Source organism: Bos grunniens, chromosome 25 (genome assembly GCF_055505025.1).
Source record: "Bos grunniens cultivar Pamir isolate PY7600 chromosome 25, Bosgru_T2T1.0, whole genome shotgun sequence".
Lineage (NCBI taxonomy): Eukaryota > Metazoa > Chordata > Mammalia > Artiodactyla > Bovidae > Bos > Bos grunniens.
The window spans coordinates 29,500,017-30,076,732 of NC_141189.1; the positions used below are offsets into that span (position 1 = coordinate 29,500,017).

General features: G+C 42.5%; 2 protein-coding genes, 5 long non-coding RNA genes, 1 other non-coding gene and 1 pseudogene across 37 annotated transcripts; 5 read left to right on the forward strand and 4 right to left on the reverse strand.

The window, feature by feature from the left end:
• Positions 1-11,483: 11,483 nt before the first annotated feature.
• On the reverse strand, positions 11,484-34,564 carry LOC147345377 (uncharacterized). 4 transcript variants are annotated; one of them, XR_015154693.1, is made up of 6 exons: positions 34,460-34,564; positions 25,058-25,166; positions 20,953-20,996; positions 18,038-18,167; positions 17,415-17,598; positions 11,484-11,950 (listed from the first exon to the last, which is right to left on the reverse strand). It is a non-coding gene; the product is annotated as an uncharacterized LOC147345377 (long non-coding RNA). The 4 variants fall into 4 exon arrangements; XR_015154694.1 differs by lacking the exon at positions 25,058-25,166; XR_015154695.1 differs by lacking the exon at positions 25,058-25,166 and having other exon boundaries at positions 34,269-34,476.
• Positions 34,565-58,910: 24,346 nt separating this feature from the next.
• On the forward strand, positions 58,911-59,540 carry LOC147345378 (uncharacterized). The gene is made up of 2 exons (XR_015154712.1): positions 58,911-59,173; positions 59,281-59,540. It is a non-coding gene; the product is annotated as an uncharacterized LOC147345378 (long non-coding RNA).
• Positions 59,541-59,956: 416 nt separating this feature from the next.
• Positions 59,957-60,028, reverse strand: TRNAT-CGU (transfer RNA threonine (anticodon CGU)). Its single transcript has one exon. It is a non-coding gene; the product is annotated as a tRNA-Thr (tRNA).
• A 117-nt stretch (positions 60,029-60,145) lies between these two features.
• LOC147345380 (uncharacterized) lies at positions 60,146-132,045 on the forward strand. 6 transcript variants are annotated; one of them, XR_015154707.1, is made up of 4 exons: positions 60,146-60,513; positions 113,811-113,873; positions 121,989-122,138; positions 130,734-132,045. It is a non-coding gene; the product is annotated as an uncharacterized LOC147345380 (long non-coding RNA). The 6 variants fall into 6 exon arrangements; XR_015154708.1 differs by lacking the exon at positions 130,734-132,045 and adding an exon at positions 124,157-125,866; XR_015154705.1 differs by having other exon boundaries at positions 60,152-60,507.
• Positions 85,900-402,921, reverse strand: MRTFB (myocardin related transcription factor B). 11 transcript variants are annotated; one of them, XM_086375690.1, is made up of 20 exons: positions 377,775-377,863; positions 377,442-377,564; positions 310,210-310,287; positions 288,537-288,599; positions 235,755-235,798; positions 218,401-218,617; positions 139,750-139,815; positions 133,397-133,452; positions 132,102-132,177; positions 128,012-128,173; positions 126,996-127,174; positions 110,776-110,910; positions 108,616-108,863; positions 103,544-103,676; positions 101,811-102,806; positions 100,279-100,416; positions 97,864-98,022; positions 97,468-97,605; positions 92,235-92,295; positions 85,900-91,346 (listed from the first exon to the last, which is right to left on the reverse strand). In XM_086375690.1, exons 6-20 carry the CDS (start codon positions 218,552-218,554, stop codon positions 90,811-90,813), a joined length of 3,237 nt encoding a protein of 1,078 aa, XP_086231816.1. In that variant the 5' UTR covers positions 218,555-218,617; positions 235,755-235,798; positions 288,537-288,599; positions 310,210-310,287; positions 377,442-377,564; positions 377,775-377,863; the 3' UTR covers positions 85,900-90,810. The 11 variants fall into 11 exon arrangements, with proteins under 11 accessions (XP_086231816.1, XP_086231812.1, XP_086231813.1 ...); XM_086375686.1 differs by lacking the exons at positions 235,755-235,798; positions 310,210-310,287; positions 377,775-377,863 and adding exons at positions 400,068-400,163; positions 402,818-402,915; XM_086375687.1 differs by lacking the exons at positions 235,755-235,798; positions 377,442-377,564; positions 377,775-377,863 and adding exons at positions 400,068-400,163; positions 401,519-401,646.
• On the forward strand, positions 162,355-167,541 carry LOC147345382 (uncharacterized). The gene is made up of 3 exons (XR_015154711.1): positions 162,355-162,477; positions 163,318-163,389; positions 167,430-167,541. It is a non-coding gene; the product is annotated as an uncharacterized LOC147345382 (long non-coding RNA).
• On the forward strand, positions 299,464-311,950 carry LOC147345383 (splicing factor 3B subunit 4 pseudogene; annotated as a pseudogene).
• A 3,991-nt stretch (positions 402,922-406,912) lies between the features above and the next one.
• On the reverse strand, positions 406,913-448,205 carry ERCC4 (ERCC excision repair 4, endonuclease catalytic subunit). Of its 4 annotated transcripts, none has more exons than XM_086375694.1 (11): positions 447,999-448,205; positions 446,223-446,403; positions 434,481-434,676; positions 432,993-433,200; positions 430,414-430,594; positions 429,309-429,437; positions 426,669-426,779; positions 424,024-424,621; positions 422,162-422,254; positions 413,474-413,586; positions 406,913-411,441 (listed from the first exon to the last, which is right to left on the reverse strand). In XM_086375694.1, the coding sequence occupies exons 1-11, from the start codon at positions 448,203-448,205 to the stop codon at positions 410,708-410,710; spliced, it is 2,751 nt and encodes a 916-aa protein (XP_086231820.1). In that variant the 3' UTR covers positions 406,913-410,707. The 4 variants fall into 4 exon arrangements, with proteins under 4 accessions (XP_086231820.1, XP_086231823.1, XP_086231824.1 ...); XM_086375697.1 differs by having other exon boundaries at positions 446,191-446,403; positions 447,999-448,136; XM_086375698.1 differs by lacking the exon at positions 447,999-448,205 and adding an exon at positions 447,707-447,843 and having other exon boundaries at positions 446,191-446,403.
• LOC147345385 (uncharacterized) lies at positions 448,165-535,892 on the forward strand. Of its 9 annotated transcripts, none has more exons than XR_015154698.1 (4): positions 448,317-448,452; positions 448,757-448,864; positions 487,354-487,461; positions 487,833-488,437. It is a non-coding gene; the product is annotated as an uncharacterized LOC147345385 (long non-coding RNA). The 9 variants fall into 9 exon arrangements; XR_015154699.1 differs by lacking the exons at positions 487,354-487,461; positions 487,833-488,437 and adding exons at positions 454,599-454,770; positions 475,419-476,053; XR_015154702.1 differs by lacking the exons at positions 487,354-487,461; positions 487,833-488,437 and adding exons at positions 454,599-454,770; positions 475,419-476,053 and having other exon boundaries at positions 448,400-448,656.
• The last annotated feature ends 40,824 nt before the right edge of the window (positions 535,893-576,716 follow it).

Sequence of the window (576,716 nt, forward strand, 5' to 3'; positions counted from 1 at the left end):
AAAATCCAGAACTGGGGTCCCCTCCAGGGCCCACCTGTGCTCCTGGTTCTTCCTCCTTCCCCTTTCTCCCTTTTTACAAGCATTATTTATTTGGCTGTCTGCAGTCTTTAGTTGTGGCATGCGGGCTCTCTCGTCGTAGCACACAGGCTTAGTTGTCCCACATCATGTGGGATCTTAGTTCCCCAAGCAGGGATTGAACCTGCATCCCCTGCGTCCCCTGCATTGCAAGGCAGATTCTTAGCCACTGGAACGCCAGGGAAGTCCCTTCCTCAGGTCTTTCTTAAGCTCTGAAAGTAGAATTGTAGAGCTTTCTTTTCCCTGCTGGTGGGTCAAAGCATGTCCCTGTTGTGGGTCTGAGTGGATGTCTGCCCTGCTAAGGCCATCGGGAACCTAGGGGCTTCTGGAGACAGCAGAATAAAATTGAGGCCGCCCACGATCAGTCACGCAACACACATTCAGCAGCACATTTTTATTGAAGAAAACAGAACTGTGCCCATTGACCTCACTGTAGAGAACCCCTACCATAGAAACGAGGATGTGGATGTTAGGGGGGTCAGGGCAGCATGAATGGCTGAGTGAAGCACTGGAAACATCCTAAATAGCATCAGTGAAGGGGAGTGGGCAATTCCATGCAATACACTGAGGTCTGTCACCAATGCGGAATACTGTTGTATTCCCCGTTTGTTGTTCAGTCGTGTCTGACTCTTTACCACCCCATGGACTACAGCATACGGGGCTCCCCTGTCCTTCACTATCTCCTGGAGTTTGCTCAGATTTCATGTCCACTGAGTCGGTGAGACTATTTAATCATCTCATTCTCTGCTGCCCCTTTCTCCTCCTGCCTTCAATCTTTCCCAGCATCAGGGTCTTTTCCAATGAACCAAGTCTTCTCATCAGGTGGCCAAAGTAATGGAGCTTCAGCTTCAGCAGCAGTCCTTCTCATGAATATTCAGGACTGATTTCCTTTAGAATTGACTGGTTTGATCTCCTTGCTATCTGAGAAACATTAGGAAGCCACTAAAAAGAGGGAGATGGATTTCTATGGTACTGGCCTGGGGAAATATGGATGGAATGAACTCATAGCTGCACAAATGAGAGCAATAAGTCACACACAGGCAAACGGATGACTCTGCAAAGAGAACAGTTTGGAAGGAAATATAACCACTGTTACCTCCTCCAGGGACACACAGGGTGTGTGCAAAGGGGCTGGCCTTGTGCAACTGGAGTAAAGGCAGAGAAGGAGATCTGTTGTTTTCTTTGCTCACTTCTGCTGTTTGGCTTGTTTCAAGGAATGTATATTGCCCCTCTAGCTTGGAAGGAAAATCGAAAACAACATATCCTTAGAAAGGTACCAGGTTGGGTGCTCTGCTAACAATGAAGTGACCACGTTTATCCGGTGGGTTCTGTGTGTCTGGTGCTGCACCGGCATTCCAAGGCCTTAATGAACACAGCGGGGTGTGTGCACTTATCACCTTGATCTTTCAGATGGGGAAACTGAGGACCAGGGAGGTTGAGTGACTTGCCCACGGGGGCACAGCTGGCAAGCGTCGGAGGTGGTGCCTGGGGACACAGAGGGATCTTACATCACATTATCCATGTCCCATGTTTGAAGGGCCACAGCGAGTTAGGAGGAAAGTACAGAGTTGCCTGTTTAGGGGTTGAGTGGGAACCCCTGTATCTGTTGCAGAACATGGTTCTGGACGTGCATGGTGTGAAGGAGGCTGGGAACCATGCCCACTGGCTCACCCTCAGGTGGGACAGAGATAGAACCTAATTATATCAAGAGCGAATGGAAATCTCCAGCCATAGGTAGAAACCATGTGGGGAAATGAGGTATGTTGTCAGTACTCTAAGCATAACAACCAGCCCTCGACCAGAGACTGGGCTTCCCTAGTGGCTCAGATGGGAAAGAATCTGCCTGCAATGCAGTACACCCAGGTTCGATCCCTGGGTAGGGAAGATCCCCTGGAGAAGGGAATGGCCACCCGCTCCAGGATTCTTGCCTGGAGACTCCTGTGGACAGAGGAGCCAGGTGGGCTATTGCCCATGGGGTCACAAAGAGTCGGACACAACTGAGCAACTAACACACACACACTCTGAACAGTGACAACCAGCCCTTGACCAGTGACTGGAGGGAGATGGTGTGTAAATACTCCAGTTCCCTCGCCTCTCTGCTGGGTCCGTTCTGCGGTGTATGTTCACCATCGTCTCCCCAGGCTCTTCAGTGGAAATGAGCCCTGGCTGCCCACAGAAGTAGCGTGCTTTGTGACACATCACCACTGGCTTTCTTTCCTGTCTCCCCTCCTTCTCCCCACCCAGGCTACCTCAGATCTCCCACCAGATTACTTCTACCACCTAAAATTGTTGTTGTTGTATTTTTGGCTGCACTGGGTCTTCATTGCTGCATGCAGGCTTTTCTCTAGTTGTGGTGAGCAGAGGCTTTTCATTGCAGTAGCTTCTCTTCTTGTGGCTCACGGGCTTCAGTGGTTGCAGTTCACGGGTTTAGTTGCTCTGCAGCATGTAGGCTCTTAGTTCCCAGACCAGGGATCAAACCCGTGTTCCCTGCACTGGCAGGTGGATTCTTAACCACAGGGCCACCCGGGAAGTCCCACGTCTACCATTCTGATCCTTGTCTCAGCATTTGCTTCTAGGGCAGCTCAAGCTAACATCAGATACTTCTTTTCCCACCTGATCCAATCTCTAAGTCCTATCAAGTTTTTTTTTTCTGCAACATGTCTCAAATCCCTTCCTCAATTCCACAGCCACTGCCCCAAACAACAGATCTTCCTGGACAGCAGCAGCAGCATCTTTGTTAAGGTCCTTCCTTCCATGACCTCCCTTCAATCCATCATCCACACACAGTAGAGGTAACTATTGAAATCTAAATAAAATCATGTTCCTCTTCTGCTCAAAACTTCCCATGGCTCTCCCAAAACACCTGGAAAAAATTTCCAGTTGTTTCTCATAACTTCTGCTTTATTTTTATTTTTCAAAAAGTCTTCATTGAATTTGTTATAATACTGCTTCTGGGTTTTTATTTTTATTTTTATGTTTTGGTTTTCTGGCCATGAGGTGTGTGGGATTTTAGCTCCCTGACCAGGGATTGAACCTGCGCCCCCTGCATTGGAAGGTGAAGTCTTAACCACTGGACCACCAGGGAAGCCCCATAACTCCTGCTTTAGACTGAGGGTTTGCATCCCCTGAAAATTCATGTGTTGAAACCACATCTTCCATCTGATGGTATTTGGATGTGGGTCTTTGGGGAGGTGATTAGGCCATGAGGGTGGAGCCCTCATTGATGGATTCGTGCTCTTATAAAAGTGACACCACAGCGTTCTCTCCCTTTCTAGCATCTGAGGACACGGCAAGAACATGGCCCTTAGCACACACCGAATTGGCCAGCCGTGACCTTAGGACACGACTGAGTGACTAACACAGTTCTTGATCTTGGAATTCCCAGCCTCCAGAGCTGCTGGAAATAAATTGAGTTGTGTATAAGCCACACAGTCTGTGGTATTTGGGTTCTAGCAGCCCGAAGGGACTAAGACAGCCTCCAAGAGCACAGTTCTGGCCTGGCCCACATTTCCTTCTTTGTCTGCATCCACCCTTCTTACCTGCCCTGCTCCCACTTTGCTAGAAATTCCAGTTCTCCATCTTTCCTCAGGACCTTCGCCCATGCAGTTGCTTCAGTTTGGATTATTTTTCCTGAGATTCTTTGCTTGTCTCTCTACCTTTCTGGTGGACTCAGCTTGACCATCGCCTTCTTGGAGAAATCTTTCCTGACCACCTGATGTAAACTTACTTCATTCCATCATTTTCTCTCCTCAGGGCCTCTTAGTTTCCTTCACAACATTTTTTACAATTTGTCATGGCTCGGTTACTGGTTTACTCCTGTCTGTCTTCTTCCCTAAATTTCGAGCTTCCTGGGATCAGAGATTGCGGCTTGCTTCCACAGACACGGCACCTAGCTTAGTGACTGTCCCCTGGCAGGCTTGCGGCAGTTGGTCTCTGTGTAAGTGAAACACGTTTGTCAAGGTCCCAAGAACACCTTCCTTCACATGGATGACCCAGAAGGGTCTTTGTAGGATTCTGTACCTGAGCTGCCCACACTCGGGGGCTGTATCCTCCTGAGCTGTGTGGCCACAGTCCCTGCCTCTGAGAGGCCCAGATTCTGGAAATGGCAGACCCAGGTTCGAATCTCAGCTTGGCTTCTTACAACATGTCTCAGTGAGCCTTGGCTGCATGACAAACATGCCCTAGAACATAATGGCTTAGAACAACAATGTATTACTTTTCAAGATCCTGTGATTGGCTTGGTTGGATTCCTCTGTTGGTTTTGATTGGGTTCCCTTGGCTGGAGGATTAGCCAGACAGGAAGGTCCAGATGTCCTCCCTTAGATGTGTGGCAGCTGGTGCTGGCTGTTGGCTGGGTGGCCTCGGTTGGCTCTCGTATTCCAGTGTGCAAAACCTGCTTCCTTTCGTGGAGGCTTCAGGTCAGTGTTCTGAGTCAACAAAGACAGCAGCTGCCAGGCTGCTTGAGGCCTGGGCTAGGGACTCAAACAACATTACTTCTGGCACATTCTAGTAGTCAAAGCAAGTTATAAGAGGAGTGCAGAATAGAATCTGCCTCTTGGTGGAAAGAGCAGCAGGGAATTTCTGGCCATATTTGATCTTCCATGAGAAGTGAAAAGTTACTCAGTCATGTCCAACTCTTTGCAATCCCATGGACTGTAGTTCACCAGGCTCCTCTGTTTATGGGATTTTCCAGGCAAGAACACTGGAATGGGTTGCCATTTTCTTCCCCAGAGGACCTTTCTGACCCAGGGATCAAACCTGCGGCTCCTGCAGTGCAGGCAGATTCTTTACCATCAGTAGGCTGTAAAGTCTTAGGCAAGTGACCTAACCTCCCTGTACCCCATTTCCCCACTCTGAACTGGGTCTGTTGGGGTCTATTTTATAGACTTGTTTGTGAGAATTAAACGTGACATATGCAAAGTGTTTAGCGCACAGCCTGTCTCACTGAATGTGTCCATTGAATGGGAACTGTTATTATAGTAATTATAATGGGAATTTAGCAAATGTTGGGTGAATGGATAGATAGGTGGATGAACAGGTGGATGGATGGATAGGTAGGTGCGTAGATGGATGGATGAACAGACAAATGGCTTTGGCATTCAAACAGTATATAGTCCTGATGACAGTATGTTCTCATCTGGTGTTAAGAAATCATCTCATTTTATGGAGTTCGGAATAAACAGCAGCTCTTTGCTGCCGAGTTCAAACAGATTTCTAGAGAGACCTGCCATGTTGTTTATTTTACTTTTTGGTCACCTGTATTTGGCAAATGGGGAAGGTCAGGCAATCCTCCGGCAGGTTTGTGCACCCTCTCTCTCTCACACACACATACCCCCACATCCCCGGCCTTGGTTAAATGTAGCCAAACATTAACAATTGTGACAAACACAGCCAAGCTTCCCACTGGAACGCTGAGCAACAAACCACATGTGGTCGCAGCCCGAGGGGGGTTGTTGACATCTGTTGCCCCAGGCGCTGGCCGGTGTGCATGAGGCTAGGGCAGGCTGTGGTGAGGGGCTCCCTGACTAGCTGTTAGAGCAGAGCCCACAATCTTTGAGGGCTTCAGGGATGGGGCACGTCCCCCTGGAGCCAGAACCTCTCCAGGGCTGCCAAGGGCAAAGGTGGAGGTAATTTTCCTGAAAGAGATGGTTTTTAAGAACATTTTGCCTCTGGGATTGCCCAGGTGAATTGCAAAGGGGACATTTTTTTCCTACCCCAGCCTGACACCAGGTGTGGGAGAGGGGGAAGGAGGACCTGCTGGGGAGGTGCATGACCTTCCATGGGGTCCATGGAAAACCGCCACAAACCTGGAGACATAAGACAACAGAAATTTACCAGCTCACCATTCTGAAGGGGAGAAGTCTGAAGTCGAGATGTCAGCAGGGCCATGCTCCCTCCAAGGGCTCTAGGAAAGAATCGGCCCTTGTTTCTTCCAGCAAATTTCCTATAACCTTTGTCATTCATTCCTGGCTTGTAGCTACATCACCGCAGTCACTGCCTCCATTGTCACATGGCCTTCTTCCTGTGTGTCTTCTCTTCTTTCTTTTTTTAGACTTTTTCTTAATGTGGATCATTTTTAAAGTCTATATGGAATTTGTTAAAATATTGTTTCTGTTTTATATTTTGTTATTTGGGCTGCCAGCCATGTGGGATCTTAGCTTCCCGACCAGGGATGGAACCCATAACTCCTGCATCAGAAGGTGCAGTCTTAACCACAGAACCGCCAGGGACGTTCCCTTCTCTCCTTATAAGGATGTCAGTCATTGGATTTAAGGTCCACTCTAATCTAGTATGACCTCATCTTATCTTGATGACATCTGCAAAGACCTGGCTTCCATGCAAGGTCACATTCTGAAGTTCTGAGTGGACATACAGGAGGGAAGCCAGAGGCAGACTTATAGAGATGGGGGAGGTTCAGGGTGCAGAGAGCAAGGGTTCCACACTAAACCAGAAGGCCGTGAGCACAGCAGAACTGCCTTTTTTAAGACTTGGGCAAGTCTGGCCCTGTGACTTGCAGGGGCCCGTCCCAGTCCTTTTCCAGCCAGGCTCCTCCACACAAGGTAGGGAGCCGTGGAGCCAGAGGGATATGCCCACATGGACCCCAACTCCGCATTTCTGTGCCACGTCCTGGATGTCTGGGACTCTCAAACTCCCTGCCCCAGCAGCGCTGAGCCAGTTCCAAAGCCTGCCCAGGTGTCTCCCCGAGATCTGCCCTGCTGACCTCAAGTGTGTGCACCCCTAAACCCAAGAGGGGCTTGGGACAGGCCTTGGACTTTTAACCTGAGGTGTGATCACAGGTCCCTCAAGGCAGAGTGGAGAGTGGGGAGAGAAGGTGGTGGCTTGTGGAACTCCAAGGAATTTGGGAGAGGTCTGAGTTCAGCCTTGGCCTCCTGGGTTGCAGACTGAGATATAAGATGAAAGCATCTAGGAGCCTCTGGACTCAGACTCGAAGAATTACCTTTGGTCCATTATTTTCTGTATTATGTCACCCGTGTGTATGTTTAACTTTTTGTTGGTCTTCCTTACCAGCATATATGTTTCATGAGAACAGGGATCTTTTCCTTCTCCTCTGTAAAGTGAAATGAAGAATAATCACTGTTTGGGGAATTCCCTGGTGGCCCAGTGGTTAGGTCTCTGCACTTCCACTGCAGGGGGCACGGGTTCAATCCCTGGTCAGGGAACTAAGATCCCTCATGCTGCACAGTGTGGCAATAAATAAAAAAGAGAAGAAAACAAATTTCCAAAAAAATTTTTTAAATAATTCACTGTTTCATAGAGTTGCTGGAGGAGCAAGCCAGAGTGCAGGGTTGGGCCCTCAGCGAGTACACTGTGAGGTTTGCTCAGGCTGCTATTTTTTGTCTCTGGATGCCCAGCACAGTGGACAGGGCCTGGGAGGCGCTTGCAAATCTTTTTTAAATAAACAACAGAGTGGCTAAGAATGCAGGCGACTGTGTCCTTCCCAGATCTGGCCTTGCTGACTTTTTGCCTGAAAGTCAGGTAGGACCAAGGGGTTGTATAAGTCTCAAAACCTCCCCAGAAACAAATGTGGCATCAGATCAATAAACACAGACTATCCCAGCAAGGCTTTATGACCAGATTGGCATTCTGAGCCAATTCCTCTGAATGCCAAGGGGAGCTGTATTTGGAGGAGGGGGCAGGAATGTGTATGAGTGTGTGTATAGGAGAACCGGGGCTTCCCTGGAGGTTCAAACAGTAAAGAATCTGCCTGCAATGCAGGAGACCTGGGTTCGATTCCTGGGTCAGGAAGATCCCCTGGAGAAAGAAATGGGTACCTACCTGCTCCAGTGTTCTTGCTGGGGAAATCCCATGGACAGAGGAGCCTGGCGGGGTACAGTCCATGGGATCACAAAGAGTTGGATAGGACTAAGTGACTAACACTTTCACTTTGCATAGGAGAACCAGGTGGGAGGCAGTTCTAAAAGGGCAAGATTTTGACAAGTGAGGACAGCTTGGGCAGGGGTGGAGAGTTGGACAGAGGAAGGAGTAAATTGGTTGCTTCCAGGCTTGTGGAGCGGCGGTGGACAAGACTTGGTGAGGCTGGGAGGGGCCAAGGAGAACACCTGGCTTCCAGTTAACCCCACCAGACTGAAGGAGGTGCTACCCCTGAGATGGGGGCCCTGGGGGAAAGTCTGGCTTGGAGGGAGGTTCTCAAATTCAGCTTTGGACAAGTTGAATTTGATGAGCCACCAAGACATCCATTGGACCAGGTTTGAGTCCCTGAGCACCTACTGGCAGGATCATCTGCACCAGGCTCCCTCAGCCCTCTGGGCCTTGGCTTTCTCGTCTGCAAAATGGAATACCTCACCAGGTGATTGTGAGGACCCTATGTGGGAAGATATGAAAATTGCCCACTCCAGAGTCAAGCACCACGAGGAGAAAACATGTGTCAGTGTTATTCACACTCTGTCAGTTAAAAGCAACAGACGCACAAGCCGAACTGGCTTGAACACAGTAAATAATAATTTCAGTTCAGTTGCTCAGTCGTGTCCCACTGTTTGCGATCCCATGGACTGCAGCACGCCAGGCTCCCCTGTCTATCACCTACTCCCGGAGCCTACTCAAACTCATGTTCATCGTGTCAGTGATGCCATCCAACCATCTCATCCTCTGTCGTCCCTTTCTTCTGCTTTCAATCTTTCCCAGCATCAGAGTCTTCCAATGAGTCAGTTCTTCACAGCAGGTGGCCAAAGTATTGGAGCTTCTGTTCCTTTAACTAGAATCCAGGAAATAGATCTGAGATCTACAGCTGAATGCAGAACTCAGCATTATCTCAGGGGCTCCTTATCTCCCTCAGGCACTTTCCACCTGTGTTCACTGTGGTCACTAGATCAGCAAATCCAGTGGCAAGAGGGAGGCTCTTCCTATAGTTTTGGCAAAAAAAAAAAAAAAACAAAAAAGCAAAACCCAAAAAAAACAAACCCCAAAACACACAAGAATGATTCTGATTGGCTCAGCTTGGCCATGTGCCCATCCCAGAGCCAATCACTGTGGCCAGGCTTGGGTCACATGATTTCCTCTGTCATGCTTCCCCTGTTAGTGAAAGATTTGAAATAGTGCAGGGAAAACCAGTAGACATCCATCATGTTTTGTGTCCAGTGGGAATTTGGGGATGGAAGGAGATATATATGTAAGTTTCTAGCACAATAGGCAAGACGTGGAGGCAACTTAAATGTCCATGGACAGATGAATGGATAAAGAAAATGTGGTATATGTGATGGAATATTATTCAGCCTTGAAAATAAGGTAATTCTGTTCTATGTGAACACACAGATGAACCCTGGAATGCATGACACAAAGTGAAATGAGCCAGACACAGGACAAATACTACGTGATACCACTTATATGGAATCTAAAAGAGTCAAACCAGAGAGCTGGAGAGTGGACTGGGGATTGCCAGGGGTGGGAGGCGGGGGGACAGGAAGATGTTGCTCAAGGGGTCCAAAGCTTCAGGTCTGCAAGATGCCTGAGTTCCGGAGATCTGATGTACAGCATGGCACTGACAATTAACAACACTGTATGGTACACTTAAAATTTGCTAAGAGGGTAAAAGAACATAAAGAGGGCAGGAGGAAATTTTTGGAGGTGATGGATATATTTATGGCATAGACTGACTGGTGATACTTTCATGAGTATATATTTATTTGGTGGGGGGGAGGCTTCCCCGGTGGCTCAGTGGTAAAGAAGCCGCTTGCAATTTAGGAGCTGCAGGAAATGTGGGTTCAATCCCCAGGGCAGGAAGATCCCCTGGAAGAGGGCATGGCACTCCACTCCAGTATTCTTGCCTGGAGAATCCCATGGACAGAGGAGCCTGGTAGGCCACAGTCCATAGGGTTGCAGAGTCGGACACGACTGAAGTGACTTAGCACACATTTGATTTACACTGTTGTGTTAATTACTGCTGTACAGCAAAGTGGTTCTGTTATAGATATATATTCTTTTTTAATATTCTTTTCTATTATGGCTGATTATAGGATATTGAATATAGTTCCCTGTGCTATACAGTAGGACTTTGTTTATCCATTCTATATATAAAAGCTTACCTCTGCTAACCCCAACCTCCCACTCCATCTCTCCCCCACACACCCGCCTTGGCAACCACCACTCTGTTCTCTATGTCCCACGGGTGTATGCTGCTGCTGCTGCTGCTAAGTCGCTTCAGTCGTGTCCGACTCTGTGCTGCCCCAGAGACGGCAGCCCATCAGGCTCCCCCGTCCCTGGGATTCTCCAGGCAAGAACACTGGAGTGGGTTGCCATTTCCTTCTCCAAAGCATGAAAGTGAAAAGTGAAAGTGAAGTCGCTCAGTCGTGTCCGACTCTTAGCGACCCCATGGACTGCAGCCTACCAGGCTCCTCCATCCATGGGATTTGCCAGGCAAGAGTACTGGAGTGGGTTGCCATTGCCTTCTCCATGCCACGGGTGTATACTTATCTCCAAACTCAAGTTGTATACATTAAATGTAGACAGCTTTTTGTATGTCAACCATACCTCAATACAGTGGTTCTAAAAAATAAAAGTTTCTGGCGCACAGTAGGAACTTAGTTCACGGTGGCTGCTTGTATCAGTGTGCTGGAGGTGAAACACCAGATCCCAGGTGCCCTTGCCATCTACATGTTTTTATTTGGCTGCATCTGGTCTTTCACTGTGGTGCCCGTGCTCAGTAGTTGTGGCACATGGACTTAGTGAGATCTTAGTTCCCTGACCAGAGATCGAACCTGCACCCCCTGCATTGCAAGGCAGATTCTTAACCACTGGACCACCAGGGAAGTCCCCATCGACCTGTTTTAACATCTTTACAAATGCAGCCTCTGCCCCTGAACAACCCTACATGCAGTGGCTTCTACTCTCCCTCAACCCCCTTGAGCCTTTCACCAAGCTTAAGAGATGGCACGAGAGAGGTCAGACAGGCGAGGTCTGAGGCAGCCCCCAGGCCGTGGCAGGACACCACGCGGTCATCTCTGGTCAGCCATGAACAGACCCTGGGCATTTCTTTCACTGACCCCAAACCTGGCAACCCAGGGACTCTCTATTCCTCCAGGAACAGGGGGATATTCCAGGACTTCTGGTGTGCCCCCAGTAGCCTGCACACCGAGAGAGAGAGGCAGACGAGATCAAGAAAACAGGTTTTGTACAGTTAGAGAAAGACTTTGATGGTTCATAACATCAGGGAAAAAATTCCAGTACCCCGGGGCAAGCTGCAATGTGGATGCTCCTTTCAGCAGCCTGCCTCTGATTGGAGCCGCCTGGAACCTCCCTGCCAATCAGCATGGGCGCTGGGAAACCTGGAACTTTATAGCTTAGCAACGAGAAATCTGGAGGAACTCTGGAATTAATTTAAGGAAAGGAGAAGGGAGGTGGGGAAACCTAGAAGGAAATTAGTAGCCAAATAATCAGACTTCCTGACTTTATTATTACCTTTGTGGCCAAGGCAAGTCATTTTCAGCATTAATTACAAGCAGAGAGGGAATGGGCCAGCTATCTTGTCTCAAACTCTGCGATGTTTTTTTTCTGTTCTTTTTTTTTTTTTTTTCTTCCTGCACTGGCGCTGGGGTGGGGATGTGAACAGAGCCAAGAAAGAACAGACAAAACAGGTACAATAATTAAAGAAAAACCACACCCCTTCGTCTGCCATAGCTCCCTCCAGGAGCCTTGTCGGCAGTCTCTCTGGAGTCACCTTCTATCATATGACATCGAGGATGTCAGCCTGTCTGAAATGGGAACTGGAGGTCACGGTGGCTCTAGAGGGTTTCTGCAACTTCAGATGGAAGCGCAGTCAAAGGTGGTGATAGCCTGGTCGGTCGGTCCATCTGATGACTGTTTACTGAGCATCATTCATGTGTCACCGTTGAATCAGGGGCTGTAAAACAGAAGTGTGCATTACATACCAGTCCCTGCCTCCCGTGGGTGGGGAGTCTGGCTGGGGTGGGGGAGCCTAGATATTAATAATCAGTTTTAATTTTATAAGGCATGAAACCCCAGTACTTCTGTGGGGACTTGGCGCTGGTTCTCACGTCCTAGAAAACATCCCTTTAGATGCCTCGCTGTGAGACAGAGTGACTGACTCATCCCAGTTGGCTCTGAACTCTCTTGATTTAAGCACCTAAAGTTCCCAGTCCTGGGAAACCCCGAGATGACTGGTCACCCCACCCTGGGACAGTCTGAAATGGGGCAGGAAGCAGCTTCCCTTAGCATGTGGGACTTCCCCAAGCAGCTTGGACACAGGTCAAGCGGCCAGTTTGCTGTGTGGCTTGGAGTAAGTTACTTGGTCTCTCTGGGCCACTGTTTCCTTAACTGCAAAATGGAGTTTGACCTGGTGAGCTTTTCATCTCCTGGAAGTTCTGGTTTCCTGGCCCTGCTGCTGCATCTCAGAACCGAATCAATGCAGAGGGCTGAGCAAAGAAGGCAGGGCTGTGTACCCACAGTGCAGCCCCGGGCAAGTATCTCACTTCCTCCATAAAATAGTTGGAAGAATAGTACTTACTTCGTGGAACTATGAGCACTCAGTTAAGTAAAAGTATCCTATGGGTTTGGCATAGCTGGATACTCTCAAGTTGCAAAGTGTGGATATCTTGGTTAACAACAAGTAAATTAAGAAGTATGACATTATGATTAAGAGTTATGGGAATTCCCTGGTGGTCCCAGTGATTAGGACTTGGTGCTCTCACTGCCTGGGCCCTGGGTTCGATCCCTCATCAGGGAACTAAGATCCCACAAGCTGCAGGGTCAAAAAAAAAAATGAGTTATGGTGTTTCCTAATTAGTGACTGCCAGTTTTCAAAAGTTTTTTAAATATGTACTTTATCACAGTACATACTCTTTTTTTTTTTTTTTTTGGCTGCTCTGGGTCTTAGTTGCAGCACTTGGGATTTTCAACGTGGCATGCGAACTTTCAGTTGCAGTATGTGGGATCTAGTTCCCTGACCAGGGATCGAACCCAGCCCCCTGCATTTGGAGCACAGTGTTAACCACTGGACCACCAGGGAAGTCCCTTGTTGTTCAGTTGCTAAGTCGTATCTGACTCTTTCTGACCCCATGAACTGCAGCACGCCAGGCCTCCCTGTCCTTCACCATCTCCCACAGTTTGCTCAAACCCATGTCCATTGAGTTGATGATGCCATCCAGCCATCTCGTCCTCTGTCGTCCCCTTCTCCTCCCGCCCTCAATCTTTCCCAGCATCCGGGTCTTTTCCAATGAGTCAGCTCTTTGTAACAGGTGGTCCAAGTACTGGAGCTTCAGCATCAGTCCTGCCAATGAATATTCAGGACTGATTTCCTTTAGAATTGACTGGTTTCATCTCCTTGCAGTCCAAGGGACTCTCAAGAGTCTTCTCCAACACCACAGTTCGAAAGCATCAATTCTTCGGTGCTCAGCCTTCTTCATGGTCCAACTCTCACATCCATACGTGACTACTGGAAAAGCCATAGATTTGACTATACAGACCTTTGTGCACAAAGTGATGTCTCTGCTTATTAGTATGCTGTTTATGTTGGTCATAGCTCTATCACAGTACATACTCCTGATTGCCTTTCACCTTGAGGTGTCTAGTTCCATGAGGTGGAGACGAGGTCCTTTTTGCCACTGTCTCCCCATAATAAAGATTTGTTGAGTTCACTGAGGTTGTATCAAGCTCCATTTTACTGGTGAGAGAATTGAGGCTCAGGGAGGTGAAAAGTCCTGCCATTAAGTGGAGAAGAACTGAGCCTGGAACTGATTCAGGGTCTTGTTCTCTCCATTTATTGGCCTCTGCTTCCTCAGGGGGCACATAGGGAAGGCCTGAGTGATGGCAAAGGAGTGCAGGAGGCGGATGTGGTGGAGGGAGTAGGGCTGTGAAGATCTGCCTAGGAATTCTCCAAAGGGAGCAGCGATGATGGGCCGAGTGTAATGCCAGCAGCCTGGCTTGATCCTCATGTGGACAGGAACCTTTTGGATGCTGCTTTCTCACCTCGCTGGTTGCCATGGCGACACAAGAGGGTGTGCACACATGCATGCACTGAGATGTATCGCAAACCTGCTACCCAGGCTTGCCTCAGAGATGCCAGCAATGGGTAGGCAGGTCAAACAAATAACACAAGTGCACACAGGTACACGGTACCGTAACCCTAGCTGTGCATCACCCAGCTTCAATAATCACCAAGTCTCAGCCAACCTTGTTCCATCTATAACCCCCCTTCCCCTCCTTCCTCATCCTAGATACTTACAAGCAAATTCCAGATATCTTCTGCAAATATTTTAATGACTCCAAAAATAAGGATTTTTTTTTTACTGCCGTCATCCATACTAAAACGAATAATGCTTTAATAATCAGAAAATATCCACTGTTCCCAATTTTCTGGTTGTCTCATTAACTATCTTCTTTACAGCTGACTAAAATCATTCATACAAAATGGCTCATACATTGTGGTTGGTTCACACGCCTCTTACCTCTTTCTTGATCTCCTCCCCTCTCTTTTTCTTCTCTTGCAATTTATTTATTGAGAAAACTGAGTTGGTTGTTCTATAGAGTGTGCCAGTCTGGGTTTTGCTTATTGGAAAATCCCATGGACGGAGGAGCCTGGTAGGCTGCAGTCCATGGGGTCGCTGGGAGTTGGACACGACTGAGCGACTTCACTTTCACTTTTCACTTTCATGCATTCGGGAAATAAATGGCAACCCACTCCTGTGTTCTTGCCTGGAGAATCCCAGGGACGGGGGAGCCTGGTGGGCTGCCGTCTATGGGGTCGCACAGAGTCGGACACGACTGAAGCGACTTAGCAGCAGCAGCAGCAGCTGGCATTATATCAACATAATATAATACCTGTTCCTCTCTGCTCTATATTTCTTATAAATCAGTAGTTAGATCTAGAAGTCCACTTAGACTCATGTTTGTTTTTTTGTGTGTGTGTATGACTGCTTCCTAGTGGATGCTTCCTATTTCTATTTGAAGACACATAATTTGTGGTTGTCCCCCTTCATGATGTTAGCAACCATTGATGACCGCTGTCTAGATCCATTAGAGGTTGAAAATGGTGGCCTACTAATTCTATTCTTCTGTCTTGGTTAGCTGGAATATGCCTATAAAGAGACCTCTCCTAATCGCCATTTGGTTCCTGTAAAGTATGGCTCATACCAGAAAGGATACATGCTTGACTCTTTCCTCTTTATTTGACAGTTTTCAAACTAAGAAGCTGGTCCCAGGGAGTTCTTGGGTGGCCTAGTGGTTGGGATCCCAGGCTTTTGCTGCCAGGGCCTGGGTTCAATCCCTGGTCTGGGAACTCAGATTAAAAAAAAAAAAACGTCAGTCCCAACATCCTCCAAAGATGACAAATGAGTTTATGTTTCCCTGTTTTTCTAAGTATCATTGTGAACTTACAGGTTTGGACATACATAACCCATTTTCTTCCACTGCAGTTATTATACTTACCGATGCTCAAAATGTCCCATCTTTGGCCAGTGGGAATCTCTTCCCATTGTCTTCCTGACTCCTTTCTGACAAGTCCCCTTAAGTCTGTGACAGTTTCTGAGCCACCTGGATGCCAAGCTGTTCAGGCTCATCCTCCACATTTCCTGCCTCAGACCTGGGGTCTGCCCTCTCTCCACACAGCACTTCTAGTTAGAAGTGGGGTTTAGAGACCACAGTGTGGGTGCTGCGAGTGCTCACTGTTCCTGAATTGCCCGTTATGTCAAACCTTTTCAGTGGACAGGGACAGGAAACACATGGTTTATTTTGTAAGGCAAAATGTAATACCAGTCTATTATTCTGTAATACCAATACTTCCCATTCGGACTGGGGACTCCAGGTTTTTCACTTCATCTCTATGATCTTATATCCACATCTCTTTTCTTGCATGACCGTGCGACAGAGCCTGTTTCTAAAAGCAGAGCTCCCCACTGGATCTCCCATCAAGCAGGAAGCATGTGAGAAAGCACTTAAGTCTTCCCCTCAGAAATGAGCCTGTCTCTGATGAGGAGGTTTAGAAGTGGCTCTGAGAGAAGCCCAAGTTGTGGTCCACAAGGGATCACATTCTCAGGGCAAATGAGCCAGCGCCTTTCACGATTCTGTGTGTGGAGCCTCACATCTGATTGCTTTTAATTCACAAAGCACCTTTAAGTCACATGAGGAATTATAAAAACCCCTCTCAATCACAATTAAGTCAGAATCTCTGGGGCTGGGACCCTAACACTTTTTTAAAAAGCAGTCCAGGTAATTTTATTTATGTGGCTGTGCAGGGTCTTAGTTGTGGCATGTGGGATCTAGTTCCCTGACTAGGAGTCGAACCCAGTGCCCCCCCGCCCCGCTCCCCGAATCGAGAGGGCAGATCCATGCTTTCCTGGACTACCAGGGAAGTTCCAGTCCGGGTAATTTTTTTTTTAATGTTCAATTCACCAAAATTTTAGAAAGTCAGTATAGTTAACAGATAATAAAACATTGATAAAGGAAATAATTCAGTCTTACAGCTATTTTGCCTATCTGAAGTGTAGTCATTAAAATAGCCAGATAGGATATTACATAAGAGTCCAGGTGATTTTAATGTGCAGCCAGGGTTTAGAATCACTGCTCTAGTCCTTCCTTCTCAGCCAAAGGAAGAGAAGGAAACAAGGGCTATGGTGGATGCTGCCTTCAAAGCCCATTAGCTTGAGGTTGAAACCTAGCACTGCCTGTCTCTACCTAGGAAACCTCTGGAATGGCGCTGAACAATGGAACTTTCTGCAGTAATTGAAATGATCTATATCTGCACCATCCAATGTGGTGGTCACTAGCCCTGTATAGCTATTAGTGCAACCTAAGCAGTGAAATTTTAGATTAAAACATTTTAAACTAATTTACACAGAAATAGCCACAAGTGACTAGTAGCTATCATCTTGGACACCACCACTCTGGGAAATCACTTAACATCTAGGAGTCTCATCTTTATAAAACAGGGACAAATAAGAATGACTTCCTTGGGCTGTGGTCGGGACTAGAGATAATGTATATTAAGTGCCTGGTATACACAATACATTCAATAAAATGCTGCTTATTTTCCTTATTAACATCAGCCTGTCACTCCTTAAAGAAAGAAAGAAAGGAAAACTTGCCCAGAAAATAAGTGCTCAAAAGTACCGGACTACAGAGACTAAAAATTCTGAGCTGTTCCAGAGAAACTCTCAGAAAATATTTCTTAATTGTAGAAGTTCAATTACAGCGAGAGGTTATCAGTTGCAAGGGCTGTATTTCATTACCGATCTAGCCACAGCTCAATAAATTAAGCAATCACTCAAAATAACATGTTGCTTTAATCCCCTCTTGGAATAAATTCAAGTTGCTTGGTTTTATATTAGCACAGCTCTTGAAAGGCAACTCACATTGGCCTCATTTCTGTTTCTTCAATTCATCAGCCCCTCTCTGGATAAATCTTTGCATCTCCTGACTAGCAGGACAGAGGAGTCCCAGCCGAGCAGACCTCCTTTTATTAAAACCGGAGTGTTTTCCATCATTTGGCCTTTACATGTTCCACGTTTCATTTGCTGAAATTACTGGCAGGTTTATCTGCAACAAAGACAGAAAGAGAGCAAGAGGCAGCAGCCCAGTTCTGAAACACCCCTCTGAGAAGCCCAGCTCGGACGTGCGAAGCAGACGGTGGTGGCTTTTCCACCCTCATCTTCTCCCTGGTGGTTTCTCATCTCACAGTAGAATTTCGTTTCCCCTAGAAACTTGGCACCGGAGGTGTCAGCCCGGGAACATATTTGTTTGTGTAAATTAAAAGGAGAATATGTTTTGACCATATTTAAGTTCTAGCTGTGCTAAAGAAATAAATACTGAGTTGCACAATGCGCCTCACTGCATGGTTCTGGCTCACCTCCCCAGACTCTGTCTTTGTTTATAAAACCTAAACGAGAGCTCTGAGCAGCTCAGTGCCTCAGACAGCTACAGGGAAAACCTCACGGGCTATGCCCACCCCATAGGCCCACATGGAAAGTCCTCTTACCTGAGTTTGAGATCTGACATGCTGCTGTCTTGACAGGATGGGCGAGGGTGTTGGCAACAGACACCCTTACCTGTGCATTGTTGATGGGCGTGTGAATTTCACCACCTTGGTGAATGGCACTGGGCAATAGCTGTAGAAATTTAAAATGTACACATTGACCTGGAAATCCCACGTCTAGGAGTGTATCCAATGGTGTATAGCTGGACAGATACCAGACAGTATCTATAACATTAAAATCCTGGAGTTAAGTGCTTACAGTAGGGGACAGGTTAAGTGTGGTGCATTGCTAGAAGTCCTTAGAAAGCTTCTGGTAGGTCAGAGGGCTGTCGTGCCTTCAGGATATAAGCTATCCCAGCCCCCCGCCACTGTTCTTAATGTTAGAAGCCAAACAAGTGTGTGCTCTCGAATATGCTTAGAAAATTTATGAAGATTATGCAGACTGCATATGGTGATTACATTTAAAAAGTGAAACTGGAGTTAAGAGGAAAATTGCAAAGGGGCTCCTGTATCTCCCATGTTTCTGTACTGTTTTTCTTACCATATGCATGGTATTATTTTTGAAAATTGGGATAATTAAAAACACAGAAAATGGCGTTTAAAAAATCATTTCCACACTTGACGGGAGCGAGGTAATATGATGATAATACTCTTTTCATCACATATCTGTCAGGCCAATGAAGTGGTGGTGGGAAAGCTTTGCTTTTCTGGTCTTTAAGCAAATAATATAGAGGGCTGAATGGTGACTCCTAGAGTGAGCAAAGGTATGTCCACGTCTCTCCCAGAGCCTTTACAGGTTTCCTTATATGGAAAAGCTGCGGTTAAGTTAAGGGTCTTGAGGTGGAATTTACCCTGGATTATTCAGATAGGCACTAAATGCAATTACAAGCATCCTTTTATGAGAGAAGCAGAGACAGACACACAGGGATGAACACAGGAAGACAGAGGCAGAGATTAGAGTGATGTGGCCACATGCCAAGGAGTACTGGAGCCACCAGAAGCTGGAGGAGGCAAGGAATGGACCTTCCTCTGGAGCACCTGGGCGGGGTGTGTCCCTGCCAAGTTTGGACTCCTAGCCTGCAGAAGTCATAGGTTTAATAATTATAACAATAAGGAAATGATAGATTTTTGTTGTATCAAGCCACTCAGTTTGTAATAACTCGCCCTAGGAACCTAACACATCAGCCGACACTCACAGCACCTGTAAAATGCATGAATTGCATTTTTGTTGCTTAGTAAGTCCTGTCTGATTCTTTACGACCCCATGGACTGTAGCCCGCCAGGCTCCTCTGTCCATGGGGATTCTCCAGGCAAGAATAGTGGCACTTCCTTCTCCATATCAACATATGGAATGCAGTTCACCAGTCACAGGGAGCTCTGGATGCTGGGAGAGTGGGTGGGAAAAGCAATCTTCTCAGCAGCTCCACTGAAATCAATCCTGGATTGGTCCTGCTTAGGTCACACGACCACACCTGAACCATATCAAGTGCATAGGGAGAAACAAATTTGGTAAGGTGGTTTTGGTGAATTCGTGCCACACACGGTTAGTGAGCATCTAATAGGCGCTGCGGACACAGCAGAGAAGAAATTAAAGATAGCTGCCCACCTGGAGCTGACACTTCCGTGAGAGCAAGTAGATAAATAGAGCATGGAGAAAAACCAGTGGTGGTAGAAGGGAACAAGAAAGCACGGAGAAAAGCAGGGATCGAGATGGGGTCTGGGAGAATGCAGTTCACTGGCAACTGCAGTACAGGAAATCGGAGAACTGACTTTGGAGGAGAGGCCTAAAGGAGATGAGGGCATGAGCTGTGTATCCGCCTGGTGCAAGAGTATCTGGCAGAGGAAACATGTATAGAACTTAACACACTGGTTGACCTGAATCAGCAGGAAGGAGCGACCCTCTCTCCCCTTCTTTCCCTGCCTCCCGCACTTGCTGCCCAGCTGCTGCATGCCAGCCACTGGAGTGCAGAGATGAGTGAGACCTGGGCTCCAGGCTCAAGGTCACCACTCACAGGCAGAACATGTCATTCCATTAACGTGGTGGGCGTTGGAGCAGAGGCCAGGACAAGCTGCAGGCTCCGTCCTTGGTGGAGAGCCCGGTGAGGAGAAGTGGATGTGTGTTGGGAATGAGGTCACGGAGATGCAGGCAAGCAGAAAGAAGTTGGGACTTGAAGTCCAAGAATAAATGTTGAGCTCTGATTCAGTGGTAAATTAATTGGAAGCAGGCTGGTGGTGGTGGGCAGAGATGGAGAGGGGCCCAGGGGAAATCTCTCATTCCCAAACACAGCAAGGCAAACCTAGGCGGAGAACTGAGTTCTGAGGATAACCTACCCTGCTTAGCTTCACACAGTCCATGAGAAGGAACAAACAGTTCCCAAGTCCTGAATTGGGATGCTCTGGTGCATACAGAAACCAGAGCTGATCTGACTGAGGTATGATGGGGGATTCATTACTCAGGTAACCATGCTGAAGGACGAGAGAGGCTGAGTCACTCTTGGATCCAGGGACAGAACGCAGCGCCAGTCTCTCTGTTTCCTCCCCAAACCCCCATCCCATCCCGTGTTCCTCCCTTCCTCCATGTTGGCCTCAGTCTGTGCGGTCACTAGTAGCTCTGGATGCTGGTGAGTGGGTGGGAAAAGCAATCCTCTCCCCAGCTCTACTTAAAACAATCCTGCCTTGGCCCTGCTTAGGTTACGTGATCACACGTGGACCAAGCACTGCAGCCCAGCTCAGAAGTGGGCTGCTATGATTTTTCATATCAAGTCACGTGTCTACACTTGGACCCATTACTGTAGCTGAGGCTTCAGTGTTATATGCAGCCATCTTTGGCCATATTCCCACTGGGCATACTGTCTCTTACTCGGAGGGGTAGAAAATGCTGGCAGGAAAAAAAACCCAAAAAACCCAGAGCCACTTACCTCTTCCAGAGACTTCTCCTGGCTGTGCTGCTTCCATAGTCACTCTGAGGGGAAGATTGCCACAATTCTGAGTTAGGCCTTGCATTAAGATATGCTGTTTGTAAACCCCATATTTGCAAGGATTTACTCAGACCTGGTGTTGTAATTGTTTCCTGCCATTGTTGCTATATTATTTTAATCAAATATAAAGTGTTTTCTTCCTCTTTGGTTTATGATTTCCTCTCCTGTCCCTAAGTAGGAACTGTGTCTGTCTTGTTGGTTACAGCTCATGCCCCATACTTAGCCTCTTAATTTATAGTTCAGTTCAGTCGCTCAGTCGTGTCCGACTCTTTGCAACCCCATGGACTGCAGCACACCAGGCTTCCCTGTCCGTCACCAACTCCCAGAGCTGGCTCAATCTCGTGTCCATCGAGTTGGTGATGCCATCCAACCATCTCATCCTCTGTTGTCCCCTTCTCCTCCTGCCTTCAATCTTTCCCAGCATCAGGGTCTTTTCTAATGAGTCAGTTCTTTGCATCAGGTGGCCAAAGTATTGGAGTTTCAGCTTCAGCATCAGTCCTTCCAATGAATATTCAGGACTGATTTCCTTTAGGATTGACTGGTTAGATCTCCTTGCTGTCCAAGGGACTCTCAAGAGTCTTCTCCAACACCACAGTTCAAAAGCATCAATTCTTCAGCGCTCAGCTTTCTTTATGGTCCAACTCTCACACCCATACATGACTACTGGAAAAACCATAGCTTTGACTAGACGGATCTTTGTTGGCAAAGTGATGTCTCTGCTTTTTAATGTGCTGTCTAGGTTGACCATTGCTTTTCTTCCAAGAAGCAAGCATCTTTTAATTTCATGGCTGCATCACCATCTGCTGTGATTTTGGAGCCCCCCAAATTTATAATTTATAGTAATTTAGTAAGTACTCAGATAATTGGGCTTCCCTGGTGGCTCAGTGATAAAGAATCTGCCTGCTAATAGAGGAGATACAGGTTCAATCCCTGGATTGGGAAGATCCTGTGGAAAAGGAAATGGCAACCCACTCCAGTGTTCTTGCCTGGGAAATCCCATGGACAGAGGAGCCTGGTAGGCTACAGTCCATGGGGATCACAAGAGTCAGACAGGACTGAGTGACTGAAGTGTTAGTGTTAGTCACTCAGTCGTATCAGACTCTTTGTGACCCCAATGACTAAACAACAGCTTAAGAAATTGAATGAATGGACATTCACGCATTCATTGAACATCCCACAGAGAACAGGAGGAGCTGCCAGGTCCGTATCTGTTCTCTCCTCAGGGATGCGCGCCCCCCTGCCCCCTGCCCCCGGCCCCCCGCCGCCTGCCGCCTTCTCAGTCATGTTGCATTCCCCTTCATGACAAAGTTCTGTTAAAGCCATGTTGGTGTGATTCTGCCATGAAAAAGAATGATGTTCTGATATGGCTGCAGCATGGACGAACCCTGAGAACATAATGCTGAGTGAAAGAAGCCGGTCACAGAGGGTCACCTTCCGTATGAAATGTGTATTTCCTTTGTATGAAAGACCCAGAACAGGTGAATCTATAGAGACGAAGAGGAGATTAGCGATTGTTTAGGAGTGGGGGATGGGGGAGGGGGTTAGAAGATTCGGTGGGAGTGGTGGGCTGTTAAAGGGGACAGGGTTTTCTTTTTGAAGTGATGAAAATGTTTTAAAATTGATTGTGTTGACTGTCGCACAACTCTGTGAACATACGCAAAGCTGTTTGGGGGGTGTACTATTTGAAATGGTTGAATTATGTGGTAAATGAATTCTATCTCAATAAAGCTGTTGGGGAAAAAAGTCATGTCTCCCTGCCCAACCCCTTCTCCTGTCAGGAATCCACGGGCTCCAGCCTCCTGCCTTTGGGAAACCTCTCTCCTCCACCCTCTCTCTGCACACACACGCGTGCACACACACTCTTCCCATCTCCCCTTCTCGTTACCTTCTTCTGCCTTAAAACATTTTCCCTCCTGTTGCCATTCTTGCCAACTCCAGAGAAATGCCTTCTCCAAAGAGAAGTTCCTTCCACAGCCAAAGTGCCCCATTGAGGTATTTTCCTAAAACTCTTTTAACACTTTCCTCTTTAAGTTACTCACTTAACAGCTATTAAAATTACAGTTTTAAAGTCCCCATGGCGATCGATCATGGCAGTCACTATTAAGTCCTAATAGTTGTAAATTCCAAGAGCTTCATAATCCCAAGGAAAGAGAGGCCAACTGACCCTCTCCCAAGGCCCAGTGGGCTCTGTTCTGAGACATGACTGAGTCGCCTCACAGGTAGGGAGAGACAGTGAGGAAGAATGTGGCCAGGGCCAGGTGCTTCCTAACTGGAAGGCAGGTGTTAGGGTCTGGAACGCGGAGGGGAGGTGAACTATACAGTCTGTGGGGCCAAAATTACCCTACTTCCTGATTTTGTAAATAAAGTTTTATTGGAACACGCAGCCAGGCCCACTCATTTACTTAATGCTTCTGGCTGTTTTCTTGTTACAACAGCAGAGTGGAGTAGCTCTGACAAGGGACTGTATGACCTGTTAAGTCTAAAATATTTAGTATCTGGCCCTTTCCAGAAGAAGTTTGCTGATGCCTGATCTGGAAGCTTCCAGCTTGAACTCTGGCTCATCACACACTGGGTGTGCGACCTTGGACAAGTCAGTTCCTCTCTCTAAGCTCGCTGCTTCATCAGGAAGCCAGAGGCAGTAACAGTGCCTCCCGATATGTTGCTCGTGCAATAAGACTTCATACATGTGAAGAGTTTAGCTCATATAAAACACTCAGTGTATGCTGGCAGTTACGGTATTATTTAGAAATGAGACCAGTAACTTCTACTTCATATGCCGATTATCTGAAGCGATAGAGATCGAGCCTGTGAAAACAGCTCGCCCAAAACACATTAATTATTGTTGTAAATCTCTTAAAGGATTTTCAGATGATTCTTTGCTTGTTAGTAAAACTAAGTTTTTTTTTTTTTTTAAGGGAGCAAATTTGGAACTGTAAGAATGTAGAAAAACTCTAATTTCTGAGGAAAAGAGGAACTTGAACCCCCCCCCAAATCCAAACTCTCATTTAGCAGTCCAGGAAACTGTACCCCCTGATCCTTGGCTGGGACTTGAACCTGCCCAGAATTACAATATTCTTTTGGCTGAGATGGTATCTTCTCCAATAACTGGTGCTCAGGAATCCAGGCCTGTGTTTTCTTTAAACAGTTGTGTTGCCTCTGAAGTCCCCACCAGAGCCTGTTTTAGGTTTTTCTGGCCATACCACGTGGCATGTAGGATCTTAATTCCTGAATCAGAGATGGAACCCACCTGCAGTGGGAGCATGGAGTCTTAACTGCTGGACTGCCAGGGAAGTCCCAGAACCTGTTTAAACAGTAATCTGCTGCAAGGCATTGGCATTCAGGTTTGCCGCCTGGGGAGGGAAGAGACCTTTGCCTCCACACCCTTCAGGGGACTGTCCAGAAGCCAGGGCAGGATGGCCACCACTTTGACCTGCTTTCTTGGTAGTGTCATTTAAATCTGTTTTAGTTCAGGAGATCCAGCGGCCTGCCATTCATTTGCTTCATTTCACAATTATTAACTGAGCAGCTAGTACATGCCAGGCCCTGGGGATTCAGCAATGAATGATTCACCCCCTGCCCTGGGCAGCTGCCCCGCCTTCCTTCTAATGGGGACACCAGACAATCAAACAAAAACTAGGGCAATTTGGCCCCGCAGTAAGTCCTGTACGCACCCCAGGATTTCAGTCCCACACTAAACACTGTAATGATGAACTGGAAAACTGTTCTGGACCATCCATCTATGAGAGATTGATGGTAGGAGTTAAGAGGGCCGGCTTTGGAGGAAGTCAGATCTGGGCAAGACTGGCTTTGCAATTTGCAAAACGAAAACGTGAACCCCTTATTCCCAAAATTATTCAGAATTTCAATGACAAGAGTGGAGCATTGAACCAGCAGGGCCCACACTGTGAAGCCGACCCCACACCCAAGGTCAGACTGCTTTAAGCTGGACACAGATGTGTCCACGTGGATATGTCCACGTGGACACATCTCTTCACCTGCCTGAGCTTCCGTGTCCTCATCTGAACAAAGAGATGCTAAGGCCTACCTGAGGCTGGTGCGGCTCGAGAGAAGAGGCAGGCAAAGCTCTGAGTGGGGGAGAGTGGGCTCAACAGCATCATGGCTGCTCTCAGCCTGCAGTGATGGCCTCATGTCATCTGTGAGGACAGGGAGTGTTTATGATGCTTAGTTAGTAGACAGTGGCTGAGACTTAGACAGCAGACGGTCGATGCCAGGCGACTGTCTTTAGTTCTTTACGGATATTCATTTCATCCTCCATGCAGCCCTGCTCTGTAGGTACCATTATAGAGACAGAGAAATTCAGGCCCAAAGAGAAGAAATTTGGTTTGGGTTTCACACCCATCAGTGGAAAAAATCCAGATTCAAATCAGGGACACCTGGCCCCCCAGGTCTGTGTTCTCAACTGACCTATGTGTTCCGGGAGTCGTCACATCCCTGACACATACACGTGCACACACACACACGTACACATGCCCCTTCCCTGAGATGCTGACGTGAAGCGGACTGTGTGGAACTGTCCCCATCATGTGGGATTCTTTCTCTCTTTACTTGCTCTTTTGATTTTGCCGTACCACTCAACCGGGAGCCCTAGGAGGGCAGGCGCCGTCTTGCTTCCCACGGCATCCCTGGCGCCGGGGACCATGCCGAGCACACGGTAGGCCCTCAGGAGGCATGCACCAGTGGAGGCAGCAGGAAGCAGGCATCCAACCAGAGCACTCTGATGCAGAATCAATAGCGGCAGTTCCAGGAACCTCAAGACTGTGGGCTAAAGAACATGTCTGGGTTGGGGGAGATCTCATGGCTAGAAGAACCATCTCACACCCTGCTGGCTTCTCTCACTTGGGGTTCTCCCACTGGGGCAGGGGTGGGTAAGAGGCATTCACAGGGAATCCCTGGGGCCCAGCCCCCAGCCCAGCAGGCAGAAGGGCGAGGGCACAGGTTGTGCTCTGGCAGCTGGGCCCCAGCTGTCCGCCAGCCTCTCGGTGCCCGCCCCAGCTGGCCAGCCGGGCCCCGATGCCACCCCCCACCCCATGACACAGCAGAAAGTGAAACCAGACCCGCCCCTGCTGGCTGGGACCCAGTGCCCGCTGTTTCCCCATCCCAGGGGGTGGGCGGGGAGAGGATGGCCGGGCCAGGCAGCAGCCTGTCCAAGGAGTGCCCCTCCAGGCCAAGGGTGCCGCTGTGCCCCTGCCCATCCCAGGGTCACTGGTGCCCACCACCTTCTGAGCTGTGCCCTGTTTGTGAGCCACCAGAGCTCCCCAACTGAGTTCTGGATCTTCACACTGCTCTAGGCGGGGTGGGTAACTATTCTCCCCATTTCACAGAGAAAACTGAGGCTCAGAGAGGTGCCCTGGCCAGGAAAGAGGGCACTGGGGTAGCAAGATCCTAAAATAAGAGACCAATCAGAGCTATGGGTGGGTGTAGGGGCAGAGATCCGAAGCGTCTCACTGGTGTTGGCACGCAGGGCAGGAGTTGGCGGGGGGAGACTCGTGGCACCCAGGTTGTCACAGGTGGAGCCCACCACAGAGTGGAAGTGGCATACCAACTCCACAGGTGCGGAAAATCCCTAAGACAAATTCTGAAGAAGTGGACTATGGGGACATCCTAGGTGGCCCAGTGGTTACGACTCCGAGCGCTCACTGCCGAGAGCCCGGGTTCAATTCCTAATCTGGGAGCTAAGATCCCACAAGCCAGGAACAAAAGAAAAAGCATATGAAACTCTACGAAGGATCATCTCGAGTCCTGCCCCATTCTGCCACCTGTACTTGCCTTTGCTTGAATGTTTCCTTGCAAGCAACTCATCCTCTTTATCTTACATGCTTACTGTGCTTGGTCGCTCAGTCGTGTCCAACTCTTTGTGACCCCATGGGTGTAGCCCACCAGGCTCCTCTGTCCATGGGGATTCTCCAGGCAAGAAACTGATGTAAAAAGAAAAAAGTCCTCCTCCCCGGAACCCTAAACTGAAAGCCAACCGCTTGCCACAGTAAAAATCAGCTGTACGAAAGAAATACCTGTTCGAATAATTTACATCTCTAGCCAGGAACCACTTAAAATCCAGTGCCTATCAGACTTGAGAAACTTCTATCCCAGAACGTGGGTTTCCTGTGAGAGGCAATGGAAGTCCGTAGAGGCTGAGTCACTTGCCTAGGGGGGGAGACACACTGCAAGAGCTGCAGAGCTGGGGCTGCCTGATTCCAGGATTGCAGAAACCTGTGCGTATGTTGGACCGCAGTCCTGCTCCTGTCTGAGTTGTCTCTGCGTGCACGGCGGGTATTAGTATCAGCACAGACAGCTTCCATGTGTAATGCCTGTCCCCACTTTCCCAGCGCCTTCTGAGCCTATCACTTGAACTCACGATAACACGGCAGATACAAGTGAGAACTCTTTCAGGCTGGAGCACGGGGGTGGTGGTCCCTCCCTTGCCAGGGTAGGAAACCGAGGCAGAGGGTGGGAAAGTGGGCTGATTCGGGGAAGCCGGTGAGCCAGTCATGACTGTCCAGGGCTTCTGCCAAGGTGAGGAGCCCAGAGGCCCTGCTGGAAGGCCCAGGCTAAATGTGAACCAGCCTCGTCAAACAGGTAACACTTGTTTCTTCCCCACCTCCCCCGCCACGAACCCCCACAGCACACGCGGACAGCAGCCGCAGTTGTCCCGTTCCCCAAGCCTCATCTCCGACATTCGGACCCTGGAGGGCAAAAAGCGTGTTTAGCAACCATCTGCGGATGGCATCTTTTTTATTTTCCGTGGTGATCACCAACCAGTTCTCAATGCCACGAGGGGAGCACTCCCGGGGACCAGAAAGGAGAGTTTGGGGTGGGGGCGGGGGGGACATCTTTCTCTCTTCTTTTAGTTGCTGGAGAAACTCAGCTGCCGTGGCTGGCCCAAGGACCCCCGAGGAATACTGCAAGAGCAATAAGGATTTTTAGGGGCATTATGATAGTGGAATGCAAACACATCTGCCCCCAAAAGTCCCTCATTTTCCCTGCGGTAACCAACCAGCTGGGCAGGAAGTGAGGACTCTTGGAACCCCAAGAGCCAAAACTAAAAAGGAAAAAATGCAGATAGTTACAGCAAACTTGAGACAAGCCGACGCTTTCCCTGGTGCACGGCGGTGGCTCCACCCAGGCTCCCTAAAGGCTAAGAATTGGCTAACTAGGTCTCCACACAGCGGTTTCCATACAGATGCACCTCCTCCATGTCCAGAAAACCAGGATCTGGGATTCCAGGGCAGGTGATAAGGATCAGTCCCTCAGGTCAAGTGAGTCTAGGGAGCCTGGGGCCATCTCCCCCAGACCATGAATGATTATTATTCCCAACCCTCATTACTAATCTGAGTGAATCTCGGATCCTTCCATTTCTCCTTTCTTTGGGATGTGGAAAGTTATAAACTCGGAAACACGGATGAAAATATTAGCAAGCAGGGATTTGCAGAGCTGTATGAACAAGTGAAGGGTGAGAGCTTGGGTCAGGGAGCCTGGTGGTTATCACTGATGGGGCCAGAGTGGAAAAACCATGGCAAAGGTCCACGGTGCAGACTCAAGAAATCAAGGGCAGGGGCTCCCTGGGATGTGTGATCTCCAAGGGTCTCTGGGGACAGGGCCCTCCCCCTAGCCAGTCAGCACCCCGTCCCCCCTACCCCAGCCTTGAAAGGGTTAACCACTCCCTTGTTGCTGACACAGGAGGGGGCGGTTGCTCGCTCAGCAAGCTGGCATATCATACTGGGCCATCGGGGAAGAAGGGGCTGAAAACAGCCTCTGTGAGTTCTGTGAATGGAAGTGGCCTTATCACCATCAGAGCGAAAAACGGGGCGAAAAGCCCTGTGGACACAGAACCCACGACCCAGCTGCTCCCTGGCTCCCTGGCACCGTGTCGCGTGGCCCTGACGCTCTGGCAGGGACTCAGGCATCCGTGGCCATCAGCACCCACCCGGCCAGGCCTGTGAGGGAGCCATCCCACACTTGCCATGTGACAGCCGGCAACCGGGCCCAGATCTCGCCTTTCAAACGGTACCTAAAATATTCTCCGAGTGAACCTGAAGCTAAATATGGCCTGGCCTACGAGTGCCTGGACTGGACCTTTTAATGCCATTCGAAGACATACAATCAGGAACCCACGGGCCTTTTGGTGGCCTGGAGTCCAGTTACTGAGGCCAAATGGGAGGCCCGTGGGATTGGCTGGCTCGGGGCAGGGTGCACCACCCCCCAGAGGGGGCATCCCGGTGCCAAGGCTTCTTTGCTGCATGTTTTATCCCGCAGGGCCCACCCAGTTCTCTCTCTTTGCCGACCCCCAGAGGGCTGGCTCAGACGCGCAGGGCCCCTCATCTACCTCCCTCGATCCCTCCTGCCCCTCGATGACTTGCCATAGCCTTCTCCCCACTTTCAGGCTGCAGCCTTGTCCTCCTGGCATGGGTTTTCCCTGAACTCGGATTGAAACAAGAGGGCTCAGGACCCCAGGTGGACGGGGCGGCCTCTGGCTGGAGAAGGCACGTGAAAACACAGCCACATGGGGTGGCTTGCACGGTAGCTTCGATGTGTCCCTGCTCTGGGGCTGGCCCCATGCCATGTCCCCCTTGGCCCACCCCGAATGGCAGGATCACAGCCTGGAGGGAGGGCGGAGAGAACACTCAGCGCTCTCGGGCCTGGAACCTACTAGCCTGCTCTGGGCAAAGTTGGGTTCTGCCCTCCACAGAGGCCACCTGATAACTGGGACAGTCAACCCTGAACAGTCTCTGGGGAGGCTATTATCAAGAGCCTAAGCCCCCCTACTGCCCCCACACACAACCCGACGCTGCCCTTCCAGCCAAGAAATGCTGTGTGCCTCCCTGAGGGCCCCAGCAGGAGAGTCCCCCCTGAGCACCTGTCTGGGGCTTGTTTGGGCTCTGGTGGTGGCTCCAAGGCCACGTTCAGGCCTGGGCTGGCGGCGCTCCAGGCTGTTTTTGGGCAGAGATGCCAACAGGTCCAGGCACTGATCTCACAGGTTATTCCAACCAGGGAGTCTGGTTTTCGGCACGTCTCACAGAAAATTTTCACGCCGTGCTGCGCAGCCACCTCGGGGCTCTCCCCTCCCCGTCTGGGCCCAAGACTCCAGCAAACGCTAAGTTTGCCGCCCTCTTCCCAGTGCCTTTCGCCAGTGGCTTTCTTGGGACACCGACACAAGTTTTCATTTTCAAGGTGTGCCCCCAACTCATGCTAGTGCTGCAGCCTTTCCAGAGACACTGAGAAAAGGGGTTTGCTTTGGGGTTCCTTCAACTCAAATGTTTTATATCACGAAGATGATGTAAAACCAGAAACTTGAAAGTTTTGTAAATATTTACGCAGCCCCCCTACAATGGAGGTTGCTGGGAAAGAGGATTTGTTGGGGGGGCAGATTTTGGACCCCAAATCCACTCCTTCCAAACTGTCTTCTACATGCACCCTTTTGACTGAAAAGTCTTCTTGACCTCTAGGCCTAAAGTCTGTGATCGTTTTTTTCTATGGCATTTGCATAGCTGTTTTTCTTGGGTGCTTACTTTCACCTTGTTCCCCATATGAGAAGCAAAAAGGACTTTGCATTTTCCCAAGTTTGGGATGCTGAGCAAGAAAGAAAATTCCAGAAAGAAAATGGATTATTTTATTGGAGGATGCCCTTTCTGGCAAGTAAGTCTAAGGACCAAGTTTGCCTTCACTTTTCATCAGATCCATTTCTATCCTCATGCCTAAAATAGCTGTATTTACTCTGCAATCGCAATTACAAGAGGCTGAGCTGGTCTACTATTAGGAAGCTGTAAATTTCTTTGGCCAGACTCTTCTTTCTGCTCTTAATCTCAGGGGGGTGGGAGGCTGCAAAGCAACAAATAGAGAAGAGTGCTCCCCTAGGGACTTTTCCAGCTTTCATTGGCTTGAGTCAGAAACTCACTGTTTTATTTTTAAGGAAGTAGGCGTTTCATTGGAGCCCCTCTTCTAAATATTTCACACACACACCCCAGCTACTCTATATTCTTTTCTATGGAAACATTTTTCCCCCTAGGGGAGTCACTATAGCTTGTGTCTTGCTAAGACTGAAATTCAAAGTTGCTATTTTTTGTTTTTGAAATCCACTTGGTGGGGGGGGGGCGGTGGGGATGACATCTGATTAGTGAAATTTCACACAGGGGAGCAAAAGGAGAAACACTGAAATGTATTCAGCAGTTCCACCTTTGAGCTATTTTTTTTTCTTATTGGTTGGGGTAGGGGGGAGGGCAGTGGTCAGAATATGAAAAGAAACTGTGATTCTTTGCCGAATTAATGACCACTTCTCACTGCAAAGTGCTGATTTATAATCTCTTCACCATACTACTATGCCTGTTTCCAGGCTTGGGGCAGGGAGGTGTGTATGTGTTGCGGGGGGCAGTTTACTTAATGTATTCATAATTACATGCACCCTTTCAGAGGGCTGAGTGTAAGCAGGGGCTTTCCTGTTGCAAATACTCGCATTAAAGCAGCCCCCGGCTCACGTTCAGCACTCAATTCAGATTTTCCACACTTAACAATTCAGTCATTTTAACATGCAGCTTCATCACTGCGATTAGAGCTCAGTATCTTGGCGCGACATTTGGTGTTCCGGCCTCGTTAATTCACGTAAAACACCCTATTTGTAGAAGTATCATTAGAGGCTAATTTGGTGAGATGTCCTTATTTAGCAAAGTAAATAGGACCTGACAGTCAGCTCTCTGGCACTACGATGGGGGTGACGATTCAGCAATTCACAACGTGACAATTTCCCATCGCCCAGCCACGCTGGGATTGTGGACTCCTGAAAATTGTGCTGTTTCATCGTGTCCCATAACAAAGGGAAAGAACTCTGAAAAGTAAAGAACTGGTTTTTGCCAAGGCCCCAGGAGCACACATGTCATCAGTGTCTATGTGACATTTCTATTCAACTCGAATTTTCTATCAGGGACTTTGTGTTCAAAAGTTTTTCAGGTAGCTCCCTTTTCTATGCCCTGCTGTGAACACCTGATTGAAATCCAGGTTTGCAAATAAATAAACTTAAGATATGTGAAAATCCATATAGGTTACAACTGGAGGGTAGGGGTGTGTGTGTGTGTAAATTAACAGAACTTAATAAGGTTAATGGGAGGGACATTTGTACCCCCCATCACCCTTGCCTTAAAGAATTCCCTGATAACACATTATCCGGAGTTCCTTATAAAATAACTAAGATCCAGGGTAACAGAATTGCGAAGATACTGCGATTCCATGTGGGGGCAAGCAGGCAAATCTAATGTAACTGCAATTCACGATTTCAGTGATGTTTTGTTTCGAGGGTGTCAAACCGTTTGACACGACCCATATTATCACTCATTCCCTTAAAATCCTGTCTACTGAAACATCTCAAACCACTGGCAGTGGGGTGGGGAGGGAGGTTACTTTCACCTTCTCATACCCTTCTGGGCCTCCCAAAGAAAGGCCCCTGAAAACAGCAGGTTCAACAAACAGAGAACACATACATACACATACACAAAAATGATCATGTAGACACCGCCTTTTGCTTTTACCAAAAGTAGCAAACTTCCCCCCTTTTCTCCCACCAGAGCTTTTCTCTACCCTCACCACTACCACCACCTTCGCAGTGCAACTAGCTCTCTCTGCCCTTTCGCTACAGGGGCCGCAGGAGTTTGAATCCCTCGCCGTCTAGAATGACCCCAAAAGCGGGACTTTGTGGGCCAGTTGGATAAAACATAAACTCATCTCGCCCTCAAAACCCCGATTCTGGGACCACAGCCTCCAAAGCCTCCTTTCTCCAGAAAGGTGTCCCCCTCCACAGCTCACACAGCAAGTGGGGCAGGCTGCCTTTGAGGCAGATTTTTGGAGAGTCCTGGATAATTAAAGGAATCATTACTGGGTTTTCCTGAAGGAATGATGGGATAATAGTGGATCTCCCCCAAAGCCAGGACTGCTTGGTAGAAGCGGAGGGGGTTTTCTGCCTGCCCCATGGGGTATCTTTTCCCTCCCTTACTCCTAGACCCATAGCTGGGCCTGACATTTTCGGAGGAAGACTTTCAGCGTCCAAAACGTCCATCAGCCGAAACGCAAAAGGAGTGCCGGGTGCCTCCTGCGGTCCCACACCCCCTACTCCTTCCCAAATGCGGCTAAAGTTTAGTTGTTTGTGCCCTTAATTGTCTTATTAAAGTCAAATTTGCAACTTGCCCAGACTGGGGGAAGTGATTTCCATCTTAATAGCTCAATTAGCCTCTGGGTTCTGGAAAGGCCACCGGCTACACACACCTTTTCTCCCCATTTTAAACCCCCTCCCTTTTTCACAACTTCTCCTAAAAATAAATTATAAATATGGATGTGTCCTCAGAGGATCTTAGCGGCACATTCCAACGCTCCCCACGGTGGGGCTCAGAAGCAGGAGAAACCAGAAACGCCACCACCCCCCCCCACCCCAAATCAAAATGACTTTTCCTTTTTCTTCTCCTAAGTTTTGCCAGAGCAACTTGGTGTGGTCTCGGGCCCTGCCACCCGGATTCGCACCCCGGAACCTAGTTTTTTTTTTTTTTTTTTTTTAACTCCTGTCCAGCAAAAGCTACAGCCAACAGTGCCATGGCTGCCTGCTCCTCGGAAGGAGGGGGCAGCCAACTTTACTTCGGGGAGGTGGTAACTCTCTGGGGACGATGCTCCCGGCTTCTCTGGTTGTCCCCGGGGCCCGGCCCCCGGAGGCTGGAGCCAGGCCCCTCTGCCTGTGCCAGCGCGGCCCCGGGCGCACGTGGAGCGGCGCGGTGCGGCGGGCGTGGACGGGCGAGCGGGGCGGCCTGCGCTCCGCGTGGCACGGATATCGGGGTCACGCCGCGAGTCAGTTTCCCGAACGGGCTTTCCGGGGTGGGGGCGGGGTGGGAGGCTTCCAAAGCGCCTCATTAATTTCCGAGCCCCGGCATTAGGGCGGTGAGGGGTGCTGCCTCGCCCCCATTCCACCTCCCCGCCTAACACGCCCCTCTCCAGAGCCAGGGAGGGGCGTCGGGAGCGGGGGGGAGCCCAGCCCCGCCGCCTCGGGGGGCGCGCAGCGGCGGCGGATCCCCTCCCAGACGAGCGTCTAGCGCTGCGTCCCGGGAGAGTCGCGCGCTTCCCCCGCCGCCACCTCCCCTCTCGCGTCGCCACCCACCCCCCAGGCAGCCACCCCGCACCCCTTCCGTCCCGGGGGCCTGGGCACCCACCTGCCGCGGCCCCTGCCCTGGCCCGGGGGAGGGGTGCCATGCAGGAAAAAAAAAGGGGAGACTCACCGCCGCTGCCGCCTCTGGGGGTGCAAGGGGGGCTCCCCGGGCTTGTGCCTTCCAGGGCTCCTGGGAGGCGTGCGCGGGGCGGGGGGCGCCCCGCGGGCCCTGCAGCCTCCGCCTAGATTGGAGCCCAGCCCCAAATCCTTCACCGCGGGTTGTGGGGGGGGACTTCCAGAAAAAAAAAATACCCTCCTTACCCAGACCAGATCCAAGTGATGGGCGGGGGGCGTAGAAAAGCCCTTTCAGCCGGGAGCGCGGAGCCGACGGGGCTGCACCCGGCCTCCACGGTCCGCTGCCGCCACAAAGCCGCGCCCCCGCCCCCCCTCCCCACCCCAGCCCGGCCCGGCCCCCACCCTCCCCCGCTCCCCACCCCCCACGCCCTATGGCCGGCCCGGGGCGGGGGCTGGGCCAGCCCGGGGTTGGCCGTGCTGAGGAGGCGGCGGCGGCGGCCCAGCCGGCTGGGCCGCTCCTCCCCGGCCCGGGAGAGAGGGCGAGAGCCTGGAAGCCGAGGGCGCCCGCCGGCCCGGGGTGGGGGCTGGGGCGGGGGCCGGGTCTGGAGTGGGGGGGCCTTCCTAGAAACCCTCGCCAAATATAGTCGGCGGATAGGGGCATTCCTCGAAATGCGGTGGCGACGTCAGCCCCGACCTATGGGGGGGCAGAGGCTGGGGTTCTCCAAACTGGGGGGGAACGGGGGAGATGGGAGATCCCCCACTTCCAATACCCCCGCGGCCCGGAGGAGGGAGCCTAGGCTGGGCCTCCCTCCGGGCGGGGGTGGGGGGAGGATAGGATTCCCCCAAATGCGCTCCAGGGATCCCTCAGCCGGGGGTGTCTGAATGGGGATACATCTGCTTAAGATTCAGACCTCGCCCCCAGATCACCACCCACCCCCCCACCCCCCCCACTTTCGGGAACACTCAGTGACCTTGCCAGCCGCGCTTTCAGCCCTTCCTCTGCTGCTTCTCACTCCCCTATCCCTCGTGAACCAACAGAAGAAGTCGGGGCTGCACCAAGTCTGGCCCCACACCTGGTCACCCACCCCTTGGCGGCCTCCTAACCCCCTCCTGGGAGTCCCCCAGAAGCCCCAGGGTTGAAATTGGACGGACATGCTCTATACCCAAGAACTCCCCCAAATACCAACCCCAAACCTAAAGTTGTGCTTCCCCTCATCCAGTCCAGTTCTGTTGATACTTTCAGAGTCCCATGCTCTGGGAGATAGTCTCGAAATTGAAGGGTAGGGCATGAGGATACCCTCTCCACCTGGCTAAGATCCGGCGCCTGGTGCTGACCGCCGCCCCCCACTCCGGATAAGCTACTCCCGCTCCATAAGCTTCGGAAGGTTCCAACAGTATGGGGGACCCTCTCCCACAAACTAGCCCCCTCCTCAAGTCTGCCCCCGCGCTGCTGCACCCCTTTCCCAGAACCCTCAGGTCATCCCACGAGTGACCCCTCTTGCCCGAAGAGTATCCACATAACTGAGACATGACTTGTATGTAGCCTTTGGCCGCCCAGCCTCTTTTCACGCAAACGTGACTGGACTGAGCCTCCCAGGATCATAAAAAATGTATTTGCTGTCCTCTGTTGGCGGCTGGGTGTCACACTCGGAAAACACATCACCCAACCCCGTGGACGCTCCTGATGCCATTGGAGGTGGGAGGAGTGGCTCCCAGGGACCCCAGCCAGAGGAAGTGAGCCACACAGACAGCCCGCTCCTCTCCTGCCCCAGCTGCGCCCCTACCCTGCCCCCACCTCCCTGGGAGGTGGCTTGTAGCCTCTGCACTGGACTTTGACCCACTGGCCTTGCAGCTCTCGTCCCTTCTCCCTCGTGAAGGTGTGTTGGGCTCCAATTCCAGAAGTCTGGGGGGGTCGAGCTCAAGGAGAGGCAAGGTGGGGACCTCTGGCTCACCCCCGGCTGGGGGACACCCTCCCAACCCCCACCCCTGCCCCCGTCCCCCCGACCCCCACCGTGGGATGGTTTCTCCAATAAGTGCTTGGAGGAGGGTTGAGGGAAAGGGGGACTAAGTCAGACCCCTCTTAAGGCAGAGGACTGGTAATCAATAATCCCCATTTCCTCCTGAGGACCTACTATGTGCCAAGCACATAGTGTATATACTCTCTTACTGAACTCACCCCATTACCTTACCTTGGTCACGCGAGAAGGCTGAGGCTTAGAGGCTGTCCATTGAATTAAGGTTTGCTTGCCCTCTGTCTGCTGAGCACAGAGCTGATGCTGGGACCACACTGGCAAACGGGACAGGTCCCTGCCTTCGAAGAACTCATTATCCCAGGAAGAGACCCAAGTCAGCAGTGGGTTACCGTGCTTCCCTCTTGGTCCAGGACATGAGTGTTGGAGCCCAGCTGCCTGGGGTCAGGGAACACGAGAGACTGAGGCTGGGCTGGGACATCCCACTCAGTGTGCCTCCATTCAGGCTGCATTGTCCTCTGAGTCGGTCCCCTCTTCGGGCTAGAGCCAAAGAGAGGCTTTGTACCCCCTGCTGCTTCTTACCAGTTGCAAGTCCCTGGGCCCAGTTTAGCATCTCCAGGCCTCAGTTTTCTCGTCTGTAAAATAGGACTAAACAACAGTACCAGCGGTATAGGACATTTGGGGGGGGGAAATGAGACAAAGTTCATGTAGGAGAATTTGGCAATCAAAATTTCTTTTTCTCTTCTAAATACTTTCTTTTTATTTATCTTGTGTTTAGAGGTCGAAGTGTTTTTTAAAATGTTTATGCGGCTGCAGTGGGTCTTAGTTGCTGCATGCAGAATCTTTGATCTTTGTTGTGGCATGCAGTATCTTTTTTAGTTTGGGTCACACGGGTGCTTCAAGTTGCGGCATACGAACTCTTAGTTATGGCATGTGGGATCTAGTTCTCTGACCAGGGATTGAACCCAGGCCCCCTGCGTTGGGAGCGCAGAGTCTTAGCCACTGGACCACCAGGGAAATAGCAGAAGTTGCAGTTTTAAATATATTGATAAAACATAACAAAAGCTTCCTAAGAAGTGGAAAAAAAAATTTGCTGAAAAAAACGGGCTTCATTAACATATTGAGACATTTACTTAATACATTCTTTGTTGGAAATTAGTGATATGACTTCTGTAGATGGATTAACATTTCCAGATCACTCTAAATAGGAAGCATTTCAGGTCTTCACCCTCTATACTGAAAGTAGAAAGTCACTCAGTGTCTGAATGCAATACTGACAAACATCAGATATGGTCACTCGGAGATCCTGCTGACATACTGTTCTGTTCCTTCGTCTAAAGATGTTTCTGTTGAGTAAGTGTCCCTATGCTTCTTTTTTTCTCTTTGCTCTGATCTTCCTGCAGCTTCAGGGTTATATTTCAGATTTCTTCTCTTTTTGCTCTCATTTTGCAGATGGAAGCCAGTTTGCCAAATTCGTTGGTAGTTCAAAATTGAAAACTGGATTTCTCCTGTAATATTAACATTTGATCAAGAAGGACCTCTGAGTGCATTCATCAGATGATTGGTTGTGCCCCGTGTTATTAACGTGGAGGAGGGGATGTCTGTGCTGAGATTGGAAAGAGGAAAAATACTGGGGCAGCGAGAGGGGTGGTGTAGCCCATGGGAAGCGCCTCTGGGGAGCTTGAAGTGGCTCCCAGACTATAGCAGCCTGGCTCAAGGTCCTGGCAGGAGCTCACCCCCAACCCACATCTGTGCCCTGAGCCGCGGGATTCTGGAAGCTCGCCTCATCACTCCCCAGTTCACACCCTGAGCGCTGGATGCAGAAGGAAAAAGCAGGTTCTAATGGGACCAGCAGGGCCCACGGGCAAAGTTTCACCAAAGGCAGCGAGGGCCCTGCCTCTGCCTTGCACTTTAAAAGCACCCTAAAAGATGCCCCCTGGATCCCTTTGAGGCCTGCCCTTGCCTGTTCTGGCTCAGCTTCCCATGACTCAAGCTAGTGGCGGGCCTGAAATCCAGTTAAACACCGGAAGTGCAGCCAGACTCCCAAAAACAACCCGCTCCTGGGCCGGAAGCCCCAGAGGCCGGCTCTGGCCTTCTCCCAGGAAGGAGCCCCACCCGCACCTAGGTTTCTGGCCCAGGGAGGGTGCCAAGGCCCAGGCCAGGAGTGCAGAGAGGCCACATGGATGGAGGGCGAGCCTCCTGGAAAGGCCTTGACTCCTGGCTCCCAGGCCCGGAGAGAGAGAGAGACCGAGCCAGGCACAGGTCTCACCCTGCCTCTTTGTAGGTTTTCCTCTGGGCCTGCAGAAAGGAGGCCATCTCCTGAGACTCCTAGAATATCAAAAATGAAAGACTTCCAAAGCAGGCAGACAAAAGTCATTGTGCAATAGATTTTTTTAAAAAATCTTTCTATTACCCTCTTTTTTTAACAAAAATTATTTACTTATTTTTGGCTCTGCCGGGTCCAAACCTGTTGCTGTGCGGGTTTTTTCTCTAGTTGCCGCGAGTAGAGGCTACCCTCTAGTTGCAGTATGTCGGTTTCTCATTGTGGTGGTTTCTTGTTGCGGATCACAGGCCCGAGGGCCCACGGGCTCAGTAGTTGTGGCGCATGGGCTTCGTTTCTCCGAGGCCTGTGGGGTCCTCCCCGATCTTGGATTGAGCCTCTGTCTCCTGCATTGGCAGGTGGATTCTTTACCACTGAGCCACGAGGGAAGCCCCTGTACAATAGGTTTTAAACATTTGCATCAAACAGGTGTGGACTTTTAAAAAACAGATACACACAAACAGGATTACAGTTGTAGTAAAGTAGTTACACCAGACATGAAACAGTGGCAGGATTTACAGAAAATACATCCTTAGGTGTGTCCACCAAGGTACATGGGACATGAGTCTGAAGTCTGATCAGGAGGCAACAGTGACCACCCTTGTGACAACTTCTGGAGATAATGTTCAGAATCTAGCCTAAAATAGCTTTCTGAATACCAGGCCTTAGGCCCAGTGGTCCTTACAAGTTTGGTTCAAAGCCCCTTAAAGCCAGCAGTCCCCACACTCTCACCCTACCCTAGCCTAGGTCCCTGAACAGGTTGCTGAGTGGGTGGGAGCAACTGCAAGGCCTTACATTTGGCCCTGCCCACCCGCCACAGTGGTGCCTGTGCCCCGTAGGGAACAACAGGAATTGGGGGCAAAGAGCAGGAAAGGGAAACCAGTTTCCATGGCCCTGGCCCTCGGGCTCTGTGATGGCAGATGGAGACATCCTGGCCCACCTGCGTTTTCTTTTCTTTCTTTTTCTAATATTTATTTATTTCATTTGGTTGCACTGGGTCTTAGTTGCGACATGTGAACTCTTGTTGTGGCATGTGGGATCTAGTTCCCTGACCAGGAATTGAACCCAGGGCCCTCAACATTAGGAGTGCAGAGTCTTAGCCGCTGGACCATGAGGAAAGTCCCCTGCCTGAGTTTTATTAAGGCCACCAAGAGTCACAGGTCCCTGTGGGCCTGTTGTTGTTTAGTTGCTCAGTTGTGTCCAACTCTTTGCGACCCCATGGACTGCAGCACGCCAGGCTTCCCTGTCCTTCACCATCTCCCAGAGTTTGCTCAAATTCAGTGATGTTACCCGACCATCTCATTCTCTGTTGTCCCCTTCTCTTCCTGCCTTCAATCTTTCCCAGCATCAGGATCTTCTCTAATGAGTTGGCTCTTCGCATCAGGTGGCCAAAGTATTGAAACTTCAGCATCAGTCCTTTCAATGAATACTTAGGATTGACTGCTTTGATTTCCTACCTGTCCAAGGGACTCTCAAGAGTCTTCTCCAACACCACAGTTCAAAAGTATCACTTCTTCAGCACTCAGCCTTCTTTATGGTCCAGCCCTCACATCCATACATGACTATTGGAAATACCATAGCTTTGACTATACAGACCTTTGTAGGTGAAGTGATGTCTCTGCTTTTAAATACACACTGTCTAGGTTGGCCATAGCTTTTCTTCCAAGGAGCAAGCATCTTTTAATTTCATGGCTGCAGTCACCATCTGCACTGATCTTAGAGCCCAAGAAATTAAAGTCTGACACTGTTTTCATTGTTTCCCCATCTATTTGCCCTAAAATAATGGGACCGGATGCCATGATCTTAGTTTTTTGAGTTTTAAGCCAGCTTTTTCACTCTCCTCTTTCACCCTCATCAAGAGGCTCTTTAGTTCCTATTTGCTCTCTGCCATGAGGGTGGCGTCAACTGCATATATGAAGTTATTGATGTTTCTCCCAGCAATCTTGATTCCAGCTTATGCTTCATCCAGCCCAGCATTTCTCGTGATGTACTCTGCACATAAGTTAAATAAGTAGGATGATAATATACGGCCTTAACATACTCCTTTCCCCATTTTGAACCAGTCTTTTGTAGGCCTGTAGCCTTGTGTTTCTTTATGAAATGGGGAAACATGAGGGCAATCTACTCACTCAGGTCCTGTAGCCCCACCACCCTGACCTGTCTGGCACATTTGTGGTTCAGTTGCTAAGCTTTGCGATCCCATGGGCTGCACACCAGGCTTCCCTGTCCTTCACTATCTCCCAGCATTTGCTCAAATTCATGTCCATTTTGAGTCAGTGATGCCATCCAACCATCTCATCCCCTGTCGCCCCTTTCTCCTGCCCTCAATCTTTGCCAGCATCAGGGTCTTTTCCAATGAGTTGGCTCTTTGTATCGGATGGCCAAAATATTGGAACTTCAGCATCAGTCCTTCCAATGAATATTCAGGGTTGATTTGCTTTAAGATTGACTGATTTCATCTCCTTGCTGTCCAAGGGACTCAGCACCATGGTTTGAAAGCCTCGATTCTTTTGGCGCTCAGCCTTTTTTATGGTCCAACTCTCATGTGGTAGGGCAAAATAAAGATTTGTTAGAAAATGAATAAGAGAAGGAAGGAAAAGTACTGAAAGAGAGGTAGTGAACCTGGAATGTCAAATTTGCCAGGAGGTGGGTAACTTCAGGACCTGGGTGGACAGAAAGACGAAGTGCCATTGGTGAGACCAAGGGATGCGTGGTTCCTGGTGCGCCGGGAACAAGATCTTCTCCTGCTAAGGGGATCATGACCCCAGTCCTCAAGAGGCTGGTTAAGAGAGGCTTTGTAATGAAAAGAAAAGGTAGAATTATTTGTTTTCATACCTTATTCAAGACTCCACATTGTTTTGCATTGAACAGCCTCAGCCGCATGCAACAAATTCTGATAAATTCTCTTTTCATTTTTATTCTATTACAAGTATTTTCTATTTCCTTGTTATGGCTTCTTAGGTACACCCATCATTTAAAAGTAGACATTTAATTTCCAAATACATGGGATTTTTAAAGTAAAAAAATAAAAAGAGAAGGTAGAAATCAGGCTCTGACTTGGGACAAATCCTTAGTCTTCTTGAATCTGTTTCCTCATTGTTGGCAGTGGGGATATTAAAAGTATTAAATTGCATGATTTTCATGAAGTGCTTGTCTGGGTCTGGCAGATACTAAGTGCTCAATAAATTAGCAATTATCATTAGCTCTTCAATAGGGGTGTTGAAGCAGCCATGGCTGGGATGTAGGAATAGATTTACGAGTGCAAGGGCTTTTCCTTTAAGATGTGATTGGTGTCCCTGCCATCAGCTTCATCCGCGGTCGCCTCTCACCCCAATGAAGCCAAAGTGGAAGCAGCTCCAGGGTCTGGGTGGGTGGGCCAGCTCTGCCCACCTAGACCTGCTCACCCAGAAAGTGTCACCCAGAGTTGGCTTCTTGGAATTTCAACATGGGTGGCCAAATTGTGTCACAAAACTAGAACAATGCTCCACATCCACCCCAGGTGGAAATGAAAGCGTTGACCAACGTCTCCTTCGTAGAATTCTTCTCTGGAACTCACATGACCGTGGACCCAGTACCACCTCTCAGACCAGTAGTGATTTGAAAATAAATGCTGTTGAATTTGGAGTTTTTTTGATGTGAGGTTGCAAATGGCAGCTCACAGGCCAAGCAGGGCCCACAGATGTGTTTCATTTGGCCTACAGAGTCTTTGAGATGATAATAATAAATTCGATTTGGTGGCCAACATTTTTAAATCAGGAAATTTCATATTTAAAAATCCAGATTTCTAGCTGCTTAAAAAAAAAAAAAAAACAACTGATGAGCAGAAGATCTGGCAGTTATGGGCCTGACTTCCTGCAAGGCCACAGTTGGTTGGAGCAGAATAGTGGATAAAAAAGTGTTAGTCCAGAAAGGCCAGCAGCTATAACTAACATCCCCAAGCTTTCAGTGGCTTACCACAATATCAGTTCATTTCTTGCTCATATTGTTACCAAGTCCAAGCTCATACTGCTCGCCAGCAGGCCAATAAATGGAGAGATGAGTTGTTGGGGTAAGAAATAGAGACTTCATTCAGAAAGTCAGTAGACCAAGAAGATGGTGGACTTGTGTCCCAAAGAATCATCTTGCCTGAGTTAGAGTTCCGGCTTCTTTTATACTAAAAGGGGAGGGAGTAAAGTCAAAGGTTTCCTGGTTCCCATCAGCCTCCAGAGGAGATGAGTTAATTTCTTCCTTCCTGTAGTCATTCATAGGCGGGACTGTATGTTTCCTGTGAGCTAAACAAAGGTATTTTAGCTTAATGCTCATTACTTGAGAAACAGGGTTTCCAGAGAAGGGCTATTATGTATAATTTAAGCTTGTAGGCAATATCCCCTTAGGAATTAATTTGTAATAGATTATATATTCCTTATTACAGTATCACACCAGGAAGTAGGGGTTGGGGGTGTTTTTTAGGCACCCAAGTGTCTCCCACTTTGTGGCTCTGTCTTCAAGGACTTCATTCTTCCTTCGTTGAGCTGGAGGATCAGGAAGGAGGCTATAGGAAAGCAGACCAGGTTTTGACTGCATCAACTGGGAAGTGTCCCACATTGGTAGGAACCAGTCATGGGGCCCAACAGGGACCCAACAGAGCTATGAAATGTGGTGCCTGGCTTGGGACAAGGGGGAAGAGGAGGACACAGAGGCTTATGAGCAGCAGCATCCCCGTTGCAAGTGGCTGCCCTTTCTCCCCTTAGTCATGGGAGTTCTATTCTTCCCATTGTCCTTCTCTGCCTCTCCCCAGCTCAGTCACTGGGCCCAAGGGAAACTGTCATTGGTTGGAGAAGAGTCATGTGCTACAATCCCAACCAATGAGACAAGATGAATTTGGATACAGTGCCTGGAACATCAGGAGCCATATGGGGACCTGCCTTGGGGGCTGAAACCAACACAGGGATGGCAGAAAAGAGAGCCAGAAGGAACCTGTGTGTCTGGTGGCCTGATATGTTACTGTTCAGTTGCCAAGTCATGTCCAACTCTTCGAAACCCCTGTCCCCCACCATCTCTGGGAATTTGCCCAAGTTCATGTCTGTTGCATCAGTGATGCCACCCAACCATCTCATCCTCCGTCACCCCCTTCTCCTTCTGCCTTCAGTCTTTCTTAGCATCAGGGCCTTTTCCAGTGAGTAGGCTGTTTGCATCAGGTGGCCAAAGTATTAGAGCTTCAGCATCAGTCCCTCCAATGAGTATTCAGGGTTGATTTCCTTTAAGATTGACTGGTTTGATCTCCTTGCTGTCCAAGGGACTCTCAAGAGTCTTCTCCAGCTTGATAGTTTGAAAGCATCAGTTCTTCAGTGGCCTGATGGAGCTGCTCAAATAACTAATCCAGAAACATACCCTACTTCTAGATTTCTTGAGAAATGCATAATAAATTATCTTACTGTTTAAGCTAGCTTGAGCCAAGAAATTCCTGTTCCTTATAGAATAAAGTATCCAAACTGATCCACTTAGGTCACCTGCCTGGCTATATATGTTTTCGAGTTTTGATCTCTTGACCTAAAATGCTTTCTTTTTCCAGTTGGAGCTGAGGTCAGTTTGGCCAGCTGACCTTCACATGACTTGAAGTGTTTTACCACTAACGGATGCAATGTGCAATTTTCAGCGCTTTCTGGGACAACGTGGGCTCATCCAGGGTCTGGATCTCTACCTGCTTCTTGGGGATACAGCAATCCTTGGGGGACACTGACCGCAAGATGAGCAGATATGGATCTGAACCCTCGCTCTGCCAGTTTTTAGCTGGGTGAACTTAGACAAGCCCGTGAACCTCTCTCAGCTTCCGTTTCTGGTTGCTATGAGCATTGATGGAAGATTCAGTGACTTGTCATGTAAAGGTCCTTCTCCCAGGCTCAGCATCCAGAGAGTTCACAGTAGATGTTGGCTGGTGGTGGGGTCGATATACTCTGAGAGTCTCCGAAGGATCAGATGGCTCGTTGCCAGCTATTGGCTTATTGTCCTACTACCCTCCCTGGGGTCTAGTGGTTAGGATTCAGCGCTTTCACTGGTGCAGCCCAGGTTCGATTCCCCGTTAGGGACCAGGTTACTCTTTTGAGTATTCCCTGTTGACTCAGATAGAGTCCACCTGCCAATTCAGGAGACTCAGATTCGATTCCTGTGTTAGGAAGAACCCCTGGAGAAGGAAATGACAACTCACTCCAGTATTTTGAAGATTCCCGGAGAACATCAAGACAGAGTAGAGCCTGGCAAGCTACAGTCCATGGGGTCTCACAGAGTTGGACATAACTGAGCAACTAACACTCACTCCATTGGCTTATTGGAGAGACCTAGCTCTAACACCCGGAAAAGGCGATGGCACCCCACTCCAGTACTCTTGCCTGGAAAATCCCATGGATGGAGGAGCCTGGTAGGTTGCAGTCCATGGGGTCGCTAAGAGTCAGACATGACTGAGCGACTTCCCTTTCACTTTTCACTTTCATGCATTGGAGAAGGAAATGGCAACCCACTCCAGTGTTCTTGCCTGGAGAATCCCAGGGATGGCGGAACCTGGTGGGCTGCCGTCTATGGGGTCACACAGAGTCGGACACGCCTGAAGCGACTTAGCAGCAGCAGCAGCTCTAACACCCCCTGCTGGCTCAAGCGGTAAAGAATCTGCCTACAATCCGGGAGACCTGGGTTCCATCCTTGGGTTGGGAAGATCCCCTGGAGGAGGGCACGGCAACCCACTCCAATATTCTGGCCTGGAGAATCCCATGGACAGAGGAGCCTGGTGGGCTACAGTCCATGGAATTTCACAGAGTTGGACAGGACTGGGTGACTAAGTACACCCCACTAATGTACAAGGCCTATATGGTAGAACTAGGTTGATTTTAGATCCTGCATGGAGGAGGCTCTGAATAACCATTCCCTTTTCACTTTTCCTATACCTCTTCTGATCTTGTGAAGAAGAAAGTCTTAGTTGGGTTTTTCTCTGTGTTTAATACCCCACTCCAGTACTCTAGCCTGGAAACTCCCATGGATGGAGGAGCCTGGTAGGCTGCAGTCCATGGAGTCGCAAAGAGTCAGACACAACTGAACGACTTCACTTTCACTTTTCATTTTCATGCATTGGAGAAGGAAATGGCAACCCACTCCAGTGTTCTTGCCTGGAGAATCCCAGGGACGGGGGAGCCTGGTGGGCTGCCGTCTATGGGGTCACACAGAGTTGGACATGACTGAAGTGACTTAGCAGCAGCAGCAACCCTTTTTAAGCCCTCTGTTAAGGAAGGGAGCCCAAGCTTCTGGCTTAGAACATTTCATTGGTAGCAGCGTTGATATGCAATGTACCAACACCATTTTGCTTTCATCGCATTTTAAAGTAATTATCGTCTATTTGTGGCAAATGGTGCTCTTTTTCCATCCGTGTAACTGAGATAACATGTTTCTTTTGAAATAAAAATCATCCAAGTTATCAAGGTGAGTAAAGTGAAAGGAAAATATTAGCGGAACACCGTGTGGGAGGCACAGGATACGGTGGAAATCAAGATGGTGGGGTGTGAAAGACTTGAGCTTGGGCCCTCATCAGTTGGGGCCCCAACTTGATTCCACCCTGTGGACCCACGATTGTGGACTCTTCCACTTCCCTTGGTGGACACTTAGCTCTTCCCAACAATGTTGCTCTGAGCAACCTGGCGAATGTGAATGAGAATTTCTGCATGGTTTGCATCTCAGAATAGGATTCCTGGGTCTTGCCTACGTGAGGTTTTCAGAAATATGGTGCCCTTTCACCTGGCACGTCCTCTCAAAACTGTGGAGCCTGGGGTTCCAGCAGGAGCAGGCCCTTTCTGGGTAGTCAGAAGCTGGCAGTCATTCCTAACAGGAGTGACGAGAGCTGTGGCTTGTCCCCAAGCCTCTTAACAGAGCCCCTGAGATGACATTCAAACTGGCTTCCTTGGCAAGGAAGGAAGTGGGGAGATCCCAGCATCCTGGTTTGCCCAGGATTGAGAGGTTTCCGGGGATAAAGCTGGGATAGTCCCAGGCGAACAGGGATGGGCGGGGAGTGTCCTTGGCTGTCCTGGGCTGCGGATTTGGGAGGAACAGAGTTGCTGGGTCACATCCATGAGAGTGGTCAGCCTTGTGAAAAGGAAGTATTCTTTTTTTAAATAGGCACAGCCTCTCCCCCAAAGACTCAGAAAAATTCTGTCTTAGCCTTGGGAACAAGGTTTCTCGGTAGGTCTGTCAGGATAACAGGTGAGGGGACAGGTCAAAAGGAACCTGGACAGGTCGGAGATACACCCGCGAGAGACAGTCTGAGGAAGATAACTCATGGTGTGGGGGGCTGGCTGGCTGGTGGTTGGGACAGTCTGGGGAGAGGCCAGGGGCTGCTTCCCACTGAGGTGGGTGGACAGTGGAGAAGCCGCCAAGCGGTGTACTCGGTGGAGTGCTTGCCATGCCCAGCCCCTCTGGTACCTTCTGGGAGCCCACAGTGGACACTGAAATAGCTGGTCAGAGAATTCCCCTGGCGGTCCAGTACTTAAGACTCCATGATTCCACTGCAGGGGGTCTGGGTTTGATCCCTGATCCAGTAACTAAGATCCCGCATGCCAAGTAGTGCAGCCAATAGAGCTGGGCAGTTCCTTTTCAATATTGGATTGCTATTGCCTGGAAATGCCACATTCTGCAAAGATCAGAATAAGCCTGAGCCAGGGCGGGCTGGTTCCAGGGGAGATCTCGGAAACTGCCCAGAGATGAGCCACTCCTATACCTGCCCAGGCTGTTCCAGCCTGGCACCCAACACCAGTGCATCCCCCAGGCCCCAGGGAGAGGGCCTCCTCTCTCTTCCTCTCAGTCATCCCATCTGTGAAGTGGAGGTAGTATTTCCCTCACCATCTCTGTGCCAGGCTCTGTGCTAGATGAGATGTGGGTTAGACCGCAGTGGACCCACTTTTTGTTTTTTTAAGTATGAGCTATTTCAGGCCAACCGAAAAGGAGGGGAAATAAGTTAACAAACACCCATGTGCCTACCACCCAGCTGAATTAATACATAAATCCAGATTCAGCTAAGACCTTGTGTGACCTTTTTCCATTTCGGTCCATCTTCTGACACCCCCATGGATAACACTGTTCTGAATCTAGACTTCGTCACTCTTGAGCCTGTTTCTATGCTTCTACTACCTCCATAGCCAGAAACAACAAATAGGGTATTCTTTGCATAATGTTGATTCTGTATGATGGTATCATGGTGAATCATTTTTCTATGTCTGCCTTTTTTGCCCCTTTCTGTGAGTTTTACCCACATCTTATGATGGAAGTATAGTTTATGTGTTTGAACCATTGAACTTGATTCCACCCTGTGGACCCACCATTGCATACTCTTCCACTTCCCTTGAGGGACACAGCTGTTCCCAACAACGCTGCTCTGAGCAACCTGGTGAATGTAATTGAGAATTTCTGCATAGGTTTGCATCTCAGAGTAGGATTCCTGGGTCTTGCCTACATGAGGTTTTCAGAAATATGGTGGCCTTTCACCTGGCACGTCCTCTTGAGTTCTTCTCTGTCTGCACTAGTCCCTGTTGTCTTGTCCCCAAACCGTTTCATGTGTTCGCATGATCTATCTGGCTCCTGTGGACATCTGGGCTTTCAACTTCTAGGTTCTTAGGAGATATTTGGCATTGTGAGCTGGTAACTGTAGCATCCTGTGATAAGTGCTATCAAAGTGATACACCCAAGGTGCTGGTGGTAGATACAGGAGACAGCAACTAACTCCAACTAAGAGGCTGAGGAATGGGTCCCAATCATAGTGACGTTAGTAATAGTTCAGGACTTCCCTGGCGGTTCAGTGGCCAAGATTCTGAGCTCCCAATGGAGGAGGCCTGGATTCCCTAGTCAGGGACCTAGATACCATATGCTGCAACTAAAAGTCCCCCATGCCATAAATATGACCTGGTGCAGCCAAATAAATAGGTTAAAAAAAGTTAGTAATAGTTAGGCAAGGTTTTGAGGAATGAGTAGGAGTTTTCCAAGATGGGGGTGAAGGAAGAGCATTATAGGCTGAAGGAACAGCATATACACAGAGGACTAAACATCATCGGAGGACTGAACTGAAGGACTGACAAAGGCTGGTGGGGCAAGAGCAAGGGTGGCAGAAGGGACACCTGGGCCCAGAATGCCATGCTAAGGAGGGAGGGAGGGAGGATTTATCTTGGTGGCAGTGGTGGGCTCCTTGTGAAGGACCAAAGGATGTAAGTGACATGTTCACTGCTATGTCTGAGAGAGGTCAGGGGACCGTGGGAAGAGATGAAGGAAGAGCGAGCCTGAAAGTAAGGGGACCAGTTAGGAGTCTCCTGCAAGAGTCCGGAGGCCAGACAGCAAAGGAGAAAGGGGACAGTGAAGCCAGAGCAACACAGATTTGAAGAGAGGTTAAGGCAGTGACTAATGAGATGGTCAGGTGAGGAGGAGGGGTCAGGCAAGGGTTAGGGTAGGCAGAATAATGATCTCCCAAATATTGTCCACATCCTAATCCCTAGAACCTCTGGCTATGTCCTGTTTTGTGGCAAAGGGGATTTCAAAGATGCGATTAAGCCTTTCAACTCTGAAATCCATTAAGTGATTAGCCTGGATTATCCAAGTGGGCCCAATCTAAATCCATGAGCTTTTTTTCTTTTTTTTAAATCTTTATTAAATTTGTTACAATATTGCTTCTGTTTTACATTTTGGTTTTTTGGCCACAAGGCATGTGAGATCTTAGCTTCCTGACCAGGGAGCGAACCTTCACCTCCTGCATTGGAAGGCAAAATTTTAACCACTGGACTGCCAGGGAAGTCCCAAAATCCATGAGCTCTTAAAAGCAGAGAACTTTCTTTGGCTTGCATGAGAAAGAGGCAGAAAGGGAAGTCAGTGAGATTTGAAATAGGAGAAGGATTTGACCTAGATGTGGGGACCCCAAGTGCAGCCACTATGGTGAGACTTGTAGAGCCAAGGAAACAGAGGATTCAGTCCTATACGTGCAAGAAACTGGATTTGGCCAACAACCTGGATAAGCCTCCTTGGAGTAGCTCATCTGGTCAGACAGGCTTTCCTGGTGGCTTAGACAGTAAAAAAAAATCTGCCTTCAGTGCAGGAGACTCAGGTTCCATCTCTGGATCGGGAAGACCCCTTGGAGAAGGAAATGGCACCCCACTCCAGTATTCTTGTCTGGAGAATTCTGTGGACTGAGGAGCCTGGGGGTCTACAGTCCATGGGATCACAAAGAGTCAGACATGACTGAGCGACTAACACTTTGCTTTTGCTTGATTTTGAAAGACCCCCGAGCAGAGGAACCAGCCGAGTCAACCTGGACTCTGACCTACAGAAAGTGTGCTCTTTTAAGCCACTAAGGATGTAGGAACTTGGTACACCAGCAGGAGAAAACAGACACAAGGATAAATCCCAGGTTTCTGGCTGGGCTACTGGGTACATGTCATCGTGAACCACGTGGGAACTCAGACAATCTGATTTTGGTATTCCCTGTCAAACGTTTCCTGCATAATAGTATTACCACTAACGTAGCAGCTGACAACAGCACATGTGCGTTATCTCCCAGATTCGGGGGTCAGAGAATAGCCATGGCATAGCTGCATTCTCTGCAAGGCAACAATCCAGGTGTTGGCTGGGGCTGAGTTCTCAATGCCCAGCCAGGGTCCTTGTCAGTTCAATGTAAGTAAGTACCACAGACTGGGTGGCTTAAACAACAAACATTTATTTCTCACAATTCTGGTGTGTAGGGAAGTCCAAGATCAAGGTATTAGAAGATTCAGTGTCTGGTGAGGGCTCTCGTCCCAGTGTACAGATGGCTGCCTTCTTGCTGAGTCCTCACAGAGCCCAGAGAGAGCTTTTTTTTGAATTAAAAATTTTTTTTAACACCAAAAACATTTTGTAGTGGGGTGTAGCAAATTCACAATGTTGTGATAGTTTCAGATGAACAACAAAGGGACTCAGCCATACACAAAAATGTATCCATTCTCCCGCAAACTGCACTCCCATCAGGCTGGCACACGACATGGAGCAGAGTTCCGTGAGTAGGTCCTTGTTGGTTATTCATTTTATAAATGGCCGTGCGAACAGGACCATCCCAAAGCCCCTAATTGCCTCTTCTCCCCACTACACACCCCTCACCCCCACCCCAGCAGCCGTAACTTTGTTTTCTAAGTCTGTGAGTCTCTTTCTGTTTTGTAAGTAAGTTCATTTGTATTGTTTCATTTTTAGATCCCACATAGAAGGGATGTCATATGAAATTTCTCCTTCTCTGACTGACTTCACTCCATATCAGATAGAGCGCCTGGTAAGACGTTGATTCTACCATGAGGGTCCCACCCTCGTGACCTAATCGACCCCCAGTCACCTCCCAAAGGCCTCACTTCCAAACACCATCACACAAGGGGTTAGGGCTTCAGTGCGTGAATTTTGGGGGGCTGCAAACATTCAGGCCACAGCACCCAGCGGGGGACTTGCTTCCACATTCATGTGGCTGTTGACGAACTCACATCCTTGCAGCCTGTTGGACTAAGGGCCTCCGTGTTTTCCTGGTTTTGGCGAGAAGGCTTAGGTTTCTTGTCATTTGGGGCTCCCTCCCACGGCCGCCTGTTTCCCCACAACAGCAAGAGAGTCTTCTAGCAAGATGGGTGTTGCCATCTAATGTGACAACAGAGATGTGACATTGTGACACCTCTACTGTAGCCTGTGGGCTGTTGTGGCCCCACTCACATTTCAGAGGAAGGGATTAACACAAGGGTGTTGATCCTAAAAGGCAAGGGTAATGGATTTCTTAGAGTCCATTCGCCAGCACGTCTCAAAGGGACGTGTGGACTTTGTTATTGGGGCCTGTTTCGAGAATTATTACAGATATGTATTTTTTTATCCAGCAGGGCCTTGGGTTCAGGGATTCTTTTTAATCCCCCCAGTAAGTACAGATCAGCGCAGCTCACCTGTGTTGGAAGGGCAGGGCAGGGGCCGAAGGGAACACAGCCTCGGGAAAAGCGTGCGCCAGCCTGGTGATTCGCTAAGCAAAACTCAAGTGGATGTGACATAAACAACGTCTGTTGCTTCCAGAGGCCTGCCACAATATTTTCTTTTAAGTGCTACTCACGCCTGAAATACACGTCTGGTTTTGAAACGCGGTTCTCGGCTCCTGCTCGGCTACAAACCACTCACTCCCTTATTAAGCGTCCCATTTTTTATTCTTTAATGTAGGTTTTCTCAGCGCATGATGTCAGCCCAGATGGGAGATGTGCCAGGGCAGCGGAGGGGAGGCTCCCCTCGGAGGGGCTCAGAGCGGAGGATGAGAGAACCATGGCGCTGGACGCTCGGTGTCTCCTGCATGCGGCGCCAGCTCTGTGTTAGCGCCTGCGCTCCCCAGAGCCTGCCATCTCTAGCTTCTTTACATTTTCTCTTGTTTCTGTTGAGACTAGTGAATCCAAAGCAACACAGTTTTTCTTTCCAATGCCACGATATGACGGGGAAAATATTAGTTATTTTTCCTGCAATTCCCTTCCGCCTCTTGCCCCACAAATTCATTGTCAATTTACAATGTTATGTTAGTTTCTACTGCATGACAAAATAAACCAGCCATACCTATACAAATATCCTCTCCCTTTAGGATGTTTATTGCAAGATATTGAGTATAGCTCCCTGTGCTATTCAGTAGGTCCTTGTTCTTTACCTATTGTATATGCAGTAGTTATGCTGACTTATTTTGTACAAATGACATTGAGCCTTCTGCCTGGGGTGTGGACATCCTTCACATTCAAAAAACAGTATACACTGCACTACTTGTATTGGTCAGTTGCTTATTTATTTATGGCATCTTGCTGTTTAGTCACTCAGTCATGACCGACTCTTTGCCACCCCACGGACAGCAGCACGCCAGGCCTCCCTGCCCATCACCAACTCCTGGAGCTTGCTTAAACTCATGTCCATTGAGTCGGTGATGCCATTCAACCCTCTCATCCTCTGTCTCCCCCTTCTCCTCCTGCCTTCAATCTTTCCCAGCATCAGGGTCTTTTCCAATGAGTTGGCTCTTCGGTAGCCAAAAGGATTGGAGCTTCAGCCTCAGCATCAGTCCCTCCAGTGAATATTCAGGACTGATTTCCTTTAGGATTGATTGGTTTACATATGTTTAAAAAGTTTTTTATTGAAGTATAGTTAATGTTGTGTTTGTTTCAAGTGTACAGCAAAGTGATTCAGATACATATGTGTGTGTGTACATATACATACACACACCTCAGTCAGTTCAGTTCAGTCTCTCAGTTGTGTCTGACTCTTTGCAACCCCATGGACTGCAGCACGCCAGGCTTCGCTGTCCATCACCAACTCCTGGAGCTTGCTCAAACTCATGTCCATCAAGTTGGTGATGCCATCTAACCAACATATATATATTCTTATTTAAGATTCTTTTCCATTATGATTTATTATAAGATATATTTTTAAATTATTAATTTTTAAATGTTTATTAATTTATATGGCTGTTTTGGGTCTTTGTTGTAGCATGTGGGATCTTCATTGCATTGTGTGGCTCTTTTGCTGTGGCACACGGAGTCTCTCGTTGTAGTGCAGACCCAGAGTGCATGGGCTCAGTGGTTGTGGCTTGCAAGCTTAGTTGCTCCTCAGTATGTGGGATCTTAGTTCCCTGACCAGGGGTTGAACCCTGTAGCCTGCATTGCAAGGCAGATACCTAACCACTGGACCCCCAGGGAAGTTCCTCTTAATTTTTATTGGACTACAGTTGATTTGCAATGTTGTGTTCCTTTCTGAAAGTGAAAGTGAAATGGAAAGTCCCTCAGTCTTGTCCGACTCTTCACAACCCCATGGACTGCATAGCAGAATGGATCAGCCATGCCTATACACGCATCCCCAAACTTTAGGAGGTTTATTGCAAGATATTGAGTAGAGTTCCCTGTGCTCTACAGTAGGCCTTTGGTGTTTACCTGTTGTTTATATAGTAGTTACAGTTATTTATTTTTTCAAAAAAACAGGATGTTAGTTACAGTTACACAAGATGAATGACCGCAGTGTTGTACATCAACTGTACTTTAATTAAAAAAATTTTTAAAAGAAAAAATGAATAACTTCTAGATATATTTTGTACAACAGAGTGCCTATAGTTAACAGTACTATAAAGTGTATTTACAAATTTGTTAGGAGGGTAGATCTCACATTCAATGTTCTTATCACATACAAAAAAAAAAAAAGCAAAGGGATACAGGAAACTTGAAGATGATGGATGCGTCTGTTACCTTGATTATGGGGCTATGTCCCAGCGGTATGCAAATGTCCAAATGCATCAAGTTGGATATATAAAATATGCACCATTTCAGTTATATACCTCAGTAAAACTGTAAGACAAAAGCCCCAAACCAGATTACCAACTTTCCTCAATTAGCTGTATCTCATTATCACTTCTTCAAACCAATAAATCAGTCATTTCTTTTTAAAAATTATTTGTTCCTTCCCCCTTAAAATTTTTTTATTTACTTACTATTATTTTTGACTGTGCTGGGTCTTTGTTGCTGTGTGTGGCTTTCTCTAGTTGCGATGAGCAGGGGCTACTCTTTAGTTGCGGTGCATAAACTTCTCATGGCTTCTCCTGTTGTGGAGCATGGGCTCTAGGCATGGAGACTCAGTAATTGCTGCTCGCTGGCTCATAGAGCACAGACTCAGTAGTTGTGGCACAGGCTCAGTTGTGGGCTTATTTACTCTGAGGCATGTGGGATCTTCCCTGAGCAGAGATAGCACCTATGTCCCCTGCTTTGGCAGGCAGATTCCTAACCACTGGACCACCAGTCATTTCTTTTAATGTCTGCCCATGATGCTTCCCAGGTGGCTCAATGGTAAAGAATCTGCCTGCCAATGCAGGAGATGCAGGAGACTTGTGTCTGATCCTTGGCTGGGGAAGGTCCCCTAGAGAAAGAAATGGCAACCCACTCCAGTATTCTTGCTGGGGAAATCTCATGAACAGAGAAGCCTGGTGGGCTGCAGTCCACGGGGTTGCAAAGAGTCAAACATGACTTAGTGACTAAAACAACATTATGCCATGAGGCAGATGGCTCACCATTTACTAAACCGTTCTGTCTGGTGAATATTTATGATGTTGTCACCAGAAGAATTGCATGAGAGGGGAAGCCACTGAAAGTGTAGCACTCCAATGTTATGGAGAAATCGAGGCACAGAGAGCTTATGTGCTAGTCTGTGTCTCCCATTGGTTCTTGGAGATGTGGGGGGGGATCCGTCTAGTGCTGCTCTTGCTTCTTGCTGCCACGTGGTGTCGCTGTTGAAGATTGCTCCTGTGCAGCCTCTGTTGACAAACAGCCCTCCCTTGCTAACACTAGGATTCTGGCTCCCTCTTTGGCTTCAAAAGTCCTATTGAACCTTTTTCTGCCATTGACTATCATGAGCTATCCTTATAGGTCTCTCTAACTTTAGAAAATGGGAAAGTGGGTTATTGTTGTTCAGTCGTGTCCAACTCTTTGCGGCCTGGTGGACTGCAGCACACCAGGTTTCCCTGTTCTTCGCCATCTCCCGAAGCTTGCTCAAACTCATGTCCATTGAGTCAGTGATGCCATCCAGCCATCTCGTCCCCTTCTCCTCTTGCCTTCAATCTTTCCAGCATCAGGGTCTTTTCTAATGAGTTGGCTCTTCGCATCAGGTGGCCAAAGTATTGGAGTTTCAGCTTTAGCATTAGTCCTTCCAATGAATATTCAGGACTGATTTCCTTTAGGATGGACTGGTTGGATCTCCTTGCAGTCCAAGGTACTCTCAAGAGTCTTCTCCAACACCACAGTTCAAAAGCATCAATTCTTCAATGTTTAGCCTTCTTTATGGTCCAACTCTCACATGAGTACTGGAAAAACCATAGTTTTGACTAGACAGACCTTTGTTGGCAAAGTAATGTCTCTGCTTTTTAATATGCTGTTGAGGTGTGTCATAGCTTTTCTTCCAAGGAGCAAGTGTCTTTTAATTTCATGGCTGCAGTCACCATCTTCAGTGAATTTGGAGCCCAAGGAAATAAAGTCTGTGACTGTTTCCATTGTTTCTCCACCTATTTGCTATGAAGTGATGGGAGTGGAGGCCATGATCTTAGTTTGTTGAATGTTAAGTGTTAAGCCAGCTTTTCACTCTCTTTCTTCATCTTCATCAAGAGGCTCTTTAGTTCCTCTTCACTTTCTACCATAAGGGTAGTATCATCTGCATATCTAAGGTTATTGATATTTCTTCCGGCAGTTTTGATTCCAGCTTGTACTTCATCCATTCCGGCATTTCGCATGATGTACTGTGCATGTAAGTTAAATAAGCAGGGTGAAAATATACAGCCTTGATGTACTCCTTTCCAAATTTAGAACCAGTCCATTTTTCCATTTTTGCCTCTAACTGTTGCTTCTTGACCTGAATACAGGTTTCTCAGGAGGCAGGTAAGGTGGTTTGGTATTCCCATCTCTTTCAGAATTTGCCACAGTTTGTTGTGATCCACACGTCAAGGCTTTAGTGTAGTCAATGAAGCAGAGTAGATGTTTTTTCTGGAATTCTCTTGCTTTTTCTATGATCCAACAGATGTTGGCTATTTGATCTCTGGTTCCTCTGCCTTTTCTAAATCCAGCTTGAACATCTGGAAGTTTTCCATTTATGTACTCTTGAAGCCTGACTTGAAGAATTTTGAGCATTACCTTGGTAACATGTGAAATGAGTGCAACTGTGTGGAAGTTTGAACATTCTTTGGCATTTCCTTTCTTTGGGACTGGAATGAAAACTGACCTTTTCTAGTCCTGTGGCCACTACTAAGTTTTCCATTATTGCTGGCATATTGAGTGCAGCACTTTAACAGCATCATCTTTAGGATTTGAAATAGTTCAGCTGGAATTCCATTACCTCCAATAGCTTTCTTCATATTGATGCTTCCTAAGGCCCACTTGACTTCATACTCCAAGATGTCTGGCTCTAGGTGAGTGATCACACCATCGTGGTTATCTGGGTCATTAAGATCTTTTTGTATAGTTCTGTGTATTCTTGCCATCTCTTCTTAGTATCTTCTGCTTCTGTTAGGTCCATTCCATTTCTGTCCTTTATTGTGCCCTCTTTGCATGAAATGTTCCCTTGGTATCTCTAATTTTCTTGAAGAGATCTCTAATTTCTACTTTCCCAGAAAGCGCTGGGCTCCTTATGCAAACCCATTTCCTTCCCAGTGGTCCAGTTTGCACAGCAGGGTCTCAGGAGGTCCCTCTAGGGTCAGTGACACCTGCCTCTCTTTCCTCATAATCCTAGCCTTGGGGGTCTTCTATTCTCTTTACATTTCTAAGGGAGATCAGAATATGATCCTTCATAGAACAAAGACCTCTGGCTTCAAAGTGACTTTCAGACATGAAATTCGTACAAAAGTTGCTGAGATCCAAATACGACTTTATATATTCATGAATACAAGCAGTTTAAATCAACACAGAACATATTGCTTATTCAGACATAAGGTCTGCTGCCCCCTACTCCTTCTGCCTTCAATCTTTCCCAGCATCAGAGTCTTTTCCAATGAGTCAGCTCTTCACATCAGGTGGCCAAAGTATTGGAGCTTCAGCATCAGTCCTTCCAATGAATATTCAGGGTTGATTCCTTTTAAGATTAACTGGTTTGATCTCCTTGCTGTCCGAGGGACTCTCAATAGATATTTTATGCATTGTGTGTGTGTTTGTGCATAAGTGGAAGCCTACAGTCCATTGGGTAAACTTTCTAAAGTCCTTCTTCACCTGGGGCAGAGAGAGGAGCACCCTCTGCAGGGTGGGGTGGTCTGGGGTGTGGTGGTGGTGGATGAGAGTGAGCTCTTTCCTGGGATGGTGTCACAGAGGAGTGTTGCTTCATTGTTCTGGAGGGAAGGACAGGAAAATCTGTGTGGACCTCTAAGCAGCGCCACAGATACTGGCCTGCCTGTTGGGGGCAGTGTGGTCTTTTAATGGAGAGGACTATTTGGGGATATTTTTAATAGGGAGGAACATAATGTACTTTTGTGTCACTTAAAAAAGAAATGATGAAACACCCCAGTGGAGAGCAGAGAACACTCGAGCATTTATGTGACAATTCTGGATTGTGTAATTTGCCTGCAGCCTAATAGGTTATCTTTGCCTTTGTGGACTTTGGAGGTGATTCTAGGAGGTGATCATCTGGTAGAAAATCCAAGCAGTGTGAAAGTTCACAGGGTGAGAAGTGAAGGAATCCTCTGGACAGCTCCCCCATCCTACTTCCTTCCAGAAAGGTAACAACTGTTAGTGACCCCAAGTTCATGTGCCTGATGAAGAGGGAGGTCAAACAAAGTGAAACATCAGCGTTTAGAGCAGAAGAAGGTTTATTGCAAGGGCTATGCAAGGAGACGCGTGGCTTCTGCCCTTGAGTCCCTCAGGCTCCCTGAAGGGTTTCAGCAAAGCATTTATAAAAAAACTTTTATTTACTTAATTTTGGCTGTGCTGGTCTTGGTTGCCGCATGGGCTTTTTCTCTTGTTGCAGGGCACGGGCTTCTCACTGCAGTGGTTTCTCTTGTTACAGAGCACAGGCTCTAGGAGGTGAGAGTTTCAGTAGCTGTGTCATGGTGGGCTCAGCAGTTGTGACTCCCAGGCTCTGGAAGACAGGCCCACGGGCTTGGTCAGCAGCATGTGGGATCTTCCTGGACCAGGGATCGACCCATGTTCCTTGCATTGGCAGATGGATTCTTTAGTCCCACCAGCAGAGAATTTATAAAGGCCAGGTTGGGGGTTGGGGTGTCCCAGCGTATGTGATCAGCTTGCACACAAACGCTCTGGTTGATGGTGAGGTTACAGGGCGGTGTCACAGGGGTTGACATTATCAATCCTTAAGCTCTAGGAGGCTTGGGGGCTATGTGCTCGGTCATCAAGTACTGTAGTTGACATCTTCCATTTGGTGGAGGTTTTTCACATCTGTAAAATAACTCAGGAAAAGTGCATTAGCTACTATAATCTAGGTACTTCAGGGATGAGCTAAAGCAGAGGTGTGGGGGAAGGTCTCCCTTCCCCAGGCTCCCTAGTGTCCTGATCAGTTTCAGTACTTTGGTCAGGATCCTTCTTTCCCCCTGTATTCAGTGAGGGGGGCGGTGACCAGCGGGCGTTGGCGTCGCCAAAACACAAGTTAGGCACGCGGAGCTTCAGGCTCCACCTCAGAGCCCCAGAGTCAGACTTGCATTTTCACATCATCCCCAGGTTGAAGTGTGAGAAGCCCTGGTGTTCACTGTTTTATATGTAGTAACTCACATGTTTGTGTTCACGCATACACACGTGCTCCTAGGTTTAGAAAGTGGCTATAAAATACCCTTATTTTCGGGGAAATGGTTCTGGATGGGTGGTCCGGGGAACTAGCAGAATCAGGATCACCTGGGGGCTCCTTAGAAATGCAAATGTCAAGCCCCAGCGCAGACTAACACAATGCGGACGCTCTGGGGTGGCGCCCAGGGCTCCGCATTTTAACTTTCCCTCCAGGTGATGCTGATGAATACTGCTAAGTGGGAGAGCTCTGCGGCAGAGGACGACTCAGCCCCAGCCGCTCCTGCCAGGCTCTCCGACCCTCTTCGCATCCATCTCTCCCACCTTCTCGCACTAAGAGAGCCCCCAGAGTCCGGCTCCACCCGGCCCACACCAGGAGCTCCATGAATGCTTTCTTCCGTTAGACATCTCGCGCTGAAAACAGGTTTCCCCAATTTAGGTCAAGCTGGTTTTCAGATTATACAATATGCCAGCTCCTGGAGGGTAGGGGTAATTGCATAATATCTTTTTGCATAACCTCTTTAAATGCAGGCGGGCAGCCCCGTGGTGATGCAAAGAAAACAGGTGCCCAACGACGGTAGCTGCGTTGACTGAGGCCGCAACTACAGCCAGTCTCTCGGCCAGTGCTGACCAGAGACCCATTTTACTGGGGGGGCAAAAGGAGGCTCAGAGAGAGAAAGAAAGGTGCAGATTTTCCTGTCGGACCAGCTCCAAGTCTGGGCAGGATTTCCTCCCTCTAATGCAGTGCCTACAATGGATTTCCTTTTAAAAATAGCAAGCCAGACACCAGCTGACTCTGGGTGTGGGCTCAGGAACAGGCAACGGCAGTTCTCTCAGGAGAGTGGATTCAATTGGACTTTAATGTTCAGAAAAATGCTTAGTGGCTCTTGAGCCAAGTGCCATCAGCCGTAGGTTTTTCTGCGCTAAAGTCAGCGCTCGGACCACGGTTTCCATGTGATCCCTGGAGCCCGCGACCCCCGTGCGCCCGGCGCCCCCCACCATCCCGAACTCAGAGGTCAGACCACCCGGAATTGGACCTTCTGCGCGGGCGAGGGAGCCTGAATTTAAACTGAGTGAAAACACTTGGCCCGCTTGGGATCCTGGGCGAGGACCTAAATACCGGGTCCAAGACGGGTAGAAAATCGATGATCGTTGTGATGTCACACCCCTAAAAAGTCTCCCCTAGAAAGGGAAGATTTAACACCACAGGCACGGACGGGGTTCGAACCCGTGATCTTCGGTTTACGAGACCGACGCCTTACCACTTGGCCACCGCGCCTGCGTTAGAATGGCGGCTCGGCGAGCCTCTATCCTGGCGCCGCTCCCTTGCGCTCGCGCCGCGAGCACGAGCGCGGGCCCAGTGCGCGCGCCCGCCCGGCCCCGCCCCCTCGCCGCTGCTGGCGGGGCGGGGCTCCAGCGTGCGCGCGTCGGCCCCTCCGGCGGGGCTGTCCGGCCGCTCATGCCTGTCCGAGCCGGGCCCGGGCGGAGTCGGCTGGGTTTTCGCTGGCTCTCCAGAACTGGGGAGACTCGTCTGGAGCTCGGGAGCGGGCGGGACGCTCGCCGGCGTTTCATAGTCTGGGGTTCGAATCCCAGCTCCGCCAGAGAGACTTGGCGACCTTGGATGACCGGTCTCGGGGCCTCAGTTTCCCCTCTCGGGTGAGACACCCAGGAAGCGGAGGAGAGGTTGCTGACCCTTCGGGGCGGTCCACCGCTGCCCTGCACGGAGCTGACGCTCAACAAGAGCTGTTGAATGAATGTGTACGTGTAAGTTTTCTGAAGTAAAACTCCCAAACTCCTCCTCCTCTGAGCCCCGGGGATGTGCCTGGCCCCAGGACCAGCAGCAGCACCTGGGAGCCGGTTAGAACGGCAGCTTCACCCCCGCTCGCCCCAGACCTGCCGAATTAGACCAGTTGCTGGAGCCCAGTAATCTGGGCGGTAACAGGCTCTCCAGGTGATGCTGATGCGTGGGAAAGGCTGAGCCCCAATGCTCTGGACAGTTGATACGCATATTCACGTTTATAGACTCCAACGTGCCCTTTTGTTTTTATTCAAGTGGACTGACTTGACAGTTCTCTGCTCTTTGATTTTCTATGAGTTAATGTGTTAACTAAGACAATGGCTTGCAGTGCATAATATAATCGCGATAGATAATAGCATATATTATTTTTAAAATGAATTAAATTTCTCATACATGAATGTGATGTGTACTATTACAATATTGCGTTTTAAATTATATATACTGCATTATATACTATAATATCACTATGCATGGATGGGATGCCATATTCTCTTTAATTACTGCTCGGCTTTCCACCCAGTGACTGTATCATAGTTGATTTAATCAGTTTCTGGGAGTAAGGCTTTGGGTTGTTTGCACCTTATTTCCCGCCGCCCCCCCGCCCGCCCCGTCCCCCCCGCCCCTGCACAGAACATTCTACCATTCGAGCCTTTGTCGGCCTGGTACCAGTGATGTTTGTAGGGTGTAAGGAGATGTAAATTAAGAATGTCCACAGCCTACAGTGCAGGTGTTTAGGCAAATAGAAATCCTAAAATTGTGTTCACCAAGTTGTTTTAAATAACAGGGTTTGGTCAGGCGACTGGAAAAGGCTCTGACATTTATCCTCGGACACAGGGATGGGAACTCTGAGACTCTGCGCCAGGAGGGCTTGAGGTCTGGGTGCACACCACACTGTAGCTCCTTAATTTAAATAAAAAAAAAAATTGAACATATTCATAATTAAAACATGTATTTCTGAGCATTGCTTTCAAATAGTTGAGGATAAAATTGGTTCCACTGTCGCCATCCATCTTTTTGGTGTTGATTGAGTAGTTGAAATTATTATGCAGAAAGGACGGGGCTTATAAAAAGGGTAAAGAAATTAGCAAATGAGAGAACATCGTGTGCGGGCTGAGCCCAGAACTAACTGGCTGGTGGAATGGAAATTAGATTCTAACAGGTGCTTTTTTCAGCTTTGTCCTCCAAGGGGAGGGAGGGTGTTAAACAATAGAGATGCATCTGTATATCTTGATGGGCCGGTGGGATGCCCATGGTACTCAGCGTCTGGGGTGTCCTGAGGGAGGCTGGCCCTCTGACCATCCCTGAGCCCTAAAGTAGAGAACACAGGTCTGAGCCTCTTTATCTCACAGGTGTAAGGAGCACTGAGAAGCCACAGATCTCGGACACCTGGCTGAAGGAGCCATCTGTCCTGGCCCCTGCACAGCTGGGTCTTCAAAAGTATTGTTGGGGAAATTAGCATGTGGGTTCCTTTCAGTGTGATTTCTCTGTGGTACTGGAGAACTTCCTTGGACAGCGTCTTCCAGCCACGGTGTCAAGACAGTCCTGGTGCTGAACTTCCAATAAGCCCTTCCCTGATCAAGGAGAAACTTTCACCTTCTTAGGTGATAAGGAGTTGTCCACTGTTCACCCTTATGGATGGAACTTAAATCCAGTAAATGTTTCTTGTGCCCTTACAGGGTCCCTGGGGCAGGGGGCCTGATGTCACACAAATGACTGTGACCCCATCTTAGGCCTCCCCAGATGCTAGGGGGAGAACTAGGGCTGGCTGAAACAGATGGTGCTTTGAGGAGTCTGGGAAAGTGCCGTTTTAAGTGAGAAAGTGTTGAAATTGATCTGGTGATGAAGCCAGGTGACGTGATGGAATACGTTTGATCTTTTGGGTTTCATCTATGTAACTGAGTTAGCCTAGATCTGAATAATTGATAAGCGTCTGCATTTATGTGCTGAAATTTTGTTATCTTTTTCCACTTTAGAAAAAAAGTAGTTCTAAAATCTTTTATTTTCCTGCCCTTCTAATTCTCTGTGCCTCTCCCCAGAGCAGGGATTCTTAATCTGGTACCCATTGCACTCAAGACCAAGAAGTCTTGGTCAGAAGTGTATGTAAAATGTGTGTGTTTCTGGCAAAGGGATGTCACAGTTTTTATTAGGTTTTAAGAAAGGCCTGCTAAGGGTCCTTGAAACCGCCAAGCCTTTTTACTCCCTCCCTCCTCTTCCTATGGTTCATGATTCACCCAGATCGGACTCAGAGGCAGTGGCGTCTAAAATTGATTCACCACAGTTGAGGTTGCTTAAAAAAAATGAAGGTATCTCGAAAATGCTGTCCCCTTCCGGGCAGGACTCCTGCAGCCAGGCTGTTGTCCTGGCCGCCCTCACCCCGCTTGCTGCCCATCTCCCCCCTACCTCCCAGAGCAAGAGCTCCATCTGCTTCAGCAGTGCTTCAGTGTGTAAGGGGCTCGCACCTGCATTAGCTCCATGGAGCCTTGGTTGTGCCTTGGCATGCTCAGCCCTTGGACCTGCACATCTTGGGAAAATGCAGACAGACACTGTGGTGGGGCCGAGGTTCTGTCTTTCTCACAACTCCTAGGCTGTGCTGGTGCTGCTGGTCTCTGGGCCTTCACTTTGAGAACCACCGCGCTAAAGTATTCTTGGAGAAATTCATTTTCTTGCAAAAGAGGGTTAAAAAAAACCCAACCGATCAGGCTTGGATATTTAGGTCAGCTGAGGTGATGACAGCAGGGTTTTCTCTGATAACCTAAATCAAGACTTCACCTGAAGAAGGCTCACTTAGCTACTCACAGCATCCCCGTGATTCACTGTCAGTGATGGATCGTTTATTTTGTATAGATATTTATTTACTTCTTTGGCTGCACTGGGCCTCAGTTGTAGCACGTGGGATGGTCAGTTTTGGCATGCGAACTCTTAGGACCCCTAGTTGTGGCACGTGGGATCTAGTTCCCTGGCCAGGGATCAAACCCCAGCCCCCTGCTCTGGGAGTGCAGGGTCTTAGCCACTGGACCAGCAGGGAAGTCCCAGGGATGGACAGTTTAGAACCCAGACCCAGAGACGGAGGCCACGGCCCCCTTTCATTGCTTTATCTGATAAAATCAGGATTTTAGAGCAGGCTGAGCACCTCAACGGCTTGGTGGGGCTGCGCAGGTTATATTATATGAACCTGTGAACTGAATGGGTGGAGGACACACAGAATAAGGGGTGGGGGGCTGGGGGATGTGGTGCTGTTTTCATTCCTGCCAGAAACACGTGAGTTCCAGTTGAATCACATCTTTCAACTTCTCTATTTACTATTATTATTTTTTTGATTGGCATATAGTTGATATCAATGTTGTTCATTTCAGGTATACAGCAAAGTGCTTCAGTTATACATACACATACATATATACTTTTTCAGATTCTTTTCTATTATAGCTTATTACAATATACTAAATGTAGTTATTTGTACTATACAGTAGGACCTTGTTTATTTTTATATATAATAGGTTATATCTGCTTTTATATATATTAATATGCATATATATATAGGCTTCCCAGGTGGCACTAGTGGTAAAGAACCCACCTGTCAATGCAGGAGACATAAGAGACGTGGGTTCAGTTCCTGAGTTGGGAAGATCCCCTGGAGGAGGTCATGGCAACCCACTCCAGTATTCTTGTATGGAGAATCCCATGGACAGAGGTGCTTGGTGAACTAGAGTCCATAGGGTTGCAAAGAGTGGGACGTGACTGAAGCAACTTAGTGTGCATGCCCGTACGTACACACACACACACACACACACACACACACACTTACTTTATATCTGCTAGTCCCAAACTCCTCATTTATCCCTACCCCACTTTTCCTCTTTGGTAACCATAAAGTTTGTTTTCTATGACTATGAGTCTAATTCTGTTTTGTATACAAGTTCATTTGTATGATTTTTTTTGATTCTGTGTATAAACGATATTTGTCTTTCTCTGTCTTCACTCAGTATGGTAATCTCTAAGTCCATCTGTATTTTTCATTTTGGTTACTCTAGTCAGTATATGGTATCTCATTTTACTTTGCGTTTCCCTGATGACTAAAGAAATTAAGCACCTTTTCATGTGCTCATTGGCCATTTGTTACATCATCTTTTGTGAAGCGTCTACTCAGATTCTTTGCCCATTTTTGTAGTTTGTTTGCCTTCCTGTTTTTGAATGACCAGCTTGTTGTATGTTCTGAATATGAGTCGTTTTTCAGATATCTGTATTTTGAGTATTTTCTCCTGCGCTATGGCTTGCATGTTCTTAATAGTCTCTCAAAATGCAGAAGTTTTAATTTTTAAAAAACATCTATTTTTGGCTGCGTCCAGTCTTTGTTCAGCGCGGGGGCTTCTCTCTAGTTGTGGTGAGCCTGCGCGTGGGCTCTGTAGTTGCAGTATGTGGGCTCAGTTGCCCTGTGCCATCTGGGATCTTAGTTCCTCGACCAGGGATCGAAAATGCATCCCTGCGTGGAAAGGCAGATTGTTAACCGCTGGACCTCTGGGGAAGAGCAAAAGTGCAAACATTTTTTGAGTTAATTTTTGTGTATGGTGTGAAAGTGGGCTTGATGTCCACTTGTTGGAACAATTATCCTCTCTCCATGGAATTGTTGTGGTACCCTTGTTGAAATTCATTTGACTGTGAACATGGAGTCTGTTCTTGGAGTTTATGTTCCACTGATTTACATGTCTGTCTTTATACCAGTTACCACAGTCTTTGCATTTTATGATGAGTCCTAAAATCAAGTATTGTAAATCCTCCAACTTTGTTTTTTTTTACCAAACTGTCTGACTATTCTAGTCATTCATGTCTGTATGATTTTCTATATACTTTTAAGAATCAGCTCGACAGTTTCTACAAAATTGCCTGCTGAGATTTTGATTGGGATTGTATTGAAGCTGTAATTGACTTTGAGAGAAATTGATATCTTAACACTATTAGGTCCCCTCATCCTTGAATATTTCAGTTGTTTGCTGCTCCTGTTCAGTTGTTTCCTGTGCCATGTGAGTTTCCTGTGCTTTTCAGTGGAAGAGCAGCTAGAATGTTCGTGGTACCTGTGTCGACCTTCTTTCGTCTCTCCATCCAACCACAGATCCCTGCCACGTGGAGGCCCCTGCAGAACGTAGCAAGCTGAGGACTGAAGCAGAGTGGATCACTTGTGTAATATCTGAAAAACTCAGAAGTAAAGCTCTCCTTGGAAAGAGAGTCAGGAGTTGTTTCCACCCCCTTTCACAAATAATGCCAACCGGTCACAGAGTGGTATAAAGATGAATTCTGCAGAAAAATTACAGCTGAGTGGAATGCCCTGGTATCACCTCATCAAATCCATCTTAGAGCCTCTAACCCTGGGAAATCATGTTTCAACTGGTTCATTCCAGGGTCAGGATAAGATCACGTTGGCAGCTATGAATAATATGAAGTTGGGTTCTTTCTCTTTTCCCTTTTACTTTTCCCCAGATACGCTCTGAGGGGTCAACTAGATTATCTGAGGTATAAATACGAGCATCCAGAGTTGACAATGGTTTTATGTATGTGAAAAGCAGTTTACAGTAACAAAATAAAATCACTATTTCTCATTATTTGTTTTGCATTTGGTAGAGGACTCCTGCCCTCTCAGCGCTCTATCCTCCTCCTCTTTTCCAGGGGGACCACTCTCAGGAGTTTATTTTGGATCTTTCCACATCTTTGTCTTTTTGTATTGATATGCATTCATACGTAGGAAATGCAATGTTTCCCTCATGGCTCAGATGGTAAAGAATCTGCCTGCAATGCCGGAGACCTGGGTTCGATCTTGGTGGGGAAGATCCCCTGGAGTAGGAAATGGCAACCCACTCCAGTATTCTTGCCTGGAGAATTCCATGGACAAAGGAGCCTGGCAGGCTACAGTCCATGGAGTCACAAAGAGTTGGACACAACTGAGTGACTTTCTCTTCACTTCTCCCCCATTTGTTTTAAAAAGTTTTAAATTTATTTATTCGGTCTTACTTGCAGTATGTAGGATATAGTTCCATGATCAGGGATCGAACTGGGGCCCCCTGCATTGGGAGCACAGTCTTAACCGCTGCACCACCAGGGAAGTCCCTCCTTTTAATTGCTGCCTTCTAGTCTGCTGGGGGACTGTAGCTCAGTAATAATAAATCCCCTATCGCTGGCCATCTGTGTTGTTTCCAGGTTTTTCCTCACTGCAAGCAAAGCTGCTCTTGCATCTTTGCCCGTGGCTCCCTGAGCACACGTGTGGAAGCTTCTTGAGCAGAGATGTCAGGGTCATTGCTTTCCTAAGCGAACTTTCTGCTGTACTGTAGCAGCCTCAAGCAGACAGTTCTACGCATTTCTGCTTGCTGGTGAGTGAGCTGGCCATTGGTACTACTGGGCTATGGGCGTGCTATTTGCTCTTACATGAGGCTCTCATTTTCAACTTTGTGTAGCTTGGTTGGGAGGAGGCAGAAACAATCAGCCATACACTTCGTGTGATGTCCTGGCCGAGGTCCGCCCAGTGTGGTGGAGACGCGCTGCGGGTGTGCATGTGATGATAACAAATCTAACAAGTTCCTGTGGCTTCCATCTAGTACTGTAAGCTTATAGGAAACATTGTGTGAATGTCCTCAGTGGATTCCTTCACGTATGTTGCCACTTTCTGTAAAGTAGTATCAGCATCTCACATGAATGGTACATGGTGTGTGTTTCTTAGTACTGCAAAGAGTCATTATTTTCCTTTAAGCTTGTTTTGTTTTATTCAGCAGTGCCAGGTCTTAATTGCAGCATGTAGTATCTAGTTCCCTGACTGGGGATTGAACCTGGGCCCCCTGCATTGGGAGGATAGAGTCTTAACCACCGGGCCACCAGGGAAAGTCCTCCTTTAGGTTTATTCATATTACAGGATATTTCAAAAACTCAAACGTTTACTTAATCAGGAAGTCATTTTGATAGATAGATGGTGCCCTTTTCCTAGGCCTTGTATTTTAAGATCATTGTTGCATAAGTGACACTTGATCTAACGGGTTTCAAAAACATATTTTTTTTAGCCATTGCTAAATTTTGGTGAATTTATGCTTGTTATTGGGGCATCTTCCACATTACCCGCACCCCACCCCCATTTTTAAAGCTAAGCATTGAAGCAGTCTATACATGGTTAAAGACGAAATGTAGCTTAAGAAATTAAAAGTGGCTATTTAAAAATGTCATCTTCCATCATCAGATACCAATTATCCTATCCCCAGCTTTTGGTGTGGGAGGGGATTATTCCCAGGGATGTTCTTGGCAACTTGAAAAGATAAATGGGTGGAAGGAAATGAGAGCAGATGTGCTGATGAACTTACAGAGCAGAACGTACCTTTTGCATTTTCCCCTCCTGGTTCTGCTGTGGTGCTGTAAAACCATCTGTGCAGGCGTAGAAAGCCGGGAGAAAAACGTTGAACACGAAAGACGACCTTTTCCCTCGTTCCATTATGGACACATTAGAATTGCTTTTATGGAAACAAGAGTAAGATTTTATCAGAAACGGTTGTTTCTCTCTCCTCTTCCACGGTTCTTAAAAAGCTCTCGCTGTGTTTTCTTGTGACGCTCTCTGTCTCTGCAGCTGTTCGTTGGGTGCCAAGTGTGAATGGTTTCTCTCGTGCTTAGCCCTGTGTGTTTTGCCAGTTGTTGCCGTATATTGGGGAATGCTGTTTAATCCTGTACTAGCTCTAAAGAAAACACAAAACGTTTAGGGAAAGTTTAAACACTATATCCAGACCTCAGCTTATCTCAGATAAAAGCCCTAGTTCCATTCAGGTAAAAACACCCATAGAAATCTAGGGTGGCTTTTTTCTTTTGAATTGGGGTTTTGGTTATTTCCTGTCATCCTTTTGTTAACCGTCTCCCCTACCGTCCAACAACAACATGCTTTCTGTCACTGTCTGTTGGTTTAAATATCCTAGAATTTTATATAAACGGACTCTAAACAGTATGGATTCGTTTCCTTTTTTTTTAAAAAAGAAATTGATTTACGATGTTGTATTAATTACTGTTGTATGTCAGAGTGATTCAGTTTTACATATATATATATTCTTTTTGTAAATATTCTTTTCCATATGGTTTATCATAGGATATTAAATATAGTTCTCTGTGCTATTCAGCAGGACCTTGTTGTGTTATGTGTTCCTTTCCTGGATTCCTTCCTTCAGTTTAATTATTTCAAGACCCATCCATGTTGTGCATTATTGAGAGCCAAGAATTTGTTCCTTGTTACTGATGGGTGGTATGGACATTTGCGTTGTTTGCAGTTTGGGGCCATTACAAATAAGGCTGCTATGAACTTTTGTGTACAAACCTTTGAAAGGATGTTAAAAAGCTTTCATTTCTCTTGGGTGAACATATAAGAGTGGAATGTCTGGATCACATGTTTATATTTTTAGGAAACTGTTTTCCAGAGTGGTTGTGCCATTTTGCATCCCCATCGGCTGTGTTGGACGGTCCAGCTCCTCCACGTCCTCACCAACACCTGGTGTGGTCAGTTCTTTTTAATTTAGCTGTTCTGAAAGGTGTGCAGTGGTATCTCACTATTTTAATTTGCATTTCTCTCTAATGATGAATGAAACTGAACATTTTTTCATGTGTTTATTTACTGTTCCTCTGTCTTCTTTGGAGAATTGTCTGTTCATATGCCTTATGCATTTTTTCTTGGGTTGTCTTTTGGCTGTGCCACATGGCTTGTGGGATCTTAGTTCCCTGACCAGGGATTGAACTTGTGGCCCCTGCAGTGGAAGTGCAGAGTCTTAACCCTTTATTATTGAATTTTGAACGTTCTTGATATATTCTGGGTACAAATCCTTTATCAGGTATGATTTCCAAATATTTTCTCCCAGTTTGTGGCTCTTTTCCTTCTCTTAACAGTGTTCTTTTAAGGGCAGGAGTTTTAAATTTTGATAAAATCCAATTTATTTGTCCTGTGGATCACTCTTTTCTTCTTGTATCTAGGAAACTTGGTCTAACTCAAACTAACAATTTTTTTGTGGTGGTTGTATGTTTTCCTATAGATGTTTTGTAATTTGAGATTTTACATTTAGTTCTATGACCAACTTAGAGTTAATTTGTATATGATGTGGGCTATGAATGGAAGTTCACTTTTTTGTATATAAATATCAAATTGTTCCAGTGTCTTCTGTTGAAAGAATCATTCTTTCCCCATTGAATTGGCATTGCGCCTTTGTTGAAAATAAGTTGTTCACATGTCTCTGTGCTCTATTTTGTTCCACTAATCTATTTTTACACCAGTTCCACACTATCTTAACATATTTTTATAATAAATCTTAAAATCAGGTAGTGTTAGTATTCCACCTCTACCCTTCCTTTTGGCTATTCTAGTTCCTTTACATTTCAATGTGAATTTTAGAATTTGGTAACAATTTATACAATAAGCCTCTTGGGATTGCATTAAACCTGTAGGTCAGTTTGGAGAGAATTTAGCATATTGACACTATTGAATCCTCCCATCCTTGGACATGATCTATTTTCTGATTTATTTAAGTCTTCTTTAATTTTCTCCTTGGAAAATTCTGCTCCTTGGAAGAAAAGCTATGACAAACCTAGACAGACAGCAGAGACATTACTTTGCTGACAAAGGTCCATCTAGTCAAAGCTATGGTTTTTCCAGTAGTCATGTATGGATGTGAGAGTTGGACCATAAAGAAAGCTGATTGTTGAAGAATTGATGCTTTTGAACTGTGGTGTTAGAGAAGACTCTTGAGAGTCCCTTGGACTGCAAAGAGATCAAACCAGTCAATCCTAAAGGAAATCAGTCCTGAATATTCTTTGGAAGGACTGATACTGAAGCTCCAGTACTTTGGCCACCTGATGCAAAGAACTGACTCATTGGGAAAGATCCTGATGCTGGGAAAGACTGAAGGCAGGAGCGGAAGGGGACAACAAGGATGAGATGGTTGGATGGCATCACTGACTCGATGGACATGAGTTTGAGCAAGCTCCAGGAGTTGGTGGTGGACAGGGAGGCCTGGTGTGCTGCAGTCCATGGGGTCGCAGAGTCAGACATGACTGAGTGACCAAACTCTTTAATTTTCTCAGCAGTGTTCTTGTTGTTCCCAGTGTACACATCTTTAACATCTTTTGTCAGATTTATTTTTCATATAATATTTTGGAGAGTTTTAGAAATGATACTATTTAAAAATTTCAATTTCTGATTATTTATTACTGGTAAATAGAAGTGTGCTTGAATTCTTTATACTGGCCTAGTATTCTGCCACCTTGTTAAACTCACTTATTTGTAGTCTTTTGGTAGATTCTTTCAGATTTCTATTGGCCATCATGTAGTCTGTGAATAGTAACAGTTTTACTTCTTCCTTTCCAATCTGAATGCCTTTATTTGTTTTTCTTTATTGGTTAGAACTTCTAGTATAATATTGAGTAGAAGTGGCGAGGACACTCTCAGAGGACATTCTTAGTTTATTTCTGATATTCAGGAGAAAGCAGTCTTTCAGTATTAGGCATGGTGTTCCCAGTGGGTTTGTCACAGATGCCCTTTATGAGGTTGAGGAAATTCCCTTCTACTCCTAATCAGTGAGGGATTTTTTTTTTTTTTTAATCAGGAATGAAAGCCAGCTTTTTCAGTTGCTTTTTGTGTCTATTGATATGATCAATTTCATCTTAAAAATTTTTTTAGTTTTATTTGAGACCCCATATAGACACCACATGGACTGTAGACCTCCAGGCTCCTCTGTCCATGGAATTCTCCAAGCAAGAATTTTGGAGTGGGTAGCCATTCCCTTCTCCAGGGGATCTTCCCAGCCAGGGATTGAACTTGCGTCTCCCACATTGCAGGCAGATTCTTTACTGTCTGAGCCACCAGGGAAGCCCAGTATGGTAAATTACACTGATTTTTAAACATTCAACTGTCACTACATTCCGGACAGACTCTACTTGGTCAGGATATATTATCCTTTTTATACATCGTTGGGTCCAATTTTGTAAAATTTGTTTAGATATTTTGTATGTTCATGAAAGATATCGGTCAATTTTATTTATGTTTCTGGTAATGTCTTTGGTTTCAGCGTCAGGGTAATACTGGCATCATCATATAGAATAAGTTGAGGGGATAATAAGTTGCTGCCTTTTCAGTTTTCTAGTTTGCAGACAACTGGTAATATTTCTTCCTTAAATGATTGGTAGAATTCAATAGGAGAGCTATCTGGGCTTGGGTTTTCCCTTATGAAAAGTTTTTCACTGTTAGTTCAACTTCTTTAAATGATATGGAGCTAATCAGGTTATCTATTTCTTAAGTGAATGAAGTGTGACTCTTTCAAGGAATTGTTTGATCTAAGTTGTTGACTTTATTGATAACATTTTTCATAATATTTCCATATTATCCATTTCACATTTGTAGAATCTGTAGTGACATCACCTCTCTCATTCTTGATATTGGCAATTTGTGCCCTCTTGCTTAATTTTTCGGATTTGTCTGACTTATGGAAGGTTTGTCAAATTTGCTGATCTCCAGGGATCAGTTTCCAATTCTGAGTTTTTCTGTATTGCTGTATTTTCTGTTTATTTCATTGATTTCTGCTCTGGCCTTTATATTTCCTTTTTTTCCATTTTAGGTTTACTTTGCTTTTCTTTTTCTAGTTTTTTTTTTTTTTTTTAGAGTGGATGCTGAGGCCACTGATTTGGGAACTTTTTTGTTTTTGTTTTTTCCCCTAATAAAGGCATTCAAAAGTTCCCTTAAAGCGCCACAAAAGTACCCTTTGTGTACTGCTTTAGCAGCATATCATACCTTTTGATATATTGTTTTTTAAATTTTCATTCAGTTCAAAATACTTTTCTCCCTTGGCTTACTGTTACACAGAAGTATGTTCATTTCTAAATATTTGGGGATTTTTAAAAGATCTTCCTTTTATTAATTCCTAGTTTAATTTCCCTGTGGTTGGGGATCATGTGCCTATGAAAAGAATGTGTATTCTGTTGCTGGGTGAAGCATTGTACAGTATAAACATCAATAATGTCACACTGACTAATAGTATTGTTTAAATCTTTTTTAAAATAAAATCCTATTGATTTCTTCTTGACTTGTTCTGTCAATTACTGAGAGAGGTTATTGACATCTTTTCCTGTAATTATGGATTTTTCTATCCCTCTGTGAAGTTCTGTAATTTTTTTGTTTCCTGTAGTTTGTTGTTAGGTGCATAAACATTTAGGATTCTTCCGACTTCTTCATGAATTTGTCATTATGAAATGACCTCCTTTTTTAAGTTTATTTTTTAATTGAAGGATAATTGCTTTACAGAATTTTGTTGTTTTCTGTCAAACATCAACATGAATCAGCCATAGGTGTACACATGTCCCCTCCCTCCTGAACGTCCCTCCTAGCTCCCTCCCCATCCCACCCTTCTTGGTTGATACCGAGCCCCTGTTTGAGTTCCCTGAGACACAGAGCAAATTCCCATTGGCTGTCTATTTACATATGGTAAGGTAATAATGTGTTATTCTCTGCATACATGTCACCCTCTCCCCCTCTTGCTGTGCCCATACATCTGTTCTTTATGTCTGTTTCTCCATTGCTGCCTTGCAAATAAATTCATCAGTACCATCTTTCTAGATTCCACATATATGCGTTAATGTACATTATATATCTTTCTCTTTCTGACTTATTTCACTCTGTATAATAGGCTCTAGTTCATCCACCTTACTAGAACTGACTCAAATGCGTTCCTTTTTAGGGGTGGGTAATATTCCATCGTGTGTATGTACTATAGGTTCTTTATCCATTCATCTGTTGATGGACATCTAGGTTGCTTCCATGTTCTAGCTATTGTAAATAGTGCTGCAGTGAACATTGGGGTACACGTATCTTTTTCAATTTTGGTTCTTCAGGGTATATGCCTAGGGGTGGGACTGCTGGATCATGTGGTAGTTTTATTCCTAGTTTTTTAAGGAATCTTCATACTGTCTTCTGTAGTGGCTGTGTCAATTTACATTCCCACCAACAGTGCAAGAGCCCTCTCCACACCTTCCCTTTTCTCCACGCTCAGCATTTATTGTTTGTGGACTTTTTGATGACGGCTGTTCTGACCGGTGTGCGGTGGTATCTCACTGTGGTTTTGATTTGCATTTCTCTAATACTGAGCTGTGTTGAGCATCTTTTCATGTGTTTGTTAGCCGTCTGTATGTCTTTGGAGAAATGTCTGTTGAGGTCTTTTCCCCACTTTTTGATTGGGTTGTTTGTTTTTCTGGTATTGAGTTGTATGAGCTGCTTGAATATTTTGGAAACTAATCATCCGTCAGTTGTTTCATTTGTTACTATTTTCTCCCCTTCTGAGGGTTGTCTTTTCACCTTATTTATAGTTTCCTTTGCTGTGCAAAAGCTTTTAACTAGGTCCCACTTTTCACTTTTGTGTTTGTTTCCATTATTCTAGGAGGTGGGTTGAAATGACCTTCTTTATCTCTGATAATATTCTTTGCTCTGAAATCTCTGAAATTTTGTCTTATATAAATATAGCCATTCTAATAATTGATTAGTATTAGCATGGGATACCTTTCCTATATGCTTCTTTTTAATCTTTATCTGTGTCTTTATATTTAAAGTGTTTCTTATAAGCCGCACAGAGTTTGGTTGTGCTTTTTTAGGCATTCTGAAAATCTGTCTTTTAACTGAATTATTTAGACCATTTAAATTTAATGAGACAATTTGATATGAGTAAGTTTAAATTTATCATTTTACTATTTGCTTTCTACTTGTCCCATCTGTTTTTTCCTTCCCTTTTCTGTCTTTTTATACATTTTTGATTCTGTTAGATTTTATAGTTGAATTAATCCCTTTGTTTGACTTATTAGAAATTATTTTTTTTTAAGTTTAGTTGTTTGCTATAGGGCTTCCCTGGCGTCTCAGATGGTAAGGAATCTGCCTGCAACTGAGACCTGGGTTCAATCCCTGGGTTGGAAAGAACCCCTGGAGAAGGGAGTGGCTACCCAGTTCAGCATTCTTGCCTGGAGAATTCCATGGACAGAGGAGCCTGGTGAGCTACAGTCCATGGGGTGACAAAGACATGACTGAGTGACTTTCATAGGATTCACAATATCCATCTTTAATTTATTAGTGTCCACCACTAAGTGGTACTGTACCACTTAACATATAACATATTTTACAGTAATATGCTCCCGTATCTCTTCCTGACCTTTGTGTTATTGTTTTCACGTGTTTCACTTTTACATATGTTGTAAAGCCCATTTTGTTGTTAATTTTGTTTAAATAGTTAAACTTTAGGAGATTTGAGGAGACACAGACACGGTGTATGTGACCAGTGGTTTGTTCAGTTCAGTCGTGTCCAACTCCCTGTGACCCCATGGACTGCAGCACGCCAGGCCTCCCTGTCCATCATCAACTCCTGGAGCTTGCTTAAACTCATGTCCATTGAGTCGGTGATGCCATCCAACCATCTCATCCTTGTTGTCCCCTTCTCCTCCTGCCTTCAATCTTTCCCAGCATCAGGATCTTTTCCAGTGAGTCAGTTATTTGCATCAGGTGGCCAAAGTACTGGAGTTTCAGCTTCAGCATCAGTCCTTCCAATGAATATTCAGGACTGATTTCCTTTAGGATGGACTGATTTGATCTCCTTACAGTCCAAGGGACTTTCCAGTCTTCTGTAACACTGGAGTTCAAAAGCATCAGTTCTTCTGCACTCAGCTTTCTTTATGGTCCAACTCTTATATCCATACATGACTACTGGAAAAACCACAGCTTTGACTAGACAGACCTTTGTTGGCAAAGTAATGTCTCTGCTTTTTAATATGCTGTCTAGGTTGGTCATAACTTTTCTTCCAAGGAGCAAGCGTCTTTTAATTTCATGGCTGCAGTCACCATCTGCAGCGATTTTGGGGCCCCCCAAAATAAAGTCTCTCACTGGTTCCATTGTTTCCCCATCTATTTGCCACAAAGTGATGGGACCAGATGCCATGATTTTAGTTTTCTAATGTTGAGTTTCAAGCCAACTCTTTCACTCTCCTCTTTCACTTTCATCAGGAGGTTCCTTAGTTCTCAGCTATAAAAAAAGAATATATTGCCATTTGTAACAACATGGATGGATTAAGTTAAATAAGTGAAGCATCCTTTGAGAAGAATAGGTGTTAACTTTTCTCTAAATGTTTGGTAGAATTCACCTATGAAGCCATCTGGTCCTGGACTTTTATTGGGAGTTTTTAAATTACTGATTTATTTTCATTACTGGTAATTGATCTGTTCATATTTTCTATTTCTTCCTCATTCAGCTTTGAGAGAGAGTACATTTCTATGTTGTCCATTTTATTGGCCTATAATTGTTTATAGTAGTCTCTTATGACCTTTTGTAGCTCTATGATATTGGTCATAACTTCTGTTTCACTTCTGATTTTATTGATTTGGGCCTTCTGTTTTTCTTGATGAGCCTGGCTAGAGATTTATCAATTTTGTTTCTTTTCAAAGAACCAATTCTTAATGTCATTGAGCTTTTCTATTTTTTTTTTTTTACTCTGTATCTCTGCTCATTATGATTTCTTTCCTTTTATTAACTTTGGGTTTTGTTTGCTCTTTTTTTTTTTCTAGTTGCTTTAGGTGTAAGGTTAGGATGTGTATTTGATATTTTTCTTGTTTCCTGAAGTAAGCTTGTATCATTATGAATTTCCCTCTTAGGAGTGCTTTTGCTGCATCCCGTAGAGTTTGGATTGCTATGTTTTCATTTCTGTTTGTCTCCAGGTATGTTTAAATGTGTTCTTAGATCTCTGCAGTGACCCATTGATTGTTTGGTTGTATATTGTTTAGCCTTCACATGTTAGTGTGTTTTTTTTTTTTCTTTCATTTTTTTCCCTTGTAGTTGATTTCTAGTTTCATAGTGCTGTGGTCAGAAAAGATGTTTAATATGATTTCAATTTTCTTAAAATTACCAAGGCTTGTTTTGTGTCCTAGTATGTGATCTATCCTGGAGAAAGTACCATGTGCTGGAATTATATTTGTCTTTTTTGACTGGCTTATTTCACTTAACATAAGATCCTCAATGTTCATCCATGTACAGTGCACTGGAATTTCCTTTTTAAAGGGCTGAATAATATTCCATGGTATGTGTATGGTTTTGTTTATCCATTCATTTATCAATGAACACTTGGGTTGCTGCCACCTATTGGCTATTGTGAATAATTCTGCTAAGCATAGGTGTGTATAAATATTTCTTTAGGATGTTGCTTTAAATTCTTTTGGGTATATACCCAGAGTGGAACTGTGGATCACATGTAATCTGTGTTTAATTTGTTTTGAAAGGACTGTCATATTGTTTTACATAGCAGCTGCACCGTTTTACATTCCCATGAATGACTGCACAAGGATCCCAATTTCTTTTCCAAATCTTCACCAGTACCTGTTATTCTGCTTTTCTGAAAGAGTTGGTTGGATGGCATCACTGACTCAATGGACATGAGTTTGAGTAAACGCCAGGAGTTGGTGATGGACAGGGAGGCCTGGCGTGCTGCAGTCCATGGGGTCGCAAAGAGTCAGACATGACTGAGCGACTGAACTGAACTGACTGAATGATTAATGATGTTGAGCATCTTTCCATGAGTTTATTGACCATTAATATACCTTCTTTGGAGAAATGCCCATTTCGGTTGTTTGTCCGTCTTTAAATTGGGCTGTTTTTTTGTCTTTTGTTATTGAATTGCAGACATTCTTGATATATCCTGTCAATGTCTGCTTTATATATTTAGAGTCTGTGATTTTTGCATGTTTGTAATCATTCTATTCTCGGTGAGTTGACCCTTTCATCCATAAAGTCCTTCTTTATCTGTTGCAGTAGTTTTTTTCTTTAAAAATTTAAAGTCTGTTGCATTTGATATTACATCACTACTCCTGTTCTCTTGTGGCTACTGTGTGCATGGAATGACGTTTTCCATCCTTTCACTTTAAACCTGTGCGTTTCCTTAGCTCTGAAGTGAGTCTCTCATAGGCAGCATCAAGTTGGATTCTCTTTTTAAATCCATTCTGCCAGTCTGTGTCTTTTAATTGGGGGAATTTAATCTACTTACATTTAATTATTGATAGGGAATTGCCATTTTATTTGTCCCTCCCTTCCATCTTGCCTTCCTCTGTGTTTACACAGGTTTTGTTTTCAGCAGTGACATGTTTTGATTCCCTTCTCATTTTCTTTTGTGTATATTCTTCGTGTATTTTCTTTGTGTTGTATAAAACACACTGTGATTACGTTTAACATTCTAAGGTTATAAAAATAGTGATTACATTTAACATCCTAAAAGGTTAGGATAATCCATTTAAACTGAGAACTATTAAACTTTTCTCACATACAAGATTCTACTTCTTTACAGCTCCTCTATACCCACCTTTGTTGCTAATGTCACAAATTACATCATTATTTGTTATGTACCCACTAATATAGGGAGAAGGCAATGGCACCCCACTCCAGTGCTCTTGCCTGGAAAATCCCATGTACGGAGGAGCCTGGTAGGCTGCAGTCCATGAGGTTGTGAGGTCGCTGAGTCAGACATGACTGAGCAACTTCACTTTCACTTTTCACTTTCATGCATTGGAGAAGGAAATGGCAACCCACTCCAGTGTTCTTGCCTGGAGAATCCCAGGGACGGGGGAGCCTGGTGGGCTGCCGTCTATGGGGTCGCACAGAGTCAGACACAACTGAAGCAACTTAGCAGCATGCAGCACTAATATAGACTTAGAGTTAATATGATGCTTTTTTCTTTTAAAGCTTATTATGAATGAATAAAAATTGGAGTTAAGATCTAAAATGACAATATTACATGTTTTTACTTGTCCATATACCAATATTTACCTTTACTAGAGAATCTTATTTTTCATAGGACTTTGAGTTACTGTCCATCATCCTTTCATTTCAACTTGAAGGAGTCCTTTAAACATTTCTTATAAGACTAGGCTAGTGGTGATAGCTCTTTTAGTTTTTGTTTATCTGGGAATGTCTTAATTTCTTCCTCATTTTTGATGGATACTTTGTTGTATTTAGAATTTTCAGTTGACATTTTTTTCTTTCAGCACTTTTTCATTTTCTCCCCAGCTTTACTGAGGTATAATCAACTGTATATATGTATGGTGTATTTGGTACATTTACACAGTTCGAAAGGATAATCCTAGTCAAGCTAATTAACACATTCATTATCTCACATACTGACCATTTTTTTGGAAATGTGATGGAAATATTTAAGATCTACTCTTTTAGCAAATTTCAATACAGTATAGTATTGTTAATGGTTTTCACCATGCTCTACATTAGATCCCCAAAACTTATTCATCTTATACTTGCAAGTTTGTTCTCTTTGATCAATATCTTGCCATTCCTCCCCCCACCCCTGTACCTGATAGTCATCACTATTCTCCGTTTCTGTGAGGTTGGCCTTAATATCATATATTAAGGGATATCATCATAGTATTTGTCATTTTCTGACTTATTTCACTTACTATAATGCTCTCAAGTTTTATCCATTTTGTTGGAAATGATGGGATTTCCGTCTTTTATAAGGGTGAATAATATTCCTGTGTGTGTGTATCACATTTTCTTTATCTGTTCATATGTCGATGGACAGGGAGGTTGTTTCTGTATCTTGGCTACTGTAAATAATACTTCAATGAACATGAAAGTGAAGCTATCTCTTTTGAAATACTGATTTCATTTCCTCTGGATATGCATCAAGAAGTGGGATGACCATATCATATGGTAGTTCTATTTTTAAGTTTTTGAGGAACCTCCTTACTGTTTTCCATAAAGACTGTACTAATTTACATTTTCACTAACAGCTATGGTTTTTCCTGTGGTCATGTATGGATGTGAGAGTTGGACTGTGAAGAAGGCTGAGCGCCAAAGAATTGATGCTTTTGAATGTGGTGTTGGAGAAGACTCTTGAGAGTCCCTTGGACTGCAAGGAGACCCAACCAGTCCATTCTGAAGGAGATCAGCCCTGGGATTTCTTTGGAAGGAATGATGCTAAAGCTGAAACTCCAGTACTTTGGCCATCTCATGCGAAGAGTTGACTCATTGGAAAAGACTGATGCTGGGAGGGATTGGGGGCAGGAGGAGAAGGGGACGACAGAGGATGAGATGGCTGGATGGCATCACTGACTCGATGGACGGGAGTCTCAGTGAACTCCAGGATTTGGTGATGAACAGGGAGGCCTGGTGTGCTGCGATTCATGGGGTCGCAAAGAGTCAGACACGACTGAGCGACTGATGTGATCTGAACAGTTCACAATAGTTGCGTTTTCTCCACATCCTCATCAAAACTTGTTATCTTTTGTCTTTTTATTTATTTATTTATTTATTTTTAATCTTTGGCTGCACTTAATGGCATGTTGGAGAAGGAAATGGCAACCACTCCAGTGTTATTGCCTGGAGAATCCCAGGGATAGGGAGCCTGGTGGGCTGCCGTCTGTGGGGTCGCACGACTGAAGCAACTTAGCAGCAGTGGCATGTTGGATCTTAGTTCCCCAACCAGGGATCCAACCTGCTTCCCCTGCATTGGAAGCACAGAGTCTTCACCACTAGACCACCAGGGAATTCTCTCTCTCATCTTTTTGATGACAGTTATCCTAATAGGTGTGAGTTAATAGCCTACTGTAGTTTTGATTTGCATTTCCCTGATGACTAGTGATGTTGAGCATGTTTTCATATACCTGTTGGCCATTTGTACAGGTATACCTCACAGATATTGCAGGTTCAGTTGCAGACCACTCCTAAGTAAATAGAGTGCATCACATGGATATTTTAATTTCCCAGTGCATATAAAAGTTATGTTTATGCTATACTGTAGTCTGTGTACAATAGCATTATATTTAAAAAATAATGTACATTAAACTTTAAAAATACTTATTGCCAAAAAACCCTAATCATTGAGCCTTCAGCAAGTCATAGTATAAATTCAAAGATCACAAATAATAATGAAAAAGTTTGTATCGAGAGTTCCCAAAATGTGACATACAGACTCAAAAATAGTAAATGCTATTGGGAAAATGGCACTCAATAGACTTGCTTGACAAAGGGTTGCCACAAATATTCATGTAAAAAAAAAATGCAGTATCTGTGAAGTGCAGTAAAGCGAAGCACAACAACACAAAGTCTGCTTATATGTCTTCTTTGGAAAAAATGTCTATTCATATCCTTTGCCTATTATTAGATGGGTTATTTGTTTTTGATTTTGCTGTTGAGTTGTATGATTTGTGTATTAACTTATCAGATACATAGTTTGTGAATATTTTCTGTTCTGTTGTGTTGCTTTGTCATGTTTTTTGTTTCCTTTGCTGTGCAGCAACTTTGTCGTTTGATAGAGTTCCACTTTCTCTTTTTTTGCTTTTGTTGCTGTGCTTTTGGTATATCTAAAGTCATTGCCAAGACCCATGGTAAAGAGATTTTCCTCTATGTGTTCTTCTTGGAGATTTATTGTTTCAAGACTTACATTTAAGGCTTTCATCCATTTTGAATTAATTTTTGTGTGTGGTGTCAGATGAGGTGAGGATCCAGTTTCATTCTTTTGCATGTGGATGTTGAGTTTTCCCAGCACCACTTATTGAAGAGACTTTCTTTTCCCCATTGTATACTCTTGGCTCCTTTGTCATACATTAGTTGACCATATAGTTTTTTTTTTTTTTTTGCTGTGTCATGCAGCTGTGGGATGTCAGTCCCTTGCCTGGGGATAGAACCCAGGCTGCAGCAGTGAAAGCCCGTTATCCTAACCACTAGGCCACCAGGGAACTCCCGTACGTGTCTGTTTTATGCCAGTACCTTACTGTTTGGATTACTATAGCTTTGGAGTATAGTTTGAAAATAGGAAATGCGATGACACTAGCTTTGTTCTTCTCTCTCAAAATTGTTTTTGCTATTTGGGGGGTCTTATGTAGTTCCATACAAATTTGTGGATTGTTTTATTTCTGTGAAAAAATGTCATTGGAATTTTGATAGGAATTGTATCTGTAGATTGCTTTGGGTAGTATAGACATTTTACTAATATTAATTCTTCCAGTCCGTGAACATGGAATATATTTCCATTTATTGGTGTCTTCAGTTTCTTTCATCAGTGTCTTACAGCTTTCCGTAAACAAGTCTCTCACTTCCTTGGTTAAGTTTATACTGAAGTATTTTATTCTTTTTGATGCAATTCTAAACATTATTTCCTGAATTTCTCTTTCTCATAGTTCATTATTGGTGTACAAAAATGCAACTTATTTTTGTATATTAATTGTATATCCTGCAACTTTACTGAATTTAACAGTCTTTAGGGTTTTTCTATATAACATGTCATCTTCAAATACTGATTGCTGTACTTCTTCCTTTCTAATTTAGATGACTTTTATTTCTTCTTCTTGCCTAATTGCTCTGGTTAGGACTTCCAATGCTATGTTGAACAAGTGGTAAGAGTGGGCAACTTATTGCTCTTTTTTTTTTTTTTGACATGTGCATACTGTTATATTTATGGCTGTCCTGGGTCTTTGTTGCTGCACACGGGTTTTCTCTAGCTGCATAGAACGGGGGCTACTCTCCAGTTGCGGTATAGGGCTTCTCATTGTGGTGGCTTGTCTTGTTGTGAAGCACAGATTCTGGGTACACATGCTTCAGTAGCTGCAGCACATGGGCTCAGTAGTTCTGGCTTGGGCTCTAGGGTGCACGGGCTTCAGTAGTTGAGGCATGTGGGCTCAGTAGTTCCGCCTTGGGCTCTGGGGTGCACGGGCTTCAGTAGTTGAGGCATGTGGGCTCAGTAGTTCCGGCTTGGGCTCTGGGGTGCACGGGCTTCAGTAGTTGAGGCACGTGGGCTCAGTAGTTCCGGCTTGGGCTCTGGGGTGCACGGGCTTCAGTAGTTGAGGCACGTGGGCTCAGTAGTTCCGGCTTGGGCTCTGGGGTGCGCGGGCTTCTGTAACTGTGGCTCAGTAGTTGTGGCGCGAGGGTCCTAGAGCGGGCAGACTTCAGTAGTTGCGGTGCATGGGCTCAGTTGCTCCGAGGCATGTGGGATCTTCCTGGATCAGGGATTGAATCTGTGTTCCTTGCATTGGCAGGCAGATTCTTACCCACTGAGCCACTAGGGAAGTCCTTGTTCCTCATTTTAAAGGAAAGGCTTTCAGTTTTTCTTTCTTGTTGAGTCAATTTTTGGTAGTTGGTATCTTTCAAGGAATTTGTCTATTTTATCTAAGTTAACTGGCATGCAGTTTTTCATGGGATTCCTGTGTAATTCTTTTTTTTTTAAAGCTTATCTTTTTCTAACGCATAGTAAAGAATAAGGGCAAATAAAGAAATCAAGTATCAGTAAATAAGTCTTAATATTTTGCTATATGGCTATAGAATTACTAAAGAAATAAAATATAGAAAAAATTAAAACATTCAGTATTAATTGAAGCCTACTTTATTTGCAATCTTAACTCCTCTCTTCCAGAAGTATCTTGAATCTTGGTATTGACATAAATCCATATTTTTATACTTTATATAAAAAAGTGAACAGCATTATTGATTTAAAATGTTACTTGAATAATGTAGGTTTCATTTGGCACTCATCCTCAGCACCCTGAGATTCTTTCACATTGATACATTAGATATAGTTCATTTATGTAAATTGCTATGTTTAAATATTTGCAAAATGAAAGACATACAAGTTGTTTTCGATGTTTGTAAACGATGCTTTTGTGTTTATTCTTGCATGTGATTGCCTGTGTGCATGTGTTTCTCAAGGATGAGTATCAAACAGTTGAGCTGCTGAGTCACAGGGTTTGTATCTTCAACTTTACTAGATATCATAAAATCATTCTATAGCTCCTAGGTTTTTGGATATGCTCAAGTGGCTCCACCCAAGTGGCACAGTGGTAAAAAAAAATCCTGCCTGCCAATGGAGGAGACACACCTTTGATCCCTGGGTTGGGAAGATCCCCTGGAGGAGCAAAGGGCAACCCACTCCAGTATTCTTGCCTAGAAAATCCACGGACAGAGGAGCCTTGCAGGCTACAGTCCATGGGGTCACAAAGAGTCTTGACACGGCTGAGCGACTTGAGCACATACACATGTGTGCAGGTGGCTCCAGAAGTCCCTGTCCAGGTGGGCAGTTTCGTGAGTCATTGGGCGTGGCCCCGCCATGGGCTTCACTTAAGATACTGGTCCTGTAACCCACGTTCTGATTGGAGCTTACCTAGTACACGCTGTTAACCATCCATGTGAGTAGCTAGCTGCTTTGTCAAATGTGTGAGATTGAGGAGACTTGAGACCCCCAGTTGGGGTGAGACTGACATTAGCCAAATCTGCTGTCATCAATTGACTTCGTCATGTATCTGAACAGAAGATGTTGGACTGTGTGTGCCGAATGTACAGAAATGGTCTGGGTTCTGGGATGTTAGAAGCTTGGTCTCAAATCCACATTCTACTTTCTAATTCCAGGCAAGACGTTTCCCTTCTCTGTCTTGAACTGCCACGTCTGTTAAATGGGGACAGTAAGAGTTCCTCGCTCTTAGGCTTATGGTTAAATGAGGTTATATACAAAGTGTTTGGCACAGGGCCTGGCATCTAGCTGCATTTAATACATTTGCTGCTATTCCTATTAACCTGTGTCTCAACTGCATTCCTGTGCCCTGGTGCTGTGTACCAGGGCGTGGGGAGAAGGGTGGGTACATTTACTGGGGTTAGAGCATACAGGGCCATTGTCAGTAGCATCCTCCTCGAATGATCTGTCGCATGGCCGTATCCACAAGGGCAGTCAGATAGCTGATGAGTGGCCTTGCTTTTTGTCTAAGTATACACTGTATGTTTAATTTTAATAACCTGTCATAAAAATTAGCAGAAAAGACAGCCAGGATGTCCAGATGAGTTTCTTTCTGAATCCATCAGAAAGGGAAGCTATTTGTGGAAGGAGGAATGAAGGAACGGTCATTAGGTGACTTGGGATTATGTGACACAGAAAGTTGTTGGTGACACACATGTAGTTTGCATTTTCCTGAAACCAGTCTTCCCTGGACTCAGTGGAGGAGCTGCCATTCACCTCCAGCATCACGTGTGTGGGTGTGTCTGTTTACAAAGGCTTGGGTAGTCGCTTTGATTCGAGAGCAAGTGTGCTGCAGAGGATTGTAGAGATGCTAAATGGTGACTCTGTCCACACTTTGCAAGGCTTCTGGAGGCCTGTACTTCCCAAAGAAAATAGCATTATCTCCAGAAGTCTTCAGCCCTTTGGGGTCTGGGAGCCTTAGATGCCCCGCTGTCGACCCTTCCAGACTTTCTCAGCACTAGGTTTGTCCCCGCGCCCTTGGTGACCCCCTCTCAGCATTTCTTGACCAGACTTTGTCCTGCAGCCACACTTTGGTGCCAGCCCTCCACCTGGCACAGAGCAGGGCCTCAGCCAAAATCCCATAACTCTGACCTCGCCCGAGGAGTCTCCTCTGCTGTACTGTCCTTTACATGTCCTAACATCTCTCTCCCCTAAAGCTCCCGGCTCTGTCCCTTGCTCACTCCTGGGAATGCCTGGGGCGCCTTCTGTCCCCTCAGACGTGGTTTTCTCTCCCTGAGGGCAGGATCCTGGCTGGCAACATGGGATGTTACAAGCGTCTTAGTCCCTTGGAAGCATCATCTATTTACTGGGCCACTGAGGCGGATCTCTTGGTCCCTAAAAGGCCACAGACAATGAAATTTCATTGTATGCTGGTGACTAGTGATCTTTCTTTCTCCCTCTCTGAGGGTGGTAAAACACCCGCTTCATAATAAGATACTGATATGAAAGTGATGGCTGCCAATGAAGTTGTACCCATTACTGTTTTATTTCATCAAAACAAAGAGGAAAATATAATACTGTTCTCAAAACCATATTTTAACCATAGGCTTCTGGGTTGAAAATCAAATTACATCTTTCTCAAAGAAACTGAATTCTAAAGACCATTTCTTTTGGTCTATAAAAATGCCTAATATATATGCTTTTGAAACGAGGCTGAACTGAAGGATGACCCGGGTCTTTGAGGAATCCTGTCGGTGGCTCATTTATTAGTGTCAAAGCGAGAGCCGGTTTTCTGCAGGCACGCGTGTGTGCATTCATCCCTGCGCACCAAGGCTTTTGCCAGAGCCCTCACTTGGGATTTCCTCATGCCTGTGGGAGAATGGACATGTCTTTGGTGTAAGTCTTGTTATGGTCGAGTTCAGCCGCTCCCTGCTTGTTTGGACCTGGGGCAAGGGTGCACCACATGTGTGATTCACGGAGGCTGCCTCCGCAAGCCCGCTGGTCGTGTCTGGTGACTTGGCTGTAAAGCTTGTTCTGGACAAGGGGTCTCCTCCTGGCCCCCTGCCCCCACCCTGCAGCTCCCGTGACCCACAGCACGTGGTCTTTCCTCTGCACAGCGAGAGTCATAGTAAATCAAAATGTTGTTTTTTTTTATTTGAGACACAAAAATGCAAAATTGCTGAGATATCAAACATTTCCCGATCAGCTCCAATACGGCCACTATGTACAGAAGATCAGATGATAAATGTGCACACATATAAAAATACAGTACGCATTACCTATGTACAGCACATGTGCAAAATGTATGGCATTCAAACATGATACGGAATTGATTTCAGGGGTGCAAACAGCAAATACAAAGGCATCATGGTTTTTCTTTTAAAAAAACAACATAAAGGCAATACATGAATGGACCCCCGATTGCCATCATTTTTTGTTTATTAAACTAGTGCTTTGATAAGCAGGGCTCTGTAGATTGGTATCTTTCTCCTTGTTTTTCATAGAGTGAGATGCTAAGACATAACGTGACAATGAAAATAAGAAGAGAAACACCTATCTCATTGCATTTCTATTGCAAGCAAGAAAACAAGAAAATGAATTTGTATGTAGAAAGGAAAAAACTCTGTATTACTGCTAAATATGTATTATTCTTAACCCAACAAAACAAATCTATACTATTTTACATGAAAACAATAGAGGAATATCTACATCTTTGTGAAAATTATAACCTTAAATGGATAATACCTTTTTGGGACTGATTTTTGAGAGCTCATTAGTCTCAAATTTTAAATAAAAAGTGCCTTCTTTTGGCAAATACTTGGCAATGCCTTTGGTTCCTTTAAAGCAAGTTTGCATTACTAGTAGTTACTCGAGGTTAAGTACTTTTGGTAGCAACTAAACCCTTTCCTAAATGCTTCCTCCTCCTAAGCCAGCAAGTTTCCTTACAGCATGATGTGGAGAGGTAATCGTTACGAGTCTCGGTGATTCTAGAACTTGGTTAAAGCTTTGTCTTAGTGGTTGGCACAGAGCTCTGTTAAAACATGACAGCTGCGTCGAGATCGCCAATGACATGATGTGTTTGATTCCAGACAGCACCTTGCAGGTCTGAGATTGCCACCCTGTTATCACAGGGCCGTGACATTTTCTGATGTGATTCACGGAGCAACATGTTTGCGTGGAGGGGAAGAGCTCGTTTGTAAACATGTGCAGCTTTTGGAATTACAGGCCTCGAATCTGAGAGTTCAGGTAGAGACCCTTTGTAATGATGCATTTCCTCAAATACTGCGAGAAAGGGCGAACGGGGACAGCCGGAGGCCGGCTTATTGCCATGCGGCCACTTCACGGATAAAAACGCAGCCCGGAAAGGTCACTGAAGGAGCAAGTTATCAAAGGTTTGAACCGAGAAGAAGAATGACTACATCTGAGCTGTCATTTTCCAGTTTTGACCGAAACCACGTACAAGATGAGAGGAAACGCAGTGAGGCTGCTCTCCAGATACACACGTCCGCACGTGTGAGCTGCTTCCTGGTGACCCTGACCTTCCAGTTAGTGTTCTCTGAGAGTGTGGGCTGACTGTGTGGCCTCCAGGTGGGGGTCACTTTGCCTGGTGGCAGCGGTCAGGACTGACGTTTGCGGTGACGGGTGGTGGCCTGTGGGACGCTTCTTGTGGGCCTAGCTGTGTGGCCCGGTGGCTTTCTGCTGATGGATGCTGACAGTCGGTCTCTGGGAAGTTCTCGAGACAGCCCCTGGTGCTGCTGCACACCCTCCAGCTGACTCATGGCGGGAGCCACCAGACGCGCCCGGACATGCGTGTGAGTGAGGGGTGTGAACCCAGCCGCAGGCTGGCTGTGGACAGTAACGAGACGGTCCGGCCCTGGCGCGGACAGCTCTTTTGCCAGCTGTGGTGGCCAGTTTCAGCCTGGGATCCTGAAAGGGACTCTGGAGAAAGCTTGTATGGCTAGAATGATCTGGGGTGGAGGAAGCCCGAGTCAGCTTTGGTGACCAAATAGGTGACACACTCCTCATCAGCTGTCACTTGGCGTCCACTGACCTCACAGCTCGTGACGGCGCCTCTACGGGCGGCAGCTGGGGGACCACACCATGTTGCCTTCACCACAATTCTGAGAATGCACATCCATGGATCACAGAACCGTGAAGTTTTTGCAAAAAGGAAATTTAAATAAGATCTCTTTAGTGCCATAAAAATATTCATATAAAACAAACACAAACAGTATCTGAGCACGAAGTTGCATGAACTCAGACTGCATCTATGTACAAATACGTGGCAGATACTATACAGTAGATTGCACATTTCAGGAAAAACACTAGGACGTGAAGCACGCAGTGTCCTATGAGATTTTCTAGTACATGCTTTGCTGAAATGTACAAGATGACCACATATGCCTGGACTTGCCAAGGCTCTGCAGCATCTTCGATGTAACTTTCTGTTCCTCCCATCCTTAATGACGTGACCTGGCACCTATATACACTAGTAGGGTAAGCTCGATACTACTGTGTTTCAGGAGTATTTAGGAACTAAGACTGGACGTGAGATAATGTTTCTAGAAGGTGGCTGTCTGCTGGGCAGTATGGTACTTTGCAGGGTGGTACACAACAGTACCACCCCCTCCCCCCAACTACACACGCGCCAGGACGGGAGGGCAGGCGGCAGCCGCGAGCGTCAGTAACTGGACACTCCTTGCTGCCTTCAGGGGAGATGCTGCTGCGTGAAGGTGAAGTGGGCGCTTCAGCGAGTCATCGTCAGGAGAGAGCAGGCTATATATAAGATGGCATTCTGTGCACTGCAGTGTGTGTTTTTGGAGAGCAACCTTCCTGTGGCATGTTTCAAACCTATCTCAGCAAAGCAATAAGGGGAGCTGAGGGCTAAAGAACAATCTATATACACAGTGCAGGATGACAGAGATAGAAAGTTAAGTCAACAAGAGCCAATACCACTAGCTGTTCAGTTGCTTCCTACAGTCCCACTGATATCTGCTGCTAATTTAATAACATATTTCAATCTAAATGAATACGATGCTCAGAGTCTAAGTGTGGGCCAGACAAGCCCTGGACAAAAACTCAGGGCCCAGACCCCCCCTAAGAAAAGCACATTCCCGAGTCAGTAGCCCAGCCTTGGAGACGGGCCTTCTGAGAGGAACCTACTCATGCCCAGGATGCTGACCATCTCGCTGGGCTTGGTCAGAAGGTGGTGCTCTGCTCAATGGTTACGATTTCCCACCTGTTGGATGACCAATCTCTCAGCACCCAAAATACCTACTACAGACCACGCTGCGCCTGACCACCTCTGCCCGAACCATCCAGAAGCACTTTCCAGTTGGGAGGGCTTTCCACTGAGGGCTCCAGGGTGCCGGGCAACTGAACACTGGGAAAATGGACTTTTCTTACAGAGTAAAATTCACAAACTGAGATAAAAATATAAAGTCAGATCAGTTCTTGGGCAAAACACAAAACCTAGAAATGACTCACAGACTCTTTCCAGGTAATGGGTCAGGCTGCCCGTCACTGTGGGAACATTCAACGTTTACCGACCCACAGAAAACCTGACTACGGTTTACCCAAGGTGAGGTGAGAGCACAACGCTCTTATTTAGTAAAAGTCTCAACACTTATAAGTAGATTTCGGGTGGGGTTTTTTTTTTTTTTTTCAGTTATTTTATATTTTGTCATATACTTAAATGACTAGCAATTGACTGAAATAATTTTGGAAATCCTGTGACAGTTGGCATTTTAGAAAACTCTGAAACTATCCTACTCAACAAATATGACTTTTTCAATATAAAAAACTACTAATAAAACCTCCAGTTTCTCAACCTTCAGCCTGATGATACAGTGAGAGCTCAGGTATGACATCCAGTTACAAGCCTGGAAAACGGTAACCAGGGATTGGTGACCGAGAAGAAGAAGGCCAGGGCTGGGTCTGCTGGCCGACCTGGTGCCACTGTGCCGCCTGAACCGTGCTGGGAATGCCCTTGGGGGATGACAGACTGCTGCCTTGCCTTCTCTTGGCAGCTTACCAGCGCAGAAAGATATTTCATGCCAAAGCCTTTTCTTGGTTCTTTGAGATGGACCTGGTTACCTGAAAGTTAGTCAGCAATTCCTTAAATATGGAAATAGACGTGGCTCAGGTACTCTAGAAATATTCGAGTTATTAAAACAAGTAGGACCACTGGGTATCCAATTCCTTACTCCAATGTAGGCTGTACAAATCACAATGTCAGAGCATACATACAAGTGTCTAATATACACATTAAAATCAATGTAATCAACCCGGAGGGCTGCTAATAGACTTTTCAGTGTTATCAATACACCTGGACTTCTTAGAGTGGATTGTTTATGACAGTATTTTGTAGACATTGTCTGGTAATGGTGAAAGATCTCCCATTTCAATTTAAATCTGGAGATCCGAAGTAAGATTCCCCCAAATCACAAAATAAACTAGAACACACACAAAAATTACATTGGTTTCTGAATGGAACCAAAAGTCTTCAGCGGGAAGCTGTCACTGAACTGGCTGGTGCTGGCCACTGCCCTTGACCCTGGCTGCATCTTGGGCCGGGCTCAGGCCATTTCTAGGAGATACCCTGTGCAGTGATCGCTCACCTTTCTTTTTGAGTGGAGCTGTCTGCCTTTTATTTAAGGTCTTAAAATGACCACAGAGGTTTAACTGTAGCTGATGACCAGAGGCCCTCATGTTGTCACCCTGCATACCTTATTCTTCGCTTTTTTAATCTAAAGGTACCTTTTGTTCTTTACTGAAATCTGGAGAAACAGATGAGTCTTCTTGGAGTAGTGTTTTTTTCAGAAGGCTCTGTGCTATATTAAATCACAGGCATTCACTGCTGGATGCAATGAAATGTTTTCAACTTGGTTTCCAGCCTCTGACCATCCATCCCATTCCTCTGTGACAACACATTATAATTGCAATGATGCAACTCTGGATCTGTCTCTAAAATCTGACCTTTTTGAAACATCGTCGTTGTCTTCAAACCTCATAAAGTCTGAGACGAGAAATCTGTGCTGTTAGTCCCATGGCAGCGGCAGGTCCTGTGGGTCTAGGAAGTCGGCAGAGAACATGCTGGGAGTGGTGGCGCTGAGCGGTGTGAGTCCCGATGACGTGCCGGGCATGGTAATGTCTAACCACTCCATGTTGTCCAAGTTCGAGTCAGAGAGGTCAAGGGACAGGCAGGGCGTACTTGCAGCAAACTGGGCCTCGGCCGTTTCCATGGGCGAGTGTGAGGGGTCCAGCACGCCTGAGTGGCTCAGCAGGTCGTTCTGGAGGTCCTCAATCAGGGAGAAGGGCTCTCTGTCCTCGCTGCCGCTTTGCAGGGGAGCGATTTCATTAGCTGAAGGCAGGGTTCCATCCAGGAAGGCTTCGAGTTGGTTCTCTAAGCTGGCAGATAGACTGCTCATAGGTTCTAAGGATATGGGTGGTGCCATTTGGACCTGGGGTGGTGGCCGGGACACCACGGTGCTGACCGGCATTGTGGTGATGCTGGCTGTCACTGGTCTCATTTTGGAGATAGGAGAAGGTTCTTCTTTTATAGGGAGGGAAATCTCTGTGTAAAATAATTCATAATTAGCAGTGATTTTGTACTATTTAAACATTTCTATTCATTAGGGCACTTATCTTCTCTTTGTGCAATGACTTATACTTATTTTTAGATATATGTAAGTTTAGGCAGAGAGATCCTTGAATTTTTTTTCTTTTTTTTTTGTGGCTAACATTCCCTTATTCCTATTTAAGATGACAAGACTATAAAAAATCTAAGATGTTCAATCATGTGTAGAAAGTGCTTTGCCTTTGAATTTTAATAAAGCTACTTGGGCCCAAGCTAGGTAACTTGGTTTTTAAAAAAATTTTATTAATTTTAATTGGAGGCTAATTACTTTACAATATTATGGTGGTTTTTGCCATACACTGACATGAATCAGCCATGGGCATACATGTGTCCCCCCATCCTGAACCCCCCTCCCACCTCCCTCCTCACCCCATCCCTCTGGGTTGTCCCAGAGCACCAGCTTTGAGTGCCCTGCTTCATGCATTGAACTGGGACTGGTCTTCTACTTTACATGTTTCAAGGTAACTTGGTTTTTGCAAAATAACAAACTGGAATGTTTTTATCCCATCACAACAATACACACTTGGAGCAAGTTTTGAAGTTTTTCAATGTGGTTTTTAAATATGGTTCTACTGTCTTTTGAGATGGCCTATCTTTTTCAACAGGCATACATGTATTGTCAAATCTATTACATTACTGTGTTATACTGAAACAATGGCTGCTCTGTCTTAATAGCCTAAATTGAATGGATTTAAAAGAATAAAGTGAGGTAGAAGCAGAATAACATGTTTCTCAGTACTTAGCAGATGTGTGGTGGGCTCTAGAGGAAAACTGCCATAGACTCATGATATGACTCTCTAGGGATCTCACGTGACCTTGACCTACCTCCGCTTTTAATGAGGATGTCAAAGAGGTCGTCCATCTGCTGACTGTGTGCATTGGAAATCTACAACAAAGGAGATATATGTTAGCTTTCTTTTGTACAAACCTGGGAGCATTAGACAACTGGGAGCACTAGCAACCTTACAGAACATCCCGTCTAACCCATCCTTCGATAATTTTGAAATTCTGAGGTCTCCTGAGACATGAAGCCCCACCCTGCGTGGCAGAGCTGGTTGGTTAATAGAACAAGAATGGGGTGAATACACTTACATTCTATCACTGTTTGCATTTTGAGAGGCTTCTAACACTTTCTTCTAAAAATGTCTTCATTCATTTGCATTTATGTAAAAATATGTTTAAAGGTTTCCAGCCTTATTGAGAGTTACCTGACACACAATAAACTACACTTACATAAGGCAGACAATTAGATAGGCTTTGACATATGTATACATCCACAAAACTATCGACTCAATCAAGGTAGTGAACATACCCATTTCCCCCGAAGTTTCCTCATGCCCTTTTGCAATACTCCTTTCAGCCCCAAGCAACCCAATGACCTGCTCTCCTTGAACACAGAAGAGTTTAATCTCCTAGAGTTTCGTATCAATGGAGTCATACAGTTTGTGCTTTTTGGCAGAGGGGTAGCGGCGGCTTCTTTCACTTGACATAATGAATTTGAGATTTATCCATGTTGTAGAGTACAGCAGGAAAAGTTCGTTCCTTTTTATTGCTGAGAGTATCCCACTGTATGGAAATGTCAGTTTGTTTGGATTGTCAGCACTCTTTGGCTATTACAAATAAAGCTACTGTGAACATTTGTGTACAAATCTTTGTATAGGCACGTTTTCTTTTTTCTCTTGGGTAAATACTGAGGAGTCGAATGCCAGAAACATAGAATAGGTGTATGTTCAACTTTCTAAGAGATGGCCGTTTTCCAAAATGATGATGTTTTACATTTCCACAGCAATGGATGTTTCTAGTTGTTCTCCGTTCTCGGCAGCACTTGGTGTGGGCAGTCATGGTGGACGCCTGACAGTGAGTAGTGGCGCTGCCTTGTTTCAACGTGCACTTCCCTGATGACCAAGGATGCTGAGCGTCTTTTCATGTGCTTATCTGCCATCTGTGTATCTTCTATGGTGAAATGTCTGTCCCAGTCTCTGGCCAGGACTTCTTATGCATACTGTTTGCATGGTATCTTTTTCCAATTATTTCTTTCAACCTTTGTCTTTGTATTTAAAGTATGCCCCTTATATGTGCATATAGTATTATCTACTGCAGTATTACATTGGTGCAAAAAACTTAGTGGCTTAAAACACTAAGTTTCTAAGGGTCAGGAATTTAGGAGTGGTTTAGGTGGGTAGTTCTACTGTGGGTTCTTACATGGTGCTGTAGTCAATATTCTGGCCAGGGTACAGCCATCTCACGGCTGAAGAATGTCCTTGTAAAGGTGACTGACTTCGTGAGGACAAGGTTGTTGACGGGAGGCCTCAGGTTCTCTTTACGTGGGCCTCTGCAGGGTGCTGCTGGACTGTCCATGCGGCATGAGAGCTGGCTCTCTCCACAGCCAGAGATCTAAGACAGCGCAAGCTGGGTGGCTTTATGACCCAGTTTCAGAAGCCACACACCATCTTTCCTGCCAGTTCCATTTGTTAGAAGCAAGTCACTAAGTCCAAGTACACAACATGCATTTGGGTCTAGTTTTCCACCTATTCTGATAATTCCTGCATTTTAACAATTATTTATTCTACTAGTATGTTTTACACAATCATTGATATGGTTAAGTTTGGGTTTATCATTTTAGTATTTGTTTCTATAATATTTGTCCTGTTTCTTGTTCCTCTTTGCCTGGCCTTTAAAAATATTGATCTTTTGGAATTCTAGCTTAATTTTTCTATTTTTAAAAAGCAATCATTAAGTTGTTACTGTAGATATACAATATATACCCTTAATTTTCCATAAGCTACTTAATGTACCATTTCATATAAAATATAAAACCCCAGTAAACATAAAGATCATTGATTTCCTCCATCTTTTATTAGTTATTTTTAAGTATTATAGCTATATATTTTATAACCCCCTCAAGTTAGTGTAAAATCTTATAATACAGGTTTTGTAGTGATGAATTCTTAATTTTTCCTGGTCTGCAATAAGAAGGAAAGCGAACTGAAGGATATTTCTACTTGACAGAGAATGCCGTGTTGACAGTGTTCTCCGGCTCCCCCACCCCTCCGCCCAAGAACTTTAAAGATGTTGCTCCATTCTTTTCATGCTTCCATGGTTTCTGATGGAAAGTCCACTGTAAATCAAATACAGCTGACCCCTGAACAACACAGCGGTCAGGCGAACTGCCCTCCTCCCTTGAGCAGCTGAAAATCCACGTTATTACAGTTGGCTCTCCATACCCGTGGCTCCAGCCAACCACAGATTGTGCAGTGCTGTACTATGCATTTATTGAAATAAATCTGTATATAATGGATCTGTGTGGTTCACACTTGTGGTGTTCAAGGGTCAAGAGCAGTTGTTACCTGTGTATATTGTATTACTGTGCCCTTGATGCTTTCAAGATCTGCTCTTTAAATCTGGCTTTCAGTAATTTCACTATGATATGACTAGGCCATCTATTTATCCTGCTGGTGTTTATTGAGCATCCTAAAGCTATAAACTTTTTTTCATCATATTCATAAAAAATCTGATCAGTATTTCTTAAAATATTTACCTGCCTCATTCTTTCTGTCCTCTCCTGGGACTACCATCCATAGCCATGTTAGACTGTTTGATATGAAATAATAGGTCTCTGAGACTCTGCTCACCTTTTCCTTAATCTTTTTTTCCGTTATCCAGACTTGACAAGTTCTACTAATTTTTCTTCAAGTTCACTTTTTTTTTTTTTAAACATCTGCCACCTCCATTCTGCTAAGACAATCTATAATTTTTTTCATTTCAGACTCTGTAATTTTTAGTTTTAGAATTTCCATTTCATTAAAAAAATCTTTTCTATATCTTCTTAACATTCTTTCTCTTTTTTTCCTACAAGTAAATTCTCTTTTGTATTATTGAGGATAGTTATAATAGTTGTGCAAATTCTGTGACTCAAATCAGCTGGGTGTTATTAGTCTTAGCTGATTGCCTTTTTCCTTTGAGAAAAGGTCACATTTTCCTGATTCTTTGTATATTGCCGTGTTGTGAATGGCTGTCATGGATACCAAGTTGTAGAGACTGTATTCTGTTATTTTTCTCAGATGAGGTTTCTTTTATTTTAGTAGGCAGTTAACTCGGGTTGGACCTGAACCACAAAATGTTTGTTGGGCAGAAGATCCAATCTCAGGTCAGATCTTCTGTCTTTAGCTGATCTGCTATGACTCTAGTCCATGCCTGTGTGGTTTAGGGGTGACCCAGAGATGTGGGCAGACAGAATTTGGGGATCTCCTGTCTCAGTTGAGAGCAACCCAGAAGGGGAAGAACCAGTCTTCTGGATTCCCAAGGCATAAAGGCTGTGGTTTTTCTACCAGTAACCTCACCACTTAGCTTGACCCCAGAATAAAAACAGCAAAAACGGAGCACTCATGCCATGGAACTCCCTCTCAGTGCAGACTTTTCCTGGGGATATGACTCTACCTGTTCACTCTTCAGTGACTTTACTATGACCAGGCTTTATAGCTCTTATTTGTGGGAAACTGAACTGGTAGGGCCCAAGTAAGGCCCTAAGTAGTGGAATTGGAAGTCTAAGTAAATGTATTTTAAAAACCTCATAATCCCTAGTTTAATGCTCAGTGGTGTATAGAGAGGAATGAGATAGCTACTCATCCAAACAGAACCTGACTCCCTTAGTCTGTATGCATGAGCCAGAGACAGACAGAGGGCAGGGATTAAAATCAGCTCTTAGGTTAAGGTGTGAGGATGAGTCTGTGTTGTTACATTGATCAACTAAATGGTATGTAGCAACCCGTATGTGAGAACAGGTTTGGAAGGATTTTCTTGAAAACATGCTCCTTCTGGATGGACCGAGGGGATCACAGTCTAGTCCAGCGTCATTTGTTTCAAGTCTTCTTGTGATATCTAAACCGAGTTCTGAAACTCAGCTTTCTCCTCATAAATAAACGCCCCTGCTGAGTCTGGAACTAGAGGAACATCTTACAACTAGAAAAGTTATCTTCCTTTGGTACTAAGTGGATATGAAGAAGCACTGGAAACTGCTTCCTCGAGTCAGCAGTCTGCCCTGGGCACCCTGCTCGCTGTCTGTGAGCGTGCCAAAGTGGGCCCTGTTGCTGGTGCTGAGCAGTGTCTGCAGCTACTCGCTGGGGCAACCAAGTAGGTCAAGGTGGCCGTGGCGTGGCTGCTGCTTGCTGGAGAATGCTGAACCCTCGGCCCCACACACCCTCAACCGTACGTGAAGGCCCCACGGAGTCACACATGGACTGTGGGGGCAAGGAGAGCGGCATGACCCTGCAGGCGCGTCTGCTGTGGCTGTGTGAGCAGACAGTCTAGCTCTGATCCGCACACCTCCTCGTTCACCGTCAGCATCCACGCAGTGGCATCAGGTCCATTCGCTGCAGCCTCTTATGAGGCCGGGGTTCTTCCTTGACAGTGAGTTGAGTTTTAAGCTGAGACAGGCAGTAAGCCCAGGCGTGTTCAGGGTAAGGTCTGATGTGGTTGTTGTCATCGGGCACCCACCTGAGGCCAGATGCTTTTTACAGACAGGAACTCTGCCTTTTCCCATCTCTGGGATAGATATGGTAGGCCAGGAGGGCCTCTGTCCTTCTAAAGTGCGTCTGCTCAATACACGAGCAGAGCTGCTCATGTGGGCTGGCCTGCTGGAGGTGAGGGAGTGGTGACGAGGGACAGAGTGGATGCAGGTGCTGGGTGCTCTAGAAGGCCATCCAGCTGGGAGGGGGTCAGTTTGATGCTGGCCTGACCGATGGTGGCTTTAGGAAAGGGATCTGTATAACACACATGCCCTGGTCACACATATACACATCTATCCTTCACATGACCCGCCTCTGGCTCTGAGGGGAAGTTAAAGACAAACACCGAAACTGAGTAAGTGGGAACTGCAGGTTATGTGGCTGCTGAAAACCCTTGGGAGTCTTCGATGTGAATGATATTTTGATTTCAAATAGCATTTAAAAGGCAAGCAAGGCTCCCAGTCATGAAACTTGTGTCTCTTGGGAGGCAAGGCCATCTAGACCAGGGCTTCAAGCTCAGGAGGACCTACCACGATGGAGCCTGGCCTCCTCACCTCTGGAAGGGAAGACTGGGCGCTGCGCGTCTGCTTGATGGCTTCCTCATAGCGGGGAGGGTCTTTCGTCTTGGGGACTGGATTCCCAAACAGAGAGTGCTGGACCACAAACTGCTGGGGCGGAGGGGGCGAGCCGGGCTGCGGCAGACAGAGGAGGAACCAGTTAGCTGGGCTTGGGCAGTAGTCTGTCCCCGACTGGGGGTGCCGGCGGACGGGGCCACCTCCACTGTGCTGACCGCTAAGCTGCCCCGGAGTAAGTGCACCCCAGGACTTTGGTCTCCCCCCTCACCCTGCCACCCCGTTAATGCCAACGCTCACCTGTACAGGCCCGAAGGCCTGGACTCTGGATGAACCTGTGCCCTGCGCGCACTGTCGCTGCCCAGGGGGCTGGGTTACCTTGTTGGGAGGGCTGGGGCCGTTCTGCAGGGAGGGCAGCGGGGTGCTTCGGGGCTGAAGGACGCTGTTGTTCGCCTTGTTGATAAAGGGCTGCTGCACCGCTGGAGCAGGTGGTCTCTGATAGGGCAGAACTGTACTGGATGCCGAGCTGGTGAAAACCTGTCATGAATAAATATTTGTTCGTCAGTTTGTCCTTTTGCTTTACCTTATAAAGAAAACTGTGTTTTAGAACAAGGCTTAGCAAATCTTTTCTGTGTAAGCCACAAAATGTACAGTTTAGGGTTTGGGGGGCTGTGTGGCCCCCATCATAACTGCTTTGCCCTGGCCTGTGGCCCAAATGCAGCCTGGATGAGACATCAAATGGGGAGGGGCTCAGCACAGCTTGTTCACAGATAGAGGTGGGCTGGATGCGGCCCACCGGCCCCGGTTCCTCAGCATCTGTGGTCCGTCTTGGACGGCAGCGTGTTGTGGGTAGGATTTTCCTCATCTCCTCTCGTGGCTCTTTAGCTCATAACCACCAGGCCCACCTCTCTCTTCCAATCATGCTCCCAGGTGCCAAAGCCACACTTGTCACATTTACACACATCCATTTGGAACATCTTGAATTTAATATGTTCCAAATTAAACCTTCCCCCTTTTCCCACTGCCCCCAGCCTCTGAGGGAAAGTAATTGTTGGTTTTGCCTTTGACACTTAATGGAGGTAAATGGAGCCATCAGTCTGCTCTGCTTTCCGCCCTCAGCACTCACACATCTCAGACACGCCTCCTGGGCTGGGCCCTGTGGTCTGCTGTCCTGATCCAGGTCCTCACTGTCCATCACTAGAAAACTGCCTCTGTGGTCCAGCTGCGCCTCCCTGCCTGTCAACCCACCTCGACGATGAGTCTCCACACACACATGCACATGTGCCCGCCATCGTGTCCCTCCTACACTCACTGGCTCTCCTGCCCTTGGGCAAAATCTAATCTTTGGCTGGTGGCCTGCCCTTCTTGCTACCAGGCCCCCTTTCCTTCCTAACTGAGAGGCCACAGTCAGTTTTCCACAATTCTTGAACATTTCTCCAAATCACTGCAAAGCCCCATTTAAAGTCTGCCCCCTTCTGAGCAGCTCTCTTCTGCTCAGTTAGGCAGAGGTGAGAATTTCTTCCTGTGGAATTACGAAGTTTGTTGTTTAACTCCTCATCAAGAGCCAAAGGTTTTAGGGCCTTTTGCAAATGTATGGCTAAAATGTTATTTTGTAGCTGTATTTCACAGAACAACTGGTTTGCTCATAAGTATACTTTATACTATTGGTGTTCTGAGAGAGAAAAACTTACCCTCTATATTTGTATTTCTTGGGGCTTCCCTAGTGGCGCAGACTGTAAAGAATCCACTTGTGTGAGTGTGTATCCTTCTAAATAGTACAGCTTTTCTGGGTGATGAGGTCTATAGCTATACTTTCTTATCTGTCTGTATACTCTTTTTCTATCTCTTCCTTAAAAGAAAACTTCAGTCCTACCATCTGAACATTTGCTAAGCTTCTCACTGCATTAGACTGTTATTTGAGTAACTCCTTGCTCACTGCACTCCTCAGAGGATATTCCAAGAGAGCAGGTGTGTTAACGTGACAGTCGCTGTCCCAAGAGGTCACTTCTGTCTGTTCCTCCGGTTGACTTAGCCCAGAGAGTCCACAGCACTCTGGGCACATCACAGGTACACCTAATTATCTAGGCTCTTTTATGCTAAAGATTAAAACTCAGAGACTAATCATTCTCCAGGTTTAAAATAGTAAGACCTATTTTCGAGGACTTAACATTTTTCTGGCAAGGAGATGTGCACATAGCTCCCCCTACTGGATAAGAGGGAGTCTGGGTGACACTTGGGACTGTTCAGCAGAACTCTTGGAGAATTCCTGTAGAGGACAGAGGCCTAGGTCAGCGGCATCACTTTAAAGATGGGGAACCAATACTAAAGAGTCCTGCATAAGGCACAGCACAGAGGAAGTGGTGAGCTAGAATGGCAGCCAGACATAGGCTGCCTGGCTCTTACTGTCTGAGAAGGCAGACTCTTAAAAATATGTAAAGATCTTGCTCAAGATAAACATTTCAAAAACAGTCTTTTTCATCTTCAAATATCTTTTCCCAGGACACTTTTCCCCTACAAAATGATTATTTTGAAAAGAAACTTGAAAACCGTAGAAAATTCTTTATATGAAGATTGAAAAACTAGTTTGGAAACTTGGAAGAGGAGCTTAACTGCTAAGATGAGCGATCTTTCAGATAGCAGCCTAATGCCGTCTGACCTGAGGCTCACCTGGTGGGAGATGCAGCATAGAAAAGAACAGGAGCTCCCCACGGAAGAGGCGCCTATAAAGATGCTCACTAAATGCTGAGCGGATGGTAATATGTAATAGAGTCTGTCACTGCCAGCGTCACCCACCTTTCTGGCCTGCTGAGGCTGACCGAGCGTGCGTGCTGGGAAAGTGTCTTGCTTCTGAGGCGCCGCCTGGGCCAGGCCTGAGGACAGGGTGGCTGCTGCTATCTGAGGCTGCGTCTGGAGTCCTGTTTGTGGTGGAGTCTAGGAGGAAAGAAAAACCAACTCAAATGTCCAAATCAAGGTTAGAATGAAGAGTTTAGATGTGGAATAACTGGTCACATGGGGCTCACATCTGAAAAAAAAAAAAGGTAAAATGTTTATACACACTTCAATTCATTGGTACATAAATTTGAACTCTAACTTGAAACCAGAGAGTTAAACACCAGACCAGTTACTTTCATGCTCTTACTGTTTCATAAGTGGCTGAGATTTTCATCTGAAAGTTTGTGGAAAGTCAAAAGAACTGACAGCAGTTCCATACATAATAGGTCAGGTGTAGTAACTTTAGCAGCAGCAAGGAAATCTGTGAGGCCAGACTGTCCAAATTCCTACTTCTGAGCTGCAGCGTCTGTGCTCCCCAGGGGGACAGCCAGCCATGTGCTGGGTACTCAGAGGCCTAGAATAAAACGCAATTCCTTTTCCTCAAACATCACCTCTCATGGAAGATTTGGACAGGAAAACGAATGCTTAGAAAAGCTATATTATACAGTGGACTTTCAGTTTCACAGACACTCTAAAGATTAAACAGGGGAGCCAGAATTTCAGCACACACCCAGGGCCCTTGGGTCGTGCCTTCTCACCCTGGCGTGGGGGACAAGACTGCTCCTCTCTGGGCGGTCAGGGTAGGGGAGCAGGACTCCAGATGGTTTCTGTGGATTGCGGCCCACCTTTTGTTGAAAAAACCTTCCAAAGTCAAGTTGCACACAATGGCTTCAGGTAATGGTTGGCCTCAAAGGAAACTTCATGCTCACCAGTGTTTTATCCTCTGTCAATACCAGGCTCACTCCTGAGTCTGTGCTCACATTCTCCTTAGTTTCAGCATCTTCACCTTAGTGGTGCCTTTCAGGAACTACACTTAGGAGGCAGAGAGTGGACGTGAGAACAGGAGCCCTGCAGTCAGAAGGCCTCGACTGCCGGCTCTGACCTTGGACAAACTATTCAACCTTTCAGGGCCTCGCTTTCCTTTCTAGAAGGGGGCTTTCTCACTTGGGTCTTCTAGGGAAAGGGAAGATTAAATGAAGCATGCCAGCTAAAGTGTTATACTTGGTGCTGTGCCTCGAACCCAAGAAGTACCCAGTGACAGTCACTGCCATCATTATGAGAATGGCACTGGTATTCAAACATGTCTCCACATGCGACACTGTGTTCATTAAGGGTGAAAGGCAGCAGGAAGGAAAGGCACCCGTTTGATTTTACTCTGAAAACTGTGTTAGCTGTCCACATCTGCGAACAACCCCCGACACATGCATGCGGTTCCTGCCACCTGGCAGCCTGACTGGGATGCATGTATGAAGCAGCTCGGGTCTGTGCTCACCACGAGCCGTTTCTGGGTCAGGCAGGCTGTAAGGCAAGGAGTTAGAAGACATGCTTCACACCTGGAGCTGGAGGCTGCCTGCAGGGAGCTGCACTGAGGTCACACTGGAGCCCTGGATGGACACAGGGAGCAGCAGCTGTGCAGTTTGCGTGGTCAGTAAAGCCTGCGGCTGAGCGACCCCGGCGGGCGGCTGGCCCTGGGAACTCACGTAAAACTGTGGGACGAGGCTCGGTGGCTCGGCCGGGGCCACAGGCACCTCTTGCTTGATCACTATGGCCTTTTTGGCAACAAGGGACTGGCCGGCCACTGGGCCGGGGCCATCGGGGAGTGGGGCCTCGTCCTTGGTGGCGGAAGCAGTGGGGCCCCGCGTCTGGTCGGCCTTGGAGACCGAAGGGGCAGGGGTGCTGGCCGGGGGCGGGGGCTCCAGGGGCCGCTGCTGCTGCTGCCCTCGCTTCTCCACCTCCAGCTGCATCTTCAGAACTTCCACAAGCTTCTGCTCCTGCTCCAGTTTCCGCTTCAGCTCCTCGATCTGCTTCTCCTTCTCCTGGAGCTTGCGGTCTTTCTCGGCTGCGTCCAGCTCCAGGGTGGACAGCGTGCTGCTGGTGGGGCTGAGGCTGTCCTCAGTGCTGGTTGCCCGCAGGGGCGACGAGCACAGGAACTGCGATGGGGACATCATGGTCATGATCTCGGTGAACGTATCAGCCATGCTCGTGTCCTCAGCACTGAGGCTGGACTGTTCGGAAGGTGCAGGTGAGATGGGCAGTGGGGAGCTACCGCTGTCCACATGGGCCACGCTGCTGCTGCTGGCGGGGGGCAGCTCTGCCTTGAAGGTGGAGCCTGAGCTGGTCACAGAGTTCTGTCGTGTTGTCACTGGCAGGGCCACGGTGACTTCGGGGTTGCTGGGGACAACGGCGGGTGTGGGCACGGCTGTGACGCCACCGGCAGCAGGGCCGCTGCTGTTCACTTCCTGGTAGGGTTTTAGGCGTTCAATGAGGTCCAGTTTGGTGCCTGACACAGGGAGACCCCTTAACTTCAGCTCTGTCTTCAGCTCCGATACCTGGAAGTACAAATCAATCAGATCGCTTTTTTTGGTGTTACGACCTTCTGACAAATCTATAGCACACCTGTGTGCTGGAAAAGGTGCCTACATCTGTCAGACAGCTCTGTATGACTGCGTGTAAGTGTGACAGTTTTTTTTAAACACACAAAAACACAGAATTATAGACATAAAGGACCTGAAAGGCCAGTGACAAAGCAAGGGTTATTAGAGGCTAATTCCTTTGCTACCTCAAAAGATTTACTACCAGAAATGATAACAGTTACATTTACTGTGTAACTGCCATGGGCCAGACAGTGCCAGAAGTACTTTACTCTTTCAGTTAACCTTCACATGAGGTGTAGATATTATTATTCCCGTTTTACAGATGGGGAGAGAGGGTATGTCACTGGTCCAAGCTATCATAGATAACAGAAGGCTGCGTAGGGGTGGAACCCAGTAAAGAGGGTCCTGGAGATGGTGTTCTTAACTGTTACATCTTCCTCTTCTCCCAAACTTCGCAACAAGCAGGGATGAAGGTGCTTGCTCATGGCATCTGCTCAATAAATGGAAATTTATTACTGGTCATTTTAAAGGAAACTTAATGGATGTAAAAAGGAAGTACTTCTGTAATGGTTATCCTCGTGCTGGTAGAGTTGAAGGCCTATTAGAAACTGCCTACATCTGCTGGACAGATCTGGCATAGTTTACAGTTTTGTGGTTCTTACGGGTGAATAAACCCCATTTGCAGTGATCACCTTTAGATCATCCAAGCTCGATGGCAGAGGTCCTGGCTTTCTCACAGGAGCAGGTGTATTCTGTCTTGGTGTGTTAGATGTGGTAGTGTTCAAAGCTGGATTCCCACTGTTGTTGTTCTTGTCATTGAGTGGCCTTCAAAAGAAAAAGAAAATCAGATTTTCTAATAAAATGATTTCTGGGGTTGACATTGCTCCTGTTAACAATCTGTGAACTTACAAAGAGAAAACTACCTGGTCATGGGTTGGCTGACTCAATATGGAAGAGATGTCAGTCAAATTAGACCCCATTCAAAATCCCTGCAGGTTTTGTCTGTCTGCTTGGTAAAAATTTGGAAGATGATTCAGAGCTTTATATAGAAATGCAAAGGACCAAAACCGGCCACGGCATCTTTAAAGAAGAAAAGCAAAGCTGGAAGCATCATACTACCAGACAGCAAAATTTATTACAGAGCCAGTTACGAAGATGCTGCTGATGCAAGGACAGGACAACAAATGGGAGAGATCAGAAAATCCAGACACAGATGCTGCGTACAAGGACAAAGGTGACACGGCAGTGTGGTGGGAAAGGGTGGTCCTTCCATCAGCGGTAACGGGCCAAACTGGATAGTCAGTCACATGAGAAGAACAGGGCTCTTGATCAGCCCCTAGCCTCACGCCATCCCAAAACCTAAATGTGAACTGGAAAACAAACTTTGAGAAGAAAACTTAGCCTAGTATCTTCATAGCTTTTGATAAGCAAAGATTTCTTAGGACAGAAAAAGCACTCAGATATCTTTCAAAGGGTTAAAAACCAAGCCCCAGGAGAAGATGTTTGTCATAACATACTTCTGACAAATGCCTCATCTAGAATACACACAGAAGTCTTGCAAATTATTGACAGTAAGAAAAAGAAAAACCTAATGGGAAAATCGTGAACAAACACAGCACAAATGGTCAATAAATATATGAACGAATGCTTAACCTCATCAGGTATGAGGAAAATGAAAACCACAGCAAAACAGCACTGCACACCCAGCAGAGCTGCTGCTGTAACATGCAAGACTGACACCACCGAGTACTTGGAACAACCACAGCCCGCATACACAACTGGGAGAAGCAGAGTTAGTACGACTGTTTTGGAGAACAGTTTCATAGTATCTACTAAAGAAACACCATACCCATCTGATCCAACAACTCCATTTCTAGATCAACACCTGACAAAGCCACACGTATGTGAACCAAGAGATGCAGCTTAGGAGATTTACTATGGCATAATTCATCAGAGGCCCAGCTGGAAGCAACCAGCTGTCCCATCAAGAGGATGCTGGGTGGATGAACCATGAAGTAGCAAGAATAAGAATTAACTGCTGCTGTTTGCACGAATAAAGATATGACTCACAAACACGTTGAGCAAAACTAATCCATGGATTCCAATCAGGGAAGTCACTAAGGGGGGATGTGAGCCAATGACAATGGAGCTGACAGTGTTCCTCTTCTTGATGTAGCAGTGCACTTTGGCATTGGTTTTCACTTATAATTTATGGACTTCTCTAACTTATACATTTTTAAAAGCTTATTTAAAAAGTGTTGGTGAATCTGTTATACTTTCATAATAATCCCCCTAAACTTTTCATGTTGAAGCCAGGTCCTTCCAATGCCTTCTGGCTGTGATACGCTTGGCAACAATGGCATTTTCTTTTCTGGTTGGTTGATACTCATTAGAGAAAGGTGCATGTGGTCACTGACGCTCTACAACCAATTCCATTGCAGCCTCAGGCTTAACTGTCAGTATAAGCTTTGGTACTGAAGCTTGGTACCGAAAAGATGTTGAATTCCATGTCCTGAAACAGGGATCTGAGGTGACGGTGCCTCTGGGGTGAGGTCCATGGCTGGATGAACTTTCTCAAGTAAGTTTCTAAGAAGCCTGTGTTTGAAGCCAGTGCTGGCCTTGTCAACAGCTAACTCTTGACTTGCATCTGAGGCTTTTTAAACCTGCCTGAATTATGATGAAATTAAGTACTTGAAGTATTTGATATGAAGTATTTTGAAGTTTGGATGAAATGACAAATATTTAAAAATATATCACTATTCTTTCTAAGAGTCAACTTTTAAAAACCGTATTTTCAAATTATGAAATCATTTTAATCACTGTTTCTCAGCCTTATGTTCATTACTCTCCCCCAGAAAAGCTCTCTAGATAATTTTTCTAATCACTCTCTCTGAAATTTTAATACCATAGATGTACTATATTCTCATTCATGTACATAGGTCTGTGCTTTATTACATAAAAACTGTAAAATGCTTCCAACTTTTGCTCCTTTGTGAATGATATCTTCTCCTTGAGAATGCATAATTTAAATTTTTAAAAATTAATGTATCTTTGGCTGTGCTGGGTCTTCACTGATGCACATGTGCTTCCTCCAGTTGAAGTGGGGGCTCCTCACTGGGGTACTTTCTTGTTGCAGAGCACAGGCTCTAAAGCAAGAGGGCTCAGTAGTAGTGGCGCGCAGGCTAGCTGCCCCACGGCATGCGAGATCTCAGTTCCCACACAGGGATCGAACCTGCGTCCCCTGCCTGGCAGGTGGATTCTTAATCACTGGACCACTGGGGAAGTCCCCATGGTTTAAATTAATTATTTTATTCATGCTGAGATTCTATAATACTCATTAATATGATTAACAGTATAGTGTTTAATTCAGTTTTTAAAACAACAAAAATAAATTGGTTTATTTTTTTCCCAAATCAACAGAGGGGAAAAAGAGAGGAGGAGGGTGGATACCTGATGAATGTAATCACTGCGTAGTTGAGGATCTTGAGGTCCAGACACCTGCTGGGACCCTTCCCTTCTGTCAGTAAGTGGCCATGTGGGAACTAAAGCCCCATGTCTCCAGGCTCCTGCTCCTCCCAAGATACCAAAGGGCTTTGTTATCAGTAAAGTTCCACCACTGTGGGCCCTACACAACTCCCACATTTGGTTTCTTATACTGAATTTTGGTAAAAGGAAACAATGTGTTTGAAAACATCTCCATTCTTAGGATCTGGAGATTAAACAAAACTGGTGTTCCATTTCCATCCGGTGAAATAAACACAGAAATGACAGCTCCTTCCTCCTCTGAGTTCTTGGGTCTTTTTGGATGACGCTTTCTTGGGGCAGGTGGCTTGGTGACTTCAGTGGCAGGAGTGTTTGAGGAGGAGGGAACTAAAGCCTTCATAGAAAGACAAAGAACTTTCGCATTTGGGTGCCCCCCCAACCCCAGCCAGATGTTTTCTTCCCATCTGCAAAGCTGGCCCCACACAATTTCTTACATTACAGAAAGGATTATTTCATGGCTAGACACCCCCTTTTACTGGCTCCTCAGTTACCAGTTCCCTCATCAGGGCTTGGGGGCAGTCCTGTCGGCCCCTCTGAGAGTCGCTGTGAGGAGGGTGCTGCTGAGCACTCGGCCGGGGCACCGAGAGCACCCCTGCTGTCCTCCTCCCTCATGGGGTCCCGCGGTGGCAGGCCGGGGGCCGCCTCCCCGGGCCTGGATGAAGCTGTAAAGCAGCAGTGCTTTGTCTTTGATGCTCGTCCAGTTCTCTGGCCTTCCCTGGGTCCCTTCCAATGTCAACAGCTCTCTCGGGCCTGCCTCCTCTTAAAATAAAAACATGCTACAAACACTCTTTTCTTCCTTCATCTCTGTTGCCCTGATGTTTCAGATTTAAGCATTTCACAGGAAGGTCTGAATGACTAATAGGTCTAATCTTCCTCAAGATATTTGGGTCTTCAAAGAAAAAAGTGAATTGATAATTCTTAGCATATGAGGAGACTATTTCTTACAGAGAAGCTTTTTAGTAAGCCTTAATCCTTTTCTACTCCTAGAAATTACGGGCTCTCCATGGAGGAAGGCTTAGCCTACGTGTAGAAAACATAGGCTTCTACAGATCACATGATCATAAATTGAGTGGTTGGATCAGAGTATAATTTTTTCCTTGTCATGAGATTTTGGATCTTTTTCTAGAGTTTATTTTCTCCAGTTGACTTTAAATACTTCCTTTTTCCTGAAAAGTGAATGAAATGAAGGACAGAGACTCTGTATTTTTATCTGTTTTCCAGAACAGTGTTCTGAGGATGTGTAACCAGTGATTTCCTCTAGTACATAATCAAAATTAGCTGTGGGTGTCCTGCTGTGAGAATTCAGTTTCAGAAACTATCAGGACTCACTCCCTCTGTCCTTCCTGCTTGGGCTCAAACTTTGGGCACATGTTCCTTCTTCATAGTTGTTGGTCACTGAGACCTTTTATCGTCTTTTGGGACTCCTGCCACCTGCTCCTTCCTTCCCATTCTCAGTGTCCCTTCTTATTCTTGTATCTGCTTTATTGCCAAGCTTCTAACTGGCTTTCCTACTTGCAGACTCCCCTCCAACACTGGCATCAGACTGTTCCTTCTTGCATTTTGATTTTACCTTGTCACCATGGTCTTCTGAAACATCCACCATATCAAGATTAAAGTCTTCCCCCCCAAAAAAGTCTTCCCAACTTCACGTTTCTCTAGACATTGGCTCTGCTCAAATCTGCCTTCTGCTTTAAAAATTAGTCATATATGTTACTCAGGCCATTTTTCTCATCATGCAATATAAACAGGCATTGTTTGCTCTAACGTCCTCTGTATTTGTACTCAGACCATTCCTCTTGGTTTGGAAGGGTCCTTCCCAAGTTTCAGGCCCTTTCCCTCCTGCCTTTTCCATAAAACTTTTCTTGACCGCTCCAGCATTTATGCTCAACTGTCTTTTTTAATTTAAAGTGCTTATACCAGGTTTACACTTCTTTTGCTTTTCTCATAGCATCTAATATTCAAGTAAATAAACAGGCAAATCTTTCCTGGATGAGTAACTGTGAAAAGTTGTTTCTAACTTGAAAAGTTCAGAACCTGTTATAGAGGACAAAAAGTGAACTGGAATGCAGACTTTTCTCACTATGTGGACTTCTGACACTATGAGCTTCGATGACAACAGAATGAAAACAATTGCTGAGCACAAATAAATCATAGCATCCCATCTTCAGACACTAAGGGCTGCTCATAAAAACCACAGTGAACCCAGTTTACGAAGCCGTACTTGAGTGGCGCGGGCAGGATGGTCTGGTAGTTGTAGTGCTGCTGCTGCTGGCTGAGGATCTGCAGCTGCAGGAAGAGCTGCTGCTGCTGGAGCAGCCGGGCGTAGTTGGAGTCCATGTGCGGCTCACTCCTCTCCCCCTTCTGATCTGGCGGGATGTACTGGTGGTACTTCAGCTTCTTCACCCGGGGCTTGGGGTCTTTGCACTTTTTGCTGCGGTGTTTGTCGTTTGGATTCTTGGGATGGCTTTGCTATTTTCGAGAAAAAGAACATTTTAAGAGAAAGCAGTCTATTCTACTGTGTGTATATCTGATTTGAAAAGAAAAAGTAACGCACCTTGAAAATCGGGATTGCCTCTCTGGAAAGCAATATACTAAACACATTTCAGGAGCTGTGAGAACATTCGTGTGCTCCTAAGAACTTCTGCTGCGTTGTTCCCTTAGACTAAGGGCAAGATGCTCAGTTCTGCATCATCTATGCAAGTTCAACAAACATTTACTTTGGGTCCTGTGTAGACACTGCCTACTGCTTACATATTATTATCTCCTTGTGAAAAAACAGGCTTCACACTAAACATACAATAGGGAAATGATTAAGTATATTTCACTTAATCACAAATATAACTTAAATCTTTTATATTCTGTAAATATTTTGTGATCATTAAAATCTATGGTGAATATATAAAAGCAGAAAAGTGCTTCTAACTGAGAATAAAGCAGAATATAAAGCTACCAATTTCCATGGCAAATACACACAAAAAATGCTGAGTGATATGAACATGAATTTAAAACTTTTTTTCCAAAACATTACATTTTTATTTTGAAAAATGGGGTGTGAGACCCTGTCTTATGGTTAAGAATCAGATGTCTCTTCTGGGTTTTCATCTCCTTCATTTATAAGTTATCAGATCAGTTTCTACTTTTTAATATTCATATTGTAAGATAAATTCATCTTTTTAAAGAATGGTCCACAAGAACACAAAACAAGGTATAGGAAACTGTTTCTGAGAGGCTTTAGGTACAAAGACACAATGGGGGTTGTGGGACAAGGATGCAAGAGCTGATTTTATTGGCTCAGTTGCACAGACACTCTGGAATTTGTGGCTCCGATACTAAGTGATGGAATAGGGTGAAATACACTGATCTGTGCCCTGAAGGCACGGACACCTGGCCACAGAGGAACCAGCCTGGAGTAGCAAGAGCCTTCTCTCCAGGAAGACCAAGGACAAACAGGTCCTGGGGACAGAGGGGAGTGAGGAACACACCCAGGCTAACTGCCTCCAAGGAGGAGCACTGCAGCTAAGTGAGAGGGAAGGACGAAGGCCAGACAGGGATTCAGAGACAGGGTCCTGACCTTGTTACAGCCTCCTTTCTTTGGGCCTTGGTATCCTCACCTGAAAGGTGCTGAAAGGCTAAGCTAGCTCTCCGAGGTCCTTTTTTAGTTCTAAAAGCTTGGGATCTATGTTCTGCTCGTTTTGGCAAAAGCCACATCTGAAATGATTAAACTATTCCTCAGGTTATAACTCCCCCTCCTTTATCTAGCAGTTCTAAATCCACATTAAAAAACTATTTTGACCAAGTAAAATGCAGGGAACAGTGCCATAAATCTGCAGCTTCTCTGAAGAACAAACCAAGCTGTATCAGGCCAAATCTACTAAACAAACAAACAAAAAAAAGGTATTTTCTTCTTGAAAACCTTTAACCTGTCACATAATATATCTCCAATACTGCTGAATTTGACCTTGTGTATAGACGTTTGAAATCACATTACCATTACAGACATCTGTGTGTGAGACTCATGAATCCCAAGTGCTAAAGTCTCTCTCTTTGTTTCTTCCCCATGAGTTTCATCTTACTGGCCTGGGTGGAAGCTGAATTGGGAACTGTTGATAAAATGATTTCTAAACTCTTTCTGCGCTGCTGCAGTCGTTTTATACAGACTGAATTTTATTCTATTCTTCTGTGACCATCAAACGAGAGGTCATTTGTTAAAGGTGGAGGTTTCAGTTATGAAAGCTGGGGTGAGCCAGTCCTTCTGAGGTTTTGTTTTCAAGGCTTGACTAAAAGGCAGGCTCTGGACATAGCCTCTGTCCTCCGTGCTCAGGGCTAGAGACCACAGTTGAAGGTGACGTTGCTGAGGGTTGCACGCATGTAGGGTACCTACCTTCACCAGTGCTGGCCCAGGCTTCGCTGAGGATGTAGTGCTTGGGGGGAGGACAGGTGCTGTGGACCGTGGCGGGGGCTGATCTGCAGTAGGAGTTTTCAAGAATTCAGGAACTGCTGGGGACACTGGAGTAAACTGGTGGAAAAGGCAGAAAGGAGACAAGTCTGTGAAATCATTAACAGTGAAAACAGAAAAGCTAGAAAAGAAACAGAAAAATATAGTATTATGTCTGAGACCTAGATGGTGGAATAACTTGCTTTACATCCATTGAGCCAACGATTTAGTCTTTGCCCTGACAACAACGAAAAGCTAAAGCTAAATAAGGCTGGATTCACAAAACTCTAGTGTTTTCTCAGAACGATGGTCAGAACCACCATTTTTTGGCAGAAAGAAAGTCCCAAACTCATAAAAATTATCAAAACAGGACACGGTACTCAAAAGGCTTTTTTGCCCTATAGGTCACACTAATCTGGGCTACTTCAGACGTGATGCTTAGTCGTCGTTACTGGCCCATGACTCCCCTTGATCTCACCCTAGGTGCACTGTCAGGCAGCCTCTGGTAAGAAAGCTTCCGTTTCTGGTAGGTCAGATCCATGCACGTGTCCTTAAAGGTGCTAGACAGCTTCTGTTCCCGTTTCCAAACCTGATTAGTGCTCTTGTGAACCACCGCCTCCCAGTTCTTGCAACAGAAGAAAATCTGAAGAATATATACTAATAGGACTGACCTGTGCATTGACAGTCCCCTCACACTTAGAGCAAGAAGTGAATTTGTTGCCTAGGCCAAATTCAGCAATTACTGAATCTCACTTTGGGGTCATATATTAATAAAGGAAGCCATCAGCAGCCCCAAAAAACTATTCCCACCAGCAATCTTCTGTAAGTACAGTGTAAGTATTCATTTACTGGAAAGAGTAACATTTAAATCAGTTAAATGTTGCATATTGATTACTACTTGGACCTTGCCTTAAGAGAAAATGTCTTTATCATTTCTATTTCCCTGAACAACTCTCAAATTCATAACAACAATCAAAGTCAGTTCTCTTGTTCAAGTATTCGGGTTTAAAAATAGCAAATTGTATTTTCCCTCCTTAAAATAAATGACCTGAAAACTCAGAGGGCTATTAGCAGCAAGAAATATGAAGCTTGGCACATACTGCCTCATCTGATCTGAAGTTGCTCAGTCATGTCTGACTCTTTGCAATCTCATGGACTGTGTAGCCTGCTAGGCTCTTCTGTCCATGGAATTCTCTAGGCAGGAATACTGGCGTGGGTTGCCATTCCCTTCTTCAGGGGATCTTCCCAACCCAGGGATCACACCCAAGTCTCCTGCGTCTCCTGCATTGAAGGCAGATTCTTTACTGTCTGGCACATACTAGTTACTCAATAAATATTTGTTTAATGGGTGAATGGAAGTTCCTGGTGGCGTTACTCATACTGGGTCACTCCAGGCCCGAAGAGCCTGGGAGATGTGGGTGGGTGCAGTCAGGTGTCCGTGCCCGTGTCACTTCTCTCCCTGAACTGTGTTTTCACTTTGTCATTGATTTTCATTTATAAGTAACTATTAGTTAACAGTAAATGTTGACGATACAAGACAACTTTTTAAAGGTGGCCACACTCAATTTCATTTTCAAACAGAAATGAAGGGACTCCTCCATGAGTCTTGACACCTATGTTCCAGGGTGACTTCTGTCCCCAAAGAGCCCTGAGATGGCTGGCTCCTCAGTGAACCTCTGACGTGCAGTGAATGATGATGACCTGCTGATCCCTGCTTTATAGAATGTAGCTTTATGTCACCTATTTCTCTTTCATGTCCTTTTTTTTGTTATTTTGGAAACGCGAATACATATCTTTGGGTCAGTTTTCACACAGGGGAAGAACATTCTTTGGCTATTAAATAACTGGCATATGAAGCAGAACCAGATATTTGAATTTTGAAATATATATATATATATATAGATTTCCTTGCAGATAAATTCTACTAACCTAGTAAGCTGTTTTGCCAGTCTAGCCCCTATTGACTGATATGATAGTAATGATTTATTAGACAACAGTCTTAGTAAATGTGGTATCAACTGTAATATTTATGAAAATGAATGGCCTCTATTTCTAGACCTCGTCTGATTGACTTCCGCCTTAGTGCTCCCATCTTTTAGCTTTTTTGGCATTTTAGTTTGACTCTGCTATCTAGAAAACCACAGACTCCCTCCTGCATAACTCAACTGAGATAAACTGATTGTTAATTTTACCTAATGGGAAGATAAATTCTGGTTAAAAAGGGAGAAATATCTAAATGCTTCTTTACATATTGCTGGTCTTTTTTATGTGCCTTAGAAAGGAAACCTCCACCTCCCCTACGCTCCCATCTTCCTTCATATATCTAGAGGTTGGAATTCCAGTGGCTAGAATTACCCCAAAAGTCTCAATATTACAATTTTTGAAATGAAAGTATTCCAAAAAGGACTAAAAGAATATCCAAGGCATAGAGGATACCACACTTATTTTGTTCCACGGTAAATTGAGCAATATGTTAAAATCTTAATGCTTCATCAACATCAAGATCTAAATTCACCTTATGGACTATTAAAAATTTAATCTCAAAATGATTGAGAATCTTTTCTCCAAAAAAAAAAAAAAAAAAGTTGCAAACTTTGCCTTGTTTTATTGGATCTGATACACTGTTCTTTTCACAACTTCTGGTCTCGTGACAATGGTTGTAATTTTAACATGAAATATCAGGAAAACATTATTTTTTAATGATGGATATTTACACTCTACATAAAACTCAAAAGAAAGCACTTCAAATATTAAAGACTGGAGAAGGAAATGGCAACCCACTCCAGTATTCTTGCCTGGAAAATCCCATGGACGGAGAAGCCTGGTGGGCTACAGTCCATGGGGTCGCAAAGAGTTGGACTCGACTGAGTGACTTCACTTTCTTTCTCATATTAGAAATCACTATAGAAAAGTTTGCTACAAAAGAAAAAAGTAAGTTCAGAGCAAGTGTTTAAGCTGATTAGAGTTTTATGATGTTTCAGGTATCTGCACTGGCTCCTTCTGAAAAGACGATACACTTGCCAAAAACCAATCATTTGTCTCTGGTGAGTTCCTTTTTCATTAGAATTTCTTTATACAATCTGGAGAGGTAGAAACTAGATATTTAAAAACAAAAGTGTTTTGTACTGTAGACTTTAAATCTACAATAAAAGTGTTTGCAACTTAGGATGTAGCAGAGATCTTAAGAGGACAATATGCAAATAAGAGATTCAACATGCAATTATTCTTTAAATTTAAAGCCTCAGATAAAATGAGTCAAATACAAATCAAAAATATATGCTTTGTATATTTACCAGATGGATAGTTTATGTAAAATTCCAGCTTTGTTAAAACAGATCACCTTACACTGACCCCTTGTTTCTGTATTACATAGCTGTAACTTTAAGCATGTCATTTGTAGAAAAAATAGCTGAAAATTAAAATCCACTGGCATGGTAGCTTGAGGACGTTCGGGTGGTGCTTGAATACCTGGTAGTAGTGAGGACTGACATGCGTCACTCATTTTAAAAAATCTATTATTTTTAAAAATAATGGTAAAATATATGTAAGATAAAATTTACCAATTAAAGCATTTTAAAGTATGTAACTGTATGTCATTAAATACATCCACACTGCTCTGAAGCCATCACTACTATTCGTTTTCAGAACTTTTTCATCATCCCTAACTGAAACTCTGTGCTCATTCAACAACAATATTCCATTCTCCCCTCTCCCCAGCAACCACCATCTACTTTCTATATGTATAAATTTAACTACATTTAGAGTGGAATCATACATCTTTCTTTTTGTGGATGGCTTATTTCACTTAGTATAGTGTCCTCAAGATTAATCCATTTTGTAGCTTGTCAGAATTTCCTTCTTTTTTAAAAATTTATTTATTTCTTTTAATTGGGGGCTAATTACTTTACAATATTGTAGTGGTTCTTGCCATACATTGACATGAATCAGCCATGGAGAATTTCCTTCTTTTTAAGGCTGAGTAATACTCCACTGTATGTATACCACATTTTGTTTATCCATTCATTTGTTGATGGACACATGGGTTACTTCTAATGCTGCTAGGAGCATGGGTGTACAAACTGATGTTCAAATCACTGCTTTAGTTCTTTTGGCCATATACCCATAAATGAAATTGCTGATAAGGTAATTTTGTTTTTAACTTTTTGAGAAACTGCCATACCATTTTCTATAGCAATATGCACCATTTATTTCACAATTCCACCAACAGTGAACAAGGGTTCTAATTTTTCCACATCCTTGCTGACAACCTGTTAATTTCTGTTCGTTTTGATATTTGCTATTCTAATAGTATGAGGTGATATCTCATTGTGGTTTTGAGTTGAATCTCTAGCCATTAGTGTTGTTGAATATCATTTCATTTGTTAGTCTTTATATATCCTCTTTGAAGAAATGTTTATGCAAGTCCTTTGCCCATTTAAAAATCAGTTTTTTTTCCCTGTTATTTGTGAGAGTTCTTTACATATTCTGAATATTAGCCCCTTACTGGATACATGATTTGCAGATTTTTTTTCTCTCATGCTGTGGGTTGCTTTTCACTCTGTTGATAGTGTGCTTTGATGCAGGTTTTAATTTTGATGAAGCCTAATTATCTATTTATTCTTTTGTTGCCTGGTGTCATATTTAAGAAATCATAGTCAAATTCAGTGTCATGAGGCTTTCTCCTATTCCTCCCCCTCTCCTCAGAGATTTTAACAGTTCTAGCTCTTATGTTCTGGAGAAGGAAATGGCAACCCACTCCAGTGTTCTTGCCTGGAGAATCCCAAGGACGGGGGAGCCTGGTGGGCTGCCATCTATGGGGTCACACAGAATCGGACACGACTGAAGCGACTTAGCAGCAGCAGCAGCAGCTCTTATGTTCAGGTCTTTGATCATTTTGAGTTAATCTTCATATATGGTGTTAGGTAAGGATCCAACTTCACTCTTTTGCATGTGGACATCCAGTTTTCTTAACATTGTTTGTTGAAAAGACTGTCCTGTTTCCTTGAGACTGGGTGACCTTGACACTTGATCTTAAAATCATTTGACCATATATGTGAAGACTTATTTCTGGGTTTTCAATGCTGTTCCATTGGTCTATGTGTCTCTTTATGCCTAAACCACATTGTTTTGTGATTGGGATTTTTATAGGCATTGTACTGAATCCATGGATTGCTTTTCAGTAGTACTGACATCAGCACAATGTTAAATTTTCTAATCCATAAGCATGTCTTTACACTTGTGTGTTTGGTTGACTTTTTGCAGTGATTCCTTTCTCATTTCCTATAGATAAACATCCTATAGATATTTTCTTTGTTGTTACCATGTGAATTACACGTAACATCCTAAAGCCATGACATCTAACTTATATTGATACCAATCTCAGTTATATACAAGAACTACTTTTATAGATACATATCCTATAGATATTTTCTTTGTTGTTACCATGTGAATTACACATAACATCCTAAAGCCATGACATCTAACTTATATTGATACCAATCTCAGTTATATACAAGAACTACTTTTATAGCCACACCTCCCCACTTTGTATTATTATTGTCACAAATTACATCATTATATATTATGCAGTTATTAACAGATTTATAATTTTTTGTGCATCTGTTGCTTAAATTGCTTAAATCCCATAGAAAATAAAAAGTGGAGTTATATACAGAAATTATAATAACACTATTCCTTATATTTGTCCATGTATTTACTTTTTACCAAAGAACTTCATGTTTCTGAATGGCTTTGAGTTAACTGTCTAGCATCCGTTCATTTCAACTTAAGGACTCTCTAGCATTTCTTACACGGCAAGTGTAATGATAATGAACTCCTTTGATATTTGTCTGGCTTTGTTGTTTTAATTTCTCACTCAGTTATGAAGGACAGTTTGGCTGATATAGAGTTCTTGGTTGACAAATTTTGTTTCAGCACTTAAATATATCATCCAAATATGTCTTCTGGCCTGCAGTGTTCTTCTGAGAAATCCACTTATATTTTTACTGGGGAATTTCCTCTTATATGCAACAAGTGACTTTTCTTGCTGCTTTTAAGATTCTGCCTTTGACTTTTGATAGTTTGATTATATAACGTGTCTCAGCATGCAACCCACTCCAGTACTCTTGCCTGGAAAATCCCATGGACGGAGGAGCCTGGTAAGCTGCAGTCCATGAGGTCGCTAAGAGTCGGACACGACTGAGCGACTTCACTTTCACTTTTCACTCTCATGCATTGGAGAAGGAAATGGCAACCCACTCCAGTGTTCTTGCCTGGAGAATCCCAGGGATGGGGGAGCCTGGTGAGCTGCCGTCTATGGGGTCGCACAGAGTTGGACACGACTGAAGCGACTTAGCAGCAGCAGCAGTATGAATCTCTTTGGGTTTATTCTCTTTGGAGTTCATTGAGCTTCTTGGGTTCATAAGTCCATTTCTTGCCTCAAATTTGCAAAGTTTTGGGCCATCATTCTTAAATTAATTTCTCTGCCATAATGCCCCAATGGATCAGCTTGATGGTATCTCACATGTCCCTTAGGCTCTGTTTACTTTTTTCATTCTCTTTATCCTTAGACTCCATAATTTCAAATGATCTGTCTTCAAGCTTGCTGTCTGAGTCTGCTGTTGAACCCTCTGATGGACTTTTCAGTTTTCAGTTAGTGTATTTTTCAGCTCCATGAATTTTTAAAAACAATTTTTGTTGATATTTTCATTTTGTTCATATATTGTTTCCCTGATCTCTTTCAGTTCATTGCTTGTGTTTTCCTTTAGCTTTTTGAGCATGTTTAAGACAGTTATTTAAAGTCTTTGTTTAGGAAGTCTGACATGTTTCTTCAGGGATAGTTTCTAGAGGTTATTTTGTTGCTTTGAATGGGCTATATTTCCGTTGCTTTGTATGCCTGTTTTTTTCTTTTGGTTTCATCTTTGGTTTAAAATTGGGCATGAGAAAAAACATCCACCTCTCCCAGTCTTTGCAGACAGTTGTTGAAGACCTTAACTAATTTTATGGGCCTCGCATGTCTTCATTTCCCAGAGTCTCATCATGACTTCTCTGGGCATTAAGAGTTCTATTGTATTCCCTCAGTTTGGAACATCCCCTGGAGAAGGAAATGGCAACTCACTCCTTTGCCTGGGAAATTACAAGGACAGAGGAGCCTAGTGGGCTACTGTCCACGGGGTCACAAAGAATCTGACAAGACTGAGCAACTAACACTTTCATTGCATTCTTTGATCTGTAATCTGCTGCCCTCAGGTGTCTGTGGGTCTGCGGTTACTCTACAGTTTTCACATGATAATGGCTCCTGCCACTACCTTCTATAGCTTCTGCTAGCCTGAGATCCAAATTATGCACTTCAGAAACTAGTTCCTCAACTAGCCCACAACAGGCCAGAATACTGCTAACAAGTTCTGCTCCATACCTTCCATCCTGAGGGAGGGAACTGGGTACTGGGCGACTTCCTCTGTGCCGTGTTAAGGGTGGGAAAGGATGAGTGAAAACACCATGGCGTGTTCTGTGTTTCTGATGTGGCTTTTTCTTAATTGGGTGTTTGGTTGATGTAGATCTCTGACTGGTTTCCAGAGCTCTATACAATCATTTTAGCCTATGGTTTACTTACTGCATCTGTGAGAGAATGAGGGCCTGGACCTTGCTTTGTTGATGTGTATTATCTTTCACAGTGAGATAGTGGTAAGTATGCAGATACTTGTGTAATAATCTCAGTGTGAATCTATTCATTTAGTATTTCTGATTTTTTAATGATTATAAAGTAGAACCACATAGCAGAAGAGTGATTAGTCAGAGGACCAACTATTCTAATCATTAATGAATTTGTTACTTTTGGTGGTAACTTCATAACAATTTCATATACTTTAGGATCAACTTTGGAAAACCTAGAGCCAATGTCCACTTTTTAAAAATACAGTCCTCTTTATAAAGTTGTCACATATTATTTATTATATTCTACAGAATCACGTGGAATGTCTATTACAACCTTGGTGTGACCATGTTGGTGATTCACAAGTTAGTTAAAGTACCTCTTAGGGGGTCAGAATGTGAAAGTATAATAAATAATAAAATTACTGTTATTCATTTTTGGTATCTGAACTATGTGAGATTGTATAGTAGACAAAAAAATGTTATGTATGTACTTCTTAGGCAATAGAAATAATAGTTGTCACTATCAATCATAACGGGATAACACAGGATGATGTGCTGGAAAAGTATCACACTGTTGGCCTAATTAGAACTAAGTCATTAGTTCAAATCCTATACAGGCCAGACAGATGCTTTTTCATGACATCTGCCCCAGATAATACATGCGAAGTAAGTTGTTCAGTGCCTGAACGACACTTAGGCGCTCAGCAAACGTTGGCCATTATTTTTATCATCTCAATTATATTCAATAAAGATTTATTAATAAACGAGAAAGGCCTATTCTGCATAATGCACTATTTTAGGCACTTTCCTGTTGGTCACAGAACTGAGTCAAGAACTGGGATGGAAAACAATTTCACAGTTAACGTTGGAACTCAGCTCAAAACTCTATGAATAGTGGCAGACTCCTTCCTCATAATATGTAAGTTATAAAAAGCATAATTGAAGGAGTAATAATAGAAATTACAGTTAATGTCTTTGATGTTCTACTCAGGCCTTTATTGATAAATATTTGCAAAGAAAGCTAGTCTAACTTTGATTATTTACTATATGTGTACCTGGGCTTACATATTAGACCTTGCTCATTCTCTTTGTTAGCTTAAACCTAAAATTTCTGTTATCTGGCAAATGGTCATCTACCTGAACATTACTTGAAACAATGGGAAAAAATATTTTACCAAATTCCCTTAAGCTTGTCTTCTTGAAGATACAGAATAAGAGATGAACAAGGTTCCTTTCAGTACTACTTTGAATTTGAAAATGAACACAGATCCTGTCAGATCATACTTACAGTTAAACATCTGGGTGTTTATAATAAATGATTATTTAAATGACTTAAGAAATCACTGAGAGAAAAAAAGTCCTCCAGTTAAAAGGACCAGTGTCACAGCTCCTGGTACACACGTGTGGCTTGCTGGTCTTAATTTTCTACAGCTTTCCATTGTTCAAGAGTTGCCTCAGCGTAAAACAGAGCTCTGGTATGTGATGTGTCATTTATTAATATTTTGGCAAATTCCTTTCCAGATGTACTTTGATCAGAATTAAAAGACAAAAGTCCAAGGAAAAGCAGTTTTAGTCTCTTTACAGACCACACAGAAATACATATTTCAAAGAATTTACATCTTGAAGGAAGGATGTAGTGGTATATTGTTCACATTGTGAGGTCATTAGCTTTTTAGCACTGGGATTGTAAAAGTGCCTGAAAAATGTTTTTTGTCTAGATGTGTTAAAAAAATTTTTTGGAGGAAATGTTTCTTTTATTTGAATACTTTTCCTGTAGGACTTAAACTTCTGGTATCTGTGTGTTCTGAAAAAGAATTAAGGAGACTATATGTCATGAGACATTTTGCAATAAAGCAAGGCATATAGAAATCTTGAGCCTAATTTTCTCTCAACTAATTATCCATAAGTATAACTTTTAAAGAACCTTAAGGAAATTCCCTGAATAAGTCTTGGACTTTATATGAGGCCAAGTAAGAAAAGAATTGAACAGGAAAATTAGAAAAATGTGTTTAAGCCACAGAATTAAATGTGTGGCATAAAATGATGATCAATCACCATATGAGAAAAACCTGGTTCATTGGTAAACAAGTGAAATCTATGTTAGAGCCACTCAAAAGTATAGTCTGTGGACCTCAGTTACCTGCCAGTGACAAGCACAGAAGTCTTAGGAAAGCTGATGTCACTCCACTTTTACTTTATATTACAAAAGGACTAGTCCATAATACATTGGAAATTAAACTATATAAAAAAACATATTATCCCTTCACTACAGGCAATTTGAGGACCACTGGTCTATAGTAATTAAATTCACCATCAAACTCCTGTACTGAATTTCCTTTTTCTGAATTTCCATTTTAAAGATTAAAAACTCAGAATCTCAAAGAACATCCAAAACAAAATGAGGGCCATCCCTGCTCTCTGGAAACTTGATGTCTAATGAGAAGCAATGTTTTCAGGTATTGATCTGCATGCATGCAAAATTGCTTCAGTCGTGTCTGACTCTGTGCGACCCTAAGGACTGTAGCCTGAGAGGCTCCTCTGTCCATGGGCTTCTCTAGGTAAGAATACTGGAATGGGCTACCATCTCCTCCTACAGGGGATCTTCCCGACCCACGGATCAAACCCACACCTCTTATGCTGCAGATGTGGCAGGCGGGTTCTTTACCATTCGTGCCACCTGGGAAGTCCCTCAGGTATTGATACTTTCCCTTAAACTATAAATGTGAAAGTAATTATATTTAGGAAGATTAATACATTTTACTTATATATCAAGTGGGATATCTAGACAAATTTTAAAAACAAACATGAGATAACAGTGAAAATAAAGTACAGAATTTCCCAAAGCAAAACATAATTATCACTTCTAGACACAAAAACCACAGACTTTACAGGCATCATAAAATTGGCCTCTGTAGTTGATTAAAAAGCCAAAAACAAATATCTACAACATACTTACAATCCTACTTAAGGATTATCTTTCTCTGACATCAGTATAGTACAGTTAACATGGAGATGCTTATTTAATTACATGAATAAAGTGTATAATATTAAGAATCTTTGTCAGATTCCTTATTTATAAATAGTAAAATACTGAAAGGGAATTTTATAAAGGACACACAATTTAAGAAGGTTTCAAGGTATACAGTGTAGGAATTATGTAATGGGAAAGGTGCCGTAAGCCAGCCCTGACTCTAGGCTCTTTTACTTGAATGTATAAGTAGGAAACGCACCATTCTCTAAAGTGGGTCTCTTTCCAAAGGCACTCGTGACAAATAAAAAGCAGACAGAAGTGGCACTGGAGCAACACTAAAGAGTGTTAGGAAAATTAATGTTTAAGTTCATGAATGACCTCAGGCTTCATGTGTGCTGCCCTGGCAATAAATAGGCTGTATTTATTCTTCAAGAAACAATTGTTCTCCCTTCTGTTTTTCCTTCAAGGAATTCTGGAATGTCAGCCTACTGGTGGGACTGCCTCTGATTGAAGTTTCTCACTTATAAACTTACAGTTTCTTACAGGTGGAACCGTCATGAAGCTGTTACCAGGCAGATAGCTGAGGTGACAGAAATTCTCTGTTACTAAAAGCTAAGACCATGCTAATAGCTGTCTGATGTCCTGACCTACTCAGACAGAAACAGAGAACAAACAACCCAAATGGGTAAGTAGAACTGTTTTCTAATAGTATTAACTTGCATATTTGACATTCTTTTTAGCCCTATTTTTAAAGCTGAAAACCAGGGTGCAGCCAGTATGTAAGGACAGTAGGGGCTGGTCGCTGACGCTCATTTCTTCCAGGTCAGGTTCCAATGAAGCTGAGGGGCCAGTCACACTTGCCCTGTAAACTCTGACAGGAGAGTATAACGTGTAGCTCCTCTGACTACCTCTGATGGTTCCAAGTGGGAGATAGGCTGGCATCACAGGATGCAGTACAGGAGACATACATGGGATACAGAAGCAGTATGGGAGACATATTGCTTCTACAAGCTGGCATTAGTCAGTGCTCATGGTGCTGAATTCAACTAAGTACTCTTTCTGTACCAGGCCCTGTGCTAGGTGTTAAAGATACACACCTGTATTTCAGATAATGGTGATAAATGCAGTAAAGAAGATAATGTTGAAACATACAGTCCCTAACAAATAGATATTCATGAATGAGAAGAAATGCTGTAAGAAAATATCCAAACATTTTTAATCCCCAAACTTCCATACTGCTCTGAACCGAGGCCTCCCCTGGTGAATGGGTGAGGCCAGATAATTGCTCAATTCCTGTACAATTCAAAAATTCTATGATGCTTGGTTTTAGTAAGAACATTTTCTACTGAACTTGACCCATCACATTAAGTAGTTCAACAGTCTTGACTTTTAAAATAACTAAATACTATTAAAATTTCAGTAAGGGAAAAACATGATAAAGAGGAAAAACAAATTATGTGCAGCATGAAAGTTCTTTAAAACCAAAAGAAACACAAATGCTCATTGAGGAAATAAGAAATGTGAATTTCTAATGCAATTATTAAAAAATATTAGATTCTTTTGCATGTACTATATTGAATACTCATATATAATCTGATGCATAGTAGGTGCTTGATAAGTATTTGTTGAATAAATTCAGTATAACCAAAATCAAGTGGCCAAATAAAACATTCCAGTCTCCAGTGTGCAGAGTTTGAAGAAATGATATTACCTATTTGTGGTAAAGACATAGTCACCGTGGAACTCTTTCTTGGAAGGCAGATGAAGTGCCTACCTTTTGCCTAACATAAGGTTTCAAATTCATTTAGTATCTAGTAATTCTTCAAAGAGATAATCAGTGCCCACTATGCATGTATTAAAAAACCAGGGTGTAGTGAAAAATAAGAAACAACTGTAGGGATTTCCCAGCTCAGTTGGTAAAGAATGTGCCTGCAGTGCAGGAGGCTGGGGTTTGATCCCTGGGTTGGGATGATCCCCTGGAGAAAGGAATGCAACCCACTCTAGTATTCTTGCCTGGAAAATCCCATGGACAGAGGAGCCTGGTGGGCTATAGTCCATGAGATCCCACGTGTCGGACATGAATTAGTGACTAAAACACCACTAACCAACAATAAGGAATTGGTTAATAGAGATAGTGTATCAGTTCAGTTAAATACTAAGGTATACAAGCAAGGTACACATAAGGTTACCATATGCCACAGCAATTCCACTCCAAGATATATACCGAAGAAAAGTGAAAACATATGTCCACATAAAAACTTGTCTAGTGTTCACAGCACCATTAGTCATAATAGCAAATGTCCACTAACTGATGAAAAAAAAATGTGGTATATCAACACAATGGAATATTACTCAGCCACAACAAGGGATGAGGTACTGATACATGCTACAACATGGATGAACCTTAAAAACATTACACCTAAGCAAAAGAAGCCAATCACAAAAGATGATATATTGTATGATTCCAGAATTTATTACAAAAAAATGTCTGGAATAGGTAAATCCAGACAAAGTATATTGATGGTTGCTTAGGGCCAAATGGAGTGACTGCTGATATGTACAGGCTTCTTTTGGGAAAGATGAAAGTGTTCTGGAATCAGATAGTGTGAGAGTTGCACAAATCTGTGAATATACTAGTAAGCACTGAATTACACACTTTAAAAGGTTGAATTTTCCCAGTGCCTTTTTTTTTTTTTTTAACAGAAATATAAAAATTCATCCTAACATTAACACAGAATATCAAGGGATCCCAAGTAGCCAAAATCATCTTGAAGAAGAATAAAATTTGAAGATCTCACACTTCCTGATTTCAAAATTTACTATGAAGCTCTAGTAATCAAAATGATACTGACATAAAGACAGAGATACAGGCCAATGCAAAAGAATAGAAAGCATGTAAATACACTCTCTTATATATGACCAAATGATCTTTGACAACAGTGCCAAGACCATTCAGTGGGGATGGAACAATCTTTTCAACAAATGGTGTTGGGGAAAACTGGATATCCACATGCAAAAGAATGAAGTTGGATCTTTATCTTATATACAAAAATGAAAATGAATTAAAGACCTAAATGTAAGACCCCCAAACTATGAAACTCTTAGAAAAAAAAACAGGATCCAATCAATCCAAAACAATCTAATTTATGACACCAAATTATGGCAATGATTTCATAGTCTGACACCAAAAACACAGGTCACATTACCAAAAATACACAAAGAGGACTAGATCAAACTTAAAAACGTCTGTTCATTAAAGGTTACTGTCAACAGAGTGAAAAGATGGGAGAGAGTATTTGCAAATCATATATCTGATAAGGGGTTAATATCGAGAACATATAAAGAACTCCTACAACTCAACAGAAAAGCAACCTGATTTTAAAGAGAGCAAAGGATTTGAAAAGGGATTTCTCCAAAGATGATATACAAATGACCAAAGGCATATGAAAAGATGCTCAACATCACTAATGATTAGAGAAATGCAAATCAAAACCACAGTGAGACATCACAATCAATGGGCAGAAGACCTAAATAGACATTTCTCCAAAGATGACATACAGATGGCCAACAAATACATTAAAAGAGACTCAACATCACTAATGGTCAGAGAAAAGCAAATCAAAACTAGAGTGAGGCTATCACCTCACATGAGTCAGAATGGCCACTATCAAAAAATTTACAAATGATAAATGCTGAAGAGGATGTGGAGAAAGAGAACCCTCCTACACTGTTAGTGGGAATGAACACTGATGCAGCCAATATGGAGATCAGTATTGAGGTTCCTTAAAAAACTAAAAACAGAACTACCCTATGACCCAGCAGTACCACTCCTGGGCATATACCCAGAGAAAACCATAATTCAAAAAGATATATGCACCCCAGTGTCCACTGCAGCAGTATTTACAATAGCCAGGACCTGGAAGTCACCTAAATGTCCATCAGCAGAGAAATGGATAAAGATGTGGTACATATATACAATGGACTATTTATTAGCCATAAAAAGGAATGAAATTGTGCCATGTGCAGAGACATGGATGAATCTAGAGGCTGTCATAAAGAATGAAGCCAGAAAAACAAGTATCTTATATTAACACATATGCATGGAATCCAGAAAAAATGGTAGAGATGATTTGCAAAGTAGAAATAGAGACAAATGTATAGATACCGAGGGGGGGTGGGGGTGGGATGAACTTGGAGGTTGGGACTGACACATGTACGCTACTGTGCCTGAAACAGGTAACTAATGAGAAGCTACTGCCCAGGGAACTCTGCTCGGTGCTCTGTGGAGAGGGGATCTAGGTGTACGTATGGCTGAGTCACAGCAGTGTAAACCAACTATACTCCAGTTGAAAAAAAGAAAACAGTGAATATACTCAATATCTTATAATACTATAACGGAAAAGAATCTGAAAATATATATACACATATATATTTATATGTATGACAATCATTTTGCTGTCCACTTGAAACTACACAAAATTGTAAATTAACTATACTTCAATAAAAACAAACACAGTGAGATCACCTCATTCCACTGAAACAGCTACTATGACAAGAACAGAAGTTAACAAGTGTTGGTGAGGATGTGGAAAAATAGGAACATATGTGCACTGGTGGCGGTGGTTTAGTGTCTCAGTCGTGTCTGACTCTGCGACACTATGGACTGTAGCCCACCAGGTTCCTCTGTCCATGGGATTCTCCAGGTAAGAATACTGGAGTGGGTTGCCATTTCCTCCTCCACTGCTGCTGGGAGTGTGAAATGTTGCAACCAGTATGGAGAACAGTATGGTGGTTCCTTAAAAATTAAAAATAGAACTACCATATGATCCAACAATCCCACTTCTGGGTATATGCCCAAAGAACTAAAAGCAGGGTCTCAAAGAGAGATTTTCACACTCGTGTACTCATCATTATTCACAACAGCCAAGAGATGGAGGCAACCCCATGTTCACTAATGAATGGATAAACAAAATGTGGTATATCCATAAAATGGAATATTATGCAGCTTAAAAACAGAGAGAGATCTTGTCACATTTTACAACATAAATGAACCCCAAGGACACTTAAATAATATAAGCCATATGAGATATTCAAAGTAATCAAATTCATTGAGATTGAAGGAAAGTACTTACCAGGCCTGGGGGGATGGGGAGTTGATGTTTAATGGATTTAGCTTCAGTTTTGTAAGACAAGCTTCTAGAGATCTGCTGCACAACAGTGTGAATACAGACTACAGGCCTGTACACTTAAAGACGACCAAGATGGTTAAAAAGAAAAAAGCGTGAATTTTATGATGTGTGAATTGTAACTCAAAAAAAAGTTACATGAAAAAATTGAGTTACAAAACTGTAAAGTAAAAATGTGTACATAGAACAGAAAGAAAATGTAAGAATCTACTGAAAATGTGAATAGCTGGATTACATGTGAAAAATCTATGCTTTTCTGCACTTTCAGACTTTTTTTCTAGTGAAGATGCATTACCTAGATACATAAAAACAAGGCACTTTCTTGGTTTAGGGGTTAAAAACAAGAAAAGCAATACCTGGGCTGGAGTGTTTGTAGTCACAGGAGATGGCGATTCACTAACTTTTGGCTCACTTGGGGACGCGGCTGACCCCTGCGACTCCTGGCTGGCTGGCTGGTCCGGAGACAAAGCATCACTGCTGTCTTCGTCAAATGAGAAATCGCCCTGAGTTTGGGGATAGTCCTCTTTCCCAACGCCTAAAGAAAGAAGTGATTCTTAATTGATCTTGGCCTTGGAATACTAAGGTTAAAATGAAAAAGGAGAAATATTATTCATTATAAGGACTAAAGAAAGCTGTTTAAAAACAAAGTTGGACATAATGTACTTCTCAGTGGGAGAATACACAACTACCTATGATGAATACCTGGGGGAAAATACCAAACCTGAGTCAGATCAAGCCTTTGGATCAGACTACTACTGATAGGAATACAGGAGACAAGAGATTTTTTAAATGACACCTAGGGATGCAAATGCATTCAAAAAAACCTAGAGTGTGGAAGTGCTAAAGGACAAAATAAGTTCATTCATCAGCAAATAAAAAGGAAAGAAAGGAGGAAGAAGATCTGCCCAGGAGACTGACCTAAAAGATACATCAGCTAAAGACAATGTGCGGAGCTTGCTTGGATCCAGCTGTTGAAAAACATTATGAGGCCAAATGGGGCTCTGACTGGGGTACCTGTTGCTAAGTCCCACCTCAGGGAGCAGCGCTGCTGTACTGACACCTTCCCTTTTGGGGCCCATTTCTTTGGAATTGAATGGAATCATAAAATGACTGAATACAGACTGCCTAATTTCCATAGGTCATGGTAGCTTAAACCTCTTGTTAGAGGAATACCTGTGTTAACTGGTGCTAATCCTATCATACATAGTATTAATAATAACAATAATAATACCATGGAGATAAGTACAAATGTTGATTTCTAAATCATCCAGAAAACAATAATCATGATTGGTGCTGGCTTTAAAAGTAGATTTTTCTTATCTAAAACTTCCAAGTTTGTCTCTCAGAAAACAGTAAAATTTCAGAGTCTTGCCTATAATTGCTTCCTTAACACTGGAGTCTACAGGAAGGATGTTTTTCTCTACCAGCTCCATAGGACCAGGTCTTTGAGCAATCTTTTCATTCAGATCATCAGCTAGTCGAGCTCTTTTCAACTTCATCTGAGTAGCCTGCAGGGACGGCTCCGCAAATGTTTCTGAAAGAGGAAACACAGGTTTAATTATTACTTGAATTACTGTCTCTATTCCATAAGATGGTGACTGCAGCCATGAAATTAAAAGACGCTTACTCCTTGGAAGGAAAGTTATGACCAACGTAGATAGCATATTCAAAAGCAGAGACATCACTTTGCCAACAAAGGTTCGTCTAGTCAAGGCTATGGTTTTTCCTGTGGTCATGTATGGATGTGAGAGTTGGACTGTGAAGAAGGCTGAGCGCCGAAGAATTGATGCTTTTGAACTGTGGTGTTGGAGAAGACTCTTGAGAGTCCCTTGGACTGCAAGGAGATCCAACCAGTGCATTGTGAAGGATATCAGCCCTGGGATTTCTTTGGAAGGAATGATCTAAAGCTGAAACTCCAGTACTTTGGCCACCTCATGCGAAGAGTTGACTCATTGGAAAAGACTCTGATGCTGGGAGGGGTTGGGGGCAAGAGGAGAAGGGAACGACAGAGGATGAGATGGCTGGATGGCATCACTGACTCAATGGACGTGAGTCTCAGTGGACTCTGGGAGTTGGTGATGGACAGGGAGGCCTGGTGTGCTGCGATTCATGGGGTCGCAAAGACTCGGACACGACTGAGTGACTAATCTGAATCTGAATTCCATAATGTTATTTCAGGCCAACTAATTTCAACTGGTGTAAACTTATTTATGGAAAGACAACGACTGCTTGAGAATGCTCCCATCTGCAATTTACATTCTAGTCCTGGAAAGCTTTATATTGTCTACACAATGTGGATGTCCCTGGACTCAAATTAATATGAACTCAAGCCAAAACTGAGGTGCTGCTATTGCTTATTTATGATAGGAGGGTCAAATTCACATCTATTAGGTATTGGGGATACAGAGGATGAACAGAGGAGAGAGATGCGGTCCATGCTCAAGAAGTTTGCAGTTTTAGATTTGGCTTCATTGGAAACTCATTTCTTCGAAGGGGTGACACTGTATCTCAGACTACAAGCTTCTCTGCAGGAGTTGGTGGGAAAAGCTACAAATCATATTCCTGTGCACAGAGCCCTTCATAATAATTAAAATTTGGATTTATTTCTGAATAAATAACCTTGAGACATTCAATTACATAGTAATTAATTGTCATATAGAAGCATCAACTCATGTACCCACAAATGCATAAAGTTGTATAATAGACGTGAAACTACTATAAATATCATAACTCATAAACAGCATAACTTTGCATAATTCCTGTGTTTCTGGTAATGCTCATTAACATTTTATTAAATTGTTCTAAATAATACTTAGTCTGACTGTTGGTGTTAACTCAATATTGCGTTGAAAGTTGCTTGCTCCTTAAATTATTCAGTAGAAGATCTTTTAATGAAACTCCCTGTAAGTAACCTCAGGACTGTCTAATGTTTTTCATTCTGTAGGTTAGATGTCCTAGCTGAGGCCCAAAGCACACTGAGACCCCACGGCCAATAAACTACCCTTCAGCACAGCTGAGCACTTCTCTTTTCACCTTATGTGCTTACCAAAAATTAACCTTGGCTGTCCACAAAACAGTGCGTCACTATTGTGATTGCCATCGTCACTCATAATTTAAATGTTACGGGGAAATCATAAACTTCAAAAATGATTATTTCTTGGAAACCTGAGTTAAATGCTTTGGCATGACTTGATAAAAACAAGTCATTAAAAAAAAAATCACTGTCACATCAGGACAACTAACAACTATAAAGATTTGGGGAAAAATGATAAAATTTAAGATTTTTAAACTCAGACTGCTTTTCAAGTATCTTTACATTTTGATCCACCATGAATGGAAATTGCAGATGATTCCCCTCATGTGAAGTTCTTAGTCCTAAGTCGGCATATTGGTAAATAAATGCATGTTTCTGTAACTTAAAATAACACATGTGCTCATCTCATTTTTATAATTTTCCTGTATAAAACAACTCTGGCCCCAATCTTAGTAGATAAAGCCCTTCTAACTGCACAGGAAGACAAGCGGGGGAAGTAGATCATGCAAATCATTCTGAAGATGCTTTTGTTAAGATGCAGGCAGGACAGTCTCCTGCCTTTGCCTCCCTTCCACTGACACTATCCAAGTGATATCAGGAATGTTTGGGAAGAAGATATTCCAAAAGCGAGTAGTAGAGGCTGGCATTTCAGTATGCTTCTATTCTGGTCTAAGTGCATCTTCATCTCCATGAGGCGGAGGTAAAACTTCAGGAAATAATTTAGACTTCTGCCTGCCAAACATCCAATTCAATCAAAACTGGGATGATGGCAAAATAAGTTGCTGGTGGTTTTAAGGTATTTTTAAAATTATAGATGAGACATTCTTACTTCAAAAATCTCAACTTTAGAATAGATGTCCTAAAGACATCACTTATGGTTTATTCCTATATATAATTAGGCTTTTAAATGCTGAAGAGTCTGATTTTAGAAAAAGCAAATATGATTTCTTTTGATAGTTAAATGCATTTGCCTTAGTTTTAATTATGTTAATAAAGCCTGTTACAGTCAGACGACAAGTTGAAACGGGCAGTGTCATTTCTACAAAAATGTCTCTTACAGGTCAAGATATTTTCAGGCACAGAAGGAGTCATTCACTAAGTTACTTACCAGCAAACTTGCTTCTCTGAAGATTCACTTATCCCTGACAGCTGGTGGCTGCTCCTACCCTACCAATGGAGTTCTGGAAAAGCTTTTTTTAGTCCAGTAGAAGTGGAGAAAGGCATAGACTTCTTGCCTCCCATCCCAGACACGAAGATAGTTACCTAGTCTTAGATTATCTGGATTAGAAGAGACTCTACTTGGGGTTTGAGGGACCAGCCTGATACTCGGAACTGCTTTACAACGTTCTTTACACGGTGTCAGTCTGTCTGTATTCCCTGTAGGGCACTTTTCACAATCTGTAATTGACTTGTTTTGCCTGCATATAATCTCTCTGCCACTAGACTGTAATAAGCTCCATGAAGGGGGAAATCTGACTGGTGCCTAGCTTGCTGGAGCAAACGAACACCTCTAGTAAGGACAACCATGTCACTTCCTGAAGATTTTATTTGGAGACATCTGACTGACCTTTATGCTGAGCTAAAATCTAATCCTCTGTAATATCAACCGAATTCTAACTCTATCATTAGGCCAGAGAAAAGAAATCTAATCTTCCTCCTACCTAATAACTGTCTCTAAATGTTTGAGAAGTTGCTGTATCTTCTCAAGGTTTCACACCCTCAAGGCTATCACAAGGTCAGGCTCCTCGTCTTGCTCAACAAATTAAGTCAGTGAAGCAAAACAACGGAAGAAAATGTATCTCGGGACTTTATGGTAGAAGTACCACCTTCCAAGAAGGCTTTATCTTTAGAGAGAAAAAGCCACGACCTGAGCCACATGCCTCACCGAAGATGGAATAGAACTGTCGCTACCAGCTTTGTAAAAGATGAGGCTCAGGCATGCAGAAAATGTGGTGGGCTGAGGGGAGTTTGTTTGTGATAATGGTCAGATCAAGCTGGACTGTTGTGGGTAAGCAGCAACAAAGAAAAATGTTAGGTATGGGCTTGCCCCAGGTAGACACAACAGGGTCCAAGTGGTTTAAAATCTAGGGTTAGATTTGTGTCTATCAGACCTTTTATGATGAGTGGGCACACATCACCCACTGGTGAAGAAATCTGGACGGAAAATGTTTTTCCAGAACAGTATGGCAGAGAGACCCATAAGCGCCCTCAGCGGGCAGGGAAGACTCAGTCCATCATCTGGTTATTTGTATAACCCCGTGTATCTAACATAACACTTTTAGCTTGGGGTCTTCATGCTGCTATCCAATTGACAGGATGTCAGCCTGTGGGGTAAAAAGTTATTAAAATCGGAATAAACAGAAATGGTGGAAGTCTCACTTGTTTTCTTGAGAAAATGTAGCAAGATAAGCAGAAACAGAACTTTTACCTTCTAAAATGTGCATCCTGACAAGTTCAGAACGATCTGGTCGACTCCGAATCTTGTGCTTCAAAAAGTTTTCGGTCTTTTAGATAGAGAGAGAAAGAGAAAGTCTTACCATAAATTATTTATGATTTATTGTGTTTTTTTTTTTCCCTCAAGGTAACTCCATTTAAATAAATTGTATATGCTTTTGGTCATGATTTTGAGAGAAAGAAAAGAGTAGAAATTAGTTCTGTGAGAAACTATTATCCAATACAGGACTTAAATTGCAGCCTTCAAAATTGTACAGGGATTTGAAGTCTATGTTGACATAAAGTAAGCACTTTATAGACTTTTATTTTAAAACTTGGAAAAGCAGAGGCTCATAACTTTAAAGATGACCTCTGAACAGAGGATTTGAACATATAAGTATCTTAAAAAAAAATCTACACTTCAGGTCAAGTAAAAATTCACCTAGATAACACATTTCCCATTTTGATATTTGGCAAAACTAATACAAATATGTAAAGTTTAAAAATAAAAATAAAAAAAAAAGAAAACTAACATCATAAAAAAAAAATTCCAATGTACTGTCTTTGATGAATTCATGTCTTTAACCATATTTTCTTATTCAGAACTGTACTCAATTCTAAACAGTATGGCTTAAAAATGAGTTTTGTAGTTTATATGACTCTAAGAGATCATTATTGCATCCTGGGAAAACTCTTAAGGAATTTGTGGAACATGTTTGTTTTTATATTGCATGATAGAAGTTTCCTATAAATTGAAAAGAACAAATAGTGGCCCTTTAAAGAAAAATAATAAACATCACTTTAATGCAACTATGATGGAGTCATCTCAAAGAATAAAACAGAGCTGAATATGGCAACATTGCTCCTTCAGTCAAATTCCCCAAGTCTTGGTCAAATGTCCCACTAACACAGACCTGGGAGGGAAACCACCCAAGGAAGGATCTGGTGTAAATCCCCTCCTCGGGTTATCTATCTGCAGGGCTAACAACTGGCAGAGATGTTCCATCAGTATTCTAAGACCTTGTTATGCCCAAAGCAAGAAAGAAGTGTAATTTTTCCTTTACATACAAAGCTAGGTTACTAGCTTTAAAGAACAAAATTTGAATGTCCTGTATTTTCTACAAACCTTCAAGATAAAACAACCCCAGGCTACACTGCTCCATATACCATGTATCTTGAAAATACACTCTATTTTCTCTATTGACATATGTAGGAATAAGATTATTACTTGTCCACAGGTATTCTAACACAAAAGAAAGAGGCAGAACATTTTAAATGAAAATCTCTTACTCTGGCTCGTTCCAAGCTTTTTATCTGCTCATGGAATGCCGCGGGGCTCTTCAGAGCTGTGAGAGGAAAGGAAATCATTTCCGTGGTATAGATAGAGGAGTTAATACTTCAGTTAAATGTTACAGTATTATCATGGTGATATTTCCTCTTAATCTTATTAATGTGCCTCTACAGTTCCGTTTATTTCCTAGTTCCTTTAGGACAGTTGCAAAATTGAAACCTTAAATGTTTCAGAATTAAAATTATATATTTCACAAATAAAACAAGTGAACATTTAAAACAGAGTTATAAACATAATGACAACTCATATATTAGGTCAGACTGGTTCCAGCCTGTAGTTGGGGCAAATAACCATTACCAAGGGAACTGTTTGATGGTTCCTCAACAGGTCTTTGCTCTTACGGTCATACAAGCTACTGGAGAAAGTCCACAGGTCCTCAGGGCATTTAACGTTGCAGTGCTCTAGCCTTGACCACAAAAACACTCTGCAGTCCGTGTCTTAGAGATCGGAGTTACCACTTACCGAGAACCTACAACGCACTAGTCCCATGCTCTGTGGTCCATCTTACAGTTACGTTGCTGCTGATCACCACAACAGCCTTGTGAGGTTCATATTAGCCCCAGTACAGATGAAAGGCTCAAAGAGGTTCAGTGAAGTTTTGAAGTTATACAGCTAGATGGTCGTCTAAGTGGAATTTAAACCTAGAAATCTGAATTTGGCAGGTTCGTGCTCTTCCTACCATACCACAATGCAACTCACTCTAAAGACACAGTGATTCCTTAATCTGTTAACTGCTAGTACATTAAATGTTCCAGAGTCCCAGAGAGGCAGTACTTATTAAAAGTATTACCTACTACAGTATTTCTATCAATAATCATAATCTTTGAAAAATCGTTAGTGTTTATATCCATCACTTTCTGATCAGTCCCTGCAGTCATCACTGTGGGTAGTCAGGGGACAGGGATGGGATACAGGACTAGGCTTACCTGGGCTGTCACCTCAGAATTGAGCAATCAGTTCTTGGTAACATTCAACTCTGGTACATAATGCACAGCAAAGGATCACAGAAGTCCAGCCCAGACAGATTTGGCTAGGGACCAGTTCCTAAAAGCAGACTGTAGCTGGCTTTGCAGTGACGTTTAAAGCATCATACTTTGATCCTGTTTGACTGGCTCATATCAAGTATGTAGTGGTGAGAAAATCTGGCAGATTATCAAACCAGTTTCTTTAAAAAATTCTTTTATAACCTCTGGCCTTTTTTTTGGGGGGGGGGGCTTTTCTAATTCATTTATTTTAATTGGAGGATAATTACAACATTGTGATGGTTTTTGCCATACATCAACATGAATCCTCTGCCTTTTTTCTAAAAGAAAACGATTATTTTGGCTGTGCTGAGTCTTCGTTGCTGCATATGGGCTTTCTCTAGTTGCAGTGGGTGGGGCTACTCTTCGCTGCAGTGCTCAGGTTTCTCATTGCTGTGGCTTCTCTTGTTGCGGCTCAAGGGCGCTAGAGCACAGACTCAGTTACTACACAGCTTGTGAGATCTTCTGGACCCAGGATCAAACTCATGTCCTGTGCACTGGCAGGCAAATTCTTAACCACTGGACCACCACGGAAGTCCCTATCAAACCAGTTTCTGATACCTGGTTTTACCAAAACACAAGATTTAAAATATGTAGATAATTAATAGTAGTTCAGAAAAAAAAGGAGACCCCCTGTTAGATTCTTGGGTCAGGAAGATCCACTGGAGAAGGGATAGGCTACCCACTCCAGTATTCTTGGGATTCTCTGGTGGCTGAGACGGTAAAGAATATGCTGGCAATGCAGGAGACCTGGGCACAATCCCTGGGTTGGGAAGATCCCTGGAAAAGGGAATGGCTACCCATTTCAGTATTCTGGTCTGGAGAGTTCTGTGGACTGTATAGTCCACGGGGTCACAAAGAGTCAGACATGACCGAACGACTTTCATTTTCATTTTAGAATAAAAAGTTTTCACTGGGAAAGACATCTTATCACACAGAAAAATCTGTGTGACCCTTATCACAAACTAGAAAAAGCCAACAGCAATGATTGTGAAGACTGGAAAGTGTAAGTGCATTACGTAATTTCTTTCTAGTTTTTTAAGCCAAATGAATTACTTCTTAGGAGAAAATCAAATTTTAGACTAAGGCCCCCAAATAATCCTAACAGCCTATAAAAACAACCACTCTTCTACTCTAAAATATAAAATCACCTCCAAATTTGGTGATTATGTCAGTTAATTTCAGTCGCTCAGTCGTGTCCGACTCTGCAACCCCATGGACTGCAGCGTGCCAGGGTTCCCTGTACATCACCGACTCCCAAAGCTTACTCAAACTCATGTCCATAGAGAGGGTGATGCCATCCAACCATCTCATCCTCTGTTATCCCCTTCTCCTCCTCCTTCAATCTTTCCCAGCATCAGGGTCTTTTCCAATGAGTCAACTCTTTGCACGAGGTGGCCAAAGTATTGGAGTTTCAGCTTCAGATGAAATAATCAGCTTCCAATGAATAATCAGGACTGATCTCCTTTAGGACGGACTGGTTGGATATCCTTGCAGTACAAGGGACTTTCAAGAGTCTTCTTCAACACCACAGTTCAAAAGCATCAATTCTCCGGTGCTCAGCTTTCTTTATAGTCCAACTCTCACATCCATACATGACTACTGGATAAACCATAGCTTTGACTAGATAGACCTTTGTTGGCAAAGTAATGTCTCTGCTTTTGAATATGCTGTCTAGGTTTGGCATAGCTTTTCTTCCAAGGAGCAAGTGACTTTTAATTTCATGGCTACAGTCACCATCTGCAGTATTTTTGGAGCCCAAGAAAATAAAGTCTGACACTGTTTCCATTGTTTCCCCATCTATTTGCCATGAAGTGATGGGACCAGATGCCATGATCTTAGTTTTCTGAATGTTGAACTTTAAGCCAACTTTTTCACTCTCCTCTTTCACTTTCATCAAGAGGCTCTTAGTTCTTCTTTGCTTTCTGCCATAAGGGTGGGATCATCTGCATATCTGAGTTTATTGATATTTCTCCCAGCAATCTTTGATTCCAGCTTGTGCTTCATCCAGCCCAGCATTTCGCATGATTTACTCTGCATATCAGTTAAATAAGCAGGGTGACAATATACAGCCTTGACGTACTCCTTTCCTGATTTGGAACCGGTCTGTTGTTCCATATCCAGTTCTAACTGTTGTTTCCTGACCTGCATACAGATTTCTCAGGAGGCAGGTAGGATGGGTTGGTATTCCTTCTCTTTTAAGAATTTTCCACAGTTTGTTGTGATCCACACAGTCAAAGGCTTTGGTGTGATCAATAAAGCAGAAATAGATGTTTTTCTGGAACTTTCTTGCTTTTTTGATGATCCAACTGATGTTGACATTTGATCTCTGGTTCCTCTGGCTTTTCTAAATCCAGTCTGAACATCTGGAAGCTCATGGTTCACATACTGTTGAAGCCTGGCTTGGAGAATTTTGAGCATTACTTTGCTAGCATGTGAGATGAGTGCAGTTGTGCAGTAGCTTGAACATTCTTTGGCATTGCCTTTCTTTGGGACTGGAATGAAAACTGACCTTTTCCAGTCCTGTGGCCACTGCTGAGTAATTTGCTGGCCTATTGAGTGCAACACTTTCACAGCATCATCTTTTAGGATTTGAAATAGCTCAACTGGAATTCTATCACCTCTACCAGCTTTGTTCTTAGTGATGCTTCTTAAGGCCAACTTGACTTTGCATTCCAGAATGTCTGGCTCTAGATGAGTGATCACAACAGCATTGTGATCATGGTTATCTGGGTCATGAAGATCTTTTTTGTATAGTTCTCTGTATTCTTGCCACCTCTTCTTAATATCTTCTGCTTCTGTTAGGTCCATACCATTTCTGTCCTTTGCTGTTCCTATCTTTGCATGAAATTTCCCCTTGGTATCTCTAATTTTCTTGAAGAGATCTCTAATCTTTCCCATTCTGTTATTTTCCTCTATTTCTTTGCACTGATCACTAAGGAAGGCTTTCTTATCTTTCCTTGCTATTCTTTGGAACTCTGCATTCAAATGAGTATAACTTTCCTTTTCTCCTTTGCCTTTCACTTCTCTTCTTTTCTCAGCTATTTGTAAGGTCTCCTGACAACCATTTTGCCTTTTTGCATTTCTTTTTCTTGGGGATGGTCTTGATCACTGCCTCCTGTACAATATCACGAACCTCTGTCCACAGTTCTTCAGGTACTCTATCAGATCTAATCCCTTGAATCTGTTTGTCACTTCCACTGTATAATCATAAGGGATTTGATTTAGGTCATACCTGAATGGTCTAGTGGTTTCCCTACTTTCTTCAATTTAAGCCTGAATTTGGCCATAAGAATTTCATGATCTGTGCCGTAGTCAACTTCCAGTCTTGTTTTTGCTGACTGTATAGAGCTTCTTATCTTTGGCTGCAAAGAGTATAATCAATCTGATTTTGGTATTGACCATCTGGTGATGTCCATGTGTACAGTCTTCTCTTGTGTTGTTGGAAGAGGGATGTTTGCTTTGACCAGTGCGTTCTCTTGGCAAAACTCTGTTAGTCTCCGCCCTGCTTCTTTTTGTACTCCAAGGCCAAATTTGCCTGTTACCCCAGGTATCTCCTGACTTCCTACTTTTGCATTCCAATCCCCTATAATGAAAAGGACATCTTTTCTGGATGTTAGTTCTAGAAGGTCTTGTAGGTCTTCATAGAACTGTTCAACTTCAGCTTTTTCAGCATTACTAGTTGGGGGATAGACTTGGATTACTGTGATACTGAATGGTTTGCCTTGGAAATGAACAGACCTCACTGTGTCATTTTTGAGATTGTATCCAAGTACTGCATTTTGGACTCTTGTTGACTATAAGGGCCACTCTATTTTTTCTAAGGGATTCTTGCCCACAGTAGTAGATGTAATGGTCATCTGATTTAAATTCACCCATTCTAGTCCGTTTTGGAGAAGGCAGTGGCAACCCACTCCAGTATTCTTGCCTGGAGAATCCCAGGGACAGGGGAGCCTGGTAGGCTGCCATCTGCGGGGTCACACAGAGTCAGACACGACTGAAGTGACTTAGCAGCAGCGGCTAGTCCATTTTAGTTTACTAATTCCTAAAATGTCAATATTCAGTCTTGCCATCTCCTGTTTGATCACTTCCAATTTACTTTGATTCATGGACCTAACATTCCAGGTTCCTATACAATATTACTCTTTACAGCATCAGACTTTACTTCCATCACCAATCACATCCACAATTGGGTGTAGTTTTTGCTTTGGCTCTGTCTCTTCATTCTTTCTGGAGTTATTTCTCCACTGTTCTCCAGTAACATATTGGGCACCTACCAACCTGGGGAGTTCATCTTTCAGTGTCCTATCTTTTTGCCTTTTCATACTGTTCATGGGGTTCTCAAGGCAAGAATACTGAAGTGGTTTGCCATTCTCTTCTCCAGTGGACCACATTCCGTCAGACCTCTCCACCATGACCCGCCCATCTTGAGTTGTCCTATATATCATGGTTCATAGTTTCATGGAGTTAGACAAGGCTGTGGTCCATGTGACCAGTTTGATTAGTTTTTTGTGATTGTGGTTTTCATTCTGTCTGCCCTCTGATGGATAAGAATAAGAGGCTTATGGAAGCTTCCTGATGGGACAGACTGACTGAGGGGGAAACTGGGTCTTATTCTGATGAGCAAGGCCATGCTCAGTAAATCTTTAATCTAATTTTCTGTTGATGGGCAGTGCTGTGTTTGGTGATTAAAGGGAAAGAATCACCTTGGACAAATATTCTAAAATTAATCAACTCAAAAATGAAGGGATGAAGCTTAAAGCTACTTGGGAAAATATCTTTACTTGGGCAAGGAAGATTTTATTAATTATAAATAGGATGTTTATTCATCCTGTAATTGAGATGCATAATTATACAGACCATCATCTAGCAAAGATAATTTGAATTAAATAAGGTTTTGAATTAATTTATTACGCTACTTTCGCAAGTATCTTTGGATTCACTTAGATCTAGAGTAATTATTTCAGTTATTTTAAAACTATGGCTGGAATTTGAATTGAAGAACTGGTATTACCCTAATTACAGAAATTTAAAGGTGCTTTTTGATAATATAAAATCCAAGTCCATCTTTTAAGTTGCATCTGGTTTCCAGAATGTACTTTAAATGATTCTATCAGCAATGCTGATGCCTGGTTTTTCCTTGTAAATTCACTGAATAATTGTATATGGATTAAATGGACAACACTGAAAGCAGAGTGTGATGCAGCTTCTTCTCAGACATGCCCGTGTTGTTACATCACATTAGAATGACGAGGATGCGTCAGCCTTACGTGGCATGATGCCCTGGTCCACTAGTTGCTCTCTCGTCCTCCTTTGTTGCAGCCTCAGCTGGAGCACTGTAAAAAGGAAATAATCACCATTGGAGTTTACATGCAACCGTAGGGTCCAGAGGAGGTATAATTAAGCTTAATTAATCTTCTATTTCAGAATTGAATAGGGATATTACCTGGCACCATTCAACCCGTCAAAAAACAAAAACAAAAACAAAAAACCCGTTTGTGATTTCTGCCCGTTGGGTGACCTCTGAAGTTCTTTCGGCATATTTTTTGCTTAGTCAGTTAATAATTTTAAGTTAATAAAATAAAAGCTAGTATTTTTTTTATAAATAAAATCACATCATACTTAGCAAATAAACAAAAATAGTTGGCTTACACATTGTCTTACTAATCTTACTAATGTAAGATTCCCTAGTTTTTTTAAAAATAAGTTAATAGCAAAAATGTATTTTAAGGAAAGATTAATATATCTGGAGGAACTTACTCCATCTGGAATAAATCTTAAATAGCTTTAAAGAAGGCCAACTTCATAATAAAAATTAGACTTATAAGATACTAATAATGATCCAAGGGAAAATTTCTGAATTAAGACCTTTAAGTTTAATAATCTGTGTACAAACGTAACAGTGTACCTCATTCTAGAAGTTCTAAGAAAGCCATAAATCAACTGATATCTAATCATTTTAATTAAAAGAGTAAATGAATCACTAAATGTGTAGAAAACAAGGTACATATCACAAAATGGGGAAATCCTGTTGGCCAAATTTAATAATATATATATATTTTCCCCAAGATTTCTCAGGCAGATTCCTTTCATAGCATCTCTGTTTCTATCCGGAAAGTGAACTGATTTCAAAAAAGAGTAACAAATGAAGTAACTATGAAAAACATTTTCCTTGGTTTACCCTACATTCAATTTTAAGTTTCCACATTTAATTTTTATTTCAGACCATGGGTGAAAACCAAGGTTAGGATTATTAAGGGCACACTTTAGGGGTGTCAATATGCCAAAAAAGAAAAAAATTACCTGTGTGTATTTCTTAAACGGTAGGGAAGGAAGACAGTTTTTTTTTTTTTTTTTTTTTTTTAAAAAGCAAGTGTGTGATGAGCCTGTTTGGACCAGGCTCAAATGAAATGCCCATAATGGTTCCAACTTGCAGTTAACCCCAAGGCCTGATCTGTGGGAGCTGCAGCCCTCACGTCACAGCCTTGCTTTTTGCTTGTGCTGAACTGCAGAGCACAGCCCACTCTTACATATACTTCAAAAAGGGATGTGACTGTAAAATGGCTTTTAAATATATTTTTGTATTCATTGCTAAATATAAATGTCATTCTTTACTCAATACCAAAAAAAAATTTTTATCTACTTCTTTTGGGGGCCATAGGACCACAAAACTTCACTGACATCTCATTTAGAACTGAAGCAATTGAGATAAGGTTCTATTACACACAGCAAAGAAAAAATTAATGAGTCAAAAAATATATGCACATGGTTCTCATATTAGAATGTTTTGCAATTCTCTGAATCAATTATGCTCTAACGTGAAGATCTTTTCCCTGATAACTTACAGTTTATTGAGAATAGTATGTTCCCACTGTACCTCACTAGGAACAAAAATAACCAGAGAGATGACCTGTGGATCTGAAAGCACCCAAATGTCTGCATACTCTGACATTCTTTTGTGAATGCCGAAGTTAATGCTTGTCTGAAATCAGGGTGGTCATATTCAAGAGGCAGAATCCCAAGAAAAGAATACTGAGAAGAGAAAAGGGTCAGAACACTCTCTAGTTCAAAGGCTGACACTTCTGGAACATGGTGGTCCCTGTCTGTTGGAGAGTCCCCAGCAGTAGGATTTTTCCTTCCTCGTGAGGGAGTCTTCAAAGAAAGGAGTAAAATAGAAAGGGTAAAGAAAACATCAACAGCCCCCTTGTTTGGTTTAAAACAAACAAACAAAGCATCATACTAGTGAGACAAATGTGTCAAACACGATACATAGTTTTAGGCAAATGGCATCTTGGAATGAGGGTGGACATGCATACTTTATTAAACATATCCCTATTATTGATCACGTAGGTTGTTTCCAATTTTTGCAACTCCCATAGCTAATGCTATGGTGGATTTTTTTGGTAAAGTTTATTCCTAATTTCCAGTTATTTCCTTAATTCCTACAAGGAGGAGTATCTTTATGTGGTCCATATAAGGCGTGGCCATAAAGCAAGCAGACTTTTGCAAACCATCATCTTTGAAATTATAGTAGACACGTGAAAACATGAATACAGACGACTTCATATCTGCTGCATTTAGAGGAAAATGTTCTAACTAATTTGTGAATTTTTCCAAGATGATGTGGGTTATTACCTCTTAGGGTTAACATTCATGTTTCCTACTACATTTCAACAAAGAGAAAAATGCATATAATTTTGAAAATTCTTGGTGTTATTCCTTGTTACAACAGACAAAAAACAATACTGTGTCAACATATGTGGTTTTTGTTTGTTTATTTTAGCTGTGCTGGGTATTTGTTGTGGCTGGTGGGCTTTATTGCCTAACAGCACATGGGATCTTAGTTCTCTGGCCAGGGATTGAACTCGCATTCCCTGTGTTGAAAGGTGGATTCTCAACCACTGGACCACCATGGAAGTCCCAACATAAATGTTTTGAACTTGCTCTTTTTTATATACAAGAAAAGTAAAAACTTTATTTTAACCACCATTCTGAAAAATGAAAGGTAGCTTATCTAATAGCAAAGAGGAAATGTCATTCTTCTTCACCATCAGAAATAGCTCAGATAGTAAAAAGTATCATCTTTTAGTTCCTTTCTCCTGAATCTTAAATGGATTAAAGCACGTCTAGAACAAGATTTTAAGATTAATTTCCAATATTTAAAAACAAAAACAAAACCCTTAATGTCTTTCATATAATATTTATACCCCCTTCAAATGTTTAGCTGCTTTCTGAGCCAAGATGATTATCTCTATTCTCTTTTGTTTCTATAATTAGAATGTTTGAAATGTTTCCATAATATGACATAATTAAAGTGCCTTTCACTCTAAAGAAAAAAACTCATATTAGCAGCATTTTAAACAACATACAGCAGTTTAGCATGAGTTGAATGAGCCAAAACAAAGCACAGGTTTTGGCCAGGGGACTTGCAAGGGGACATCTGAGGACTGTATATTACAGAAACAAGGCAGAAATGACACTTTCTGGGAAGCAGTATAGCAGGCAGCCATGGTCTTAGAAATTCTTTATAAACAGCTAGTTTCAATTATGGGGTATGAAGGAGGGTGGGATGAGTAGGTGTGGGGAGAGATGAGTGTTTGTCTGCAAGGCAGAGAGAAGATTTAATGTATGTTATTTAATCACAAGACACAGGACAGAATAAACTACAGAATTATGAGGGGAGAAAAAACACAGGCAAACCCTGAGCCAGTCAAATGAAGGCTGGGTAAATCGACGGCAAAAGCAAAGATGGGAAACTAAAGAATACTCTAGTGTTGACTATGTATTGACTCTGAAGATAATATTAGGTAAAAAACAGACCTGGTTCCAGTTTTTTTTAATTATTTTTTAAGATGTTTGACTAGTTAAGAGAATGAAGTAGTTGGACTTTGGCAAAAATTTATTATGCATTGTTAAATGTATTTAGGTGCCTGGTCCTAGAATAACAAAACAATTTAGAAAAACCACATCTTCATATTATCTTTTGAACTTAGATACAGGAGGGGTTAACTGGCCTCTAAATAAGACCCTGGAGGAGGAAATGGCAACCCACTCCAGTATTCTTGCCTGGGAAATCCCATGGACAGAGGAGCCTGGCGGGCTACAGTCCATGAGGTTAGTTCTGTAAAGATTCCCATATTTTTAGTGCTTTACTGTGAATGGGTATTTTGTAGTCACAGAGTAAGCAGTCACATCTTGAATCCTTTCCTTCTAAGCCTGGGATTCAGGAATGTATCAATATATGTACCAATAATTTCTCTATTTAAAAACTCATGTTTTGTAAGAATATTTCTATTAAAATAAAAGTGAAACATGCACATAAAAAAGGGCATTAAAAAAAGTAAAAGATGTTTTCTCAGATCAGTCTCTGTAGGCAAAAGAAGCAAAAGCTTTTTCACAGCAAAGGAAATCATAAACAAAATGAAAACCCAGTCTATTGCACTGGCAGAAAGTATTTGCAAATGACACTACTGACAATACCCAAAATATACAAACAGATCATACTGTAGCTCAATATTAAAAAAAAAAAAAAAAATCAAACACCCCAATCAGAAAATGGGCAGAAGACCGAAACAGACATTTCTTCAAAGAAGATATACAGATGGCTAAGAGGTACATGAAAAAGAGGTTCAATATGCTAATTATTAGAGAAATGAAAATCAAAACCACAATGACCTCACACTGATCAGAATGGCCATCATCAAAAAGTTTACAAATAATAAATGTTGGAGAAGGTATAGAGAGAAGGCAGCCCTTGTACACTGTTTGTGAGAATGTAAATTGGTGCAGTTGCTATGGAAAACAGAATGGAGGTTCCTTAAAAAGCCAAAAACAGAGTTACTATATAATCCAGCAATCCCAGTCCTGCATATGTATCCAGAAAAAATGAAAACACTATTTCAAAAAGACCCATGGACCCCAGCTTACTATTTACAACAGCCAAGACATGGAAACAACCCAAGTGACAATCAAGATGACTGATTTAAGAAGATGTGGTATATATATAAGATTAACAGATACAAACTACTATAAGAAACACATAAGCAATAAAGATTTACTGTATAGCACAGGGAACTACATTCAATGTCTTGTAATAACTTTTAATGGAGAATAATCTAAAAATATGACTCATTTTGTGATACACCTGAAACTAACACAATATTGTAAGTCAACCATACTTCAATTAAAAAAAAAAGTGAAAGCTAGTCCATCCTACCAGAGACCTCCAGTCCTCCTCCAAAGAGGTAACCACTGTTAAATTTCTATGGTTCTAGAGAATGTTTTGTGAATATTCTGGCAATGTTAAATATAGACTATGCAAAGGAAATACATGGGATGGGATCATGCCATTCACACAGTTTGATATTTACTTAAAAAAAAAAAAAACCAACATGGAATCTAGGTCATTCTTCTTAATGGCTATAGCTAACATGTGGATGTATCAATCGTATACTCTTAAGTCCCAGATTTCCTGCTATTATTGTTATTAACAGTGCTGCAATGATTTTCTTCATTTTGTGGCATCCCATATGTTTGTGCTTGTGTATAAACACTTAAATACAAATACACACATCTGAAATTTTGATAGAGTCACTTTGCAATCTGAATGGTTACACCAATCTATTTCCCCATTTACAAGATAAAAGAGGACCTTTCTGTTCATCCCTTCCCCACAGTATACATCATCAGGCCGTAAAGTAATTTTTAAATTCAGAAACAAAGATCACTTACTCTTAGCCACAACTACCAACAATATCATGCCAAAGTAACAGTAACATTTGATATAACTAGTGACCAGTAAGGGAACAAGAGTGATCAAAAGCATCAGTGAGGCTGATGGGGCTGGTTTTTGACTGAATGCAGAGATATTTACAGTGGGTGTCAGAAGAACTGGTTAAGTTCTCGCTTGTAAACCATATATTGATTTATAAATTTGGTAGAATTTTTCTCATATTCCAGGATAGAAACCTAGTAAGCATAACGCTTCTCATTTTTTTTCCTTCAACTCCAACACAGCTGAGAGATGTAATGGAGAGATTTGATACATACTTAGAACAAAATCAACACTATGTGGTAAAGGACTGGATGTTGTGTTTGAAGGAGAAAAGATGAAGATGGTGCCTGGGATTCTGGCTTAAGAACCTGGGTAGACCATTAACTGAGATAAAGAACACACGGTGGCCATTCAGGGAGCTCAGTCTTGGATATGCCTGAATTAGAAGTGGAGATGGCAAAGTGACAATTGGTTCCACGGTTCCAGATTTCGAAGGTAGGTCTTGGCAGGAGACTAAAATTTGGAAGTTGTCACTTATGTAGTATTTGAAGCCTAGTTTGCCAAGGTAGAGAATAGAATATAGGAGGAGGAAGCAAGAAGCAAACCCAGGAGCAAGCTCCTTGGAAATGCAACTTAAAGCCCACTTTTATAGGTCAGATGGAGGTGAAAGTCCAAAAAAGGAAACAAGCGGAAGATGCCCAAGGAAGAGGAGGAGCCTGGACAGTGTGTGTAAAAGTGCTTCCAGAAGGCACTCATGACCAACTGGGCCCAATGCTGCTGCTGCTGCTACACGGAGGAGCTGGTCTGTGGAGTGATACATGGAAATGGGACTCAAAGAGGTTAGGCAGGAAGGAGGGGTGAGTGTGAGAATGACAGTAATGGAAGAAATGCTTTCAAGACGTTGAGCAGCAAGGTGGGAGGGAGGTGAAGGCTTGAGAGGTGTGCAACTTAAGCTTGGAACATACCTGAACAGGTTTATAAGTGATAAAGAGCAAGAGGGAAAGGGGTGGGGTTGGGGAGGGAGAGAACGGAAATGAATGAATATGAATGAGAACAAGAGAGAGAGTAAGAGGCAGCAGGGTTCCTGAAGCGGGGTGGGACTCAGAGGAAAGCAGAACGTCACTTCCCCCGTGACAGGAGGGCACAGAGAATTGCTTGTGGCTGCAGGTGGGCTTACAGATTTGGGCTGGCATGTCCAGCAAAGTTTCAAATGATGGCTTTTAATTTCTCAGAGGAGGAGGAGGAAAGATCATCTGTTCAAAATGAGATGCATATGAAGGAAAAGTCAGTTTGAGGCCAGTGAAGAAGGTCTGAAATACTCATTGCAGACTGTGAAGAACAAGTTGGAAAAGAAAAACATGGTTATTTTTCCCTAAAATGCTCCAACTCATAATGTAACAGCTTAGGGGAGAGAAGTCAGTCCAGAAACAAGCAAGTCACTCAATGGCTCTGAACTATATCATTTTTTATCAGAGAAAAAGACCACAGATACAAAATTAGAACATTTGGCAGTTCTTTCTCAAGCTCATCACATAAAATTTTTAAGTTAAGAACAGTTGCAGCCCAGCAATTCCACTTCTAGGTGAACTGAAAACGGGTTCTCAAACACACACATACACACTCATGTTCATAGCAGCACTAGTCACAACAGCCAAAAGGTGAGCACAGTCCTGATGTCAACAACACATGAACGGCCCAGCAAATCTAGTCTATCCATAGAGTGGGATATTATCCAGCTGTAAAAGAAGGGAAGCACTGTATGTGTGACAACATGGATGAATTCGAAAAATATTTCACTAAGTAAAAGAAGCCAGACGGCAATAGGTCGAATATTTTATGATTTCATGCTGCTGCTGCTGCTGCTAAGTCACTTCCGTTGTGTCCAACTCTGTGTGACCCCAGAGACGGCAGCCCACCAGGCTCCCCTGTCCCTGGGATTCTCCAGGCAAGAACACTGGAGTGGGTTGCATTTCCCTCTCCAATGCAGGAAAATGAAAAGTGAAAAGTGAAAAGTGAAGTCGTGTCCAACTCTTAGCGACTCCATGGACTACCAGGCTCCTCTGTCCATGGGATTTTCCAGGCAAGAGTACTCGAGTGGGGTGCCATCGCCTTCTCCATAGATGTGAAATATCCAGAACTGGTAAATACAAAGAGACAGCTACTCTGGTGACTGCCTGAAACTGGCGGGAAGTAACTGCTTCATGACCACAGGGTGTTCCCTTGGACTAATGAAAACATTTTGGAAGTAGATAGAGGTGTCGCACAACCCCGTGAATACGTTAAATGCCCCTGAAATCGTTCACTTTAAAATAGTTACTTTTATGTTAAGTGAATTTTATCTCAACAGAAAAAATGGAACAGTTGGCAGAACAACAGACCTTAAGAAACCAATTACTCAATAATCAAATTTCTTAATTCCCACCCATGGCTGGCTAGCCTCCCTCACCATCATAATTCCATTAACCATCAATGGTGACTTTGTCTTCTAATGATTTGATGACTACAATAACAACTATATATTACATTGCATTCCCTGCCACACCAAATTCTAGGTTTTGTTGTTCTGGGTGGGGCCTCTAACTCCCCTTCTAGACTTTGTCCTTATATTCTATAGCACCTTTTACAGTGCTCGCCATATAGAAACTTTAATAAATAAATGTGTTTTACTTAATGTTGCATGATGTACTTACAGCATATAACTGAGTTACTATTTTTTATAGAAAGAGAATTCTAGCCAAATTTAAGAATAATACCAAGAGGATTTTGTATGTGGCAAGTGATTATCATGGGACAGAACTAACACTTGTCTTGCTTAGTTGTATGAATTTAAGGCTTCAGACATTTTGGAATTGATGTTGGTGACATCTAATTATATTTAAATCTAATTATATTGTTTTGAAGGTAAAAGACGACTGAAAAAGGGAAGGCTAAGGGCAAAGGAGTAAAGAAGAGCCTGGAAAACTGGTAGACAGTAATTTCACCTCCATTTACAATTAATGTGAAATTCAGCTTGTATTAGAGAAGTGTAAAAGTCAATCCTAAAGGAAACCAACTTTGAATATTCACTGGAAGGGCAGTACTGAAGCTGAAGCTCCAGTACTTTGGCCACCTGAAGCTCCAATACTTTGGCCACTGGAAGAGACCCTGATGCTGAGAAAGACTGAGGGCAAGAGGAGAAGGGCTGACAGAAGATGAGAGGGTTGGATGGCATCACGGACTCAAACTCGAGAGAAATAATGAAGGACAGGGAAGCCTGGCATGCTGCAGTTGTAAGAGTCAGACATAACTTAGCAGCTGAACAGTAACAACAAAAAGCACTTAAGTACTCTCATAGATGGTAAAAAGAAGCAACCGAAGATTACAGACCTTTTGTTTTATTTTCATGGGTCTAATTTGCCAGTTATAAAATAAAGTTATTCTTCAAGTTGTTTAAAATAAAGGAATACAAAAAGGCCAGAAATAAAATGGTGGTTTGTCTTGTAAGAGTCATGCTATCTGCACTGATTAAGCAAACTCCAACCACCACCTCCTGTCTGAAGCAAAATCAGAGTGACAGTATACACATAAATCTAAACCTCTGATACTACCAAGTACAAACAGCATTTTAAGCAGGAATTTTTATATCATGATTATTTTCCATTTAGAAAAAGGAAAGACAACATTGTTAATTAAAAAAAAAACATGCAAGTAAGTGTTTGAAAGGTAACCTTAGGATTTCTCTGGTGGTCCAGTGTTAAGAATCTGCCTGCCAATGAAGAGGACATGGGTTTGATCCCTGGTCCAGGAAGATCCCACATGCCTCAGAGCAGCTAAGCCCTGTGCCACAACTACTGGGCCTGTGCTCCAGAGGACGAGCCACGATATCGCACCAGTGTGCTGCGACTACTGAAGCCTGGCTGCCTGGAGCCCGTGCTCTGCAAGAAGAGAAGCCACTGCAGTAAGAAGCCTGCACGTCGCAACTAGAGAGGAGCCGGCGCTCGAATGCAACTAAAGAAAGCCCACGCACAGCAATGAAGACCTAGTGCAGCCCAAACAAACAAATACATAAAAAAGAAAGTTAGCCTTAGACTGCCTCAGACAGAAATACAACCTTTCATCCAAAAGTCTACTGCACCCTTACGAAGTCCACTGGGGGTGAGGGGTGTGGGAGAAGAGGCAGGTGGTACAAACTGTGGAATAGGTCACAGTCAAGAATGCAGCATTGACTCTCTATTAGAAATGAAAGAGCAAAAATGAAGTAAAAACTAAACATGCAAGCAGTCCAGGCTGACGCACTGTAGGTTTCCTGCATTAATCTGCAGCACGAGGTCAGGAAGACAATATTTTCAACACTCAGCCTTGGAAATTTACAGGCACTTTGATAACTCTGTGGTTGGCTGCTGCTTCTGTTTCCATGGAAACAGGCTGCTAAAAATGGGGCATGTTTCTTTAAACTGATCATACCTTCACACAAATTCCCCTCTCCTTTTTGTCAAAAGTTGGAATGAATTTAAAGTATGCTTCTCATGCTATGACAACGGGATGTCAAGGCAGGGAACCTGGTACAGAACGGCAGGGACAACATTAGCCTGTGGCAGACATACAGAAAGATATTATATGTACCTATGTGCATTTAAAGAAATCTCACTTGGTTAAAAAGTGGAAATAAAGGACACAGTGGGAAAATGGAAGTATACCACAAATAACAGGCACTTCTAAAGTAAAATCATCTGCTTAATTGGTTATCACCAGCACTGTAAAGAGGCTTAAAAAAACTTGATTTTCCAGACAATTTTTAACCTGTAGGACCATGCTCATTCTGCACCCATTATATGCCTAGATGATTCTTAACCCTCCATGGTTCCAAAAAAAATAATGTTTATTTTTCTTATTTGGGGTTAATCGAAGATTCTGTCTCCCTGCTACATTAGACTCTCAGTGTGCAGCTCTAGGTAGAGGTGCTGACAGCTGAGAGCTCTTTCCTAATCCCTCTAAAATGGGAAAATGTACGCTGTACAAAAGATTCTGCAATGTCTTAGTGTAAACTCCTTAGGCAGCCTCTCTGAATAAAAAGACAATTAACAACAAAACAGGAAAACAGTAGGATATTATTTACCTCCAGTTTTTCCCAGAATAGTAAGCACACGCTCCTCTCTTGATCCTGGCTCAATATCTTGGTTTTTATTCCCATTTTGTGGATTCAGGAATGGGACACACACAAACATCACACACAGCTGAACAAGGCTTGGACAATATGGGTTTGAATTATACAGGTCCATTTATGTGTGATTTTTTTCCAATAAATATAGTACTTGTATTATAGTACTTTCATTTTACAGATCTTTAGTTAACTAAGTGGTGGAAGGGGGTGTCTGTGTTCAATCAGAGATCACGATATGTGGAATCAAAAGAATCAGGGACTGAGTCCTGCCTCTGCCTAAACTGTTTCAGTTCCTGCTCTTGGTTGACTCATTTATCAACTCCATTGTTTCTGAGGCAGAGATAGCAGTACTCCCATTTTTGACTGCGTGCAGCGGGGGGGCTCGCCATTCCTGACTCGCATGCTGTTCAAGGGTATGCCTACCTGCCTACACAAACACACACATGCACGCCAATTTGCCCACAAAGGCAGGAGAGCAGAGAACTGTCACAAATTGCGTGTGGCCCTGATGTCACAGCAACTGCACGCGATGATGCAGGTCAAAGGATGAGCTGCAGCTGTTCAGGCCAATGGGGTGGGCTGGGGTGGGAGAGGCCTTCTGGGAGAGAACAGCTGAGGAGGGACAAGTAAGACAGAGGCTGGGCTCCACTTGCTGAAGGGACCGGAGTGTGGGCGGAGATCAGCGGGACGGCTCTCTCTACGTGAGGAAAGATTCCTGTTAAGATTCTGTTTGAGGAAAGGGACTTGGACAAGGGTGGGGGCTGCGGTGAAACACAGCTGTTGACAAACGAAGTATTTCTGAGGCAGGACTGACAGATTCAGCAACCAGATCTGGTGACAGGCTGTGAGGAGGAGGTCAAGGAAGGTGTCAGGGATCCCTCCTATTCAGGTTCCCGCCATAAGCCTATGGGTGGACAGAGGCGCTGCTAACCGAGACAGGAGACCCTGGAGGAAGTGAGCCTCAGGAATGGTGATGAGTGAAGGCCCAAAGCATGAGAGAGACGCCTGGCACTCGGAGTCTTCGATCCTCACTTGTTTGGACCTAAGCACACAGAGGTTTCCTCTATCTCTTTTACATGTGTGTGTGTCTCTGTGTGTATTTTAACTTCTATGTTATCACTCACTTTCCTGCCTTCCAGGCTCTGAGCTCCTTGAACGCCACAGCTTACAGAGGTTTATAACCTCTGGCATGATGCTATGAAGAAGCACTCAAATTTCTGCTAAAAAAAATGATTTATGATTTTATGATTTCCAATAAAAAGTTAAATTATATAATTTCCTCTCACAGGTAGCATATACCCATTTTAAAAAGACACTGAATTACATCTGGGAAGAGGAATCTTTTACTTTTTCCCTCCATATCTGTATATTATTTGAATTTAAGAACCTGTCTTACACTTCAAATTTAGTAAAAAAAAAAAATTAATTTAGTGATATCTCACTTGTACAACACTTTTAATTATGTAGAACACTGGCAGAAAATAAAAAAAGAAGAAACTCCCCAAGAAGCAAAAATAGATGTTGCAAAGTTCACGTGCTTTATTTCTAGAAGAAGGCTAGCTAGCATGCGCTATTTCACTTCCTATTTGTCTGCTTCTCCTAGTACGACAATAAATTTTAGTTGCATTAACAACAGAATCAGGATTCCACTATTACCTCTTATTTGTTGCTTACTTTTCAAGATTACAAGCAGCAAATCAAAAAGGCAGAATGCGGCAGATGACAAAGATCAAATAATAAAGATTCGATGAATCTAGCAATGATCCAGAGATCATTCTCTGTGTAGGCAAATGGTTTTATACACCTCACCAATGACTTAAGGCCCCAATGCCTTATGTTCTAGGGTAGCCATTAATTTATAACTGAATTTTAAATTATATCTGAAGGTAATAATTCAAACGATTACATTGTTTAAAAAGGCAGGGAGGGATATAATATCCTCCAAATACTTAATGCATAATAGTAATATATCCGTGAGACGCAGGACACTGGAGGTGAGGCATAAGAATTATTCAAACAGTGACACTATCTCTAAGAAACAGTATGGTCTCACAGTGAAGACAGTACAGACACCTGTCACAGTAGCAAAAGGTGACATGCCATAAACAGATGCAGAGCCAGTCACTGGGAGGATATGACAGAGAAGAAATTAACTTTAGGTGACAGGTTCAGATGACTTTCTTTAGGAAATGGCACAGGGATTGGGTTTTAAGACACTGTGAACCTGCAAACCTGGGATGAGCAGTCTCCCAACAGAATCTCCAGCGGTGATGGAAATGGTTTATAAGCTGCACGGTTCTTAACCACAAGTGGCAACTGAGTAGTTGAAATGTGGATAATGATTTTACTTCATTTTTAATGATTTTAAATTTAAATGAGGCTAACGTGCAGTGCAGGTACAGTATGTGTAACTCCTGTCACTCAGAAGAGTTCTGGTGCTTTGATAAAGGTGTTTATTTAATGTTTTTCCCAGGCTCAACTACTCAGAACATCTCACATGTGCTTTTTTCCACACACAGACCTCCTATGGCCATGTCCCAGGGCACCATGTTAATCCACCTCTCTGTCTATGATGCAATCTTCCACAAACTCCACAAACTTTATCCTGACTGCTATTCCCAGTCTGTGACGGAACTGGGAATCTGGTTCCCTAAACCTATAATTCCTCCCCTCAACATCCACAGCTGAGCCACACAATGAAAGCAGTCCAGATCCCCGAATCACTTCTTAGAGGACCACTGACTAGGAGAGCTGCCTAACCCACCTGGGACTAGGTTTCAAGCAAAAAATGCACTTTCATTAGTTAAAACATTGAGTTTGGGGGCTGTCTGTCAGAGCATGTAGTTTAGCCAAAGTAAGTAACATACAAATCAGTTTTCTTTTTTTGGTTATTTTATTTTCACCATTAGAAAGCTCTGTATATTGAACATCAATTCTTCCTCTTTCAATTAATTTAATACCATTTTGTCTTTGATAAATATGGGATATCACTAACTAGCTGGTAGCACTGGCATAATGATTTACTATCTCGATAATGCTTCATATTAAGCCACTTATCTGAATTAAATCATCTCAATTTATTGGAATTTCCCTCAAGTTTTGTGATTATTAATTTGTAAGTTGTCAAGTCAGTGATTTGTAACATCCTTTAGTTGTTAGAACCAGAAATTAAATTAAATCTCATCTACATTGAGCACTATTAGAAAATGTTCTGAACTTTTCATGGATAAATCAAAAGTTGATATTCCTTACTGCTGCTTTGAGAAAAGAAACTAGTCTAAGGAAAATGTCCTATTTTGAATCTGATAAGAATTTATGACATTTATTGCTATTTCTCATCTAAAGTAGAAAACAATTACATTCTCCAACTATACCCATAGGTAGGTATTTATCAAAAAACCTTATGTAAGCATTAATAAAACTGTGAGGAGATGTGCTTTATAATCCAAACAATTTTCTAATATGTGGTGACAACTATTCACAGGCAGTTGACACTTGGAACATTTTTCTCATAAAGTTTCAACAGGTATTACTAAATTTTCTTGTTAATGTGTCACATAAACTTTGAAACCCATGATTACCTGCTTTCCCCCTTATAATAATTTCAGCTAACTAGCACTGTCAACAACAATAGGAATTCTAATATGTTCCCAAATAAGTAAGAGCTAGAGCAACTGCTTGAGAAGCAGAGCAGACTGCCCACCCCTTGCAGCAGACACCGTCACCCAGCTGTGGCTAGATGATTAGAACTGAATGGATCAAAATCTATCCTTCCTTCATTACCTGAAAACATTTGATTCAGGCATTTAAAAAAATCACAGAAGTTGTTCTTTCAAACAAATGCAAAACCTAACTTTGCCAAAAATGAACATGAACACCAAATACGGTTCATGTGAAAGATAATAAATATTTCAAATTAGTATCCCTCAACATGAGGCATAAACCATAGACGTGACTGATGGTCCGAAATTTGTCTTTTAACAAGAGGGCATTGGACCTAATTAGCCTCCAGGGCATTTTAGTGTTTGAACACTGCTGCCACATCGGTCAACTTTCACGGATTCATAAAACTGATGCATGACCCTGGACCTAGAAGCAGACGGAACTCAGCAGCGGCCTGTCGCCCGAGTCTGACAAGCTGACTGGTGGTGCTCATCTGCAGACAGTGACTGTGACACATTGAATTCCAGGGGTTCAAACCTGCATAGGAATCTAGCCATTTTCACAAAGCCAGGTAAACAGAAGCTTTCTGCATAATTCCTCCTAGTTTTTTCTGTTCTACTTAAAATTCAGGTCTAATCCTCTTTCGGTATCACTACCTTTGAGGTAACAGATCACTTTTGATATCTAATTTTTTTTGTTTGGTTGTTATTTTTGCCCTCCGCCCCATCTCTAGCAAAAAATTAGCAGAAGTACAGTCTGTTAAGATAGAAAGCAAAGCATAGTCAGTGCAGCTGTGGTGAGACAGATTCATTTTATCATCCAATCATTTCTGTGGAGCGTTTAAAAACATGAAAGTTCTCTTCCCGTATACCTCTTTAAACCGATGAATTTACATGAAAGTAATAGACTGGTGTGCTGCAGTCCATGGGGTCACAAAGAGTTGGGTGTGATTGGGCGACTGAACAACAATAAATATAAACACTTCTCTACTTTGTCAATATATACAGGATTTTAAAAATTAAATTTTAAGTAGAAGGGAAAGGCAACAAAAGGTGAAAAAATAAGAGGGATGGTTACGCTGGCATTAAACTAGGCATCTCATAAAAACACTGCCAAGTAGGTACTGTTTATCTTCACTGTGCAAAGGTGGACACTGAGGCTCAGAGCAGTGAGCTTGTCCAGGGTCACAGAGCTAGAAAATGGGATTTGCTCCCGAGTAGACCTCACTTTAGGGTCTGTGCTCTCGCTCTGCGACATTATACTGTAGTACATGTATAAATTTGTATAAATTCAAAGCATGGTCACAGTGGTTAGGGAAAGAATTGGTACATCTCAAGGCAATTTTGTTGTTCCTGTTGATAATTCTCCTACGCTGTTTATTTTTAATTCTTTCTCTCTATGCTCCTTATCATACTGCTATTGTGACATCTTTTTATTTCTCCAATTCCATTTTCCTCTACTTTCCCAGTTTTTAGCATAAAAACAGTTAAAAATGTATGGTGCTAATAGGAGCTTAACACTAGAACCTGACTTATACGATACATAATTAATCCCTTTTTTAAGTTAATGATTTTAAAAATGTAGGTTCCCCTCAGTGAGACACTAGAACGTGTCCTAAAAACTTCACTGGTATCGATTTTATGAGAAATCTACAAGACGATTTCCAGCCAGGAGCAGAGGCAACCCCATTATCTGGCTCCTGGCAACAGCTATTTATACTTCATTGTGTGTCGTCTGTTTCCATCTAGATGGTTTTTTTTTTTCCTACCAGTACCCAAAAGTTCAACTCCAATAAGAAACAACCAGTTTCTTCTTATCTTTTAAATACGCAACAATCTATCATCATATTCTCATAGTTCTAAATGTATGAAAAAAAGAAAGGCGGAATATCATTTTGAAAGAAGCTCAAACTGCAGCTGGGGAAGATAACTACATTTACTGTTTGGGTCTCCAGAAGACGAGGAAGAGCCAGTGGAGAGGTGAGAGGGTGGCTGGTGGCAGGAGCTGAAGGCAGATAAAATGAAGAGAGGTTATTGTGGGGGTTTTTTCCTCCTGAAGAATACTAGAAACAAATTTCAAATTAAACAACAATTGGTGGGGGGGGGTGATTTTCAAATCTCAAATTCAGGAAAAACTTATTCTCAGAAGATTCTGAATCTCTTACTCCATGGCTCTCGGTCTCCAGCTGCCAAGAGTAAAGCACACTGGGCACTGGCCTCGCCACACTGGTGTGCCAGGACACAGGACAGCAGTGCCCAGGCCTTTGGACATTTTCTTAAGCAGGGAGGTACCTGTGCAGTGGCCGCTAACAATAACTGACAGCATTCATAAGCGTATTCTATGCTTTGCTAAAAAAACCACAAGAGTACGCACTGTGCTTTTAAAAAAAAAAAAAGATGCAATGTGCATTATAACCAGATAAACTAATCATTTAAAGATATAACTATGAAAGAGTTAGCTACATTCCTGGTTTTAAACAATAAAAGTCATACACATGTTAATTGGAAAAAAACCCAAAACCATTTTCCTGGAATTATGTGTTTTGTCAGCCTAAAAGAAGCAGGGTTCTGAGTAAGACCGAAAAGGAAATGGCCTCTCCTAAAGTGGGGGTGAGGAGCACAGAAAAATGGGAGAACATGAGAAAATAGACAAAATGAACCTGGAAGCATCTTACTGAAATGAGGACTGGCTTCTCAAGTCACCTTACTGTATTACTGCCAAATCCCTAGAGTTCCATCAGTTAATGAATCTTCAGAAAGAGCTACCGAGAACAGCATTACGCTTTCATTTCAAAGAACTTAGAGTGTATAAGGTACATGAGTGGACGGAGGGCAGACACACGGCGTGGGAAGGAGACACACACACTCAGCCTGGTTCACGGGAGGGTAAATGTGACCGTTTTGCCCCTCTGCCCACAGACAGACTGACCTTCCTTGAGACTTTTCTGGTGGCTCCCTTCAAGGCATTCCTTTTCTTTGAGTGGCTCAAAATCGCCAGCAGTTAAAATCTCCGGGAAGCCCTGTTGCTGCTTCTTGGAGCTATCGATCATGGTGAGAGGCTCTTGGAGACAGGCAGCATCCAGCAGAGGAAAAGCTCAATCTGCCGACCAGCAGAGGCCGGCACTGGGAATCTTCTGGCCCCTGCCGGGTGCCGGCCGCCGGCCACCTCCTCACAATACCCCGATCCCTGGGCAGTTATATCTTTAAGCAGCTGAAGGCAGCCGTTACCCTTTCGTTCCCAGCTTGACCTGCAAATCCACTCCTGCTGCTGGAAGCCCGAAACTCTCTCCCACGTTGGGAGGCAGAGCCACGGAGGCACGATGCTGAAATCCCACCCCTTTTCCCAGCCAGCCCCCTTTCCCTTGCCATTCCAGCCTCCCCCGCACCCGGGACTTCAATCTGCAGTTTGATGGTCCGCATCATCTGACAAACACTGACTCAAGCAGTTAAAAATAAATCCCCTAGTTGTTAAAAGAGAAGACTTTGCTGATACCTAAGAAGACAAATTGCTGCCTGTGGTCTCTCTCCGGCTCTCTATAAACACAGCCGCAGGCTATGGAAATACTTTCTATCAGCCAGCCAAGCACATCCATTACTCATTAAGTTCTCCAGCTAAACAAACGGTGGTCTAGGGCATCCGAAGGAAGAGGGTCTTATCACAGCAGACGCAACACAGTGAATAAACATGCTTCTAGCATATCTGGATAAAAACAGAGGCATGTCACCACCAACTGCTCTCATGGGGTGCTTTTTCCGCGTCCGGCTCTCCCGGCACAGCCACTGCCAGTGCTCCCTGTCGCAGGGAAATGCCCGTAACTGCAGCTTTCTGCTTTCGCCAGTGCAGACCCAGGCGGCAGTTTTCCTTTGTGCCACTAGTCGGCTGAGAGAGTTAACATCGCCATGATTGTGGGAAGGAAAAATCTCCTCCCCTGTATTGAAGGCAGACACAGAGAGCTTCTAGTTCATAACATATTCCACCAGCAACCAGCCACGTTTAATTTCACACTAGCTATCAACACTGGGTACCTCTCCCCCGGGTCACTGGTGTCCACTAGGCACAGGGAAGCTGCCTGAAGGAAATCTGCAGGGAAGGCAACTCCAGGCAAAGTCAGAACACCTGCTTTTACACACACCAAACACCTATCTATCCAGAGCTGGAGCCAAAAGAATCTCATTTTCACGGTTTGAAGTCAGCTCCTATGAAAAGAGCTCCCATAAAACCCATTAGAAATTTTAAGAGCAGGAGACTGGTCCTCTTCCATGAGCAATCTGTTTTTGTTTTGTTTACTTTTTAAGTAGTCAACATCTAACAGTGCCTGGAATAGAAGGAGGGAGTTCTCAACAAATACTTGTTGCGTGACTGAGTGAATGAAGGAAGGCAGAAAATCATATTCAGAGCTCTTCTGGTGAAACTCAGAGTTCTGAAGAAGTCCTAGATCAATGACCAAGAGTCACTAACTTCTAGATGAACAACTACATGCTCTTTAAAGGAAGCACATCTTCTCTTTAAAAGAAACCACACACATACACTTTGTGCATATGACATGACCCCTTTCTGGCAAGAAGAAAGGCTTACATTTTTACAGCCTGGAAAAATGAATATTCTCTTCCTCATTTAACAGAGATGGGGGACTGGATCAAGATTCTTTCCTTTGTCCCTGGTTTCAGGGCTCGCGTGCCCTAAATCCATGCTGTTCTACAAAGATGGGTATCTACCCTTCTTCAGCATCTCTCGAGAATGGGATTACACAACATGTGGCATGCTTCTTGTCAACTGAAATTCCTTCGGAGGCAATTTAAGCCCAGCGTTGGTAGTCTAAACCCATGCAGGAACACACAGCGACGAACTTAACACAATTCTCAAACATGCCCTCAAATGCTCTGCTACTACTTCTAATGCTAAGGCCTCCATTCTTCTAAATTAACTGTTTAATGGAGTTATGCCTTTAAATGGAGAAGGAAATGGCAACCCACTCCAGTATCCTTGCCTGGAAAATGCCATGGACAGAGAAGCCTGGTAGGCTACAGTCCATGGGGTCGCAAAGTCGGACACGACTGAGTGACTTCACTTCACACCTTTAAAGGAGTAAGAAAAAAACAACAACAACACGTTTTTGGCAGACATTCTTTGGGCCAGTTCAAAGAAAGTTTTGCAAAGATTATCTCATTTAACCCCTTTGCAATCACTATGATTATTTGTACATTCTAGACATTTTATAGACCAAGACCAAAGTCTTGTAAGCTTGTAAGCAGCCAATCTGAAATTCAACCAACACTGGCACTACAGTGCCTGCTGTCTTCTAAAACATGCTCTGTTTCTAGGCTTTAGTTTGATCTTGGGACAGGTTTAACAGCAGAGACCATTACTGGTTATTGCCTTTGAGTAATTCTACTCCTGGTGAGGGAGAATGAAGGCAACATAATCATACTAGAGTGTTTTGATGAATCAATTTAACTTCTCTTGAAATACTAACAGCAGCCAACTTTGCTGAGTGCTTACAATGAGCCACAGTCTCAGTGCTTGTCATATATTATCACATTCATTCTGTTGACATACCTGTGATTTCAATGTTGGTATCCTAGTTTACAGGCTTTCCAGGTGGCTCAGTGATAAAAAAAAAACCTGTCTGCCAATGCAGGGGACACATATACGAGCCCTGGGTCAGGAAGATCCCTTGGAGAAGGAAATGGCAACCCACTCCAGTATTCTTGCCTGGAGAATCCCATGGGCAGAGGAGCCTGGTGGGCTACAGTCCATGGGGTTGCAAACAGTCAGACACAACTGAACGTGCATGCATATATATCGATCCTAATTTACAGGTGTGAAAACTGAGGCCTAGAAAAATCAAATATTTTGTCAGAGTCACGTATCTTGTAAGTGATGGCCACGGTTCCAAATAGGCAGCTTTGCAGGTTCACATTCTTAACTGCACTCCAAAGGAACAACAAAAACAATAAAGCCCAACACTCTCTTTTGCAGGGATGCTACTTTTAAAATTGTACTCAACTGTTTTTTTGGCCCCAGGTTTAGAAGCCTGAGTATATTCAAAGCTCCATCAGCCATTTAAAAATTCTTTATTGGCCATGTTTGTGTGTGTATTTAGTATGTTAAAACAGAAAACAGTCTTAGGGATCATCTGCAAACTTATTATTTTTTATCTGATAAATATAAAAGATCTCAAAATAAGGAAATATTTTCTGGCTGTAGATTTGTATTAAAAGTCTGCCTCTGTAGTTTTGAAAGGGAATAATAATTTCTCTAGTAGTGAATAGGCCTGAAAGGACATTTATTTTGCTATTTTAAAAAATCTGAAATAATTTCAAATTCAAAGAGCCCTATTTCCATGAACCATCTGCGAGGAGGCTCTGACACAATAGCTCTCTACCCTACGTGCTCTGGTCTGTAATTCCTACAAACAAGGCTAATTCTCCAAAGGAACCACAATATGACCATCAATATCAGGAAATTAATGCCGACCTATCACTGCCACCTACAGACTCCATTCACGTTCTGCCAGTTGTCAGGACATCCTTTATAGTAGAAGGACCCAAGCCAGGATCACATATGGCACAGAGTCTGAGTCTCTTCAGTTTTCTTCCATCTTTCTCAATGTTTCTTTCTTGACTTTTGAAGATTACAAGGTGGTTACTTGGTAGAGTTACTCTCAGTTCTTTTGATGTGTCTTCAAGATTAGATACAAGTCATAACAGGAGTATTTTTGGCAGGAATACCATAGAAGCAGTGTGTTCTTTCCATCCCACTAGGTGGTAGGGGACAAATTCAGTTTCTCTGATAGCTGATGGTGTTTATCTTGATTGATTTGTTAAAGTGGCAACGGCCAGCTTTCTTCACTGAAAAATTAATTTTTCTCTTGGTAATTAATGATTTCACGGGGCTGAGTTATTTATTACTAGCATGACTGACAAATGATGGTTTTGAAAATTCTATCATTCCTTCTACATTTATTAGTGGTGCATCCTATTGTAAGAAAAAATTCTCTTTATTCACTTTATGTTATCTATTTATAACAGTAAGGACTCAGCTATTCAAATTTTATTCAATGGGTTATAAAATGTTCCAATCATTCCTTATTTTGATGCTCAAATAATTTCAGATTTGGCCCATGGGAATCCCCTTGAGCTGGCTTCAGTTTCTTACTGTTCTGATTTCATCGTTCTTTGAACACTTTCTTACTTTTTGGTATTAAGATGTTCTAAGCTCACGTTTTACTTTTCCTGCTCTGTTGAGAAACTAAGGTGTGAATTCTGGGTGTGCTCAATGCTATTTGGGTGTCATTATTCCCAGGCCTTTTCTGAGTCAGACGTAGGATTTATGTCTGAGTTTATGTGTATCTGTGTGTGTAAGCATAAATGTATTTATGTGTCTCACTATTAACAGATGTAAATATAGACCTATATTTAAGTATGCACATCTATTTATTTATTTATATATATTGAAAACCATGAGTTCACCCCAATGCCTCCACTTCCAATCCAACCCCACTGGGTCAACTCAGTTTCCTTCTTTTCTATATTTGTAGGGTCCTCCTCCTATAGTGAGGATCTTGTCCCATGGGTCTCTGCCACCCCACTCATGGATACCCCATTCACCCCATTCACGGCTGTGGCCAAACCCCAGGGAGGTATGTCTCCCCGCCCACAGGCTCTGAAGCCCTGCACTGGACTTCTGCCCCCACTCCCACAGGGCAGCTGCCTTGCTCAGCCCCACTTAATGTCTTTCCGATCAAATCAGGGCTGGTGAGAGGAAGGAGACTTGCTTTCCTGCCCGGTAAGAAGGGACCACAGTTGTCACGTGGACTGCTTTCCAATACATCTGCCCTGTTCTTTACTAAATGTGCTATATCATCAGCATGTGGCACTTGGCTCTATTGTCACAAGTGGCTTTTAACTTCAAATGATAAGTGACTTAATTCACTTTGGCTATGATAAATCTGCTTCCACAGTGTTTGTGTCTATACTCAAAAGAGTTGTTTTAGTATGAAAGAGAATACCATAAATCAAGTCAATTTTCCCACTACCCCAAGCATAGATATTTAATAAGCGTGAGAAAAGCTGTATGGCTTGAGACTAGGAACAATCCAAGAAAGGCTTCCGGGAATCAGAACAGAAACAAACGTGGCTCAAGGGACCTACACAAAAACTTGGCAGAGTCAACATACGCTTATAAAACTGCTGACGAAAAAGACCATCAGTGTGATGATGCTATGCTTCAATAAGGAAAAACCTGAGGGTGTTAATGTTCCCCCAACGTAAAACACATTCAAAAGTAATGAGTAAAGTAATTAGCAGCAGAACGCAAGGAGACCGCTAAAGACTGCGTGTACTTCTGCAGCATTCTGGGCCCCGGGATTGAGGAGGATGCTCGTCTTCTTGTCTTCCACCTCCTGGTTCTTTGGAACAGGTACGCAGGGGGCCATTCACTGAATCACATGTGGGCACTCTGGGGCTTCTTTCGCACAGTCTGAGCACAGTATCATGACATTTGTAGAGACACAGTCAGTCAGGTTGGAACCATTTAGGGAGGAAAAGTTTCAGTCCAGATGACACCTATGTTTTTTTCCCTCAAGATACCATATTTTCAGTGAGATGCATATACAATCCCTAATTTTCTCCTTTTTAACATTATAAATACCACAATAAAATATCACATTTTAGATGATTATTAAATGGTAAATCCCAATGATTTCATAATTATTAAGCCCAAGTAGATAATCCTGATAACTTAAAATATTTTTTGTAAACAAGGATAGTTAAGAGTGCTGCCTGTGAAATCAGGCAACATATCTTAAAAGTTGTTCATTTTTACCACTGTTTAAATCCATGGACACTGTATCCATTGCATATACAAAGAGATTATAGAAATGACTGTTCACAAGGATACGTTTTTCTGACATTTCCAAGATAATAAGATTTTGAAAGAATATCAGTGATTTGAAGAACTAAGTACGGTAGCATAACTCAACACTGCAAAAGGGCCAAAAAGTGAAGTCACTAAGTCGTGTCTGACTCTTTGCGACCCCTTAGACCGTAGCCTACCAGGCTCCTCTGTCCATGGGATTTTCCAGGCAATAGTACTGGAGTGGGTTGCCATTTCCTTCTCTAGGGGATCTTCCCAACCCAGGGCTCAAACCCGGGTCTCCCGTATTACAGACAGACGCTTTACCGTCTGAGCCACCAGGGGCCAAACAGCCTAATAATCACTGGGTTTGTAATCTGTGCCTATCATACTCTTCCATCCTAGAAAGCAGCCAGGACTGGCACGAACGGCACTTCCCTCCTGTGTTTGTTTTATCCTCTCTGAAGATGTGGCCAGGTTTGTCATGACTGGAACTGTACCAGTAACACTTTGCTGACTAACATCTGCTTAAGCTGAGGGGAGATAACCTTCTGTGGGGCAGGGCAACTGGGGGTTTCCTCGCTCTTTCCAGGTGAGTCCTCACGGGACAGTGGCACCACCCAATGGCAGTATTCTGACTGCATCTCAGAGACTGGGGCCCTTTGCCTCCTCCTGCCCAAATCCTTCATCAGGATAATCAAGAGAGGACAGGATATACTTTATCAGATTTAAGAAAGTCATCCAAATCCTTTCTCTACTTCTAAGTCTGAGAGTTACTTTATAAACATACAGATAGACAACTGGCTGAAGATTCACAACCAAGAGTGTTCTTAGGTTGTATTTCTTCAAAGCAGACCTCCTTACACTGAGTTATGGAATGTAAGGGAGAATGAGATGACGACAGCTTTGAGGGTTTAGCAGAGATGGAAGGGGGAGTGAGAAGAGGATCAGGCCCTGTGAAGGCCAGATGGCACGTCAGCCAGTCACGACCTGTGTGGGGCCGAGGTCCGCGCCTGCGACAAAGAGACTGATGAGCACAGTGTTTCTCGATCTTTTCCACATTTTAGCTCCTGACCCTTTTAAATATAAGTTTTCCTAATCACTTTTCCTTGAAACTTTAACACCACAGATTCACTGTATACATTTATATGCTCTATGTATATCTGTACATTAGTGAAAATTGCTTAGTCGTGTCCAACTCTTTGTGACGCCATGGCCTACCCAGTCTATGGAATTCTCCAGGCGAGAATACTGGAGTGTGAAGTTTTTCCCTTCTCCAGGGGATCTTCCCAACACAGGGGCTTAACCCAAGTCTTCCACATTGCAGGCAGATTCTTTAGCAGCGGAGCCAAAAGAATATTGGAGTGGGTAGCCTATCCCTTTTCTAACGGATCTTCCCAACCCAGGAATCAAACTGGGGTCTCCTGCATTGCAGGTGGATTCTTTTCCAACTGAGCTATCAGGGAAGCCCCTGTACATTATATATTATCTGTACATTATATATTAAAAAATACTTTTTTTTTGCCCATCTTCCAAGAGCCATTTTTCACTTCTGTTGAGAATGCTTAATGTATGAGAAAAAAAAGCCAGTTTTTCCTTTTTGTTGAGGGAAAAAAACAAGTAATAAGAATAACAATAAGAATGAACTGTGTGCAGGAAACCCTCAATGAGAGAATAACAAATGTTCACCATCTGTGACAATGGTTTTTAGATCACAAGTAAATTTAGCAGGACTTTGAGGGTCTTTATGACCCTCAGCAGCTCTGAGGGAAACGCATATTGATATTTGGTTTATTAAAAAAAAGTGCAGTTTAGCTATGAAATGATGTGTTTTCAAGTTGCTCTGCTGGTGAACACATATCCTTAATCCTGGTTTCCTCACTCCAACATTCTTTTTTACCAAAAGTGAAACCTTGTGGGCTTTTTCTTTTTACTAAATTTACGTGTAATTTTTCAGAGGCATATATTAAGAAAAATTGGTAACTTGATTTCAGGAGGAGGATAAGATCACATATGGATTTTATGAAGGTTAGAGGCAGGATGGTTTTGGGGAAGGAACACGACTTCAGAGTTAAACAAAATTCGGCTGTTGAAATCTGCGAGATCTTAGAAAAGTGGTAACATCATTGTGCTGGGGCTGCCTCATCTATAGAAGTGTATTAACGATGATAACAGCAGTAGCTGTTTTCTGTGATTATAAAAATCAGGGGAAAATGCATATAAAATTCCTAGGACAGGCACGATAGGCACTTGCCAAACGGTGGAGTCTTTTGGGGCTCACTTTTGGAATGATCTCCTTTGTCTGCTTCCCCCATGGCTCCCTGTCTGCTAAGTGTAGGGTTTCTCCAGCAAAAACACACACATACCCACACACCCCCCCCAGCAAACCACCCTGCCCCCTCCAACACACACCCCAGCAACCACCACACCACATTCTGTTTTCCAACCCCACCCTCTGAGGCTGCAGCAGGATGCAGATAAAGTTCATCATTTTTTGGTTTGGCACTTAATACCTTCTGGTGTCCTTCCACTATTTGAGATTTCATGTATTAGATTAAATTTGAAAGGTTTTTATACATGCAGCGAACACTGCTGATATTTTTCCACTTAACTGGAATAATGAAATCGAAAACCCACTCCAGGTGTCTAATCTCAGCCAAGTCGTGAGCCACCGGCTCTGAGAAGTGAGTAGAACAAACCCTGGGACATAGTTTTAGGAATCCAAGTTGTCTTCTTGGATGAGTCCTTTGTGGAAAATGTAAAAATTTCGTGTTTTCATTTTGTTAACCCTGAGAAAAGAATCAAGTGTTGCCATGTAAGAATGAAAAGTAAAGAGAGCTGGACCTTGCGGTGATGACACGATCAGGCCTAGAGAAGGCAGAATGCTGGCAGCCTGCAGTGGTCTGACAGAGGCGCGGGGGGAGAAGTGGGCTGCTGTGCAAGCAGGCAGCGCAGGCTCCCAGCTCCTGCCAGGGTGCTGGGGCACCGCGGCCTCATGTCCAGCAGCAGTCACATTTATGCAAAAATGCACGTGTCACAGTAAATTAATACCGATTTGAATTTCATTAGCTTTGCAGATTTCTGTAAATAACATACAGAAGTGTTCTTGTTTTGCAGCTGTGCAAGTGCTACTAAGCACAAGGAGTTTTAAACTTCTTTTACAGTTGTACCTAATTCTGAAACACTACACTAGTAAAAATTAAGTCATCTACTAACTGTTCTTAAAGGGTGAGTACATTTCTTAAGTTTGTGAACCGCTGCTTCACCATGTAACTCAAATGGGGAGAAGGGGCCCACGTTCTCTGTGGCTTGGCTTCCACAGCATTATCCTGAGGTGAGAAGGAAGCATTTGTCTTTGTTTATCTAATTTGAATGGGGATCCTATTTTGCCATCTTGGGAGTCATGATAAAAAGCAGTAATGACACCAAGAAGGGCTTGAGAAATTAAGGAAGCAGGAGGACTCTCCAAATTCAATATAAAACCATGCCATGCCCTCACGCCTGCTCCAAGATGTTCCCTTTATCTCTTATTGACTCTGAATTGTCTGCACCACTGTTCCAGAGCGTCTCCATTTTCCTCAAGGCCACACTACCTAACTACCCTTACACCTTTGTCAGCAAGTAACTTGGGCTACTAGATTTATGAATATTACGGGCTTCAGACATATGCTGCGCTCCACCTTACCACTCCCATCCCACCTCCTGTCTTTGAGGAAAAAGCAATCTTTTTTTCTAGCAGAGGAGAAACCAGACACTTTATTTAGGATTTCATTTCTCTCCCACCTACTTACAAAACTGTGATCAGTGAATGGAACTTCTCCTTGACGATCTGTTGTGCCCACTGAGACTTCACTGGCATCACCCATCAATGCTAAACACCCACCACTGCATGAGGAACACATATACCCTATCTCGGATTTAGGCAATTCTTGCTTTCTGAATAGCAGATCCTAAATGAGTTTTCCCTCAGCAGCTAAAACACCCTTGATGTTAAGATTATATGCTATACTCAGGATGAAATCATCTCTAATTTTATAAGATAGGCTTTTCTGGAAAAACAAAGATTTTTTTTTTTTTTTAAAGACAAGCAATGGGCTTAGCCTAGACCTCACATAATCTAGCTCCAAACAATGCACTTAAAAACCAATGCTTGCTGTCTCACTCATCTGCACAGTCCCAGTGCCTGGCTCACTGACTGCTCCATCGATGCTGCTTGGATAAATAAAACAATGTCACTCAACTGACCCACATTCATCCAGGCCTCTCCCTACCAACCTAATTCAGCCTCCACTTCTTAGCTTGGCATTCAAAGCCATCACCACTTTGTTTCTCACTTTCCTAAGTAGCATTATTAACCCTGAACACGCTCCTGTGCTTCAGCTGAATCAAACTGCTTATACCCCGACAGGCTCTGAGACTTCCTTGTCTTTGCTCAAGCTTTTCCATCTGAAATTCTGACATCTGCCCATGGAGACTGTACCCGAGCAGGAACTAACTCCAGTATTAATCTCTTTCAGAAGCTTTTCAGGATGTCTCTCAACACCACCAAAGAGTCATATCTGAAGACTCATGATACCTATCATGGGAGGACTCCGCCTTCGTGAATAAAAAAGATGATGATGTTGGTCACTCTTGTTTGTATATCATTTATTGTGCACCGAAGCACTGCATTTCCACATGGTGCTAAGCATTTCACATACCCCCACTCAGTGTACTCTTTCCAATAACTCTGGCTACTGCTGCTGCTACTGCTGCTAAGTTGCTTCAGTTGTATCCAACTCTGTGTGACCCCATAGATGGCAGCCCACCAGGCTCCCCCGTCCCTGGGATTCTCCAGGCAAGAACACTGGAGTGGGTTGCCATTTCCTTCTCCAATGCATGAAAGTGAAAAGTGAAAGGGAAGTCACTCAGTCGTGTCCGACTCTTAGCGACCCCATGGGCTGCAGCCCACCAGGCTCCTCTGTCCATGGGATTCTCCAGGCAAGAGTACTGGAGTGGGGTGCCATTGCCTTCTCTGCTGGCTACTACTGTCTCTTTTTTATACTGAAGCATGGAGAGGTGAAGTAACTTGTCCAGCTACAAAGCTTGTAAGGAGTAGAGGAGAGATCTGTAACCTAGGCAGTACATATGCAGACTACTAGCTTTTCTCAGTGAGGTCTGCAAGAGAATTAAGCCCTAGTGCACAAAGGCATCCACTGTATGAAACTAACTTCTCTCCTGTTGTCTAAAACGGTATGAGCTATGTCATCCTTGGGATAACTGAGTAAAGACTCACTCTAATCACATCTGTAGGGATTAATTTTCTCACATAAACTTGGCTGAAAACAAATTTTTTAAGCCAAAAATTTAATTAGAAAAGTAAAAACTGTTCCGCAGGTCTTAATCCTTGACAATCAAGTGTATTCATGAACAGCAAGTATCTCCATGTAAACAGTTCTCGTTGGAAGAGCTGGAGGGAACTCCTCTGGGGCAGTGGGTGCTCCGCTGGGCTTTCTCTCAGCACGTCTGGATGCTCTTCCCATTCTTGATACCCCTTGCCCCATTTTAGTAAACTTTCCCGTCTTTAAAAGCTGCAACTGGATCTCACTCACCTTTTTGTCCCTATGAGATCTATCCCAATGTTTAAACCACGTCACATGGTCACATTTCTCTCTAACTCTTACACTCAGTAGTCCAGGCTAATTGACAAGCATCTTCCTTACAGGAAACTAACAACGGAAACTACCTGTTCTGTCTTGGTTGTGTCTGATAGGAATTTAAAAATCAAGATTACCGAGGTATAAAGACAGTCAGATACGTCCAATGAAAGTGTGTGATTTGATGAGTTTTATACAGGTGAAGCTGCGGTCCCACTTGAGGTATGGAACACTGTCATCATTTCCAAAATTTCTTCTTGCGCCTCTGCATCCTTCTGCTTCAAGAATCACTGATCTGCTCTCTATCACTATGGGATAGTTCATATTTCCAGAATTGCAAGAAAATGAAATCTTATACCATGTGGTCTCCTGTGTTTGAGTTCTTACACTAAGCATAACAATTCTGAGAGTCATCCACGGTGCTGCATACATCAGCAGTTGGTTCCTTTCTATTACCGAGCAATAATTTACTGTATGGATGGACTGCATTTTGTTTATCCATTCATCTGTCAGTGGACATTTGGGTAGTCTTCAGCTTTGAGATACTATGAATAATTCTGTCATGAACATTTATTTTAATAAACCTTTGTGTAGGTAATTATTCTCCTTTCATTTGAATAAAGGCTTGGTCATATAGTAGGTGTATGCTTAGCTTTCAAAACTATGGTTTCTTCAACAGAACTTTATTCATAGCTTTATCTGTAATAGTTAGAAATTGCAAATAACCATCAATACATAGGTAAATGAATAAGTAAATTTTGGTGTATCCATACAATGGAATACTAACCATCAATAAAAAAGAATAACAACAATATGGATAAATCTCAAAATTACTAGGCTGAAGCAAAGAAGACAAACAAAAAAAGAACACATGTATACATGATTCCATTTACAAAAAAAATTCTAGAAAATGCAAACTAATCTATAGAGGCAAAAAAGCAGATCAGTGGTTGCCTGAAGACTGTGGTGGAAAAAAGATTACAAAGTGGCATGAGGAAGTTTTTAAGGGTGATGAAAATGCTGTCCTGATTACAGTGAAATGAAAATTTCTCAAGTTGAATACTTTAAATCTGTGCAATTTATTGTATTTAGTTAGATTTCAATAAATTTGTTGTTGTTATTTTATAAAGGCAATGGCACTTGTGAAAACAGACGAATTCCTTTATGTAACACAACAACTCTGAAACAGTCTCTCTACTATTTATAAAATTTTAATGCAATAGAAGATTATTTACCTGGGTGTCTGAAAACAACTGAACAGCAGAATTATCCTAGAGAATCTTAAAACAAAAACAAAAAACCAACAAACCAATGAAATAAATAAGTCTCATGTATAATAACTGCATGATACCTCACACATGTGGTGCTGGTGTGACCTGGTGCACTGTGATGCGCCCACAGGATTTTGGTGGACTGAGGTGTGTTACAGATGAAGATGGTGAAGTGGGAATGATCCTGAACATAGAAAATATAAAACTCAAGTAAAAAATGTTTTATGTGACAAAGGATATCTTTTACTGCTAAAAGCCATGATCAACAATGAGACGATAATCACTGTGACTGTGTATAATACAAAACAAACATAACTACTGTTATAAAACAAAAAGGACAGGAGATGTAATGTGACACAGACAAAACATGCAAATAACAGGAGACTTTAATCTCCCAACCTCAGGAAAAGACAGATTAGGCAGACAAAAAATAAGTAAGGGTATATAAGGCCAAACAGCATCATCAGTAAGATCTCACTGCTATATAGTCAACTTCACACCCAATGACAGTGAAGACACCGTCACAGAACACATGGACTGTTCAAAAGACAATCACATATTAGGTCACAAAAACACTTGAGTGAATTCCCTAACATGAAAAATACTATAAACAACATTCTGATGTCAGTGTAATAATGCTAAAAATTATTCATAAAGTAAAAAATTAAAAAGGCTTATCTACTTGGAAATTAATAACATCTTCTAATTAGTTCACAGAAAAGAGGAAAACCACAAAATGAAATGAAAGTTTTTTTAAAAAGGACAGTTCTTTGGGTATAGTCAGAAACTATGGCACATATTTAAAGCAGTGAGCAGAAAAAATTTCAAATCCATAAATCATAGTATCAATACAAATTAAAGAACGAAAATAAATTATGTGCCTTAGAGAAAAAAAAAGAATAAAGAAAACAAAGAACGGGAACCCACGTGACCCATGAGATGATATCATAAGGTTCTGTGCAGCTGGAGTTTCAGTAGGGTAGAGATAGAACAAAGCATAAAACATAACTGCAAATATAATGCTTGAAAATTTCCCAAATCTGATGAAATACATAAATTTTCAGATTTAAGAAACCTGGCAAACTCCAAGTAGGGTGAATTCAAACACATACAGAAACCAATAGCCTTCAGATATATAAACAAGTGGTTAGAGACCATAATAGTAGAGAAAACTTCATTAATAATAGCAAAAAGACAAAAACTCTGAATTAGCTTAATAAGCAATTTGCAAAAATTAGAAAAAACCTTTAAGTAGGCTTGAACACACAGACAGTCCTTGTTCATGGATAAGATAATACCACATCATAAAAATGTTTGCTTTCACTAAGTAAATTTACACATTTAATGCAATTTCAATGAAAATATCACAAGGCTTTTTAATGGCGCTAGACAAGATGATATCTAAGTACATCTGGAAAAAGTAAAAACACCCGAGGGGAACTGGGAAAACACACACACACAAAGGCCACATAGAGGAGGGAGAAAGAGTCTGATTAGATAAAAATAAGCTCCAAGAAGATAAGGAATGAAAACGCTAAAAAAAAATCAACCCCTGAGTACTTTAAATATTGATGACCCTTGGACATAATGAAAAGTTTTCTATGACTTTGTATCCAAATACAATAAAAAGAAAAGTGATAAATTTTGGCCATGTGCAAAACACAACAAAAATACTGAAGAGGAAGAGCTAATTGCTTCAATACATAGTTCTTTAAAAATTAAAGTTTAAAAACCTGACAGAGAAATGAACAGAAAATTCACATTCTTCTAAAAAAAAAAAAGATTGTAAAATGGCTGTTACACATATGAAAAGATGTTCAAACTTACTTATAATTAGAGAAATGCAATTAAAATTACACCAAAATACCAGATGGCAAAAAAGTATGACAACACATTCTGTAGGTGTGGCTGCGGGGAAATAAACATTCTCACACATTGTTAATTGGAATGGAAACTGGTACAGCCCTTTGAAAGAGGAATTTAGCAATATCTAACAAAACTACAAAAGCATTTACCTTTGACTCAGCAATTCCATATCTAGGAATTTACCTTAATTATATACCTCCAACATTATAAAATGGTAGCTGAAGGTCCATGTTATTTATTTGAAAAATAGTTGAGTGCATTTATTGTGTTTGTATTCAAATTTGGGTGTTCCCTCATCCTTGCAGATTTTATTCTTTTGAGTATGTGCTATATTAACAAGGTTCTGAAAGTCAAAACTATACCAAAAGCAATGTTCTCAGAAATGTGCTGCTGCCTGCTTCTCTCTCGCATCCCACTGTCATCCCCTAAATCTTAACCACGAAAGGTGATTCATCTCATTAGGTTCTAGTTTACCCTTCCTTTCATTTTTTTCTCTCCTGAATCAGCTATAAGTATGCTGCTGCTGCTGCTAAGTTGCTTCAGTCGCGTCCAACTCTGTGCGACCCCAGACTGCAGCCGACCAGGCTCCTCCGTCCCTGGGATTCTCCAGGCAAGAGTACTGGAGTGGGTTGCCATTTCCTTCTCCAGAGCTATAAGTACACATTTTATTATTTTCCCTTCTCTTTTAAATAAGAAGTAACACTGCTACTGTTTCATTGTTTGCTTTTTTCCCCCACTTAAACTCTGAAGATCTTCTGGTATCAGTTCATGGAGCTCTTCCTTGGTCCTTTTTACAGCCGTGTCATATTCATGATGTGGATGTACCACAGTTTATTCAGCCATTCTCCTGTGTGTGGGCATTTAAGTTGTTTCCAATCTTAAGCAGTTACAAACAAATTGCTGTAGTAAATAACTTCTGGCATATGGGCTTCCCTGGTGGCTCAGTTGGCAGAGAATCCACCTGCAATGTGGGAGACCTGAGTTCAATCCCTGGATTGAAGGAAAATCCCCTGGAGAAGGGAATGGCTAACCACTCCAGTATTCTGGCCTGGAGAATTCCATGGACTGTATAGTCCATGGGGTCACATAGTTTTGACTTTACTTCAGTCACTCAGTCGTGTCCGACTCTTTGTGACCCCATGGACTCTGCAGCACGCCAGGCCTCCTTGTCCATCACCAACTCCTGGAGTTTCATGTCCATTGAGTCAGTGATGCCATCCAACCATCTCATTGTCTATCATCCCCTTCTCCTCCCGCCCTCAATCTTTCCCAGCATCAGGGTCCTTACAAATGAGTCAGCTCTTTGCATCAGGTGGCCAAAGTGTTGGAGTTTCAGCTTCAACATCAGTCCTACCAATGAATATTCAGGATTGATCTCCTTTAGGATGGACTGGTTGGATCTCCTTGCAGTCCAAGGGACTCTCAAGAGTCTTCTCCAACACCACAGTTCAAAAGCATCAATTCTTTGGCGCTCAGCTTTCTTTATTCTCCAACTCTCACATTCATACTGACTACTGGAAAAACCATAGCCTTAACTAGATGGACCTTTGTTGGCAAAGTAATGTCTCTGCTTTTGAATATGCTATCTAGGTTGGTCATAACTTTCCTTCCAAGGAGTAAGCATCTTTTAATTTCATGGCTGCAGTCACCATCTGCAGTGATTTTGGAGCTCAAAAAAATAAAAGTCTGACACTGTTTCCCCATCCTTTTGCCACGAAGTAATAGGACCAGATGCCATGATCTTAGTTTTCTGAATGTTGAGCTTTAAAAGCCAACTTTTTTCACTCTCTTCTTTCACTTTCATCAAGATGCTCTTAGTTCTTCACTTTCTGCCATAAGGATGGTGTCATCTGCATATCTGAGGTTATTGATATTTCTCCCAGCAATCTCGATTCCAGCTTGTGCTTCTTCCAGCCCAGCGTTTCTCATGATGTACTTTGCATATAAGTTAAATAAGCAGGGTGACAATATACAGCCTTGATGTACTCCTTTTCCTATTTGGAACCAGTCTGTTGTTCCATGTCCAGTTCTAACTGTTGCTTCCTAACCTGCATACAGGTTCCTCAAGAGGCAGGTCAGGTGGTCTTGTATTCCCATGTCTTTCAGAATTTTCCACAGTTTATTGTGATCCATATAGTCAAAGGCTTTGGCATAGTCAATAAAGCAGAAATAGATTTTTTTCTGTTTGTTAATACATCAGATAGTCAAAAAAATAAATTAATGAAATCTGCAAGGATGCAGGAACACCCAAATTTGAATACAAATGCAATAAATGCACTAAACTATATTTTGAATAAATAACATGGGCCCTTAGCTCACCTCCTCCCATGGGCACAACAGAATTACAAACAAAATTACTATTTACAAATTACAACTGTTTAAAGTATCTATCCATGACAATGACCTAAAGAAGCAAAAGATCTTCAACAACTAAAGATACAAAGAAGGAAACACAACATAAGGAGGAGAGGTGGCGGTGACCCCTGGGGAGGTGACCCACAGACAGGAGGATAATCACAATGCAGAGGTTCTCTGCAAGGAGTACTGGGTCTGCACTGTTTCGCAGCCTGGGGGTCCTGCACTGGGAAGAAGAGACCCCAGAACACTTCGCTTTGAAGGAAACAGTGACTTTACTTTCAAAGAGTGCTCACAAAATCTCACACACTCCAAGATCCAGGGCAGAAAGAGGAATTTGAAAAGAGCTTGAGTCAGACCTACTTGCTGATCCTAGAAAGCCCCTCAGAGAGGCATGAGGCAACGGGGCTCATCCTGCGGGTACAGACACAACAACAGCCGTTCCAGGGAATTCATTCTTCCCTGAGGACACCGGTGCTGGTAAGCACCATTCTGGAGTCCTCCCTGTAGGTTATTACACTAGGACTTGGCCCTGGCCACCAGGAGGACCAACTCCAGGACCTCCAGGCCCCATAACCAGAGACCCCAGGATCTTGGCCTACCAGTGAGCCAGCACTAGCTCTAGGACCTGGCCTTGCCTATCAGTGGGTTGGCACAAGCTCCTGGGCCCAGCCTCACCCATGAGTGGGTGGGGACCAGCCCTAGGAACCTCCTAGGCACTGGTTCTGCCAGCAGCCTATGCCAGCAGCTATGGGACACCTTAGGCCTTTCAACCAGCTGCCTTGGGATCCAGCCCCATCTCCAGCACTAGCCCTGGGCCCAGGCTGCCCACCTGGCCAGATGACACCACATCCAGGAAGCCTAGGCCCTGCAGCCAGCCACCCTGTGACCCAGCCCTGCCCACCAGCACCAGGGATCCTTGGACTGTGCATCCAGCCATGTCAGGACGCGGTCCCACTTATCAGTGCCTGGCAGCCTCCATACCAGGCAAGGCCAGACAAGCGATCAGGTCAGGGGCCAATCACCTCTACCATCATGCCTATACTGTTTGACTCGCCACAACAGAAGGGCCCATGAAGCCCACATAGAGGGCCCTAGGGCATGTAGCTGTAAAGGATATCTCTTACTTAATGTCACTTCTCCAAGATCAGATAATGTAACCAACCTACCAAACATAGACACAAATAACAAAATTAGGCCAAAAGAGGCAACAGAGGAATGTGCTACAAATGAAGGAACAAGACAAAACTCCAGAAGAACTAAGCAAGATTGAGACAATCTATCTATCTGATAGGCAGTAAAGGGTACCTCATGTTGTTACTGTTAAGTCGCTTCAGTCGTGTCCGACTCTGTGTGACCCCATAGACGGCAGCCCACCAGGCTCTGCCGTCCCTGGGATTCTCTAGGCAAGAACACTGGAGTGGGTTGCCATTTCCTTTCCTTCTCCAGTGCATGAAAGTGAAAAGTGAAAGTGAAGTCGCTCAGTCGTGTCCAACTCTTAGTGACCCCATGGACTGCAGCCTACCAGGCTTCTCCGTCCATGGGATTTTCCAAGCAAGAAGAGTACTGGAGTGGGTTGCCAGTACTCATGCTGCTGCTGCTAAGTCGCTTCAGTCGTGTCCAACTCTGTGCAACCCCATGGATGGCAGCCCACCAGGCTCCCCCGTCCCTGGGATTCTCCAGGCAAGAACACTGGAGTGGGTTGCCATTTCCTTCTCCAATGCATGAAAGTGAAAAGTGAAAATGAAGTCGCTCAGTCGTGTCCGACTCTATCGACCCCACAGACTGCAGCCTACCAGGCTCCTCCGTCCAAGGGATTTTCCAGGCAAGAGTACTGGAGTGCGGTGCCATTGCCTTCTCCGCCAGTACTCATAAGGATGCTCAAAAAACTTGAGACAAAAATGGATGAACGCAATGAGAAGTTTAACAGAGTTAGAAATTATAAAGAAGAACAAAATAAAGCTGAAGAATATAATAACTGAAATAAAAAAATACACTAGAAGGAATCCACAGATTAGATGCCACAGAGGAATGGATCAAGAAACTATAAGACTGAACAGGAGAAATCATTCAAGCTGAACAAAGTGGGGAAAAATGAGTTCAGTTTGAGAGACCTCTGAGATACCAAATGTCCTAACAGTCACATTATTGGAGTACCAGAAAGAGAAGACAGAAAGAAAGGGGCAGAGACACAGTTGAAGATATAACAGCTGAAAACTTCTATAATCTGGTAAAAGAAATAGATGTCTAGGTCCAAAATACACAAACAATTCCAAATAAGATCAACTCAAAGAAGTCAATTCAAAGACACACTGTAATTAAAATGGCAAAAGTTAAATAAGAAGAGAGAATATTAAACATAGAAAGGGAAAAGCCGCTTGTTATCTACAAGAGAACTCCCCAAATGCTAACAGCTGACTTCTCAGCAGAAACTCTATAGGCAAGAAGGGAGTGGCATGATATGTTTAAAGTGGTGAAAGGGGAATACCTACAACCAAGAATACTCCACTTGGCATAGCTATCATTCAGATTTGAAGGAGAGATCAAGAGTTTTACAGACAAGCAAAAGCCGAGTTCAGCACCATGAAACTTGCTCTGCAAGAAAGGGACTTATCTAAGCAGAAAAGCCACAACTGGAAATATGAAAATTACAAAAGAAAAAAATCTCACTGGTAAAGGGATATATACAGTAAAGGCAGAACATCAGGCACTTTATAAAGTTAGCTGGAAGGTTAAGACAAAAGTTGTGAAATCATCTATATCCACAATAAGCAGAGACATATGAAGCAAAAAGATGTAAAATATGAGGTAAAAAACACTAAGTGTGGGTGGTGGTGGTGGGGAATAAAAATGCAGGGCTGTTAAAATGAGTTTGAAATTAAAAAATAAGCAACAACAACAAAAGAGATAAACAGCTTAAAATAATTATATGTGTGTATATACATATACAACTTCACGGTTAAGCATAATTAAAATCTATAATAGATGTGCTGTGCTTAGTCGCTCAGTGTCTGACTTTGTGACCCCGTGGACTGCAGTATGCCAGGTTCCTCTGTCAATGGGGATTCTCCAAGTAAGAATACTGGAGTGGGTGGCCATGCCCTCCTCCTATAACAGATACACACACAAAAGAGAAAAGAATCTGAGCATAATGCTAAGCAGTCATCAAATCACAAGAGAACAAAAGAAAAAAGGAACCAAAAAAGAACTACAAAAAAGACCACAACCCCCAAAACAATTAACACAATGGCAAATAGCATATACATCAATAATTACTTTAAATGTAAATGGGCTAAATGCTCTAATCAAAAGACACAGAACACTGAATGGCTAAAAAAACAAGACACACACACACACATATAAACTGCCTACAAGAGACTTCAGATCTAAAGACAATCAGAGAGAAGTGAGGGAATGGGGAAAGGTATTCCATGGAAGTGAAAACGAAGACAGCAGGGATAGTGATATTTATATAAAAAAAAAATAGACTTTAAAACAAAGACTGTAACAAGAGATAAATAAGGATGTTACATATGATCAAGGGATCAATCCAAGAAGAAGTTATAAAAAAATTGTAAAAATATTGCACCCCAAATAGGAGAACTTATTCATGAGGCAAACATTAACAGACATAAAGGGAGAAAATGACAGTAAAACAACAGTAGGGACTTCAACACTCCCACTTGCATCAATGGACAGACCATCATGACAGAATATCAATAAGGAAGCACTTGCCTAAAACACACATTAATGACCAAATGTACTTTAACAGATACAGGTGTAGAACAGTCCACCCAAAGCAGCAAAATGTACATTCACTCCATGTGCACATGGGCCAGTCTCCAGGTTGTATCACATGCTGAGCCACAAACACGCACTCGCAAATTTAAGAAAGCTGAAATCACAGTAAGCATCTTTTCTGACCACAAACACTATAAGACTAGAAATCAATTACAAGAAAAACTGCAAAAACACAACAAACACACACACATACTAACCCGTGGAGGCTAAACAATATGCCACTAAACCACCAAATGGATCACTGAAGAAATCAAACAGGAATTTAAAAATATCTCGGAGACAAAGGAAAACAGAAACTTAACAGTCCGAAATCTACAGGATGAGAAAAGCAGTTCTAAGAAGGACATTTATAGCAATACAAGCCTACCTCAGAACAAGAAAAATCTCAAACACACCATCTTAAACTTACACCTAAAGGAACTAGAAAAAAACAATCAAAACCCAAAGTTAGCACAAGACAAGAAATAAATGAAAAAGACAAAACACCCCAAATGAAAAATAGAAAAGATCAATGCAACTAAGAGCTGGTTCTTTGAGAAGATAAACAAAAGTGATAAACTTTCATCCAGTCTCATAAAAAAAAAAAAAAGAGAGGAGACCTAGATCAATAAAATCAAATAAAAAAGGAGAAATTATAATCAACATCACAAATATAAAAAGGATCATATGAAATGACTATGAAGAATTACATGCCAATAAAATGAACAACCTAGAAGAAATATATGTACAAACTCCTAGAAATACACCATCTCCCAAGAAGGAATATAGAAGAAAAAAAAGTATGCAGATTGATTTCCAGGAAAGAAAATAAATCAGTAATAATAAAACTCCCAACAAATAAAAGTCTAGGACCAGAGAGTTTCACAGGTGAATTCTACCAAACATTTAAAGAAGAGTTAATACCTACTCTCCTGAAATTATTCTAAAAATACTGCAAAGGAAGGATTGCTTCTGAACTCATTTTACCAGGCCAGAATCACCTCAATACCAAAACTAGATGAATGTAACACACACACACACACACACACACATTATAGGCCAACATCACTCATGATCACAGATGTAAAACTCTCAACAAAATATTACCAAACTGAATTTAACAATACATTAAAAAGGACCATACCGTGATTAAGTGGAATTTATTCCAGGGATGTAAGGATGGTTCAGTATCACAAATCAATCAATGAGATACACCACATTAACAAACTGAAGAATAAAAATCATGATCTTCTCAACAGATGCAGAAAAAACTACTGACAAAATTCAACATCCATTCATGGTAAAAACTCAACAGAGTGGGTACAAAGGGAACATAACTAAACATCATAAAAGCTATATTTGATAAGCCCACAGCTAACCTTACACTCAATGGTGAAAAGCTGAAAGCCTTTCTTGTAAGATCAAGAATAAGACAAGGATGCCCACTCTCACTACGTTTATTCAACACAGTATTGAAAAAGTTCTACCCACATCAATCAGATAAGGGGAAAAAAATAAATAAAAGAAATCCAAACTGGAAAGGAAAAAGTAAAACCATCACTGTTTGCAGATGACATGATACCATATACAGGAAATCCTAGAAATGCCATCAAAAAACCACTAGAGCTCCATCAATCAATTTGGTAAAGTTGTTGGATACAAAATTAATACAAATAAGTTTGATGCATTTCTATACACTAAAAACAAGCTATCAGAAAGAAATAAAGAAAACAATCCCATACCTAGGAATAAATCTAAGGAGGTAAAAGACCTGTACTCAGAAAATGATAAAGAAACTGAAAGAAATTGAAGAAGACACAAATCAATGGCAAGATATACTGTGCTCATGAATTAGAAAAATTAGTATTGTTAAAATGACCACTACCCAAGGCAATCCACAGATTCAATGAAATTCCTATCAAAATACCAATGGCATTTTTCACAGAACTCGGACAACTACTTCTAAAAATCTGTACGGAAACACAAAAAACCCTGAATAGACAAAACAATCTAAAGAAAGAACAAAATTGGAGGTATCGTACTCCCTATTCAAACTGTACTACAGAGATGCAGTAATCAAAACATTAGAGTACTGGCACAAAAACACACAGATCAATGGACAGAACAGACAGCCCAGAAATGAGCTCACATTTATATGTCAATTAAACTACCACAAGGAGGCTAGAATACAGAAAGGGGGAAAGACAGCCTCTTCAATGAATGGTGTTGGGGAAACTGGACAGAGGCATGCAAAAGAATCAACCTGGACTGCTTTCTTACACTATATACAAAAATAAATTCAAAATGGACTAAAGATTTAAATGTTAGACCTGAAACTATAAAATTAGAAGAAAATATATGCAGTCTGCTCTTTGACATAGGTCTTGGTAATATTTCTGGACATGTCTCCTTAGGCAAGGGCAACAGGAGCAAAAGTAAACAAGAGGGGCTAACATCAAGCCAAAAAGCTTTTGTACAACAAAGGGAACTTTCAACAAAATAAAAATTCTGCCTATGGAATGGGAGAAGATACTTGCAAATGATGTATCTGATTAGGGGTTAATATCCAAAATATACAAAGAATTCATACAATTCAACATTAAAACAAACAACCCAGCGAATGCCCTGACAGTCCAGAGGTTCCAATGCAGGGGGCACAGGTTTGATTCCTGGTTGGGGAATAAGATACTATGTGTCACACAGCATGGCAAAAAGATACAACAACAACAACAAAATAACCCAAGAAAAACATGGACAGAGGACCTGAATATATGTTTTTTACCAAAGAACATATGTAGTGGCCAACAGACACATGAAAAGATACTCAACACTCCTTATCAGGAGAGAAATGGAAATCAAAGCCATAATGAGATTATCACCACCCATTTGTCCAGAATGGCTATTATCAAAACAAAAACAAAAACAGTAAGTGTTGGTGCTGCTGCTGCTGCTGCTGCTAAGTCGCTTCAGTCGTGTCCGACTCTGTGCGACCCCATATACGGCAGCCCACCGGGCTCCCCCGTCCCTGGGATTCTCCAGGCAAGAACACTGGAGTGGGTTGCCATTTCCTTCTCCAATGCATGAAAGTGAAAAGTGAAAGTGAAGTCGCTTAGTCGTGTCCGACTCTAGCGACCCCATGGACTGCAGCCTACCAGGCTCCTCTGTCCATGGGATTTTCCAGGCAAGAGTACTGGAGTGGGGTGCCATCGCCTTCTCCGACTAAGAGGTATTAACTCCCTATTACAAAATGAATGAGTCACAGGCGTGGAAGGTAAAGTGTAGGGAATGGAGTCAATAATTACGTAACATTTTGTATGGTGGCAAATGGTTATTACACTTTGTACAGTGATCACTTTGAAACATACGGAAATACTGAATTACTATATTGTGCTCCAGGAACTAACCTAGTGGTGTAGGTCAATTATACTTCAAAAACGAACTCATAGAAAAAGAGACCAGATTTGTGATTAACAGAGGTCAGGGTAGGGGAAGAGCACTGGATGAAGGTAGTCTAAAGGCACAAAGTTCGACTTGTAAGATAAATAAGAACTAGGGATGTAATGTGCAACATGATAAATATAATTAGCACTGCTCTATGTTATACATGGAACTTAAGAGAGTAATTCCTCAGAGTTCAAGAGGAAAAACTTTTTTTCTATTTCTGTCATTTTGTTATCTATATGGGATGATAGATGTTTACTAAACTTATCGTGCTTATACATTTCATGATGTATGTAATTCAAATCATCATGCTGAACAGCTTAAACTTACACTGTGAATTTATTTTTTACAGTGGTATGAGTTAGTGATTTTGAAACTATGTGAATTTAAGAACTAAATATATAAGAAAACATATTGCAGATGATGGGAGGAGGGTCTCACTGTCGGAGAATGGTGTTAACAATATGGAAACGGGGAGTTCTCTGGTGGTGCAATGGATAGGAATCTGTCTGCCAACTCAGGGGGCACAGGTTCGATCCCTGGTCTGGGAAGATCTTACATGCTGTGGGGCGTCTGGGCCCATGCACCACAACTACTGAGCCTGCATGCTTTGGAGCCCATGCATCACAACTACTAAAGCCCGTGCACCTACAGCCTGTGCTCTCAAACAGAGAAGCCACCTCAGTGAGAAGCCTGCGCACTGCAACTAGGGAGTAGCCCCCATTCGCCACAACTAAAGAGAAAGCCCTCACAGCAGCAAAGACCCAGCACAGCCAAAAATAAACTAATTTTTTAATGAAAGTTCTTAAAAAAAAGTCAATATGGAAAGGGAGAAGACTAAACTGAACCTGTGATGCTGGTGGGAACGGGGACAGCAGTGGGGATGCCTAATTTTTAATATATACAGTGACAGACAAGATGGGACTCAGTTCAGTTCAGTTCAGTTGCTCAGTCGTGTCTAACTCTTTGCGACCCCGTGAATCGCAGCACACCAGGCCTCCCTGTCCATCACCAACTCCTGGAGTTCACTCAGACTCACGTCCATTGAGTTAGTGATGCCATCCAGCCATCTCATCCTCTGTTGTCCCCTTCTCCTCCTGCCCTCAATCCCTCCCAGCATCAGTCTTTTCCAATGAGTCAACTCTTTGCATGAGGTGGCCAAAGTACTGGAGTTTCAACTTTAGCATCATTCCTTCCAAAGAAATCCCAGGGCTGATCTCCTTCAGAATGGACTGGTTGGATCTCCTTGCAGTCCAAGGGACTCTCAAGAGTCTTCTCCAACACCACAGTTCAAAAGCATCAATTCTTCGGCACACAGCCTTCTTCAGTCCAACTCTCACATCCATACATGACCACAGGAAAAACCATAGCCTTGACTAGATGGACCTTTGTTGGCAAAGTAATGTCTCTGCTTTTCAATGTGCTATCTAGGTTGGTCATAACTTTTCTTCCAAGGAGTAAGTGTCTTTTAATTTCATGGCTGCAATCACCATCTGCAGTGATTTTGGAGCTCAAAAAAATAAAGTCTGACACTGTTTCCACTGTTTTTCCATCTATTTCCCATGAAGTGATGGGACCAGATGCCATGATCTTAGTTTTCTGAATGTTGAGCTTCAAGCCAACTTTTCACTCTCCACTTTCACTTTCATCAAGAGGCTTTTAGTTCCTCTTCACTTTCGGCCATAATGGTGGTATCATCCGCATATCTGAGGTTATTGATATTTCTCCTGGCAATCTTGATTCCAGCTTGTGCTTCTTCCAGCCCAGCGTTTCTCATGATGTCCTCTGCATAGAAGTTAAATAAGCAGGGTGACTCAGGTTGGCGCAAATGTAACTGTGGTTTTGGACCATGATTTTAAATCATTATAACTAGGCTTAAACACATCTTTATTAATCAAAATAGGAACCATTACAATCAACACATTTTTGCCAATGAGAAATAAGTTTGCTTATTCCTGTAGTGTAAAAATCCGTGTATGGGGACTCAACAAACTCTTAGAAAGAATTTTCTGCCTTCTTCTGGTTGTGGAAGCCATTTCCCTGCAAAAAGTTGTTGAGATGCTTGAAGAAGTTGGTTGGTGAGAGAGCAGGTGAATATAGTGGATGAGGCAAAACTTTGTAGTCCAATTTGTTCAACTTGTGCTATGTGTGGTGGTGAAATGTGTGGTCAGGCGTTGTGGAGAATTGGGTCCTTTCTCTGACCAATGCCGGTTGCAGGCATTGCAGTTCTTGGCACATCTCATGGATTTGCTGAGCATACTTCTCAAATGTAATGGTTTCCCCAGGATTCAGAAAGCTGTAGTGGATAAGACAGGCAGCAGACCACCAAGCAGTGATCATGACCTTTTTTGGTGCAAGTGTGGCTGTGGGAGGTCCTTTGGAGCATCTTCTTAGTCCAACCACTGAGCTGGTCGATGTAAAATCCACTTTTTGTTGCGTATCACAATCTGATCAAGAAATGGTTTGCTGTTGTTGCACAGAATAACAGAAGACCATACTTCAAAATGATTCTTCTAAACTGCAGTCATCTCATGAGGCACTCACTTATACAACTTTCTCACCTTTCCAATTTGCTTCAAGTGTCAAACGACCATAGAATGGTCGACACTGAGTTCTTTGGAAACTTCTCATGTAGTTGTAAGAGGATCACCTTCAATGATCCTCTCAATTGGTCATTGTCAACTTCTGATTGTCAATCTTCAAGATTCTGGTCTCCTTTACAAAACTTCTAGAAAACCACTGAACTGTATATTCGTTAACAGTTCCTGGGGCAAATGCATTGTTGATGTTTCAAGTTGTCTCCGCCACTTTACGACCCGTTTTGAACTCAAATAAGAAAATTTCTCGAAACTGCTTTTTGCCTAACATCATTTCCCTAAAGTAAATATAAAATAAGCAGTAAGTAGTAATAAGTCATTAACAAAAAAACATAAAGTGAGAAATGTGTATTAAAATGATGCATAACGTAACCACATATTTTAAAATGCACTCAGAAAAAAAAATAAAATAAAAAAAAATAAAATGCACTCAGGTATTAAACGGCAATTTCAACAACGCAAAAACCATAATTACTTTTGCACCAGCTTAATATTAATTACAAAATTACAAAAAGAAAGCTGAGAAGACAGAGCATCATTTCTGTGATCTTCCGGCCAAAGGGGAACAACCTGGTCTAATCATGAGGAGTCAAAAGAGATGAACCCAGATGGAATGTCATTCCACAAAATAATTGACCTGTATTCTTCAAAAACTTTATAAAAGACAAAAAAAGAAAAAGTAGAGGACTACAGAAAAGATTCCATTTTTAAAGGAGACTAAGAGACCAGACAACTAAATGCAACATGTGATCCTGGACTGTATTGTGAAACAGGGAAAATTCACCTTATTTCTTTTGCTACAAAGGATACTACTGGAATGACTGGCTTGATTTGAATAAGGTCTGGGATTGGTCAATAGTGCTGTATCAATGTTAATTTCTGATTTAAATAATTGTACTTTGTTTAAATGAGAATATCTTTACTTTTAGGAAACACACACCTAACTGTTTACAGGTAAAAAAGCAACACATCTGCAACCTACTCTCACATGTTCAGGGAAGCACATTATGCATAGATATAGAAAGAGAATGAAAAAGCAAGTTTAATTAAGACATTAACATTTGAGGAATCTGGATGGAGGGTATAAAGGATTTGTATTTTTTTGGTAACTTTAAATCAGAAATTATTTCAAAATAAAGTTTAAAAACAGCCCACTGTACATGTTAGGGCTGTGCATTTCAGTGTATGCAACACAAAACATGACTCAACTTTAAAAAATTTTAATGACAAAAATTTTTCAAATAGATAAAATGCTGTGAATACTGTCAAACACTGCCAATAAAAGTATAAATTGGTATTATGTTTCTAGAGAGTCCCTGGAAACATGTTAAAGAAACCAGAAAGAGATCTAAATTCTTTGGCCCTGTAATTCAATATTTATGACTTTATTCTAAAGAAATATTCTGGAATAAATATAGAAGTAAAACGACTTATGTGCAATGCTATTCATCTTAGCATTAACTATAGCAGCAAAGCCCAGGACATGATCTTCAAAGTTAATCAATAAGGAGTGATTAAATTATGGCAAATATATAACAATAAATTGTACAGCCACTGAAATAATGGCTTCAAAATAAAAAAAATAATTATTGGCTGTTTACAGTGAGCCAACACTGAGTTGGACACAACACAGAATCGGACACGACTGAGCGACGAACACTACCACACACCACAGTGAGCCAAAGAAGTAAAATGTTGATTTCATTTTCACAGGAATATTTAATAACATGGGAGAATGTATACTGTGAAGATGAGGGGAGAAAAGGGGGCCATACAAATGGATACTCAGTATGGTCTCCATTTTGTTTTTCTAAAAATTCTATGAATGAAAAAAAAAGTTTAGGAGAAAATACTAAGCGATAGGACTTACTAATTTTATTAATACATGCTATGCTTTTTATCCTCCCAAATTTCAAAAGTGGTCTAAAATGATTATGTATTATATTTATGATTGAAAAAACTAAGCCTTATTAACAAAATATCTTTTATATTAAAATATCTTGAATTGGTTATCTAAGCTGCTTCCTCATAATAGCAGTCTGTATGTAATTCACTTAAATTTTAAGGTACTGTAATTCTAGATAAGCAAAGAGAGACTTCTATAAACAGGAGCAAGACAACCATTGAAAAAATACTTATTACAGTTATAAAGAATTTCTACAGATTCTAAATGGGAAAGAAATGAGTGTTTTATTTCATCAGACCTGTCAGCAAATCATTCTATTCTGACTCTTTGCAAAATAGGTATTTTCTTACCTCATATAATTCTGATATTGTTCTAGGAAATGACTCATATATTAAACACTATCATCATTCTCTGTGATTTTGGCAAATAAATTATGCCTGATATTTCTTTAAAAACATTAAAAATGAATCCACTTGAGAAGAATTAACAAGATTTTAAAAAAATGCTTCCGTTATAAATTATGGAGGATTGCACCCAGCTTGAGTGTCTGAGGGGCAGATGACACCCCTGCCACCAACCCCACAGCCACAATTCAGTAAAGCAGGCTAGGAATGCTAATTAGAGGAAAAATATTTTAATGAGAAGGCTAAAATATAAGAACAAGCATCCCAGAATTCTGAGCTACAAAATTAATTTACAACAAGAGAACTTTTACCATTTCACAAATTGAAACTCTCTTGTTTACAGTGTAAACATATTTTGACGAACATCAAAGAGAGATGACGACATTTTAGGCATACCATATTTGTTGTTGTTGTTCAGTCTCTAAGTCATGTCCGACTCTGTGACCCCATGGACTACAGCATGTCAAGCTCCCCTGTCCTTCACTATCTCCTGGGGTTTGCTTGAATTCATGTCTATTAAGTAGGTGATGTTATCTAACCATCTCATCCTCTGCTGCCCCCTTCTCCTTTTGCCTTTGATCTTTCCCAACATCAAAGTCTTTTCCAATGAGTTGGCTCTTCCCATCAGGTGGTCAAAGTACTGGAGCTTCAACTTCAGCATCAGTCCTTCCAATGAATATTCAGGGTTGATTTCCTTTAGGATTGAATGGTTTGATCTCCCTGCAGCCCAACAGACTCTCAAGAGTCTTCTCCAGCACCACAATTTGAAAGCATCAATTCTTCAGCGTTCAGCCTTCTTTATGGTCCAACTATCACATCTGTACATGACCACTGGAAAAACCATAGCTTTAACTATACGGACCTTTGCTGGCAAAGTGATATCTCTGCTTTTCAATACACTGTCTTGGTTGGTCATAGCTTTTCTTCCAAGGATTAAGAGTCTTTTAGTTTTGTGGCTGCAGTCACCATCCACAGAGATTTTGGAGCCCAAGAAAATAAAATCTGTCATTGTTTCCACTTTTTCCTCATCTGTTTGCCATGAAGTAATGGGAACAGATGCCAGGATCTTCGCTTTTGAATGTTGGATTATAAGCCAGTTTTTTCACTTTCCTCTTTGACCTTCAACAAGAGGCTTTTTATTTTCTCTTCACTTTCTGCCATTAGGGTGGTATTATCTGCATATCAGAAGTTGTTGATATTTTTCCCAGCAATCTTGATCCTAGCTTTGGATTCATCCAGTCTGGCATTTCGCATGATGTACTCTACATATAGGTGTCCAATATGCTACTGGGAAGAGTGGAGAGCAATTACTAATAGCTCCAGAAAGAATGAAGAGGCAGGGCCAAAGCAGAAATGAGACTCAGCTGTGGATGTGTCTGATGGCGAAAGGAGTCTTATGCTGTAAAGAACAATAAATATTGCACAGAAACCCAGCAAGTGAGGTCCATGAATCAAGATAAATTAGAGGTGGTCAAGCAGGAGATGGCAAGAGTGAACACCAACATCTTTAGGAATCAGTGAACTAAAATGGATGGGAATGGGTGAATTTAATTCAGATGACTATCATATCTACTACTGTGGGCAAGAATCCCTTAGGAGAAATGGAGTGGCCCTTATATTCAACAAGAGAGTCCGAAATGCAACACCTGGGTGCCATCTCAAAAACAACAGAATGATCTCAGTTCGTTTCCAAGGCAACCACTCAACATCACAGTAATTCAAGTCTATACCCCAACCACTAATGCCGAAGAAGCTGAAGTTGACCAGTTCTATGAAGACCCACAAGCCCTTCTACAACTAACACCAAAAGAAGATGTCCTTTTCACCATATAGGGCATAATGTATAAATAAGACTAAATCTCTAATTCCTTTATTCCTGTAAACAGAAACAATTCAATGATAATAATCATTACAGACATTTATTGAGGACTGACTGTATGTAAGACACTATGGGGCTTCCTTCCCTGGTGGCTCAGTGGTAAAGAATCCTCCTGCCAATGCCAGGAAACATGGGTTTGATCCTTTATCTGAGAAGATCCTACATGCCACAGAGTAACTAAGCCCATGTGCCACAACTACTGAATCTGTGCTCTAAAGCCCTGGAACTGCAACTCCGGAGCTCATGGGCTGCAACCACTGAAGCCTGCACACCCTAAAGCCTGGGCTCCACAACCAGAGAAGTCACTGCAACGAGAAGCCGAGGCACAGCACTAGAGTAGCCCCTGCTCTCCACAAGCAGAGAAAAGCCTGCACAGCAACGAAGACCCAGCACAACCAAAAATAAATAAATAATTTCAGAAAGACATAATGCTAAGAACTCCATTTCATTTCATTCCCTCAAACCACCATAACAGATAATGATATTTATGTTACTTTTATCCCAACTTACAGATGAAGAAACCAAAACAGTGGTAAGGTAATTGGCTGGGATTCTTAAACTCAGAGCTCTCTGCACCCAAATTCCCTGGTCTCAGCCAGGATACATCTGAAGACTTTACATGACCTAATTAATTAAGGAATACATTAACTAATGGAGTTAAAATGTATTTTAACCATTTTAAAAGTGGTAGTATATTACTATATACAAACATTTTAATCTATGGCAAAAAAACAAAAATCAAAACAATTTAAATGTCTAAGAGTGAGGATCTGGTTAACTGGACTATATCTGATGCACTTATTTGACAGGATATGCAGTGATTAAACTGATGTTTATAAAATAAAATATTAAAAATTACCAAAAACGTATGAAAATGAACAAACCCAGGAAACAAATTTATATAAATGACACCACATTTTAAGACCAAACTAGCCTCCACTAAAAAATTTAACTGTGCTACCTGAGTACATTTGAGTATTTAAGAGTGGTATCTGAGTGGGAATACATATTAACTTGTTTCTCCCGTTCTTTCTCACCAATTGCCATAGTACATACCACTGCCATTTTTATAATGAATCACTTCAGTTCAATTCAGTTGCTCAGTCGTGTCCGACTCTTTGCGACCCCATTAATTGCAGCACGCCAGGCCTCCCTGTCTATCACCAACTCCTGGAGTTCACTCAAACTCAGTGCATTGAGTTGGTGATGCCATCCAGCCATCTCATCCTCTATCGCCCCTTCTCCTCCTGCCCTCAATCCCTCCCAGCATCAGAGTCTTTTCCAATGAGTCAACTCTTCGCATGAGGTGGCCAAAGTACTGGAGTTTCAGCTTTAGCATCCTTCCTTCCAAAGAACACCCAGGGCTGACCTCCTTCAGAATGGACTGGTTGGATCTCCTTGCAGTCCAAGGGACTCTCAAGAGTCTTCTCCAACACCATAGTTCAAAAGCATCAATTCTTCGGCGCTCAGCTTTCTTCACAGTCCAACTCTCACATCCATACATGACCACTGGAAAACCATAGCCTTGACTAGACGGACCTTTGTTGGCAAAGTAATGTCTCTGCTTTTAAATATGCTATCTGGGTTGGTCATAACTTTCCTTCCAAGGAGTAAGTGTCTTTTAATTTCATGGCTTCAGTCACCATCTGCAGTGATTTTGGAGCCCCCAAAAATAAAGTCTGACACTGTTTCCACTGTTTCTCCATCTATTTCCCATGAAGTGATGGGACCAGATGCCATGATCTTAGTTTTCTGAATGCTGAACTTTAAGCCGACTTTTTTCACTCTCCTCTTTCACTTTCAACAAGAGGCTCTTCAGTTCCTCTTGACTTCCTGCTGTAAGGGTGGTGTCATCTGCATATCTGAGGTTATTGATATTTCTCCCGGCAATCTTGATTCCAGCTTGTGCTTCCTCCAGCCCAGCGTTTCTCATGATGTACTCTGCATATAGGTTACATAAGCAGGGTGACAATACACAGCCTTGACATACTCCTTTTCCTATTTGGAACCAGTCTGTTGTTCCATGTCCAGTTCTAACTGTTGCTTCCTGACCTGCATACAGGTTTCTCAAGAGGCAGGTCAGGTGGTCTAGCATTCCCATCTCTTTCAGAATCTTCCAAAGTTTATTGTGATCCACACAGTCAAAGGCTTTGGCATAGTCAATAAAGCAGAAATAGATGTTTTTCTGCAACTCTCTTGCTTTTTTGATGACCCAGCAGATGTTGGCAATTTGATCTCTGGTTCCTCTGCCTTTTCTACAACCAGCTTGAACATCTGGAAGTTCACGGTTCACATATTGCTGAAGCCTGGCTTGGAGAATTTTGAGCATTACTTTACTAGCGTGTGAGATGAGTTCAACTGTGCGGTAGTTTGAGCATTCTTTGGCATTGCATTTCTTTGGGATTGGAATGAAAACTGACCTTTTCCAGTCCTGTGGCCACTGCTGAGTTTTCCAAATGTGCTGGCATATTGAGTGCAGCACTTTCACTGCATCCTCTTTCAGGATTTGAAATAGCTCCACTGGAATTCCATCACCTCCACTAGCTTTGTTTGTAGTGATGCTTTCTAAGACTCATTTGACTTCACATTCCAGGATGTCTGGCTCTAGGTGAGTGATCACACCATCGTGATTATCTGGGTCGTGAAGATCCTTTCTATACAGTTCTTCTGTGTATTCTTGCCACCTCTTCTTAATATCTTCTTAATATCTTAATATCTTAGGTCCATACCATTTCTGTCCTTTATTGAGCCCATCTTTGCATGAAATGTTCCCTTGGTATCTCTAGTTTTCTTGAAGAGATCTCTAGTCTTTCCCATTCTGTTGTTTTCCTCTATTTCTTTGCATTGATTGCTGAGGAAGGCTTTCTTATCTCTCCTTGCTATTCTTTGGAACTCTGCATTCAGATGCTTATATCTTTCCTTTTCTCCTTTGCTTTTCGCTTCTCTTCTTTTCACAGCTATTTGTAAGGCCTCCCCAGACAGCCATTTTGCTTTTTTGCATTTCTTTTCCATGGGGATGGTCTTGCTCCCCGTCTCCTGTACAATGTCACGAACCTCATTCCATAGTTCATCAGGCACTCTATCTATCAGATCTAGGCCCTTAAATCTATTTCTCACTTCCACTGTATAATCATAAGGGATTTGATTTAGGTCATACCTGAATGGTCTAGTGGTTTTCCCTACTTTCTTCAATTTCAGTCTGAATTTGGCAATAAGGAGTTCATGATCTGAGCCACAGTCAGCTCCTGGTCTTGTTTTTGCTGACTGTATAGAGCTTCTCCATCTTTGGCTGCAAAGAATATAATCAATCTGATTTCAGTGTTGACCATCTGGTGATGTCCACGTATAGAGTCTTCTCTTGTGTTGTTGGAAGAGGGTGTCTGCTATCGCCAGTGCATGCTCTTGGCAAAACTCTATTAGCCTTTGCCCTGCTTCATTCCGTATTCTAAGGCCAAATTTGCCTGTCACCCCAGGTGTTTCTTGACTTCCTACTTTTGCATTCCAGTCCCCTATAATGAAAAGGACATCTTTTTTGGGTGTTAGTTCTAAAAGGTCTTGTAGGTCTTCACAGAACCGTTCAACTTCAGCTTCTTCAGTGTTACTGGTCGGGGCATAGACTTGGATTACTGTGATACTGAATGGTTTGCCTTGGAAATGAACAGAGATCATTCTGTCGTTTTTGAGATTGCATCCAAGTACTGCATTTCAGACTCTTTCGTTGACCATGATGGCTACTCCATTTCTTCTGAGGGATTACTGCCTGCAGTAGTAGATACAGTGGTCATCTGAGTTAAATTCACCCATTCCAGTCCATTTCAGTTCGCTGATTCCTAGAATGTCGACGTTCACTCTTGCCATCTCCTGTTTGACCTCTTCCAATTTGCCTTGATTCATGGAACTAACATTCCAGGTTCGTATGCAATATTGCTCTTTACAGCACTGGACCTTGCTTCTATCACCAGTCACATCCAAACCTGGGTATTGTTTTTGCTTTGGCTCCATCCCTTCATTTTTTCTGGAGTTATTTCTCCACTGATCTCCGGTAGCATATTGGGCACCTACCAACCTGGGGAGTTCCTCTTTCAGTATCCTATCGTTTTGCCTTTTCATACTGTTCAAGTGGTTCTCAAGGCAAGAATACTGAAGTGGTATTATAATGAATAGTCAAACTATTTTGAAAAGCACTAATAAGTAGCCAAGCAGTGTGCGTGTGCACACGCGTGCACACACAAACCAAAAAAAATGCAAAGCCAAGAATGAGAAGTGTAAACAATGACTGACAATAAGAACACTTCCCTTAAAAACTGATACTGGCTTTTTAGTTATGAAAGGTCACAATGGTTTCTTTTCCAGTGTTGTGTTTGTTGTGCTTTAAATTTTCCCCCTAGATACTATTTTTAGAAACATGAAGTAGTTTGTTTTTTTTTTAAACCTTAGAGAACACTACTTACATGTGAACTTAAGAAGAGTTAGGAAGTTTCAAAGAGAAGGGTGAGAACTTCTCACAGAGAAAAGATAAACGGGAAAGAAAATAGGAAATAGGGCAAATTTACCAAAGGCACTGTCAAGCAGAAACATTTTCTTAAGTCACAATGTTAGAGACTATTTATACACAGAATACAAATATAAACAAAACAGAGGAAAATAAGAAGTGGGAATACTAGATGTACTATGAACATTTTACACATACACATAAGCATAAATTTAATAAGGAAGGATAAGAAACCTTGGGAAACACCATGACCAAGTACATCTCTGTTTTTATTAGACTACACACAATTTTCAAACGAACCAATATAAAAAGACTGGGAAACCAGAATATTCTAGAAAAAAATCTTAAAATAACAGGGCAAATTCTTGAACACAGAGATCTGTAAAGCACTAAATTGTGTATAATTAAATACATACAGCTCAGAATGATATTAATGTTCCCAGTAATCAACAATTCTTTTTCAAAATGAGGCTCATTACCACTTCACCATGTTCATAATAGCATAGAACTTCACAAGCATCACACAATCTGAACAGATGAATATCCTCTAGGGCTCAAGCAGGAACTTTTCATTCCCAGAGTCTGGAGCTGGTGCTGTGAGCCAGAGTGGGGAAAAAAAGTAGGTTTCTTAAAGTATATGCTAGCTCAGTGACAGAAATTTTCAGTCACAAATGGCAATATATATATATATATATATACACACTTAAGCACTGAAACAAAGATAAAAGTATACCGCTTAGCAATAACACAGAAGCCCTCTTTTTAGCATTTTGAAAATAATATTTTCAAAAATATATGATGAAAATTAAGCCAACTTTCTTCGGTGTTTTTATATTTGGTTGATCTGTTTCCATAGCAAACACAACCCCAATAACACTTACCAATGGCTGTGGAATGAACTAAACTCAAGGATTGCTTCTTTCCCCCTTTGTAACCCTGGCATTTAGCACATCGTCCCACACTTAATAAATCTGCTACATGAATAAACAATAATTATAAAACCAATTAGGTCAAAATGCATCCACTGACAAGGATGGTAATTAACAGCAATCTATTCTTTTTTCTTTAAGATATCCATACACACTTAAGTGGCCATTAACATACAGGCACAAATAAACTCATTCTTAGAGGCTTCTAGCAGTTTCAACAAAATACATCTTAATCTGAATTGATGCACAATCAATTGTCTTTAAAAGGGGTTTTCAACTTATGCTTGACAGAAACATAAATTAATACATAACTTTCCACCTCAGTGACAACTAGTTAAGAAAGGGTTATCAAAAGTCTACAAAATCATAGCAAAGCGGAATAGAAAGCAGCGTTTAGGTCATAAGTCGGAGTACAAACAAAATGAAATTTGAGGACTATTTCACTGGCAACATTGTTAGAAATAAATTTATGCATAAGGTCTTTACAATAAAAACTAGAAAACTTTGCTGAGAGAAATGAAGGAACAACTAACTAAGTGGATAGCTACTATACTGATGGACTAGAATTAAGCCCAAATTAATCTATAGATTCAACACAATCTCAATCATATTCCTGCTAGATACTTTTTTCTTTTAAAACAAGCTGATTCTAAAACAGAAATGGAATGTAAAGGAACTAGGATATCCAGAGCAATATTATAGAAGGAGAACAAAGTTGGAGGAGTTACCTTACCTGATTTCATGACTGACTGTAAAGCTATAGTCATCAGGACAGGACTGGCAAAAGGATTAAGAAATAAATCAATGGCACTGAATGAAGCACTCAGACACAGATCCACATTTAAATGATGACTGGATTTTAAACAAAGATGCCAAAGCATCCCCATTAGGAATGGAAGACTTCTCAAGAGTCATTGCTGAAACAACCTGAAATCTACTGGGAAAAGATGTCTCACACCGGCCTCATCCTGGACATCAAAGTCCATGTGAAGTGCACTATGGACATAAACATAAAATCAAAAACGATACAACTTGTAGAAGAGCATAGAGGAAAATACTTCCATGGCTTGGGGTCAGCAAAGGTCTCTGAGGACAGAGAAAACAAACATCATAAAAAACTGAAAAACTAGACTTCATCAAAAATAAAGCCTTTTGCTCATCAAAACACATTTTAAGAAAATGAAAAAGCCACAGACTGGGAGAACATATTTGCAAAACACATATTTCACACATATTAAGCATATATAAAGAATTCCAACAATCTCATAATAAAAAGACAAACAACCAGGTTAAAAATGGACAGATGTGCTTTAGGAAGTACTATTGTGCTTTAAGTCATAATTAGAATCAGGCCTAAGCAGGGCTGACTGTCATCTCAGAGCACACCCGGCCTGAGACAGGCAGTGGACGGCGGTGAAGGAAAGTGGGAAGGAGAGGCACGAGCAATTTGTTCTCAAAACAAGGACATTTTAAACAGATTCTGAGCTCCAAGTTGATATGCACAGATGCCTCCAATTTATTTTGAAACATGTGAAAAAAAGACTGATGGTTGGAAGAAGACCGATGAGTACACAAGAGAGAAAACAGGCACGGAGAAATACTAACGGTAGAACTTGGGTGGTGTATATATGAGTACACTATAAAACTCTTAGAAAAATGCACAAAAGGTTTGGAAAAAACCTTTCACACAGCCAATAAGTACACTGAAAACTGATCAATATCATTAGCTATCATAAAACTGCAAATTAACACCACCATGAGACACTGCTGCATTCTCACTGGAATGCTTAAAAAGACTAACTTTGCCATATGTTGGTGAGGATGTGGCCCAACTAGAACTCTCATACATTTTTGGGGGTGCAAAATGTACAGCCACTTTTGAAAAAGGTATACTTTTTTATAAAATGTAGTAAATATCCAGCAATTTTCTCCCACATATATAAAGAAATAAATATTTATACAAGAATATTCATAGCAGCTTTATTCATAACAGCCCCAAACTGGAAACAGCTCAGGTGTCCATTAAAAGGAAAACGGATAAACAACTTTTGTGGCACAGGCTGGAACATTACTAAGCAAGAAAAAGAATGAAGTACTGATACATACTGTGAATCCCAAGTGCAAAAAGTCTTAAAAAGAGTACCTATTTTATGATTTCATTTATACAAAATGCCCCAAAAGACAAACTTCATCTGTGGTGAACAAAGCCAGAACAGTGATTGTCTCTGAGGGGCTGGGGTGAAGACTGACTGGGAAGAGGCATGAAGAAACTTTCTGGGGTGATGGCAACACTCTGTATCCTGACTGGTTAGGGTCTGGGATACTATGCGTATGAAAAACCTCACCTAATGGTGTACTTTGCTGCTGCTGCTGTTTGGTCACTAAGCTGTGTCTGACTCTCTTTGACTCCATGGACTGCAGCCTGCCAGGCTCCTGTTCATGGAATTTCCCAGGCAAGAATACTGGAGTGGGTTGTCATATCCTTCTCTAGGGCATCTTTCCGACCCAGGGATCAAACCCATGTCTCCTGCTTGACAGGCGGATTCTTTATCACAGAGCCATAATGGTGTACTTTAGATTTGTGCATTTCATCACACCCATGTATAAATATGTATTTTGCACCAGAAAATGTAAATCACTACTGAACTTTTCATAATGATGCTTGTTCTCAAGTGTTTAGAGTTGAAGTGTACTAAGATCCACAGTTATTTTTTAAGTACATGAAAAATGTGATAGGATTGGTAAATGAACAGAGGATATACAGAAAAATGTTAATATAGAATTTAGGTATTTGTTATATTTCGTATATAATTCTTTCAGCTTTTCAGGATTACTGAAGTTTTTCAAAATAAAGTGTTGGCCAACAGCCAAATAAAAACCTTAGGGTATCTTTTAATTTCCACAATCAGAGAATATGCCATCCTATTCTTGTTAATTTTTGACATGCATACTTGGAAACAGCTGCTCTGTTGCACAGAAAGCAAATATTATCACATTTCTTTCTTCAAAGTTATTATGCTCCACTTCTTACCTTCAACTATGGGGAAGGAGAAATAGAAACAAATGGCTCTAACTGCAGAAAAACTAAGCCTCCTGTCATTTAAAAGCAAAGCATTCAAAGAAGGTTAAATTACAAAGTAGTACCTAAAAAACCAGTTAACACTGAATGTTTTATATAACAAAGTATACCAGAACTGAGAAGACTCACAAACTCAGGTTTAATACTCAAGGCAGAGACTGTTAACCATTTCATGGTTTAGAATGACCAACAGCAGTTGACTCTGAGTCATGTAGTTGGATGAAAGGTGTTTTACGGTACAGGACAAGAAGTAGGAGTGTTAGAAGATGGTGCCACACAAACAAGGCTGTGCAGTTGAGAGGGGAGAACATGTACAAGGCAGACAGAACAACCTGCACAACAGAGAGTCCCAAGAGTGGCAGACAAGGTACAGGAGAGAGCCAGCGGTTCAGCAGAGCTTGGAGCGCAGGGTACGGGAGGGCACAAGAGATGGTGGGATGCCTAGGCAAGGGCTGGGCCATAAAAGGACTTGAGAGTCCATAAGGCATCTGGGATTTATCCTAAAAACAATGTGGAGTCACTTGGCCGTGGGCAAGGGTGTCACACCTGTGTGTGGAAACATGGTCTGGCAGCTATGAGGCAGGGAGGACGAACAGACAACTAGCAGCTAACTGCAAGCTCTCCAAGGCAGCAAAGACGGAGGAGGAGGAACAGATCAGAAGTCATTTTCCTGTGGTTTCTCAGACAGGCCTTCTACTGACCACATGATCTATCCTCAAATGGTGGTGGTGATTAGACTTTAGGGCACTAATTAAATTATCTATACTGACAACTTACTCATACTAGATACATCCTTAACGTAAAGGAAACTCAATATTGGGACAAAAGATCAGCAAGTACCATACAAACTATATTTGGAGCCAAGGGAGCAACAGTCTGATCTTTTTTAGACTGGAAAAAAATGCTAAAATCTCAAACCTGAAACTTGAAAAGAAAAGAAGACATAATTCAAAATCTTATTTTTGTCTTCAGTTTTCTTCTTTTTCATACAGAAATCAATCCTAAATTTCAACTAAAAATGATTAAACCCTTAAAATCTGACCCAGAGAGTCAACTCTTGGAAAGGACCCTAATGGTGGGAAAGATGGAAGGTAGAGGATGAGATGGTTAGATAGCATCACCAACTCAATGGACATGAATTTGAGCAAACTCCGGGAAATAGTGAAGGAAAAAAAGCTTGGCATGCTACAGTTCATGGAGTCACAAAGAGTCAGACACAACTTAGCAACAGAGCAACAACTCTAAAAATGGGAAAGATGCCCATAACTAAGTCCCATAGCTAATTCATTGAAGGCATCAAGATCTGGGTTGAGACAAATCTCAACCTGCCACTTCCAAGCATTTAACTTTGGGAAATTTCCAAATATTAATAAGGTAATAGTAAGGCAGAAAGTGAAGAGGAACTAAAGAGACTCTTGATGAAGGTGAAGGAGAGAGTGAAAGAGCCAGGTTAAGACTAAATATTAAAAAAACTAAGATCATGGCATCCGGCTCCATTACTGCATGGCAAATAGAAGGGGAAAACGAAGTAGTGACAGATTTCCTTTGCCTTGTTCCAAAATCAGTGCAGATGGTGACTGCAGCCATGAAATCAGAAGACGATTGCTTCTTGGCAGGAAAGCAATGACAAACCTAGACAGTGTGTTGAAAAGCAGAGACAGGACTCTGCCAACAAAGGTCCGTATAGTCAAGGCTATGGTCTTCCCAGTGGTCATGTATGGGTGTGAAAGCTGGACCACAGAGAAGGCAGAACACCGAAGAATTGATGCCTTCGAACCGTGGTGCTGGAGAAAGCTCCTGAAAATCCCTTGGACATCAAGGAGATCAAACCAGTCAATCTTAAGGGAGATCAACCCCGAATATTCACTAGAAGAACTGATGCTGAAGCTGAAGCTCCAGTATTTTGGTCATTTGATGCACCCAGACAACTCAATGGAAAAGTCCTTGATGCTGGGAAAGATTGAGAGCAGAAGAAGAGGGTGTCAGAGGATGAGATGGCTGGACGGCATCACCGATAGAGAGAACATGAATTTGGGCAAACTCCCGGAGATGGTGAGGGACAGGGAGGCCTGGCTTGATGCAGTCTATGGGGTCGCAGGCCACAAAGAGTCAGATATGACTGGGCAACTGAACAACAACAGCAGTAAAGTAAGTCCCTTATTTGTAGAATAGGAGAGAGAACTCTTACCTCTCTAGCACAACTGCAGGGAGGATTTAATGAAGTAATGCAAGTACAACACCCAGTACAGTGCCCCCATTATAAGAAGCTGCCAATAAACACGGGCGCCTATTCCATTCTTCTTACCTACGATTTCCAGTGAAAATAACTAAGAGAAAAGAAGATAAAAGTTTGCTTTTGCAAGTACAATATAAATATGTGTGAACTACTTGGAAAATGTTTTTTACATGGGCTTTATCTCTCAATAAACAACATTACTGAAAAGTAAATGCCTACATTAAATTAAAATCTAGCTTGGGCTTAGATAAATTGATAGATAATGCTAAATATTAGGAAATGTGTTAACAGAAATCAAGGCTGTAATGCCTACTGATTTCCCTGAAAATTGAAATATTTCTTTTCCTTGGGAAGTGAACCACCTCTGTAAAAAGTTTCTTCAAAATGGTCATGCTTGATTTGTTCCCAACTGAGTTCCAAGAAAATCTATCCAAATGATATGAAAGTATAAAAAATGGTACACTATGAAATGTTACCTATTTCAATAACAATATATAATAATGAGCAAGGAATAATAATGAAAAAAAGCAAAAGGATAAGTGTGAGTAGAGGAGAAGAACAGAAAGAAAAGAGTCTTATCTGAGTATCCTTTTTATACTGTTCTGTGGACCATCGTCATTTTTTGCATGTTTAAAAAAATGAAATTAAATCAATAAGAGTTGGCAACAAATTAAAATTTTATACAAGCAAAAAGAAATGAACCTAATTATCTATCAAACTGATAAAATCACAAAAGAAGGAAAAGAATCTAAGAAACTTTTAAACACAGTCATAACAATCCACCTTCAATGGAATATATAACAACAAAACAAACTACAAAGAAATTTAGGATTTTATGTTTGTTGTTAGTACACGTACTGGAGTGTAATCCTGAAATCAGTTCATACATGTAGGACTGAGCTAGTGAGTAAATAAATATTTCAGGAATCAAGGAGAAAGAATATATAAGTAAGAATGGGAGAAAAGAGAGGAAGAAGCCAATGGTATTAAGACTGAAGTTAGGTTTAGGATTTTTATTTTTTAACTTTTAATTTTAATGTAATATACATACAAAAAACGTGCATATAAGTGTACAATCTGCTGAGTGTCAACAAACTGAACACACCCATGCAACAAGCACTAGGAAACCAAACATTTCTCATACCCTCAGACTCCTGCTTTCTGTTTCCCGTTTCCCTGTCCAACAGCAAGGATAACTGCTACCCTGATTTCTAACATCACAGACTAGTTTTGCCTGTTTTTGTACTTTATATAAGTGGAATTATATAGTATGTACTCTTCTGTGGCTGGCTGCCTTCACACAATATTAATTTTGTGAGGTTGTGCATGTTCTTACATGCAGCTGTAGCCTGTTCATTCTCACGGCTATTTTCCACTGTGTGACACATCACAATTAGAATATTCGACTGCAAATGGGCATTGGGAGAGTTTCCAGTCTTTTCCTATAACCAGTAGTGCTACTATGAACATTCCAGTACACTGAACCATTGCTGAATGGTTCAGTCTACATTCCAGTAGACTGAAACTGCTGATAGTACCTACAAAAAAATGGCAATTTCATGTCATTCAAATTAATACATCATCTTCCAAAGAACATATGTATATATTCCTGTTGAGTAAATACTAGAAGTGGAATTGCTGACAGTTCGGGTTAAGCAAACAGTTTTCTAAAATGGTTTAATACCAGTTTACATGTCCACCAATTGCTCTATATCCTTGATGTAACTGATGTTTTCTTTCTCCATGCGTCCATTCTAGCTGCCATAATTCTTCACTGTGGTTTTCATTTGCATAGCTCTCAGTTCAGTTCAGTTCAGTCGCTCAGTCGTGTCCGACTCTTTGCAACCCCATGAATTGCAGCACGCCAAGCCCTCCCTGTCCATCACCAACTCCCGGAATTCACTCAAACTCACATCCATTGAGTCGGTGATGCCACCCAGCCATCTCATCCTCTGTCATCCCCTTCTCCTCCTGCCCCCAATCCCTCCCAGCATCAGAGTCTTTTCCAATGAGTCAACTCTTCGCATGAGGTGGCCAAAGTACTAGAGTTTCAGCTTTAGCATCATTCCTTCCTAATAAATCCATATCCATATCTATGTATACCATTTGTATTTCTCTTTTGTGAAGTCTGTGTTGAGGCTTTTGCCCATTTAATCATACTGGCTTATAGGAGACCTTTATATATCCTGGAGAGGAATCTTGTTAAATATATGTATTATGAATTATCTCTTCCCACTCCGTGGGTTGCCTTTTCTCTTTCAATGATGTCTTTAGGTGCGGAAGAGTAATCCATATAATTACAGCACAGTCTATCAGATTTTTCATTTATGAATAGTGCTATTTGTGTCCTATTTAAGATATTTTGATCACCCTAAGGTTATGGAGAATTTCTTCCCCCAAAAGGTTTATTGCTTTACCTTTCAGAGCTGAAATTTTCTGTGTACAATATAAATTCCAGATTAATTTCTTTCCACTGGATATTTAGCTAACCTGCAACCATTTGTTTAAAAAGATGATTTTTTCCTCACTGCATGTATTATTCATGGCACTTTTGTAACAAATCAGGTAACAGAATATTGTCTGATTTCTCTATTATTGGTCAGGTTGTTTATCTGTCTAAACTACTATAATGTTATAGGAGATCTTAATATCTGGTAATGTAAATTCTCTGGTTTTGTTTACCTTTTTCAAAGAAAGAGTATAAAGTGAAATATGACATGAGAAGGGAATACTGAACATGACTGTGAGTTTTTTGTTATTTGTATGAATGTCCACATGAGTGAACTTCCCAGAACCCATTACACATGCTGGTAAGCTGACATGGGAGGCAGTCTGGACAGACTCAAAGAGGTTGATGGTGACTATAGAATGTTTTAATCTTCAACAAGTTTTTAGGTAAATCTGCTCAAGTAAAATCTTAAAATTTTAGCTTAAAATTAATTTAGCTTTATACACAGTTACATGCATACCTTTTGTGGGAGATCAAACCAGTCAATCCTAGGGGAAATCAGTCTTAAATATTCATTGGAAGGGCAGATGCTGAAGCTGAAACTCCGATATCTTGGCCAACTGATGCGAACAGCTGACTCACTGGAAAAGACTCTGATGCCGGGAAAGACTGAAGGCAGAAGGGGACAAGAGACGATGAGATGGCTGGATGGCATCACTGACTCAATGGACATGAGTTTGAGCAAGCTCCGGGAGTTGGTGATAGACAGGGAAGCCTGGTGTGCTGCAGTCCATGGGGTTGCAAAGAGTCTGACATGACTGAGTGACTGAACTGAACTGGTGGCTCAGTCAGTAAAGAAATCTCCCTGCAATGCAGGAGACCTGGGTTTGATGTCTAAGTTGGGAAGATCCCCTGTAAAAGGGGAGAATTCCATGGACAGAGGAATGTGGTGGTCTACAGATCAAGGGGTCGCAAAAAGTTGGACATGACTTAGCAAGTATACCTTCTGTAACTACTTTCTTTATATACAAAGTTAAGAACGATAGTTTATCTTAAAAATACCTTTATTTTTAACTGTCTTTCTTCTAAATAAAACTTGTGCTGTGCTTAGTTGCTCAGTCATGTCCAACTCTTTGTGACCTCATGGAACTGTGGCCCACCAGGCTCCTATGTTCATGGGGATTCTCCATGTAAGAACATTGGAGTGGGATGCCATACACTCTAGCTTTCCTATTGTAACAGTGCTCTTTATAACCTGTTCAGTTCAGTTGCTCAGTCATGTCTGACTCTTTGCGACCCCACGAACCGCAGCACACCAGGCCTCCCTGTCCATCACCAACTCCCGGAGTCTACCCAAACCCATATCCATTGAGTCGGTGATGCCATCCAACCATCTCATCCTCTGTTGTTCCCTTCTCCCCCTGCCATCAATCTTTCCCAGCATTAGGGTATTTTCAAATGAGTCAACTCTTTGCATCAGGTGGCCAAAGTATTGGAGTTTCAGCTTCAACATCAGTGCTTCCAATGAACACCCAGGACTGATCTCCTTTAGGATGGACTGGTTGGATCTCCTTGCAGTCCAAGACACTCTGAAGAGTCTTCTCTAACACCACAGTTCAAAAGCATCAGTTCTTCAGCGCTCAGCTTTCTTTACAGTCCAACTCTCACATCCGTACATGACCGGAGGTCGGATCTTTACAACTTTCTTTTTAGCTGCTTACCTGTGCGTTATTTAAGCCCTCTGACTCTCAGTTTACTGGTCTTATAAAATGGGAACAATTAAAACGTACCAAATAAGGTAAAATGTCTACCTATTCTGGGAAGAAAACCTCTCTTTACTGTCAGAATTCAGCACTTTAGCTTGACTATTTACCATTTTGGGTTCCAGGCCCACTGTGTGAGCGAGGGGGAAGAGTGCAGTGACGTGTAGAAGCAGCATGTGGAAGAATACACACAGTGCCTCGGTGGAGGTGGAGTAAAACTATAAACTGACTGGTTATAGCACAGAAGGGAGGGAGGCCAACAAGTGTTCTGTTTCTCTGACACAGTGTACAAGAAGGTCAGATTGTCATCATTTAATTTACATGATTATATTCCTTAAAAAAGCAAAGGTAAGGAATAACACTTGATAAAGAGTATACAGCAAAAAAAAAAAAAAGAGTATGCAGCTTAAAAATAAAAATTCCAGCATAAAAACAATCTGCATTAGCATATTTAAATAACTTAAAACATTATTTCAAATAATTATGTTTTCAAACATTTGGGACAACAAAATGGAGTTGCATACATGAAACTTACTTGACAAATGGAAAAGACATCTGGAGAGGAAAGCTCACTGTTAGTACTCTGAAGTGATTCTGATGATAGAGGGAGAGTTTGGGTGAAAGGCTTTCCTCAGGGTCATTAACATTTTGTCTCATTCTCTTTAAAATGATCATATAAGAAGTAGAAAAAATAGCATTTCTTGCCAATGGTACTGTGAAATGGCAAACTTCAGCTGGTGACAGACGGATCAGGGACAACAAAGGCATGACTTCTATCAATCTTTGAGTTTCTGGGCTCAGGGATTCTCTGAAGTTAATTATTTACAAAGCAATTCTTAAGGCACCACTCTTAACTTTATTTTGGATAGCTCCACCCAAACTGTCTCTCAAGATACAGAAAAACGAAGCAAAACTCAAGCAAAAATTAAAAAAAAAAAACTTATTTGATTAAAAAAAAAGTATTATATATTCTAAAGTACATATTACATATGAGTATATATACATATATACATATGAGTATATATTGACGATTCTAATTTTCAAAAATGTAATAGTCTTTTTACTTTCCTGGTATTAAGTACTATCTTATATATTTGGTTTCTACCTGTGGTCAACAGGTCACCTGGACGAAGTAGGAGTGACAACCAACCCCAGCAGCTCTTCAGGGCAGATGGACAAGGGCAGCACCCTGCCTTGTTCGTCTGGGTCTCTGGGGCCAGCTTTGACACATAAGCCTCAGTCCCTCCACCCACTCCCAACTCCTCCCTTCTGTTCTCTGTCTCCTAACCCCTCAGGCTTCCCAGGGACTGTGAGACAGCCACACGGGCCACAGATGGGCAGCAAGCGTGGCCCTGTGAACAGACGTGGGAGCCTTCCACCGCTGAGCCCCAGGGAAATGCAGGAAGGATTGACTACGGGGAGCCAGACTACAGAGATTTGGATTAAACTGTGTTTCTGTGATTCCTAGACGATAGTGTGCTTTATTTCTATTTATACCTTACCACCACGATAAAGTTCTTTATCAACATAAATTCTCCTTTAAAGTTCTGATTGTCAACAAAGGATGAGTGTCTATGATGTGTTGTGAAGATTCAACATGAAGTTTGGCTAGCTCTAAGTAGAATCTCACTCATGTTTACATAACCATGAGCTATCAAATCACTTTGATATTACCCATTAAACAGCATATTGCCAAGCTGAATCAAATTAGACTACTGAGGCAAAAAGAGTTTTTCTAAATTTCAATATTTTAAGGAGAAAATAATATGTAATCATTTCTTTATTAACAAAGAATGAATTCTGCCATCAATGAAAACTTTTTTCCTTGAGGTGCCCAAATTTTAATGATTCTTTATTTTTTTAAATTGAGGTATAGTTCATTTACACTATTATAGTAGTTTTCAGGTGTATAACACAGTGATCCAAAATTTTTCCAGATGATACTCCATTTATAGTTTTCATAAAATATTGGCTATAGTCCCTGTGCTATACAATATATCCTTATAGCTTATTTAGTTTACAAGTAGTACGTATCTCTTTCTCTCCTACCCCTATCTTGCCCCTCCTCACTGGTAACCACTAGCTTATTCTCTGTATCTATGAGCCTGTTTCTTTTCTGTTATATTTACTAGTTTTATTTTTTAGATTCCACATATAAGTGATAACATAAAGTCTTTGTCTTTCTCGGTCTTATTTTGTTAAGCACAATACCCTCCAGATCCATCCATGTTTGTGAAAATGCAAATTTTCATTCTCTTTTGTGGCCAAGTAGTATTTCACTACATATAATCACATCTTCTATATCCATTCATCTGTTGATGGACACTTACACAGGTTCTATATCTTTGCTATTGTAAATAATGCTGCTATGAACACTGGTGTTCAGGAAAAAAGGTGATTTCTTGAACCAAATGAATAACTGTGTCACTGGCTCCTTGTTATCTAAGAAGCTCTAACATATATCTTTACGATAACCTTGCTAACTGACCGTTCATGCCAAGAGCAGAAGCTAGAAAGCTACTTGTCATGAGAACCAACCGAAACTCAGACTTAGTTTTTAACCAAAAATCTGGTTTCATTCATTCAGTGATCAAACAGCCAGGAGCACCCTGGTGTGTCCAATAAGGCTGGAATGTTTGGTGGGATCCGAAAATAAAATGACACTGCAGCTGCAGTCTAATCAGAAAGCCAGGTTACCTGTATCCAAAGAGGAAACATGCCTCACGGGAAAAGCACCGGCCTTGAGTTAAAATCCCAATTCCCAACTTCATCTTCAGCTATTATGGAATAACAGAACTACTCTTAACCTCTCACTGTAAGAAACTAGGTAGCCCGACTGGACAAAATACATGAAACGACTGCTCTCCTACATGGAGCACGCAACTTAGGACTGTGGCCCCCAGGAGTAGGGAAACAAAGGAGATGGGCCTTACAGTTACCCTAGCTTTCTGTTTGGAGGCAATCTCTAGACTGAAACTCAAACACACTTGCTGAACTGAGACAGAGATGAGAGCTTTGGGAGGCTAAGGCAGCCAGAAGCTGCAGTGCAGAAAAGGAGGGACCTATGCTGAGGAGGTGGCAAGAATACACAGAAGAACAGTACAAAAAGGATCTTCAAGACCCAGATAATCATGATGGTGTGATCACTCACCTAGAGCCAAAGATTCTGGAATGTGAAGTAAGTGGGCCTTTGAAAGCATCACTATGAACAAAGCTAGTGGAGGCGATGGAATTCCAGTGGAGCTATTTCAAATCTTGAAAGATGATGCTGTGAAAGTGCTGCACTCAATATGCCAGCACATTTGGAAAACTCAGCAGTGGCCACAGGACTGGAAAAGGTCCGTTTTCATTCCAATCCCAAAGAAAGGCAGTGCCAAAGAATGCTCAAACTATTATATAATTGCACTCATCTCACACGCTAGCAAAGTAATGCTCAAAATTCTCCAAGCCAGGCTTCAACAATACGTGATCCATGAACTTCCAGATGTTCAAGCTGGTTTTAGAAAAGGCAAAGGAACCAGAGATCAAATTGCCAACATCCGCTGGATCATCAAAAAAGCAAGAGAGTTCCAGAAAAACATCTATTTCTGCTTTATTGATTATGCCAAAGCCTTTGACTGTGTGGATCACAATCAACTGTGGAAAATTCTGAAAGACATGGGAATACCAGACCACCTGACCTGCCTCTTGAGAAACCTATATACAGGTGAGGAAGCAACAGTTAGAACTGGACATGGAACAACAGACGGGTTCCAAATAGGAAAAGGAGTACGTCAAGGCTGCATGTTGTCACCCTGCTTATTTAACTTATATGCAGAGTACGTCATGAGAAACGCTGGGCTGGAAGAAGCACAAGCTGGAATCAAGATTGCCGGGAGAAATATCAATAACCTCAGATATGCAGATGACACCACCCGTACGGCAGGAAGTCAAGAGGAACTAAAAAGCCTCTTGATGAAAGTGAAAGAGGAGAGTGAAAAAGTTGGCTTAAAGCTCAACATTCAGAAAATGAAGATCATGGCATCTGGTCCCATCACTCCAAGGCAAATAGATGGGGAAACAGTGGAAACAGTGTCAGACTTTATTTTTTGAGGCTCCAAAATCACTGCAGATGCTGATTGCAGCCATGAAATTAAAAGACGCTTACTCCTTGGAAGGAAAGTTATGACTAACCTAGATAGCATATTGAAAAGCAGAGACATTACTTTGCCAACAAAGGTCTGTCTATTCAAGGCTATGGTTTTTCCAGTGGTTATGTATGGATGTGAGAGTTGGACTGTGAAGAAAGCTGAGGGCCGAAGAATTGATGCTTTTGAACTGTGGTGTTGGAGAAGACTCTTGAGAGTCCCTTGGACTGCAAGGAGATCCAACCAGCATATTCACTGGAAGGACTGACGTTGAAGTTGAAACTCCAATACTTTGGCCAACTGATGCAAAGAGCTGACTCATTTGAAAAGACCCTAATCCTGGGAAAGATTGAGGGAGGAGGAGAAGGGGATGGCAGAGGATGAGATGGTTGGATGGCATCACCAACTCAATGGACATGAGTTTGGGTAAACTCTGGGAGTTGATAATGCACAGGGAGGCCTGGCATGCTGCAGTCCATGGGGTTGCAAAGAGTTGGACACAACTGAGTGACTGAACTGATCTCCAATAAAAAATTACAAGGCTACCTGCAAAGAGGCAAGAAAACACTTCTTGAATATGAGAAAAATTTATCAATAAAAACAAACCCAGAAATGACAGAAAAAAGGAACTATTTACACTGACAACCATGTGCAAATATTTAAAGCAAAAAGGGAATATAATGAAAACAGAAATGGACAATGCAAAAAGGAACCTCTAGAGATAAAAATATAATAGCTAAGATAAACATTTTACTGGATAGCATTAATAACATGTTAGACCTGCATTAGAAAAGATCAGTAAACTCAGGGGAATAAAGAAGCACAACTAATAAAATGATGTAAAAATAATAATGAAATGAAATACTGAAAAAAAAAAAAAAAACTTAAAACAAACAGGCAAGAAGAGAGGAATAAAGAACAGAATGGACAAACATTCAGTTCAGTTCAGTTCAGTTCTACATACAACAAAATGATAGATTCAAACTCAATTGCGGTAGGTAGCCTCTAAGACAATCCTCAATGATCCCAACCTTTTGATATTTATGGTCTTAAATAATCCTCTCCCCTTGAGCAATCTGCTTCTAATCAATACAATACTGGAGTGGATAGCCTTTCCCTTCTCCAGGGGATCTTCCCAACCCAGGGATCGAACCTAGGTCTCCCGCATTGCAGCAGATTCTTTACCAGCTGAGCCACAAGGGAAGCCCAAGAATACTGGAGTGGGTAGCCTATCCCTTTTCCAGCGGATCTTCCAGATCTGGGAATCGAACTGGGGTCTCCTGCATTGCAGGCGGATTCTTTACCAACTGAGCTATCAGGGAAGCCCATCAATATACCAGGACAATGTTAAGGAAATGTTGCAAAAAATTATCATTTTTGTCTTGCTAGCATTATTCTTACTGACTTTGATAAAATAAGCTGCCATGCTGGAGAGGCCCATGTGGCAAGAACTGAGGGTGGCCTCCAGCCAACAGCCAGCAAGGAACGGAGGCACTTAGTCCAACAGCCCTCAAGGTACTGAATCTTGCCAAGAACAACTTAACTAAGGTTAGAAGTGGATCATTCCCCAGCTGAACCTTCAGATGAACCAGAGCCTTGCCTGAAACCTGACTACAGGCTTGTGAAGCAGAGGTACCAAGTTAAGCTGTGCCTGAATTCCTGATCCACAGAAACTGTTCAGATCATAAATGTGTTCTGTGTGAAGCTGTTAAGGTATGAAGCAGTTTAAGGTCATATATCAATTTACTTCCTGTGTTTCATTTTTTTTTCCATTTTAAAGTTGTTTAAAACATTTTACAATCCTACAACAGACTCAGATATCATATCATAAGCAATTTTTGATTGTGCATTAAAGGATTAACTCACTGAAAAGAAACATGCACAGGAGGAAACCAATCACACAAAGTCCCCCAATAAACCCGATCCTTCATATGTGAAACACTGTTCACCCCTGGAATTTCATACATGCCGCTTAGACTTCAGACCGGGACAACCGTGAGGCTATAGCATTTAAGGTCAACTATAAACCAAATAAACCTAATTACCCATTTCCTTAAGTTGTCCAGCCTTCAGATCTCTTGGGCTCTGCCCTTCTCATTTATGTTTACCACTATTTTTTAAAAGAAATGCCTCATAATGCACAATATATTAACAGAATTCAGATTAATTAAAAAACAATTTACAGATCTGTCCCCCCACTCTATGACCTTGAAGCATCATTTAAACAACTGCCATCAAACCAAGAACATTATACATCACTAGATCTGTTTCTGTTTTCACATATTTCAAAAGTCATTGTGAGACAAGTCACTATATACATATTTTTAATACATATATTCGTTTTTTAAAAGATCATTTCTGAAGTTAATTAATTTTGCTGTTAAATAATTGGGCTCATAAATGAAAGAATTTTAATTTAGAGATGTGATTATGACATAGATTTCCTGGAATCAAAACAAAAAAGAAAAAAATTTAAGAGACAACTCAGAGCAAGAACTCTCTTTAAACATAACAAATAACTGTTTTATTACTTCAAAATACCAAAAGTCTTCTGTACAGTACTTATCATATACCATCAGACGGCTTGAAAGAGTCTCGGCAATCATATCTACTGTCTTAATCTCTTCAGGACAACTACGTAAGAAGAAGAAAAATCTATAAATCAGTCTTTGATGACAGAGGGTTTGTTTAGGAGTTTACCAAATGGAATGACCCTACTGGAATTCCTTCAAGCGGCCTGTGAAAATGTCAGAACGGAGTCTGTTTTGGAGGTCACAGTCCCTAGAGAGCTCTGAGTTTTGGCCTGTTTGTCTTTTCACATGCTTTAATATTTGAAAGTCATTCCTTGCAGACACTGACTGATGCCCAGGGAATGCTAGGATTGTGGGAACTGGCAGTACCAACAAGGGAGACAAACTTCATGGGAAACGCGTGCCTACTACATTCGCCTGCTTAGCTCCCACAACATAAGTGCTCTTCAAATGTCATGTAGGTACACAGCGAAACATTCAAAAACTGCATGTCATTTTGACATTTTTAAAAAGAAATATGTATGCAAATGGGGGCCAAAATTACTGGGACTATTGCCAGAAACAGTAAGGTATCAAACACCATGGTGGAACCCTGAAAAACTATTTCCCAAGTATGAATTTATCAAAATATACACAATAATAATGAATAGTTATAAAGTGCTAATTATATGACCATGTTGTTCTAAATACTTGACTTATATGAACTTATTCAACCCCCACAGCAACCCCCATAAGGCAGGTACTATATGGTCCCCATTTTACAGAGGAGGAAACTGAGGCAAAAAGCAGACAATTAATTCATCTCAGTTATACACAGCTAGTAACGGTGAACCAGACGGGATGGCTCCAGAGTTGGTGCCCTGACCCACTGTGCATGCTTCGCTGCTTATTTCACGGTATTTTACTTTAACATCAAGCATGCAGTGCTGGGTGCCTATGGCGTGTACTCAGTACTTACACTGTGTCATGTACATGGAGTTACCATCAGTACTTTACTTCATTCAAGCCTCCAGTAACCTGGGCTGCACACCTAACCTGACTCCTATTCACACATGACAGACACACGCTTGTGTGCCCTCAGACCAGACATCTAGTGCCACAGAGCAGGCTTATCTCTGCACTCGCTCTTTTAAATTAGGTTCTTCTTCCTCCCAGTTATCTGAGAGAATCATCTCTAAATTAATTTCTTTAGCTAAGGGAACTACTTTGAAAGATCTATGAGTCTAACAATTTTATGAGAATTTCCTACTGAACTGCCAACACTGTACCGAAGCCTAAGATCTAAGAATTATTTACGGTAAGAGACACAATGTTCATTCAATCAATATTTTCTAATAATAAAAAGTAAACCCATTTCTACTCTTGAAATACAAATTTCTTTTAATATTTTGGGAAAGCTGAGCATTCTGATATGGCAAACTTTTCTCTTATATAGTATATGACGGCTGCTCTAATCGATACACTTCTAAACTGCTGTGTCAGGAACAAGGATTGTCAAAGAACGTCTCCTATTTTGTAGCTATAAATCTCAATTCTGCAGAGTACTGACAAATTCTAACATTTGTCAGTTTTTAAACTTAACTTATAAGAACCAAAGGCAAAAGGCTGTGATCAGACTTTACTAAACACAGAGGTCATAGATCAAAAATTTAAGTTAATCAAATAGATACCCAACGATTAGCATTTTCTTAATAAAAACAACAACATAAGCAACCAGAAAAGGACATGAATGATTCGGGCTTAATATTAAGGTAAAATATTGTCTTTTAATTGAGTCTGATCCTGTTATAAAAATGTTAACACATACCTGCCAACCCTTGAAAACCATGAATAGAATGACACTGCATATTCCACATTAGATGTAATCTTTTTAGGATAACACAAATTGAGCCAATTTCTCTTTCCCTTTAAACATGGGGGGAGGGGAGTCTGACTAACTGAATGAGCTGGCATGTATGTTTAATAATACATCTATGAGGAACATATTAAAAACAGTGACATCACTAATTCATATCTATGGAAAATTTCATTGGTTAACTGAGATGGAAGTTATCTTCCATTCTTTCTGTTTCTGCTGCCCAATGAACAGCACAAGGCGAAAGTGATAGATGAGATATAAGAACACATGATGTAATGAGGAAGGGCAGCCAGAGAAAGACACATGGGCTGAAAGCTACCATATGAATATTACAATTACAATGGGCATAACCGCAACACAGAGAGCTCGAGACTTACCCATGCTCACAGACTGAGTCAGCAGAGGAGACTGGAGTCCTGACTCCCAAAAGACTATACTTCCTGTTAATAATAGTGAGGGCAGCAGGTGAGGGTAGCCAGCAGTATGGATTAATTTAAAGGAGTTAGATAAACACTGGATAGGATATTTGCTAATTAGTCTGGGTGATTATTAACTATAAATCAAAGAGAAAATTACAGCTCATTTGCTACTCCAACATATTTGTCCTTTTGCTTTCTTTCACAATAATACTTCATTACTGATGCCTTAAAATAAAATATAATAACAAAGAAAAAAATCATAGGTCACTTTTTTCTAGTATACTCTGTATATTTATTGGGTTATGGTAGAGAGCAGGCATCCCTTATCTACCCCTTCTCTACCTTTGTAGCTAGAGGAGGTCCTATGGTTGGATTAGGGTCAGACCTAAGTGAGAAGAGCCCTGACTTAATTTCAACAAAGTCTCTCAGCCCAGCAAAAGGTCTGATTATAAACTATTCAATTCCAAGTAGCCTTGAAAGGCCTAAGTAGATAGGGAATTATAACTGAGTAACATTTATTAACTAATCATTCATATTACATATGTTCTTTTTAAAAATTGCATTCTGAGGGACAGGAGAGAGACTGTTTCTTAATAAATTGATTTCAGTTTATTCACTGCTCCAGTGACTAATATACATCATATGGTGGACTCTAGTTTTACAAAAATTACCAAACCTATATAATAAAAAATGTACTTATATGACTCTAGAAAAGTCTTATAAAAATCTTACATCAATGTGGTTTAAGATAATGAAGTCTCATACTGGATTAAACTGCTAATTACTATTATGTTCCAAAGCTTACTTATAATAAATGTTAACTGTTGACATTTCAAAGGAATTTCTGCAAGAGGACACAATTTTTAAGACTGGAAGAATAGCTCAAAATGAGGCTTCAAGAGCACTGTAACTGGGGCCTGTGGTTTTGTTGATGTGTTTCTGAAACTGTAGTAAGCCTCACCCATCCCCTCGGTGATAATGATAACTAAAGCACTCCTAAGTTAGTGTTCTGACACTGCCGACTACAAAGGGAGGCCGTGAGTTCACGTCCAGCCTCCACCCTCCCTCCACATATGCTTTGTCTGGGTGTGTCCAGCAATGCACTGAAGCAAACCAAACTCTCAGTAACAGCAAAACTATCCAAATAAGAAGTCCACAGTAGAAAAAGGAAGGTGGACAGGGTTACAGGTGCTTATTTATACTGTAAAACAAAACATGCTATTTAATAGGAGACCATAAAGACCATTGTGGAAGAGACGACCTCACCCTTAAGCTACTTACATGGCTTCCTTTTCATTTTGAAGGCTCCAAGAAATTGTTACAAACAAAAAGAATGAGAGCTGCCACAATTAATCAAGAATTTCATTTGCAGCTGCCCAGAAGTTTGTAGCTAATTTTAAAACTTTTAATTGTGTTTAGTTTAATTCCTAAAGACTAATTTTAAAAATATAATAAAAACTAAGGAAAATTACAGTTACAGAGTACATATTTCTCTTAGTCCAAGTACTCCTCAGTAACTCTTGAGAGTCAGAAAAGAAATCTACTATCTAAATGTATCAGAATGTTTATCAATATCCTTGAGAATTATTTCAAATATTGAAGAACCTAAATATGTTAATTATAAAGTCAATGACAAAACAATTTTACATAAAATTATTCATTTCTATTACCTCTAGTTATAGAAAGGGAAAGCAAGAATCCCACAGTTTCACATCTTGGCTATTCAGCATCCAATTATTTCATTCCCAGTTGTGACACTATGAGAATTTCATGTCTCGCTGTTTGCTCCAGAGAAAAATAGAACTATCTTCTCTTTCACCAACCTTTACTAGTCCATATCAGCTGGTGCATATTCTACAAAACAGGGTTTTACACAAGACAAATCCTGAGCACCTTTGTGCTCTTCCAAACACCTAGACTGACAGTAAAGTCTAAAGGTTAATGAGGTGTGGGGAATTGTTTTCAAAGTAAAACCCATAGAAAAGATCAGCCGTGAACATACACAGCTTACTTTCTATGGTACAAGGCGCACAATTTCCTTTGCTGGGCTCCATGCCAAGTTCAGACTGTTTGCCTCTGTATTATACACCTCTACTGGATCCAATGTAAAGAGCCACCTTGAATTCCCTGCATGTAAGAAACTTTGGAATAAATTATTTTCTCTCTAATAAGTGGTCACCTCGAACAGAACAAGTGAAGTCTAAAACGTGTGACCCATTTAACAGATGGAAAATCTTTAAAAAGTTTTCAAGATGGGCCCACAAGCTCAAAGACCTAATAAGTGCAGTAACCAATGATACCAAAGTTTAAAGAAAGAATAACAAATAAGTCACTCTTCTCTATGAAGGCCTAAAACACAGTGACTACTCAGTAGTACATACAGTTTCAAAAAGCCCACTAATACGGAAAGGGAAAAGTGGCAGATACCCATTTCCCCAGTACGTGACACGGATAGCTGGCCTGTGGGATGTCTACAGTCATGTTAACATGATGAGATCTTCAGAGACGTGCAAAGAAGTACCAAAATCAGGAACTCTTTATGAGGGGGGAATCTATGTCAACTTACTGGTTTACTCTGTGATAATGCTGGTAGTGAGCTAAAAGCTTAAGTTCACCAACCAGCACACTTATCAGTCTTAAATGACCTCATGAATGAAAAGCTTCTTCCTCATGGTCTCATCTAAGCGTGGGCACAGACAAAGAGCTGTAGCTCTTTCAGGCATGTTGTTTCCATCTATTCTGCCCTTCCCTGCTTTTATAAGTGAAATTCACCTTAGAGCACCTAAGGCTTTCTTTTATAAACAATAAAAGAACTAACTTTCCCTTTGACTGAAATCCCTCTTTTTCTCAGTGTTAACCATCTAAAGGAATGTTGACACGGAAACGTGAAAATGGATCTATTATGTATATATTATGTCAAAACAAAGCTCAGTTTTCCTGTGTATGCAGACTCTGAGAGACAGTAAAAGACAGGGGAGTCTGGCATGCTGCAGTCCATGGGGTCGCAAGAAGATGGACATGACTTAGCAACTGAACAACATGCATTCTTTTAGAAAGGTACGTTATTTAGTAAAAGTATATCTACCTTCCTTTATGGAAGACTGTCCTGTTGGGAAGAGTTAATTGCCTAAATGGTACACTTACTGCTGAAATGCCATTACCTTGAGAAATATTTTGCCCACATTCAAGGGTAAAGGAAAGCCCTAGCTTACCTTTACTAAACATCTTTCATATTTACCCCAGCAGTGGGAATATTCTGTCACTCCACCACCACTGCCAATGTAAGTTTTAATCAAAAATAAGGGAAGACCCTAGACTCATTACTGTACTTAAGTATCAACTTCATTTTCCTTATAAAGTTTATTTACAAACTATTTAGTGATACAATCTGTCTACATACCACCAACCCCAAATTGAAATATCTTCATTTCCTCTCCAAAAGAAAGTAATTCTAACAAGCAAAATTCAAAAGCTTAGCAAACAACAATAAAACATAATCACACACACAAAAAATCTATATTTGATTATTTCAAAATATCTAAATGTACTGTGCTATGTATGCTAAAGTCGCTTGAGTCGTTTCCGACTCTTTGCAACCCTATGGACTGTAGCCTGCCAGGCTCCTCTGTCCATGGGATTCTCTAGGCAAAAATACTGGAGTGGGTTGCCATGCCCTCCTCCAGGGGATCTTCCCAACCCAGGGATCGAAGCCGCATCTCTTATGTCTCCTGCATTGGCAGGCGGGTTCTTTACCACTAGCGCCACCTGGGAAGCCCAATATAGTACTTTCTATTAATTAATTTTGAGGCTAACATCTACATTTTGTACACGGTATGATTTAAAGACAGCATTAAGAAGACCTAAAAAGATGAAGAATAAACATTAAAAAATCACCAAGGTAAGAATGTTACAGTTTTTCTACCTATAGATTGTTTGATGTTGTTCTACTCTATTCACATTCCCATATCCAAAAACCTGTATTTTTGACAGCTGTACAACAATTCATTTATGTCTTGGAAGGTATATGCAAATTAGGCTAACATTTCATAAGCTTGAAATTAGAGTATAATATGCCTGAATATAAGGTAAGATTTTTAACTTTCTGAAGGTGACTGTCTATATTTGAGTCCTTACACAGTGTATAATGAGATGCTCTTTCATTTACTTAATCTTGAACAAAAAAGTACTTGACGGAAACACGTTAGCTTAAAAATCAACTTCCCTAGAAGCTGGTTTTAGTCTGTTTATAGAAATGTTTTAATAGAATCAGGAAAAAAAAGGAAGAAAAGAACCAACACATTATTTCCAGATAACCTTAAAATGAAGTGTTGGCTGTTGTTACAAAGAAAGATTTTCAGACACTGCTTTTAAAAAGGTAGTCAAATACCATTCTCTCAGAAAGGACACAAGTAAGAGCAATTAATTCTGGAGAAGTAACTGTGTAGCTGAGGGGCAAGACTGGGAGGGTAACTGACTTTTCACTGTGTAGTCACTGGTATCCCCTACATTTTAAACCAGTTACATGTATTACCCACTCAGAAAAAAAAAAAAAAAAAAGATGATTAAATTCTATAACAGAAATTACAGCCTCATAAAATGTTATGACCAATTGCAAATCAAACATGAGTGATTACAAACACAACACTGTAGGACACATGAAAAACAGCCCCACTGTTCTGGGAATGGTACTTGCGGTTTAGACATAAAACCTTCAGTGTCAGATCGTGCATGTATCTAAAAACCGGTGTAACTCAAACAAGAGAGACACAAATGAAGATACACCCTGGATTTCAGTGCTGCACGAATGATGCAGGGGGGTTCCTACTGATGATAAAAACACCACACAGACACACAGAGTTTAGGCAAGATGATTTTATGAAATATGAGTGTGGACAAAACAAATCCTCTATATTATTGCACTGCTTCATAATATGTGGTGTTAATTATATACATGTAACTAAATTAACAAATTCAAATTTTTACCATTTCATCTCCCTCACTCTAAAACTTTATAAGGGGAAAACCAGCTCATATCTGGGGCTTACCTTATGTTCAGGCATAAATATTCAAGAGAACACTCTTGCAAGGGAATGCAGCAAGCTGTATCAAGTAAAATTCCCACAAAGCAAAAACTTTCCCCTTACACCTCCCTCCTCTGCTACATATGACTATTTTCTTGAGCAACTGTATATTATTGAAATTTTATACAAGTTCAATTCATTTTGTTTTTTTTTTTGAGGGAAATAATTTGAATATGATACTGGTCTAAGTATACTGTGTAAATGTGGTCAATTTATCATGTTTCAGTAAATGTGGTTATATTCTACCCTACTGTCTAAGACAAAGCTAGGCTCCCAAATGATTGAAGGTTCTAAAGCCATTACCACCTAACCATAGCCTCCAGACGGCTTTGACAGGCCTGAGCAAGACGCTGCTTTATACCAAGTGCACAGACAAGGGTTGTGCCCAATACCCATCAGATATCTTGTTAGAAGGGAGAATAAGGACACCCCACCCAAAACCAGGTACTGAAGAGCTGAGAATAGCAGTGTCTTAAACCCATTTTCCTGAATAAGATAAGGCAATTATTTGAAAAGGATCAGGAAACACTTAGAACCCAGAAAGATATAACAAGATACATAAGGAAGTGCTCCACAGGGCAAGGTTTATTTCTTCTGGCTTTTAATTAAAATACACATTTGAGAATGGAAGATTCATGAGAACTATGGAAGTGTGGCAAATCCAGTTGAAATTCTTAATTCTGCCCTTTGATATATATGCTTAGTGAGTTTGTAAATTTTAACACTTTGTTAGTTTTTATGTTTTAAGTATTATAAAATAGATGTATCTCATCTATCTCTATTCATTTTTGTTAAAAACTGACAGTATTGTGCCTTCTGGAGACTCCAGAAAGTCTCTGATTAATCAAGAGAATTTTCTGAACAGGTAACAAAGAACAGAAACTATTCATTTTGTAGACAAGTATGAGCCAGCTGAAGACTGAGAATATGGCCATATCCTATCCTCATTAATATAAAAAATACTCAAGAAATTCTTGTTTTCTTAGTGATCACTGAGAGCACAAATGCTGGCAATTCTACAGTTAAGGTGCAGCACACTGGAGACAGGGAACATGGCAGGACAATCCAGTCAAGTCCAGTCTATTCTCCCTGGAGTCAGCACAGAAAGCTGCTTTCCAATGCTATGCTAGCCTGAGACCTTCTGCTTGTGCTAAAGTGGTTGAACCTAAAGCTTATTTCCAAAGATAATGTTACTACCAGAGATGCTGGGGAAATGATTAAAGAATTGAATGGCACGTGAAACCCTGGCTGCTACTCAAAACCAGCCGGCACCCCTCTGAGCTTCTCTCCTCAGGAACAGGCTGCCCAGTGGAACTGACCAACAAATTACTACCAGAGGGATACACTGGCTCACAAAAAGGCAAGCTCCCACGCACACACTGAACTCACCATTCTTCCTTTCGTTAAGAGGAGGCAGGTGCTGACTAGACTGCAAGGAGAGTTCCTGGAATTCGTGGGCAACGGCTTCACTTTGAGGACTTGGAGCGAGATGGGCTAAAGGTCCCAGCTCATCCTCGGTGTCCAGTGCCCCTGTGTGATCCATTGTGTCCCAGCCACCGGCAGCAGCGGGTATGAGACGCCTCTTAAACGTGGTCTGCTGGAGAGACTGACAAAATAAAGAACGTGTGAATAGATGGTACATTTCTTTTTCTGATTTGCACAGAAGTATTAAAATGGGAACCCTGAGTTCTCGTCGTTTCATTGTTGTGTGGCAACTGCCATTCATTTACCCTCTTTGGATTCAGGTTCCTTGTCCAACATACAGGAATAATATACCTCCCATTTAAAAACATGTTTACCTAGGTAAATAAATACTGAAAGGTATTTTGTATACTTTTATCTATGCATCAACGGAGTTAATACTTAAGTCCACATTCCCAGCAACCAGCAATATTTCAGATAAAAGACTCCTCCATCAGCCTACGTCTCAGAGTGAGAACAGAGAACACAACTCTCAGCCAACCCACAACAGACATACAGTTCACATCAAAGAGACAAACTAAGTCAGTGAGATTTGGGATTATTTACTATCACAGCATAACCTGGCTCATTCTGACTAATACAGAAACTGGGTAACAGAAGTACTGAAGCCACAATTAAAACCCTAAATATGTGACACTGGCTTAGGGGCTGGGCAGCAAGCAAAAAGAAAACTGTATAGAAAGCTGAAAGCTAAAAGGATGATGGTCCGTATCAAGTGATGGCAAAGCATCTGACAGGCTGCTGCTTAGCAGCATCCTGTATCAGTGTGTTCATCCACTCTCCTACTGATGGACATCTGAGTTAATTCCAGTTTTTGACTCTTACAAATTAAGATGCTATCAATGTTCTTATATGTATAGATGCTTTCACTTCTCTTGGATAAATAGCAGTGAAACGGCTAGATTGTATGGCAGCTGCATGTATAAATTTTAAAGAAACTAACAAACTGTTTTTCAAAATAGCTGTGCCACTGTGCATTCCTACCAGCAGTGAGGAGAATTCTAGTTGGTCTACATCCTTGCCAACACTTGATTATGGCCAGTTTTAAAAACTTTAGTTTTTTAATTGGTGTGTAGTGGTATCTTGTTTTAATTTGCATTTCCCTAATGATGTTGAGCATATTTCAATGTGCTTATTTGGCATCTGTATATCTTCTTGAGGTAAGTATCTGAACAAATCTTCAGTTAATTTTAAATAGGTGGTTTTATTTTCTTATTATTGTTTCAAGAACTCTTTACATATTCTGGACAAAAGTTCTTTATCAGACATGTGACTTGTAAACATAGGCATACTTTGTTTTATTGTGCTTTACTTTATTCCACTTTGCAGATACTACATTTAAAAACAAAAAAACAAATCTTGAAAGTTTATGACAACCCTGCATCAGGCAAGTCTACTGGCGCCATTTTTCCAACAACATTTGCTCACTTTGTGGTGCTGGGTAATTCTTGAAACATTTCAAACTTTTTTATCATTAAACTTGTTATGGTGATCTGTGGTCAGTGATTTTTCAATATTACTGTTGAAACTATTCTGGGGTGCCACATAAGATGGCCACCTTCACTGATAAATGTTATACATTCTGATGGCTTTAGCAATGGCCATTACCCAGTCTCTTTCTCTCTCTCTCTGTCTGGTTTATCATAGCTTTCCTTTCAAGGAGTAAGAGTTTCATGGCTGCAGTCACCATCCTCAGTGATGCTGGAACCCAAGAATATAAAATCTGTCACTGTTTCCACTTTTCACCGTCTATTTGCCATGAAGTGATGGGACTAGATGCCATGATCTTAGTTTTTTGAATGCTGAATTTTAAGTCAGTTTTTCACTCTCCTCTTTCACCTTCATCAAGAGGCTCTTCACTTTCTGCCATTAGAGTGGTGTCATCTGTATATCTGAGGTTATTGATATTTCTCCCAGCAGTCTTGATTGCCGCTTGTGATTCACCCAGCCTGGTATTTTGCATTGATGTACTCTGTACTGAAGTTCAATAAGCAGGATGACAATATTCAGACTTGACATACTCCTTTTCTAATTTCGAACCAGTCTGTTGCTCCATGTAGGGTTCTAACTGTTCCCTCTTGACCTGCATACAGGTTTCTCAGGAGCAGGTCTTTTTTTAGAATTCCTTTGCTTTTTCTACAGGAAAATCCAACGAATGTTGGCAATTTGATCTCTGATTCCTCTGCCTTTTCTAACTTCAGTTTGTACATCTGGAAGTTTTTGGTTCACATACTGCTGGAGCCTAGCTTGAAGGATTTTAAGCATTACCTTGCTAGCAAGTGAAATGAGCACAACTCTATGGCAGTTTCAACAGTCTTTGGCATTGCTCTTCTTTTGGATTGGAATGAAAACTGACCTTTTCCAGTCCTGTGGAAAATACTTATTACTAAAATATGCTACTAGCAATTGCCATCTGTTCTTCCCCAGCAGTATACTGGACACCTTCCAACGTGTGAAGACCATCTTCTGATATTATCTTTTTGTCTTTTCACACTGTTCATGGGGTTCTCCAAGCAAGAACACTGGAGTGGGTTGCCGCTTCCTGCTACAGTGGACCACGCTTTGCCAGAACTCTTCATTGTGACTCATCCACCTTGGGTGGCCCTGAATGGCATGGCTCAGAGTTTCATTGAGTTATGCAAGCCCCTTCGCCACAACAAGGCTGTGATCTATGAAGGTGTCCTTGAAAGGAAAGCTATGACAAAACCTAGACCTTGTATTAAAAAGCAGAGATATTGCTTTGCTGGCAAAGATCCGTATAGTCAAAGTTATGGTTTTTCCAGTAGTCATATACAGATGTGACAGCTGGATTATAAAGAATGCTGAACACTGAAGAATTGATCCTTTCGAACTGTGGTGTTGGAGAAGACTCTTGAGAGTCCATTAGACAGCAAGGAGATCAAACCAGTCAATCCTAAAGGAAATCAATCCTGAATATTCATTGGAAGGACTGATGATGAAGCTCCAATACTTTGGCCACCTGATGTGAAGAGCTGACTCACTGGAAAAGACCCTGATGCTGGGAAAGATTGAGGGCAGGAAGAGAAGGGGACGACAGAAGATGAGATGTTGGATGGCATCACTGACTCAATGGACATGAGTCTGAGCAAACTCCAGGAAACAGTAAAAGACAAGGAAGGCTGGTGTACTGAAGTCCGTGGGGTGGCAGAGTCAGACGTGACTTAGAGACTGAACAACAACAACATTTTTAATGAAGATATATCAATTGTCTTTTCACTCATAATGCTCTTGCACATGTAGTGGACTACGGTATGGTGTAAACTTTTATATACATTGGGAAACCCAAATTTGTATGACTTGCTGTTCGCGGTATTTGCTTTACTGCAGTGGTCTGGAACTAAACCTGCAGTGTGGTTGAGGTATGCCTGTACTCTCCCCTGGTCTATGGCTTATCTTTGTGTGTTCTTAACAGTGCTTGGTAGAGAACAGATGTTTTTTAACTTTATGAAGCCAAATTTATCAATTTTTTCTTTTATGTATCACATAAAAATCTTTGATTAACCCAAGATCACAAAGATGATCTCCTATGTTTTCTTCTAGATGTTTTATAGTTTAATAGTTTACATTTAAGTCCATGATCCACTTTGAGTTAACTTTTATATCTGCTACAATATATGAATTATAACTTTTTGTTTCTGGCATAGGTATCTTTTTGTTCCAGTGCCATTTGTTGAAAAGGTTATCTTTTCTCCATTGAACTGTCTCTGCACCTTTGTTGCAAGCCAATTGACCGTGGACATGCAGATCCACCTCTTGACACACTGTATATTAAAAGAGTTTCCAAAAAGGAGAGACCCATAGAGGAGGAGGTTCTAAATTCTGTGTATTAACTGCCCACTTCTCTGGCTGACGCCTAAATTATGCACATGCAGGACAAACTCCTAACTCCTTTTATTAAAGCAAAAAGGAAAGAGCTGAGATTTTACCTGCTGCTCACCACTGGAAAGATAAGAGTTTGCAAAAGTGAGTTTAGCAAAGTTAACGGCCTGCTAAAATAAAATAATGCTCTAAGAGGGAACCTTATTCTAGAGAATCCAGAGTCTCCACAACTGTCCACCCAGAATTCCATACCCAACAAAAATACCCTTTAATAATGAAGGCAAAATCGTCATCAGGAGACACACACTACAAGAAATGCTAAAAGAATTTCTTCAGGCTGAAGGGAAGTAACACCACATAGAAACTTGGATCTTAGGAATGAAAAGCATCAGAGGTGGTAGACGTGTAGATAAATATACTAGTTTTTTCCTCTTGATTTCCTTAATATTAGCTTTCTAAGTAAAAATTATAACACTGTGTTATTGGGTTTATAATGTATGTAGATGTAACATATATGACAATTATAGTATAAAAGATGGGGGAGGGATAATCACATTACAACATTTTTATATTTCTATATACATTATAAGGAAGTTGTATGATTTTAATTTGAAACAGACTGAGAAGTTAAGGTTGTATATTATAATTTCTGGAAAAACATTTAAAAATAAAAAACCCAGTTTTAGCCAATAGGAATATTTAAAAAGGAATTCTATATAATACTCACTTAATTTAAGAAAGAACAGAAAAACAAGAAAGAGATGGGACAAACAAAAGCAAACAGTAAAACAGGAGACCTAAATTCAACTTTATCAATAATGATATTAAATGTAAATGAACTAATAAATACAATGATTAAGAGGAAGATTGACAGAACGGATTTTTCAAAGTCTAAAAATGTAGAAATGTCACTTTTAAATATGAAAACATAAATAGGGAGGAAGTATATAGATAGAAAAAGACAGGTCATACAACAAAATGCCCAGAAAGGCTGGAATAACTACATTCACATCAATTAAAGCCAATCTCAAAAGGACGTGTTAGGGGATTCAGGAAAACACATCTACACCCATGGATGATTCATGCAAATGTAAGGCAAAATCCACTACAATACTGTAAAGTAATTAGCCTCCAATTAAAATAAATAAATTAAAAAATATATAAAGAAAGTTTTTAAAAAAGGATGTGTTAGGTAGGTGAATTTGCATATAAAATGACTTATTTTGCTATGGAATAATAAAATGACTCAGATTTTTTCCAAATTATGAATTTTCATTCCAAATTATTTATTCATATAATAAGATCTGTTAATAGCAAATTAATTCTAAGACACAAGTACCATAATGCCCTTTTAATGGCAAGATGTACAAACTCTGAACATCAGCACTAATGATTTGGAAAATTCTTTAAACATAAAGTTTTAAAATATTTTCATGCACTATTATCTGTTCCTCATATTAAACTTTTTTTTTCAAACTTATTATATCTTGACATTATGCTCACCTTAAACTCCCACACATTCCTCCAAATTAAGAAAATTATAAGTTAAGAAAATCTTAACAAAATGTAGCAAAAGAAAGTGTTCAAAATTTTTAACTTAATATTCATGAACATTTTTGATGGAGTACATATTCTTTCTATTCTGAAATTCTACTACCAAATTTGCAGGATGTCATCTAGTATCTACTTAAATGCTTGATAATTTTCTTTTGAAATTGAAATCCAATATCATACATAAAGAAACATTCTCTGTCCAATAGTATCTAATTGAGATATGAAAGAAACGGCCTTAGAATGAATTCTTTCATTGGGTCATAATCTATTAATAGTTATGAAAGTAAAGCAATCATTCCACTTTAATAAGACAAACTGTGATAAAATATTAATTTGTCTAGAACTGACAGAATGAATGAGCATGGAGTTTCTATCTGACATATCCTAATACATAACTTTATTCCAAAATGAAACTAATTCAACATTTATCCAATACCAGGTCAAAGCACACAAAACACTAGCAAGATCAAGCTGGGATATGGCTTCTGCTCTCAAAAGCCAAACCTCTTCATTGTCAGATACTACACCAGAGACAGAATATAATACAGGAAAAAAACAAGAGGCATTACTCTCATTTGTTCATCTATTGATTCACTCAAATCTTTTTTTCTCAATGGAGTCAAAATAACACCAATAATGATCTTATTAATATAGTTTAAAGATGCTGGGCTAAGGTAGTTCCCCAATCAAATATGTTTTGAATCAAGCAAAGTCCAAAGTCAAGTATCTCTTCACTGTACCTTATTGCTCATAATGACTAATTCAAATGAAAGATTATAAGTAGTATATAATCACTGCTATATAAAAGAAATGCAAAATAATAAAGGGTTCAAAGAATATCAAACTTCAGAAGTTTAATATATAATCAGCCAAATGCAGACAGGTAGAATATCCAAATACACTCAACAACAGAAAAATGTTTTAGTGACAGCAAACTGCTGTCCCTGCCCTTTAAAGCCCCCAAATTACAAACGTTAGGGAAACACTGGCTAATAGATAGCAAACATAAATTTCTAAACTCAAATAAGATAAAACTTAGACCAAGAAGTTCAAAGACAAAGTTGACCAAAAAGTAATCTCTGCATTAGAAGAGTATTTACTATGAGGTCTTATGATCAAACAAATTGAAATTTTCGTATCAAATGACTTCTGAGAAACACAATTTTGAGTCACTGTACTGGTTAAGTTAGTGGTAGCAACCCTGGGTTATTTTATGCTATCAATTTTTCCTTCAAAGCTCCTGGTGGCAATTTGCTAAACATACAATGTTAAGAGCTCAAGATTTATCTACAAATATAAGAAAATATATATACAGCTGCTGTCAACTGTATATGTGAAGATGCTTTCTAAATATTATTCTGTTTCTTATATTTACAAATATAAGAACATATATATACAGTTGCTATCAACTGTATATGTGAAGATGTTTTCTAAATATTATTCTGCTGTTTCTATACTGTTAAATTCCTTAACATTAAACGTTAAATTCCTTAATGTTCTCAAGAATTTAGGATCAAGTCTGTTTACATTTTTGTGTAAGTAACACTCACCTTCCAGTTTTATAACCGAGGAAAAAAAGAATCACAAAAAAGAACATTTTATCCCATCTGTCCATGGTCACTTTTAGCAATTAGGATGAAACCAGAAAATCAGAGTTCTAAAAGCACATCTTTCAATACAAATATTACTTCACTACATATTGTTTTCATTAACTCTTACCATGAAAAGTATTTTGTTCCCTTATTTTTTCTAATTTAATTCCTGTTTTGATCACTTGAATGCATTTATATTTTCAGACTATACAAGTTTGCAGAATAACGGAACATTTTAGCTGAAAGGTATCTTAGAATCTGTCTAGTATAAGTGCTTTTCAATCTTCTTCACAATATGATAATCATTTGAGTAACTTAAAATTCCTAATAGGTAGGATAAAGGAGAGGATCTCTAGAGATTTTGATACAACTGCTCGAATAGAGTGATTCTAATGTGCAGCCAGTGCTGACAATCACTGATCTAGTGGAACTCCCTAATTTTAAAGACAGGATAAATCATTTGCCCAATGAGTGAGACGAGAGGTCAGAAGCAAATTATTATAGCATGTGTAAAAAACAATAGAATATAAGTAGGTACTAAGTGCTGTGGAAACCAAAAGAATTAAATGTCTAATTGTATTTGGGTAAGTCAGGAAAGTCTCCCAGGGTGAAGAGGACTTTGCAGACACAGAAGTTCTTTTCTCACTAGTAAGAGTGCAATGGCATGAATAGCTATCACCTAATACCAAAACGTCTGACAGGACCAGTATAGAAAGAGCAAAACATGGAGAAGCAAAGACAAGGCTGTGCAAAGACAAGCGAGTTAAAGCACAACTGTCAAGAAACGTGGATTCTGAGAAACAGTGATATGATCAGATGTGTATTTTAGAAAGATCATTCTGGCACAAGTATGCTACTGATAAAAATCTCGCGGAATAACCAGTGTTGGCAAGGATGTAGAGATCCCTTGTTCACTGTCGGTGAGTGTGTAAACTGGTGCAGCCACTATGGAAGACAGCATGGAGGCTCCTGAGAAACTAAAAACAGAGCTACCATATGATCCAACAATTCCACTACTGGGTATGCATCTGAAGAAAATGAAAACACTTATTTGAAAAGATACATGTACACCAATGTTCACAGCGGCACTATTTACAGTAGCCAAGGTATGGAAGCAGCCTAGGGACCAATCAACAGACAAGTGGATAAAAATGCAGTATATGTATAGAATGGAGTATTACTCAGCCACAAAACAGAATGGAAAATGTCATTTGCAACAACATGGATGGACCTAGAGAGTATTACACTTGGTGAAGTAACTCAGACAAAGAAAGACAAAAATTGTATGTTACCACTTATGGATGGAATCTGAAAAATAAAACAAATGAACACAAGAAAACTGAAACAGACTCACAGATACAGGTTAGGAGTGGGGGGAGGGGCAAGACAGGAGTCAGGGATTAAAAGATAAAAACTACTACTACTACAAGAAAATAAGCTACAAGGATATGTTGTACAGCACAGGGAATACTGCCAATATTTGATAATTACTATAAATGAAGTACGGGCTTCACTTGTAGGTCAGATGGCAAAGAATCTGCCAGCAGTGCAGGACTGGCCAGGGTTCGATCCCTGGGTGGGGAAGATCCCCTGGAGAAAGGAATGGCAACCCACTCCAGTATTCTTGCCTAGAGAGTTCTATGGATGGACCATGGGGTCGCAAAAAGTCAGACACGACTGAGCAACTAACACACATAAATGAAGTATAATCTATAAATATTGTGAATCACAATGTTTGTTGTACATCTAAAACTAATACTGTAAATCAATATTTACCTCAATAAAAAAGCAAATAAAATGATTACTGATTAGTTCAAGATGTTAAGAAAAAAAAAATCTCAGGCTGAAAGACTGATGGACTAGGTTAAGACAGTGGAAATAAAGAAAGGGGAATAAATTTTAAAAATACTTCAGAGACAAAATGTCAAGGCTTCATAATGAGCTCATACGAAAAGTAAGGGAGAATAAAGAATTGAGGGCGGCTGATTTGGAGAGCTGGAAAAGCTGGCAAGCAGGAATGAGTGTTCACCGTGAGAAACCGCAGGCCCCTCCGAGGGCACTTTGGAAAAAGGGTGTGGCTGAAGAAACAGCTATTTGACTTGAAGTAAATCCGTTAACCAGTGATCCACCTCGTGGCTTCCCTGGTGGCTGCGCCGGTAAAATGTCTGCCTACAACGCGGGAGACCCGGGTTCTATCCCTGGGTCGGGAAGATCCCCTGGAGAAGGAAGTGGCAACCCACTCCATTACTCTTGCTTGGAAAATCCCAGGGACAGAGGAACCTGGTAGGCTACAGTCCATGGGGTTGCAAAGAGTCGGGCACGACTGAGCGACTTCACTTTCACTCATGACTGAGCGACTTCACTTTCACTCATGACAGAGCGACTTCACTTTCACTCATGACTGAGAGACTTCACTTTCACTTTCTTTACTTAGTGAAGTAAATCACTGGGCTTCCCTGATAGTTCAGTCCGTAATAATCTGCCTGCAGTACTGGAGACCTGGGTTTGATCCCTGGGTCAGGACGATTTCCTGGAGAAGGAAATGGCAACCCACTCCAGTATTCTTGTCTGGAAAAGACTATGGATAGAGAAGCCTGGCAGGCATGTCCGTGGGGTCACAAGAGTCAGACACAACTTAACAACTACACCACCACCATCACTTAACCTCTCAGGGATCTGGTTTTCTAATTCTGAAAATGACAAAACGAAGGAAAGGGAAGAATATCTACTACATTTCTACTCAGTCTGAAACTAAGTTTGCTCTACACTCTCCTTAATTTTGCTCTCACACCCTCCCTGTGGGTAGGTTATTACTCTCACTTTACAGATGAGGAAATCAAAGCTTGGAAAAATGAAGCAAATGGACAGACTCACATAAAAGCCAGGATTCCAACTTTAAAGCCCATATACCTTGCACAATAACACGACATTTACGTGCCAAAGTGCAGTAAGTTGGAGCAAATAATTGGGAGAGACAGATGTTGTGGGAGAAGGCAGTGGTGCAGAGGAGGGAAAGGCAGCTGTGGAATGCTCCACATGCACCGTTCTTTACACACACACTGAAGGTCCAGAGCCTCAGGCACTGTGGTGGGCACCTGGGTTCCGTGACCTCTGTGCGTAGACCTTGTCGAGCACGCAGTTATGACACATTAGCGCTGGAAAGAAGCCAGTGGCCTCATCTGCTTCAGGGCGGATGAAGGAAATTCTCTCCTCTTACTGTTCCACTTTAGCAAACCCTGAAGGTGTAGCCGGAATTAAACTTTAGAGCAGAAGAAAATGAAATCTAAAGCTGTAGATGTACTGCACATAAACAAGACATGTTTTTGACATCAGGTTATAACTTTTTCAAATAAACAACTTCTAGGCAGGGTTTTCATTTGTAGCAGTTGAAGTTTTATGTGCAGCTATTAAATACATAGCAGAAATGTACTACAAATATACTGAACACTGACAATACACTGTATAGAAAAAGTTACATAACTGCTCTTCTGTGCTTCAAGTGGCTGTTGTAGCTGTAAAAATGCCAACATGGTGATTTATTTTTTAACTTGTTTACTGCAGACATGTTTCAAATGAACAGAACATGGAGCAAAGTGCATACTTAACACTCTCCAAAGTGATGCATTCTGAAGTACTGTACCTAACATTTATGTAAAGAGTGTTTCTGAAATATTCATTATAATCTATAAATAAAAATTTGAATTAGCAAAAGTTTAAAATACATGTGGCTTTTAAATCACTATATAAAAAGACAGAAAAAGCTAGAAATTTTTATTTGTTCCACAAGTAAAACAGCCAAAACCCAAATCTTTTTAGCTTGAACAATTACATTTTCCAAGTTGATCCAAAATGAATGATTCTCAGAGAATAAGAACTGATTGGAGGATTAATTTTAAGCTGAAATGATTTCCACATTTATCAAACACTAGGTTAAAAACAAACTCTAGTTTTGTTGAACCATAAATTGGCATTTGATTTAAAAGCTAAAAGTAAACATTTATAAACAGATTAAACAAATGTTTTACTTAACAGATAAAAAATATATACTGTACTCCTATTTCTAAGTTCTATAAGGCAGGGAGAGGAGTTGTGAGGGGAAGGAAGAAGAGAAGAGAGAAAGAGAAAAACAGAAAGAAAGGGGACGAGTAAGGGCCCCTCCTCCTTTTAGGAGGGTGGTCTTTTTTTTGCTGTTTTCTAAGCTCTTTACTCTTTCTGATATCAGAAATCAGTAGAATTTGAATTTCAATTTAAGCAAAGATATTAAACAAAGTATTGCAAAATATTAATACATGAAAAAAGATGAAGCTTAATTTACTTATCCAAGCTATCTTGACTAGTTAAGTAGCATAGCTGGGAACCACGAGTCCTCTGTACAAGTCCTCTAACTTATAATCCAGTACTCAGAAGAGCAACCCTCTTGTCTGAGGCAACCACACTAGATACTGGGTAAAATAAAAAACTCAGTTAACAGAGGAATCATTACAACTGATATACATAAATTGTCAGACATTTTCTTTAAGTCGGAGTGCAGAAAGAAAGACCCATGTGTTTGCCAGTCTTCCAATATAGAGTCAAGGCCGTCTCTCTGTAGATGTCAGCTCTCTGGCATAAACCACCACTGTCTATGACTCCTAGTTTCCATTTATTTAAAGTAGAACAAAAATTTAAAGGATTTTGAGCACAGTGTGTGTCTATATTTTTACAGTTCTGAAGCCAATTTAGTTTCTTGCCCACACTCAATTTAAAAGTATTAAGTAACATGGCTTTGTGGTCCCAGACATTTAACATTTTTGCATGCACAGTTCATCAGTTTACATAATATTTGGTTAAACTACATAATTATGATTACTACTACTACTGGAATAAACATATTTAAGAATAAACACAGCTGACTTTGGTTAGCACATAACTTAATAATTAGTGAGGGCAGAAATCCATCACTAGACTTCAGTGTCACCTCCTCAACATGCCCATTCAGTGTGTCCAGGAGTGGGAGAAGGCTGCCCATCCCACAAGCTGAGCAAGAGGAAGATGGATAAGGCAGGTTCAACCACGAAACATTTTTAAATTGATGTTGATGCCAAGGGCACCTCATACTGGAAACTTGGTCTTTTCAAGGTTTCAGGAATCTGTTAATACAAATTACTTCTTAGATATTATTTCATCACTGTCTAACTTTATGCAAAATGTGTTAATACTGCACTCTGAGACAACAGTTCAGAGTACAAACCAAATGAAAGCTAATATTCAGAGTTTTGCAACAGCACTCTAGCAGATGGTATAATTTTACCTAAGTTTCTAATGCCATTAGTTAAATACAAAATAATCTATTCTCACTGTAGCATGGTCCTTTCAAAATTGTTGTGAATTCTCTCCATTAAACACTTTAGCATACATTATAAAACTGCAATTTCAAACAGCTGTGAAACAAGAGTTGTAGATAAGTGGTTTTTGTTGTTGCGATATAATACACATACTATAAAATCCATCATTTTAATGTGTACAATTTTAAGATCTTCAGCAGTCACAGGTGTGCAACCATCACTATCTAATTTCAGAACATCTCATGATATCTAAAAGAGACCCCACCCCCATTAGTTCAGTTCAGTCACTTAGTCGTGTCCGACTCTTTGCGACCCCATGAATAGCAGCATGCCAGGCCTCCCTGTCCATCACCAGCTCCCGGAGTTCACCCAGACTCACGTCTATCAAGTCAATGATGCCATCCAGCCATCTCATCCTCTGTCGTCCCCTTCTCCTGCCCCCAATCCCTCCCAGCATCAGAGTCTTTTCCAATGAGTCAACTCTTCACATGAGGTGGCCAAAGTACTGGAGTTTCAGCTTTAGCATCAGTCCTTCCAAAGAAATCCCAGGGCTGATCTCCTTCAGAATGGACTGGTTGGATCTCCTTGCAGTCCAAGGGACTCTCAAGAGTCTTCTCCAACACCACAGTTCAAAAGCATCAATTCTTCGGTGCTCAGCTTTCTTCACAGTCCAATTCTCACATCCATACATGACACAGGAAAAACCATAGCCTTGACTAGACGAACCTCTGTTGGCAAGGTAATGTCTCTGCTTTTGAATATGCTATCTAGGTTGGTCATAACTTTCCTTCCAAGGAGTAAGCATCTTCTAATTTCATGGCTGCAGTCACCATCTACAGTGATTTTCAAGCCCCAAAAAATAAAGTCTGACACTGTTTCCACTGTTTCCCCATCTATTTCCCATGAAGTGATGGCACCGGATGCCGTGATCTTCGTTTTCTGAATGTTGAGCTTTAAGCCAACTTTTTCACTCTCCACTTTCACTTTCATCAAGAGGCTTTTGAGTTCCTCTTCACTTTCTGCCATCACCTCCTAAATCCCCCTTTTCCCCCAGCCTTTGGTACCACTTTCTTGTCTCTGTGTACTTGCCTATATTCTAGACATTTCATTTAAACAGTTTTACTTCCTTTCTAATCTAGATGCCTTTTATTTCTTTTCTTGCATTATTTCCCTGGCTAGACACTGTACAATGCTGAGCAGAAGTGGCAAGAGCGGATGTCCTTTCTTGTTCCTAATCCAAGTGCGGGGGCGTTCAGTCTCTCACCATCAGTATGCTGCTGGCTGCAGGTGTTTCACAGATGCCCTTTATCAGGCTGGAAACACTCTCTTGTATTCCTAGTGTTTGGGGTGTTTTTAACACAAAACGATGTTAGATTTTGTCAAATGCTTTTTCTGTATTTATTAAGAAAATTGTGGGTCCCTCCCTCTTTATTCTGCTATATAGTGTATAACATTGATTTTTAGATGTTAAATAAATTTTTCATTCTTGTGATAAATCCCACTTGTCATGGTACATGATCCTTTTTATAAGCTGCTGGACTTGGGTTGCTATAACCTTTATTTACAAGGGGGATAGTCTGTGATTTTCTTTTCATGTGCTCTCTTTGTCTGGTTTTGGTATCAATGTAATATCAGCCTCAAATAATGAGTTAAATATTCCCTTATCTTCTATTTTTTGGAAGAGTTTACGAAAAATTGGAGTTAATTCTTTAAACTGGTGAAGCCATCTGGTTCTGGGTTTTCCTTTTTGGCAAGTTGTATCATCACTAATTCAATTTATTTGCTACAGGTCTACTCAGATTTTCTAATTCATCATGAATCAGTTCTGGCAATTTGCATCTTTCTAAAAATTGGTCCATTTCATCTGAGTTACCTAATTTGTTGACATTTCACTGTTCACAGTATCCCCTTAAAATTCTTTTTATTTCGTAATGTTAGTAGTAATGTTCCCACTTTCATTCCTGATTCTGGTAATTTGAATTTTTCCTCTTTTTTCCTTAGTCTAACTAAAGGTTTGTCCCTTTTTTCAAAAAACTCTAATCAAAACCCTTGGTTTCACTGATTTTTCTATTATTTATTTTCTCTATTATTTATTTCTATTCTAAATTTTATTACTTCCTTCCTCCTGTCTGCCTTAGGTTTAGTTTGTTCTTCTTCTCTGGTTTTATTAAGATGGAAAGCTAGGTTGTTGATTTAGTTCTTTTGATAAGATATTCTTATCTAAAAAAGTTATCTAGAAAACTAGGGAGGAAAATTAGAAAACTAGAAAAGAAAGTTATCTAGAAAAGTTCTAAACTTTTCACAAAGTGATATAATATGCATCTTAATGCACAGTAACCACACTCATAAATTTAAAAAAACACTTATTATTATGTTCAAAGTAGTTAAGGTTAAACATTCCCAGAATCATTTCTACAACACTGGAGTATAATTTCAGACACTACAACCATACTACCTTATGGATACCCTGACTTCTTCTGAACATACCCGATAAGGAAAACATCTTATTCCTCCACAAACAGTCCTTTTTCACCTCAGAATTCTATCACAAGCTCCTTTCTTGTACTGAAAGGAAACCATCACTGTGGCAGGTTGTATTTTCAAAAGGAAGACATGACACTATCTTCATTCCTACATCTTCTTATTACAACGTGACTCTGGCATTCCTCCCATCAAAAGGTGAGGCCTAAGCTGCTTCTGCTTGTATTTAGGCTAGTCTGTGCTATAGGGTAAAGGGTGGTACATGACTTATAAGATTAGGTCATAATAGATCTGCCTAGGTCTCAGAATATTCATCTTTGGAGCTGCTGAGATGCCCTGAGGCTGCTACATGGTGAGGAAGCCAAAACTAGCCCATGAAGAACACATACCAGCCCTGAGATGAGGTGAAGAGACAGAAATGCCTGGGTAGCCCCCCTATTTCAGTCACCTCCCCTTGCTGTTGTATTTTCAGCCACTGTCTGACTGCAACCAAACCGGAGACGAAACCACAACTGCCCTCCTCAAATCCCTTACCCATAGAAGATAATAAGTAACTACTGTGGGTTTCAGCCAGGAAGTTTCGGGTGATATGTTACATAACAATTGTAACTTGAATACTTACTCTAGGTAACATGTACTCCTTAATCCAGGGTCTATACTTGGCACCAGGAAGAGAAAATTCAATTAATTTTCGAACAGTGGAAATTCTAAAAAATTCATAGCTCATTCTCAGTGTTCTGTGAGCTTACTATCAATTCATTTGACAGTGTTAATTTTTTTAATAAAAAAAAAATTTTATTGGGACAATGTTATTTTAAATCACAGTTTCACTTTTCTGGTCATACTAGCATGAACTAATTAAAAGATAGCTTATCTACATTTTAATTATGAGACCCAGAACTGAATCCAGTTTTCCAATGATGGTACACATGAACTGCTAAAAAATGAAGGAAGACTATTTCACTCACTGGTGAGGCTTTTATTAATTTGCTGTGAATTTATAAGTATGAACCTTTAACAAAATCCTTTTATGCAGGGAATGGTATACTACAGGATATCAGTTCAGAGTTAAGGTTCTGGAGTTAGATATGGAGACAAAATTCAGCAATATCACTAAGAAGCTATATAACCTTGAGCAAGGTGTATTAACTCAATAAAGCTTCATTCTTTCACTTATAAACAGGTCACCCTAGTTTAAATTAATGAGATTATGACAAAGTTTAAATGTCAGCATATAAGTAGCTACTATTATAATGGTTTCTCCAATCATCTTCTTCCTATTTAACTGATTTTTTGCTTGTTTTAATTCCAGGTCAGAGCCTCACAATTATCTCTATTAAAAAAGCTCTTCTTATACTTATTGCTTCATTTATTATCTTTTAAACAAATAACCATTAATAGAAGATGTAATGGAAGAAAACACCCATTAACAATAGCAATGAAAAAGATAAAATATCTAGAAATAAATGTAACTGGGAATGTACAGAATCTTTAAAGGAACATTTTAACACATTACTGAAGACCTGCAATGAAGACTTGAAGAAGTATATTATATTCTTGGACAGGAAGACAATATCACATAGATGTCTATTCTGCCTAATTCAACCTATAAAATTTAAATGATTGAAATAAAAGTACAAAAAGGATCATTTTTCCTTTGAAGTGGAGTAGGGAAACTGGGCAAGCTAATGCTAAAGCCCTTAAGGAAAAGAAAAGAAAAAAAAAAAAAAGCAGAAGTTGCCTGGAAAACCACTGAGAGGCAAGAGTGCTACTAGCCTTAGCAAATATGCAAATATATTATGAAACCTCAATAATTAAAACAGTATGACATTAGTGTCTGAAGTGAGAGACAGAAAGACATGATACAGAAGAAAAGGTCTAAACATTGATACATCTATGCATGGAAATTCAGTATTGGAATTGCAAATTACGAGCTTAAGAGATGGACTTTTTGAAGAAAGGGGGGAGAAAAACTTAACATAGTTCAGCAGGATAAATTGCTCATGAATCAGAGATTTAATGGTTAAAATGAGAGATCATAAAGGTTATAGAAGAAAATTTATTTCTTTGCCATTGCCGTTTCTTTGCCAATGCCATTGCCCCTCCATTGTCTTGGGAGTGGGGGAGACCTATTACCCCAACTCCTGAAGCCACAGAAAAAGATGAATAAATTATATAATTATATATGGTGGCTCAGACGGTAAAGAATCTGCCTGCAATGGGGAAGACCTGGGTTCAATCCCTGGGTTGGGAAGATCTCCTGGAGGAGGGCGTGGCAATCTACTCCAGCATTCCTGCCTAGAGAATCCCATGAACAGAGGAGCCTGGCTGTCTTCAGTCCATGGGGTGGCAAAGAGTCAGACATGACTGAACAACTAAACATATGCATATGTATTTATATGTATATTCATATCAACATCTACATGCCAGGAAAACCATAAACAAGATCAAAGTGATCAAAATGACATACCAGGAAGTCTGTATTTGCAACTTGTCACACAAAGGAATAAGCTCCTATAAACAGAAAAGATCAATAATCGAAATTTTTTAATGAGCAAAGGATATGAGTAAAGCTCACAGAAAAGGAATGTTCTTTTAAAATATGACAAGATGTCCAACCCTCCTCACAAAGAAAGAAATGTTAAAACTACCACAGGAAACCATTTTCATTTAGACTGGCAAAATTCTGAAAGTTTAATAACACAGATTGGCGAAATTGAGCCTTACCTTATAAATTAGAAGGTATAATTCTAATTTATGGAATAAATATACCTTTATAAAGTGATATAACCTTTACGGATAAAATTTGTCAACACCTATTAAGATTACAAATACACAAACTCTTTGATCCAGCAATTTATCTTCTGGGAATTTACATGTTCAAGATGAAACTGTAGGTGGGCCTTTCAGAAAGGCAGAGAAAAGAGCTCAGAAAGTCCTCTCCCCAAAGGCAATGACAAAACAAGACAACACTGCCAAAAATAACCTTTTTAAAACTCCAGAAACTAACCAAAGGCATATAACAAGTGCAGAAATATTTATTCAATAAAAAAACCTACTGTATCTTCGTTTAAAAAAAAAATTCTGTGGCATTTTGCAAATCACATATCAGGTAATGAACTGCTTGATCCAGTATGTAAAGGACTCTTAAAATTCAAAATACAAGACAAAAATTCCAATTTAAAAATGGGCAAAACATTTGAATAAGCATTTCATTAAAGAGGATATACAAATTCTGATAAACACATGAAAATATGCTCAGTATCATCAGTCACTTGCACAGGGAAGTGCAATTAAAACCACAATGAGACAGCCCTTGACACCCACTAGAATGGCTGTAACAAAAAAGACAATCAGAAGTGTTGGAAAGGGTGCGGAGAAACCAGAACCTTCACATAGTACTGGTGAGAATGTAAAATGATACAGCTACTTTGAAAAACCACTTGGTATTTTCTTAAAGTGTTAAATAAAATTTCATAATGATCAAGCAATTCCACTCCTAGTTATCTATCCAAAAGAAATGAAAACATAAAATCTACACAAAAATTTGTAAACATACATTCATAGCAGCATTGTTCATAGTAACTCAAAACCATAAACTTAAATGTCCATTAATTAGTGAATAGATTAACCAAATGTGATATACATTCCAGTGGAATATTATTTAGCCACCAAAAAGAAAGCAACACTGATATAATACGAACAAAACTAAAAAACATTATGCTACATGAAAGAAGACAGATGCCAAAGACCACATGTTGCATGATTCCATTTACATGAAATTTCCAGAAAAAGCAAATCTGTAGAGGCAGAAAATAGACTAGTGGTTTTCCAGGGTTGGAGGTGGGAAGAGGGATTAACTGTAAATGGGCAAAGGTTTCTTTCTGGTGTGATGAAATGTAAAATCAGATTATAGTGATGGCTGCCTGATTCTGTAAATTTACCAAAATCCATTAAATTTTACACGTTTAAATGAGTTAATCTTAAGGTATGTAAATGATACCTCAATAAGGCTGCTTTTAAAAAGATACTATAATCTGCGTATGAATGCTTATAGGAGCTTTATTCATAAGTCTAAAAAACTGGAAACAATCCAAAGCCCTTCGGTTTGGACAGAATAAAACACTGTGGTGCATGCATATCATACGATACCACTGAGCAATAACAAGGATGAGCAACATCCTCTGTAACAAGAAGGCTGAACCTCAGATGCATTACGTTAAGTCGAAGAAGCCGCCCTCAGAGGCTTCGGTACAGGGACACTGTGGGAAAGTACAGAGAGCAGATCCCTGGCTGGCAGAGGTGGGGTTGATAACAAACAGGAAGCCAAGGGAGTTTTGGGGAGATGAAACTGTTGTGTATCTTGATTATGGGTGTGGTTACACAACCCTATATATTTGTCAAAAATCAGAACTGTATGTCAAAAACAGTGACTGTGGGACTTGCCTGGTGGTCCAGTGGCTAAGAATCTGCCTGTCAACACAGGGGACATGGGTTCAATTCCTTGTCCAGGAACTAAGATCTCACGTGCTTTGGAGAAACTAATAAGCCCATGAGCTTCAATGAGCCCGAGTGCAGCAACTACTGAAGTCCAAGCACACAGAGCCTGTGCTGTGCAGCATGAAAAGCCTCACAATGAGAAGCCCACAGACTGCAACTACAGAGTAGCCCCTGCTTGTTGCAACTAGAAAAAGTCCAAGTGCAGCAACGAAGACCCAGGGCAGTCCTAATAAATACTTTAAAAAAAAAGTGTTATCATGTGAATATTAAAAATAAATTTAAAACAATGATATTGTATTTGTTGCATATGATTTTCAATAGCAACCAATTAGAAACAACTCCAGTCATGGTCGGAGAAGGCAATGGCACCCCACTCCAGTACTCTTCCCTGGAAAATCCCATGGACGGAGGAGCCTGGTAGGCTGCAGTCCATGGGGTCGCTAAGAGTCGGACACGACTGAGCGACTTCACTTTCACTTTTCACTTTCATGCATTGGAAGGAAATGGCAACCCACTCCAGTGTTCTTGCCTGGAGAATCCCAGGGACGGGGGAGCCTGGTGGGCTGCCGTCTACGGGGTCGCACAGAGTCGGACACGACTGAAGCGACTTAGCAGCAGCAGCCAGTCATGGTCAATAAGAAATGAGTTAAATTATTGTACACCCAAACAAAATATTACTGCTACACCGTTATAAGAAAGAACGAGGAAGCTCTCACAATACTGACATGGAAAGATATATGATTTGTTGGTAAGTGAAACAATGAACTAGAAAAAGAGAAAAAGAAGAATATACACATATTCATTTTGCTAAACTGAAACTCTGAATAAAGACACAAGAAAGCAGTAGGACCATTTCCAACTGCGTGAGTGTGAACGGCATGTGCAACAGGGTGCCTGTGGTCAGAGGGGAGAGCAGATGCTAGTGCTGTTTGATTATTATCTTTGAACTTTGTTGTTGGTTAGTTGCTAAGTTGTATCTGGCTTTTTTGCAAGCCCATGGACTGTAGCCTGTCAGACTCCTCTGTCTGTGGGATTTCCCAGGCAAGAATACTGGAGTGGGTTGCCATTTCCTTCTCCAGGGATGTCTGAAGACATGAATGGTAAAAAAGAAACAAATTAACACAAAAATCAGTTTCTGAATATTGTTCCATCTTCCAATATATACACACTCAGTGCTGTGCCATCTGAAATTTGTCTATTGCATATTCATCTTAGTCAATGATTAAAATCAAAACTGAAGAGAACTAGGGAAATCCTTGCAATAAATTAATAAAAATCTTTCTTAAACTGATGTTAATCCATTACTACACGCTATCCTAACTTCATGAGTTATGTGAAGCACAACTGTGGGCGAGTTACTTAACTTCCCTAAACCTCTTTGTAAAATGGGTGTAAATGATATCTCTCTTCAGTTCAGTTCAGTTGCTCAGTTGTGTCTGATTCTCCGCAACCCCATGGACTGCAGCACGCCAGGCCTCCCTGTCCATCACCAACTCCCAGAGTTGACTCAAAATCTGTCCACTGAGTCGGGGTGCAAATTAAATGTGGCAGTACCCGTCAAGTGCTTGGAATCAAGGTTGGCACTGAGCAGGTATTCAGTAATTGCACATTGGCTTTGTTTTTAGGTATGGCTGGTTCCTGGCAGATGTATTCACCTAACTGTCACAGTGTTCAGCCCACATTTCACGAGAGACCTTGTCACACGAGACCTGTGATGGTGAAAGCTGCTTGGGTTCAAATTTCAGCTCTGAAATTTTCTAGCTGGTGGGCAAACCACTTAAGCTTCCAAAGCCTCGGGATCTTTAGTTAAAAATAGGGTGACAAAGGTACTTATGTCACAGGATTAAAAGGACAATTGAATGGATTTGAGGTGCAGAGCAGAGCTTTGAGCACATATTAAGTAGTCAACAAATATTAGCAACTCCTGGTCTCCCAATGCAATTATTATGGGAATTTTGTAAAAACTTCATGTTAAACCTCATTTCTAGCTTGTCTTGACCTTCTAGTACTTCAAACTTCCAAGCAAAAAAGAGTTTATTCCTACCAAATGTTGTGACACACATACAAAAACATTCTGATGAATAAATGATAATATGCTTTTTAAATTTCCCTAACAGGCATACACAAGCTAGCTCTAAAAGTAATGGAGGTTGAAATCAATATTCATATTCTGTACTGTTTCCTATAATATTTGGGATTTAACAGGTTTTAGATTTCTAGATATTTGGCAATATAACATGGCTATATATATGGGCTGTTCTGAAAAAATAAAAAACTAGGTACTCAAACTAATTTCAGTGATTTTAAGAATTTACCAAGTTTTTTTTTAAGTACAATTAATAAAACAAAAACACTCTATATACTTTTTATTTCTTATAACCTTGTTATCTCTTCAGCTTTTTCCTAAAGTAGCCAGAAAAGTTCAGGATTTTGAATTTAGGCCTTGAAAGTAATTGTTTAGGGTTACAATTTCTGTACTGGAAATGACTAAACCAATGAAGGGGAAGGAGCTCAGGTTTCTGTGTTTCATAAGACCTTTGTTTTTCAAGCAGCATCATTTTAATTATTTCCTGTAAATACATCAATGTCCTTAAGAAAAATATTTTTCAGATAAAGACTAAAAACCTTTAATCATCATTTGGAACATGATGGAAATGACCTCAGCATATTATAAACCTTCTAAAACAGATTTAGTGCATGAAAACTCATTTGCCAAATGAGAAAAGCAACTAGTTACATGGGATTACTAATCAAATTATTTTAAGAAGAAGAAGACTATCAGATGAGCAACAACAGAGTATTTTTAGAGAATTCTAGGAGATCCTGGCTGACATAACCATTCTCTCTTTGCCAAGCCAGGATTTCCATTAAACTTTGGGTAGGAATTAAGACTTCATTTCAAATGAGAGAGAGCCCCAAGTATTTATCCCCAATGGAATTCTGACCATGAAGCAAAGATGGCCTTTCCAGAAGGGCTGGGCAGAGGGTGATGTAAGTCAGAGAGTGTGCCCATGTAGCCATTCACACACTTGCCCCTCAGGTAGGCTAGAGGCAGCCCCCACCACCAACCTATCCAAGGTGTCATGCAGAGGGCAGACACCCCTGTTAGCATGACATCCAGCTCCCTCTCCTTAGACAAAGCACTAGTAAAGACTGTCAGCCTTAAATGGTCTTTGAGGCTGCAGGCAAGTGACTCCAGACAGGTCTTTATATGATCTCCTAGGCAATTCCACCAGGTGACTGGAACAGGGAATTCCAACAGGACAAAACAAAACGCAGATTTCTCAGTTTTTAACAACTTAACCCCATGCACATCACTGAAGTACTCAACACACTTGTCTGCAGCCTCACGTGAAGTACTTGGGTGCAATCTCAAAAACAACAGAATCATCTCGGTTCGTTTCCAAGGCAACCATTCAATATCACAGTAATATTGTGATATTGAAGAAGCTGAACGGTTCTTTGAAGACCTTCTAGAACCAACACCAAAAAAAGATGTCCTTTCATCACAGGAGACTGGAGTGCAAAAGTAGGAAGTCAAGAGATACCTGGAGTAACAGCCAAGTTTGGCCTTGGAGTACAAAATGAAGCAGGGCAAAGACTAACAGAGTTTTGTCAAGAGAACACACTGATCTTAGCAAACACCCTCTTTGAACAACACAAACAAAGACTCTACACATGGACATCACCAGATGTTCAACACCGAAATCGGATAGATTATATCTTTTGCAGCCGAAGACAGAGAAGCTCTACGGAGTCAGCAAAAACAAGACCTGGAGCTGACCATGGCTCAGATTATGAGCTCTTTATGGCAAAAATCAGGCTTAAATTGAAGAAAATAGGGTAAACCACCAGGCCATTCAGGTTTGACCTAAATCAAATGCTTTATGATTATACAGTGGAGGTGACAAATAGATTCAAGTGATTAGATCTGATAGAGTTCCTGAAGAACTATGGATGGAGGTTCATAATACTGTACAGGAGGTGGTAACCAAAACCATCCCAAAGAAAAAGAAATGCAAGAAAGCAAACTGGTGGTTTGAGGAGGCTTTACAAACAGTTGAGGAAAGAAAAGAAGCAAAAAGCAAGGGAGAAAGGGAAAGATATACCCATCTGAACGCAGAGTTCCAGAGAAGAGTAAGGAGAGATAAGGCCTTCCTAAATGAACAATGTAAACAAGTAGAGGAAAACAATAGAATGAGAAAGACTAGAAATCTCTTCAAGAAAATTGGAGGTATCAAAGAAACATTTCATGCAAGGATGGACAAGATAAAGGACAGAAACAGTAAGGACCTAACAGAATCAGAAAAGATAAGAAGAGGTGGCAAGAAAACACGAAGAACTATACAAAAAATAACTAGGAATAATCACAATGGTGTGGTCCCTCACCTAGAGCCAGACATCCTGGAGTATGAAGTCAAGCGGGCTTTAGGAAGCATTACCACAAACAAAGCTAGTGAAGGTAATGAAATTTAAAAACTTAAAAGATGAGCTATTTAAAAACCTAAAAGATGATGCCGTTAAAGTGCTGCACTCAATATGTCAGCAAGTTTGGAAAACTTAGCAGTGGCCACAGGACTGGAAAAGGTCAGTTTTCATTCCAATCCCGAAGAAGGGCAAACTACTGTATAATTGTGCTCATTCTGGATGCTAGTAAGGTTATTCTCAAAATCCTTCAAGTTAGGCTTCAGCAGTACATGAATGGAGAACTTCCAGATGTAAGCTGGATTTAGAAAAGGCAGAGAAACCAGAGATCAAATTGCCAACATTCGTTTGATCATATCAGAAAGCAAGGGAATTCCAGAAAAACATCTACTTCTGCTTCACTGACTACGCTAAAGCCTTTGACTGTGTGCATCACAACAAACTATGGAAAATTCTTAAAGAAATGGGAATACCAGACCAACTTACCTGTCTCCTGAGAAACCTAAAATCTTAAATGCAATAAGTCATTGGTTCAAATTAGGAAAGGAGTGTGACAAGGCTGTGTACTGTCACCCTATTTAACTTATATTTGAGAGTACATCATGCAAAATGCCACATTGATGAATCACAAGCTGGAATCAAGACTGCCGGGAGAAATATCAACAACCTTGTATATGCAGATGATACCACTCTAATGGCAGACAATGAAGAGGAACTAAAAAGGTGAAGATGAGGATGAAAGAGGAGATTGAAAAAACTGGTTTAAAACTTAACATTCAAAAAACTGAGATCACGGCATCCGGTCCCATCAATTCATGGCAAACAGAAGTGGAAAAAGTGGAAGCAGTGACAGGTTTTACTTTTTTGCGCTCCAAAATCACTGTGAATGGTGACTGCAGTCATGAAATTAAAAGACACTTGCTCCTTGGAAGAAAAGCTATGTCTAACCTTATTGGGGGCCAGAGTGAGGTACTCTGCCCGTGGCAAAGGTCATGAGGAAGGAGGCTCGACATACGCAAAGGCGGGATCGAGCCTCAGGAGTCCCCCTGGAAATCCTCGAGCATCTACCCCCATAACCAGAGCCTGCCTACTTTACTACTTTGTGCTCTCACCTACACCTCTGACTTTACGGGGGGCTGTCCCCCACCACCTCTTTCGGAGAAGGAGTTAACTTAGAGCTCCAGTTAATAAAAACTCCTGGGCGTGACAAGAGTGTTGTAACCTACAAACTCCTCTGAAGGTTCTCTAGCCCGCCTGACAGGCTCGTCTGGCCACATGTGATTGCTCACAGCCTCCCAACCGTGAGAGGCACGAGATGCTTTAACCTTCTAAAAACAGGTTCCTTAGAAAAGTTAGAAAACTATAAGTATAGTGGGCTGATTAGAAATTGTATTGGTGAAGGGTTTTTCATTTGTTGAGCCAATGTTTGTTGCTAAGTCTCCATATCCCCTGCCCTTACACACATTAATGAATATATAAAAGAAATAAGTATTAACCTTTGATATTAATCACGTTAGACCTTAGGCTAAGTAAATTCTTTCCTTAACTAAAACCCACTACACCCTCACCCTATAGGAATGTAACTTTATTTGGGTGGCGTCTGTTTTAAGAATAATCACCCCTGGAGAAATAAGTGTCCTGGTTGACTGACCACTGTCACAAGGAGAGGGTCATAAATTGTCAGCAGGCCCCCTGGCCAGAAGATAATGTAACACCCCTAAGACCTCTGTATACATTTGTATGAAGCACCTGACTTTGATAAAAGTCAGGACTGCTGACCCCCCGTGACTTTTGCATACATCTCAGTGTATAAAAGTAGACCATGGAAAATAAAGAATTGGGATCAGTTTCTCGAAATACTGGTCTCCCCATGTCGCTCTCTCTCTCACTCGAGCTGAGTCTCCATCTGGAGCGCGGAACCCGCCATGCTTACTAATTATGCCTGGGCTTCTAAGATCCGACCGGGGAGGCCTCAGTGTCTCCTCTCCTTCGGGAGAACGGAAGGACGCCTGCGGCCTACGTAAGTGGTGCAGACTTCTTGTCTTGAAGTTTTATTGGTCTCCCGCGTAAACCAAGCTACTCAGCCTCTTTTCTCCACTGAATTTTCCCACTGAGCTATCCTCATTCTATTACTCTTTACATCTTTAATTAATATCTAATTGAAGCTATTGTATCCTGATCCTCGCCGACGCCGTCCCCGCTTCGAATACCCTGGATCAGCTGGGGCTGGACCCCGGCATAACCTAGACAAAGTATTAAAAAGCAAAGATTCCACTTTGCCAACAAATGTTCATATAGTCAAGGCTATGGTTTTTCCAGTAGTCATGTATGGGTGTGAGAGTTGGACTATAAAGAAAGCTGAGCTCTGAAGAATTGATGCTTTTGAACTGTGGTGTTAGAGAAGACTCTTGAGACTCTTGAACTGCAAGGAGATCCAACCAGTCCATCCTAAAGGAAATCAGTCCTGAATATTCATTAAGGACTGACGCTGAAGCTGAAAACTCCAATTCGTTGGCCACCTGATGCGAAGAACTGACTCATTTGAAAAGACCCTGATGCTGGGAAAGATTGAGGGCAGGAGAAGGGAATGACAGAGGATGAGACGGTTGGATGGCATCACCAACTCAATGGACATGAGTTTGAGTAAACTCTGGGAGTTGGTGATGGACCTGGTGTGCTGCAGTCCATGGGGTCGCAAAGAGTTGGACATGACTGAGCAACTGAATACTTCAATAAAATTAAACATTCAGCTCTGCAGTCACACCACTCACATTTCAGGTGCTCAACAGACACACATGACTCATTACTACTGGCCTAGCCACACAGAACAGAACATACCCATCACTGCCCAACGTGCTCCTGGGCAGTGCTACTCTGTATTCTTTGGCATTGTATAAATTTCTTTATAGCAAGAGAAAAAAAAGATATTTTTTCAAAGGAAAAAAGATATTTCCACTTTGGGAGGGGGAAAAAAACAGGTTTTGGTCCCCCCTCCCCCCATTCTGTATCTCTTTTAATAAGTTATTTTTTGAACACTGTAGAAGCACCAGAAGCTTTGTGTTGTTTAATTGCTAAGCCATGTCCAACTTTTTGCAACCCCATGAACTGCAGCACACCAGGTTTCCCTGTCCTTCACTATCTCCCAGAGTTTGCTAAAACTCTTGTTCATTGAGTCAGTAATGCCATCCAACCATCTCATCCTTTGTCACCCTCTTCTCCTCCAGCCTTCAATCTTGCCCAGCATCAGGGTCTTTTCCTATGAGTTGGTTCTTCACATCAAGTAGCCAAAGTAATGGAGCTTCAGCTTCAGCATCAGTCCTTCCCATGAACACCCAGGACTGATCTTCTTTAGGATGGACTGGTTGGATCTCCTTGCAGTCCAAGGGACTCTCAAGAGTCTTCTCCAACACCACAGTTCAAAAGCATCAATTCTTGGGTGCTAAAGCCTTCTTTATGGTCCAACTCTCATATCCATAATGACCTTTATTCGGCCAATTTTCTCTAAGCTATTTAATTCTTACCAATTCAGTTCTACTTAACAAGATTTCAGATGCCACCAAAAGAAGGAAGACAATGTCATAATTTGAAGCATCGTGATATTGCTCTCGCTCTGTAACATCTAAAAAAGGTCATGTTACTCATTCTCAGTAGAAGCAAACACAGTTGACAGAAACCCTCTGCAGTTTAGACAAACATTTAAATTGAAGGTTTTCTTCAAAAGAATAATAGCATTTAAAAATAGTATTCATTTTTTTTCCTGATTCAATTCAGTACAAAGTATAGAAGAAAAACAAGCCTAAAGCTTTAAAAAAAAGTGCCATTTTAACTGAAAAAGAAAATGGCAATGCTAAGAACAAGTCTTGAAATGAAGGCTGTAACACCAAAGCAATGAATGCTCATAATAACCAGTTCCTCAGGGCTTTCTCAGGTAAGAGAAGTTTGAAGCATCTAGTGAGATTTTAAGAGAATAACATTTTAAATGAAAAGTTAATGAAAAGGTCTCCAGAGAAAAAAATAAGGCACATATATAAGTTCGTAAGGAATATACAGGTAAAACCACATACAGGAGACTCCAAGTCCCCTTTGAAAAACCATTAACTACTGATGGAAAATCGCAACCCCAGTCCCTGCTGGAATCCCCATCAGTATCCAGTGACCCATGAGGTCCCACGGGAGATCTAACCTGTGCCCTAAAGTCCTCCTCAAAACCCTCCACAGCATCACATCCATCTACTTTCCTAATGCAACCACCAGACCCGAAATTCCAATCACAGCCATCAGTGAAGGTTCTTACTACGGGGCCATCCATAATATATACAGAGAGAAAGCCACAGTAACTAGGACAGTGTAGAATTGCCACAAGGATGCACTACAGACTGACAGAGCAGAGCCCATGTGCGCAGAGCAAACTAGAAACAGGATAGAGTGGCATCACAAACCAGCTGGGGGAAATAAACTCTGCAATCAAAGACACAGACTCGTGCAACTGTTTTGATTCACACGGAAAACCGTTCCCTATCTCATTAGTTCAGTTCAGTTCAGTTGCTCAGTTGTGTCCGACTCTTTGTGACCCCATGAATCACAGCACGCCAGGCCTCCATGTCCATCACCAACTCCTGGAGTTCACCCAAACTCATGTGCATCGAGTCAGTGATGCCATCCAGCCATCTCATCCTCTGTCATCCCCTTCTCCTCCTGCCCCCAATCCCTCCCAGAATCAGGGTTGTCCCAATGAGTCAACTCTTCTCATGAGGTGGCCAAAGTATTGCAGTTTCAGCTTTAGCATCAGTCCTTCCAGTGAACACCCAGGACTGATCTCCTTTAGGATGGACTCGTTGGACCTCCTTGCAGTCCAAGGGACTCTCAAGAGTCTTCTCCAACACCACAGTTCAAAAGCATCAATTCTTCGGCACTCAGCCTTCTTCACAGTCCAACTCTCACATCCATACATGACCACTGGAAAAACCATAGCCTTGACTAGATGGACCTTTGTTGACAAAGTAATGTCTCTGCTTTTTTTTTTTTTTGTCTCTGCTTTTTAATATGCTATCTAGGTTGGTCATAACTTTCCTTCCAAGGAGTAAGCGACTTTTAATTTCATGGCTGCAATCAGCATCTGCGGTGATTTCGGAGCCCAAAATAATAAAGTCTGACACTGTTTCCACTGTTTCCCCATCTATTTCCCATGAAGTGGTGGGACCGGATGCCATGATCTTCGTTTCCTGAATGTTGAGCTCTAAGCCAACTTTTTCACTCTCCACTTTCACTTTCACAAAGAGGCTTTTTAGTTCCTCTTCACTTTCTGCCATAAGGGTGGTGTCATCTGCATATCTGAGGTTATTGATATTTCTCCCGGCAATCTTGATTCCAGCTTGTGCTTCTTCCAGCCCAACGTTTCTCATGATGTACTCTGCATATAAGTTAAATAAGCAGGGTGACAATATACAGCCTTGACGAACTCCTTTTCCTATTTGGAACCAGTCAGTTGTTCCATGTCCAGTTCTAACTGTTGCTTCCTGACCTGCATACAGGTTTCTCAAGAGGCAGGTCAGGTGGTCTGGTATTCCCATCTCTTGAAGAATCTTCCACAGTTTATTGTGATCCACACAGTCAAAGGCTTTGGCATAATCAATAAAGCAGAAATAGATGTTTTTCTGGAACTCTCTTGCTTTTTCCATGATCCAGTGGATGTTGGCAATTTGATCTCTGGTTCCTCTGCCTCTTCTAAAACCAGCTTGAACATCTGGAAGTTTACAGTTCACGTATTGCTGAAGCCTGGCTTGGAGAATTTTGAGCATTACTTTACTAGCGTGTGAGATGAGTGCAATTGTGCGGTAGTTTGAGCATTCTTTGGCACTGCCTTTCTTTGGGATTGGAATGAAAACTGACCTTTTCCAGTCCTGTGGCCACTGCTGAGTTTTCCGAATGTGCTGGCATATTGAGTGCAGCACTTTCACAGCATCCTCTTTCAGGATTTGAAATAGCTCCACTGAAATTCCATCACTTCCATTAGCTTTGTTCGTAGTGATGCTTTCTAAGGGCCACTTGACTTCACATTCCAGGATGTCTGGCTCTAAGTCAGTGATCAGACCATCATGATTATCTGGGTCATGAAGATCTTTTTTGTACAGTTCTTCTGTGTATTCTTGCCACCTCTTCTTAATATCTTCTGCTTCTGTTAGGTCCATGCTATTTCTGTCGTTTATCGAGCCCATCTTTGCATGAAATGTTCCCTTGGTATCTCAAATTTTCTTGAAGAGATCCCTAGTCTTTCCCATTCTGTTGTTTTCCTCTATTTCTTTGCATTGATCGCTGAGGAAGGCTTTCTTATCTCTCCTTGCTATTCTTTGGAACTCTGCATTCAGATGTTTATATCTTTCCTTTTCTCCTTTGCTTTTCGCTTCTCTTCTTTTCACAGCTATTTGTAAGGCCTCCCGAGACAGCCATTTTGCTTTTTTGCATTTCTTTTCCATGGGGATGGTCTTGATACCTGTCTCCTAACCCTATCTCATACCCACACACAAATAAATTTCATGTGTATTAGACTTACACTGAAGAGCAGAACTTTTGGAAGAAAATATGGTAGGATCTCTTTATGATCCCAAAGTACTCAGAGTACAGAGAGATTTATTAAATATGGTATTAAAGGGCACCAACCATAAATGAACAGACTAATAGGTATGACTTGACTAAAATGTAAAACTTAAACACAACAAAGCACACCAGAAATGAAGTGGAAAGATAAGCTACTGGCAGAACATATTTGAAATGCAAAAATACCAACTAAGATAAATAGAATACACAAATAATTAAAGATATAAGGGGGGGGGGGGCGGAAAGCAACCCAATAGAAAGCCACACCAGTCACAAAAGATGTAACTGAAACAGCCAAATAAACATAAGAAATGATGCTCACACACACCAGAAATCAAGGAAATGCACAACTTGAAATTAGGAAAACTTCGAAAACCTGGCAATACCAGGGATTAGCAAGGATACAAAACAACAGGAACTCTCAGAGGGTGCTGCTGAGGGCTGAAGTTTGTACAACACTGGAGAATGATCTGGCAACAGCTAGCGAAGTCAAGGAGGCACATGCCCTGTGCACCAGCAATTCCACCTCTAGCTACAAACTTTAGAGAAGCTCTTAAATGCGTACAAGGTAGCATGTTCACAGTAACGTCACTTGGTAGCAAAGCATGAAAATAACCAAATTTCCACTGACAGAGAAGGAACAAACTATAGTCTAATCCTAGAATACATATAGCAAAAAGGAAGAATTACCGGTACACACTCCTACACAGATACATCTCAAAGGTAAATGAAAAAGCAAGTTGCAGAAATACATACAGAGTATGATGATACCATACTGTACAAAGTTCAAGATCCACAAACATTGTTGATTAACACATATGTATGTAATTAAGAAGAAAGCTAAGCATGGGAATGATACACATCCACTGTAGGACGATGGTTCTCTGCAGAAGGAAGGTGGGGAAATAGCAGCTGGGAGGTTACACAGGGGACATCAAATATATGCGCAATATTTTATTTTATACAATTTTAAGCTTTTAATGTAAAGCAGTGGTAGTAAAATGATATGATTTGACTAAAACGGTTCAAAGATCATATTATTCTCTATATTTTTCTGTATTCATGAACTATTTCAAAGCATAAAGTAACTGTATTTTAAAGAAATATTAAGAGAAACAGACATCGACATTTATCAAAATGGTTGTCTCCTGGTATTGAGCCTCTTGCCATGCCCTCCTCCAGGGGATCTTCCCAACCCAGGGACTGAACCCAGATCTCCCACGTTGCGGGCAGATTCTTTACCATGTGAGCCACCAGGGAAGCCAGGAATATTGAAGTGGGTAGCCTATCACTTCTCCAGGGGATCTTCCCAACCCAGGAATCAAACCGGGGTCTCCTGCATTCCCCAGGCAGATTATCAGCTGAGTTACTAGGGAAGCCCATGCCGGGAAAGACCCTGATGCTGGGAAAGATTGAGGGCAGGAGGAGAAGGGGATGACAGAGGACGAGATAGTTGGGTGGCATCACCGACTCGATGGACGTGAGTTTGAGCAAACTCTGGGAGATGGTGAAGGACAGGGAGGCCTGGTGTGCCGCGGTTCATGGTGCTGCAGAGAGTCAGACATGACTGAATAACTGAACAACAACATTAGCCTCTAGCCATGAATGACTTTTCTTCTTTCTTTCCAGGTCTTCTGTATTTTATAAGTTTCTTCCCCCAAAACCCAGATACTTCTAGTCCAATTTACTCTCCTATCTTACTCCCAAACCAGCACTGTACTTTGTTGCTCCTTTGGTACAGAACTTGACATTGTAGTATGCACTGTCTCCTCTACCGGAATATGGGTTCTTGGAGGACCCACCACACACACATTCTCTTTTTCACATAAATTATGTACTGAATGCCTACTATGCACCAGATACTATGCCAGGAGCTACAGAAAGATAAATGAACAAAACATACACCGTTCCTTCCTCCATAGAGTTTAGTCTCAAAGAATAGAAACATTAAATAAAGAAAAAAATAATTAAAACTGTGAGGAATACTATGAAGGAAAAGAAGAGGTGCCATGGGACGACATAATGGAAGGCCTAACAATCTACACGGGAAAGGAGAAATAGGGACATGCCAGGAAGGGAGGGGTGGAAGGGCCTCTGGACAGTGTCTTTCCCACCAGCCTAAAGCAACAGGACAGGGTCGCTTCTGACCCGTATCTGTGCCCATGATTTTCATGGTGCTTTAACAAATGCTTCCTGGTTGATTCTAAGACACCTCTGAGCAATCAGCTCTAAGGCAGGAAAGAAGTCCTTAGGGGATGGCCGAAAAGGCAAAAGAAGTGGTCATTTGAAGAGGCCAAACAGAGCATGAGTCCACTGTGTAGTAACTCAACTCCTCACAAAGCACTTGCTATATTCTGTCCATGGGACTTTCCAGGCAATAGTACTGGAGTAGATTGCCATTTCCTTCTCTTCTCTCACCCTCCTCATGTGAAAGGCTAACCTTTCTTTTCATTCTCCCACCCATCCCCTTCCTTGCCCAGTACCTTCATCCTCATTTACCCAATTCAATACATTTAAGTGGACTATGTGTGACAAGCTAAGTTTATGAAGATCCACGTAAGCATAACCTCTGCCTAAAAGAGCTTTCCTTCTAGACAAGTGGATCAACTTAGGGTGACTGTGTCCCCCAGGGGACATTTAACAATGTCTGAAGGCATTTTTGATTGTCACAATGGGGCAGAGGGCAGTGGGGCATTACTGGTCTCTACAGGGATGATGCTGAACATCCTATATGATGATTACAATGACAGCCCCCCAGCCCCAAACAAAGAATTATCTGGCCCAAATGTCAGTAACGCCAACGTAGAGAAACCTGGTAGAGGCTACAGGGAACCACGTCTAGAAGCTGACTGCTCGAGCAGAACAAATGTCAGCAGACGATGGCCAGAGGCCAGGTGGGTCAGGTGCCAGAGGCCTCAGAGAGTACTAAACGCCAGGCCTTGGGTGTATTAAAAGAAAAACAGTCAGTCATGCAGCAGTCGAGAAACGGGCTCCAGAGAATCATCAATGTAACCACACCACAATGCAACAGGAATACAAGGTGTTCCACACCAAGGCGAGGAGGGTCCTAGTCTAGAACCAGGGGTAGAAAGGTTTCCTGGGAAGAGACATCTAATTCAAAACACGAAAAATAATGAGTTAGGATGGAATGGAAGGACGGAAGCAGGATCAAGCAGCTTCCAGATGGGAGGTACAGCCAGTAGGCAGGGCACGATGGAGGGGAAGAAAAGGGTTGGCCTGACGGAAACATGGGGAGTTGCTGTGGAAGGGCTAGAGAAGTCAATGGGCCCAGATCACGCTGACCTTGTGTGATGTGTTTAGAAATGCAGACTGTAGGGCAATAAAAAGCCACTGAAAGGACTGACACAGAGGAGGGATATGAACAAAACTTGTTTTAGGACAATCGCCTAGGAAAATGAACTGCCAGGGAACTGAGCAGAAGGGAGCTCCTGTGACAGAGCTGTGGCTTGACCTCACGGTGGTTCTGAGGACAGAGGGAGGCACTTAAGAGATGCTCGGACACAGGTTGTGACGTGTACCAATCAGAGTTCTCCAACCAGTTATTGCGGAGCTCTCAAATTCCAAAAGCCAAGTTTTCTGCAATTCATCTGTGGCCCAACCTAACTAGAATTATGTGGCAGCAAAACCAGAACCTGAACTGACTTGCAGTTATTTATAGTACATTTATCCCATTTATATGAATGCTTCAAGTCAGAGGATTAATGTTTGATTCAAGACTCTGCCCCAGACCTCACTGTGTGCATATTCACTTTCTAAAATTCAAAGAAGTCTGTATTCCAAAATGCAGTTGGGCCCCAGGGTTTAAGATAAGGGATTGTGGACCTATACAAGGTGCTGAATAAATTTTCGTCAAACTACATGAAATTAGGCAAAGCAGGTCACTATAATTTGTTCGGAGTATTTTTCTAACAACAGTATGAAACTTCCAGATACCACATATACACATACACAATTCATTTTATGGAATGTTGCCTTAAAACACCCTAGAAATCTGGCAAGCGACCCTAGCAGACTCACAGTAGTGGGATTTGAAGAAAGAACTTCAAAAAATTATTTCACAGAAATGTATTTACTTCATAACTCCCCAATGTGGGACTGCCACACAGAAGAAAAATAGGTATAATCAGTAGAAACAGATCTTCATGTTTAGTAGAATAATTCCAAGTAAAGTCAGTCAGGAGTTCAGAGAGAATTGAGGTCACCTTCCTAATCGCTGTTCGCACAGCCACAAACACATTAGCACCCTGACTGACGTTTCTTGGTAAAGGAGACCAGGCTGCTTTGCAATTGTGTTGTGTCAAGTGGGCACGGGCTACAGCTGCGGTGGCAAGGGGGACGTCACTCTCATTCATTCCTTCCTTCATTCAACACCCGTCTGTGAAGAGGTTTCTGTGCGCCCGGCCCTGTTTATTCCAGATGAGGATGCAGCAAGCATAAGGCAGACAAACGTGACCCTGCAGAGGTTGCGGATTTTACAGGGGCACACAGACAGGAAGCACATAATTACAATCAGGTGTAAACAGCTAGGACGGGAAAGCATGACGACAGCATACAGCAGTGGGGCCAAATGCAGCAGCAAGAAAAGAATCTAAAAAGGCCTCTCTAAGCAAGTGACACTGAAGACTACAAGATCATTTTAAAATATTGATCTAAAGGGACTAGGAGGAGAATAAGAAACTGAAGCAAACCAGAAAATTGTAGGAAACCAGAGACCAGGTTTAATTCAGTGAAGTTCAGAGCCAGCAGAAACAGGGAAAATTGAAGCCTGAGTGTAGACTCGAAAGAAGCTATTACCCTGAAGAAATCCTACTGGAAACTGGACTATGCTTTCTGATGTTCTGGAAAGTACTTTGCATCTAAAAATAGAACAAATGTGGGAAGCGGGGTTTAAAATACTTAAACATTTATTTTATGCTTGTTTAGAGGAAAACAACCCTTCAATGTAATAAAATACACCAAAAATGTACTCAAACAGATAAATTGAATAGTTGTATATTGAAACATTTAGAACACTTATAATGAGTTTAAATAATAAATTAGGTCATCAGCAATATGCTGCCAACTTTGTAAAGCAGTATGGTCTGGCAGGGTATTTTTAAATAATAAATTTACCAGAAACATAATTGAGATATTCAGATATCAATTGAGAAGACTTTGGCAACATTAAAGTTTCCAACCACAAATGCATCAGTATAAATCATATGCTATATTTTGAACCTATGACAGCTTGAAAAGCAGATGCTAATATTCTACCCCAAAAGACCCAAAGGAACTAGCCATCCATAGTAGCTATTTTTACCGACAGACTCATTATGTCATGCCACAGTAACGTGTTAGCACATTTTAGTTCTGTGTAATATTTTTTATCCTAAAAAAATTGAGAGATTTACTAAAGGAGCTTCAGTTCAGTTCAGTCGCTCAGCCGTGTCCGACTCTTTGCAACCCCATGAATTGCAGCACGCCAGGCCTCCCTGTCCATCACCAACTCCCGGAGTTCACTCAAACTCATGTCCATCGAGTTGGTGATGCCATCCAGCCATCTCATCTTCTGTTGTCCCCTTCTCCTCCTGCCCCCAATCCCTCCCAGCATCAGAGTCTTTTCCAATGAGTCAACTCTTCGCATGAGGTGGCCAAAGTACTGGAGTTTCAGCTTTAGCATCACTCCTTCCAAAGAACACCCAGGACTGATCTCCTTTAGGATGGACTCGTTGGATCTCCTTGCAGTCCAAGGGACTCTCAAGAGTCTTCTCCAACACCACAGTTCAAAAGCATCAATTCTTCGGTGCTCAGCTTTCTTCACAGTCCAACTCTCACATCCACATGACTACTGGAAAAACTAAAGGAGCTTACATTTGACTAAATGCACCTGTGAAAATCTGGGCAGGGGGGAACCAAGCTTGATATAAGAGAAAGCAGTAATATTTCACAACTGTTACTCAGCTTCTTTGCAGATACCCCTTTTTTTTTTCCTACACCCTCTCCTCCCCAATTTTTGATGATCATCTATTGACCACCCAGACACTCCTAAATTCTTCACTGACTGGATCTGATTTGTAGTTTTTCTTTCTCGGTAATCTCTGCCATCATGCCCAGTAATTCAATTTCCTCTGTAACAGGAACCTTCCCATTCTCTCCAACCTCCCACAAGAACAATCACATCCTAGACCCACCTCAGAACCTGAATTCTGGAAGAGCTTCCTGTGAATACATCATTTCCTTCTTCCTCAAGCCTCTGGTACCTGTCCCATCTCTCCTCCTTCCTTCCATCCATCCTACATTCAACTACTATTCACTATCTGCCTTTTGCCAAGTTCTGTTCTAGGTACAGGGTGGAAAGGAGCATCACAAATTAAAATATAATAGCACATATGAACTCTCTGCCATAACTTGTTATTACAAGACATAAGAAGTTTGGAGTCTTGTTGTTCATTTTTCAGTCACTTAAGGTGCGTCTGCCTCTGTGACCCCATGAACTGCAGCACACCAGGCTTCCCTGTTCTTTACTATCTCCTGGAGTTTGCTCAAACTCATGTCCACTGAGTCAGTGCTATTCCAGATGCCATCATGGAACAAAGAAGAAAGTAAGTTAGTTAAATATCTCCTGTCAAATGGTAATAAGTGCTGTAGAGAAAAACAGAAAGGCAGGGAAGGGCGGTTGACTGTCTGGCAAGAGGTCACCATTTCAAAGAGGGTGTCAGAAATGCTAAGAGAAGGAGACACCTGAATGACCCAGCCCTGGAGAAGAAGGTCAAAGTAAAAAAAAGTGCCCTGAGTAAGATGGGGATGAGAACAGCGGCTTCTTCTGGGAAACCTCAGCTCTGGCCTCTGGGCTGAGAGCAGCAGCAGACGGGGCTCTTACCTGGCCCCCCTGCAGCTTTCTCAAGTACTGCCGGGCTTGCCTCGCACAGCCCTGCTGCTCCGGGGCTGGAACTGAGGTGCACCATCCTGCTTATCACTGTGGTTCCCAAACCTTTCTCTCCCTCCTCCCTAGGTCCCTCGGCTTTGAATGGCATATCCTGAGACTCTGTCACGACTGCTGAGGCTGTGATCCAACATCTCCTCACTCTTCCTCAGCCACCTGCCCCCATGATCACTCACCAGACCAGGACGTAGCCTTCAGCACCGCAATTCCCTGCACCTACCCCCTGGCCACTGCCTCCCAGACTCCCAGCTCACTTTCTTTCTAATTCTGAATCCAACAATCCATTCACCTCCTGGGGTCTCCACACCACTGACCCACCACCTTCTTACTGCCCTTCATTCCTTGATGGTCTCTCCCCTCCTCTACTCCACAGTCAGTCTCTCAACTCCAATGAGGAGATCCTCAATGCTGTTTAAACTCATGCTACCCCGACTCTAGCCCTGAACACGGAAAAATGACGGGGGTGGGGAGCCAAAAGCTAGCAGAGCAATGCCTTCGAAGTGAGCGGAGAACTGTGCGCAGGGTTTGGGTGGGGGGGCGGTGGGGAGGAAAGGCCAGGTGCGCGTTGCGCAGGAAAGGCTTGAGGACATTCTCTTCTGGCTGCTTCTCAGTGAATGGGAGCGAGGCCATCAAGTGAGTGTGAGGCAAGGAAAGAAGTGTTCAAGGACTGAAAGGAGAAACTGCAGAGTGAGAGGATGAACCGATGCGGCCTCTGAGGCCACAGCCCTTCCTGTGCTAAGCTCACCAGCCCATCTGCCCTCACCTGCCTCTGCACCCAGCTTAGAACGGGGCAGAGGGGAGTGGTGGGATACCCCCCCATTCAACAACTGCAAGACGCAAGTCAGGGTTTCCCCACTGAACAGATTCAGAAAACTGAAATGAGCCCACCACAAACTCATTAATTCATTTCAACTGGATTCTTAATGTTTTTCAGTAAATCCTTTATTTACCTCTGATAAGGCCCATCCAAAGCCCACGGCAAGCGGTGGTTTTCTACTTTCTTTCAGTCTCCAGCATCACCCTCACCCCGTCACTCGGAGCAGATGAACGTGGCTTCTATTTTATTGAGGGCAAAGGCCACTTGATGTGAGCGAGCTTCTTTAAAACTTCCTGTCTCCATGACTCAAAACCTGTGTGTGTTTAATATCTACTGTCCTTCCGGGCCTGGCCCCCAAATGTTCTTTCCTTCATGCTACAGCTAACCCACCTCTCCCCACCACAAGCTACGCCACCTTATTCAGATATCCCCCTTTCGAGCATCTTGAATTTGCTAAAAGTATAGGTTATGAAAAGAAAAAAGTATTCCAGATGAAAGAAGCAAAATGAACAAGTTAAATAAGCAGGAAAGAGCATGGAATACTTATGAAAACAGTGCTAAAACCAGTCTTTTACACAGCATGGTGTGTTGGAAAGTGGTAGAAGTCACAAAGTTAGATGGATAGGGTGGGACAAGATTACAGAGAATCTTACCACAGAGTGTCAGGCTGATGACTTCTGAACAAGAAAATGCTTGTGACGAAAGTAGGATTTAAGGGAGATAAGACTCACAGCGTGGGATGAGGGGGGATGAGAAAGGACGGATTTACACTTGGGGATGGAGCGATGGGGGATGAAAGGCAAGAGAGGAAGGCAAACATTCCTGATGCGCATGGTGAGAGCCTGGTCAAAGGTGAAGGCAATAAGAAGGAAGAAAGGAAAGGAAAAAAGACATTTCCCAGAAAGAAATGAACTGAACCTGGTGAATGGACCACATACTGTCAAACAATTTCAACCCCAACTCCAGGAGAGGGGTTGGGTGTAACTCCTCACAAGATGGAAGACAGGACGCTGCACTGTGAAGTTCTCAGAATCAGAGCAGTTGGGGGCCAGGAGGGGCTGGGACCTCAGAGCACAGGATTCAGCTCCCTCACTTTACAAATGAGGAAGTAGAGGCCCAAGGAAGTGAAGTGATTGGTCTTAAGTCCCAAAACCAGTCGCTGCAAGGGTTGGGACGGGACCCCTGTCTCCTGTTCACCTCTGCAGTGCCTTCCACAACAGCCCGATTTGCCCAGAGACCCTCAGGGCCACACTTCAGTGACAAAAACTGCACTGTGGAACTGGCCGCCTGAGCCTGGCCTCCGCACGTATCCGGTCCAGGAGAGCTAGCTCTTAACCATCAGAGCTTCAAAGCTGCTGGACTGCCTCCATCCAGGACCTTCCTGAAGATAAGCCTGCCTTGTCCTTTCATGGGGAGCCCAGCTCAGGCGCAGTTTTGAAGTTTCTAGTAAGTCTCAGGGCAACAGAGTAACCAAGACACAAGTCCTGCCCTAAGGGTCATTAAACTGATCTGGAAATTAAAGGGTAAACCATACTGACCCTTATTGTTTCCTTCTTCCCCTCCTATTCTGACTCAGTAACAGAATTTCAGATGCTGTTTGCCTCATCTGTGATGGAAATCTTGTATGATTCCTTGGCAAAGACCGGAATTTGTGTTTGTTATTCCTCATACTGTCAGCTCACAGAACTCTGCTGATAACAAAATGCAGCCACTAGTATTTCTAGCAAGGCTTCTACATATTTTCCCAATTAGAAAATAGTGGAGTTTCTAGGTAATTTGCTAGTGAACTTTGAGCCTTGACAGAAGTTAACATGAATAGAGCTTCCAGTATTTTATGAAAACCAAGCACAATTATTTACACTAAAAAAATATGGACAAGTTGGCTATCTCATTTCTTCTATGTCAAGAAAAATTTTAACAAGCTACCATGGACTTCAGCAAGCTGTCCACATTAACAGAGATATTTAGAGTAGTCTGTCCTGAACTAACTGAAGTCAATAGATAACTCTGAATAATTTTATAGCAGAAGTATTTAGTATTGTTTATTTTTTCTCCTCTTGCCATTCCACAGAATTGCAACAACAAATTTTTTTAAAAGAAATTAAAAAAAGCTATAAAACATGCCAAATCCTTCTCTGGGAAAACAGTGACAATTTCATGTTTTCAAGGACAGATTTTCCAAGTACCAGTCCCTGCAGTGATGACAGTACTGTGATTAACATGTACACAATTCAGGCATCAAACCTGACCCCTTGGTTTATACTTTCTTCTGATTTAATTTCCTATGGTGGTGGTTTAGTCGCTAAGTCATGTCGGACTCTTGCGATTTTGTGGACTGTAGCCTACCAGGCTCCTTTGTCCATGGGATTTTCCAGGCAAGAACACTGGGGTGATTTGCCATTTCCTCCTCCAGGGGATCTTCTCGACCCAGGATCAAACCTGGGTCTCCTGCATTGCAGGCTGATTCCTTACCTACTGAGCTACCAGGGAAGCCCAAGGTGAGCTGCCGAAACCCTGGAATGTCCTATACTATTCGTTACTGAATTTATTTTTTTCCCACATGCTTTGAGAATCTCAAAAGCTGAAACTGAGTACACATGATTGCTTCGCAGCTTCAAGACATTCCCTTTGTGACTAAGAGGCAGGTGCTGTTCAGTTTATCTTCAGGCACGTAAACTAAGCCCTTGAACTTGGAGTGAGGAAACGCATTCAGCTTGAAGTTTAGAAAGGAAGGAACTGCACAGCAGCTTCCTTTACAACAGCCCGCTTTTTCAGCTTCCTGTATGAAAATAATTTTGTATTTTTATAGAAATTGCAAAGGAACAATGAAGAAATTATATTTAAGCCTTTAGACAGTTAAGCTTCAAATCCTTTAAAGAGAAACAATTTCTTCCAATAATTTTTATATTTAAAACAAGCCAGGAACAGAAGAGACTAATAAAATAGTAATGTGGTACAAAGTTTAAAATGGATTATACATATTTCAGATTAGGATAAGGAGTTCATGTCTTCTTACAGTAAATAACAGACATTAAGACTTTTGGCTTTAAAAGTCCCAAAGAACGTGATGCTACTGTAGTACTTGATAGATATGACAGTAAAAGCTTTTCTTTGTTGGTGTAGCTGCTGCTATTGCTATGAAGCTGTTTTGACTGAAACACACAAACACACACACACCAAGTTTATTATTAAACACGGCTTTTCAGACTCTGAGCTAGAGATCACTGAGTAGTCTCTTTAAAAATAAAATGCATTTGAAACCTTGAATCTCAGGGTAGAGAGAAGCTCGCTCCTCGGGATTCAGGCCTTGAACACTGACTCCCAAATTTCCATGAAGTGGCCCAGTCACCCACGGAGCCTTGTTTCCATGGCCATCTCTCTCACACAGATTTCATCAGCTCACACGTGCTGTTGTTCAATCACCCAGTCATGTCCGACTCTCAGAGACCCCATGGACTGCAGCACACCAGGTCTCCCTGTCCCTCACCATCTCCTGGAGTTTGCCCAAGTTCATGTCCATTGCATCAGTGATGCCCTCCAGCCATCTCTTCTGTCGCCCACTTCTCCTCCTGCCCTCAAGTACGTAGCCAGAAAGGTGTGCGTAAGAACCATCGGCTCTAAGATCCCTCTGTGCCTAAGTCTAATAGGTTACTACTATACATTTAGGAATTTTTATCAAGGGCTATTAAGTGAATGAAAGTCATTTAGTTGTGTCCAACTCTTTGTGACCCTATGGACTATACAGTCCATGGAATTCCCCAGGCCAGAATACTGAAGTGGGTTCCCTTCTCTAGGGGATCTTGCCAACCCAGGGATCGAACCCAGGTCTCCCATATTACAGGTGGATTCTTTACTAGCTGAGCCACCAGGGAAGCTGTTAAGTGAATTGAAGCTTATAATGAAATTCAACCTCCCATTCTCACAGTATTATTTCCTGAACAGTAGCCTTTCATCTTATACAAATATTCAAGACTCAAGTATATTAGAGAATTCCAAACACTTGGGACTGTGTAGGAGACAGCAATACAGCCACTCGACACTGTAGATACTACGGTTCCCTGGATACTCTTTAAGCTGTCCCGGCCGTACCCCTTCACTGCACCCAACATCAGGCCCAGCAACTGTTGCAAATCCAGGGCTCAGAGAAGCACGCGGCCCTGGTGGAGGAGACCAAGCCTGGTGGACAGCAGCTTGACTCCCTGTAAGCTCCCATGCGGAAGCGCTGCAGTCTGCTGCTGCACCCTGGCCCCCGTGAAGTAAAGGGGGGCCCGGGAGAGAGGCAGTCGGGGCAGATGCCTGGAATGAGAGATCAGGGCATCCCGTCCCTGCCTGGAATCAGACACTTGAGAGGACCACAAAGGAAAATGCGTCTTGGGAGTCTGCCCAACGTCCCCTGCTGTGCCCTCTTCCTGGTGCACTTTGCCACTGACCTTTCTGCACCTTCCTCTCCGGTAACTGCATTCTGCTAACTTATCTGTTTACCTTTGTCTTTTCACCAGTCTGTAAGATTCTAAGGTCACTGAGGTAAGGAACTGCTCATCTTTTCGTCTCTGTGTTTATCCCTCGTTTCTAGCACAGCAGATGGTGCAAGCAGTTTGTTCTGGAACTTTTTGTTGGAGAGTTGTTAGAGACCAAAATGAAATCTGTCTTCTGGTGTGTTCACCCCCCTCAACTGCACCCACCTCCTATTCTATAGTTAGTGCTCATTCCTATACCTGATCAAAAACTATTCTCAGCAAAGGATATAATAAATCCCTTCATTCTAAAAGAAACATGACAGATACGTGGTTGACCTCCTAAGGGGTCCTGCAAAATGAGAAGGTTTCAATTACACAGATGTGAACAGGAAAGAGAACCCAGGTGGCAGCTTTGGATCACACACGGGGGCAACTGCTTCCCTCTTACATCTAGTGCGTCCACCACGCAGAGATTTTCTGTTTGGCTTTTTTTTTCCCGAGTCATCAGTCATTTTGATTCTGCCTAATTCCTATTTCTACCCCCTGGGCTCTCTCTGGTAACTATGCCTGAAAGTGTTAGTCGCTCAGTCATGTCTGACTCTTCTCGACCCCATGACCAGGCTCCTCTGTCCATGGGATTTCCCAGGCAAGAATACGGGGGTGGGTTGCTATTCCTTCTTGTGGACCCTCTGGAAAAGTAACCGGGCTACACACGCACTGAGGGCTCTGTTCCAGACCATCACAATAAAGCAAGCATCATCATAAAGTGAGTTTCATGAATCTTCTGGCCCCGGTACAGATAAAATTTATGTTTACTCTATACTGTAGTCTATTTTTTTTTTTATACTGTAGTCTATTAAGTGCACAGTAGCATTATATCTAAAAAACAATCAGTTCAGTTCAGTTGCTCAGTCGTGTCCAACTCTTTGCAACCCCATGGACTGCAGCACACCAGGCTTCCCTGTCCATCACCAATGGGCATACCTTAATTTAAAAATGTTTTATTGCTTAAAAAAAAAAAAAACCGCTAACGATCATCTCAGCATTCATTGAGTAAAATAACATCAAAGGTGACAGATCACAAGTCAGCAAAACAAATATAACAGTAATGAAAAAGTATGAAATACTGTGAGAATTACCAAAATACAACACAGAGACCTACGTGAGCAAACGCTGTTGGAAAAATAGCAACAGTGGACTTGTTCGATGCAGGCTGGACACAGACCTTCAGTGGTAAAAACATGCAGGATTTTCAAAGTGAATGAAGCGCAGCAAAACGGAAGAGGCCTGTACTGTAACACTCGGGGTGTGTGCACAGGCCGCCACGCAGCACAGTTCAGTGCGCACTTGCTTTAGCTCAGGTTTGCCCGTTTTCATTGCCAACTAAGTTGTAAGCTGCCGAAGGACAGGAGCCGGCACACTCCCCCAACATCGAGTCCCAGCCCAGTGCTGAGCACACAGTCAGTACTCAACAGGACACACAGTGAGACACCCAAAAGACAAGCAAGCATAACATGTTTTACAAATACAGACCCCTCACTGTTACAAAAAACATTCAAGATTACCAGGAGGCTAGAATGAACAATGATAAAGCTAATGCTGTTAAAAAAGCAATTCACATTTACTCAGAGCTTACTAAATGTCAAACTTTGAACCAGGCCCTTCACCAATAGTCTCTCATTTCATCCTCACGAGGACTGGAGAAGTTAAATATCTCAGAGTGGCACAGTCAAGTGGGCAGCTGGCAAGGTGACTCCACAGTCTACACTCAACTGGCTCATGAATTTAAAAATTTAAGATTCCCCAAATATTTCCCAATAGTACAGCTATGGAGATATATAGTGACTAAAAACAACAACCAAAAACTCCTCACCTCTTGGCCCCTATCCAGGCAGTTCTGTTGTGGGCACAGTGTTCATCTCAACTCCCTGTCTACCAGGAAATTTCACACATCCTCAAAGTCACCTCACATGTTCCCTCCCAGCGCACTCTGCACACACCAGCATTCTATCACTGGTCCAGCTCGGGTCCACATGGCTGATCACTGTTTCCCTACAAGAATCTGAGCTCCTCAAGGCTAAGAGCCTTGTCTTCCCGTCTGTGTACCCAGGTCTCTTGGGTACACCTAGGACCTTCCATACAGCAAGTGCGTGGTCAGTGTTTGTTCTTGACCCAGGCGTAGGAGCAGCATTAAGAGTCTTAGTCTGCAACATCTATCTTTCACAGCAGATTTGTATAGAGGATCTACATCACAAATTCCAACTCAATAATTAAATGTGTTTCCATAGCAACTAGCAAAGTGCTTCTTATGATACCGGAAAAGGCAAGTTCTGACTTAAGGTTCAACTCACTGAAATAGTTCACAATTATTTGCTTTTGTTCTTAGTATGAAGAGACAGAATGACAGCATTTAACTTTCTGTAACTTCCTCTCTAAAAACACTCTAGCTTTACCACTAACGATAAATCGAAATTTAATTTTTCAAACATAACTAGACCATAATTTCCATTAACAAAAGGACAGAATCTTATTACTTAACAAATCTAAAATGTCTACTCAAGAACAATACACCTAATCAGGTCATAGCTGTATGTCAGACTCCCATAGCCCAAAAGATATAAATTGTGACATTTTATTTTTAAAGTAATAAATGCCACTCCTTCCTGACAACTGCCTTTTTATAAAATATGTCATGGACAATTCTGTATATAGAGAGATTAGAGGAGAGGCCCCTCTGGGCTAATTTGAAACATGGCCTCCATGAGACAATGGGGCATGGTGCTGGTGGTAGGATAAGACAACCTTCTCAAGGCCTCTCCGAGCTCAGCATTTCAACTCAAAGGAAAGGAAAAATGGGTTCAATTTTCATTCTTAATGAGGCTGCTTACTTTCTGAAAGTTTGCTGATTTCTATAATATTAAATTTCAATGTCTGAGCATTCATTCACATCTCATTTTTTTTCTTTTTTTTTAAAAATACAAGGTCCCTTTCTCCTGGCACCTACTACCTTTACCCCTTATTATCTGACCAACAAAAGCACTGGTGCCACTGTGACGGCCCAAAGTCCTTAAAGGAAACAAAGTAGAAACGTAAAACACCTCAGCTCCAGGGTGGGCTAACCACACTCAACTATAATTTCTACATCATGGAGGCCACGAAATATAGTGATCACCTATCCTAACTAGGAAAGCTGCCCAGTGAATGGGACAGCTATGCAAAAAAATGGACTGTGGAGTCTAAGTTCATGAGTTAATTAAATCTTAAAGGAAAAGCTCATTTAAGCGTCTTTAAGATTATGGGATTCACTGGTAGCTCAGCTGGTAAAGAATCCACCTGCAATGCAGGGTGGGTTCGATCCCTGGATTGGGAAGATCCCCTGGAGAAGGGAAAGGCTACCCTCTGTAGTATTCCAGCCTGGAGAATTCCAGGGACTATATAGTCCATGGGGTCACAGAGTCAGACATGACTGAGTGATTTTCACTTTCACTTAAAGATTACATTTAAAAATCTGTATTTTTCAGACTTCACCACTGGAAATAATTCTGTGTTAACAAAAACAATTTTCATTTTTGTTTGTTTTGTTTTTATTCTTTTTGACAAATTGGATGCTCTTCGGTTTGTAATTGTTGGTGAAAGTCCAACAATTTAGTTTTTAACAAAGACTTCAAATAGCTGATACATTTAAAAGCTAAGATTCAGTTAGCTGAATAGACTAATAGAACTTCACTACGTTGTCCTGCTGAAAAATAAAGACATCCACCTACTCAATGCACTTCATTCATCATGTTCACTCATCAGGGTGCTGCTGCATCTGACAAACATGAATTTCGGGAATAAATTAGGAGGCTGTGTCATATAGCTCTCTGAAGTATCCATCAGAATCTCTACGAAATGGTGAAAAGGAAAGAATGAGAAAATATGCTCAGCCCAGATAATTTGCACAAACTAGGCCTTTATAGGTTCCTTTTGATCCGAATAAACAGACAATGCCCAGTATCCATTAACAGATGAATGGATAAAGATGGAGCTGCAATCAGGCATTTTGCTGGGTGCTGGGGTATGGACATGATCAATTCCCTGACTTTAAATTTTTTTAGGAAGACAGACAATGCATGGACATTCAGTTATGTTTGTCCAATTAAAAAAGACCTGTAATTCTAAAAGTGGATAAAGAGAGAATGAGATAATGCCATTTGCAGCAACATGAATGCAAGTAGAGATTGTCATACTAAGTGAAGTCAGAAACAGAAAGATAAATACCACATGATGTCACTTATATGTAAAACATGGCAGGAATGAACCTATATACGAAACAGAAGCAGACTCAGACACAGAGGACAGACTTGCGACTGCCCAGGGGAAAGGGAGACAGGGGAAGGGAAGGATTGGGAGTCTGGGGTTAGTAGACGAAAACTATTACATACAGGATGGGTAAACAACAAGGTCCGACTGTATACCACGGGAACTATATTCAATATCCTGGATAAACCATAGTGGAAAAAAATATAAAGCAGAATGTATATATGTATATAACTGAGTCACTTTGCTGCAGAGCAGAAATTAACACATTTTAAATCAACTATATGTCAATTAAAAAAATAAAGTAGATGGAGTGGATGAGATGGAATCACTTTCAGACACAAGAACTCTAAGTAGCTTCTTATCTGCATGACCCTTAATTATTTCCTCTATCCTTGAGAAGAGGAAAATGGGTCCCCTACCCAAAATAGTATTAAACATCTGAGTGATAACTCATTCAGTTTTTCATTTAAACCACAACCAGAAGAAAAGTACCATTAAGCTAAACTCATGGCTATACAGAGTACAAAAGAGGGAAGCTGTGTTAGAATCCAGGTGTCTGACTCAGGAGTCTGGGTTCCGGTCCTGACACTATCAAAACTAGCTGCTTAATCCCACTGCTATTTTCTGCTCTACAAACTTATGGAATGGAAAATTTTTCAATTTTGAGAAGCAACCAGTTAAAGGAGTAGCTTGTGCTTCCAACCATAATTTAAAAAAAGAAAAAAAACAGGCTCAGGTTCACATTGTTTTTTTTTAAGAGAAAATAAAATAATACACATAATTCTTGGCCCTCGTGGCCACTTGAAAATAACTCCACTTTCTTCCCTTTTGTTTCTTCCCTACATTTGACCACACGTTCTATTAGTGCCTCCCAGCAAACAGCTGTTATGTATTTCTCAAAATCCCTAAATATAGGACCTTGATTCAGACTGGAGAACTCAACCTTGTAATATGGACTCTGAGATGTTACTACATTATGCTGGTTTCACTCCATTTATAAAATAACTATAGAATTATGGCTTTTTAATGATAAAATTACTTTTAAAAAAGTTATAACCTGTTAAATAAGGAATAGTTTGAGAAATATGCGTTACTAAGTTCGCAGTGAGATACCGATGTAAATCTTTTTAACAATCCCCTCACATTCCGCCCCCAGGTTTTCCTCCTATTCAACACTCTTGTCAGCAACACCTGCCACCACTGTTACAATCAGAGTTACCATGACCACTGCAAACAGTCTTAATAGAAATAAAAAGCAGATCTGTCGATTAACCCCAAGGGAGTATTAGGTATATACAGAGTTACTCTTGGAATATTCTAACCCCTTTTTTGAAATACAGCAACCAAGAGGGAGATCGGCAACCAATGCAGAATAAACTGTCGGAACTAATACTTTGCATTTGGTCTTACAGATTTATCCTAGACCTCGACAGAATAAAACTCCTGGGACATCAAAGTCGCCAGAGAGGCCTTCTTACTCTCCACAGGTTCATCTCTCTTCTTGTATGTTCCCATTGCATTTTTACTTGTCTCTATCACAGCATTTACGACATTAAGAAAATGGATAGAGGGCTGTGCATTTTAACTGTTGTCTCAACTTCTCTGAGCCTAAATATCCTCAATTATCTTGGGAAGGAAACAACCTAAATCAAGACCTTAAAGAACCAGATTGTATAAAAGTAGAAAAATTTAGCAAAAAAGAAAAATAATTAAAATTACACATACACACAGTATGGAGAAGGAAGGAAAAGAATGGGGATTACAGTGGAAAATCAATGACACTTCTAAAAAGAGAAATAAAGGAAACAGAAGCTGATTCTTTGGGTAAATAAATTTGATAAGCCTCCAAATGGACTGATCAGGAAAAAAAGAAATAAGACACAAATTACATATCAATATAAGGAACGACAGAGGTGATATCACCATACACTCTAGATATGAAAAAGATTATGTGAGACTACAATAAAAACTTTTATGGCAATAAATTTGACAGATGAAATGGACAAACTCTTTGAAAAATACAAAATACCAAAACCCACTCAAAAAGAAACAGATAACCTGAATAGAACCAGATCTATTTTTTTTGCCCTGAATCTATTTCTAAAATTTAATTTATAGTTTAAAATCCTCCCTCAAAGAAAACTCTGGATCCAGATGGCCTTATTCATGAACTCTTAACAAACACTAAAGGAAAAGAAAATTACCAATTCTTTCAGAAAACTGAACAGGAGGAAATAATTTCCAATTTATTCTATGAAGTCAGCATTAACCTAATACTGAAGATAAGCAGACATTACAAGAAGCTATTATGTCCCTCATGAACACAGATGCAAAAACTGCAAACAAAATTTTAGCAAATCAAACCCAGCAATATATAAAAAGGATAATATATCATGACCTCATGGGATTTATCCAAGGAATGCAGGGCTGGTTTACAATCTGAAATATATTCAATGTAATTTACCATATTAACAAACTAATAAAAATTATACAATTATCCCAATAAATGCAGAAACATACCTAACAAAATCCATTCCTGAGAAAACTCTTAACAAACTAAGAAGAGAATTTCCTCAATCTCATAAAGAGAATCCCAAAAAAACTACAGCTAACATCACACTTAATGATGAAAAACTGAATAATTTCCCTCTAAGACGAGGAATAACAATTATTTATATAGAGAATGTAACAGACCCTAGAAAATAAGTGAGTTTAGCACAGTTGCAGGATATAAGATCTACTGGGCTGGCCAAAAAGTTCCTTCAGTTTAAGTAAAAATAAAACACATTTTTCATTTTCACTAAGAACTTTATTGAACAACATATTCATCATTTTGTTCCATTACCTTCTGCCATTTTCCAGGCAACTTCATAATTTCATCTTCCCAAAACATTTCATATTTTTGAGTAAAGAACTGTTTCAGGTGCCTTTTACAGTCTTCCAAGGAACTGAAATTTTTCCCATTAGGAGAATTTTGTAAAGACCAAAATAAATGGACATCCAAAGGTGCAATGTCTGGTGAATACGGCAGATGACTCAGAACTTACCAACCAAGTTGTAATAGCAGTTTTTGCCTGGTCATCAAAGAAACATGTGGTCTTGCATTATCCTGAGGGAGGATCATGCCTTTTCTCTTGACTAATTCTGGATGCTTCTCTTCGAGTGCTGCTTTCAGTTGGTCTAACTGGGAGCAGTACTTGTTGGATCTGCTTGGTTTTCCAGAAGGAGCTCATAATAGAGAACTCCCTTCCAATCCCACCATATACACAAGATCACCTTCTTTGGATGAAGACCGGTCTTTGATGTGGTTGGTGCTGGTTCATTTTGCTTGTCCCGTCATCTTCCATTCCACATTATTGTACAGTATTCACTTTTCATTGCCCATCACAATTTGTTTTAAAAATGGAACATTTTCATTACATCTTAGTAAAGACTCACATGTGGAAATTCAGTCAAGGAGGTTTTTTGGTTTTTGTTTGTTTAACTTACGTGGAACCCAAACATCAAAGTGATTAACATAACCAAGCCAATGCAAATGATTTTCAACACTTGATACAGATATTTCGAGTATGTCACCTGTCTCCAGAAGGGTGTAACACAGACTGTTCTCAATTAATGTCTTGATTTGATCATTATTAACTTCAACTGGCCTACTTGAATGCAGAGCATTATTCAGTGAGAAATCTCCAGCATGAAACCACAAACCACTTTTGACACTTTCAATCACAGCATCTTCTCCATATGCTATAATCTTTTTTTTTGCATTTCGGTTGTTTTTACCTTTCTTGAAATAATAAAGCATAACACACCAAAAATGTTGCTTTTTTTCCTTCCATCTTCAATACTAAAATGACTACACAAAAATTCACCAATTTAAGTTTTTTTTAATGCACACTGATGATAGCTATCAAAATACAATCTAAGAAAATTGTTTTGTATGAAGTTAAAGACAATTAAGCATTACCAGAGTCATCTTATGGAAAAAACTCAATGAATCTTTTGGCTATCCCAATATATACATATCAAATTGTATTTTCATAAATTGTACTGTATTTCTGAATTGTAATGAACAATTTTATACTGACATTTTTAAAAATACCACTTATAATAAGGCCAAAATACACAAAATAAGCCTAAATCTGGCAAAAGATATGCAAGATCTGTACTTTAAAACACTGCTGAGAGAAATTAATGACATAAAGGAGAGAAATAAAACATCTTCATGGGCTGGAAGACTTAATACTGTTCTAAGAAGTCAATTCTCTCCAAACTGACATACGAATGCATACATGCTAGGCTGCTTCAGTAGTGTCCAACTCTTTGAGACCCTAAGGACTGTAGCGCACGAGGGCTCCTCTGTCCATGGGATTCTCCAGTCAAGAGTACTAGAGTGTGTTGCTGTGTCCTCCCCCAGGGGATCTTCCTGACCCAGTAATCAAACCCGCATCTCTTATGTCTCCTACATTGGCAGGCAGGTTCTTTACCACTAGTGCCATCTCTGTTTTTTGTTGTTCACTTAGTCTTGTTCAACTCTTTGCAATCCAATGAACAGCAGCACACCAGGCTTCCCTGTCCTTCACTATCTTCTGGAGCTTGCTCAAACTCATGTCCACTGAGACAGTGATGCCATCCAACCATCTCATCCTCTGTCGTCCCCTTCTTCTCCTGCCCTCAATCTTTCCCAGCATCAGGGTCTTTTCCAATGAGTTGGCTCTTCACATCAGGTGGCCAAAGTACTGAAGCTTCAGCTTCAGCTTCAGTGTCAGTCTTTGAATGAATATTCAGGGTTGATTTCCTTTATGATTGACTGGTTTGATCTTGCTATCCAAGTGACTCTCAAGAGTCTTCTCCAGCACCACAGTTCAATACTTCAGCATTTAGCCTTCTTTATGGTCCAACTCTCACATCTCACACAACTACTGGAAAAACCATAGTTTTGACTATACAGACCATTGTTGGTAAAGTGATGTTTCTCCTTTTTAACATGCTGTCTAGGTTTGTCATAGCTTTTCTTCCAAGGGGCAATTATCTTTTAATTTCATGGCTATAATCACCATCTTCAGTGATTTTGGAGCCCAAGAAAATAAAGTCTGTCACTGTTTCCATTTTTCATTTTGGGAAGTCCAAATTGACATACAGATTCAGTACAATCCCGAACAAAGTCTCAAAGGCTGTTTTGTATATGTTGATAGGCTGATGCTAAGTTTTATATGGATAGCCAAAACAACTCTGAAAAAAGTGTACAAAGTTGGAGGACTAATACTACCAAATTTCAAGCCTGAGTATGCTGCTGCTGCTGCTAAGTTGCTTCAGTCGTGTCCGACTCTGTGCAACCCCATGGACTGCAGCCTACTAGGCTTCTCCGTCCATGGGATTCTCCAGGCAAGAACACTGGAGTGGGTTGCCATTTCCTTCTCCAATGCATGAAAGTGGAAAGTGAAGTCGCTCAGTTGTGTATGACTCTTGGCGACCCCATGGACTGCAGCCTACCAGGCTCCTCCATCCATGGGATTTTCCAGGCAAGAGTACTGGAGTGGGGTGCCATTGTCTTCTCCATAAGACAGCATCAGTTCAGTTCAGTTCAGTCGCTATGTCGTGTCCAACTTTGCGACCCCATGAATCGCAGCACGCCAGGCCTTCCTGTCCATCACCAACTCCCGGAGTTCACTCAAACTCATGACTATCGAGTCAGTGATGCCATCCAGCCATCTCATCCTCTGCCATCCCCTTTTCCTCCTGCCCCCAATCCCTCCCAGCATCAGAGTCTTTTCCAATAAGTCAACTCTTCGCATGAGGTGGCCAAAGTACTGGAGTTTCAGCTTCAGCATCAGTCCTTCCAAAGAACACCCAGGACCGATCTCCTTTAGAATGGACTGGTTGGATCTCCCTGCAGTCCAAGGGACTCTCAAGAGTCTTCTCCAACACCACAGTTCAAAAGCATCAATTCTTTGGTGCTCCACTTTCTTCACAGTCCAACTCTCACATCCATACATGACCACTGGAAAAACCATAGCCTTGATTAGAGGGACCTTAGTTGGAAAAGTAATGTCTCTGCTTTTGAATATGCTGTCTAGGTTGGTCACAACTTTCCTTCCAAGGAGCAAGCGTCTTTTAATTTCATGGCTGCAGTCACCATCTGCAGTGATTTTGGAGCCCCAAAAAATAAAGTCTGACACTGTTTCCCCATCTATTTCCCATGAAGTGATGGGACCAAATAGTAGAAGCATAATGGCAGACAAAAGACAAATGGAACAAAACAGACTCCAAAATAGACCACAAGTGACTTTTGACTAAGGTGCAAAGGCAATTCAGTGAAGAGAGAATGGTCACTTCAACAGATGGTGCTGGAACAACCAGATATCCATATGCAAAAAATACGAACTCTGATCACACTTTGTATCACATGCAAAAATCAAGTCAAAATGGATCATATCCCTAAATGTAAAAGCCTAAAACTACGAAACTTCTACAAGACAACAGGAGATAATCTCTATGATCAAGGATTAGGTAAAGATTTCTTAAATATGATACCAAAAGCATAACCCATAAATTAGAAAAACTGATAAACTGAACGTCAAACTTAAGAACTTTTGCTCTTTGAAAAACACCGTTAAGAAAATAAAAAGACAAATCAGACTTGGAGAAAATATTTGCAGATCATTTATCTAATAAAGAATCTATATATAGAATATACAAAGAACTCTCAAAACTCAGCAATAAGAAAACAAAAAATATAATCAATGAATAATAGATCTGACCTTTCACAGAGAAATGGCAAATTAGCACATAAAAAAGTACTCAACACATTAGTCATTAGGAAAATGCAAATTAAAAGCACAATGAGATAATACCACGACACATTTATTAGAATGACTAGAATTAAAAAGACTGACCATATTAACTGCTGACAGAGATGTGGAGTAACTGGAACTCTCATGCACTGCTGGTGATAAATGTAAAAGGACATGACAACTTGAAAAACAATTTGATGGTTTTAAAATACTTGAACATAACCTACCACAGGATAGAGCCATCCCACTCCTAGGTATCTGCCTAAGAGAAAAGAAAGCACATGTCCATACAAAGACTTGTATATAAACTTTCAGATCAGCTTTATTTATAATAGTCTGTACTGGAAACACCCAGATGACCATCAACAGTGAATACATACACAAACTGTGGAGTATCTGTATTTCTCAGGAATAAAGGAAAAAACTACTGATACACTCAGCAACATGAACGAACCTTGAAATAGTTACACTGAGTGAAAGAAGCTAGGCAAAAATGAGTACAGAGTACACAAATCCACTTACATAAAACCTAGAACAGGCAAACTAATCTACAGCAACAGGCCAGTGGCGGCATGGAGATACACGCAGAAGGGTGTGAGGGCGGCATTACCAAGAGCACAGAGAAGCTTTCGCCGGCCATGGGTACTTTCAACGTTCTTACTGTGGTGATGGTTTCAAGGGTGTCTGTGTTTGTCAGAACAGATGAAATCGTACACTTTAAACACATGCCATTTACTGCAGGTCAATTACGCCTCAATAAAGCTGGAGAAAAAATAGCTGCTTATATTTTACAATATCCATTCTAAATTGCCCCTTTTTCATTAGCATATTGAAAATCTTTCATTGTAGTGAAGCAATTGATATAACTGCCTCAAATACATCTTTTCTTTTGACCTTTACTCTATATAAACACAACTGTTAAAGTAAATTACTATTGGACGGAAAAGTGAACAGACTGGTCTCCCTGGATTACATGGCGGTCTGTTTATTGGCTTCAAACAAAGCCCAAATGTTTAGCTAAACTACAGTACTGAATGCTTGGTCACTCAATTTTGAAAATATTATAACCGCAAGCTAGCCTAGAGCAATTCATTAATTCAAATAAACATTTACTGCACATGTACTCTGTCTGTCATTGTTGTACGTTCTGGGTTTCAGGCAGCACGGTCAGCAGCAAATTACAAAGCCATTCTGCATCTAGTCTGTAAGATTTTAGTCACTGCACTTAAATGATACAACTAAAGAATATCAATGGAAACAGGATGATTCTTCTTCTAATATAAAGTTAAAATAATAAATGCCAGTGATAAGATGAATAAAGAATTATACACTGACAGCTTAAAATTCCAGAACAAAGGTATCTTTTGAAACCTAAGTGAATTCAGGACAAATGTTAAAAAAAAAAAAAAAAAAAGTACTTCCATACACAGAGTGGAACTTGTCATCTCTAAGAGATTCTGGCAGTTTAGAAGTATAAAAAGATGTGAAAAACACATAGCAAGACCCATAATTAATTAATTAACTATCTATAACAACTAGGCAGCTTTAAGTCAAGTCCCTGTTAGTGTCAGACGAGATACTGCGCCATAGCGCATTCTCTTCTGCTGATTTTAGAGAATGCCGTGTCAATTGGACCAAAGCTGGTACTTACATCTGACAGAAGACATAAGCTTATTTATTCATCACAAACAGAACTCAATAGGTCCACACCTCTTGCCATTAATATATATGACAGTTTACAGCTTATCAAGGGCATCCATTTGAAATCTATACTATATTTTCTCTTGTGCAGTGGTGCTCCTCGTTTAGGATTTTTTTAATAAAAGAATCCAATGAACTCATGCAATGGACAAAAAAATTCAATAAATATCCCTTGTTAGAGAAAACCATTGATGTACTGTGTTTCAGATTTCCCTAGAAACTGTTATTCCTTTCCTAAAAATTTTAAGCTGTCTTTGAACTATCATGTTTTCTGTTCTCAAAGGAACAATTTTATCAGGTGATAAGCTTTTAGTAAATTCTGACTGACATTGATTCTGTCACATGTTCTAAACACATCATATCCAAACTCACATCCACATTAAACACCGCTAATCTCCTAAACAGACTTCCCTGGTGGCTCCTAAATATTCGGTAACCACGGCATTCCAGACCACAAGTTCTATGAGCACAGTTTGTGAATATTTTCATTCCTGTAGAGAAGCAATGACCATTAAAATGAAAGACGAAAAACCAACCAGCATATTCTGTAACTTTAACTTTTTTGTTTTTCAGATTTGTAAAAATGAAAATAAAAATTTTTAAGGTAAACGGGTAAGACATGTCCAAAAAAGGAGAGACAATTCAACAGCTTAGAGTAAACAAGGTTTTCATTATGAAGCTTTTCCAACTGGCCTCCAATATTTTCTTTAATTTAAAAGGTAGAATGACAGCTGTCACAGTGGAGTCCACTAAAGCTGAGAGCCGAATCTGTGCTTCTTCACAGCATCTCCTCCGTCCATTACTGCTGCCTTGTTAATGTCCGTCACCTAACACCTACTGACGATTTATAACAGCCAGGCACTGTGCTAACCACTTCAGATGCAGCCATTTCCACTTGCCCTCATGGCAATTCTGTGATGAGGCATTTCACAGACTGGTAGAGCACCAATGACCTTAAGAACCTGCCCAAGATGACAGAGCTATTCCCCATGATGAAGAGAAGAAACCATAAACTCCTTAGCAGTGAGTCTCCCAGCCAGGCCCCCACAGGGACCACACGTGTCTGAGAACGGGGACTGTTACAAACTTGAGCACTGGTGGTTTATTCTCAGTGTGATTGTTATTCTCCAACTCACTTTAATCGGACTATGTCTTAACACGGAAGAGAGAACAACACTGTTGACAGGACTAGGTATATAGGATAATTTCTCTTCCTCGCTTTGGCTTTTGGGTACCCTTCATTATCATAATCTTGGCAAGTCAGGCAAGGTCTTTCCTCTAAGATGAAAAGACTGCCTTAAAGTTATGAGGTAGAGTAGCTGCCAGTGTGATTATTACTTTTGACCATGTGTATGGTGGTGTCAAACATTTTAAATTGCACCCGTGTTTTTCACGTAAGTAAATAATACAGTATAAAGTATTAACAAATAGGATATACAGACAAGTAATTTATCCTTCATTCCTCCCCAGACTCGACCTTTCATTCACGACAGCCTGAACAACGGTTTCAAATGGAGCTCCTCGAGCTTGTGTGAGGGCCAGTCCAGACCTCTACTGTCATCTGAAGATGAGCTGTTCTATATACAAGGTTTCATGGCAACACATCTGTAAAAGAAGCCTACAAACCACACACTTCCACCCTTAAGAGCATTTCTGCACACTATTTCACTACTTCAGAGATGCAGAATAAAACTTATTAAATTCAGGTGTGACAAACACAGAAGCACGCGCTGGTTGAAAAGTGTCTGCGTTCTCTGTCTAGTGAGAAAGACTGTTTACTGAGAGCATAATCATCAGCTACTTAAACTACAGAAACCACAGCTAAAGTCCATTAGAAATGTCAGTTTACATACAGAGTATGCATATATTATTTAGAATCACCAGTCTTTACAACTGCTAAGCAACACATTAACCTAAATTCTACACACACTTAATCAGAGGTGCATTTCAATTGTTTTAAACTTTCCATAACTCAGACAAATCCTTCCTTAATTAGACTAAATCTGGGTAGAGGTAAACTATTTGGATGTTCCTCCTCCCCCATTATTTAATGTTCCTTTTATAATTATTTTTCAGTTCAGTCGCTCAGCTGTGTCCGACTCTTAGCAACCCCATGGACTGCAATATGTCAGGCTTCCCTGTCCATGACCAACTCCCAGAGCTTGCTCAAACTTAGGTCCATCGAGTCGGTGATGCCATCCAACCATCTCATCCTCTGTCATCCCCTTCTCCTCCTGCCTTCAGTCTTTCCCAGCATCAGGGTCTTTTCCAATGAGTCAGTTCTTTGCATCAGGTGGCCAAAGTATTGGAGTTTCAGCTTTAGCATCAGTCCTTCCAATGAATATTCAGGACTCATTTCCTTTAGGATAGACTGCTTGGATCTCCTTGCAGTCCAAGGGACTCTCAAGAGTCTTCTCCAACACCACAGTTCAAAAGCATCAATTCTTTGGCATTCAGCTCTCTTTATAATCCCAACTCTCACATCCATACATCACTACTGGAAAAACCATAGCTTTGATTAGGTGGATCTTTGTTGGCAAAGTAATGTCTCTGCTTTTTAATATGCTATCTAGGTTGGTCATAGTTTTTCTTCCAAGGAGCAAGCATCTTTTAATTTCATGGCTGCAGTCACCATCTGCAGTGATTTTGGAGCACCCCAAAACAAAGTCTCTCACTGTTTCCATTGTTTCCCCATCTATTTCCCATGAAGTGATGGGACCTGATGCCATGATCTTCATTTTTTGAACACTGGGTTTTAAGCCAACTTTTTCACTCTCCTTTTCACTTTCATCATGAATGATACAGTAATAAAATTATATGACAAAGTAATATTATCATATATGATAAAATTATATTTATTAGTTACCAAAAAAATCCAAGAACTAAGGAGTGGAGATACAGCATATGCGAAAGCGATGCAACAGAGGAGTGGCCCTGATGAGCCCCGGGCCCAGCAGCACGAGCGAGTCAGGCCTCTTCCCAAGGGCCACTGTGCACCACCATCCGTGAGGGCTGCTGACGAACCCCTCTGACATCTAGGCTGTGAACTTTTCTATTTTGAATGATTCTACCTCTGAAAAATTAACTAGAAAAGAATGAAGGTAAGAACCTCTTGATGAAAATCATTTCAGAATACAGAATAAGCTAAACTATATTAGAGGTATTTAAAGTTTTTTTTTTCTCCAGGAGCCTCCAGAAATCAACCTTCTTTCATTTCAGCTCTAACTGATTTCAAAAAGGATACAGTTTGCTGGGGTCTGGGGTCTCAGCATGGAGATTTTCCCATTTATAACTTAACTAGCTTACGCAGGAGTCAAACTCGTAATTTTGACTTTATCATTAAGAACTGAAATGTATTCTCTTTCCCAGTCTTGAAGGAGCCTTGGTAAAATTCAGAAGGCACAAAGTCTTAGTCTATCAGATATGTGTTGAACCTATTTGAAAGAATAAGCATTAATCTATAAACCAAAAGAAAATCATCTGTGTCATATTTTAAACATATATCTTAACAGTAATTTAAAAAGCTGGAATGCTATAATCTATGCAATTTGAGTTTTTAGAAATGCTCCTTTAAATTAACTTGCTACAAGACACTTGCCTGCACTGGGAGTCAGGCAAATTTAGTTAAAGTTCTTTGGCAAAAAATTAAACAAACAAATATGGCTCACATTTCTACTAGGAGGGTAAGAAAGGAATCTAGGCAATAAACAAAGACACTTAAAATACATGCAATTTACTATAATATCTTGTCATATGGCAAGGTGGTAGGATGAGAGCGTTTAGCCCTAAAAGTAATACAATTCTATTTATGCACTAAAATGAAAAAAAGCACAAAAACCAAAAAACCATCTTTCCCAAGTGTCAACGTAACATTACTACTTTACATAAACAAGACCCTATTTTTCTAATATTTAAATAATAAAAACTATACCATATCCAAGCTACCTGTGATTTGGTTTTCTTGAATATAGAGGAAAGACAGAGCTGGCAGCACATTCACCTCAAAATTAAAGGGTAAAAAACCAAAGTCAAATTCCATTTCTAGACTAGTGTTCCAAAAGCTATTAAGAGATAGGAATCAGGAGTCAGGTTTCAAGATGCCAAAATCTGAAACCTGCAATTCCTTTTTTTAATATATAAAAGATGAAAATAAGTTAACATCTGCTATTCAGAATACAAAATTTAGGTCTTGCTGTGAACTCAGTTCTTACTTTTAAGGTGAACTTCCAGTCCTTTCCATTCACAAATAGGACTTGATTTATTAAGTTCCCTGCTTTGTATCTCCAGAGTTGATCAAAGCACATTTTCTTAGTACAATCTGTATTGTTCCAAGTGTTTTTATAAACATCTTTTGTGAGAGCTTACAGGAGTGATCTGAAATCATATCCAAGGTTTCATCCTATGAGTCAGTTATTCTTAAACGGAAACAGAATCTGTCTTTATCACCTTTATTTCCCTACCTATCACAAATCTAATTTTAGTCACGAAATTTAAAAAACTAATTAGCAGGATTATCAGTAGATAATTACTGATAACACTTGGCATGGCAAAGAAAAAAGGCATAATTTCATTACCTGGACATGAAAATTTCAGGTCTACACAGTATCTGAACTTTTATAACAGTTCCTTAGCCACTATGTCCACTACATAGCCCTACACTGATAACTCCCAAATCTATATTTCCTGTCCTCGACTGAGATCCAAACTGTACACTCAGCTGCCTGCTGAACGTGTTCACCTGAATCATTCACATAGATATTCACTGAATACCTGTTATGTGTCAAGTATACTATGCTGGGCTCTGGAAGTTCAGAATGAAGAAAACAAGACAGTTCCTGTCCTCATGAGACTTTTAATTGTGAAGAAAGCCAAACCAGTCAAATAATCATAAAAATATGTAACATACAAGTTGTGATTAGTTCCAGGCCCCAGTCTAAGCTGGTCTAAACCTGAACTCACGGCACTCCGGTCTGCCTGCTCCCTGAACTTGCGTTCTCGGTGGCAATGGTGCCATCACAGGCTACTAGAGACACACAAGTGGGAGCACTCTTCCTCCTCAGATCTCTTCCGTCTCAGTACTCCCCGAGCATGTGTGCAGGGTTGGCTCTGCCCACAACAACCTTCCTCTTTTTGGGAACTCCCAACGTGATGGTGGTAGACAGCTTTCAAAGACCCCCATGCCTGGTGAAGGCAAAAAACTCAAAGCCAAGAGAGCCCCTGGGATTTTAAAAATGAGCTGGCAGAGAGGAGCTTTTTCTTCCTCTTGGCAGGACAGTATGAAGACAGCCCCTGCCCTATGCAGAAGCCCAAGGGCCCAGAGTTGGGAGAAAGAGTCCCTGTGATGATGAGACCTCTTCCAATCCCCGAGGACCCTGGGTTGTTCTGGTTTCTGCAGCATTTCATATCTTTTACAACCTTCTCCAAGAACCCTCCAATTAATTCCTCTTTTAACTTAAGATAGTTTAAACTTAAGGAGGATTTCTGTTACTTGTAGCCAGGATTCCTGACTGATAGCTCCTAAACATTTCCAGCCTGGGTCTTATCCAACTCTGCCACAAATACCCTAGTTCAGGTCCTCACTGACTCTTACTGGACTAACGCAACAGCCTAATGGGACTCTGGTCTCCAGTCCTGCCCCCGCAGGCAGCATCCATAACACAGTGGCCAGAGTGACTATATCACGCTCCCCCTGCTGGAGAGTGGCTCCAGAATCAACAGGGACAAAATCCAAACTCCTTAACAGGACACACCCAGCTCTCTACAATCAATCTTCCTCTGCAGCCACGCACCTGTTACTCCTCGCCTCACATTTTATGCTCTGACGGTATGGAATTACTTGGGCTTTAGCTTAGAGAGAGACATACACCCTCCCCGCCCAATGCTAAACTGACTGGTAAGCAGGAAATTTTCCTTTCTGAAAACCTGGAAAACCTGAAGAAAGTAAAGTGGTTTTGTTTAGGTTCACATCTAGGCATCAAAGTTGTCATATCCATTTCTACATGTTATTACACTAAGAATTCTAAATACCATGGCTACAAGATGCTTGGTCTAGACACTCGCTGTATACAGTAGCAAGAAACTGGAGGAGAAAATCAAAGACCCTAACAAAAAGTTCTGATTGCCACCCTGATTGCCATTGTGTTCGGATTGAGCACAACTCTTCTGAATATACTGAAATCTACTGAGTTACAGGCTTTAAATGGGTGAACTTCATGGTACATGAATTATATCTCAATAGAGCTGCTTCAAGTATCCACTCTTCAGTGAGGCACTCTCACCCAGATATAGAAGAGTACTCCTTCCTCCCTTCCATGGGTCTCCACTGTTTGTGGATACTTCTAGCTTGGCATGTGAGCTCTAGTTCTTTGAGGATAGAGCCATGGCCCAGTCACCTCCGGATCCCCAAGCCTAGTCAAGGGCTTAGTACATACAAGACACTGAAAATGTTCACAGAATGTCCCATGCATTCTGAGCTAGGCAGAACATTGAAAGACATTTTTTCTAACTTAAAAAATGCACACTGAGTTTTAGGTTAGGAAACTTGGTCTTCTCACCTTGTAAGAGAATATTTGAAAATATGAAAGATGTTTAAATACCTCTATCCATTGTATAGTTAACAGCTGATCATTTAATTTTGCAGCAACTTTTAAAATCAGATGTATAGAAATAAGGTGCAATTTTTTTTTAACTTGCAGAAAATTTCAAACAGAGGCAAGACAACATAAGCAACCAAAGAAAAACAGAAGTTTGGTCTTCTCAAAAATTAAAAAATTTCTTCAAAGAACATTCTTTTTAAAAAGTGAAAAGACAATCCACAGAAAGGGAGGAAAATTTTACAATTCATATCTCTAATAAAGACCTATGTGGAGGGCAGAGGGGTGCAAAGAAATCTAGAATACACAAAAACATTATAACTCAACAATAAAAAGACAATCCCGTTTTTAAAATGGGAAAAGAACGTGAATAGGCATTTCTCTAAAAAATATACAAGTGACCAAGAAGCTCATGAAAAAATATTGAACATCATTAGCCATTAGGGCAGAGAAGGCGATGGCACCCCACTCCAGTACTCTTCCCTGGAAAATCCCATGGATGAACGAGCCTGGTAGGCTGCAGTCCATGGGGTTGCTAAGAGTGGGGCACAACTGAGCGACTTCCCTTTCCCTTTTCACTTTCATGCATTGGAGAAAGAAATGGCAAACCACTCCAGCGTTCTTGCCTGGAGAATTCCAGGGATGGGGGAGCCTGGTGGGCTGCCATCTAAGGGGTCGCACAGAGTGAGACACGACTGAAGCGACTTAGCAGCAGCAGCAGCCATTAGGGAAAATGCAAATCAAAATTACCATGAGAGACCACTTCACACCCACTGGGATGGTTACTATGAAAAACAAAACAAAAAATAACAAGTGTTGGCCAGGATGGAATCCTCTAACACTGCTGATGGGAACGTAAAATAGTACAGCCACTTTGGAAAACAGTTTGGCAGTCCCTCAAAAAGTTAAATATAGAGTTACCATGAAAGGCAGCAATTCTACCCTTAGGTATATATCCATGAGAAACGACAGCAGATGTCCACCCAAAAAACTTAGACATGAATGTTCTCAGTAGCATTCACAACTTCCAAAACCTGGAAACCACCTAAGTGGCCATCAACGGATGAATAAACAAAATGTTATCTATCTATGCTGTAGAATATTATTTAGCAACAAAAAAGAATGAATTCTTACATATGCTATGACACAGACGAACCTCAAAAGCATGCTAAGTGAAAGAAGTCAGACACAAAAGGTCACACGTACTGTATAATTCCATTTATATGACACACTCTGAATTCAGAGACACACAAAGTAGAACGGTGGTTGCCAGAGACTAAAGAGAGGGAAGAATGGAAAGTGACTGCTACTCAGTCTGGGGTTTCTTTTTGGGGTGATGAAAGTGTTCTGGAATGAGACTGGGGATCCATGCATAACTCTGTGAATACAGAAAGATCTACTGAATTTTATGTTTTAAATGGGTGAACTTTATGGTATGTGAATTACATGTCAATAGAGCTGTTATGAAAAATAATTACTACACAAAATCATATAGTGACACCTCCATGCAGGGGCCTGACTGAATCACTCTGCCTACTACAGGATAACCTGTCGCAAACACACACATACACACACAAACACACAATCTGTTCAAATGAGGAAATGATTTATTTTCCTACCACCAAATCCCCACAGCGACCAATCATAAAATCAAATTCAAAGTAGAAGAAGAAAAGAACAAAAGAGCACACAAACTGCAATTTGCTGGCAGGTATAAAATGGAATTAACCAAAAACTGCACAAAGAAAAATGTTTATCAGAACCACTCGCTTCCCTTTGATTACACAGATTTAAACAAGTTCAAGTCCTTTTTAACTGATGAGAAAATGTGCCAGCTTCTTTATTAACACAGAGCAAGGAAAAACAAGTATTCTCTCCTATAACAAAATTAACATCCCACAGAAGGTCTGTTTGTACTTGGCCGTCATGAACCTTTCATCTCAGAGCACTGCTAAATTAAACAAGCCTATGTTGTATTGAACACAATGAGCCAGACACCTTGGCAGGCTCCTAAAATTCGCCAGTTAATACTGAAGAACATTAGAAACAGACAGGAGGGTAAGAACGAGGGTGATGGTGCTGATAAAGCGGCTGTATCCTCGTTCCGCCCAACATTTCACTCATCTACGATAAAGGAAACACTCTAAGAACTGTGACAAGAAAAGCCAGAGAGATCTGGATTCAAGTTATTGTTTTGTTTTTAATGTACTAGCTGAGTGCCCAAGGACAAATCTCATAACCAAGCCTTCTATTCTCTAAAACTGGAGTGACTGAATCTAGCCTCTGAGAGTCATTAGAGAACAAAATCAAAGAATACACACCGAAGGTACAGCCCAACGCTCAATATGTACATCCCCAGCATAAAAACCCTCACTGCTCTCAACTCTTCAACGCAAATATTGATTCTGGAGCTTGCATCACAACAGAAGTAACTGACACCAGTCATTCTTTTCTACCCCAAGGACATCTAAGCAACCAAAAGATCCTATTGAAAATTCTCTATTAAATTATTCCCCCTCCCATATAACTGAAAGTAAGAAAGCCGTCAATAAAGTCTGCTTTAAATGTATTAAATCAGGGCATGACACAAAGCATTCATTCACCTAAGAGGTATTTAAAAGCAATGAACTGAGAGAGACATACCAAAAGAAACACTTACTATTAGAGACAAATGCCTGTTTTTCAGTGCAATAATTGGTAACCTTTCCATAAAGATTGATGAAATCTGATTATAATTCCCAAGTGTCAGTAATCAGTTCTTAAAGAAAAAGAAAAAGGAAGTGGGATGGTTTCAAGCACTGCAGAAAAGATGTAGGCGGATACCCTTCCTACTGACAGCTATTACCATTAACATTTGAGAGATGGCTGCCAGAAGATTCAGACAAAAAACTTTGTTACATTAAAACAGACTGAAATCTACTTACAACAAAACTTACTGGGTTTAACAGACACAAACATAAGCCACACCATGAATTAGGTGTCCTCTCTGAACAAACAGGCACAGAGGTAAAGCTCGTGTGGAATTCTCGTGTTTGTCATTACACCACTACCTCACACTTGCGTGGCGGAAGTCTACTTAGAGACTCTGCATCCAGACTCTGCAGTGAGACCACGGGGTCGCAAAGAGTCGGACAGGACTGAGTGACTGAACTGAAGTGAATTGAGACTCTGCAGTGTAGATGGTAGACTCCCTCCGCCCAGCTCCAGACCAAGTTCTCTCACAGCACAAAGCGTCCAGGGTCTCAAGGGGGATGGGATGTTAAGAGGCTGGAGAGGCCTACCCCTGGGGAGCTCCACCAAACACCACGTTCATTATGGAACTTGTAGCCCAAAGCTTCTGTTCTCTACCCCTCTTCCCCAAACCCTCCCCCTAAGACTCCGAATTTAATAAAACCTCTGTGAGGGACTAACTCACTGTAAATGCTACAGAAGGAGGGCCAAGTGTTGCCCTTGCTGGGGGGATGTTCTCTATACCACACATCAGCACTTACTCTGCCCTCCTGTTGCGGTTCAGTACTCTCACCCTGACCATGAAACAGTTTCATGTGAATATTCTACCACCACAAATCCTGTATATGAAGACAGAACTTCTCTTCTTTCCAACTTTCCAATCAAATAACCACTTACACTGCCAGTCTAAACTTTAAGCTTTATGCCTAAAATAGGAAGAAACTGTTGCAAATGCATAAAATCCAACCCATTAAGTGCATAAGAATGTCTTAAAATCTGTTTAAATACAGTATAAAAATTTTTACAAACGCAGCTCAGAGGAGAAATAAATGATAGTCTTAAGTTTAATTAAGACTCCAGTTTAACTGCTACTAGTAATGCCTCACTTTTCAGAAGTATTTTTAGAATTAGAGTTTTAAAGCATGCAATTAAAGAAAGTAAGTCATCAGTGAAATGAAAGCTATAATATAAGGAACTTCCTATACTACTGGAGAAAAGAGATATAATAACATAGAACTTCACTTATTTTAGAAAACAAATACAGGATCATACCATTAGCCACAATAAGATAGAGGGTAAAGTCCAGAAAATATAATTAATTTAGACCTTACTAAATGAAGACTCAATAATTTCCTTTCAAGCCTGCCTAGATTTATTAATAACTTTAGATTTATTAAGGAAGGAGCTGCTAAGAAAGTTAAAGTACAAATAAATTGCTAGGGGATTATTTAATAAATTAAAAAAATTTTACATGCAAATAGCTGCTGCTAAAATACTAATTAAAGCTAGCACATGCATTCTTTAGAATCCCATACTCCAGTGGAAACAAAGTGTATGAAACAAGAATCCTCAACATTGCCTAAATCTATTAGATAATTGTTCCATTCTCTCTGTTTATTTTGGCTGTGAAAAACTGGTTGTGAGTCAGAAACGCTTAATAGGCAGGATACTGGACAAAGATTTACACATTCTTCTTAATGGCTGGCAATCCATTTCTCTACTTTTAACAAATGCTGAACTACACAATTAAAATATACCTCAATTTCTCTCCATTATAATTTACTTTATCCTTGTCTTCAAATAACTCAAAGATATTCCCATCTGTATAATATGAAACATATCGTAAATAGTAGATCAAGTACTTTACCTATTTTAGACAGTTACTTTCCCCTTAACAGCAACAAACAAAAAAGCAGATTTAAAATGCAGTTGTATGTGGAATTCTGCGAAGAAATTGGACAGAATCCAAATCAACAGTCCAAACAAAACATCACAAGAGGTTACGGTAGCAAATGTCACAATTATATACATCTAGATTTAGGTGCATTTAAACATCACAGGTGCTAGTTTTCTTCTCCAAGAAATTAAATTTCTTAATTAAAATTGAAGGCACATCTCATTTGCATCTTAATTCTAACTTAACAATGATGATACTGACCAATCATTAATTCCTACAAAAATGATTTGAGTATCTGCCATGTGCGTGCCAGGTATCACAGCAGTTGCTGGATATAAGCTGGTGCATAAAACACACTAGGTCCAAGCCTCAACAATGTTAACTTGGAGTGAAAAGAAAAGCACTCACATGAAAGGCAATCTATAAGAAGATGCATTCTATATCAAGGAAAAAGATGAATTTTAACTGGCTTTCAATTAAGTCAAAAAAGAAACAGTAAGCCGATGACAAAGTACATGTTTGTTTCATGTGAGACCTTCCTTAGGCAACTTTTATTTGAAATAAAATCTAAAATAAACATAAAATTAGAGCTCATATTCATATCAGAAACTGGCAAAATCCTCTGGACAGATGAAACTCAACATTGGCATTCATATGTATACATGTGAATGCATAGTCACCTAACTCAGTAATATTAGTTAGTCGCCAACAGTGGAAAATTCTTAGAGAGATGGGAACATAAGACCACCTTACCTGCCTCTTAAGAAACCTGTATGCAGGTCAAGAAGCAACAATTAGAACCAGACATGGAACAATAGACTGGTTCAAAATTGGAAAAGGAGAACATAAAGGCTGTATACTGTCACCCTGCTTATTTAACTTATATTTGAAGTACATCATGTGAAATGCTGGGTTGGATGAATCACAAGCTAGAATCAAGGCTGCTGGGAGAAATATCAACAACTTCAGACATGCAGATGACACTAATGGCAGAAAGCAAAGAGGAACTAAAGACTCCTGAAGAGGGTGAAAGAGAGTGAAAAAGCTGGCTTAAAACTCAACATTCAAAAAACTAAAATCATGGCATCTGATCCCATCACTTCACGGCAAACAGATGGAGAAAAAGTGGAAACAGTGGCAGGTTTTATTTTCTTGGGTTCCAAATCACTGTGGATGGTGACTGCAACCACAAAATTAAAAGATGCTTATTCTTTGGAAAAAAAAGCCATGACAAACCTAGATAGCATATTAAGAAGCAGAAACATCACTTTGCTGACAAAGGTCCGTATAGTCAGAGCTATAGTTTATCCAATAGTCATGTCAGATGTGAGAGTTGGATCATAAAGGCTGAGCTCCAAAGAACTGATGCTTTTGAACTGTCATGCTGGAGAAGACTCTTGAGAGTCCCTTGAGCAGCAAGAAGATCAAACCAGTCAATCCTAAAGGAAATCAACCCTGAATATTCACTGGCAAGACTGACACTGTAGCTGAAGCTCTGATACTTTAGTCACCTGATGTGAAGAGCCAACTTACTGAAAAAGATCCTGATGCTGGGAAACACTAAAGGCAGAAGGGAAGACAGAGAATGAGATGGTTGGATGGCATCACCGACTCAATGGACATGAGCTTGAGCAAACTCCAGGAGATAGTGAAGGACAGGGAAGCCTGGTGTGCTGCAGTCCATGGGGTCACAAAGAGTCGGACACAACTTAGTGACTGAACAACAACAATTTAAAAATATTTATACTGAATTAATCAGGGTAATGGGCTTCCCTGATAGCTCAGTTGGTAAAGAATTCACCTGCAACGCAGGAGACCCCAGTTCGGTTCCTGAGTCAGGAAGATCCCCTGTAGAAGGGATAGGTTACCCACTCCAGTATTCTTGGGCTTCCCTTGTGGCTCAGCTGGTAAAGAATCTGCCTGCAATGCGGGAGACCTGGGTTCGATCCCTGGGTTGGGAAGACCCCTGGAGAAGGGAAAGGCTACCCACTCCAGTATCCTGGCCTGGGTTGCAGTGTTGGACACGACTGAGCGACTTTCACTTTCAATCAGGGTAATAGACCTAAAAACAAAGATCTCAACATATTCCAACATTTTCATCACATTTAAAGTCCAAGAGTGTTTCACATACACACAAGAATCACATGTATGTTTTTAACAAGGAAATTTTTTATGTAAATAAGGCTATCAGATGAAAGAGGTCTTTAAACATGAAAGGTTTACTCCAGTCAGAAACCCTGCTATCTTGCTTCCCTGGTGGCCCAATGGCAAAGAATCCACCTGCTAGTGCAGGAGACACAGGTTCAGTCCCTGATCTGGGAAGATAACACATGCCACAACTACTGAAGGCCACGCCCCTAGAACCAGTGCTCCACAGGACAAGCCACTGCCCCGAGAAGCCCGCACACTGCATTGAAGAGTAGCCCCTGCTAGAAAAGCCCGAGTGCAGCAACAAAGATCAGCACAGCCCAAAACAAACAAATACAATTAAAAACAAGAAAGCCCTGCTATCTCAAAAAGACACCATTTTTTCCTCCTATTGGACGGGTAAGCATTAAACACATTAACAAAACTCAGTGTGGGTAAGGACATGGAAAACAGGACTCTGGTAAATTTCAGTTGGGAAGGGGCCTTTATTTACAGAGGGCAGTTTAGCCACAAGCACCTACATTTAAAATGCATATCATCTTTGACCCAGTAGTTACACTTCAAAGAAGATAAATGAACAAGCATATAATGATGTAGGTACAGGGTTGTCTGACACACTATTATCCACTAGAAACCATCCAAACAGTCATCAAATGAATGATTCAATTAAAGTATGGTGCCTCTAAACAATCAAATATTGTCAGTAAAATGACTGTATACAATTATACATGTCTTTTACAATTCATGTGCAAAGATACATAGAATATACTGTTGTATTAAATAAAAGACCAATTTACTTAAAGATTTATATGTAAATACTTCTATATTCATAAATTTCTAAATGGAGTTTCATCAAAATAACAATGGCAGTCATTTCTGGGTGGCAGGAGTTAGGTGTCATTAATGGAAGTTTTTTCTCACTACTGCAAGAAAAAAAACAACACATTTTCATTTAAGAAAATGAAGTGTTGCAATCTCACCAAGTGGCTTCAAATCCCTTCAGCTCCCTACTTTAAAATCAAAAGTTTTCACTGAACATTGCAAGTATGTATAATCACCAAACAGCTTATGGATTTCCACCTGTGAGATCTCCTGCTCAGCACCAGGCTTTAAAACAAGGAGATAACGGAAATTTATTAAAGATTCAAGTCAAAGAAGTAAGGAAGCCAAATGACCTTAATCAGAAGCCCACATTTCTGGCAACCACCTTAAGAACCCCAGGTTCTATCAACTGACACACTCCTAAAACAACAATCTCCCTCTTGTATCTTCAGAAACCAGGTATGGAGGGAAATTTTTTTTTAATAAGAGACATTTTCTTAAAAAAAAAAAAATTAAATCATAAAAAACTTACCTCAGTAAAAATGTTTAATTATTTTCCTGTCTCACATTCTTTCTTAGCACCTTTACTGGGAACCTAGAGAGAAAAAAAGTTAAAATTACTTTTTATTCAACATCTACGGCATGCCAGGCAGGGTGGTCAGAGAAAGTATCTCGGAGAACATCAAGTCTGAGAGGAATCAGAATGAATAAAATAGAAGTTACTAAAATGGGAAGATTGGGCAGAAAAGTGAGCAGGTTCAAGTGGAATTGAATAACTTTCCCTAAATGGTTCAAGAACCTATACCTAACTATAGTCAACCTCACAGCAGGTGAAAAGCTGGGTTGCTAGATTAAGAACACCTGCCTGAGCCTCAGCACTACCACGTCCTTGCTTGTCTGCTCCTGAGCAAGTCCATAAGCCCCTGTGCCTGGGTTTCCCCGAGTACCTAATAATAGGACTCAACTCCTAAGTCGGCTGAGGGTTATGATAGATTATCCACATCACGGACTTTAAAACAGTTTCTGGGACATAATAAAATGTTTGATGAACGTTAGTTTTCACTATCGTTCAGTTCAGTTGCTCAGTCGTGTCCACTCTTTGTGACTCCATGAATCACAGCACGCCAGGCCTTCTTGTCCATCACCAACTCCCGGAGTTCACTCAGACTCAGGTCCATTGAGTCAGTGATGCCATCCAGCCATCTCATCCTCCACTGATCCCTTCTCCTCCTGCCCCCAATCCCTCCAGCATCAGAGTCTTTTCCAATGAGTCAACTCTTCATATGAGGTGGCCAAAGTACTGGAGTTTCAGCTTTAGCATCATTCCTTCCAAAGAAATCCCAGGGCTGATCTCCTTCAGAATGGACTGGTTGGATCTCCTTGCAGCCCAAGGGACTCTCAAGAGTCTTCTCCAACACCACAGTTCAAAACCATCAATTCTTCAGCGCTCAGCCTTCTTCATAGTCCAACTCTCACATCCATACATGACCACTGGAAAAACCATAGCCTTGACTAGACGGACCTTTATTGGCAAAGTAATGTCTCTGCTTTTAAATATGCTATCTAGGTTGGTCATAACTTTTCTTCCAAGGAGTAAGCGTCTTTTAATTTCATGGCTGCAGTCACCATCTGCAGTGATTTTGGAGCCCCCAAAAATAAAGTCTGACACTGTTCCCACTGTTTCCCCATCTATTTCTCATGAAGTGATGGGACCAGATGCCATAATCTTCGTTTTCTGAATGTTGAGTTTTAAGCCAAATTTTTCACTCTCCTCTTTCACCTTCATCAAGAGGCTTTTTAGTTCCTCTTCACTTTCTGCCATAAGGGTGGTGTCCATCTGCATATCTGAGGTTATTGATATTTCTCCCGGCAATCTTGATTCCAGCTTGTGCTTCATTCAGCCCAGCGTTTCTCATGATGTACTCTGCATAGAAGTTAAATAAGCAGGGTGACAATATACAGCCTTGACGTACTGCTTTTCCTATTTGGAACCAGTCTGTTGTTCCATGTCTAACTGTTGCTTCCTGACCTGCATTCAGGTTTCTCAAGAGGCAGGTCAGGTGGTCTGGTATTCCCATCTCTTGAAGAATTTTCCACAGTTTATTGTGATCCACACAGTCAAAGGCGTTGGCATAGTCAATAAAGCAGAAATAGATGTTTTTCTGGAACTCTCTTGCTTTTTCAATGATCCAGCGGATGTTGGCAATTTGGTCTCTGGTTCCTCTGCCTTTTCTAAAACCAGCCTGAACATGTGGAAGTTCACAGTTCACATATTCCTGAAGCCTGGCTTGGAGAATTTTGAGCATTACTTTACTAGCATGTGAGATGAGTGCAATTGTGCAATAGTTTGAGCATTCTTTGGCATTGCCTTTCTTTGGGAATGGAATGAAAACTGACCTTTTCCAGTCCTGTGGCCACTGCTGAGTTTTCCAAATGTGCTGGCATATTGAGTGCAGCACTTTCACAGCATCATCTTTCAGGATTTGAAATAGCTCCACTGGAATTCCATCACCTCCACTAGCTTTGTTTGTAGTGATGCTTTCTAAGGGCCACTTGACTTCACATTCCAGGATGTCTGGCTCTAGGTGAGTGATCAGACCATCATGATTATCTGGGTCGTGAAGATCTTTTTTGTACAGTTCTTCTGTGTATTCTTGCCACCTCTTCTTAATATCTTCTGCTTCTGTTAGGTCCAAACCATTTCTGTCCTTTATCGAGCCCATCTTTGCATGAAATGTTCCCTTGGTATCTCGAATTTTCTTGAAGAGATCTCTAGTCTTTCCCATTCTGTTGTTTTCCTCTATTTCTTTGCATTGATCGCTGAGGAAGGCTTTCTTATCTCTTCTTGCTATTCTTTGGAACTCTGCATTCAGATGCTTCTATCTTTTCTCCTTTGCTTTTCACTTCTCTTCTCTTCACAGCTATTCGTAAGGCCACCCCAGACAGCCATTTTGCTTTTTTGCATTTCTTTTCCATGGGGATGGTCTTGATCCCTGTCTCCTGTACAATGTCACGAACCTCAGCCCATAGTTCATCAGGCACTCTATCAGATCTAGTCCCTTAAATCTATTTCTCACTTCCACTGTATAATCATAAGGGATTTGATTTAGGTCATACCTGAATGGTCTAATGGTTTTCCCTACTTTACTATAATTATTGAGAAATGGCATAATCCTTATCTTCAACATGCTTACAATGTAGTGGGTGACAGAATTACCCAGGCATATGACACAAGGCAGGTTCAATTCAGTCGCTCAGTCGTATCTGACTCTTTGCAACCCCATGGACAGCAGCACGCCCGGCTTCTCTGTCCTTCACCAACTCCCGGAGCCTGCTCAAACTCATGTCCATCGAGTCAAAGAAAGATCTAAATCAATTAGTCATTAACTTATTTAAAAACATCTGAGTGTCTGCTCTTTTCCAGGTATTCTGCATTCTTTGGTGGACGTGACACTTTCTCTCCTCATAGCTTCCAGTCTATCAGGACTAAGCTATAGGACAGATGAGCAACACAAGGAGACAGATCCTGTTTTTAATTGGGTGCGGGGCAGCACGTGTTTGACCTGGCAGAATTAGGTAGCAAAACATCCTAAGTGGAAGGGATGGCATTATAGGAAACGTGGGACCTTTGGGGAAGGCTACGCAGCCTCTGGTCAGGGAGCATCCGAGAGGGCAACCAGCAGCAAGGTCAGAGAGAGAGGCAGGAGGGGCCTCAAATGCTGGGTCGAGTTTGTTCTTTTCTCAAGGACACTGATTATCCTGCTCGGAGTGAATCACAGCTTATTTTTAATTTCAAGTCTGCTATTGTTTTATTACTTTTCTTCACAATGTCTTTCTCTTTTACAGGTGAGAGGGGAAAGAGGAAGAAAAAAAGAGAACAGCAACCTCAATCCAAGCTGCTGTTGGCAGTGACAGTGGTAGAAGAGGCACTAAGTGATGAACTTCACATTCTTCTTAATTCTCCAAATGTTCTTACCAAGCCAGAATTGTTCCTGTTACTAATTAGGAAGCCGAGGCTCAGAGGAGTCAAACAGATCCCCAGATGTCCACTGAGCTCATAAATGCAGCTATAGAATTTAACTGCAAGCCTGACTTTCAAGGCTTTCTTTCTCTTCAGACAAAAAAAGGATAAGGGATTCCGCAGAATTTGATGCTCGTTAAAAACTAATTAGAATTTCAAGGTATATCACCTTCTGTACTTACACAGAAATAAATAGCCTTCATACAATCAAAACCACTTAAAAAAGATAAAGACTTCACTTATAAAAACATACACATATGTATATATAGGCATATATATAAATATGAAATGAAAATGCAAGTCACTTAGTCATGTCTGTCTCTTCGTGATCCTATGGACTGTAGCCCACTGGGCTCTTCTGTCCATGGAATTCTCCAGGCAAGAATATTGGAGTGGGTTGCCATTTCCTTCTCCAATTCACATAAATATACACACATATAATACATTTAATAAGAAATGGGAAAAACCTGTATGAGAAAAATTTGTGCTCTAGAAGTCAGGAGTAAAACCAAACAAATGAAAAAAATACATCATGGTCTTGGAATGGAAAATTCAATATCAGAAAGATATCAATTCTCCCTATGTTAGTTCATAAATTTAACATTATCTCAACTTTTTTAAAGTGTGTTTTTCTTTTCTGGAACTGACAAATGATTCTAAAGTTCACATGGAAAAATAAACAAGCAAGAATGGCCAGGAAAATGAAGGGCAACAGGACAAACTAGTTTTACAGGCATTAAGACATCTTATAAATCCAATAATGTGTGCTTGTGCGGGAACAGAAAGACTTAATGGAACTGACCAGAAAGCCCAGAGAGGTCTCCCAATATATTTGGAAATCTGGACTATAATGTTCTGAAACAAATCGCTAAAAATTAGTGGTAGCCATATGGATAAAGCTGAATCTATATATCACCCCTGAATACCAGAATAAATTCTAAACGGATCAAAGATTTAAGCTTAAAAATGAAACCATAAAGGGAAAAAAATCCTTAAAGAAAAGAAACATGGGCAAAATCCAAATTCTTGGAGGACTTTTCATGACTCAAAATCCATAAAATATTAACTGCTTAAAATTTAAAGAAAAAACTTTAAAGCCTTCTCTATACCAAAATACATTAAAGTAAACTTTTGAAAAATGACAAGCTTGAGGAAACTGGAATTTGCATCACAAAGGTCTATTTTATAAATTCCTAGAAATTGTTAAGAAAAAAATTCAAAAGAAAAATGTGCAAAGGGCATGAACAAATAGTTCACAGAAAAGAAACAGCCTTAAAAAGAATACATTTGAATCAGTTCTAATGAGGTGGATGAAACTGGAGCCTATTATACAGAGTGAAGTAAGCCAGAAAGAAAAACACCAATACAGTATACTAACGCATATATATGGAATTTAGAAAGATAGTAACAATAACCCTGTATGCGAGACAGCAAAAGAGACACAGATGTATAGAACAGTCTTTTGGACTCTGTGGGAGAGGGCGAGGGTGGGATGATTGGGACAATGGCATTGAAACATGTATAATATCATATGTGAAACGAATCACCAGTCCAGGTTCGATGCAGGATACAGGATGCTCGGGGTTGGTGCACTGGGATGACCCAGAGGGATGGTAAGGGGAGGGAGGTGGGAGGGGGGTTCAGGATGGGGAACACGTGTACACCCGTGGCGGATGCATGTTGATGTATGGCAAAACCAATACAATATTGTAAAGTAAAAAAAGAAAGAAAGAGCCTTTAAGCATGTGAAAAGATGCTCAGCCTCCTTCATGATCAAAGTAATGCACATTAAAACCACAATGAGTTACTTTCCACCTTATTGGACTGATACGAATCCAAAGGCTGGTAAATCAGCCTATTACAAGAGGCTGTGGAGACAGATACCTGCAAGGGTTCAAAATGGTACAACCCTGAAGGTGGGCAGCATTTATCAAAATGTATAAACGCACTGCTCACGGACCCAGCAATCCCACTTCCAGAAAGGTATCCCACAGATACACTTCACATATATGAACTGACGTGTGCACAACGTTATTCACCACAGGCTGTGACTGGAAGACTGGAAAACATTCAACTATCCATCAATGGGGGTTAACTTCAATAAACTATGGCACAGGCCACACAATAGTATATCCTGCATCTGTTAATAAATGTTTTCTATATACTAGTGTGGAAAGATGCTAAAGGTACACTACTGGAAAAAAAAAAAACAGGGTCAGAATAATTTATGTAGCATCCTACATATAAAAGGAGTGGGTATATATAGTATACTAGTATTTGCTTGTATCTACACAAAGAAACAACAGACATCTATAGGAAACAAATAGAAAACATTCTCTAAGGCTGGAGACAGCATGTTAAACCAAAACAATACTGGAAATTAGACTCCTCAAAATAGATTTTTTTAGTTTTTGAATCACATGAACATTTTATATATACAAAAAGAATTTTAAAGTGTTAAAAATGTACTTCATAGGAGAAAGAGAAAGAGAACTACTTATCACCTAGAGTCAAAATCCAACACACATTAAAAGGGAATGTTTTCCCAAATTAGGAGTTTGAGATTAACAGATACACACTTTTATACATAAGATAAACAACAAGGGCCTACTGTATAGCACAGGGAACCATATTCAATATCTTATAATAACCTAAAATGGAAAAGAATCTGAAAAAGAATACATATGTGTGGGTGTGTATATATATATGTATGTATGTATAACTGAATCACTTCGCTGTACACCTGAAACTAACACAACATTGTAAAGCACTACATTTCAATTTAAAAAATAATAAAAATAAAATAATTTTTCTATGAATTAGATGTTAACAAGCAAATTTAGTGTGACCATCACTAAAAATCACACAAGACAATTTTTAAGTTTTTCTTTAATCAAGCTAAAGCACATTTTAGTAATCTCTAAAAGCACTATTTGGAGGACAAGAAATCAGAAAAAAGAATAGAAAAAGTATAACGAGGATGCTTTCGCCTAGTGGTTCTCAAAGTATGGTCCCTGGGCCAGCAGCATCAGCATTATCTGAGAACCTGTTAAAAGTGCAAATTCTCAAACCCCAGTCCAGACCCACTGAATTAGAAACTCTGGGAGTGGTAGGGAGCAGTTCTGGTGATAAGCACCCCAGTCTGAGAGTCAGTGATCTGGCCAAGTGCTCGATATACATCTTCATGCATCACTTGAGGAGAATCTTATTAAAAAGCAGATTCTGGTTCAGTAGTCTGAGGTAAGCCCCAGAGCTGGCATTTCAAACAAGCTTCAGGAGGCTGCGAGTGTGCAGCTGGTTGAGGGAGCATACTTACAAAGAAAAGCTCAAATCCACCTGGAAGAAGGTATGCAGTCTTCAGTGGTTGAGTTTCCTATGAAACCTGCCCTCAGTAGGGTCCTTACACAGATTTCTAGGCTGGGGGACACCACGTAGCCTCCCATATAAATTCTGTCTTTAACACAGAATAAATACACTCAGTGAAAAAAGTCAAAGTTGCTCAGTCGTGTCCGACTTCTTTGCAAGCCCACAGATTGTAGCCAGTCATCCTCCTCTGTTCGTGGAATTCTCCAGGCACGAATACTGGAGTGGGTTGCCATTCCCTGTTCCAGGGGATCTTCCTGACCCAGGGATTGAACCCAGGTCTCCTGCATTGCAGACAGATTCTTTACCATCTGAGCCACTATATCTTATTAAAATAACAGTGAATTGTTGAAATTCAACTTAAGGATGTCTCATTTGAGACAACCTTCATTTATAAGTGGACGTAGGAATCTTTCAGAATGGGGGAAGAAAAAAGAAGGCACGTTCATACATCCACCTGGTTATACTGTCTGATTACCTTTACTTCAAACATTAGCCACACCATCTTCTCTCCATGAAAAATGATCAAGCAGTTTGTTTCCTTCTAAACATATTTTCAGATGGTTCTTATACTTACAAACACTAATTCTCCATTTGCTTTACATGGGGGAGAAATGTTTATAGGAATCTTCCAAGTAAAGAATTCTAATTTAGATGGAAGAACCTGGAACTGGTATGTATCTGCATTTTGCAAGTCATTCTTTGGACAAAGGTTTTGGTGTTAAACATGAATCAAAGTGCTGACATTTCCGCATATCCCTACCTCACTGCATCTAGGACACCATCATTTCCATACACACTATTATTCAGTGTAACACTAAGAACAAAAGCTGCCAATGAAGCCCTGACATGTCAATTTAAGACAAGAGTCTATCTCAGACATGCATCTTAAAAATCAATGAAATGGCTTAATTATAAATCTCAGAGATATGTACATAATAAATTATGCATTTTCATCTATAGAAGCATGGATTTTTGTTCACTCAACAATTTGTCCCCATACCTAAAACAGTGAAAAGTTCCAACACGCACATAATATGACTCGGTTCATTTTTGTACAGGAGTATTTTTTTAAAAGGTAGTGATTAAAAAAGACAAAAAAGGAGTGACCTCTTTTTACCCTGAAACATAATACTGCTTGTGCAAAGTAATAAAAAGTAATCATTCTTAATTTGGATAATTTTCCCATCTGGAAGGATTCAATGTATCTATCTCTAGGCAATTTAAAATACATCCTTCTATTCTGACAACAACCTTACATGTTTGTTTCCATAGCACCTTTCAAAAGTAACAAGCAAATGAACAACAAACATCTTCCAGCAAAGAAGTCAGTTTATCTATCCAACAGAAAGGAAAAATAAACTTCCTGTGTGGATTTAACAAAAGTTGAAGAAATTCATCTTGTTACACTATAGCTGTATAAGAGCTGGAGTTGAACTATCTTAACTCAATTTGCATTTTCCCCATGGCAGTAAGACTAACTCAGTTTCAAATGAAATCAGAATTTCTAATGAATCCTATCAGGAGCACAGAGGACAATGTAACTATAGTTCATTTTAATTTTCACTCTTGTTCAATATGTATTGGCCAAATTCTCTAACATGGATATTAGTAAGCAGAAAGAAAGAATGGCTTCCCCGATGGCTCAACAGTAAAGAATCCGCTTGCAATGCAGGAGCCGCAAGAGACACGGGTTGGATCCCTGGGTGGGGAAGATCCCCTGGAACAGGGCACGGCTACCCATTCCAGTATTCTTGCCTGCAGAATCCCATGGACAGAGGAGCCTGGCGGGCTACAGTCCATATTGTCACAAAGAGTCAGATATGACTGAAGCGACTTAGCACACATGCAGAAAGAACAGGGGAAAAAATGTTCCAACAAAAACTGTCAGTTAAATTCTGCCCTCTTCCCTGCTATAACTGAGTTTACAATTTAGAGTCACTCTCAATGGAGCTAGACCTTGAGACATGTGAGGTCCTCTGACATGCTTAGTTACCAAAGTGATTGGGGTACACCACTAGCATTTGCAGCTTGGGAGCCAAGATGCTCCAACTTCTCACAATGCATGGACTAGATCCACATAATGAAGATTTATCCTGGTCCTGAGACTGTTCAATGACCAGCCAGATTAATCACCTTAACTGGCCTTACTTCAGAACATAATACTAAATACTTTACAAGAAATTATGGAAAAACCCTAGGAATTTAAGAGAAGGTAGCTAAAGCAAGTTAAGACTGAATGACTAGGGTCTGAAAATTAGTGACTATTTCCACACACCAAGCATTAACTCAACATACAATTGCAGTGTCAGGACACTGAGCTTATCTACCCTATGTGAGATACTGCCACCGAATCAAACAAAAACCCTTCAATCTAGCTAATATTTTATTATCAGAGAGAAGCAGTAGGAATCCAGCATGTTGCCTCAAAGCAGCAGTACTTCAAAGCTTGCGGCACAAAAGATGCCCTACAATGTTGTTTGAAGTCTGGCATTCACGGAAGGGCTATATTAGTATTATTTCTATGTTGACTGAGATAGTCTGTACTTTGTCTTGTCCTGTTTACTCCTAACTCAATCTAGGCGTGTATCTTCATAATCCTAAATAAGTTACTCCAATACTTAAGGTGTCCTCCACTCCCGTGTCTACCTAGACCTCTAATCTTTCCTTTCCTTGTATGAAATAGCTCCTGACATTTTTACCTCTCTTCAACCCAAGCTTATTTACTAGAAACAGGTAGGAGCACTCCAGTCTGCAGCACAGCAGTAACGTGCTAGACATGATGTGGCAATGCATGTCATGTATTGTTCTTTTATTTCTAACATTTAAATCGGAGCATCACAGTGGTTTTCACTTACGTACGTAGGTAGCTTTTATGTCTGATGAATTTCATTGGAGCTGTAAAGGGGGCTTTACAAACAGTTGCTGCAAAGGGGAGGGGCCTTGGTTCTGACAAAGTTGAGCACTACCGCTCCAAAGACTGGAATCACGTGCCGAACAAAAAAACACAAAAGTTTCCTTTGCTTAAAGCAAGCCCTGGGCTCCAATATTCCACTTCCATTCGATCGGACATCCTATCCCAGACACACACTGCTGCTTTTAAGCCCACTTCTGCCCTCACACAGGGCCAAAGAAAAGTTTTTGTCCATTTCGGAAACAGGGACCCTTTGGGGAAGCTGACAAAGGCCGAGGACTCTCCTCCAAGAAACTGCTGTGCCATGCTGCATTCAATTAGGAGGAGAGAGGGGCCCCCCCAGACACACCCTCTGCAGCTCAATCGGAACCTGAGAATTCGAGCCCTAAAACCCCGCGAGTGGGGGCGGGGAGAAGGATGGGAGGCAAGGACGGGGCGGGGCGCTGGAGTCGCGGTGCCCGGGTGTGAACCCCGACTCCACCGCGTCCCAGCGGCGTGACCCTGGGCAGGGCGCTTCACCTCTGCGTGCAGCCCCGAGCGGAACCGCTTAAGTGCCGGCAGACGATTAAGGCTCACTGAACGGTGTTGCCGCGCCCGGCAGCGCCGCGTCCTCCCGCGCCAACGCGCCGCCGGGGGAAACTGAGGCGCGCCCCGCGGTCGCACCCGCGAGCGGACGCGGGCTACGAGGGGACTGGCCCGGCCGCCCCGCGGCCCCGGCCCGGCCGCCCCGCCCCGCCGCGCCCGCTCGGGTCCCGGGACAGCGCGGACCGGGCGACTCCGCTGCAGCCGCGGGGCCGACGGAGGTGGCCGCCCAGAACGCGGGCCGCCCGCCCGCCCGGCCGGGTCCCCCGCCTGGCCCTCGATCTCCGCCGCTCTCACCCGCTCCTCAGCCCAAACGGCAGCCGCCGCCGCCCGCAGCTCACCTCCCGGGCCGCCACCGCCGCCGCCGCTGCCGCCGCCGCCGCCGCCGCGCGCGATCTCGCGAGACTTCGCTCCCCCCGGTGCTCCCCCGCCCTCCCCGCGCCGCGCGCGGACCCCGGCCTGGAAACTGCTGGACTCCTTCCTCGGGAGCGGCCCCCTCGCCTTCGGGTTAAGTCTAGGCGGGCTCGCGTCCTGGTCCCTGCGTCCGTCCCGCCCACCTCCGTGAAGGTGAAGGGTTAAATGCCAGGTGCGGGTCGGCCTCCTCCTCACCTGGCCGGCCGGGTGCGCGTGCGCATGCGCGCGCCCCGGGCCCTGGACCTTCGAGCCTTTGCAAAAGCTCTGACCAGAGTGACAACAGTGATCCCTGCAGCCAGTGTTGGAATGCGTCCTGGGTACCGAGTACTTTTAAAACTTCCTGGGTCCTCACAGGTTCCACCATGAAGTGGGTATTACCATGCTCTCCTTTCTAGAGGCGATAAAACGGAGGCTTGGCCAGGTTAAGAACTACCTCTGGGTCACGCAGCTAGGAGTGGGCATCCGGGGTTGTCTGTTACTCAAACCAAAGCCCTGATTTCCCGCCTCCATGACGATCCCCAGGCCCTGTCCCTGTTCCTTCTTCCGCTGAGGGCGCCAAATCTCAGCCCTTCTTTACTTCCCTCCCACGGTTCAAGCTCTCCTAGGAGGGCAGTTGCTACAGTCCCTCTGGTTTTATAAAGCTGCAGTCAGGAAAATGCTTCTCTCTCATTACCCAAACTTCCTAAGGCCTCCCTGTGCCAGACCGTGTCTCCTCTTTAGACTGGTGGCGTTTTGATGATAGCACGGTAGGATGGGACACAAGACATAGAACCAGAATGTATTTACATGGATGTTAGGGTGCTCCGAGAAAGGTGTGACTTCTTCCTGGGATAAAATCTTAACCTTATATAATTGTTTCTAAAAAAAAGACGGGCTAGCAATTATTGAGGGCATTTCAAGGTCACTACCAATATTCTTCTGAATCAGATCATAAGAAAATGGAGACTCAAGGAGATGAAGAAATTGGCTCAAGTCTCCACTGTAAGATGAGGTTTGAACCTGAATCTTAGTCCAGAACCCAGTACTGCCTCGCACTAAAGTCCCATGAACTAGCAAGTCTGGGCCAACAAGCTGCTGTAAAATCGAAAGCCTTGGAGGTTCTAGCTATTCCTTTACCTTGCATGAGGGTCTGCAGGGGCTTGCCCAGCCCACCTGACAGTCAAATCTATCTCAGCAAACGCTGGCCTGCCCACCCTGCAAGCCTGCCCAGTCCCTCTGAAAATAACACTGCTTCCTGCTTATATGCAGAGTACATCATGAGAAACGCTGGGCTGGAGGAAGCACAAGCTGGAATCAAGATTGCTGGGAGAAATATCAATAACCTCAGATATGCAGATAACACCACCCTTACGGCAGAAAGTGAAGAGGAACTAAAAAGCCTCTTGATGAAAGTGAAAGAGGAGAGTGAAAAAGTTGGCTTAAAGCTCAACATTCAGAAAACTAAGATCATGGCATCTGGTCCCATCACTTCATGGCAAATAGATGGGGAAACAGTGGAAACAGTGTCAGACTTTATTTTTGGGGGCTCCAAAATCACTGCAGATGGTGACTGCAGCCATGAAATTAAAAGATGCTTACTTCTTGGAAGGAAAGTTGTGACCAACCTAGATAGCGTATTAAAAAGCAGAGATATTACTTCGCCCACAAAGGTCCGTCTTGTCAAGGCTATGGTTTTTCCAGTGGCCATGTATGGATGTGAGAGTTGGACTGTGAAGAAAGCTGAGTGCCAAAGAATTGATGCTTTTGAACTGTGGTGTTGAAGACTCTTGAGAGTCCCTTGGACTGCAAGGAGATCCAACCAGTCCATCCTAAAGGAGATCAGTCCTGGGTGTTCTTTGGAAAGACTGATGCTGAAGCTGAAACTCCAGTACTTTGGCCACCTCATGCAGAGTTGACTCATTGGAAAAGACTCTGATGCTGGGAGGGATTGGGGGCAGGAGGAGAAGGGGACGGCACAGGATGAGATGGCTGGATGGCATCACTGACGCGATGCACATGAGTTTGAGTGAACTCCGGGAGTTGGTGATAGACAGGGAGGCCTGGCGTGCTGTGATTCATGGGGTCGCAAAGAGTTGGACACGAATGAGCGACTGAACTGAACTGAACTGCAGGCCAGAGGTTATAGATACCCTCCAGGTTCAAACATCACCAAATCCACCTGATGAATGAAAGAGAGGAAGGGAAATCACAGACCATGGGCAGTGACAAGTTACCAAGCACTGTACCAGGTGCTGTCCATTCATTAGGTAATTTCCATTGGGAGGGAGGTATGTGTTCCCATTTTGCAGATAAGGAAACAAGGGCCTAAGGGTACATACAGGTGCTAAGTGGGAGGGCTGGGGTTCCCACCAAGTCAGTCTATCCCAGGCCAATAAACTTTGGCCTCAGTGACCAACAAGTTTCTCTCCAGACTCAAAAGCCTGTATCTTCATACAGCTGAAAAGTTAGATATCTCCTAAGATCAAGACTCCAATCTCAGATACCATTTATATAAAATAAAGATGTAAATAGGCTGTTGGGAATATGCACCCAGTTAATATATGTGAAGCATGTGCAAAAAGTGCCTTAAGCACTCAGTAAATTATAGCTATTATTACATTGGTAGGCTGTTTATTTTATTCTTTCCCCATCTCCCAATATAAATTCCAAATCAATTTGGAGGATGTGGCCTTATCTGCTCAGCCATGGGAATAAAATTAGTTTCTAACACACCTGAAACAATCCACTGCTTTTTAGTGGATGAAATTACCCCCACCCTTCCTCCTGATGGTGGAAAGAGACCCGAAGACTCTCCTGGAGCTTTGATGTGCTCTCCCCTCCCAGTTTCCTGGGTGACTGGCAACCTGTTTTATAAAAGCCTCCCCTTATACAGGAAAAGCCACCCAAATATTTTTAAGTTGTTAGCAAAATAAAAAAAGAAACGTTCAAGCTGAAACTTGGTAAGAGAATTTTGTGAGGTTGGGGGTTAATATAAGTACTATGATGTCATGAGGAAAGTTTGTATAGGAATTGAAGCTGCCACCACCCTCAGCCACAGTACCCTAGGTTAGGTTTCTACCCTGATACAAGACACGTCACAGGTTCCCATCAATGACAACAGCTCAGCTCACCCCGAACTGATCCTCAAAGGGCAGGGATGGATGTAACAGGATCCGTGGAGGGCATTACAGATGGACCAAAAAATTCTGGGTGATTCTAAAATATTTACACCTCTAAGGGTTTAACCTGTGGTTTCCAGAAAGCACTATTAAAACGTTTTTGATTCAAGAGTAACTTTATAAATGCCCATAATGGGATTTGTTTCATGCTCATTCACTCAATAAAAACGTAAGCACTTAAGTGCCAATTACTGTGTTAGTAGCTGTGAGCAAGACACAGTCCAGGTTCTCATCACATTGATGGCCTAGAGGGAAGAGGGATGTTAATTTAATAACGGAACCAATAAATGTTGAAATATTATGTGATAAATAGAATGAAAAAGAAGAGCAAATGACCGGGGGGGCGGGGGTGGGGGGAAAGCCTCAATGGAAGGGTAGGAAAGAACTTGGCTTGAATTTGAGTTCTGGAGGGTGCATTAGCATGAACTAGGCAAAGAGGAAAGAAGAGAACAAGGAATAGGAGATAGGGATGGCTCAGCAAGGAATAGAAGAGGGTGGGAAACTGGGAGATTAGGGTGGACTGGGGCCATAAGAAGTATCTCAGGGACTTCACTGACGGTCCAGTAGCTAAGACTCCATGCTCCCAATGCAGGGGCCCTGGGTTCGATCTCTGGTCAGAGAACTAGATCCTTCGTGGCACAACTAAGAGACATGCTGCAACTAGAGATTCTGCATGCCCCAACAAAGGCCCAGCACAGCCAAATAAATGAATATATATATATATATTTTTTAAAAAAGGCATCTCAGGCAGGTACATACTCTGAGCACATGGGGACAGTGGAGAGAAGAGAACCCAACTGGAGATGAGAGCGTGTCATGGACAATGCCATTGGTTTCCACATACCCATCCTTCCCCATTGGGCAATCCAAGCTCATTACCTCCAGCCAATCTGTATTTGAGGAAATCTCACATCATATGAATACATCCCACCACCGGAGTGTAGAAATCAGGATGCAAATATCCTGCTTCCCTCGCAAGCAGGACAAGGGGTATGACACAGGCTCTGCTGGCCAGAGGTATCATGTGAAGCTGAGCCTCATTTCTGTTGATGTGACTGGTGGCCAAAGTGACTGGCTTTGGGGTGGCAGTTGCAGGGCCGAGCTCCCAATGGAGAAGCCACATGAGAGCTGATGGCAGTGGTGGTCGTGGTGACGGCAAATTCAGGCGGGCTCACGGGTTGCTGATTGGGCCAGGCGTGCAGTGTGGTTTGGGGCATTTTTCCTAGAAGCTTAGCCTCAATTTCTTTCCTCCAGCCCTCCCAATGATTCTGTGGGAGACCTAACATCCTTTATTACATTCCCCTTTCTGCTTAAATCAGTCAGCATTTCCACCAAGAACGCTGACCTCTCACAGCCCGAAGCTGGCTGGAGCCAATGAGACTTGGAGAGAGACTCCCTGGGGCCGTGGTGAGAGGAACCTTCTCTGTTGGAAGAAAGAGCCCCAGGAAACCAGCTCGATCTTGATAGCATTCCTTAGGCAGGTCGGCAGGGAGTCCATCGGACCCATTCATGTAGTCACCTATGTCTTAGAATGCATGGCCATTTGGAATCTATGGCTGGTTTACCCACAACAGAAGCGAGAGCTGGGGAAGTGGTTAATTGAGAATAAAGGAGTCATAGGAACAGTCTCCGTGGTGTTGTCAGGAGATTGACCTTCATTACCTTCATTGGTAATGAAGACCTTCATTTGACTTTCATTAGACCTCCCAAGATCTAAGGGAAACAAAATGACCTAATGTTAACTGTCCAGTCCTCTACAAAAGCTCTTTTTAGTAACAGGTCAAAAGGTATATAATAAGATGTCTTGGGCATGTGGGTCTCTTCTGGTTGTCTGTGCCAGAAGCTGTCTCTGTTACTTTCTGACTTTAAATAAAACTGTTAAACTGCTGAAAAGACCCAAGCTACTGTGTTCCTTTGATCCCAGAGTGAATTCTTCCCTTTGAAGATCACGAACCTGTAGCCGACACTCCCTGCCTGGCTTGGAATCTCAGTTGCCATCAAGGGTTTCCACAACTGAGGGATACGATAAGGTCTGCTTGGCACAGCAGAGAAACCAAAAGATCTGGATCCTTGACTACATCACCAAGCTGCTAGACTGATATCAGACCTGTAAGGCCCTGGACATCTCCTTCTCTGCGCTAATGGTGCTCATCACAGTTGGGTCCAACTCTTTGCAACCCCATGGACTGTAGCCCACCAGGTTCTTCTGTCCGTGGAATTTCCCAGGCAAGAATACTGAAACCGGTTGCCATTTCCTACTCCAGGGGATCTTCCCAATCCTGGTATAGAAACTGCAGCTCCTGCGTTGGTGGGCAGATTCTTTACCACTGAGCCACCTGGGTAAGCCCCTCCCTGAGCTAATGCATGATGTCAAATCAACCTGAGTTGGCTTCTCTGTGAATGCAGCCCAAACATTCACAATGATGCAGGAAGAAAGAAGCAACTTATGGAGAATAGTGGAGAAGGCAATGGCACCCCACTCCAGTACTCTTGCCTGGAAAATCCCATGGATGGAGGAGCCTGGTAGGCTGCAGTCCATGGGGTCGCTAAGAGTCGGACACGACTGAGCGACTTCACTTTCACTTTTCACTTTCATGCATTGGAGAAGGAAATGGCAACCCACTCCAGTATTCTTGCCTGGAGAATTCCCAGGGACGAGGGAGCCTGGTGGGCTGCCGTCTATGGGGTCGCCCAGAGTTGGACAGGACTGAAGCGACTTAGCAGCAGCAGCATGGAGAATAGACATGCATCTTTTCTGGGTCTGTCAGGAACCACCCAAATCCAGGGAACCTTTGTCTACCAGCCTCCTTCACCCCCACCCAATATCAGTCCCACTCAGGCGAGCCCTGAGTGAGAGTGAGTAAAAGTCGCTCAGAAGTGTCTGACTCTTTGCGACCCAGTGGACTATACAGTCCATGGAATTCTCCACGCCAGAATACTGGAGTGGGTAGCTGTTCCCTTCTACAGGGGATCTTCCCAACACAGGGATCGAACCCAGGTCTCCCACATTGCAGGCAGATTCTTTACTAGCTGAGCCACCAACCTGGCCCCAAACACTTCATTCCAGGAAACACATTCTTACATTGCCCTTCCCAGCCTTGGACTGTCTCTTTGAAGGGCACCAAGTGGTTCTGTCACTTGCCCAGCTCACACATCTGGTAAGTGGCAGAGCTGAAGGTCTGGAGGCAAGCCAGATCCCAGACTTTTAACCACTATGTTTAATGCCATACCCCATCCAGTCTCATTCCATTAAAAAAAAAAAAAGAGTGTGGCCTTGAGCCAGGAAAAAAAAAAAAAACAGATGAAGAGCTCAAGTTCAGCTCCATATTTGCTATACGGCCTTGAGCAAGCTTCTTAATACTTACTTTCAGATGTAAATGAAGTTAATGATGCCAGCCTCATAGAATCTGGCAGTTATCTGTATGACTCACCCACGACCTCTGGCTCCCCACCTTCTGGGCACACAGTGGAACCCACTTCCTGGACCCCTGGGTTGGAGTCACATGAGTAGTCCCAGCCAAAGAATGTGAATGGCGGGAATATGTGTCACTTCTGGCATGGTGTTCTGTTGAGCAGAGCCCCCAGCCTGTCCATCATGGACACATGATGTGAGCAAAAACCAAACTATTATTGTTGGCAGTTGAAAAGACCCTGATACTGGGAAAGATTGAGGGCAGGAGGAGAAGGGGATAACCGAGGATGACATGGTTGGATGGCATCACCGACACAATGGACATGGGTTTGGGTGGACTCTGGGAGTTGGTGATGGACAGGGAGGCCTGGCGTGCTGTGGTTCATGGGGTCGCAAAGAGTCGGACACGACTGAGTGACTGAACTGAACTGAACTGATGTTTGTCAAAGCACATACTAGCCTATACTGATCGATACATACAGTACAGTCATTTTCTCATTTGCTCAAGAAACACTTCTCTGTTGTGGTTCAAACCCCAAATGGACAAGAAAGAAAGCATAGGCAGCAGTCCTGAAGGTTCTAGTGCAATACATCTGAGAGGGGGCCCAGTCCTCTGCTTTTATCCCCCCAGTGATTCTGATTCCCTGGCAAGTCTGAGACCCTTGCGTTACTATTGCCCCACCATATGATAGTAGAGTAGGGCAGGGTCCTCACCCTTGAGGGCCACACAGACTAGAGATGACAGCTACAGAGAGAAAAGTTAACAATGCAAATATGGTTTTGTGACCTGAAATCTGTAACATTAAATGAGTATATTTAGGAACTCTCTGAACTAGGGGGGCTTCCTTGATGGCTCAGTAGGTAAAGAATCCAGCTGCAGTGCAGGAGATGCAGGAGACCTGGGTTCAATCCCTGGGTCAGGAAGATCCTCTGGAGAAGGAAATGGCAATCTACTCCAGTATTCTTGCCTGGCAAATCCCATGGACAGAGAAGCCTGGAGGGCTACAGTCCATGGGGTCACAAAGAGTCAGACACAACTCAGTGACTAAACCACTGTGAACTAGACAGTTGTCTGTGTAATAGAAAGTAAGTGTGCATCCTGGCAAATTCATCCATCAATGGTGTGACCCAAGATGGGGGTACTTGGACTCCCTATTTCCTCATCCTAATATATACGGTATTATTTGTCTCCGTTTATTTGCTTATTTGTTTTCCAAATATGAACATCGAAACTCAGATGTTCTAAAACATTGCCCATGGTCACACAGCTAGTAACAAGGCTGAACTGGAATCAACACCCAGGTTCTTCTGTATCTAGACCCCGCCTTCTTAAACGCTGGTGTAGCTGGTTCACGCAAGGCCTCTGCCTGTCTCTCCAGCTATAGCTCTTCATCTAGAACTCTCTTCCCCTTCCCCTAGAACCCTAGCTTCTAGCCACACCAAACTACTTGCCATGCTAACCCAACTCTGTATTTCACACCTTGGTGGTCTGGCTCCTGCTGGTCCCTCTGCCTGGCTTGCCTTTCCTCTCTTCCAACCACCCTGTCTCCCAATACTGGCCAACTCTTTGCATCCTCAGTTTGAAGGACCCAGCCTCCACGCTTGACCACCCCCCACAGCGTGGCACTACATATGGCCCTGCAAGTGCCTCCTCCATTTGATTGCAGCCTGTGGAAGGAGGACCCTTCACTTCCTTTCCCGAGGCTGTCTGATTAGCATTGTGGGCCCTTGTGCTAAAGCTTCAGCCACAACCACCTGAATACCTAGCTCAGGGAAATCAAAGCCCTGCAGCTTACAAGCCAGGCCAAAGAAGACCACACAGCAAAGTATTTCAGGAAGCAGGTTTGGGGTTCTAAACTAGCCACTTTGTTGTGTTGTGACTGCAATCCCCATCTGTAATATCTTGTGAGCCTCAGTTTCTCAGATGAAAATTGGGACTAATGACAGTACCTGCTTCGCATAGTTGTGAGAATTCAATGAGATACAATGTGTACAGTAAATTTATGCACAACTGGGCTTCCCTGGTGGTCCAGTGGTTAAGAACCTGCCTGCCAACGCAGCGGACTTGGGTTCGATGCCTGGTCTGGGAAGATCCCATGTGCCACAGGGCAATTAAGGCCCCGCACCACAACTTCTGAGCCCGTGCTTTAGAGCCTGTGAGCCAAACCTACTGAGCTAGAGCGCCTTAGAGCCCTTGCTCCACGACAAGGGAAGCCACCACAATGAGAAGCTTGAGCACCGTAACTAGAGAAAGCCCCCATGCAGCAATGAAGACCCAGCACAGCCAAAACTTTAAAAAATAATAGTAATAAACAAAATTTTAAAATGTACACATACCGCCTGGCTCATAAGGAAGAACTGGATTAATTTCCAGTCAATTTCATATTGTTACCATTGTCGTCATCATCTCCTTGTTACTACTATTACTACAACTCAGCATGCCCCCATGCCTATCATTGTTAATATTATTGCTCACCACATCCTCCTCCGTTCCCAACAGCCCTAAGTGTCTTTGCTGAGCATTCCTTCCAAGAACAGACAGTAACCTTAGAATTCTTGAAAGCGATTCTTCATTGTCCCATTGATGGTTCAGTGCCCGCAATGACTTAGCATCCAGGGCACCCTCTGCTTAGTCAACTCTTGAGGAAGTCTATGGCTGCCAGTACCTTTTCATCCAGGCTTCCTGGATATAGGTAAGAAAATATGGGCTAGACTGAGGCTCTCTCTCACTGACTTGACATCATCCCCCTCTGGGTTCATTCCGGGTTCGTTTCGGGTTAGACCAGACCGCTGCGAAGGTGTTCCCTCCTCTGGCCGTGAGATTGGCAGAATCCCAGTCAAATAGGCCTGTGGGCTTCTGTAATTGTTGATAACACCAAAAGGAATAATACTTCCAACAGGCTTTTGTTTTTCCCCAGAGGGAGCTAAAAGAGTCAGGCTCTTGAGTTTCAAATAAAAAAGTGCTTCATATGCCATCAGAGAGAGCCACCCTTGCTCTTCCTACATGTTCGGAGGGTGGAGGGCAAAACACGGGTTTTCAGCAAAGAATTCCTTGAGGTTTCATGCTGAACAACTCCAGGCTGTTATGAAAGGACGGAAAAACAGAACATTCCCCCACACCCGACATGTAACAGGAACAGAGAACGGAAGAGGAAAACCAAAGCTCAGACTAGAAAATTTTTAAAAATGTAAAGTTGGCTTTTCTGATTGACAAGGTTCTGAAGACCCAGCCATGAATGGTTTCTGCTGGGATTTGCATGTAAGTGAAAATTCACAAAGTCTGTGAAAGTGGAAATACAGATTAAGAAGTCAGAGGGAAAGGGGACAGCATTGTGTGTTGGGAGGGGCAGGGGGCAGAAATCAGTGAGGAGGTAAGAGGGCTGCCCACAAGAGGCAAAGGGTTTCCAGGAGCAAGGACGGCGGTCAGGGTAGGAGGCCCACAAGGTGAGCGTTTTCTCCAGAGAGGGAAAAAAAATAGGCAAACTTTTTTTTTTCCTCTCCAGAACCATGTTGATATACAGCTGCTTGAATAAAATTTGCATTCCCATCTGACTCATTTCATAGGAACAATGAGGTCACATTCCAGAGCCTCCTGCACCCCACTGCTGATAAAGTGTGTAATTAGCGCTTTTTGCATTAAAAAGGACCATGAATTCTACTGGGTTCTCTTGGAGGTCAGCCCTGGGATTTCTTTGGAAGGAATGATGCTAAAGCTGAAACTCCAGTACTTTGGCCACCTCATGTGAAGAGTTGACTCATTGGAAAAGATTCTGATGCTGGGAGGGATTGGGGGCAAGAGGAGAAGGGGACGACAGAGGATGAGATGGCTGGATGGCATCACTGACTCGATGGACATGAGTCTCAGTGAACTCCGGGAGTTGGTGATGGACAGGGAGGCCTGGCGTGCTGCGATTCATGGGGTTGCGAAGAGTCGGACACGACTGAGCGACTGATCTGATTTGATCTGATCTCTTGGTCTAGCTTCTGACAGCAACATCTAGCATTCAGTATTGTATTCTCACATCGGTCATTTCCAGGGGAGAAAAGAAGAGCGCAGGGATGAAAAGGGCACATTTTACACAATTTATCAAGCTCCTTGATTACAAAAAACAAATGAAGTTACAACTCAAGAAAGTTACAAATAAGGAGAGAGACATGAATGACCCTACAGTGATGAATTGAAATCAGTAGTATCAGTATGAACTAAAGTTTAAAAAAATAGATACAAATATAAATATAGAAGTGTGTGTTCCTGGATTAGTATACATAATATATCTCCAAACTCTGAACACTGAAAAGACCTAGAAGCAAAGAATCCCCAGTAGCAATGAGCACACTTACCACCCAGATCTTGGTTTCTAAACACCATTCTTCAATGAAAGGAACCAGGGCTCCTTGGAGAAGTGGTTGATTCCAAAGCTGGAGCAAGGAAAATACAAGATCAGCCTGGAACACCATGTATTGCCAGAAAATAGAGAATTGCTCAAAAAAAAAAAAAAGGCTGGGGGCTTATTAAGGATATAGGAGCTCTCAGTGGTCAAAGCTGGAATGATCGGAGCAACAAAATAATGATAGTATTGGATTATAAGCCATAGAATAAAATAAATACCCATGAGTCCATACTGATGGAAGGAAGGGAGTCTTACCTTAAAGATGAATTACAATTAATAAATGTAGAAGGAATGAGGGAGATAAAAAACCACCACTAGAATACCACAGTAATAGTCAGGGGTGGGATCACTGCCTGGAAATGGTGGGAGCGTTTTTGCCATGGCAGTCGGCAGATCTCTGAGTGGAACCAGGATGCCGCTGTGTATGTGGGGGGCCCCGATGAGAAGGTTAGAGAACCACTGCTGTGGGAACTATTTCTCCAGGCAGGGCTAGTAGTGAACACGAATATGGCAAAGGATAGCGTCACTGTGGGGCAGCACCAAGGCTACGGCTTTGTGGAATTCTTGAGTGAGAAAAATGCTGACTATGCCATTAAGATCATGAACATGATCAAACGCTATGGGAAGCCAACAAGGGTGAATAAGGCATCAGCTCACAGCAAAAAGCTGGATGTGGGAGCCAACATTTTCATTGGGAACCTGGACCCACAGATTGGTAAGTTGCTTTATGATACCTTTAGCACCTTTGGGGTCATCTTACAAACCCCCAGGATTATGCGGAACCCTGACACAGGCAACTCCAAAGGTTATGCCGTTATTAATTTTGTCTCATGTGATGTTGTGGATGCAGCGATTAAGGCCATGAACAGGCAGTACCTCTGTAACCACCTAATCACTGTGTCCCACGCATTCAAGAAGGACTCCAAGGGCGAGAGTCATGGCTCAGGCACTGAACAACTTCTGGCAGCACAGAACCCACTCTCCCAGGCTGACCGCCCTCGTCAGCTGTTTGCAGATGCAACCCCTCCTCTGTCTGCTCCCAATCCTGTGATATTATCATTGGGGTCTGGGCTTCCTCCACCAGGCATGCTTCCTCCTTCCCAGTACTGCCTCCTGGAGCCCTTCCACCTGAGATACCCCCAGCCATGCCACCACCACCTATGCCTGCTGGGGCTGGAGGACATGGCCCCCAGTCAGCGGGAACCCCAGGAGCTGGATATCCTGGACACAGACACTCACATCCTCACCCATTCCTACTGGGTGGGATGCCCCATCCAGAGATGTCTTAGAGGCAGCTGGCCCACCATGGCCCTCATGGCTTAGGGCACCCCCACGCTGGGCCCCCTGGCTCTGGGGGGCAGCCACCACCCTGACCACCATCTGGAATGCCTCATCCTGGACCTGCTCCAGTGGGCAAGGACCCCCCAGCCCTGAGGGCCTCTGTTTGGTTCTCCCATGGGTCACTCAGGTCCTATGCCTCTGCATGGTATGCGTGGACCTCCTCCACTGACGGATACATTGGCCCTCCACGACCTCCACCCTACAGCTACCAGCGGGGAACCTTCCTTCCACCCAGACCCACTCCCCAGCCTCTAGTTCCCCCTTGAGGCCCACTACAAGGCCCTCTCCCTCAGTGATTTCTCACTGTCTTTCCTCCTGTTGTAGCCTCCCAATATCTATTCACTTTCTTGGACCAATCAGAGTGGCTATAGCTTCAAGGGGCTAAGGCACTAATCCCTCTCAGGCTTTGCTTTTGTAAGTATAATTTTTTTCACAGGAGGTTTTGTTTCATTTTTTTTTCTTTTCCTCTATGTTGGCCCTAAGTGTTTTGCAAATACCCAGAGAAAATTAAACTAAACTCCTTGTTAAAAAAAAAAAAAAAAAGAATACCACAGTAATAATTTCCTCAGGTAAAGTCCACAGACGGATACTAAAATTTAACCAGGCAAAAGTGTGAGGAGAAACAGGATGGTCTCAAAGTATTTCCCTCCAAATATTTACTAATTACAAAGAATGAGAAGGAGATAAACACACTAAAAATGGAGAAGAACCCCAAGCAGAGGGGACACCATGTACAAAACCCTGAGCGGGCAGAGAGCTTGGGTGTTTGAGGAGATGGGGCACCGACCACCAGGACTTGGAAGAGAATCCTAAGTTGATTTGGCAGAGAACCCTAAATCCACGGCATCCTCCATCACTGCAACTACCACTGCGTTTCACATTGGTCCTCCCAACACCCCTACTCAGTGCTGGTGAATAAAACCATCAGCACCTCTACCACCAGGCCAACCCCCGCCCCCACAAAATGTGACAACACAGTATAATCATGTGCTGTGCATGTCTCCCCTGCTTCCCAAATTCATACACTGAAACTGACCCTCAGTGGGATGCTGTTAGGGAGTGGGCCTTTGGGAGGTGACTAGGTCATGAGGGTGGAGCCCCCATGGAGGTGATTAGTGCCCTGATAACAGAGACCCTGTTATGCTCCCCCACGCCTTTCACCACGTGAGGGCACAGTGAGAAGTCAGTGTCTGTGAATCTGGAAGTGGGCTGTCACCAGACACTGAATCAGCCAGCACCTTGATCTTGGACTTCCAGACTTCTGAACTGTGAGCAGTAAATGTTTGGGAGCCTCCCAGTTTATGGTATTTTTGTTATAGTGGCCAGGACAGACAAAGACAGTATAGTAAGGTTGTGTGAGGGCATGGGACATATTTCACATCAGTGGTGAAATCAATCTCTCTGCTGCTCTTTTCCTTCGAAAAATCTGATTTGAGAGGAAGAGGCCAGATTGGAAGGTCTGTTCCTTAGCAGAGCATGTCTGTGAGAGAAGAGACACGTGAGGCAACATCCAGAGCAGAGCTGGAGATTAGGAAGCTAAGAAGAAGCTGTTCTTTTAAAGAAAAAAAAAAAAGTGAAGGGACTTCCCCGGTTGGTCTAGTGGTTAAGACTCTGTGCTTCCAATGCAGGGGACATGGGTTATATCCCTGGTCAGGAAACTAAGATCCCACATGCCACACAGCACAGCCGAAAAAAAAAAAAAAATAGAGAAGAATATTGGGGGTGGGATGGGAGGAAAAAGAGGGGAAGAGAAGGATGTTCAGGGGACTTGGATGGAAGACACCGGGTACACATTTATCAGTTGTTTGTATTGAAAACTGCTTCCACATCCCAAGACCCTTGTAAAGTCTACCACACACTCAGATCTGTGTCTGGATACATGTCTGTGTGTCCATCACGCATGTAGCTGTATGTGTGTCTAGACTACCTGAGTCTATGTGTATCTCTATGACTGTGCTTAGGCGTGTCTGTTTCTATGTGCCTCGGATTGTGCTTGTGTGTGCTTTTGTGTATATGTGAATGCTGGAAATCACAGCAAGGGGCTGAGTGCCTGCAGAGTGAAGACAAAGGATTTGCCACAAGACCCAGAGGGAGAACAAAAAGTCTGCTATGACAGGAGGCAGTTGAGGCCCAGGTGACAGTGTCAGGCCCTGAGAATCTGATGACATCTTTGCGAGGACACTGGAATTGCTCTGGGATTTGGAATGTGGGTGGGGGTGGCAAGTCAGGTCAGTACTGTCTAGAGAGTTCAGACGGCAGGACAACCTACCTCCAAATCGACACCTGGCGTGTTGGGTGTTATTTCCATTTTGCAGCTGAGAAAACCAAGTCTCACCACTATTACTTTCATGGCACCAAAGAACCTCCAGAGGCCTCTGGGTGGTTCACCCAGGGCTGGAAACCCTGGAATCACCGAGGGAGGAGAGCACTCCACTGTCAGTCTTTCTGCAGAAGAAGTCTCTAGCTGGTAGTCCTTTAACATCTGGGCAACACCTACTAATATTTTTGTAAAGAACATTTTTTTCCTTTACTAATCAATCAATGGGTACCCAGAACATCACAGCCTCATCAGGCACACTGACTGAGAACACACTCTCAAAGCTCTACATAACTAACTTCTCCAGAAACGTGATGTCACAACATTAGAACACCACCCTAATCCTAGCACCATTTTTGAGTTAATTTGTCTATCTTATCAACATAAATATGATGGCAGGGGAAGTGTCAATTTCCCGTTTGGTAGACATCTTACTCTTTGTTACCTATTTTGGAAGTGAAATAGGAAGTGTCCAACTTATTAGAAATTAACATTGAAGCCCTTTTGCGGTTTTAAAAAATTTGAGAATGTTGTGATATCGGAGGTACATCCGGGAGAGATGCTCCGTTTGTCTCCTTGCTTTTAAGTTTTTAAAAAATATTTATTTATTTGGCTGTGCCAGGTCGCAGTTGTGGCATGTGGGATCCTCAGTTGCTCGTGGCATGCACACTCTTAGTTGGGGCATCTGGGATCTAGCTCCTGACCAGGGAGTGGATCCAGGTCCCCTGCATTGGGAATGTAGAGTCTTAGCCACTGGACCATCAGAGAAGTCCCTGCTTTTAGTTTTTATTTTGCAAAAATCCAAACCTATAGCACAGTTGCAAGAACAGTAAAACAGACTCTCCTAGACTCTTCATCTACATTTATCACCATTTACATTTGTGTCATTTATGCTTTCTCTCTCTGTGTATGTGTGTGTTGGTCGCTCAGTCGTGTCCAACTCTTTGTGACCCCGTGGACTGTGGCCCACCAGGCTCTTCCGTCCATGGAATTCTCCAGGCAAGTATACTGGAGTGGGTAGCCATTCCCTTCTCCAGGGGAACTTCCTGACCCAGGGATTGAACTTGGATCTCCTGCATGGCAGGCAGATCTTTACCATCTGAGCCACCAGGGAAGCCCATATGTATGTGTATATATGCACACACATACATATACACATATATATATATACACACACAAATATGCACATACACACACCTTTTAAAAAAACATTTGAGAATAAATTGCCAATGTTATGACCTTTTGTGTGTGTGTGATCTTTTATTCATAAATATTTCATATATCTCCTAAGAATAAGAACATTCCCTTACCTAACAAGTATCTAAAATATAGTCCATAGTCAAAGTTAGTGAATTATCCTAGTAAAGTTATTTCTATAATTTCTGATGTTCGGGTCCTGGATCCATCCCAGAATTATATACCTTTATCTGTTATTTCTCTTAACTCCCATTTAATCTGAGACAGTTCCTTGATCTTTCATGACTTGGACCAAACTCTGCCCCTACTTATTTTTTATTACATCTCTGTGTGTGGGACTTTAGCTTCCCAACCAGGGATCTAACCCACATACCCTGCAGTGAAGCACAGAGTCCTAGCCACTAGACCGACAGGGAATTCCCCAAACTCCCGTTTCAACAAAAGAGAAAACGCAGAGCCTTGACTAGCAACAATGTCCACCTACGATGTAATCAATATTTGTTTTCTGAGTATTTTTCTTTCTGGCTATCTTCTATATACGGCCAGTGACACTGGTTTCTTACTTGTATAGTAATACATGGTTTCTCTAAATTTTTTTTTTTTTAATTAAAGTGAACTAATGTAAAAGGAAAGATTAAAGAAATAATAGAATAGGTATGTAGATCGAGTCTGAGCTTCCTCAACCTCAGCACTGTTGGCATTTGGGGCTGGAAAACTCTATATTGTGGAATGGTGAGCAGCACCCCTGGTCTCTACCCACTGGCCGCCAGAAACAAATCCCACCCTCCCTCTGGCTGTGACAACCACACATACCTCCAGACATTGCCAAAGGCCCCCTGGAAGACAAACTCACTGGCGAAGAGCCATTCCTCCAGCCCAAATCACAAGAGCAGAGTGTGAGAGGCAGAAGTTTGGGAACCCTGGAGTATAGTGGTTGCCTCTATCCCATTCAGCTCAGATGATGTTTACCAAGTGCTGGCCTTGACCTACGTGCTGGGGGCACAGAGATGACACAGTCCAGCTCTCCAGCAGCTGCTGTGAAGTCAGAAGTGGGCAGAAGAGGTCCAAGAGGCAGAAAAAATAAACCCAAGAAGAGGGAGCTGGGGAAAACTATACCATCACTAGAATTAAGTCTCCTTAGGCCTCTTGACTCTCACAACAGTTCTTCTGCCCCAGTAATTGAAGACAATCAGATCATTTCAGCCCCCTGATTAAAGGTTCCAGTAACTTCCCATCACATATAGAGTAAGATCCAAACTCCTTAAAGGACCTAAGAGACTCTGTGTGATCTAACTCCTGGCTTCCTATTCGCCCTTCATTTGCCTTGCTTCCCAGGATTCTCCTGCTCCAGCCTCTCCAGACTTTTCTCTCTCCCAAGATCGCACCATGCTCATTTCCAAATAAGACTCTGCTTTGCGCTGTCCTCAGATCTTTGTAGTGTTGGCCCCTAGTTATCAGCTTTCTGTTCATATGTCCCTTGCCCTGACCAGGAGCCCTCCCTCTCACTGTCCTGTTTGATTTCTTTTGTGCCACGTCCTGCGTCATACATTGGTGGTTGGCTGACCTGACTTGCACTGGCAGCATCCTTCTCCTTAGTGACCATCCAGGTGGAGTTGGCCATCTCACCCAGATCTGGGCAATGAGAGATGCAGGTACTGCCCCTCTCCCATCTTCCTGCTGAATCACGGGGGTGATGACTGGAGCTGTTCAGCCATTCTGTGACCATGAAGGAAAGACCAGGCAAATATTGAATTCTTGAGCCAAATAACCAGTACCAACAATCTCTTACTATCTTTTCCAGGGAGAAAAATAAATCCCTAGGGTTTACACCACTGTATTGGGTTATCTGGTGCAAGTGTTAGTCACTTGCTCGTGTACAACCCTTTGTGACTCCATGGACTGTAGCCCACCAGACTCCTCTGTCCATGGAATTCTCCAGGCAAGAATACTGGAGTGGGTAACACACTCCCTTCTCTAGGGGATAGTCCTGACCCAGGGATAGAACCTGATCTCCCGCATTGCAGGCAGATTCTTTACTGTCTGAGCCACCAGGGAACCCACTGGGTTATCTGGTACCTGCAGTCAAAAGCATCATAGCTGAAACAATTGTCTGAAACGATTGTGTTGACTTTGCTGTTTTCTTTTTGTTCACATTTTCCCCCTAGACTCTAAGTACCAAGAGACAGAAGTTCATGTCTCCTCCCATTCACTACTACATCTTCAGCCCCTAGGCACAGTGCCTGACTTGTGACATATTTTAAAAACTATTAAGCTACTTGTTCCTTCACATATAAAATAGGGACAGTCATAATACCTTGAAAGACTGTAAGGATTAACTGGGTCCAAACGCATATAATGTTCAGAGCAGGGCCTGGCACGTAATCATCGCTCAAAGGATTCCAATTATTTGTTGACTTAATGAACTAATTAATGTACGGAAGAAAGGATTCCTTCTCGATATGCTTTTGCAGCACTGTCCTTTGGCTTCCTCCTCTTCAAATGAAAGCTGTGTTTAGTTGGTGCTGACAAGTCAGGTTATTGATTAAGAAACATGACCGTGGCGGTTGGAAGAAATTCACACCATTTACTGTGAGCAACTGGATTAGCACCTTTAGGGGGTGGTGTGGGAGAGAGACATTGGCACACAAAACGGTAGAGTGCATAAAGCCTGGCATATTCCAAAGTTCAGGCCAGGAAATGCTGGAAATGAAATCTAAGATGAGAGTTTGCTGTTGTACACCGTGGGAAGAACAGAGCTGGGCTTTGCCACCAGTGCTCAAGCAAAGCCACTCAGAGGTCAGGTGGAGGTTCTGCGCACAGAGATTCAACATAACCAAAGGGGTTCGTTCATTCATTCACTCGCACAACAAAATGCTTCTTAAGCACCTACTCTGTGCCCTGTAGTGAGGGATCTGGCAAGGAAACAATGAGACCTGCCTTGCCTGCAGTGATGACAACAGGGTGTTTCCAAAAGACCCCACAATGTTTCTTCCCTAATTACCTTGTAACCATGTAGTGGCCAGTCCAAATTTCGGGTCCCCTGAATGCAGTGCATGACCAGTATAACCACTACCTAGCACTTTTCAGTGCTAAGCACTATGCTGAGACCACTTTACTAAGCACAGCAAAACTCATTTGCTAGAAACCTACTGAACACCCACTTTCTTCTTCCCTAGTAATTAAAAAACCCCTCATTTTTATTCAGAGTAACAACAAAGAGCACATATCCTCAAATAAAATTGGCACCCAGCTTTTGCTATTAGCACCCAAACACACATCCTAATGAATACGAGGCATTCTTTTGTTTACTTCTCACAAGTCAGTGAAGTAGGAGTTAATATTATCCCTTTTATACAGTGGAGCAAACTGAGGTTCAGAGAGTTTAAGTGATTTCCCGAAGGTTATACAGTTTTCAGCTGATGGGGTAGAATGTCAACCTGGTCAGTTTGATTCTAGAACCTATGCACTCTGTACTTTTAAAATCTATTTCCATGTGTACAGATAGCATCGCTCAGTCGTGTCCGACTCTGCGACCCCATAGACTGTAGCCTACCAGGCTCCTCCGTCCATGGGATTTTCCAGGCAAGAGTACTGGAGTGGGTTGCCATTTCCTTCTCTAGAGGATCTTCCCGACCCAGGGATGGAACCCAGGTCTCCTGCACTGTAGGCAGACGCTTTACCATCTGAGCCACCAGGGAAGCCTAGCATGTATATACATCTCCCATTTAACCCTCCCAAGACCTTTGGTAGGTAGAGTAACAGGTGAAAGTCGCTTAGTCGTGTCTGACTCTTTGCAACCCCATGGACTATACAGTCCACGGAATTCTCCAGGCCAGAATACTGGAGTAGGTAGCCTTTCTCTTCTCCAGGGGATCTTCCCAACTCAGGGATCAAACCCAGGTCTCCTGCATTGAAGGCAGATTCTTTACCAGCTGAGCCACAAGGGAAGCCCAGAGTAACAGGTAAGATTTTCAATTATCTACTGACTTACATCTCCTATCAGTCAACTGGCTTCCTTCCTTGAGCCACTCGCCTGTCTACTCCTAAGGGTCACCCTCTTCCAATCCAGTGGAGTGCAGACTGTAGAAGAGGGACAGAGGCCAGAAGCCATCAGCTGTGCTGGAATGTCCATTTAGGCAGGACCCATATGAGAGGATTGTTAGATACGGTGCAGAAAAAGCCCAGAGCAGAAGAATTTTACTTCATTTCTCATATATAGAGAGAAGAAGCAACATTTCCCATATGACTTTGAGAAGAGATGACATTAAAACAAAATCAGTACACCCTATTGGTTAGGTAGAGGGAAGGTTTGAATTTTGCATCCAGAAAGTTCCACGTGTCCTGTGGGGGGATTCAGAAAATAGCTGACAGTTCTCTTGGGTGAGATTGATAGGAGTTGCCATGGGAGAGATGAAGTGGCTCCAAGACTGAGAGTTACCAGGTGACCAGAGAAGACCAGGGGCACACGGGTGTGGCAACCAGACCCCAGATGGAAATTCAGCACCAGAAAGGGCTGGGGTAGGGCTGGACACGCACCTTGAGTGCACTGAGCTGACCACCAAATGTCCCAATCCCGGCCTGCTGGGAGAGTGACCAGCAAAATGGGAATAAAAGATGCTACCTCGCAGGATTATGAGCATAAATGGAGGGTCAGAGCCAGGAAGGAGCATAACAAAGGTCACACACGAAACATGGGCCCTCAAAACTCAGCCGCCTTTCCCCCTTCTGTCTTGTCATGGATGCTGCCATGAAGGATGCCTGGAGCCACTGGGACCTCGATGGCATCTCAGTGACAGGAAAGGAACAGACAGACTTCATTTGAATGAACTTGGACCTGACTTCCTGCTGGTGTCACCAATCAGTATGGATTGAGAATTAGTAGATTGATTAACACAATAAACGAATGAGTGAATGAATAGCGAAAGTCTTTGCTGGAAACTATGGGAATCCTGGACCACCTGACTTGCCTCTTAAGAAACCTGTATGCAGGTCAGCAAGCAACAGTTAGAACTGGACATGGAAAAACAGACTGGTTCCAAATAGGAAAAGGAATACGTCAAGGCTGTATATTGTCACCCTGCTTATTTAACTTCTATGCAGAGTACATCATGAGAAACACTGGGCTGGAGGAAGCACAAGCTGGAATCAAGATTGATGGGAGAAATATCAATAACCTCAGATATGCAGATGACACTACCATTATGGCAGAAAATGAAGAAGAACTAAAGAGCGTCTTGATGAAAGTGAAAGAGGAGAGTGAAAAAGTTGGCTTAAAGCTCAACATTCAGAAAACGAAGATCATGGCATCCGGTCCCATCACTTCAAGGCAAATAGATGGGGAAACAGTGGAAACAGTGGCTGATTTTATTTTTCTGGACTCCAAAATCACTGCAGATGGTGATTGCAGCCATGAAATTAAAAGACGCTTATTCCTTGGAAGGAAAGTTATGACCAACCTAGATAGCATATTAAAAAACAGAGACATTACTTTGTCAACAAAGGTCCATCTAGTCAAGGCTACAGTTTTTCCAGTGGTCATGTATGGATGTGAGAGTTGGACTGTGAAGAAAGCGGAGTGCCAAAGAATTGATGCTTTTGAACTGTGGTGTTGGAGAAGACTCTTGAGAGTCCCTTGGACTGCAAGGACATCCAATCAGTCCATCCTAAAAGAGATCAGTCCTGGGTGTTCATTGGAGGGACTGATGTTGAAGCTGAAACTCCAATACTTTGGCCACCTCATGCAAAGAGCTGACTCATTTGAAAAGACCCTGATGCTGGGAAAGATTGAGGGCAGGAGGAGAAGGGGACAACAGAGGATGAGATGTTTGGATGGCATCACTGACTGAATGGACATGAGTTTGGGTGGACTCTGGGAGTTGGTGATGGACAAGGAGGCCTGGCGTGCTGCAGTTTATGGGGTCGCAAAGAGTTGGACACGACTGAGTGACTGAACTGAGCTGATGGGAGTCATGGAAACCTTTAAGATGTTATCTTTAGGGATTTCCCTGATGGTCCAGTGATTAAGCATCACCTGCCAATGCAGGAGACATGAGTTCAAAACCTACTTCAATCCCTAGTCGGGGAGCAAAGATCCCACATGCTGCAGGGCAACTAAGCCCCTGCGGTGCAACTACTGAAGTCTGCTTACTCTAGAGCCCATGCTCCACAGCTAGAGAAAGCCCCCGCACCATAATGAAGAAACAGTACAGCCAAAAAAAGAAAAGATAGTGTCTTTAGAGACAGTCATATGCATTAAAAACATATTATAGGAGAGAAGAAACAGTTAAGTGTAGGTTTCTTTTTCCAGCACAGAGCTGCGGGGGCTTAAAGAAAGGAGGTCAGCCATTGCTGGAGCGGATAGGAAAGGCCTTCCATGGACATTCCACTAACTGATGTCATATGAGGCTCTGGCATGCTTTTGGCAGGATCACCTAAATAGCAGAGGGAGTCACTTTTCGGGCTCAGTTCAGATGTTACCTACTCCAGGAAGACCTCCCTGATACCCCCAGCTTGTTAGGCACCTCCTCTGTGCTCCTGTCTATCACTGCACTATTATACTAAGCTGTGGTTCTCTCAGTTGAAGGTGAATTCTTAGAGACAAGGTTCTGTCTCCCTTCATCTCTCCGTGTCCTTAAAACCTAGAGTCTGGCCCCAGGCGGGTACTCAGGAAATAACAAGAGCCATTTAGTGAGTGCTTTCCAAGTACAAAGCACTAACGTGCTTTAGAGGCCAATGTCCTTGACTCGCAATAACCCCAGGAGCCAGGGTGGCCTTCTCTTGCCCTTGACAGGTAAGAAAGTGGAGGCTCAGAGGAGCTAAGAAGCTTTCTGTCTCTTCCTCATTCTGCACCCTTCTTTGCCAGAGTGCCTGGCCTAAATTCTTGAGGTCTGGGGAACAGAATGGAAGCTCAGAGTGACGGGGCAGTCTGGCTGGGTGGGTGGCTGGCTGGGTGGGTAGGAAGATGGAACAATGAATGGAAGATGGAACAATGAAGAAGGAGCACATGTTAGCAATTGGCATCTGTGCCGGCCAGACACCAGGCGTCCTCCCAGACCACCCGGGAGAGCTGCCTGGCGGCCTCCACGAGGAGTGTGAGCCACGTGCCCCACAGGCGCCATCTGCTCACTGATTTGGAACAAATGGGTGCAAGGGAGTGTGTGCTGTTAGATACGTGGTGCTTCTGGCAGAAAGAATTCGGGGGAGAAAACAACTTTGAAATCACAAACATATGGAAGTGTGTGGAGGTGAGCTGATGTGGAAGCCAGTGATGCAGAAATATCAGCACCAAGAGCCAAGAGGGGAGAGAAGTCCAGCACCCTGTTACACGGCCAATTTTTAAAATAAAGTAAAAACAAAATAAAAATAAAGTAAGGTAAATTAAAATAAAGTAATATAAAATAAAGGTAAATTAAAATACAAACAAGGTAAGGTAAGATAAAAGTAAGGCATCCTAGGTGGTACAGTGGTAAAGAATCTGCCTGCCATTGCAGGAGATGCAAGAGACTGGGGTTAGATCTCTGGGTTTGGAAGATCCCCTGGAGCAGGAAATGGAAACCCACTCCAGTATTCTTGCCTGGGCAATTCTATGGATCAGGAGCCTTGCAGGCTACAGTCCATGGAGTCGCAAAGAGTCAGACTCGACTGAGCACGCGCGCACACACAAATACAAAATAAACTAAAATTAAATTAAAATAAATTAAAAGTAAGGTAAAGAAAAATAAACGAAGGTAAAATAAAATAAAACAAAACAGAGCCACAGTTTTGCTTTTCGAGGGAGCCTCAGACAGACTCCAGAAGTCCCCAGGGGACCTGTGCCTTTGTGGCCTTTCCTGGCCACACTCCGGGCTACCCGTAAATCTGACCTTCTTCACGGCCAGGAGGCCTCAAGAGCCTGGAGGCTCACCGGAGCAAACAACTTCACAAAAACAATCTGTCCCATAAACAAAGTCGGTGGAAAGCGGCCAGCCTCACACAATGGAGCTAATCTTCTGGGCACACATTTCCCGTCCAGGGTATTAGCTGAGACACCGCTTCCTCCTAGGTGGAGGTAACGCCACTCGGCCTGGGGATCCAAGAACAATACTGCTCTGTAGATTCCCCCCTTGTCAGAGGCAGAACAGGCAGGAATTCAGAAACAAGGAGCTGCTCGTCCCCCTTCCTTTCTTTTCTTAAAGAAGCACGGCAGGTTTAAAGGCAGGTCACAGACTGAGAAGAGCATGGAACTATGGACCCACCACGCTGGGCTCCGGCTCAGCTTCACTACTGACTAGCCCTGGGCTTTAGGGCAAGTGACTTAATCTCCCAGAACTATATTTTCTCCACTGCTCAAGTGGGATTATGTAAAATGTCCAGCTTCTCTCAACTCAGGAAGGTATAAAATTAAAATGTTGAATGGTCACCATCAAAAAAAACAGAAAATAACATGTGTTGGTGAAGATGTAGAGAATTTGAAACACTTGGGCACTGTTGAGGGGAATGTAACATGGAGAACAGAATGACGTTCCGTAAAATATTAATATTAAAAATAAAATTATTGTGAGATCCAGCAGTCCCACTTCTGGGTATATATCCAAAAGAATTAAAATAAGAGATATGTATATGTCTATGTTCACAGCAGCATTATTCACAATAGCCTGTAGGTGGAAGCAATCCACATATCCATCTGCGGATGAAAGGACAAACAAAACTTAGTATATCCACACAACGGAATATTATTCAGCCTCAAAAAATAAGGAAAACCTGTCATATACTACAACAAGGATGAAACCTGAGGACCTCTGCTAGGGAAATAAACCAGTTATAAAAAGACAAATACTGTATACTTCCACCTAAATGAGTTATCTAAAGCAGCCAAACTCAAAACAACAGAGTAGAATGGCAGGTACCAGGGGCTGGGAGGAGGGAGAAAAGGAAGCTATTGGCCAACTGAGTAGAGTTTCAGTTTTGCAAGGTGAAATTCAAGTTCTAGACAGCTGTTGCACAGTTATGTGAAGAGAACTAACATGACCAAACTGTACACAAAATAATTAAGGTGGTGAATTTTATGTTATGTGTTTCTTGTGTGTGTGTGTTACTTGCTCAGTCGTGTCTGACTCTTTGTGACCCCTGGGCTATAGCCCGCCAGGCTCCTCTGTCCATGGGATTCTCCAGGCAAGAGTACTGGAGTGGGTAGCCATTTTCTTCTCCAGGGGATCTTCCTGACCCAGGGGGATTGAACCTGGGTCTCCTGCATTGCAAACAGATTCTTTACCACTGAGTCACCAGGGAAGCCTTATGTGTTTCTTACCATAACTAAAACATTGAGATACCATTTCTCTATCCATTAGATTGGCAAAAATTAAAAAAAAAAGTCTGGGGGACTTCCCTGGTGGTCCAGTGGTGAAGAATCTGCCTTCCAATACAGGGGACATGAGTTTGATCCCTAATAGGGGAACTAAGATCCCACACGCTTCAGAGTGACTAAACCCATGGAGCTCTCGTGTTCTAGAGCCTGTTTGCCACAGCAAAGACTCAGTGCAGCCCAAATTTTTTAAAGAATGAAAATGTCTGGCAACATCAAGAGTTAGTAATATCGTGAGGCAGTGGAAATACTTTTGTGAGGGAGTGTCATTCAGTAAAATCAGTTTAACTGTTGTAAAGGGCAATTGGCCACATTTAGCAAAATATGAAACACACATATGCTACACTTCACCAATTTCTCTTCTCATTATCTATCCTAAGACATGTATAAAGATGTTTTAGCCATTGTTATAAAAGCAAAAAATTGGAAGCAATCTAAATGGCTGTTAATAGGGGAGTGGATAAATGAAAACGCACCTGGTAATTTAAGGGAATGAACAAGATCTATTTAGGGCAATATAGATTGACCTCAAGCAATTATCGATGGGGGAAAAAAAGCAGATTATATATTTATGTATATTAATAATATGTGTGTGTTAGTTGCTCAGTCATGTTTGATTCTGTGTGACCTCATGGACTGTAGCTTGCCAGGCTCCTCTGTCCATGGAATTCTCCAGGGAAGAATTCTCCAAGGTTGCCATTCTCTTCTCCAGGGGATCTTTCTGATCCAGGGATCAAACTCGGGTCGCCTGCAGGTGGACTGTTCACTGTTTGAGCCACCAGGGAAGCCTCCGCATTAATAGCACATTACTTATAATTTAAATGAACACAAAACATCAATATCTATTTTCTCTGTATACAGATATAGATAAGGTAACCAGGACTGTGTCAGTCTCCGAGCTAGCCCTCAGTGATCCCTGGCTGCTGGGACTCATGCCCTTGTGTGGTTCCTTCCCACAAGAAATAGGGCGGGCTTGTGCCCCGTTCATCCCACAGTCTCCTAATAGGACACTGTGGAAATGACAGTGGATGGCTTCTGAGGCTAGGACACCAGACACTGTGGCTTCCTCCTTGCTCTCTTGTTTTCTCTATTGCTCATTCTGGAGGAAGCCAGCCGCCATGCGGTGAGGATGCTCAAGCAGCCACATGACAAGCAACGGAGGGCTCCCTGCAATAGCCAGTGACAAGTTGATTCACCTTCAAGATGTATATCCACCAGTGACAGTCATGCCTTTAGGCAATGGCTTATGAGAAACCTTGAACTTGAACTTCTCAGCTAGCTTGTTTCTTAATTCCTGACTTATAGAAACTATAATGTAATAAATGTGAGTTGTTTTAACCCACTAGGTTTGAGGGTAGCTTGTTACACAGTGACAGGTAGCTAATACAGATATGGTCTCACGCCTATGGCTTTGTGCCTGAGGCCCACTTTCTGTTTGTTCTGGCAAGTGTCAGAAAGGCATTAGAGGCACAGTAGTACTGAGCCAAATACTTTCTTCCTTAAGTAATCAGAACAATTGATTGTTCTTTAAGGCTTATTTCTGCATTTGATATAAAGTTAATTCAACCAGCAGCAGGAGTTCATAGTTTGGGAAACACTGATCTGGTCTGTGATGGGCTTAATTGGGCCCCCTACCCAAATTCATATGTTAAAATCCTATCCCCCAATATCTCAGCATGTACTATGTGTGGAGATGGGGTCTTTAAAGAGGTAATCGAGTTAAAGTGAGGTTCTTAGGGTGGGCTCTAATCCAGTATGACTGGTGTCCTTACAAAAAGGTTAGGACACAGACACACAGAGAGGGACAACCATGGGAAGACACAGGGAGAAGATGGCCATCTACAAGCCAAGGACAGAACTCTCACCAGGACCTGACCATGATGGCACCCTGATCTTGGACTTCCAGACTCCAGAATAGTGAGAAAATAAATTTCTGGGGGCTTCCCTGGTGGCTCAGTGATAAAGAATCTATCTGGCAATGCAGGAGACATCAGTTTGATCCCTGGTCTGGGAGGATCCCACATGCCACAGAGCAACTAAACTGGGGCACGACTACTGAGCTGGTGCTCTAGAACCCAGGAGCGGCAACGACTGAAGCCCACGAGCCCTAGAGCCGGTACCCCGCTACAAGAGAAGCCACCACGAGAAGCCCACAACCCACCACTAGCAGTACCCCGGCCCTCCACAACCAGAGAAAAGCTTGAGCAGCAATGAAGACCAAGCATAGCCAAAGATAAATAGAATTATTTAAAATGTTTTTTCTGTTGTTTAAGCTTTCTATTGATGGTACTTTGTTTGGTAGCCCTAGCACACTGAAACACAGTCTAACATATTTGCTTTACAAATAATGACCCTCGATCTAAAGAGTGGAAGTGACTTGACCAACGTCACAGAGAGAATACAAAGCAGAACAGCAATGAGAGCCCATATCTCCTAACTGGAGTCCATGGGTTCTTCCAAAAAGTGAGAATTCTCAGAAAATGCTTGTTGGCATCATTTGAGCTCCATGTTCATGATGGACCCACTGCTCTCAGTCTCTGTCACTTCTGCCTCATGGGCTGCAATTTCCAATAACCAGTTCTAGTTTGACTTTCTCATTCCAGGTTCACCTCCCGTCAGAAGAGCAGCCAGTTGGAGAATTGTACTGTTTTCCAGGAAGTGATGATGACAAGCTTTAGAGCACCCAACGTGAAGATGGTGGCCAGAAGGTTATGAACTTTCAGAATTCAGAAAAGTATATTAAGAGGTAATAAAAAAAAAGGTCTCACCTCTATGGAAAGAGAAACTCTCTCAATAGAAGACACCCCTCCCCCACATAAAAATCTCCTTCCTGCACACACATTTCCAATTACCTCTGGACAACACCATCTGGGGGCTCCCCAACAGCTAAAACTTGACAAGCTCAACATGAAATCAGCTTCCCTTGAAATATCTGTCTACCACAGCCCTGACTTTCATTTCATGTCATTACCATAACAATAACAGTCATCTGCCACCTCCTGAGCGCCAGCAACATGTCAGGTAATTTACACGAATCATCCATCACTCAGACTCAATCACGGGAAGTGGGGATCATCACTGCCCTTCTGCAGATGAGGTCACCCAGGCTTCCAACCATGACGTGGTCGCTCATCTTCTGAGGGGCAGAGCTGGGACAGAGCCGTGCCCGTCTGACTCCAAGGCAAAAGCGGTGGCCCACCAGCCACATCTGGCCTGCAGATGTGTTTTGTTTGGTCTCAGCAGTGGGCTTTTGTTGCTTTTTTGTTTTTAATCTTAATTAGTTGCTAGCATGAAAACGTCAGGACATTTCACATAAAAAGCCAGATTTCTGGAATCTCCAGAAAAAAGTAAGAGAGAGAAAGAGAAAGATGATTTGTTAGCATAAGCTTGAGGCAATCATTAACTTCTCTGGACTCAGTAGGCGCAGTAAAAAGGAGGCAGCTGCTACTCAGCACTAGAGAGTGTTTGGAGGTGGGGTAGGGGCTGGCCCGGCGTGTCAGGATACTAGGAATGGCCAATGTCTTCTGTCCACTCCTGAGGGACCAGGAACATGCTCAGTGGAGCTGGGATTCTGTCCCTGCCCAGACTCTGAAACAGTTAGCCTGTGAAACCCCAGGCTATGAGATGTAGGTAATCCAGGGACCAGTTACCTAGGAATTGGTCTCTGTCCCCTGCTAGACTGTGAGGATAGCATTCAGGACTCATCCTTTCTCTGTCTCCCCAGGAGTGGTCCCATACATAAAAGTTAGTTTATAGCCTGCTTGCTTCTCTGTTCACTACTAGAAGTGGCAAAGAATTAGGGTAAAATAAAATAATACACACATAAACCCTCTGATCTACAAATTCCTCTCTGATGCATTTACCTAAAAAACACATTCACCTGCATGCAGAAATCACACATGTCCGAAGACACTCATAGCAGTATAAGAGCAGAAGAATGGATGCTGGTCAAATATCTTTGGGCATGACTATCAACCAGATGCTTATGTGGGGGATGGTGATGTGGTGAGTGGAGCACAGACGCTGAGTCAAGATTCCAAGTGTGTGTGGCCTCAGGAAGGTCACCACAGAGCCTCAGTTTCCTCATCAGGAAAGTGGGTCGGGATAGTACCTACATCATGGAGTCACTGAGCATTAGTATATGATGAATATTTAGGAAAGTGTCTGGCGCACATATTAGTAACATGATTTAAGTGTATTGGGGCATCTCAGGTGGCACTAGCAGTAAAGAATCTGCCTGCCAATGCAGGAGACATAAGAGACGCAGGTTCAATCCCTGGGTTGTGAAGATCCCCAGGAGGAGGAAATGGCAACGTGCTCCAGTATTCTTGCCAGGATAATTCCATGGACAGAGGAACCTGAAGGGTTATAGTCGATGGGGCTGTAAAGAGTCAGACATGACTGAGTGACTGAGCATACTAGAATAGAATAATAACAAAGCGTGTTAGGAGATGTGATAGAAGTTATACCAGCATTACTGTTGCTCCATAGTCATCAAAAGGCAAAACGCAGACCCTCATTTTGCACTAAGTCTATATAAACTGCCTATTTAACAAATACCTACATTTTCAAGAAAGAAGGACAGGAAGGATGCTGTGGAGCAGATCAGTTGGAATAAAAGTAGATTTGGGGGTCAGAAGATTCATTCCAGGGATCTGCCACCTCTCTCCCTTCCCCTCACTGAAACAGGCTGATTATGGGTTGAATTGTGTCCCCCTAAAGAGGCTGAGGTCCTAATCCCCAGTTCCTGTGAATATGACCTTATTTGGGAATAGTCTGCTGATCTTCCCTGGTGGCTCAGATGGTAAAGAGTCTGCCAGCAATGCAGGAGACCTGAGTTCAATCCCTGGGTTGGGAAGATCCCCTGGAGAAGGAAATAGCTACGCACTCCAGTATTCTTGCTTGGGAAATCCCATGGTCAGAGGAGCCTGGCGGGTTACAGTCCACAGGGTTGGAAACAGTCAGATAAGGCTTAGTGATTAAACAGCAACAAACACAGGTAAGGTGCAGTGGGACGTGATGACAGTGGGCCCCAATTCCCTGAGACCGGTGTCCTTGTGAAAAGGGGGTTTAGACACAGAGACCGAAACACACAGAGGGAAGACCACAGGAGGACACAGGAAGTGCACGTCTATAAACCAAGGGCCACGTGTGGCTACCAGAGCAGAAAGAGGCCTGGGACACGTTTCCTTCCCAGCCTTGGAAGAAACCAACCCTACCAACACCTTGACCTTGGACCTGTAGCCTCCAGAAGGTAAGACAGCACATTTCTGTTGTTTAAGTCACGGTTGGTGGTACTGGGCCACAGTAGCACTCAGCGACTAAGATAAGGCCTGAATGGCAAGGCCCTGGTCTGGGCCATCTCTGTCCTTGTGGTTCCTGGCGAGAAGAGGGGAAGGGCAGGACCAGCTGTTAGTGCCCAAACACCCACATATCAGGGAAGAGGAATACGGGGCATCTTCCCCTTCATCCCCTTGTCTGTCCCCTGAGTCCCGGCAGATTTCCCTTTTAACCACTTTGTGCTCCATCATGATTTTTGATGCCTATTTTAAGAACACGAGGGCTTGAGGGGACACCCGGTCCAGAGCTTTCCAACTGTCAGTCATTCTCCAACAATAACTTTCCTGACAAGCCCACTTAGCATTGGCCCCTTACTGCACATTTCTACCTGCTTCAAAAACAAATTTAAATATTTCCTTTACACTCATCTTAAATATAATAGTCATTTAATCGTGGATCTGATGTGCTAGTTACTTTTCTAATGCACATTAAAGTATGTAACTACTGAAATGATAAATGTTGTTCCATGTACCAAAGATTGCGAAGCATCGACCTTATCTAACCCTGGCCTTTATCCCTTTAATTTTTTTCCTAGGTGACCCAAAGAGAGGCCCAGGACCCCAGGTGCCTCGCTCCGTCCTGCAGGCACCCTGATGCCCCGCCCCAAACATTTCACCTCATCAGAGGCTTGTCTTTGCATCCTGTCCTCACAAGACAGCCCCCTGTTCCTTGGATGTTTCTTTTTAAGTTTACTTTATTGACGTGTAGTTGATTTACAATGCTGTGTTTAGTCTCAGGTATACGGCAGAGTGATTCACATACGTCCAAAGGGAAGTGTTAGTCGCTCAGTCATGTCTGACTTTTTGATCCCATGGACTGTAGCCCACCAGGCTCCTCTGTCCATAGAATTATATATATATATGTATGTATGTATATACCTACTTTTTCATAATCTTTTCCATTATGGTTTACTACAGGATGTTGAGTATAGTTCCCTGTGCTCTACAGTAGGACACTGCTGTTTATCCTTTCTATGTATAACAGTTTGCATCTGCTAACCCCAAACTTCCCATCCATCATCACTCCCCTTGGCAACTACAAATCTGTTCTCTGTGAGTCTGTTTCTGTTTTGTGGAAGTTCATTTGTGTCGACTTTTACATCCCACGTAGAAGTAATATCCTATGGTATTTGTCTTTGTCTAACTTACGTCACTTAGTACGATCATCTCTAGATCCATCCGTGTTGTTGCAGATGGAATTATTTCATTCCTTTTTATGATCGTAGTAGTATTCCAGTCCATGGGGTCACAAAGAGTCGGACACGACTGAGCGTCTTCCCTTTCACTTTTCACTTTCATGCTTTGGAGAAGGAAATGGCAACCCACTCCAGTGTTCTTGCCTGGAGAATCCCAGGGATGGGAGAGCCTGGTGGGCTGCCGTCTCTGGGGTCGCACAGAGTCGGACACGACTGAAGTGACTTAGCAGCAGCAGCAGCAGCAGTATTCCATTGTGTGTGTGTATATGTGTGTGTGTATGCATGTATGTGTGTATATACACACATATACACACACACATGCCACATCTCTTTATCCATTCATCTCTTGATGGATACTTAGGTTGCTCCCATGTTTTGGCTAATGTAAATAGGGCTCCTATGAATATATGCATGTATCTTTTTTGAATTACAGTTTTGTCAGGATATATGGCCAGAGTGGGATTGCAGGCTCATATGGCCCCTGGATGTTTCTTAATGTACAGGTTTCTCAACTGGGGGCTACTAGCATTTGGAGCAGGGCAATTCTTTGTGTCTTTCCTGTGGGACACATCCCATCTCCAGGCCCCTTCCATTTCATGACAGCCATGGTTCTATCGTCATGACAACCAGACGCCCCCACCCACCCACATATCCAAGGCCCTCAGTTGAGAACCACTCTAGGGGAGTGTCGCAGTCAAAACTATCCAGTTCCTGGTCCCTCCCTCACGATTCCCAGCCTCAGAGCCTCACCATTACTGAGGAGCCAATATGAACTGCCCAACGTGACATAACCTTAGACAATCAGCTCTAACCCCTGTGGCAGGGGAGCTACTGAGTGCGTGGGTGCCTCCATTTCATTTCCCCTTCTGTAGAGTGACACTGAGCCTGCCTGTCGGGAGGATGGAGTGAGTTAATACACGCAGAGACTCTAAACAGTGTCTGACATTGAGCCTCTAAACAGGAAGCATCAGAGGTCAGCTTAATACCCACGCGCTTTCATTGTCTGCCAGGTTCCAGCTGTGTACCTAGCGCGTTTTACATCATCCTCGAAGCAGTTCTCTGAGGTTCATATTATGATCCCATTTCACAGGCGATAAAATGAAGGCATAGAGTGATGTACTCGGCAGCTTTCCCTTCCCAGGAAACAAGCGGTGGAATTGGGAACTGCACCCTGTTTTATCAACTAGCAACGGGTGAGAGAAGGGGAGAGCACCAGCAGGAGCTAGGAAACCAGGTTTCGGGAGCTATTTGGCTCCTGTCTGTGCAGGAGGGACCTTCCCAATTCTCTGTGGACCTCAGTTTCCTCATCAGAAAATAAGAGCTCTAGACTGGACGCTTTCAGAGGCTCTTGCTGTCTCCTATGACCCAGGGAAACCCAGGCAGTGGGGCTAGGGTGAAGTCAGTGGGGCTGTGAAGGCAGCAGAAACCTGCCTTCCAGATACCAAGTTCCCTTCTCCCTGTGCCTGCAGAGAGCTGATCACAGGCGGGCTTCCCCTGCTCACCCTCCCCTCCCCAGGCTCAGGCATCTGAGGACACTGAGGGTGTTATCTGGCCCAGAACGCTGGGGCCCAGTTTCCGGGGAGAGACGCGGGTGAGGCTGCAGGTAACCCAGATAGCCACTCTCTGTGTGGTCCCCAGAGAAGGCTGCCCAGGGGACAGCCTGCAGGGACAGCGGCCTTGGCTCCCCTGATATGGTTGGCCATTGATTCCTCATGACAGCCCCCGGGGTGGAAGAGGAGGCGGTGCCTACAGCTCCAAACACCTGCAAATTCTGAAATGTCATCCCCTACCCGTGAGTGTATGCAAAACCATGCAGACAATGGGGACGATGGAGAATTATCATCCCTGTCAGTAACTGGGAACCCCCAGGTGCAGGGCACGGCGCCAAGTGCTGTACACGCCGTAATTTTTCTTTTTAAAAATTTAATGCTTGCACAGACCTCTGAGTTGAGGGCCTCAGTCCCTACTTTCAAATAGGGAAACTAACTCTAAGACCTTAAATAAGGTGTCTGAGGGCTAAGACTCTGTGCTCCCAATGCTGGGGGCATGGGTTTGATCCCTGGTCGGTGAACTAGATCTCACATGTGGCAACTAAGAGTTCACATGCCACAGCTAAAGATCCTGAATGTGGCAACTAAGACCCAGTGCAGCCAAATAAAGAAATAAATAAAATAAATATTAAAAAATATAAGGTGCCTGAGGGTTGATAAAGAGCAGAGGCAGGGAAGGAATCTTGAAAGCTTGACACACCACCAGTACACAGCATCCTGACACCCTCTCCAAAGGCCTGACCTGTAAAGGCTCCCATGTCCCTTTAAGATTGTTGTAACTTATCTGCATCTGGATACAGAGAGAAGTCAATGCAGTGGATCAGTGGGAAGAATAAACCTCCCCAGAAGGCCAGGCCCACTCTCTCCACTGGCATCTGCTGCATATTCCAAACAGGAAGGTGAAAGACATCATCTTTCCTGGAAACGAAGAACCCCTGCCCAGCTCTCAGTCCTTGACCGGAATAATCTCAATGTCCACATAAGAGTCTGGCAAGTGAAGGAGATGCTATTCCCAATTTACAGATGGAAACATTGAGGCTTAATGAGATAGTGACCTGTTTTGAGAGCATCCAACTAGGAAGTTGCAATGGGGATGGAAACCCAGGCCTAAGAGGCTTCAAGCAGGGCAGTACAATTTGAAGAGCTGCAGGCAGGCAGTTCAAAGCAGCCTAAAGCCCAAGCTTGTGCCGGGAAAAGAGGCTCTATCTCCGCAGGGCCATCTGCCCAACCAAATGGCCAGAAAGGAGCCCTGGGAAGACAGCGTCCCCCTGCCAGGCCTGGGCCTGCTCTCTGCGCACCTGCTCATTGCTCTTCCAGGAATCCTCGACTCTGTCACTCAGTGTCACAGACATCCATCTCTGGCTCTAGGAAACCCAAGCCTCCCTGTGCCTGCCCAGCCAGGATCCCAGGACACAGGGTCTGGGGGAGGGGAAGCAAGGAGCTCCTTTTTCTACCCTCAGAGTCAAACGAGGACACATATCACACTAAGCTTCTGCATTTATTCCCCAGTCACTTGTTAAGTCTTGCAACTTGCTATGCATTGCGGTCAAAAGTGAAAGTGAAGTTGCTCAGTTGTGACTGACTCTTTGCGACCCTATGGACTGTAGCCCGCCAGGCTTCTCCATCCATGGGATTTTCCTGGCAAGAACACTGGAGTGGGTTGCCATTTCCTTCTCCAGGGGCTCTTCCTGACCCAGGGATCAAACTCGGGTCTCCCACATCGCAGGAAGACTCTTACCATCTGAGCCACCGGGAATCCCCCAAACACTGTGGTTAAGAGGTGGGGGAAAGAATAGTACACCAGACAGGGCTGCTTCATAAAGGTGCTCCTTCCCTTTCGATGGCTGTATACTGCTCTCTCACTGTCCCCAAACTTTTACGAGTGAGCCCATCTAAAGTTTAAAAAATTTTAATTTGGAAATAATTTTAGACTGATAGGAAGTTGCAAAATGAACAGCATTCTCATATACTTCCACCCAGATTTCTCCAGTGATGGCACCTTACATCATCAAGGTATATTTTCAAAACCTGGAAATTGACAGTGGTCCAATAGTAAATTAAACTACAGAAACTTATTAAACCACAATAGTAAATTAAACTCAGAACTTGCTCAGATTTCAGCAGCTTTTCAAAGCAATCCTTTTCACTTTTTAGCATCAATTTCACCCCATATTCATGTAACCATATTCATATTCATGTAACCACAAACACGATCAAAATAAAGAATCGTTTGATCGCTGCAAAGAAACTCCCTTATTCTGTCCTTTTGTAATTAGACTCTCCCTGAGCCGAACCTCTGGCAACCACTGATCTGTTCTCCATCTCTATAATGTTGTCATTTCAAGATATTATTGTTGCTGTTCAGTCGCTAAGTCGTGTCCAACTTCAACCCCAGGGACTGCAGCACGCCAGGCTTCTCTGTCCTCCACTATCTCTCAGTTTGCTCAAACTCATGTCCATTAAGAAGGCTGAGTGCAAAGAATCGATACTTTTGAATTGTGGTGCTGGAGGAGACTCTTGAGAGTCCCTTGGATAGCAAGGAGATTGAACAAGTCAATCCTAAAGGAAATCAATCCTGAATATTCATTGGAAGGACTGATGCAGAAGCTGAAGCTCCAGTACTTGGGCCACCTGATGTGAAGAGCTGACTCACTGGAAAACCCCGATGCTGGGAAAGATTGAGGGCAGGAGGAGAAGGGGGCGACAGAGGATGAGATGGTTGGATAATGTCACTGATTCAACGGACATGAGTTTGAACAAACTCCAGGAGATAGTGACAGACGGGGAAGCCTGGCGTGCTGCAGTCCATGGGGTCACAAAGAATCGGACACAACTTAGTGACTGAACAACAACAATATAAAATATAGCATATAACCTTTGGAGATTGATCTATTTCCCTCTGCTCCCTGCCCACCTCAAGTGTATCATACATTTGAGATCCATTCACATTGTTTGATACCTCAGTGATGAATTCCTGGGGACCTTCCTGATGGTCCAGTGGTTCAGAATCTGCCTTGCAGTGCAGGGGATATGGGTTCAGTCCCTGGTCAGGGAACTGAGATTCCACATGCCTCAGAGTAACTAGCTCACGTGCCATAATGAAAGATCCTGTAGGATACCAGGAAGATCCTGCATCCTGCAACTAAGACCTGACGCAGCCGAGGATATAAACTAATTAAAAATAATTAATTCCTTTTCATGGTTGAGTAGTAGTTGGTTGATTCATTTGCCTGTTGAAGGATATTGGGTTGTTTCTGTTTGGGGCGATTACAAATAAAGCTGCTACGAACAAAGGAAGCGCTCTACATTTTCATCAGCACTTGGTACGTTGGTATTTGAGCCTTTCTGATACGTGTGCAGTCATATTTCACTGTAGCTTTATTTGCATTTCCCTAATGGCCATATCTTTTTATGTGATTACTTGCCATCTGTATTTTCTCTTTAGAGCTTCCCTGGTGGCTCAGATATAAAGAATCTGCCTGGAATTCAGAAGACCCAGTTTTGAACCCCAGGTCAGGAAGATCCTTTGGAGAAGGGCATGGTAACCCACTCCACTATTCTTGTCTGGAGAATTCCATGGACTGAGGAATCTGGTGGGCTACAGTCCATGGGGTTGAAACGTGTCAGACATGACTAAGCAACTAACACTTTACACTTTTCTTTTATTTATTCCTTAGTGAACAGTCTCTTCGCATCTTTTGCCCATTTTCTAATTGGATTAAGGTTTTTTTGTTTTTTTTTTTTTGCTGTTGAGTCTTCAAAGTTTTTTTTTTTTTTGTCTATTCTGGATCTAAGTACTTTATATACTCTGGATCCAAAATTTTGCAAATATTTTCTCACAGTCTGTGGCTGTCTTTTCATTCTCATAACTGGTTCTTTCATAAAACTAAAGTTTTAAATTTTTAGAAAATCCAACTTGACAATATTTGTGCTTTTGGTCATATATCTAGAACTCTTAGCCTAACACTAGATCACAAAAGTTGTCTCCTATATTTTCTTGCAAGTTTTAGAGTTTCGTGCTTTATGTTTAGAAATATGATCCATTTTAATTTTTGTACAAAATGTGAGTCTTGGATCAAACTTTTGCCTATGGATGGCCAATTCCTTTTGCTTCTTTGTCGAAACACAGTTGGGCATAGTTGTGTGGTCTACTACTGAAATCTCTCTTTTGATCCATTCATCTATCTATCTTGCTAATACAACACAATTTCAGTTACTTTATACAAGCCTTAGCATCAGCGTAAGCCTATAACCTCCTGCATTCTCCTTCTTTTTCTATATTGTTTTAGCTATTCTAGTTCCCTTGCCTTTTCACATAAATTTTAGTCATCACTGTCTATATCTACAAAAAACACTGCTGGGATTCTGAGAAAAAATGTGTTCAACTTATAAATCATCTATACTTTGTTGAATATTTTAATCTATGAACATGTTGTCTATTTATTTAGGTCTTTTTACATTTCTTTCATCAATATTTAAAAACTTTTAGCATATAGTTTCTGTACATGCTTTGTTGGATTTATACCAAAGTAGTTTATTAATATTGCTTGGAGCAATTGTAAATGGCAGTGTATTTTAAATTTTGGACCCAGTGGCTCATTGCTATCATTGCTAGCAATAAAAAAATGATTTTCGTGTGTTGATCTTGCATCATAACCTGTAACCTTGTTATGCACAAGAGTTGTTGTAGGAGGTTTTTTTTTTTTTAAGTATCTTATTGCTATTCAGTGCTGGGTGTTCTTTGGAAGGAATGATGTTAAAGCTGAAACTCCAGTACTTTGGCCACCTCATGCGAAGAGTTGACTCATTGGAAAAGACTCTGATGCTGGGAGGGATTGGGGGCAGGAGGAGAAGGGGACGACAGACGATGAGATGGCTGGATGGCATCACCGACTTGATGGACATGAGTCTGAGTGAACTCCGGGAGTTGGTGATGGACAGGGAGGCCTGGCATGCTGCGATTCATGGGGTCGCAAAGAGTCAGACAGGACTGAGTGACTGAACTGAACTGAACTGAATTGCTATTCCAGGAATCCCCAACTCTGTCCTCTAGGATTGAAGAACTTCATCTCTGACTTCATGAAACCTGAGCCTCCCTGCACCTGCCCAGCTAGGACCCAAGGACACAGGCCTGGAAGAGGGGAAGCAAGGAGTACAAAGTCCAGGATGTGGGCTGCCTTTCCTACATTCAGAGTCAGATTAGGACAGACACTGCACTAAGCTTAGTCATTTATTCTGTTCTTGCTATGTGCAAGGTGCCTTGAAAAGCACCAGAGAAACACAAGTAAACAAGACAAAACTGGCCCATAGAGACCTACGTCTTCCTTTTTATGGTTGTATACTACTCCAGAGTTATCTCAAAACTTTTGTGATCAAGAACCCTGAAATCCTTTTTTATATATTAAGATACAAGCTATTATATGAATCTGTAGTATTCATTACAAGAACAGAAAAGCTGTTCAGCATAATGATTAACCCCACTTATTTGGGAGTCAGATTGCCTAGGTTCAAATTGAGGTCCATTGGGTAACCTTGAGGGAGTTACTTCATTCTGTGTGCCTCACTTTCTTCATTTATATGGTAGGAATAATAACGGTACTGACCTCACAAAGTTATTGTGAAAATTAAATGAGTAAATAGGGTCTGACTCATTGCAAGTTTGTTCTTATTAATGCATGTTAAGTACAAATTAAAAACATAAAATTTAGGGAATTCCCTGGTGATCCAGTGGTTAGGACTCTGTGTTTTCACTGCCAAGGGCCTGGATTTGATGCCTGGTTAAGGAACCAAGATCCCACAAGCTGCAGTGTGGCCAAGAAAAATAAATTTTTTTAAATTAAAAAACCCCATGAAATTACGCTACGTTTTACTCATTTATTTTTTCCTGTTTATTCCTCTTTTAATCTTAGGTTGTCCTGGTTTTGCTCTTCTGAAGGATGCAGACACGAGCATCCTCTGTGGCTCCTTTGGTATGTGTGCCAGCGTGGCTCTAAGATGTCTTCTGAGAAGTGAAACTGCTGAGGCATAAGAAGTGCCCATTTTTAATTTTAACACCCACAGCCAGGCTGCCCTCCACAGCGGCCATATCAATTTACAGTGTCTGGGCATTTCCATTTTTCACACCTACAGCAACACTCGATACTGTCAGACTTTGGGCTCCTTCTCTCTAGGGAGGAGAGAAAGGACCATGAGGAAACACAGTTTCCAAAGTAGACATTAGCTTTATCCCCAGTGTTTCCACTTGTTTATAAAATGTATTCTTGATGACTTAATATATATTACAAATTAACCATAAGCAACTCCCCCCAACACAATAGCACTGGAGTTTAAATCCAGTGCCAGTAATAAACAGTGACCAAACATACAGACAGAAAGTATGGCTGCAGATGGTTAAAAAAAAAGGGGGGGTGGGCTGAAGGACACCAGCAGGATATGGTGATGTGGTTGCTGATGACAGGGTGAAAAATTGTGATGATAGGAGCTGCCACTGCGTGTCGGATCCAGTTCCAAGCTCTTTTCACACGTAAACTCATGTATTCCTTGTATTGTAACTCCTGCATGGGGCGGATACTATTCTCTCTCCATTTTACAGATGGTGAAGCTGAAGCATGCAGCTTAAAAACTTGCCCAGGGTCACACAGAAAACAGAGGGGCCAGGATTTAAGCACAAGCAATCTGGCTCCAGATCCCAGACTGTTAATCAGCTCTCCCAAAGCTGCCCCTTCCTGCTGGAGAATTACTGAAGGTGAAAGAGGGGGCCCCACACAACAGAAGAATAACTCCATGTGATATAATAGGCTTCCCTGGTGGCTCAGATGGTAAAGAAAGTGCCTGTAATGCATGAGACCCAGGTTCGATCCCTGGGTTGGGAAGAGCCCCTGGAGAAGGGAATGGCTACCCATTCAAGTGATATAATAATAACAACCATGACATACATGTACACTGAATTGATTAAATGCTTTTACACATGTAGTTTTATTTAAACTGAAATTGTAAAATGGGGTGATGATAGGGTTGTTGTTAAGACTCGGCTCTCATCTCTCTTCTAACAGAGGTAGAAGTTGGAACTTAGGGTCTTAACAGGTTTGCTCATAGTTACAATAAGTGTCAGAGTGTGTGTGTGTGCTCAGTTGTGTCCGACTCTTTGTGACCCCATGGACTGTAACCTGCCAGGCTCCTCTGAACATGGGATTCTCCAGGCAAGAAACTGGAATGTGTTGCCATTTCCTCCTCCAGGGGATCTTCCTCATCCAGAGATTGAACCCCTGTCTCTTGTGTCTCTTGCATTGGCAGGCAGGTTCTTTACTGGGACACCACCTGGGAAACCCAAAGTATCAAAGCAAGGGTGCAAATTCCATTACTCTGCCTCCTTGCCGAGCGTGGTGGACAGAATGGCCCCACCCCCAAAGATATCCACACTATAACTCCTAGAACCTGTGAAGAGTTTATATTACATGGCAAAAGTGACTTTGCAGCTGTGATTAAGGTTATAGAGTTTAAAACAGGGAGATTATCCTAGATTTTCTGGGTGGGCCCAATATAATCATATGATATTTAAAAGTCTCTAGAATCAGAGAACTTTCTCTGATTGGAGGCAGAGAGATGTGGCAGCGGAAGTCAGAGATTCAAAGCATGAGAATCATCCCAGTGCTGCTGGAGTGAGGACACCTGGAAAGCATGAGAAGAAATATGGGCAACCTCTAGTCACAAAGACCAGCCCCCATATGGCAACAGGAACCTAAGTCCTACAACCATAGGGAACTGAATTCAGCCAACAGCCTAAATGATACAATAAACAGATATTAAGTAACTGCAGTTGTGGTAACATGTTAGAGTAGCAATAGAAGACTAAATAGCCAGTTAGTGTCAGCAGGCTTCAGGCAATTTGCAGGGCCTGAGCACTTACCTTGGTCTAAAGCTATCTCTTCTAGGGACTTCCCTGATGGTCCAGTGGTTGAGAATCTGCCTTCCAGTGCAGGGGACATGGGTTTGATCTCTGCTCAGGAACTAAGATCAAGCATGCCGTGTAACTACCAAGCCCACACGCCACAACTAGCGAGCTCTTGTGCCGCAACAGAAGATCCTGCATGCCGCAACTAAGATCCGACACAGCCAAATAAATAAATAAAATGTCTCTTCTATGGACCTGCCACACTGACCGACACTCCTGTTGTTAGGAGCACATCTTGAAATCAAGGCATTTGTTTTCCTTCAAAAGTTGTGTGGAGTGCACTGGGATGACCCAGAGGGATGGTACAGGGAGAGGGGAGGGAGGAGGGTTCAGGAAGGGGAACACGTGTATACCTGTGGCGGATTCATGTTGATGTTTGGCAAAACCAATACAATATTGTAAAGTTAAAAAAAAAAAAAAGTCGTGTGGAAAAGCACCAGCGCTATCTGAGACAAAGTAATACATTATTAGTCTATCACTAATTAACATGTGTCAGTTGTGTTTGACTCTTTGGGACCCCATGGACCGTGGCCCACCAGGCTCCTGTCCATGGGATTCCATAGGCAAGAATACCAGAGTGGGTTGCCATGCCCTCCTCCAGAGGATCTTCCTGACCCAGGAACTGGACCTGTGTCTCTTTTATCTCCTGCATTGGCAGGCAGGTTCTTTACCACTAGCGTCACCTGGAAACTCCAATTTTTTTCTCTTTTCATCGCATTGCACAGCATGTGGGATCTAGTTCCCTAACCAGTGATGGAATTCGTGCCTCCTGCATGACGGCGCAGAGTCTTCATCACTGGACCACCAGGGAGTCCAGGGAGTCCAGACCACCCTTCCAGGTGGCACCTACGGGTAGAGAACCCACCTGCCAATGCAGGAGACATAAGAGACACAGGTTTGATTTCTGGGAAGATCCTGTGGAGGAGGGCATAGCAACCCACTCCAGTATTCTTGACTGGAAAATTCCATGGACAGAGGAGCCTGGTGGGCTATGGTCCATAGGGTTTATTTGAAGAGTCAGACATGACTGAAGCAACTTAGCACACAGAGGCTTTTCTTGCTCTAGAACACGAAAACAGGCATGTTTTGGTGCATAGACCACAGATTCCAAACAGAAAAGGATTCTGCACTAAAGGGAAGATCTAGGTAGGAGAGAGAAGTGGGAGGATCCTGTATGACATGCAGGGACTAAAGGCTCATTAGAGACAGGAAGGAGAGTCACCTCCAATATAACTTATCTGGAGCCACCACGGTCCTGTGGTATCCTGCCTTATTGCCTTCGCACCTGCTGTTCCCTATGTCAAGAATGCCTTTTCCTCAGCTCTTCTTGGTGCTGGCTTCCTCTCATCATCCAGGGTCAGCTCATCAAAAAAGCCTTCCACACCACTCAGCTAAAGCAGTGTTTTCTTCCCCTAGTCACTCTGATCCTCTCCATGGCCCCTCTGAAATGATCTTCTTCGCATTTTAAGGTGCTTATGGTTCCCACCCCAACTAGGCTATAAGATCCAAAAATGCTAGGACTTGGCCTCTTTTGGGGTGTCCCCAGCACTGAAACAATAGCTGAAACATGATGGGTGTTCAGCAAATATTAGCTGAATGAATGGAAGACTAAAATGCAAGGTGGTGTCTGCCATATGCAATAACAGATAAAAAGATGAGGTTCTAGGTGGTGTCTGCCATATGCAATAACAGATAAAAAGATGAGGTTCTAGGTGGTGTCTGCCACATGCAATAACAGATAAAAAGATGAGGTTCTAGGTGGTGTCTGCCATATGCAATAACAGATAAAAAGATGAGGTTCTAGGTGGTGTCTGCCATATGCAATAACAGATAAAAAGATGAGGTTCTAGGTGGTGTCTGCCATATGCAATAACAGATAAAAAGATGAGGTTCTAGGTGGTGTCTGCCATATGCAATAACAGATAAAAAGATGAGGTTCTATAAGGGTAGAGAGGAGGATGGAAGAGAATTAATTGCAAAGGACCAGGATGTTGTCATGGTATTTGACAAAGAAAGGATTTGGTCCACAGGAAGGTGAACTAACAGAACCAAGTCTTAGCAGGGGGGTCAACCTAGTTTGACCAGAGTGAAGAGTGAAGTATGTTAAGGTTAAGCTTCAGGGTTTATCTTTGGCATATGAACTGCCAAGGCCCTAGCAAGGAGATCACATGAGTGTACATTTCTGTAAAATTTGCAAGAATATGATAGTTTACTGCTGCTGCTGCTAAGTCACTTCAGTCGTGTCCGACTCTGTGTGACCCCATATGATAGTTTAATCTCAATCAAGACCAATGTCTCCTTCCATTTGACTTCCCTTCTGCCTCACCTATCTTACTTCCTCTTGTGTTGGGGGGTACTGGGGTTTCCCTGGGTATTGTTTGGATCTAGTTAAGGGAAGTTGAGTTGGGGATACATTTAGTTTGGGTTGAATGGGCTATATTTATGCAGTTCACAGTCACTTCCTCATATAGTTAAGTAATTGCTAAAACAAGAAGAGTGGATGGTGAGGGAAAAGATCAGAGGACAGAATCTTAAGGATCATCCCCATTTAATCAGAAGAAAGGAACTAGCATTATTTGCCAGGCATTATGCTAAGGGCTGGCTGTTTACTCTCTTGTTTAATTTTCAAACAAGCTTATAAGGCAAGAATATTGTACTTTTCTCATGGACACAAAACTGACACTCAGAGCGTTTAGGATTGAACCCGGGTTTCTTCTGCTCTAAAGCCCATGTCATTCCTATTCAAGAAGAACAAGATGAGAGAGAAGCGCTTTGGGGAAGGGACAAGGAAGCTGGTCGGGGAGAGGATGTGAGTAGGAATCAGGCAATGGCAGAGCCAGAGATGGAAAACGCAAAGGACTGCAGGGTTGGGTAGTTTAGCAAATAAGTGTGTGTGCGTGCTCAGCTATGTCCGACTCTTTGCGACCCCATGAACTGTAGCCCACCAGGCTCCTCTGTCCATGGGATTTTTCTAGGCGGGAATACTGGAGTGGGTTGCCTTTTCTTTCTCCAGAGGGTCTTTTCGACCCAGGGATTGAACCCGCATCTCTTGGGTCTCCTGAAGACGTTGGCAGGTGGCTTCTTTGAGTGAGGTTGTTTAAAAAGCATAACTCACAAGCATAGTTTTTACTTACACAGATTAATTTTTTTTTTTTTTTTTTTTTTTTAAATATATAGCCTCTTTGGGATTTCCTTGGTGGGCCAGTGGTTAAGCATCTACCTTACAATGAAGAGGACTCGGGTTCGATCCCTGGTCTGGGAACTAAGATCCCACATGCCAAGGAGCAACTAAGCCCGTGCACCACAATTACTGAAGCTTCCATGACCCAATTCGAGAGTCTGCACGCTGCAACAAGAGATACGGAGTGCTGCAACTAAGACCTGAGGCAGTCAAACAGATAAATATTAAAAAAAAAAAAATATCCAGCTTCTTTTGTCTAGCTTTCATCTTCCCAGATACAAGAATAATTTCTTGACTATAAGGAACATGTCAGTATATGTGTGATGATCCTGGGTTATGGATTCTTGGTTTCAGTGCTGAGGATGAATTGGGATCATGGAAAATTGAACTAGTCAAGCTACTCAGCTCCAGCTCATGATGTCAGGTGAAAATGTGGACCCAGGATCATCACATCTGATTTTCCATGAGAAACTGAAAAATCAGATTTTTGTGTGAACTCTTAATTTCTAAATGTTGTCAATGAGTTTATTTCTTAAAAGAATAAGGTGTAGCCCACAAGACATATATATATGAGTCAGACACAGAACCATGTCTGTTCTAGAATTAATGAGCTCAGTAAGAATAATAAACAATGAAACTAAAATACTGACGATAATCAACATGAGGATAATATATGCCAAGTACTGTTTTAAATACTTGACCTGAATGAACTCATTTAATCTTTACCATAACCCTGCAAAGTTAAATATTATTATCCCCCCCCCCCCGCCTTTTTTTTATCATTTGGCAAAACTGAGGCTCAGAGAGACTCGAGTGCATGTAGCCAGAGGGTATGGGACCATGATTTACAAAAAACTCTGACTCTGGAGAGACAGAGGAGCCTGGCAGACTGCAGTCCATGGGGTCGCAAAGAGTCAGACAAGACTCAGAGACTAAATAACAGCAATAGTGATCTGACTCTGGCGCCTGGGTTCTTCCTCCCTAAAGCTGGTTAAGGAGAGACCTCTGGCTTCCCCACTCAAGAACAGGTTATTATCCTGGGGATCAAGGGTGGGGTTTAGAAGGCACATGGACTCTTGGAATTATTCGCAAATTTGTATGTGGATACAAGAGGGTGTTTTCAATGGAGAGGAATCCCACAGCTTTCATAAAGTTCCCAAACAGACTCAAAAAGGGGAGGAGTGGCTGATTTAGGACTGTGTGTGACTTTGGGCCAGAGAAGCCAGGTCCACGTACTAAGGTGCAGAAGCTGGAAGGCCAGAGGTTAAAAAGAGAGTCAGCTGCAGATGGTGGGTGTAGGCTTTTCTAGAATATTGATGGGGAAGGGAGAGAAGGTGAGGAGAGTAACTTTTAGAGAAAGCAGGGGTAAGGGAGGTTTATTTTTTAAACATTAGCACCGTTTACTGTTTAACTGTGCAGTCTTTCTCAGTACTACATATCATGCCTTTCTTTAGTTGCTTTTTTTTTTTTAACATGAATGTGTTTATTTTTTAAATTTCATTGAAGTACAGTTGCTTTATGATGTTGTGTTAATTTCTGCTGTCAGTTCAGTTCAGTCGCTCAGTCGTGTCCGACTCTTTGTGACCCCATGAATCACAGCCCGCCAGGCCTCCCTGTCCATCACCAACTCCCGGAGTTCACCCAGACTCACGTCCATTGAGTCAGTGATGCCATCCAGCCATCTCATCCTCTGTCGTCCCCTTCTCCTCCTGCCCGCAATCCCTCCCAGCATCAGAGTCTTTTCCAATGAGTCAACTCTTCACATGAGGTGGCCAAAGTACTGGAGTTTCAGCTTTAGCATCATTCCTTCCAAAGAAATCCCAGGGCTGATCTCCTTCAGAATGGACTGGTTGGATCTCCTTGCAGTCCAAGTGACTCTCAAGAGTCTTCTCCAACACCACAGTTCAAAAGCATCAATTCTTCGGCACTCAGTTTTCTTCACAGTCCAACTCTCATATCCATACATGACCACTGGAAAAACCATAGCCTTGACTAGATGGACCTTTGTTGGCAAAGTAATGTCTCTGCTTTTGAATATGCTATCTAGGTTGGTCATAACTTTCCTTCCAAGGAGTAAGCATCTTTTAATTTCATGGCTGCAGTCACCATCTGCAGTGATTTTGGAGCCCCCAAAAATAAAGTCTGACATTGTTTCCACTGTTTCCCCATCTACTTCCCATGAAGTGATGGGACCGGATGCCATGATCTTCGTTTTCTGAATGTTGAACTTTAAGCCAACTTTTTCACTCTCAGCAAAGTAAATCAGCCACATACACATACATATATCCCTTCTCTTTTAGGTTTCCTTCCCCTTTAGGTCGCCACAGAGCACCGAGTAGAGTTCCCTGTGCTGTGCAGCAGGTTCTCATCAGTTATCTCTCTTATAAGTGCTCAGTCGTGTTCAACTCTTTGCAACCCTTTGGACTGTAGCCTGCCAGGCTCCTCTGTCCATGGCATTTTTCAGGAAAGAAATACTGGAGTAGGTTGCCATTTCCTCCTCCAGGGGATCTTCCTGACCCAGGGATCGAATCTGCGTCTCCTGTGTCTCCTGCATTGCAGGTGGATTCTTTACTGGCTGTGTCACTGGGGATGCCCATCTATTTTAAACATAGTATCAATAGTGAAAGTGAAAGTGAAAGTCACTCAGTCGCATCCTGAGTGGTTGCTTTGCAACCCCATAGCCTATACACTCCATTGAATTCTCCAGGCCAGAATACTGGAGTGGATAGCCTTCCCCTTCTCCAGGGGATCTTCCCAACCCAGGGATTGAACCCAGGTCTCCCCACAGCAGGCAGATTCTTTACCAGCTGAGCCACCAGAGAAGCCCAGTGCATATATGTTAATCCCAATCTCCCAGTTCATCTCACACCCCCTTCCCCACCTTGGAGTCCATACGTTTGTTCTCTACATCTGTATGGACCTAGAGTCTGTCATACAGAGTGAAGTCAGTCCAAAAGATATAAACAAATATCGTATATATGTGAGATCTAGAAAAATGGTACAGATGAACCTATTTGCAAAGGAGAAAAAGATTCAAAAGCTAAAGGAATCCTGGGCATTCTGTCTTCTGAGGAAGGGAGCCAGAGTAGAACAAGAGATTGAGGGAGTCACAGCTCTCCCCAGAGCAAGGACATTTTGGAAAAGAGCCATTCTTGGCTCCCAAGCTTGAGCATCTGAGAAGGCTGGTTTGTGAAACAGGGTTTCACAAAGGGGGCATACCTTCCTTCCTGTTCTCTGACCCCTCCCCAGCAGTAAAGCTGGAGAGCTTTCCCCACCTGCCCACCCCACCCTGCTCTCCCACGAGCCTCCTGCCAGCAGCCCCCTCCTGCTCCCGAGCTGGGCTCAGTGTGCCCCAGAGAATCTCCTAGTATATGTCTCTTCCACAACCATCCAGCTTCTGCTTCTAAGACTGGGATATGCTAACTGCCTCTCTGCATTCTCCAAGAAAAACAGCCTCTCCCTCTCCCTTGTACGTGGTCTGATCTTCTGGTATAATTATCACTCGGATTCACTTGGTCTCAAGAATATCCTAGCACCATGTCTAACAGGAAAGGACTGTGTGATCATCTCTTGTTGGGACAGAAATCTTCTAATGTACATCCTGGCAACAGCTTAGGGGGACTGCATCCATTCAATTTGTTCCTCTATCCAAGCTATATACAGAGTCCCTGCCTGCACTGTGCTAGGGGCTGCGGGTGAACAAAACAAGTAGATTTCTCTGCCCTTGTGGAACTGAGAGTCCTGTAGTGGAGACAATTTTTACAACATATATTATGATGAGTAGGTAGGTGGATTTAAGAGGATAAGATCCTATGAGTGTACACCATGGACTGAATGTGTGTGTCTCTCTCAAAATTCCTATGTTGAAACCTCACGCCCACTGTGATGTTATTTGGACGTGGAGCTTTGGGGAGGTAATTATGTCTTGAGGGTGAAGCCCTCGTGAATGGAATTAGCGTCCTTATAAAAGAGAACCCAGAGAGCTCCCTCACCCACTTCTGCTATATGAGGACACATTGAGAAGGCAGCTGTCTACGAGCCAGGAAGTGGGTCCTCACTAGACACCAAATCTGTTGGCACCTTGACCTTGGACTGCCCAGCCTCCAGAACTGTGAGAAATACATTTCTGTTGTTTAAACTGCACAGTCTCTGGTATTTTTGTTATAGTAGCTTGAACGGACTAAGGCCGTGTATACCTCAGGACAGAAGTCAGCATTTGCTTTTCTTTTTCTTTTTCTGGCTGCAGGATCTTAATTCCCCAACCAAGGATTAAATTTGTGCTCCCTGCAGTGGAAGCATGGAGTCTTAACCACTGGACCGCCAGGGAAGTCCTAGCATTTGCTTTTCTGAGGATACTGTTTTTGAGGTGAGACATGAAGAATTCAAAGTTGTGTGTGCTGCGTACCAAGTCGCTTCAGTCATGTCCAGCTCTTTGCGACCCCATGGACTGTAGCCCACCAGGCTCCTCTGTCCATGGGATTCTCCAGGCAAGAATACTGGAGTGGGTTGCTGTGCCCTTCTCCAGGGCATCTTCCTGACCCAGGGATTGAACCCATGTCTCTTACATCTATCTGCACTGGCAGGTGGGTTCTTCACCAGTAGCTCCACCTGGGAAGCCTGGATTCAACATTAAATTGGTATTAAGGGAGAAGAGCGGGCTTCCTTGGTGGCTCAGATAGTAAAGAATCCGCCTACCATGCAGGAGACCTGGGTTTGATCCACGGTGAGCGGAGAAAACACACCCTCAATTTGAGGGAGGAGTAAGCCCATGAGAAGCACGTGCCATCACAGCTGTACACACAGGCCCTGGGGGAACACAGAAGTGGCACATAACTGTGAGCTGGGGCAGTGGTGACACTTAGCAGCATTAGGAAGTTTAAGGGACAATTTCTTGTGCTTTTGGCTGCACCTCTTACATACAGTGCCTGGGTCTGGGGAATTTTCCACCTTAAGAGTCTCAATACCTAAAGCTGGAAGCCAGAAACTCACCTTCCTAGGCTCCTTTGAAGATAAGATGCAGGTACCCTGCTTGGTGAAGGGATTCTAACAGATGAGGATGTCAATTTCCCCAAAGTCTGAGAGGGAGGTATCTTCAGCTGGAGGGGAAACAAGCCCTAAAATTGCTGTGATGTTCCTGATACTGGTGTGTGCACTCAGTTGTGTCTGACTCTACAGACCTCATGGACTGTAACCCGCCAGGCTCCTCTGTCCATGGGATTTCCCAGGCAAGAATACTGGAGTGGGTTACCATTTCCTACTCCAGGGGACCTTCCTGACCCAGAGATGGAACCTACTTCTTCTGCATTGGCAGGTGGATACTTTACCACTGTGCCACTGGGAAAGCCCATTCTTGACACTACCAGAAGCTTATTGAGCATCTGCCACTCCAAACAGAAAATTAGGGTTTGGGGACAGGTAATGAGGACAGGGAGGCCTGGCGTGCTGCAGTCTATGGGGTCACAAAGAGGTGGACATGACTGAGCGACTGAACTGAACTGAATTGAATGAGGCTGTAGGAACAAGCAGAGACATTACTTTGCCAACTAAGGTCTGTCTAGTCAAGGCTATGGTTTTTCCAGTGGTCATGTATGGATGTGAGAGTTGGACTGTGAAGAAGGCTGAGTGCCGAAGAATTGATGCTTTTGAACTGTGGTGTTGGAGAAGACTCTTGAGAGTCCCTTGGACTGCAAGGAGATCCAACCAGTCCATCCTAAAGGAGATCAGTCCTGGGCGTTCTTTGGAAGGAATGATGCTAAAGCTGAAACTCCAGTACTTTGGCCACCTCATGTGAAGAGTTGACTCATTGGAAAAGACTCTGATGCTGGGAGGGATTGCGGGCAGGAGGAGAAGGGGATGACAGAGGATGAGATGGTTGGATGGCATCACCAACTTGATGGATGTGAGTCTGGGTGAACTCTGGGAGTTGGTGATGGACAGGGAGGCCTGGCGTGCTGCAATTCATGGGGTCGCAAAGAGTCGGACATGACTGAGCGACTGAATTGAACTGTAGGAACAAGAATGTTGGGTATTGTGGAGAGAGTATCTTGTTCTTGTGAGGGTGGTACCCACATCTCCTCAGACCCTTAAACCATCTCTTGAGAAGAAAGAACATACTTTTGAGAAGCAGAAGCCCTGGGCTGGAGACCACACACAACCTGTTAATTGTGTAGCCTAGAGCACAAAGTCACTTCAGTTTTCTGATCCTTGGTTTTCTCATCTGTAAAGTGGATAATACATGCTTATATGGCATAACACCTGTGAAAATCCTTTGAAAGTGCTGGAAAAATGTGATAGGTGGCTCTCACCATCTTTGGTGCTAAAATAAATGCAAAAAAATGGAAATTAAGATGAATAATTTCAGTGGATCATTCCTGGGCATCTGTCTGGACAAAGCTATAACTTGAAAAGATACATGCACCCCAGTGTTCATATTTACATGAATTATTTACAATAATTTACGTATTTTTTACATTATTTACAATAGTCAAGACATGGAAGCAACCTCAATGTCCATCAACAGATGAATGGATAAAGAAGATGTGGTGTCAATACACAATGGAATACTACTCAGGCATCAAAAAGAATGAAAAATGCTGTGTGCAGCAACATGGATGCCACTAGAGATTATCATACAAAGTGAAGTCAGAAAAAGAAAGACAAATGCCATATGATATTACTTATGTGTAGAACCTAAAATATGACATAATTGAACTTATCTATGAAACCAACAGAGGGCAGACTTGTGGTTGTCAAGGGAGAGGGGGCAGAGGGGGATGGATTGGGAGCTTGGGTTTAGCAGGTGCAAACTATTATATATAACATGGATAAACAACAATATCCTACTGTATAGCACAGGGGACTATACCCAATATCCCATGGTAAACCATAACAGACAAGAATATGAAAAAGAACACATATATACGAATCACTTTGCCACACCCTAGAAACTCTCACAACATTGCAAATCAACTATACTTCAATAAGATACATTTTAAAAAATATTGCCATGGGTCAGTGGGTTCAGATGGGACTTGAGGCTGGAAACAGTGAACGTTAAGAGAGGAACAGGGGATTTCCCTGGTGGTCCACCGGTTAAGAATCCACCTGCTAATGCAGGGGACGTGGGTTCATGCCTGGTCTGGGAAGATGGAACACGCCACAGAGCAGCTGAGCCCATGCTCCACAACTACTGAGTCCACGGGCTGCTGTCACAGCGGAAGCCCACGTGCCCAGAGCCGGCGCCCCACCAGCTCTCAATCTCAGGGCAATGAGAGACCCACACAGCACACGGAAGAGCATCCCCCACTCACTGAAGCCAGGCTTTGAAAGCCTGCACACAGCAACAAAGACACAGTGCAGCCAAAAATAAATTAAAATAAATAAAAAAAATTTTAAGAAGGAACAGCTCTTAACAAGGATGTTATGAATAGTGTGGTCAGTCAGGACTCTGTTTTCGTTGCAAGTGACACATAACTCATACCGAAGTGGCTTCAGAAAAAAACAATAATACAACTTACATCTCATATCATCAAAAAGTTCAATGATTCAGGCACAGTTGGGTGCAAGGACTCCAATATTAAAATCACAACTCTGTCTCTATATCTTGTTCCACTTCAAGCTGTCCATCCCCAGACAAATTCTCTCTTCCTGCTGACATGAGGTCTTCAGCAGCTTCAGCCCCATATGAAGCTAGGTTTTGATTTATGGGAAAGGAATATGGGGGCATCTCAGGAATTCTTGTAAAACTGTTTCATCTCATTGGCCCAATCTGAATGCCATACTCCTACCTGAGCCAATACCTTATGGGAGGGGGGATATGATGATCTAATTGGCCAATTCTGAGTCACATGACCACATCTGGAGCCAATCAAGACCATTTGACTCACATGGACTGGGAATGGGAGAGGGTGGTTTACACATATAAAAAGAGTTAACACATATAAAAAGAGCAGGTGAATGGATAAGAAAGCTGTGGTATATATATACATATAATGGAGTATTATTCAGCCATTAAAAAGAATACATTTGAATCAGTTCTAATGAGGTGGATGAAACTGGAGCCTATTATACAGAGTGAAGTAAGCCAGAAAGAAAAACACCAATACAGTATACTAACACATATATATGGAATTTAGAAAGATGGTAACAATAACCCTGTATACGAGACAGCAAAAGAGACACTGATGTATAGAACAGTCTTTTGGACTTTGTGAGAGAGGGAAAGGGTGGGAAGATTTGGGAGAATGGCATTGAAATGTGTATAATATCATATATGAAATGAGTTGCCAGTCCAGGTTCGATGCACAATACTGGATGCTTGGGGCTGGTGCACTGGGACGACCCATGAGGGATGGTATGGGGAGGGAGGAGGGAGGAGGGTTCAGGATGGGGAACACGTGTATACCTGTGGTGGATTCATGTTGATACATGGCAAAACCAATACAATATTGTAAAGTTAAAAAATAAAATAAATAAATAAAAGGGGGGTGGGGAAGAGTGATGAAAACAGCCACTCAAAACCATCATGGATAGTTACCCACAGAGTATTTACTATGCTTTGAAAAATGTAAATGGGACCCATCTTTAGAAAAACAAAATCATTAAAAATGCTGCAAACACTGCAAGTTCCCCTTCTTATTTCTGGCTGGGAGGAGCCTTAATCCAGGGGCTTCTAACTGCTATTGGTCATGAAGGTGACTTGAAATCTTGCTTTCTGAACTGACATTTTTCATCTCATAAATCTTCTAACTTCGCACAGAGCTCTTACATCTGCTCCTTTATTCGATCTAAATTTAACAACACTCCTGTGAGTCAGAGAAGTTAAGTAACATGCTTAAAATCACACAGCCATTCTAGAATTCTTGCTTCCTAACTGATAAACAGACCACTGGGTCTCCCCATTCTGATCGTTGTTGCTAAAAAGAGATACTGGGAAGATAAGAGAGGGGAGGGGTAGAAATATGGACTAGTTTAAATATGAAAGATTCTGAAGGCAGGAGATGAACCCGATAGACTCGGGCCCTGTATGTATAAGCTCCAAGTTTGGTGTGGGCACAGACAAAGAAGCAGACCCTACTGTTCCCTGTGTTTATCACATGGGTAAGCACAGAGACGTCTGGGAGATCCAGCCAATTTTGATGGTGACAGCATTCTTCAAGGGAAGACGGGAACAAGAAAGTCTGCATCTTTAAGGACTGCATAACCCTCACTTTAATTATTAACTTGCTGCATTATTAACTGACCAGGTGTGTGTGGCAGAAAACCAAGGGTCAGAACTCCATGGCCACGATTCATTTCTGGTGGAAACTCTAGGACCTTCTGAAACCTTCTTAGGGCACATTTAGAACCCTGAATTCTGATGACTGATGGCGACCTTCCTTCCAGAAAAGGGAACAATTCGTTTGCAGTTTAGGCTTCAGCTAAGATGATAGCTCTGGGCTCCCCCAGTGGCTCAGCGGTAAAGAATCCATGGGCAATGCAGCAGCCGCAGGAGACGCCAGTTTGATCCCTCGGTTGGGAAGATCCCCTGGAGGAGGGCATGGCAACCCACTCCAGTATTCTTGCCTGGAGAATCCCATAGATGGAGGAGTCTGGCGGGCTACAATCCATAGGGTCGCAAAGAGTTGGACACGACTGAAGCAACTTAGCATGCATGCAGGATTATAGCTCTAGGTATTTCCTCCCAGGGTCCTGAGTGGCTAGTGTTGTCCCCCATTAGGCCTAATGTTGTCCCAGGTCCCCCATCTTTCCTGGTCTCTTTCTGGACAATAATGGCAGCCTTGGGAAAAGAAGAAGGGGAGGAAGTTAGGAGGAGGGGGTTGAATGGCACAGACCTAAATTATATTAGGGAAGAGAGGAAAATAGAGTGCTTTTTGCTGAATTGCCTTTCACAAGACACTGGCGAAACAGAGCTTGAAGCAGCTATTCCCAGGGATGAATGTGCACCTAGGCTGCTTTCAGATATTCGAGTTTTCATTCATTCCCAAATGTCAATCACACAGGTACATCTTCAAAATTTTGGCTTCATTCCACCTGCACTTTTACATTTTTTACCTAAAACAATACACTTGAACTTAAATTTTTTAAAGGAAATTTTCTACCCCCACCACAAATGGGGAGCCATGACTACTATTTTGAAAAAAATGATGCATTCAGAAAACCAAGCAAAGTCATTAAATCCTAGTTGGTCTTGGTTGCTGTCCTTAGTTCTAAGCCCAGAGATATTCTGTTAAAAAAGAAAAGAGGGGAGCTTCCCTGGCAGTTCAGTGGTTAAGACTCCACTTTTCCAATGGTTAAGGAACTAAGATCCTATATGTCCCATGGTGTAGCAAAAAGAAAACAATGAGAGGGGATAGTAAGGAGAAGGGGTGGTAGTATGGGTGAGGAGGGGAATAGCAAGTATAAAAGATGCCATTTTTGGTTGTTGTTCAGTCGCTGAGTCATGTCCAACTCTTTGTGACCCCATGGACTGCAGCATGCCAACCTTCTCTGTCTTTCTCTATGCTCAAATTCATGTTCACTGAGTTGGTGATACCAACCAAACATCTCATCCTCTGTCGCCCCCTTCTCCTCCTGCCTTCAATCCTTCCCAGCTCCAGGGTCTTTTCCAATGAGTCAGCTCTTTGCATCAGGTGGCCAAAGTATTGGAGCTTCAGCTGCAGCATCAGTCCTTCCAGTGAATATTCAGGGTTGATTTCCTTTAAGATTGGCTGGTTTGACCTCTTTGTTGCCCAAGGTACTCTCAAGAGTCTTCTCCAGCACCACAGTTTGAGAGTATCAATTCTTCTGCATTCAGCCTTCTTTATGGTCCAGCTCACATCCATACATCAGTACTGGAAAAACCATAGTTTGACTACACCTCTGTCAGGAAAGTGATATTTCTGCTTTTTAATATGCTGCCTAGGTTTGTCATAGCTTTCCTTCCAAGGAGTAATTGTCTTTTAATTTCATGGCTGCAGTCACTGTCAGCAGTGATTTTGGAGCCCAAGAAAAGAAAATCTGTCACTGCTTCCACTTTTCTCCTTCTATTTGCCATGAAGTGATGGGACCAGATCCCGTGGTCTGAGCTTTTTGAATGTTTAGCTTTAAGCCAGCTTTTTCATTCTCCTCTTTTACTATCATCAAGAGGCTTTTTAATTCCTCTTCACTTTCTGCCATTAGATTGGTATCATCTGCATATCTGAGGTTGGTATTTCTCCCGAAATCTTGATTCCAACTTGTGATTCATCCAGCCTGGCATTTCACATGATGTACACCCCATATAATGATGGGTAATGATACACAGCCTTGTCATATTCCTTTCCCAATTTTGAACTAGTCAGTTGTTTCATGTAAGGTTCTAACTGTTGCTTCTTGACCTGCATACACGTTTCTTGGGAGACAGGTAAGGTGGCCTGGTATTCCCATCTCTTCAAGAATTTTCCAGTTTGTTGTGATACACACAGTCAAAGGCTTTAGTGTAGTCAATTAAGCAGAAGTAGATGTTTTTCTGGAATTCCCCTTGCTTTCTCAATGATCCAGTGCATGCTGGCAATTTGATTCTGGTTCCTCTGCTTTTGCTAAGCCCCATTTTTACATCTGGAAGTTCTTGACTCACATACTGCTGAAGCCTAGCTAGAAGGATTTTGAGCATAACCTTGCTAGCATGTGAAATGAGCACAGTTGCACAGTAGTTTAAACATTCTTTGGCATTGCCCTTCTTTGGGATTGGAATGAAAACTGACCTTTTCCAGTCCTGTGGTCACTGTTGAGTTTTCCAAAGTTGTTGACATATTGAGTGCAGGACTTTCATAGCATCATCTTTTAGGATTTGAAATAGCTCAGCTGGAATTCCATCACCTCCACTAGCTTTGTTTGCAATAATGCTTCCTAAGGACCACTTGATTTTACACTCTAGGATGTCCAGCTCTAGGTGAGCAACCACACCATTGTGATCATCTGGGTCATTAAGACCCTTTTTGTATAGTTCTGCTGTGTGTTCTTGCCACCTCTTCTTAATCTTTTCTGCTTCTGTTAGATCCTTACTGTTCTTTTTCTTAATTGTGCCCATCCTTGCATGAAATGTTCCTTTGATATCTCCAATTTTCTTGAAGAGATCTCTAACCTTTCCTGTTCTATTGTTTTCTTCTATCTCCTTGCATTGTTCACTTAAGAAGGCTTTCTTATCTCTCCTTGCTGTTCTCTGGAACTTTGCATTCAATTGGGTATGTCTTTCCCTTTCTCTCTTGCCTTTCGCTTCTTTTCTTTTCTCAGCTATTTATAAGGCCTCCTCAGACAACCACTTTGCCTTCTTGCATTTCTTTTTCTTTGGATGGTTCTAGTCACTGCCTCCTGTGCAATGTTATGAACCTCCGTCCTCAGTTCTTCAGGCACTCTGTTTATCAGATCTAATCCTCTGAATCTATTCATCAGCTAGTTGCACTAATACCAAACTTGGATCCTTGATAGTATCAGAGGTACTGTGATGTTGGGAAGGCAATGACTTTCTCACCAAATGCTTCACTCTTACTTCATTCTCCACCTGGATTGGGGAATACCATGACTTATTGAACAAATATTTATCAAGTTGCAGGCTAAGTGTTCTTAGCCCCAGAGGAAGAGGGATGTGTGAGAAGATATATAGGGCTGGGAAAATCCCCACTGGGGAGAAAAACAAGGCCACGGAAAATAAAATAATTTCAAATTGGGTTGAGAACCACTAAACAAACAAATAAATAAAACAAGGACAAGGGTTATAATAGTGAATTGGAAACATGGGATGTACCAGGGTGGACTTCACATTCCCGAGCCAAGGTCAGAAGGCAGTTTGGTTTTTGACTGATTAAGAGCTGAGCTTCCAGTAGAAAACTCACGTTCCAGATTGGATTCTTAGGAGTGGGAAAGTGGTTGGCGGCTGTAACTGGATTCCCCAGGCATAATCTCAAGGACACTAGAGAGGCCTGCTCTTTGCCCTCGATTCAATTGGAAAGCAAAGCAGATGTTGTCTTAATAGTTTTCCAGCCCAATGGCCAAGAGAAAACAAAATATGTCACACATGTGGTTATGTTTAAAGGCAAGAGTAAAACACATGTCCAGCCAACGCTGGATGTTGCCGGAGCAAGGGATTCCATCTGTAATCGCAACTGAGTTAATCTAATTAACTGCAAATGAAGATGCCTGTTTTCAAGTTCAGCCAAAGCGGTCACAAGGATACAGGATTTACAGTGTTTTCCCCTCTTTTCTCTTTGTAAAGCACCCCCTCAACCTGCCATCCTGTTTTTAAACAGCAAAGTGCCGGTGACATGACATGAGGGTTTGTGTTTGCTGTTTGGGCTTGATCATCACACAGGCTAAGGTTCACTTCCCTTAAGACCCTAGATCTGAGAGAAAAAAAAAGAAAATTGGTACAACTGCTTTTGATCACAAAACATTGATCTATATTGGGTCCCCAAGATGGAGACTGTACAATCCACCGACACATTCCATTCATGGAAGCCCTGCCTCCAAGTCGTTGCAGAGAGCCCAGGCTTACATCCAAACAGCCTGTGTCTCTGGGATTCACTTAAAGGGCTCTGGACATGGGTGTTGTCGGACTCTTAAAAGCAGTTCCTGAAATCTCAGGCTTTACACTGGTCTAGTAAGCGCTGGTGATTCCCAGGGGAGTGAGGAGTGGGAGGTGACAAGGATGAAAGGCTGACTGTAGCTCCGCTTTTGAGGCCTCTTGAATCAGCTCTGAAGGTTGGAGAGACTGGGGGAGGATCATGGATTAAGCTCATTCCATTTAAAAGAGCTCACTCAGCTATAAGGAAAAAGCCAGATGATGACAGAACTAGGTTTATAAACTGCAGGCAGATCAGGCCCCCATTCCCTACAAGATTAACGCTCCAGGGTCATCACATTTTAGGTTCCTAGAGGCAGAAAGGTTAGGGGAGGGGGCTTTGTGCTCAGGCAGCCCTGGGTGTAAATTCCAGCTCTCTCACCTACTTACTACATGTTGAAACCTGTGTAAATTGTTTTTGTTGGGGGAGGGATGGGGTTTGTTTTTATTATAAAAGAAAAGCAATTCCTCCGGAAACTTAACAAAGGAAGGGAATATTTCACATTCAGAGAATAGACATCAGGATACAAAATTATGAGTGATTTGACTCCAGACCCGGCCCCTCTCTGAGACCCTGTTTCCTCATGTATGAAATGGGGGGACTTCCCTGGTGGTCCGGTGGCTAAGATTCTATGCTTCCAATGCAGGGGGCCTAGGTTCGATCTCTGATTGGGGAACTAGATCCCACATGCCCCAACAAAGAGCTGCAACTAAGATCTAATACCGCCAAATAAATAAAAAGTAAGTATGAAATGGGCATGACCCCACCCACCTCTCAGAACTGCTCTGAGGATGGGAGATGATGCACATGGAAATGTCAAGGTCAGTGCCTGGCTTGTCGTCTGCATCTAACATTCAGTAACCTCGGCTTCTCTGTGCCACTCTGCACCTCCCCCAGATCTGCCCTCTTCTTTCCCTTTGCTGGTTTCCTTTGTGGCTGCCTGCCCCCAACCCAGGCAATCTATGATGTCATCCAACCCTGATGTTTCCCGTTCTTCCTGAGGTCATCTGCTGTTTAGGGACCACTCTGGGGGATGGCCATTAGAGCAAGCTGTGGCCCCATCTCTGCAAATGGCAATTCCCAAGTGTGTTCCGTGTAATCATAACCAATGCCTGTGAACATTCCTTAAGAGAATTAAAACACAAAATGGAATTCTGGGGTCGTATCATTTTGCAAAATGCTTAGAGATTCACAGTGCACATCAGCGCATTAAAGGAATCCTTCAGCAAATAAACTCATTTAACTTACTGTCACTCTCCCACTTTATGTGACCTTGTGGCAGCCTATTATCCCTAGTCTTTTCTCTAAGTGCTTTCCTTTACATTCTCTCAGTTCATCCCCCCAATAACTGCCCCCTCCTTTACAGATGAGGAAATAGGGGTCAGAGAGGTTAAATGATTCGCCCGATGGTCCAGCTGGGTAGCCCCGGAACCAGCTGCATTCTCTCTGAGTCAAGGCTCTTTTCTCCACATCTGGAAGAAATGGCTTAATATATTCCTTTCCTGCTAAATAGCCATAGAATCTATAAATCAGTGGATGGGCTCCTAGGATTACATTGCCCAACAGTTTCATTTTCTTGGCAATGAGATAACCAGGAAGGGGAAGCGATTTTTCCCAAGAATTAGGAGTGGCAGAGCCAGAACTGGCACTGAGCCAACTAACCTCCAAGCTTAGCTGCATTTTCCTTACACCCAGGGTTCACACGTCTGGCTCACACTCCTCAGCCATCTTTCATTCTATCTTTCCTTCCTGCAGGGCTAGAGCAATGCTGCCCAATAGGCCTTTCTGAAATGATGATGGAGATGTTCCATACTGTCAGCTACGAACTCCATGTGGCTACTGATCACTTGAAATGGATCTAGTACAAATGAGGAACTGAATTTTAAAATTTTATTTAATTGGAAGATAATTACATTTTAATACTGTGTTGGTTTCTGTCATATATCCATCAACATGAATCAGCCATAGGTATACATATGTCCCTTCCCTCTTGAACCTCCCTCCAAGGAACTGAATTTTTAATACTACTTAATTTTAATTAACTTACATATAAATAGTCACATGTTGCTAGTGGGTGCCATATTGGAGAGGGCAACTCTAGAGACCAGAAACCATAGTGAGTCTATAGACCTAACCCATGCAGTTACTATATGAGTAGAAGATCTTTGTGATAAAAATCAAGTCTAAACTACTTGGGCCTTATTATGGGCAACATTCAGTTTCATTTAATGTCAGGGCGCAACGTGGGACACCTTTGCTCAAATATATTCCTCCCTTCCTTGTCAATATACTGCCCATCTTTCTAATATAGGTTCAAAGGCATCCCTTTCAGGAAGCCCTTGATGATTTATTTTTTCTGTCATCAAGCAGAATGAAGAAATTCTTCTATGGACTTCCACACTTCCTATACTTGTCCCTAGATGGATGAGAGAGGAGAATTTCTGTTTTGCTGAAAGCCATTTTGTGAGTAAGTGGATGAGCGAGGAGAGAGTTCGCCTGTGGGGAGAGAGTTGTACCAGAGGCGCTAGGGGAATGGTGTGAGAGAGATAAGCAAGACTTCATTAAAGGAGATAAGTGATATGTAACTTAGCCTTCTCCTCTCTCTCTCCTATAAAATCTTTAGCAAATGTAGACGTTACAAATTACAGTGACATACGGATAAATCTCACGATGTTGAGAGGAAAAAACAAATCACATGCTTCACAATACAAACATTCAACAAACTAGATATTGAAGGGAATTTCCTCAGCCAGTTAAAGGGTATCTGTGGGAAAACCCAGAGCTAATACCATACTTAATGGTGAAAGGCTGAATGCTTCCTCCTAAGATCAAGAATAAGACAAGGATTTCTGCTCTTGCCAATTCTACTCAACATTGTACTGGAAATTCTAGCCAGGACAATTATTCAGGCACCCAATTTTCAGGAAAAAAGGCATCCAGATTGGAAAGGGAGAAGTAGAACTATATTTGCAAGATGACACAATCCTGTGCATAGAAGATCCTAACGAATCCACCAAAAAAACTATTTGAGTTATTAAACAAGTTCAACACGGTTGCAGGATAAAAGATCAATATGCAGTAAGCAGTTATATTCCTTCTATACATTGACAATGAGCAAATTGAGAATGAAATTAAGAAAACAGTTTTATTTGTAATAGCATAAAAGAATAAATGCTTAGAAATAATTTTAACCAAAGAATAAGACTTTCGAACTGAAAAGCTACTATATACTGTAGAAAGAAATTAAAGAAGAACTAAACAAATGGAAAGACGCCTCATGTTCATAGACTGAAGATTTCATACTGTCATGATGGCAGTACTCCTCAAATTGATCTATAAATTCAAAGCAATCCCTATCAAAATATCAGCTAAGGTCCTATGAAATTGACAAGTTGATCCTAAAAGGCGTATGGAAATTCAAGGGATCCAGAAGAGTAAAAACAATATTGAAAAAAAAAAAAAGAACAAAGTTGGAAGACTCTTACTTCCTGATTTTAAAACTTATTACAAAGCTTATCAAAAATCCAGAAAGTGGAACTGGTATCATAATAGACATATAAACCAACAGAATAAAACTGAGAATCCAAAAATAAAGCCACTCACTGTCAGTTGATTGTTTTACAAGGGAGCCTGGGCAACTGGATGCAACCAACAGTGTGGGACAACTGGATAGCCACATGCTAAAGAATGAAGTCGGACCCTTAACTTACACCATGAAAGTGAAAGTGTTAGTAAATAAAGAAACTGTGATGGACACTTTTGATGCCCCACGCAGACCTGTTTTCACAAGCCACTGTACCCATAGCTGCTAGGAGTATTGACTGCTGATGACTCTCAGTTGATCCTTGCTGGTTCCCTGGCCTCAAAAGTGAAGGTGTTAGTAGCTCAACGGTGTCCGACTCTTTGCAGCCCCATGGACTATAGCCCACCAAGCTCCTCTGTCCACGGAATTCTCCAGGTAAGAAGACTGGGGTGGGTAGCTATTCCTTTCTCCAAGGGATCTTCCTGACCCAGGGATTGAACCCAGGTCTCCTATATTGCAGGCAAATTCTTTACCATCTGAGCCATCAGGGAAGCCCAATTCACACAATAAACAGAAACTAATAAAAGTGGATCAAAGACCTAAATATAAGAGCTGAAGCTATAAAACTCATAGAAAAAACATAGAGTAAATCTTCATGACCTTGGAATAGGCAATGGATTCTCAGATATAACAACCAAAGCACATACAACCAAAGACAAAGTTGATAAATTGGACTTCATCAAAATGACAAACTTTTGTATTTCAAAGACAATATCAAGAAAGTGAAGACAATCCACAGAATGTGAGAAAATTTTTGCAAATCATATATCTAATAAGAGACTTATATCTAGAGTATATAAGGAAGTATTACAATAATTAAAAGACAGCCCAGTTACAAAATGTGCAAAGGATCTGAGTAGACATTTCTTCAAAGAAGGTAAATGAATGGCCAATAAACACATGAAAAGATGCACAACATCATTAGCTACCAGGGAAATGCAAATCAAAAGTACCATGAGATACCAGTTCACATCCCCTAGGATGACTATAATTAAAAAGACAGGCAATAACAAGTGTTGGTGAGGATACAGAGAAATTGGAACACTTGTGCACTGCCAGTGGGAATACAAAATGATTCAGCTACTTTTTGAAAACAGTTTGGCAGTTTCTCCAAAAGTTAGGCATAGAGCTACCACAGTGCTCAACAATGCCACTCCTGGGCATTGGGTTGACCAGAAAGTTCATTTGGGTTTTTTATTAAGCAAAAACCTGAATGAAATTTTTGGCCAATCCAATACATAGAAAAGAAATGAAAAGATGCCCCCACAAAAATTTATGCATGAATGTCCATAGCAACATTATTCATAATGGTCACCCAAATGGTGGAAAACACCCAAATGTCCATCTGCCGACAGATGAAAAAAAATTATAAAATGTGGCATATCCATACAATGGAATATTATTTATCACCAATAAAAACTGATGCATGCTACAACATGGAATGAACCTTGAAAACATTAGGCTAAGGGAAAGAAGTCAGACACAAAAGGCCAGAGATTCCATTTACGGAATGTCCAGAAAGGGCAAATCTATAGAGATAGGGGATTAGTGGTTGCCAAGGTCTGAGAGGGGATGGGGAGATAGGGGTTCATGGTTAAGGGGGTGGCAGTATTCTGTTGTAACTTAAGTTGACTCTGGTGATAGACACACAGCTTATGAATATACTAAACATTTGTACATGGATACATTGAACTGTACATCATAAATGAGTGTATGGTATCAATAAAGCTGATTACAAAAAGCAAGTTGCAGATGGATACATAACATGATATCATTTATTTGTGAAAATACAGACATGTGCAAACCACACTCTTCTTTTAGGAAAATGTACAAATGCAGAGAAAACATAAAGATGTGTATGTGAATGAGAAACACGCAAATTCAGGACGGTAGTCACTGCCAGGGAGGGACAGTTAGTGGATGAGGGATATGCAGGGTGCTTCTACTGTATTTGTAACATTGATTTCTTAAGCTTGGCAATTGGGTGTTTCTGATATTATTCCATATACTTCTTTTTGGTTAGTTTGTTTTTTAAACTTTTTGTTTTGTGTTGAGGTATAGTTAATTGTGTTGTGAGAGTTTCAGGTGAGCAGTGAAGGGATTTAGGTGTCTATTCTCTTCTAAACTCCCTTCCCATTCAGGCTGCCACATAACATTGAGCAGAGTCCATGTGCTACACAGTAGGTTCTTGTTGGTTATCCATTTTAATATAGCAATATGTACATGCTCATCCTTAACTCCCTAACTACGCCTTCCCCTCACCCTTCCCCCTGCTGCTGCTACTGCTGCTAAGTCGCTTCAGTTGTGTCCGACTCTGTGCGACCCCATAGACAGCAGCCCACCAGGCTCCCCCATCCCTGGGATTCTCCAGGCAAGAACTCTGGAGTGGGTTGCCATTTCCTTCTCCAATGCATGAAAGTGAAAAGTGAAAGTGAAGTCGCTCAGTCATGTCCGACTCTAGCGACCCCATGGACTGCAGCCTACCAGGCTCCTCCATCCATGGGATTCTCCAGGCAAAAGTACTGGAGTGGGGTGCCATTGCCTTCTCCGTACCCTTCCCCCTAGCAACCATAAATTCATTATCTAAGTCTGTGAGTCTCCTTCTGTTTTGAAAGTTCATTTGTATCATTTCTTTTTATATTCCACATATAAAGGATGTCATACATATTTCTCCTCTTTCTGACTTACTTCACTCAGGATGACAATCTCCAGGTCCGTTCATGTTACTGCTAGTGGCATTATTTCATTCATTCTTTTTAACAGCTGAGAGTCCCTTGGACTGCAAGGAGATCAAACCAGTCCATCCTAAAAGAAATCAGTCCTGAATATTCATTGGAAGGACTGATGCTGAAGCTGAAACTCCAATACTTTGGCTACCTGATGTGAAGAGCTAATTCATTGGAAAAGACCCTGATGCTGGGAAAGATTGAGGGCAGGAGGAGAAGGGGACGACAGAGGATGAGATGGTTGGATGGCATCACTGACTCGATGGACATGAGTTTGAGTAAACTCCGGGAGTTGGTGATGGACAGGGAGGCCTGGCACGCTGCAATCCATGGGGTCACAAAGAGTCAGACACGACTGAGTGACTGAACTGAACTGAATATTCCATTGTACATATGCTTGTTTGCTTAAATCCTTTGTAAACAACTTTCATAGACATTCTCCAGCATTTTGCAAGTTGACCATGTATGTCTGATGCAGTGAGGTGGGAGGCTGGTCTCAGGAGCCCTGGACTAGGTGAGCACAGGGCTGGACTGAAGAGAGCTGGGCCCATACTTGGTAGACACTTTTAAAAAATGCAGTCAAACAGGGTTCCATCCCTGGAGCATTCTGGCTGGCATTTCTGCAGCAAAGAGCTGGAGCTCTGCAGCCAGTCAGTCCCTGTTTGAGTGTCTGCTCTGCCGCCAGTAGGGTCTTGACCTTATGCAAATTACTTGACCGCTCTGAACTTTACCTCTCCAACTGATCGATAGGAAAAATACCATCTACTCCTCAAAACTGGTGCAGATGGAACACACAGGCCTGCACAAGGTACCCAGCTGCCCCCTGCTCTGGCTGAGGCTCCCCTCTGAGCCCCACTCACCTCCCATGTGTTCCGTCCTTCAGGCCTTTGCAGGGTGTGTGATCAGCCGTCAGTCAAAAATCGCTGAATGGAACCGACTTTGAGAGCCAGGCTTCCTTTCTCTCTTGCTCACTACTTTGAAAAGTTTCACTTCACTGCTCTTAAAAATGAAGACATGTATAAATAAGCTGGTTGTGTCATTCTCCCCGGGTCACTGTTGTACTCCCAGCTGTTGATCATCCATTCCCAGAGGCTCACAGGACAGGGCCAATCCCTGGGAGGCCGAAGGAGGGGATGAAGGTGTGTGTGTGTGGTTGTCTGGAATCTTCTCCCGTACAGCTGGGTGGGCTCTGTCAGCCCATCTTGGAGGCTGGACTGTTGGATGTCTTGGTCCAGGCCCTTGGCAGGTAAAACCCAAGTGCATCTCAACCCTCCTTGCCAGCATCAGCTCAGCACTGCAGGGACAGCAGGGCCTCACAAAGGAGGCCTGAGGGCCAGGCGGGCAGGAGGGATCTGGGCTGTGCCAGGAGCTGAACCGGCTGGCCGGTCACTCTGGTTTTTCGTAGGAGCTGCTGGGGAATGGCTTCCATGGAGGTGAGTCCAGCCACTGAACACAACCTGGGGAGCGTGTTCTTAGAGCTCTGGGCTTGAAGCTTCTGCCTCCAAATGTCCATTTCAGCCAGAGACCTGGCACAGGGTCATGCCTTGATCGCTCTGGGACTCAGCTGTTTGGTTTGCAGACGGTTGCAGCCTCTGTACCTGGGTCTCAACCATCTGCGGTCTGTGGCTGAAGGGAAAGGGGAGCAGGGTGGCAGGGTCACAGGGTGGGGGGGGCCTGGTGGGCGGTGTCCTGGCCAGCATGGAGAGCCTGGTCATTCCCCCTCCCCTGAACATCACCCACACAGATCAGTGCATAGGCCCTGCTTCCTCCACTTCCGATTGACCTGCAGTTACCCCCACTGTGATTTGCTGGGGTCACGACTTAGCCTGGAAAATGCTGCATCGCTGCAGCTCTCCCATGATCCTTTGGGACCACATCTGTCTAGTGACCGACCCTTACTAACCTATGGTCACGGGCCAGGATGGAATGGGACGGGTGGCTTTGGGAAACAAGGGAAAAGGGACAGTTCGTCCTTCCCACTCCCGATCATTGCTCTGGGGTCCAACCGGGCTACTCTCCCCCCTAGATGAGGGCCCTCCAGAGGCTAGGCTCCTGGGCTGCCACCAAGGCCTTCGCTTCTCTGAGGGGCTCTTGGGAGTTACAGCTTGCCACCCACAGCCACAGGCCTTCCTCCTGCCCCTCTTACACTCTACTGCCAAAACCATCCACCTGCAACCTGAATGGGGCTGTGTCACAGAAGTGTTAGTTGCTCAGTCGTGTCCAGCTCTTTGCAACCCCATGGACTGTAGCCCACCAGGCTCCTCTGTCTATGGGATTTCCCAGGCAAGAATACTGGAATGGGTTGCCATTCCCCTCTCCAGGGGATCTTCCTGACCCATGAATTGAACCCAGCTCTCCTGCATTGCAGGCAGATTCTTTGCCATCTGAGCCACCAGGGAAGCCCCTTGCTGTGTCACAGACCTGCCTTAAAAAACTTGCTTGGCTCCGTCCATGGACTTGGGGCTCCTAGATGGGTTTTTGCTTGGCCTATATTGAGGTTTTTAAAAACTTGGAAGTTTTGCATGAAAAGCTGGCTTTTCCAACTTTTCTTGAGACACCGAGTCCTATTCCTGCATAAGTACAGCTGGCTGGAGCTGAGCACAGTGCCCCCCCAGGCAGGTGTTCCTTGGGGCAGTCTCCACCACTCTCTATTGTCTCACAGCCAGCATCCTTCCTTATTACATCACCTGCCTGGTACCTGTATGCTCCTGGGTTGCCCGTCTAGTCTCCAGGCAAAGGCTGGGGGTGGGGGGCACTAGATGGCATGACTTCTGTCTGTTTTCCTGCTTACCCTTCCACTTCCTCCCTCCCCTGAGCCCTACCCCCTAGAACACTGGCCGCCCCAATCTCTCTGCTCACCAAACAAGCCAGATACCAACAGAACAGGACTGGGAAACCTGGTGTGCTGCAGTCCATGGGGTTGCAAAGAATCTGAGTGAACATCAAAGCAACAACCAACGTAACTCTGCCCCCCTGTAGTTTTTGCTATTTGTACTTCTTTATCTTCATTTGGCAGATACATACTGAGCGTCTATTATATATGGAGGATCTGGGCAAGGTACCAGGGATATAGAGATAATAAAATCCAGTGTATCAGTCTCAATTCTCCAGCAAAAATTGGGAGTGAACTAATAAGACAGATAGATAGATGGATGGATGGATAGATAGGAACTTAGTACAAGGAACTTGCTCATGCAATTATTATTTTTTTTAAAGTCGCTCAGTCGTGTCTGACTCTTTGTGACTCCATGGTCTATACAGTCCATGGAATTCTCCAGGCCAGAATACTGGAGTCAGTAGCCTTTCCCTTCTCCAGGGGATATTCCCAACCCAGGGATCAAACCCAGGTCTCCCACATTGCAGGCAGATTCTTCACCAGCTAAGCCGCAAGGGAAGCCCAAGAATACTGGAGTGGATAGCCTATCTTTTTCCCAGGGGATCTTCCTGACCCAGGAACCACACCGGGGTCTCCTGCATGCAATTATGAGGCCAAGATGTTCCAGATTAGCAGTCAGCAAGCTGGAGACCCAGAAGAGCCAATGGCACACGTTCAAGTCCAAGTTTGAAGACAGAAGACCGACAACTCAGCTTCAAGACAGTCAGGCAGAGAGAGGGAATTCTTTCTTACTCAACTCTTTTCTATTCAAGTCTCCAATGGATTGTGAAGCCCCTCCCCCAAATTGGAGAAGTCAATTTGCTTTATTCAGTCTCCTGATTCCAATGTTAACTTTATCCGGAATCACCAGCACAGACACACCTTAGGATTGTGTTTGATTGAATGCCTGGGTTCGCCATGACCCAGTTAAGTTGAATAAAACTACCCATTACAGCCCACCCCTGTTCTCCTGGAGCCTACAACTCAGCAGAGTATTCAGAGAGAAAAGAAGGCATTTCAGATGAAGTAGTAAGTGCCAGAGGAGGTCTCCCTTTTTATTTCAAGCTTCACCTCAAATAGTATGCCCTCCCAATTTTTCCTGATCTCCCCCCTACAATCAGTCACTCTCTCTTGGATGCTTCCAGACATTTCTCTCAGGAGAGATGATTTTTTCTCTCTTTTTACAATTAAAAAATACATTAAAAGGTACAGAAAATATGGCGAAGTCCCATGTACGGACCACCCATCCTTAAAAGACAAAGCGTTGCAGATACAGCACAGCCTAAGGTGGCCAAGCTGTCCGCATCTGCCCAGTTTTTCCTGATTTTAGTACTGAAAGTTCTGGATCCTGGGACCCCTAAGTCTTGAGCAAACCAGGATGGGTCACCCTAGAGTGGCTCTGCTCTACCCTCACCTCCGTGCATACCCCTTCCTCAAAATCACAACCCTCCCACACTCCCCATCAGAGGAAACCACTGATTTATTAAAACTGAGGGCTACCATTTATGTGTCTTTCTTTATTCTTTAATCGATCCCTAAATGATATTGGAGTGCTATTTTGTACATGCTCACACCCAAACACACACACCCCCAGGTTGGGTCCAGATAACTGGATGACCGTTTTCTGATGGGTGGTGGCAATATGAGCGTGGGAAGCAGTGCGTGAAACTTCTTGCAACTTCGAAGGCACAAACTTGCAGGGCAATAAACCACACAGCGTAGAAACCAGCAAGGGGAGAGGGAAGTGGGGGAGGGATGGTGTGGGAGAGAAGGGGGATGAGAGCAGGAGCCAGAGGAGGGAGACAGGCTGTCAGAAGAGGATCAGAGAGAGAGGACTCAGGTAGGGAAGGTCTTCAAGGGAAGAGAGATGGGGAAGGGATGTTTGGAGAGGTGGCTGCCAACTTCCTCTTCGGATGCTCCTGTGACATCTTCAGGAAAACCTATAGCCATTACCCACATGTAGGGGTAGATGGATGCTGCCAGGGGGCCCTGGGAAGAGGTACCAGAGCACCGCCGCTGACGGATGGATGAGCTGCACACAGGGTCAGCTGATAGACTCCTAGGGCTTCCCATGAGCCCCAGCGGCTTGTGCCTGCGTCCCACAATTAGCTCCTGGAGGGATCCTGACAAATGGTAAGTGTTTGGTGTTATTGGTGGAAGGAGGAAGGGAGGGAGGGATGGAGGGAGGAAGGAAGGAAGACAAGGAAAGAAAGGAAGGAAGGAAAGGAAGGATGGAAGGGACGACGGAAGGAAGGAAGAAGAGAAGGGTCCAGCGAGGGTCTTTCCAGCGAGGCTGGAAGAGTGCGAGCTGTTGCGCTGCTGTGGCCCTCGAAGCTGGGAGACGTTCAGGGACTGTTCTCTGATTTCTGAGCCCCGCAGGAAGGCAGGGAAGAGCTGATGTGGGGGTGGAGGGTGGGGAGAGACAAAGGCGCGGAGCAGAGGGAAGTGGAAAGGGGCGGAGGCGGGCTGCTTAGCAACCACAGAAGATTTAGGGAAGTGGCAGGACCATTTCTCCCGGTGCCTCTAAGGGAGGATTTTTTTTTTTTTTAATATATATATAAAGGAACTGTTCACATGCCCACGCTGGCTGGTTGTGTCGTGATGGCTCTGAGTTGGGGTCCTCTGGAAGTCAGAGCTGTCGGAGGGAGGCTGGTGGCCACGTGTGCGGTGGGAAAAGCCACAGGAACCGGGGGAACATTCTCTGGCCCCTGAAGGGAAGGGAAGGAAGGCTCGCAGGAGGGTGTGGGGACACAGCCTTGCTCTCCTCCTAGCTTTCATCCGACTCCTCCAGCCGCCCCTCCTTCTAGGCTTCAACATTATGACACGAAGGTTTCCGGGGACTTTTCTTTCCATTTTTCCCCACCCCCCAGGACCCTAGGAACAGCCCTGCTTCAGCTCCTGCCTCCTCACTGAGAATTCTCTGTTGGTTTTCTTTCTTAATTTGATTTTCTCTGGCTCAGAACCGAGATCAAAAGAAGAAATTCTTTCCAGCCTTTTAGGAATAATTCCCAGAATCTCCCATTGGAAATGCATACATAATTACCAAAGTTATTTTTTTCAAAAAATCATTTGTACTCTCTTATCCTCTTCTTTTCCATCACTGCTGCAGGCTTGCGGAGGAGCCGGGAGAGGGGAAAGTTCGAGAGTGCCTTTGGGGTTGCAGATTGACCAGCATTGAATATTAGACAAAGCAGGAGGCCTGGCCCATTCCCTGGCAATGAGAATTTTCCATGTGTCAGCAAGGAACACGAATAACACTTCTAAAGTGATAAACACCATGGAATTACCTAGTGGGAAGTTATTCCCTTTCTAATTTGTTTTAATTGTCTTAATTTCACCAAGTCTCGAGCTGGTGCTGGCTGGGTCCTTAACGCCTTTCTGATACTCGCTAACCTTCCTTTTAACAGCAAACCTCAAGCTTGGAGCAGTGAGAGCAACTGGCTGCAACGGAGTAACAGTGTTGCTCCGCATCATGTTTATTTTGGGGGCGCCGTTAGGGGAGCTTTGCATTGATGGCTGGTTCCTTTTTAGAAGAAAAATAAACAGGTAGTAAATCACAGTGGAGGTGGAACAGGATTAATGATGGAGGCTTTTGGAACAGCCCCCAGGTTGTCTGTCTCCCATCCGGGATGCTGGATTTGCAGTTGGTAGGCTGAAGCTCAGGGAAAGGATCCTGTTTGAGGTCAGCTGGTCCAGTCAGTCAGCAGCTGGCACTGAGGGAGCCTCAGATGAGAGCTTTCAGTTTTGGTTGGAGCCAGTCCGCCTGGTTTTGGAGCCCAGCTGTAGTTTGTTCTGTTCCATAGGATTAAAGAAGTCCACTTATTAACGTCCACTTTGGGATACCAGGCTGTCAAGTGTGGGCAATTGCCAGTCACCAGATACGTGATTCTCCTTTGGACACCACTGCTCTCTCCTCTCAGACCTGGGCTTCGAGTGGAGCAGAGCCACCACGGCTCCAGGGCTGGGAGGCCATCCGGGCTTGTCTCCCTCTGGGCAACTCATTCCTCTGACCATAATGGTTCAGGGACGGGCAGTGAGATGCATAGAGATTTTTGCTGGGAACGTTGGGGCTGGCTCTTTCCTGCTGGCCTTGATTCTAAGAAGATGAGCCAGGAGCTTCTACAGCCATTTCTGCCACAAGAAGAAGGGAGGGAGCCAACAGTGAGGGAACGAAGCTGAGAGACTGGGAGAGTGGGAAGCCTGATCCTGATGGTATCGCTTCCACCCCTGGATCCAGCTGTGCCTGAAGCTAGTCTCTACCCTTGGCCGCCTTTACAGCTCCCCTCTGAGCCAACAAATTCCTCTTTCATGTCATCCAGTCAGGATCGTAGTTTCGGTCACTTGCAACCACAGGAGTCTTAACTGATGAAACGGCTCATGCAAATCCTTGGCCACTGAGAGAAAAAGAACTCAAAGGGTATGTTCTACGGACGTGGGTGAGTGGCGTTGTCACTCTACAGAAATGTCAGCACAGGAAGGGCTGTCATTGTACTACGGAGCTCCAAATTTCAGATCCTCGTGTGAGTGTCTGGCATGCAATGCCTTGTTTAATCCTTGTAACAGTCCTGGTGCATATAAATATTTTTATCATCATTTTATAGATGAGAAGGTTGAAGTTCAGGAAGCCTCCTTGCATCTTAGTGTGTGATCAAAGCTTGTTCCTCAGGACTTCGGTGGTCGTCCAGTGGTTGGGAATCAGCCTGCCAACGCAGGGAACATGGGTTTGATCCCTGGTCCGGGTATATCCCACATGCCATGGAGTAGCTAAGCCTGTGCGACACAACTGCTGAAGCCCACGCATTCTAGAGCCCGAGCTCCTCCACAAGAGAAGCCACCCGATGAGAAACCCACTCTCCTCCGTAACTAGCGAGTAGTGCCCACTTGCTGCAATTAGAGAAGGCCTGCATGCTGCAACAAAGATCCAGCCCAGACAAAAAATTAAATTAAATAAATATTTTTTTTAAAGCTTATTCCTTAAATTGGGGGATTGAGATTGACATACACACAGTGCTAAATATAAAATAGATAACTAATAAGGACCTACAGTATATCACAGGGAACTCTATTCAATACTCTGTAATGATCTATATGGGAACAGAATCTAAAAAAGAGTGGATACCTGCATATGTGTAACAGCAAAAAAGAACATGACGTTGCAAACAAGCTATATTGCAATAAAAAAAAAATCTAAAAAAGTCCTCTGTAGTCCCAGCCACCCCTCCACAGTAAACAGTTTTCTCAATGGAATGGACAAAACCCTGAGACTGCGTGATTGGGAGGGAACCAAGGGGGCGGTGCCAACAGGCAGCATGGAACGCTGCTTCACGTTTATGTTACAGGTGATGTGAACGCTCCCCATCTTGTACCCAGCCTCCATGGCTGTACAGGGAGGGCTGGAGCTGCAGAAAGGGAGTCAAATTCTTTTTATCCGTGACCACCGATGGACACGCAGAAGCCCTGGGTTTAGATCAGAACACATGTGGACTCATTGGCTGGGTGACTGGGGCACTTCATCATTCCCACCCTCCCTACTTTTCTCGTCAGGAAAATGGAGACCCTGGCCCCCCGGTTCGCTTGTCCCACCCAGCTACTGGAGCATCAAATGAAGGCAAAGGCATGAAAGACTATTTGCAAAATAACAAGCAGGGCTGCAGGAAGAAGGGGGTCACTTGACCTCCCAGAGGTGGATGGGCAGGTGTGGACAGGTGAAAACCAACCACCCACATCTCCTCCTTCCTGTCCAGGGCTGGAGGGAGGCAAGCTGTGCGGTGACCTGAAAGGAACCTTTCTGTCCCCAAAGCAGAGAGAGATAAGAGCTGTGAAGCAAGAGAAGCGAGCGCTGCTACAGGCGCTTGGGGGTTTATTTTTACCCTCTTATCTATATCCTGAAATGTCAAGCGTGGAGCCACCTCGCTGCCCAGCCCCCCACCATCCCCAGCCACTACACGTGGCAACACAGCCTGGAAACAGGCCCCTTCTCCTCCTCTGTTTCTCTGCCTCTCCAAGAGAGTCACGGTGCTATGGTGACAGGAGGCATGGAAACCCTGAAATAGAGAAGTGGGAGGAGAGACCTTTTATTTGGGTTCTGGAACAGGCTCACTTCCTCCTAGAGGCTTGGGGTGCAGAGGAGGCCCTTGGCACTGTCGGGTACCTATTCTAAGGTTTCCTTATAGATGGGCCCTTTATGTTGCAAGACATAGAAATCCTTATTTAAATTGGGTTATATAATAAAGAACATTTAATTGGCTGAGGCCACTAAAAAGACCAGCATTAGGTCAGGCTTCAGGTGAGGCTTGATCCAGGGACTTGATGCCATCACAAGGACTTCTTTCTCTCCTCTTGGTTCTGCCTTCTGTGGTGTTGGCTTCCTCTTCAGGCACCCTGCTGGGCTTCCCCACAACCTCTAGCAGTTCCAGAATCTTCCTGCATGGTCACAAATGGTTGCAGCGGTTCTAGACCTCATATCCATAGACTGGTGCTCCTAAGGAAGAGAGAGGAAATTCTTTTTGCCAGCAGGGGCCATGAAATGTCTTCCTGTGTTTCATTGGCTCTGGCTGGGTTCTGTGCCCATCCCTGAGTCAATCCCTTGGGTGCCGGGGTGGGATGTGAAGAAAACACTGATTAGACTGAGACAAAACCAGATTGCCAAGAACAGGGAAGCAACGATTTCCCAAAGGAGGTTTCAGGCACTGACCCCAAAAGGTGATGGAATGGATGCTGAACAACAAGCAAGAGACTGTTTCGTGGTTTGTTCACTTTGTACTTTCATCCTCTCCTGCCCAGGAAAGCCTCTGAGATTAGGGGTGACTGTTTTTATCCAGAAACAGGCCAACATTAATCTCTTCTGTTTCCATCTATGGGTTTCTGTGCGGTTCTGAGTTCTAAGACTTCAAGGTCTTTCACTTTCAAAATTTCACTAAGGCAACAGAAATCTTCCTCAGGTAGGTACATAGGTACAGGCTGAAATGCCATCCATTTACCTACCAAATGCTGCCCCTGAATTCAAACTAAAATTCACACTCCACACCCTGGCTTACCCACCACTCACCCCCTTGATACACGTTCAGCCACAGAAACTTCTTTTCTTAAAAATATTTATTTATCTGGCTGTGATGGGATCTTTAGTTGCAGCATATGGAATCGAGTTTCCTGACCAGGGATGAAAGCTGGGCCACCTGCATTGGGAGCGAGGAATCTTAACCACTGGACCACCAGGGGAGTCCCTAGCCACATTCAGTTCCTATTCCTCCTTAAACAAACCAATCTTTCTTGTGCCACAGATCTTTCCTATTTGTCCTTTCTCTCCAGTTAGAATGCTCTTCCCTTAAAACTTTTCACAGTTGGCTCCATCTCATCATTCAGGTTCTGCTCAAATGTCACGATTTCTGAGAGGTCTTCTCTGCCCAGCCTAGCATATAAAACTATCTGAAATTCTCCTGTCCCTGATGGTTTGAGTAGCTCTCTCCTTCACTAGTTGTAAGCTCTGCAGGTTGTACTGGTCCTGTTGATACGCATACCTTCCTGGTTCTGTGTCTGGCACAGTGTAGGTACTCAATAAATATTTTGGGACCAATGAATGAAAATTCTTTTTCTGAACCCTTGGAAACTTGTAGAGGTAAAGGCACATTCTTATATTTTTTTCTTGGCTTTAACTTTGTGTTGTTGTTCAGTCACTCAGGGGCTTCCCTGATAGCTCAGTTGGTCAAGAATCTGCCTGCAATGCAGGAGACTCCGGTTCAGTTCCTGGGTCAGGAAGATCTGCTGAAGAAGGGATTGGCTACCCACTCCAGTATTCTTGGGCTTCCCTGGTGGCTCAGCTGGTTAAGAATCTGACTACAATGCAGGAGACCTGGGTTCAATCCCTGGGTTGGGAACATACCCTGGAGAAGGGAAAGGCTACCCACTCCAGTGTTCTGGCCTGGAGAATTCCATGGACAGCCCATGGGGTTGCAAAGAGTTGGACACGGCTGAATGACTTTCACTTTCACTTTCAGTTGCTCAGTCAGGTCTGACTCTTTGCAACCCCATGGACTGCAGTACAACAGGCTTCCCTGTCCTTCAGTATCTCCCGGAGTTTGCTCAAAGTCATGTCCATTGCCTCAGTGATGCCATCCAACCATATCATCCTGTTCACCCCCTTTTCCTCCTGCCCTCAATCTTTCCCAGCATCAGGGTCTTTTCCAGTGAGTCAGCTCTTCTCATCAGGTGGCCCAAGTATTGGACCTTCAGTTTCAGCATCAGTCCTTCCAGTGAGTATTCAGGGTTGATTTCAGGGGACTCTCGAGAGTCTTCTCCAGCACCACAGTTTGAAAGCATCAGTTCTTCAGTGTTCACCCTTCTTTATGGTCCAACTCTCACATTCCTACATGACTACTGGAAAAACTATAGCTTTGACTATACAGACCTTTGTTGGCAAAGTGATGTCTCTGCCTTTTAATACATTGTCTAGGTTTGTCATAGCTTTTCTTCTAAGGAACAAATATCTTAATTTTATGGCTGCAGTCACCATCCGCAGTGATTTTGGAGCTCAAGAAAATAAAATCTGCCACCATGTCCACTTTTCCCCATCTATTTGCCATGAAGCAATGAGACTGGATGCCAGATGTTAGTTTTTTCCATGTTGAGTTTTAAGCCAGCTTTTTTACTCTCCTCTTTAACCCTCATCAAGAGGCTTTTTAAATTTGGTTCCTACCAAAACGCTAGGCATAAAAGAAATAATATATACTACTTTTCAAATAAAGAGCTTACTGCTGAAAGGATTCACTCAAAGTTGCACCAAAATGAATCCAGAAAGATACCTGGGGGTGCCAACTGCTTCTGTGACAAGTTCCACATCCAAAGCTGGTGTACGTGAACATTTGAAGGCATAAAACTGCAGAGGGGAATGTGTGGCCATCTTCCCATCCAGATCTCTAAGTATAATGGGCAGACTACCATTCACAAGTAAGACCATGAAAACATGTGATGATGATACTCTTTACTCCTTGACCCAATGAGACAGAGTGAGAAGAACGTCCCATAAGAAAAAGATTTCACCCTGTCCCTAGCAGACCCATAAGTCAATGTCAGAACTTCAGCAAGCTGATGCCTCGAAAGGAATCCCCATGCTCTCCATGGACACAAACTCTCCCTAAGGTAACTGAGACCTACCGGCCTGTGACAGTCCTCAGGACAGCCAGGTGACAGTGTGCATGACCCAGAGCAGCTAATGGAAACTCGAAGACACACTTCCTATAGATAGATATCATTGTTTCACTACTCCACAGACAACTCACCATCTGGGGCAATTCAAGGATCCTTAGTCATTGCTAATTCACTGCTCACCAACCCTCAGAGTCGATCCCTCTCTTAGGCTCTGAACTTGGCTCATGGGACCCTGAATTTCACCTTATAGCAGTGGTACCCAACCTTTTTGGCAGCAGGGACCAGTTTTGTGGAAGACAATTCTTCCACAGACTGGACAAGAGGGGGTGGCTTCAGGATGATTCAAGTGCATTATGTCAAGTGCATTATGTCCTTTATTTCTATTATCACTACATTGTGACATATAATGAAATAATTATATAATTCATCATAATGCAGAATCTGAGGGAGCCCTGAACAACTAGATGGTCCCATCTGGGGATGATGGGAGATGGCAGCAGTCACTTCCAGGGCCAGCATTATTGCCTTCGCTCTACCTTAGGTCATCAGGCATTAGATTCTCATAAGGAGTGTGCAACCTTGATGCCTCGCATGCGCAGTTCACAGTAGGGTTTGTGCTCCTATGAGAATCTAATGCCGCCACTGATTTGACAGGAGGTGGCTGCTGCGGCTGCTAAGTCGATTCAGTCGTGTCCGACTCTGTGCGACCCCAGAGACGGCAGCCCACCAGGCTCCCCCATCCCTGGGATTCTCCAGGCAAGAACACTGGAGTGGGTTGCCATTTCCTTCTCCAATGCATGAAAGTGAAAAGTGAAAGTGAAGTCGCTCAGTCGTGTCCGACTCTTCGAGATCCCATGGACTGCAGCCCACCAGGCTCCTTCGTCCATGGGATTTTCCAGGCAAGAGTACTGGAGTTGGGTGCCATTGCCTTCTCAGGACAGGAGGTGGAGTCAGGTGGTGATGTGAGTGATGGGGAGTGACTGTAAGTAAAAATGAAGTTTCACTCAATCGCCCACTATTCATGTTCTGCTGGGTGGCCAGGTTCCTAATGGGCCACAGACTGGTACCAGGGGTTGGGGATCCCTGCTCTATAGAACTCACAAACATTTATAATAATAATAAAGAATCCATATTTCAGTAATAATCTGATTAATATACATCTTCCCCACTGGACTCCAAACATCTTAAGGCCAGGGAGAGATCTCGAGCTCACTATGATACCTAGGCATTCTAGCTGTGCCTAATATGTAGACCATGCCTCCCATATCTTTCTGAATGGAGGAATGGACAAATGAATGGAGCTCAGGCCTGCTGGGAAGACATCTCACAGTCAGACTGACTCAGTTGGAAGGGAGCAGATGCCAAATTTTTTCAGAGTAAATCACACCTTGTCATCTCATGACTACCTTGTCTTCCTCATCAAGGCATCTCCTGTGCCTAGAATAGCATCTGGCATGGAGAAGTGAATCAACAGATACTGGGAGAAGAAGCACATGAATGGACACTTCCCTGAGAAGCTTGGTTACCTTCTTAAGATAAAGTCCTGGAAAGGCAGGATGTTATTCTGTGATGTTACTAGACATTGAATATTTAGGTGTCAATGTCCTGCATTAGACCCAAAGATACCATTGAGGTTATTCCCTTCAAACTCAGTGGGTCTGGTTCTAGGAGTTGCTAAACCAGCGGGTCAGCATGGGGACAGGGGGACTGCAAACCAAACTATTTTTTCTTGAGACGCTCTATTGGACTGACCTATACCACCTTCAGGGGTTACATACTTCAAGTTCAAGTGCATTATGGCTCTTGGTTCTCATCACACACCCTGAAAAAAAAAAAAAAAAACACACCCAGTGATGGTACTGTACCTTGTGAGACAGTCTGGCCCCAGGCCCTGCTACCAGGTCAGGAGGGTATGGAAAGGGGTCCTCTTTCTCCACGGCCACATCTTCCTTACTGAGGGATCTGAGTCCAAATGGGTCTCTTTGTGTCTGAAGTTTAAGCAACCAGGGGTGCAAATATCAGGTTAGGGTCCCTCCTTTGAGGGGGAGAGAGGTCAAGATCGGCTCTTCGATCACTAACCCAAAATCAAACATCAAAAACCTCCCCCAAAACCATGATGAAAAAGCACCATCAAGCCCAACTTCCGAGCACGCCTGGGTCTCCAGCCCACCCCAGCCCAGCGAACGGAAGTGGCTCACCTCTGAGTTAGAGAACCCCTTTCAGAACCAGAAGGAAAGAGAAAGGGATTTACAGGTTCGTCACAGAGTTGTAGGCTCTGGCTGGCCCCCAGAATGAGTTCATTATTTATTCTTAGAGACGGGACTCGAATTAAACAAACAGTGCCTATAAATAGAGTGGGATACACTCAGCTTGGTGTCACTGAAAGGTCCTTTTCACAGGGACAGACGCGCTAAATGGATGTTCTCAGGTTACCCTGCTGGTACTACGTGGGGAAGGGTTGCTCTTTTTCTTTGTAAGCATGGTTCAAGAGGAGGGGGGAAAAACAACAGGCGAGTCAGACCTTGGGAATCGGCCCTGTTTCCGTCTTCCTCATCACCTTTTCTAAACGCTCATTGCCGTTATAACTGAGAAGGAGCTCCCAAGGAAGGATGTCGTTCTATAAACACCCTGGCTGGGCAGATTGGCAGGTCCCTCTGGGAATGGATCCTGGGGCAGGCTGTATTTGACAGAGTGTTCTGCTCTTTAAGATTAGATTGCAAACTCCTTAAGGGAAGGGACCAAGTGCTAAGATTTCTTCTTGATTTCTCCTATTCTGCCAAGTACAGGGATGACTAGGGTTTCAGATCTTCAGCTGTGAATTAAAAAGGACCCTCTTTAAGCATGGCCAGCTTCATGGTGGGAAGTATGTGTTCCAGGCCTGATGGAGCTCTGCTTGGAGTCACACTGAGCGTATGCTTGAAAGGGAATCACTTCTCCCTGAGAGAACTGTGGGGGTGGAAACTTCTGGAATAACTGTGAATAGACATCAAGCAATGAGGCCACAAAGTCAAGTCACTATTGTAACAACAAGAGCTACAGTGGATTCCCAGGTGGCACTAGTGGTAAACAACCCGCCTGCCAATATGGGAGACATAAGAGATATAGGTTCGATCCCTGGGTCAGGAAGGTCCCCTGGAGGAGGGCATGGCAACCCACTCCACTATTCTTGCCTGGAGAATCCCATGGACAGAGGAGCCTGGCATGCTAAAGTACATAGGGTCGCAAAGAGTTGGATATGACGGACGTGACTTAGCATGCATGCACCATGGATTCAGCATTTGTCCAGGTCTTCAAGATATTATTCTGTTTTACATTTATTCGTGAAAGCTCATGTAGGGACTTCCCTGGTGGTTCAGCAGTTAAAAATCTGCCTTGCAACACAGGGGATGAGGGTTCAACCCCTGATTGGGAAACTAAGGTCCCAAATGCCGTGGGGCAACTAAGCCCAAGCGCCACAACTACTGAGCCTTCACGCCACAACTAGAGAATCTATGCACCACGACGAAGGATCCCGCATGATGCATCAAAAATCTCACATGCCACAACTAAGACCTGATATAGCCAAACAAATATTTTTTGAAAAAAAGCTCATGTAATCTTTCCAAAAACCCTATCCCCATGATTATTTCAATTTTACAGATGAAAGAAATGAAGCACCCAGAGATTATGGACCCTGTTCCAGGTCACACAGCTGGGAAATCAAGATAGGAAGTCAGGCAGTTTAGCTCCAGAGCCTGGTCTCCTGCAGTAGAAACTGAGCTTTTGGAGTAACCATTTATTGCTGCACATGCCTGGTGCAGGCCCAAGCCCATAACACCCCATCAACAGGAGACCTGGGACAGGCCAATGACAGCGAATCTCAGGACTTCTGCCGGGAACGTTAGGATGAAAATGATAAGCTGAATTTCCCTCTGGAGGGGAAGGCAGCCTCAGGAGGTCCCATGGCCATCCTGCCACTCCTGGGGGAGCCTTGCTGAGAATGAAAACAGCACTAAGCAAGAGCCAAGCTGAAGAACAGATCCTGCTGACATCCTGTGAACCTTGATCCAGCTGGACCTGATGCCGGAACCTACTCCTCAACTTTGCACTTTCATGAGCCATGTTTTCCCTTTGCTGGTGAAGCCCGTCAGAGTTGATTTTCTATTACTTGTTGTTGAAAGATCCCTCACTGAGACAGGCTGGCCCATAAGAAAACATCGTTTGGGCAAAGTAACCCCCCAGCCCCGTTCCTAAGTAAGAGCTCCTCCTGCACTCCCCTTTCTCGCATTCGGGCTCTTCCAGAAACACACGCCATCCTAAGACTACACGCATGCTCAATGGCCCCATTTTCTGCTTACTGAAATCCCAAATACTGCTTTCCTACTGAGGCTTCCTCCGACTCGTCCTTCACAATTACCTACTGCCTCACTTGGTTGCCATGATACGGAGCTTCTACACTTACTTAGCCCTTATTTTTATTTTGCCTTGCAATACAGTTAGCTATTTAGAAATCATTCATTAACATTTATTGAAAGCTTCCTACGTGTCATATCCTCAGTTTAAGTGCTAGGGATTCAGGCGGAATAATATCAGCATATATCTGAGTTCTGTCCATGTGCCCTGCACTGTTCTTAGCACTTTACATGCATCTGTTATATCACTGCACCTCCTAAAAAACCCCACAGGGGAAGGACAGACAATATCTCCACTTTATATGTAAAAGAATGGCTAAGTAGGAAGTTACAGAGAGACATCGAGATCAAACAGATAGGAAATTGCAATGGGAGTCTCCAGACGAGGATGTAGATTTTCACAGCCAGTACTTTCAAATTAGGTTCACAATTCTAATCCCTCCGATTTCTCAAATCCCTAATCCACAAAGAGGATAAAAAGAATCAATAGGCATTAAGAGAGAATTTTAGGATGATTTTTTCTTGGGTGGGAGGGGCGAATCCCATGCTGTCATTCACCTCCTAATAAACACACACGCAGAAGGTGGGGCGGGGGCGGTTAACCAGTTCCTGCGCCTTAGGTCTCGCGAGAGCAGCTTCTCGAGGTTCTATGCAGAGTTTGCTGGGCGGCCCTTGTATCTAGGGAGGTGGAGGTGACCCCCTGAGCAATCCACAGGATGAAGGAGGGCTAGAAAGCCAAGCAGAGAGGGAGGTTTTCCTAATGACTTTCAATGGACCTCACATGAGCGAGCTGACTGATGGATTTTGTCTCAGGGTGGCTGAGAAGGGCAACCAGTCCTCCTCAGGAGAGGCTGGAGATGAATCACCAGATTCTGGTGAAGTGGCTTGGTGGTAGGAGTTCTATTAAGCCATGCTGGGAACTCTTCCATACCCATGACCATGATCTGGCCACGACCCTGTGTGGTACTTGAGCAAACCCAGAGGAGACAATGTTATACTTTGATTCTAAAAGCCAAAGTAAGTACATGTATATTTTGTTATATGATACTTCACAGATACTGAATTTTTAAAAAAATATAGATTGAAGGTTTATGGCAACCCTGTGTTGAACAAGTCTATCAGCGAAATTTTTCCAACAGTATTTGTTCACTTTGGGTTTTTGTCATATCGTGGTAATTTTCATGATACTTTAAATGCTCCACCAGCAAAAAGATTATGACTCAAATGATGGTTATCATTTTTGGCAAAAAAAGTATTTTAAAATTATATATGTATGTAAATTATGTATGCATATTTATTAGACATAATGTTATTGCACACTTAATAGACTACATGTCTGACTCTTTGCAACCCGATGGACTGTAAGCCCGTCAGGCTCCTCTTTCCATGGGATTGTCCAGGCAAGAATACTGGAGTGGGTTGCCATTTCCTCCTCCAGATGATCTTCCGATGCAGAGATTGAACCCACATCTCCTGCATTGCAGGCAGAGTCTTTACTGTCTGAGCCACCAGGAAAGCCCCTAATAGACTTACAGTAGAGTGTAAACATAACTTTTATATGCATTGGGAAACCAACAATTTCCTGGGACTTGCTTTATTGTGATATTTGCTTTATTGTGGTCATCTGGCACTGAACCCACGACATCTCCGAGGTCTGTCTGTACCTTCCTCCCCCACCCCTCTTTGTCCTGCATGTCCCCTCTTCTACCCCCTTGTCTGTGTTTGGTGGGGGAAGATGGTGTCTATTTCTCTCTTCCCCAAAGGCCAGCAGCCCATGATGGTGGGTTGCAGATGGAAGAAGAGGAAAAAGAGGCTCATCTTTAATGATAGTTTTAGGTATTATTAATAATTGGATGAGATTTTGGAAATGAGACTAATTTGTGACTCAGGAATCACAGAACTTAAAAAAAACCAAACTATGAGTGAAAGGAAGGTCCCCACCTAAACTGACATCCCGTGCCAAGATAAGGACTTAACCCCCTGAACTGTAAAGAGACAAGAAGAGGTAAGACCAAAGTTGCCTCTGTGATCTCACCCCTAAGTTCTCTAGACAGAAGGCCAGGCAGGTCAAGTGACCCACTCAGGGTCCCAGAGCCAGTGAAAAAGACAGAACCATGTTCTTATCGCTAAGCTAGTTCTGCCCTCCAAGAAGCAACTGCCTCTTCTGCTCCTCCCTGGCTTATTTTTATCCCGTTCTTCCATTCATCCTAGTCTTATCTTATTCATCATCTTCTTGAATTCCCTTCTCCTTCCTCAACTTACAAGTGACCCTGGACCCATGTTGACAGAAGCAGGGCTTCTGTAGGTAAGGTTATCCAAGGATAACTTCAATCACCTGATTGAAGTCATCAACCATTCCATAAATACCAAGGACCTACTGTATAGCACAGGGAACTATATTCAATATCTTATAATAACTGTAATAGAAAATAATCTGAAAAGAATATATATACATATAATATACATATCTGAATCACTTTGCTGTACACAAAACTAACACCATATTGTAAATCAACTATAGCTCAATTAAATAAAAAAAAAAATGACTATGATTCAAAGAACAGCAAATTCCTAAGCGCCAAATCTGGAGAGTTTCCTGTTTCCATCTGCTGAAAGCTTTGATGGTGATTATGATGATATTGGTATTATTGACATAGTCACTGAGACTCATAAGTTCCAGGTCCCAGAGTGAGTGCTTTTTGCATGCTTTCTGATTAAATCCTAACCACCCTGTGCAATGAATCCTCCTGAGTGTTAGCCCCACTTACCCAGGAGGGCCCTGAGGCTTGGAGGAGCACCTTACAAGGATGCCTAGGCAGCCAGCAGAGCCAGATTCCAAACTATGTGATCCAGGAGCTGTGCTCCTAGCGAGTCCCTAGAACCTCACAGCTGCCCTTCCTGCATGGCTAGGAGTTGCCTTCAGGGAGTTTCCTGCCATTATGCCCTGTTCTTTAAAATGTGTATGTACCTGCTCAGTGGGGTCCAACACTTTTGCAACCATAGGGTGGGCTGTAGCCCACCAGGCTCCTCTATCCATTGAATTTCTCCAGACAAGAATACTGGAATGGGTTGTCATTCCCTTCTCCAGGGGATCTTCCCAACCTAAGGGTTGAACCCAGGTCTCCTGCATTGCATTCAAATTCTTTACCATCTAAGCCACTAGGGAGGCCAGAGATGTCTCAAAAGACTATTTATCATTAATACTATCTAGAAGAAAACTTCAGCACAATAGTTCAGAACACAGGCTTGGGAGTCAGATTCCTTTGTTCAATTATTAGCTACGCATCCTCCAACCAAATCGAGTTTTGGTTACCTAATGTGTAAAATGGTGATGTAGCATCTTCCTTTAGGTATTTATCAAAGTTATTTATTTGCAAATATTCCAACTCCTCTTCACCTCTAGTTCAGTTCAGTTCAGTCGCTCAGTTGTGTCCAACTTTTTGCAACCCCATGAACCGCAGCATGACAGGCCTCCCTGTCCATCACCAACTCCTGGAGTCCACCCAAACCCATGTCCATTGTGTTGGTGATGCCATCCAACCATCTCATCCTCTGTTGTCCCCTTCTCTTCCTGCCCTCAATCTTTCCCAGCATCAGGGTCTTTTCAAATGAGTCAGCTCTTTGCATCAGGTGGCCAAAGTACTGGAGCTTCAGCTTCAGCATCAGTCCTTCCAATGAACACCCAGGACTGATCTCCTTTAGAATGGACTGGTTGGATCTCCTTGCCGTCCAAGGGACTCTCAAGAGTCTTCTCCAACACCACAGTTCAAAAGCATCAATTCTTCAGCACTCAGCTTTCTTCATAGTCCAACACTCACATCCATACATGACCACTGGAAAAACCATAGCCTTGACTAGACGGACCTTTGTTGGCAAAGTAATGTCTCTGCTTTTTAATATGCTGTCTAGGTTGGTCATAACTTTCCTTCCAAGGAGTAAGTCTTTTAATTTCATGGCTGCAATCACCATCTGCAGTGATTTTGAAGCCCAGAAAAATAAAGTCAGCCACTGTTTCCACTGTTTCTCCATCTATTTTCCATGAAGTAATGGGACCGGATGCAATGATCTTAGTTTTCTGAATGTTGAGCTTTAAGCCAACTTTTTCACTCTCCTCTTTCACTTTCATCAAGAGGCTCTTTATTTTTCTTCACTTTCTGCCATAAGGGTGGTGTCATCTGCATATCTGAAGTTATTGATATTTCTCCCAGCAATCTTGATTCCAGCTTGTGCTTCATCCAGCCCTGTGTTTCTCATGATGTACTCTGCATATAAGTTAAATAAGCAGGATAACAATATACACCCTTGACGTACTCCTTTTCCTATTTGGAACCAGTCTGTTGTTCTATGTACAGTTCTAACTGTTGCTTCTTGACCTGCATACAGATTTCTCAAGAAGCATGTCAGGTGGTCTGGTATTCCCATCTCTTTCAGAATTTTCCACAGTTTATTGTGATCCACACAGTCAAAGGCTTTGTCATAATCAATAAAGCAGAAATAGATGTTTTTCTGGAACTCTCTTGCTTTTTTGATGATCCAGCGGATGTTGGCAATTTGATCTGTGGTTCCTCTGCCTTTTCTAAAACCAGTTTGAACATCTGGAAGTTCACGGTTCACATATTGCTGAAGCCTGGCTTGGAGAATTTTGAGTGTTACTTTACTAGCGTGTGAGATGAGTACAACTGTGCGGTAGTTTGAGCATTCTTTGACACTGCCTTTCTTTGGGTTTGGAATGAACACCGACCTTTTCCAGTCCTGTGGCCACTGCTGAGTTTCCCAAATTTGCTGACATATTGAGTGCAGCACTTTCACAGCATCATCTTTCAGGATTTGAAATAGCTCAACTGGAATTCCATCACCTCCACTAGCTTTGTTCGTAGTGATGCTTCCTAAGGCCCACCTGACTTCACATTCCAGGATGTCCGGCTGTAGGTGAGTGTGAATGTTCACACCTTCGTGATTATCTGGGTCATGAAGATCTTTTTTGTACAGTTCTTCCGTGTATTCTTGCCACCTCTTCTTAATATCTTCTGCTTCTGTTAGGTCCATACCATTTCTGTCCTTTATTGTGCCCATCTTTGCATGAAATGTTCCCTTGGTATCTCTAATTTTCTTGAAGAGACCTCTAGTCTTTCCCATTCTGTTGTTTTCCTCTATTTCTTTGCATTGTTTGCTGAGGAAGGCTTTCTTATCTCTCCTTGCTATTCTTTGGAACTCTGCATTCAAATGGGTATAACTTTCCTTTTCTCCTTTGCCTTTCGACTCTCTTCTTTTCACAGCTATTTGTAAGGCCTCTTCAGACAGCTATTTTGCTTTTTTTGCATGTCTTTTTCTTGGGGATGGTCTTGCTCCCTGTCACCTGTACAATGTCACGAACCTCTGTCCATTGTTCATCAAAGACCCTCAAGGATCCAGGCTACTGGAAAGGCATGAAGTTAAAAAACAAACTGTGTATCAATTCTGTTTTTGTTTTTTTTTGGCCACACTGCACAGCATATGGGATCTTGTTCCCCAACCAGTGATCAAACCCACATTCCCTGCATTGGAGTCTCGGAGTCTTAACCACTGGACCACCAGGCAAGTCCCTGCACGTCAATTTTTTTTTTTTTTTAGGTTTCCATGTGCTATACAATAGGTGCTTATTGGATGCACATCAATTCTTATCATCTCACTTCACCTCTAAACACATAATAAAATTATTATTATACTTTTCATCCCCTTTGAAGTTAATCAGAGCCATGTAATTTGCTGGTTAGCAAAACAGGAATGAAAGCAACTTCTCACTACCAGAGGGAATAGATATTGAATTAGAAATGGAATTGATATGCAGTTTGTTTTTTAACTTCATGCGTTTCCAGTGGCCTGGGTCCCTGAGGGTCTTTGATGAACACAGCCCCTCCTCCCACTTCAAGTCACCACTGAACACGTAACAGGAAGGAGAAATACACCTTTGTTGTCTTGAGCCAATGAAGTTTGAGGACTGTTTCTTACCAAGCATAACCTCGCCGATCCTAATACAGGGTTGGTGGGAGGATTAGATATAACAAAATGAAGCTCCATTAAGATACCTCTGTACACATACAAGAATGGCTATAAATTAAAAGACCGACAAAAGCAAGTATTCGAAAAGATGTGCAGAAACTAGAAGCCTCATATGTTGCTGGTGGGAATGAAAAATGGTGCAGCCGCTTTGGAAAACAGTCTGACAGTTTCTTAAAAACTTAAACATAAGCTTACCGTACAACCCAGCAACTCAACTCTTTATCTTCCTCAAAGAAATGAAAACATATCTCCACACAAAGCCTCGTATGTGAATGTTCACAGCAGCATTATTTTATATCACAATAGCCAAGAAGTTGGAACAATGAAATGTCTGTCATACACAAAATGTGGTATATCCATGCAATGGAATGCTGTTCAGCAATAAAAAAGGAACAAAATACAAATAATCCCAACATGATGTTTGACTTATGATTTTTCAGTTTTACAGTGGTGCATAAGTGATATGCACATATGCATTCTTTAGAAATTATTCTTTGAATTTTACAGTATGATGCTTGACCATAGCTTCTGGTCAACCATGTGACTGCAGAAGTGAACAACGAATACACTTACAACTGTTCTTCACCCAGACAACCATCCGACTATTCACTTTCAGTATGGTGGAGTGCTCAGTCCCAAAGTCATGTCCGACTCTGAGACTCCATGGTCTGTAGCCTGCCAGCCTCCTCTGTCCATGGCATTCTCCAGGCAGGAATACTGGAGTGGGTTGTCATTTCCTTCTCCAGGGGATCTTCCCTACCCAGGGGTTGAACCCAAGTCTCCTGCCTTGGCAGGCAGATTCTTTACCACTGAGCCACCTGAGAAGCCTTTGGCTTAGCTACTGTATTTGAAAACTTTTTCCAATTTCACCAAGTAAACTTGGAAATGCCCAGCTGAAGTGGGAGCTCCTGGTAAGCTTGTGATGTTTCTTGAAAAAAATAAAAACTAAAGAATAAAGCACATATTTACTCATTTATATTCCTTATCCCCCTCCTCACAAAAGAAAAGCTAAAGATTTTAATGTGGCAGTTAAAATTTTAATCAAAACACCCTGGTTAATGCCTTAATAGAAATTCAAATTCATAAAACTAGTAAATACATAAACCCAGTCCTGTTTCCTTCTACTTGGGAGGACAGTTTAGGGGCAGGGGAAGACTGTTTGGTTTAAGTAACATAATCCATTTCCAGTCTTAATGATTCTGTTTAGGAAAGAGCATGGGATCTGGGGGTGGGGGCAGACAACGAGGTACAAGACCACCTTGTACCATCTTCCTGATTGCCGGATGCAGGCAGGTTAAGCCTTCTAACTCCAGACTCACCATTAACCCCATTGCACAAGTGGGAAAACTATCAACTCACAGGGTTTTGTTAGGGGCTGAGAGTGAGAGGGCTTCCTGAACTCTAGAGCACTACAGGATACTTATCTTTTTTCATCCATACTCCACCTGGTATAGATCACAGAGCCATGAATACAACACAGGATAAACAGCCGCGGGCCACCGCAGTCGGTTCACCAGAAGTCATTTACATGGCAAGACATAAGCAGGCCTTGTGCTGACACTGTGCAAGGCAGTCCTGGCAGCTTCCATGGGGCAATTAATAGTATTCACTGTATTACATGAGCTAGTCAACTGTACTATACTTTACCTACTTTACTTAAAATAGGCTTGGTGTTAGACTATTTGCCTGGCTGTTGAGGAATATAAGTGTTCTGAGCACGTTTAAGGCTTGGTATGATTGTTAGTAGATTCAGTGTATTAAGTGAACTTTCCGCTTATGATACATTCAGTTTACAGTGGGTTTATTGGGATGTAGCTCCACTGTAAAGTCGAGGAAGACATGTGCTGAGATATGCTACCATGCAGACAAACCTCAAAAGCATTGTACTAAGTAAAAGAAGCCAAATGCAAAAGACTATGTAGTGTATGATTTGATTTCCATCAAATGTGCAGAAAAGAGAAATTTGTAGAGAAAGGAAGTCCTGAGGTTGCCTGGGCCCAAGTATGGGAGTGGGGACCGACTGTACACAGGTGTAAGAGAGCGTTGGCAAGGAATGGGATAGCCTAAAACTGGATTGTGATCACGATTGCACAGTTTTATGTATTTTCTGAAAATCATTTAATTGTATACTTACAATGGGTCAATATTATGGTGTGGGACTTCCCTGGAGGTACAGTGGATAAGAATCCACCTGCCAATGCAGGGGACACAGATTCGATTCCTGGGCTGGGAAGATTCCACATGTTGTGGAGCAACTAAGCCTGAGAGCCACAATTACTGAGCCTGCGTGATGCAACTGCTGAGCCCACACGCTGCAACTACTGGAACCTGTGCACCTGGAGCCTGTGCTCCACAGCAAGAGGAGCCACCGCAATGAGAAGCCTGCGCGCCGCAACTAGAGAGGAGCCCCGACTCACTGAAACGAGAGAAAGCCCACGTGCAGCAACAAAGACCCAGGCAGTCAAAAATAAATAAACGAAAAATTAAAAAATCCTATGGTATGAAAATTCTACCCCAAAAGAGCTGTTAAGAAAAAACTAAGCATCATATCTAGCACATGGGGAAGGCTCAGTAAATGTTTGTTATTATTCCTCATTTTAGGGGTGAAGTGCTAGGACTGAGGCTCTGCACTGAATTGATTACAAGTGAAGATCTGCATTCAGTGGTCTGGCAATTGAGGTTTGGCAGGGATCAGCTTCCCTCATCAGAGAAGGCAATGGCACCCCACTCCAGTACTCTTGCCTGGAAAATCCCATGAATGGAGGAGCCTGGTGGGCTACCATCTATGGGGTCGCACAGAGTTGGACATGACTGAAGCGACTTAGCAGCAGCAGCAGCAGCAGCAGCAGCAGCTTCCCTCATAGCTCAGTTGGTAAAGAATCCACCTGCAATGCAGGAAAGCCTGGTTCGATTCCTGGGTTGGGAAGATCCACCAGAGAAAGAATAGGCAACCCACTCCAGTATTCTTGGGCTTCCCCGGTGGCTCAGCTGGTAAAGAATCCACCTGCAGTGTGGGAGACCTGGGTTCAATCCCTGGGTTGGGAAGATCCCCTAGAGAAGCGAAAGGCTACCCACTCCAGTATTCTGGCCTGGAAAATTCCATGAACTGTATAGTCCATGGGGTCATAAAAAGTCGGACACTACTGAGTGACTTTCACTTTCCTTCAGGGACCCCAATTCTCACATCCCCCAATTTTATATGTCCTCTATGTTGATCACCACCTGTAACAGACCAGTGGAAATTTACATTGTATCCTGTACCAAGTTTCTGGGCTTCCCAGGTCCCGCTAGTGATAAAGAACCTGTCTGTCAACGCAGGAGACATAAGAGACACAGGTTCAATTCTTGGGTCAGGAAGATCTCCTGAAGGAGGAAATAGCACCCCACTCCAGCATTCTTGCCTGGAAAATTCCATGGACAGAGGAGCCTGGTGGGCTACAGTTCAAAACATCACAAAAGAGCGGAGTGACTTAGCATGCACACACGTACCAAGTTCCACTTGGTAATCAGAGGTCATGGTCAGGTATCCTAACCATAGTCCATTTTGTTCTCTGTTGACATTCCAGGGCGCCTTGAACTTGAGCCTTTTCAAGATATTACAGGCAGACTTAACTTGGTGTGGCTGTAAAAATGTTGCACTTCCCACTGTATCTGTATCCTCAAACCTATACTGTCAACGATGATCTATATTTTCAATCAGCTTTCCATGTCGGCTGCCTTTTATCTTTATCTTAATGCTCTTCAATGAGTCCTTGTGTGAGCCTTGCAGAGTCAGGAGTTGAGTAGAGAATGCTTCAAAGTTAAGGTTGGAAATGGGGAAGGACAGGAAATCTCCCTGTCACATGCAGTTGTCTGTCAAGCCCTGCTGTAGCATTCAGAGACTGGCTGATGCAATTCCAAACAACTGCCACTTAGGCCTTAGGGCCCCCTGAATAAGACAAAACTGATTCAGAGAGGCCTTGAATTCTAGTGGGTTAAAGTTTGAAGGGTCACAGTTACAGTATCACTGATGGAAAGACAGAGTCCAGCCCTTTAGTAGTCTGTTCAGGAGGCTTTAACAGAATATTACAGACTGGGTGGGCTTCTTGTTCAGTCGCTCAGTTGTGTCTGACTCTTTGCGACACCATGGATTGCAGCACGCCAGGCTTCCCTGTCCTTAACCATCTCCTGGAGCTTGCTCAAACTCATGTCCATTAAGTTAGTGATGCCATCCAACAATCTCATCCTCTGTCATCCCCTTCTCCGCTTGCCTTCAATCTTTCCCAGCATCAGGGTCTTTCCTAATGAGTCAGCTCTTTGCATCAGGTGGCCAAAGTATTGGCGTTTCAGCTTTAGCTTCAGCATCGTCCTTCCAATGAATATTCGGGATTGATTTCCTTTAGGATTCCCTGATTTGACCTCCTTGCTGTCCAAGGGACTCTCAAGAGTCTTCTCTAGCACCACAGTTCAAAAGCATCAATCCTTCAGTGCTCAGCCTTCTTTATAGTCCAACTCTCACATCCATACCTGACAACTGGAAAAACTGTAGCTTTGACTATATGGACCTTTGTTGGCAAAGTAATGTCTCTGCTTTTTAATGTGCTGTCTAGGATGGTCATAGCTTTTCTCACAAGGAGCAAGCGTCTTTTAATTTCACGGCTGCAGTCACCATCTGCAGTGATTTTGGAGCCCAAGAAAATAAAGTCTGTCACAGTTTCCATTATTTCCCTATCTATTTGCCATGAAGTGATGGACTTGATGCCATGATCTTTGTTCTTTAAATGGTGAGTTTTAAGCCAACTTTTTCACTCTCTTCTTTCCCTTTCATCAAGAGGCTCTTTAGTTCCTCTTTACTTTTCTGTCATTAGGGTGCTATCATATGCATATCTGAGGTTATTGATATTTCTCCTGGCAATCTTGATTCCAGCTTGTTTCATCCAGCCCAGCATTTTGCATGATGTACTCTGCATAGAAGTTAAATAAGCAGGTGATAATATACAGCCTTGGTGTATTACTTTCCCAATTTGGAACCAGTCGTTGTTCCATGTCCTGTTCTAATTGTTGCTTCCTGACCTGCATACAGGTTTCTCAGGAGGCAGGTAAAGTGGTCTGGTATTCCCATCTCTTGAAGAATTTTCCACAGTTTGTTGTGATCCACACTGTCAAAGGCTTTAGCGTAGTCACTGAAGCATAAGTAGATGTTTTTCTGGAATTCTCTTGCCTTTCCTATGATCCAACAGATATTGGCAATTTGATCTTTGGTTCCTCTGCCTTTTCTAAATTCAGCTTGAACATCTGGGATTTCTTGGTTCATGTACTGTTGAAGCCTGGCTTAAAGTATTTTGAGCATTACTTTGCTAGCATCTGAAATGAGTGCAATTGTGCAGTAGTTTGAACATTCTTTGGCATTGCCTTTCTTTGGGATTGCAATGAAGACAGACAAGTCCTGTGGCCACTGCTGAGTTTTCCAAATCTTTTGGCATATTTGTGGGCAGACTGGGTGGCTAGTAAGTAACAAAAATTTATTGCTCACGATCCTGAAGGCTGGGAAGCCCAAGTAAAAGTGCTGGCAGGTTCTGTGTCTGTGAGGACCCACTTCTTAGTTCACAGATTGTCATTTCACTATATCCTAATGTGATGGAAACAGTGAGGGAGCTCTGTGGGGTCTCTTTGTAAGGGCACTAATTCCATTCATGAGGGCTCCACCCTCATGACTAGTCACCTCCCAAAGGCCCCATCTCCTAATACCATCACAGTGGAGGTTGTTGCAAACTACGATTTTAAGGGGATATAAACATTCAGTCATATGTCAAGGCTATATATTGTCACCCTGCTTATTTAAATTATATACAGAGTACATCATGTGAAATGCCAGGCTGGGTGACTCACGAGCTGGAATCAAGATTGCCAGGAGAAATATCAATAACCTCAGATACGCAGATGACACCATACTTATGGCAGAAAGTGAAGAGGAACTAAAGAGCTTTTTGACGAAAGTGAAAGAGGAGCATGAAAAAGCTGGTTTAAAACTCAACATTTAAAGAACAAAGATCATGGCATCCAGTCCCACCACTTCATGGCAAATACATGGGGAAATAATGGAAACTGTGACAGACTTTATTTTCCTGAGCTCTAAAATCACTGCAGATGGTGACTGCAGACATGAAATTAAAATATGCTTACTCCTTGGAAAAAAGCTATGACTAACCTAGACAGCATATCAAAAAGCAGAGACATCACTTTTCGGACAAAGGTCCATATCGTCAAAACTGTGATTCTTTGAATCACATATGTGAATACATGATTGAGTAGTCATGTATGGGTGTGAGAGTTGGACCATAAAGAAGGCTGAGCAATGAAGAACTGATGCTTTTGAACTGTGGTACTGGATAAGACTCTTGAGAGTCCTTTGGCAGCAAGGAGATCAAACCATTCAATCCTAAAGGAAATCGACCCTGAATATCCATTGGAAGTACTGATGCTGAAGCTCCAGTACTTTGGCCACCTGAGGCAAAGAGCCAGCTCATCAGAAAAGACCCTGATGCTGGGAAAGATTGAGGGTAGGAGGAGAAGGGGATGACAGAGAGATGGTTGGATGGCATCACTGACCCAATGGACATGAATCTGAGCAAACTCCAGGAGATAGTCAGGGACAGGGAAGCCTGGTGTCCTGTAGTCCACGGGGTCGCAAAGAGTTTGACATGACTTAGCAACCGAACAACAGCAATATCACAAACATTCAGTCTCTAGCAACTAGAGACCACCATGGCCCTCTAGTTAGCATTCAGCAGGAAGCAAAAGTAGAAAAGAGATGAGGTAGTAGCAGCATCTGAACAACTAGTGCTTTGGACCCATAGTCAGATCCCTAACAGAGAAATACGTTTTTGGTCTTTTCTATGTCCAGGCCCTCACTCCTCACTATAACATTCTCACAGTGCATCCAGCTCGCTGGCTACTCACTGGAGAAAAGATAAAGGTTAAGTGATTTTACTATTAAATAAAAATGAAAAAAAAAGGGCAATTAACTAAAACAACTAAGATAAAAACTAATAAATCTAGAGATAGTAGAAGGAAAGAATGAAAGATAAAAGCAGACATAAGCAAATTGGAAAAAAGAAAAACAATAGGATTGGTATGATAAATCAAAGAACTAACTCTTTTAAGAGACCAATAAAAGAGACAATCCTCTGGCAGGGTTACATAGAAAAAAAAAAAACAAAAACTAGTAAATAGTTTTAGAAATACAAAAAGAATGAGAAACAAAGACATGAAAGAAGATTAAAGTTAAAAGCATGCTTTATTTAAATTTATGCTAATAAAATACTAACCAAAATAAGACAATAAAATCCACTCAAGATGAGGTCGAAAAATTCAAGGAGGCAAAAAGTTGAATAAAGAAGAAGCTGATAAAGAACTCTCCACGACTTTGCTGAGATGTGAACTCAGACGATTTGGATGGGGTTAGGAGTGGCAGAATCCCCTGGGCAGAGGAGCCTGGTAGGCTATCGTCTGTGGGGGGTCACAAAGAGTCGGACACAACTGAGCAACTAACATTTTCACTTTTTCTAACACTTTTTAAAGGAAGAATTTCTATAGGATCGAGTTGTTTCCAGAACATAAAAAACTTTATAAGTGTCTTAAATAATTTTACAAACCAACCTACCCCTGGTAACCTAACCTGGTAATGGAAAGGGAGTATATAGAAATACTACATGCTAAAGTGTTTAAGAGCTGTTAAGTTAAGCTAACTGTGCTTAAGAACTATTGCACTTCTACTTTGATAGATACACTATTTTTGGCTGTGCTGGGTCTTTGTTGCAGGGTGCAGGCTTTCTCGAGTTGTGGCAAGCCGGCTTCTCTTGTTGTGGTGCATGGGCTTAGTGGCATGTGGGATCTTAGTTCCCTGACCAGGAACCAAACCCTAGAAGTAATGCCTCTCCCTTCCTGCTAAGTAGTGGCATATGATTTACCCAAGAAAACAAGTAGGGGACAGAGGTGGAGGTGGGTAAAGGCAATAGGTGAGTTTTGCTGCAAAAACAAAACAGAACGAAACTTTTCCCTTCCTATTTTGTAACCCTTAAATAAGACAGAAAGTGGAATACCACTGTATAATAAAAGAATAATATGACTAAATGTAGCTTAGTTCCACAAATCACAAATGCAAGGGTGGCTCAATATTAGAAGATGTTTGGATTCATCCCATTCATCCATCAAGAAGAACAATGAATCAACTAACAGAATTCAACTTTCTTCCTTCCTGTAATAATCCTGTTAAATTGGAGACAGACAGAGGCTTCATGTGAAAAATAATAAATTAGGAGTCTACAAAGGTCAAATGATGAATGCATTTTTACTAAAGTAGGGTGACACAAGAATGCCTGGTGTTCCAACTCAATAGATTCTTAAATTCTGGAAGTTCTAGCTGAAGTGTGTCATACTCTGAGCCTGGGTTGAACCTGACCATCAGATATTCTATATTTGACTTGCCTGTTGTTTAAAACATTTGATTTCATTTTCAACATTTAAAAGGCTTATAGATTTCACATTTTAAAAACACCTGATCTTTGGTATATCTTTAAAAACATCTGACCATCGATCAACATGAGGCCTATTTCTCAAATGGCAGAGAATGGCTGAAGCTGATTAAGAACTTCTCCCTCTAGGCAAGACTTGGGCTCTGCCATTTGCCAGAGCCTCACTGGGCCCAATTCGCTCATTTATGTTACTTCCCTGAGTCCCATGGACATCTGAATTCCTGAATCCTTGCAGAAGGCAAAAAATAGAAAAAAGGATGTAAACATTGAAAAGGAGACAAAACTATTATTTTAGGGGAATGAAGTGATGAGCTACCTGCAATAGCCAAAAGAATCAATGAAAAACCCTTAAAATGAATGACAGTTCAATAAGATGGCCTGCTGCTGCTAAGTCGCTTCAGTCGTGTCCGACTCTGTGCGATCCCATAGACGGCAGCCCACCAGGCTCCCCCGTCCCTGGGATTCTCCAGGCAAGAACACTGGAGTGGGTTGCCATTTCCTTCTCCAATGCATGAAAGTGAAAAGTGAAAGTGAAGTCGCTCAGTCATGTCCGACTCTTCTCGACCCCATGGACTACAGCCTACCAGGCTCCCCTGCCCATGGGATTTTCCAGGAAAGAGTAATGGAGTGGGGCGCCATTGCCTTCTCCAAATAAGATGGCCAGTTACCAAATCAATAAAAATTTATATGGCAGGGACTTCCCTGATGGTCCAGTAGTTAAGACTCTGTGTGCTCAATTCAGGGGGCCCGGGTTTGACCCCTGGTCAGGGAACTAGATCCCACATGCCACAACTAAGAGCCTACTTGTGGCAAAAAAAAGATTCTGTGTGCCACAACTAAAGATCCTGCACTCAGCAACAAAGATCCTATGTGCCACAGCTAAGACCTGGAGCAGTAAAAAAAGAAAACTCATCCAGGGGCTGGGGGTGGAAAGAGAGTTTAGTTACCATTTGCAATAACAACAAATACCTTTGAGCTCACTTGGCAAGAAATGTGCAGCATTTATATGAATCAAACTATGAGATGCTACTGAAGAACATAAAAAATGATTTCAACACAAGAGAAGTAAAGCACACCATTTTCTTAAAATTGTTGTAAGGATGTCCATTTTTACCAAAAGAACATAAATGCAATACAACTCCAATGAAAAATCTAAACATAATTCTTTTGGGGAAACTTGACCAAGAGAGTCTTAAATGTTCATCTGGAGGAATAAATGTTTGAGGATAGCCAGCTAGCCAATAAAAATGTCAAAGAGTCTAATAATAGGGAAGCATCTGTTCAACAAATAATTAAAATTTATTATAAAATGATTAAACTTATATGATGATAGGAACAATCAGCAGAAAGAGAATTAAAAGCATAGAAATATACCCAAATGTACACATAAACCCAGTATAAGTAAGTCCTACTTCACATCAGCAGGTAAAGAAAACATCTTTTGTAGAGCTGTCATATGACCCAGCACCCCCAATCCTGGGCGTATACTCAGACAAAACTGTAATTTGAAAAGACACATGTACCTTATGTTCATAGGAGCACTATTCAAAACAGTCAAGACATGGAAACAGTGTCGACAGATGAATGGATAAAGAAGATGTGGCACATATACATGCAATGGAATATTACTCAGCCAGAAAAAGAATGAAGTAATGCCATCTGCAGCCACATGGATGGACCTAGAGATGATCATACTAAATGAAGGCAGAGAGAGAAAGACTAATACCATATAATGTCACTTATATGTGAGATCTAAAATATGACACAAATGACCTTATTTACCAAAGAGCAACAGACTCACAGATTAGAGAACAAACTTATGGTTACTGGGTGGAAGCATGGGAGGAAGGGATAGTTTGGGAATTTGGAATGGACGTGTACACACTGCTTTATTTAAAATGAATAAATGTAATTCTTACAAGTATATAAGAGAAGGAAAATTGGGTCAAAAAAGGGGAGATGACACCAATAGGCAATTCATACAAAGTGCTGGGTGGAGTGGGGAGGGAGAGAGAAAAACAAATGGCTGAGAAAAACAGATGAAAAAATTTACTCTCAATAGTAATTGAAGAAATACAAATTAAAATAGTGACATGACATTGAACTTGGGATACTGTTAATAAAAGTCACAACAATGCTATTCTTAGAGAGCCTGTGGGAGGCTGGGTTCTCATATCCTGCTGATGCGAATATAAATTGACAAAACCTTTTTGCAGAGCTGGATATGTCAAAAAGTAAAAACACGTTCTTACCCTTTGATTAGGAATTCCCATGTGTCAGAATTTATCCTGAGAACATTATCATGGATGTGCACAAAGGCTTAGTGTAGAAGAGACGCATGTCACCATTCCTTCTAATGAGGACAATTGGAAATGGAAGGGTCAACAATACAGAACCGGTTTGAAAAAGTCCAGGCCTGACATGAGTGTGTGAGAGCGACTCAGATTGGTCAGCGTCTCTCATGCACATTTGACGACTATTTTAGATTCCACCCACACAAGGAAATACTCTGTACCACTGAAATAATGTGGAAGAAGATTCATTATATAGAAAAACTGTATATAATAGCATCTATGGGAAGATTCCACTTTAACTGGATGGAATCACTGACTCGATGGACGTGAGTCTGAGTGAACTCCGGGAGTTGGTGATGGACAGGGAGGCCTGGTGTGCTTCGATTCATGGGGTCGCAAAGAGTCCGACACGACTGAGAGACTGAACTGAACTGAACTGAATAGGTAAACAGAGACAGGAAACAACCTAGGATACAGGTCAAAATGCCAGAAATGATATCTCTGGTTAGTAAAATTAGATATAGTTTTTTTGCCTACTCTTATTATTATATTTTCTGGGCTTCCCTGGTGGCTCAGACAGTAAAGAATCTGCCTGTAATGCTAGAAACCATCAAAGTACTGTTTACAATATCAAGAATCTTTGACCAACTCAAATGACTGGCAATGAGAGGGTGGCTGGATAAACTATGGGATGCTCATATAATAAAATATTATAGAGGAGCCCAAACAAATGAAAGACAGCAATGTGCAATAATAAGTGAATCTTAACAGCATAGTTTCTAAAAAATTACATATAGCATGATGTCTTTTCTATAAAATTAGGAACATATATACACATAAATAGACACATACACTTTTCTGAATGCATATAACATACATATAAAACAGTGAGACTAGATAAAAAGAAGGGCATACTGAACAGACATCAGGACCAGGGTCCACTTTGGCTTGGGAGAAGCAGGTAAATAGAGTAGGGGTAGATCTACACGGTTAGATGCAGGTTATAATCTTACTGTCAAGGTTCTAGCTTTTTTGGTTAAAAAAAAGTTTGTTTTGTTTTTTAAAAACCCTGCTCTCCCACTGCAGGAGGCGCAGGTTGGATCCTTGGTCTGGGAACTAAAATCCCACATGCCACATGGTGTGGCCAAAAAAATCAAATCAAATAATGGAGCATATATGAAAAAAAGTAATTAAAGCAGGTCATGCACGGATCAATCGGAGAAGGCAATGGCACTCCACTCCAGTACTCCTGCCTGGAAAATCCCATGGACGGAGGAGCCTGGTAGGCTGCAGTCCATGGGGTCGCTGAGGGTCGGACATGACTGAGCGACTTCACTTTCACTTTTCACTTTCATGCATTGGAGAAGGAAATGGCAACCCACTCCAATGTTTTTGCCTGGAGAATCCCAGGGACGGGGGAGCCTGGTGGGTTGCCGTCTATGGGGTCCCACAGAGTCGGACACGACTGAAGTGACTTAGCAGCAGCAGCAGCAGCAGCACGGATCAATGGTGATGCATTTCATGAACCAAGGATATTAATAAATTATGCACTTCTGTGTATCAGGCATCCAATAAGAAAGAAAAACCTATGTTAAATGAAAGTTAGAACATGATAAAGGAAACACAATTATTAACTAGAGGAAACATAGGGAGCTGGAGTCTGGACGACAGATTGAAGATTCAGTCTGAAGGCATACATCAAAAGTTTGGAGCGCCTACTGCAAACTATATGCAAAGGTATCATCTAAAACTGCACTAAGAAGTAAGTTAAACAGACCTACCTGGGGCTTGTCTTTGTTTTTATACAAGTTCTCTTCCATTTCAAAAGCATCCTCTGATACCACTCAGTGAAACCAGGGAATAGCCCCAAGACCCTCAGCAACTGAAGACATTGGTTCCTCGGCTTTTTTCAAGACAACTAAGCTCTCACGTCAGCTGGAAAGACTCGTCTCCTGCTATCTTATTCCTACAAGGCATTAAATGTGAAATAAGGCCTTGCTGGGCAGTTTGCCACAAAGTCTACTTTTACAGCCTCGGTAACCTATGCTCATGGCATCTCAGAACTCTGCAATGCATATCACAGTGCTTGGAAGGTTTGGTCATTTCCAGCAATGAGTATGTGTGTGTTTAATCTAAGTAACACTCTCCTGTCATTCCATTATTACAAATACAAAAGCTGGCTCTGCTTTTAGGGTTCTTTTAAGATTTGGGGAAGAAAAAAAAAAAAAACAACAACCTGTAACTCTAGCCTCTGGGCCGTATTCTACTTACTGTCTGTCACATAGTAGGTGCTTCCTGAGTGTTTTGCTGAGTTCACTGGCACTGTTTTCCCAATAATGATGTTGAAGACCCTGGCTTTCAAGAGTAAACACTTGTTCAGTGAGTCATCCTTTCTACAGATCCTGTTTATACAGGCACACCTTGTTTTACTGTGCCTCACAGATATTGCAGGTTTTTTTTTACATATTGAAAGTCTGTGGCAACCCTGTGTCAATCATGTCTACTGGCATTTTCCCAACAGCATCTGCTCACTTCATGCCTTGGTGTCACATTTTGGTAATTCTGGCAATATTTCTAGATCTTTCTTTATAATATTTGTTATGGTGGTCTGTGATCCACGGTCTTTGATGTTACTGCCATGACTTATAGAAGGCTCAGGTGATGGTGAGCATATTTCAGCAATAAAGTATTCTTTAATTAAAGTACATGTATCATTTTTTAGACATTATGCTATTGGACACTTAACAGACCACAGTACAGTATAAACATAACCTTTAACCCCAAATTCATGTGACTTGCTTTATTATGATACTTGCTTTATTGAGGTGGTCTGGAACTAAACCTATGGTATTTTGAAGGCATGTCTATATAGCAAGAAGCAATCTAAAAAGGATGAATATATTTATGGGGAAGGTATGTCAGAAGAATAGTTGAAATTTGGGACTGTCTTTGGATGTTAAGGACACATTGCTGTTGTATGTGAGATCAGCCACTATGACCAGGACACACCTTCAGAGTAAGTTCAGAATCCAGGGAGTCAGAAAATAACATACACACAAACACACACACACACACACACACACACACAGTTAGTGACAGATGAAGAGATTATGACAAAGCCCTCCTACATTAATGACCCTCTTGTACAGATGACAGTCAAATTTTCCAAATCATTTTGTTTTGTCCATCGAATTTGGTCACCAAAAGACAGCAGCAGACAGGCGGAACAATGAAAGAAATAATTAAAACCTTACCCGAAAGGTTATCAGCCAGAAGCAGGAATTATCGAGAGAATCTCTCTAGGTGGAGGATGGAAAAGTCACTTTTCCTGTCCACCACGGGTGTGTTATCTGAAAGGAGAAAAATATCACATACTTTTCAGAAGAAGCTCATGGGCCAGCCCACGCAGAAACTCATATTCATATTTTCCCAATTGAGGTCGATCACATCTAAAAACATCTGGACCGCCCCTCCCTTCACTGTGGCTCTTGATTAGCCCCACCTGCCAAGCCACTTGGTTCTTTTTTGCCATCTAAGCACATATGTGTTCATTTTCCCCTAAATTAACTTGCTCGTGGGTTTGCTGGGGTCCAAGTGTTAAGTCATTTCACGTGTGCAGCACCGCCCATCCGCGCAGTACAAGTGGGTGCAGTTACGCTGTTGGCTTGACCTGACTTGTATTTGCTGAAATGGAAAGGCACCCGGGGCATAAACAGATGTCTCCAGTCTCAAGGCTGCTAGGGAGCGGGTGGAGGCAGGCACAGGGAAGGGCCTTCTTTTTGTCTTTGCTCCCCAGCATCTGTTCCTCTCCAAATTTGTTGCCGGTCTGTGCTTTACCTATTCCTGCAGTCATGTGTCAGTTAAAAAAAAAGAAAAAAAAGCTCACCTACCAAATACACTCCAGGAGTGTGGGATCAGCACACCAGTGTTAGGTGTGTGCACTTCATCTGTGTTTGCACCCAAACACAAAGCAACAGGGGCTTCCCTGGTGGCTCAGATGGCAAAGAATCTGTCTGCAGTGCTGGAGACCTGGGTTTGATCCCTGAGTAGGAAGATCCCCAGGAGAGGGGAATGGCAACCCACTCTAGTACTCTTGCCTGGAGATATTCCATGGACCAAGGAGCCTGATGGGCTATAGTCCATGGAGTCACAAAGAATCCTCCACGACTGAGCGACTAACACTTTCACTTTTCACAAAGCCACAGATGGGTATGGATGAGACAGTGAGGGTGGATACCAAGAGCTTCAGGATAAATCACCATAAAAATGGGTTGGCCGGTTTTTTTTTTTTTTTATTCCACCAAAGTGTTAACTGTGTTTATTTCTTAAAAAATATTTGTGGTATAATTTACATACAATAAATAGCACATAGGGAAATTGTATTTCCTGAATGATAACTGGCAACGTTTATGTTGTGACATCATCACTGTAAGAGTTTGGACATTTCCATCAACTCCAAATGAGTTTCCATGTATGCATGGCCAGTTTTTCAGTTTGGAAACCTTTTTGGTTTTGAGGGAATTGGAGCTCATCTAGGAGTCCAGGGCTTACCATGGGGTCACTGATAATGTTGAAATCAACAGCAACCTCACCTAGTTCCCGACACCCCTACCCCGACTCCCGCCTCCGCCCCAAATCCACTGCTTCCGCAGGAAAAACAATCCCTCTGACCAACAAAAGACTTGGGACTTCCAGCGTGACTCACCCTCAGTCCTGGGGCGCATACTCGGCTTCTGATAAGAGGCAGTCAATCTGTCCTCCGTTTGTTTATAATGAGTCATGCTGGAAATCAGGCAGCTCCTTTTTTTTTCCCCCCTCCCATGTCAGGATTGGGCAAGAATTAGAGGCAGATACACCACCATTCAAGTGCAGTCATCCTTAAAGTGTCCGGTGACTCAATGGGGCCCCCTACTGGTGGAGACAGGGAGGGCCACGTCGTGGAGCGAAGGTCTGTCTTTCTCACACTTGAAGGCCAGATCTTACCGACTTGCAGATTGATAAGAGAAGTAGGAAAACGCAACCGAGTTTTCTGTGCATCCTGCCCACTACCCCCAACTATTAGCGGCAGAGTGGAGCGTGAGTCACAACTTGCAGCCGGTGTATACACTGGAGCGATTAGCCACATAATTGCTTCAGTGATGAACCTTCCCCCAGCTGCAACCCGCCTCCCTCGCCGAGAATTCTGCCAACAGTCTCAGTGGCAGGAATACTGAAGGCCGAGGTTTACAAAGCGGGAGTTGTGATTCTTCTAGCTAGTGCCCTCTTGGCCCCGATTTAAAATTCCTGCACACGAATCTGAGGGGAGCAGGGGAGAGGTTTCAACTAGAATTGATGTCATGATCAAGCCAACGTAAAATAGATTGATCTGCTGCTTCAAGGTACTGAGGCAAAGCGCTCTGTTTGGAGAACAAATCACCATAGCAACTCAGCCGCCCCAGTTACAGTAGGCGCGCAGGACGACCAAAATAAAAATCCTTACCAAGTCTCAGGATTGGCTCGTGAGAGCTGCTCAACAGACTTTCAGTTTCCAGACAGCATGAGCCAGCATGTATTTCGGTTTCCTAAACTGCTGAAAGGGACGCTTTAAATAATAATAGAACTATCCAGCCAGGTTACAAACAGAGGGGTTCTGGGCTGTCCCTACTTTCAGCTTAACACACAAGCAGACCTCAGTGCCAAGCAGCAGCATTTGTCATTGAAACAGACTTTGGAAAAGGGCTCATTGTTACTTATTGTGGCTTGCCAGTTCCGTTCCAAGTTGGGGGTACATGGTACTCTAAACGCTGATTTTTAAGAAGAGCCAAATCTGTATGAAAACAGGTTTTCTGTAGGTGTGAAAGGAAGAAAGGCAAAACCACTCTTTCTTTCCTCCACCCCCAGGATCCCAAGCACTGGGCTTGGAGTCCATTAATTATCTGCCTTCTCTCCAGCATCTGCCTTCTCTCACTTGGCTTTGTTCCTTCTGATCACCAACAGACAAAATCGCCTTGGCCATGGTACTTGCCCATTCTCCTCTTCATCCACACTGCCCAGGGCTTCCTTTGGCCTCTCAGTCTGGTACCTGTCCAGAGCTCCCTGCAACCACCATCCAGGACGCCCAGTGTTCTCTGCCTGCTGCACACCCAGGCAATAAGCATTCCTACTGCTCCACTCCTAATCCCAAGGGCCATTCCCTTCAAGTTCTCTCCTGCCTTTGATTCTGGTTGCTGCATGATTCAGAATCTTCTTTTTGTAGTCTGTCTCCTCTGTTGTCTCACCTCCTAAATTTAGGCACTTTTTAAGTCCTATCTGTTTCATACTTGCTTTAACCATTTATCTGATCTCTTCAATTCTCATTTCTAAGCAAATATCTACTACATTTTCAGCTGAGACTGTTTGCTTATAGATTATATCAAAACCAACCCTATCAAAACTGAATTTAATCTTCCCAACACAATTGGATCCTTCTCCAGGCTCTGTTAACAGCGCCATCATTTCCTAAGGCTTAAAGGTTAGGTGTTATTCAGACTCTTCCTAGGCAGATACTTCCGTTGCCACATTCCGTTGCCTGCCCATTGATGCTTCTCCCATTTGTGTCCTTCTTTCCATTTCCAAAGCTGCTATCTGAGTTCTGGTCATCATCCCACCAGACCTGCTGCCGAAATTGCTACCACTTCTGAAATGGTGTTTTCACATCCAGCCCTTCTTCAAGACAGCAAATTATGGTAGAAAGTAGGCTTTGGAGTTGGACTTCCATCTCTGCCATTTACTTTCACTGTGCCTTTACTTTCATAATCCCTAACTCTTAAGTCTCTTTACCTGTAAAACAAGGTATAAATCCATACTTTGAGGTGTGAGGATTTAATGGGGGTACCATATGTGAAGGACAGAGAAGCCTGGTGTGCTGCAGCCCATGGAGTTACAAAGAGTCAGACACGACTCAGTGGCTGAACAACAACATATGTAGAACGTCTGGTGCGCTTTAAACGCTCAACTGATGCTAGTTCCTTTCCATTTCAAACTTACTACCAGACCGAAGCCTTAAAACAGACTTCCTAGTCACGCCCTTCTCGTACTCAAACATACGTTTTTCTACCAAAATAAGGACAAACTCCTTGAGCCTAGCACTTGAGAGACTTGCATAATATGGCCCCCGTGTCTTGCTCCAACTCTGCTGTTCATGACTCTTTCTTTAAACACCATCTGCTCCTTTGCTGGTGCTCTGGACTTGGACTTAAGTGCATTGTCTGCATCTCTGTCTGATGAAATTCTAGCTGTTCTTTAAGACTCATCTCAAATTCTATCTTCTCTCTGAGGCCATCCCTGCTTCCTACCATCGGATATGACATCTTTCTCTGGCCCCTGGAACACTTATCCCTCTCTGGTGGCATTTTTATTATTCTGCTTGGCTTATGTTCTTTGAATTCTCTTTACTGCACGACTGAATGTCCTTGATGGCACAGACTGTTACTGCACCGAGCCGAGAGTCCCCCGCCTTATGCAATAAACGCCTTATGCCAAAAACAAACCTGCCTGGTCACGCTTCCCTTTGTCTACTGAGCTTTCTTCTTCCTCAAGTTTCTGTTGGGTGACACCCTTCCCAGAAACAAAGTTGCACAGGGAAGCAAATCGCTCACTCAGTGAAAGGCGTTCTCTCGGACACCAAAGTTCTGGAGCTCATCGTTACGGGAAAAGTGTCCCTGAATATCCTCTCAAATAATCCACATCACCATTGCATCAGACCCAGTTCATTTACTGTTTTCATAAATCCCAGGGAATTCCCTTGTTTGAAATCACAGCTTGGTTTTGTTTACTTGTCTCTCAGGCCCTCAGGGAGCACTGTTCTTTCGATGTAGAAAAAACTTCAGGCAAATGGATCCTTGGGAATGTCTAAAATTTTTTTCCTCATTCATTAATCAGCCTTTTTAACACTGATAATACAACACAGAAAAGGAATTCAGATTAAAGATTCAGTTGAGTGTTTGTAAACAATGAAAAACATAGGTCTACTGAGCCAGCATCTTAAAATGTATCTATGGTTCTTAAATATTTAATCGATTTATAGTTTTTGATATTAGTGTCCTAGTTCTAAAGTACAGTTCTTAAATATGTGTACATATATCATGTGTGTGCACACGTGTTCGTGCTGTCGATTCAGTTGTCTCTCTTTGCAATCCCATGGACCTTAGGCCGCCAGGCTCCCCTGTCCATGGGATTTCTCAGGCAAGAATACTAGAGTGGGTTGCCATTTCCTCCTCCAGGGGATCTTCCCCACCCAGAGATAGAACCTGCATCTCCTGCATTGAACATGGATTCTTTACTACTGAGCCACCAGGGAAGCCATATTGTGTGTGAATATATATATATATTTTTTTCCTCATTCATTAATCAGTCTCTTTAACACTGATAATACAACATAGAAAAGGAACTCAGATTAAAGATTCAGTTGAGCTTTCATAAAATGAGAAACAGAGGTCCACTGGAAGGTTTAACTTATACTTTCTAGTTTACAAAGTTTCATTTTAGGATGAATGAGGCTGGAAATATGGTTTCATCATTATATGGGAGATCCTGTTGGCAATATCATTTGCAAAGTACAATTTTCAAAAGGTTAAATATATGGGCTCTCATACAAACAGAAAAATAACAGAAGTCAAAGTTTTTTTTTTTTAAATTCAATCCCATTAATGAGGAAACCAGTTAGATATTGACTGAGTTAAGAGAAAATTGAAGGACCTGGAGATTTGTAGCTAGCTGGTCAAAGGAATGTAGAAATAAATTTACTAACAAATGCAAAATTGGCTAATGTCCCACCAGACGATAACCTTTGTGATGTTACTGGACAAGACTCATCTGTAGAGCTATCAGCTTTCTGCAAGTTAACCTCTATTCTCTATAAGCACGCAAAATAGTGTTCCTAAGCAGTCAGCAAAAGGTTCACAACTCTAGAAAGTCAGATAATCCCTGGGCAGCAGAGGTCACTAGACAATACCCAGGTCTGCAGAGAAGAGGTGCTCAGTATCTCGTTGACCTGTTTCCACGTTTTGCGTATTTGCTCTGCACACTCTTCTCTTGAGAGGCATGGAAACAAACCAATCTGCTTTCTCTATATTTGTTATTAGATTCAGGAAAGGAGACACAAAACATAGTTCCCCACTCTCCACTGGGCCCTCCTTTGCCCTCAAGTTTTTCATTATGAGCTCTGGAATCCAAGAGCTTGAGTTGAAATCACGGTTCCACTATTTATGTGATGACTTCGGGAAAAATTACCTCTATGCCTCAGTTTCGTCACTGTAAAAGAAAATTTTAAGTATCTGTAACTTTATGGCTTTGCCATGAGTTAAAAGAGATAAAGCACAACTGCTAATAAATTTGAGTTATATTCCTACTAAGGGTTTGATGCCTGGGTTGGGTTACAGTGCATGGGGCAGCGGAGAGTTGGACGTGACTGAGCAACTTAACACCTTCACTTTACCAGGGCTCATTATTCCACCAAAGTGTTGATTGGGACATAAACATTTTGAGAAATAAACTGACACTATACATTAAAGAGGGTTTAGGTTCTACATTTTAAAGCAGAAGCAAAATAACTGTTGGTCTTTCAGTCGTGTCCAACTCTTTGCAACTCTATGGACTGAAGCCCGCCAGGCTCCTCTGTCCATGGAATTTTGGGTGGCCATTCCCTTCTCTAGGGGATCTTTTCCACCCAGGGATCAAACCCGGGTCTCCTGCATTGGCAGGTGGATTATTTACCATCTGAGCCCCCATGGAAGCTCAAAATAATTAAATCATCCAAATGAGCAAATTAGTAAACTAATAACTTAAATTCTTGTTTCAAAAGAATAATTTACTTCTTTCAACTTTGATGTTAAAGGGACAAAAATGTCTGAGTCATGGGTGGCAAGAATTAACCTTTGTTGAGTTGGTGTCCCAGGCACTGTGCTTATGACACATTCATTACATTGTCAACACACGAGTATTTTCAGAAGAATCATTTTTTCTCCCTCCTTAAGGACACATGCTACAAAATGAAAAGCAGCAAAGGAAAATAACCAGAAGAAAAATACACTGGAGCCTTAGAAAGTGGGCTTCCCAAGCAAGTCAAATGCCAAAGCAGTGGTTCAAAGCACATTTCAGCTTTAATCACTTATTCTGTATGAAAAACTAATTAAATATTCTCTATAGTTTTAAATTAAATGTACCAACACATTGGTAACTATCATATACTGGGAATGTACTCCTTCCCACTCCACTTGGTTGTTTTTATTTTGCCCACAGAATGTTGAAATACTGAATAAATACACATTTTATTAAAACATACACAAACAACTCTGTCACAAATTGATATAAATGGTTAGGTATCCCTCCCATCCCAATTTTGGCTTATATAACCTTGAATCAAAAACACAACAGTGGTGTAGGCCACCAAAAAACTATGGGTAAAGATGGTAGACTAAGGACTGAGGCTCAGAATCAGACAGGAAATAGCTATAAACCAAAATAGAAAGCAAAATAATGAAGAGAAGTGACAACTCATGTTGAAGTCTGGGTAAGTTTTAATAGGCTCAAGCCTGAGAAAAGAATTTTCCTAAAATGTTGGTTCTTAAGGGGACATTCCTAGGTTCAACTGAACACAAAAGAGAAGGGAATTTCCCTAAAGAAGTTTTCTGAGCCAGAAGAAAATCAAATTATGCTTGAAAAACAAAAGCAAAGACTAATAATGCCTGTCTTTCTCCCCCACCCACCTCTCCGGATTCACTTCAGTGTAGGTTTTCCTGCTGGAGGCCATCTATTAACTCCATACTCTGTTTTCTCAACACGACCAAATCTAGTCTTAACCTTCTGCGTCTCAGAGGGTTGATAAATGAGATAATTGTTTTCAGTCCTCTCATGAGCTGGGAAACTACAATCTGGATGTACCCAAACATATGCAGACATAGATATACTAAGCCTCAGATTAAAGAAACAGTAACTGGTTGCCAAAAGGATATTATTTATAGCCACTATTAAAAATGATTTCTTATATATAATTTGAGAAAGTATCAAGAGAGGCACTGTGATTTAAACAAAACTGAAAACCATTTCTCACAATATTTCATGTACTGAAAGTTTTGTGCAAAAAACTTATAAACTAGAATAATGCTGGTCTTGAGTTCTTAAAAAAAGGTTTTAAAAAAGCTAAGCATAAGTTCTTAATTGGATATTTGTGATTTTGGAAAAAAAAAAAGGGCAAAGCTAATAAAATGCTGCTAGAAAACAAAGTGATAAAGATTTTTCAACTGCATGCATTTCTAGTTCTTTGCCAGATTCTTAGGCTATAAAAATTCGTAAAAGAAGTTGATGTAAAGTAAATACGTGACGGTTATGTTGAAGGGTTTTCAGAACTGGAGACACTAAGATATATTTATTTAGTTGGAAGAGGAAGTGGCAATAAGAGCCTTTCAATTATAATGACCATTTTAGAGTTCATTAGAAACTACCATCCATAATTTAAACACATCTGAGCCTGTGCCCCCTCTTAAGATGTCCTGTAGGTATGTGCGTTGTGCATGCTAAGTCGCTTCAGTCACATCCAACTCTGTGCAACCCTATGGATTGTAGCTCACCAGGCTCCTCTGTCCACGGGATTCTCCAGTCAAGAGTACTGGAGTGGGATGCCATATCCTCCTCCTAGTAGGTACAACAGCAAGTAAGTCTTTGGGAGCCAGAGGACGTCGGCTCTCTAAATACATCTAACTAAATACAACCATCTTCTATGTTGTAGCAGGTAACGAGGACTATTTTAAAACAGTAGCTTTAAGAGAGCTTATTTTTGAAAACTTGGAGTGAAACCCTTCTCAAAAAATGTGCTGTTAGGGTTTTCCTTTTATGTAATGAAAGAACAATAAAAGGCAGGTGGAATTATACTAGGGGAAAAAATAGAAATTACATTTCTCAAGCACAAGTGCTAGGATGGAGTGAAGAAAAATGATAACAACCATCTCTATCTGAGGTGGGATCTATTTTAATGTACTTAAAATACATGACTATGACTGAGTGCTTAAAGAAAGAAATGCAGAGGAAAGTGAAAGTTAACATATGTGCCTGACATTTTATTTTCTATTCTCAAGGGTGTATTTTTAACCCTGGGACAGAGTTAGTATCCCAAATCTTTATTCTACCATAAACTAATCTCTGTTTCTTGTCTTCTTCTCTCTTTTCCAAGTCACTCTACAGAGTCTGATGATAACAATTTGGTACCCCTTAATTCATTCTTATGGTACCCTTGCAGAGTTCAAAATCCACACACTTTAACTTATGTCAACATACCAAGAAACCAAGATGTCAAGACAACAGATTTGGTTTAGTGATGACACTTGAAAGACTGTATTAAAGATGAAGACCATTTCATGTCACACAGTCCCCTGTCTACTCTGAGTTCAGACACTGTGACAAATAAAAACACAGCTGATGCTGACGAAACATGACCCTATGTGATGTGGCCAGTGGAACTTATGCTCTTCAACAGCAGCTCTTGAGGTAGAAGATCGACTCATCACTAAATATGTGAATAATATCTAAGTTAATAATGGTTCAATATCAAAGTTTAAAAGCTGCACAAAGACGCTGTGAAAGTCCTGTATGTATACTTCTGTAAGAAGCTAAGTAAAGTCAATCACAGGAAGGTTTCCAGTGAGACTGTTTTCCTTATGGAGTTTTAAAATATATATATATATTTCTTTAAGATTTTTATATATTCTATGCATTGATCTTCCATTTCCTCGCAACACTTGTAGTTCAAATCAAGGAAGGAAAACTGAACCTTAAAAACTGTGGGTCCCTCCTTTGCTTGCATCCAGTCCTCACAGAGAGACGCAGGAGGCCAGTCCAGCTCAGGAGAGTGGGGGGCAGGGGCCTGGGCGAGGACCTGTGCTGGGGGCGTCCCAGGGCAGGTGAGGAGACACTGGGAAGGAGGGCATCTAACAGACTCCCGGAGTAGCCATTTGGTCAGAGATCACTGGACTCAGGAGGTTAAATATATGCAGAAACAGAATTTTTAGGGCTCCTTCTAGACAATCCAGTTCTGTAAATAGGTAATTCATTTTATGTTTTAAAAATACTGGTTTTGAACAAACCAGGTATGGTTATGGTACATGCTGTGTATCTTCAGGTGGTCAGAAGACCAACTGGCCTGTTCTAGAGGTGGCGGTCTTTCTTTGATTAGCAGTAGCAAGTCCCATGAGCTTATCCTGGAGGCAGGCAGTTAGGAGAAGCACGCAGCTGAGGACAGCATGGAGAGCACTGGTGAGGAGGGGCAGAGATGCTCCCTTCTCAGAGCCCCAGAGGTCCCTCTCAGACAGAGGGTAAGAACGCAACTGTGCATTTTATTAGTCTCCGAAGGAAACCGAAGTCTCTGCTTGTTTCATAAACAGCCTTCTATAAATGCCTGCAGACACTGTCCCTGATCCTGACAACACCTCAGGTAAAGATGGAAAGTACTAGACCTGGCGTGGATGGTGCAGTGAAAATGATGCCTAAACACAAAGCTCAGAGCCCAGCCTTGGCCTCCGGTCCCCTGACCCAGGAAACAGCACAACTGCTCACAGATTGGAAGAGAATGAGCTTTGTTGTTTGGTCGCCGAGTCGTGTCTGACTCTTTTGTGACTCCATGGACTGTAGCTCACCAGGCTACATGGGATTCCATGGGATTTCCCGGGCAAGAATACTGGAGTGGGTTGCCATTTCCTCCTCCAAGGGGTCTTCCCAACCTGGGGATAGAACCTGCGTCTCTTGCACTGACAGGCAGGTTCTTTACCACTGAGCTCCCTGGGAATCCCACGGGAAAGAGCTACTGGGCTAATAATAAAGATCTGTGAGGGCAGGCAAAGAGCAGTTCAGAAGCACAGTCAGGGGATAAGAAAATAGGCAGCACTGCTCATTTTTTCATTTTCCCTCTGGACAGGACCTCTGCATAGGAGGTGTGAATGAAGTCATAGAGCTGCCGCGCACTGGCCGTGTTCCCCAGCATGCTCGCCAGCTCGTCGAAGGGCAGGCTTGCTAATTCAGCGATGTTCTTGACGTGGTTCATCAAGGAGCGACAGTTTTTGGCATTTATCCCTGGCATTTTTAACAAGAAGTCCTGGGGACCGGGGTTATACTTCTCTGCCTCGGGGAGAGTCTCGGAATCGGCGGACACAGCCATGGCGGTGGTGGCGTCTGGCTGTGGCTTGTTCTGCTTCAACTCCTCAAACAGCTCGGCAGTGGCGTGTGGGGAGGGGCACCAGAGGATCCGGAGCCGGGGGAAGTGCAGAGTGAGGAGGGTGAGCTTGGAGCTGACATCGTTGCCGGAGATCTCCTGATGGAAGGCGCCGCGGGACATGAGAGAGAAAGGCTTAGTGGGGTCGAACTCGATCAGAAGCATCGGCCGCTTGTAGTAGCGGGACATGGAGATGCACTGGCTGTAGAGGCGGCCGTTGTTCAAAGAGCCAATCAGATCACTGATGCTCTTGCGCTCCACGCACATTTCCGGAGTCAGGATGTAGTCTCCGACCTCCAGGGTCACTGGCTCGATGTCGATGCCCCGGCGGTGGATCAGTGACGGGAGCTCACTTCGAAACTCCCGCATGTCCACAACGATGCTCTGCTGGGTACCATTCTGCTCCTGGCCGCCTGAGAAGAAAAAAAAGCATTTAAAGAAACGTTGCTGAGGAGTAACTCTCAAAGATGGAAGATCACAATTAAAGTCAGATGTCTGTGTTTCTGCTATTAGTCTCCCATGCCTGGTTACACAATATTACGTTATTCCACATTTTCCTGTATTTTCAAAAAGGTTTATTTACGGTTGAAGGCAATTTCCCTTAAACTAAATAAAGCTACTAGGAAATTGGGGTCTCTTGGTAAATACTTCCTTACACAGAATTCACAGACACCAGCACTCACCATCATCTTCCCTTTGGGGCTCCTCTTCGCCCCTCACTGATACATTGACCACTCTTTACTGATCGTCACCCCAATTCCTAGCACAGAGCCTCGCACGCAGGAGATGCTTAGTAATGTTCTCTCGATAAACTGCCATGTGAGCTGCTGTGAGAAATTTTGAAGCTTTTCGGGCATGGAAGAAGCTGGGAGAAACAGGAACACAGAGCTTCTCCCACTAACGTGCATATGAATCGCCTGGGATGGAGTGACAACACCTACTGCATTCTGTAGGTGTGGAAGAGGGCCCAAGAGCCTGCATTTCTAACAAGCTCCCAGGTGACGCCAACACTGCTGGCTGAAGGACTACATGATGGCTTCTGCAGGTAGAATAATGCCCCTACGGAAGATGTCTCTGTTCTAACCCCTGGAAGCTGCCAATATGTTACTTTACACAGCAAAGGGGACTCTGGAAACGTGATTAAATTAGGGGTCTCAAGACTGGGAGATTCTTCTGGATTATTGAGACAGGTCCAAGGGCCCTTATAAGCAAAGGAAGGAAGCAGGAAGCTCAGAGGCAGAGCTGCTGGTGTTGAAGGTGGAGGAAGGAGCCACGAGCGAGGGAGCAGGCAGCCCTGGATGACCTGGAAGAGGAAGGGATTCTCCCCCAGAGCCTCCAGAGGGAGCGCAGCCCTGCAGACACCTTCTTTTTAACTCAGTGAAACCCATTTGGACTTTGGATTGTATAATAACTGTTAGATAATGACTGCATGTTCTTTCAAGACACTAAAGTTTGTGGCAATTTGTTACAGCAGCAAAAGGGAAGCTAATAGGAGTGCTGAGAAGACTGGACTCAGAGGGCAGATTCTGTGAATAGCTTTCCGTGTGGTACCCGCAGGCTCTATCTTCCTTCATATTGCCAGGTATCTTGCTGTCCTGCATGAAATGTCCCCAACCTGTTGGAGTTAGGAATCTTCTTCAAAAGACACAGAGGCTCTGAGGCCGTGCTTCCCAAAGTATGGTCCAAGGACCACTTCCATCAGATGCTGACCCCGTTTCAGATCTATCGAATCAGAATTTCTATGGAGTGGGGTCCAAGAATCTAGAGTTTTAACAAGCATAAGAGGCTATTCTGAAGTACAGTGAATTCTGAGATACAATGCTTTAACTGCGTTGACCCCACCAAAGGAGAAAGCGACTCAGCCACACTGTTTTTCCCATGCCACCTGGCTGAAGGCACTGCTGAAATGGGGATCTGGGGAGTGGGAGGGACATGGTCATCCTCGGACTCCAGTGCAAGGGGCATCCAGCATGCCTTGGTGGAAGGCCACTGCCTGGATCTGCAGGGCAGTGAGAGTACCACACACCCGGGGTCTAGAAAAGTGCCAAGAAGCAATCAGCAAACCCTGGAAGGGGTGGGAATGCACCCTGAACAAAGCACCGTCACTTATCTGTGAGGACACTGGCCTCTTAGGGTTAACGTAAGAACCTAATCATCATTCACAAAAGCTTCTTGGCAAAAGTACATTCTGAATCTCAACCAATGCTGGAACGTAACTTATTTCCAATGCTGGTGCCTAGAACACAACCCCTCTTATCTTATGGGTGAGGAGCCCGAGATTCAGGAAAGACATGTGGTTAGTGAACAGCAGAGTTCAGACCGGGATATGAGAGCAGACACCCCCGTTGAAGAGCTTGTTGAGAAAAACCAAGCTGCAGAGAGACTCTGGAACCCCACAGCCTCTGGCACGGGCAGCAGGAGAGCTCGGCAGAGGGCGGGACTCACCGGCTTTGCGTGTGTCGGTGGTAGCATTGGCAGACACGCAGCCTCTCACAAGGTCGAGGTTCGTTTCGTCTCTGCCTTCTCTTTCTTCAGGGATGACCATGCTAGCCTTTTCCCTGGGGGTGGGAGGAACACATCTTCAACCTCTCTGAATTAATTTCAAAATTCCTGATTTTAGAAAATGATCTACAGAACTGTAGTGCTAAAAGAGAACCCAGGAAACATCAGAAGGAAATATGCAGAGAGAAGCGATGGGGAATGGAAGCAGAAAGAGTTCCTTGGTTGGGTACTTCTGCTCATCTTCTGGAGTTAAAAAACAAAAAAAACTTACTTATTTTCTATTCTGTATGTCCTCCAAACACTTTGAGTCATGAAATAAGCATGTGGACATTGCCACAAAGAGGTTACTCAGAGTTTTTATACAAATGTGCTAAACGTGTTACTGAGCACTGAAAAGATTTCAAATAATTTATATTCCAATATTTTCAGAGAAATCGTAAGATAATTAAAGACCAATGATTAAAGACATGAAAACAGAAATGGCCAAACTAACTTTGATTTGAAAAACTCCAGGTTGGAGGCCCCATTAAACACTCTCCAGTTTTAAAGGAAAATCATGATTAATACAAGAAAGCAAATTTCCAACAGAGATTTAAACAAAAAAATCGACATCTCAGGTTATACAGTACAGCAGTATTGATTCACTAACTTAGCTGTTCGTTTAAAATATTTAGGGTAGGCTCCCACGTACTATGGGAGGTATTTTGGATACAAATATGGTTACCCAATAATTTATGTCTTCAAGAAAGCTTAGCACTTTAAGCTGGTAGATTGACAAGCCTATAGAATCCTAACTCAGATTTGCCATCAGGAACCAGAATCATGTCAGGACCCTCAATAACCACAGAAGACTAAGCCAGGCTTGCCATCATCTGATTTTTCAAAACCAGTAAAAGGATGTTAGAATCAGTTCAGGAAACAGCGAGCTCTGTGTGTCCTTTTGTGCCAGGTCAACAGAAAAGATGTGTAAGATTGCGTCTGTGCCCTGGCTTGGCTTGCAACTGAGTTGAGGAAATACAGCAACATGAAAAACAACTGTGGAACTGACTGCCTACAGTAAGAGAGTCTGCAGAAGGTGAAACAAGGGGAATCATTAGCAACAAGAAATCATTCCAACAAGGGCTCATTCCCAAGGGTTTTCCAAAGAAAGATAAAATCAGATGGAGCAATTCCTCAGCCACTCTGGATACACAATGTCTTAGGGCACGGTACCATAAAGAGGTACCACGGGTGAACAGAAACTCAAGTTTATAAATTCTATACTATTTGAAATAATATACAAATGCAAAGTTGTTATTTGTGTAACACTTTATGAACAGATTGTTGTTCTAGTTCTGTTCTTGCCCATTATTCTCAACACCAGTGTCAGAGTGGTTACTGCAGAATTCTTTGCAGTGATCACAGGTCCAAAGTCACTCAGTACTGCCCTGTCACACCCACCAGACTCCAGCTGGGGACAAATGGCGAACTGTCCAGAGAACTCAATGCTCTTAAATTTCTTTTACATTTGGGATCAACATGGGGGATTTTTTCCCCTCTTTATCTCCACTTACCCTACTGGCTAAGCCAACACAGGCAGGGGCAGCCTCCTTTCCTAATCAATCTGTTATCTGTGCATGGCTGCAGAGCACATGGGGTTAAAATTCAGACTCTGCATCCACATGTTGTGGATTTGAAACCACTTACTGGCTGTGTTAACTTTAGGTGAGTTTTTTAAAGGCTCTGTCCCTCAATTCTGTGTGTAAGATGGGAAGAATACTAAAACCTAACCTCAACAGGTTAGAAGGAAGCACAAGCTGGAATCAAGATTGCCAGGAGAAATATCAATAACCTCAGATATGCGGATGACACCACCGTTATGGCAGAAAGTGAAGAAAAATAGAGAGCCTCTTGATGAAAGTGAAAGAGGAGAGTGAAAAAGTTGGCTTAAAGCTCAACATTCAGAAAACTAAGATCATGGCATCCAGTCCCATCACTTCGTGGCAAATAGATGGGGAAACAGTGGAAACAGTGGCTGACTTTATGTTTCTGGTCTCCAAAATCACTGCAGATGGTGACTGCAGCCATGAAATTAAAAGACGCTTACTCCTTGGAAGGAAAGTTATGACCAACTTAGACAGCATATTCAAAAGCAGAGACATTACTTTGTCAACAAAGGTCCGTCAAGCCAAGTCAAGCCTTGTCTAGTCAAGGCTATGGTTTTTCCAGTGGTCATGCATGGATGTGAGAGTTGGACTATAAAGAAAGCTAAGCACCGAAGAATTGATGCTTTTGAACTGCGGTGTTGGAGAAGACTGTTGAGAGTCCCTGGGACTGCAAGGAGATCCAACCAGTCCATCCTAAAGATCAGTCCTGGGTGTTCAGTGGAAGGACTGATGTTGAAGCTGAAACTCCAATACTTTGGCCACCTGATGCGAAGAGCTGACTCATTTGAAAAGACCCTGATGCTGGGAAAGATTGAGGGCAGGAGGAGAAGGGGACGATGGAGGATGAGATGGTTGGATGGCATCACCGACTCAGTGGACATTGGGTTCGGGTGGACTCCGGGAGTTGGTGATGGACAGGGAGGCCTGGTGTGCTGGAGTTCATGGGGTAGCAAAAAGTTGGACACGACTGGGCGATTCATGACTGAACTGAACTGAACCTCAACAGACTGTTATAAAGATCATGTAATATATGTAAGGCTCTCAGAGTAGTACCCAGAACATAACAAGCACCATATGTTAGCTTTTATTAATATTGTAAGTGTGTGTGCTCAGTAACTCAGTCATGTCTGACTCTGTGGCCCTCATGGACTGTAGCCCACGAAGCTCCTCTGCCCATGCAATTTTTCAGGCAAGAATACTGGAGTGGGTTGCCATTTCCTCCTCCAGGGGATCTTCCCGACCCAGGGATTGAATCTGTGTCTCTTGTGTCTCCTGCACTGGCAGGTTGATTCTTCACCACTGAGCCACCTGGGAAGTCCTATAATGTAGTAACCTCATCCCCTAATTATCCATGACTATGCTAAAAAAAACTGTGAAGGAAATGGCAATCTACTCCAGTATTCTTGCCTGTAAAATTCCATGGACAGAGGAGCCTGGCGGGCCACGGTCCACAGGGTCGCAAATAGTCTGACACGACCAAACACGCACTTGCATGCTAAAAAACAGATTTCTTTCAAATGATTCTGCAACTGCTTCAGTTAATACTGTTAAACAAAACAGCTAGTTTAGTATGAAATGTTATAACTGCAAATTAAATTTCAGAAAAAAACATACTCCTGAAATGAAACCAGGGTTGTGAAGAAAATATTAAGTCTTCCTAACCAGTAACTCAAATTAGTTGAACAGAAATTTGTCATACTTAAAAATATTCAGTCCCTCATTCACATTTAGCATAATCAAATTACTATATGTGACAGATACAAAATAATAATTGAACAATTCAGATTCCTACATCCACCTGAAATACTGTGGTTTCTTAATATTGCTCTAACATCTCTAGTGGTATTTGAATAGTTTGTACAACGTGATAACACAGGGAGGAGGTACTGGAGGAGTCTCTTCAAATGGGCATTTATTCAAGTCCTCATGCTAACCCATTTTGTGATATTTTTTTAACTGTAAAATTTCAAATAATCTAACCCTTCCCTTTGAAAAGTGGTGACCTCTCCAAAACTATGTTTACTCATAATGTTATTACTAATTTTTTGACCCCGGGAACATTTTATTATCAATACTGAGACATGTAATCTTTTTTCTCTTTACTTGTCATCTGTAACCTACTGATCTCTAGTCCAGCCAAACAGTCCTTTCACTGCCAGCTTGCCTGATTCATTCCTTTCTGGTTATTTTAAATAGCAGCGTTGCTTTTGTTCTTACAAAATCACTTGTGGAGGTCCTGGCAACAGCGCATTTCCTCAGTCTCCCATTACATTTTTCTCTAAGTCCAGGCTCAGTGCAAATGCTCTTTCAGCCACGCACCTCACATATATTTTGCTTTTCAAAACAAACACTTCTCAAATTCCCCAAGTTTTCTGGGAAAGTAAATATCTTAAGGTTCTAAAGAGTGTTACTATCTGTGTGATATGGAAAGACCTAACATAATACCCAGACAGTCACCGGTGAGAGAGTTAGAAACTAGGCCAGGCCATATAGATAAAATTACACCAAAATCTGGTATGGAAATTGCTGTAGAAATTGCAATGTAGGAGAAAGCCTACATCCTGGGTTCTGCTGAGGGATGTTTCCAGTCAAGGCCAGGCTGATCTGAGCCTTGTCACTGAGCCCTTTGAGTTTAGAGTCCCTCGTATAAGCTGGGAAATGCATGCGGGTCCCCAAGGCCTGGCTACAGTCCACTGATGGCACTTGTTTCCAGGCTACGTGCTGATGAACTGGAGAAGACGCAGCTGTGGGGAGGAGGCCTGGCGCACACAACTCACCTACTCGGATGCTACAGGCACCCTGGGCTACAGCTCTGGGCAGGAAAGGGTTCAGAGAGCAGGCCTGGGATGCTCAAACCTTGCACATTCCCAAGAAAGGCCTGTCTCCTCAGCTTGTCTTCCTGGAAACCCCTGGCCAGCTTCTGGGAGCTGAGCTCTGAGTTCTTGGACTACTCCGCCTGATAAGAGGATCACACAGCAGGCCCCAGTGTGATTTATGGTGAATACGTTTCATCTCCAGGGAGCCGGAGTCTGTCCCTTGAGTACTGCATCTGCATGACTAACTCCCAGTAAAAACGCTGGACCCCAAGTCTTGGGTTAGCTTCCCTGAGGATAATGCTGAGTGTGTGGTATCACACACGGATGCCAGAATTAAGCACTTCCCTGGGAACTCACTGGAAGAGGACACTCGGAAGCTCACGCTGGGTTTCTCCTGGACTTGGCTCTGTGCTTTCTTTCTCTCTGCTGATTTTACTCTGTGTCCTTTCTCTGTAATTAGCCACAATGGTGAGGACCCCAGTTTATCTGACTCCTGTGGGTCTTTCTGGTGACTCACTGAGCCTGAGGGTGGTCTTTAGGGACCCTCAACGTAAACACCAACAACCTCATCTGAATATCTTAGTTCCATGTGCTCATTGTAATCTAGAGACAGTCACTTGTAATCAGAGAAGCCTGAGGCAAAGGATAATTTTAAAAAGAGTGAAGGAGCCAATTAGGAGGTTACTGGCCCACATCCAGGGGCACCAATTCTTTGACTCCATTTCCTCAATATCGCTTAAATCTCTCCCCTTCTATCCATCAACCTAATCTTAGCTGCCACTGGTTCTTATCGGACAACTGCAATAGCTTCCTGACTACTTCCCTACTCCATCCATTCCGAGTTTGGTGCCAGGTGTTCTGAAAACACACTACGGCATTCTCCTACTTAGAACTCTGCAGTGCTGTCTTACGGCCTTCAGAGTCAAGTTCTGAATCCTTAACCGGCCTCCTGCACCTCTGAGCTTTCACACACACTCTTGAACAACACAACCCTAGGCCCACTTCTATCTACTTAGCAACCACCACACATGCTCCCTAGGTCAGCTTAAAGGTCACCCCTTCAGAGATGCTGCCCCTGACGCAGCCCCTGCCCCTGACCCTCTGACACACTCTCATTCGATACCATTTTCTTTCACCTTTGCAGGCTACAGCCTGCAAGTGTTTATTAACTGTGCATAACCATTCAATGTTTGTCTTTTACACTAGCGGATAAGCTCTAGAAGACAGAACTGAGCTTTTTTTCTGCACCACTGTAAGTCTAGCACTTTAATGTGAGCATAGGAATTGGCTCATAATAGATGCTCAAGAAATATCTGTTGACTGAGTCTTGGGAGATGAAGGTCTAGGAGACACAGAGAGAGAAGCTAAAAGTTCTGAACAGGAAGAGGAAGTCTGTATAACAGACATGGTTATTACACTTTTTGGAATATTTTTTTCAAAAAGCATATATACACACATATAAAATATCCTCCATGGATTATAGCTCACCAGGCTTTTCTGTCCATGGAATTCTCCAGGCAAGAATCCTGGAGTGGGTAGCCATTCCCTTCACCAGGGAATCTTTCAAACACAGAGATCAAATCCAGTCTCCCTCACTACAGGCAGATTCTTTACCATCTGAGCCACCAGGGAAGCCCACAAACTATCCTCCAGAACACATTAATAGAAAATACTTATCCACAAAACACCAGACAGGAAAAAGTCAGTTTTCATTTCAATTGCAAAGAAGGGCAATGCCAAAGAATGTTCAAACTACCATACAATTGTGCTCATTTCACACGCTAGCAAGGTAATGTTCAAAATCCTTCAAGCTAGGCTTCAACAGTATGTGAACCGAGAAATTCTAGATGTACAAGCTGGATTTAGAAAAGGCAGAGGAACCAGAGATCAAATTGCCAACAATGATTGGATCACAGAAAAAGCAAGAGAATTCTAGAAAAACATCTGCTTCACTATGTTAAAGCCTTTGACTGTGTGGATCATAACAAACTGTGGAAAATTCTTCAAGAGATGGGAATACAAGACCACCTGACCTGCCTCTTGAGAAACCTGTATGCAGGTCAAGAAGCAAGAGTTAGAACTGGACATGGAACAATGGAGAGGTTCAAAATTGGGAAAGGAGTTGTTTATTCAACTTAAATGCTTATTTAACTTCTATGCAGAGTACATCATGCGAAATGCTAGGTTGGATGAATCACAAGCTGGAATCAAGACTGCTGGGAGAAATATGAACCACCTCAGATATGCAGAAGATACCACCCTAATGGCAGACAGTAAAGAGGAACTAAAGAGCCTCTTGATGAAGGTGAAAGAAAAGAGGAAAAAAGCTTGCTTAAGACTCAATATTCAAAAAAAGAAGATCTTGGCATCCAGTGCCATCACTTCATGGCAAACAGAAGGGGAACAGTAGGCATGTACAGACGCTGAGAAGGGACCATAAAACAAGTTAAGCACCAAAGAATTGATGCTTTTCAACTGTGATGCTAGAGAAGACTCTTGAGTCCTCTGGACCACAAGGAGATCCAACCAGTCAATCCAAAAGGAAATCAACCCTGCATATTCACTGGAAGGACCGATGCTGAAGCTCCAATACTCTGGCCACCTGATGCAAAGAGCAGACTCATTGGAAAAGATCCTGATGCTCGGAAAAATTGAGGGCAGGAGAAGGGGGAAACAGAGTTTGAGATGGTTGGATGACATCAGTGACTCGATGGACGTGAGTTTGAGCAAACTCCGGGAGATGGTGAAGGACAGGGAAGCCTGGCGTGCTGCAGTCAGACACTACTTAACAACTGAACAACAATGAAACAGATTCACAGACATAGAGAAAAGACTTCACAAGGTGGAGAGGGGCTGGGAGAGGGAAGGAATGGGAGTTATATGTGTGTAACTGAATCACTTTGGTATACAGTGGAAATTAACACAAATTACAAATCAACCATACTTCAATAAAAAAATAAAAAGAAACTATATTTTCACAGGCTGAAAGGACTGCCCCATAACTGTGGATCGATAGCTGTAAGAATCCTTGCCTAAGGCATGCCACAATCACAGAGGAGAGGAAGGGGAGGGAAGGACAGCACAGGGTGCTGCCCCCACACTGTGCTGAGTGTCTTTACAGGGACTCACTGGCACTGATTCAGGAGGTGCTCCTGTGTCTGGAAACCATTCCTGGATGCACTAGGGTATCTGCATATTTTAGGCATCTACTGAAAGCTCATAGCCAGTGCTGAAGAATGGCTGTCCATTTTGAAACTCTGTCGAGGTCCTGGCTGGGTAACTACCACTAAAAGTGACTTCTGCCCTCTCATTGTCACTGCTGTGTTGCCAGCGTCCCAGGCTTTTAAGACTGGTTTGGCTCGGTCCCAGCCAGGCTAGGCCACGGTCTCCTCTCATCTAGCCTCTTCTCTATCTCAGCTCAAGGATTCCCTGTCCAGCCCCTACCCTGGCTCTTGGGGCCCCTGAGAGACCACCTGATCCATCTTCTCTCACCAAGCTGCCATCTCCTTGACAACATTCCTTGGGGGATGTTATCAGCTTTCTCAGATACCTACAGGTAAGAGGCAGCCATGCAGTTTGCTAATATCTCACTTAGGAACATTTTCCTTCTATTAAACCAAAAGTTTTTTCTATCTGGATCTGGAACATTAAAGGATACTCATTCTCAAAAAACACACATCTGTTCAGACAAATGTCACACTTTTATAAAAATGTTTTCTCAGAGTGATTCTATTGATATGAACTGACCAGGTCATAAAAGTATTTTCGGGTAAAGAGTAAAGCAGTCACTCACCCAAGACAATGGAGATTTCACAAGGGGGAAAAAAAATCATGATTCCAAGGTAAGGGAGAAATCTTGGACATGGGGGAGGGGGAGAGCACATGCTGGTGCTTTAGGTTTTATTTCTTTACAAACAAAAAAGCAGTTTTCTTCACGTTTCTAATAGTCTATCAAACCCCTGAAAAGCAAATGGGGATGGTGGAGAGGCAGGGAAAAACGAAATGGGTGCTGAACCATGTAAACCCTGGGGGGTTATCAGACCACAGGTGTATCTTGACGTGACTCCCTAGCACCTAAGGGCTAGTAGATATTCCCTCACCTAGATCCAGAGGAGCCTCTGGATCTCAAAGGCCTTTGATTCCTTCATACTGATCTCCTGTGTATTTACCTTATGAGCTTTTCAAAAGCTTCCTTTTCTTTCCGCAAAGCAGTGAGATAGCGCTGTTCCTCCGTTGAACCTCCGTATATAAGAAAGTAAACCCTGCAAGTTAAGACAGATCTCTTTTAGGCTGCAAACACATAATTTTTAATCCCTGGAAGGAAAAGCGTGAAATCAGCAAATCAGAGTGTTCAAATAATAAATATTTGATGAAGAAGAAAAGGTTCCATTAATCACATACTTGCTAAAATTAAGCAGCCTAAACCCCACCTGTTAAAGGTCTCATTACCACATGGGCTTTTTTTTTTTTTCCTTTCTTCTTTCACCAAGAGGAATGGAGTTTAGGTAAACACTGAAATATAACAAAGAGGGATAGAATAATTCTTTCCTCATAACTATAAACAAATCAGAAAACACAATCTTAGCGGCTTCTCTTTTTTCAATTTTTTCTTTGCACCCCTGCCAAACAATCGTTTAAAAAGTTGGAGAGCAGTTGTAAAAGCCAGCTTAGGAAAGTTCATGTTAGTGAAAAGTAAACAAATGAAATCTATATGACCTTTATCTTCACAAGTAATTTCTCAGATCCTTTTTATTCATGTCTTAACAGAACCAAGCCATCACACATTTTATATAAACACCAGGACACAGAGGACATATGGATTATATCAAGTGCCTCAAGAAATAATTTGACATACTCTTTTCTCTTATAAAAGGCCAGCTTTCTATCTTGTTTGTTGCTAAGAAGCTGAATGAAGCACCTTTTCTTCACCTTCTATCAGAGATATTTTTCCTTTTTAACCCTCCATTTTTCTTTCGACCTTCATCTTCCTAGATTGCATTTTTTTAAAGGGTGAACATGGAAAAGGCCACTGGCCAATGAGTCCAGAGACCCCCAGCTCTGCCACGAATCTACCAAGTGGCTGCGGGCAAGTCATTCACCGCCTCTGAGCCTCAGTTTCTCCCTGCTGAACTGAGTGGTTGAACTCCAAAGCTCCTTCCATTTCTGACACTTTGTTTCTAAGCATCACACAGTATTATCAGGCAACAGAGAACTTGGGTGCACACAAGCTATTTACAGTATTGATCAATGGTAAAGTATGAAAAATTTATCAGCCTGTAATTATTTTACCAGCTTCGTCTAATCTCTTCATCCTGTGTTATTTCTGACCCACCTCCTCCATTCATCTTTACTTGGAAGGGTTGCCTTCGTTAAACTGGCTAGAAAGGTTTCTTTTGGCTCTGTTTTTGGTTCAGGCTGAGTTCAGGATATTAATTTTGCTGTTTATTTCCCTCGGATAATTGGAGAGCCAGAACACTATATTCTTGGGGAGGCACCATTTTCTCATCTGATATTTCTGTAGATTTCTCATCTGATAGCTCTTGAAACTCAAGAAAACTTGGTACAATAATTCCTCAAATACTCCAGTTTTATGTGGCTGTAACTTAAGAGTCACTTCTTCAGATTTAAATGAAAGACACTTTTGAATTATGAAATGATTTCTGAGTCATAATTACATTAACATGTGGGAGAAGTTAGGATATTGTAAATTTCTTAGGCTTAGTCAGAGACGGCACCCTATAGGCTACAACCGATGCATTAAGAATACGGCACTGAACAGCAGAAGAGAAGGTTAACAAGAAGGGAGGCATTCCCCCAGATTCCCGGTTTCACTGCAACACTGGATCTCCTTCTCAGGTGTACTTCCCAGACTGATCTGAACCGTCAAACGTTTCATAAACTCAGCCAACATCCCAACAAGGCAGCATTAAAGATCAGAAAGCCCGTGTGCAGCTGGTCTGTCTGTGCTAAATCCTACAGAACTGTGAAGCTGAAGCCTGTAAGGTGAGAGTTCACCTTCCCTACAACTTGCCTGAGAGGCTTCCCGGGCCGAGACGCCCTGTAAATTTCAAGCTGACGCACGAAGGTCAGCTCTGCATCATACAAGACCACGTATCTCGGCTCCACCTCATGGAGCACGCGTGTCAGAGCGTAGGGATCACTGCAGCCCAGGAGTGGGTGGATGATGGTGAGGGGGTCTTTCAGGATTCCGTAGGCGGCATCGGAGGACACATTCATATCAAACTCCTCGTGCTTAATGTCTTCTGTGCAGCTCTCCGGGCTACTGGTCAGCTCTCTTGGGCTGCCCTCCTCAACACCCGCCTCCCCCTCTAGTTCTTCAGTTCTTCCCATCATCTGAGTTAAAGTCAACCTTGGTTTCTTCTTTCTGAGGGCCTTCTCTTTGGCAGGGGGCCTGTCTTTGTCTCGGAGGTCTTTGGGCCTCTTGCTGGATTTCATGATTCTCTTTGAGTCATCTTCCTTCCTTAACCTCATCCATACATCTTCGGCTTTGCTGTCCTTCTCAAAGGTTTTTCTGTAGAGTCTCAACAAGAAGACCTCTGCTCCGACAGTGAGGTACTCTCGCAGCTGGGAACAGGTCCTGTCATCACTTGCGCAAATGAGAACTTGTCCTAAAATTAAAAACAGTGTTATGGAGCTATTAGCTCACTTGCTGCCCTCCTCCCTCTGTGCCCCCTCTTCCTGTCCCCCACAAAGAAGACCCATCTCACCTCCTTGGTGCTAAAGATACTTTACAACTTAACAAGGATCTCAGATGCTCATCAAAGACTTTCACCTCTCTGCCAGGATCACTTAAATCTTTTGGGTAAAGTTGAAGCCAGAAATATTTAGAGACTTATGAAAATATAGCTGTGGTATAATGGAAGGTTTAAAGGAGCTCTTTTTAATTAACAATTTTCCAGAGGATCTGGAAATACTAAAATAAATTCCAAATGGACTACAAAGTCAAATGTTAAATAATAAATCATAAAAAAAAAGATGACTCTTCTCCATCTCTCCATATGAGGATGATTTTCCGGGCTTAAAAGCAATGGAAGAAATCTCAGAGAATACTGATATCTGTAAACTAAGACTGACTCAATACATAGGAGAATTAACTGTGCATTATAAAGTTAAAGACAGGCTGCTCTCAAGCCTTTTGAGATGGACCGCGTTTTGTCTACAGAATGTTCTCTCTCTAAATAAATCCATTTCTAATCTTAAAAAAAGAGCTAAAGACAAAATACAACTTTATACAACTATGATAAATGCTAGTATCTTCAATGTATAAAAAGCTGATACAAACTAAGGACACACTTTAAACCAGCAAAGGAAACTAACACAATTCACAAAGGAAGAAATGCATCTGAGAAAACACTGAGTTCCCGAAACATCAAAATTTCTAACTAGATAGATTTTTTTCTCCAATCAAATGAATAAAACTGTTATACATATGTGATACATGCAGATATACACAAATATATACAGCATCTTCAGTCAATGCTAGCTATGTGAAATAGAGACAAGGTCTTATATTTCCAAAAGAAATGACAATTGATTAAAAAAAAAGAAAAAACTTTCTATATATCAATGTGGTAATATGTTTTGAGAACTTTGAAAATGTCAGTATCATTTGACTCCTTAATTCTACATCCAGAATTAATCTACACTATAACTTTATAGTGTTGTATCTCTACTATAACTTTAACAACGTGAAACAGAAAATACACAGAAGAAAACCAGGAAGGAAATATGTCAGGGTTAACAGTGGCTGCAAGACATAATTTTCCCTCTTTTCTTTTTCTTTATACTTTTCACTTTATCTAAGTGGGTATGTATGACTTAGGATCATAAACCTCAGCACCATATGTTCTGTGATAATATCACAGAATAATACTCACAGAAGGACTCTGTGCTTGCCTTTATTGATTTATAGGAGTCAAAGTCCCAATAGATATTCTTGAAAATTTAGTTTTATTTTTTGTCTGATTTTAAAAACTTAGCTCAGGTTCAGTCTATGGTGCTAAATGTTTGAAGACAGTAGCCCTAAAACTTGGAATTTCGTTAGGGCTAGGCCAATGTTACTCCATAGACCAATTAAGGCTTCTTTGAAAAGACTTGCTGACAACTTAAAACATAAGCCCATTAGCTTTCTCCTTGGGGATTCCAGACTCTAAGCTTTAAAGCCTGGTGAACATATATGTGGAGATTAGCTGCATCTTTTATCTTTTTTAATTGAAGTCTAATTGATTTATAATGTTGTGTTAATTTCTGCTATACAGCAAAGTGACTCAGGTATATACATACATACATTCTTTTTAATATTCTTTTCCATTACAGTTTATCACAGGATATTGATTTGAGTTCCCTGTATATAGTAGGATCTTGTTGTTTATCCATTCTATACATAATAGTTGATTAGCTATATTTTTAAATAGAAGTTTTCCCAAGAACTCAACCAGTAAAACAACCTGTTTTCATGAATATACAATGACTGAACTTGGAGAAAAACCATCCAATAAACAGAAAGGAAGTTGTCACTAAGATTTTGGTGATGTGGCACTTATTCTTCTTATTCTATAGACAAAATAATAGTGTTAAGTTATTTTTAAAGAGCTAATCAAAAGGACTCATTTGCCAGATTTTGAAGGCCAATGTCATCATCTCCTTTTTTCCTACCTGGACCACCAAGGACTTCACTCTCCTTATTCTCTGCCTCAATTTCCTTCAAAACTTCCGTGAGTGCTGCCCACTTTGGGTTGCTTTCTAGGACCAGGTCCTTTTTTGTTTCTGTATAGAAATAAATGATAATCTCATTCTATGTGATAATGTTAATCCATAAAGTATTCCAAAGGCTTTGAAAACAACAAATAACACAGGCATTGTTCTACAAGCCTATTCCTTTGCGCTTCCTTCATAATGCTCTACAGAGAGAATCCAGATTCTTGAGAAGGTCTCCTTATGGTCTAAATGAAGACACTTCAAATCCAGATTAACACAGGCTCCATAACGCCTTGACAGAAAGTCATATGCATGGTCACTAATAAGAGATGATTACGTGTCAGCTGTCAACTGTGATGTTATATATAAACTGCTATACAAAATAAAGGAATCAGTACAGAATAACAGTTTTTATTATTTCTAAAATCTCCATGATTTTCCTAATGCTCAACATGAGATATAAGCAGACAATAAAACTTTTATTTCTGTAAGTACTCAAATGTATTACTAATGTATTTAATTAAGTTTTGAAATAGATCTTTGCACTAGGCAGGAGATAATGGTTCTATTCCTGGGTTGGGAAAATCTGCTGCAGAAGGGATAGGCTACCCACTCTAGTATTCTTGCACTTCCCTGGTGGCTCAGCTGGTAAAGAATCTGCCCACAATGAGGGAGACCTGGGTTCGATTCCTGGGTTGGGAAGAAGATCCCCTGGAGAAGGGAAAGGCTAGCCACTCCAGCATTCTGGCCTGGAGAATTCCATGGACTGACTGTACAGTCCATGGGGTGGCAAAGAGTTGGACATGACTGAGCAACTTTCACTTTCACTTATATGTCTTAAAAAGCCAACAATATTCAATATATATTTATTATAATAGTTATAGATGAGTGTGAAACAGAGTCCATTATTTGCCTCATTCTAGTACCTCTGTTTCCTAAAAACTAAAAAGAAAATTCTTAAAGAGATGAGAATACCAGAGTACCTGACCCGCCTCTTGAGAAATCTGTATGCAGGTCAGGAAGCAACAGTTAGAACCAGACATGGAACAATGGACTGGTTCCAAACAGGGAAAGGAGTATGTCAAGGCTGTATATTGTCACTCTGTGTATTTAACTTATATGCAGAGTACATTATGAGAAACGCTGGGCTGGATGAAGCACACCTGGAATCAAGATTGCCGGGAGAAATATCAATAACCTCAGATATGCAGATGACACCACCCTTATGGCAGAAAGTGAAGAACTAAAGAGCCTCTTGATGAAAGTGAAGAGGAGAGTGAAAAAGTTGGCTTAAAGCTCAACATTCAGAAAACTAAGATCATGGCATCTGGTCCCATCACTTCATGGCAAATAGATGGGGAAACTGGAAACAGTGTCAGACTTTATTTTCTTGGGCTTCAAAACACTGCAGATGGTGACTGCAGCCGTGAAATTAAAAGACGCTTGTTCCTCGGAAGAAAAGTTATGACCAACCTAGACAGCATATTAAAAAGCAGAGACATTACTTTGCCAACAAAGGTCCGTCTAGTCAAAGCTATGGTTTTTCCAGTGGTCATGTATGGATGTGAGAGGTGGACTATAAAGAAAGCTGAGTGCCAAAGAATTGATGCTTTTGAACTGTGGTGTTGGAGAAGACTCTTGAGAGTCCCGTGAACTGCAAGGAGATCCAATTAGTCCATTCTGAAGGAGATCAGCCCTGGGATTTCTTTGGAAGGAATGATGCTAAAGCTGAAACTCCAGTACTTTGGCCACCTCATGTGAAGAGTTGACTCATTGGAAAAGACTCTGATGCTGGGAGGGATTGGGGGCAAGAAGAGAAGGGGACGACAGAGGATGAGATGGTTGGATGGCATCACTGACTCGATGGACGTGAGTCTCAGTGAACTCCGGGAGTTGGTGATGGACAGGGAGGCCTGGCGTGCTGCGATTCATGGGGTCACAAAGAGTCGGACATGACTGAGCAACTGATCTGATCTGATCTGATCTGGACTGCAAGGAGATCCAACCAATCTATCCCAAAGGAAATCAGTCCTGAATATTCATTGGAAAGACTGATGCTGAAGCTGAAGCTCCAATACTTTGGCCACCTGATGTGAAGAACTGACTCATCTGAAAAGATCTTGATGCTGGGAAAGATTGAAGGTGGGAGGAGGGGATGACAGAGGATGAGATGGTTAGGTGGCATACTGACTCAATGGATGTGAGTCTGAGTAAACTCCGGGAGTTGGTGATGGACAGGGAGGCCTGGTGTGCTGCAGTACATGGGGTTGCAAAGAGTTGGAAACAACTAAGTGACTGAACTGAACTGAAATGGGATGTTAAAACAGTCCACTAAGACCTTAAGTGCCCAAACAGTAATTATTCTGAAGTTAAAAAAAAAAAAAAACACCACCATTCTTATGTAGTAGTTATTCGGAATCCCCTGGCAATGAATCCATTCCAAATATTTTTTAACATAGATCACATATGTTACATGTAACAAGTAATTATTTTTCACACAGTCGAATGAGATTTAAAGTTATACTGTAACTTGATAAGCTTTTCCATACCAAATATGTAAACAAAAGACATGTTTGAAGACTTAATCATACAAGATACCTTGTTCTTCTTTAATCTCCAGTTTTTCAGGCAGTCTGCTTTTTTTACTCATTTTTGCATCTGGAACATGATAAACCCTTGCTCGAGCATTTACAAACATTGAGGTGCTGGAGTCAAGAAAGAGCCAACCTAACATAAAAAGTTAAGTGGAAAACAAAAAAGCTTTCAATTTATGGTTAACTTCAGAGAATCTCTGAAGGTCACACGACCTATATATCAACCAGTCACCAGCTTGTTCATCTCCCAACCACACCTCCCTTGTTATGGTCTCTGTCACTGTTTGGCTAGACTGGTGGTTTTCAAAGTGCAGCCTACAGATCCCTGGGGGTCCCCAAGACGTTTTCAGGGGGATGGTCTGTGAGCTCAAAACTACTCTCATACTAGTACTATTACTGAATTTCCCCCACGGTGTTGACGTTTCTAATGATGGTGCAAAAGCGTCGGTGGGTTTTGCTGCTGGTGCCCAAGCACAGATGAAGGCAGTGGACCCAAAGTTCACTAGCAATCAATGCATTCTTCAACACTGTGCATTTGTAGCTTATGACTCAAGAAAGTTCCTGATGAAGCAATAAGAAATATTAACTTTATTAAATCTTGGCCCCAGGGGCCCCTGGGGCACACTTTAAAAATCACTGGTCTTGCCAGACAGTGAGAAAAGTCACAGTAATGAGGCAAGAATGTGGCTGGTAGAAAATCGAGTTGGTGGACAGCGGCATATGTATGCTTCCCTACAAATCTCTTTTCATTCTTTGGCTAATGAAACTCCATATTCCCTTGCCGTTTCTTTAGGGAAATGAATTTCAAGTTCGTAACAACTTTCAGAATACAACCTATTTCTAAGCTGGGGACTACCTGTGATATATGGTCTTTTCTAGAAATAAAACTGCCTGGAATGGATATGAATATTAATATACAGAACAGAATTAGGTAGAAACATTAGCTATCAATGAAATCTATATCCTTGTGCTATGAACATAAAACATAATTTGACATCTCAGTATATCATGTACTTGAATACAGCACTCTGCACACCTGACTCCCCAACAAAATCTAGTACTTCATTCAAGTCAGTTCCTAGAATAATATTAGTATTTTTATGTCCCACCTGAATTCTGACCGAATGCCTTCTCTGTTGCTCTGAGAGATTCCAGAAGATTAAGAAATGTGATACAATCATACTGAGAGAGATACTGCAGCAGGGTTCGTAATATCTTCAAATCCTGAACCAAGGATTTAGTCTTGGCTCCAAGCTGGTGCCACAAAGGATCTAAGTAATGGCGAATTGTCTAAAACAAGAATAAAATATTGCTAAGAGATATTTAATATAGCTATTATTAATACAAATGATACTTGCAACAAACATTATCCCTTGTATACCTAAAAATGGTTAAAATGGTAAATTTTGTTATGTAAGCTTTACCACAATGGTTTTAAAAAATAAAAACAAAAAACATTATCTTCCAAGGAAGTGGACAGAAAATTTAAGTTCATAAGACTCAGAATGTCCTAATTAGAATGTTCGATTTTCCAAATGTAAAGCAGAGTGTCATCACTACAATCTTTATGATCAGATATAGTCAATTCATAATTACCCGCATTTACATTATTAGGAGACAAAGGTCCTGATAAACATCAGATACTCAATTATTCACTTTTATGCAGAATCAAAGCAAGTAATTCAGATACATTTAACTTCTGCCAAGTCCTGTATGGATAGAGATGTGAGAGCCAGCTGGATGATGGAGAAGACATAAACCAGGGAAGCTACATGTATCAAATTAGTATCATCAGACCACAGTTTGCTGCTATGAAAGATGTGTTTATTATTAAGTGTGATTCAAGGATGAGAAAATATTTAACAACCAAATAAATCTGAATACTTTTTAAGATCCTAAAAAATTGTCTAAAACACAGAACAGCTTTATGTATATCCATAGCTATATATATGCATATCTCCTTCACAAGCTGATTCTGTAACTAAAATGGATAATGCAGCATGCTTCAGAAGCAGTTTCACTACATGGCATCTTATCTAACACATTTAATACTGAACGGAAGTAATATTTAGAAGACCAAATAATCTACTGTCCAAACTGGAACTCTTGTGAAAATGAAATGACACTATTAATAATTACTCCAGGACAACAGGCAGACACTGTGACTGTCCTAGATAAACTGGGACATGTAAGTCTTTTGTACATCATCTTTTGTAAAAATCTTTTCTAAAACCATTAACAAAACTTAAATTTTCTAACAAATGCAAATTATGCCTATATTTTGTTTTGGTTATGAGATGAATACATAAAACAATACTTTGACTTTCACTGACCAGGGGATGACTTACAGAAATTTAGTGCAAAGCATATCTGGCTATATTTTGCTTTTCTAGGGACATATACGGGGGCTTCCCTGGTAGCTCAGTGGTAAAGAATCTGCCTGCAGTGCAGGAGACCCGGGTTTAATCCCTGGGTTGGAAGATTCCCTGGAAAGGAAATGGGAACCCACTCCAGTATTCTTGCCTAGGAAATGCCACGGACAGAGAAGCCTGGCGGACTACACTCCATGGGGTCACAAGACTCAGGCACAACTTAGTGACTAAACCACCACCACACAGATATATGTACCATTAGAAGAATGTGAGAGGTGTTTTTGGTATACTAGGCACTAAATTAAAATACATTTTAAAAACAGAGGCACAAAACACATGGAATGGCTTTTATGCATCATTATTCCACAGTAAAAAGACTTTTTGGAAGAATCAGAAAAATAAGGACTTAAATTTTTCCCTTTTAAAACTCACTATGCATTATTTTTAGTGACAAAGAGATTGATTCAGAATTTGAAAGAAAAGAACTTGTTCTACAAAAATATGAAAAAAAAGCTGCCTGGAATTTTTTTAGTTTTTTTCTAGACATACAATTTGATCTTAGACATTTATGTACCTGTATTAATATTAATCTATGATGAAAAAATTAGTTGAAATAAACATTCCTAGACTACAGTCTTACCATTTTCTCACTTCAGAATGTAATTTTAAGACAGAGCAAGTTTCACATTCCTTAGTAATCAAAACACATCCCAATTATTTTTATTCCCAATAAGAGATCACAATAAATTACGAAGCATTCTTATGTACACTCTTCTACTTGTAGATATTCAAATATTGTCGTTTCAGAGCAAAAGGTTATTCATCGTTCTCTTGGAGTGAAAGTTTAGTCGCTCAGTTGTGTCCGACTCTTTGCCACCCCATGGATTGTAGACTACCAGGCTCTTCCGTCCACGGGATTTTCCAGGCGAGAGTACTGGAGTGGGTTGCCATTTCCTTCTCCAGAGGATCCTCCCAACCCAGGGATCGAACCCGGGTCTCTCATAATGTAGGCAGACACTTTACCATCTGAGCCACCAGGAAAGTTCTCTTACATATGTTCTCTTACATATACTTAAAAAAAAAAGACAGTCATTGTATAATTGCAAAAATCAGAATTATGCTTAGATGCCAATCAATGTATTCGACTACAAATTACTTTCCAGTAAACCAAAGAAGATATACTTTAAATCACCTCCAACCTAATTTTAAAATGACAACAAATTCCTACTGAGAACATTATAAATATTAAAATAACTTGCATACTTAAAAATTACATCATCATAAACAGTGCTTAAAAAGGAAGAGAAATAGAGTACCTTGTCAAAAGGTTTTCCAATAGCATTTTCTAAAGATAAATCTTCAACTTCAAGCGACGGGTTATGGCATTTTAATTCCTTTAAACAGGCATTTAAGATGTCCAGAATAGCAGTCTGTATAGCAAGCATGGCAGGTGTCATAGAAACATGAATTTCTACGACTTCGGGTTTATGCAGTTCTAAAAACGAGTTTACTGCTACATGGAATCTAAAAAGACAAACATTTAAAAAATATTTTCTAAAGTTGTAAGAGCCCTGTGTTTACTCGAACAGCTTTTTGTAAATGGACTGTAAGAAGATCAAACAAGTCAATTCTAAAGGAAATCAGTCCTGAATATTCATTGGAAGGACTAATACTGAAGCTGAAAATCCAATACTTTGGACACCTGATGTGAAGAACTAACTCATTTGAAAAGACCCTAATGCTTGGAAAGATTAAGGGCAGAAGGGGAAGGAGCAGGAAGGAGCAGCAGAGAATGAGACCGTTGGATGGCATCCTTGACTCAATAGACATGGATTTGAGCAAACTCTGGGAGATAGTGAAGGACAGGGAAGCCTGGTGTGCTGCAGTCCACCAGCTCACGAAGAGTCAGACATGACTGAGTGACCGAACAACAATGTAATGTAATTAAGAAGCAAAATGGAAAGCCAGGTGACAATGTTTTCAGGATTACTTTTAACCATATAAATGGAAAGTGAAAGTGAATTAGTTCAGTCATGTCCGACTCTTTGCAACCCCGTGGACTGTAGCCTACCAGGCTCCTCTGTCTATGGGATTCTCCAGGCAAGAATACTGGAGTGGGTTGCCATTTCCTTCTCCAGGGGATCTTCCCGACCCAGGGATCGAAACCAGGTCTCCTGCATTGTGGGCAGACACTTTAACCTCTGAGCCAGAAGTGTTAGTCAAATAGGGCAAGGGTCAGGGACTGAACCCAGGTCTTCTGCACTGCAGGGAGATTCTTTACCATCTGAGCCACCAGGGAAGCCTTAACATATACATATGCCCACCCTTTTCTAGATTCTTTTCCCATGGGGTCATTAAAGAGCACTGAGTGGTTCCCTGTGCTATACAGTAGGTCCCTACTAGTTTTCTATTTTATTTACAGTAATGTATGTCAACCCCATCTGCCAATTTATCCCATCCTCTTCCCCGCTGCTGATGGGTAGTTTTCAAAGTGGAAGTTAGAATCTTAGCCAGTAAATTTGTAGTTCACCTAATTCTGTTGTACACATGAGCCTCCAGATCCCTAGGGATTTCACTAAATGAACAAGAAAGTGATGGCCTTGGACTACTGGAAAAATAACCAACAAATCTCTCTTTTTTATCAAAAGAATAACAAATGTGGTGACCATTTATCTATACTTGGGTGCATTGTTATAAACCTGACTAGCATGTATCAAGTACAGTGACAATAAATACTACATTAAAGTGTGAAATTAAAGTACACCAGTTTCTCTTGCAGAAATTGGTCACATAATGCTGTTTACCTTGGCCACAGATACAGCTTCCTTACAAAAAGATTTCTCATCACTCTTTCCACGTGACAAAAGCCAGTGTCAAAGGCAACAGCGTTGTCTGTGAAGGCTTTAATAAAACCACGTTTGTTTTTCTGTCTGAAGAGGCGCAAGATGAATGCTTCTTGACAAGACTCGATTATTCTGTGAGCTCTATATACCAAGATGCCTGAGGGGGGAAAAATCATAATTTAGAGTGCACAAAGACATGTCATTTTTATGCTTGCTTTCACTTATTCATCACAGTTTTCCTGAATGCCTTATTTGAGCATAGGCAAGCTATTCTAGGCTGAGGATACAGCCACTAACAAAACACGAAAAGCTGTCCTGTGGCATTTACAATAAGTAATATAAGTAAGTAAGATATTTAGTTGTTATAAGGGATAAGTGCTGAGGGAAAAAAATGAATCAGAGGAAGACAAGGAGTATGTGTAAGAGGTGGTGGTTTGAAATTTTCTTACTTATTTAATCTTTAAAAAAATTGTAGTTGATATACAATATTATAGTTACAGGTATATAATACAGTGATTCACAATTTTGAAAGGTTATACTCCATTTATAGCTATCATAGAATATTGGCTATATTACCCATGTTGTACAATATATCCTTGTGGCTTATTTTATATCTAATAGTTGTATTTACTAATCCTTTACCCCAATATTGCCCCTTCCTTCCCTCTACTCTCTGGTAACACTAGTATGTTCTTTTTTTTTTTTCACTGCACTTTGAGGCGCGTGGAACTTCTTTGACCAGGGGTGGAACCCATGACCCCTGCAGTGGAAGCATGGAGTCTTAACCACTGGACAGTCCTCGAATTTGTTCTTTGTATCTGTAAGTTTGCTTCTTTTTTGGTCATATTCACTAGTTTGTTGTATTTTTTAGGATTTGCAATTTCAGATAGGGTATGCCTCACTGAGGTCTTAAGTGAGTAAAGGCTGGATGGGGATGAGAGGGTGAGCCTTGTGACCATGTGGGCCACAAGAGTTCCAGCCGAAAGAAGGGTAAGAGCAAAGGCCCTGAGGTGGGGTGTGTCTGACCTGGTGGAAGAAGAATTTCTCCAAGTCAAGTGGGCCATTTGTTCTTTTATATGTGAATCAGATGTGAACTTTGCAAAATAGCTGCCTTTCAGAAGTCTGGGGAACATCTGCTTCACTTATTATAAGAATTCAACTTTCAGAATCAGAGTATATTCTACTGAAAGATAAATTAGTCTATTTGAAATAAAAATCTAAAAAAAAAATGCTTAAACATCTGTTTTGTGGGGTGGATGTGACAATGACACCTCTGAATTGCAAAAACAAGGATATACACGTTTCTTTAATTAGAAAAAGAGAGTTCTGGACCAGATGATTTCTCATGTGCATATATCATAGACACACGCCTCTGTGGTGCAGTGGGAAATTAGAGAGAGACGTGAAATGACACGAGTGCACAGATGTCAATTATTCTATGACAATTCTTGCCTTTTAGACCTAAACTAAGCCGGGTACCATATATATTTGCTGTAAACTCACTGGCATGTTTTTGCTCCCATTCTCATCACTCCTGGGGTTTGGAAAATGACAATAGTAACCCATGACTCCTAGTAGTTCAGTAGACTCAATTCAGATTCTACTGTTTTGGTATTTAAATGTAGATTGAGGTAGATGGAGCTGAAATTTATTCTAGCCAAGCAAACTGCTTTTCAAAGACAGTAAAAATAAATAGTGCTAAGTAGAAATTTGTAGACAAAGGATTTTCAATAACACCAGTAAATGTTGTTGTTGTTTAGTTGACTCTTTTGCAATCCCATGGATTGGGATTTTCCAGATAAGAATACTGGAGTGGGTTGCCACTTCCTTTTTCCAGGGGAAGCCAACACCAGTATATGTGCACAGCTAATCTACTACTCAGAAAATACTCAGTACCTAGCAGGTGGGTTTTTCCAAATATGTTTCTGGGCCACAGTTGTGGTCCTGGATGAAATAGGACATGAAAGTTAGAAAATAGACTTCTAAAGAAAAGGTGAATCTCAAGTTAAGAAAATGGTGTGCTCCAAAAGGTTGTCATTCTTTTGGAAGCCAGAAGGAGGAGGGAGAAGAGAAGTATACTCTATCCCAGCCCTAAGCACTGGGCTTAGGTATTTTTATAGATTTTTATTTCACTGAATCCTCAAAATAACTCTATGGGGTAGGTATTACTATAGAGATCAGGAAAAAGCAACTTGACCACGGTCACCCTGCAAGTAAATGGAGGCCAAAGGTTCCAAATCATGAGTGTCTGATAACACAGCTATATTCTTCCTACTAGGTGACATCATCTGAGGACCACGCACCCCTCCCCCTTAAAAAAGTACAAGTAAGTTAGGCTTCCGGGTACAGTTCTAGTGCCACATTTTGGCATCTCATTTTGCTGCACTGTAATTATTTCTTTACGCCTATCTCCTCCTGCTTGGGCACAAGATCATTATAAAAAGAAGTACTCAGAGAGTGCTTACTACGTGCCATGCATAATGCAAAGAATTTCATACACCTGATGTCAGTTTACCCTCACAATAATCCTAAGAGAAATGAGAGAAAACTGAGCCACACAGAAGTGGAGAAACTTGCCCAAGGTCACACAGCTGCACCTGGTGACGGTGAGCTCCAACCCAGAGGCCGCCTAACTCAGGACAGCACCCTGCCATCTTGTCATCTTTGTCTCCAGCACCTATCTCATTCCTGCCAAATAAGGAACCACTGGCAACTGATCTTTACTAATAGTTAATGTTAAAAATGACATACAGTCTGAATGACGATAAAGCTGAATTACAGCACTGGGTATGCAAATCTAACATGGAACTTTTTTTTTCCTTTAAGTTTCCCAAGGAAAGTGTGTTCTGAGGTCTATTTAGAGATGTCAGAATATGCTAAACAATGAAAGGACCCTCTTTCCCTGTATGTTTGAAAGTATAATCTGGGGAGATATTTTCACAGTTCTCCCACTACTGAGAAGTCATGTTGGCAGGGATGCCTAGGGTGGGTGCAGTGATGCTAAGAGCTAGTGACAGGAACAAGTTAGGGCTGGTGCATTCAGGACTTCCCAGGGGGTTACATGTTCCTAGGACACTGGTCTGTAACAGCTGTGTTGAAAGCTCCTACGGGGGCTGGGAGAATGTGGGGGATAGACGATGATCCCAGGGGTTGCAGCATTTGAAGGGATTCATTTCTTTGGCTCATTTGCATTCTATTCAGCCAAGGAGCACTAACAGCTCCAGCTTCATTATTGGCTGGGAATCAATCAGAAATGGGAATGGCATTTTAATTAGGAACCACCTATAAACTACACTTTGCATAGTCCTTCGATTCAGATTGCTTTCTGCCTAATTAGGTTGACCTGTTACTGGGAGTCACAGAGTAATACTGACATCTAGTGGTCATTTCAATACTTTTTTCCATTTTATCAACTTGCTGCTGCTGCTGCTGCTGCTAAGTTGCTTCAGTCGTGTCCGACTCTGTGCAACCCCAGAGACGGCAGCCCACCAGGCTTCCCGTCCCTGGGACTTAAGTAAAGCTAAATTTATAAGAAACCAACAAGCAGTAACAGAGAAGGCAATGGCACCCCACTCCAGTACTCTTGCCTGGAAAATCCATGGACGGAGGAGCCTGGTGGGCTGCAGTCCATGGGGTCGTGAAGAGTCAGATACGACTGAGCGACTTCCCTTTCACTTTCATGCATTGGAGAAGGAAATGGCAACCCACTCCAGTGTTCTTGCCTGGAGAATCCCAGGGACTGCGGAGCCTGATGGGCTGCCGTCTATGGGGTCGCACAGAGTCAGACACGACTGAAGCGACTTAGCAGCAGCAGCAACAAGCAGTAAAATATTTTATTACAATGTATCAAGATTTTGGGCTATACAAAGCCTTTATTTTTTGCTATTATCTATTATTTATTATGTACCATGTACTGTACTAGCAATTATATTTATTTTACCTCATTTAGTCCTTATGATAACTTCACAAGGCACTATTTTCTCAACGTAAGCAATGAGACAACTGAGACTTTGGAAAATTAAGTAATTTGCTTGTAAGCAGTGGTGTTACCCTTCAAAGTCAACCGAGTCTGACCCTAACTGTACAGCCCTGTCATGGCTTATAACTGATAAATATAAAAGTACAGCAAAACTTTTCATCAATCAGTTCACTATGAATCATATGAAACATTGGTTCAGGGCTTCCTTGGTGACTCAGTGGTAAAGAACTTGCCTGCCAATTTCAATCCCCGATCCGGGAAGATTCCACATGTCATGGAGTAACTAGGCCAAGGCACCACAACTAGTGAGCTTGTGCTCTAGAGCCTGGGAGCCACAACTACTGAAGCCCGTGTGCCCCAGAGCCCACGCTCCACAAGAGAAGACACCACAATGAGAATCAGCCCACACACCACGACTACAGGGTAACCCCTGCTCAAAGCAACTGGAGAAAAGGCCACTCAGCAATGAAAACCCAGCACAGAAAAAACAAATACATAAAATTATAAAGTATTACAAATGACATTTCCATTAAAAAACAGTCATTCATACATTTATGCATTAAATATTTCTTGAGGGTCTTTGAGGCTCAGGGCAATGTGTTAGATATTGTAGGAAGGTCAATTATGAATTTCAGCACCTCTCTGCCCTTTAGAAGTTCACTGAAGACCACAGTATATACATACATCATTCACCTAACATATGTGTGTTTGGTATCTACTATGTACCAGTTACTCAGCCTGGGATGAAGTTGTTCCTTACTCTTAGGAGGCTTGCCATCTCATGAGCGATAGACAAACAGGCAAATACAGTGTGGTGTTCTGAAGTGCTCTGACTGGGGAGGACAGAGGCGGGGCCCCTCAATTATCTTTGGGGAAATCAGAAAAGCTTTCCCGAAGGACAAACAACAGTGAAAAATGATTCTATCTCTACATTAATTCTGGCTACCATTAAACCATTCTTCTCAAAATAACTAAGCAACTGCTTAGTTTAATTTCAATCATGGGAGAGAGTTGGGATCAAGATGGTGGAGTTTGAAGACCCTGAGCTCACCACCGTCCCACCCACCATGAACACATCAAAACTACAATGACATACAGAGCAACTCTCTCTCAGAATGACCTGTAGACCAGTAGAACGGCTTTCCTACAACCAAGGCTATGGAGAAAGAACCCCAGGGAGTCTGACAGGAGGGGAGGAAAAGAGATCTCGTTGGGACCCACAGCCCCAGTGGGTGGCCCAGAAGAGGAAGGAGATCTTGCAGGCTCAGGGATCCTCTCTGAAGACTGAGGGGTTTGAACCCCACATTGGGTACCAGGGGTCCAGCACTGGGAAGACGAGCCCCCTTGGCTGGTTTGGAAACCAGTGGGGCTTACCAGTGGGCTGCAGAAAACCTAGATTCCACTCTTGAAGAGAGCAAGTATGCCTAGACGTCTCAGCAGAGGCAGCAGACTGAAAGCTGCCTGGTGCTCCAGCTGCCCTGCAGGACCCCGCCGCCCCTCCCACCCTACCAGCCTGTACCAGGCTCCTGCTCCAGCCCCTCCTGCCCCAGCCCTATCCCCCAACAAGACAGCTCCACCAGCGCACTCTCAGGGAAGATGCAGTCTTTGCTCTCTTCAGATCCAGCTCTCCCACCAAAAGCACCCATGGGGCACACAGACTGCAAAGGACATGCCCACACCGGGACATGGATTCAAGACTGGGAAAGGTAACTGTGTTGCCTAACTTCATAGGGACAATCAGAGAAAGTCAAGTAAAATGAGAATACAGAAGAATATGTTCCAAACAAAAGAGCAAGATAGAATTCTGAGGAAAAAACCCTAAGGAACAGAGATAAGTAATTTACCTGATAAAGAGTTTAAAATAAGAGTCATAAAAATGCTCACTGAACTTGGGAAACTCAGCAGTGGCCACAGGACTGGAAAAGGTCAGTTTTCACTCCAATCCCAAAGAAAGGCAATGCCAAAGAATGCTCAAACTACCGCACAACTGCACTCATCTCACACGCTAGTAAAGTAATGCTCAAAAATTCCCCAAGTCAGGCTTCAGCAGTACATGAACCGTGAACTTCCAGATGTTCAAGCTGGTTTTAGAAAAGGCAGAGGAACCAGAGATCAAATTGCCAACATTCACTGGATCATCAAAAAAGCAAGAGAGTTTCAGAAAAACATCTATTTCTGCTTTATTGACTATTCCAAAGCCTTTGACTGTGTGGATCACAATAAACTGTGGAAAATTCTGAAAGAGATGGGAATACCAGACTACCTGACCTGCCTCTTGAGGAACCTGTATACAGGTCAAGAAACAACAGTTAGAACTGGACATGGAACAACAGACGGGTTCCAAATAGGAAAAGGAGGACGTCAAGGCTGTATATTGTCACCCTGCTTATTTAACTCATATGCAGAGTACATCATGAAAAACGCTGGGCTAGAAGAAGCACAAGCGGGAATCAAGATTGCTGGGAGAAATATCAATAACCTCAGATATGCAGATGACACCACCCTTATGGCAGAAAGTGAAGAAGAACTGAAGAGCCTCTTGATGAAAGTGAAAGAGGAGAGTGAAAAGTTGGCTTAAAGCTCAACATTCAGAAAACTAAGATCATGGCATCTGGTCCCATCACTTCATGGGAAATAGATAGGGAAACAGTGTCAGACTTTATTTTTCTGGGCTCCAAAATCACTGCAGATGGTGATTGCAGCCATGAAATTAAAAGACACTTACTCCTTGGAAGGAAAGTTATGACTAACCTAGACAGCATATTAAAAAGAAGAGATATTACTTTGTCAACAAAGGTCCGTCTAGTCAAGGCTATGGTTTTTCCAGTGGTCATGTATGTATGTGAGAATTGGACTATAAAGAAAGCTGAGTGCTGAAGAATTGGTGCTTTTGATCTGTGGTGTTAGAGAAGACTCTTGAGAGTCCTTTAGACTGCAAGGAGATCCAACCAGTCCATCCTAAAGCAGATCAGTCCTGGGTGTTCATTGGAGGGACTGATGTTTAAGCTGAAACTCCAATACTTTGGCCACATGATACGAAGAGCTGACTCATTTGAAAAGACCCTGATGCTGAGAAAGATTGAGGGCAGGAGGAGAAGGGGACGACAGAGGATGAGATGGTTGGATGGCATCATCGACTCAATGGACATGGGTTTGGGTGGACTCCGGGAGTTGGTGATGGACAGGGAGGCCAGGCATGCTGCTGTTCATGGGGTCACAAAGAGTTGGACATGACTGAGCGATTGAACTTACTGACTGACTGAACTTGGGAAAAGAACAGAGGAACATAGTGAGAACTTTAACAAAGAACTAGAAAAATACAAAAAAGAGCCAATCAGAACTAAAACATACAATAAAGTGAAAAATGCTAAAAAGACTAGCATACTAGTCCTAGAAGGACTTAAGTCCTTAAGTAAATTTAAGAAGAGTGGAATTATATCAAGGATCTTTTCCAACTACAACAGTAATGAAACCAGAAATCAATACAAGAAGAAAATGGAAAAATACAAACACATGTAGATAAACAACATGCTACTAAAAAACCAATAGGCCAACAAAGATATCAAATAGGAAATTTAAAAATTCCTTGATATGAATGAAAACAGAAACATAACTTTCCAAAGTCATGGGATACAGTTAAAGCAGTTCTAAGAGGGAAGTTTAAAGTGATATAGGCCTACCTCAAGAAACAAGAAACTTCTCAAGTAAACAACCTAATTTTCCATTTAAAGGAATTAGAAAAAAACATAGCCCAAAGTCAGCAGAAAGAAGAAAATAAAAACCTGAGTGCAAATAGAGACCAAAAAAACCAAACAAACAATAGAAAAGATCAATAAACTAAGAGTTGTTTTTTGTTTTGAAAAGACAAAATTGATCCTTTAGCAAGACTCTTCAAGACAAAAAAAAGGGGAAGGGCCCAAATAAAATTAGAAATGAAAGAAGCAAACTTACAATTTATATCACAGAAATATAAATAGTCATAAGAGAATATACTAAGACTTATATGCTAGCAAACTGGACAACCTAGAAGAAATGGATAAACTCCTAGAAACATACAATCTTCAAAGACTGAATCAGAAAAAAATAAAATATCTAACTAGTAATAAAAACTGAATCACTAATAAAAAAATCCCAACAAAGAAAAATCTAGGGCTAGGAATTCCACCCAACATTACAGGAAAAGTAAATACCTATGGTTCTCAAACTATCAAAAAAATCAGAGGATGAAACACCTCAAAACTCATTCTACCAGGTCAGCATTACTCTGATACCAAAACCAGAAAAAGACACTATAAAAAAGAGAAAATATCCCTGATGAACACAGATGCAAAAATCCTCAACAAAATATTAGCAAACTGAATTCAACAATATATAAAAAGGATCACACTTCATGACCAAGTGTGATTTATTCCAGGGATGCAAGGATGGTTCAATATTGAAACTTGACTTGTGAATACTGAACCATTAACAAAAAGGATAAAAATCACATAATCTTCTCAATAGATACAGAAAATGCATTTGACAAAATTCAACATCCATTTATGATAAAAACTGTCAACAAAGTTGGATAGAGAGAACACACCTCAACATAATAAAAGCCATTTATAACAAACCCACAGCTAATGTTATACTCAATGGTGAAAAGCTGAAAGTTTTTCCTCTAAAATCAGGGACATGACAAGGATGTCCACTTTCCCCACTTCTATTTACATAGTATTAAAAGGCCTGCCCTCAGCAAGCAGACAAGAAAAAGAAATAAAAGCATCCAAATTGGAAATGAAGAAGTAAAACTATTTCCAAATATATACTATATATAGAAAATGCTAAAAACTCCATCAAAAAACTTTGAGAATACATAAATTAAGTTGTAGGCTACAAGATTAATATACAGAAATCTGTTTGTTTCTTTACACTAAGTATTAGGTATTAAAAAGAGAAATCAATACAATAATCCATTTTACAACTTAATCAAAAAGAATAAAATACCTAACAATAAATTAACCAAGGAGGTAAAAGATCTGATTTCTGAAAACTATGACACCGATGAAAAAAACTGAAGACAAATAGAAATATATTTTGTTCATGAACTGGAAGAATTAATATTGTTAAAATGACCATACTACCTGAAGCTATCTACAGATTTAATGCAATCCAAATCAAAATATCTATGACATTTTTTAAAGAATTAGAACAAATAATTTGATTGGAACCACAAGACTTCAAAGAGCAAAACCAATCTTGAGAGAAAAGAACAACACTGGAGCTATCACCTTCCTTGAGACTATACTACAAAGCTATAGCAATCAAAACGGTATGGTTCTGGCCCCAAACCAGACACAAATATCAATGGAACAGAACAGAAAGACCAGAAATAAACTCAAGCATGTGGTCAATTAATTAACATCACTTCATGGCAAATAGAAAGGGAAAAAGTTGAAGTAGTGACAGATTTTCTTTTCTTGGGCTCCAAAATCACTGCTGACAGTGATTGCAGTCATGAAATTAAAAGACACTTGCTCCTTGGAAGAAAAGCTATGACAAAACTAGACGTTGTATTAAAAAGCAAAAACATCATTTTGTTCACAAAGGTCTGTATAGTCAGATCCATGGTTTTTCCAGTAGTCATGTATGGATGTGAGAGTTGGCCCATAAAGAAAGCTGAGTACTGAAGACTGATGCTTTCAAATTGTGGTACTACAGAAGACTCTTGAGAGTCTCTTGGACTGCAAGGAGATCAAACCAGTCAATCCTAAAGGAAATCAATCCTGAATATTTACTGGAAGGACTGATGCTGAAACTGAAGCTCCAATACTTTGGCCACCTGATGCAAAGAGCCGATTCACTGGAAAATACCTTCATGATGGGAAAACTGAAGGCAAAAGGAGAAGAGGGCGGCAGAGGACAAGATGGTTGGATGGCATCACCAATTCAAAGGACATGAACTTGAACAAACTCTGGGAGATAATGAAGGACAGGGAAACTTGGCGTGTTGCAGTTCATGGTGTCGCAGAGTCGGACATGACTTAGTGACTAAACCACCACAACAAAATGGGGAAAAGACTCTCTTCAATAGGTGGTGCTGGGCAATCTAGACAGTTACATGTAAAAGAATGAAATCAGAACATTTTTCTCACACTGTATTAAATAAACTCAAAATGGACTAGAAACCAACATTTAAGATCTGAAACCATAAAACTCCTTGGAGAAGACATAGGCAGTAGGCTCTCTGACATCTGTCTTAGCAATACTTTTTGAATCTGTCTCTTTAGGCAAGGGAAACAAAAACAAAAATAATCAAATGAGCCTACACCAAATTAAAAAGCTTTTGCACAGTGAAAGAAGCCAACCAACAAATGAAAAAGCAACCTACTGAATGGGAGAAGATATTTGCAAACAATATTTCCAATAAAAGATTAATATCTAAAATGTATAAAAAATTCATACAACTCAGTATCAAAAAAAAGAAAAAAACTTGATTAAAACAGAAGGGGCCGAGGACCTGAATAGGCATTTTTCCAACACTGGCCAACAGAGACAAACAATGAGATATCACTTCACACCTCTCAGAATGCCTATTGTGAAAAAGACAAGAAGTTATAAGTGTTTTTGATGTTGTGGGGAAAAAAGGAACCCTTGTGCACTCTTGGTGGGAGTGTAAATTGGTATAGCCACAATGGAAAATGTATGGAGGTTCCTCAAAGAATTAAAAAGAAAAGTACCATATGGTCCAGCAACTTCACTCCTGGGTATTTGGAGAAAATAAAAACATTAATTGAAAAAGATATATGCACTGCAATGTTCATAGCAGCATTATCTATAAGATTCAACTGAAATATCCACAGGTAGAGGAATGGATAAAGAAGACGTGCTATATATATATATAAATATCCATTGCTCAGTCATAATAAAAAATGAAATTTTGCCATTTTCCACTACATGGATGGACCTGGAGGGTATTATGCTAAGAGAAGTAAGTCAGACAGAAAAAGACAAATACTGTGTTTTTACTTTTATGTGGGATCTAAAAAATAAAACAAATGAACAGGAACAAATGTAAAAAATGTAAAAAAACAAATGTAAAAAAACAGGAACAGACAAGCTAGTGGTACCAGTGAGGAGAGGGGTGGGGGAGAAGCAAAATACGAAAAGCAGATCAAGAGGCACAAAGTACTAAGTATAAAAGAAACAAGTTGAAGACGTAATGTACAGCTCAGGGAATACAGTCAATCTTTATAATAAATTTGTATGGAGTATAATCTATAAAATATAGAATTAACTGTGTTATACACCCGAAACCAATGTAACACTGTAAGTAAATGACACTGAAAAAAATTGTTTTGAAAATTTCAAAATCATGGTTAAAAAAAAAATACTCTTTAAAGAAGAAAAACCAAACTACTTTAAGGGATATACGAAGAATATTTATAAACATTCAAATCTGATTAGCTTCTAAAAGCAACCACCAATTACTAAGCATTGACTGAATACGAGCTTAAAAAACACAGAAATGTCATCTTACATTTAGTTTCTTATTCAGGCCATAAATATTTACTAAGCATCCAAAATGTGTCAGGTATTGTGTTAACACCTGGAAGAAAAATGCTGAGAAAAAAACATCCAATGCTGTTTACAAGGTTCTAGTCTGGAGTTTAGCAGAGAGAACAGACAAGCATGGGAAAAAAAGAAACTTACATGCAAATAACAATAAGGCTTCAAATTCTCACCGGTAATTAAATCTGAAGGTATTCTATCAGTCAGGAAATCAACCACAAGTATTCGGCTTGTTGCAAATATCACACCGCCTTGCGTGTACACTTCATAGCGATTGCTACCTGTGATTTCATTTGTTACTCGGCGAGGGAGATGTTCAACTCCTTCTATCTTCAGCTGGTTGATAAAATACTCCTAAATCAAATTAAACTGGATTAGCAGACTATTTAATACAGGGCAGTTTTTAATAGGTTGCAAGTGTTTTTATTTAAAGAGCTTCCCTGAAGGTCAGAGGTAAAGAATCTGCCAGTAATTCAGGAGACCTGGGTTCCATCCCTGGGTGGGGAATATGCCCTGCAGAAGGAAATGGCAACCCATTTCAGTATTCTTGCCTGGAGAATCCCAGGGACAGAGGAGCCTGGCAGGCTACAGTCCATGGGGTCACAAAAAGGACACGACTGAGCACGGCATAGCACAGCAGCAGCATTTGTACTTAAAACACGCTGCCTTTTTCAGAGATTATGAACTTTATAATGAACACACAAATTACTACTTAACACTAATCAATCAATTGACATTTACTTAGGGTTTTATTTTTGTTTTGGGGTTTGCACTAAAGACTCATTGCACTTGAGATGTTATTAGCAGTTTAACAACAAAAAGACTTTAAAATCCTGGGCTAAAAGACTGCTACCTAGAAAATACTGCCTGCCAGAGGTGGCTTTGCAGTCACGTGTACCATGTGAGAAGATAATAAGGGAACCCTTTCCCCAGGTGGTTTTAGACTATTAGTTCTGTCCGGGTCCCCCCAGAGGGGATTTCATCACGTCAGTGGGACCTTTGGTTCTTCACATCTTCAGTTCCATGCCACTTTTCCTGGCGGGCACCTGTCGTGCTAAGTCCCAGTCGAGCACTAGGGATACCCAGATGAATCAGCCCGGTGCCCAGCTCTTAGGAGTTTATGGTCACTCTTCTCAGCTGGCATTTCCCTTGAGGCCACCTGCTCTAGATAGCTAAGGGCTCATCAGACTTGTCAACCAGGCTATGACACCTGTCACTATCCCACAACACAGGTGTATCCTATTTTCCTCAGGGTCCTTTACTCTCCCTGACCCACGCACCCTTTCGGAATACGCTCAGCTTCCAGCTCCCTTCCCTTCTGACCTTATGCCCCTTGTCCCAAAGCCTGGGTGAACCCCCAGGACGTCCTCTTCCCTGCTTAGTTTTCCCCAGCCTCAGCGTCTCCTAAGTTCCCATTCCCCTCAGCGACTCCTCCATCCCCATCACTGTTCCCTTTTAGGGACCTCACTGCTCTGCCTCCAGCAAGTCCCTTAATATCCAACTTCAGGACTGCCTCGTTATTCCCACCCATATCCTCCTCCAAGAATCCTCCCACCCTCTCCAGAGACCTCCGATCCTTCTCCCCACCTCCATCCTCCTCAAATGAACTCCCCTAACTGCTCGCAGAGACCCTCCAACACTCTCAGGGTCCTCGCACCTGTGTCACGGTCCCGCATCTTCCCTCAGGACCCCGCCGCCCTCTCAGGGTCCTGGCACCTCCGTCAGCGTCCTGCAACCACCTCCGGACCTCTCCCACCGTCTCAGCGTTCCCGCACCCGCGCCAGGGGCCTGCATCTACCTCCGGGACCCTTACTCCACGCCCTCCCGCCCGCGTCAGGGCCCCGCATCGCCCTCAGAGGCTTGGCCTCCGCGCGAGGCCTGCGTCCACTCAGGAGGCTCCCCAGCCCTCTCGGGGTCCCCTTGTCCCCCGCGCCGGCGGCCGGCCGCACCTCCTCGGCCGGCTGCGTGTTGAGCACCAGCACTAGGCATGCCGGGTGGCAGTGCAGCCGGAGGAAGTGATAAAGGAGCCGGTCCGCGCCGAGCCCGCGGGCGCACACTACCAGTCCGTCGGCGTCCAACAGTTCCAGCACCAGCTGCCGCTCATATTCCAAAAGCGGCGCCATAGCCGTCACTCGAGCCGGCGAGCCCGGCTCCATGGGTGCCCTTCCGGGGCGGCGGCGGAACGTAGCCGAAGGAAGCCGAGTCTGAGACGAGAGTGGGCCGGACCATGCCGAAGAGAGCCGAGTGTGGCCGAAGGGAGCCGAGTCCGAGACGAAAGCCGCCGAACGTAGCCGAAGAGAGCCGAGCCCGACAGGACGGGAGCCGGCCGAACGCAGCCGAAGAGGAACCTAGAGGAATCGAAGATTCGTGGAGTCCGCGGGGAGGTGCTATCGCTCTCAACAGGTGTCTGCTGCGGGCTTCAGGTTTCACCTTGTTTGTATTTTAGATTTGAGAGTCAGGCGGCCTAGACCCACTAGACCACAAGCTACCACAAAGCGAGAGAGGAGATGTAAACCCAAGGAACTGAGCTCCCTGACATTATCCATTGAAAAAGTTAATTGTCAGTCTAAGGATTGCACTTAGAATTGGTAGCACCTGCTGCCCAGGGTGAGGTTTGCTCCTTTCTTTTGCAATGGGCCCCTCTTTTAAAAATTGTTTGTATAAGCAGAATAGTTTGTTAATCTCAGCTTCTTGTTTCTCTCGAAAGGTCTTGACTATAATTGCTGCTGCTGCTAAGTCGCTTCAGTCGTGTCCGACTCTGTGCGACCCTATGGACTATAGCTTGCCAGGCTCCTCTGTCCATGGGATTCTACAGGTAAGAATACTGGAGTGGGTTGCTACGCCTTCCTCCAGGGGATCTTCCCCACCCAAGGATCGAACCCGCCTCTCTTACGTTTCCTGTATTGGCAGGTGGGTTCTTAAGTGAAGTCGCTCAGTCGTGTCCGACTCTTTGCGACCCCGTGGACTGTAGCCCACCAAGCTCCTCCGTCCATGGGATTCTCCAGGCAAGAATACTGGAGTGGGTTGCCATTTCCTTCTCCAAGGTGGGTTCTTAGCTCTGTAAAAAGTCGCAACCAGGTGTACTCGGTGTAGCCTTGTCTAGTCTTCCACTAGGGGGACACCTAGGTATTTGTTCTGTAGGTAGAAATGCCTGTAATCTAATTAGAGAAATTCTTTTGTATGTACCTCCCTTTTTCCCCAACCTCCATGATTAGAAAATAAAAAATACTGTATAAGTAAGCAAAAATAAAAATCATTTGTTATTCTATTACCAGAAATTACTACTGTAACATCATCTACGCTTTTAGTTTTTGTCTTTTTTTTGGTATATAAATTCTCACCACACATACTTATTTTACTGATATAATGAGTAACTCTGATTTAAATCGAGAGTTTGTTGCTCTCATTTGATAAATCTGTGAACATGGTATTTAATATTCTTCTACAAAATTCTTTTTTGACAGTTTTATTGAGGTAATTGTACAGTCACATTCAGTTGTAAGAAATGCTGTTGCTGTTTAGTTGCTAAGTTGTGTCCGACTTTTTTGCAACCCCATGGACTATAGCCTGCCAGGCTCCTCTGTTCGTGGGATTTCCCAGGCAAGAATACTGAAGTAGGTTGCTATTCCCTCCTCCAGGGGATCTTCCCAGCCCAGCGATCGAACCTGTGTCTCCTGTGTTGGCAGCTGGATTCTTCACCACTGAGCAACCGGGGAAGCCCCCAAATTCTCTTAGATATATGGCCGATGAGATTTCTACAATGCAAATGTACCATACTCATTTACCTAATTCCTTATTAGTGGACATTGAGCCTGTTTCCACTTCCCCCTGTCATATTGTAAATACTATTTTATTGAGTATCTTCAGACATAAATTCAACCATGCCCGTAAGATGCACTTTAGAAGTGGGTACTTAGTAGGATAAAGAGAACAAACATATGTAAGGGTTTTCATTACATCCATGGTGCCACATCACCTTCTAGAAAGCCTGTACTGATTTATATCAACATCAGCAGTTTACAGGGCTTCCCTGATGGCTCAGTGGTAAACAATCTGCCTGCCAATGCAGGAGATGAGGTTTAATCCCTGGGTCTAGAAGATCCCCTGAAGGAGGGCATGGCAACCCACTTCAGTATTCTTGCCTGGAGAATCCTGTGGACAGAGGAGCCTGGCGAGCTACAGTCCATGGGGTGGCAAAAGAGTTGGGTGCAACCGATCACGCAGCAAGAGGATCTGTTTCTCTACCTCTTACTGCTTAGTCTAGTACTTTACTTACATTTTGTCAAGATTTAAACAGTATATGGTATTTCCTAAATGTTGATTAAATGGAAAAGAATGTCTGCAGACATTCTCCACATAGCCATTCCTATGAGACTCATGTGAATCCCTCCACTTTTGCAAGTGAGAAAATGGAGTCCAAGGAGCTTTTGTAATTTGGCCAAGACCAGTCAACTAGTTAGGGCATTTAGTTCAGGACATGATAAGTAGGGACTCAACACGTATGAAGGATATGCATGTTGAAGTAACAACTCTGATATTCAAACCTGATTCCCAGCTGTGATATGCAAAGTAATGGCTCCACAAAGATGTTCATGTTTTAATCCCTTGTACCTGTGAATATGTTACCTTATATGGCAAACGAGGCTTTGCAGACATTATTCATTTAGAGATTTCAAGATGGGGAGTGTATTTTGGATTGTCATGGTGGGCCCACTGTAATTATGAGTGTCCATATAAAGGAAGGAGAGAGACCAGAGGGTGAGAGTCTGAGAAGGAGATGTGACAATGGAAACAGAGGTTGGAATGATGTGGAAGGGGCCACGAGCCAAAGAATGCTGCCTTTTGTAGCTGAAAAAGGCAAGGGAATGAGTTCTCCTCTGAGGGCTTCAGAAGGAACACATTCTTGCCAACCGATTTTGCACTTCTGGCCCCCAGAACTGGAATATATGAACTTGGGTTGTTCTAAGCACCTACATTTGTGGTAATTCGTTACAGCAACTGGAAACTAATACACAAGCATTCACTATTTCCAATAAACTGAGCTCTACAGATGAAGTCCTGTAAGAGTATATAATGAAGCAGTAATTTTGGAGGATGATTGGTCAATATATAGAGAAATTTAAAATATCTATATAGATCCATATATATGTGAAAATATATTTACCCCACAAATATTTATTGGGCACCCATGACTTGTCAGTGAACAAAACAGATTAAAAACTTGGCTACCGTACAACTTATATTCTGTGGGGAACTTATGTATGATGTTTATTAATCATATAATTTTGTGAACTGTCATTATTTTGCAGATATTTCTCCTGAATTTCTTATGCTAGGAGGCTAGTCAAAACTTCTTCCTGCATCCCTAATAAGTGGAATATCATACAATACTTATAAGCTGTTCAGTTAAGTCACTCAGTCATGTCCAACTCTGCGACCCCATGAACTGCAGCATGCCAGGCCTCCCTGTCCATCACCAATTCCCGGAGTTTACCCAAACTCATGTCCATTGAGTCGGTGATGCCATCCAACATCTCATTCTCTGTTGTCCCCTTCTCCTCCCACCCTGAATCTTTCCCAGCATCAGGGTCTTTTCAAATGAGTCAGCTCTTTGCATCAGGTGGCCAAAGTATTGGAGTTTCAGCTTCAACATCAGTCTTTCCAATGAACACCCAGGACTGATCTCCTTTAGAATGTACTGGTTGGATCTCCTTGCAGTCCAAGGGACTTTCGAGAACCTTATCCAACACCACAGTTCAAAAGCATCAATTCTCCGGTGCTCAGCTTTCTTTATAGTCCAACTCTCACATCCATACATGACTACTGGAAAAACCATAGCCTTGACTAGATGGACCTTTGTTGGTAAAGTAATGTCTCTGCTTTTTAATATGCTGTCTAGATTGGTCATAACTTTCCTTCCAAGGAGTAAGCGTCTTTTAATTTCATGGCTGCAGTCACCATTTGCAGTGATATTGGAGCCCCCCAAAAATAAAGTCAGCCACTGTTTCCACTGTTTCCACATCTATTTGCCAAGCTGTATGTGACAAGATACCAAATCCAGGCTATTATAAAATACAAAAAGTAACTTCAAAACAGTAATGTATAGAATGGTCCCATTTGTTTAAAGAACCAGTAAACAGGCATTATTTCCTTATGACTACATAGAAAAGCCCTTAACAAAAGTAATAGCTTCTGGGGAGTTGAAATGGGTGGTTGGTGTAGGGTGAGACCTTTACATTTCAGTTTATTCTGTTCTTCTCTGTTTGACTTTTTTACCGTTGACTTATATTGCTTTTATAATGAAAGCAAAAGAAAACACTTCCCAGGTACTAAATAAATACTTCATCAGTACTGCACAGTATTACATCGTGAATTCTATATTTAATGTATATTCTGGGCAACAATGTCAAAAGTTGGTATCTAGGGAAGCAGACTTTTGTATTAATAAATTCTAGCAGAGGAGAAGGCAATGGCACCCAACTCCAGTACTCTTGCCTGGCAAATCCCATGGACGGAGGAGCCTGGTAGGCGGCAGTCCATGGGGTCGCTAGGAGTTGGACACGACTGAGCAACTTCACTTTCACTTTTTACTTTCATGCACTGGAGAAGGAAATGGCAACCCACTCCAGTGTTCTTGCCTGGAGAATCCCAGGGACGGGGAAGCCTGGTGGGCTGCTGTCTATGGAGTCGCACAGAATTGGACACGACTAAAGTGACTTTGCAGCAGCAGCAGATGTGTCTAGACATTGTAGTTTTGCCCCTCAGTCAGTTCAGTTGCTCAGTCGTGTCTGATTCTTTGCGACCCCATAGACTGCAGCACACTAGGCTTCTCTGTCCATCACCAACTCCTGGAGCTTACTTAAAGTCATGTCCATTGAGTCAGTGATGCCATCCAACCATCTCATCCTCTGTCATCCCCTTCTTCTCCTGCCTTCAATCTTTCCCAACATCAGGGTCTTTTCTAGTGAGTCAGTTCTTTCCATCAGTGGCCAAAGTATTGGAGTTTCAGCTTCAGCATCAGTCCTTCCAATGAATATTCAGGACTGATCTTTAGGATGGACTGATTGGATCTCCTTGCAGTCACAAGGGACTCTCAAGAGTCTTCTCCAACACCACAGTTCAAAAGCATCAATTCTTTGGCTCTCAGCTTTCTTTATAGTCCAATTCTCACATCCCTGGGCAAAAGTTTTTCACTTAAAAGATTCTTCCTCCCACCATGTCACTGTCACAATAATTCTCCAAACCTTTCCTTATTTTTAGATTGTTCTGATCATCAGAGCTATCTCCACTCTAGATTACTTTGCAGGTTTCAGTTTTGCCCACCAAGACACAGGTCAGGCAGCAGCCCTGTGGTTTTTGGTGCTGGTCTGCAGTGAGATTAAGCATCATTTTCCTCCTGACTTGAGGTAGAACTAAGCACATCTTAGATAACCCTGATTGCCATAGGTAGGCCACCATAATTTCTCTCAACAACCTCAGTTTTTCACATCCATATGGAGACTGCCTTAAATCTAGAGGCTGGAGAAAAGATAAAGAGAGAATGCTTTCTGACTTTGACTCCTTTCCTAGGACCAGATCACCTTTGGGCCCCTTAAGGATTCTGGATGTAACTTATAAAGACTTGGGTTTGAAACCCAGCTCAGCTATGTGACCTATGCAGGTTATTTAACCTCTCTATACCTAAGTGCAGAGAAGGCAATGGCACCCCACTCCAGTACTCTTGCCTGGAAACTCCCATGGACGGAGGAGCCTGGTAGGCTGCAGTCCATGGGGTCGCTAAGAGTCGGACACGACTGAGCGACTTCACTTTTACTTTTCACTTTCATTCATTGGAGAAGGAAATGGCAACCCACTCCAGTGTTCTTGCCTGGAGAATCCAAGGGACTGGGGAGCCTGGTGGGCTGCTGTCTATGGGGTCACACACAGTCGGACACGACTGAAGTGACTTAGCAGCAGCAGCAGCATACCTAAGTGGCCTAGTCTTTAAAATGGAGCTGACATAAAAAAGAATGAAATAATGCCATTTGCAGCAACAGGGATGGACCTAGAGATGATCATACTAAGTGAGCCAGAGAAGGACAAATACCATATGGTATCACTTACTTGTGGAATCTAAAATACGATACAGATGAACTTATTTACAAAACAAACAGATTCACAGACAGAAAGCAAATTTATGGTTACCAAAGGGGAAAGGGGGTGAGGGAGGAATAAATTAGGAGTTTGGGATTAGCAGATACACACTGTTATACCTAAAACAGATAATCAACAGGACCTGCTATATAGCACAGGGAACTATTTCCAGGATCCTGTAATAATCCATAGGGGTTTCCCAGGTGGCTCAGTGGTAAAGAATCCACCTGCTAATGCAGGAGACGCAGGAGACATAGTTTCAATCCCGGGGTTGGGAAGATCTCCTGGAGGAGGAAAAGGCAAAATCTAATGGACAGAGGAGCCTGGCAGGCTACAGTCCAGAGGGTTGCAAAGAGTCTGGGGTGATGTCTGGTGAGATAACAAAGTAGGAACTGTTATTCTCCTTATTTTCCAAGTGAGGAGAGACGAGATTAAGATGGCAGAGTAGAAGGACATGCGCTCATCTTCTTCTGCCAGAGTACGAAAATTACAACTCACTGTTGAACAACCATCAACAGGAAGACACTGGAACCCACCAAAAAAAAGATGGCCCACATTCAAGGACAGAGGAGAAGCCACAACGAAATGGTAGGAAGGGAACAGTTACAATAAAATCATATCCTATACCTGCTGGGTGGGTGACTTAACAAACTGGAGAACAATAATACCAAAGAAGTTCTTGCACCGTTTTGAAGGTTCTAGGCCCCATATCAGGCTTCCCAGCCTGGGGATCCGGCCAGGGGACTGGGAATCCCCAGGGAATCTGACTTTGAAGGCCAGTAGGATTTGATTACAGAGCTTCCACAGGACTGGGGGAAACAGAGACTCTTAGACGGCACAAACAAAACAAAATCTTCTGTGCATCAGGACCCAGGGGAAAGGAACAGTGACTCCCAGGAGACTGAGACAGACCTACCTGTGAGTGTTTGAGAGTCTCCTGCACAGGCGTGGGTAGGTAGTGGCCTGCCATGGGGACAGAAGCACTGACAGCATAAGTCCTGGGAGATGTGGCTCTTGTAAGCCCTCTTTGGAGAAGACTCTTGAGAGTCCCTTGGTCAGGAAGGAGATCAAACCAGTTAGTCCTAAAGGAAATCAACCCTGAATATTCATTGGAAGGACTGATGCTGAACCTCCAATATTTTGGCCACCTGATGCGAAGAGAGTCAATTCATTGGGAAAAAACCCTGTTGGTGAGGGCAGGAGGAAAAGGGGGTGACAGAGAATGAGATGGTTGGATGGCATTACTGACTCCATGGACAGGAGTTTGAGCAAACTCCAGGAGATGGTGAAGGACAGGGAAGCCTGGCACGTTGCAGTCCATGGGGTCACAGAGTCGACGGACTCAGCAGCTGAAAACAGCAATAGAAGCCTATAGACTCCAGGACTGGGTCACCTCAGTCCAAACAACTAAAGGAGGGGAGCACAGCCCCGCCCATCAGCTGACAATTGGATTAAAGTTTTACTGAGTAAGCCCCTACAGGTGAGAAGGCATAACTAACTTGTCCACAGCTACCCAGGTAAGAGTGGAACATGGAGCACAGTCCACCTGCTTCTAAACCTGAATTCTTTCTTATTGCCACCTTAAATTAAACTGTTGCCTCCTTAAAAGCCTGATGCTGAAGGCCTTGAACGCCATCCTGAGTCATTCAGATTTGAACATGTGGCTCAGATGGTCCCCTTCCTTTCCACTCTCAAATATCCTTTTAACAAATTCAAAATACTCTTGGACCCATCCTTCATAAAGGCAGTAGGATTTTTTTGTGTTTGTTGGTTGGGACAATACATTTAAAAAGCTGCTGTGAATTTAGCGAACCTTCCCAGATGGTGTTAGTGGTAAAGAGCCTGCCTGCCATTGGAGTAGACATAGGAGACTTGGGTTCGAAACCTGGGTTGGGAAAATCCCCTGGTGTGGGAAGTGGCAACCCATTCCAGTATTCTTTCCTGGAAAATTCCATGGACAGAGGAGCCTTGTGTGCTAAAGTCCACGGGGCCGCAAAGAGTCAGACATGAGTGAGCACACACACACACACACATGATTTCAGCAATGCTTTCATATCAATTGTTAACTTATTAATTTCAGCAGCATCTATTAATAGAAACATTTGAAAAACTTTAGTATATGACCTTGAGCAGTCTTACTGATTCTGTCCGTGGGCAATAGTTGGTACACACAGGACTAGGGAAACAGTTGCAATACCTGTAGAGTTCTGCCCATGACCTGAGGTCCTTGGGAGATTCATTGGTGTGTATCACATATATTTGTTGTTGTTGTTTAGTTGCTAAGTCATGTCTGACTCTTTTGTAACCCCAAGAACTGTAGCCTATCAGGCTCCTCCGTCCATGGGATTTCCCAGGCAAGAATACTGGAGTGGGTTGCCATTCCCTTCTCCAGGGGATCTTTCTGACCCAGGGCTCGAACCCAGGTCTCCCGTGTCTCCTCCATTGGCAGGCAGATTCTTTACCAACTGAGCCACCGGGGAAGCCCAGTATTAATTGCCTGAAAATGAAGTCACCTGAATGCTAATACTCTGTAGTTAAGTCCACTAAAAGAAGACTTAGCATTTGGTTAACTAATTATTACTCAGAGAAGCAGAGGGAATTTAATTATTAAAGTAATCTTTTCTCTTGGAAATAAGGACTTTTGATGGCTTGTAATTAAAATAAATATATTCTTGCTGTTTTGACAAGCCATTCATCTTTAACAAAAAAGAAACAAAGCAAGAATGAAGCTGAACACAAAAACCAATTACCTGTCTCTCTTTGCAACAACAAGTAGCCTTTTGTGAAAATGATAGTGGTTCCTATGGAGTAGCAATTAACCTTTTGCAAGGATTTATGGGGAACCCCATGGAGGCTCTCCCCTGGGGAAAATAATACTTAAATCCAGTAAGTTTGTGGAATGTGTTTTTCCTTATTTTTGGAGACATTCTTTTCCCCTTACTGCACCTTCTCTCTTACAGTGCATTCTGAGAGGAGGCAGCAGGCAGTGCAAAATAAAAATTCAGGGCATTTTGTAAAAAATGGAGAATTTCAGGGTGGTGACAGCAGGGCACTTAACCAAGCATGAGGCCTTCCTGAGCCTGTGTGACTGACTGTGCATGCCTTGGAGCTGACGCTGCAAAGAGCTTTGACCTTGCAAATGACAATGTTCTAAGTTACCTGTCTTTGTTAGTAGGCACTGATGACCTTGCAGTTGTAAACTGTTTTGCCTGATTTGGAGTTAGTCTTGTGGAGAAGGGAATTCTGGGGTAATGATGCCTGGGGACCTTATTCATAAAGGTCTTCAACGTAGAATTGAAAAAAAAAAAACAACAACTTTTTTATTTTGTGTTGGGGTATAGCCGATTAACTGGAGAAGGAAATGGCAACCCACTCCAGTGTTCTTGCCTGGAGAATCCCAGGGACCGGGGAGCCTGGTGGGCTGCCGTCTCTAGCAGCAGCAGCATAGCCGATTAACAATGTTGTGATAGTTTCAGATGAGAAGGGACCCAGTCGTTTAAATGTAGACTTTCGACGTTTTCTCCACATATGGTTCTACCTGCAGTCTTGTAGAAGAGGGCAGGGGTGATAGAAGAAAACATTAAATTTGGGTCTGATTTTTGGACCACATTGCTTGTAGTAACCTTTGGCTTAATATTAAATGGAAATAAGTCATGTAATTTTATTGTAGGACCTTGTCATTGGGGTGGAACATGTAGACAGACTTAATTCTGTAACTTATAAGTAATACATAGTTATCATTTTAGCATATCTACAACAATCGTGTGATTATCCAAAAAGTCCCCAATAATATTTTACTGTAAAAATCCCCCCCCAAACCCTGGGGTTCTTATTAACCAGAAATTATTGATTTTGTTGAGTGAAAAAAGTAAGGTGCAGAACAATGTATAAAATATGCTACCTTTTGTGTAAGATCACTTTTGTGAATGTAGATTTATGCTCGAATATACATAAAGAAAATCTGGCAGGATATAAGAAACTAAGAAACTGTTAAAGGAAATTGAACAGATGGAATTCAGGATAAGAAGGGGATTTTTTCCCCCAATGTTTATCGTTTAATTCTTTTTGCTGTTTAAAGTCATATAGTTTAAATGTATTAAAAATTAAATAATATTAACAAACACATGTAATTCAGTAGAAGATAAGAAATCAATTATTCATGGCACTAGATTTTGGGGTTTAAAGCATTCATTTATTAAACAAATGAATGTAAATAAGAGATAGCCATTTGAAATATCCCATTTTGTCATTTCTTCATGTTCTGGTCCTTTCTTGACCTCTTAGATGCTTGCTTTGGAGTTTGCTTCTTATGTTTTTCTGAGAAATGCCATTGGGTCAGGGTATCTTCTCAATAAAAAATAGGTTTAGGAAATTCAGAGCCGGCTCATTGCAAAAGTAGAATTGATTGTTATTTAACAGAGATCTAATCATGCCTAGTTTTGCCTCCACAGGGAGTCATGATATACAGCATTGACATTTAGAGTGAGAATGATGTTTAGAAGTCAAGACAAGTTGCTTGAAATAAGAGAAAGGAGGAAATAGTATGATAGCTTTTGTATCATTCTGGTGGGAAAAATGAGAATGTGAATAGCTTATTCACAGAGAGTCCTCTTTAAGACTAATAAATCAAAAGGTTAGTTCTTTACCCGTTCTTGAAAAATGAGTAAATGGCCTTCCTTTTTTTCTCTCCTGTGCCACTTCCAGATAAATCCTTGATTTTTTTAACCTTAGCAAATTTCATCAAACTCTATGAGGGACAGTCAGTGTAGTGGATGCTGTGGTATGCCACACTCCATTTGAAACAAATGTTCATTTCCTCATCTGTTGGAAATGCTGGAGGCTGACAGCTCTCATCTGAGTCTCTAAAACTTGCTCTCAGCTGAAGAGGGCTGCCTGGCCCCAGGTCACTTCTCTGTTCCAGGGATAGCCAAGTGTGATTGGAATGGACATACTAGGTGTTTGGGAGAACTCTGCATCCCTGGCTTGTCGAGTAAAAACTGTCATAGTGGGAGCAGGCCAACAGAAAGTGTCTAAAGTGGCCCTTCTCTCTCACATCAGCCAGAATAGTATATAAGAAACAGTATTACAGGGGTAGCCATCCCCCTCACGTGTGCATGCTAAGTTTTAAGTCCTGTGCATCTCTTTGTGACCCGATGGACCTCACCAGATTCCTCTGTCCATGGGATTCTCCAGGCAAGAATACTGGAGTGGGTTGCCACAATGTCTTCCAGGGGAGTCTTCCCGACCCAGAAATCAAACCTGGATCTCTTATGTCTCTTGCACTGGCAGGCAGATTCTTTACCACTGAGCCACCAAGGAAGACCCTGTGTCTATATTAATGATTAAAATGTGGCAGAAATGATGCTGGTGAGTGACTTCCAAAATTGGTATAGTAAAGGCCATGTTGGTTTCTTTTGGGGCACTCTCTCTGGGAGCCTTCAGTTGCCATGTAACCTGTCTGGCTATCCCAAGTCCATCATGTTGAAAGACTATTTGGAGAGATGGGTGAGGGAGAGGGAGAAGGAGAGGGAGAGAAATAGAGATAAAGAGTGAGTGGGAGGGCACTTCCTGGATGGTCCAGTAGCTAAGATTCTGTGCTCCCAGTGCAGGGGACCTGGGTTTAATCCCTGGTCAGAGAACAGGATCCCACATGCTGCAGCTGAGTTTGCATGCCTCAGGTAAAGGTCCTGCATGCCGCAATGATGATCCCATGTGTAGCAACTAAGACTTGGCCCAGCCAAATAAATAAATAAATGTTAAAAATTTAAAAAGAGAGAGAGATTGAGATTGAGATTTGCCTGAGCAACCCTTGATGTTTCAGCCCCTAGCTACCTGGTCATCCCAGCCCACAGAGCAGATATCTGAGTGAGAAAGCCTTTGTGATGACCCTGACCCCAGGCACCAATTGACTGTAACCACATGACAGACCCTGACTGAGAATTACCCAGCTGAGCCCAGCTGACCTCCTTAATTAGAACAAACTCAGTCCTGAGTATTCATTGGAAGGACTGATGCTAAAGCTGAAACTCCAATATTTTGGCCACCTGATGCGAAGAACTGACTCATTTGAAAGGTGGGAGGAGAAGGGGACGACAGAGGATGAGATGGTTGGATGGCATCACTGACCCCATGGATATGAGTTTGAGTAAACTCCGGGAGTTGGTGATGGACAGGGAGGCCTGGCATGCTGCAGCCCCTGGGGTTGCAAAGAGTTGGACACGACTGAGCAACTGAACTGAACTGAAATGCTTGTTATTGGTTTACAGCACTGTGTGGTTTGTTACAAGTAGGTAACTGGAACATAGCTGCTGTGCCAGATATGGTATCTTTTGCTGGAGGAGATCAGTATGTCCTTAGGTACATGGCATGTGACCATTGATCCAAGAAATGTTCTGATTTCCACCCTAACCAGAAAGACTTTGTATTTACTTATGATGGACAGCAGTATACATTTATTGTTTTGCCCCAGTCCTATCTTAGCTTTCCTTCCTTTTGTCAAAATATAGTCCCAAAGGTCCTGGGTCATCTGGACATCCCATACAACATCCTATTGGCCCATTATACTGATGACATCATTGACAGTCCAAATGGGCAAGAAATGGGAAGTACTTTGGAGGCATTGGTCCATTTGGGCTGCTGTAAAAAGATAACACACGAAACTTCCCTGATGGTCCAGTGGTTAAGAATCCGCCTATCAGTGCAGGGGTCGTGGTTCAACCCCTGGTCAGGGAAGATCCCATGTGCTGTGAGGCAACAAAGCCCATGCACCATAGCTACTTAGTCTTGGTGCCCTAGAGCCTGTACTCCACAAGAGAAGCCACCGCAATGAGAAGCCCACTCAGTGTAACAAGAGAAAGCCAGCAGGTAGCAATGAAGACCCAGCACAGCACTGAAAAAAAAAAAAAAGATACCTCAGATTGGATGGCTTGTAAACCACAGACATTCATTTCTCACCAAAGAAATCCTTGGCTGTCTTTTGAGAGTCTTTGGCCCAATTTTAATGGTAATTTTGATTGGCCTGAGAAACACTGGTAACCAGGTGCTCAGATTCCACAGAGAAGAGGGTCTAGATTGCTGTACCAGATAAGCCACCTTGACCTTCAGAGGTGCTAGCCATAGGCGAGGGGATTCTAGAATGGCTAGTTGTAGGAGGGGGTATAAAGAAAAGGAGTTTTGGAACTCAGACCTGCTTTAGTAATGGGGGCCATGGTTAATCACATTCATTATTATTTGGAAATTTACCCCAGGAAGCATCCCAATAGAATCCTGGAACAGCTGTTCACAGATTAAATTATTGCAACATATGAATCTGACAAGGGGTAGACTGTAGTGGATACAGTAATGTGCTGACCAGATCACTACCTTCCAGGACTGAAAATTCATACTCTCATCTGCTGGGGGTATTGGCAGCTGCAGTTTCTTGGCTGAGTTCCTAAGACTTGCCTTCAGCTATAAAGAGGTGCTTTGCTCAAGATTACTCCACAACTCTTTACAGTGGTGGCTTCACCTAAGGACTGGTTGATGTAGGGATTTGGTTGAAGTTCTCTTGCCCCAGGCCAACCCAGCTCCAGAACTTCTTATAGGATTAGCTGAGGACTTCTTGTGACTACATCACAGTTCAACTTTTCTTTTTGACTAGTCCCTCTTTTTTTAACTTTCTTATCAGTTCAGTCAGTTCAGTCGCTCAGTTGTGTCCGACTCTTTGCAACCCCATGAATCGCAGCACGCCAGGCCTCTCTGTCCATCACCATCTCCCAGAGTTCACTCAAACTCACGTCCATCGAGTTGGTGATGCCATCTAGCCATCTCATACTCTGTCGTCCCCTTTTCCTCCTGCCCCCAATCCCTCCCAGCATTAGAGTCTTTTCCAATGAGTCAACTCTTCCCATGAGGTGGCCAAAGTACTGGAGTTTCAGCTTTAGCATCATTCCTTCCAAAGAAATCCCAGGGTTGATCTCCTTTAGAATGGACTGGTTGGATCTCCTTGCAGTCCAAGGGACTCTCAAGAGTCTTCTCCAACACCACAGTTCAAAAACATCAATTCTTCGGTGCTCAGCTTTCTTCACAGTCCAACTCTCACATCCATATATGACTACTGGAAAAACCATAGCCTTGACTAGACAGACATCTGTTGGCAAAGTAATGTCTCTGCTTTTGAATATGCTATCTAGGTTGGTCGTAACTTTTCTTCCAAGGAGTAAGTGTCTTTTAATTTCATGGCTGCAGTCACCATCTGCAGTGATTTTGGAGCCCAGAAAAATAAAGTCTGACACTGTTTCCACTGTTTCCCCATCTATTTCCCATGAAGTGATGGGGCCAGATGCCATGATCTTCGTTTTCTGAATGTTGAGCTTTAAGCCAACTTTGTCACTCTCCTCTTTCACTTTCATCAAGAGGCTTTTGAGTTCCTCTTCACTCTCTGCCCAGAGAAGGCAATGGCACCCAACTCCAGTACTCTTGCCTGGAAAATCCCATGGATGGAGGAGCCTTGTGGGCTGCAGTCCATGGGGTCGCTAAGAGTCAGACACAACTGAGCGACTTCACTTTCACTTCTTACTTTCATGCATTGGAGAAGGAAATGGCAACCCACTCCAGTGTTCTTGCCTGGAGAATCCCAGGGACGGGGGAGCCTGGTGGGCTACCGTCTATGGGGTCGCACAGAGTTGGACACGACTGAAGCGACTTAGCAGTCACTGTCTGCCATAAGGGTGGTGTCATCTGCATATCTGAGGTTATTGATATTTCTCCCAGCAATCTTGATTCCAGCTTGTGCTTCTTCCTGCCCAGCGTTTCTCATGATGTACTCTGCGTAGAAGTTAAATAAGCAGGGTGACAATATACAGCCTTGACGTACTCCTTTTCCTATTCGGAACCAGTCTGTTTTTCCATGTCTAGTTCTAACTGTTTTGTGAGTAGATTTTGCTTTTATTTGAGGTGACTCAGATGGTAAAGAATATGCCTGCAATGCAGGAGACCCAGGTTTGATCCCTGGGTTGGGAAGATCCCATGGAGAAGGGAATGATTACCCACTCCAGTATTCTTGCCAGGAGAATTCTAGGGACAGAGGAGCCTAGGAGGCTACAGTCCATGAAGTTGCAAAGAGTTGGGCATGACTGAGTGACTAACACTTTCACTTTCAAATGATTTTGTTCTTACCATATTGCTTTTCAGCTAATAATACAATTCGGAGATCAGTGCAAGACAGGTGCTTGAGGGTGAGCAACTGAAGTTGATTCTGGTTTATTAAAGAGCAAAGGAATTTATTGAAATCTATTCTATAGTTCACAGAATTGCCAGCAAGTCTAGAGAATCCCAGGTGGCAATGGGATGTTCTTCACATCCCAGTGGTGAAGAACACAGCTGCCAATGCAGGAGAAGTAAGTGATGGGGGTTCGATCGTGGGTCAGGAAGATCCCCTGGAGGAGGGCATGGCAACCCACTCCAGTATTCTTGCCTGGAGAATCCCATGGACAGAGGAGCCTGGTGGACTACGCTCCATAGGATCGAAAAGTTGTACATGATTGAAGCAACTTAGCTCTAGAGAACCAGGTTACAAAGAAGACAAACCAAGGAAATTAAGGACCAAGCCCATAGGTATGGGTGCTCTGTGGGACGAGTATGAGCCACTGTGGCCGCCACTGGATGGTGGACACATTCTCCTCTGTGTCTTATTCTTCGAATCTCTTGTGTGAAATCCAAAGCCCCAAATGAAGATGCCTGTTTATATCCCAGCTGCTGGAGTGTGGTAAAAGTGTGTAAATGGTCTTTTCATGGTGTGGAAAGACATACAATAGCCAGTCTCTGTTTCCTGGAAGTTCCTTTTCCTGCCTCCCCCCTGTCTGTTAGACGTTGTTCTCATATACATATACTTGGTGATCCCTGGCTCGCTGTTAACAAAGAGTGAAGCACCAAAGGACTGACTGGACACTGTGTATGGGAGTGGGGCTGGTGGACTAATTGATTTCAGTGAGGGATTTCCATACTTCAACTGCTCTAGGTCTTTTCTCCTGGAAAAAAAATGTTGTTTGTTTGGGAGAAGAATCCACCAGGTTTCTGCTTGGGGACACATGAGTCTGGTTTCCAGAGCTCTGGGACTTGGCTGTAAGGTTTCTGCAGAAGAAAGTTCAATAATGGTCTTGTCTTGCGTCTGGCTTTAGTGGGACTGTTTGTTTCCATTTTAAGATATTTCTTCTGGGGACCTGGTTGGTCCTGTGGCTAAGACTCTGTGCTCCCAGTTCAGGGGGCCTGGGTTTGATCCTTGGTCAGGGAACTAGATCCCACATGCCACAACTAAAGATCCTGGTGCAGCCAAATTAAAAAAAAAAAAAATTTCTTCTGGTCTGAAGTAGTATTCATATATGTTATTGTTCCTTTATAGTAGATTATTTAAAATTTGGAGTGGCTGTTGGATTTTATCAAATATTCTTCTGTGTCTATTGATATGATCATACAAATTTTTTCCTTGATCTTTTGAAAAAAGTTAAATTTTAGATTTCCTAGTAATGATCCATTCTTGATTTCCATGGACATTTTAGCTACTTAGGTAACACTTTTGCAAAGTGTATGACAATGTATCTGTGTAACTTCAGAGGCCAAAAAGAAGCCTCATTCCAAGGAGGTTCAGCCCAGTGTACTGGCAAAGCACAGGCCCCAAACCCAGAGAGCAGTATCTTTGAGCCCTCTGTCTGTATCTTTCTAATTGTATAGCTGTAGGCAATTTTTTTTGATCCTCAGAATTTTGGCCTGTGAAATGGGTGTACAGAAATGAAATGTAACTCATGGGAATGTTTTGAGGATTAACTGACCTAAACTGCTGCACAGTCAGAGCTCAGTGAATGTTAGGGAAAAGATATTTGTGGATAAAGTGAATACCTGCAAGAATAGCAGCTTGGTGGCCATCAATGTCAAGACAGTTACAGAGGTAATTTTGTTACTTTGAGCTGAAGTTTCAAAGAACTATGTTTCATATCAAATTGTTAGTACTCTGAGAAAATATTTCTCCTCTTTTTATTCACACTGAATTTTATTCCTAACGCTAGATGCATATTAAAATATATTTTTAAAATTAAATAAATTATATTTGGATGAAACTTTTCCTCATTTCTTTCTCCAGAAAAATTACTGTGGTTCCAAAGAAGATTGCAAATAAATGGAAATTAAATATTAACTTTTTGGGTGAATTTATTTTGAGTAAGCATTAAATCCAAGGGAAGGAACTGAAAAATAGACATATGGATTCAATTCAGCTTAAATATAGATGCATTTGGAGAAGGCAATGGCACCCCACTCTAGTTCTCTTGCCTGGAAAATCCCATGGATGGCGAAGCCTGGTAGGCTGCAGTCCATAGGGTCGCTAAGAGTCGGACACGACTGAGCAACTTCACTTTCACTTTTCACTTTCATGCATTGGAGGAGGAAATTGCAACCTTCTCCAGTGTTCTTGCCTGGAGAATCCCAGGAACGGGGGAGCCTGGTGGGCTTCCGTCTATGGGGTCACACAGAGTCGGACACGACTGAAGCGACTTAGCAGCAGCAGCATAGATGCATTTTGGATTATATGTGTATTTATGTATATATAATGTATTGAACTATATATAATATAGATTATAATATCTATATACTATAGATCTATTAAGTTGGTGCAAAGTAATGGCAGTTTTGGACCATGAATTTTAAATCATTATAACTAGGCTCAAATACTTATTTATTAATCAAAATAGGAAAGGAACCATTAACAATCAACACATTTTTGCCAGTGAGAAATTAGTTTATTCCTGTAGCATAAAAATCCATGCTTCAGGATTCAACAAACTCCTGGAAAGCATATTCTGCCTCCTGCTGGTTGTGGAAATGTTTCCCCTGCAAAAAGTTGTTGAGATGCTTGAAGAAGTGATAGTTGGTGAGAGCTCAGGTGAATATGGTGGATGAAGCAAATTCATAGCCCAGTTCATTCAACTTTTGAAGCGTTGGTTGCATGATATGTAGTTGGGCTTTGCCAAGGAGAAGAATCAGGCCCTTTCTGTTGACCAATACTGGCTGCAGATGTTACAGATTTTTCAGTGTATCTCATCGATTTGCTGAGTATACTTCTCAGATGTAATGGTTTCTCTAGGATTCAGAAAGCTGTAGTGGATCAGACCGGCAGCAGATCACCAATCAGTGACCGTGACCCTTTTTTTGGTGCAAGTTTGACTTTGGAAAGTGCTTTGTAGCTTCTTGGTTCAGCCACTGAGCTGGTCATCACTGATTGTAGTATAAAGTCCACTTTTTATTGCATGTCACAATCCAATTGAGAAATGGTTTGCTGTTGTTGCATAGAATAAGAGAAAATCACACTTCAAAATGACGATTTTTTGATTTGTGGTCAGTTCATGAGGCACCCACTTACTGAGCTTTTTCACCTTTACAATTTGCTTCAAATGCCAAATGATCATAGAATGGTTGGCACTGAGTTCTTTGGCAACTTCCCCTGTAGTTGTAAGATCAGCTTCGATAATTGCTCTCAGTTGGTCTTTGTCAACTTCCAGTTGCCAGCCACTGCACTCCTCATCTTCAAGGCCCTTGTCTCTTCTGAAAAACTTCTTGAACCACCACTGCAATGTACGTTTTTTAGCAGTTCCTGGGCCAAATGCGTTGTTGATGTTGTGTGTTGTCTCCACGGCTTTACAACCCATTTTGAACTTAAATAAGAAAATCATTTGAATTTGGTTTTTGTCTAACATCATTTCCCTAGTCTAAAATAAATACAAAATAAACAGTAATGTCATTAGCAAAAATAAAATAAAGTGAGAAATGTGCATTAAAGTAATGTATAACAAAACCACATTTATTTAAGAATGTATTCCAACCCAAATTTCAGCAATGCAAAACCACAATTACTTTTGGACCAACTTAATATATAGCTTGATATATTACATCTATATAATACATAATATAGATCAATGAATTTGAACTTTGTCAATATGTGGCACATACAGCATTTGTGAATGTAGCTGCAAGAACTTACCCTTGATCTGTGTGCATATAACAATTAGTAAGCTTTGTTATTTTTGTTTTAATTTACTTGCATACAGATTTCCATCTTGATAAAATCAGCAATAAATTATGCAGCATTTCTCATCTTTTCATGTGCTATTCTCTAATATAACTCCACAAATATAGATAGTGTTTACCGTCTTTTGGGATGTGAGCAATTGCTTGTTTATTTTGATGAAAGAAATAAATTATTTTCCCATAATATTAATGTAAGTCCCTAATCTCATTAGGTAAAGGATTAAAAAGACTCCAAAATGATTCAGGAATAGTTAATAGCATCTTAATTATCTCACATCATTTTAGGAAATACAAAATGGCCCTCTGGGGCATACTTTGTCTTGGTAGGAATAATAACTGATGAAGATCTAGGGAATGGCTGTGCAGTCATGTGGCAAATTCTTCAAAAAGAAATATACAGTGACTCAAGTCAGATATGTTGACTGGACTTTGGAAAAGGGACTCATTGGAGGTGAGATGGAAAAATACTGGTTACCAGGAAGAAGAGGGATAGAGGTTAGGGACATGTTGGAGAGGGTCAATAGATGAACTGGCTTTCTCTTTAATAAAGCCACAATGGATGGTTCCATTCCCTGGGAGGAGTCTGACTTGCAGAATGAGGAGAAGGAAAGATTTGAGAAAAGACTGCCTAAAGTTGAATGTGGAGGAGGTGAGCCATGTCTTACTTGAACTCTGAGCCTGACAGACACACCGTTAATGCCAGACACAATGGCTTTGACATTGCTGCTCATCACCACAGATATGAAGGAACATGGGAGAAACCAAATGGCTTATGAAAGAATGTCAGATTTCCAAAGAGGGCAAGCAAATACAACAGTCAGAACAAAAATTGCCTGGTGAGCTAGAGATACTGCAAGAAATGGGAGAACAGTCAAAGTTTAGAGTATTTTTAAAAATTTATTTATTTATTTGGCTACATCAGGTCTTAGTTGTGGGATCTTCACTGAAGCTCTCAGACTCAGTAGTTGTAGTTGCCCTGAGGCATGTGGGATCTTAATTCTGAGACCCCACATCCCTTGCGTTGGAAGCTGGATTCTTTTTTTTAAAATATATTTATTTTTAACTGAAGGATAATTGCTTTACAATATTGTCTTGGTTTCTCCCATGCATCAACATGAATCAGCCATAGGCATACATATGTCCCCTCCCTCTTGAACTTCTCTCCCACCTCCCACTCCTTTAGATTGTTACAGAGACCCAATTTGAGTTCACTGAGATTTAGTCATATAGCAAATTCCCATTGGCTGTCTATTTTACATATGGTAGTATATATGTTTCCATGTTACTCTCTTCATTCGTCCCACTAGGTCCTTCCTCCCTCTGCCCTTGTGTCCATAAATCTGTTCTCTGTGTCTGCATCTCCATCGCTGTCCTACAAATAGGTTCATTGTACCATCTTTCTAGGTTCCATATATATGCATTAATACACGATCTTTGCTTTTCTCTTTCTGACTTACTTCACTCTATTAGTAGGCTCTAGGTTCACTCACCTCATTAGAACTAACTCACATGAGTTCCTTTTTATGGCAGAGTAATATCCATTGTATATATGTCTCACAGCTTCTTTATTCATTCATCTGTCACTGGACATCTAGGTTGTTGGAAGGTAGATTCTTCACCACTGGACCACCAAGGAAGTCCCTAGAATATTTCTAAATTATGTTTTAACGCATTCTTCAGAGTATTGCATTTGTAAACTTTATATTTGTGAGTGGTCTTAAAGAGGAAAGAGGTGGAGATTGGGAAGGATTATATGGAGAAAATACACAATGGATAAATTAAAATCTGTGATGACACAATCATGTATTTATAGGTTGTCTGTTATAGAAAGAGCTTCCCAGGTGGCTCAGAAGTAAAGAATCTGCCAGCAATGCCAGAGACATGGGTTTGATCCCTGGGTCGGGAAGATCCCCTGGGGTAATAAATGACAACCTGCTCCAGTATTCTTGCCTGGAAAATTCCGTGGACAGAGGAGCCCAGCAGGCTACAGTTCAGGGGGTCCCAAAGAGTTGAACATGACTGAGCATACACACTCTATAGTAGAAAATGGAATCAGTGAAGTGGTTTTCTCCCCAAAATTTCTCCCCAAACTCAGGCATTTCTTCTTCCTTTTTTAGTTGCATCATGTGAACTCTTTAGTTGTAGCGTGTGAGATCTTAGTTCCCTGACCACGGATTGAACCCGAGCCCTCTGCATTGGAAGCATGATGCATGTAGTCACTGGGCCACTAGGGAAGTCCGCAAAACTCAGAGGAAGAAGATAGAGACATGCACATTGACTTCAGAAGAGATAAAGGAGATGTAGAACAGAGGGAAAAAGAGAATAATTTCACAAGGAACAAATAGTATATGGAAAAGGAATAATTTAAATAAGTATCAGAAGATATTTTGCTTTTTAAGTGAATAAAGATTAAATTTATGGTTTACTGAGCAGGGGCAAAGACAGACTAATGAAAATAGACTCACAAAGCATAACCCACACAGTACTGAATCTAAGAGGGTTTCATACTTGGATTTTTTCAGAGATATCAGTAGAAGTGTTTGAAGAATGACGACACTATTGCCATATGGTAGACGGAAACCGTAAGGTCTATCTTGATTCCAGAGAGTATAAAAAAGTACAAAAAATTCATCTTTAATCAACGAAATAGGCCAATCTAATGAAATGTTTGCATTTTAAGAGAAGAAAAAGAATATGAAGAGCATGTCAACAGGATAAAGGATTACTTATTAAGGAAAAAAGAGTAAGATTTGTCTTATCTGCAAAGCCAATAATCAAAGACAATGGGGCAATTTGTATAGAATTTGGAGAGGGTAAGATATTGCATCAAGATCCTAATACTTGGCTTTTCCACTGTTCATGTGAGAAAGCAACAGAAAGACATTCTTAGACATATCCTTAACATACCCTTCCTGAAAGCAATTACTTACCACCGTATTCCAGACAACTGAAAAATGAATCAAATAAAGAATCTGCCTGCAATACAGGAGAGGTAGGTTGAATTCCTCGGTTGAGAAGATCTCCTGGAGAAGGAAATGACAATCTACTCCAGTATTCTTACCTGGAAAATCCCATGGACAGAGGGGCCTGGTGGGCTACAGTCCTTGGGGTTGCAAAATAGTAGGACATGACTGAGAATGAGAAAGAAATAAAAATTGTGAAATTCATGGTATAAAATGATTGATGGCAAGTAATTAACTTAGTAATGCTTACATTAAATCTAAATAATTATTACCAATATACCTGCAGAAGGGCTTCTCTGGTGACTCAGATGGTAAAGAATCTGCCTGCAATGCAGGAGACCCAGGTTCGATCCTTGGGTGGGGAAAATCCCCTGGAGAAGGGAATCGCAATCCAGTCCAGTATTCTTGCCTGGAGAATTCCATGGACAGAGCAGCCTGGCGGGCTACAGTTCATGGAGTCGCAAAGAGTAAGACACAGCTAACACACAACACAGCACACACATACCTGTAGAACAATACGAACATTAAAAAAAAAGTATTTAAAGAGAATCATGTAATATATAAGTGTATTAACTAGGAATCTTCAGAGAAACAGAACAGTAGGATGTGTGTGTGGTGTATGTGTGGTATATATATTTATGTGCTCCAGTACTCTTGCCTGGAAAGTCCCATGGGCGGAGGAGCCTGGTAGGCTGCAGTCCATGGGGTCTCGAAGAGTCTGACACAACTGAGCGACTTCACTTTCACCTTCACTTTCATGCATTGGAGAAGGAAATGGCAACCCACTCCAGTGTTCTTGCCTGGAGAATCCCGGGGACAGAGGAGCCTGGTGGGCTGTCCTCTATGGCGTCACACAGAGTCAGACACGACTGAAGCGACTTAGCAGCAGCAGCAGCTGTGCACACGATATTATAATATCATTATAATGGAAAGTTCCTTAATAACCAAGATCTAAAAGGAGAAATTGTATCCATAAAACTGGGAAATATTCAGGAGTGAACTGAAGGAAAGAAGTGTATTTACAGCGTATGCATGCAAACCAGATCTCTAAATGTAGAGGTGGGAAGAGATGTGTCCGGTCAGCTTTGTGAGCCAGTATGAGATGCCTCCAGCACAACCTGTCCATGTGTGTTTACCTGCTGCAATCTCACCTACTTTACCTCTCATCCCTGCTTTGTTTGTATTTGCCTGATAGATCTTCCTCTAGTACTTTACTCTTCCTATATATTTTAAGCAAATTTAACCCATTTATACTTATTGGGTTAAATTTGGTCTCATATCTGATATTTTGTTTGGTCTTATATCTGATATTTTGTTTTATGAGTATTGCCTTTGTACTTCTATCTTTCAATAATATGGATTTCATTGCCTTTTTTTTCTTCTTCTATATTCTTTAGGGTTTTTGAAGTTTGTTCTCTATAGCACAGTTTTCTAGTGTCCTTTCTGCTTTAAACTATCTTCAGTTTGGATTTAATTCTTCTACTAGAGTTTAAGTTTTCTTGAGTTCTTTTTTTAAAATTTCACATGACTTTTTTTTTTTTTGGTTGTATTTTTGCCCTCATCTTTTTAGGCTCCCTGCTTTTGTTTCACAGAGGATTTTTTATTTTCCATCTATCTATCTGCCTACTTACCTACTTATCACCTGTGGATAGGTGTACAGTTACTTGCTATTTACCAACAAGTATTTTAAAAAATTCTTTCCATTTCTTTTAGAAAATCATTTTTAAATTATGCTTTTCTCTGAGCCTTTAGGGTAATATTATCTTTCCTTATGTTTCAGTGCCTTTTTATAGGCTTTAAATGTGAATCATAATTTTAAGGAAGCAAATCTTTGCATCATTTAATTAACTATTCCACCAAAATATTGCTTATGAATAATAAGATCTGTGATATTTTGTGGCAATGGATTATGGGTCCCAAGTTAGAGAACTCCAAAGAAAGTATATTCTGTGTATTTTGAAGTCCCAGAAAAAAAGAGTTTTAAAATAACTCATGATCTCTAGAACTTATTTCCATATACTGAGAAGACAGTCTAGATATGAGGAATTATTAGAAACTTAAATAGAAGGGAAATATTTGGTATAAAAATTGCCTTATTTTGGTAGTAATATTTTATTTATTTAGAAAAATAAAATTTTATTAGACGTTTCTCAGTATGCTACTAAAAGTTTGATATTTTTACCTTAATTCATAACACTGAGGGTTTTAACAACATAAAGAAATTTGAATATTTACAAATTGGTTTAGTGGAGAACTCTCAAAAAAAGCAACGCTTATTTATAATTGTCCCGCCTCTTTCTGCCTTTCTCAGGAACAGTGAATTTTAAGTGCATCAGCACCAGGAATTTATGAATATACAAATATCTATGATCACACATCAGACTTAGCAGAACCCTGTATAAGTAGAACAACTTCATATAAAATATTTGCAGGTTTCCAAATGTTTGTTTCTAAGTGTTCCTATAGAGAAATATGAGAGATGTCTATTTTTACAGTCTTAGAAGGCACGTACATTTCAGGTACTGGGAGTGAGAAACACCTGGGGGTGTAGGAAGAGCCAGAGATACTTTATTTTGACTTCAGACCAGCTATCAATACTTGCCAAGAGCACCTGTGCTGTGAATTAGTCAGTTTCTGCTCTCAGACACCCTGTTGTGTGATTCTCTGCAGTGGTAACTCCTTGTGGTTGGAGTGTGCAGGCAGAGTGTGCTTGATTAATGGACTTAGATATTAAAATACATTCCTATACATCTGAAGGAATTTCTGCTAATATGGTCTAGGTGCATGTGACCCAGAAGTTCGTCTTAATTCTCCGCTTTGGGGTAACTCAGTGTCTAAAGTGGCAGTGTGCTTCGAGGACAGAACACATGGACTTCAGTCCTGTGGATCTGGACTGAGGCCCCTCATTGCCTTAATGGACCATGTGACCTTGGGAGGTCATGTAGGTATCATTCATAAAGCATTTTGCCTCCAGTCAGATTCCCCAGAAACAGACCCTGTGGTGAAGATCACCGTGTGCTTCAGCAAGGGTTCAGAAAGACAGAGCTACAGAGAGTATTATGAAATAAAGAATTTATCATAGGGTCAAAAAGTGGAACGACTGAGAAATTATAACCAGGAGCCATTTTTTCTGGGTCTCTGTTGTTTTATCTGTAAATTTGAGATAATAAAAGCTTCCATGCTAAATAGCGCAGAGTGGGTACTCAAAAAAGTAAATTTCCTTCAACAGGTAAAGCAAGTTCTAGGCAAAACCATTAACTACATCAGTGGCTCCCAGAATCTCATTTTGCAGACTGACACAGTAACTTTAAAAAACGCAGCAGAAACTCACACAACATTGTAAAGCAATTACACTGAAATAAAAATTTCAAAAAACGGGGAAAGTTATGAATGAGTGCCAACTTTTAATTTTGCCAAGTTATGACATCAGATAAGTACTTACTAGCTATGATCACCATCATTTCGTTAAAAAACCCGACAGTTTATTTATTTATCTACGTCTGTGCTGGGTCTTTGTTTCTGTGCACGAGTTGTCTCTAGTTGCTAAGAGCAGGAGCTAGTCTCTAGTTGTGGTGTACGGGCCTCTCTTGCTGCAGAGCAAAGGCTCTAGGGCATGTGGGCTTCAGTAGTTGCGGCACGTGGGCTCAGCTGTGACTCCTGGACTCTAGAGCACAGGCGCAACAGTTGTGGCACATGGCCTTAGCCACTCCACGGCATGTGGGATCTTCCTGGACCTGGGATTGAACTTGAATCTCCTGCATTGGCAGGCAGATTCTTTACCACTGAGCCACCAGGGAAACCTAAGAAACAACATTTTAAAACCAAAAAATGTAAGGCCATTGATTATCACCAACTTAACAATAATGATGGACCATGTTGTCAGTTTAGCTTTATGGTGACATGATCCTTATTTTTCCTCTAATACCACATAGGTTAGTGAACAGTGTCGTGGGCAGGCTGGTACCCAGGTGTGTATTTTGAGGAAGAATTGAACTAAGTAGCAACTGAATATAGTCTCCTCTCCTTCACTTGTCTGCATCTCTTAATTCTCTCTGCTTCCTCCTCATTCATTTGCAGGAAATCTATTGCCTTCCCTCAATGCACCAAAGGTACTCCACTGTGGTAGCCCTATATCTTATCCTCCCTCTCTTCCAGGGCAACTAAAAGACTACATTTCTCAGTCTCCTTTGATTGACAAGCCATGTGCCTAATTCTGGCCAATGGGCTGCAAGTAGAAATATCTGTCAATCCTAGATGAAAGCATTTAAGAGCCAGTGTGTGATTCTCCATCTTCTTTTTCCTTCCATAGTGAAGTGTCTGTTGAAGTGGAAGTGCCACAGAGGGAAGCAGCTACCACACAGAGAGTAGCTTCCCTCGAAATCTGCCTAGACACAGAGGGCTTTGCAAGAGCAAGAAATAAACTTGGGTAAAACCTGTGAGATATTGGTATTGCCAATTACTGCAGTATAATGTGGTCTGCTCTATCCAACACCAGCATAGGACCAAGATCTATTTGACCTAAGCAACTTCACATCTGGTTTTGTTAACAATTTTTGCGTAGAAATAAATATTAGTCTGAAAAGAAAATAATTTCTGACTTTCAATTTTTTACTTTTTAAAGTTCTAATGCTTTCTTCTATCTGAGCCATCCTGGGAAACTATGTTGCATTGTCCTGTTCAATTCAGTTCAGTCGCTCAGTCGTGTCTGACTCTTTGTGACCCCATGAATCGCAGCACACCAGGCCTCCCTGTCCATCACCAACTCCCAGAGTTCACTCAAACTCATGTCCATCGAGTCAGTGATGCCATCCAGCCATGTCATCCTCTGTCGTCCCCTTCTCCTCTTGCCCCCAGTCCCTCTCAGCATCAGAGTCTTTTCTGATCTAAATTAAAATGTCATAGCTTAGTTGGAGGAAAAACATTCAGCCAGCCCTGAGTTCCCTTTATTATTTACCAGATGCGATTGTAAAGCTGCTTGTTTGTGGGCATTCTCAGAGAATCTGGACAAATGACTTAGCTCTTGCCTTTTCTCCAGGGTTTTGTTATTCTTTTAAAGTTCCTGTTACATAAGGTACAAGATAAATGCAGCATGATATATTACTTTAGATTGTTTTCAAACAGTGTAATGGACAGTTTGCTCATTGATTAAAAAATGTAGCCAAGACCATTCATTTTGATATTAAAAATTCAATTGTTGATTGCTACTTATTTGTTTTTTAGGCATTTGTATATACCTACTGGAGAAGACAATGGCACCCCACTCCAGTACTCCTGCCTGGAAAATCCTATGGATGGAGGAGCCTGGTGGGCTGCAATCCATGGGGTCGCTGAGGGTCAGACACGACTGAGCGACTTCACTTTTACTTTTCACTTTCATGCATTGGAGAAGGAAATGGCAACCCACTCCAGTGTTCTTGCCTGGAGAATCCCAGGGACGGGGGAGCCTGGTGGGCTGCTGTCTATGGGGTCACACAGAGTCGGACATGACTAAAGTGACTTAGCAGTAGCAGCATACACCTACAGAATTTTGGTCTCTGGTAAAAACATGAAAAATGGCAGCTGTATGCTTGAAGTTCAGGGTGCCTTGGATTTATGCAAAGGACTTTGGGTTTTATTTTGAAAACAACTGTTGCGTCCTCATATCCTATAACTATAGTCCACCGGAAAGAAATTGTCCTTTTCTCCTGAATTTAGAGCAAGTTCAGAGAGTCACTGAACTCAGGAATAGAATCATGCTGATTGGCCAGGCCTCAGTCACATGCTTACTCCTGAACCAATCATCTAGAGCAGGAGTCAATAAATCAGTCCAAAAGCAGCCTGCCTATTTTTGTTAATAAAGTTTTATTGGAACATGGTCACATCCATTCCTTTAGTGTTGCCTGTGGCTGCTATGACCCTAAAATAGCAGAGCTGAGTAGTTGCAACAGAGGCCATATGGCCCACAAAGTCTGAAATATTTATTTTCTGGTTGGTCCTTTACAGAAAAAGTTTGCCGACTCCAAGAGTGTATTAGTTTGCTTGGGTTGCCATACAAAACTATAGACTGGATAGATTGAACTATAAAAATTTCTTGTCACAAATTCTGGGGGTTAGACGTCTAAGATCAAGATGTCAACAGGGATGGTTTCTTCTGAGGCTTATCTCTGACATATAGAGGGTTGTCTTCTCCCTGTGTCCTCAGGTGGTCTTCCCTTGTATGTGTCTGCATCCAACTTTCTTCTTTTAATAAGGATGCCAGTCATATTGGATTAGGGCCAACCTTTATGACTTCATTTTATATTAATTATCTCTTTAAAGACTCCCAGATATATTCATACATACCCAGTCGAATGCAGAGTTCCAGACAATAGCAAGGAGAGATAAGAAGGCCTTCTTCAATGAACAATGCAAATAAATAAAATCAATAGAATAGGAAAGACTAGAGATCTCTTCAAGAAAATTGGAGATATCAAAGGAACATTTCATGCAAGGATGAGGACAAGAAAGGACAAAAATGGCAAGGACCTAACAGAAGCAGAAGAGATTAAGAAGAGGTGGCAAGAATACACGGTAGAACTATACAAAAAGGTCTTAATGACCCCAGTAACCACGATGGTGTGGTCACTCACCCAGAGCCAGGCATCCTTTAGTGTGAAGTCAAGTTAGGAAGCATTACCACAAACAAAGCTAGTGGAGGTGATGGAATTCCAGCTGAGCTATTTCAAATCCTAAAAGATGCTGCTGCTAAGTGCTGCACTCAATATGCCAGTAGTGGCCACAGGACTGGAAAAGGTCAGTTTTCATTCCAGTCTCAAAGAAGGGCAATGCCAAAGAATGTTCAGGTTTGCAGTCATTTCACATGCTAGTAAGATTATGTTCAAAATCCTTCAAGTTAGGCTTCAGCAGTATTTGAACCGAGAACTTCCAGCTGTATAAGCTGGATTTAGAAAAGGCAGAGAAACCAGAGTTCAAATTGCCAACATTCATTGGATTGTAGAGAAAGCAAGGAATTCCAGAAAAACATCTTTTTTCTGCTTCATTGCCTATACTAAAGCCTTTGACTATGTGGATCACAACAAACTGGAAAATTCTTAAAGAAATGGGAATACCAGGCCGCCTTACTTGTATGCAGGTCAAGAAGCAACAGTTAGAAGAAGATATGGAACAATTGATTCTTTTAAAATTGGGAAAAGAATATGACAAGGCTGTGTATTGTCACCCTGTTTATTTAACTTATATGGGGAATACATCACAAAAAATGCTGGGCTGGATGAATCACAATCTGGAATGAAGAGAAATATCAACAACCTAGATATGCAAATGATACCATTATAATGTCAGAAAGTGAAGAGGAACTAAAGAGCCTCTTGATGAGGGTGAAAAAGGAGAGTGAAAAAGCTGGCTTAAAACTCAGCATTCAGAAAAGTAAGATCATGGCATCCGGTCCCATCACTTCATGGCAAATAGAAAGGGAACAAGTGGAGCAATGACAGATTTTATTTTCTTGGGCTCCAAAACCACTGCAGGTGGTGACTATAGCTATGAAATTAAAAGATGCTTGCTCTTGGAAGAAAAGCTATGACAAACCTAGACAGCATATTCAAAAGCAGAGACATTACTTTGCCAACAAAGGTCCATCTAGTCAAAGCTATGGTTTTTCCAGTAGTCATATATGGATGTGAGAGTTGGCCCATAGAGAAGGCTGAGTGCCAAAGAATTGATGTTTTTGAACTGTGGTGTTGGAGAATACTCTTGAGAGTCCCTTGGACTGCAAGGAGATCCAATTAGTCAATCCTAAAGGACATCAGTCTTGAATATTCATTAGAAGAAGTGATGTTGAAGGTGAAACTCCAATACTTTGGCCACCTGATGCGAAGAGCTGACTTATTGGAAAAGACCCTGATGCTGGAAAAGATTGAAAGCAAAAGGAGAAGGGGGTGGCAGAAGATGGGATGGTTAGATAGCATCACTGACTCAGTGGACATGAATCTGAGGAACTCTGGGAGATAGTGAAGGACAGGGAAGCCTGGTGGGCTATAGTCCATGGGGTTGCAGAGTAGGATATAACTTAGGGACTGAAAGACAGCCACAGTGGGGTGAACTGACCTGCTTGTAGAGATTATGAATCAAAACAGTATGTTAGAGGGAAAAATATGTCTATCTTCAAGTGTAAAATAAAACAGCAAAACCAAAAGCTGTAAACACAACCTCTGTTTTTTTGGCAATACACTTCTGAGCTGTTGTCTGTGAGAGCTTTGGTATCTTGATCTTAATCTTTAAATCAAGGGAAATAGAAAAAGTACAAGATAAAGTACTCACAAATGGTGGGTTTACATTAATTCCATGGATCTCTGCCAGCACACAAAGTCCATTTAGCAAATTGGCAAGGATTCTTATAATGGTAGTGTGGACACAGAAGAATCAAGCAAAAGGTACAGTTTGCTGTGTCTGGGGAAAGAATTCTTGGGCCAAAAAGCCAAAAAGAGAAAAACAAGAATGACTCAGTCTCCAATGGCTTGTTTTCTTCACAGTCTTGAAGAAGAAAATGATCTGAATAAATTAGGACTGAGTCATTATAATGGTTCTCTAATACCCAAAGCACCAGAATCCAGACTACCTGGGACTTGTTAGAAATTCAGATCCTCAGGTTTTACCCCAAAATAACCAAATCAGGAACTCTGAGGGTGCACTTTGTGTTTTAACAAACCTCCTGGTGATTCTGATGCAATGCAAAGTTTGAGAACTACTGAGCTATTGAATTCGGAGAAGCAAATGGCAACCCACTCCACTGTTCTTGCCTGGAGAATCCCAGGGACGGGGGAGCCTGGTGGGCTGTCGTCTCTGGGGTCGCACAGAGTCGGACACGACTGAAGCGAGTTAGCAGCAGCAGCAGCAGAGCTATTGAATTCACTCACATTCAGAATGAAATCTTTAAGCTAAGGATTGCTGTATCAATTACGATAAGGTTCAGCAGTTGCTTGTAAAGGAAAACCAAAATAACAGTGTCTTAAATAAGATAGGTTTTTTTTCTCCCCTTGTACATAGAAAAAGTGCAGAGGTAGGAATTTAGAACTGATTGTGGCTTCATGATCATCAGTGACCTACGCGCCTTACATTTTTTTTGTCTACTACAATGTCTGCTTTCATAGTCAAAGTAACTCATGGTTCAGAGTGGCTGCTGGAACTCCTGCAGTTACATCCGTTTTTCCAGGCAAGAGGTAGAAAGCAAGGGAGGAGATAAAAAGGTACATCTCTTGGGTGAATCAGATTTCTTTAAGAAGCCTTCTTGGAAACTCTACCCAACAAGTTTTTCTCATATAATATTCACTAACTCTGGTGGTAGAGAGAGAGGCCTGGAAATCTTTCTTCTGCTGGTCACATTGGCCCATGAAATAAAATTGAGGTTCTTTTAGTAAAAAAGAGAGAAGTGAAAATTGGAAGAAGATAGTGGCTCTCCTTCTCGTTTCTTTCTAGAAAGGTGATCAAGATTTGAGCAGATATATTTGGAGACGTTTTCGGGGAGAATTGCAGACTTGAATTTGGGCAAGCCAGATCAAACCAGGGAGGATGGTACCTGAAGAATTTTGCTACGTGTGAAGGGTTCTTGTGTTTCGATTGCTTCCTTTTACAACTCAAAGGAAAGCTCTAGCAGTGAGAACTTTAAATGTTTACATTTTATATTGAAGTTTCCTTCTGCAACTGACCCAGGTCTTCAATAAAGAATTAGGACGATACTGTACTGGCATACTTTGTGTTGGTGGTCTTGGGGAGACAGACACTGCAATAAAGGAAAGAGAAGTGTTTCAGGGCAGATGGACTTGAGTGACCATGATGTACCCACATGCTTGTGGGCAAAGTGTGTAACACATTCCTCCCAAGGAACATGAAATGATTTCAGATAGTACACAAAAATAACATCAATAGCACCTAAAAAGTACTTAACTCACTTGAGTCAGTTGAAAATCACAAACTTTGCCCTTCCACCTTTCCTCCTTTTTTCTGTTTGGGACATGGATGTGATATCTGGAGCTCTAGCTGCCATTTTCTGACCATGAGGCAACACTGAGGCTGGAAGCCATATGCTAAGGACAATGTTGTAGAAAGAAAGCAGAAGCTTACTTTCATAATGTATATCTACTTTTGTCCTTAGTCTGTCTACCTCTGGTCTTCTTCTATGTGTGAGAAAAATAAACTCTTAATTCATTTAAGCTGCTCTTAATCTTTTAGGGATTTGTTCTTAGCTTCTGAATACAATTTTTAACTGATGCAGAACCATCTTTTGCTATTTAGGACTGTTATATGCTTGTAGGCACATTAATCACTGTCATAATTAATGTGAAAAACTGCAGTACTTTTATTAAGGGGAATTAAACTCTAACTTTAAGCTAATAATATCAATAATAGGTGTTCGTAGTATGTTCTGAAGATAGCTGTAGCCTGTCATTACCCTATTAGGAGATGACATTTCCAGTTACAGCAAGGATTTTGGTGGCAGCTACAGGATCATTGCTCTCTGATTGTCTAGTTGTTAGAGAGTCCAAATGAACTTGGGCGAATTCGTAATGACGCACTGCGTTTGAGAGGCTTTCGTGCATAAAATGATTTGTTTAGATAAGAATGGTGCTTGTCAAGGCGAGAAGCAGGCCCCAGGGGGCGGGCACTTTGAATAGAGATATACAACAAACTGAGTGGGGGTCACGATGTGATGGGAGAGGTCACTGTATGTGTTCTACCCGTGGCCAGGTTTCTTCTTCCCAGAAAGCAGTGGAGGTGAGCTCAAATTGCAACATTGGGTGGAGAAGGACGAGTGGACTTTGCTTCTCCTTCTTGTCAAATGTATCTCATGGTCACTCTTGACTCCAGGGTAGCAAACCCTGGTTATTGAGTAAAGTGTGTAAGCAAATGTTACTCTTTCTATGTATGAGGCCCAGATATCAATTCAGAACACAAACTGATATACGATATATGGGTGCTTATAACATTTCACAGCAGGAGGGGAGGTCAGAAAAAGAAAGTCTAGATGGCTGTCTGGGGAGTGACAAGGAATACAAGATTGAGAAACACCTGTGTATCTAGTGTGCTAGACCACATCAATGGTTCCAGTTCTTCACTCCGTGATCCCATGTCTTTTTTTTTGTTGTTGTTAAATGTCTAATTTAATTTATTTATTTTTAGTTGCACTGGGCCTTCGCTGCTGTGCTGGTTTTCTCTAGTTGTGGCGAGCAAGGGCTACTTCTCTAGTTGCATTGCACAGGCTTCTCATTGCAGTGGTTTCTCTCATTGTGGAATAGAGGCTTTAGGGCACCCGGGCTTCAGTAGTTGTGGCACGTGGGCTCCACAGTTGCAGTTCGAGGGCCATAGACCACAGTCTCAGTAGTTGGTGCACAGGCTCAGCTCCCCGATGGCATTGTGGAATCCTCCCGGAGCAGGGATCGAACCCATGTTCCCTAAGCTGGCAGGCGTACTCTCAGCCACTAGACCACCAGGGATGTCCCCCATTTTTTTTTTCCAGGGTTAACAGCTTAATTTAATCTCTGAGATTCCTTCAAGGAACCTTGAGGATCAGAAAGGCATTTATAAAACATCATCTGCACACCTAATTTTTTCTCCACTTGATGTTTTCTTCTGATGTTTTGATGGATTTTCACACCCATTCCTGACACGCCTTGCATAGAGGCTCTTGCTGCATTTCTTGACTTTGGGTTTTTACCTGCGTCATTTGCCTTGGCCAGTGGGATTTTAGAGCTGGCGGTGTGAGCAGAGGTTTGCACCGCGCTTGTATAGTTAGATTGTGCTCTTGCATCCTGGTGACCTTGAAACAACTGTCCCTCTGATTTAGGCCCCTTAACAAACCTGAATGGAACCTGTAACCTGGAGGCATCCAGCCAGTTGCAGCCTAGATGAACCAACCCACACCCAGTCTAAAGACCCATGAACACAGGAATAAATGCTTTTTGTAAGCCACTGAGATTTTTAGGGAGGGTGGTGGTGGTGGTGGTGGTGTTGGAATTCATTCTGCAGCATTATTATGGTAATAATTGCTTGTTTCATCTAGGGGTCCTCCAAGAGAGTCCTGATCCCTCAATAGTCAGTACCACTTTAAAATTTGGGGCCCATTGCAACAGAATTAATCAAGTTCTAGTTTATTCATTTTAATTTTATTATTGCTTTTTTGATGTGGATCAATTTTTTTTAAGTCTTTAAAGAATTTGTTACAATATTGCTTCTGTTTAATGTTTTGGTTTTTGGCGCCAAGGTGTGTGAGATCTTAGCTCCCCAACTGGGGATTGAACCCAACCCCCTACATTGGAAGATGAAGTCTTAACCGCTGGACCACCAGGGAAGTCCCCAGTGAAGTGAAGTGAAGTGAAGTGAAAGTCGCTCAGTTGTGTCCGACTCTTTGCGACCCCATGGACTGCATAGTCCATGGAATTCTCCAGGCCAGAATACTGGAGCAGGTAGCCTTTCCCTTCTTCAGGGGATCTTCCCAACCCAGGGATTGAACCCAGGTCTCCCGCATTGCAGGCGGATTGTTTACCAGCTGAGCCGCAAGGGAATCCCTGAGCCACAAGGGAAGTCCGCAGGCTGTACCTTCAGTTAGATAGAATCATTACTTCTGCTGTAGAATCTGCCTTGCAGTCTTTTCACCTCTATTTCTAGGTCCGGACTGGATTCCACTGGTGGCTGCCACTAATTGGATTACAGTGAACTCTAATTTCATGAGGGTGTTTTGGATGCTTTGTGGCTTTTGCTGGCTTCCTATTTATCTTTGGATGCTTTAACTCCTGCTTTGTCCCAGCATTCCTTTAAAGACATGATTTAGTTATGTTTTCATTCCATTCTCTCTGAAATTGAAAGACTTTCTGGTTGGTGTGGGAAACCAAGGACTTTGGGTTAGTGAGGTTATCCAGTAATGTTTATAAGTCAGAAATGAGCTTTTACTTTAATTAATTAAGCATTGTTCGGTCTGAGCTCTTTTTTTCCCCTTGCTGTGAGCAGGATGTGAAGTGAAAATCAGTTATTTGCCAGGATTCTTTTTCCTCTGTGTCTTCAAATGTATGTAAATATCCTAAGACTTGGCTCAGTGTAGACAAAACAGTTTTGCTTCAGATGTTTTTGGATGTCACATAGACACAACCTCATTATAACATCTTTGAAGAGTCGTTTTCAAGAAACACTTCAAAGGAATTGCTGATGCATTGGCTTCTAAGAGGAGTTACTATTTATCACAAAATTTTATGGCCTTAAAGTATTTTGTGTGTAGTAGAGAAAAATATCATTGAGATAGATTATATTTAAAAATGCAATCAGTGAGTAGTCAAATGAACAAATGTATTTAAACCCTAGCCAATAAAACACAAGAGCATGATATATTGATTTTGCATTTCCTTCTGAGCACGATTCTGACATAAAAGAAAATTCTCAATTAAATTAGAAATTACAATAACTATAATTTATGACTGAGTTCATGTCATGAAAATGAAAGCATGGAGTCACAGAAGAAGGGATGATATTTGCATACCACTGATAATTTTTAAAGTATAAGATTGCAAATAAGCTTCACTTTATCTTCTTGCAATTTCTTTATTAAGAAGCCAAATTTTTCTCATTGCTTAAATGTTTCTCTTGCAGTGAGGTGTTAGAGAACCTTATTTGTTTGTGAAGTTGTTACATTGGAGCCTTCTACCCTGCAGGCCAGCGTTTCCATCTCCCAGCCTATATTGGCACTCCTGTCCGGTATTTTACTATTAAAGGGGACTTCTCTGGTGGTCCAGTGGTTAAAACTCTGTGCTCCCAATGAAGGGGGCATGGGTTTGATCCCTGGTTGGGGAACTAAGATCTCACATGGCAAAAAAATGTGGCCCATCGACCTGCAGCACTGGACTCACTTGGCAGTTTGATAGAAATGCAGAATTTCAGGCCCTGCCCTGGACATACTGGAGAAGGGGATGACAGAGGATGAGATGGTTGGATGGCATCACCAACTTGATGGACATGAGTTTGAGCAAGCTCCGGGTGTTGGTGATGGACAGGGAGGCCTGGTGTGCTGCAGTCCATGGGGTCGCAAAGAGTCAGGCAAGACTGAGCAACTGAACTGAACTGAACTGAAAGGATTCTTATCCATATGCACTGAGAAGTGCTACAATCTACCTTTCCTTTGGTTGTCAGAACTAAGAAGTTTGCTTGTGGTTGTGGGGCATTAACCACATCACCTGTTTGGTTCCTTCTGTGCTCCTGGGCCTACCCATCCTTACATAAGGCTGTCTTTAAATGTTGAGTGCACTGAGACACAAGCTCAGCCACACGCTTTGATTTGCATGGCCCTTAAACAGAGAGAGAGAACTTGGACTTGGCTCTAGTTCCCTGCAGGAGGTCTGCTAGATGGGAGAGAGAATGACCCCCTGACTACAGATTACTTTGTGTAGGGGAAAACTTGGTGTGTGTGGACCTGGCTTGGGGTGGGGGTGGGGTTCTATATTGTAGCTGCCACATGGGACCGTCCTGATCACTGTGGGTCCCAACTTCCCCTGCAGGGCCGGCTGTCCTGAGGAGGAGCTGGGAGGGGAGACCCCCAGGGTCTCTAGGGGCTGAGGCTTTCCTTTAAGAGCTGAACTTAAGACACAGAGCTGAATTTCAACTCAACTTGAGCCTTTTGGCCCTCACCATGAAACAAGACTCAAAAAAAAAAAGTGTCTCATTTATTGATCACTTACTATGTTCTAGGGGTTTCCCTGGTGACTCAGGGGTAAAGAATCCACCTGCAATGCATGAGAGGTGGGTTCAATCCTTGGCTCAGGAAGATCCCCTGGAGGAGGGCATAGCAACCCTCTCCAGTGTTCTTGCCTGGGAAATCCCATGAACAGAGGAGCCTGGAGGGCCACAGTCCTTAGGGTTACAAAGAGTCGGACATGACTTAGCAACTAAACAACAACAGCTATGTTCCAGACACCAGTCAAGCTGCCTGTGTATATCATTCCTTTCAGTTCGAATCCTTCTGAGAGGTTGTTCTTCCTATTGCCATTTTATAGATGAGGAAACTAAGGCTTAGAGGGGTTATGTGGTTGTTCAAGGGGTTATGTGGTTCGTAAGTGATAGAGTAGGATTTGAGCTTCAGATGAGTCTGATGTCAAACCCAGGCTCTTCTTATGCCATAAAGAAACAAGTACCTGCTGTTGTCAGAGCAATGAAGTGAGGGTTAGGGCTTTAGGGTTTGTGGATGAGATTGCCCCCCACACAAGGATGATAGTCAAGAGGGATGTGGAATGCATTAATGGTAAACACAGTGCCCAGTGCGTTCCTTCTTCAGTCCTCGGAACTGCACTTCTGTCATCTATGTGTCTGCGTATGAAAGTCCAAGAGGGCTTACACTCTAGGTCCACAGACCCCGCCGGCCACTGGAGAAGGAGCCAGGTGCTGCTTTGGCTTCTTGTCTCATGACGTGAATGAGACGTAGGATGTGGGAAGAGGCCCATCACTCATGGAGAAAGAGGAAGGGGCCGACTGGCTCCTGCCTTTATCACAGAACCCTTCTGACTGGTGAAATGTGCCCACAGACTTGTCTCTAGCTGTCACCATCCAGTCAGCAAGTCCTCTTCTCATGGGGCTGGCAGAATTTGGGGGGGGGAGGAGTCAAGTGTCCTACTCCCTTAAAAGTTCAGGTGGGGGACTTCTCTGGTGGTCTAGTGGCTAAGACTCTGAGCTCCCAATGCAGGGGGCACAGATTTGATCCCTGGTCAGGAAACTATATCCCACATGCCATAACTAAGACCCAGTGCAGATAAATAAATAAAAAATAAAAAAGTTCAAGTGGGACTTCCTTTATTGTCCAGTGCTTAAGACTCTGTGCTTCTACTGTAGGGAGTGTGGGTTCAATTCCTGGTTAGGGAACTAAGATCTGTATGCCATGAGGCACAGCTAAAAAATAAATCATATGCTTTACCCTGAGAAATGTTGGTTCCAGTTGGAAAGCACGCAGTGGGGTCTTGGAACCTGCTGGTGCCAGCTTGCAAGAACCAATGTATTTGTCTTTTCCCAACTCTGCATCTGTGGATGTCGTGATGGTAGTATTTACACCACAGAAACTGGCAAATGCTACACACCAGGGCATCCTCTCCCTGGAGAGCCAGTTGTTAAACACTTGCCAGCACACCTCTGAGAGCAGATGCATACAAACACAAAAAATCCAGAGTAATTCATCCATAAGTTATACCTAGTATTCAAGTGAAGTCCTCTCCCATATGTAGCAAGAGAAATTTCTCGAACAGATTTCTAAGCTCTGGCAACCAATCTTTTTTTTTCAAAAATAATTCCAGTGAATTCAGAATTTGTAATGACGGAAATTGATGTGGATGATCCATCAGGCATTGAAAGAAATTGGAATAGCGGTTATCCCATTGGAGCCAGCCTGTCACACTGCAGCCCAGCTCAGAATCCTCTGGGGGGTTTATTAAAACTCAGATGTCCAGTCCTCACCTTCAGAGTTTCAGATGCCATAGCTCTGGGCTGGCACCTGAGAGTTTGCATTTTTAGCATGTTCTCAGGGGATGCTGCTACTGCTGGTCTGGGGACCACTCTGTAGGCTTTGTCAGCCACTGGGTCAGAGTCAGGGACTGATTCCAAAGCATCTCAGTGAGAATGTGAGTGAGGCCAGGGTTAGAAGAGGGGAGGGATCTGACGGCAAAAGGAAGGAGTAAAGGAAGCATCCCATTTTTTATTTATTTTTATTGGAGTATAGTTGCTTTATAATGATGTGTTAGTGTCTACTGTACAACAAAGGGCATCAGTTATACGTACACATATATCCCCTCTTTTTTGAATTTCCTTCCCACTAAAGAGCGCTGAGTAGAGTTCCCTGTGCTTTACAGGTTCCCGTTAGTTATCTATATTATACATAGTAGTGTACATACGCCAACCCCAGTCTCCCAGTTCATCCCCTCCCTCCCTTTCCCCCTTTGGTGTCCACGCATTTCTTCTCTACATCTGTGTTTCTCTTTCTTCTTTTCAAATAGGTTCATCTGTACTATTTTTCTAAATTCCATATATATGTGTTAATATACTATCTCTTTCTCACCTCTCTCTGTATAACAGTCTCTAGGTGGAGGCACCCCATTTATTAAGTACCTACAAAGTGCCGGACATTAAGTGTAAAGTGTCTTAGATATATTGTTTCCTTTAGCATCTTCTCTCCTGAGTAAATGCATTCAGAGTGGATGTCATGGAAACAAACACAAAGATCTGGGGGAATGACCATTTGCTCCACTGCGGAAAACTGAAGATGCCGGAGGTAAGGAAGGAGTTTCCTTCTTCTCTTGATTCCTGAGCTTGGGTAATAATGTCATAATCTGTTTGAGATGGGCAAAACACAGAGCAGAAGTGGAGGAAATGTGCTTTGTTATGAATGTCAGCCACAGGGAGGATGGTGGTTCCAACTTCCCAGTGTCTGCCTCGTCCCAAGGCAGCCATTCCCGGGTGGAGCAGGTGCCTTGCAAAGGAAAGGGTGGGGAGAGCAGCAGCCGGGCACCTTGAAGAGCATCCTTTTAAATCACCACCATGCTTGAGCCTTATGCTATTCCTTTCAATTTTCTCAGTACTACAATTGTAAGTAAAAAGCAATATTGCAACACATCCGATTATAACCAGATTCTTGTCCCCTAGGACTCATCGAAGAGAAAAAAAAAACGAATTTATGGCTGTGAGAAGTCATTAATCTCTGCACTTATGGCTCTGCACATGGTTATGGAGCAACTGCAGGACTGGGACTGACTTGCTCCCTCGCTCTCCTTTCTCCAGTGATGCACTTTATCAAGTCCCGGCTGAGCGTTTTCTTATAAATTAGACCCTGAAACATGGGCTTCATAAGCACCTTGGTTAGGAGCCACTAAATAAGATTTCTTGTTTGGTCTCCTACCCTGGGATCATCCTTCTTTTCTAGTGGGATGTCTCATTTGCGTGAAACTTTTCTTTGATAGTCGAAAGTGGTGTTTATTTGGGGGGAAGCAGAAAGGAGGCAAAATGTCTTTGGAAAATGGAGAAATGAGGCATTTTGTGATTTTACTGCATGAAAGATTTTCTTCTGGATTTATTAGGAATCAACTACAAGTTACACTTCTCTTCCTTATCTATATTCCTTATATATCATTTCTTCTATGTTCTTTCTGCTACTTAATGTAAGTTAATACTTCTACATGAATGCTTAATGTATTATCACTTAATACTTCTTGTATTAATACTCAGTACATTAAAATGTAATGTATTAGTTATCTTTCACTGCATGCTAATATTAGTATGCACTTAAGAGCTTAAAACAACTCACACATATTATCTTACCGTTTCTTTGGCTGAGGAATCTGGATACAGCTTGACTGGGTCTTCTGTAAGGCTGTGATCAAGGTGTTAACTGGGGCCGTGGTTTCATCTGAAGCTGGGGAAAAATCTATTTCCAAGCAGGTGTTGGAAGGATTTAGTGCCTTGCTGTAGGACTGACGGTTTCAGTTTCTTATCTTCAGTCCCTTCAGAGGCAGCCAGTATTCTGTTCAACCCAGAGTTTCCCAACACAGCCACTTGTTTCCTCTGTGCCAACAAAGAGAGAGATGCCAGCAAGGCAGGTGCTGAAAGCTTATGTAATGTAGTCACATAGAGCATGTTGTCTTTGCCATATCCTTTTTTTTTTTTTTTTAAGTTGGAGTTTTATAGCTGCTTTACGATGTTATGTTGATTTCTGCTGTACAATGAAGTGCATCAACTATATGCCATACATAGCAATCCCAATCTCCCAGTTCACCTCACTCCCCCTTCCCCTCTGTGTCCATGCATCCGTTCTCTATGTCTGCATCTTTAATCCTGCCCTTCAGATAGGTTCATCTGTACCATTTTTCTAGACTCCACATATATGCATTAACATACAATATTTGTTTTTCTCTTTCTGACTTACTTCAGTCTGTATCACAGACTCTAGGTCCATCTACATCTCCACAAATGGCACAATTTAATTCCTTTTTATGGCTGAGTAATATTCCAATACATATATTAATATGTACCACATCTCCTAGTTGAAGGTCGTGTCTACACTTAAGGGGAAGATGACGTCAAGGGTGTGAATTCCAGGAGGTGGAGATGATGGGGGCTACCCTAAGAACTTGTCTGCCACAGCAATAGTCATCAGTAATGATGATAAAAAAATAGCAAATAATAACTACTATTATTTGGCATCTAAACCATGCATTAATCTTCAAAGTTTGTATTTGGGGAAGGAGGGTTTGAATGGGTTCACCAGATGGAGAAATAGAAGATGCAGTCTACATGCATAAAGAAAATCAAGGACATGGATCTTTTTTTTTTTTTTAATTTTTAAACTTTACATAATTGTATTAGTTTTGCCAAATATCAAAATGAATCCATCACAGGTATACATGTGCTCCCCATCCTGAACCCTCCTCCCTCCTCCTAGTCTACAAATAATAAATGTTGGAGAGGGTGTGGAGAAAAGGAAACCCTCTTACACTGTTGGTGGGAATGCAAACTAGTACAGCCACTATGGAAAACAGTGTGGAGATTCCTTAAAAAACTGAAAATAGAACTGCCTTATGATCCAGCAATCCCACTGCTGGGCATACACACTGAGGAAACCAGAAGGGAAAGAGACACGTGTACCCCAATGTTCATCACAGCACTGTTTATAATAGCCAAGACATGGAAGCAACCTAGATGTCTATCAGCAGATGAATGGATAAGAAAGCTGTGGTACATATACACAATGGAGTATTACTCAGCCATTAAAAAGAATTCATTTGAATGAGTTCTAATGAGGTGGATGAAACTGGAGCCTATTATACAGAGTGAAGTAAGCCAGAAGGAAAAACACCAATACAGTATACTAACGCATATATATGGAATTTAGAAAGATGATAACAATAACCCTGTGTACGAGACAGCAAAAGAGACACTGATGTATGGAACAGTCTTATGGACATGGATCTTATAGACACAGTAGAGAGTTCACATGGAAAGTCTTTGGTGGACCATGGGAGAAGGTTTGTGCATGCCAGGTTAATAACAGGTCTGCCCTATGCCTATCGGTTAACAGACAGATTTAAAAGGTTTTATAGAGAATGAATTTATGGCTACTTGGGGGAACGATTGCAGGGGGAAGGATAACTTAGGAATTTGGGATTGACATGTACACAATGCTGTATTTAAAATAGATAACCAGGGGACTTCCCAGATAGTCCAGTACTTAAGAATCAGCCTTGTGATGCACGGGACAAGGGTTCAATCTCTGGTCTGAGAACTAACGTCTCACCTGCTGTGGAGCAACTAATCCCATGTGCCACAACTAGAGAGTCTGTGTGGAGCACGGAAGGATCCCGCATGATGCAACGAAGGTCCTGTGTGCTGCAGCTAAGACCCAGTGCAGCCAAATACATAAAAAAATGATAAAAAAAAACAATATAAAACAATGAAACTATTGCTATTATTAGTGGATATGAATATTTTGTGTTGTAAAATAAATCTAAACCCAAACTTCAAAAGGCAAAAAAAGATTTTAAGGCAGAGGTTCTATTTAAAGCAGAGCTTCTGTGTTTGTCCAAGTGCCCTTCTTACCCTATACTTCTAAATATATTGCTTGTGATTACTATTCTACTTTTTCATTTATCAGTTTGAAGCACAAATCACTGCTTTTCTACTATTATAGAGGAAAATTTGGGTCTTTCATAATTTTTAGTCATCATCCTCCCAAAAATGTTATTTGACGATTAAAAAAAATTAAGTCAAAAATTAAATCAATAGGTTTTATAAAAGGGCTGTTATGTAAAATTGTTCACAGATGAATTAAATTTGTGTGGGTGTATTCTCACTCCCTGACCCTAGCTCCCACGAGAATCCTAATAGTGGATTCAGGGCAGTGCACATCAGTGGTGGGTTGGCTCCAAGCTCTGCACAGCGTTTGGGACATCAGTATTCCTAAAGATCAGGCTTCTGTCACTCTGCTCCAAGGAAACTGTGCAAATGAAACCAGAGACTTCATGTGGGAGGTGGGTGGCAGTGGTGGTTTAGTCACTAAGTCATGTCTGACTCTTGCCCCCCTGTGGACTGTAGCCTGCCAGGCTCCTCTGTCCATGGGATTTTCCAGGCAAGAATACTGGAGTGGCTTGCCATTTCCTTCTCTAGGGATCCCAGGGATTGAACCTGCATTTCCTGCTTGGCAGGAGGATTCTTTACCACTGAGCCACTTAGGAAGCCCTCCATTGTAGATTGCACTGTAAATGAAGACAAAGACCACTGAGCTGAGAGAATAAAGTGATTGGTATATTTATAGAACCTGGGCATTTTGGGCCCCGTATTGAACTCAAAGCTGGCCTGGAAACCTCACTCTGATAGGCAGCGTGCACTGTTCATGAAGACTTGTCTAAAACTTTTATTTTTTAATTAAAAAAATTTTTTTTATGTATTTTATTTTTGGCTGTGCTGTGTCTTTGTTGCTGCTTGGGCTTTTCTCTAGTTTCCACAAGCTGTTGTGGTGTTCAAGCTTCTCATTGCAGTGGCTTTTCTTGTTGCGGAGCACAGGTTCTAGGCACACAGGCTTCAGTAGTTGCAACTCTCAGGCTGTAGAACACAGGCTCAGTAGCTGTGGCACATGGGCTTAGCTGTTCTGTGGCATGTGGGATCTTCCCAGATCAGGGGTCAGACCTGAGTCTCCTGCGTTGGCAGGCAGATTCTCTACAACTGAGCCACCAAGGAAGCCTTGTCTAGAACTTGTTTAAACTCCGATGTTATTGTTCGCAAAACCCTGGATGTCTATGTGTTTTATTCTGCCGTCGATGGGAAATAGGAACAAGAGCAATAGCGATAAATTTCCCTATTACTCTTGGTGCCCAGGAGGCATCTCTGACTTGGGAAGATGAGGTAGATGCCTCACATCAGGAGAGTTTAACACTTTAACCCATATCGTTGCCACAATATGACATATCAGCTGGAAGGAAAACTTGCAGCTTGTTATGCTGTTAATTCTGAAGTAACTACAGTGCTTAACTGCTTGTGCTTGAAGGAGTTATGATCTTTTTTTATTTCTAACTGACTGTACTGTAACACTCATTTTTAAATTTAAATAAATATAAATACAGTGAAAAAGGACCTTAACCCAGCTCTCAGGACATGTGGGGCTTCCCTGATACTCAGTTGGTAAAGTATCCTCCTGCAATGCAGGAGACCCTGGTTCGATCCCTGGGTTGGGAAGATCCCCTGGAGAAGGGAAAGGTTATCCACTCTAGTATTCTGGCCTGGAGAATTCCATGGACTATGCAGTCCATGGGGTTGCAGGGAGTCGGACACAACCGAGTGACTTTCACTTTCTTAGGACATGTGGTGAGAGCAATGGGCTCAGGGACCACACCATGTCTCCCATCACAGGCAGCTTTTTAAATCTATGAGTGAAACCAATATTAGTAGTCTCCTTGATGCATTTCTTGGATCACTAGAAACTGTGCCAGTGGAAGCAAGGAATCATTACAGTGCCAGAGTGATGTCAAAAGTGGGAAAAGCCTCGCACTCCCTGAATTACCCAGGGAGAACCCTTCGCAGTTTTCGGAAGAATTCTAACATCTCATCACATGGGGCTCATGAAATGTGCTGACCCAAACCTTACTCAGGTTCCCAGGTGGCTCAGTGGTAAAGAATCCATGTGCCATTGCAGAAGACACAGACTCGATCCCTGGGTCAGGAAGATCCCCTGGAACAGGAAATAGCAACCCACTCAAGTATTCTTGCCTGGAGCATTCCATGAACAGAGGAGCCTCATGGGCTACAGTACATGGAGTCACAAAGAGTCGGACACAACTGAGCAACTGATCAAGCCTTACTCAGAGAGAGGCTTTCACAAAGATTAATTAAGACCCATATTATGATAGCATCCAAAGTGCTCTCCTATCAGTTCTTTCTCCTTCCAGCATAACTTGGTGGTCCCCTATTCACATGTGATCAGTGTTAGTGGTGGGGGAAAGATGAAGGTACGTTTATCAGGAGAGACCTTTTTGCCTGAGCAAACTGATATTCCAGATAAAAATCCTTTGGCATCCTTGACAAACTTCAGAAGCTCTAATGCTAGATTTTTATAAATAAGTGTACCAGCTGGGAATGTGTTTGACTACATGTAACAAATAGTGGCTTAAGCATTGTAACTGTTTTTCATGTGGCAAAAAGTCCAGAGGTAAGCAGTCCTCCAAAAAGAGTGCAGACAGTTCTACTGTAATAGGACATAGGTTACTAAAAATAACTGCATTATATTCGTAAATTGCACAATAGAAACCACAAGCTTATGAGAAAGATGAGATTGAGAAACAACATTCAAAAACATCAGTTCAGTTTCGTTGTTCAGTCATGTCTGACTCTTTGCAACCCCATGAACCGCAGTATGCCAGGCCTCCCTGTTCATCACCAACTCCCGGAGTTTACCCAAACTCATGTCCATCGAGTCGGTGATGCCATCCAGCCATCTCATCCTCTGTCGTCCCCTTCTCCTCCTGCCCCCAATCCCTCCCAGCATGAGTCTTTTCCAATAAGTCAACACTTTGCATGAGGTGGCCAAAGTATTGGAGTTTCAGCTTCAACATTAGTCTTTCCAATAAACACCCAGGACTGATCTCCATTAGGATGGACTGGTTGGATCTTCTTGCAGTCCAAGGGACTCTCAAGAGTCTTCTCCAACACCACAGTTCAAAAGCATCAATTCTTCAGTGCTCAGCTTTCTTCACAGTCCCAACTCTCACATCCATACATGACCACTGGAAAAACCATAGCCTTCACTAGACGGACCTTTGTTGACAAAGTAATGTCTCTGCTTTTTAAAATACTGTCTAGGTTGGTCATGACTTTCCTTCCAAGGAGTAAGCGTCTTTTAATTTCATGGCTGCAGTCACCATCTGTAGTGATTTTGGAGCCCAGAAAAATAGTCTGACACTGTTTCCACTGTTTCTGCATCTATTTCCCATGAAGTGGTGGGACCGGATGCCATGATCTTCGTTTTCTGAATGTTGAGCTTTAAGCCAACTTTTTCACTCTCCTCTTTCACTTTCATCAAGAGGCTGTTTATTTCTTCTTCACTTTCTGCCATAAGGGTGGTGTCATCTGCATATCTGAGGTTATTAATATTTCTCCCAGCAATCTTGATTCCAGCTTTTGCTTCTTCCAGCTTAGCATTTCTAGTGATGTACTCTGCATATGAATTAAATAAGCAGGGTGACAATATACAGCCTTGACATCCTCCTTTTCCTATTTGGAACCAGTCTGTTGTTCCATGTCCAGTTCTAACTGTTGCTTCCTAACCTGCATACAGGTTTCTTAAGAGGCAGCTCAGGTGGTCTGGTATGCCCATCTCTTTCAGAATTTTCCACAGTTTGCTGTGATCCACACAGTCAAAGGCTTTGACATAGTCAAGAAAGCAGAAATAGATGTTTTTCTGGAACTCTCTTGCTTTTTCTATGATCCAGCAGATGTTGGCAATTTGATCTCTGGTTCCTCTGCCTTTTCTAAATCCAGCTTGAACATCTGGAAGTTCATGGTTCACGTATTGCTGAAGCCTGGCTTGGAGAATTTTGAGCATTATTTTACTAGCATGTGAGATGAGTGCAATTGTGCGGTAGTTTGAGCATTCTTTGGCATTGCCTTTCTTTGGGATTGGAATGAAAACGGACCTTTTCCAGTCCTGTGGCCACTGCTGAGTTTTCCAAATCTGCTGGCATATGGAGTGCAGCACCTCCACAGCATCGTCTTTCAGGATTTGAAATAGCTCTGCTGGAATTCCATCACCTCCACTAGCTTTGTTCGTAGTGATGCTTTCTAAGGCCCACTTGACTTCACATTCCAGGATGTCTGGCTCTAGGTCAGTGATCACACCATCGTGATTATCTGGGTTGTGAAGATCTTTTTTGTACAGTTCTTCTGTGTATTCTTGCCACCTCTTCTTAATAACTTCTGCTTCTGTTAGGTCCCTACGTTTCTGTCCTTTATTGAGCCCATCTTTGCATGAAATGTTCCCTTGGTATCTCTAATTTTCTTGAAGAGATCTCTAGTCTTTCCCATTCTATTGTTTTCCTCTATTTCTTTGCATTGATCGCTGAGGAAGGCTTTCTTATCTCTCCTTGCTATTCTTTGGAACTGTGCATTCAAATGGGTAGCTTTCCTTTTCTCCTTTGCTTTTCACTTCCCTTCTTTTCACAGCTATTTGTAAGGCCTCCTCAGACTGCCATTTTGCTTTTTTGCATTTGTTTTTCTTGGGGATGGTCTTGATTCCTGTCTCCTGTACAGTTTCACAAAGCTCCATCCATAGTTCATCAGGCACTCTGTCTATCAATTTAGTCCCTTAAATCTATTTCTCACTTCTACTGTATAGTCATAAGGGATTTGATTTAGGTCATACATGAATGGTCTAGTGGTTTTCTCCACTTTCTTCATCAGAAACACATTAATATAAGAGAAACTCAGTAAAATAAGTTATAATAGTGACATGTTAATGGTTAAGAAATATGAATATATAAATAACATTATATATTATTTCAAGGCATTTTCCTTGAAAAAGGCCTGAAGTTTGCTTGTGGAAGTAGGTGTTGGGCAGGTATGTTGCTCTGTTCGGCTAGGTGCGGTATTCTTCTTTTGTCTGGTGTTTATTATGGTTAAAATCACATACAAGCAAAAGTGACATTTACACCATGCTCAGATTGTTCCCTATGATTTCAGTCACATGAGAATAAATAAAATATAAGCATTATCGTGGAATTAGCTATACAACTGCTCAAGGAAGTCATCCAAGAACCAGGCTCCTTCTATCTTCCTGCTCTGTGTGTATGTTTTATCCTCATGGCCTCAAAAAGGCTGCTGCACTTCCAGGTACTGTCTACATTCCAGGCAGAAAGAATGGAGGACAAAATGTGAAGGGAAAAAGCGCTTTCTCTCTAGAATCTTTGCCTTGGGAAGGGATGTGCTCACCAGGGATATCCATCTATATCTATTGTCTATAATGGAACCACATATTCATTCCCTCTAGCCACAAGGGAGTCTTGAGAAGGTGAGTATTTTAGACAGGTACTAGTTAGTTACTAACTAGCAACTAACAGTTGCTAGTTAGTTCTCTATGATTGTCACCTACAGGTTTGTTAAGAGTGAGTTTTAACAGGTCCAAGTTCTGGACATAACTTTGTTTAATAAAAGTTTTCCTATTCAGTTATCTGGAAAGACACCCAACCACAGATCTTGAAGAGGTTGGAAGACATGTCAGATTGGAAGTTTCCTAACTGCCTAAGTATGTCAATCTTTAAATTTGAGCCCATCATAGGGATATTTATATTACTCAGCTTAATACACATCTAATGTATGACAGTTATGTGCCGTGCATTGTGCTAGGTACTGAGGATATAAAGATGAAGATGATGGTGATGTTGGCGATGATAAGGATGGTGATGATGTTGACTAATGCTTACTGAGCACTTACCCTGTGCAAAACAGTATTCTAAGTACTTTGTTCATATTAGCTAATGGATTTCTTACAGCAGTCGCAGGGGTACATTTTATTATTCCTCCAAATCTGTCAAAGATGAGAACCCTGATGCACAGAGAGGTTAGGTAATATACTGAGGTCACTCAGCTCGGCAAGTGGTACTGCCCTGATTTCAGCGTGGGTCTATGTTCTTAACTGCTGTTGAACCACCAAAGGGCTTACTTACTTAGTATTAGAGGCAAGCACATAAACAAGTAACCAGTAGGCAGAATTTATTGATGGCTGACACAATATTTAAAAAAATTAAATGCCAATATTTAGAAATTGAGAAGTTTTCCCATCTGCATATATTTATTTGAGTTTTCCAGAGAAAAAGAATCATTACATCCATATAGATACATAAAAAGAGATATATGAGGGATTGGCTCATGCCACTGTGGAGACTGAGAAGTCCCACAATCTGCTGTCTATGAGCTGGAGGTATAGGAAAATTAGTGGTATCATTTCAGTCTGAACCAAAAGGCTTGAGAACCAGGGGAGCAAATGGTGTAAGTCTAAGCTTAGTCTGAACGCTCCAGAACTGGGGGTACCAATGTACAAGGGCAGGAGAGATGGGTGTCCCAGCTCAAGCAGAAAGGACAAATTCATTCTAGAATAAAGTTTGTTCTATTTGGGGCTTCAGTGGATTGGCTGATGCTCATGCACATGGAGAAGGTGATCTTTCTTATTCAGTCTACTGATTCAGATGCTAATCTCTTCCAGAAACATCCTCCCAGACACACTCACAAATGTCTTAACAGCTATCTGAGTGTCCCTTAGCCTGGTCAAGTTGACACGTTAAATGAACCATCGCCTGGTTTCTCTTGAGAAAGATTATTTGGCAATACAGTACAAGTATTCACATATGGCAGGGGCTGGTTGCAGTTGAGTGGTAGCTAGCTACTCCTTTAAGCGGGGCAATTTCTCTCCAATACCCCACTGCTCACCACTCCCTGCTTCCTGTCTTATGCCTCATCACTTGGTTTACTCATGCTTGGTCCTGCAGCATTTGAGTTAGCAATCTCTGCACTATGAGACATAATGAATACAATGGAGGAGATAAAATCAATTCGAAATCACAGAGAAGAGAGTCGAGGAAAACTTCATAAAGGAGCTATGTCAAAACTGGGTCTTGAGGGTGAGAGCAGGTTGATTAAATGAGAAGGGAAGAAAGACAATCCTGGCAGAGAAAATAGCACATGCAAAGGCAGATAGGCAGGACTTCTCTGGTGGCAGTGGTTAAAAATCTGCTTTGCAAAGCAAGAGACGCAGGTTCAATCTCTGGTTGGGGAACTCAGATCACACAAGCTGCAGAGCAACGAACCCAGTGCTCTGCAACTACTGAGCTCACTCGCCACAACTAGAGAGTCTGTGCACCAAAACAAAAAATCCCCACAAGATGCAGAGAAGATCCAGTGTGCCGTAGCTAAGGCCTAACGCAGCCAAATAAATAAAGAAAAAATTATTTTTTAAAGTAGATAGGCTTAGGAAGATGCAGAATATGTGCTCCCTTTTGTCATAACACTGTGGAATTTGCCATAGTTGAGATCTATTAATTAGAATCTAAAGAAAAAAAAATCTGGTCTCTGTCATCATTGTATCCTACCTGGGCTTTTGGTATAGCTTTAATTTCCCTCTAGTTCTATTGATCAAACAAAAGAAAAAAATTTTTGTTTTCTTTTTTTTTAGAAAAGGTTCTTTTTGCACCAGCATTTTGCTTCCTTGTCTGATGCTTGCTTTGTGTGGATATTGATTTGTTTCCTTTCCAGCTTGCTGGGGAATTTACCTTTCTTGTCCTCATCTCACTTTATACCACAGCTTGAAACTCCCAGATTGAAAGCTCTGGACAGGCAGGATGCATGCAGACTGCCTGAATTTGAATCCTGTCTCCATCCTCCCCAGCTGTGTGTTCCAGGGAGATGCCCTTAGCCTCTCTGGGCTTCAGTTTCCTCGTTTGTAAAATGAGAATAACAGTAGGGTTATTAGGAGGAGGATAACAGCAGGGTTATTAGAAGGAGGTTATTAGTAGTTCCAGTATTCCTCCCTGGAGAATCTCATGGACAGAGGAGACTGATGGGCTAAAGTCCATGGGGTCCCAAAGAGTCAGACATTACTGAGTGATGAACACTATTAGTAGGTTATTAGGAGGGTTTGATGAGTTACTCCATGAAGAGCACTTGGAACGATGGCTGGGATCTGGCTCTCAGGACCTGTGGGCTGTTATTACAAATGCCCCTCAGTGCCTGACTCTGTGTCAGATGGCAGAAAAACAGAAGCGATGTGGTCCCAGCATCAGGGAGCTGAGTTTCTGGCAAGAAGGTGGCAGGCAGGTCTGAGAGGAGAATAACATTTTGCATTTTAAACCCCGGCCTTTTTCATCACCGATGAAAATGCCAACATCAATCTCTCAGTCTAGACCCTTGGTTCAGAGATGTTGCTCTTCACTGCACTTTGCGGGAAACTTCACGTTGCGTAGGTAGACACCTCCGTGCACAGGCACCGAGTCATTCCACAGTGGAATCATGTTTGTGCTTTGGCATTTTTTTCCCTAGTCCCTTTAAGGAGAGCCCAGTGGGCAGGGGGCAAGAGCTGGAAGGAATTAGGTCTGGAAAGAGATATAGTAGAGATCATGTTTAGTGTGGCTCAGTGATAAATCAGTGTTTACTTTGGGCATAAATTTGTGTTATGCTGGCATAGTCAGAACAGATGCATTAAACACAAAACAAAACAAACCTGCAGGAAGAAAAGAAAGTCAGGAGGTTATTGTCTGCTTTGTCTCTGCAACAAGCCCGCCATGGATTCTTCAAGGTGCCTTGTTCTGATACTGATGGGGAAGAGAATGCCCTAGGGTCTTCTTTCTCTCTCTTCCTCCTGTTGTTTTTTTCACTGTGATGGTGCTTCTGCTGTCACCTTTTAGTGACAAATGTGCACCTTGTGGGTGTTGAATTTATTCAGCTGTTCCACCTGGGGAAGATTACAAATGAGGAACAAGCCTAGGATTTTTGAAACACGCTTCTAAAAGGGAACAAAGAGGCTTTAGAATGATGCTGGGGTAGCATCTCCTCTGGCTATGCTCTGAAAACGAAGTGAAACAAGACAAATTCAATTCTGAGTAGTACATATTTACAAAACGAGGCCAAAGGGCAGTTGGAAAGGGGAGTACAAGGGCTGTCTTGGCATAGTAATGTTGAACAATCAAATGTACACTGCATAATATTTGGAACTCATCTGTCATTGCTTTTATATTTGTCTCTGACCTAGGAAGACTGGAAATGGAAGGTGGGTGGCTGAATATATAATTTCATGCAAGAAATAATTCTTAAAACAAATTTAGGGACTTCCCTGGTGATCTAGTAGCTATGACTCCAAGCTCCCAATGCAAGGGGCCTGGGTTTGACCCCTGGTGAGGGAACTAGATCCCGCATGCCACAGTTAAAGATCCTGCGTGCTAAGATCTGGCACAGCCAAGTAAATTAAAAAAAATAAATGTTGAAAACAAAAATGTAGCCAAATGGAGGATGCTCTCTCAGCTAAGAGACTTGACATTCAAGAGGCAATGGAGGGAAAAGAACTGCAAACAGCTGTGACTTACTGGGCTGTTGACAGTAAATCTCGGTCCGAGCTACTAAAAAGTTGCCATAGCCGTGTGGGAAGGCATCTGCTACTCCCTCCTTGGAAGGGGGGTTGGCAGGAGGGGGAAAAGGGAGAAGGGATCTCAGGGTGAGAAGAAAAGCTATTTACTCTTCCTGTTCTTTGCAACACCAGTGCTTGCTGAAAGGCACTGACGGGGAGAGAAAGATGTCTGCAGCCCGAGGTGAGGCCAGTGCACTCACAGCTTTTCTTTCCTGGAAATTTGTTCTGTGCCGAGCAGTTTCCTTATGGTATTATCTTTTATCTTAAAATGAATTTTCATTGGAGTATCGTTGCTTTACAATATTGTGTTAGTTTCTACTGCACAGCAAAGTGAATCAGCCATACATATGCACATATCCCCTCTTTTTTTGGATTTCCTTCCCGTTTAGGTCACCACAGAGCACTGAGTACATTTCCCTGTGATATACAGTAGTTTCTCACCAGTTACCTATTTTAAACAGAGTAGTGTATGTTTGCTGCTGCTAAGTCGCTTCAGTCGTGTCCGACTCTGGCAGCCCACCAGGCTCCCCCGTCCCTGGGATTCTCCAGGCAAGAGTACTGGAGTGGGTTGCCATTTCCTCTTCATTGTCTGCCCGGAGAAGGCAATGGCACCCCACTCCAGTACTCTTGCCTGGAAAATCCCATGGACGGAGCAGCCTGGTAGGCTGCGGTCCATGGGGTCCCTAAGAGTCGGACACGACTGAGCGACTTCACTTTCACTTTTCACTTTCACGCATTGGAGAAGGAAATGGCAACCCACTCCAGTGTTCTTGCCTAGAGAATCCCAGGGACGGGGGAGCCTGGTGGGCTGCCGTCTACGGGGTCACACAGAGTCGGACATGACTGAAGTGACTTAGCAGCAGCAGCAGTGTATGTTTGTCAAGCCCAGTCTCCCAATTCATTCCACCCCCCACCTTCCTCCTTGGTGTCCATCCATTTCTTATGGTATTATCTTTAATCATGACAATATCTGTGAAAGTTTGGTAAGATTATTTCTGTTTTTCAATAAACTTTCATCTTAGGTTAGATTTACAGGAAAGTTGCAAAGATACTGCAGAGATTTCCAGTATCTACTCCCTCAGTTTTTCCCACTGTCAAGCTCTTGTGTCGCTGGGGTGTGTTTGTCAAAACTAAGCAACAGACGTTGTTAAGTTACTATTAACCAAGTCCTAGGCTGGATTTCAATTTCATCAGTTTTTCCATTAATGTCCTTGTCTTAGTCTGGTTGCTATAACAAAAATCCAATAGAGTGGGTGGTTTAAGCAGCATAAGTTTATTGTTCACAGTTCTGGAAGTTGGGAAGTCCAAGATCAAGGTGCCAGCAGATTCAGTGTCTGATGAGAAGCCATGTCCTGGTTCATAGATGGCCATCCCCTTGCTGTGTCCTCACATGATAGAAGGGACAGGGAGCTCTCTGAAATCTCTTTTATAAGGGCACTTTTCAGGGCTTTCCTGGTGGCTCAGTGGTAAAGAATCTGCCTGCAATGCAGGAGGTGCAGGAGACATGGGTTCGATCCCTGGGTCAGGAAGATCCCCTGGAGGAGGGCATGGAAACCCACTCCAGTATTCTTGCCTGGAGAATCTCACGGGCAGGAGTCTGGCGGGCTAGAGTTCATAGGGTTGCAAAGAGTTGGACATGACTGAAGCGACTGAGCATAGCACAGCAATCTCATTCATGAGGGCTCCAACCTCAGGACCTAATTACCTCTTCAAAGTTTCCACCTCCTAATGCTATCATATTAGAGGTTAAGATTTCAATATATAAATTTTTGGTGGGGGGGAGTGCATAAAACTTTCGGTCTGTAGTAGTCTTTCAGTTCCAGGATTCTGTCCATACTACACGTGGTCACCGTGTTCCCTAGTTTCCTCTGCTCTGTGAACAGTCTCTCAGGTTTTCCTTGTTTTTCATATCCTTAACAGTCTTGAGGGACATTCATTATCTTTAACATGTGCATGTGAAGCTAAGTCGCTTCAGTCGTGTCCAACTCTTTGCAGCCTTATGGACTGTGGGATTCTCCATGCAAGAATATGGAACGGGTTGCCATGCCCTCCTCCAGGGGATCTTGCCGACCCACGGATCGAAGCCATGTCTCTTACATCTCATGAATGGACAGGTGGGCTCTTTACCACTAGCACCACTTGGGAAGCCGTTTATTTTAACATACCAAGGCATTAAACCTCAGAGATGTTAAATGGCTTGTTCAGGTTCAGACAGCTTATGGAGGCAGTGCTATATTTCTATGAAGGCAGTTTCAAGCCTGTTTCTCAGATTTGAGCTTCCACTGGACTCACCAGGAGGGCTTGCTACGACTCAGACCACAGGAACCCGCCCCTAGAGTTTCAGATTCAGTAATTCTGGAGTGAAGTCACAGTTTGCACGTCTGGAAGTTCTCAAGTGGTGATTGATGATGGTGATGACAATAACCAATTCCTACCCTAGACATTGAACTGAAGCAGTTACTGAAAAAGAGGAGACTGACAGAAAAACAATGTGAACTTCAAATATTCCCTCGGAACTAGTAGAGTTTGTTCCTTTCTTTCTGAGAAAGTTTCTACATTAGTAATTTAAAATTTATCCTTCCTTTCTTGCTTATTTTAAAAAATGTTACTACAAAGCTGAACTGTGCTGAAAGTGAAATCTAGAGATTGTTATCCACTGACCTAAGAATTAAGCCACTAAAAGGGACTGGACAAAACAGCCTCACTAAAGAGTTGTACTCATTTATTTAAAGTCATGTATTTATTTATGGCTGCGCTGGGTCTTCCTTGCTGTCAGTGGGCTTTCTCCAGTTGCAGCGAGCCGGGGCCACTCTCTGCGTGTGGTGCCCGGGCTTCTCTTGTGGTGGAACGTGGGCTGCGAGGTGTGGGCTCAGTAACTGTGGTATGTTGCCCTGAGGCATGTGGATTATTCTCAGACCAGGGAGCACACCAGTGTCCTCTGCACTGGCGGGTGGATTCTTAACAACCATACCACCACGAAAGTCTCCGATACGCTCATTTATTGAATTTAAATAGTGGAATGGTAAAGCGAACCTTTAGCCACTATAATAGCTTCCTGTGACCTGGCATATAGTGAACCCACATTACCACACCATTGGTAGTCACTTAAAAACAAATCACCTATTAATATATTATGTGTTGTCTTCTGTGCAATTTATAAGGGAGTAACTCAAAACTGTTCTTTCCTTTCAATGATCTTGACCTTAGGCCTATTTTAAATATGTCTTAAAAAGAATCTTGAAGGAGAGGGAAATAAAAATACTCAACCTCTTAGTGTTATCTGAAAAAGTGCTGCAAATTTTCGAAAATCCTTGAGTTCGTTACCTTAAGTACTCCCATGTTAATGATTCATATTACTTTCAAGCTCTCTCCCTTCATATTTTGATTAGAAGCTCAGCCTGACTTTTAAGTAGGGCCGAACTCACAATAAAATATGAAACTTTAGTTGCTTCATTTGTTATCCTTCACATCTCTGCCCCTGAATCATTTAAAACACTTCCAAACAATCATAAGTTTTCTAAAACAAAGTACAAATCGTCATGCACACAGCCCTTGGGGGCAGAGGAAAGAATTCTGTGTGTTAGCATATTAAATCATCCTATTTTGGGTAAGATAATCCCTTTTAATTTTTTTGGACTGTGTTCACTTGCTTTCATTATTTTCTTTACTTCACAGATCAACTTGACAACTCTTTTTCTTCACCACTAGGCTTATGGTATCACTCCAGGTCCATCTGACTTCATGGCCTTTGGGATTGCTTTCATGTATTATGAATTTCTCAATTGGCCGTGTTTATTAGATGGAAACTTACAACTCTTTGTAGAAGTATGATCTTGCAGAAACCCTGTTGCCAGGCTTTTTATTTTTAAAGAGAAGGAAATATGAATGTTTTCAGAGGGATGGTAAGAATTGTTTGCAAAACCTACTCAATAATTGTGCATTGGATCATTCTTCTGCCATATGCACTGTTTTCTATTTTGTCTCCTGGTATTTCTCTCTCCACTTAAGCAATGAGTCCTCTGTGTTCCTTGCCTCTGGCAAGGGTTTGTGACAGATCCATCTCCTTTTTCTCCTTCCCACTTCAAAATCCTAAATCCATTAATGAGAATAGGGTTTTTGACCACAGAGGGCTTTTCCCCAGACTTGGGAAAGGAGGCATTGTAAAGGTTCCTGGGTTTCTAAACTGGCAGGGGAGCAAAGAGAGCTAGTAGATTTTGAACAGGAATTATATATGGTTGCAAGTAACAGACTACCATCTCCTAATAGAGTGACTTAAGCAGTCCACAAAACCGTCTAAAAAACACAAGTAAGTCCAGAGGCAAGTAGTCCAGAGCTTGTGTGCCAGTGACACAAAGTTATTGGTGACTTCTATATCTTTGTTCCTCTATCCTCACTTCATGGTCTCCGTGCCCAAGGTTGCCTCATATTCCGAGATGGCTACCAGAGCACTGGCCATCACATCTGTTTTCTTGGCAGTAAGAAGGTTGAAAGAGTGCTTCTATCAGGAAAAGCAATTCCTTTTGAAATCTCTGTTCCAGAAGTCACATATAATATATCTACTTATATCTCACTAGACAGAACTCAGTCACATGGCTGTGTCTAGCTGAACAGGAGACTGGGAAGTTAGCTTTTATAGTAGATTTTTGTTACCAAGGAAGAAGGGGAAGTGGATACTTGGAGGGCAACCAGAAGTGCATGTCACGGGCCTGAAGGTGCTAGGGGGCTGAAGCAAAGTGAACTTCATGTGTGCGTAATGTAGACTAATAACAACAACAAAAATGGACATGACCCGCTCTTTGGCTATTCAGTGTTCATCCACATGCCTCCATGTGTGTTTGCACTTCCACCAACAACACAAATGACCCTGTGCTTCCCCCTAACAGTATACAGCCAACCTTCATTGAAACAAAGGCATTTGCATCTGCTCTTCAGAGTCACAGCAGTCATTATACTCATTTCTGGGCCATGTTAATCACTCCCCAAAATCATAGTCCCTTCAGAAGATTTTATTACTTAGACGTAATTGTAAAATTAACTGCCACTAACAGAACTTGTATAAGATATTGGGGAAGAAGAAAAGAGAGGAAGAAATTAGTACACACACACACACACACACACACATGCACACACGCACGTGCGCCAAACCAGGAAGAAGATATGCCTGGTTCTGCAGTCCCTGCTTCTGTAACTGATCATAATCTCGAAGTTGGTATTAGAAGTTCCTCTTCCTCCTATCAGTTTCATATTTCCTTTTTCTTCAGCCAGGACATTTGCTGGTACTTTTCTCTACCTGGTGGTGAAATTCAAACTTCAATTTCTGAAGGGTTGAGGTTCTCAACCCTATTTTTGAGGTCATTGCTTTTGTAGTTTTTCTATTAACCAAGTACATGAAAGTACTGAGAGGAATCCCAGAGAATCTTCTGGTCCAGACATAAGTCTTCTTGCTGTGGGGTGTTGTAGCAACCTGATTCCCTTTTCATGATTGGGATCAATCTCCCTCGTCAGTAGAGAGAATTCCTTCTTTACTTTTTTTTTTATATTTTATTTTATAGCTTTACAATATTGTATTGGTTTTGCCATATATCAAAATGAATCCGCCACAGGTATACATGTGTTCCCCATCCTGAACCCTCCTCCCTCCCCATATCCCTCTGGGTTGACCCAGTGCACCAGCCCTAAGCATCCAGTATTGTGCATCAAACCTAGACTGGCAACTCATTTCATATATGATATTATACATGTTTCAATGCCATTCTGGCAAATCATCCCACCCTCTCCCTCTCCCACAGAGTCCGAAAGACTGTTCTATACATCAGTGTCTCTTTTGCTGTCTTGTATACAGGGTTATTGTTACCATCTTTCTAAATTCCATATATATGCGTTAGTATACTGTATTGGTGTTTTTCTTTCTGGCTTACTTCACTCTGTATAATAGGCTCCAGTTTCATCCACCTCATTAGAACTGATTCAAATATATTCTTTTTAATAGCTGAGTAATACTCCATTGTGTATGTGTACCACAGCTTTCTTATCCATTCATCTGCTGATGGACATCTAGGTTGCTTCCATGTCCTGGCTATTATAAACAGTGCTGTGATGAACATTGGGGTACACGTGTCTCTTTCCCTTCTGGTTTCCTCAGTGTGTATGCCCAGCAGTGGGATTGCTGGATCATAAGGCAGTTCTATTTCCAGTTTTTTAAGGAATCTCCACACCGTTCTCCATAGTGGCTGTACTAGTTTGCATTCCCACCAACAGTGTAAGAGGGTTCCCTTTTTTCCACACCCTCTCCAGCATTTATTGCTTGTAGACTTTTGGATCGCGGCCACTCTGACTGGTGTGAAATGGTACCTCATAGTGGTTTTGATTTGCATTTCTCTGATAATGAGTGATGTTGAACATCTTTTCATGTGTTTGTTAGCCATCTGTATGTCTTCTTTGGAGAAATGTCTATTTAGTTCTTTGGCTTATTTTTTGATTGGGTCATTTATTTTTCTGGAATTGAGCTGTAGGAGTTGCTTGCATATTTTTGAGATTAGTTGTTTGTCAGTTGCTTCATTTGCTATTATTTTCTCCCATTCTGAAGGCTGTCTTTTCACCTTGCTTATAGTTTCCTTTGTTGTGGAGAAGCTTTTAAGTTTAATTAGGTCCCATTTATTTCTTTTTGCTTTTATTTCCAATATTCTGGGAGGTGGGTCATAGTGGCATAAGGAGTTAACAGTAGGCTTTCCCTATGGCTCAGTGGTAAAGAATCCTCTTGCAGAGCAGGAGACGCAGGTGACACTGGTTTGATCCCTGGGTCAGGAAGATCTGGAGTAGGAAATGGCAACCCGCTCCAGTATTGTTGTCTGGAAAATGCCTTGGAGAGAGGAGCCTGTTGGGCTATGGCCCATAGTCCATGGGGTTGCCCAGAGTTGGACATGACTGAGCATGCACACATTCACGCAAGGAGTCAGTTCAAGTCTTATCTTCCAATTCAGTGGAACTATGATGATGCCCCTGGCTGGAAGCACATGCCCCCTTGGGACTAAAATCTCCAATGCAGCAGAGCTCAAACTTGCTGGAATGGGAAGCAAAAATCCTGCAAGTGATTGTTAAAGTGAGAAAAGCAATTCCCACCCCCACCCCTTGATTCCTGGCCCTGTGTAATCTGACTACAGAAGAAACAGCACCGTGACCTGGTAGCCTAATCAGAAAATGTACTGCCTCCAGCGGAGAGAGCTCCATCCTTTCTGGGAGTTGTCTCCTTGATGGCTTTGTAACTAACTCTTTCGCAGGCTTTGTAACTGACCCTTCCATTCTATTAGGCCAGCTGTTCCTAAACGAGGCCAACCAGTGAAGTCCACTGGCAAGAACACATTGATGCATCTATTTTATTGTGAGACATATTTCTTGATCAGGAGCAGTGTGTGTGTGGCGGGGGGTGGGGCCTGGGAATGTTATGGTGTTGAATGGGGCACACTCTTGCAGGTCCTTGGATGGTGGTGCTGGCAGAAACATCGTGGAGAGGAGGGAGGATATTCAAATCCAGAGTATTTGTCTGTTTCAGTGAGGATGAATCTCTGCCCTGTCTGGGATGAAGGGATGTGACTGACCTCTCACTAAGTGGCTGTCTGGACCTCCAGGGAACACACTGTTGGACTTCGGTGTTGCTTTCTACCATTGGCCAATTAAACACATGCTTAGCATTGGTGGGGGAAGTTCATATTGTTGAACTCATGCAGGCCTCCATTCCTGCCACCCTGGCCAGTTTGCACACAAATCCATTGAGTGAGCACAGAAGTGGCTGGGGAAGAAGGCTGACCCATGTCCACAGAGTGTACCATCTTGCCCATCAGGTTACTGAGAACTTTCTCCCTGTGAATTTGTGTCTCACATGGATCATTCTGAACCTCCTCTAAGATGTGCTCCTGCATACATCTTCTATGACACCAGCCTTCCAGGTCTCTTCTTTCCAAGAACCTACTCATCCAGACATATCATTAGCAACTGCTTATGTGTTGGTGTAGCTCGGGATTCCAGTTCTTGCTTGGTGCGCCCAAAGTGAACACCCAAATGTACTACTCAGATTTCTGGCCCCTGGAAGATTCTTCTTCACCTCTCCTTCATGGCCATCTCTGAGTAGGGCTAGAAGGATGCAGCAGTCCATTTCTGGTTGGTACCAGCAAGGTCTGGTGTCTGTCATTTCTCTTGTCACTTTCTATCACACCTTGTCTTCCAGTCCTCCGCATCTTTGGCTCAGCTCACAATGCCTTTTCCTCTCTGACAGTGAGTCAGCTCCAAATCAACTTGCTAACTCTGTTCCTGTGCCCTTGGCAAGTGTCTCTGCTATCATACTTGTTTTAATGCTTTTTATTATTTATGCTACCCCAGCATCAGCGGTAGTTCCCTGGCTTCCTTAGGATTCAGAACACATCCATTCAAACCACCGTTCTGTTTCCCCTTGGAGTCCAAAGCCCTTCTCAAAATGTCTGCATGTTCTCAGGTAGCTTATATTCACTACCACTGATTTTCAGATCTGGATTTTGCACCTATTTGCTCTAATTTTTGCATGTTAACCTGGCTATGAAATTAAGCTCTGTCCTCAATATGTAGGATGCTATTTCAGATGGGATTTTTAAAAGTCTGTTAAGATTGTTCTTTGTGTATAGCTGTGGCCTTTAAACATTTTTGATAAAGGGTCAGAATATATTTTCAGCTTTGGGGACCATAAGGATTCTGTTGCAGTTACTTCTGTTGTACTTCAAAAATAGCCAAAGACCATAGATTAACAAATGGGTATGACTGTGTTCCAATAAAACTTTATTGACAAAAATTGGTGGTAGGCAAGATTTGACCAGCCCATGGGCTGTGGTTTGTCAATCCTCGGTTTATAAGAAGGCTATGGGTTTTGGTCTATTAAGGTTGTGTTTTTAGTCAATCATCTTACATTCTCTTGTTTGTAATTATTTTTACTTGATTTTGAAAATTTGGATCTTTCAGATACACAAATTGAATCACCTGATGTCTCTGTTTGAGCTGCTATAAAGAATACCATAAACTTAAACAACAAATGTTGTTTAGTCTCTAAGTTGTGTTGGATTCTTTTGCAACCCCATGGACTGTAACCCACCAGGTTCCTCTGCCCATGGAATTTCCCAGCAAGGATGCTGGAATGGGTTGCCATTTCCTTCTTTGGAAGGTCTTCCAAACCCTTGGAACCTGTGTTTCTTGCTTGGCAGTGGATTCTTTACCACTGACCCACCAGGGAAGCCCTAAACAACAAACAGCATGCATTAAACAATAAATATTTCTTATAGTTATGGAGGCTGGCAAGTCCAAAATCAACATGCAATAGATTCAGTGTTGGGTGAGGCCCACTTCCTGGTTCAAAGACATTTCCCTGCTGTGTCCTCGCATGGTGGGTGGAGTAAGGGAGCTCTCCTGGTATCTTGTAAGGGCACTAGTCCCATTTATGAGAGCTCTATCTCCATGACTTAATCATATCACAAAGATCCTACCTCCTAATAACATCACATTGGAGGTTGGGATTTCAGCAGATGAGTCTGGAGGGACACAGACATTCAGTTCAGTATAGCTAATAAGGACTTCCTCCTTGACCAAACTCTAGTCAAGCTCCCTTGTTCCCTCTTCCTGATTAGACCTTGTCTTTGAATGTCCATCCGTGGCCAGTGGTCCTTGGTCTGCTGTCTTTGGCTTGCTGAGCCCCATTCAGCAGGAATCCTGCCAAGCCTGTTTAGCAAGAATCACCCCCACACCTTGATATCTTATCAAATTCCCCCCAATAATTTTCTTTCCAATTGTTCCCTCTCCCACTTGCTAGAAATTCCCAACTGTCCCTGTTGTTTTTGAACTTGAGTTTAATCTCTGTCCCCTACTGCAATTGTCTTGAACAGTCTTGCTTAAATTGTGCAATTTTCTTTGACCCACCTTAACAAATTTTATTTTAACCTCTTTCCCTTTGTCCAAGTTACCATCTACTGATATAACTTGGTATTTCAGATATAGTAATGAGAGGGGATTATGGGTAGGCCTCAGTGCAGAAAACAGGAAACACTCAGCATGACTGATTGAAGAGCGTTTAATGAAAGGACTATTTCCAGGATGTTCTCAGAGCTAAAGAAGCCCAATAAGAGATGATGAAGCACCCCAGGGCTGGACAAGCAATGTTGGGGCGGCTGTCATACACACCCTACACATGAAGGACTAGGTAAAGAAAGCAGTTACCAAAACTTCATCAAAGCAGGAGAGGAGGGCATCTCACAAGAGCTGTGTCTTAGGTAGAAGAACACACCACTGCTAATCATAGCTAGATGGGAAAACTGAGGACCCTGACCCCACTGTTATCCTGCCCCCTGATCTCCTGCTGGTATGTCCTTTGGAAGATCTCATCCAAAAGCCACAGAACAAGGGAGGCTGGTGATGGAGTCTAAAGAGGTGGGCCTCCTGGAATACAGAGCAGGGAGGAGCCGGGTGGAGGGGAGATCTGGGAAGGGGGTGTGGTCAGAGTCAGAGAACATGCATCGCAATAAATACTGTTGTCTTGTCCAGCCTTCAGTGAAGAGTTTCTGGTGTTTGCCTGTTAAGGATCAAGATGTGGTTATACATACAGTGGAATATTACTGAGTCATAAAAAGGAGCAAAAGTGGATCATTTGTAGAGAGGTGGATGGGCCTAGAATCTGTCATACAGAGTGAAATAAGTCAAAGAGGAAAACTGGTATTGCATATTAATGCATATATGTGGAATCTAGAAGAATGATACTGATGAACCTATTTGCAGGGCAGGGATAGAGATGAAGGCATAGAGAATGGACATGTGGACATAGCAGGGGAAGAAAGGGTGGGCTGAATTAGAAGATTAGCATTAACACAGAAACACTACCATGAATGAAATAGATAGCTAGTGGGAACCTGTGCAGGGAACTCTCAGCTCAGTGCTCTGTGGTGATCTAGATGAGTGGGATGGGGAGGTGGGAGGGAAGATCAAAAGGAAGGGGATATATGTATACATATTACTGATTCACTTTGCTGTACAGCAGAAACCAACACAACATTGCAAAGCAACTATACTCCAATAAAAAAAAAAAGTCATGCCAGTTTTGGGAGTGAAATGAATGATTGTATCACATTAAGGAAGTATTTGTGTTTTAAAAGCTTTTCTTTTTAAAACAAGAATGGATGTTGAATATTTTTAGTGCCTTTTTATTTTCTGTGCAGATGATACTGTGTTTTTTTTTCTCTTTTACCTTATTAGTGTAGTGAATTATATTAGTAAGGAGTGTACTTTGAGAAATACTTGCATTCTTGGGAGAAACCCCACTTAGTCATGGAACATGAGTACTATTGGATTCTGTTTGTTGGCATTTTATTTAGATTTTTTGCATGGATATCAGCAAGTGAAAGAGAGAATAGTCTGTATTTTCTTTTGTGCTGTTTTATCATTTTCAGCCTCATAAAAATACAGAGAAGCTTTCTGCTTTCTTTTCATTTTTGAAGAATCTATTCTCACCTTGGGTATTTTTTTCTCTTGCCAGCTGAACTTGGAAATGCATTTCCCCTGTAAACTAATTTGAGAAGATATCCTACTTCAACAAGGTTGGATTTTCCTATTTTAGATTGGCCATGATAGTCTGAGTTTAATTTTCAATTCATAGAGTTTGAGGAGAGAGTGGCTTGAAGTAATCCTGCAGAGGTAGCAAGGATCTTTAGGCAGAGCTTTGCAAAAATTTGCTTCTATTTTCAGACAAAAGCCAGTGAAGGGTTTTTAATAGGTCATTTGCCCAATCAGATTTTACATTCTAAATATCTCATGTTGACCTTCTTATCTTGGGAAAATTACTCTTTAAGCTTCAGTTTCTACATCTATAAATCACAGGAAAAAAATCTATATTATAAAATTTGAGTAAATCATTTGAGGTAGGTGATATACACACACACACACACACACACACACACACACACACACACACACTTATCCCTCATTCTGTCTGGCATGTCATAAAGTAAGACTGTTATTTTTGTGCATATTCATTCAAGTTATTCTCTTTTGTGTGTTTAAGCAGTAGTTTTGTAGTTTCTTTGCATAAAAAACAGACCTTTTTTATAAAGATCACTCCTAGACCTGCCTGTATATTTTTGGAAGTGGAACCTTTTCTACATTGTTTGTTTATGGGAAACCTATTGATTTCTGTATATTTATCTTGTATCTAGCCATCTTACTGAACTTGTTGATGAATTCCTGTTTTTTCAGTTAATTCTTCTTATTTTGTTATTCAATCATATTGTTTGCACACTATTTCCTTTTCAAACCATTATTTGGTGAATTACCTGCAACTTGCATTTGCTTGGAGAATAATATTTATCCCTGGAATCCAAACCAGAATTGCATATTACAAACAGATTGTTTGGTGGAGAAGTGACCTACAGTTTAAATTACCTCTGAAGTTGAATAGGATAGTAATTGTAATGATTGCGTAAGACACCATTTGGAAACTAAAAGTTGGATATTTAACCTACCAGGTGGAATAGAAAACAGGCAATTATGTGTATGATTGAGTTTAATGGGCTGTTTATATGACCTCCATGTTCCCTACATGTAATCATGCATTTATTCCATCTTGAACTATGAAAAGGTCAGAGAGGCTTAATTATATATCTCTTCCTCTCATACCTTATCGTTGATTTGGAATATAAAATAGTTCTTGATTTCTAGAATTGCTGATTATGCTTGTCACTCAATAAATATTATGTATATTGAAATGTAAAACACAGCAAATATCAGGCATATATAGTTTATAGTACAATTCCTGATATATAATAGGTGCTACAGACTGAATATTGTGTTCCCTCTGGAATTCATATGTTGAACTCCTAACCCTCAATGTGATTAGGAGTTGGGACTTTCAGGGTTGATCAGGTCATGAGAATGGAGCCCTCATAAATAGTATTAGAGCTCTTTAAAAGAGGCTCCAGAGAGCTCTTGCAAACTTTCCCATCACATGAGAACTCGGTGAGAAGACAACTGCCTATGAACCAGGCTCTTGCTGCTGCTGCTGCTTCTGAGTTGCTTCAATCGTGTCCAACTCTGGGCGACCCCATAGACGGCAGCCCACCAGGCTCCCCTACCCTGGGATTCTCCAGGTAAGAACACTGGAGTGGGTTGCCATTTCCTTCTCCAATGCATGAAAGTGAAAAGTGAAAGTGAAGTTGCTCAGTCATGCCCAACTCTTAGCGACCCCATGGACTCTTATCAGACACTGAATGTGCTGGTGGCTTGATCCTGGGCTTCCCAGTCTTCCGAACTGTGAGCAATAAATGTTTAAGGCAGATTTTTGTTACATCAGCCTGAACTAAGATGATAAAACACAATAAACATAGCTTTATCTCTCCCCGCTTTCAAACACACATGTCCAAGGACTCCAGCCTCATAATTTCAACCCCCAGTTTAAGTTCTTCCCCTGCTCTGCTGTCTATGTGGTCTGCCTCCTGTCTCCTCTCCATCCTTCTTTTCTATTTACTTTTCCCTCGTTTCCTTCACTCCAGCCTCAAACATCTTGATCTCCCTTAAGCCTTTGAATGAATGAATGTTATAACCTCTAGCATGTAATTTGTGATGATAAACAATAAAATGGTCTTGGCCTGAATTAACAGAATCTGACACCAGATGCTGCTATCCCCTGGTGTGGGGGATCCCTTGGGAACTGAAATCTTAAAGCTTAAGGATTGCTAAGGACCAAATTGTGTCCCTTCCAAATTCATATGTTGGAATCCTAACCTCTAATCTGACTGTATTTGGAAATAGGACCTGTGAAGAGGGGGCTAAAGAATTCACCCATCAATGCAGGAGGCATAAGAGATATGGGTTCGATCCCTGGGTTGGGAAGATCCCCTGGTGGAGGACATGGTAACCCACTCCAGTCTTCTTGCTTGGAGAATCCCATGGACAGAGGAGCCTGGTGGGCTACAGTCGAAGAGGAGTTGAGGTTAAATGAGATCATGAGTCGATAGTGCTGGTGCCTTAAAAGAAGAGGAAGATCCTCCAGAGCTCTCTCTCCCCACCATGTAAGGACACAGAGGGATGGTGACTGTTTACAAGCCAGGAGGAAAGCTCTTACCAGGACTTAAATGGGCTGGCACCTTGATTTTAGGTTTCCCAGCATCCAGAAGTGTAAGAAGATAAATTGCTGTCATTAAGCCACCCAGACTTGTTGGGTAGTGTTTTGTTATGGCATCCCTTGCTGACTATTACCAGCATACAGAGATGTTTATGAATGGTTCTTGTACCCTTCCAGTGCACTGAGAAAAAGTCTGAAACATAAGAGTAGCTGTGATGGTAATAGTTAATCAGACAGACTTGGGATTCAGTCTGTTCTACAATGCATCATGTCCTCTCTGGACCACTGCCTACCAGGATCACGGTCTTCTTTTCATGAGTTACAGATGTGGGAGAGAATGAGCACAATAACTGATGTCACCTGTGGCCTCATCCAGAAACTGACGCACTGTCACTTACGTTCATATTCCACTGGACAAAGAAGGTCATCCCGCCAAGCCAGTAACAGAAGGATGGGGAAATGCACTCCTCAAAAGGCATAGAATTCTAATACAGGGAGGGCATGAAGAATGGTAAATCATGCTTCAGTCTGCCACAGTTCTTTTATTATTACTATCACTTGAAAATGAATCCAACATAGAGGAAAATAGTTGAGAGATGAAGAGAAAAGCATTGGATAACATTATTTGACTCCTGAAGCTTGATTTTTCCCTTGAGATTTTTCTATAAGTGAACCAAAAGATAAGATTTTATTTTAACTTAAGTTGATTAGAGTTGGCGTTCTATTCTTTACCATTGAAAGAATCCTAAAGATTAAAAATGTGGAGTAGAAAAGAATTCATTAATGGCAACCCACTCCAGTATTCTTGCCTGGAGAATCCCAGGGATGGAGGAGCCTGGTGGGCTGCCATCTATGGGGTCACACAGAGTCGGACACGACTGAAGCGACTTAGCAGCAGCAGCAGCAGTAGACTAATAGACAAGTAGTAGTTTAGTTGATTAGATTTTAGTTTATAAAATATTTATATACTGTTTCCACTTTGATAAAAGGGGCATGTTCCTCTTCCCATTGATATTGAGCTTGGCATAGAAATTGTTTTGGTCCATAAATTTTGAGTGGAAGTGACAGTGTGAACTTCTAAGATTAGACATCAAAGATATTGTATACATTTTCTCGTCTCCTGGGGTTTTCCTACCCTTGCAACCAGAAGAACACATGCCAGGGAGCCATTGGTCCTAGGACAAGAGACACATGGGCAATGACCTGAATCTAGAACAACTGAGCTGTCTGGCCAAATACAGTCACTCTAAGATGTATGAGTGAGAGATGAATTTTTCTCTTTGGATGGAAGTCATGGTGTTTGTTATGCATCAAGAGATGACTGAAACATGCTGCGTTTCCCAAATGTTGATGGTGGAATCCTTTTGTCCTCATGGAACAGTTTCTAAAGATTGAGGCCTTTCAGTTTGGAAAAATGATTTTCTGCTTATCTTTCAAACAATCCTACATAAATATTACTTTACTCCCAAAAGTGTTTTGTGAGAGTTGGATGGGAAAAAAGTCCTACTTAGGGTTTAAAATAAATTGCTTTTTAAAAGCTATAGAAAAATCAACCAAATTAAAAAATTTTATTTTTTTCTAAAATTACTATAAACTTGAATAGGAAGGGGAAGGAAAGATGAGACTTGGACATTCACCTTTAGTTTGCCTATTAGGAAGATTATACTCTCTACAGGAAGCAGTTACTAGCGAGGGTTTAGTGGCTCAATAATGTCACACTTGATATCTTTGCAATTCTCTTACATTTTTCTTCATGATCGTAAGGTGACTTCTGCTCCAGCCATATAATATTCAAGGTCAGCTTCTTGTATACTTATTGATTATAAAAACAATATGTTTCCCAGAAGCTCTACTGGGTGCCCTTCCAGTGGCATTTGAATCATGTCACGAGACCATCTCTCACTGCAAGAGAGTCTGTGAAATCAAGCAACTAATGTTTCCAAGGCTCTGTAGCAGGACATGGCAAGAGATGGAAGAAGCGAGTTGTGAACGTCTATTGGTGCAGTCTGTCAGCTGACTGTTGATATAAAAATTGGAATTTTTGCTAATACTCAAGCCCCTTGGAGAACATTCTGAGGAGGAAGCTTGCATCCTTGTTGCCATTGCTCAGATGCTCTTCCCTGTGGGTGGAGGAGTAGCTTATCTGGTTACTGGGAATGATGAAGATCTGCTTCCTGGTGTATGGTCTCTGCCTGCAGGCAGAGCATGTTTTCCTTCCCTTGTGTTATCCCTCCTGCTATTTTCCAGCTGCTCTGCTTAAGCAAAAGCAAAAAGAGGCAGAAATCTTGGATGTAAGCAAAGGGATCAGATTCAGTTACCATTCCTGAAGTTGGGGTGTTCTGATACTACCTAGCTCACAATTGGATCAATTTTTTTAGATAGAAAAGAGCACCCCCAAAGCCAAATACCTCACTTGTTAAAATATCTATTTATTTATGGCTGCCATTGAGTCTTCATTGCTGTGCATGGGCTTTCTCTAGTTGTTTGAGAGGTTCCTCTCTAGTCACAGTGTGAAGGCTTCTCACTGCAGTGGCTTCTCTTTGTGGAGCACAGTCTCTTTAGGTGAGCACGGGCATCAGTAGTTGCAGTACTCAGGCTCAGTAGTTTTCGCTCTTGGGCTCATGGGTTCAGCAGTTGTTGCACACTGGTATCCTTGTCCCATGGCGTGTGGAATCTTCCCGGACCAGGGATCAAACCCATGTCCCCTGCATTGGCAGGTGGACTCTCAACCACTGGGCCACCAGGGAAGTCCAGACATCTCACTTTTTATGCTTTACCATTTGACACGACAATTTCACACCCATTTAACAATACCTTTGTGAGTTTGGCATTTCAGGAGTTATTTATTTATTTAAAAATTTTTTTAGGCTAGATTTTTTTTTTTAGTTTCTTTTGCCACTTTATTTTTTAATTGAAGAATAATTGCTTTACAGAATTTTGTTGTTTTCTGTCAAACATCAACAAGAATCAGCCGTAGGTACACCCATGTCCCTTCCCTGCAAGAGTTACTTAACCTCACTTTACAAATGAGGAAACTGAGCCTGGAGAGGGCAAGCGAGATGCACAGAGCTAGTGTCAGCATAGCCGAAACTCGGGCCTGCTCTTTCCGCTTCAGTCTGTGATGCTGCTATTCCTGGGGCATTTATTCTACATTCCCTCTGTGCAGTCTCATCAATTCTGCTCATCCTGTAGTATCTGTTTTTGCATCCTGTTGTCATCCATCCTGAATCCCCCTTCAGCCCAGGAGAGCGATGTCTCAGCAATCGGTCAATGCTAATATGCCAGCAATTTCCCAGAGCTTTGTGGTGGAGGAGTCTGTCTTGATTTATTATTCTAAGTGTGTTGCTTAGACAACATTGATTAATGATCAATTTCTACATTACAAAGTAATCATAGGGGCTGATGAAACTGTTCAGGAAGCAGAAGCAGCCTTTGAGTAGGCACGAGATGTTCAGCCTTAGACTAGATTGCCTATTCTGCAGACTTTTCACTGATGCTCCACTGACTCTACATTTGAGTTTCCACACGTCTTAAACGGATATTGGACATTAGCTTATAGTTTTCTGCTTTATTGTCTATGAGTACATTTAAAAAATTTATATTGAAGTATAGTTGATTTACAATGTTACATTAGCTTCAGGTGTACAGTAAAGTGATTCTGATATATATATATATATACACACACATTTACATATATATATGGGCTCCCCTGGTGGCTCAGATGGTAAAGAATCTGCCTGCAGTGCAGGAGACTGGGGTTCAATCCCTGGGTTGGGAAGATCCCCTGGAGAAGGAAATGGCAATCCACTCCAGTATTCTTGCCTGGAGAATTCCATGCACTGAGGAGCCTGGCTGGCTATTATAGTCCATGGGGTTGCAAAGAGTCAGACATGACTGAGCAACTAACACACACACACACACACACACACTTATTCTTTTTCAGATTCTTTCCCCATTTATTACAAAATATTGAGTTCCCTTTGCTATATAGTAGGTCCTTGTTGATTCTTTTGATTATCTATTTTTTATATAGTAGCGTGTATATATTAATCCTAATTTATCTCTCCCTCTTTTCCCCTTTGGTAAACCATAAGTTTGTTTTCAAAGTAACTATGAGTCTGTTTCTGTTTTGCATGTAAATTCATTTATATCATTGTTTTTAGATTCCACATGTAAGTGATATCATATGATACTTGTCTTTCTCTGTCTGACTTCCTTATGAGTGCATTTTGGAGTAGGGTGTTGTCAATGTAGTAGCATAGTTTTTGGCTCTCAGTTCTATTTTTTCTGGTGGCAAGAAATGTGTAGCACACAGTAGATGCTTAAATGTTTGTTGAACAAATGAATTAATTAGTGGACTTGTGGGTGGAATGTACATCTTTTTCAACCTTGGCTGTTTCCTGGACATTCACACATAATGTAAGGATTTCAAGAGTCTCCCTGATTCTACAAAGCTTGGATATTATTCATTCACTTTGAAAAACTCCTAGAAGGAGGCACTATTGTTAGATACCTCTGAGTTGCCTCTGCCTTCCTAGCTCAGTAACTTCAGGCATGTTTTTACCCCATTAAAGCCTCAGTTTCTTCATCCATAAAATAGGAATTCCATTGTCAACGTCTACTTCATGGTTGAAGCAAGATTAAATGAATACAATGCATGTTGAGTATTGCACATTGCCTGGCATCTGGTAAGTCCTTAGTGACTATGAGCTCTTATTTCTGTTTGACTCAAGATTTAGTGAAGAGAACCTTAAGATGAACTGAGAATGACTAAATTCACCCCACAGAATGAGAACTTAATAGAGTTTGCTATAGAATTAGTTCAGGTCAAATATTTACAACAATCACGAAAGGAAGTATAGAGGGATTACCAAGACAATTAGTCTGATGTGGCTAAGAGAGTAGAGTTTACTGTTGTTGGTTTGGAGCTTGCCCTTCTGGTGTCTAGCACGCTCTGCTGATCCCATTTGCATTTCTCAGGCTCTTCTCGGACCTCCTGGTCTGTACTGGGATAGCGCTTGCTGTTTGTTTCTGGACCTTCATTCTCAGTCTCTGCTTTGGCAGTTTGCCAGAGTTAGATTTTTTTAACGAAAGGACTTTATCAGCCGTATTCCCGGAGACCCGGCTTCCCTTTAATTCACTGTGCAAAATGCCTGCAATATTTGCCCAAGGAAGTTTTCGGTTTTTTCTTCTGGTTCATTTCCACAGCTCTTTAGTCTCATCCCAATTTCTGGACTTGCCCTTTTTTGCCCTTGAGTTTGACATATGTTTATAGCTATATCATCCAAACCCCTATCAAAATATTGAGCATTTTCATCACCCTAGAAAGACCCTTCATACCCATCTTCAGTCAGTCTCCCTTCTCTTCAAAGGCAACTGTTATGTATTCTGTGTTTTTTTAGAAAATAATTTTACTTATGTATTTATTTTTGGCTGTGCTGTGTCTTCGTTGCTGTGAGGGCTTTTCTTTGTTCTAGCGAGTGGGGACTATTATTTGTTATGGTGCTCGGGCTTCTCATTGTGTAGTTTCTTTTGTTGCAGAGCATGGGCTCTAGGGTGCATGGGCTTTACTAGTTGTAGTTCCTGGGCAGATTATTTACCACTGAGCCACCAGGAAAGCCTTCCTTTCTATCTTTACAGATTAGTTTTGTATGTCCTTGAACATCTTTTGCTCAGTCTTCTGTCTGTGGGGTTTATTCTTGTTGCATGGATTAGAAGTTCATTCCTTTTTATTGCCCATTAGTAGCCCATTATTATGAATATTTTGTGGTTTATTTATCTCATTCTTGTATCAGTGAACATTTGGAATGTTTCCACTTTTTAACTATTATGAATCAAGCTGCAATTAAAATTCTTTTATAAGAATTCTTTGTGGAACATAATGATCTTATTTACTTTTGTGTGAATAGGAGTAGAATTGCTGAATCATCAAGTAAGTGAATATTTATAGGATTTGCCAAGCCATTTTCCCAAGTGCCTGTCCCATTTTGCATTTCTTTGACCTTCAGAGGCTTGGCATCCTCACCAGCACTTAGTATGTTCAGTTCTTTCTGTTTTAGTCATTCAAGTGGATGGTAACTAATGATGTGGACCATCGTTTTATGTGCCTTGCATTTTAAGCTAATTAACATTTCTCCAGTTGAAGGGAAGAGTAATTTTCGACTTGAGGTTGACACTGAACCTCATTGCACCCATGACTCCAGACAATAGATGTCACTCAGTTCCCTGGGTAATTTCACTAAACACCCCGTGATTTTGTGTCAACTTGAATGGGCCATGGAATTTCCTAAACATTTGGTCAAACATTATTTTGGGTATGTCTGTGAGTGTGTTTTTGGATGAAATTAACATTTAATTGGTAACTGAATAAAGCAGATTGCACTACCTAAATGTGGGTGGGCCTCATCCAATCAGTAAAAGGCCTGAATGGCACACAAAGGCTAACCTTTCTGTGAGTAAGAGGAAAGTCCTCCTGCTTGACTGCCTTTGAGCTAGGACATCATTTATTTCCTCCTTGCACACTTGAACTGAAGCACTGGCTTGTCTTATGTCTGTACTGGTACTCACAGCTTTAGCTTTTCCTAGGTCTCCAGCTTGCCAACTGCAGATTTTGAGGTCTGTCAGCCTCGTAATCACATGAGTCAGTTTATTATAATAAATCTCTATATATCTCTATGCCCCATCAGTTCTCTCCCCCTTGAGAACTGTGACTAATACATACTCCTTTCTCTTCCACTATCTTCACCCAAAGTACTCTCTTTCAGTTCTATTTCTGTACAAGCCCTGTGCTGGCTTCATCAAATAGGCCATAAACATGTGTTCAGTGTTTTCATTTAACATCTTTGGGATTGCAATTAAAATCCTTGCAGAAAAGTTATACAGAGTTATCATAAGTCACTCAATGCAGCCATATTCAGAAGTGATGACTTCTCATTAGAATCACATGAGAGATAACTGCTGAGTGGTTGATCCCTGGCTTTATACTATTGTTCTTTAACAGTGTTTTTCAACTGAAAGATATGATTCAGCAACATAAAAATGAGAGGGCTCTTGCCCTTCTAATAGCAGAGTGACTAATAGAATAACTAGAACGATGATAAACCTCCACAGAAGGAGGATGATTAAGGATGCTGATGGATGCAGCAGTACTGCAATAGAGATCTGTCTCCACACTATGGGATGGAAGCAAATCTTGATTTTTTTCATGATGTGAACTCAAGCATAATATTGTGGAAGCAGAACTCCCTTTAATCAAAATCCTGCTTGTAATGCTTCAGAGATTCAAAGAGCATGTTTCTTCCTTCCTCTCTCTTTCCAAACAACCTATTTATTTACTTGTTTGTTATTTACTTGTTCATTTGTATACTAACCTATTCATTTATTATATATTTTATTTATATATTATTTATTTACTTGCCTATGAGATATTTTCATTAATTAATTTTAAAATGTGTGGACTGAATTTTGTCTCCAGACTGGAGTAGCTTCCCCTCTTAATTTTTTGGTTACCTTTCATACTCCATACCAATCCAGGGTCATTTCCTGAGACATCTAACCCCTTCCCAGATTGTACACGAACCCCATGGGGAGGCTGCTGGATTTAAAGAGGGTACTTTGGTTTCCAAATGTAGGCAAAAGGAGAATTAGCGATTTGGAAACTAGCCCACCAGCTTGGTGCATCTTTTGTTTATTCCTGAAGGTCCTGCTTGGCCTACAGCATGGTCTCCCATCACCTGTCTATTTTACCCTCAGCTTGGTGATTGTTTCCATTGCTGGACTAAAACCATCTCCCCCAGGTCTGATATTGAAGCCCTGTCAGTGGTTCACTAGCCCTCAAGTTGAGCATCCCCTCTGCAGGCTTGGTGTCTGTTTCTGGAAAGTCACCATTGTCAACCAGAAAAATTGAGAGTCTCAACCTGCAAGTTGAGAGTTATTTTTATTTGGTGGGAATGTTTGGACTCTGAGCCTGGAAGACAGCATCTCAGTAGCTCTGAGAAAACTGTTCCAAGGAGGCAGGAGGGGAAGGCAGGCTATATACAGGTTTGCAATAAAGGGAACAGGCTGTCTGAATATCAAAGATCAGGTGGCAAGTTAAGGAATTTAACTTACGTATGGGAAGATGCAAACCTCTGGGCTCACTGAATTTATTCCTTTCATATGCATCTTGGCTGCTGCTGCTGCTAAGTCACAGCATCCACTGGATCGCAGTTTTGGGACCCTCATTCATATCTGGAGGCCCGAAGTCATGATGGCTGTGACATTTCTTGTATATTGATAAGGCAGGAGTTAGCCCATCTGTTGTCATCATATTCAGAGGAGTCACTCTTCATCCTTCTCTTTCCAAACACTCATGGTCCCCTTGAAAAATTTGCCCACACCCACCATAGCTGCCAGGTGAAGGGTATTGGAAAAGACAGCACTTGCCAGCACACAAGAGGGTCCCATTGCTCGTCTCTCCAGGGTAGTGGATGCCTATGAACCTGAAACCTGCCTACTTGAGTTCAGAGATGATGTCGAGAGAATCTTCTCCAAGAAGTTCCCTGTGGCCACCTGGCCAAAGTAATGGCCTCCAATTAATTCGCTTTCAAGAAACAACTCACTGGACGCTTTGCTGTGAAAGTAGTCCTTGTTCATGTTAGCAACTCCAAGTTAGTGTGCCAGACAAACCAAAACATCAGTGTTAGAGCAGAGCGAAGTTTATTGCTGGGCCGTGCGAGGAGAAACAGTAGCTTGTGTCCCCCCAAACCCTGAGCTCTCCATCGGTTTCAGCAAAGCATTTTTAAAGGCCAGGTGAGGGAGGGGCATCCCAGGGTCTGTGATCAACTTGTGCACAGTTCTCTGATTGGCTGATGGTGAGGTAACAGGGTGGAGTCACAGGCGTTAACATTATCAGTCCTTAGGCTTCAGGAGGCCCGCTGGGCTACACGCTCATAGTCCTAAAGTAGTTAATATCTTCTTTTTGTGTTTGTGGGGGGTGGGGGGGTGGGGGTGGGGTGGAGTGGGGGGGATGGGGGTGGGGGGGTGGGGGGGTGGGGGGGTGGGGGGGTGGGGGGGATGGGGGTGGGGTGGGGGTGGGTGAGTGAGGGGGAGATTTCACATCTGTAAAACAACTCAGGAAATGTGCATTAGAGATTGTTATCTAGGCATTCAAACAGAGGATGTGGGGAAAGGGCCTGCCCCAGGAAGGTCCCATAGGGTCCTGCTCAGTTTATATTCATTTCAGGAGACTTAAGAATTACAGATGAATAATGAGAGAAAGTAAAAATCACCCATTATTCAACATTTCTTTCTTTTTTTCTTTCTTTCTTTCTTTTTTACTTCTTTGGGCCAAGTCTTAGTTTGCAGCATGCAGGATCTTTAGTTGCAACACGTGGCATCTAGTTCCCAAACCTGGAATTGAACCCAGGCCCCCTGCGTTGGGAGCGTGGAATCTTAACCACTGGGCCACCAGGGAAGTCCCTACTGATACATGTATAAGATAGATATCTAATGAGAACCTACTGTATAGCTCAGGGAACTCTATTCAACATACTGTGGTGACCTGGATGGGAAGGAAAGCTGAAAGAGAGGCAATATATGTATAGCTGTTTCACTTTGCTGTACTGTAGAAACTAATACAACATTGTAAAGCACTATACTCCAATAAAAATGTTTAAAAATCACCATTTGCCTTACTTGGTGTTGAACTTCCATATGTATCATTTCAGTCTCTTTTCCATGTACCTGCCCATACACAAGATTGAATTGTCTGGTGTTGTATCATAGTCTGGTTTTTATTTTTTCACTTAATAATACATTATTCATGAATCTATTCAAAAATAGATATTGAGCAGCTACTACATGCCAGCCACTGTTCTAGGTATTGGGCATACATCAGCAACAAAAATTCCTGCTGTCAAGCCTCTTGTTTTTAAGTGCCCCAAAGGATAATAAAACAAATGATTAAAATATGTTATTTGTCAAATAATAAACATTGAAGAGAAAACAGAAATGGAGGAAGAGAGATATGAAGAATGCATCTATGTGCTGGGGCCCAGAGCAGACTGGTTCAAAATATGGCTCAAGAGCATATTGATTATTTTGAATTAATGTTGCTTAAGAAATGCCTGTTGCAAGAGGGACCCCCTGACCCTCCTCTCTGTCTCTGTGAAAGCAGGAAATGAATCTCTCCTGTGAAAGATGCCCTCTCTGCGTTGGGAGGGAGAAGGACTCTTTATCATCAGAGATGGGGAATTCAGGCAGAGAAGCAGTATAAACAAATTCTGTTCCTTAAGAAATTTACTACCTCAAGCCCAGAATCTGTTTAGACTTCTTTCATGCGCACTCAGTCACTTCAGTCGTGTCCAACTCTTTGTGACCCTATGGACTGTAGCCTGCCAGGCTCCTCTGTCCATGGGATTCTCCAGGCAAGAATACTGGAGTGGGTTGCTATTTCCTTCTCCAGGGTATCTTCCTGACTCAGGGATCGAACCTGTGTCTCTTAAGTTTCCTGCCTTGGCAGGCAGATTCTTCACTGCTGAGCCAGCCAGGAAGCCCATTTAGACTTCTTAACTATTAATAATTAAGCACCCAAACAGGGCCTCCTGGTGGTCCAGTGGTTAAGATTCCACACTCCCAGTGCAAAGGGCATGGGTTCCATCCCTGGTCAGGGAACTAAAATCCCACGGGTGCATAGTGTGGCCGAAAAAAGAAAAAGCACCCAAAGTTTAAGTTTCTTTGTTCTGTCAGTTCCTCACAGATTTATTGTTTCCTTGTCTAAAAAAGTGTAAAAGTTGCCTGCCTTGGTCACTGCTTAGGTACCATTTCCATGAGACCTCTGGACTCATAAATTAAGCCTTGTTTCATTTCTCCCATTAATCTCTCTGGTGTGAATTTTGCTATTAATCCAGCCTCAAGAACTCAAGAGGAATAGAGGGGGAAATTTCCCCCTCCCCATTATGCAGGTTGAGGGTGTTGGGGGAAGTTGACATGTTATACGGGTGTCCTTGTGAACAAGGAGATTTCTGAGGGAAGCCTTGGAGAAGGGAAGAGACATGAGCATTGCCATGCAGATGAAGCTGCCTGAGTCCCCAGGGCACCCAGCTTGTTGCAGGAACTGTGAGGAGGTTCACCAGGACCAGTGGAGAAGGGGAGTGATGGAGGAGCTGGGGACAAATGCGGGGGGTGAGAGTAGCCGACCATGAGCCCCCTCCACTCTCAGGCTCCTTCCTTGTTGTTCTCTGTTTTTCTATGATAGGATTATGGATTTATGTAGCCCACCATCTCTTACTGAACTTTTGTTTCTAGTTTTCCCACAGAAACAATTGTGAGCCCTTGCTGGAGCTTTCCCATACTGATTGTCATGCTCCCCTGGTGGCTGAGATGGTAAAGAATCTGCCTGCAATGCAGGAGATGCGGGTTCAATCCCAGGGAAGATCCCCTGAAGGAGGGCATGGCAACCCACTCCAGTATTCTTGCTTGGAGAATCCCATGGACAGAGGAGCCTGGAGGGCTACAGCCATGGGGTCCCAGAGAGTTGGACATAACTGAGTGACTAACACATACACAAGAAAGGAGAGCAGATGGCAGAACATGAGCACATGAGGACTTCGTTGGTGGCCCCCATGTGGCTAAGATGCCACACTCCCAATCCAGGAGGCCGGAGTTCGATCTCTGGTCTGGGAACTGGATCCCACATGCTGCAACTAAGAGTTTTCATGCCCCAACTAAGACCCAGTGCAGCCAAATAAGTAAATATTATAAAAAAAAAAAGAAAAAGAAGATGGGCGCATGGTTTTAGCCCATTTCGGTGGGGAGTGGGGGTGGGGTGAAATTTGGACTCATTGCCCTTAACTCCGTGTTGGGTTTGTGAAGACATGATGCTGTTGACCTCCAGGGCTAGGAATGGCAGCCCTTCCGGCCCTGAACAAGATTAATGGGATGATGTAATGCTTGATAAATTTACCAGACAGAGGAAGGAAGCAAGAAGGAGGGTTGAAAGGGCAGGAACAAAAAGAGACATAAAAGAGAAGACCAGAAGAAAGGGGGAGAGCTGGAAATCTTTATAACATTAATAATATTTTTGTTGTTCTGATTTAACAAGTAGAGCACCACATTAAAGAAAATCTGGAAAGTTTACAGAAAAGTAAATATTTAAGTGAAAGCCACATAGCTCCATGTCTAGAGATAACAATGAGACTTTTTATTGCTTTCCACCCAGACATTCACAGAATTGTAGGTGCATATAGTTTTGGATTTTGCTTCTTGTTTAGACTTTTGTCAAGAACCTTGACTTACTGCTACAGGAATATTAAAAACCATGGTTTTCAACCATCATATAATATAGCCTGGCATGCTGAAGTCCATGGGGTCACAAAGCTTTGGACATGACTTAATGACTGAACAGAACAGATTGTAACGAATGTTATCATTTCCTTGTTGTTGAATGCTTTGGTTATTTTTGATATTGTACTGTTAAAAATAATGCAGCAGGCAATCCTTCATCAGGCATCTTTGTATCTCTGACTATTTTATTAGGATGAATTCTTAGGAGTGAGATGACTTGCACAGGCAGGTGAATTTTTCTTTTTTAAATACCTGAAGACTTGAAGGCAAATGATTGATGATTTTGTGCGATGACATTTGATTTGTGTAACCAATTGTGAATAGGTGACTGGCTATTAAGACCATGATGCTGTTGTAGAATCTGGAGTCACAAAACACTCCTCAGAGGACACTCAAGACAGTGGAGTACAGTTTATTACACTGGCGGGACCAAGGGGAATGGGTTCCCAACAAGGACTCTGATGATTTCAGAGAACTTGGTTTTATATGCCACCCCTCTCCCCCCGCCCTGCCGCTACATGACTGGTTACATATTAGTTATTAGTTTTACAACATGCGGGTGCAGAAGAATTAACACTTAAAACATGCAGGTGCTGGCATTATTGTTAACCTATCTGAGACAACCTGAACTTTACTTCCAGTCTTTGTTATCTGTGAGGAAGGGGTTTTCTGGTTTTTCTTTAGCGATGGTTAACAGGGTTCAGGCCCAGTTCACATCCTGTCTTAAGACGGCTGACAGTCTTCAAGATGGAATCCCTCTTGCCCTCCTCCCAGCGGCCCCAACAATTCCATAATTTTGATGACAAAGGTCCATATAGTTAAAGCTATGATTTTTCTAGTAGTTGTATATGGATGTGAGAATTGGACCATACAGAAGGCTGAACCCTGAAGTATTGATGCTTTCAAATTGTGGTGTTGAAGACTCTTGAGAGCCCCTTAGACAGCAAAGAGATTGGACCAGTCAATCCTATAAGAAATCATCCCTGAACATTCAGGACTGTTGTTGAGTCCTACTCAACAGCTGAGGCTGCAGTTCCAACTCATTGGAAAACACCTTGATGCTGGGAAAGACTGAAGGCAAAAGGAGAAGGGAGCAGCAGAGGATGAGATGGATAGACAGCATCACTGACTCAATGGACATGAGTCTGAGCAGACTTGGAGACAGTGAAGGACAGGGGAGCCTGGCGTGCTTCAGTCCATGGGGTCACAAAGAGCTGGACTGAGCAACTGAAAAACAATGACAAATCCAATCCATGGTCATTCCTCAGACTGTAACAAAAATGTTTGGAGGAAGTACAGGGCATCTAGCATGACATGTTGGACTTAATTTTTTTCAGGAAAATGCAACCTTGGGCTAAAAGACATACAAATAGAATCAATGTAAAGAAAATATAAAAGAGACTTAGAAGCAGTGTGTGGACCTTAATTAATTGTATCTGTTAAAAAACACAATTGCTGAGATGTTGTTAACTAAAAAAAGTGTACAACGTGAGAGTTGCAAGTTAAGTTTTATTTGGGGCAAAGTGAGGACTGTAGCCAGGGAGAGAGCACCTCAGATAGCTCTGAGAAACTGCTCCAAACAAGTGTGTGTGTGTGTGTGGGCGGGGTGGGGGTCAGGATATATATGATTTTGGTGAAGGGGGAGTTTATGCAATCAAGCATTTATCTTTACAAAAGGTTTGCTGCTAGTCATGAGGAACTGATGTCACCACAAAGGGATTTAGTGATTGCTTTTTTAGATATGGGAAGATGGAAGGATTGGGCTCATAAAATGGGCTCCTGAAAATATCTGTCTGAAGACCTGTTCCACTAGTTTTCCTGAAGCACAGAGTGCCTCCTTCCAGTTCTCCACCCGAACCCTCTTCAGGGCATATCAAAGGTCAATAGCTGCAGCAGCACAGGATTCAGTCCCCACAGAGGCAGGTGGCAAGTGCCAGTGAGTTAACAGTACATTTTTTTTAAGTTGACAATGTGTTACTTTTATTAGACAATCAGAAATTTGAATGGAGACTGAATTTCGATAACATTAAGATATTATTATTGACTACTTACCTGTGACACTGGAGGAAAGGGCAACCCACTCCAGCATTTCTTGCCTGGAAAAATACCATGGACAGAGGAGCCTGGCAGGCTATTCATAGCTTCCCAAAGAGTTGCAAAGCATCAGACACAATTGAGTGACTGAGCACACACACACACACATTTACAAATAATTTTAAAAGATGAGTCTTTATCTTTTAGAAGTATACTTGGAAACATTGAAGATGAAATGATATAATGTCTGGGATTTCCTTCTGAGCAATTTGAGGGGTAGTTGATGGGGCAGCATTGACCATGAATTGACAGTAGTTGGGGTTGGAGGCTGTGTTCCTAGGAGTCTTTTTTTTTTCTAATTTTATTTTATTTTTAAACTTTACATAATTGTATTAGTTTTGCCAAATATCAAAATGAATCCGCCACAGGTATACATGTGTTCCCCATCCCAAACCCTCCTCCCTCCTCCCTCCCCATACCATCCCTCTGGGCCGTCCCAGTGCACCAGCCCCAAGCATCCAGCATCGTGCATCGAACCTGGACTGGCAACTCGTTTCCTACATGATATTTTACATGTTTCATTGCCATTCTCCCAAATCTTCCCACCCTCTCCCTCTCCCACAGAGTCCATAACACTTCTATACATCAGTGTCTCTTTTGCTGTCTCGTACACCGGGTTATTGTTACCATCTTTCTAAATTCCATATATATGTGTTAGTATACTGTATTTATGTTTTTCCTTCTGGCTTACTTCACTCTGTATAATAGGCTCCAGTTTCATCCACCTCATTAGAACTGATTCAAATGTATTCTTTTTAATGGCTGAGTAATACTCCATTGTGTATATGTACCACAGCTTTCTTATCCATTCATCTGCTGATGGACATCTAGGTTGCTTCCATGTCTTGGCTATTATAAACAGTGCTGTGATGAACATTGGGGTACACGTGTCTCTTTCCCTTCTGGTTTCCTCAGTGTGTATGCCCAGCAGTGGGGTTGCTGGATCATAAGGCAGTTCTATTTCCAGTTTTTTAAGGAATCTCCACACTGTTCTCCATAGTGGCTGTACTAGTTTGCATTCCCACCAACAGTGTAAGAGGGTTCCCTTTTCTCCACACCCTCTCCAGCATTTATTATTTGTAGACTTTTGGATTGCAGCCATTCTGACTGGTGTGAAATGGTACCTCATAGTGGTTTTGCTTCTGCACATCAAAGGAAACTATTAGCAAGGTGAAAAGACAGCCTTCAGAATGGGAGAAAATAATAGCAAATGAAGCAACCGACAAACAACTAATCTCAAAAATATACAAGCAACTCCTACAGCTCAACTCCAGAAAAATAAACGACCCAATCAAAAAATGGGCCAAAGAACTAAATAGACATTTCTCCAAAGAAGACATACAGATGGCTAACAAACACATGAAAAGATGCTCAACATCACTCTTATCAGAGAAATGCAAATCAAAACCTAGGAGTCTTTATATCAGAGTTTCAGTTCAGTTCAGTCGTGTCCAACTCTCTGTGACCTCATGAACCACAGCATGCCAGGCCTCCCTGTCTATCACCAACTCCCAGAGTTCATCCAAACTCATGTCCATTGAGTCGGTGATGCCATCCAACCATCTCATCCTCTGTCATCCCCTTCTCTTCCTGCCCTCAATCTTTCCCAGCACCAGGGTCTTTTCAAATGAGTCAGCTCTTTGCATCAGGTGGCCAAAGTATTGGAGTTTCAGCTTCAACATCAGTCCTTCCACTGAACACCCGGGACTGATCTCCTTTAGGATGGACTGGTTGGATCTCCTTGCAGTCCAAGGGTTTATCAGAGTTTAGTTTAGCAAACTATGACCTGAGGGCCAAATCCAGCCCATTGCCTGTTTTTGTAAATAAAGTTTTATTGGAACACAACCATGCCTGCTTGTTCACATATTTTCTCTGGTTGATTTTGCATTGTAATGTTAGAGTTGAGTTGTTGCTACAGACTATCTGAGCCTGAAATATATACTCTCCTGCCCTTTACAGAGTTTGCTGGCCCTTGATTTATGCTATTGTGCCTACTTATGTTTATGTTTAAAATCATTCACAATAAAATATTTGAAATACATTTCATTATAAAGATCTATACAGTTCCTATGACTACTGCCATAGAATAGTGTTTCTCTCCTAACTGTCTTGAATACATTAAATCACAGCTGAAATGCATGGCACACTTAATAAATTGCTGAAATATCTGTGGGATGATTCTTCTATTAAAATGTATTCCTCTGTGTGGGTAATACATGCATGGAACAAGATTTATAGGAAATGCTCTGGAAAGTAAGTCTCCTTTCCTCCCCATCTCTCATCCACCCTGATCTCCTTCCTAGTATTTCTTGTTTATTCTTCCAGGGATAATTTTTGTATGTACAAACATAATATAAATTTATAGTGTAATTTCTCTCCCATACAAGTGATATATACAATATATATTTGCATTTTGTCACTTAATAATATATCTTGGAGATATTTCCATGTTAATTGCATAATCGTTTCTAAATTGTACATAATTATATGTATGTGTGCATACATGCATGCTCAGTTGCCTCAGTCATGTCCGACTCTTTGAGATCCTGTGGACTGTAGCCTGCCAGGCTCCTCTGTCAATGGGATTCTCCAGGTAAGAATACTGGAGTGGGTTGCCTTGGCCTCCTCCAGGGGATCTTCCTGACCCAGGGATCAAACCTGCATATCCTGTGTCTCCATGTATATATGTGTGTGTGTGTATATGTATTCCTGAAGTATATATATTTAGGAGTTTTATATGCATATATATTTATATATGAAGTATATATATCTAGTAAATATATATATATATATATGAAGTATATATATTTGGGATATTTATATGCATAAAGTGTATATGTTTGTGTTGTTCTCAGTTTGGGGAAAGAATTAAGGGACAGAGAGGCACCGTGAAACTGAAGCCTGGAGAGTGTGTGTGTTTGTTCAGGAGGGGAGGATGGGATGGGCATCCGTTACTGTACTCCCCCATCCCTGTTCTGAAGAGTGGTTGCAAAAAGAATTCAACAAGTTGGAATTTGCTTATCTTTCCTTAAAATGCTGAAAAAAAGACAGAAATATCCATTGGTAAATCCTATTTCCTCTCCCGTCGAAGTGCCTTCAGAATCTGAGTGCTTCTCACTGCGCTCTGTCCTGATTTGAGACCTGGTCCCCTCTCACCTGGCACCCGTGACCATCTCCTCTCCTGGTCTCCCCACCACCACCCTCGTTTCCTACAGTCTGTTCTTAACACGCCGTCAGGGTCATCTTTAAAGGGAAAGTCAGATCGTATCCCCACCTCTGCTCAGAATTCTTCAATGGCTCATCTTATTCGGAATAAAAATGAAAAGCCTTACAAAGGCTCACATGGTCATGCCACAACCCCTTCTCTAGGACGCTCTTCTTCCCTCCCTTCTGCAGCCACGTGGGCCTCCCCGTGTCTTCTCCCAGCAAAGATCTTGGTTCACCATCCAAATTGTTCATCCCTCACCTCTTTCAAGTTTTGCTCAAATGTCACCTTTTCAAACACTCCTTTCCCAACCTCTTCTTTTAAAAATCACCACTCTCCAGCATTTCCTGTTCTTTTTTTAATGTTTATTATTTTTCTCCATAGTTTTAAGTCTCTTTTGTATTAGTTTCTTGTGGCTGCTGTAACAAATGACCACAAGCTCTTAAAACAACAGAATTGTATTGTCTCCTGGTTCTGGAGGTCAGAAGTCTGAAATCAAGATGCTGGCAGGGTTGGTTCCTTGTGGAGGCTCTATGGGAAAATAGATTTCATGCTCCTCTCCTAGATTCTGGTGGCGGCTTTCCTTGGCTTGTAGACACATCACTCTAGTCTTTGCCTCCATCTTCGTAATGCCATCTCCTCTTTGTGTTCTCTCCTTTGCTTCTCTTATCAGGGCACATCATTGGTTTTCTAGCCACCACTTTAATCCAGGATAATCTTTTCTCCAACTCCTTTATTCTATTATATCTGCATAGACTCTTTTTCCAAATCACATCATATTCCCAGGTCCCAGATGTAGAGCCGAGCAGGACCTTGTAGGGCTCCTGGGCACATGGGCCTTTCTGTGTCCTCCACTTCTGAATTATAGGAAGTAGGCTTCATTCAGCCTCCAAGACTTTCCCTGAGTCCCAAAGGGCAGGTTCAAGCAGATGCTAATTAGGAAAGAGAGGGGATGCTGAGATATGCACAAGCCTTGGGGCAAGGTCCTGGTTCCCCCTCAAGGGATACACAAAACAAGCTGTTTTTCAGAGACTGAAAACCCCCGTCCAGGTGGGAGAAGTTAACTGTGTGCTGCCCACAAGCATGTAGACCCCAGGTTGATGACACTGATGCCCAGTATTCTCACTGTGAGCCAATCAGAAGAATGTTCATAAGCTGATCATGTCCTCTTTGAACTATCACTATAAAACTCTTCATTACTTGCTCCAGGTCAGGACACACAGTTTTGAGGTATTACCTCACTGTGTCCCCCTTTGCCTGGCAAAGTAATAAAATCATTCTTTTCTGCCTCATCCAGAACTCCATCTTTGAGATTTAATTCGGTGTCAAGGTACAGAGGTCAGATTCAGCATCAGGTGGACTTATCTTTTAGGGGAGCACAACCCACTCCAGTGTTGTTGCCTGGAGAATCCCAGGGACGGGGGAGCCTGGTGGGCTGCTGTCTATGGGGTCACACAGAGTCGGACACGACTGAAGCGACTTAGCAGCAGCAGCATTTAACTTATTACACCTTCTGTCCCTCATACATTTACTGATCCATTTTATGTTTGTCTTTCTCTCTGTTGTAGGATATAAAACCCAACAGGGCCACGTTTTTGGTCTATGTTTTATCCCACTGCTCTAGTGACTAGACAGTGCTTGGCGTATGGTAGGGATCCACAAAGTATGGGCTGAAAGTGAAATAATGATGGTATTTAGCACCAGTTTTAGCACTGTTGACTAAAAAGATGCACAACATGAGAGTTGTGAGCTAAGTTTTATTTGAGGCAAAATGAGTACTGCAGCCCAGAAGGCAGCACCCCAGATATCTCTGAGAGAATATATAAGGTTTTGGTGACGGGGGAGTTCAACACCATTATGCACTCATTTTACAAAAGGTTTTCTGCTAGTCATGAGGATCTGATGTCACCATGAAGGGATTTAGTACTTTTCTAGATATGGGGAGATGCAAGGATTGAGATTATAAAATCTGTTCCTAAAAACATCCAACTATCTATGCCATCACTTCATGGGAAATAGATGGGGAAACAGTGGAAACAATGTCAGACTTTATTTTTTGGGGCTCCAAAATCACCGCAGATAGTGATTGCAGCCATGAAATTAAAAGACGCTTACTCCTTGGAAGGAAAATTATGACCAACCTAGATAGCATATTGAAAAGCAGAGACCTTACTTTGCCAACAAAGGTCCGTCTAGTCAAGGCTATGGTTTTTCCAGTGGTCATGTATGGATGTGAGAGTTGGACTGTGAAGAAAGCTGAGCGCCAAAGAATTGATGCTTTTGAACTGTGGTGTTGGAGAAGACTCTTGAGAGTCCCTTGGACTGCAAGGAGATCCAACCAGTCCATCCTAAAGGAGGTTAGTCCTGGGTGTTCATTGGAAGGACTGATGCTGAAGCTGAAACTCCAATACTTTGGCCACCTCATGCAAAGAGTTGACTCATTGGAAAAGACCCTGATACTGGGAGGGATTGGGGGCAGGAGGAGAAGGGGACGACAGAAGATGAGATGGCTGGATGGCATCACTGACTCGATGGATGTGAGTTTGAGAGGACTCTGGGAGTTGGTGATGGACGGGGAGGCCTGGCGTGCTGTGATTCATGGGGTCGCAAAGAGTAAGACAGGACTGAGCGGCTGAACTGAACTGAACTGAACTGATCTAAAGACCTGTCCCACCAGATTTCCTGGAGCACAGAGTGCCTCACTCCACCCTGAACTCCCTCAGGGGTGTTGAAGGTCAACAGCTACAACAGCACAGTGTTCAGTCTCCACAGAGGCAGATGGCAAATGCTGTTGTTCAGTGGTCGGCAATGAAATTGGTAAGTGCCAATTTATAGTTGACAGCACCAAGAGCTATAGAATATTATGTTTTCTCCCTGCCAGTCCAAGATGCCTTTGTTAATCTTCACTTCCCAATAAAGTAATATGGAATGTGAAAACATGATGTAAAATGTGCCCCCATGTAAATAAGTGATGTAAATCACAGAGTCCATTTATAACTAGAACCTTTTGACAGGAAAACCAACACAACATCAACAATGTCATAATCACTGAACACTTTAAGCAATGCAGACAGAAAGGAAATTCTTGACTTCCTTTAGGCTTTTGTTATCAGTAACTATGCGAATTCTAAGCATAGTTTTGAACTTAAAAAATGACTTGCATATACTTTTGCCTGGGTGGTAGCTCAAAACTGACATGTTTGGGTAGAGGATTCTGCTCTTAGGACAGAGATAGACTGGGGTCCTGGGATCCTGAGGACAGCGCCTCTCCCACACAGGATCATCTGTCTCTTTTCCTGGTCCAGGATGAAAGGATCTCCCAGAAATGCTGCTCTGTGTCTGGAAGGAACAGAGGGAGATAACAGGATTTATATTTAAACTCATAGCCTTGACTTACAGTTTATGGTCAAAACAGAATCAAGGAACCCTCATGACTGCCACCCCATTTGACTCTCAGACACTTTCCCAGGGCGTCTCCTGTGGGAAAATTATTCCACTTGCCTAAAACATATTAGCACATTGCCTGAGCCCAAGCTGCAGACAGGTCCCGTGGCTCTGCTCCAGAAAAATGTTCCAGTTTTCTTTCCCTCCAACTGCTCTCGAGGGTCATAGCCCAGGAGGAGGCCTCAGTGAGACCTTCTGTTCTTTACAATGTATTATTTTCAGAGATGTTCCCAGCTTTAAAATCCCAAACGAGAAAATAAGGGGCATTAAACATTCTTCTCTGATGACCTTTTTTGCTCAAATATCTCTCCCTATCCCCTGTTTATCAAAGTGATACAGGCTTATTGGTCAAAAATTGGGAAATAAAAAAGAAAAGCATCTTAAAAAGACAGTCCACATTACCAATAATTCTACTGCCAGAAATAACTTTTGTTTTTTGAGTTTATTTTGATATTATTTGATATCAAATATTTTATTTTGATATATCTGTCTACATGTATTATACAGTTATTATATTTTGCATATAGTTTTTCGACATCTGTTGCAAAAATATTTTAAACATACAGGAAGATGGAAAGATCATATAGTGGACATGTATGGACCAACCAACCATGTATATCTGTAGTTAACATTTTACTTAACTTGCTTTATCATTTATCTTTTCTTTCATCTTCTGTCTTCCCTTGTTCCACCTACTAATCTCCCTCCTTTTACCCCTCCACTGAACTCTCCATCCATCTATCCATCCATCTCGGTCTATGTTCATTCATCCATCCACCTCATTTTTGTGGTGCTTTTCAAAGTAAGTTAAAGGCATCCATATAGTTTACCTCCAAACACCAGGAGACCCAGGAGATCTGGGTTCAATCCCTGGGTTGGGAAGATCCCTTGGAGGAGGAAATGGCAACTCACTCCAGTATTCTTGCCTGAAAAATCCCATGGACAGAGGAGCCTGGTAAGCCACAGTCTGTGGGGTCTCAGAGTCAGACACGACTGAGTGACTAACACACACACAGCAGGCTCTTTGTATCTGGAGGTTCTTCACCCACAGAGTCAATCATTCAAGAGTCAAAAATATTTGGGAAAAAAAAATTCCAGAAAGTTCCGAAAAGCAAAACTTGAATTTGCCATGCTGGCAACTATTTACATAGCATTTACATTGTATTTACAACTATTTGCATAGTATTTATACTAGGTGTTACAGACAGACCTCAGAGAAATTATGGGTTTGGTTCCAGACCACTGCAATAAAGCAAATATCAAAGTAGGTCAAGTCACATGATTTTTTTTTTCAGTTTCCCAGTGCATGTAAAAGCTATGTTTACATTATACTTTAGTCTCTTAGGTATTCAATAGTATTCTGTCTTAAAAATGTATGTATCTTTATTAAAAAATACTTTATTGCTAAAAATTCTACGATCTGAGTGATAATAGTAGCATCAAAGATTACTGATCACAGATCACCATAACAAACATAACAACAACAAAAATGTTTGAAATATTGCAGAATTACCAACATGTGACACAGAAACACAAAGTAAACAAACGCTGCTGGACAAGTGGCGCCGATAGACTTGCCGTGTGCAGGGTTGCCGTAAACCTTCAATCTGTATAAAAGGCAAGATCTGTGAAGAGCAATCAGGTGACACTCAATAGAGCAAGCAAGGTATACCTACATAAGGAAACTAGAGATGATTTCAAATGTAATGGGAGGGACTGTCCTGGTGCTCCAGTGGTAAAGAATCCACCTGCCATTGCAAGGGACGTGGGTTCAATCCCTGGTCTGAGAACTAAGATCGCAGTGCTGCGGGCAACTAAGCCTGTGGGCCATGAGTACTGAGCCCACACTTTACAGTCCATGAGCCTAGAGCCTGTGCTCTCCAACAAGAGAAGCCATGCAATGAAAAGCCTGTGAGCAGCAACCAAGACCCACAGCAGCCAAAAATAAATATAAAAAATATAAAGTACATGAGAGACTATGCTTAAGGTTATACACAAATACTACATCATTTTCTGTAAGAGATTTGAGCATCTATAGATTCTGGTGTCCTGGGGGAGTCCTAGAATCAATCCTCTGCAGAGACCAAGGGATGGTTGTATATCCAGGTACCATAGGGTTCGGGATCTCTGGAGACAAGCACCAAAATTTGTGTAATAGCATTGTGAAAGTGATGGGCTCCCCTGGTGGCTCAGACTGTAAAGACTCTGCCTGCAATGCAGGAGACCAGGTTCGATCTCTGGGTTGGGAAGATCCCCTGGAGAAGGAAGTGGCAACCCACTCCAGTATTCCTGCCTGGAAAATCCCATGGACAGAGAAGCTTGTCAGGCTACAGTCCCTGGGGTTGCAAAGAATCGGATATGACTTATCAATTAATACTTACTGTGAAAGTGATACTAGCCAACACATATAGTACTTACTACATGCCAGGCAAAGTTCCAAGCACTGTATCAACTTACTTAATCCTTAACAATCCATAGAGACAGGAGTTTTCCTGATGATAGCCTCTACTGCTTATATTGTTTCAGACAGTGATGGTTAAGATGCTTGTGGTGGTGGTTTAGTCACTAAGTCGTGTCCAACTCTTGCGACCCCATGGACTGTAGCCTGCCAGGCTCCTCTCTCCCTGGGATTCTCTAGACAAGAATACTGGAATGGGTTTCCTTTTCCTTCTCCAGGGGATCTTCCCAACCCAGGAGTCGAACCCAGGAGTCGAACCCAGGTCTCCTTCATTGCAGGCAGATTCTTGAATCTGGGGCAAATTGGGGGCCATGTTGCAAAGATGTGGGCTTCCCTGGTGGCTCAACTGGTAAAGAATCTGCCTGCAGTTGGGAGCCCTGGGTTTGACCCCTGGGTTTGATCCCTGGTTAGGAAGATCCCAAAATGTGAGGGTGTTGGGCCTGCAAGATTTTGCAGATGCTTGCTCCTACAACCTGGAAGTACATAATGCCGTGATGTGGCAGGCCCAGGCAAGCCAGGAAAATTCCCTGCGATTCTACACACCGGACTTGGCTCCATAGACACTGTGTTCCTTCCATTACAGGGGAAGCTGCAATTATGGGAGTGGGAGTGGGAGTGGGAGTGGGGAGGGGTTCAAGTGTTGGTTAAGCTTGACCAATAAAGCTGTTTGGAAAAAGAAAAATCCCTTTGCTTCTTGGGCAAATCGCTGTCTCCTCTTCCCAAACACAGCTTTGCTAACTGCACAAAAAGGAGGATTTTCTAAGATATCCAACCTTTCCTGAAAACAAGAAAGGTGAGCCGCTAAGGCTTCAGGTCAGGAAGGTGCGGTGGGGTTTCCTGAGACATAGCTCAACTTTGGAGAGAAAATAACAGACTGAAGCACTGTCTTCTCTTCCTCCTCCTGGATGGCAGGAAAATGAGAGCCGGGAGTGACTTTGAAACGCTCCAGGATGCAAAGCATTGTCCTTCTTGTTCCTTACCGTAAGGTGGCGCTCTGATGCCTGCGTTGTAAACTAGGTCTGCTGGAGAGAGGGCTCCCTGAGCTACCACATAAGCAGAAAGACACTGTTCTTATCCATATTTGCTTTACATTTCTAGGCTAACAAGGTGCGGTAATTTCATTCCAAATGTGTAAATATTATTGAGTTTGTCAGGGCTGCTGCCCGAATCCGGGACAGAGAACTGATGTTCAGGACCAAGAGGATATGGAAGAAAGAAGCAGCGTGGGGGAGGAACGGAGAAGCTTGGCTACCCTGGCTTGCTTCAGCTAACATTTCCGTGTCCTTATGCATTTTGTATTAACACGCTGCAGAGAGCAGCTCTTTGGGGCTGTGGCTCATACAGACCCTGTTCTCTGGCCTCAGAGGTGGGAGGTAATTCTGCCCTTGGCACTAAGGCAAGGATGAGGGATTCCAGGAGCAGAGAGTTGGTTGCTCAGGCCATGGTTTGCCTTCTCTCATGTTTCCAGTCCCTTGATTGATTCTCTCTTCTTCTGATTGATTATTATCTGATACTTGCTTAACTGACTATCTAATTACCCTTGAGGTACCTCAACGTTTCAGCAGTTGAATGAATGAGAGTCTCATCCTGTCTGTGCCCAAGTCAATCCCTCCCCCAAATCCAAGGGATTTTGGAGTCTTATCTGAGTTGTTGAGAAGAGAAGGAGATATCAGAGGAACTAGTCTTCCCCTTGAGCCATTCTCCTTTTTATCTGTCACTGCTTCAGAGAGATGAGCTTCTTGGGTGCCCGGGAAGCCCAAAGTATTTCCAGTTTCCCTGAGTTGTTCTCACTCCCTGCTTGTTATTTTCTTAGGGCCCTGGAAGCCTGGTTTGTAGTAAGAGCTTCATGAATATTTGATTGAATGGATGGAGAGAGTGGGTAGATGGGTGGTTGGGTGAATAATCAAACCTCTCTACTGGTAGCTGAAATGGTATTACATGATTTCAGTACCAGATGAGGAGACAGAATGTTGATCTATTGTTATGAAAATTGAAGATCATGTTTAACAGTTTCTGTCCTGAAGAAGCTTAGAGTTTGTTTAAAAATTAATTAATTAATTTAAAAGTTGAAGTCTAGTTAATTTACAATGTTGTGTTAGTTTCAAGGGTGCAGCAAAGTGGTTCAAGTTATGCATATATATATATACGCTATTTTTTCCCAATTCTTTTCCATTATAGATATTATAAGATATAAGAAGTTTAGAGCCTTATAAGGAATTTAAGATAGGCTTATAGTTATTAAATGATTGAAAAAATTACCATCTATTAATCATCTGCTATATACCAGGTTTATATTATATTTTCATAGCATATATATATTTTAATATATATCAAACTTCTTTTAAGAGCATATGTATATATAACGTCTATAAATTTATATGTAAATATGTAACATATATAATATGTAGTACATACATTTATATGCTCTTAAAAGACGTCTGATGGTAGGTGGGGCAAGGAAGTATTGGGAGTTTGGGATTTGCAAATGCAAACTCTTATATATAGGATGGATAAACAGCAAGGCCCTACTGTACAGCACAGGTAACTGTATTCAGTATCTTGTGATAAACCATAATGAAAAGAATTATGAAAAAGAATGTGTATATATATGTGTGTGTGTGTGTATGTGTGTATTACTGAATCATTTTGATAAAAAATAATCATCTCTAGAAAAAAAGAAGCTGGATATTAATAAAATGGTTTCCATTGTGGTCTTCTCAGCATTCATTGTTTCCTTTCTCATTCCCAATAAAATTCTGCTTTTGGTCAGTTATTCCCCACCCCTACACAGCTGATCCCTTCCTTCCCAGCTCCATCAGTGGGTCCTGTTTAGTCTAAGACATTTGTGACAAATCCAGCCCTCTTGATAGTGTTGGAGCCATAACCAGGCTTCAGACAATGGGTGCTCAGCACTCCTCTGGTTACTACAGTTAATCCACGAGTGAAGACATAACCCACATTGGTGCAGTCAGTCTAAGGGAAGAACATCCCTGCCAACTCTGTCACCAAACTGGGGAGAAACCTTGCTCCATTCTGTGAGATAGGAACAGAGAAGCCTGTCATTGATAGCTTTATGACATCTGAAGGAGACTGACCTTAGGATGCTATTAATGCTTTGGCTGGCAGAACAGTGAGATGCAAAGAATCTCGGTCCTTAGTTAAATCATTTGAGTGATGGAATCAACCAGCTCTGAAGCCCATTCAGTCTCTGGGTTTCCTATTACATGAGATATATTAAAACATTTTAATTGATTAAGCCAGAGAAAGTTGGTATTGTGGCTGTTTTTAGTTATATTATTGCCTTTTTAAAAAACAAGTAACAAAGAAACTGAAGTTCAGAGAGGTCAATAACAATGGCAATGACAAATAATATTAAGTGACAAAGCCAGGACTGTAACCCTAGACCATCTGACTCTATAGGCCATACTCCAAATCCATCGTATCACCACCCAGGGAATACAATGTAGAAAGTGTTTAGGTGTTTACTAGGGGTTGTAGGAAGGGGGTACAAAAAGAACTTACGACTAGGGAAGGAAAATATTGGAGAATGTTAAATGAGATTCCTTCTTCCCATAGAACATGGGATAATAGACATGCCAGCAGAGGGAAAATTTGGTTTGTCCAAACTCTAATAGAGATGAATAGTAATACTATTAAGCTTAGTAGGATTTGAACGTTGGATGTAAACTAAAGTTGATGCTTTTGTGTATTTTGGTAGGAAACGCACTCTCCCTTCTTTTTTCTTCTACCTCTTTATTTCTTGTTCTGTGATCAAGGCATGAGAAGAGATCATTTATTTTCCTATTTAAAGCCAAAGGAAAAAGCCCAACTCTCCAATGTCTCTTTAGTCTAGAATGAAGGACAAGCTGACAACTGATGACAACTTGATTTTACCCTGGTTCTTGCCTCCTGGAGTGTGACTTCTTGGACCTTTGCCCAAAGTTGGATTTGCCTGTCACTTCTGATGTTGCAAAGAAGATTTGCAAAAACTCTCTCAGGGAACTTGCTGACCAAGGGAATGAATGATGTAGTTCGGGATGAAATTTGCTGAGAGGTGAAGTAGAGTGAAACTTTGATTTGTCAGAAGTATCAAGAAAGTAACGTTCTTGAAATATGTAGCAGATTTATTCAAGTAATAGGCTCTATTGCCTGCTGCCAGACTTTAAATTTTTATTTGGAAAAGTTTTAAAAATACAGAAAGTTTGAATACACACTTCTCTTAAGAAGATATACAAATGGTACATGAAAAGATGCTCAATGTCATCATTAGGGAAATGCCAATCAAAACAACAATGAGATACAACTTTATAGCTATTAGGATGGCTATAATTAAAAAAGGAAAAATAGCAAGTGTTGGCAAGGAATGTAGAGAAATTGGAACCCTTACGCATGCATTGCTGGCGGGGATGTGAAATGGTGCAGCTGCTATGGAAAATGGAATGGTGGTTTGTCAAACAATTAAATATATAGTTACCATAACCCACTAATTCCATTTTTTGTATACACACTCCAAAGAACTGAAAACAGGAACTCAAATAGATAATTGTATACCAATGTTTATTACAGCATTATTCACAATAGCTAAAATGTGGAAACCACCCAAGTGTCTATCAACAGAAGAATGGATAAGCAAAACGTGGTATATGCATACGAAGGAATATTATTTGAACATAAAAAGGAATGACATTCTGATGGCATCCTACAACATGGACAAAAACATTGTGTGAAGTGAAATAAGCTAACACAAAAGGAATAGGCAAATTCATAGAGATAAAAAGTAGGTTAGAGGTTACCAAGGACTGAGGGACATGGGAATGGGGGTTATTTCTTAATGGGTACAGTTCCTCTTTAGGGTGATGAAAGAGTTTTGGAAATAGTGGTGATAATTGTACAACATTGTGAATGCAATTAACAAAATTTAAAGAAAAAATACATGGGAAAAAAAACAGAATATGTAATGCCCATCAGATTGAATTAACAAATATTAATATTTTATCAGTAGGGAAAACCACTAGAGCAGGTATGACCTAAATTAAGTCCCTTATGATTATACTGTGGAAGTGGCAAATAGATTCGAGGGATTAGCTCTGACAGAGTACCTGAAGAACAGTGGATGGAAGTTCATAACATTGTACAGGAGGCGGTGATCAAAACCATCCCCAAGAAGAAGAAAAAAAAAAGGCAAAATGGTTGTCTGAGGAGGTGTTACAGATAGCTGAGAAAAGAAGAGAAGTGAAAGGCAAAGGAGAAAAGGAAAGATATATCTATCTGAATGCAGAGTTCCAAAGAATAGCAAGGAGAGATAAGAAAGCCTTCCTCAGTGATCAGTGCAAAGAAATAGAGGAAAACAATAGAATGGGAAAGACTAGAGATCTCTTCAAGAAAATCAGAGATACCAAGGGAACATTTCATGCAAAGATGGATACAATAAAGGACAGAAACAGCATGGACCTAACAGAGGCAGAAGATATTAAGAAGAGGTGGCAAGAATACCAGAAGAACTATACAAAAAAGATCTTCATGACCCAGATTAACATGATGGTGTGATCACTCACCTAGAGTCAGACATCCTAGAGTGTGCAGTCAAGTGGGCCTTAGAAAGCATCATTGTGAACAAAGCTAGTGGAGGTAATGGAATTCTAGCTGAGCTATTTCAAATCCTAAAAGATGATTTGAAATGTTAAAGTGCTGCACTCAATATGCCAGCAAATTGGGAAAACTCAGCAGTAGCCACAGAACTGGAAAAGGTCAGTTTTCATTCCAATCCCAAAGAAAGGCAATGCCAAAGAATGTTCAAACTACTGCACAATTTCACTCATTCTACATGCTAGCAAAGTAATGTTCAAAATTCTTCAAGCAAGGCTTCAGCAATCCTTGAACTGAGAACTTCCAGATGTTCCAGCGGGAGTGTGGATTTAGAAAAGGCAGAGGAACCAGATATCAAGTTGTCAATATCTGTTGGATCACAGAAAAAGCAGGAGAATTTCAGAACATCTACTTCTGCTTCATTGACTATGCTAAAGCCTTTTACTGGGTGGATCACAACAAACTGCGGAAAATTCTGAAAGACATGGGAATACCAGACCACCTTACCTGCCTTCTGAGAAACCTGTATGCAGGTCAAGAAGCAACAGTTAGAACCAGACATGGAACAACAGGCTGGTTTCAGATTGGCAAAGGTGGTATATTCTCACCTTGCTTTTTAAACTTATATACAGAGTACATCATGCAAAATGCTGGGCTGGATGAAGCACAAGCTGGAATAAAGATAGCAGGTTGAAATATCAATATGCTCAGATACGTAGATGACACCACTCTTATGGCAGAAAGTGAAGAAGAACTAAACAGCTTCTTGATGAAAGTGAAAGAGGAGAGTGAAAAAGCTGGCTTAAAACTCAGCATTCAAAAAAAGAAGATCATGGCATCCAGTCCCATCACTTCATGGCAAATAGATGAGGAAACAATGGCAACAATCAGATCAGATCAGATCAGTCGCTCAGTCGTGTCCGACTCTTTGGAAACAATAATAGACTTTATTTTTGGGGTCTCCAAAATCAGTGCAGATGGTGACTGCAGCCATGAAATTAAAAGACACTTGTTCCTTGGAAGAAAAGCTATGACCAAGCTAGACAGAGTATTAAAAAGCAGAGACATTACTTTACTGACAAAGGTCTGTATAATCAAAGCTATAGCTTTTCCAATAGTCATATATGGATGTGAGACTTGGACCATAAAGAAAGCTGAGAGCCGAAGAATTGATGCTTTTGAACTGTGGTGTTGGAGAAGACTCCTGAGAGTCCCTTGGACTGCAAGGAGATCCAACCAGTCTATCCTAAAGGAAATCAGTCTTGAATATTCATTGAATGAATTGTTGCTGAAGCTGAAGCTCCAATACTTTGGCCACTTGATGCAAAGAATTGATTCATTGGAAAAGACCCTGATGCTGGGAAAGATTGAAAGCAGGAGAAGAAGGAGACAACAGAAGATGAGATGGTTGGATGGCATCACTGACTCGATGGACTTGAGTTTGAGTTGGTGATGAACAGGGAAGCCTGGTGTGCTGCAGTCCATGGGGTCACAAAAAGTTGGACACGGCTGAGTGACTGAAATGTACTGAATATGTTATCATATTTATCTTAGGGCTGCCCTGGTGGCTCAGATGGCAAAGAATCTGCCTGCAATGCAGGAGACATTGGTTCGATCATGGCAACCCACTAGGTATTTAAAATATAAAGCATTGCTGACAAAGTTATTTCCCTGTAGCCCACATGACTAATGCCCCCTGCCGTATCCCTGAAGCCAGTCTCTGAGTCCCTTTGCAGCTAGGGTAGACAGTCCCTGTGCATCCTAACTGCCATCTCAAAAGCTTGCATCCTTCATCCTCTGTGGAGGAGGGCTCCCCTCAGTGGTAGGGAGCTTGCACAGCCTGCCCACAGGGCGATTGCAAAGGGACCACAGTTGCCATTCCTGGAGGCCAAGCCTCATCACTGAGAGATGGAAGTTGGAGAATGAGTATCTTGGATTTCTTGACCCTTGGTGAATCATGTCTGAGGCATGTTTTCTCTGTGGCTTTTCAGAGGGTCCCCAGTGAGACTGAGTCCCAGTTGCCTACAGTTGTAACCCTCTCGCTTGATACACACCATGTTGGCTTTTTGGCCTTTGGCAATGGCACCCCACTCCAGTACTCTGGCCTGGAAAATCCCATAAATGGAGGCGCCTGGAAGGCTGCAGTCCATGGGGTTGCTAAGAGTAGAACATGACTGAGCGACTTCACTTTCACTTTTCACTTTCATGCATTGGAAAAGGCAATGGCAAGCCACTCCAGTGTTCTTGCCTGGAGAATCCCAGGGACGGGGGAGCCTGATGGGCTGCCGTCTATGGGATCGTACAGAGTCAGACACGACTGAAGCGACTTTGCAGCCACATCCTTACGGTGCTTCCTTCAATTGACACCCCCAAAACTACTTGCGCCCAATATCTTGTTTTAGGCTCTGTTTTTGGAAGAACCCAAACTAAGACACTCACTTTCCTCCTTATTCTCCTCTTCACTTATAGAAAGAAATCACTTTCATGAAGTTGGTAAAGCTTGGGTGGTCTACCCAAGGTTTAAAAAACTGGTGGTTAATGCATAAGATATGGCACTAACATTCCAGGTTCCTATGCAGTACTGAGGATGAGATGCCTGGACGGCATCACCAATGAAATGGACATGAACTTGGGCAAACTTTGGGAGATTGTGAGGGACAGGGAGGCCTGGCGTGCTGCAGTCCATGGGGTCGCAAAGAGTCGGACACACCTGGGAGACTGAACAACAACATAAGATATGTGTTATCCCAGGTGGTGCTAGTGGTAAAGAACCCGCCTGCTAATGCAGGAGGTGTGAGGGACCTGTATTCAGTTCCTGGGTCAGAAAGATCACCTGGAGAAAGGCATGGCAACCCACTCCAGTGTTCTTGTCTGGAGAATCCCATGGACAGAGGAGCCTGGCAGGCTGCAGTCTAGAGGGTCGCAAAGAGTCAGACATAACTGAAGTGACTTAGCATGCACGCTTGCACCTAAGATATTCTTGAATGGATTTAAATAATTTTATGAATGGAATCACTGTGTGTGTGTGTGTGTGTGGCTCTGCAACTTTTCTCACTCAATATGTTTTTAAGATTTCTCCATGTGATAACAGAGATCTAGTTCATTATTTTCTTTTCTTTTTTTTTTACTTATTTTATTTTTTAACTTTACAATATTGTATTGGTTTTGCAATATATCAGAATGAATCCGCCACAGGTATACATGTGTTCCCTATCCTGAATCCTCCTCCCTCCTCCCTCCCCATAGCATCCCTCTGGGTTGTCCCAGTGCACCAGCCCCAAGCATCCAGCATCGTGCATCGAACCTGGACTGGCGACTTGTTTCATATATGATATTATACATGTTTCAATGCCATTCTCCCAACTCATCCCACCCTCTCCCTCTCCCACAGAGTCCAAAAGGCTGTTCTATACATCAGTGTCTCTTTTGCTGTCTCGTATACAGGGTTATTGTTACCATCTTTCTAAATTCCATATATATGCGTTAGTATACTGTATTGGTGTTTTTCTTTCTGGCTTACTTCACTCTGTATAATAGGCTCCAGTTTCATCCACCTCATTAGAACTGATTCAAATGTATTCTTTTTAATGGCTGAGTAATACTCCATTGTGTTCATTATTTTCAAGTACCGTGTGCAGTTTTAAAAATTGTTTGGCTTAATCACATTTTATTTGGCCAATTCCTTCATCTTGAGCATTTGTACTTTTCTGATAGATTTTGCTATTATAAACGTGTTTCAATGAGTACCCTTATACTTTTGTTTCATTTTAAAGGAATGTATCCAGAAGTGGAATTGTTTTATTGTAGGGCATGCATAAAAATTAATATGTAAAAAAATTGATTGAGGTGAAATTCACATAACATAAGATTAGCTATTTTAAAACAAACAATTTAGTGGAATTTAGTACATTTCACAATGTTGTGCAACCACTGTCCCTTTCTAGATCCAAAACAATTCCATCACCTATTAAAGAAAACCCTGTACCTATTAAGCAGTGTCTTCCCCTCCCCCAACACTCCTCAGCCCCTTAGCAACCACCATTCTACTTTCCGTCTCTAGTAACTTGCCTATTCTGGGCCTGTCAGTCTGCTGCAAACCTCAGCTCCTCACTTGCTAGCTGTGCAACCTAAATTGAGTCACTTAACCTCTCTGAGCCTCCATTGCCTCGAGTGTAAGATGGAGATGGTTATCTCCCTGATAGGAATATTTTGAGGATGAAGTCAGATAGCGTATGTGAAGTTAGAGCACAGTGCCCCATCCCCAGTAAGTGCTCAGCAAGTGTTAGCTCTTATTGTTATTCCAAAATCAAATAGAGGTGACATGACACAGCAAAAGTTCCCTTCTCACTCATGCTGCATCAGCACTTTGATTCCCCTTTTTACCTGGGAAACCCAATAAGCAGTAGGCTACAATGAGAGCTTTGGAAAGGCAGGAACATTGTCTGTCTGTTGTATCTCTGCCGTTTCTCCAGTGCCTGGCAGACGGGAGGTGCTCTGAACATATCTGTCAAATAAAACAATGAGTAAGCAGAAGTGAGGCTTTCCCAGGTGGTTCAGTGGTAAAGAATCTACCTGTCAATGCAGGATGTCAATGTTTGATCCCTGGGTCAGGAAAATCCCCTGGTGAAGGAAATGGCAACCCACTCCAGTATTCTTGCCTGGGAAATCCCACGGACAGAGGATCCTGGTGGGTTACAGTCCATGGGGTCACAAAAGGGTCAGACTCAATTGAAATGACTAAACAACAACAGCAAGTGAAAGTGAAGGGTAGCAATCATTGGTGCTGCTCCCCAAATATTTCCATGATAGCATCGCACTTCACTGATTCCCTGATGTTCAGTGTGACTTGTTTTGACCAATAAAATGCAAGCCAAAGGGCCATGGGTCTGGCTAGTGGTCCTCTAAGCCAGTGCTGTCCTCAGTACATCCCTCCCACAGTCATGATGATCGTGTGAATCATGTTGAGATAAAGCCTCCTCTGGCCAGAATTCCTTGGTCACTACGATGCTCAGTCTCCTTCCCCAACTCTCCATAATCATTACATGTAGCATGGGCAAGAAATAAATTTTTGTTAAGTCAATGAGATTTTGGGGGTTGCTTGTTACTGCACCTAGCCTGTCCTGACTAATACACAGGCCTGTCACTTAATGGAACTTCTGGGATGTTATTAAAAAATTTAAACAAACCATTCCATAATCACTGGCTTCTTCAAGGCCTCACTTTGGGATTCTATGTTTTATCCCATTATTGTCATCACTTGGAAGACACTTTTAGAACTGCCACAAGAATCTCCAGCTCATTTATTTCTAAGTCCCTGGGGCTGGGTGTACTCAGTTGCTGTCATGTCTGACTGACTCTTTGCAGCCTCATGAGCAGTAGACTACCAGCTTCCTCAGCTCATGAAATTTTCCAGGCAAGAATATTGGAGTAGGGTGCCTAGTCCAGGGGATCTTCCTGACCCAGGGATCAAACTCATTTCTCTTGTATCTCCTACATTGGCAGGCGGATCTTTTACTACTAGTACCACCTGGGAAGCCCTCCCTGAAGCTAGCAAATTGTTTGGGGATGAAGTTCATGTTTGGAAATAGATCATATCAAAAGACACTGCAGTCAGGTCTAGAGAGGAAGGTAAGATTCAGCAGGCTGGGGTCATTTTTGGTCCAAAATAAGATGGGACTGGAAAGAAGTGGGATTTATTTGCTTGCTCCATAATCTGGCCTGGAATTATCAGTATTGGCTGGCTGTTGTGACATGTTTCTTTTGTGCCAAGCATGTATTGAAGCACCCCCCTTACATCAGTCCCAAGAGGTGGAGTTGAGGGTCCTCACTTGACACGTTGGCTCAGGGAAGTGAAGCTCACGGCTCAGCCCCACCATGGCATGGCTGTGAAGCTGGGGGCTGCCCATGGGAATCTGACCCCAGAGCACTCAAGGGAAAACACTCAAGGGAAGACAAAACCCAAGCTTCTGATGGACGAGAAGAAAGTGGTAACAAGTGTGTTCCGCCGAGTTGTTTGGGTTTAGCCTTCAATTCTTATCCTGGGGAGACACTGAGCACAGTGGTCAGTGCTGTGTCTTTGATCCCCTCTGTTTCCTCACCTGTGAAACAGAGTAGTCATCATCCTGTAACCAGGTTGTCGTGGGACCCGATGAGCTCTCTGTAAAGCTGTTATTGTGGGGCTTTACAGACAATTCACTATTAACCTAAGACATGACACCGTAACTAACTCCTGTTAATTTGAACCCTTAACTACATACTGGACAGCTGAGCACATGGACTTGGGGTCCAGGCTGCATGAATTTGAGTCCCATCTGCATTCCTCCTATGGTCCTGGACAAGCCCCTTGACACCCGTGTTGAATTTTTGCTTCTGCAAAATGGGGGTATTGATTGTACCAGCTTCATAGTGCAGATCAAATGAGCTAATGAGTGTGCAGCTTCTAGGGGCTTCCTGGCAGCCACATCAACACACCAACTTGTTATCTCCTAACCCTCACCACAACAATGCAATATAGATGGTGCCACCCCATTTGTCAGAAAAGGAAACTGAAGGAAGAGGGGGACCAGGATTTGAACTCAGATCTGTCTCACTCTAATGCCTGTGCCTTCTCCCTTATATCACACTACTGAGTAGCCTTCTTTGTATCTATAGCTGCTTTCAGAACTGCAGAACATCCCAGCTTCTCTGCTGTCTGATTCTGTGTATCATTTGGGCTCCAAACGGCAGCCCAGAGCCCCTGCTCCCCCTTTTATTGGAGTAGTTGACGGTGAGATGGATCCCCTTGCTCTGGCAAATGGAGTTGAAAATATTTTTCTTGAGAACTGGGACTTGAATTTCTGCTCATGTACCTGCTGTAAACCAGTTTTCCCTCTTGTTTCGTTTATCGCTGTTTGGAATCCTTCTTTCAGAAAGGGTCTCTGAGTTTAAAAAAATAATAATAAAATTGGAAATTCAATTGGCCCTAGCCCAGACTAAGGCTCCACCCACTTAAACTGCTGATCTGTGGACCAGGAAGCCACTGGGGCACTTGAGGGAGATGCTCTGAAAGAACTCTGGTGCCTTGTTAGAGAGGGCTTTGCTGTAATGCATTATAGGAAGCAGGCTCTGGGGGATGGAGTGGATAGGCTGAAGCAGCCAGTATCACTAAGCAGTTTAAAGCAGACCATTTCCAGCACAGTAGAAAGTTAAGGAAAAAGCTTATGTTGCAAAAGTGGGAGTTTTGGAATGCTAATACACAAAACTGCAGGCTTTCAGGAGAGCTCAGGGGCCAGGTCTCTTTGTAGAGCATTTCCATCAAATGTTTGTTGAAACAGCAACTCAACTGGATTTTTGTGGATTTACTCACTGGTTGTTAGCTACTTGAAGGAGAAAATGGGGAATAATAAGCCTAGAAGCCTCACATGAAAAGTTAGAAATTTTGTCATCAAATGTGAAGAAATGGATATGAAGAAATTTTCTAAAACTCCAAGGTAAATGAATCATAAACATTTAAAAAAATGGATCTTTGGAACCCAAATTCTGGTTGTAAGCAACCGTCCCCAATCTCACCAGACACAGTTTCCTGTACTGGGACCACTCTTGACAGCTGCCTTTCTGCCTTCCTCATCCCAGTCAGTCTTCTGTTTTGTGCCAGGGCGTCTGGACCACATGACCTCCAAGCTCTCTGAGGCATACAGCCTCTTCATGGCCTCAGCCTGGAAGTGATCCGTGTTCCTCTCACTCTGTTGGTCAGAACTAGTCACATGGCCCCATCCTGACTACAGAGGGAGTTGGGAAATGTAGGGGTGAGCACGGACCATTTGTTGAGGATTAAGTTTCTGCTACAAATTTTCTTCCTATGTGTTTTCAAGTCATCCAGTCTTAGCAGTCTCTCTCTCTCTCTGTGGTAATTGCCTGTTAGTTAGTCCACCCAAATCCCAAACCTGTAAACTCTGAGAGAAAGAACTGGAACTCATTCTCTACTATATACCTTGTATCTAACCCAACTCAACACATGGTGGGGAGGGGGGTTGTTCAATATGTAGTTACTGATACAAGAAAAAAAAAAAAAGAGGGACTTCCCTGGTGGTGGTTCAGAGGCTAAGACCACATGCTCCAATGCAGGGGCTCTGGTCAGGGAACTAGATCCCACTAGACCCCATAGCTAAGACCTGGCACAGCCAAATAAATAAATGAAATATTTTTTAAAGAAAGAATGAAGAAATAAAAGACCCAGGAATACAGCCATTTAAAAAAATGGAGGCATAATTTTTTTAGGTAAGTCTCTCACTCAGGAGGTTAAGTATTTTATTTATAATTCAGATCACCTTTAACCTCTTGGATGTCCATAGATTTCTGTGATTTGAGAATTAGTCTTCAGACAAGGCTAATGGAAATCTCCCCTCTCTGAAACATGAATGTGCTAGTGCATGCATGCTCAGTCACTGCAGTTGTGTCTGACTCTTTGTGATTCTATGGACTGTAGCCCACCAGGCTCCTCTGTCCGTTGGATTTTCCTGGCAAGGATACTGGAGAGGGTTGCTATGCCTTCCTCTAGAGGATCTTCCCAACCCAGGGATTGAACCCATGTCTCCTGCATCTCCTGCATTGCAGGCAGATTCTTTACTGCTGACCTACCAGGGAAGCTTCCTAAAGGAAATCAGTGCTGAATATTCATTGGAAGGACTGATGTTGAAGCTGAAACTCCAATACTTTGGCCCCCTGATGCAAAGAGCTGACTCATTCGAAAAGATCCTGATTCTGGGAAAGGTTGAAGGAGGGAGGAGATGGGGACGACAGAGGATGAGATGGCTGGATGGCATCAACGACTCAATGGACATGAGTTTGAGTAAACTCCAGGAGTTGGTGATGGACAGGGAGGCCTAGCATGCTGCAGTCCATGGGGTCGCAGAGAATTGAACACAACTGAGCAACTGAACTGAACTGAACGTAACTACCAGGGAAACCTCTAAATGTGTAGATGTCCTGTATTTAATACTAGGCTCTATTTGAAGTTTCATGGCTTTATTCTAGCTTCCATATTAATAATCATGACTTGTTTCATTGTTTCCGATATGCACACACAAATTAAGGAGAAAAAGTACATGACTTTTTTTTTCCCCTCCCAAACATGATCCATATTTAAAAACTATTATTATTTATGTAAAAAGTAATTGCAATATTGTGATTAATAAAAAATACATATATGGTCTTTCAGATGACCAAGATATATTTCTCATATATATTTGGTCTTCTTCTAGAGTTCCTGGTTCAGCTCCCAAAACACTTGGAATTTCCCAAGTGTGGAGAGGGATTTAGGTGTCTTTGCTATGTTAATGAAGTGACTTTTGGACCCCCACCTAAGGATGGGGACTGCTTGTCTGGGGAGCCAGTCCTGTGACTAGAGGGTTGGAATTTTCAGTCCCTACCTCCGAGGAGGGGAAGTGTAGTGTGAGGAGCTGGAGGCTAAATCACCAGAGGCCAATGATTTAATCAACTGTGTCTAGGTAATGAAGCCTTCTGCTCCTGCTGTTCAGTCCCTAAGTCATGTCTGACTCTTTGCAACCCCATGGACTGTGGCACACCAGGTTCCATAGGGTTCTCCAGGCAAGAATACTGGAGTGGGTTGCCATTTTCTTCTGCAGGGGACCTCCCCGGACCAGGGATGGAACTCTCGTCCCCTGCTTTGGCATACAGATTCTTTACTTCTGAACCATCAGGGAAGCCCAGTGATGAAGCCTTTGAAAAACCCTGAAAGGACAGGGGTTGGAGAGCTTCTAGGTTAGTGGACACCTGGAGGCGCTAGGAGAAGAGTGTGCCTGGGGAGGACTCGGAAGCTCTGCGTCCTTTCCCCAGGCCTCGCCTTAGGACTCTCTTCTGCCTGGCAGTTCCTGAGTTATATCTTTTCATAATAAGTTGGTAGTTACGGGGTAGGGGTGGGAGAAGGGGAGTCAGGACCTCTTTCAGTTTCTAAGAGTAGCTCCTTGTCTAATGTCGTGGTCCGGGTGCAGGTTGGAAAAGAATTTCTAGACATGAGACAGAATAAGAGGGAAATAAAGTTTATTAGAATGGGAGACGCTGTTAGAACAGTGGGCCAGCTCAAGGGAGAACCGACGTTGAACAGGGGTCCTTAGTTCACTTTTATACCGAGGGCACAAGGAGTGGGATAGGGGTCTTCCGGGTCATTTGCTGATTGGATGAGGCACATATACTGCGTGGGGGGAGAGGAAGGCAAACGCCTTCTCCCTATGGGGTAGGAGGGGAGACAGGTTATACTGCTCAGGAGGACCTGAAATCCATTAATAGTGACAACATGGGGGAGGGAAGGACGATAAAGTCTGGTTTTTCCATTCCTGCATCCCAAGACCCTCCTTGGTTTTATCTGCTCTTTCATCCTTGGATCACCACATCTAGTACTTGGAAATGAATTGTCCAAGGAGAGATACATACTGATAAAGCAAAAGACTTTATTGAAAAGGGTACTGGTACGGACAGCAGCAAGGCCAGTGAGCCCAGGAGGCGTGGCTTGCAGCCTCAGGTTTGTGGTAATAGGGTTAGTTCCCCGGTTGTCTCTGGCCAATCATCTTGTTTGTTCCCGTATTTGGTCCGACTCAGGGCCTCCCTCGCTGCGGACTCAGTCAAGATGAGTTCCAGCGCCAGAGCTTCTGGGAGGACATATTATAGGCTGACATCGCCTTCTGCTTTGGCTCCTCCCGAGTTCTTCTGGTCTGGCAGCAGCTTGTCTGCACTGTGTTCTTTATCAGGACCTCCTGTTGAGAGACAACTCGTACAAAGGGTTACTGTCGTGCCTGATTGGGGTGAGTGGTTTCCATCTGTGTTTCCTTAACAATCTAGTACGTTAAATATTTCTCTGAGTTCTGTGAGTCGCCCTAGCAAATTATTCGAACATGAGGACGGGGATCATGGGAATATCTGATGTATGGCCAGTCAGTCAGAAGCACAAGTCGAAGAAGGCGATGGCACCCAACTCCAGTACTCTTGCCTGGAAAATCCCATGGACGGGAGAGCCTGGTGGGCTGCTGTCTCTGGGGTCACACAGAGTTGGACATGACTGAAGCGACTTAGCAGCAGCAGCAGAAGCACAAGTAGCTGGGCTTAGGATTGGTGTCTGAGGTAGAGGGTGGTCTTGTGGGACTGAGCCCTTTACTGGGGGAATCTGATTCTATCTCTGGAATAGACAGTGTTAGAATTGAGTTGAGTTGAATTCTTGAACACCTTGGTGGTGTCTGAGAATTGCTTGTTCATGTGGAGAAGCCTACACACATGCGCGAGTGCGTGCACACAACGCACATGCATGCGTACGCGTGTGCACACACACAGAATTGGGTCCAGTAACCCAGGAGAGTAATACACACCTCTAAGGCATGTATTCATTAGGGTGATGCTTGCTGTTATAATAAAAACCCTACAAATATTGATGGTTTATTAAAAACTTCTAGCTTACATGGCAGTCGAATGTGGGCGTTCTATGTTAACGCAAATTCTTTTGCCCCATTCACAGTGAGACCACACAAACTCAAGTGTCAGAGTTTGAAGCAGAGAAAAATTTGTTGCAAGGTCACGCAAGGCCCAAGCAACCTGAAGGGTTTTGGCAAAGCACTTTTAAAAGCCAGATGAAGGAGGGAGATTTGCAGGGTATGTGATCAGAATTGTGCACAATTCTCTGACTGATGGTGAGATAGCAGGGTAGTGTCACAGGGGTTAAAGTTATCAGTCATCAGGCTCCAGGAGGCCTGGGGCTGTGTCCTCTTGATTGTGAAGTAGTTAACATCTTTTATTTGTTAAAGAGGTGGAGGTTTTTACATCTGAAAACAACTCAGGAAATGTACATCAAATACTATTCTCTAGGTATTTCAGAGTCCCTTGGACTGATAGATCAAACCAGTCACTCCTAAAGGAAATCAATCCTGAATACTCATTGGAAAAATTGATGCTGAAGCTGAAGCTCTAATAATTTGGCCACCTGATGCGACTTATTAGAAAAAGACTGATGATGGGAAAGATTGAAGGCCGGAGGAGAAGCGGGTGACAGAGGATGAGATGGTTGGATGGCATCATTGACTCAATGGAGATGAGTTTGAGCAAGCTCCGGGAGATGGTGAGAGGGGACAGGGAAGTCTGGCGTGCTGCAGTCTATGGGGTCACAAAGAGTCAGACATGACTGAGCAACTGAACAACAACAAAGGTATTTTGGAGAGGAGCTAAAGCAGAGGATGTAGGGGGAGGCCTGTCCCAGGAAGGCCCATGGGGTCCAGCTCCGTTGTACTTGATGGGAGGACAGGTAGCTTTTCATGTGGTGAACTGAGGAGCAGCCTCTTCCTGTCTTGTCTTCCTTCCTCCTTTAGGGCCTTGGGTCCTTCACTTCCACTTTGGTTTTCGTTCTCTTAATGAGAACTAGTTACAGAGCCCACCGTAGACTCAAGGCTGGCTGGGAAATGTCGTCCATGGCCAGACAGTTCTTCCCTCTCAACAGATGCTCCAAAGACATTTGCATGGCTGCTTCTTCAGCATCCATTTGTCCCCACAACAGCAAGCACTTTGACTCTCCTTGGGGGGATCCACCCTCTACATTCTCAGCCGTGTGATTTAGATGCAGTTGTCTCCATTTCAAACTCTACTCAGAGTAAGCTAATTAGCAAGTCACATACCTGTCTTAAAAAAGTGCATAATGTGAGAGCTGCAAGTTAAGTTTTATTTGGGGCAAAAGGAGGACTATAGCCTGGGAGACAGCACCTCAGCTAGCTTTGAGAAACTGCTCCACAGAAGTAGGGGGGAGGACAGTATATATGTGATTTGGGTGAAGGGGGAGTACATGCAATCAAACACATATTTTTTTGGAGAAAATTTCTGTTGGTCTCATGAAGCTTCTGCTGTCACGAGAAACAATCATCACCAGGGATTTTAGTGCTCTTCTAGATGTGAGGAGATTTAAGAATTGGGCTCATAAAATCAACTCCTAAGGATATCTAACTGTCTGAAGACAGTTGTGCCAGTTTTTCGCAGAGCACAGAGTGCCTCATTTCTCCTCTCCACCCTGAACTCCTTCTGGAGGTGTTGAAGGCCACCAGCTGCAGGAGCACATGATTTAATCCTTGTAGAGGTAGATGGCAAGCACCCTTGGAAAGTGCCAATTTGTAGTTGATATACCACTGGCCACAGTGACTGGGTGAGTGGTGGGCACATCATATAGTTCAGGCCAGTGGGAAAAGTGAATCCCCAGACTTGGGCTAGCATAGTCAGTAGACCCTCCCTTTTATTTTGTGGGTGGGTTTGTAAAGTCTGGAACAGGTGCTGTCATTTTGCTATCCTGAGAAAGCCAACTCAGGTGTCTGTGTGTCTGTGTCTCTGTGTGTGTGTCTGTGTGTGTGTTTAGAGTAGGGTGGGAAGGCTGCTTGGAGCCAGATGATAAAGCCAATGCTTGGAAAGCAGAGCCCCTGAAATAATAAAAACCAGATTTTTTGTGATCTTATTGCTGGGACTGGATTATCCCTAGCCTGCAACTCACTCTCTGTCTTGGATTTTCACTTACATTAGTCAATTGATCCCCATTATTAAGGCAATTTGAGTTTGGTTCATTGTGATTGAAAATGCACTAGCCAATTCAGACCATTTTGGTTTTATAAAAATATTAAAGAAGTTTGGCCAAGCATAAAGGTGACCATAGATAATTTTTCAATATTTTCAGAGAAGACATTATAATAGATAGTTGAAATCATGTTGCATGTTTAATTTAATCCTGAATTTTTTTCTCTTAGCTTGATTTGTAATCATCTCTCCATGTCATTAAATGCTTACTGTAAACATTATTTAAAATGGGTTCAGTTTATGTAATGCCAAAACACTGGGTCTTGTCCATCATTCCAGGCAAGAAGTTAGTTCAGTGGATTGTTTGGTGTCATATACAGAAAGCAACTGGCTGGTTAACTGGTGTTTTGATTATGGCTGAATTGGCTTGGTGTTGGCATCATGTAGACTGGATGTTATGACTGGATACAGAGGTGAAACAGAGCCAGTTACAGGGAAAAGCAATAAAAAAAGTGCAGTTTTAAAAAATGGGCTCATATTCTAGTTGGTTCACTTCAGTTCAGTCACTCAGTTGTGTCTGATTCTTTGCGACCTCATGAATCGCAGCACGCCAGGCCTCCCTGTCCATCACCAACTCCCAGAGTTTACCCAAACTCATGTCCATTGAGTCGGTGATGCCATCCAGCCATCTCATCCTCTGTCATCCCCTTCTCCTCCTGCCCCCAATCCCTCCCAGCATCAGGGTCTTTTCCAATGAGTCAACTCTTCACAGGAGGTGGCCAAAGTATTGGAGTTTCAGCTTCAGCATCAGTCCTTCCAGTGAACACCCAGGACTGATCTCCTTTAGGATGGACTGGTTGGATCTCCTTGCAGTCCAAGGGACTCTCAAGAGTCTTCTCCAACACCATAGTTCAAAAGCATCAATTCTTTGGCACTCAGCTTTCTTCACAGTCCAACTCTCACATCCATACATGACCACTGGACAAACCATAGTCTTGACTAGATGGACCTTTGTTGGCAAAGTAATGTCTCTGCTTTTCAATACGCTATCTAGGTTGGTCATAACTTTCCTTCCAAGGAGTAAGCATCTTTTAATTTCATGGCTGTTGGTTAATACTGTCTAATTGTTGGGCATTTAAGTTGCTTTGAGTTTTTGCTTCCCTGATTTTTTTCTTTAGGATCCATTCCTAGAAGTGAAGTTACCTGTTCAAAGGTAGGGCCGAAAATGGCATGATAACAATTGCCAAATTGTTGTTTTAGTTGAAGCATGTGGGATCTAGTTCCCTGAATGGGGATTGAACCCAGTCCCCCTGGATTGGGAGTACAGAGTCTTAGCCACTAGACCAATAGGGAAGTCCCTGATTGTCAGTAACTTTGATGTCTTCTTTTAACACATACCTCATGATGTAATATTTAATATACGGCTAACACTCTGATACTTGACTTGCTTGCCCTCTTGACATTTGCCCTGCTTCAGCAGTCAGCTTCCAGATATGGTTCTGAATATCAGATCAGGGTTTCTTAATCTCGGGACTAGTGACCGTATCCTAGTGACACACATACATATATACATGTATATGTCTAGATACAGGTCTCTATCTACATTGCATATATTTTAAATTTTTGTATGGTTTGACATCTTAAAAACCCTTTATTTCCGATTAAGGAGAGATTGCCTATCCCAGGCTAGCCAATTCTTAGGGATGACAAAGGGCCCTGTGGAAAGCATGCCTATGATATGCAAACTTAGCAATCCAGAACCACTTTCTCTATGGCTCTCACACCTCAGGAGACAGTATTCCTTTGCCTTATCATCCCAGAACCAGTACCAGGCCACTGAAGACCACTCCAGAGCCAGCAGGAATGATTCAAAGTAGCCAGTCCTAAGCAGTTTTCACCATTTTGCCTTGCTTACCCCCCAGAAACCCCAGCAATGGCCATGGCCTAAACATTCTCCTCTCTCTTATCTTATGCTTCCTGATCAGTTCAGTTTCCCTCTATGACCCTGTGTCACGTACAGTGACCCCCCTCTCAAAACCTGTGCATACAGTCATCCCTCAGTATCTGCAGAAGGTGTGTTCTCGGATCTCCCAAGGATACCAGAATCCAAGGATGCTCAAGTCCCTTATACAAATTGGTCCTCCCTATCCTCGGGTTCTGCATCTGAGAATTCAACCAAGTGCAGTTCGGTTCTGCCTGCATTGGTTGAATCTGTGGACTGAGAACTAGGGTTTTGGAAGTCAGGCTGGTATAATGAGCTTTGTTCTTCTATAAGCCTCTCCTGTTCCTCCCATGCCACCTCGCCCCCTCCAGGCCATCCTATGAACAGACAAGTTTAAACAGTTTTAACAACCCACTGTCTATCCTGCTGATTTTGCTTCTCTGTTGAACCTTGCCTAAACAGGTTTGAATCTGTTTCAAAAAACCAGGCCAAGAGGAGCTGCTGATGGTCTGAATGAAGGGGTGCCAGCACCCTTGGCCTGCACAATTAACCCTGGTTCATATATTCTCAACTTCAAAGAGCCAAGGTTTTGCCAAAGTCAGGTTTGGGCAGTGCACCTTGCCTCCTTCTAAGTGGTTTCATTCTGTGCCTTTGACATTTCCCCCCAGAACAGAGTTCACCTCTCCAGACCCTGTGTACTGATCATTCCTTACAGGGCTTCTCTGTTCCCCCAGCCAGGCTTATTAGCGGCATTTTCAGGGCAAACCCTGTAGGAGCCCTGGGCAGAACTCCATGAAGTACAAGTGAATGTTTTCAGTGCCAATGACTGCAGCCCCCAAATACCTCTAAAGGACATTTTCATTCCTTTCTCTTGTGTCCGTCACCTTCCTCTAGTGCTTAGAGGGTTAGGGATGGTGGTGGGTGGGCTCTGAGCTGTATCTGTAAGACCCGGGTTGGAGGAGACTGAAGGTTCTAAACCAAAATTTCCATATGGGCGGCAGAATTAGAGATGCTTTCTGAAGCCTTTCAAAGGAGTGTGTCTGCCACTGTGTAGATTTCAGGGAGGAGGACCATTTCTTCTTGTGGAGCATTCATGGGGCGATTGCTCAATTAACTATAGATCTTCCCAGAAGTTTCTAGATGTGATTGAAAATCCCTGCTCTCTGTGGGCAAAGAAGCATCCAAGGAGTGGAAAATTGGGGCACATACTCCCACTGGGGCCCGGGAGGGGGTCTTTAGAATCAGATTCTTTTGAGCAGAGAGAGTGACTCTAGGTTGCAGACACAAAAAGTTTTAAAAAAGAAGCCAAGTTCATTTATAGTCGACTCATGACCTCTCATTCTCTTTTCCCCCCAGGAATGCACAGAAGGGGGGTCCTTTCACTGTGGCACCTGCCCCTGTTCAAGGCTTTCCTTGAAAGTTGAAAGCATCAGGAATGAACCCTCCTCTGTTGTAAAAACCATATATGCTCATTATGAAAACAAAATTCACACAGTACAGTTATATATATATATATATATATATATATATATATATATATATATGAAAGAAGAAAGAGAAAAACCTTTAAAAATCTACTACCCAGATAATAAGCATTGTTAACATTTTGATAAATATTCTTCCCGGATATTGCTAAACACACATTCTCTCTCCCCTTTTCTCTCTCTCTCTCACACACACTTACACACACAAACACACAAACTCATACACTCACTTCTATGCAAATGAGATCACATCACGCTTGTTCTCTTATTCTGTAACCTGCTTTTTCACTCAACATTATGCCATGGTCCTCTTTCTGGGTCAACAAATTTAGAAATAGTCTCATCAATTTTAATAGCTTCTTAAAATTCCACTGGGTGGTTAAAATGGACAATATTTAACTAGTTCCCTATTGGTGGACATTTAGGCTGATTTTGATGTTTATTGTAGAGAACGTGGCTATGAAAATCCCTGTAGTAATGTCTTGATCCACACGTATAACTTATTGCTCGTTTAAACATCTCTCTCTTTTTTTATTTAAAAATTTTTTAAAAAATTAATTTATTTTTTAATTTATTTTAATTGGAGGCTAATTACTTTACAGTATTGTATTGGTTTTGCCATACATCAACGTGAAATCTCCACGGGTGTACACGTGTTCCCAATCCTGAACCCCACTCCCACCTCCCTCCCCACACCATCCCTCTGGGTCATCCAAAAAAGTGCTATACATAATAGCCTTTTCGGGGGTTGAGATGAGAAAAGAATGTGGCATTTCTAGAGACTTCTGAATGCCCTAGGAGAGTTCTCAGCATGGAAGTAAAACTCAGGAGTCAAGCCCAATATCAGTGCTGTCCTGATTTATAAGGAGCAAGAGAAGTGAAAAGTGCAAGTTGTGTCTGACTCTTTGTGACCCCATGGACTGTAGCTTGCCAGGCTCCTCTGTCCATGGAATTCTTCAGGCCAGAATATTGGAGTGGGTAGACATTCACTTCTCCAGGGGATCTTCCCAACCCAGGGATCAAACCCAGGTCTCCCACATTGCAGGTGGATTCGTTACCATCTGAGCCAACAGAGATGCCCAGGGAGCATGAGGGTACATGCTAAAAGTCCCAGTGCCTAGAATCTTTGCAACATATTGCCTTAGCCTCCTCAGGGGCTGAAATACAAGCCCTAGGTATAAGTGGGGACCTGAGGCAGAGAGAAGCAGGAGAAATTAACACTGTATATCGAGGATTGGATTGAGTTTAAATCCAAATGCCCCTGGAAGGGGCGCAGGGAGCCAGGAAATTACAGTAGAGTGAGGTAAGTGTTAAATACGAAATATGTTGGACACATCAGTCTTTGGAGGTCCAAGAAGCCTTCTTGGAGGAAGCCAACTCCAAGTAAGCACTATAAGTTCAGTTCAGTCACTCAGTTGTGTCCGACTCTTTGTGACCCCAAGAATCATAGGACGCCAGGCCTCCCTGTCCATCACCAACTCCCAGAGTCTACCCAAACCCATGTCCATCGAGTCGGTGATGCCATCCAGCCATCTCATCCTCTGTCATCCCCTTCTCCTGCCCCCAATCCTTCCCAGCATTAGGCTCTTTTCCAGTGAGTCAACTCTTCACATGAGGTGGCCAAAGTATTAGAGTTTCAGCTTCAACATCCATCCTTCCAATGAACACCAGGACTGATCTCCTTTAGGATGGACTGGTTGGATCTCCTTGCAGTCCAAGGGACTCTCAAGAGTCTTCTTCAACACCACAGTTCAAAAGCATCAGTTCTTCAGCACTCAGCTTTCTTCACCGTCCAACTCTAACATCCATTCATGACTACTGGAAAAACCATAGCCTTGACTAGATGGACCTTTGTTGGCAAAGTAATGTCTCTGCTTTTTAATATGCTATCTAGGTTGGTCATAACTTTCCTTCCAAGGAGTAAGCGTCTTTTAATTTCATGGCTGTAATCACCATCTGCAGTGATTTTGGAGCCCCCCCCAAAAAAAGTCTGACACTGTTTCCACTGTTTCCCCATCTATTTCCCTTGAAGTGATGGGACCAGATGCCACGATCTTAGTTTTCTGAAAAGCTTCTTGATGAAAGTTAAGGCTCCTCCTTCACTTTCACTTTTTCACTCTCCAGTGAAAAAGTTGGCTTAAAGCTCAACATTCAGAAAACTAAGCACTATAAGGTGTCTTGGAAATGGCCAGGTGATAGAAACTTGGGGAGGGAGAGAGTGTCCTGGGAAGAAGGCACAGCTGCTTTAAGGCTGGGGTTGGGGGAGTGTGGAGAAAGATATGGATCTTGCCCTCACTGAGCCCCAAATCTAGACAACCAAATAATCAGGTAAATTTAAAATATAGTGCTAAATGTGATAAAGATAGGGACTGTGACCCAGCCTGGGAAGATGCTTGGGATCTCTTAGCTTGTGGAAACCTGATATTCTCCTGAAGGGCATTTCTTCCTTCTTGGCCTTGGGGATCCAAAAGCATTTCTCCTGTAACTCGGAAAACAATATAGTGGTGTTTGCTTCAGGGACCACTAGCATTGTCATTAAGGGTCTTCCTTTTCATGTGGCCAAGATAGAACTGAAGTAATTTACAAGAAGGGAGGCAGAATTTGGGCAAGTAAACAAGGCAGGATTGTTTTGTGATAAGGACTGTTTGTCAGTGAGAAGTAGGAAACAGCTTTGTAGTCATCCTGGAGCTGGAATTCTGAGAAGGAAAACTGGGAGAGGTTATTTTAAGAAACTGAAACACCCCTAAGAATTAATTTGACGTATGCTAAAGATTCTGGGACTTCAAAAATTCCCTTCTTAGCCTGGGATGGCTTCTGGAATTTCTAGTTCAGAGTGAAGGTGTAAATGTGAGTGACTGAGTATATATGCAGTGTGCTATGGACTGTGGTTTATGAACCATGTACTTTAGAACCATCTGGAAGCTTCTAGAAGGCACATCCTTGGGATCCTAGCCTAGACCTGGGGGAGGTCTTACCTGTTATTCTAGCATCCATCTCAGCTCTGTTCCTACATGCTTCTCTTTCCTAAAGAATCAAGATTTTGTGGTTCAGTTGTACACGCCTCCCCCATGCTCCCATCAAACTCTAGAGAAACTAATCTTGGTATAATTGAACTGCTCTCAAGGAATTGCTATTTTCCTGCCGGTGATTGCTTTGGGAACAGGCATTTGACCCAATTTGGTTCTGTGCTCTCACTCTGTAAAAGAAAGCCTTTCGAAAGCTTCAGAAAGTTTCCTCTTTCCTAAGAAAAAGATCTGGGGAGAGAGAACGTGTCTGTTTCCTCTGAATGTTGTTGATTCTGAGCATCTACCTTAGAACTGCTACTGTGGCCATTTGTGACCAGCTGAGGATGAAGCCAGTGCTGGAGAGGACAGGGAGAAGAGCTCGAAAGAACCTGGCTTCTTCATAACATTGCTGAGTGGCTGGATCCACCTGCCTTTGAAGCTCTTGATCTCTCTGCCAACTTTCATGTTACCTGAGATAATAAACTCTTTATTGTTTGACCTGATGTTTCTTTTCTTAAAAAAAAATTATTATTTGGCTGTGCCAGGTCTTAGTTGCGGCATATGGGATCTAGTTTCCTGACCAGGGATTAGAACCTGGGCCCTCTGCATTGGGAGCATGGCAACTTAGCCTCTGGACCACCCGGGAAGTCTGTCCCATGAATTGAAGTTTCCATTACTTGCAGATGGAACACTCTAATCGATATATACTCATTGAGTCAGAATCTCTGAGGGCACACCTGTTCCAGGTGATTCTGATGTGTGTTCAAGTGTGGAAACACCTGGAGAGGTGGAGGGGATACTAAACTGGACGTCACAGGTCTGGATTCCAGTCCCAGTTGTAATGCTAAATTGCTGAGCAGCCTGGGGCAAGTCATACTCCCTTTCTGAGCCCCAGCTGCCTCATGTGACAAAGAAGGGATACACCCTAGAAACTCTATCCTTGTGAATTTTCCCATTTTGCTATAATGTGGTTCTAGGCAAGTAGAGTGAGGACCTTTGGCAGGAGATGACATCAAGGAAAATATTTCATTAATGTTGATATCAGTGCAATAGAGCAGGAAGGAATATTATTGCTATTCAGCTATTGGTTTTCAGCTTTCTAGAGAAATACCATAATTAACTCAGGAATTCGAAGGTTCTGTTGTTTAGAAAAATGACTTGGTGGCCGTTTTGATTTCAATATGGGCTACTACCCCCACCCCCAGCAAAGCCTGGATGAATGATAGTGAAACAGGAGATACTGGACTTCTCAGTACTGTGTATTAGAAGTTCGAGGCAACAGAATCTTGCATTTCCAGCAGCCCATAGAGAAAGGGCATGGGGTCCAGAAGCAGAACAGAAGGGAGATGTGGGGAAGGTCTAAGGAAGGAGATGCCTGATTAGATGAACTGTGGTGAGCTAGGGCTTCCAGGGGACATGGCCAGAGAGAAATTTCCTGAGATGCAGAATGGTCCATTATTATCAGGACAGTGATGTCTGACTTGTCACTTGGCAAGTTTTGTGCTGTAATTCCCCTCCCTCACCCCAAACCATCAATGAAAATCTGCAACACACTTCCTGTTCTCCTGTTTGGGGTTCTTTGGGGAAATAATGAAAACACTGAGGATGAGTTCTGTGTAATCTGAAGATGTTTAGAAACAGCATGGATATCACAGGAGGAAATTTTCAGAATCTTCCCACTCTACAGAAGCAGAGAAACCTAGACAGCATTTTAAAAATCAGAGACATCACTTTGCCAACGAAGACCTGTCTAGTCAAAGCTATGGTTTTTCCAGTAGTCATGTATGAATGTGAAAGTTGGACCGTAAAGAAGGCTGAGCACTGAAAAATTGATGCCTTTGAACTGTGGTGCTGGAGAAGACTCTTGAGAGTCCCTTGGACAGCAAGGTGATCGAGCTAGTCAATCCTAAAGGAAATCAATCCTGAATATTCATTGGAAGGACTGATGCTGAAGCTGAAGCTCCAGTACTTTGGCCACCTGATGCGAAGAGCCCACTCATGGGAAAAGACCCTGATACTGGGAAATATTGAAGGCAGAAGGAGAGGGAGACAACAGAGGACAAGATGGTTGGTCAATGGACATGAGTTCCAGCAAACTCTGAGAGGTGGTGAAGGACAGGGAAGCCTGGTGTGCTGCAGTCCATGGGGTCACAAAGAGTTGGACACAACTTAGCAACTGAACAACAATAGAAGCAGAGAAACTTGACAAGGTGCAACCAAGTGAACTTATCCCCAGGTCCAGAAAATCCTCAGAACCACTGGAGACAGGGAGGTGGGGTGGTGGGCATCAAGTCTGACACAAAAAGTGAGATGGGAGTTTCAGCCATTCTCTAAGAATATTGTAAAGAAGAGTGAACTGAGAAGCTGGAGGGCTGGAGGAACATCAGGGGCTGGTGACTGGGTAACAATGCAACTCTCTTTTCAGAGTGTCTTATAGACCCACTAGTCCATGTTATCCCTTCAGTAACCCTGGAGATAGATTAATTATTAGACCCAATTTCAGGTGTGAAATCTAAGGCTCAGAGAGGTCTTCCCACCTTCCTGATGTCCTCATCTTTTCCTAACTGGGACTCTCACTTCTGTACCAACATTTTGCAGCTTGGTTCCCCAGCTTCGATAAAGGAGTGATGAGATTTGATTAGGGATGTGAAAAAGGGTAATTTAAGCAAACTAATTTAATTGATCTCATTTTGAAGACATCTGGTCAGCCCCACGCCCCCCTCCCCATTTTTCCAACACTTGATGGCTGATGTCCTCAGATTGAAAGAGGAACTCAGTTAAGGGTGGAGCTGTGTGGTATCAGCACCTTCCGAAAGTTGGAAATTTGCTCTTCTGGGCAGTGTTGATTACCTACAGCAGGCTGGTCTTTGGGAAATAGATCCAAAGAAACCCTCACATGAGACAGGAAGTGGCTTTTTTAACCCTCCCCTGCAATCTGTAACTCTGTTAAAGACACAAAAACAAAACAAAACAAAAAAACAGTGCAGCAGTAATGGAGGCACAGTTGCTAAGGCACCAGGGTTGTCACTCAACCAACTGGAGTGTGCAGGCTGCACTAACATGATGGGGGCAGCCACCCACCAACAAGACCACAGCTGGCTGCAGATCTGATGGCCGAACAATTGGGTGCATGAAGCCGCCATCTCCAGAAGTCTTATTCAACGGCTCACTCTCCCTCCACTCCTGTCGGCATGTCCTGTTGATTCTGCCTCAGTGATAACTTTCATATGAGCATCCCCACCGACAGCTTTTCTCCCTGCCACTGGATTATAAGTTCAGACTTTATCATCTCTCATAGGGAGTTTTGCCATATTCTTTACCTGATCTTTCAGCCTCTAGTTTCTAAGTGCTCTGCATTATGTAACAGATCATCAGAATTCTTTTTTGTTTTAATTGAAGTATAGTTGATTTACAAAGCTGTGTTAGTTTCAGGTGTATAGAGAAGTAATTCAGTTTGCTATACACCTGAAACTTTATGGAAAATAATCTGAAAAAGAAAGTATATATTATAGGTTATTAAAGGCTACTGAATATAGTTCCATGTGCTATACAGCAGGTCCTTGTTGTTCATGTATCTTATATATAGTTGTGTGTATCTGTTAATCCCAAGCTCCTAATTTATAGTCCTCCCTCCCCACCCTGAGAATTCTTTAATTGTCTCTTTCAGGGCCTCTCTTAGCTCTAGGGTCATAAACAATACTCTCTGGCTTTGATTATATCTCTCTCTGTCCTTCCTTTGTCTCCTGGTTCCCACTGTTCACTTTTTTTCCTCCTTGGAGGTCTCTCTTCTGCCATAGGTCCACTGTTCCTTTTAGCCTTCTTCAGGAAACATTTGTCCTAAGCCTGGGTGACTTCTGGATCATACATCTTCACTCTTTCTATGGGTCAAAATAGTATCCAGAAAGTATGCTGCTGCTGCTGCTAAGTCGCTTCAGTCGTGTCCGACTCTGTGCGACCCCATGGACGGCAGCCCACCAGGCTCCCCCCTCCCTGGGATTCTCCAGGCAAGAACACTGGAGTGGGTTGCCATTTCCTTCTCCGATGCATGAAAGTGAAAAGTGAAAGTGAAGTCGCTCAGTCGTGTCCGACTCTTCGCGACCCCATGGACTGCAGCCCACCAGGCTCCTCCATCCATGGGATTTTCCAGGCAAGAGTACTGGAGTGGGGTGCCATTGGCTTCTCCCATCCAGAAAGTATAGTGTGGTGCTATATCTCACCACTAAGTACTATTTTGTTGTTGTTGTTGTTTGACTGGGCTGCATGTGGGATCTTAGTTTCCTGACCAGGGATTGAACCTGCATTCCCTGCATTGAAAGTACAGCATCTCAACCACTGGACTGCTGGGAAGTCCTGACTGTTCACTTTCCTACTACAAACACCTTCATGAGATAAGAGCTTTATAGGATCAGACACCACTTATAGATTCTAGGGACAATGAGATAAGCAATAATGGGTAGTAACACCCGAGCAAATTTTCATGTTGTTTTATAGGTCAGTATTAACTCATATTAATATGGACCCAGGCACTAATTTCCATCTGAGGTTTATTTTTGAGCATGTTCTCTATGTCGGATACCAGGACAATTTCTGTAGAAAGGTGAGTTAGGCAGCTCTTGTGCAAAGGAGCTTGAAGTGCTTGATGATAACTTTTTGTGGGACTTCATACTGTTTTCTAAATTCATAACTACACATCATGGGCTTTCTAGTCCTGAAAATGTCCATCTAGGACCTAATTTTTGTCATTTTTTTTCTTGTAATACTCAAGTTTCTTCTCTACAGCTGCTGTAATTAAACAAGAAAGGCATTTGAGAAACCCTTTTTGATGAAGAGCAAAGGAAACTGATGTTCAGAGCGGTCTGCTAGTCTCATATTTCATTTGTAACAGTTTTCTTTGATTTTGTTTTAGAGCAACAAGATAAACTTGATTTTTAATTCTAGATTCTAGCTCTTAAAAAAATTATTTATTTATTTGGCTGTACCAGGTCTTAGTTGCGGCATATGAGATCTAGTACCCCGACAAGGGATCGAACCCAGGCCCCCTGCATTGGAAGTGCAGAGTCTTAGCCACGGGATCACCAGGCAAATCTGATTTTTAGATTTAAAAAGGAAATCTTTAAATCATGTTCTATTAAGGTTTAGAGTGGCATGGCATTAAGAGGAATAGAAAATAAGAGGGTTAGAATTCCAGTTCTGATTTTGCTATGTTCTGTGACCTTGGCCGATATGCCTAATCTGAAGGGACTCAAAGTTCTGACCTGTAAAACAGGAGCATGGTCCTAGAATGAGGGACACCCAATAGATTACAATTCAACACCATTACTGATAGCTGCCAAAAGTTGTGAGTTAAGAATTCTGAGGCTGAACACTGATCGATTAGTCATGTCTGTCATGGCTGCAAGAAGGGGAGAAGTGAGACAAGAGCCATGAGTTTTCCATGCTTCCTATATGACCTTTCAGTTGTTCTTTCAGCCTGTAAAAGTCCTGCTTCTATTCCTGCAAAACAATGAAGGCTCAAGTGCCCTGTTAAACTATCTCCAATGTGTTGTTTATTAATTTAAACTTAAACTCCAATCCTGATTCAGCCATCACAACTTGCAGCAGTGAACTGTAGATGAACTTTAATATTTGGGGTTCATCGTCCATCTTTTTGTGCTATCAAGACATCTTTTGACACTTGAGCAGCTGGCCTCATCTCTTTTTCCTGACTTTTAGTTACAGTTGTCCTTCTGTATCTATGAGGGGATTTTTTTCAGGATCCCCATCAGATATCAAAATCCACAGGTGCTCAAGTTCTTTATATAAGACAGTGAAATGCAGTGTACCCTTTACATCTCCTGCTTCTATATCCATGGACAAGGAAGGCCAACTGTATTTAGAAGTAATCATTTTTAAAAATTTTATTTTTGATTTTTTCCCCATTATGATTTATTATAGAATATTGAATATGGTCCCCTGTGCCATACAACAGGACCTTGTTGTTTATCCATTCTACATATAATAGTTTGCATGTGCTAATCCCAAGCTCCCAATCCAACCCCCCACCACCCCTACCGCCCAGCAACCACAAATCTGAATCTATTCTATTCTCTAGTTTTGTGAGTCTGTTTCTGTTTCATAGATAAGTTTACTGGTGTCACATTTTAGATTCTACACATGCTGCTGCTAAGTTGCATCAGTCGTGTCTGACTCTGTGTGGCCCCAGAGACGGCAGCCCACCAGGCACCCCCGTCCCTGGGACTGTCCAGGCAAGAACACTGGAGTGGCTTGCCATTTCCTTCTCCAATGCATGAAAGTGAAAAGTGAAAGAGAAGTCACTCAGTCGTGTCCGACTCCTAGCGACACCATGGAGTGAAGCCTACCAGGCTCCTCCGTCCATGGGATTTTCCAGGCAGAAGTACTGGAGTGGGTTGCCATTGCCTTCTCCAATTTGTCTTTCTCTTTCTGATTTACTTCACCTAGTGTGATAATCTCTAGGTCTATCCATGTAGCTGTTAATGGCATTATTTCATCCTTTTTTATGACTGAGTAGTATTCCACTGTATATATGTACCACATCTTCCTTATCCATTCATTTGTCCATGGACATTTAGGTTCCATGTGTTGGCTATTGGAAGTAGTACTGCTATGAATATTGAGATGCCTGTATCTTTTCAAATTATAGTTTTGTTTGGATATATGCCTGGGAGTGGGATTGCTGGATCATATAGCAACTCTATTTTTAGTTTCTGAGCAACCTCCATTCAGTTTTCCATAGTGGGTATACCAATTTACATTCCCACCAACAGTGTAGGAGAGTTCCCTTTTCTCCACACGCTCTTCAGCATTTATTTGCAGACTTTTTCATGATGGCTACTTTGACTGGTATGAGGTGGTATCTTAAAGTTGTTTTAATTTGCATTTCTCTAGTAATTAGCAATGTAGAACATCTTTTCATGTGCCTATTTGCCATCTGTATGTTAGAATAATCATTCTTAGTGTGAAAATCACAGGCATGTTAAATGAAATAGGAAAGACCAAGATACAAAGCTCCAGATGATACAGAATTAGATCAGAGCTACAGTTTTTGAGCAGAGGGCATGGATGCAGGGTTCACTGAGATACTGGGAAGTGAAATAATTCTCCCAAGTGTTGTGCATGTGCTTGCTCAGTCATGTTTGATGCTGTGACCCCATTGACTGCAGCCCACCAGGTTCCTCTGTCCATGGAATTTCCCAGGCAAGAATACTGGAGTCAGTTGCCATTTCCTTTCTCCTGCATTGGCAGATGGATTCTTTACCACTGTGCCACCTGGAAAGCCCCAATTCTTCCAAGACTCCATGGCTAATAAGTGGCAGAGCTGGGGCTCCTGACTGCCAGGAGAGAGGGCTCTTTCTTCTACAACCTGCAGTGCTTGCCAATTCACTCCAAAGCTTTTATTAACTGGGGCGATTTTTATCCCCAATGGAGAGTGCAAATATGGGTATATTGTTTCATTTTTTAACTTAAAATCAGAATGGATGAGAGTGTTAGCAGGAATTTAGCACCCATGAGAGATTAGCAGGAAATTCGATGTCTATTTTAGGGGCTCTACCCTTACCCCTCCATGGACTGGGCAAGAGAGTTGAGGGACTTAGAAGGTGTGAGGGAGAGTCATTCAGGCGCGGTGAACCTGAAGCCTTCAGCCTGCAACCGCTTGTTTCTTCCAACTGCCACACGGTGTACATGTGGAGCGGTGGGCCACAGTCTGATAGACATGGCTGGTCCACCTCTATTATCCTCCTCTGATGTTTGGTTCTAACAAACAAGATGGGGTAGAAGGATCTGTGCTCATCTTCTGTGAGAACTCCAAAAATGCAACATGCTGCTGAACAACCATCGACAGGAGAATGTTGGATCCCACCAAAAAAAGATACCCTATGTCCAAGGGGAAAGGAGAAGCCCCAACAAGACAGTAGGGGGAAATCACATTTAGAATCAAACCCCATACCCTCCTGAGACACTCAGAGGGCTCAAACAAAACCTTGTGTGCACCAGGACCCAGAGAATCCACAGAGACTGAGCCAGACCTGCCTTTGAGTGTTTGAGTATCTGCTGAGGAGGCACAGATCAGCAGTGGTGCCACAGGGACAGGGCCTCTGGGTGGAAATTAAAAGATGCTTGCTCCTTGGAAGAAAAGCTGTGACCAATAATATACTGGTTTAAAACCAGTGTATTAAAAAACAGGACATTACTTTACCAACAGAGGTTCATATAGTCAAAGGTATGGTTTTTCCAGTAGTGATGTATGAATGTGAGAGTTGGGCCATAAAGAAAGCTGAGCACCGAAGAACTGATGTTTTTGAACTGTGGTGTTGGAGAAAACTCTTGAGAGTCCCTTGAACTGCAAGGAGATCCAATCAGTCCATTCCAAAGGAGATCAGCCCTGAATATTCATTGGAAGGACTGATACTGAAGCTGAAACTCTAATACTTTGGCCACCTGATGAGAAGAACTGACTCACTGGGGAAGACCCTGATGCTGGAAAAGATTGAAGGCAGGAGGAGAATGGGACAACAGAGGATGAGATGGTTGGATGGCATCACCGACTGGATGGACTTGAGTTTGAGCAAGCTTTGGGAGTTGGTGAGGGACAGGGAGGTCTAGTGTGCTGCAGTCCATGGGGCTGCAAAGAATTGGACACGACTGAGTGACTGAGCTGAATTGAACTGAGATGTTCAGTTACTACCAAATCTGGCTGATGACATCATGACTTGGCATTCAGTACATTGGATCTCAAAGTAAGCTACACTGGTAATAGGTGGCACCTGTTCATTATAAACCTCTGACCCCCTCCCTCTTTTCCCTGGTGATCCATACATAGAGTTGGGGTCAGGTAAGAGGTAGAGGCCTGAAGGCAGTGTTTCCTTTTAAAATGTTCAAAATATCAAAGGATATCAATACTCTTCTTTTTCCAGTAATAGACCCTGATTACCTCCAAGTCAGTGGTTCACACCAGTAGATTTGCCCCCCATCCTGGGGACATTTGGTAAGATCCCAGGCCAGAAACAGGAAGTGACTTGTTCATATCCATCCACGTGTTTCTGAACTTTGGGTGCCTCCTTCTTGTAGAATCACACCCAAGGTCTAGAGTCGGGGTGATAACCTCAAATGGCTACCAGGGCCTGGCCAGTGAGGCAAGTGAGTGAGGCAGGTGGGGAGGAGCTGCAGAGAACCACAGAGGGTCTGTGCATCCATTATAGGCTGCTATGTGGGGAGGAGCCCAGCAAGGGAGACCTTCTGATTGTTTTTTCAAGAGAAACCATAAAATTATACTTTCATTAAAAAAAAAAAAAACCCTTTTAAAGACACTTGCTCCTTGGAAGAAACGCTATTACAAATCTAGACAACATATTAAAAAGCAGAGACATCACTTTGCCAACAAAGGTCCATATAGTCAAAGCTATGTTTTTTCCAGTAGTCATCTACAAATGTGAGAGTTGGACCATAAAGAAGGCTGAACATTGAAGAATTGATGGTTTCAAATTGTGGTGCTGGAGAAGACTCTTTAGAGTCCTTTCTTTGTACAGCAAGGAGATCAAACCAGTCAATTCTAAAGGAAATCAACCCTGACTATACACTGGAAGGATTGATGGAAGCTCCAATACTTTGGTCACCTGATGTGAAGAGCCAACTCACTGGAAAAGAAAACTTTCCCCTGATGCTGGGAAAGATTGAGGGTGGGACGAGAAGGGAGCGGCAGAGGATGAGATGGTTGGAAGGCATCACTGGCTTAATGGACATGAGTTTGAGCAAACTCCAGGAGATCGTGAAGGACAGGGCAACCTGGCATATATGCTGCAGTTCATGGGGTTGCAAAGAGTCAAACACCGCTTAGAGACTGAACAACAAAAATACTGACAGTTAAAGTGTCTTAGACATGGTGCATGATATGGTGGGGGTGGAGGGGAAGAAAGGAAAAGAAAAACCTGAGGGTTTCTTGAGATCCTGTTTGTTTGCTGCAATGGGGCAGAAGGTCGCACCTCTTTTGGAAAATCTGTGGCAGCTGCCTTTCTTGGGTTCCTCTGCCCTCACTCATCTGTACACCATTCTGAGACATAGTTAGCTGTTAATCTGGTTGGCAGGGAGGAGTTAGGCCACAGATTTTTTGACTAAACCATTGACTTGATTTAACAAACACTTAGGTACTGCTCACCACGTTCTAGCCCTGTTCTGAGCACAAATATCAGCTCATTTCACCTCCGTAACAACCCCCTAGGGAGCTACTGCCCCTTAGTTTCATATTACAGATGAGAAAACTGAAGACAGAGAGATTGTGGCACTTGCAGTCAGGCATTGAAAAAAGGATGCAGCCAGGATTGAAATCTAGGACATTTAGACTCCCTAAACTTCTATCCCATCAGCCTTTCAAAACAAAGCAGAAAAAAAAAAAAAAAAAAAGCAACCATTGTTTTCTATTTGATTTAGAATCATCTTTAAAATGGAAGGGTTGGGAAAAGAGAATGCAAATGAGCCAGACTGATCTGTCTCCAATGGCAAGGAAGGCTTCAAGAAAGCTTGGTAAGGACCCAGCCATTTTCTTCTCTGTCTGCATCACAGAAAGCTCCACAGGGTCCTGTGAAGCCCCCATCCTCCTGCTGAGTTTGGTAATGCAGCTAGATTATCACAGGCAAGGGAGATGGCTGCTAAACCCAAAAGATACAGAGATATGAGGTGAAATATTAGTCTCCCTATAAAAGATAATTAGATCCAGAGATGATTTTAAAGACTGCCTTTAAAAAAGAGCAGACACAGCTGAATGCATTTCCAGTCATCAAAAGTGTTCTTCATAAAATGGGCATTTTATGAGCGGAAGAGTGGCAGGGATGAAAGGGGCATGCATATTTATGTTTCATCAAGAAAACTCCAAGTTTGGGGAGTTCTGGGTGGTGAAGAAGAACAACACATCTATCTGATCTCTTGGACGCAGAGAGTGTTAGTCGTTCAGTCATGTCTGACTCTTTGTGATCATATGGGCTGTAGCCGACCAGGCTCCTGTGTCCTTGGGATTCTCCAGGCAAGAAAATGGAGTGGGTTGCCATTTCCTTCTCCAGGGGATCTGCATGACCCAGGGATCAAACCTGTGTCTCCTGAATTGCGGGTAGATTCTTTACCACTGAGCCACCAGGGAAACCTGTGTTAGTTTCTAATGTACAGCAAAACGAATCAGTCATACATATACACACATACACATACATATATCCCCTCCCTTGAGGTTCTTGCTTTCCTGTGTTTGTGTTGGTGGAAAAAAAGATGAAGCTAGCGCTTTTCATGCATGGTGGGGAGAGATGGGTTTGGTTCTCCTTAAAGTCAGGGAGAAACCCAATTTCCAAATTAGGAAAGGAGTACATCAAGGCTGTATGTTGTCACCCTGCTTATTTACTTATATGCAGAGTACATTATATGAAATGCTGGGCTGGATGAAGCACAAGCTGGAATCAAGATTGCTGGGAGAAATATCAATAACCTCAGATAGGCAGATGACACCACCCTTACGGCAGAAAGTGAAGAAGAACTAAGAGTCTCTTGATAAAGTGAAAGAGGAGAGTGAAAAAGTTGGCTTAAAACTCAACATTCAAACAGCTAAGATCATGGCATCTGGTTCCATCACTTCATGGCAAATAGATGGGGGAACAATGGAAATGGTGACAGACTTTATTTTTTTGGGCTCCAAAATCACTGCAGGTGGTGACTATAGTCATGAAATTAAAAGATGCTTGCTCCTTGGAAGAAAAGCTATGACCAACCTAGACAGCATATTAAGAAGCAGAGACATTACTTTGCTGACAAAAGTCTGTCTAGTCAAAGCTATGGTTTTTCCAGGAGTCATGTATGGATGTGAGAGTTGGACTATAAAGAAAGCTGAACGCTAATGAATTGATGCTTTTGAACTGTGGTTGGAGAAGACTCTTGAGAGTCCCTTGGACTGCAAGGAGATCCAACCAGTCCATCCTAAAGGAAATCAGCCCTGAATATTCATTGGAAGGATTGATGCTGAAGCTGAAACTCCAATACTGTGGCCACATGATGTGAAGAACTGACTCATTGGAAAAGACCCTCATGCTGGGAAAGACTGAAGGTGGGAGGAGAAGAGGACAACAGAGGATGAGATGGTTGGATGGCATCACCAATTCAATGGTCTTGAGTTTAAGCAAGTTTTTGGAGTTGGTGATGGACAACAGGGAAGCCTGACATGTTGCAGTTAATGGGATCACAAAGAATTGGACAGGACTGAGCAACTGAACTGAACTGAAAGTTAGGGCTTTGGAGTCCTGGTGAAGCCAAATCTGGCCTCTGTACCCTGTTACCAAGTTAGTTTTTGAAGACAGAGTTTTGAGTGAAGTAGAAAAGAATAGCTTTATTGCTTTGCCAGGCAGAGGAGGGCACGGCAGCTTCATGCCCTCAAAACTGTGTCTTTACTCTCAGTGGGCAGTGAGGAGTTTTACAGAAAAGAGGATATCTTCAGGTCATAAACATTCTTCTGATTGGTTGGTGGTTGATTGGGAGTCAGCATCATCAACCATCTGCTTCCAACCGGTCTGGGCTCTGTGTGCTTGTGGGCAGCATGTAGTTAACTTCTCCCATCTGGTAGGGGTTTCAGTATCTGCAAAACAGCTCAAAGACGTTGTTGTGTGTATCCCTTGAGGGGGAACCAGGACCCTGCCCCAAGGCTACACTATTGTTTGTTGACCATTCCTTCCTTGTCTTTGCAACCTCTTGTTGTTTTTGAGTTGTTAAGTCATGTCTGACTGTTTCGTGACCTCATGGACTGTAGCCTGCCAGGCTCCTCTGTCCATGGGATTTCCCAGGCAAGAATACTGGAGTGGGTTGCCATTTCCTTCTCCAGGGGTTTTTCTTTTCCCAGAGATGGAACCCTCATCTCTTGAGTCTCCTGCATTGGCAGGTGGATTCTTTACCCCTGAGCCTCCGGGAAGCCCCTGCATCCCTGCTCTTCCCTAGTTAGCAATTGTTTGAACCTGTCCATTGGAAATCAGGGAAGGTCATGGAGGCTGAGTGAGGCCTCCTTTCCTGTAATCAACAAATGGGGGACCCAGAAAGGCATGTACCCAGGAGTCCCACCGTGTCCTGCTCAGTTTCACTGCGAAGAAAAGCCTGGTGGGAAGAAGTTAGGGGGAGAATCAGCTAACTTGATTTCAGGTGCATTTTTAAGTCTACTTGCAGTTA

Bases quoted from the DNA above. Each gene is read 5' to 3' on its own strand.
- MRTFB (XM_086375689.1), bottom strand. From the start codon at position 218,554: ATGGATCACACAGGGGCACTGGACACCGAGGATGAGCTGGGACCTTTA. The intron at 128,174-132,101 runs GTAAAAGTTCTG...TTCCTCTTTCAG, and splicing joins CAGGATGCACATTTTAGAAG to AAACATTTGCGGAGCCGTCC. The intron at 98,023-100,278 runs GTGGGTGACGCT...TATTCATGACAG, and splicing joins AGCCTCAGCAGGCCAGAAAG to GTTTTCACCAGCTCGGCATC.
- ERCC4 (XM_086375694.1), bottom strand. From the start codon at position 448,205: ATGGAGCCGGGCTCGCCGGCTCGAGTGACGGCTATGGCGCCGCTTTTG. The intron at 434,677-446,222 runs GTGAGAATTTGA...TTCCCCCCTCAG, and splicing joins ACCTTCAGATTTAATTACCG to GCATCTTGGTATATAGAGCT. The intron at 422,255-424,023 runs GCAAGTTGTAGG...CTTAACTTGCAG, and splicing joins CGGCCCGGGAAGCCTCTCAG to GGTTTACTTTCTTATATACG.